This window comes from Schistocerca gregaria, chromosome X (assembly GCF_023897955.1).
Source record: "Schistocerca gregaria isolate iqSchGreg1 chromosome X, iqSchGreg1.2, whole genome shotgun sequence".
Classification (NCBI taxonomy): Eukaryota; Metazoa; Arthropoda; class Insecta; order Orthoptera; family Acrididae; genus Schistocerca; species Schistocerca gregaria.
The window spans coordinates 8846935-9423650 of NC_064931.1; positions in this window are offsets into that span (position 1 = coordinate 8846935).

Sequence of the window (576716 nt, forward strand, 5' to 3'; positions counted from 1 at the left end):
GCCATTTTTTGTTACTGCGGCCAGTCTGCCAGAAGCGATATGTCACTAGTTGTGTATCTTAAAAGAGTGATCGTTACTCCTCCCAGGGGTTATTCGAGATATCTTAATCGAAACCCTAGTAACTAGGCATTGGCTACCTTAAGAGAGTCATAGTTACTCGTCCCAATAGCTCAACCAGTCCAACATTTTTTCTTACTGCAGCCAGTCTGCCAGAAGCGAAATGTCACTAGTTGTGTATCATAAAAGAGTCATCGTTACTCCTCCGATTGGTTATTCGAGATATCTTAATCGAAACCCTAGTAACGAGGCACTGGCTACCTTAAGAGAGTCATAGTTACTCGTCCCAATTGCTCACCGATTCTGCCATTTTGTCTTACTGTGGCCAGTCTGCCAGGAGCGATATGTCACTAGTTGTGTATCATAAAAGAGTCATCGTTACTCTTCCCAGGGGTTATTCGAGATATCTTAATCGAAACCCTAGTAACGAGGCATTGGCTACCTTAAGAGAGTCATAGTTACTCGTCCCAATTGCTCACCCAGTCTGCCATTTTGTCTTACTGTGGCCAGTCTGCCAGAAGCGATATGTCACTAGTTGTGTATCATAAAAGAGTCATCGTTACTCCTCAAAGGGTTTATTCGAGATATCTTAATCGAAACCCTAGTAACGAGGCATTGGCTACCTAAAGAGAGTCATAGTTACTCGTCCCAATTGCTCACCGATTATGGCATTTTTTCTTACGGTGGCCAGTCTGCCAGAAGCGATATGTCACTAGCTGTGTATCATAAAAGAGTCATCGTTACTCCTCAAAGGGGTAATTCGAGATATCTTAATTGAAACCCTAGTAACGAGGCATTGGCTACCTTAAGAGAGTCATAGTTACTCGTCCCAATTGCTCACACAGTCTGCCATTTTTTCTTACTGCAGCCAGTCTGCCAGAAACGATATGTCACTAGTTGTGTATCGTAAAAGAGTCATCGTTACTCCTCCCAGGGGTTATTTGAGATATCTTAATCGAAACCCTAGTAACGAGGCATTGGCTACCTTAAGAGAGTCATAGTTACTCATCCCAATTGCTCACCCAGTCCAACATTTTTTCTTACTACGACCAGTCTGCCAGAAGCGATATGTCACTAGTTGTGTATCATAAAAGAGTCATCGTTACCCCCCCCCCCCCAGGGGTTATTCGAGATATCTTAATCGAAACCCTAGTAACGAGGCATTGGCTACCTTAAGAGAGTCATAGTTACTCGTCCCAATTGCTCACCCAGTCCAACATTTTTTCTTACTGCAGCTAGTCTGCAAGAAGCGATATGTCACTAGTTGTGTATTATAAAAGAGTGATCGTTATTCCTCCCAGTGGTTATTCGAGATATCTTAATCGAAACCCTAGTAACGAGGCATTGGCTACCTTAACCCTTTCGCGGCTACGGGCATACATGTATGCCCGGCAGTTAGAAGACCAGACGGCTACGGGCGTAGATGTATGCCCAGCCGGCGGGAAGTCCAGGCGGCTACGGGCATACATCTACGCCCGGCAGGCGGGAATACCAGACGGCTAATGGCATACATATACGCCCGGGCTCGGGAACAGGTAAACGTTCACAATAGAGCGGCTGCTGGCTGTTGTCCACTTTTCAGACAACACTTTCATTGTCTGGTCTTCTTTGTAAAGTGAGAAAGCACTTTAGTTTTCCCCTCCCCTGCACACTTTCTGCTTACGAGTCTAACAATCGGCCAGTCCGTTTTTCGCTTCTGGTGAGACGACAGCGTTCGCGTGTGTAGACTTTGCCATGTCGGGACACAGTTTATCGGACAAGGAAATCATGGATATCCTCATGAATAGCAGTGACGAAGATTGTAGTGATACTTCGGAGCTTTCTTCCGATGAAGAGTTGGATGCTCCTGGACTTATTGCTGAATCCTCGGTATCACGAACAGAAGATTCTTCCTCTGAAGACGGAAAAGAAGATAGAGTAAGTGAAACTTCGTCAGGAAAAAGAAAGTATGACTGGACGGAGAATCATCCTGTGACGAAACGACACCGTTTTGTGAACACATTTAGCGGGTTAAAGGTGGACTTCGAAGAGTCAGCAAGTCATTTAGATTTCTCTTTGTACTTCATGTCCATGGAATTTGTTTCTGCCATTTGTACACAGATCAATAATTATTATAAATTTATTACTGAAAAAATGACGACAGTGCCCAGTAGATTAGCACGCTGGAAGCATATAGAGCCATCAGAATTTTATTGTTTCCTAGCATGTTCTCTGCTTATGCGTAGAAGTAAAAAGTTAGAAGTGAATGAATATTGGTCGACAGATTCTTTGCTTCAGACACCAATATTTTCTAACATAATGGCCAGGGACCGGTACAAATTGATTCTGCGTTTATTGCACTTCTGTGACAATTCCACCGCGTCTCAAGATATTCTTGTAAAGATACGTCTCATTGTAGGTCACACAAGAAATAAATTCCGCGAGGCAGTAGTACCCTTTGAAAACCTAGTGATCGACGAAAGTTTGCTACTTTTCAAGGGAAGGCTCCGATTCAAGCAGTACATACCAAATAAACGTAGTCGTTTTGGCATTAAAATTTTCGTCCTTTGTGACGTAGAAACGAATTATATTCTGGATTATATTATCTACACTGGTGCTGCCACGGAAATAGAATCTGGAAATTCTGATTGGGGAAAATCAGGCGATGTTGTTGTGAGTTTGTTATTGCCATACCTCAACAAAGGTCATACCATTTATTTGGACAATTGGTACTCGAGCCCAGAATTATTTCTATGGCTCCACAAAAAATGTACAAACGCCGTCGGAACAGTACGAAAAAACAGGAAACATCTACCACCGTTACCAGACAAGCTGAAAAAAGGGGAAGTACAGTTCAAATCTTGTGGAACATTAATGGCACTAAAATGGATGGACAAGAAAGAAGTGTGGATGCTTTCGACCGTAAATGGACCAGAGTTTGTGGAGACACAGAAGAAAGAACATAGAACAGGCCAAAACAAATTGAAACCCACCTGTGTCGTCAGCTATAATAAGTCAATGGGTGCAGTGGATAAGACAGACATGCTATTATCTTCTGTACAGTGCATCCGAAAGACACTGAAGTGGTACAAGAAAGTATTCTTTCATTTGACTGACTTGTGTGTGCTGAACGCAAAAACTGTTTTTGAAATACAAAAGCAACAGAAGATACCACTAGCGAAATACCACTTGGAGCTAATCCGTCAATTGCTTGACAGATTTCATAGTCAAACGTGTAAAAGTGCGATCCCACGGACAACCAAAGAAGAAAGCCCTTTCCGACTGTAGAATAAAGAGGGACATTATCAAGGGTTCCTCGTAGCAACGGAGAAAAAGGAGATTCCCCAGAGACGCTGTGTAGTATGCACTGCTCATTCACAACGAAAAATGACACGCACAAGATGCAAAAAGTGCGATGTGGCTCTCTGCATGGTGCCATGTTTCGAAAATTACCACACGCTAAAGAAATATTAGCACGTTTTAGTAACTTTGTACGTTTCAAATAGATAAAAGTAAAAAATAAAAAAATAAAAAGCAGATGATGATGATGAGTCCCATACTCCGTTTACCGAGCGTAGGGGAGCGACGCGGGAGACCCGCGCCGCCATACTAGGCAAGGTCCTAGTGGAGGTGGTTTGCCATTGCCTTCCTCCGACCGTAATGGGGATGATTGATGATGATGATGAAGACGACACAAACACCCAGTCATCACGAGGCAGGTGAAAAATCCCTGACCCCGCCGGGAATCGAACCCGGGACCCCGTGCTCGGGAAGCGAGAACGCTACCGCGAGACCACGAGCTGCGGACAAAAAAAAAGCAGATAAAAGTAAAAAAAATGGTTTTTAACTCAGCCAGCGGCAGTCCAAAGCCTGCGTCGAAAATGAGGATGGGAAACCATTAAAGTAAACCGTACTGAACGTGACGGGCTGAAAAAGAAGACAGCGAGCTAGAAGAAGGTAGGCGTTTACTATCCAATTTCTTACTGTGGAGAATCGACTTTAGGTTTTAATTACAAACGAAGGCAAGGGCCTATCGCAAAATGAGTTATGCAGATATATTCCTTGTTTAACTTTTAGTCCGATTGCATGACAAAATTAGGTTTTAAATTTCTGTAATTATTATCTATTTAAGACCGTAGTAAGAATATTGTTCGAGATTTGGGCGTTTTCGCTACGCACAACTCTATTTAAAACTATATATCTTGAAATACATTCATATGATGATAGTGGAATTTTAATATGTTTTAGGCACATACATCGACGGTGTAAATCTCTAGTTAGAGGATTTTGGAATTACTATTAAAAAAGTTCCTATCATTTTTCTAAACCAACCATTTTTCAGCCCATAATAAACATATAACTGAAAGTGTTGGCTATTTTCGAAGCTCTCTTTCGTTGTTATCAGAAACTATAACCAAAGTGACCATACAGAGTATAGTGTTTTTTTAAGGCGCTGCTGAACAGTGGTTCTGTGCACGCGGCAACACGCGGGAAGCCTGCGGCGGCCGTAGCCTGCAGCGGCCACAGGGCTGCGACAGCCGCCGCCGGCCAGGAGCGCAGTGCGCTCGTCCCTGTCACCCGGCCAGGCAGGCAGGACGCTCAGCCTTCCAGCCGCGAAAGGGTTAAGAGAGTCATAGTTACTCGTCCCAATTGCTCACCCAGTAAAACGTTTTTTCTTACTGCAGCCAGTCTGCCCGAAGTGATATGTCACTAGTTGTGTATCATAAAAGAGTCATCGTTACTCCTCCCAGGGGTTATTCGAGATATCTTAATCGAAACCCTAGTAACGAGGCATTGGCTACCATAAGAGAGTCATAGTTACTCGTCCCAATTGCTCACCCAGTCCAACATTTTTTCTTACTGCAGCCAGTCTGCAGAAGCGATATGTCACTAGTTGTGTATTATAAAAGAGTCGTCGTTACTCCTCCGAGGGGTTATTCGAGATATCTAAATCGAAACCCTAGTTACGAGGCATTGGCTACCTTAAGAGAGTCATAGTTACTCGTCCCAATTGCTCACCCAGTCCAACATTTTGTCTTACTGCGGCCAGTCTGCCAGAAGCGATATGTCACTAGTTGTGTATCATAAAAGAGTGATTGTTACTCCTCCCAGAGGTTATTCGAGATATCTTAATCGAAACCCTAGTAACGAGGCATTGGCTACCTTAAGAGAGTCATAGTTACTCGTCCCAATTGCTCACTCAGTCTGCCATTTTTTCTTACTGCGGCCAGTCTGCCAGAATTGATATGTCACTAGTTAAATATCTTAAAAGAGTGATCTTTACTCCTCCCAGGGGTTATTCGAGATATCTTAATCGAAACCCTAGTAACGAGGCATTGGCTACCTTAATAGAGTCATAGTTACTCGTCTCAATAGCTCAACCAGTCCAACATTTTTTCTTACTGCAGCCAGTCTGCCAGAAGCGAAATGTCACTAGTTGTGTATCATAAAAGAGTCATCGTTACTCCTCCGATTGGTTATTCGAGATATCTTAATCGAAACCCTAGTAACGAGGCATTGGCTACCTTAAGAGAGTCATAGTTACTCGTCCCAATTGCTCACCGATTCTGGCATTTTTTCTTACTGTGGCCAGTCTGCCAGAAGCGATATGTCACTAGCTGTGTATCATAAAAGAGTCATCGTTACTCCTCAAAGGGGTAATTCGAGATATCTTAATTGAAACCCTAGTAACGAGGCATTGGCTACCTTAAGAGAGTCATAGTTACTCGTCCCAATTGCTCACACAGTCTGCCATTTTTTCTTACTGCAGCCAGTCTGCCAGAAGCGATATGTCACTAGTTGTGTATCATAAAAGAGTCATCGTTACTCCTCCCAGGGGTTATTCGACATATCTTAATCGAAACCCTAGTAACGAGGCATTGGCTACCTAAAGAGAGTCATAGTTACTCGTCCCAATTGCTCACCGATTCTGCCATTTTTTCTTACTGTGGCCAGTCTGCCAGAAGCGATATGTCACTAGCTGTGTATCATAAAAGAGTCATCGTTACTCCTCAAAGGGGTTATTCGAGATATCTTAATCGAAACCCTAGTAACGAGGCATTGGCTACCTTAAGAGAGTCATAGTTACTCGTCCCAATTGCTCACCCAGTCCAACATTTTTTCTTACTGCGACCAGTCTGCCAGAAGCGATATGCCAGTAGTTGTGTATCATAAAAGAGTGATTGTTACTCCTCCCAGGGTTTATTCGAGATATCTTAATCGAAACCCTAGTAACGAGGCATTGGATACCTTAAGAGAGTCATAGTTACTCGTAACAATTTCTCACCCAGTCTGCCATTTTTTCTTACTGTGGCCAGTCTGCCAGAAGCGATATGTCACTAGTTGTGTATCATAAAAGAGTCATCGTTACCCCCCCCCCCCCCAGGGGTTATTCGAGATATCTTAATCGAAACCCTAGTAACGAGGCATTGGCTACCTTAAGAGAGTCATAGTTACTCGTCCCAATTGCTCACCCAGTCCAACATTTTTTCTTACTGCAGCCAGTCTGCAAGAAGCGATATGTCACTAGTTGTGTATTATAAAAGAGTGATCGTTATTCCTCCCAGTGGTTATTCGAGATATCTTAATCGAAACCCTAGTAACGAGGCATTGGCTACCTTAAGAGAGTGATAGTTACTCGTCCCAATTGCTCACATAGTAAAACGTTTTTTCTTACTGCAGCCAGTCTGCCAGAAGCGATATGTCACTAGTTGTGTATCTTAAAAGAGTGATTGTTACTCCCCCCAGGGGTTATTCGAGATATCTTAATCGAAACCCAAGTAACAAGGAATTGGATACCTTAAAAGAGTCATAGTTACTCGTCCCAATTGCTCACCCAGTCTGCCATTTTTTCTTACTGTGGCCAGTCTGCCAGAAGCGATATGTCACTAGTTGTGTATCATAAAACAGTCATCGTTACTCCTCCCAGGGGTTATTCGAGATATCTTAATCGAAACCCTAGTAACGAGGCATTGGCTACCATAAGAGAGTCATAGTTACTCGTCCCAATTGCTCACCCAGTCCAACATTTTTTCTTACTGCAGCCAGTCTGCCAGAAGCGATATGTCACTAGTTGTGTATTATAAAAGAGTCGTCGTTACTCCTCCGAGGGGTTATTCGAGATATCTTAATCGAAACCCTAGTAACGAGGCATTGGCTACCTTAAGAGAGTCATAGTTACTCGTCCCAATTGCTCACCCAGTCCAACATTTTGTCTTAGTGCGGCCAGTCTGCCGGAAGCGACATGTCACTAGTTGTGTATCATAAAAGAGTGATTGTTACTCCTCCCAGAGGTTATTCGAGATATCTTAATCGAAACCCTAGTAACGAGGCATTGGATACCTTAAGAGAGTCATAGTTACTCGTCCCAATTGCTCACTCAGTCTGCCATTTTTTCTTACTGCGGCCAGTCTGCCAGAAGCGATATGTCACTAGTTAAATATCTTAAAAGAGTGATCTTTACTCCTCCCAGGGGTTATTCGAGATATCTTAATCGAAACCCTAGTAACGAGGCATTGGCTACCTTAATAGAGTCATAGTTACTCGTCCCAATAGCTCAACCAGTCCAACATTTTTTCTTACTGCAGCCAGTCTGCCAGAAGCGAAATGTCACTAGTTGTGTATCACAAAAGAGTCATCGTTACTCCTCCGATTGGTTATTCGAGATATCTTAATCGAAACCCTAGTAACGAGGCATTGGCTACCTTAAGAGAGTCCTAGTTACTCGTACCAATTGCTCACCGATTCTGCCATTTTGTCTTACTGTGGCCAGTCTGCCAGAAGCGATATGTCACTAGTTGTGTATCATAAAAGAGTCATCGTTACTCTTCCCAGGGGTTATTCGAGATATCTTAATCGAAACCCTAGTAACGAGGCATTGGCTACCTTAAGAGAGTCATAGTTACTCGTCCCAATTGCTCACTCAGTCTGCCATTTTTTGTTACTGCGGCCAGTCTGCCAGAAGCGATATGTCACTAGTTGTGTATCTTAAAAGAGTGATCGTTACTCCTCCCAGGGGTTATTCGAGATATCTTAATCGAAACCCTAGTAACTAGGCATTGGCTACCTTAAGAGAGTCATAGTTACTCGTCCCAATAGCTCAACCAGTCCAACATTTTTTCTTACTGCAGCCAGTCTGCCAGAAGCGAAATGTCACTAGTTGTGTATCATAAAAGAGTCATCGTTACTCCTCCGATTGGTTATTCGAGATATCTTAATCGAAACCCTAGTAACGAGGCACTGGCTACCTTAAGAGAGTCATAGTTACTCGTCCCAATTGCTCACCGATTCTGCCATTTTGTCTTACTGTGGCCAGTCTGCCAGGAGCGATATGTCACTAGTTGTGTATCATAAAAGAGTCATCGTTACTCTTCCCAGGGGTTATTCGAGATATCTTAATCGAAACCCTAGTAACGAGGCATTGGCTACCTTAAGAGAGTCATAGTTACTCGTCCCAATTGCTCACCCAGTCTGCCATTTTGTCTTACTGTGGCCAGTCTGCCAGAAGCGATATGTCACTAGTTGTGTATCATAAAAGAGTCATCGTTACTCCTCAAAGGGTTTATTCGAGATATCTTAATCGAAACCCTAGTAACGAGGCATTGGCTACCTAAAGAGAGTCATAGTTACTCGTCCCAATTGCTCACCGATTATGGCATTTTTTCTTATGGTGGCCAGTCTGCCAGAAGCGATATGTCACTAGCTGTGTATCATAAAAGAGTCATCGTTACTCCTCAAAGGGGTAATTCGAGATATCTTAATTGAAACCCTAGTAACGAGGCATTGGCTACCTTAAGAGAGTCATAGTTACTCGTCCCAATTGCTCACACAGTCTGCCATTTTTTCTTACTGCAGCCAGTCTGCCAGAAACGATATGTCACTAGTTGTGTATCGTAAAAGAGTCATCGTTACTCCTCCCAGGGGTTATTTGAGATATCTTAATCGAAACCCTAGTAACGAGGCATTGGCTACCTTAAGAGAGTCATAGTTACTCATCCCAATTGCTCACCCAGTCCAACATTTTTTCTTACTACGACCAGTCTGCCAGAAGCGATATGTCACTAGTTGTGTATCATAAAAGAGTCATCGTTACCTCCCCCCCCCCAGGGGTTATTCGAGATATCTTAATCGAAACCCTAGTAACGAGGCATTGGCTACCTTAAGAGAGTCATAGTTACTCGTCCCAATTGCTCACCCAGTCCAACATTTTTTCTTACTGCATCTAGTCTGCAAGAAGCGATATGTCACTAGTTGTGTATTATAAAAGAGTGATCGTTATTCCTCCCAGTGGTTATTCGAGATATCTTAATCGAAACCCTAGTAACGAGGCATTGGCTACCTTAACCCTTTCGCGGCTACGGGCATACATGTATGCCCGGCAGTTAGAAGACCAGACGGCTACGGGCGTAGATGTATGCCCAGCCGGCGGGAAGTCCAGGCGGCTACGGGCATACATCTACGCCCGGCAGGCGGGAATACCAGACGGCTAATGGCATACATATACGCCCGGGCTCGGGAACAGGTAAACGTTCACAATAGAGCGGCTGCTGGCTGTTGTCCACTTTTCAGACAACACTTTCATTGTCTGGTCTTCTTTGTAAAGTGAGAAAGCACTTTAGTTTTCCCCTCCCCTGCACACTTTCTGCTTACGAGTCTAACAATCGGCCAGTCCGTTTTTCGCTTCTGGTGAGACGACAGCGTTCGCGTGTGTAGACTTTGCCATGTCGGGACACAGTTTATCGGACAAGGAAATCATGGATATCCTCATGAATAGCAGTGACGAAGATTGTAGTGATACTTCGGAGCTTTCTTCCGATGAAGAGTTGGATGCTCCTGGACTTATTGCTGAATCCTCGGTATCACGAACAGAAGATTCTTCCTCTGAAGACGGAAAAGAAGATAGAGTAAGTGAAACTTCGTCAGGAAAAAGAAAGTATGACTGGACGGAGAATCATCCTGTGACGAAACGACACCGTTTTGTGAACACATTTAGCGGGTTAAAGGTGGACTTCGAAGAGTCAGCAAGTCATTTAGATTTCTCTTTGTACTTCATGTCCATGGAATTTGTTTCTGCCATTTGTACACAGATCAATAATTATTATAAATTTATTACTGAAAAAATGACGACAGTGCCCAGTAGATTAGCACGCTGGAAGCATATAGAGCCATCAGAATTTTATTGTTTCCTAGCATGTTCTCTGCTTATGCCTAGAAGTAAAAAGTTAGAAGTGAATGAATATTGGTCGACAGATTCTTTGCTTCAGACACCAATATTTTCTAACATAATGGCCAGGGACCGGTACAAATTGATTCTGCGTTTATTGCACTTCTGTGACAATTCCACCGCGTCTCAAGATATTCTTGTAAAGATACGTCTCATTGTAGGTCACACAAGAAATAAATTCCGCGAGGCAGTAGTACCCTTTGAAAACCTAGTGATCGACGAAAGTTTGCTACTTTTCAAGGGAAGGCTCCGATTCAAGCAGTACATACCAAATAAACGTAGTCGTTTTGGCATTAAAATTTTCGTCCTTTGTGACGTAGAAACGAATTATATTCTGGATTATATTATCTACACTGGTGCTGCCACGGAAATAGAATCTGGAAATTCTGATTGGGGAAAATCAGGCGATGTTGTTGTGAGTTTGTTATTGCCATACCTCAACAAAGGTCATACCATTTATTTGGACAATTGGTACTCGAGCCCAGAATTATTTCTATGGCTCCACAAAAAATGTACAAACGCCGTCGGAACAGTACGAAAAAACAGGAAACATCTACCACCGTTACCAGACAAGCTGAAAAAAGGGGAAGTACAGTTCAAATCTTGTGGAACATTAATGGCACTAAAATGGATGGACAAGAAAGAAGTGTGGATGCTTTCGACCGTAAATGGACCAGAGTTTGTGGAGACACAGAAGAAAGAACATAGAACAGGCCAAAACAAATAGAAACCCACCTGTGTCGTCAGCTATAATAAGTCAATGGGTGCAGTGGATAAGACAGACATGCTATTATCTTCTGTACAGTGCATCCGAAAGACACTGAAGTGGTACAAGAAAGTATTCTTTCATTTGACTGACTTGTGTGTGCTGAACGCAAAAACTGTTTTTGAAATACAAAAGCAACAGAAGATACCACTAGCGAAATACCACTTGGAGCTAATCCGTCAATTGCTTGACAGATTTCATAGTCAAACGTGTAAAAGTGCGATCCCACGGACAACCAAAGAAGAAAGCCCTTTCCGACTGTAGAATAAAGAGGGACATTATCAAGGGTTCCTCGTAGCAACGGAGAAAAAGGAGATTCCCCAGAGACGCTGTGTAGTATGCACTGCTCATTCACAACGAAAAATGACACGCACAAGATGCAAAAAGTGCGATGTGGCTCTCTGCATGGTGCCATGTTTCGAAAATTACCACACGCTAAAGAAATATTAGCACGTTTTAGTAACTTTGTACGTTTCAAATAGATAAAAGTAAAAAATAAAAAAATAAAAAGCAGATGATGATGATGAGTCCCATACTCCGTTTACCGAGCGTAGGGGAGCGACGCGGGAGACCCGCGCCGCCATACTAGGCAAGGTCCTAGTGGAGGTGGTTTGCCATTGCCTTCCTCCGACCGTAATGGGGATGATTGATGATGATGATGAAGACGACACAAACACCCAGTCATCACGAGGCAGGTGAAAAATCCCTGACCCCGCCGGGAATCGAACCCGGGACCCCGTGCTCGGGAAGCGAGAACGCTACCGCGAGACCACGAGCTGCGGACAAAAAAAAAGCAGATAAAAGTAAAAAAAATGGTTTTTAACTCAGCCAGCGGCAGTCCAAAGCCTGCGTCGAAAATGAGGATGGGAAACCATTAAAGTAAACCGTACTGAACGTGACGGGCTGAAAAAGAAGACAGCGAGCTAGAAGAAGGTAGGCGTTTACTATCCAATTTCTTACTGTGGAGAATCGACTTTAGGTTTTAATTACAAACGAAGGCAAGGGCCTATCGCAAAATGAGTTATGCAGATATATTCCTTGTTTAACTTTTAGTCCGATTGCATGACAAAATTAGGTTTTAAATTTCTGTAATTATTATCTATTTAAGACCGTAGTAAGAATATTGTTCGAGATTTGGGCGTTTTCGCTACGCACAACTCTATTTAAAACTATATATCTTGAAATACATTCATATGATGATAGTGGAATTTTAATATGTTTTAGGCACATACATCGACGGTGTAAATCTCTAGTTAGAGGATTTTGGAATTACTATTAAAAAAGTTCCTATCATTTTTCTAAACCAACCATTTTTCAGCCCATAATAAACATATAACTGAAAGTGTTGGCTATTTTCGAAGCTCTCTTTCGTTGTTATCAGAAACTATAACCAAAGTGACCATACAGAGTATAGTGTTTTTTTAAGGCGCTGCTGAACAGTGGTTCTGTGCACGCGGCAACACGCGGGAAGCCTGCGGCGGCCGTAGCCTGCAGCGGCCACAGGGCTGCGACAGCCGCCGCCGGCCAGGAGCGCAGTGCGCTCGTCCCTGTCACCCGGCCAGGCAGGCAGGACGCTCAGCCTTCCAGCCGCGAAAGGGTTAAGAGAGTCATAGTTACTCGTCCCAATTGCTCACCCAGTAAAACGTTTTTTCTTACTGCAGCCAGTCTGCCCGAAGTGATATGTCACTAGTTGTGTATCATAAAAGAGTCATCGTTACTCCTCCCAGGGGTTATTCGAGATATCTTAATCGAAACCCTAGTAACGAGGCATTGGCTACCATAAGAGAGTCATAGTTACTCGTCCCAATTGATCACCCAGTCCAACATTTTTTCTTACTGCAGCCAGTCTGCAGAAGCGATATGTCACTAGTTGTGTATTATAAAAGAGTCGTCGTTACTCCTCCGAGGGGTTATTCGAGATATCTAAATCGAAACCCTAGTAACGAGGCATTGGCTACCTTAAGAGAGTCATAGTTACTCGTCCCAATTGCTCACCCAGTCCAACATTTTGTCTTACTGCGGCCAGTCTGCCAGAAGCGATATGTCACTAGTTGTGTATCATAAAAGAGTGATTGTTACTCCTCCCAGAGGTTATTCGAGATATCTTAATCGAAACCCTAGTAACGAGGCATTGGCTACCTTAAGAGAGTCATAGTTACTCGTCCCAATTGCTCACTCAGTCTGCCATTTTTTCTTACTGCGGCCAGTCTGCCAGAATTGATATGTCACTAGTTAAATATCTTAAAAGAGTGATCTTTACTCCTCCCAGGGGTTATTCGAGATATCTTAATCGAAACCCTAGTAACGAGGCATTGGCTACCTTAATAGAGTCATAGTTACTCGTCCCAATAGCTCAACCAGTCCAACATTTTTTCTTACTGCAGCCAGTCTGCCAGAAGCGAAATGTCACTAGTTGTGTATCATAAAAGAGTCATCGTTACTCCTCCGATTGGTTATTCGAGATATCTTAATCGAAACCCTAGTAATGAGGCATTGGCTACCTTAAGAGAGTCATAGTTACTCGTCCCAATTGCTCACCGATTCTGGCATTTTTTCTTACTGTGGCCAGTCTGCCAGAAGCGATATGTCACTAGCTGTGTATCATAAAAGAGTCATCGTTACTCCTCAAAGGGGTAATTCGAGATATCTTAATTGAAACCCTAGTAACGAGGCATTGGCTACCTTAAGAGAGTCATAGTTACTCGTCCCAATTGCTCACACAGTCTGCCATTTTTTCTTACTGCAGCCAGTCTGCCAGAAGCGATATGTCACTAGTTGTGTATCATAAAAGAGTCATCGTTACTCCTCCCAGGGGTTATTCGACATATCTTAATCGAAACCCTAGTAACGAGGCATTGGCTACCTAAAGAGAGTCATAGTTACTCGTCCCAATTGCTCACCGATTCTGCCATTTTTTCTTACTGTGGCCAGTCTGCCAGAAGCGATATGTCACTAGCTGTGTATCATAAAAGAGTCATCGTTACTCCTCAAAGGGGTTATTCGAGATATCTTAATCGAAACCCTAGTAACGAGGCATTGGCTACCTTAAGAGAGTCATAGTTACTCGTCCCAATTGCTCACCCAGTCCAACATTTTTTCTTACTGCGACCAGTCTGCCAGAAGCGATATGCCAGTAGTTGTGTATCATAAAAGAGTGATTGTTACTCCTCCCAGGGTTTATTCGAGATATCTTAATCGAAACCCTAGTAACGAGGCATTGGATACCTTAAGAGAGTCATAGTTACTCGTAACAATTTCTCACCAAGTCTGCCATTTTTTCTTACTGTGGCCAGTCTGCCAGAAGCGATATGTCACTAGTTGTGTATCATAAAAGAGTCATCGTTACCCCCCCCCCCCAGGGGTTATTCGAGATATCTTAATCGAAACCCTAGTAACGAGGCATTGGCTACCTTAAGAGAGTCATAGTTACTCGTCCCAATTGCTCACCCAGTCCAACATTTTTTCTTACTGCAGCCAGTCTGCAAGAAGCGATATGTCACTAGTTGTGTATTATAAAAGAGTGATCGTTATTCCTCCCAGTGGTTATTCGAGATATCTTAATCGAAACCCTAGTAACGAGGCATTGGCTACCTTAAGAGAGTGATAGTTACTCGTCCCAATTGCTCACATAGTAAAACGTTTTTTCTTACTGCAGCCAGTCTGCCAGAAGCGATATGTCACTAGTTGTGCATCTTAAAAGAGTGATTGTTACTCCCCCCAGGGGTTATTCGAGATATCTTAATCGAAACCCAAGTAACAAGGAATTGGATACCTTAAAAGAGTCATAGTTACTCGTCCCAATTGCTCACCCAGTCTGCCATTTTTTCTTACTGTGGCCAGTCTGCCAGAAGCGATATGTCACTAGTTGTGTATCATAAAACAGTCATCGTTACTCCTCCCAGGGGTTATTCGAGATATCTTAATCGAAACCCTAGTAACGAGGCATTGGCTACCATAAGAGAGTCATAGTTACTCGTCCCAATTGCTCACCCAGTCCAACATTTTTTCTTACTGCAGCCAGTCTGCCAGAAGCGATATGTCACTAGTTGTGTATTATAAAAGAGTCGTCGTTACTCCTCCGAGGGGTTATTCGAGATATCTTAATCGAAACCCTAGTAACGAGGCATTGGCTACCTTAAGAGAGTCATAGTTACTCGTCCCAATTGCTCACCCAGTCCAACATTTTGTCTTACTGCGGCCAGTCTGCCGGAAGCGATATGTCACTAGTTGTGTATCATAAAAGAGTGATTGTTACTCCTCCCAGAGGTTATTCGAGATATCTTAATCGAAACCCTAGTAACGAGGCATTGGCTACCTTAAGAGAGTCATAGTTACTCGTCCCAATTGCTCACTCAGTCTGCCATTTTTTCTTACTGCGGCCAGTCTGCCAGAAGCGATATGTCACTAGTTGTGTATCTTAAAAGAGTGATCGTTACTCCTCCCAGGGGTTATTCGAGATATCTTAATCGAAACCCTAGTAACGAGGCATTGGCTACCTTAAGAGAGTCATAGTTACTCGTCCCAATAGCTCAACCAGTCCAACATTTTTTCTTACTGCAGCCAGTCTGCCAGAAGCGAAATGTCACTAGTTGTGTATCATAAAAGAGTCATCGTTACTCCTCCGATTGGTTATTCGAGATATCTTAATCGAAACCCTAGTAACGAGGCACTGGCTACCTTACGAGAGTCATAGTTACTCGTCCCAATTGCTCACCCAGTCCAACATTTTGTCTTACTGTGGCCAGTCTGCCAGAAGCGATATGTCACTAGTTGTGTATCATAAAAGAGTCATCGTTACTCTTCCCAGGGGTTATTCGAGATATCTTAATCGAAACCCTAGTAACGAGGCATTGGCTACCTTAAGAGAGTCATAGTTACTCGTCCCAATTGCTCACCCAGTCCAACATTTTCTCTTACTGCAGCCAGTCTGCCAGAAGAATTTGTCACTAGTTGTGTATCATAAAAGAGTCATCGTTTCTCCTCCCAGTTGTTATTCGAGATAACTTAATCGAACCCTAGTAACGAGGCATTGGCTCCCTTAAGAAAGTCATAGTTACTCGTCCCAATTGCTCACCCAGTCTGCCATTTTGTCTTACTGTGGCCAGTCTGCCAGAAGCGATATGTCACTAGTTGTGTATCATAAAAGAGTCATCGTTACTCCTCAAAGGGTTTATTGGAGATATCTTAATCGAAACCCTAGTAACGAGGCATTGGCTACCTAAAGAGAGTCATAGTTACTCGTCCCAATTGCTCACCGATTATGGCATTTTTTCTTACGGTGGCCAGTCTGCCAGAAGCGATATGTCACTAGCTGTGTATCATAAAAGAGTCATCGTTACTCCTCAAAGGGGTAATTCGAGATATCTTAATTGAAACCCTAGTAACGAGGCATTGGCTACCTTAAGAGAGTCATAGTTACTCGTCCCAATTGCTCACACAGTCTGCCATATTTTCTTACTGCAGCCAGTCTGCCAGAAACGATATGTCACTAGTTGTGTATCGTAAAAGAGTCATCGTTACTCCTCCCAGGGTTTATTTGAGATATCTTAATCGAAACCCTAGTAACGAGGCATTGGCTACCTTAAGAGAGTCATAGTTACTCATCCCAATTGCTCACCCAGTCCAACATTTTTTCTTACTGCGACCAGTCTGCCAGAAGCGATATGTCACTAGTTGTGTATCATAAAAGAGTCATCGTTACTCCTCCCAGAGGTTATTCGAGATATCTTAATCGAAACCCTAGTAACGAGGCATTGGCTACCTTAAGAGAGTCATAGTTACTCATCCCAATTGCTCACCCAGTCCAACATCTTTTCTTACTGCGACCAGTCTGCCAGAAGCGATATGTCACTAGTTGTGTATCATAAAAGAGTCATCGTTACTCCTCCCAGGGGTTATTCGAGATATCTTAATCGAAACCCTAGTAACGAGGCATTGGATACCTTAAGAGAGTCATAGTTACTCGTAACAATTTCTCACACAGTCTGCCACTTTTTCTTACTGTGGCCAGTCTGCCAGAAGCGATATGTCACTAGTTGTGTATCATAAAACAGTCATCGTTACTCCTCCCAGCGGTTATTCGAGATATCTTAATCGAAACCCTAGTAACGAGGCATTGGCTACCATAAGAGAGTCATAGTTACTCGTCCCAATTGCTCACCCAGTCCAACATTTTTTCTTACTGCAGCCAGTCTGCCAGAAGCGATATGTCACTAGTTGTGTATTATAAAAGAGTCGTCGTTACTCCTCCGAGGGGTTATTCGAGATATCTTAATCGAAACCCTAGTAACGAGGCATTGGCTACCTTAAGAGAGTCATAGTTACTCGTCCCAATTGCTCACCCAGTCCAACATTTTGTCTTACTGCGGCCAGTCTGCCGGAAGCGATATGTCACTAGTTGTGTATCATAAAAGAGTGATTGTTACTCCTCCCAGAGGTTATTCGAGATATCTTAATCGAAACCCTAGTAACGAGGCATTGGCTACCTTAAGAGAGTCATAGTTACTCGTCCCAATTGCTCACTCAGTCTGCCATTTTTTCTTACTGCGGCCAGTCTGCCAGAAGCGATATGTCACTAGTTGTGTATCTTAAAAGAGTGATCGTTACTCCTCCCAGGGGTTATTCGAGATATCTTAATCGAAACCCTAGTAACGAGGCATTGGCTACCTTAAGAGAGTCATAGTTACTCGTCCCAATTGCTCACCCAGTCCAACATTTTCTCTTACTGCAGCCAGTCTGCCAGAAGAATTTGTCACTAGTTGTGTATCATAAAAGAGTCATCGTTTCTCCTCCCAGTTGTTATTCGAGATAACTTAATCGAACCCTAGTAACGAGGCATTGGCTCCCTTAAGAAAGTCATAGTTACTCGTCCCAATTGCTCACCCAGTCTGCCATTTTGTCTTACTGTGGCCAGTCTGCCAGAAGCGATATGTCACTAGTTGTGTATCATAAAAGAGTCATCGTTACTCCTCAAAGGGTTTATTCGAGATATCTTAATCGAAACCCTAGTAACGAGGCATTGGCTACCTAAAGAGAGTCATAGTTACTCGTCCCAATTGCTCACCGATTATGGCATTTTTTCTTACGGTGGCCAGTCTGCCAGAAGCGATATGTCACTAGCTGTGTATCATAAAAGAGTCATCGTTACTCCTCAAAGGGGTAATTCGAGATATCTTAATTGAAACCCTAGTAACGAGGCATTGGATACCTTAAGAGAGTCATAGTTACTCGTCCCAATTGCTCACACAGTCTGCCATATTTTCTTACTGCAGCCAGTCTGCCAGGAACGATATGTCACTAGTTGAGTATCGTAAAAGAGTCATCGTTACTCCTCCCAGGGTTTATTTGAGATATCTTAATCGAAACCCTAGTAACGAGGCATTGGCTACCTTAAGAGAGTCATAGTTACTCATCCCAATTGCTCACCCAGTCCAACATTTTTTCTTACTGCGACCAGTCTGCCAGAAGCGATATGTCACTAGTTGTGTATCATAAAAGAGTCATCGTTACTCCTCCCAGGGGTTATTCGAGATATCTTAATCGAAACCCTAGTAACGAGGCATTGGCTACCTTAAGAGAGTCATAGTTACTCATCCCAATTGCTCACCCAGTCCAACATTTTTTCTTACTGCGACCAGTCTGCCAGAAGCGATATGTCACTAGTTGTGTATCATAAAAGAGTCATCGTTACTCCTCCCAGGGGTTATTCGAGATATCTTAATCGAAACCCTAGTAACGAGGCATTGGATACCTTATAGAGTCATAGTTACTCGTAACAATTTCTCACCCAGTCTGCCATTTTTTCTTACTGTGGCCAGTCTGCCAGAAGCGATATGTCACTAGTTGTGTATCATAAAACAGTCATCGTTACTCCTCCCAGCGGTTATTCGAGATATCTTAATCGAAACCCTAGTAACGAGGCATTGGCTACCATAAGAGAGTCATAGTTACTCGTCCCAATTGCTCACCCAGTCCAACATTTTTTCTTACTGCAGCCAGTCTGCCAGAAGCGATATGTCACTAGTTGTGTATTATAAAAGAGTCGTCGTTACTCCTCCGAGGGGTTATTCGAGATATCTTAATCGAAACCCTAGTAACGAGGCATTGGCTACCTTAAGAGAGTCATAGTTACTCGTCCCAATTGCTCACCCAGTCCAACATTTTGTCTTACTGCGGCCAGTCTGCCGGAAGCGATATGTCACTAGTTGTGTATCATAAAAGAGTGATTGTTACTCCTCCCAGAGGTTATTCGAGATATCTTAATCGAAACCCTAGTAAAGAAGCATTGGCTACCTTAAGAGAGTCATAGTTACTCGTCCCAATTGCTCACTCAGTCTGCCATTTTTTCTTACTGCGGCCAGTCTGCCAGAAGCGATATGTCACTAGTTGTGTATCTTAAAAGAGTGATCGTTACTCCTCCCAGGGGTTATTCGAGATATCTTAATCGAAACCCTAGTAACGAAGCATTGGCTACCTTAAGAGAGTCATAGTTACTCGTCCCAATAGCTCAACCAGTCCAACATTTTTTCTTACTGCAGCCAGGCGGCCAGAAGCGAAATGTCACTAGTTGTGTATCATAAAAGAGTCATCGTTACTCCTCCGATTGGTTATTCGAGATATCTTAATCGAAACCCTAGTAACGAGGCACTGGCTACCTTAAGAGACTCATAGTTACTCGTCCCAATTGCTCACCGATTCTGCCATTTTGTCTTACTGTGGCCAGTCTGCCAGAAGTGATATGTCACTAGTTGTGTATCATAAAAGAGTCATCGTTACTCTTCCCAGGGGTTATTCGAGATATCTTAATCGAAACCCTAGTAACGAGGCATTGGCTACCTTAATAGAGTCATAGTTACTCGTCCCAATAGCTCAACCAGTCCAACATTTTTTCTTACTGCAGCCAGTCTGCCAGAAGCGAAATGTCACTAGTTGTGTATCATAAAAGAGTCATCGTTACTCCTCCGATTGGTTATTCGAGATATCTTAATCGAAACCCTAGTAACGAGGCATTGGCTACCTTAAGAGAGTAATAGTTACTCGTCCCAATTGCTCACTCAGTCTGCCATTTTTTCTTACTGCGGCCAGTCTGCCAGAAGCGATATGTCACTAGTTAAATATCTTAAAAGAGTGATCTTTACTCCTCCCAGGGGTTATTCGAGATATCTTAATCGAAACCCTAGTAACGAGGCATTGGCTACCTTAATAGAGTCATAGTTACTCGTCCCAATAGCTCAACCAGTCCAACATTTTTTCTTACTGCAGCCAGTCTGCCAGAAGCGAAATGTCACTAGTTGTGTATCATAAAAGAGTCATCGTTACTCCTCCGATTGGTTATTCGAGATATCTTAATCGAAACCCTCGTAACGAGGCATTGGCTACCTTAAGAGAGTCATAGTTACTCGTACCAATTGCTCACCGATTCTGCCATTTTGTCTTACTGTGGCCAGTCTGCCAGAAGCGATATGTCACTAGTTGTGTATCATAAAAGAGTCATCGTTACTCTTCCCAGGGGTTATTCGAGATATCTTAATCGAAACCCTAGTAACGAGGCATTGGCTACCTTAACAGAGTCATAGTTACTCGTCCCAATTGCTCACCCAGTCCAACATTTTCTCTTACTGCAGCCAGTCTGCCAGAAGCAATTTGTCACTTGTTGTGTATCATAAAAGAGTCATCGTTTCTCCTCCCAGATGTTATTCGAGATAACTTAATCGAAACCCTAGTAACGAGCCATTGGCTACCTTAAGAGAGTCATAGTTACTCGTCCCAATTCCTCACCCAGTCTGCCATTTTGTCTTACTGTGGCCAGTCTGCCAGAAGCGATATGTCACTAGTTGTGTATCATAAAAGAGTCATCGTTACTCCTCAAAGCGTTTATTCGAGATATCTTAATCAAAACCCTAGTAACGAGGCATTGGCTACCTAAAGAGAGTCATAGTTACTCGTCCCAATTGCTCACCGATTCTGGCATTTTTTCTTACTGTGGCCAGTCTGCCAGAAGCGATATGTCACTAGCTGTGTATCATAAAAGAGTCGTCGTTACTCCTCAAAGGGGTTATTCGAGATATCTTAATCGAAACCCTAGTAACGAGGCATTGGCTACCTTAAGAGAGTCATAGTTACTCGTCCCAATTGCTCACCCAGTCCAACATTTTTTCTTACTGCGACCAGTCTGCCAGAAGCGATATGCCAGTAGTTGTGAATCATAAAAGAGTGATTGTTACTCCTCCCAGGGTTTATTCGTGATATCTTAATCGAAACCCTAGTAACGAGGCATTGGATACCTTAAGAGAGTCATAGTTACTCGTAACAATTTCTCACCCAGTCTGCCATTTTTTCTTACTGTGGCCAGTCTGCCAGAAGCGATATGTCACTAGTTGTGTATCATAAAAGAGTCATCGTTACCCCCCCCCCCCCCCCAGGGGTTATTCGAGATATCTTAATCGAAACCCTAGTAACGAGGCATTGGCTACCTTAAGAGAGTGATAGTTACTCGTCCCAATTGCTCACATAGTAAAACGTTTTTTCTTACTGCAGCCAGTCTGCCAGAAGCGATATGTCACTAGTTGTGTATCTTAAAAGAGTGATTGTTACTCCTCCCAGGGGTTATTCGAGATATCTTAATCGAAACCCAAGTAACAAGGAATTGGATACCTTAAAAGAGTCATAGTTACTCGTCCCAATTGCTCACCCAGTCTGCCATTTTTTCTTACTGTGGCCAGTCTGCCAGAAGCGATATGTCACTAGTTGTGTATCATAAAACAGTCATCGTTACTCCTCCCAGGGGTTATTCGAGATATCTTAATCGAAACCCTAGTAACGAGGCATTGGCTACCATAAGAGAGTCATAGTTACTCGTCCCAATTGCTCACCCAGTCCAACATTTTTTCTTACTGCAGCCAGTCTGCCAGAAGCGATATGTCACTAGTTGTGTATTATAAAAGAGTCGTCGTTACTCCTCCGAGGGGTTATTCGAGATATCTTAATCGAAACCCTAGTAACGAGGCATTGGCTACCTTAAGAGAGTCATAGTTACTCGTCCCAATTGCTCACCCAGTCCAACATTTTGTCTTACTGCGGCCAGTCTGCTGGAAGCGATATGTCACTAGTTGTGTATCATAAAAGAGTGATTGTTACTCCTCCCAGAGGTTATTCGAGATATCTTAATCGAAACCCTAGTAACGAGGCATTGGCTACCTTAAGAGAGTCATAGTTACTCGTCCCAATTGCTCACTCAGTCTGCCATTTTTTCTTACTGCGGCCAGTCTGCCAGAAGCGATATGTCACTAGTTGTGTATCTTAAAAGAGTGATCGTTACTCCTCCCAGGGGTTATTCGAGATATCTTAATCGAAACCCTAGTAACGAGGCATTGGCTACCTTAAGAGAGTCATAGTTACTCGTCCCAATAGCTCAACCAGTCCAACATTTTTTCTTACTGCAGCCAGTCTGCCAGAAGCGAAATGTCACTAGTTGTGTATCATAAAAGAGTCATCGTTACTCCTCCGATTGGTTATTCGAGATATCTTAATCGAAACCCTAGTAACGAGGCACTGGCTACCTTAAGAGAGTCATAGTTACTCGTCCCAATTGCTCACCGATTCTGCCATTTTGTCTTACTGTGGCCAGTCTGCCAGAAGCGATATCTCACTAGTTGTGTATCATAAAAGAGTCATCGTTACTCTTCCCAGGGGTTATTCGAGATATCTTAATCGAAACCCTAGTAACGAGGCATTGGCTACCTTAAGAGAGTCATAGTTACTCGTCCCAATTGCTCACCCAGTCCAACATTTTCTCTTACTGCAGCCAGTCTGCCAGAAGCAATTTGTCACTAGTTGTGTATCATAAAAGAGTCATCGTTTCTCCTCCCAGTTGTTATTCGAGATAACTTAATCGAACCCTAGTAACGAGGCATTGGCTCCCTTAAGAAAGTCATAGTTACTCGTCCCAATTGCTCACCCAGTCTGTCATTTTGTCTTACTGTGGCCAGTCTGCCAGAAGCGATATGTCACTAGTTGTGTATCATAAAAGAGTCATCGTTACTCCTCAAAGGGTTTATTCGAGATATCTTAATCGAAACCCTAGTAACGAGGCATTGGCTAACTAAAGAGAGTCATAGTTACTCGTCCCAATTGCTCACCGATTATGGCATTTTTTCTTACGGTGGCCAGTCTGCCAGAAGCGATATGTCACTAGCTGTGTATCATAAAAGAGTCATCGTTACTCCTCAAAGGGGTAATTCGAGATATCTTAATTGAAACCCTAGTAACGAGGCATTGGCTACCTTAAGAGAGTCATAGTTACTCGTCCCAATTGCTCACACGGTCTGCCATTTTTTCTTACTGCAGCCAGTCTGCCAGAAACGATATGTCACTAGTTGTGTATCGTAAAAGAGTCATCGTTACTCCTCCCAGGGGTTATTTGAGATATCTTAATCGAAACCCTAGTAACGAGGCATTGGCTACCTTAAGAGAGTCATAGTTACTCATCCCAATTGCTCACCCAGTCCAACATTTTTTCTTACGGCGACCAGTCTGCCAGAAGCGATATGTCACTAGTTGTGTATCATAAAAGAGTCATCGTTACTCCTCCCAGGGGTTATTCGAGATATCTTAATCGAAACCCTAGTAACGAGGCATTGGCTACCTTAAGAGAGTCATAGTTACTCATCCCAATTGCTCACCCAGTCCAACATTTTTTCTTACTGCGACCAGTCTGCCAGAAGCGATATGTCACTAGTTGTGTATCATAAAAGAGTCATCGTTACTCCTCCCAGGGGTTATTCGAGATATCTTAATCGAAACCCTAGTAACGAGGCATTGGATACCTTAAGAGAGTCATAGTTACTCGTAACAATTTCTCACCCAGTCTGCCATTTTCTCTTACTGTGGCCAGTCTGCCAGAAGCGAAATGTCACTAGTTGTGTATCATAAAAGAGTCATCGTTATTCCTCCGATTGGTTATTCGAGATATCTTAATCGAAACCCTAGTAACGAGGCATTGGCAACCTTAAGAGAGTCATAGTTACTCGTCCCAATTGCTCACCCAGTCCAACATTTTGTCTTACTGCGACCAGTCTGCCAGAAGCCATATGTCACTAGTTGTGTATCATTAAAGAGTCATCGTTACCCCCCCCCCCCCCAGGGGTTATTCGAGATATCTTAATCGAAACCCTAGTAACGAGGCATTGGCTACCTTAAGAGAGTCATAGTTACTCGTCCCAATTGCTCACCCAGTCCAACATTTTTTCTTACTGCAGCTAGTCTGCAAGAAGCGATATGTCCCTAGTTGTGTATTATAAAAGAGTGATCGTTATTCCTCCCAGTGGTTATTCGAGATATCTTAATCGAAACCCTAGTAACGAGGCATTGGCTACCTTAAGAGAGTCATAGTTACTCGCCCCAATTGCTCACCCAGTAAAACGTTCTTTCTTACTGCAGCCAGTCTGCCAGAAGCGATATGTCACTAGTTGTGTATCTTAAAAGAGTGATTGTTACTCCTCCCAGGGGTTATACGAGATATCTTAATCGAAACCCTAGTAACGAGGAATTGGATACCTTAAGAGAGTCATAGTTACTCGTCCCAATTGCTCACCCAGTCTGACATTTATTCTTACTGTGGCCAGTCTGCCCGAAGCGATATGTCACTAGTTGTGTATCATAAAAGAGTCATCGCTACTCCTCCCAGGGGTTATTCGAGATATCTTAATCGAAACCCTAGTAACGAGGCATTGGCTACCTTAAGAGAGTCATAGTTACTCGTCCCAATTGCTCACCCAGTCCAACATTTTGTCTTACTGCGGCCAGTCTGCCAGAAGCGATATGTCACTAGTTAAATATCTTAAAAGAGTGATCTTTACTCCTCCCAGGGGTTATTCGAGATATCTTAATCGAAACCCTAGTAACGAGGCATTGGCTACCTTAATAGAGTCATAGTTACTCGTCCCAATAGCTCAACCAGTCCAACATATTTTCTTACTGCAGCCAGGCGGCCAGAAGCGAAATGTCACTAGTTGTGTATCATAAAAGAGTCATCGTTACTCCTCCGATTGGTTATTCGAGATATCTTAATCGAAACCCTAGTAACGAGGCATTGGCTACCTTAAGAGAGTCATAGTTACTCGTACCAATTCCTCACCGAATCTGCCATTTTGTCTTACTGTGGCCTGTCTGCCAGAAGCGATATTTCACTAGTTGTGTATCATAAAAGAGTCATCGTTACTCTTCCCAGGGGTTATTCGAGATATCTTAATCGAAACCCTAGTAACGAGGCATTGGCTACCTTAAGAGAGTCATAGTTACTCGTCCCAATTGCTCACCCAGTCCAACATTTTCTCTTACTGCAGCCAGTCTGCCAGAAGCAATTTGTCACTAGTTGTGTATCATAAAAGAGTGATTGTTACTCCTCCCAGAGGTTATTCGAGATATCTTAATCGAAACCCTAGTAACGAGGCATTGGCTACCTTAAGAGAGTCATAGTTACTCGTCCCAATTGCTCACTCAGTCTGCCATTTTTTCTTACTGCGGCCAGTCTGCCAGAAGCGATATGTCACTAGTTAAATATCTTAAAAGAGTGATCTTTACTCCTCCCAGGGGTTATTCGAGATATCTTAATCGAAACCCTAGTAACGAGGCATTGGCTACCTTAATAGAGTCATAGTTACTCGTCCCAATAGCTCAACCAGTCCAACATTTTTTCTTACTGCAGCCAGTCTGCCAGAAGCGAAATGTCACTAGTTGTGTATCATAAAAGAGTCATCGTTACTCCTCCGATTGGTTATTCGAGATATCTTAATCGAAACCCTAGTAACGAGGCATTGGCTACCTTAAGAGAGTCATAGTTACTCGTACCAATTGCTCACCGATTCTGCCATTTTGTCTTACTGTGGCCAGTCTGCCAGAAGCGATATTTCACTAGTTGTGTATCATAAAAGAGTCATCGTTTCTCCTCCCAGTTGTTATTCGAGATAACTTAATCGAAACCCTAGTAACGAGCCATTGGCTACCTTAAGAGAGTCATAGTTACTCGTCCCAATTCCTCACCCAGTCTGCCATTTTGTCTTACTGTGGCCAGTCTGCCAGAAGCGATATGTCACTAGTTGTGTATCATAAAAGAGTCATCGTTACTCCTCAAAGGGTTTATTCGAGATATCTTAATCGAAACCCTAGTAACGAGGCATTGGCTACCTAAAGAGAGTCATAGTTACTCGTCCCAATTGCTCACCGATTCTGGCATTTTTTCCTACTGTGGCCAGTCTGCCAGAAGCGATATGTCACTAGCTGTGTATCATAAAAGAGTCATCGTTACTCCTCAAAGGGGTAATTCGAGATATCTTAATTGAAACCCTAGTAACGAGGCATTGGCTACCTTAAGAGAGTCATAGTTACTCGTCCCAATTGCTCACACAGTCTGCCATTTTTTCTTACTGCAGCCAGTCTGCCAGAAGCGATATGTCACTAGTTGTGTATCATAAAAGAGTCATCGTTACTCCTCCCAGGGGTTATTCGAGATATCTTAATCGAAACCCTAGTAACGAGGCATTATCTACCTAAAGAGAGTCATAGTTACTCGTCCCAATTGCTCACCGATTCTGCCATTTTTTCTTACTGTGGCCAGTCTGCCAGAAGCGATATGTCACTAGCTGTGTATCATAGAAGAGTCATCGTTACTCCTCAAAGGGGTTATTCGAGATATCTTAATCGAAACCCTAGTAACGAGGCATTGGCTACCTTAAGAGAGTCATAGTTACTCGTCCCAATTGCTCACCCAGTCCAACATTTTTTCTTACTGCGACCAGTCTGCCAGAAGCGATATGCCAGTAGTTGTGTATCATAAAAGAGTGATTCTTACTCCTCCCAGGGTTTATTCGAGATATCTTAATCGAAACCCTAGTAACGAGGCATTGGATACCTTAAGAGAGTCATAGTTACTCGTAACAATTTCTCACCCAGTCTGCCATTTTTTCTTACTGTGGCCAGTCTGCCAGAAGCGATATGTCACTAGTTGTGTATCATAAAAGAGTCATCGTTACCCCCCCCCCCCCCCAGGGGTTATTCGAGATATCTTAATCGAAACCCTAGTAACGAGGCATTGGCTACCTTAAGAGAGTCATAGTTACTCGTCCCAATTGCTCACTCAGTCTGCCATTTTTTCTTACTGCGGCCAGTCTGCCAGAAGCGATATGTCACTAGTTGTGTATCTTAAAAGAGTGATCGTTTCTCCTCCCAGGGGTTATTCGAGATATCTTAATCGAAACCCTAGTAACGAGGCATAGGCTACCTTAAGAGAGTCATAGTTACTCGTCCCAATAGCTCAACCAGTCCAACATTTTTTCTTACTGCAGCCAGTCTGCCAGAAGCGAAATGTCACTAGTTGTGTATCATAAAAGAGTCATCGTTACTCCTCCGATTGGTTATTCGAGATATCTTAATCGAAACCCTAGTAACGAGGCATTGGATACCTTAAGAGAGTCATAGTTACTCGTAACAATTTCTCACCCAGTCTGCCATTTTCTCTTACTGTGGCCAGTCTGCCAGAAGCGAAATGTCACTAGTTGTGTATCATAAAAGAGTCATCGTTATTCCTCCGATTGGTTATTCGAGATATCTTAATCGAAACCCTAGTAACGAGGCATTGGCAACCTTAAGAGAGTCATAGTTACTCGTCCCAATTGCTCACCCAGTCCAACATTTTGTCTTACTGCGACCAGTCTGCCAGAAGCGATATGTCACTAGTTGTGTATCATTAAAGAGTCATCGTTACCCCCCCCCCCCAGGGGTTATTCGAGATATCTTAATCGAAACCCTAGTAACGAGGCATTGGCTACCTTAAGAGAGTCATAGTTACTCGTCCCAATTGCTCACCCAGTCCAACATTTTTTCTTACTGCAGCTAGTCTGCAAGAAGCGATATGTCCCTAGTTGTGTATTATAAAAGAGTGATCGTTATTCCTCCCAGTGGTTATTCGAGATATCTTAATCGAAACCCTAGTAACGAGGCATTGGCTACCTTAAGAGAGTCATAGTTACTCGCCCCAATTGCTCACCCAGTAAAACGTTTTTTCTTACTGCAGCCAGTCTGCCAGAAGCGATATGTCACTAGTTGTGTATCTTAAAAGAGTGATTGTTACTCCTCCCAGGGGTTATACGAGATATCTTAATCGAAACCCTAGTAACGAGGAATTGGATACCTTAAGAGAGTCATAGTTACTCGTCCCAATTGCTCACCCAGTCTGACATTTATTCTTACTGTGGCCAGTCTGCCCGAAGCGATATGTCACTAGTTGTGTATCATAAAAGAGTCATCGCTACTCCTCCCAGGGGTTATTCGAGATATCTTAATCGAAACCCTAGTAACGAGGCATTGGCTACCTTAAGAGAGTCATAGTTACTCGTCCCAATTGCTCACCCAGTCCAACATTTTGTCTTACTGCGGCCAGTCTGCCAGAAGCGATATGTCACTAGTTAAATATCTTAAAAGAGTGATCTTTACTCCTCCCAGGGGTTATTCGAGATATCTTAATCGAAACCCTAGTAACGAGGCATTGGCTACCTTAATAGAGTCATAGTTACTCGTCCCAATAGCTCAACCAGTCCAACATATTTTCTTACTGCAGCCAGGCGGCCAGAAGCGAAATGTCACTAGTTGTGTATCATAAAAGAGTCATCGTTACTCCTCCGATTGGTTATTCGAGATATCTTAATCGAAACCCTAGTAACGAGGCATTGGCTACCTTAAGAGAGTCATAGTTACTCGTACCAATTCCTCACCGAATCTGCCATTTTGTCTTATTGTGGCCAGTCTGCCAGAAGCGATATTTCACTAGTTGTGTATCATAAAAGAGTCATCGTTACTCTTCCCAGGGGTTATTCGAGATATCTTAATCGAAACCCTAGTAACGAGGCATTGGCTACCTTAAGAGAGTCATAGTTACTCGTCCCAATTGCTCACCCAGTCCAACATTTTCTCTTACTGCAGCCAGTCTGCCAGAAGCAATTTGTCACTAGTTGTGTATCATAAAAGAGTGATTGTTACTCCTCCCAGAGGTTATTCGAGATATCTTAATCGAAACCCTAGTAACGAGGCATTGGCTACCTTAAGAGAGTCATAGTTACTCGTCCCAATTGCTCACTCAGTCTGCCATTTTTTCTTACTGCGGCCAGTCTGCCAGAAGCGATATGTCACTAGTTAAATATCTTAAAAGAGTGATCTTTACTCCTCCCAGGGGTTATTCGAGATATCTTAATCGAAACCCTAGTAACGAGGCATTGGCTACCTTAATAGAGTCATAGTTACTCGTCCCAATAGCTCAACCAGTCCAACATTTTTTCTTACTGCAGCCAGTCTGCCAGAAGCGAAATGTCACTAGTTGTGTATCATAAAAGAGTCATCGTTACTCCTCCGATTGGTTATTCGAGATATCTTAATCGAAACCCTAGTAACGAGGCATTGGCTACCTTAAGAGAGTCATAGTTACTCGTACCAATTGCTCACCGATTCTGCCATTTTGTCTTACTGTGGCCAGTCTGCCAGAAGCGATATTTCACTAGTTGTGTATCATAAAAGAGTCATCGTTTCTCCTCCCAGTTGTTATTCGAGATAACTTAATCGAAACCCTAGTAACGAGCCATTGGCTACCTTAAGAGAGTCATAGTTACTCGTCCCATTTCCTCACCCAGTCTGCCATTTTGTCTTACTGTGGCCAGTCTGCCAGAAGCGATATGTCACTAGTTGTGTATCATAAAAGAGTCATCGTTACTCTTCAAAGGGTTTATTCGAGATATCTTAATCGAAACCCTAGTAACGAGGCATTGGCTACCTAAAGAGAGTCATAGTTACTCGTCCCAATTGCTCACCGATTCTGGCATTTTTTCCTACTGTGGCCAGTCTGCCAGAAGCGATATGTCACTAGCTGTGTATCATAAAAGTGTCATCGTTACTCCTCAAAGGGGTAATTCGAGATATCTTAATTGAAACCCTAGTAACGAGGCATTGGCTACCTTAAGAGAGTCATAGTTACTCGTCCCAATTGCTCACACAGTCTGCCATTTTTTCTTACTGCAGCCAGTCTGCCAGAAGCGATATGTCACTAGTTGTGTATCATAAAAGAGTCATCGTTACTCCTCCCAGGGGTTATTCGAGATATCTTAATCGAAACCCTAGTAACGAGGCATTATCTACCTAAAGAGAGTCATAGTTACTCGTCCCAATTGCTCACCGATTCTGCCATTTTTTCTTACTGTGGCCAGTCTGCCAGAAGCGATATGTCATTAGCTGTGTATCATAGAAGAGTCATCGTTACTCCTCAAAGGGGTTATTCGAGATATCTTAATCGAAACCCTAGTAACGAGGCATTGGCTACCTTAAGAGAGTCATAGTTACTCGTCCCAATTGCTCACCCAGTCCAACATTTTTTCTTACTGCGACCAGTCTGCCAGAAGCGATATGCCAGTAGTTGTGTATCATAAAAGAGTGATTCTTACTCCTCCCAGGGTTTATTCGAGATATCTTAATCGAAACCCTAGTAACGAGGCATTGGATACCTTAAGAGAGTCATAGTTACTCGTAACAATTTCTCACCCAGTCTGCCATTTTTTCTTACTGTGGCCAGTCTGCCAGAAGCGATATGTCACTAGTTGTGTATCATAAAAGAGTCATCGTTACCCCCCCCCCCCCCCAGGGGTTATTCGAGATATCTTAATCGAAACCCTAGTAACGAGGCATTGGCTACCTTAAGAGAGTCATAGTTACTCGTCCCAATTGCTCACCCAGTCCAACATTTTTTCTTACTGCAGCCAGTGTGCAAGAAGCGATATGTCACTAGTTGTGTATTATAAAAGAGTGATCGTTATTCCTCCCAGTTGTTATTCGAGATATCTTAATCGAAACCCTAGTAACGAGCCATTGGCTACCTTAAGAGAGTGATAGTTACTCGTCCCAATTGCTCACCCAGTAAAACGTTTTTTCTTACTGCAGCCAGTCTGCCAGAAGCGATATGTCACTAGTTGTGTATCTTAAAAGAGTGATTGTTACTCCTCCCAGGGGTTATTCGAGATATCTTAATCGAAACCCAAGTAACGAGGCATTGGCTACCTTAAGAGAGTCATAGTTACTCGTCCCAATTGCTCACACAGTCTGCCATTTTTTCTTACTGCAGCCAGTCTGCCAGAAGCGATATGTCACTAGTTGTGTATCATAAAACAGTCATCGTTACTCCTCCCAGGGGTTATTCGAGATATCTTAATCGAAACTCTAGTAACGAGGCATTGGCTACCATAAGAGAGTCATAGTTACTCGTCCCAATTGCTCACCCAGTCCAACATTTTTTCTTACTGCAGCCAGTCTGCCAGAAGCGATATGTCACTAGTTGTGTATTATAAAAGAGTCGTCGTTACTCCTCCGAGGGGTTATTCGAGATATCTTAATCGAAACCCTAGTAACCAGGCATTGGCTACCTTAAGAGAGTCATACTTACTCGTCCCAATTGCTCACCCAGTCCAACATTTTGTCTTACTGCGGCCAGTCTGCCGGAAGCGATATGTCACTAGTTGTGTATCATAAAAGAGTGATTGTTACTCCTCCCAGAGGTTATTCGAGATATCTTAATCGAAACCCTAGTAACGAGGCATTGGCTACCTTAAGAGAGTCATAGTTACTCGTCCCAATTGCTCACTCAGTCTGCCATTTTTTCTTACTGCGGCCAGTCTGCTAGAAGCGATATGTCACTAGTTGTGTATCTTAAAAGAGTGATCGTTTCTCCTCCCAGGGGTTATTCGAGATATCTTAATCGAAACCCTAGTAACGAGGCATAGGCTACCTTAAGAGAGTCATAGTTACTCGTCCCAATAGCTCAACCAGTCCAACATTTTTTCTTACTGCAGCCAGTCTGCCAGAAGCGAAATGTCACTAGTTGTGTATCATAAAAGAGTCATCGTTACTCCTCCGATTGGTTATTCGAGATATCTTAATCGAAACCCTAGTAACGAGGCACTGGCTACCTTAAGAGAGTCATAGTTACTCGTCCCAATTGCTCACCGATTCTGCCATTTTGTCTTACTGTGGCCAGTCTGCCAAAAGCGATATGTCACTAGTTGTGTATCATAAAAGAGTCATCGTTACTCTTCCCAGGGGTTATTCGAGATATCTTAATCGAAACCCTAGTAACGAGGCATTGGCTACCTTAAGAGAGTCATAGTTACTCGTCCCAATTGCTCACCCAGTCCATCATTTTCTCTTACTGCAGCCAGTCTGCCAGAAGCAATTTGTCACTAGTTGTGTATCATAAAAGAGTCATCGTTTCTCCTCCCAGTTGTTATTCGAGATAACTTAATCGAACCCTAGTAACGAGGCATTGGCTCCCTTAAGAGAGTCATAGTTACTAGTCCCAATTGCTCACCCAGTCTGTCATTTTGTCTTACTGTGGCCAGTCTGCCAGAAGCGATATGTCACTAGTTGTGTATCATAAAAGAGTCATCGTTACTCCTCAAAGGGTTTATTCGAGATATCTTAATCGAAACCCTAGTAACGAGGCATTGGCTACCTAAAGAGAGTCATAGTTACTCGTCCCAATTGCTCACCGATTATGGCATTTTTTCTTACGGTGGCCAGTGTGCCAGAAGCGATACGTCACTAGCTGTGTATCATAAAAGAGTCATCGTTACTCCTCAAAGGGGTAATTCGAGATATCTTAATTGAAACCCTAGTAACGAGGCATTGGCTACCTTAAGAGAGTCGTAGTTACTCCTATCAATTGCTCACACAGTCTGCCATTTTTTCTTACTGCAGCCAGTCTGCCAGAAACGATATGTCACTAGTTGTGTATCGTAAAAGAGTCATCGTTACTCCTCCCAGGGGTTATTTGAGATATCTTAATCGAAACCATAGTAACGAGGCATTGGCTACCTTAAGAGAGTCATAGTTACTCATCCCAATTGCTCACCCAGTCCAACATTTTTTCTTACTGCGACCAGTCTGCCAGAAGCGATATGTCACTAGTTGCGTATCATAAAAGAGTCATCGTTACTCCTCCCAGGGGTTATTCGAGATATCTTAATCGAAACCCTAGTAACGAGGCATAGGCTACCTTAAGAGAGTCATAGTTACTCGTCCCAATTGCTCACCCAGTCCAACATTTTCTCTTACTGCAGCCAGTCTGCCAGAAGCAATTTGTCACTAGTTGTGTATCATAAAAGAGTCATCGTTTCTCCTCCCAGGGGTTATTCGAGATATCTTAATCGAAACCCTCGTAACGAGGCATTGGCTACCTTAAGAGAGTCATAGGTACTCGTCCCAATTGCTCACACAGTCTGCCATTTTGTCTTACTGTGGCCAGTCTGCCAGAAGCGATATGTCACTAGTTGTGTATCATAAAAGAGTCATCGTTACTCCTCCCAGGGGTTATTCTAGATATCTTAATCGAAACCCTAGTAACGAGGCATTGGCTACCTTAAGAGAGTCATAGTTACTCGTCCCAATTGCTCACTCAGTCTGCCATTTTTTCTTACTGCGGCCAGTCTGCCAGAAGCGATATGTCACTAGTTAAATATCTTAAAAGAGTGATCGCTACTCCTCCCAGGGGTTATTCGAGATATCTTAATCGAAACCCTAGTAACGAGGCATTGGCTACCTTAAGAGAGTCATAGTTACTCGTCCCAATAGCTCAACCAGTCCAACAATTTTTCTTACTGCAGGCAGTCTGCCAGAAGCGAAATGTCACTAGTTGTGTATAATAAAAGAGTCATCGTTACTCCTCCGATTGGTTATTCGAGATATCTTAATTGAAACCCTAGTAACGAGGCATTGGCTACCTTAAGAGAGTCATAGTTACTCGTCCCAATTGCTCACCCAGTCCAACATTTTCTCTTACTGCAGCCAGTCTGCCAGAAGCAATTTGTCACTAGTTGTGTATCATAAAAGAGTCATCGTTTCTCCTCCCAGTTGTTATTCGAGATAACTTAATCGAAACCCTAGTAACGAGGCATTGGCTACCTTAAGTGAGTCATAGTTACTTGTCCCAATTGCTCACCCAGTCTGCCATTTTGTCTTACTCTGGGCAGTCTGCCAGAAGCGATATGTCACTAGTTGTGTATCATAAAAGAGTCATCGTTACTCCTCAAAGGGTTTATTCGAGATATCTTAATCGAAACCCTAGTAAAGAGGCATTGGCTACCTAAAGAGAGTCATAGTTACTCGTCCCAATTGCTCACCGATTCTGGCATTTCTTCTTACTGTGGCCAGTCTGCCAGAAGCGATATGTCACTAGCTGTGTATCATAAAAGAGTCATCGTTACTCCTCAAAGGGGTAATTCGAGATATCTTAATTGAAACCCTAGTAACGAGGCATTGGCTACCTTAAGAGTGTCATAGTTACTCGTCCCAATTGCTCACACAGTCTGCCATTTTTTCTTACTGCAGCCAGTCTGCCAGAAGCGATATGTCACTAGTTGTGTATCATAAAAGAGTCATCGTTACTCCTCCCAGGGGTTATTCGAGATATCTTAATGAAACCCTAGTAACGAGGCATTGGCTACCTAAAGAGAGTCATAGTTACTCGTCCCAATTGCTCACCGATTCTGCCATTTTTTCTTACTGTGGCCAGTCTGCCAGAAGCGATATGTCACTAGCTGTCTATCATAAAAGAGTCATCGTTACTCCTCAAAGGGGTTATTCGAGATATCTTAATCGAAACCCTAGTAACGAGGCATTGGCTACCTTAAGAGAGTCATAGATACTCGTCCCAATTGCTCACCCAGTCCAACATTTTTTCTTACTGCGACCAGTCTGCCAGAAGCGATATGTCACTAGTTGTGTATCATAAAAGAGTCATCGTTACTCTTCCCAGGGGTTATCGAGATATCTTAATCGAAACCCTAGTAACGAGGTATTGGTAAACTTAAGAGAGTCATAGTTACTCGTCCCAATTGCTCACCCAGTCCAACATTTTCTCTTACTACAGCCAGTCAGCCAGAAGCAATTTGTCACTAGTTGTGTATCATAAAAGAGTCATCGTTTCTCCTCCCAGGGGTTATTCGAGATATCTTAATCGAAACCCTAGTAACGAGGCATTGGCTACCTTAAGAGAGTCATAGTTACTCGTCCCAATTGCTCACACAGTCTGCCATTTTTTCTTACTGCGACCAGTCTGCCAGAAGCGATATGTCACTAGTTGTGTATCATAAAAGAGTCATCGTTACTCCTCCCAGGGGTTATTCGAGATATCTTAATCGAAACCCTAGTGACGAGGCATTGGCTACCTTAAGAGAGTCATAGTTACTCGTCCCAATTGCTCACCCAGTCCAACATTTTCTCTTACTGCAGCCAGTCTGCCAGAAGCAATTTGTCACTAGTTGTGTATCATAAAAGAGTCATCGTTTCTCCTCCCAGGGGTTATTCGAGATATCTTAAACGAAACCCTAGTAGCGAGGCATTGGCTACCTTAAGAGAGTCATAGGTACTCGTCCCAATTGCTCACCCAGTCTGCCATTTTGTCTTACTGTGGCCAGTCTGCCAGAAGCGATATGTCACTAGTTGTGTATCATAAAAGAGTCATCGTTACTCCTCCCAGGGGTTATTTGAGATATCTTAATCGAAACCCTAGTAACGAGGCATTGGCTGCCTTAAGAGAGTCATAGTTACTCGTCCCAATAGCTCAACCAGTCCAACATTTTTTCTTACTGCAGCCAGTCTGCCAAAAGCGATATGTCACTAGTTGTGTATCATAAAAGAGTCATCGTTACTCCTCCGAGGGGTTATTCGAGATATCTTAATCGAAACCCTAGTAACGAGGCATTGGCTGCCTTAAGAGAGTCGTAGTTACTCGTATCAATTGCTCACCCAGTCCAACATTTTCTCTTACTGCAGCCAGTCTGCCAGAAGCAATTTGTCACTAGTTGTGTATCATAAAAGAGTCATCGTTTCTCCTCCCAGGGGTTATTCGAGATATCTTAATCGAAACCCTAGTAACGAGGCATTGGCTACCCTAAGAGAGTCATAGGTACTGGTCCCAATTGCTCACCCAGTCTGCCATTTTGTCTTACTGTGGCCAGTCTGCCAGAAGCGATATGTCACTAGTTGTGTATCATAAAAGAGTCATCGTTACTCCTCCCAGGGGTTATTCGAGATATCTTAATCGAAACCCTAGTAACGAGGCATTGGCTGCCTTAAGAGAGTCGTAGTTACTCGTATCAATTGCTCACCCAGTCCAACATTTCCTCTTACTGCAGCCAGTCTGCCAGAAGCAAATTGTCACTAGTTGTGTATCATAAAAGAGTCATCGTTTCTCCTTCCAGGGGTTATTCGAGATATCTTAATCGAAACCATAGTAACGAGGCATTGGATACCTTAAGAGAGTCATAGTTACTCGTCCCAATTTCTCACCCAGTCTGCCATTTTTTCTTACTGTGGCCAGTCTGCCAGAAGCGATATGTCACTAGTTGTGTATCATAAAAGAGTCATCGTTACCCCCCCCCCCCAGGGGTTATTCGAGATATCTTAATCGAAACCCTAGTAACGAGGCATTGGCTGCCTTAAGAGAGTCATAGTTACTCGTCCCAATAGCTCAACCAGTCCAACATTTTTTCTTACTGCAGCCAGTCTGCCAAAAGCGATATGTCACTAGTTGTGTATCATAAAAGAGTCATCGTTACTCCTCCGAGGGGTTATTCGAGATATCTTAATCGAAACCCTAGTAACGAGGCATTGGCTGCCTTAAGAGAGTCGTAGTTACTCGTATCAATTGCTCACCCAGTCCAACATTTTCTCTTACTGCAGCCAGTCTGCCAGAAGCAATTTGTCACTAGTTGTGTATCATAAAAGAGTCATCGTTTCTCCTCCCAGGGGTTATTCGAGATATCTTAATCGAAACCCTAGTAACGAGGCACTGGATACCTTAAGAGAGTCATAGTTACTCGTCCCAATTTCTCACCCAGTCTGTCATTTTTTCTTACTGTGGCCAGTCTGCCAGAAGCGATATGTCACTAGTTGTGTATCATAAAAGAGTCATCGTTACCCCCCCCCCCCCCCCCCATTGGTTATTCAAGATATCTTAATCGAAACCCTAGTAACGAGGCATTGGCTACCTTAAGAGAGTCATAGTTACTCGTCCCAATTGCTCACCCAGTCCAACATTTTTTCTAACTGCAGCCAGTCTGCAAGAAGCGATATGTCACTAGTTGTGTATTATAAAAGAGTGATCGTTATTCCTCCCAGGGGTTATTCGAGATATCTTAATCGACACCCTAGTAACGAGGCATTGGCTACCTTAAGAGAGTCATAGTTACTCGTCCCAATTGCTCACCCAGTAAAACGTTTTTTCTTACTGCAGCCAGTCTGCCAGAAGCGATATGTCACTAGTTGTGTATCATAAAAGAGTCATCGTTACTCCTCCGAGGGGTTATTCGAGATATCTTAATCGAAACCCTAGTAACGAGGCATTGGCTGCCTTAAGAGAGTCGTAGTTACTCGTATCAATTGCTCACCCAGTCCAACATTTTCTCTTACTGCAGCCAGTCTGCCAGAAGCAATTTGTCACTAGTTGTGTATCATAAAAGAGTCATCGTTTCTCCTCCCAGGGGTTATTCGAGATATCTTAATCGAAACCCTAGTAACGAGGCACTGGATACCTTAAGAGAGTCATAGTTACTCGTCCCAATTTCTCACCCAGTCTGTCATTTTTTCTTACTGTGGCCAGTCTGCCAGAAGCGATATGTCACTAGTTGTGTATCATAAAAGAGTCATCGTTACCCCCCCCCCCCCCAGGGGTTATTCGAGATATCTTAATCGAAACCCTAGTAACGAGGCATTGGCTGCCTTAAGAGAGTCATAGTTACTCGTCCCAATAGCTCAACCAGTCCAACATTTTTTCTTACTGCAGCCAGTCTGCCAAAAGCGATATGTCACTAGTTGTGTATCATAAAAGAGTCATCGTTACTCCTCCGAGGGGTTATTCGAGATATCTTAATCGAAACCCTAGTAACGAGGCATTGGCTGCCTTAAGAGAGTCGTAGTTACTCGTATCAATTGCTCACCCAGTCCAACATTTTCTCTTACTGCAGCCAGTCTGCCAGAAGCAATTTGTCACTAGTTGTGTATCATAAAAGAGTCATCGTTCTCCTTCCAGGGGTTATTCGAGATATCTTAATCGAAACCCTAGTAACGAGGCACTGGATACCTTAAGAGAGTCATAGTTACTCGTCCCAATTTCTCACCCAGTCTGTCATTTTTTCTTACTGTGGCCAGTCTGCCAGAAGCGATATGTCACTAGTTGTGTATCATAAAAGAGTCATCGTTACCCCCCCCCCCCCATTGGTTATTCAAGATATCTTAATCGAAACCCTAGTAACGAGGCATTGGCTACCTTAAGAGAGTCATAGTTACTCGTCCCAATTGCTCACCCAGTCCAACATTTTTTCTAACTGCAGCCAGTCTGCAAGAAGCGATATGTCACTAGTTGTGTATTATAAAAGAGTGATCGTTATTCCTCCCAGGGGTTATTCGAGATATCTTAATCGACACCCTAGTAACGAGGCATTGGCTACCTTAAGAGAGTCATAGTTACTCGTCCCAATTGCTCACCCAGTAAAACGTTTTTTCTTACTGCAGCCAGTCTGCCAGAAGCGATATGTCACTAGTTGTGTATCTTAAAAGAGTGATTGTTACTCCTCCCAGGGGTTATTCGAGATATCTTAATCGAAACCCTAGTAACGAGGCATTGGATGCCTTAAGAGAGTCATAGTTACTCGTCCCAATTGCTCACCCAGTCTGCCATTTTTTCTTACTGTGGCCAGTCTGCCAGAAGCGATATGTCACTAGTTGTGTATCATAAAAGAGTCATCGTTACTCCTCCCAGGGGTTATTGGAGATATCTTAATCGAAACCCTAGTAATGAGGCATTGGCTACCATAAGACAGTCATAGTTACTCGTCCCAATTGCTCACCCAGTCCAACATTTTTTCTTACTGCAGCCAGTCTGCCAGAAGCGATATGTCACTAGTTGTGTATTATAAAAGAGTCGTCGTTACTCCTCCGAGGGGTTATTCGAGATATCTTAATCGACACCCTAGTAACGAGGCATTGGCTACCTTAAGAGAGTCATAGTTACTCGTCCCAATTGCTCACTCAGTCTGCCATTTTTTCTTACTGCGGCCAGTCTGCCAGAAGCGATATGTCACTAGTTGTGTATCTTAAAAAAGTGATCGTTACTCCTCCCAGGGGTTATTCGAGATATCTTAATCGAAACCCTAGTAACGAGGCATTGGCCAGCTTAAGAGAGTCATAGTTACTCGTCCCAATAGCTCAACCAGTCCAACCTTTTTTCTTACTGCAGCCAGTCTGCCAGAAGCGAAATGTCACTAGTTGTGTATCATAAAAGAGTCATCGTTACTCCTCCGATTGGTTATTCGAGATATCTTAATCGAAACCCTAGTAACGAGGCATTGGCTACCTTAAGAGAGTCATAGTTACTCGTCCCAATTGCTCACCGATTCTGCCATTTTGTCTTACTGTGGCCAGTCTGCCAGAAGCGATATGTCACTAGTTGTGTATCATAAAAGAGTCATCGTTACTCTTCCCAGGGGTTATTCGAGATATCTTAATCGAAACCCTAGTAACGAGGCATTGGCTACCTTAAGAGAGTCATAGTTACTCGTCCCAATTGCTCACCCAGTCCAACATTTTCCCTTAATGCAGCCAGTCTGCCAGAAGCAATTTGTCACTAGTTGTGTATCATAAAAGAGTCATCGTTCCTTCTCCCAGTTGTTATTCGAGATAACTTAATCGAAACCCTAGTAACGAGGCATTGGCTACCTTAAGAGAGTCATAGTTACTCGTCCCAACTGCTCACCCAGTCTGCTATTTTGGCTTACTGTGGCCAGTCTGCCAGAAGCGATATGTCACTACTTGTGAATCATAAAAGAGTCATCGTTACTCCTCCCAGGGTTTATTCGAGATATCTTAATCGAAACCCTAGTAACGAGGCATTGGCTACAAAAAGAGAGTCATAGTTACTCGTCCCAATTGCTCACCGATTCTGGCATTTTTTCTTACTGTGGCCAGTCTGCAAGAAGCGATATGTCACAAGCTGTGTATCATAAAGGAGTAATCGTTACTCCTCAAAGGGGTAATTCGAGATATCTTAATTGAAACCCTAGTAACGAGGCATTGGCTACCTTAAGAGAGTCATAGTTACTCGTCCCAATTGCTCACACAGTCAGCCATTTTTTCTTATTGCGGCCAGTCTGCCAGAAGCGATATGCCAGTAGTTGTGTATCATAAAAGAGTGATTGTTACTCCTCCCAGGGGTTATTCGAGATATCTTAATCGAAACCCTAGTAACGAGGCATTGGATACCTTAAGAGAGTCATAGTTACTCGTAACAATTTCTCACCCAGTCTGCCATTTTTTCTTACTGTGGCCAGTCTGCCAGAAGCGATATGTCACTAGTTGTGTATCATAAAAGAGTCATCGTTACCCCCCCCCCCAGGGGTTATTCGAGATATCTTAATCGAAACCCTAGTAACGAGGCATTGGCTACCTTAAGAGAGTCATAGTTACTCGTCCCAATTGCTCACTCAGTCCAACATTTTTTCCTACTGCAGCCAGTCTGCAAGAAGCGATATGTCACTAGTTGTGTATTATAAAAGAGTGATCGTTATTCCTCCCAGTGGTTATTCGAGATATCTTAATCGAAACCCTAGTAACGAGGCATTGGCTACCTTAAGAGAGTCATAGTTACTCGTCCCAATTGCTCACCCAGTAAAACGTTTTTTCTTACTGCAGCCAGTCTGCCAGAAGCGATATGTCACTAGTTGTGTATCTTAAAAGAGTGATTGTTACTCCTCCCAGGGGTTATTCGAGATATCTTAATCGAAACCCTAGTAACGAGGAATTGGATACCTTAAGAGAGTCATAGTTACTCGTCCCAATTGCTCACCCAGTCCAACATTTTTTCTTACTGCAGCCAGTCTGCCAGAAGCGATATGTCACTAGTTGTGTATTATAAAAGAGTCGTCGTTACTCCTCCGAGGGGTTATTCGAGATATCTTAATCGAAACCCTAGTAACGAGGCATTTACTACCTTAAGAGAGTCATAGTTACTCGTCCCAATTGCTCACCCAGTCCAACATTTTGTCTTACTGCGGCCAGTCTGCCAGAAGCGATATGTCACTAGTTGTGTATCATAAAAGAGTGATTGTTACTCCTCCCTGAGGTTATTCGAGATATCTTAATCGAAACCCTAGTAACGAGGCATTGGCTACCTTAAGAGAGTCATAGTTACTCGTCCCAATTGCTCACCGATTCTGCCATTTTGTCTTACTGTGGCCAGTCTGCCAGAAGCGATATGTCACTAGTTGTGTATCTTAAAAGAGTGATCGTTACTCCTCCCAAGGGTTATTCGAGATATCTTAATCGAAACCCTAGTAACGAGGCATTGGCTACCTTAAGAGAGTCATAGTTACTCGTCAAAATAGCTCAACCAGTCCAACATTTTTTCTTACTGCAGCCAGTCTGCCAGAAGCGAAATGTCACTAGTTGTGTATCATAAAAGAGTCATCGTTACTCCTCCGATTGGTTATTCGAGATATCTTAATCGAAACCCTAGTAACAAGGCATTGGCTACCTTAAGAGAGTCACAGTTACTCGTCCCAATTGCTCACCGATTCTGCCATTTTGTCTTACTGTGGCCAGTCTGCCAAAAGCGATATGTCACTAGTTGTGTATCATAAAAGAGTCATCGTTACTCTTCCCAGGGGTTATTCGAGATATCTTAATCGAAACCCTAGTAACGAGGCATTGGATACCTTAAGAGAGTCATAGTTACTCGTCCCAATTGCTCACCCAGTCTGCCATTTTTTCTTACTGTGGCCAGTCTGCCAGAAGCGATATGTCACTAGTTGTGTATCATAAAAGAGTCATCGTTACTCCTCCCAGGGGTTATTCGAGATATCTTAATCGAAACCCTAGTAACGAGGCATTGGCTACCATAAGAGTGTCATAGTTACTCGTCCCAATTGCTCACCCAGTCCAACATTTTTTCTTACTGCAGCCAGTCTGCCAGAAGCGATATGTCACTAGTTGTGTATTATAAAAGAGTCGTCGTTACTCCTCCGAGGGATTATTCGAGATATCTTAATCGAAACCCTAGTAACGAGGCATTGGCTACCTTAAGAGAGTCATAGTTACTCGTCCCAATTGCTCACTCAGTCTGCCATTTTTTCTTACTGCGGCCAGTCTGCCAGAAGCGATATGTCACTAGTTGTGTATCTTAAAAGAGTGATCGTTACTCCTCCCAGGGGTTATTAGAGATATGTTAATCGAAACCCTAGTAACGAGGCATTGGCCAGCTTAAGAGAGTCATAGTTACTCGTCCCAATAGCTCAACCAGTCCAACCTTTTTTCTTACTGCAGCCAGTCTGCCAGAAGCGAAATGTCACTAGTTGTGTATCATAAAAGAGTCATCGTTACTCCTCCGATTGGTTATTCGAGATATCTTAATCGAAACCCTAGTAACGAGGCATTGGCTACCTTAAGAGAGTCATAGTTACTCGTCCCAATTGCTCACCGATTCTGCCATTTTGTCTTACTGTGGCCAGTCTGCCAAAAGCGATATGTCACTAGTTGTGTATCATAAAAGAGTCATCGTTACTCTTCCCAGGGGTTATTCGAGATATCTTAATCGAAACCCTAGTAACGAGGCATTGGCTACCTTAAGAGATTCATAGTTACTCGTCCCAATTGCTCACCCAGTCCAACATTTTCCCTTAATGCAGCCAGTCTGCCAGAAGCAATTTGTCACTAGTTGTGTATCATAAAAGAGTCATCGTTTCTTCTCCCAGTTGTTATTCGAGATAACTTAATCGAAACCCTAGTAACGAGGCATTGGCTACCTTAAGAGAGTCATAGTTACTCGTCCCAACTGCTCACCCAGTCTGCTATTTTGGCTTACTGTGGCCAGTCTGCCAGAAGCGATATGTCACTACTTGTGAATCATAAAAGAGTCATCGTTACTCCTCCCAGGGTTTATTCGAGATATCTTAATCGAAACCCTAGTAACGAGGCATTGGCTACCTAAAGAGAGTCATAGTTACTCGTCCCAATTGCTCACCGATTCTGGCATTTTTTCTTACTGTGGCCAGTCTGCCAGAAGCGATATGTCACAAGCTGTGTATCATAAAGGAGTCATCGTTACTCCTCAAAGGGGTTATTCGAGATATCTCAATCGAAACCCTAGTAACGAGGCATTGGATACCTTAAGAGAGTCATAGTTACTCGTAACAATTTCTCACCCAGTCTGCAATTTTTTCTTACTGTGGCCAGTCTGCCAGAAGCGATATGTCACTAGTTGTGTATCATAAAAGGGTCATCGTTACCCCCCCCCCCCCAGGGGTTATTCGAGATATCTTAATCGAAACCCTAGTAACGAGGCATTGGCTACCTTAAGAGAGTCATAGTTACTCGTCCCAATTGCTCACCCAGTCCAACATTTTTTCTTACTGCAGCCAGTCTGCAAGAAGCGATATGTCACTAGTTGTGTATTATAAAAGAGTGATCGTTATTCCTCCCAGTGGTTATTCGAGATATCTTAATCGAAACCCTAGTAACGAGGCATTGGCTACCTTAAGAGAGTCATAGTTACTCGTCCCAATAGCTCAACCAGTCCAACATTTTTTCTTACTGCAGCCAGTCTGCCAGAAGCGAAATGTCACTAGTTGTGTATCATAAAAGAGTCATCGTTACTCCTCCGATTGGTTATTCGAGATATCTTAATCGAAACCCTAGTAACGAGGCATTGGCTACCTCAAGAGAGTCATAGTTACTCGTCCCAATTGCTCACCGATTCTGCCATTTAGTCTTACTGTGGCCAGTCTGCCAGAAGCGATATGTCACTAGTTGTGTATCTTAAAAGAGTGATCGTTACTCCTCCCAGGGCTTATTCGAGATATCTTAATCAAAACCCTAGTAACGAGGCATTGGCTAACTTAAGAGAGTCATAGTTACTCGTCAAAATAGCTCAACCAGACCAACATTTTTTCTTACTGCAGCCAGTCTGCCAGAAGCGAAATGTCACTAGTTGTGTATCATAAAAGAGTCATCGTTACCCCTCCCCCCCCAGGGGTTATTCGAGATATCTTAATCGAAACCCTAGTAACAAGGCATTGGCTACCTTAAGAGAGTCGTAGTTACTCGTCCCAATTGCTCACCGATTCTGCCATTTTGTCTTACTGTGGCAGTCTGCCAAAAGCGATATGTCACTAATTGTGTATCATAAAAGAGTCATCGTTACTCTTCCCAGGGGTTATTCGAGATATCTTAATCGAAACCCTAGTAACGAGGCATTGGCTACCTTAAGAGAGTCATAGTTACTCGTCCCAATTGCTCACCCAGTCCAACATTTTCCCTTACTGCAGCCAGTCTGCCAGAAGCAATTTGTCACTAGTTGTGTATCATAAAAGAGTCATCGTTTCTCCTCCCAGTTGTTATTCGAGATAACTTAATCGAAACCCTAGTAACGAGGCACTGGCTACCTTAAGAGAGTCATAGTTACTCGTCCCAATTGCTCACCCAGTCTGCTATTTTGACTTACTGTGGCCAGTCTGCCAGAAGCGATATGTCACTAGTTGTGAATCATAAAAGAGTCATCGTTACTCCTCCCAGGGTTTATTCGAGATATCTTAATCGAAACCCTAGTAACGAGGCATTGGCTACCTTAAGAGAGTCATAGTTACTCGTCCCAATTGCTCCCCCAGTCCAACATTTTCCCTTACTGCAGCCAGTCTGCCAGAAGCAATTAGTCACTAGTTGTGTATCATAAAAGAGTCATCGCTTCTCCTCCCAGTTGTTATTCGAGATAACTTAATCGAAACCCTAGAACGAGGCATTGGCTACCTTAAGAGAGTCATAGTTACTCGTCCCAATTGCTCACACAGTCTGCCATTTTTTCTTACTGCAGCCAGTCTGCCAGAAACGATATGTCACTAGTTGTGTATCATAAAAGAGTCATCGTTTCTTCTCCCAGTTGTTATTCGAGATAACTTAATCGAAACCCTAGTAACGAGGCATTGGCTACCTTAAGAGAGTCATAGTTACTCGTCCCAACTGCTCACCCAGTCTGCTATTTTGGCTTACTGTGGCCAGTCTGCCAGAAGCGATATGTCACTACTTGTGAATCATAAAAGAGTCATCGTTACTCCTCCCAGGGTTTATTCGAGATATCTTAATCGAAACCCTAGTAACGAGGCATTGGCTACCTAAAGAGAGTCATAGTTACTCGTCCCAATTGCTCACCGATTCTGGCATTTTTTCTTACTGTGGCCAGTCTGCCAGAAGCGATATGTCACAAGCTGTGTATCATAAAGGAGTCATCGTTACTCCTCAAAGGGGTTATTCGAGATATCTTAATCGAAACCCTAGTAACGAGGCATTGGATACCTTAAGAGAGTCATAGTTACTCGTAACAATTTCTCACCCAGTCTGCCATTTTTTCTTACTGTGGCCAGTCTGCCAGAAGCGATATGTCACTAGTTGTGTATCATAAAAGGGTCATCGTTACCCCCCCCCCCCCAGGGGTTATTCGAGATATCTTAATCGAAACCCTAGTAACGAGGCATTGGCTACCTTAAGAGAGTCATAGTTACTCGTCCCAATTGCTCACCCAGTCCAACATTTTTTCTTACTGCAGCCAGTCTGCAAGAAGCGATATGTCACTAGTTGTGTATTATAAAAGAGTGATCGTTATTCCTCCCAGTGGTTATTCGAGATATCTTAATCGAAACCCTAGTAACGAGGCATTGGCTACCTTAAGAGTGTCATAGTTACTCGTCCCAATAGCTCAACCAGTCCAACATTTTTTCTTACTGCAGCCAGTCTGCCAGAAGCGAAATGTCACTAGTTGTGTATCATAAAAGAGTCATCGTTACTCCTCCGATTGGTTATTCGAGATATCTTAATCGAAACCCTAGTAACGAGGCATTGGCTACCTCAAGAGAGTCATAGTTACTCGTCCCAATTGCTCACCGATTCTGCCATTTAGTCTTACTGTGGCCAGTCTGCCAGAAGCGATATGTCACTAGTTGTGTATCTTAAAAGAGTGATCGTTACTCCTCCCAGGGCTTATTCGAGATATCTTAATCAAAACCCTAGTAACGAGGCATTGGCTAACTTAAGAGAGTCATAGTTACTCGTCAAAATAGCTCAACCAGACCAACATTTTTTCTTACTGCAGCCAGTCTGCCAGAAGCGAAATGTCACTAGTTGTGTATCATAAAAGAGTCATCGTTACCCCTCCCCCCCCAGGGGTTATTCGAGATATCTTAATCGAAACCCTAGTAACAAGGCATTGGCTACCTTAAGAGAGTCGTAGTTACTCGTCCCAATTGCTCACCGATTCTGCCATTTTGTCTTACTGTGGCAGTCTGCCAAAAGCGATATGTCACTAATTGTGTATCATAAAAGAGTCATCGTTACTCTTCCCAGGGGTTATTCGAGATATCTTAATCGAAACCCTAGTAACGAGGCATTGGCTACCTTAAGAGAGTCATAGTTACTCGTCCCAATTGCTCACCCAGTCCAACATTTTCCCTTACTGCAGCCAGTCTGCCAGAAGCAATTTGTCACTAGTTGTGTATCATAAAAGAGTCATCGTTTCTCCTCCCAGTTGTTATTCGAGATAACTTAATCGAAACCCTAGTAACGAGGCACTGGCTACCTTAAGAGAGTCATAGTTACTCGTCCCAATTGCTCACCCAGTCTGCTATTTTGACTTACTGTGGCCAGTCTGCCAGAAGCGATATGTCACTAGTTGTGAATCATAAAAGAGTCATCGTTACTCCTCCCAGGGTTTATTCGAGATATCTTAATCGAAACCCTAGTAACGAGGCATTGGCTACCTTAAGAGAGTCATAGTTACTCGTCCCAATTGCTCACCCAGTCCAACATTTTCCCTTACTGCAGCCAGTCTGCCAGAAGCAATTAGTCACTAGTTGTGTATCATAAAAGAGTCATCGCTTCTCCTCCCAGTTGTTATTCGAGATAACTTAATCGAAACCCTAGTAACGAGGCATTGGCTACCTTAAGAGAGTCATAGTTACTCGTCCCAATTGCTCACACAGTCTGCCATTTTTTCTTACTGCAGCCAGTCTGCCAGAAACGATATGTCACTAGTTGTGTATCGTAAAAGAGTCATCGTTACTCCTCCCAGGGGTTATTCGAGATATCTTAATCGAAACCCTAGTAACGAGGCATTGGCTACCTTAAGAGAGTCATAGTTACTCATCCCAATTGCTCACCCAGTCCAACATTTTTTCTTACTGCGACAAGTCTGCCAGAAGCGATATGTCACTAGTTGTGTATCATAAAAGAGTCATCGTTACTCCTCCCAGGGGTTATTCGAGATATCGTAATCGAAACCCTAGTAACGAGGCATTGGCTACCTTAAGAGAGTCATAGGTACTCGTCCCAATTGCTCACCCAGTCTGCCATTTTGTCTTACTGTGGCCAGTCTGCCAGAAGCGATATGTCACAAGTTGTGTATCACAAAAGAGTCATCGTTACTCCTCCGAGGGGTTATTCGAGATATCTTAATCGAAACCCTAGTAACGATTCATTGGCTGCCTTAAGAGAGTCGTAGTTACTCGTATCAATTGCTCACCCAGTCCAACATTTTCTCTTACTGCAGCCAGTCTGCCAGAAGCAATTTGTCACTAGTTGTGTATCATAAAAGAGTCATCGTTTCTCCTTCCAGGGGTTATTCGAGATATCTTAGTCGAAACCCTAGTAACGAGGCATTGGATACCTTAAGAGAGTCATAGTTACTCGTCCCAATTTCCACCCAGTCTGCCATTTTTTCTTACTGTGGCCAGTTTGCCAGAAGCGATATGTCACTAGTTGTGTATCATAAAAGAGTCATCGTTTCTCCTCCCAGGGGTTATTCGAAATATCTTAATCGAAACCCTAGTAACGAGGCATTGGCTACCTTAAGAGAGTCATAGGTACTCGTCCCAATTGCTCACCCAGTCTGCCATTTTGTCTTACTGTGGCCAGTCTGCCAGAAGCGATATGTCACTAGTTGTGTATCATAAAAGAGTCATCGTTACTCCTCATAGTGGTTATACGAGATATCGTAATCGAAACCCTAGTAACGAGGCATTGGCTACCTTAAGAGAGTCATAGGTACTCGTCCCAATTGCTCACCCAGTCTGCCATTTTGTCTTACTGTGGCCAGTCTGCCAGAAGCGATATGTCACTAGTTGTGTATCATAAAAGAGTCATCGTTACTCCACCCAGGGGTTATTCGAGATATCTTAATCGAAACCCTAGTAACGAGGCATTGGCTGCCTTAAGAGAGTCATAGTTACTCGTCCCAATAGCTCAACCAGTCCAACATTTTTTCTTACTGCAGCCAGTCTGCCAAAAGCGATATGTCACTAGTTGTGTATCATAAAAGAGTCATCGTTACTCCTCCGAGGGGTTATTCGAGATATCTTAATCGAAACCCTAGTAACGAGGCATTGGCTGCCTTAAGAGAGTCGTAGTTACTCGTATCAATTGCTCACCCAGTCCAACATTTTCTCTTACTGCAGCCTTTTTGCCAGAAGCAATTTGTCACTAGTTGTGTATCATAAAAGAGTCATCGTTTCTCCTTCCAGGGGTTATTCGAGATATCTTAATCGAAACCCTAGTAACGAGGCATTGGATACCTTAAGAGAGTCATAGTTACTCGTCCCAATTTCTCACCAAGTCTGGGATTTTTTCTTACTGCAGCCAGTCTGCCAGAAGCGAAATGTCACTAGTTGTGTATCATAAAAGAGTCATCGTTACTCCTCCGATTGGTTATTCGAGATATCTTAATCGAAACCCTAGTAACGAGGCATTGGCTACCTTAAGAGAGTCATAGTTACTCGTCCCAATTGCTCACCGATTCTGCCATTTTGTCTTACTGTGGCCAGTCTGCCAGAAGCGATATGTCACTAGTTGTGTATCTTAAAAGAGTGATCGTTACTCCTCCCAGGGGTTATTCGAGATATCTTAATCGAAACCCTAGTAACGAGGCATTGGCTTCCTTAAGAGAGTCATAGTTACTCGTCAAAATAGCTCAACCAGTCCAACATTTTTTCTTACTGCAGCCAGTCTGCCAGAAGCGAAATGTCACTAGTTGTGTATCATAAAAGAGTCATCGTTACTCTTCCCAGGGGTTATTCGAAATATCTTAATCGAAACCCTAGTAACGAGGCATTGGCTACCTTAAGAGAGTCATAGTTACTCGTCCCAATTGCTCACCCAGTCCAACATTTTCCCTTACTGCAGCCAGTCTGCCAGAAGCAATTTGTCACTAGTTGTGTATCATAAAAGAGTCATCGTTTCTCCTCCCAGTTGTTATTCGAGATAACTTAATCGAAACCCTAGTAACGAGGCATTGGCTACCTTAAGAGAGTCATAGTTACTCGTGCCAATTGCTCACCCAGTCCAACATTTTTTCTTACTGCAGCCAGTCTGCAAGAAGCGATATGTCACTAGTTGTGTATTATAAAAGAGTGATCGTTATTCCTCCCAGTGGTTATTCGAGATATCTTAATCGAAACCCTAGTAACGAGGCATTGGCTACCTTAAGAGAGTCATAGTTACTCGTCCCAATAGCTCAACCAGTCCAACATTTTTTCTTACTGCAGCCAGTCTGCCAGAAGCGAAATGTCACTAGTTGTGTATCATAAAAGAGTCATCGTTACTCCTCCGATTGGTTATTCGAGATATCTTAATCGAAACCCTAGTAACGAGGCATTGGCTACCTCAAGAGAGTCATAGTTACTCGTCCCAATTGCTCACCGATTCTGCCATTTTGTCTTACTGTGGCCAGTCTGCCAGAAGCGATATGTCACTAGTTGTGTATCATAAAAGAGTCATCGTTACTCCACCCAGGGGTTATTCGAGATATCTTAATCGAAACCCTAGTAACGAGGCATTGGCTGCCTTAAGAGAGTCATAGTTACTCGTCCCAATAGCTCAACCAGTCCAACATTTTTTCTTACTGCAGCCAGTCTGCCAAAAGCGATATGTCACTAGTTGTGTATCATAAAAGAGTCATCGTTACTCCTCCGAGGGGTTATTCGAGATATCTTAATCGAAACCCTAGTAACGAGGCATTGGCTGCCTTAAGAGAGTCGTAGTTACTCGTATCAATTGCTCACCCAGTCCAACATTTTCTCTTACTGCAGCCTTTTTGCCAGAAGCAATTTGTCACTAGTTGTGTATCATAAAAGAGTCATCGTTTCTCCTTCCAGGGGTTATTCGAGATATCTTAATCGAAACCCTAGTAACGAGGCATTGGATACCTTAAGAGAGTCATAGTTACTCGTCCCAATTTCTCACCAAGTCTGGGATTTTTTCTTACTGTGGCCAGTCTGCCAGAAGCGATATGTCACTAGTTGTGTATCTTAAAAGAGTCATCGTTACCCCTCCCCCCCCAAGGGTTATTCGAGATATCTTAATCGAAACCCTAGTAACGAGGCATTGGCTTCCTTAAGAGAGTCATAGTTACTCGTCCCAATTGCTCACTCAGTCTGCCATTTTTTCTTACTGTGGCCAGTCTGCCAGAAGCGATATGTCACTAGTTGTGTATCTTAAAAGAGTCATCGTTACTCCTCCCAGGGGTTATTCGAGATATCTTAATCGAAACCCTAGTAACGAGGCATTGGCTACCTTAAGAGAGTCATAGTTACTCGTCCCAATAGCTCAACCAGTCCAACATTTTTTCTTACTGCAGCCAGTCTGCCAGAAGCGAAATGTCACTAGTTGTGTATCATAAAAGAGTCATCGTTACTCCTCCGATTGGTTATTCGAGATATCTTAATCGAAACCCTAGTAACGAGGCATTGGCTACCTTAAGAGAGTCATAGTTACTCGTCCCAATTGCTCACCGATTCTGCCATTTTGTCTTACTGTGGCCAGTCTGCCAGAAGCGATATGTCACTAGTTGTGTATCTTAAAAGAGTGATCGTTACTCCTCCCAGGGGTTATTCGAGATATCTTAATCGAAACCCTAGTAACGAGGCATTGGCTTCCTTAAGAGAGTCATAGTTACTCGTCAAAATAGCTCAACCAGTCCAACATTTTTTCTTACTGCAGCCAGTCTGCCAGAAGCGAAATGTCACTAGTTGTGTATCATAAAAGAGTCATCGTTACTCTTCCCAGGGGTTATTCGAAATATCTTAATCGAAACCCTAGTAACGAGGCATTGGCTACCTTAAGAGAGTCATAGTTACTCGTCCCAATTGCTCACCCAGTCCAACATTTTCCCTTACTGCAGCCAGTCTGCCAGAAGCAATTTGTCACTAGTTGTGTATCATAAAAGAGTCATCGTTTCTCCTCCCAGTTGTTATTCGAGATAACTTAATCGAAACCCTAGTAACGAGGCATTGGCTACCTTAAGAGAGTCATAGTTACTCGTGCCAATTGCTCACCCAGTCCAACATTTTTTCTTACTGCAGCCAGTCTGCAAGAAGCGATATGTCACTAGTTGTGTATTATAAAAGAGTGATCGTTATTCCTCCCAGTGGTTATTCGAGATATCTTAATCGAAACCCTAGTAACGAGGCATTGGCTACCTTAAGAGAGTCATAGTTACTCGTCCCAATAGCTCAACCAGTCCAACATTTTTTCTTACTGCAGCCAGTCTGCCAGAAGCGAAATGTCACTAGTTGTGTATCATAAAAGAGTCATCGTTACTCCTCCGATTGGTTATTCGAGATATCTTAATCGAAACCCTAGTAACGAGGCATTGGCTACCTCAAGAGAGTCATAGTTACTCGTCCCAATTGCTCACCGATTCTGCCATTTTGTCTTACTGTGGCCAGTCTGCCAGAAGCGATATGTCACTAGTTGTGTATCTTAAAAGAGTGATCGTTACTCCTCCCAGGGCTTATTCGAGATATCTTAATCAAAACCCTAGTAACGAGGCATTGGCTAACTTAAGAGAGTCATAGTTACTCGTCAAAATAGCTCAACCAGACCAACATTTTTTCTTACTGCAGCCAGTCTGCCAGAAGCGAAATGTCACTAGTTGTGTATCATAAAAGAGTCATCGTTACTCCTCCGATTGGTTATTCGAGATATCTTAATCGAAACCCTAGTAACAAGGCATTGGCTACCTTAAGAGAGTCGTAGTTACTCGTCCCAATTGCTCACCGATTCTGCCATTTTGTCTTACTGTGGCAGTCTGCCAAAAGCGATATGTCACTAATTGTGTATCATAAAAGAGTCATCGTTACTCTTCCCAGGGGTTATTCGAGATATCTTAATCGAAACGCTAGTAACGAGGCATTGGCTACCTTAAGAGAGTCATAGTTACTCGTCCCAATTGCTCACCCAGTCCAACATTTTCCCTTACTGCAGCCAGTCTGCCAGAAGCAATTTGTCACTAGTTGTGTATCATAAAAGAGTCATCGTTTCTCCTCCCAGTTGTTATTCGAGATAACTTAATCGAAACCCTAGTAACGAGGCACTGGCTACCTTAAGAGACTCATAGTTACTCGTCCCAATTGCTCACCCAGTCTGCTATTTTGACTTACTGTGGCCAGTCTGCCAGAAGCGATATGTCACTAGTTGTGAATCATAAAAGAGTCATCGTTACTCCTCCCAGGGTTTATTCGAGATATCTTAATCGAAACCCTAGTAACGAGGCATTGGCTACCTTAAGAGAGTCATAGTTACTCGTCCCAATTGCTCACCCAGTCCAACATTTTCCCTTACTGCAGCCAGTCTGCCAGAAGCAATTAGTCACTAGTTGTGTATCATAAAAGAGTCATCGCTTCTCCTCCCAGTTGTTATTCGAGATAACTTAATCGAAACCCTAGTAACGAGGCATTGGCTACCTTAAGAGAGTCATAGTTACTCGTCCCAATTGCTCACACAGTCTGCCATTTTTTCTTACTGCAGCCAGTCTGCCAGAAACGATATGTCACTAGTTGTGTATCGTAAAAGAGTCATCGTTACTCCTCCCAGGGGTTATTCGAGATATCTTAATCGAAACCCTAGTAACGAGGCATTGGCTACCTTAAGAGAGTCATAGTTACTCATCCCAATTGCTCACCCAGTCCAACATTTTTTCTTACTGCGACAAGTCTGCCAGAAGCGATATGTCACTAGTTGTGTATCATAAAAGAGTCATCGTTACTCCTCCCAGGGGTTATTCGAGATATCGTAATCGAAACCCTAGTAACGAGGCATTGGCTACCTTAAGAGAGTCATAGGTACTCGTCCCAATTGCTCACCCAGTCTGCCATTTTGTCTTACTGTGGCCAGTCTGCCAGAAGCGATATGTCACTAGTTGTGTATCATAAAAGAGTCATCGTTACTCCTCCCAGGGGTTATTCGAGATATCTTAATCGAAACCCTAGTAACGAGGCATTGGCTGCCTCAAGAGAGTCATAGTTACTCGTCCCAATAGCACAACCAGTTCAACATTTTTTCTTACTGCAGCCAGTCTGCCAAAAGCAATATGTCACTAGTTGTGTATCACAAAAGAGTCATCGTTACTCCACCGAGGGGTTATTCGAGATATCTTAATCGAAACCCTAGTAACGATTCATTGGCTGCCTTAAGAGAGTCGTAGTTACTCGTATCAATTGCTCACACAGTCCAACATTTTCTCTTACTGCAGCCAGTCTGCCAGAAGCAATTTGTCACTAGTTGTGTATCATAAAAGAGTCATCGTTTCTCCTTCCAGGGGTTATTCGAGATATCTTAGTCGAAACCCTAGTAACGAGGCATTGGATACCTTAAGAGAGTCATAGTTACTCGTCCCAATTTCCACCCAGTCTGCCATTTTTTCTTACTGTGGCCAGTTTGCCAGAAGCGATATGTCACTAGTTGTGTATCATAAAAGAGTCATCGTTTCTCCTCCCAGGGGTTATTCGAAATATCTTAATCGAAACCCTAGTAACGAGGCATTGGCTACCTTAAGAGAGTCATAGGTACTCGTCCCAATTGCTCACCCAGTCTGCCATTTTGTCTTACTGTGGCCAGTCTGCCAGAAGCGATATGTCACTAGTTGTGTATCATAAAAGAGTCATCGTTACTCCTCCCAGTGGTTATACGAGATATCGTAATCGAAACCCTAGTAACGAGGCATTGGCTACCTTAAAAGAGTCATAGGTACTCGTCCCAATTGCTCACCCAGTCTTCCATTTTGTCTTACTGTGGCCAGTCTGCCAGAAGCGATATGTCACTAGTTGTGTATCATAAAAGAGTCATCGTTACTCCACCCAGGGGTTATTCGAGATATCTTAATCGAAACCCTAGTAACGAGGCATTGGCTGCCTTAAGAGAGTCATAGTTACTCGTCCCAATAGCTCAACCAGTCCAACATTTTTTCTTACTGCAGCCAGTCTGCCAAAAGCGATATGTCACTAGTTGTGTATCATAAAAGAGTCATCGTTACTCCTCCGAGGGGTTATTCGAGATATCTTAATCGAAACCCTAGTAACGAGGCATTGGCTGCCTTAAGAGAGTCGTAGTTACTCGTATCAATTGCTCACCCAGTCCAACATTTTCTCTTACTGCAGCCTTTTTGCCAGAAGCAATTTGTCACTAGTTGTGTATCATAAAAGAGTCATCGTTTCTCCTTCCAGGGGTTATTCGAGATATCTTAATCGAAACCCTAGTAACGAGGCATTGGATACCTTAAGAGAGTCATAGTTACTCGTCCCAATTTCTCACCAAGTCTGCCATTTTTTCTTACTGTGGCCAGTCTGCCAGAAGCGATATGTCACTAGTTGTGTATCTTAAAAGAGTCATCGTTACCCCTCCCCCCCCAGGGGTTATTCGAGATATCTTAATCGAAACCCTAGTAACGAGGCATTGGCTTCCTTAAGAGAGTCATAGTTACTCGTCCCAATTGCTCACTCAGTCTGCCATTTTTTCTTACTGTGGCCAGTCTGCCAGAAGCGATATGTCACTAGTTGTGTATCTTAAAAGAGTCATCGTTACTCCTCCCAGGGGTTATTCGAGATATCTTAATCGAAACCCTAGTAACGAGGCATTGGCTACCTTAAGAGAGTCATAGTTACTCGTCCCAATAGCTCAACCAGTCCAACATTTTTTCTTACTGCAGCCAGTCTGCCAGAAGCGAAATGTCACTAGTTGTGTATCATAAAAGAGTCATCGTTACTCCTCCGATTGGTTATTCGAGATATCTTAATCGAAACCCTAGTAACGAGGCATTGGCTACCTTAAGAGAGTCATAGTTACTCGTCCCAATTGCTCACCGATTCTGCCATTTTGTCTTACTGTGGCCAGTCTGCCAGAAGCGATATGTCACTAGTTGTGTATCTTAAAAGAGTGATCGTTACTCCTCCCAGGGGTTATTCGAGATATCTTAATCGAAACCCTAGTAACGAGGCATTGGCTTCCTTAAGAGAGTCATAGTTACTCGTCAAAATAGCTCAACCAGTCCAACATTTTTTCTTACTGCAGCCAGTCTGCCAGAAGCGAAATGTCACTAGTTGTGTATCATAAAAGAGTCATCGTTACTCTTCCCAGGGGTTATTCGAAATATCTTAATCGAAACCCTAGTAACGAGGCATTGGCTACCTTAAGAGAGTCATAGTTACTCGTCCCAATTGCTCACCCAGTCCATCATTTTCCCTTACTGCAGCCAGTCTGCCAGAAGCAATTTGTCACTAGTTGTGTATCATAAAAGAGTCATCGTTTCTCCTCCCAGTTGTTATTCGAGATAACTTAATCGAAACCCTAGTAACGAGGCATTGGCTACCTTAAGAGAGTCATAGTTACTCGTGCCAATTGCTCACCCAGTCCAACATTTTCCCTTACTGCAGCCAGTCTGCCAGAAGCAATTAGTCACTAGTTGTGTATCATAAAAGAGTCATCGTTTCTCCTCCCAGTTGTTATTCGAGATATCTTAATCGAAACCCTAGTAACGAGGCATTGGCTACCTTCAGAGAGTCATAGTTACTCGTCCCAATTTCTCACCAAGTCTGCCATTTTTTCTTACTGTGGCCAGTCTGCCAGAAGCGATATGTCACTAGTTGTGTATCTTAAAAGAGTCATCGTTACCCCTCCCCCCCAGGGGTTATTCGAGATATCTTAATCGAAACCCTAGTAACGAGGCATTGGCTTCCTTAAGAGAGTCATAGTTACTCGTCCCAATTGCTCACACAGTCTGCCATTTTTTCTTACTGCAGCCAGTCTGCCAGAAACGATATGTCACTAGTTGTGTATAGTAAAAGAGTCATCGTTACTCCTCCCAGGGGTTATTCGAGATATCTTAATCGAAACCCTAGTAACGAGGCATTGGCTACCTTAAGAGAGTCATAGTTACTCATCCCAATTGCTCACCCAGTCCAACATTTTTTCTTACTGCGACCAGTCTGCCAGAAGCGATATGTCACTAGTTGTGTATCATAAAAGAGTCATCGTTACTCCTCCCAGGGGTTATTCGAGATATCTTAATCGAAACCCTAGTAACGAGGCATTGGCTGCCTTAAGAGAGTCGTAGTTACTCGTATCAATTGCTCACCCAGTCCAACATTTTCTCTTACTGCAGCCAGTCTGCCAGAAGCAATTTGTCGCTAGTTGTGTATCATAAAAGAGTCATCGTTTCTCCTTCCAGGGGTTATTCGAGATATCTTAATCGAAACCCTAGTAATGAGGCATTGGATACCTTAAGAGAGTCATAGTTACTCGTCCCAATTTCTCACCCAGCCTGCCATTTTTTCTTACTGTGGCCAGTCTGCCAGAAGCGATATGTCACTAGTTGTGTATCATAAAAGAGTCATCGTTACCCCCCCCCCCCCAGGGGTTATTCGAGATATCTTAATCGAAACCCTAGTAACGAGGCATTTGCTACCTTAAGAGAGTCATAGTTACTCATCCCAATTGCTCACCCAGTCCAACATTTTTTCTTACTGCGACCAGTCTGCCAGAAGCGATATGTCACTAGTTGTGTATCATAAAAGAGTCATCGTTACCCCCCCCCCCCCCCCAGGGGTTATTCGAGATATCTTAATCGAAACCCTAGTAACGAGGCATTGGCTACCTTAAGAGAGTCATAGTTACTCGTCCCAATTGCTCACCCAGTCCAACATTTTTTCTTACTGCAGCCAGTCTGCTAGAGGCGATATGTCACTAGTTGTGTATTGTAAAAGAGTGATCGTTATTCCTCCCAGGGGTTATTCGAGATATCTTAATCGAAACCCTAGTAACGAGGCATTGGCTACCTTAAGAGAGTCATAGTTACTCGTCAAAATTGCTCACCCAGTAAAACGTTTTTTCTTACTGCAGCCAGTCTGCCAGATGCGATATGTCACTAGTTGTGTATCTTAAAAGAGTGATTGTTACTCCTCCCAGGGGTTATTCGAGATATCTTAATCGAAACCCTAGTAACGAGGCATTGGCTACCTTAAGAGAGTCATAGTTACTCGTCCCAATTGCTCACCCAGTCCAACATTTTCTCTTACTGCAGCCAGTCTGCCAGAAGCAATTTGTCACTAGTTGTGTATCATAAAAGAGTCATCGTTTCTCCTCCCAGGGGTTATTCGAGATATCTTAATCGAAACCCTAGTAACGAGGCATTGGCTACCTTAAGAGAGTCATAGGTACTCGTCCCAATTGCTCACCCAGTCTGCCATTTTGTCTTACTGTGGCCAGTCTGCCAGAAGCGATATGTCACTAGTTGTGTATCATAAAAGAGTCATCGTTACTCCTCCCAGGGGTTATTCGAGATATCTTAATCCAAACCCTAGTAACGAGGCATTGGCTGCCTTAAGAGAGTCATAGTTACTCGTCCCAATAGCTCAACCAGTCCAACATTTTTTCTTACTGCAGCCAGTCTGCCAAAAGCGATATGTCACTAGTTGTGTATCATAAAAGAGTCATCGTTACTCCTCCGAGGGGTTATTCGAGATATCTTAATCGAAACCCTAGTAACGAGGCATTGGCTGCCATAAGAGAGTCGTAGTTACTCGTATCAATTGCTCACCCAGTCCAACATTTTCTCTTACTGCAGCCAGTCTGCCAGAGGCAATTTGTCACTAGTTGTGTATCATAAAAGAGTCATCGTTTCTCCTTCCAGGGGTTATTCGAGATATCTTAATCGAAACCCTAGTAAGGACGCATTGGATACCTTAAGAGAGTCATAGTTACTCGTCCCAATTGCTCACCCAGTCGAACATTTTTTCTTACTGTGGCCAGTCTGCCAGAAGCGATATGTCACTAGTTGTGTATCATAAAAGAGTCATCGTTAGCCCCCCCACCCCCCAGGGGTTATTCGAGATATCTTACTCGAAACCCTAGTAACGAGGCATTGGCTACCTTAAGAGAGTCATAGTTACTCGTCCCAATTGCTCACTCAGTCTGCCATTTTTTCTTACTGTGGCCAGTCTGCCAGAAGCGATATGTCACTAGTTGTGTATCTTAAAAGAGTCATCGTTACTCCTCCCAGGGGTTATTCGAGATATCTTAATCGAAACCCTAGTAACGAGGCATTGGCTACCTTAAGAGAGTCATAGTTACTCGTCCCAATAGCTCAACCAGTCCAACATTTTTTCTTACTGCAGCTAGTCTGCCAGAAGCGAAATGTCACTAGTTGTGTATCATAAAAGAGTCATCGTTACTCCTCCGATTGGTTATTCGAGATATCTTAATCGAAACCCTAGTAACGAGGCATTGGCTACCTTAAGAGAGTCATAGTTACTCGTCCCAATTGCTCACCGATTCTGCCATTTTGTCTTACTGTGGCCAGTCTGCCAGAAGCGATATGTCACTAGTTGTGTATCTTAAAAGAGTGATCGTTACTGCTCCCAGGGGTTATTCGAGATATCTTAATCGAAACCCTAGTAACGAGGCATTGGCTACCTTAAGAGAGTCATAGTTACTCATCCCAATTGCTCACCCAGTCCAACATTTTTTCTTACTGCGACCAGTCTGCCAGAAGCGATATGTCACTAGTTGTGTATCATAAAAGAGTCATCGTTACTCCTCCCAGGGGTTATTCGAGATATCTTAATCGAAACCCTAGTAACGAGGCATTGGCTACCTTAAGAGAGTCATAGGTACTCGTCCCAATTGCTCACCCAGTCTGCCATTTTGTCTTACTGTGGCCAGTCTGCCAGAAGCGATATGTCACTAGTTGTGTATCATAAAAGAGTCATCGTTACTCCTCCCAGGGGTTATTCGAGATATCTTAATCGAAACCCTAGTAACGAGGCATTGGCTGCCTTAAGAGAGTCATAGTTACTCGTCCCAATAGCTCAACCAGTCCAACATTTTTTCTTACTGCAGCCAGTCTGCCAAAAGCGATATGTCACTAGTTGTGTATCATAAAAGAGTCATCGTTATTCCTCCGAGGGGTTATTCGAGATATCTTAATCGAAACCCTAGTAACGAGGCATTGGCTGCCTTAAGAGAGTCGTAGTTACTCCTATCAATTGCTCACCCAGTGCAACATTTTCTCTTACTGCAGCCAGTCTGCCAGAAGCAATTTGTCACTAGTTGTGTATCATAAAAGAGTCATCGTTTCTCCTTCCAGGGGTTATTCGAGATATCTTAATCGAAACCCTAGTAACGAGGCATTGGATACCTTAAGAGAGTCATAGTTACTCGTCCCAATTTCTCACCCAGTCTGCCATTTTTTCTTACTGTGGCCAGTCTGCCAGAAGCGATATGTCACTAGTTGTGTATCATAAAAGAGTCATCGTTACTCCTCCCAGGGGTTATTCGAGATATCTTAATCGAAACCCTAGTAACGAGGCATTGGCTACCTTAAGAGAGTCATAGTTACTCATCCCAATTGCTCACCCAGTCCAACATTTTTTCTTACTGCGACCAGTCTGCCAGAAGCGATATGTCACTAGTTGTGTATCATAAAAGAGTCATCGTTACCCCCCCCCCCCCAGGGGTTATTCGAGATATCTTAATCGAAACCCTAGTAACGAGGCATTGGCTACCTTAAGAGAGTCATAGTTACTCGTCCCAATTGCTCACCCAGTCCAACATTATTTCTTACTGCAGCCAGTCTGCTAGAGGCGATATGTCACTAGTTGTGTATTGTAAAAGAGTGATCGTTATTCCTCCCAGGGGTTATTCGAGATATCTTAATCGAAACCCTAGTAACGAGGCATTGGCTACCCTAAGAGAGTCATAGTTACTCGTCAAAATTGCTCACCCAGTAAAACGTTTTTTCTTACTGCAGCCAGTCTGCCAGATGCGATATGTCACTAGTTGTGTATCTTAAAAGAGTGATTGTTATTCCTCCCAGGGGTTATTCGAGATATCTTAATCGAAACCCTAGTAACGAGGCATTGGCTACCTTAAGAGAGTCATAGTTACTCGTCCCAATTGCTCACCCAGTCCAACATTTTCTCTTACTGCAGCCAGTCTGCCAGAAGCAATTTGTCACTAGTTGTGTATCATAAAAGAGTCATCGTTTCTCCTCCCAGGGGTTATTCGAGATATCTTAATCGAAACCCTAGTAACGAGGCATTGGCTACCTTAAGAGAGTCATAGGTACTCGTCCCAATTGCTCACCCAGTCTGCCATTTTGTCTTACTGTGGCCAGTCTGCCAGAAGCGATATGTCACTAGTTGTGTATCATAAAAGAGTCATCGTTACTCCTCCCAGGGGTTATTCGAGATATCTTAATCGAAACCCTAGTAACGAGGCATTGGCTGCCTTAAGAGAGTCATAGTTACTCGTCCCAATAGCTCAACCAGTCCAACATTTTTTCTTACTGCAGCCAGTCTGCCAAAAGCGATATGTCACTAGTTGTGTATCATAAAAGAGTCATCGTTACTCCTCCGAGGGGTTATTCGAGATATCTTAATCGAAACCCTAGTAACGAGGCATTGGCTGCCTTAAGAGAGTCGTAGTTACTCGTATCAATTGCTCACCCAGTCCAACATTTTCTCTTACTGCAGCCAGTCTGCCAGAAGCAATTTGTCACTAGTTGTGTATCATAAAAGAGTCATCGTTTCTCCTTCCAGGGGTTATTCGAGATATCTTAATCGAAACCCTAGTAACGACGCATTGGATACCTTAAGAGAGTCATAGTTACTCGTCCCAATTTCTCACCCAGTCTGCCATTTTTTCTTACTGTGGCCAGTCTGCCAGAAGCGATATGTCACTAGTTGTGTATCATAAAAGAGTCATCGTTACCCCCCCCCCCCAGGGGTTATTCGAGATATCTTACTCGAAACCCTAGTAACGAGGCATTGGCTACCTTAAGAGAGTCATAGTTACTCGTCCCAATTGCTCACTCAGTCTGCCATTTTTTCTTACTGTGGCCAGTCTGCCAGAAGCGATATGTCACTAGTTGTGTATCTTAAAAGAGTCATCGTTACTCCTCCCACGGGTTATTCGAGATATCTTAATCGAAACCCTAGTAACGAGGCATTGGCTACCTTAAGAGAGTCATAGTTACTCGTCCCAATAGCTCAACCAGTCCAACATTTTTTCTTACTGCAGCCAGTCTGCCAGAAGCGAAATGTCACTAGTTGTGTATCATAAAAGAGTCATCGTTACTCCTCCGATTGGTTATTCGAGATATCTTAATCGAAACCCTAGTAACGAGGCATTGGCTACCTTAAGAGGGTCATAGTTACTCGTCGCAATTGCTCACCGATTCTGCCATTTTGTCTTACTGTGGCCAGTCTGCCAGAAGCGATATGTCACTAGTTGTGTATCTTAAAAGAGTGATCGTTACTCCTCCCAGGGGTTATTCGAGATATCTTAATCGAAACCCTAGTAACGAGGCATTGGCTTCCTTAAGAGAGTCATAGTTACTCGTCAAAATAGCTCAACCAGTCCAACATTTTTTCTTACTGCAGCCAGTCTGCCAGAAGCGAAATGTCACTAGTTGTGTATCATAAAAGAGTCATCGTTACTCTTCCCAGGGGTTATTCGAGATATCTTAATCGAAACCCTAGTAACGAGGCATTGGCTACCTTAAGAGAGTCATAGTTACTCGTCCCAATTGCTCACCCAGTCCAACATTTTCCCTTACTGCAGCCAGTCTGCCAGAAGCAATTTGTCACTAGTTGTGTATCATAAAAGAGTCATCGTTTCTCCTCCCAGTTGTTATTCGAGATAACTTAATCGAAACCCTAGTAACGAGGCATTGGCTACCTTAAGAGAGTCATAGTTACTCGTGCCAATTGCTCACCCAGTCCAACATTTTCCCTTACTGCAGCCAGTCTGCCAGAAGCAATTAGTCACTAGTTGTGTATCATAAAAGAGTCATCGTTTCTCCTCCCAGTTGTTATTCGAGATATCTTAATCGAAACCCTAGTAACGAGGCATTGGCTACCTTAAGAGAGTCATAGTTACTCGTCCCAATTTCTCACCAAGTCTGCCATTTTTTCTTACTGTGGCCAGTCTGCCAGAAGCGATATGTCACTAGTTGTGTATCTTAAAAGAGTCATCGTTACCCCTCCCCCCCCAGGGGTTATTCGAGATATCTTAATCGAAACCCTAGTAACGAGGCATTGGCTTCCTTAAGAGAGTCATAGTTACTCGTCCCAATTGCTCACACAGTCTGCCATTTTTTCTTACTGCAGCTAGTCTGCCAGAAACGATATGTCACTAGTTGTGTATAGTAAAAGAGTCATCGTTCCTCTTCCCAGGGGTTATTCGAGATATCTTAATCGAAACCCTAGTAACGAGGCATTGGCTACCTTAAGAGAGTCATAGTTACTCATCCCAATTGCTCACCCAGTCCAACATTTTTTCTTACTGTGACCAGTCTGCCAGAAGCGATATGTCACTAGTTGTGTATCTTAAAAGAGTCATCGTTACTCCTCCCAGGGGTTATTCGAGATATCTTAATCGAAACCCTAGTAACGAGGCATTGGCTGCCTTAAGAGAGTCGTAGTTACTCGTATCAATTGCTCACCCAGTCCAACATTTTCTCTTACTGCAGCCAGTCTGCCAGAAGCAATTTGTCGCTAGTTGTGTATCATAAAAGAGTCATCGTTTCTCCTTCCAGGGGTTATTCGAGATATCTTAATCGAAACCCTAGTAATGAGGCATTGGATACCTTAAGAGAGTCATAGTTACTCGTCCCAATTTCTCACCCAGCCTGCCATTTTTTCTTACTGTGGCCAGTCTGCCAGAAGCGATATGTCACTAGTTGTGTATCATAAAAGAGTCATCGTTACCCCCCCCCCCCCCAGGGGTTATTCGAGATATCTTAATCGAAACCCTAGTAACGAGGCATTGGCTACCTTAAGAGAGTCGTAGTTACTCATCCCAATTGCTCACCCAGTCCAACATTTTTTCTTACTGCGACCAGTCTGCCAGAAGCGATATGTCACTAGTTGTGTATCATAAAAGAGTCATCGTTACCCCCCCCCCCAGGGGTTATTCGAGATATCTTAATCGAAACCCTAGTAACGAGGCATTGGCTACCTTACGAGAGTCATAGTTACTCGTCCCAATTGCTCACCCAGTCCAACATTTTTTCTTACTGCAGCCAGTCTGCTAGAGGCGATATGTCACTAGTTGTGTATTGTAAAAGAGTGATCGTTATTCCTCCCAGGGGTTATTCGAGATATCTTAATCGAAACCCTAGTAACGAGGCATTGGCTACCTTAAGAGAGTCATAGTTACTCGTCAAAATTGCTCACCCAGTAAAACGTTTTTTCTTACTGCAGCCAGTCTGCCAGATGCGATATGTCACTAGTTGTGTATCTTAAAAGAGTGATTGTTACTCCTCCCAGGGGTTATTCGAGATATCTTAATCGAAACCCTAGTAACGAGGCATTGGCTACCTTAAGAGAGTCATAGTTACTCGTCCCAATTGCTCACCCAGTCCAACATTTTCTCTTACTGCAGCCAGTCTGCCAGAAGCAATTTGTCACTAGTTGTGTATCATAAAAGAGTCATCGTTTCTCCTCCCAGGGGTTATTCGAGATATCTTAATCGAAACCCTAGTAACGAGGCATTGGCTACCTTAAGAGAGTCATAGTTACTCGTCCCAATTTCTCACCAAGTCTGCCATTTTTTCTTACTGTGGCCAGTCTGCCAGAAGCGATATGTCACTAGTTGTGTATCTTAAAAGAGTCATCGTTACCCCTCCCCCCCCAGGGGTTATTCGAGATATCTTAATCGAAACCCTAGTAACGAGGCATTGGCTTCCTTAAGAGAGTCATAGTTACTCGTCCCAATTGCTCACACAGTCTGCCATTTTTTCTTACTGCAGCCAGTCTGCCAGAAACGATATGTCACTAGTTGTGTATAGTAAAAGTCATCGTTACTCCTCCCAGGGGTTATTCGAGATATCTTAATCGAAACCCTAGTAACGAGGCATTGGCTACCTTAAGAGAGTCATAGTTACTCATCCCAATTGCTCACCCAGTCCAACATTTTTTCTTACTGTGACCAGTCTGCCAGAAGCGATATGTCACTAGTTGTGTATCATAAAAGAGTCATCGTTACTCCTCCCAGGGGTTATTCGAGATATCTTAATCGAAACCCTAGTAACGAGGCATTGGCTGCCTTAAGAGAGTCGTAGTTACTCGTATCAATTGCTCACCCAGTCCAACATTTTCTCTTACTGCAGCCAGTCTGCCAGAAGCAATTTGTCGCTAGTTGTGTATCATAAAAGAGTCATCGTTTCTCCTTCCAGGGGTTATTCGAGATATCTTAATCGAAACCCTAGTAATGAGGCATTGGATACCTTAAGAGAGTCATAGTTACTCGTCCCAATTTCTCACCCAGCCTGCCATTTTTTCTTACTGTGGCCAGTCTGCCAGAAGCGATATGTCACTAGTTGTGTATCATAAAAGAGTCATCGTTACCCCCCCCCCAGGGGTTATTCGAGATATCTTAATCGAAACCCTAGTAACGAGGCATTGGCTACCTTAAGAGAGTCGTAGTTACTCATCCCAATTCCTCACCCAGTCCAACATTTTTTCTTACTGCGACCAGTCTGCCAGAAGCGATATGTCACTAGTTGTGTATCATAAAAGAGTCATCGTTACCCCCCCCCCCCCAGGGGTTATTCGAGATATCTTAATCGAAACCCTAGTAACGAGGCATTGGCTACCTTAAGAGAGTCATAGTTACTCGTCCCAATTGCTCACCCAGTCCAACATTTTCTCTTACTGCAGCCAGTCTGCCAGAAGCAATTTGTCACTAGTTGTGTATCATAAAAGAGTCATCGTTTCTCCTCCCAGGGGTTATTCGAGATATCTTAATCGAAACCCTAGTAACGAGGCATTGGCTACCTTAAGAGAGTCATAGGTACTCGTCCTAATTGCTCACCCAGTCTGCTATTTTGTCTTACTGTGGCCAGTCTGCCAGAAGCGATATGTCACTAGTTGTGTATCATAAAAGAGTCATCGTTACTCCTCCCAGGGGTTATTCGAGATATCTTAATCGAAACCCTAGTAACGAGGCATTGGCTGCCTTAAGAGAGTCATAGTTACTCGTCCCAATAGCTCAACCAGTCCAACATTTTTTCTTACTGCAGCCAGTCTGCCAAAAGCGATATGTCACTAGTTGTGTATCATAAAAGAGTCATCGTTACTCCTCCGAGGGGTTATTCGAGATATCTTAATCGAAACCCTAGTAACGAGGCATTGGCTGCCTTAAGAGAGTCGTAGTTACTCGTATCAATTGCTCACCCAGTCCAACATTTTCTCTTACTGCAGCCAGTCTGCCAGAAGCAATTTGTCACTAGTTGTGTATCATAAAAGAGTCATCGTTTCTCCTTCCAGGGGTTATTCGAGATATCTTAATCGAAACCCTAGTAACGACGCATTGGATACCTTAAGAGAGTCATAGTTACTCGTCCCAATTTCTCACCCAGTCTGCCATTTTTTCTTACTGTGGCCAGTCTGCCAGAAGCGATATGTCACTAGTTGTGTATCATAAATGAGTCATCGTTACCCCCCCCCCCCCAAGGGGTTATTCGAGATATCTTACTCGAAACCCTAGTAACGAGGCATTGGCTACCTTAAGAGAGTCATAGTTACTCGTCCCAATTGCTCACTCAGTCTGCCATTTTTTCTTACTGTGGCCAGTCTGCCAGAAGCGATATGTCACTAGTTGTGTATCTTAAAAGAGTCATCGTTACTCCTCCCAGGGGTTATTCGAGATATCTTAATCGAAACCCTAGTAACGAGGCATTGGCTACCTTAAGAGAGTCATAGTTACTCGTCCCAATAGCTCAACCAGTCCAACATTTTTTCTTACTGCAGCTAGTCTGCCAGAAGCGAAATGTCACTAGTTGTGTATCATAAAAGAGTCATCGTTACTCCTCCGATTGGTTATTCGAGATATCTTAATCGAAACCCTAGTAACGAGGCATTGGCTACCTTAAGAGAGTCATAGTTACTCGTCCCAATTGCTCACCGATTCTGCCATTTTGTCTTACTGTGGCCAGTCTGCCAGAAGCGATATGTCACTAGTTGTGTATCTTAAAAGAGTGATCGTTACTGCTCCCAGGGGTTATTCGAGATATCTTAATCGAAACCCTAGTAACGAGGCATTGGCTACCTTAAGAGGGTCATAGTTACTCATCCCAATTGCTCACCCAGTCCAACATTTTTTCTTACTGCGACCAGTCTGCCAGAAGCGATATGTCACTAGTTGTGTATCATAAAAGAGTCATCGTTACTCCTCCCAGGGGTTATTCGAGATATCTTAATCGAAACCCTAGTAACGAGGCATTGGCTACCTTAAGAGAGTCATAGGTGCTCGTCCCAATTGCTCACCCAGTCTGCCATTTTGTCTTACTGTGGCCAGTCTGCCAGAAGCGATATGTCACAAGTTGTGTATCATAAAAGAGTCATCGTTACTCCTCCCAGGGGTTATTCGAGATATCTTAATCGAGACCCTAGTAACGAGGCATTGGCTGCCTTAAGAGAGTCATAGTTACTCGTCCCAATAGCTCAACCAGTCCAACATTTTTTCTTACTGCAGCCAGTCTGCCAAAAGCGATATGTCACTAGTTGTGTATCATAAAAGAGTCATCGTTACTCCTCCGAGGGGTTATTCGAGATATCTTAATCGAAACCCTAGTAACGAGGCATTGGCTGCCTTAAGAGAGTCGTAGTTACTCCTATCAATTGCTCACCCAGTCCAACATTTTCTCTTACTGCAGCCAGTCTGCCAGAAGCAATTTGTCACTAGTTGTGTATCATAAAAGAGTCATCGTTTCTCCTTCCAGGGGTTATTCGAGATATCTTAATCGAAACCCTAGTAACGAGGCATTGGATACCTTAAGAGAGTCATAGTTACTCGTCCCAATTTCTCACCCAGTCTGCCATTTTTTCTTACTGTGGCCAGTCTGCCAGAAGCGATATGTCACTAGTTGTGTATCATAAAAGAGTCATCGTTACCCCCCCCCCCCCCAGGGGTTATTCGAGATATCTTAATCGAAACCCTAGTAACGAGGCATTGGCTACCTTAAGAGAGTCATAGTTACTCATCCCAATTGCTCACCCAGTCCAACATTTTTTCTTACTGCGACCAGTCTGCCAGAAGCGATATGTCACTAGTTGTGTATCATAAAAGAGTCATCGTTACCCCCCCCCCCCCCCCCCCAGGGGTTATTCGAGATATCTTAATCGAAACCCTAGTAACGAGGCATTGGCTACCTTAAGAGAGTCATAGTTACTCGTCCCAATTGCTCACCCAGTCCAACATTTTCTCTTACTGCAGCCAGTCTGCCAGAAGCGATATGTCACTAGTTGTGTATCTTAAAAGAGTGATCGTTACTGCTCCCAGGGGTTATTCGAGATATCTTAATCGAAACCCTAGTAACGAGGCATTGGCTACCTTAAGAGAGTCATAGTTACTCATCCCAATTGCTCACCCAGTCCAACATTTTTTCTTACTGCGACCAGTCTGCCAGAAGCGATATGTCACTAGTTGTGTATCATAAAAGAGTCATCGTTACTCCTCCCAGGGGTTATTCGAGATATCTTAATCGAAACCCTAGTAACGAGGCATTGGCTACCTTAAGAGAGTCATAGGTGCTCGTCCCAATTGCTCACCCAGTCTGCCATTTTGTCTTACTGTGGCCAGTCTGCCAGAAGCGATATGTCACAAGTTGTGTATCATAAAAGAGTCATCGTTACTCCTCCCAGGGGTTATTCGAGATATCTTAATCGAGACCCTAGTAACGAGGCATTGGCTGCCTTAAGAGAGTCATAGTTACTCGTCCCAATAGCTCAACCAGTCCAACATTTTTTCTTACTGCAGCCAGTCTGCCAAAAGCGATATGTCACTAGTTGTGTATCATAAAAGAGTCATCGTTACTCCTCCGAGGGGTTATTCGAGATATCTTAATCGAAACCCTAGTAACGAGGCATTGGCTGCCTTAAGAGAGTCGTAGTTACTCCTATCAATTGCTCACCCAGTCCAACATTTTCTCTTACTGCAGCCAGTCTGCCAGAAGCAATTTGTCACTAGTTGTGTATCATAAAAGAGTCATCGTTTCTCCTTCCAGGGGTTATTCGAGATATCTTAATCGAAACCCTAGTAACGAGGCATTGGATACCTTAAGAGAGTCATAGTTACTCGTCCCAATTTCTCACCCAGTCTGCCATTTTTTCTTACTGTGGCCAGTCTGCCAGAAGCGATATGTCACTAGTTGTGTATCATAAAAGAGTCATCGTTACCCCCCCCCCCCCCAGGGGTTATTCGAGATATCTTAATCGAAACCCTAGTAACGAGGCATTGGCTACCTTAAGAGAGTCATAGTTACTCATCCCAATTGCTCACCCAGTCCAACATTTTTTCTTACTGCGACCAGTCTGCCAGAAGCGATATGTCACTAGTTGTGTATCATAAAAGAGTCATCGTTACCCCCCCCCCCCCCCAGGGGTTATTCGAGATATCTTAATCGAAACCCTAGTAACGAGGCATTGGCTACCTTAAGAGAGTCATAGTTACTCGTCCCAATTGCTCACCCAGTCCAACATTTTCTCTTACTGCAGCCAGTCTGCCAGAAGCAATTTGTCACTAGTTGTGTATCATAAAAGAGTCATCGTTTCTCCTCCCAGGGGTTATTCGAGATATCTTAATCGAAACCCTAGTAACGAGGCATTGGCTACCTTAAGAGAGTCATAGGTACTCGTCCCAATTGCTCACCCAGTCTGCTATTTTGTCTTACTGTGGCCAGTCTGCCAGAGGCGATATGTCACTAGTTGTGTATCATAAAAGAGTCATCGTTACTCCTCCCAGGGGTTATTCGAGATATCTTAATCGAAACCCTAGTAACGAGGCATTGGCTGCCTTAAGAGAGTCATAGTTACTCGTCCCAATAGCTCAACCAGTCCAACATTTTTTCTTACTGCAGCCAGTCTGCCAAAAGCGATATGTCACTAGTTGTGTATCATAAAAGAGTCATCGTTACTCCTCCGAGGGGTTATTCGAGATATCTTAATCGAAACCCTAGTAACGAGGCATTGGCTGCCTTAAGAGAGTCGTAGTTACTCGTATCAATTGCTCACCCAGTCCAACATTTTCTCTTACTGCAGCCAGTCTGCCAGAAGCAATTTGTCACTAGTTGTGTATCATAAAAGAGTCATCGTTTCTCCTTCCAGGGGTTATTCGAGATATCTTAATCAAAACCCTAGTAACGACGCATTGGATACCTTAAGAGAGTCATAGTTACTCGTCCCAATTTCTCACCCAGTCTGCCATTTTTTCTTACTGTGGCCAGTCTGCCAGAAGCGATATGTCACTAGTTGTGTATCATAAATGAGTCATCGTTACCCCCCCCCCCCCCCAAGGGGTTATTCGAGATATCTTACTCGAAACCCTAGTAACGAGGCATTGGCTACCTTAAGAGAGTCATAGTTACTCGTCCCAATTGCTCACTCAGTCTGCCATTTTTTCTTACTGTGGCCAGTCTGCCAGAAGCGATATGTCACTAGTTGTGTATCTTAAAAGAGTCATCGTTACTCCTCCCAGGGTTTATTCGAGATATCTTAATCGAAACCCTAGTAACGAGGCATTGGCTACCTTAAGAGAGTCATAGTTACTCGTCCCAATAGCTCAACCAGTCCAACATTTTTTCTTACTGCAGCTAGTCTGCCAGAAGCGAAATGTCACTAGTTGTGTATCATAAAAGAGTCATCGTTACTCCTCCGATTGGTTATTCGAGATATCTTAATCGAAACCCTAGTAACGAGGCATTGGCTACCTTAAGAGAGTCATAGTTACTCGTCCCAATTGCTCACCGATTCTGCCATTTTGTCTTACTGTGGCCAGTCTGCCAGAAGCGATATGTCACTAGTTGTGTATCTTAAAAGAGTGATCGTTACTGCTCCCAGGGGTTATTCGAGATATCTTAATCGAAACCCTAGTAACGAGGCATTGGCTACCTTAAGAGAGTCATAGTTACTCATCCCAATTGCTCACCCAGTCCAACATTTTTTCTTACTGCGACCAGTCTGCCAGAAGCGATATGTCACTAGTTGTGTATCATAAAAGAGTCATCGTTACTCCTCCCAGGGGTTATTCGAGATATCTTAATCGAAACCCTAGTAACGAGGCATTGGCTACCTTAAGAGAGTCATAGGTACTCGTCCCAATTGCTCACCCAGTCTGCCATTTTGTCTTACTGTGGCCAGTCTGCCAGAAGCGATATGTCACTAGTTGTGTATCATAAAAGAGTCATCGTTACTCCTCCCAGGGGTTATTCGAGATATCTTAATCGAAACCCTAGTAACGAGGCATTGGCTGCCTTAAGAGAGTCATAGTTACTCGTCCCAATAGCTCAACCAGTCCAACATTTTTTCTTACTGCGGCCAGTCTGCCAAAAGCGATATGTCACTAGTTGTGTATCATAAAAGAGTCATCGTTACTCCTCCGAGGGGTTATTCGAGATATCTTAATCGAAACCCTAGTAACGAGGCATTGGCTGCCTTAAGAGAGTCGTAGTTACTCCTATCAATTGCTCACCCAGTCCAACATTTTCTCTTACTGCAGCCAGTCTGCCAGAAGCAATTTGTCACTAGTTGTGTATCATAAAAGAGTCATCGTTTCTCCTTCCAGGGGTTATTCGAGATATCTTAATCGAAACCCTAGTAACGAGGCATTGGATACCTTAAGAGAGTCATAGTTACTCGTCCCAATTTCTCACCCAGTCTGCCATTTTTTCTTACTGTGGCCAGTCTGCCAGAAGCGATATGTCACTAGTTGTGTATCATAAAAGAGTCATCGTTACCCCCCCCCCCAGGGGTTATTCGAGATATCTTAATCGAAACCCTAGTAACGAGGCATTGGCTACCTTAAGAGAGTCATAGTTACTCATCCCAATTGCTCACCCAGTCCAACATTTTTTCTTACTGCGACCAGTCTGCCAGAAGCGATATGTCACTAGTTGTGTATCATAAAAGAGTCATCGTTACCCCCCCCCCCCCCAGCGGTTATTCGAGATATCTTAATCGAAACCCTAGTAACGAGGCATTGGCTACCTTAAGAGAGTCATAGTTACTCGTCCCAATTGCTCACCCAGTCCAACATTTTTTCTTACTGCAGCCAGTCTGCTAGAGGCGATATGTCACTAGTTGTGTATTGTAAAAGAGTGATCGTTATTCCTCCCAGGGGTTATTCGAGATATCTTAATCGAAACCCTAGTAACGAGGCATTGGCTACCTTAAGAGAGTCATAGTTACTCGTCAAAATTGCTCACCCAGTAAAACGTTTTTTCTTACTGCAGCCAGTCTGCCAGATGCGATATGTCACTAGTTGTGTATCTTAAAAGAGTGATTGTTACTCCTCCCAGGGGTTATTCGAGATATCTTAATCGAAACCCTAGTAACGAGGCATTGGCTACCTTAAGAGAGTCATAGTTACTCGTCCCAATTGCTCACCCAGTCCAACATTTTCTCTTACTGCAGCCAGTCTGCCAGAAGCAATTTGTCACTAGTTGTGTATCATAAAAGAGTCATCGTTTCTCCTCCCAGGGGTTATTCGAGATATCTTAATGGAAACCCTAGTAACGACGCATTGGATACCTTAAGAGAGTCATAGTTACTCGTCCCAATTTCTCACCCAGTCTGCCATTTTTTCTTACTGTGGCCAGTCTGCCAGAAGCGATATGTCACTAGTTGTGTATCATAAAAGAGTCATCGTTACCCCCCCCCCCCCCCCCCAGGGGTTATTCGAGATATCTTACTCGAAACCCTAGTAACGAGGCATTGGCTACCTTAAGAGAGTCATAGTTACTCGTCCCAATTGCTCACTCAGTCTGCCATTTTTTCTTACTGTGGCCAGTCTGCCAGAAGCGATATGTCACTAGTTGTGTATCTTAAAAGAGTCATCGTTACTCCTCCCAGGGTTTATTCGAGATATCTTAAACGAAACCCTAGTAACGAGGCATTGGCTACCTTAAGAGAGTCATAGTTACTCGTCCCAATAGCTCAACCAGTCCAACATTTATTCTTACTGCAGCTAGTCTGCCAGAAGCGAAATGTCACTAGTTGTGTATCATAAAAGAGTCATCGTTACTCCTCCGATTGGTTATTCGAGATATCTTAATCGAAACCCTAGTAACGAGGCATTGGCTACCTTAAGAGAGTCATAGTTACTCGTCCCAATTGCTCACCGATTCTGCCATTTTGTCTTACTGTGGCCAGTCTGCCAGAAGCGATATGTCACTAGTTGTGTATCTTAAAAGAGTGATCGTTACTGCTCCCAGGGGTTATTCGAGATATCTTAATCGAAACCCTAGTAACGAGGCATTGGCTACCTTAAGAGAGTCATAGTTACTCATCCCAATTGCTCACCCAGTCCAACATTTTTTCTTACTGCGACCAGTCTGCCAGAAGCGATATGTCACTAGTTGTGTATCTTAAAAGAGTCATCGTTACTCCTCCCAGGGGTTATTCGAGATATCTTAATCGAAACCCTAGTAACGAGGCATTGGCTACCTTAAGAGAGTCATAGGTACTCGTCCCAATTGCTCACCCAGTCTGCCATTTTGTCTTACTGTGGCCAGTCTGCCAGAAGCGATATGTCACTAGTTGTGTATCATAAAAGAGTCATCGTTACTCCTCCCAGGGGTTATTCGAGATATCTTAATCGAAACCCTAGTAACGAGGCATTGGCTGCCTTAAGAGGGTCATAGTTACTCGTCCCAATAGCTCAACCAGTCCAACATTTTTTCTTACTGCAGCCAGTCTGCCAAAAGCGATATGTCACTAGTTGTGTATCATAAAAGAGTCATCGTTACTACTCCGAGGGGTTATTCGAGATATCTTAATCGAAACCCTAGTAACGAGGCATTGGCTGCCTTAAGAGAGTCGTAGTTACTCCTATCAATTGCTCACCCAGTCCAACATTTTCTCTTACTGCAGCCAGTCTGCCAGAAGCAATTTGTCACTAGTTGTGTATCATAAAAGAGTCATCGTTTCTCCTTCCAGGGGTTATTCGAGATATCTTAATCGAAACCCTAGTAACGAGGCATTGGATACCTTAAGAGAGTCATAGTTACTCGTCCCAATTTCTCACCCAGTCTGCCATTTTTTCTTACTGTGGCCAGTCTGCCAGAAGCGCTATGTCACTAGTTGTGTATCATAAAAGAGTCATCGTTACCCCCCCCCCAGGGGTTATTCGAGATATCTTAATCGAAACCCTAGTAACGAGGCATTGGATACCTTAAGAGAGTCATAGTTACTCGTCCCAATTGCTCACCCAGTCCAACATTTTTTCTTACTGCAGCCAGTCTGCTAGAAGCGATATGTCACTAGTTGTGTATTGTAAAAGAGTGATCGTTATTCCTCCCAGGGGTTATTCGAGATATCTTAATCGAAACCCTAGTAACGAGGCATTGGCTACCTTAAGAGAGTCATAGTTACTCGTCCCAATTGCTCACCCAGTAAAACGTTTTTTCTTACTGCAGCCAGTCTGCCAGAAGCGATATGTCACTAGTTGTGTATCTTAAAAGAGTGATTGTTACTCCTCCCAGGGGTTATTCGAGATATCTTAATCGAAACCCTAGTAACGAGGCATTGGCTACCTTAAGAGAGTCATAGTTACTCGTCCCAATTGCTCACCCAGTCCAACATTTTCTCTTACTGCAGCCAGTCTGCCAGAAGCAATTTGTCACTAATTGTGTATCATAAAAGAGTCATCGTTTCTCCTCCCAGGGGTTATTCGAGATATCTTAATCGAAACCCTAGTAACGAGGCATTGGCTACCTTAAGAGAGTCATAGGTACTCGTCCCAATTGCTCACCCAGTTTGCCATTTTGTCTTTCTGTGGCCAGTCTGCCAGAAGCGATATGTCACTAGTTGTGTATCATAAAAGAGTCATCGTTACTCCTCCCAGGGGTTGTTCGAGATATCTTAATCGAAACCCTAGTAACGAGGCATTGGCTGCCTTAAGAGAGTCATAGTTACTCGTCCCAATCGCTCAACCAGTCCAACATTTTTTCTTACTGCAGCCAGTCTGCCAAAAGCGATATGTCACTAGTTGTGTATCATAAAAGAGTCATCGTTACTCCTCCGAGGGGTTATTCGAGATATCTTAATCGAAACCCTAGTAACGAGGCATTGGCTGCCTTAAGAGAGTCGTAGTTACTCGTATCAATTGCTCACCCAGTCCAACATTTTCTCTTACTGCAGCCAGTCTGCCAGAAGCAATTTGTCGCTAGTTGTGTATCATAAAAGAGTCATCGTTTCTCCTTCCAGGGGTTATTCGAGATATCTTAATCGAAACCCTAGTAATGAGGCATTGGATACCTTAAGAGAGTCATAGTTACTCGTCCCAATTTCTCACCCAGCCTGCCATTTTTTTTTACTGTGGCCAGTCTGCCAGAAGCGATATGTCACTAGTTGTGTATCATAAAAGAGTCATCGTTACCCCCCCCCCCCCCAGGGGTTATTCGAGATATCTTAATCGAAACCCTAGTAACGAGGCATTGGCTACCTTAAGAGAGTCATAGTTACTCATCCCAATTGCTCACCCAGTCCAACATTTTTTCTTACTGCGACCAGTCTGCCAGAAGCGATATGTCACTAGTTGTGTATCATAAAAGAGTCATCGTTACCCCCCCCCCCCCAGGGGTTATTCGAGATATCTTAATCGAAACCCTAGTAACGAGGCATTGGATACCTTAAGAGAGTCATAGTTACTCGTCCCAATTTCTCACCCAGTCTGCCATTTTTTCTTACTGTGGCCAGTCTGCCAGAAGCGATATGTCACTAGTTGTGTATCATAAAAGAGTCATCGTTACCCCCCCCCCCCCCAGGGGTTATTCGAGATATCTTAATCGAAACCCTAGTAACGAGGCATTGGCTACCTTAAGAGAGTCATAGTTACTCATCCCAATTGCTCACCCAGTCCAACATTTTTTCTTACTGCGACCAGTCTGCCAGAAGCGATATGTCACTAGTTGTGTATCATAAAAGAGTCATCGTTACCCCCCCCCCCCCCCCCCAGCGGTTATTCGAGATATCTTAATCGAAACCCTAGTAACGAGGCATTGGCTACCTTAAGAGAGTCATAGTTACTCGTCCCAATTGCTCACCCAGTCCAACATTTTTTCTTACTGCAGCCAGTCTGCTAGAGGCGATATGTCACTAGTTGTGTATTGTAAAAGAGTGATCGTTATTCCTCCCAGGGGTTATTCGAGATATCTTAATCGAAACCCTAGTAACGAGGCATTGGCTACCTTAAGAGAGTCATAGTTACTCGTCAAAATTGCTCACCCAGTAAAAAGTTTTTTCTTACTGCAGCCAGTCTGCCAGATGCGATATGTCACTAGTTGTGTATCTTAAAAGAGTGATTGTTACTCCTCCCAGGGGTTATTCGAGATATCTTAATCGAAACCCTAGTAACGAGGCATTGGCTACCTTAAGAGAGTCATAGTTACTCGTCCCAATTGCTCACCCAGTCCAACATTTTCTCTTACTGCAGCCAGTCTGCCAGAAGCAATTTGTCACTAGTTGTGTATCATAAAAGAGTCATCGTTTCTCCTCCCAGGGGTTATTCGAGATATCTTAATGGAAACCCTAGTAACGACGCATTGGATACCTTAAGAGAGTCATAGTTACTCGTCCCAATTTCTCACCCAGTCTGCCATTTTTTCTTACTGTGGCCAGTCTGCCAGAAGCGATATGTCACTAGTTGTGTATCATAAAAGAGTCATCGTTACCCCCCCCCCCCCCAGGGGTTATTCGAGATATCTTACTCGAAACCCTAGTAACGAGGCATTGGCTACCTTAAGAGAGTCATAGTTACTCGTCCCAATTGCTCACTCAGTCTGCCATTTTTTCTTACTGTGGCCAGTCTGCCAGAAGCGATATGTCACTAGTTGTGTATCTTAAAAGAGTCATCGTTACTCCTCCCAGGGGTTATTCGAGATATCTTAAACGAAACCCTAGTAACGAGGCATTGGCTACCTTAAGAGAGTCATAGTTACTCGTCCCAATAGCTCAACCAGTCCAACATTTTTTCTTACTGCAGCTAGTCTGCCAGAAGCGAAATGTCACTAGTTGTGTATCATAAAAGAGTCATCGTTACTCCTCCGATTGGTTATTCGAGATATCTTAATCGAAACCCTAGTAACGAGGCATTGGCTACCTTAAGAGAGTCATAGTTACTCGTCCCAATTGCTCACCGATTCTGCCATTTTGTCTTACTGTGGCCAGTCTGCCAGAAGCGATATGTCACTAGTTGTGTATCTTAAAAGAGTGATCGTTACTGCTCCCAGGGGTTATTCGAGATATCTTAATCGAAACCCTAGTAACGAGGCATTGGCTACCTTAAGAGAGTCATAGTTACTCATCCCAATTGCTCACCCAGTCCAACATTTTTTCTTACTGCGACCAGTCTGCCAGAAGCGATATGTCACTAGTTGTGTATCATAAAAGAGTCATCGTTACTCCTCCCAGGGGTTATTCGAGATATCTTAATCGAAACCCTAGTAACGAGGCATTGGCTACCTTAAGAGAGTCATAGGTACTCGTCCCAATTGCTCACCCAGTCTGCCATTTTGTCTTACTGTGGCCAGTCTGCCAGAAGCGATATGTCACTAGTTGTGTATCATAAAAGAGTCATCGTTACTCCTCCCAGGGGTTATTCGAGATATCTTAATCGAAACCCTAGTAACGAGGCATTGGCTGCCTTAAGAGGGTCATAGTTACTCGTCCCAATAGCTCAACCAGTCCAACATTTTTTCTTACTGCAGCCAGTCTGCCAAAATCGATATGTCACTAGTTGTGTATCATAAAAGAGTCATCGTTACTACTCCGAGGGGTTATTCGAGATATCTTAATCGAAACCCTAGTAACGAGGCATTGGCTGCCTTAAGAGAGTCGTAGTTACTCCTATCAATTGCTCACCCAGTCCAACATTTTCTCTTACTGCAGCCAGTCTGCCAGAAGCAATTTGTCACTAGTTGTGTATCATAAAAGAGTCATCGTTTCTCCTTCCAGGGGTTATTCGAGATATCTTAATCGAAACCCTAGTAACGAGGCATTGGATACCTTAAGAGAGTCATAGTTACTCGTCCCAATTTCTCACCCAGTCTGCCATTTTTTCTTACTGTGGCCAGTCTGCCAGAAGCGATATGTCACTAGTTGTGTATCATAAAAGAGTCATCGTTACCCCCCCCCCCCCAGGGGTTATTCGAGATATCTTAATCGAAACCCTAGTAACGAGGCATTGGATACCTTAAGAGAGTCATAGTTACTCGTCCCAATTGCTCACCCAGTCCAACATTTTTTCTTACTGCAGCCAGTCTGCTAGAAGCGATATGTCACTAGTTGTGTATTGTAAAAGAGTGATCGTTATTCCTCCCAGGGGTTATTCGAGATATCTTAATCGAAACCCTAGTAACGAGGCATTGGCTACCTTAAGAGAGTCATAGTTACTCGTCCCAATTGCTCACCCAGTAAAACGTTTTTTCTTACTGCAGCCAGTCTGCCAGAAGCGATATGTCACTAGTTGTGTATCTTAAAAGAGTGATTGTTACTCCTCCCAGGGGTTATTCGAGATATCTTAATCGAAACCCTAGTAACGAGGCATTGGCTACCTTAAGAGAGTCATAGTTACTCGTCCCAATTGCTCACCCAGTCCAACATTTTCTCTTACTGCAGCCAGTCTGCCAGAAGCAATTTGTCACTAATTGTGTATCATAAAAGAGTCATCGTTTCTCCTCCCAGGGGTTATTCGAGATATCTTAATCGAAACCCTAGTAACGAGGCATTGGCTACCTTAAGAGAGTCATAGGTACTCGTCCCAATTGCTCACCCAGTTTGCCATTTTGTCTTTCTGTGGCCAGTCTGCCAGAAGCGATATGTCACTAGTTGTGTATCATAAAAGAGTCATCGTTACTCCTCCCAGGGGTTGTTCGAGATATCTTAATCGAAACCCTAGTAACGAGGCATTGGCTGCCTTAAGAGAGTCATAGTTACTCGTCCCAATCGCTCAACCAGTCCAACATTTTTTCTTACTGCAGCCAGTCTGCCAAAAGCGATATGTCACTAGTTGTGTATCATAAAAGAGTCATCGTTACTCCTCCGAGGGGTTATTCGAGATATCTTAATCGAAACCCTAGTAACGAGGCATTGGCTGCCTTAAGAGAGTCGTAGTTACTCGTATCAATTGCTCACCCAGTCCAACATTTTCTCTTACTGCAGCCAGTCTGCCAGAAGCAATTTGTCGCTAGTTGTGTATCATAAAAGAGTCATCGTTTCTCCTTCCAGGGGTTATTCGAGATATCTTAATCGAAACCCTAGTAATGAGGCATTGGATACCTTAAGAGAGTCATAGTTACTCGTCCCAATTTCTCACCCAGCCTGCCATTTTTTTTTACTGTGGCCAGTCTGCCAGAAGCGATATGTCACTAGTTGTGTATCATAAAAGAGTCATCGTTACCCCCCCCCCCCCCCCCAGGGGTTATTCGAGATATCTTAATCGAAACCCTAGTAACGAGGCATTGGCTACCTTAAGAGAGTCATAGTTACTCATCCCAATTGCTCACCCAGTCCAACATTTTTTCTTACTGCGACCAGTCTGCCAGAAGCGATATGTCACTAGTTGTGTATCATAAAAGAGTCATCGTTACCCCCCCCCCCCCCCAGGGGTTATTCGAGATATCTTAATCGAAACCCTAGTAACGAGGCATTGGCTACCTTAAGAGAGTCATAGTTACTCGTCCCAATTGCTCACCCAGTCCAACATTTTTTCTTACTGCAGCCAGTCTGCTAGAGGCGATATGTCACTAGTTGTGTATTGTAAAAGAGTGATCGTTATTCCTCCCAGGGTTATTCGAGATATCTTAATCGAAACCCTAGTAACGAGGCATTGGCTACCTTAAGAGAGTCATAGTTACTCGTCCCAATTTCTCACCCAGCCTGCCATTTTTTCTTACTGTGGCCAGTCTGCCAGAAGCGATATGTCACTAGTTGTGTATCATAAAAGAGTCATCGTTACCCCCCCCCCCCCCCAGGGGTTATTCGAGATATCTTAATCGAAACCCTAGTAACGAGGCATTGGCTACCTTAAGAGAGTCATAGTTACTCGTCCCAATTGCTCACCCAGTCCAACATTTTCTCTTACTGCAGCCAGTCTGCCAGAAGCAATTTGTCACTAGTTGTGTATCATAAAAGAGTCATCGTTTCTCCTCCCAGGGGTTATTCGAGATATCTTAATCGAAACCCTAGTAACGAGGCATTGTCTACCTTAAGAGAGTCATAGGTACTCGTCCCAATTGCTCACCCAGTCTGCCATTTTGTCCTTCTGTGGCCAGTCTGCCAGAAGCGATATGTCACTAGTTGTGTATCATAAAAGAGTCATCGTTACTCCTCCCAGGGGTTGTTCGAGATATCTTAATCGAAACCCTAGTAACGAGGCATTGGCTACCTTAAGAGAGTCATAGTTACTCGTCCCAATTGCTCACCCAGTCCAACATTTTTTCTTACTGCAGCCAGTCTGCTAGAAGCGATATGTCACTAGTTGTGTATTGTAAAAGAGTGATCGTTATTCCTCCCAGGGGTTATTCGAGATATCTTAATCGAAACCCTAGTAACGAGGCATTGGCTACCTTAAGAGAGTCATAGTTACTCGTCCCAATTGCTCACCCAGTCCAACATTTTCTCTTACTGCAGCCAGTCTGCCAGAAGCAATTTGTCACTAATTGTGTATCATAAAAGAGTCATCGTTTCTCCTCCCAGGGGTTATTCGAGATATCTTAATCGAAACCCTAGTAACGAGGCATTGGCTACCTTAAGAGAGTCATAGGTACTCGTCCCAATTGCTCACCCAGTCTGCCATTTTGTCTTTCTGTGGCCAGTCTGCCAGAAGCGATATGTCACTAGTTGTGTATCATAAAAGAGTCATCGTTACTCCTCCCAGGGGTTGTTCGAGATATCTTAATCGAAACCCTAGTAACGAGGCATTGGCTGCCTTAAGAGAGTCATAGTTACTCGTCCCAATAGCTCAACCAGTCCAACATTTTTTCTTACTGCAGCCAGTCTGCCAAAAGCGATATGTCACTAGTTGTGTATCATAAAAGAGTCATCGTTACTCCTCCGAGGGGTTATTCGAGATATCTTAATCGAAACCCTAGTAACGAGGCATTGGCTACCTTAAGAGAGTCATAGTTACTCGTCCCAATTGCTCACCGATTCTGCCATTTTGTCTTACTGTGGCCAGTCTGCCAGAAGCGATATGTCACTAGTTGTGTATCTTAAAAGAGTGATCGTTACTGCTCCCAGGGGTTATTCGAGATATCTTAATCGAAACCCTAGTAACGAGGCATTGGCTACCTTAAGAGAGTCATAGTTACTCATCCCAATTGCTCACCCAGTCCAACATTTTTTCTTACTGCGACCAGTCTGCCAGAAGCGATATGTCACTAGTTGTGTATCATAAAAGAGTCATCGTTACTCCTCCCAGGGGTTATTCGAGATATCTTAATCGAAACCCTAGTAACGAGGCATTGGCTACCTTAAGAGAGTCATAGGTACTCGTCCCAATTGCTCACCCAGTCTGCCATTTTGTCTTACTGTGGCGAGTCTGCCAGAAGCGATATGTCACTAGTTGTGTATCATAAAAGAGCCATCGTTACTCCTCCCAGGGGTTATTCGAGATATATTAATCGAAACCCTAGTAACGAGGCATTGGCTGCCTTAAGAGAGTCATAGTTACTCGTCCCAATAGCTCAACCAGTCCAACATTTTTTCTTACTGCAGCCAGTCTGCCAAAAGCGATATGTCACTAGTTGTGTATCATAAAAGAGTCATCGTTACTCCTCCGAGGGGTTATTCGAGATATCTTAATCGAAACCCTAGTAACGAGGCATTGGCTGCCTTAAGAGAGTCGTAGTTACTCCTATCAATTGCTCACCCAGTCCAACATTTTCTCTTACTGCAGCCAGTCTGCCAGAAGCAATTTGTCACTAGTTGTGTATCATAAAAGAGTCATCGTTTCTCCTTCCAGGGGTTATTCGAGATATCTTAATCGAAACCCTAGTAACGAGGCATTGGCTACCTTAAGAGAGTCATAGTTACTCGTCCCAATTGCTCACCCAGTCCATCATTTTTTCTTACTGCAGCCAGTCTGCTAGAGGCGATATGTCACTAGTTGTGTATTGTAAAAGAGTGATCGTTATTCCTTTCAGGGGTTATTCGAGATATCTTAATCGAAACCCTAGTAACGAGGCATTGGCTACCTTAAGAGAGTCATAGTTACTCGTCAAAATTGCTCACCCAGTAAAACGTTTTTTCTTACTGCAGCCAGTCTGCCAGATGCGATATGTCACTAGTTGTGTATCTTAAAAGAGTGATTGTTACTCCTCCCAGGGGTTATTCGAGATATCTTAATCGAAACCCTAGTAACGAGGCATTGGCTACCTTAAGAGAGTCATAGTTACTCGTCCCAATTGCTCACCCAGTCCAACATTTTCTCTTACTGCAGCCAGTCTGCCAGAAGCAATTTGTCACTAGTTGTGTATCATAAAAGAGTCATCGTTTCTCCTCCCAGGGGTTATTCGAGATATCTTAATGGAAACCCTAGTAACGACGCATTGGATACCTTAAGAGAGTCATAGTTACTCGTCCCAATTTCTCACCCAGTCTGCCATTTTTTCTTACTGTGGCCAGTCTGCCAGAAGCGATATGTCACTAGTTGTGTATCATAAAAGAGTCATCGTTACCCCCCCCCCCCCCAGGGGTTATTCGAGATATCTTACTCGAAACCCTAGTAACGAGGCATTGGCTACCTTAAGAGAGTCATAGTTACTCGTCCCAATTGCTCACTCAGTCTGCCATTTTTTCTTACTGTGGCCAGTCTGCCAGAAGCGATATGTCACTAGTTGTGTATCTTAAAAGAGTCATCGTTACTCCTCCCAGGGGTTATTCGAGATATCTTAAACGAAACCCTAGTAACGAGGCATTGGCTACCTTAAGAGAGTCATAGTTACTCGTCCCAATAGCTCAACCAGTCCAACATTTTTTCTTACTGCAGCTAGTCTGCCAGAAGCGAAATGTCACTAGTTGTGTATCATAAAAGAGTCATCGTTACTCCTCCCAGGGGTTATTCGAGATATCTTAATCGAAACCCTAGTAACGAGGCATTGGCTACCTTAAGAGAGTCATAGGTACTCGTCCCAATTGCTCACCCAGTCTGCCATTTTGTCTTACTGTGGCCAGTCTGCCAGAAGCGATATGTCACTAGTTGTGTATCATAAAAGAGTCATCGTTACTCCTCCCAGGGGTTATTCGAGATATCTTAATCGAAACCCTAGTAACGAGGCATTGGCTGCCTTAAGAGGGTCATAGTTACTCGTCCCAATAGCTCAACCAGTCCAACATTTTTTCTTACTGCAGCCAGTCTGCCAAAAGCGATATGTCACTAGTTGTGTATCATAAAAGAGTCATCGTTACTCCTCCGAGGGGTTATTCGAGATATCTTAATCGAAACCCTAGTAACGAGGCATTGGGTGCCTTAAGAGAGTCGTAGTTACTCCTATCAATTGCTCACCCAGTCCAACATTTTCTCTTACTGCAGCCAGTCTGCCAGAAGCAATTTGTCACTAGTTGTGTATCATAAAAGAGTCATCGTTTCTCCTTCCAGGGGTTATTCGAGATATCTTAATCGAAACCCTAGTAACGAGGCATTGGATACCTTAAGAGAGTCATAGTTACTCGTCCCAATTTCTCACCCAGTCTGCCATTTTTTCTTACTGTGGCCAGTCTGCCAGAAGCGATATGTCACTAGTTGTGTATCATAAAAGAGTCATCGTTACCCCCCCCCCCCCCAGGGGTTATTCGAGATATCTTAATCGAAACCCTAGTAACGAGGCATTGGCTACCTTAAGAGAGTCATAGTTACTCGTCCCAATTGCTCACCCAGTCCAACATTTTTTCTTACTGCAGCCAGTCTGCTAGAAGCGATATGTCACTAGTTGTGTATTGTAAAAGAGTGATCGTTATTCCTCCCAGGGGTTATTCGAGATATCTTAATAGAAACCCTAGTAACGAGGCATTGGCTACCTTAAGAGAGTCATAGTTACTCGTCCCAATTGCTCACCCAGTAAAACGTTTTTTCTTACTGCAGCCAGTCTGCCAGAAGCGATATGTCACTAGTTGTGTATCTTAAAAGAGTGATTGTTACTCCTCCCAGGGGTTATTCGAGATATCTTAATCGAAACCCTAGTAACGAGGCATTGGCTACCTTAAGAGAGTCATAGTTACTCGTCCCAATTGCTCACCCAGTCCAACATTTTCTCTTACTGCAGCCAGTCTGCCAGAAGCAATTTGTCACTAATTGTGTATCATAAAAGAGTCATCGTTTCTCCTCCCAGGGGTTATTCGAGATATCTTAATCGAAACCCTAGTAACGAGGCATTGGCTACCTTAAGAGAGTCATAGGTACTCGTCCCAATTGCTCACCCAGTCTGCCATTTTGTCTTTCTGTGGCCAGTCTGCCAGAAGCGATATGTCACTAGTTGTGTATCATAAAAGAGTCATCGTTACTCCTCCCAGGGGTTGTTCGAGATATCTTAATCGAAACCCTAGTAACGAGGCATTGGCTGCCTTAAGAGAGTCATAGTTACTCGTCCCAATAGCTCAACCAGTCAAACATTTTTTCTTACTGCAGCCAGTCTGCCAAAAGCGATATGTCACTAGTTGTGTATCATAAAAGAGTCATCGTTACTCCTCCGAGGGGTTATTCGAGATATCTTAATCGAAACCCTAGTAACGAGGCATTGGCTGCCTTAAGAGAGTCGTAGTTACTCGTATCAATTGCTCACCCAGTCCAACATTTTCTCTTACTGCAGCCAGTCTGCCAGAAGCAATTTGTCGCTAGTTGTGTATCATAAAAGAGTCATCGTTTCTCCTTCCAGGGGTTATTCGAGATATCTTAATCGAAACCCTAGTAATGAGGCATTGGATACCTTAAGAGAGTCATAGTTACTCGTCCCAATTTCTCACCCAGCCTGCCATTTTTTTTACTGTGGCCAGTCTGCCAGAAGCGATATGTCACTAGTTGTGTATCATAAAAGAGTCATCGTTACCCCCCCCCCCCCCAGGGGTTATTCGAGATATCTTAATCGAAACCCTAGTAACGAGGCATTGGCTACCTTAAGAGAGTCATAGTTACTCGTCCCAATTGCTCACCCAGTCCAACATTTTTTCTTACTGCGACCAGTCTGCCAGAAGCGATATGTCACTAGTTGTGTATCATAAAAGAGTCATCGTTACCCCCCCCCCCCCCCAGGGGTTAATCGAGATATCTTAATCGAAACCCTAGTAACGAGGCATTGGCTACCTTAAGAGAGTCATAGTTACTCGTCCCAATTGCTCACCCAGTCCAACATTTTTTCTTCCTGCAGCCAGTCTGCTAGAGGCGATATGTCACTAGTTGTGTATTGTAAAAGAGTGATCGTTATTCCTCCCAGCGGTTATTCGAGATATCTTAATCGAAACCCTAGTAACGAGGCATTGGCTACCTTAAGAGAGTCATAGTTACTCGTCCCAATTTCTCACCCAGCCTGCCATTTTTTCTTACTGTGGCCAGTCTGCCAGAAGCGATATGTCACTAGTTGTGTATCATAAAAGAGTCATCGTTACCCCCCCCCCCAGGGGTTATTCGAGATATCTTAATCGAAACCCTAGTAACGAGGCATTGGCTACCTTAAGAGAGTCATAGTTACTCGTCCCAATTGCTCACCCAGTCCAACATTTTCTCTTACTGCAGCCAGTCTGCCAGAAGCAATTTGTCACTAGTTGTGTATCATAAAAGAGTCATCGTTTCTCCTCCCAGGGGTTATTCGAGATATCTTAATCGAAACCCTAGTAACGAGGCATTGGCTACCTTAAGAGAGTCATAGGTACTCGTCCCAATTGCTCACCCAGTCTGCCATTTTGTCTTACTGTGGCCAGTCTGCCAGAAGCGATATGTCACTAGTTGTGTATCATAAAAGAGTCATCGTTACTCCTCCCAGGGGTTATTCGAGATATCTTAATCGAAACCCTAGTAACGAGTCATTGGCTGCCTTAAGAGAGTCATAGTTACTCGTCTCAATAGCTCAACCAGTCCAACATTTTTTCTTACTGCAGCCAGTCTGCCAAAAGCGATATGTCACTAGTTGTGTATCATAAAAGAGTCATCGTTACTCCTCCGAGGGGTTATTCGAGATAACTTAATCGAAACCCTAGTAACGAGGCATTGGCTGCCTTAAGAGAGTCGTAGTTACTCGTATCAATTGCTCACCCAGTCCAACATTTTCTCTGACTGCAGCCAGTCTGCCAGAAGCAATTTGTCACTAGTTGTGTATCATAAAAGAGTCATCGTTTCTCCTTCCAGGGGTTATTCGAGATATCTTAATCGAAACCCTAGTAACGACGCATTGGATACCTTAAGAGAGTCATAGTTACTCGTCCCAATTTCTCACCCAGTCTGCCATTTTTTCTTACTGTGGCCAGTCTGCCAGAAGCGATATGTCACTAGTTGTGTATCATAAAAGAGTCATCGTTACCCCCCCCCCCCCCCCAGGGGTTATTCGAGATATCTTACTCGAAACCCTAGTAACGAGGCATTGGCTACCTTAAGAGAGTCATAGTTACTCGTCCCAATTGCTCACCCAGTAAAACGTTTTTTCTTACTGCAGCCTGTCTGCCAGAAGCGATATGTCACTAGTTGTGTATCTTAAAAGAGTGATTGTTACTCCTCCCAGGGGTTATTCGAGATATCTTAATCGAAACCCTAGTAACGAGGCATTGGCTACCTTAAGAGAGTCATAGTTACTCGTCCCAATTGCTCACCCAGTCCAACATTTTCTCTTACTGCAGCCAGTCTGCCAGAAGCAATTTGTCACTAGTTGTAAATCATAAAAGAGTCATCGTTTCTCCTCCCAGGGGTTATTCGAGATATCTTAATCGAAACCCTAGTAACGAGGCATTGGCTACCTTAAGAGAGTCATAGGTACTCGTCCCAATTGCTCACCCAGTCTGCCATTTTGTCTTTCTGTGGCCAGTCTGCCAGAAGCGATATGTCACTAGTTGTGTATCATAAAAGAGTCATCGTTACTCCTCCCAGGGGTTGTTCGAGATATCTTAATCGAAACCCTAGTAACGAGGCATTGGCTGCCTTAAGAGAGTCATAGTTACTCGTCCCAATAGCTCAACCAGTCCAACATTTTTTCTTACTGCAGCCAGTCTGCCAAAAGCGATATGTCACTAGTTGTGTATCATAAAAGAGTCATCGTTACTCCTCCGAGGGGTTATTCGAGATATCTTAATCGAAACCCTAGTAACGAGGCATTGGCTGCCTTAAGAGAGTCATAGTTACTCGTCCCAATTGCTCACCCAGTCCAACATTTTCTCTTACTGCAGCCAGTCTGCCAGAAGCAATTTGTCACTAATTGTGTATCATAAAAGAGTCATCGTTTCTCCTCCCAGGGGTTATTCGAGATATCTTAATCGAAACCCTAGTAACGAGGCATTGGCTACCTTAAGAGAGTCATAGGTACTCGTCCCAATTGCTCACCCAGTCTGCCATTTTGTCTTTCTGTGGCCAGTCTGCCAGAAGCGATATGTCACTAGTTGTGTATCATAAAAGAGTCATCGTTACTCCTCCCAGGGGTTGTTCGAGATATCTTAATCGAAACCCTAGTAACGAGGCATTGGCTACCTTAAGAGAGTCATAGTTACTCGTCCCAATTGCTCACCCAGTCCAACATTTTTTCTTACTGCAGCCAGTCTGCTAGAAGCGATATGTCACTAGTTGTGTATTGTAAAAGAGTGATCGTTATTCCTCCCAGGGGTTATTCGAGATATCTTAATCGAAACCCTAGTAACGAGGCATTGGCTACCTTAAGAGAGTCATAGTTACTCGTCCCAATTGCTCACCCAGTAAAACGTTTTTTCTTACTGCAGCCAGTCTGCCAGAAGCGATATGTCACTAGTTGTGTATCTTAAAAGAGTGATTGTTACTCCTCCCAGGGGTTATTCGAGATATCTTAATCGAAACCCTAGTAACGAGGCATTGGCTACCTTAAGAGAGTCATAGTTACTTGTCCCAATTGCTCACCCAGTCCAACATTTTCTCTTACTGCAGCCAGTCTGCCAGAAGCAATTTGTCACTAATTGTGTATCATAAAAGAGTCATCGTTTCTCCTCCCAGGGGTTATTCGAGATATCTTAATCGAAACCCTAGTAACGAGGCATTGGCTACCTTAAGAGAGTCATAGGTACTCGTCCCAATTGCTCACCCAGTCTGCCATTTTGTCTTTCTGTGGCCAGTCTGCCAGAAGCGATATGTCACTAGTTGTGTATCATAAAAGAGTCATCGTTACTCCTCCCAGGGGTTGTTCGAGATATCTTAATCGAAACCCTAGTAACGAGGCATTGGCTGCCTTAAGAGAGTCATAGTTACTCGTCCCAATAGCTCAACCAGTCCAACATTTTTTCTTACTGCAGCCAGTCTGCCAAAAGCGATATGTCACTAGTTGTGTATCATAAAAGAGTCATCGTTACTCCTCCGAGGGGTTATTCGAGATATCTTAATCGAAACCCTAGTAACGAGGCATTGGCTGCCTTAAGAGAGTCGTAGTTACTCGTATCAATTGCTCACCCAGTAAAAACATTTTCTCTTACTGCAGCCAGTCTGCCAGAAGCAATTTGTCGCTAGTTGTGTATCATAAAAGAGTCATCGTTTCTCCTTCCAGGGGTTATTCGAGATATCTTAATCGAAACCCTAGTAATGAGGCATTGGATACCTTAAGAGAGTCATAGTTACTCGTCCCAATTTCTCACCCAGCCTGCCATTTTTTCTTACTGTGGCCAGTCTGCCAGAAGCGATATGTCACTAGTTGTGTATCATAAAAGAGTCATCGTTACCCCCCCCCCCCCCCAGGGGTTATTCGAGATATCTTAATCGAAACCCTAGTAACGAGGCATTGGCTACCTTAAGAGAGTCATAGTTACTCATCCCAATTGCTCACCCAGTCCAACATTTTTTCTTACTGCGACCAGTCTGCCAGAAGCGATATGTCACTAGTTGTGTATCATAAAAGAGTCATCGTTACCCCCCCCCCCCCCAGGGGTTATTCGAGATATCTTAATCGAAACCCTAGTAACGAGGCATTGGCTACCTTAAGAGAGTCATAGTTACTCGTCCCAATTGCTCACCCAGTCCAACATTTTTTCTTACTGCAGCCAGTCTGCTAGAGGCGATATGTCACTAGTTGTGTATTGTAAAAGAGTGATCGTTATTCCTCACAGGGGTTATTCGAGATATCTTAATCGAAACCCTAGTAACGAGGCATTGGCTACCTTAAGAGAGTCATAGTTACTCGTCAAAATTGCTCACCCAGTAAAACGTTTTTTCTTACTGCAGCCAGTCTGCCAGATGCGATATGTCACTAGTTGTGTATCTTAAAAGAGTGATTGTTACTCCTCCCAGGGGTTATTCGAGATATCTTAATCGAAACCCTAGTAACGAGGCATTGGCTACCTTAAGAGAGTCATAGTTACTCGTCCCAATTGCTCACCCAGTCCAACATTTTCTCTGACTGCAGCCAGTCTGCCAGAAGCAATTTGTCACTAGTTGTGTATCATAAAAGAGTCATCGTTTCTCCTTCCAGGGGTTATTCGAGATATCTTAATCGAAACCCTAGTAACGACGCATTGGATACCTTAAGAGAGTCATAGTTACTCGTCCCAATTTCTCACCCAGTCTGCCATTTTTTCTTACTGTGGCCAGTCTGCCAGAAGCGATATGTCACTAGTTGTGTATCATAAAAGAGTCATCGTTACCCCCCCCCCCCCCCAGGGGTTATTCGAGATATCTTACTCGAAACCCTAGTAACGAGGCATTGGCTACCTTAAGAGAGTCATAGTTACTCGTCCCAATTGCTCACCCAGTAAAACGTTTTTTCTTACTGCAGCCTGTCTGCCAGAAGCGATATGTCACTAGTTGTGTATCTTAAAAGAGTGATTGTTACTCCTCCCAGGGGTTATTCGAGATATCTTAATCGAAACCCTAGTAACGAGGCATTGGCTACCTTAAGAGAGTCATAGTTACTCGTCCCAATTGCTCACCCAGTCCAACATTTTCTCTTACTGCAGCCAGTCTGCCAGAAGCAATTTGTCACTAGTTGTAAATCATAAAAGAGTCATCGTTTCTCCTCCCAGGGGTTATTCGAGATATCTTAATCGAAACCCTAGTAACGAGGCATTGGCTACCTTAAGAGAGTCATAGGTACTCGTCCCAATTGCTCACCCAGTCTGCCATTTTGTCTTTCTGTGGCCAGTCTGCCAGAAGCGATATGTCACTAGTTGTGTATCATAAAAGAGTCATCGTTACTCCTCCCAGGGGTTGTTCGAGATATCTTAATCGAAACCCTAGTAACGAGGCATTGGCTGCCTTAAGAGAGTCATAGTTACTCGTCCCAATAGCTCAACCAGTCCAACATTTTTTCTTACTGCAGCCAGTCTGCCAAAAGCGATATGTCACTAGTTGTGTATCATAAAAGAGTCATCGTTACTCCTCCGAGGGGTTATTCGAGATATCTTAATCGAAACCCTAGTAACGAGGCATTGGCTGCCTTAAGAGAGTCATAGTTACTCGTCCCAATTGCTCACCCAGTCCAACATTTTCTCTTACTGCAGCCAGTCTGCCAGAAGCAATTTGTCACTAATTGTGTATCATAAAAGAGTCATCGTTTCTCCTCCCAGGGGTTATTCGAGATATCTTAATCGAAACCCTAGTAACGAGGCATTGGCTACCTTAAGAGAGTCATAGGTACTCGTCCCAATTGCTCACCCAGTCTGCCATTTTGTCTTTCTGTGGCCAGTCTGCCAGAAGCGATATGTCACTAGTTGTGTATCATAAAAGAGTCATCGTTACTCCTCCCAGGGGTTGTTCGAGATATCTTAATCGAAACCCTAGTAACGAGGCATTGGCTACCTTAAGAGAGTCATAGTTACTCGTCCCAATTGCTCACCCAGTCCAACATTTTTTCTTACTGCAGCCAGTCTGCTAGAAGCGATATGTCACTAGTTGTGTATTGTAAAAGAGTGATCGTTATTCCTCCCAGGGGTTATTCGAGATATCTTAATCGAAACCCTAGTAACGAGGCATTGGCTACCTTAAGAGAGTCATAGTTACTCGTCCCAATTGCTCACCCAGTAAAACGTTTTTTCTTACTGCAGCCAGTCTGCCAGAAGCGATATGTCACTAGTTGTGTATCTTAAAAGAGTGATTGTTACTCCTCCCAGGGGTTATTCGAGATATCTTAATCGAAACCCTAGTAACGAGGCATTGGCTACCTTAAGAGAGTCATAGTTACTTGTCCCAATTGCTCACCCAGTCCAACATTTTCTCTTACTGCAGCCAGTCTGCCAGAAGCAATTTGTCACTAATTGTGTATCATAAAAGAGTCATCGTTTCTCCTCCCAGGGGTTATTCGAGATATCTTAATCGAAACCCTAGTAACGAGGCATTGGCTACCTTAAGAGAGTCATAGGTACTCGTCCCAATTGCTCACCCAGTCTGCCATTTTGTCTTTCTGTGGCCAGTCTGCCAGAAGCGATATGTCACTAGTTGTGTATCATAAAAGAGTCATCGTTACTCCTCCCAGGGGTTGTTCGAGATATCTTAATCGAAACCCTAGTAACGAGGCATTGGCTGCCTTAAGAGAGTCATAGTTACTCGTCCCAATAGCTCAACCAGTCCAACATTTTTTCTTACTGCAGCCAGTCTGCCAAAAGCGATATGTCACTAGTTGTGTATCATAAAAGAGTCATCGTTACTCCTCCGAGGGGTTATTCGAGATATCTTAATCGAAACCCTAGTAACGAGGCATTGGCTGCCTTAAGAGAGTCGTAGTTACTCGTATCAATTGCTCACCCAGTAAAAACATTTTCTCTTACTGCAGCCAGTCTGCCAGAAGCAATTTGTCGCTAGTTGTGTATCATAAAAGAGTCATCGTTTCTCCTTCCAGGGGTTATTCGAGATATCTTAATCGAAACCCTAGTAATGAGGCATTGGATACCTTAAGAGAGTCATAGTTACTCGTCCCAATTTCTCACCCAGCCTGCCATTTTTTCTTACTGTGGCCAGTCTGCCAGAAGCGATATGTCACTAGTTGTGTATCATAAAAGAGTCATCGTTACCCCCCCCCCCCCCCCCAGGGGTTATTCGAGATATCTTAATCGAAACCCTAGTAACGAGGCATTGGCTACCTTAAGAGAGTCATAGTTACTCATCCCAATTGCTCACCCAGTCCAACATTTTTTCTTACTGCGACCAGTCTGCCAGAAGCGATATGTCACTAGTTGTGTATCATAAAAGAGTCATCGTTACCCCCCCCCCCCAGGGGTTATTCGAGATATCTTAATCGAAACCCTAGTAACGAGGCATTGGCTACCTTAAGAGAGTCATAGTTACTCGTCCCAATTGCTCACCCAGTCCAACATTTTTTCTTACTGCAGCCAGTCTGCTAGAGGCGATATGTCACTAGTTGTGTATTGTAAAAGAGTGATCGTTATTCCTCACAGGGGTTATTCGAGATATCTTAATCGAAACCCTAGTAACGAGGCATTGGCTACCTTAAGAGAGTCATAGTTACTCGTCAAAATTGCTCACCCAGTAAAACGTTTTTTCTTACTGCAGCCAGTCTGCCAGATGCGATATGTCACTAGTTGTGTATCTTAAAAGAGTGATTGTTACTCCTCCCAGGGGTTATTCGAGATATCTTAATCGAAACCCTAGTAACGAGGCATTGGCTACCTTAAGAGAGTCATAGTTACTCGTCCCAATTGCTCACCCAGTCCAACATTTTCTCTTACTGCAGCCAGTCTGCCAGAAGCAATTTGTCACTAGTTGTGTATCATAAAAGAGTCATCGTTTCTCCTCCCAGGGGTTATTCGAGATATCTTAATCGAAACCCTAGTAACGAGGCATTGGCTACCTTAAGAGAGTCATAGGTACTCGTCCCAATTGCTCACCCAGTCTGCCATTTTGTCTTACTGTGGCCAGTCTGCCAGAAGCGATATGTCACTAGTTGTGTATCATAAAAGAGTCATCGTTACTCCTCCCAGGGGTTATTCGAGATATCTTAATCGAAACCCTAGTAACGAGGTATTGGCTGCCTTAAGAGAGTCATAGTTACTCGTCCCAATAGCTCAACCAGTCCAACATTTTTTCTTACTGCAGCCAGTCTGCCAAAAGCGATATGTCACTAGTTGTGTATCATAAAAGAGTCATCGTTACTCCTCCGAGGGGTTATTCGAGATATCTTAATCGAAACCCTAGTAACGAGGCATTGGCTGCCTTAAGAGAGTCGTAGTTACTCGTATCAATTGCTCACCCAGTCCAACATTTTCTCTTACTGCAGCCAGTCTGCCAGAAGCAATTTGTCACTAGTTGTGTATCATAAAAGAGTCATCGTTTCTCCTTCCAGGGGTTATTCGAGATATCTTAATCGAAACCCTAGTAACGACGCATTGGATACCTTAAGAGAGTCATAGTTACTCGTCCCAATTTCTCACCCAGTCTGCCATTTTTTCTTACTGTGGCCAGTCTGCCAGAAGCGATATGTCACTAGTTGTGTATCATAAAAGAGTCATCGTTACCCCCCCCCCCCCCCAGGGGTTATTCGAGATATCTTACTCGAAACCCTAGTAACGAGGCATTGGCTACCTTAAGAGAGTCATAGTTACTCGTTCCAATTGCTCACCCAGTAAAACGTTTTTTCTTACTGCAGCCAGTCTGCCAGAAGCGATATGTCACTAGTTGTGTATCTTAAAAGAGTGATTGTTACTCCTCCCAGGGGTTATTCGAGATATCTTAATCGAAACCCTAGTAACGAGGCATTGGCTACCGTAAGAGAGTCATAGTTACTCGTCCCAATTGCTCACCCAGTCCAACATTTTCTCTTACTGCAGCCAGTCTGCCAGAAGCAATTTGTCACTAGTTGTGTATCATAAAAGAGTCATCGTTTCTCCTCCCAGGGGTTATTCGAGATATCTTAATCGAAACCCTAGTAACGAGGCATTGGCTACCTTAAGAGAGTCATAGGTACTCGTCCCAATTGCTCACCCAGTCTGCCATTTTGTCTTTCTGTGGCCAGTCTGCCAGAAGCGATATGTCACTAGTTGTGTATCATAAAAGAGTCATCGTTACTCCTCCCAGGGGTTGTTCGAGATATCTTAATCGAAACCCTAGTAACGAGGCATTGGCTGCCTTAAGAGATTCATAGTTACTCGTCCCAATAGCTCAACCAGTAAAACAGTTTTTCTTACTGCAGCCAGTCTGCCAAAAGCGATATGTCACTAGTTGTGTATCATAAAAGAGTCATCGTTACTCCTCCGAGGGGTTATTCGAGATATCTTAATCGAAACCCTAGTAACGAGGCATTGGCTGCCTTAAGAGAGTCGTAGTTACTCGTATCAATTGCTCACCCAGTCCAACATTTTCTCTTACTGCAGCCAGTCTGCCAGAAGCAATTTGTCGCTAGTTGTGTATCATAAAAGAGTCATCGTTTCTCCTTCCAGGGGTTATTCGAGATATCTTAATCAAAACCCTAGTAATGAGGCATTGGATACCTTAAGAGAGTCATAGTTACTCGTCCCAATTTCTCACCCAGCCTGCCATTTTTTCTTACTGTGGCCAGTCTGCCAGAAGCGATATGTCACTAGTTGTGTATCATAAAAGAGTCATCGTTACCCCCCCCCCCAGGGGTTATTCGAGATATCTTAATCGAAACCCTAGTAACGAGGCATTGGCTACCTTAAGAGAGTCATAGTTACTCATCCCAATTGCTCACCCAGTCCAACATTTTTTCTTACTGCGACCAGTCTGCCAGAAGCGATATGTCACTAGTTGTGTATCATAAAAGAGTCATCGTTACCCCCCCCCCCCCCCAGGGGTTATTCGAGATATCTTAATCGAAACCCTAGTAACGAGGCATTGGCTACCTTAAGAGAGTCATAGTTACTCGTCCCAATTGCTCACCCAGTCCAACATTTTTTCTTACTGCAGCCAGTCTGCTAGAGGCGATATGTCACTAGTTGTGTATTGTAAAAGAGTGATCGTTATTCCTCCCAGGGGTTATTCGAGATATCTTAATCGAAACCCTAGTAACGAGGCATTGGCTACCTTAAGAGAGTCATAGGTACTCGTCCCAATTGCTCACCCAGTCCAACATTTTTTCTTACTGTGGCCAGTCTGCCAGAAGCGATATGTCACTAGTTGTGTATCATAAAAGAGTCATCGTTACTCCTCCCAGGGGTTATTCGAGATATCTTAATCGAAACCCTAGTAACGAGGCATTGGCTGCCTTAAGAGAGTCATAGTTACTCGTCCCAATAGCTCACCCAGTCCAACATTTTTTCTTACTGTGGCCAGTCTGCCAGAAGCGATATGTCACTAGTTGTGTATCATAAAAGAGTCATCGTTACTCCTCCCAGGGGTTATTCGAGATATCTTAATCGAAACCCTAGTAACGAGGCATTGGCTGCCTTAAGAGAGTCATAGTTACTCGTCCCAATAGCTCAACCAGTCCAACATTTTTTCTTACTGCAGCCAGTCTGTCAAAAGCGATATGTCACTAGTTGTGTATCATAAAAGAGTCATCGTTACTCCTCCGAGGGGTTATTCGAGATATCTTAATCGAAACCCTAGTAACGAGGCATTGGCTGCCTTAAGAGAGTCGTAGTTACTCGTATCAATTGCTCACCCAGTCCAACATTTTCTCTTACTGCAGCCAGTCTGCCAGAAGCAATTTGTCACTAGTTGTGTATCATAAAAGAGTCATCGTTTCTCCTCCCAGGGGTTATTCGAGATATCTTAATCGAAACCCTAGTAACGAGGCATTGGCTACCTTAAGAGAGTCATAGGTACTCGTCCCAATTGCTCACCCAGTCTGCCATTTTGTCTTACTGTGGCCAGTCTGCCAGAAGCGATATGTCACTAGTTGTGTATCATAAAAGAGTCATCGTTACTCCTCCCAGGGGTTATTCGAGATATCTTAATCGAAACCCTAGTAACGAGGCATTGGCTGCCTTAAGAGAGTCATAGTTACTCGTCCCAATAGCTCAACCAGTCCAACATTTTTTCTTACTGCAGCCAGTCTGTCAAAAGCGATATGTCACTAGTTGTGTATCATAAAAGAGTCATCGTTACTCCTCCGAGGGGTTATTCGAGATATCTTAATCGAAACCCTAGTAACGAGGCATTGGCTGCCTTAAGAGAGTCGTAGTTACTCGTATCAATTGCTCACCCAGTCCAACATTTTCTCTTACTGCAGCCAGTCTGCCAGAAGCAATTTGTCACTAGTTGTGTATCATAAAAGAGTCATCGTTTCTCCTTCCAGGGGTTATTCGAGATATCTTAATCGAAACCCTAGTAACGAGGCATTGGATACCTTAAGAGAGTCATAGTTACTCGTCCCAATTTCTCACCCAGTCCAACATTTTTTCTTACTGTGGCCAGTCTGCCACAAGCGATATGTCACTAGTTGTGTATCATAAAAGAGTCATCGTTACCCCCCCCCCAGGGGTTATTCGAGATATCTTACTTGAAACCCTAGTAACGAGGCATTGGCTACCTTAAGAGAGTCATAGTTACTCGTCCCAATTGCTCACTCAGTCTGCCATTTTTTCTAACTGTGGCCAGTCTGCCAGAAGCGATATGTCACTAGTTGTGTATCTTAAAAGAGTCATCGTTACTCCTCCCAGGGGTTATTCGAGATATCTTAAACGAAACCCTAGTAACGAGGCATTGGCTACCTTAAGAGAGTCATAGTTACTCGTCCCAATAGCTCAACCAGTCCAACATTTTTTCTTACTGCAGCTAGTCTGCCAGAAGCGAAATGTCACTAGTTGTGTATCATAAAAGAGTCATCGTTACTCCTCCGGTTGGTTATTCGAGATATCTTAATCGAAACCCTAGTAACGAGGCATTGGCTACCTTAAGAAAGTCATAGTTACTCGTCCCAATTGCTCACCGATTCTGCCATTTTGTCTTACTGTGGCCAGTCTGCCAGAAGCGATATGTCACTAGTTGTGTATCATAAAAGAGTCATCGTTACCCCCCCCCCCCCCCAGGGGTTATTCGAGATATCTTAATCGAAACCCTAGTAACGAGGCATTGGCTACCTTAAGAGAGTCATAGTTACTCATCCCAATTGCTCACCCAGTCCAACATTTTTTCTTACTGCGACCAGTCTGCCAGAAGCGATATGTCACTAGTTGTGTATCATAAAAGGGTCATCGTTACCCCCCCCCCCCAGGGGTTATTCGAGATATCTTAATCGAAATCCTAGTAACGAGGCATTGGCTACCTTAAGAGAGTCATAGTTACTCGTCCCAATTGCTCACCCAGTCCAACATTTTTTCTTACTGCAGCCAGTCTGCTAGAGGCGATATGTCACTAGTTGTGTATTGTAAAAGAGTGATCGTTATTCCTCCCAGGGGTTATTCGAGATATCTTAATCGAAACCCTAGTAACGAGGCATTGGCTACCTTAAGAGAGTCATAGTTACTCGTCCCAATTGCTCACCCAGTCCAACATTTTCTCTTACTGCAGCCAGTCTGCCAGAAGCAATTTGTCACTAGTTGTGTATCATAAAAGTGTCATCGTTTCTCCTCCCAGGGGTTATTCGAGATATCTTAATCGAAACCCTAGTAACGAGGCATTGGCTACCTTAAGAGAGTCATAGGTACTCGTCCCAATTGCTCACCCAGTCTGCCATTTTGTCTTACTGTGGCCAGTCTGCCAGAAGCGATATGTCACTAGTTGTGTATCATAAAAGAGTCATTGTTACTCCTCCCAGGGGTTATTCGAGATATCTTAATCGAAACCCTAGTAACGAGGCATTGGCTGCCTTAAGAGAGTCATAGTTACTCGTCCCAATAGCTCAACCAGTCCAACATTTTTTCTTACTGCAGCCAGTCTGCCAAAAGCGATATGTCACTAGTTGTGTATCATAAAAGAGTCATCGTTACTCCTCCGAGGGGTTATTCGAGATATCTTAATCGAAACCCTAGTAACGAGGCATTGGCTGCCTTAAGAGAGTCGTAGTTACTCGTATCAATTGCTCACCCAGTCCAACATTTTCTCTTACTGCAGCCAGTCTGCCAGAAGCAATTTGTCACTAGTTGTGTATCATAAAAGAGTCATCGTTTCTCCTTCCAGGGGTTATTCGAGATATCTTAATCGAAACCCTAGTAACGACGCATTGGATACCTTAAGAGAGTCATAGTTACTCGTCCCAATTTCTCACCCAGTCTGCCATTTTTTCTTACTGTGGCCAGTCTGCCAGAAGCGATATGTCACTAGTTGTGTATCATAAAAGAGTCATCGTTACCCCCCCCCCCCCCCAGGGGTTATTCGAGATATCTTACTCGAAACCCTAGTAACGAGGCATTGGCTACCTTAAGAGAGTCATAGTTACTCGTCCCAATTGCTCACTCAGTCTGCCATTTTTTCTTACTGCAGCCAGTCTGCCAGAAGCGATATGTCACTAGTTGTGTATCTTAAAAGAGTCATCGTTACTCCTCTCAGGGGTTATTCGAGATATCTTAATCGAAACCCTAGTAACGAGGCATTGGCTACCTTAAGAGAGTCATAGTTACTCGTCCCAATAGCTCAACCAGTCCAACATTTTTTCTTACTGCAGCTAGTCTGCCAGAAGCGAAATGTCACTAGTTGTGTATCATAAAAGTGTCATCGTTACTCCTCCGATTGGTTATTCGAGATATCTTAATCGAAACCCTAGTAACGAGGCATTGGCTACCTTAAGAGAGTCATAGTTACTCGTCCCAATTGCTCACCGATTCTGCCATTTTGTCTTACTGTGGCCAGTCTGCCAGAAGCGATATGTCACTAGTTGTGTATCTTAAAAGAGTGATCGTTACTGCTCCCAGGGGTTATTCGAGATATCTTAATCGAAACCCTAGTAACGAGGCATTGGCTACCTTAAGAGAGTCATAGTTACTCGTCAAAATAGCTCAACCAGTCCAACATTTTTTCTTACTGCAGCCAGTCTGCCAGAAGCGAAATGTCACTAGTTGTGTATCATAAAAGAGTCATCGTTACTCCTCTGATTGGTTATTCGAGATATCTTAATCGAAACCGTAGTAACGAGGCATTGGCTACCTTAAGAGAGTCATAGTTACTCGTCCCAATTGCTCACCGATTCTGCCATTTTGTCTTACTGTGGCCAGTCTGCCAAAAGCGATATGTCACTAGTTGTGTATCATAAAAGAGTCATCGTTACTCTTCCCAGGGGTTATTCGAGATATCTTAATCGAAACCCTAGTAACGAGGCATTGGCTACCTTAAGAGAGTCATAGTTACTCGTCCCAATTGCTCACCCAGTCCAACATTTTCCCTTACTGCAGCCAGTCTGCCAGAAGCAATTTGTCACTAGTTGTGTATCATAAAAGAATCATCGTTTCTCCTCCCAGTTGTTATTCGAGATAACTTAATCGAAACCCTAGTAACGAGGCATTGGCTACCTTAAGAGAGTCATAGTTACTCGTCCCAATTGCTCACCCAGTCCAACATTTTCCCTTACTGCAGCCAGTCTGCCAGAAGCAATTAGTCACTAGTTGTGTATCATAAAAGAGCCATCGTTTCTCCTCCCAGTTGTTATTCGAGATAACTTAATCGAAACCCTAGTAACGAGGCATTGGCTACCTTAAGAGAGTCATAGTTACTCGTCCCAATTGCTCACACAGTCTGCCATTTTTTCTTACTGCAGCCAGTCTGCCAGAAACGATATGTCACTAGTTGTGTATCGTAAAAGAGTCATCGTTACTCCTCCCAGGGGTTATTCCAGATATCTTAATCAAACCCTAGTAACGAGGCATTGGCTACCTTAAGAGAGTCATAGTTACTCATCCCAATTGCTCACCCAGTCCAACATTTTTTCTTACTGCGACCAGTCTGCCAGAAGCGATATGTCACTAGTTGTGTATCATAAAAGAGTCATCGTTACTCCTCCCAGGGTTTATTCGAGATATCTTAATCGAAACCCTAGTAACGAGGCATTGGCTACCTTAAGAGAGTCATAGGTACTCGTCCCAATTGCTCACCCAGTCTGCCATTTTGTCTTACTGTGGCCAGTCTGCCAGAAGCGATATGTCACTAGTTGTGTATCATAAAAGAGTCATCGTTACTCCTCCCAGGGGTTATTCGAGATATCTTAATCGAAACCCTAGTAACGAGGCATTGGCTGCCTTAAGAGAGTCATAGTTACTCGTCCCAATAGCTCAACCAGTCCAACATTTTTTCTTACTGCAGCCAGTCTGCCAAAAGCGATATGTCACTAGTTGTGTATCATAAAAGAGTCATCGTTACTCCTCCGAGCGGTTATTCGAGATATCTTAATCGAAACCCTAGTAACGAGGCATTGGCTGCCTTAAGAGAGTCGTAGTTACTCGTATCAATTGCTCACCAAGTCCAACATTTTCTCTTACTGCAGCCAGTCTGCCAGAAGCAATTTGTCACTAGTTGTGTATCATAAAAGAGTCATCGTTTCTCCTTGCAGGGGTTATTCGAGATATCTTAATCGAAACCCTAGTAACGAGGCATTGGATACCTTAAGAGAGTCATAGATACTCGTCCCAATTTCTCACCCAGTCTGCCATTTTTTCTTACTGTGGCCAGTCTGCCAGAAGCGATATGTCACTAGTTGTGTATCATAAAAGAGTCATCGTTACCCCCCCCCCCCAGGGGTTATTCGAGATATCTTACTCGAAACCCTAGTAACGAGGCATTGGCTACCTTAAGAGAGTCATAGTTACTCGTCCCAATTGCTCACTCAGTCTGCCATTTTTTCTTACTGTGGCCAGTCTGCCAGAAGCGATATGTCACTAGTTGTGTATCTTAAAAGAGTCATCGTTACTCCTCCCAGGGGTTATTCGAGATATCTTAATCGAAACCCTAGTAACGAGGCATTGGCTACCTTAAGAGGGTCATAGTTACTCGTCCCAATAGCTCAACCAGTCCAACATTTTTTCTTACTGCAGCTAGTCTGCCAGAAGCGAAATGTCACTAGTTGTGTATCATAAAAGAGTCGTCGTTACTCCTCCGATTGGTTATTCGAGATATCTTAATCGAAACCCTAGTAACGAGGCATTGGCTACCTTAAGAGAGTCATAGTTACTCGTCCCAATTGCTCAACGATTCTGCCATTTTGTCTTACTGTGGCCAGTCTGCCAGAAGCGATATGTCACTAGTTGTTTATCTTAAAAGAGTGATCGTTACTGCTCCCAGGGGTTATTCGAGATATCTTAATCGAAACCCTAGTAACGAGGCATTGGCTACCTTAAGAGAGTCATAGTTACTCGTCAAAATAGCTCAACCAGTCCAACATTTTTTCTTACTGCAGCCAGTCTGCCAGAAGCGAAATGTCACTAGTTGTGTATCATAAAAGAGTCATCGTTACTCCTCCGATTGGTTATTCGAGATATCTTAATCGAAACCGTAGTAACGAGGCATTGGCTACCTTAAGAGAGTCATAGTTACTCGTCCCAATTGCTCACCGATTCTGCCATTTTGTCTTACTGTGGCCAGTCTGCCAAAAGCGATATGTCACTAGTTGTGTATCATAAAAGAGTCATCGTAACTCTTCCCAGGGGTTATTCGAGATATCTTAATCGAAACCCTAGTAACGAGGCATTGGCTACCTTAAGAGAGTCATAGTTACTCGTCCCAATTGCTCACCCAGTCCAACATTTTCCCTTACTGCAGCCAGTCTGCCAGAAGCAATTTGTCACTAGTTGTGTATCATAAAAGAATCATCGTTTCTCCTCCCAGTTGTTATTCGAGATAACTTAATCGAAACCCTAGTAACGAGGCATTGGCTACCTTAAGAGAGTCATAGTTACTCGTCCCAATTGCTCACCCAGTCCAACATTTTCCCTTACTGCAGCCAGTCTGCCAGAAGCAATTAGTCACTAGTTGTGTATCATAAAAGAGCCATCGCTTCTCCTCCCAGTTGTTATTCGAGATAACTTAATCGAAACCCTAGTAACGAGGCATTGGCTACCTTAAGAGAGTCATAGTTACTCGTCCCAATTGCTCACACAGTCTGCCATTTTTTCTTACTGCAGCCAGTCTGCCAGAAACGATATGTCACTAGTTGTGTATCGTAAAAGAGTCATCGTTACTCCTCCCAGGGGTTATTCCAGATATCTTAATCAAACCCTAGTAACGAGGCATTGGCTACCTTAAGAGAGTCATAGTTACTCATCCCAATTGCTCACCCAGTCCAACATTTTTTCTTACTGCGACCAGTCTGCCAGAAGCGATATGTCACTAGTTGTGTATCATAAAAGAGTCATCGTTACTCCTCCCAGGGTTTATTCGAGATATCTTAATCGAAACCCTAGTAACGAGGCATTGGCTACCTTAAGAGAGTCATAGGTACTCGTCCCAATTGCTCACCCAGTCTGCCATTTTGTCTTACTGTGGCCAGTCTGCCAGAAGCGATATGTCACTAGTTGTGTATCATAAAAGAGTCATCGTTACTCCTCCCAGGGGTTATTCGAGATATCTTAATCGAAACCCTAGTAACGAGGCATTGGCTGCCTTAAGAGAGTCATAGTTACTCGTCAAAATAGCTCAACCAGTCCAACATTTTTTCTTACTGCAGCCAGTCTGCCAGAAGCGAAATGTCACTAGTTGTGTATCATAAAAGAGTCATCGTTACTCCTCTGATTGGTTATTCGAGATATCTTAATCGAAACCGTAGTAACGAGGCATTGGCTACCTTAAGAGAGTCATAGTTACTCGTCCCAATTGCTCACCGATTCTGCCATTTTGTCTTACTGTGGCCAGTCTGCCAAAAGCGATATGTCACTAGTTGTGTATCATAAAAGAGTCATCGTTACTCTTCCCAGGGGTTATTCGAGATATCTTAATCGAAACCCTAGTAACGAGGCATTGGCTACCTTAAGAGAGTCATAGTTACTCGTCCCAATTGCTCACCCAGTCCAACATTTTCCCTTACTGCAGCCAGTCTGCCAGAAGCAATTTGTCACTAGTTGTGTATCATAAAAGAATCATCGTTTCTCCTCCCAGTTGTTATTCGAGATAACTTAATCGAAACCCTAGTAACGAGGCATTGGCTACCTTAAGAGAGTCATAGTTACTCGTCCCAATTGCTCACCCAGTCCAACATTTTCCCTTACTGCAGCCAGTCTGCCAGAAGCAATTAGTCACTAGTTGTGTATCATAAAAGAGCCATCGTTTCTCCTCCCAGTTGTTATTCGAGATAACTTAATCGAAACCCTAGTAACGAGGCATTGGCTACCTTAAGAGAGTCATAGTTACTCGTCCCAATTGCTCACACAGTCTGCCATTTTTTCTTACTGCAGCCAGTCTGCCAGAAACGATATGTCACTAGTTGTGTATCGTAAAAGAGTCATCGTTACTCCTCCCAGGGGTTATTCCAGATATCTTAATCAAACCCTAGTAACGAGGCATTGGCTACCTTAAGAGAGTCATAGTTACTCATCCCAATTGCTCACCCAGTCCAACATTTTTTCTTACTGCGACCAGTCTGCCAGAAGCGATATGTCACTAGTTGTGTATCATAAAAGAGTCATCGTTACTCCTCCCAGGGTTTATTCGAGATATCTTAATCGAAACCCTAGTAACGAGGCATTGGCTACCTTAAGAGAGTCATAGGTACTCGTCCCAATTGCTCACCCAGTCTGCCATTTTGTCTTACTGTGGCCAGTCTGCCAGAAGCGATATGTCACTAGTTGTGTATCATAAAAGAGTCATCGTTACTCCTCCCAGGGGTTATTCGAGATATCTTAATCGAAACCCTAGTAACGAGGCATTGGCTGCCTTAAGAGAGTCATAGTTACTCGTCCCAATAGCTCAACCAGTCCAACATTTTTTCTTACTGCAGCCAGTCTGCCAAAAGCGATATGTCACTAGTTGTGTATCATAAAAGAGTCATCGTTACTCCTCCGAGCGGTTATTCGAGATATCTTAATCGAAACCCTAGTAACGAGGCATTGGCTGCCTTAAGAGAGTCGTAGTTACTCGTATCAATTGCTCACCAAGTCCAACATTTTCTCTTACTGCAGCCAGTCTGCCAGAAGCAATTTGTCACTAGTTGTGTATCATAAAAGAGTCATCGTTTCTCCTTGCAGGGGTTATTCGAGATATCTTAATCGAAACCCTAGTAACGAGGCATTGGATACCTTAAGAGAGTCATAGATACTCGTCCCAATTTCTCACCCAGTCTGCCATTTTTTCTTACTGTGGCCAGTCTGCCAGAAGCGATATGTCACTAGTTGTGTATCATAAAAGAGTCATCGTTACCCCCCCCCCCCCAGGGGTTATTCGAGATATCTTACTCGAAACCCTAGTAACGAGGCATTGGCTACCTTAAGAGAGTCATAGTTACTCGTCCCAATTGCTCACTCAGTCTGCCATTTTTTCTTACTGTGGCCAGTCTGCCAGAAGCGATATGTCACTAGTTGTGTATCTTAAAAGAGTCATCGTTACTCCTCCCAGGGGTTATTCGAGATATCTTAATCGAAACCCTAGTAACGAGGCATTGGCTACCTTAAGAGGGTCATAGTTACTCGTCCCAATAGCTCAACCAGTCCAACATTTTTTCTTACTGCAGCTAGTCTGCCAGAAGCGAAATGTCACTAGTTGTGTATCATAAAAGAGTCGTCGTTACTCCTCCGATTGGTTATTCGAGATATCTTAATCGAAACCCTAGTAACGAGGCATTGGCTACCTTAAGAGAGTCATAGTTACTCGTCCCAATTGCTCAACGATTCTGCCATTTTGTCTTACTGTGGCCAGTCTGCCAGAAGCGATATGTCACTAGTTGTTTATCTTAAAAGAGTGATCGTTACTGCTCCCAGGGGTTATTCGAGATATCTTAATCGAAACCCTAGTAACGAGGCATTGGCTACCTTAAGAGAGTCATAGTTACTCGTCAAAATAGCTCAACCAGTCCAACATTTTTTCTTACTGCAGCCAGTCTGCCAGAAGCGAAATGTCACTAGTTGTGTATCATAAAAGAGTCATCGTTACTCCTCCGATTGGTTATTCGAGATATCTTAATCGAAACCGTAGTAACGAGGCATTGGCTACCTTAAGAGAGTCATAGTTACTCGTCCCAATTGCTCACCGATTCTGCCATTTTGTCTTACTGTGGCCAGTCTGCCAAAAGCGATATGTCACTAGTTGTGTATCATAAAAGAGTCATCGTAACTCTTCCCAGGGGTTATTCGAGATATCTTAATCGAAACCCTAGTAACGAGGCATTGGCTACCTTAAGAGAGTCATAGTTACTCGTCCCAATTGCTCACCCAGTCCAACATTTTCCCTTACTGCAGCCAGTCTGCCAGAAGCAATTTGTCACTAGTTGTGTATCATAAAAGAATCATCGTTTCTCCTCCCAGTTGTTATTCGAGATAACTTAATCGAAACCCTAGTAACGAGGCATTGGCTACCTTAAGAGAGTCATAGTTACTCGTCCCAATTGCTCACCCAGTCCAACATTTTCCCTTACTGCAGCCAGTCTGCCAGAAGCAATTAGTCACTAGTTGTGTATCATAAAAGAGCCATCGCTTCTCCTCCCAGTTGTTATTCGAGATAACTTAATCGAAACCCTAGTAACGAGGCATTGGCTACCTTAAGAGAGTCATAGTTACTCGTCCCAATTGCTCACACAGTCTGCCATTTTTTCTTACTGCAGCCAGTCTGCCAGAAACGATATGTCACTAGTTGTGTATCGTAAAAGAGTCATCGTTACTCCTCCCAGGGGTTATTCCAGATATCTTAATCAAACCCTAGTAACGAGGCATTGGCTACCTTAAGAGAGTCATAGTTACTCATCCCAATTGCTCACCCAGTCCAACATTTTTTCTTACTGCGACCAGTCTGCCAGAAGCGATATGTCACTAGTTGTGTATCATAAAAGAGTCATCGTTACTCCTCCCAGGGTTTATTCGAGATATCTTAATCGAAACCCTAGTAACGAGGCATTGGCTACCTTAAGAGAGTCATAGGTACTCGTCCCAATTGCTCACCCAGTCTGCCATTTTGTCTTACTGTGGCCAGTCTGCCAGAAGCGATATGTCACTAGTTGTGTATCATAAAAGAGTCATCGTTACTCCTCCCAGGGGTTATTCGAGATATCTTAATCGAAACCCTAGTAACGAGGCATTGGCTGCCTTAAGAGAGTCATAGTTACTCGTCCCAATAGCTCAACCAGTCCAACATTTTTTCTTACTGCAGCCAGTCTGCCAAAAGCGATATGTCACTAGTTGTGTATCATAAAAGAGTCATCGTTACTCCTCCGAGCGGTTATTCGAGATATCTTAATCGAAACCCTAGTAACGAGGCATTGGCTGCCTTAAGAGAGTCGTAGTTACTCGTATCAATTGCTCACCCAGTCCAACATTTTCTCTTACTGCAGCCAGTCTGCCAGAAGCAATTTGTCACTAGTTGTGTATCATAAAAGAGTCATCGTTTCTCCTTGCAGGGGTTATTCGAGATATCTTAATCGAAACCCTAGTAACGAGGCATTGGATACCTTAAGAGAGTCATAGTTACTCGTCCCAATTTCTCACCCAGTCTGCCATTTTTTCTTACTGTGGCCAGTCTGCCAGAAGCGATATGTCACTAGTTGTGTATCATAAAAGAGTCATCGTTACCCCCCCCCCCCCCAGTTGTTATTCGAGATATCTTAATCGAAACCCTAGTAACGAGGCATTGGCTACCTTAAGAGAGTCATAGTTACTCGTCCCAATTGCTCACCCAGTCCAACGTTTTTTCTTACTGCAGCCAGTCTGCTAGAAGCGATATGTCACTAGTTGTGTATTGTAAAAGAGTGATCGTTATTACTCCCAGGGGTTATTCGAGATATCTTAATCGAAACCCTAGTAACGAGACATTGGATACCTTAAGAGAGTCATAGTTACTCGTCCCAATTGCTCACCCAGTAAAACGTTTTTTCTTACTGCAGCCAGTCTGCCAGAAGCGATATGTCACTAGTTGTGTATCTTAAAAGAGTGATTGTTACTCCTCCCAGGGGTTATTCGAGATATCTTAATCGAAACCCTAGTAACGAGGCATTGGCTACCTTGAGAGAGTCATAGTTACTCGTCCCAATTGCTCACCCAGTCCAACATTTTCTCTTACTGCAGCCAGTCTGCTAGAAGCAATTTGTCACTAGTTGTGTATCATAAAAGAGTCATCGTTTCTCCTCCCAGGGGTTATTCGAAATATCTTAATCGAAACCCAAGTAACGAGGCATTGGCTACCTTAAGAGAGTCATAGTTACTCGTCCCAAATGCTCACACAGTAAAACGTTTTTTCTTTTTGCAGCCAGTCTGCCAGAAGCGATATGTCACTATTTGTGTATCTTAAAAGAGTGATTGTTACTCCTCCCAGGGGTTATTCGAGATATCTTAATCGAAACCCTAGTAACGAGGCATTGGCTACCTTAAGAGAGTCATAGTTACTCGTCCCAATTGCTCACCCAGTCCAACATTTTCTCTTACTGCAGCCAGTCTGCCAGAAGCAATTTGTCACTAGTTGTGTACCATAAAAGAGTCATCGTTTCTCCTCCCAGGGGTTATTCGAGATATCTTAATCGAAACCCTAGTAACGAGGCATTGGCTACCTTAAGAGAGTCATAGTTACTCGTCCCAATTGCTCACCGATTCTGCCATTTTGTCTTACTGTGGCCAGTCTGCCAAAAGCGATATGTCACTAGTTGTGTATCATAAAAGAGTCATCGTTACTCTTCCCAGGGGTTATTCGAGATATCTTAATCGAAACCCTAGTAACGAGGCATTGGCTACCTTAAGAGAGTCATAGTTACTCGTCCCAATTGCTCACCCAGTCCAACATTTTCCCTTACTGCAGCCAGTCTGCCAGAAGCAATTTGTCACTAGTTGTGTATCATAAAAGAGTCATCGTTTCTCCTCCCAGTTGTTATTCGAGATAACTTAATCGAAACCCTAGTAACGAGGCATTGGCTACCTTAAGAGAGTCATAGTTACTCGTCCCAATTGCTCACCCAGTCTGCCATTTTTTCTTACTGTGTCCAGTCTGCCAGAAGCGATATGTCACTAGTTGTGTATCGTAAAAGAGTCATCGTTACTCCTCCCAGGGGTTATTCGAGATATCTTAATCGAAACCCTAGTAACGAGGCATTGGCTACCTTAAGAGAGTCATAGTTACTCGTCCCAATAGCTCAACCAGTCCAACATTTTTTCTTACTGCAGCTAGTCTGCCAGAAGCGAAATGTCACTAGTTGTGTATCATAAAAGAGTCATCGTTACTCCTCCGATTGGTTATTCGAGATATCTTAATCAAAACCCTAGTAACGAGGCATTGGCTACCTTAAGAGAGTCATAGTTACTCGTCCCAATTGCTCACCGATTCTGCCATTTTGTCTTACTGTGGCCAGTCTGCCAGAAGCGATATGTCACTAGTTGTGTATCTTAAAAGAGTGATCGTTACTCCTCCCAGGGGTTATTCGAGATATCTTAATCGAAACCCTAGTAACGAGGCATTGGCTACCTTAAGAGAGTCATAGTTACTCGTCAAAATAGCTCAACCAGGCCAACATTTTTTCTTACTGCAGTCAGTCTGCTAGAAGCGAAATGTCACTAGTTGTGTATCATAAAAGAGTCATCGTTACTCCTCCGATTGGTTATTCGAGATATCTTAATCGAAACCCTAGTAACGAGGCATTGGCTACCTTAAGAGAGTCATAGTTACTCGTCCCAATTGCTCACCGATTCTGCCATTTTGTCTTACTGTGGCCAGTCTGCCAAAAGCGATATGTCACTAGTTGTGTATCATAAAAGAGTCATCGTTACTCTTCCCAGGGGTTATTCGAGATATCTTAATCGAAACCCTAGTAACGAGGCATTGGCTACCTTAAGAGAGTCATAGTTACTCGTCCCAATTGCTCACCCAGTCTAACATTTTCCCTTACTGCAGCCAGTCTGCCAGAAGCAATTTGTCACTAGTTGTGTATCATAAAAGAATCATCGTTTCTCCTCCCAGTTGTTATTCGAGATAACTTAATCGAAACCCTAGTAACGAGGCATTGGCTACCTTAAGAGAGTCATAGTTACTCGTCCCAATTGCTCACCCAGTCCAACATTTTCCCTTACTGCAGCCAGTCTGCCAGAAGCAATTAGTCACTAGTTGTGTATCATAAAAGAGCCATCGTTTCTCCTCCCAGTTGTTATTCGAGATAACTTAATCGAAACCCTAGTAACGAGGCATTGGCTACCTTAAGAGAGTCATAGTTACTCGTCCCAATTGCTCACACAGTCTGCCATTTTTTCTTACTGCAGCCAGTCTGCCAGAAACGATATGTCACTAGTTGTGTATCGTAAAAGAGTCATCGTTACTCCTCCCAGGGGTTATTCGAGATATCTTAATCGAAACCCTAGTAACGAGGCATTGGCTACCTTAAGAGAGTCATAGGTACTCGTCCCAATTGCTCACCCAGTCTGCAATTTTGTCTTACTGTGGCCAGTCTGCCAGAAGCGATATGTCACTAGTTGTGTATCATAAAAGAGTCATCGTTACTCCTCCCAGGGGTTATTCGAGATATCTTAATCGAAACCCTAGTAACGAGGCATTGGCTGCCTTAAGAGAGTCATAGTTACTCGTCCCAATAGCTCAACCAGTCCAACATTTTTTCTTACTGCAGCCAGTCTGCCAAAAGCGATATGTCACTAGTTGTGTATCATAAAAGAGTCATCGTTACTCCTCCGAGGGGTTATTCGAGATATCTTAATCGAAACCCTAGTAACGAGGCATTGGCTGCCTTAAGAGAGTCGTAGTTACTCGTATCAATTGCTCACCCAGTCCAACATTTTCTCTTACTGCAGCCAGTCTGCCAGAAGCAATTTGTCACTAGTTGTGTATCATAAAAGAGTCATCGTTTCTCCTTGCAGGGGTTATTCGAGATATCTTAATCGAAACCCTAGTAACGATACATTGGATACCTTAAGAGAGTCATAGTTACTCGTCCCAATTTCTCACCCAGTCTGCCATTTTTCCTTACTGTGGCCAGTCTGCCAGAAGCGTTATGTCACTAGTTGTGTATCATAAAAGAGTCATCGTTACCCCCCCCCCCCCCAGTTGTTATTCGAGATATCTTAATCGAAACCCTAGTAACGAGGCATTGGCTACCTTAAGAGAGTCATAGTTACTCATCCCAATTGCTCACCCAGTAAAACGTTTTTTCTTACTGCAGCCAGTCTGCCAGAAGCGATATGTCACTAGTTGTGTATCTTAAAAGAGTGATTGTTACTCCTCCCAGGGGTTATTCGAGATATCTTAATCGAAACCCTAGTAACGAGGCATTGGCTACCTTGAGAGAGTCATAGTTACTCGTCCCAATTGCCCACCCAGTCCAACATTTTCTCTTACTGCAGCCAGTCTGCCAGAAGCAATTTGTCACTAGTTGTGTATCATAAAAGAGTCATCGTTTCTCCTCCCAGGGGTTATTCGAGATATCTTAATCGAAACCCTAGTAACGAGGCATTGGCTACCTTAAGAGAGTCATAGGTACTCGTCCCAATTGCTCACCCAGTCTGCCATTTTGTCTTACTGTGGCCAGTCTGCCAGAAGCGATATGTCACTAGTTGTGTATCATAAAAGAGTCATCGTTACTCCTCCCAGGGGTTATTCGAGATATCTTAATCGAAACCCTAGTAACGAGGCATTGGCTGCCTTAAGAGAGTCATAGTTACTCGTCCCAATAGCTCAACCAGTCCAACATTTTTTCTTACTGCAGCCAGTCTGCCAAAAGCGATATGTCACTAGTTGTGTATCATAAAAGAGTCATCGTTACTCCTCCGAGGGGTTATTCGAGATATCTTAATCGAAACCCTAGTAACGAGGCATTGGCTGCCTTAAGAGAGTCGTAGTTACTCGTATCAATTGCTCACCCAGTCCAACATTTTCTCTTACTGCAGCCAGTCTGCCAGAAGCAATTTGTCACTAGTTGTGTATCATAAAAGAGTCATCGTTTCTCCTTGCAGGGGTTATTCGAGATATCTTAATCGAAACCCTAGTAACGAGGCATTGGATACCTTAAGAGAGTCATAGTTACTCGTCCCAATTTCTCACCCAGTCTGCCATTTTTCCTTACTGTGGCCAGTCTGCCAGAAGCGATATGTCACTAGTTGTGTATCATAAAAGAGTCATCGTTAGCCCCCCCCCCCAGGGGTTATTCGAGATATCTTAATCGAAACCCTAGTAACGAGGCATTGGCTACCTTAAGAGAGTCATAGTTACTCGTCCCAATTGCTCACCAAGTCCAACATTTTTTCTTACTGCAGCCAGTCTGCTAGAAGCGATATGTCACTAGTTGTGTATTATAAAAGAGTGATCGTTATTCCTCCCAGGGGTTATTCGAGATATCTTAATCGAAACCCTAGTAACGATGCATTGGCTACCTTAAGAGAGTCATAGTTACTCGACCCAATTGCTCACCCAGTAAAACGTTTTTTCTTTTTGCAGCCAGTCTGCCAGAAGCGATATGTCACTATTTGTGTATCTTAAAAGAGTGATTGTTACTCCTCCCAGGGGTTATTCGAGATATCTTAATCGAAACCCTAGTAACGAGGCATTGGCTACCTTAAGAGAGTCATAGTTACTCGTCCCAATTGCTCACCCAGTCCAACATTTTCTCTTACTGCAGCCAGTCTGCCAGAAGCAATTTGTCACTAGTTGTGTATCATAAAAGAGTCATCGTTTCTCCTCCCAGGGGTTATTCGAGATAACTTAATCGAAACCCTAGTAACGAGGCATTGGCTACCTTAAGAGAGTCATAGTTACTCGTCCCAATTGCTCACCCAGTCCAACATTTTCCCTTACTGCAGCCAGTCTGCCAGAAGCAATTAGTCACTAGTTGTGTATCATAAAAGAGCCATCGGTTCTCCTCCCAGTTGTTATTCGAGATAACTTAATCGAAACCCTAGTAACGAGGCATTGGCTACCTTAAGAGAGTCATAGTTACTCGTCCCAATTGCTCACACAGTCTGCCATTTTTTCTTACTGCAGCCAGTCTGCCAGAAACGATATGTCACTAGTTGTGTATCGTAAAAGAGTCATCGTTACTCCTCCCAGGGGTTATTCGAGATATCTTAATCAAACCCTAGTAACGAGGCATTGGCTGCCTTAAGAGAGTCATAGTTACTCGTCCCAATAGCTCAACCAGTCCAACATTTTTTCTTACTGCAGCCAGTCTGCCAGAAGCAATTTGTCACTAGTTGTGTATCATAAAAGAGTCATCGTTTCTCCTTGCAGGGGTTATTCGAGATATCTTAATCGAAACCCTAGTAACGAGGCATTGGATACCTTAAGAGAGTCATAGTTACTCGTCCCAATTTCTCACCCAGTCTGCCATTTTTCCTTACAGTGGCCAGTCTGCCAGAAGCGATATGTCACTAGTTGTGTATCATAAAAGAGTCATCGTTACCCCCCCCCCCCCCCAGTTGTTATTCGAGATATCTTAATCGAAACCCTAGTAACGAGGCATTGGCTACCTTAAGAGAGTCATAGTTACTCGTCCCAATTGCTCACCCAGTCCAAAGTTTTTTCTTACTGCAGCCAGTCTGCTAGAAGCGATATGTCACTAGTTGTGTATTGTAAAAGAGTGATCGTTATTCCTCCCAGGGGTTATTCGAGATATCTTAATCGAAACCCTAGTAACGAGGCATTGGCTACCTTAAGAGAGTCATAGCTACTCGTCCCAATTGCTCACCCAGTAAAACGTTTTTTCTTACTGCAGCCAGTCTGCCAGAAGCGATATGTCACTAGTTGTGTATCTTAAAAGAGTGATTGTTACTCCTCCCAGGGGTTATTCGAGATATCTTAATCGAAACCCTAGTAACGAGGCATTGGCTACCTTGAGAGAGTCATAGTTACTCGTCCCAATTGCTCACCCAGTCCAACATTTTCTCTTACTGCAGCCAGTCTGCCAGAAGCAATTTGTCACTAGTTGTGTATCATAAAAGAGTCATCGTTTCTCCTCCCAGGGGTTATTCGAGATATCTTAATCGAAACCCTAGTAACGAGGCATTGGCTACCTTAAGAGAGTCATAGTTACTCGTCCCAATAGCTCAACCTGTCCAACATTTTTTCTTACTGCAGCAAGTCTGCCAGAAGCGATATGTCACTAGTTGTGTATCATAAAAGAGTCATCGTTACTCCTCTGAGGGGTTATTCGAGATATCTTAATCGAAACCCTAGTAACGAGGCATTGGCTGCCTTAAGAGAGTCGTAGTTACTCGTATCAATTGCTCAAACAGTCCAACATTTTCTCTTACTGCAGCCAGTCTGCCAGAAGCAATTTGTCACTAGTTGTGTATCATAAAAGAGTCATCGTTTCTCCTTCCAGGGGTTATTCGAGATATCTTAATCGAAACCCTAGTAACGAGGCATTGGATACCTTAAGAGAGTCATAGTTACTCGTCCCAATTTCTCACCCAGTCTGCCATTTTTTCTTACTGTGGCCAGTCTGCCAGAAGCGATATGTCACTAGTTGTGTATCATAAAAGAGTCATCGTTTGCCCCCCCCCCCCCCCCCCAGGGGTTATTCGAGATATCTTAATCGAAACCCTAGTAACGAGGCATTGGCTACCTTAAGAGAGTCATAGTTACTCGTCCCAATTGCTCACCAAGTCCAACATTTTTTCTTACTGCAGCCAGTCTGCTAGAAGCGATATGTCACTAGTTGTGTATTATAAAAGAGTGATCGTTATTCCTCCCAGGGGTTATTCGAGATATCTTAATCGAAACCCTAGTAACGATGCATTGGCTACCTTAAGAGAGTCATAGTTACTCGTCCCAATTGCTCACCCAGTAAAACGTTTTTTCTTTTTGCAGCCAGTCTGCCAGAAGCGATATGTCACTATTTGTGTATCTTAAAAGAGTCATCGTTACTCCTACGAGGGGTTATTCGAGATATCTTAATCGAAACCCTAGTAACGAGGCATTGGCTGCCTTAAGAGAGTCGTAGTTACTCGTATCAATTGCTCACCCAGTCCAACATTTTCTCTTACTGCAGCCAGTCTGACAGAAGCAATTTGTCACTAGTTGTGTATCATAAAAGAGTCATCGTTTCTCCTTCCAGGGGTTATTCGAGATATCTTAATCGAAACCCTAGTAACGAGGCATTGGATACCTTAAGAGAGTCATAGCTACTCGTCCCAATTTCTCACCCAGTCTGCCATTTTTTCTTACTGTGGCCAGTCTGCCAGAAGCGATATGTCACTAGTTGTGTATCATAAAACTGTCATCGTAACCCCCCCCCTAGGGGTTATTCGAGATATCTTAATCGAAACCCTAGTAACGAGGCATTGGCTACCTTAAGAGAGTCATAGTTACTCGTCCCAATTGCTCACCAAGTCCAACATTTTTTCTTACTGCAGCCAGTTTGCTAGAAGCGATATGTCACTAGTTGTGTATTATAAAAGAGTGATCGTTATTCCTCCCAGGGGTTATTCGAGATATCTTAATCGAAACCCTAGTAACGAGGCATTGGCTACCTTAAGAGAGTCATAGTTACTCGTCCCAATTGCTCACCCAGTCCAACATTTTCTCTTACTGCAGCCAGTCTGCCAGAAGCAATTTGTCACTAGTTGTGTATCATAAAAGAGTCATCGTTTCTCCTCCCAGGGGTTATTCGAGATATCTTAATCGAAACCCTAGTAACGAGGCATTGGCTACCTTAAGAGAGTCATAGTTACTCGTCCCAATTGCTCACCGATTCTGCCATTTTGTCTTACTGTGGCCAGTCTGCCAAAAGCGATATGTCACTAGTTGTGTATCATAAAAGAGTCATCGTTACTCTTCCCAGGGGTTATTCGAGATATCTTAATCGAAACCCTAGTAACGAGGCATTGGCTACCTTAAGAGAGTCATAGTTACTCGTCCCAATTGCTCACCCAGTCCAACATTTTCCCTTACTGCAGCCAGTCTGCCAGAAGCAATTTGTCACTAGTTGTGTATCATAAAAGAGTCATCGTTTCTCCTCCCAGTTGTTATTCGAGATAACTTAATCGAAACCCTAGTAACGAGGCATTGGCTACCTTAAGAGAGTCATAGTTAGTCGTCCCAATTGCTCACCCAGTCTGCCATTTTTTCTTACTGTGTCCAGTCTGCCAGAAGCGATATGTCACTAGTTGTGAATCATAAAAGAGTCATCGTTACTCCTCCCAGTTGTTATTCGAGATAACTTAATCGAAACCCTAGTAACGAGGCATTGGCTACCTTAAGAGAGTCATAGTTACTCGTCCCAATTGCTCACACAGTCTGCCATTTTTTCTTACTGCAGCCAGTCTGCCAGAAACGATATGTCACTAGTTGTGTATCGTAAAAGAGTCATCGTTACTCCTCCCAGGGGTTATTCGAGATATCTTAATCGAAACCCTAGTAACGAGGCATTGGCTGCCTTAAGAGAGTCATAGTTACTCGTCCCAATAGCTCAACCAGTCCAACATTTTTTCTTACTGCAGCCAGTCTGCCAAAAGCGATATGTCACTAGTTGTGTATCATAAAAGAGTCATCGTTACTCCTCCGAGGGGTTATTCGAGATATCTTAATCGAAACCCTAGTAACGAGGCATTGGCTGCCTTAAGAGAGTCATAGTTACTCGTCCCAATTGCTCACCCAGTCCAACATTTTTTCTTACTGCAGCCAGTCTGCTAGAAGCGATATGTCACTAGTTGTGTATTGTAAAAGAGTGATCGTTATTCCTCCCAGGGGTTATTCGAGATATCTTAATCGAAACCCTAGTAACGAGGCATTGGCTACCTTAAGAGAGTCATAGTTACTCGTCCCAATTGCTCACCCAGTAAAACGTTTTTTCTTACTGCAGCCCGTCTGCCAGAAGCGATATGTCACTAGTTGTGTATCTTAAAAGAGTGATTGTTACTCCTACCAGGGGTTATTCGAGATATCTTAATCGAAACCCTAGTACCGAGGCATTGGCTACCTTAAGAGAGTCATAGTTACTCGTCCCAATTGCTCACCCAGTAAAACGTTTTTTCTTACTGCAGCCAGTCTGCCAGAAGCGATATGTCACTAGTTGTGTATCTTAAAAGAGTGATTGTTACTCCTCCCAGGGGTTATTCGAGATATCTTAATCGAAACCCTAGTAACGAGGCATTGGCTACCTTAAGAGGGTCATAGTTACTCGTCCCAATTGCTCACCCAGTCCAACATTTTCTCTTACTGCAGCCAGTCTGCCAGAAGCAATTTGTCACTAGTTGTGTATCATAAAAGAGTCATCGTTTCTCCTCCCAGGGGTTATTCGAGATATCTTAATCGAAACCCTAGTAACGAGGCATTGGCTACCTTAAGAGAGTCATAGGTACTCGTCCCAATTGCTCACCCAGTCTGCCATTTTGTCTTACTGTGGCCAGTCTGCCAGAAGCGATATGTCACTAGTTGTGTATCATAAAAGAGTCATCGTTACTCCTCCCAGGGGTTATTCGAGATATCTTAATCGAAACCCTAGTAACGAGGCATTGGCTGCCTTAAGAGAGTCATAGTTACTCGTCCCAATAGCTCAACCAGTCCAACATTTTTTCTTACTGCAGCCAGTCTGCCAAAAGCGATATGTCACTAGTTGTGTATCATAAAAGAGTCATCGTTACTCCTCCGAGGGGTTATTCGAGATATCTTAATCGAAACCCTAGTAACGAGGCATTGGCTGCCTTAAGAGAGTCGTAGTTACTCGTATCAATTGCTCACCCAGTCCAACATTTTCTCTTACTGCAGCCAGTCTGCCAGAAGCAATTTGTCACTAGTTGTGTATCATAAAAGAGTCATCGTTTCTCCTTCCAGGGGTTATTCGAGATATCTTAATCGAAACCCTAGTAACGAGGCATTCGATACCTTAAGAGAGTCATAGTTACTCGTCCCAATTTCTCACCCAGTCTGCCATTTTTTCTTACTGTGGCCAGTCTGCCAGAAGCGATATGTCACTAGTTGTGTATCATAAAAGAGTCATCGTTAGCCCCCCCCCCCCCCAGGGGTTATTCGAGATATCTTAATCGAAACCCTAGTAACGAGGCATTGGCTACCTTAAGAGAGTCATAGTTACTCGTCCCAATTGCTCACCAAGTCCAACATTTTTTCTTACTGCATCCAGTCTGCTAGAAGCGATATGTCACTAGTTGTGTATTATAAAAGAGTGATCGTTATTCCTCCCAGGGGTTATTCGAGATATCTTAATCGAAACCCTAGTAACGAGGCATTGGCTACCTTAAGAGAGTCATAGTTACTCGTCCCAATTGCTCACCCAGTAAAACGTTTTTTCTTTTTGCAGCCTGTCTGCCAGAAGCGATATGTCACTATTTGTGTATCTTAAAAGAGTGATTGTTACTCCTCCCAGGGGTTATTCGAGATATCTTAATCGAAACCCTAGTAACGAGGCATTGGCTACCTTAAGAGAGTCATAGTTACTCGTCCCAATTGCTCACCCAGTCCAACATTTTCTCTTACTGCAGCCAGTCTGCCAGATGCAATTTGTCACTAGTTGTGTATCATAAAAGAGTCATCGTTTCTCCTCCCAGGGGTTATTCGAGATATCTTAATCGAAACCCTAGTAACGAGGCATTGGCTACCTTAAGAGAGTCATAGTTACTCGTCCCAATTGCTCACCATTTCTGCCATTTTGTCTTACTGTGGCCAGTCTGCCAAAAGCGATATGTCACTAGTTGTGTATCATAAAAGAGTCATCGTTACTCTTCCCAGGGGTTATTCGAGATATCTTAATCGAAACCCTAGTAACGAGGCATTGGCTACCTTAAGAGAGTCATAGTTACTCGTCCCAATTGCTCACCCAGTCCAACATTTTCCCTTACTGCAGCCAGTCTGCCAGAAGCAATTTGTCACTAGTTGTGTATCATAAAAGAGTCATCGTTTCTCCTCCCAGTTGTTATTCGAGATAACTTAATCGAAACCCTAGTAACGAGGCATTGGCTACCTTAAGAGAGTCATAGTTACTCGTCCCAATTGCTCACCCAGTCTGCCATTTTTTCTTACTGTGTCCAGTCTGCCAGAAGCGATATGTCACTAGTTGTGAATCATAAAAGAGTCATCGTTACTCCTCCCAGTTGTTATTCGAGATAACTTAATCGAAACCCTAGTAACGAGGCATTGGCTACCTTAAGAGAGTCATAGTTACTCGTCCCAATAGCTCACACAGTCTGCCATTTTTTCTTACTGCAGCCAGTCTGCCAGAAACGATATGTCACTAGTTGTGTATCGTAAAAGAGTCATCGTTACTCCTCCCAGGGGTTATTCGAGATATCTTAATCGAAACCCTAGTAACGAGGCATTGGCTGCCTTAAGAGAGTCATAGTTACTCGTCCCAATAGTTCAACCAGTCCAACATTTTTTCTTACTGCAGCCAGTCTGCCAAAAGCGATATGACACTAGTTGTGTATCATAAAAGAGTCATCGTTACTCCTCCGAGGGGTTATTCGAGATATCTTAATCGAAACCCTAGTAACGAGCCATTGGCTGCCTTAAGAGAGTCGTAGTTACTCGTATCAATTGCTCACCCAGTCCAACATTTTCTCATACTGCAGCCAGTCTGCCAGAAGCAATATGTCACTAGTTGTGTTTCATAAAAGAGTCATCGTTTCTCCTTCCAGGGGTTATTCGAGATATCTTAATCGAAACCCTAGTAACGAGGCATTGGATACCTTAAGAGAGTCATAGTTACTCGTCCCAATTTCTCACCCAGTCTGCCATTTTTTCTTACTGTGGCCAGTCTGCCAGAAGCGATATGTCACTAGTTGTGTATCATAAAAGAGTCATCGTTAGCCCCCCCCCCCCCCCCAGGGGTTATTCGAGATATCTTAATCAAAACCCTAGTAACGAGGCATTGGCTACCTTAAGAGAGTCATAGTTACTCGTCCCAATTGCTCACCCAGTCCAACATTTTTTCTTACTGCAGCCAGTCTGCTAGAAGCGATATGTCACTAGTTGTATATTGTAAAAGAGTGATCGTTATTCCTCCCAGGGGTTAATCGAGATATCTTAATCGAAACCCTAGTAACGAGGCATTGGCTACCTTAAGAGAGTCATAGTTACTCGTCCCAATTGCTCACCCAGTAAAACGTTTTTTCTTACTGCAGCCAGTCTGCCAGAAGCGATATGTCACTAGTGGTGTATCTTAAAAGAGTGATTGTTACTTCTCCCAGGGGTTATTCGAGATATCTTAATCGAAACCCTAGTAACGAGGCATTGGCTACCTTAAGAGTGTCATAGTTACTCGTCCCAATTGCTCACCCAGTCCAACATTTTCTCTTACTGCAGCCAGTCTGCCAGAAGCAATTTGTCACTAGTTGTGTATCATAAAAGAGTCATCGTTTCTCCTCCCAGGGGTTATTCGAGATATCTTAATCGAAACCCTAGTAACGAGGCATTGGCTACCTTAAGAGAGTCATAGGTACTCGTCCCAATTGCTCACCCAGTCTGCCATTTTGTCTTACTGTGGCCAGTCTGCCAGAAGCGATATGTCACTAGTTGTCTATCATAAAAGAGTCATTGTTACTCCTCCCAGGGGTTATTCGAGATATCTTAATCGAAACCCTAGTAACGAGGCATTGGCTGCCTTAAGAGAGTCATAGTTACTCGTCCCAATAGCTCAACCAGTCCAACATTTTTTCTTACTGCAGCCAGTCTGCCAAAAGCGATATGTCACTAGTTGTGTATCATAAAAGAGTCATCGTTACTCCTACGAGGGGTTATTCGAGATATCTTAATCGAAACCCTAGTAACGAGGCATTGGCTGCCTTAAGAGAGTCGTAGTTACTCGTATCAATTGCTCACCCAGTCCAACATTTTCTCTTACTGCAGCCAGTCTGACAGAAGCAATTTGTCACTAGTTGTGTATCATAAAAGAGTCATCGTTTCTCCTTCCAGGGGTTATTCGAGATATCTTAATCGAAACCCTAGTAACGAGGCATTGGATACCTTAAGAGAGTCATAGCTACTCGTCCCAATTTCTCACCCAGTCTGCCATTTTTTCTTACTGTGGCCAGTCTGCCAGAAGCGATATGTCACTAGTTGTGTATCATAAAACTGTCATCGTAACCCCCCCCCTAGGGGTTATTCGAGATATCTTAATCGAAACCCTAGTAACGAGGCATTGGCTACCTTAAGAGAGTCATAGTTACTCGTCCCAATTGCTCACCAAGTCCAACATTTTTTCTTACTGCAGCCAGTTTGCTAGAAGCGATATGTCACTAGTTGTGTATTATAAAAGAGTGATCGTTATTCCTCCCAGGGGTTATTCGAGATATCTTAATCGAAACCCTAGCAACGAGGCATTGGCTACCTTAAGAGAGTCGTAGTTACTCATCCCAATTGCTCACCCAGTCCAACATTTTCTCTTACTGCAGCCAGTCTGCCAGAACCAATTTGTCACTAGTTGTGTATCATAAAAGAGTCATCGTTTCTCCTTCCAGGGGTTATTCGAGATATCTTAATCGAAACCCTAGTAACGAGGCATTGGCTACCTTAAGAGAGTCATAGTTACTCGTCCCAATTGCTCACCCAGTCCAACATTTTTTCTTACTGCAGCCAGTCTGCTAGAAGCGATATGTCACTAGTTGTGTATTATAAAAGAGTGATCGTTATTCCTCCCAGGGGTTATTCGTGATATCTTAATCGAAACCCTAGTAACGAGGCATTGGCTACATTAAGAGAGTCATAGTTACTCGTCCCAATTGCTCACCCAGTAAAACGTTTTTTCTTACTGCAGCCAGTCTGCCAGAAGCGATATGTCACTAGTTGTGTATCTTAAAAGAGTGATTGTTACTCCTCCCAGGGGTTATTCGAGATATCTTAATCGAAACCCTAGTAACGAGGCATTGGCTACCTTAAGAGAGTCATAGTTACTCGTCCCAATTGCTCACCCAGTCCAACATTTTCTCTTACTGCAGCCAGTCTGCCAGAAGCAATTTGTCACTGGTTGTGTATCATAAAAGGGTCATCGTTTCTCCTCCCAGGGGTTATTCGAGATATCTTAATCGAAACCCTAGTAACGAGGCATTGGCTACCTTAAGAGGGTCATAGGTACTCGTCCCAATTGCTCACCCAGTCTGCCATTTTGTCTTACTGTGGCCAGTCTTCCAGAAGCGATATGTCACTAGTTGTGTATCATAAAAGAGTCATCGTTACTCCTCCCAGGGGTTATTCGAGATATCTTAATCGAAACCCTAGTAACGAGGCATTGGCTGCCTTAAGAGAGTCATAGTTACTCGTCCCAATAGCTCAACCAGTCCAACATTTTTTCTTACTGCAGCCAGTCTGCCAAAAGCGATATGTCACTAGTTGTGTATCATAAAAGTGTCATCGTTACTCCTCCGAGGTGTTATTCGAGATATCTTAATCGAAACCCAAGTAACGAGGCATTGGCTGCCTTAAGAGAGTCATAGTTACTCGTCCCAATTTCTCACCCAGTCTGCTATTTTTTCTTACTGTGGCCAGTCTGCCAGAAGCGATATGTCACTAGTTGTGTATCATAAAAGAGTCATCGTTACCCCCCCCCCCAGGGGTTATTCGAGATATCTTAATCGAAACCCTAGTAACGAGGCATTGGCTACCTTAAGAGTGTCATAGTTACTCGTCCCAATTGCTCACCAAGTCCAACATTTTTTATTACTGCAGCCAGTCTGCTAGAAGCGATATGTCACTAGTTGTGTATTATAAAAGAGTGATCGTTATTCCTCCCAGGGGTTATTCGAGATATCTTAATCGAAACCCTAGTAACGAGGCATTGGCTACCTTAAGAGAGTCATAGTTACTCGTCCCAATTGCTCACCCAGTAAAACGTTTTTTCTTACTGCAGCCAGTCTGCCAGAAGCGATATGTCACTATTTGTGTATCTTAAAAGAGTGATTGTTACTCCTCCCAGGGGTTATTCGAGATATCTTAATCGAAACCCTTGTAACGAGGCATTGGCTACCTAAAGAGAGTCATAGTTACTCGTCCCAATTGCTCACCCATTCCAACATTTTCTCTTACTGCAGCCAGTCTGCCAGAAGCAATTTGTCACTAGATGTGTATCATAAAAGAGTCATCGTTTCTCCTCCCAGGGGTTATTCGAGATATCTTAATCGAAACCCTAGTAACGAGGCATTGGCTACCTTAAGAGAGTCATAGTTACTCGTCCCAATTGCTCACCCAGTCCAACATTTTTTCTTACTGCAGCCAGTCTGCCAGAAGCAATTTGTCACTGGTTGTGTATCATAAAAGAGTCATCGTTTCTCCTCCCAGGGGTTATTCGAGATATCTTAATCGAAACCCTAGTAACGAGGCATTGGCTACCTTAAGAGGGTCATAGGTACTCGTCCCAATTGCTCACCCAGTCTGCCATTTTGTCTTACTGTGGCCAGTCTTCCAGAAGCGATATGTCACTAGTTGTGTATCATAAAAGAGTCATCGTTACTCCTCCCAGGGGTTATTCGAGATATCTTAATCGAAACCCTAGTAACGAGGCATTGGCTGCCTTAAGAGAGTCATAGTTACTCGTCCCAATAGTTCAACCAGTCCAACATTTTTTCTTACTGCAGCCAGTCTGCCAAAAGCGATATGACACTAGTTGTGTATCATAAAAGAGTCATCGTTACTCCTCCGAGGGGTTATTCGAGATATCTTAATCGAAACCCTAGTAACGAGCCATTGGCTGCCTTAAGAGAGTCGTAGTTACTCGTATCAATTGCTCACCCAGTCCAACATTTTCTCATACTGCAGCCAGTCTGCCAGAAGCAATATGTCACTAGTTGTGTTTCATAAAAGAGTCATCGTTTCTCCTTCCAGGGGTTATTCGAGATATCTTAATCGAAACCCTAGTAACGAGGCATTGGATACCTTAAGAGAGTCATAGTTACTCGTCCCAATTTCTCACCCAGTCTGCCATTTTTTCTTACTGTGGCCAGTCTGCCAGAAGCGATATGTCACTAGTTGTGTATCATAAAAGAGTCATCGTTAGCCCCCCCCCCCCCAGGGGTTATTCGAGATATCTTAATCAAAACCCTAGTAACGAGGCATTGGCTACCTTAAGAGAGTCATAGTTACTCGTCCCAATTGCTCACCCAGTCCAACATTTTTTCTTACTGCAGCCAGTCTGCTAGAAGCGATATGTCACTAGTTGTATATTGTAAAAGAGTGATCGTTATTCCTCCCAGGGGTTAATCGAGATATCTTAATCGAAACCCTAGTAACGAGGCATTGGCTACCTTAAGAGAGTCATAGTTACTCGTCCCAATTGCTCACCCAGTAAAACGTTTTTTCTTACTGCAGCCAGTCTGCCAGAAGCGATATGTCACTAGTGGTGTATCTTAAAAGAGTGATTGTTACTTCTCCCAGGGGTTATTCGAGATATCTTAATCGAAACCCTAGTAACGAGGCATTGGCTACCTTAAGAGTGTCATAGTTACTCGTCCCAATTGCTCACCCAGTCCAACATTTTCTCTTACTGCAGCCAGTCTGCCAGAAGCAATTTGTCACTAGTTGTGTATCATAAAAGAGTCATCGTTTCTCCTCCCAGGGGTTATTCGAGATATCTTAATCGAAACCCTAGTAACGAGGCATTGGCTACCTTAAGAGAGTCATAGGTACTCGTCCCAATTGCTCACCCAGTCTGCCATTTTGTCTTACTGTGGCCAGTCTGCCAGAAGCGATATGTCACTAGTTGTCTATCATAAAAGAGTCATTGTTACTCCTCCCAGGGGTTATTCGAGATATCTTAATCGAAACCCTAGTAACGAGGCATTGGCTGCCTTAAGAGAGTCATAGTTACTCGTCCCAATAGCTCAACCAGTCCAACATTTTTTCTTACTGCAGCCAGTCTGCCAAAAGCGATATGTCACTAGTTGTGTATCATAAAAGAGTCATCGTTACTCCTACGAGGGGTTATTCGAGATATCTTAATCGAAACCCTAGTAACGAGGCATTGGCTGCCTTAAGAGAGTCGTAGTTACTCGTATCAATTGCTCACCCAGTCCAACATTTTCTCTTACTGCAGCCAGTCTGACAGAAGCAATTTGTCACTAGTTGTGTATCATAAAAGAGTCATCGTTTCTCCTTCCAGGGGTTATTCGAGATATCTTAATCGAAACCCTAGTAACGAGGCATTGGATACCTTAAGAGAGTCATAGCTACTCGTCCCAATTTCTCACCCAGTCTGCCATTTTTTCTTACTGTGGCCAGTCTGCCAGAAGCGATATGTCACTAGTTGTGTATCATAAAACTGTCATCGTAACCCCCCCCCTAGGGGTTATTCGAGATATCTTAATCGAAACCCTAGTAACGAGGCATTGGCTACCTTAAGAGAGTCATAGTTACTCGTCCCAATTGCTCACCAAGTCCAACATTTTTTCTTACTGCAGCCAGTTTGCTAGAAGCGATATGTCACTAGTTGTGTATTATAAAAGAGTGATCGTTATTCCTCCCAGGGGTTATTCGAGATATCTTAATCGAAACCCTAGTAACGAGGCATTGGCTACCTTAAGAGAGTCGTAGTTACTCATCCCAATTGCTCACCCAGTCCAACATTTTCTCTTACTGCAGCCAGTCTGCCAGAAGCAATTTGTCACTAGTTGTGTATCATAAAAGAGTCATCGTTTCTCCTTCCAGGGGTTATTCGAGATATCTTAATCGAAACCCTAGTAACGAGGCATTGGCTACCTTAAGAGAGTCATAGTTACTCGTCCCAATTGCTCACCCAGTCCAACATTTTTTCTTACTGCAGCCAGTCTGCTAGAAGCGATATGTCACTAGTTGTGTATTATAAAAGAGTGATCGTTATTCCTCCCAGGGGTTATTCGTGATATCTTAATCGAAACCCTAGTAACGAGGCATTGGCTACATTAAGAGAGTCATAGTTACTCGTCCCAATTGCTCACCCAGTAAAACGTTTTTTCTTACTGCAGCCAGTCTGCCAGAAGCGATATGTCACTAGTTGTGTATCTTAAAAGAGTGATTGTTACTCCTCCCAGGGGTTATTCGAGATATCTTAATCGAAACCCTAGTAACGAGGCATTGGCTACCTTAAGAGAGTCATAGTTACTCGTCCCAATTGCTCACCCAGTCCAACATTTTCTCTTACTGCAGCCAGTCTGCCAGAAGCAATTTGTCACTGGTTGTGTATCATAAAAGGGTCATCGTTTCTCCTCCCAGGGGTTATTCGAGATATCTTAATCGAAACCCTAGTAACGAGGCATTGGCTACCTTAAGAGGGTCATAGGTACTCGTCCCAATTGCTCACCCAGTCTGCCATTTTGTCTTACTGTGGCCAGTCTTCCAGAAGCGATATGTCACTAGTTGTGTATCATAAAAGAGTCATCGTTACTCCTCCCAGGGGTTATTCGAGATATCTTAATCGAAACCCTAGTAACGAGGCATTGGCTGCCTTAAGAGAGTCATAGTTACTCGTCCCAATAGCTCAACCAGTCCAACATTTTTTCTTACTGCAGCCAGTCTGCCAAAAGCGATATGTCACTAGTTGTGTATCATAAAAGTGTCATCGTTACTCCTCCGAGGTGTTATTCGAGATATCTTAATCGAAACCCAAGTAACGAGGCATTGGCTGCCTTAAGAGAGTCATAGTTACTCGTCCCAATTTCTCACCCAGTCTGCTATTTTTTCTTACTGTGGCCAGTCTGCCAGAAGCGATATGTCACTAGTTGTGTATCATAAAAGAGTCATCGTTACCCCCCCCCCCCCAGGGGTTATTCGAGATATCTTAATCGAAACCCTAGTAACGAGGCATTGGCTACCTTAAGAGTGTCATAGTTACTCGTCCCAATTGCTCACCAAGTCCAACATTTTTTATTACTGCAGCCAGTCTGCTAGAAGCGATATGTCACTAGTTGTGTATTATAAAAGAGTGATCGTTATTCCTCCCAGGGGTTATTCGAGATATCTTAATCGAAACCCTAGTAACGAGGCATTGGCTACCTTAAGAGAGTCATAGTTACTCGTCCCAATTGCTCACCCAGTAAAACGTTTTTTCTTACTGCAGCCAGTCTGCCAGAAGCGATATGTCACTATTTGTGTATCTTAAAAGAGTGATTGTTACTCCTCCCAGGGGTTATTCGAGATATCTTAATCGAAACCCTTGTAACGAGGCATTGGCTACCTAAAGAGAGTCATAGTTACTCGTCCCAATTGCTCACCCATTCCAACATTTTCTCTTACTGCAGCCAGTCTGCCAGAAGCAATTTGTCACTAGATGTGTATCATAAAAGAGTCATCGTTTCTCCTCCCAGGGGTTATTCGAGATATCTTAATCGAAACCCTAGTAACGAGGCATTGGCTACCTTAAGAGAGTCATAGTTACTCGTCCCAATTGCTCACCCAGTCCAACATTTTTTCTTACTGCAGCCAGTCTGCCAGAAGCAATTTGTCACTGGTTGTGTATCATAAAAGAGTCATCGTTTCTCCTCCCAGGGGTTATTCGAGATATCTTAATCGAAACCCTAGTAACGAGGCATTGGCTACCTTAAGAGGGTCATAGGTACTCGTCCCAATTGCTCACCCAGTCTGCCATTTTGTCTTACTGTGGCCAGTCTTCCAGAAGCGATATGTCACTAGTTGTGTATCATAAAAGAGTCATCGTTACTCCTCCCAGGGGTTATTCGAGATATCTTAATCGAAACCCTAGTAACGAGGCATTGGCTGCCTTAAGAGAGTCATAGTTACTCGTCCCAATAGCTCAACCAGTCCAACATTTTTTCTTACTGCAGCCAGTCTGCCAAAAGCGATATGTCACTAGTTGTGTATCATAAAAGTGTCATCGTTACTCCTCCGAGGGGTTATTCGAGATATCTTAATCGAAACCCTAGTAACGAGGCATTGGCTGCCTTAAGAGAGTCGTAGTTACTCGTATCAATTGCTCACCCAGTCCAACATTTTCTCTTACTGCATCCAGTCTGCCAGAAGCAATTTGTCACTAGTTGTGTATCATAAAAGAGTCATCGCTTCTCCTTCCAGGGGTTATTCGAGATATCTTAATCGAAACCCTAGTAACGAGGCATTGGATACCTTAAGAGAGTCATAGTTACTCGTCCCAATTTCTCACCCAGTCTGCTATTTTTTCTTACTGTGGCCAGTCTGCCAGAAGCGATATGTCACTAGTTGTGTATCATAAAAGAGTCATCGTTACCCCCCCCCCCCAGGGGTTATTCGAGATATCTTAATCGAAACCCTAGTAACGAGGCATTGGCTACCTTAAGAGAGTCATAGTTACTCGTCCTAATTGCTCACCAAGTCCCACATTTTTTCTTACTGCAGCCAGTCTGCTAGAAGCGATATGTCACTAGTTGTGTATTATAAAAGAGTGATCGTTATTCCTCCCAGGGGTTATTCGAGATATCTTAATCGAAACCCTAGTAACGAGGCATTGGCTACCTTAAGAGAGTCATAGTTACTCGTCCCAATTGCTCACCCATTCCAACATATTCTCTTACTGCAGCCAGTCTGCCAGAAGCAATTTGTCACTAGTGGTGTATCATAAAAGAGTCATCGTTTCTCCTCCCAGGGGTTATTCGAGATATCTTAATCGAAACCCTAGTAACGAGGCATTGGCTACCTTAAGAGAGTCATAGGTACTCGTCCCAATTGCTCACCCACTCTGCCATTTTGTCTTACTGTGGCCAGTCTGCCAGAAGCGATATGTCACTAGTTGTGTATCATAAAAGAGTCATCGTTACTCCTCCAAGGGGTTATTCGAGATATCTTAATCGAAACCCTAGTAACGAGGCATTGGCTGCCTTAAGAGAGTCGTAGTTACTCGTATCAATTGCTCACCCAGTCCAACATTTTCTCTTACTGCAGCCAGTCTGCCAGAAGCAATTTGTCACTAGTTGTGTATCATAAAAGAGTCATCGTTTCTCCTTCCAGGGGTTATTCGAGATATCTTAATCGAAACCCTAGTAACGAGGCATTGGATACCTTAAGAGAGTCATAGTTACTCGTCCCAATTTCTCACCCAGTCTGCCATTTTTTCTTACTGTGGCCAGTCTGCCAGAAGCGATAAGTCACTAGTTGTGTATCATAAAAGAGTCATCGTTACCCTTCCCCCCCCCCAGGGGTTATTCGAGATATCTTAATCGAAACCCTAGTAACGAGGCATTGGCTACCTTAAGAGAGTCATAGTTACTCGTCCCAATTGCTCACCCAGTCCAACATTTTTTCTTACTGCAGCCAGTCTGCTAGAAGCGATATGTCACTAGTTGTGTATTATAAAAGAGTGATCGTTATTCCTCCCAGGGGTTATTCGAGATATCTTAATCGAAACCCTAGTAACGAGGCATTGGCTACCTTAAGAGAGTCATAGTTACTCGTCCCAATTGCTCACCCAGTAAAACGTTTTTTCTTACTGCAGCCACTCTGCCAGAAGCGATATGTCACTAGTTGTGTATCTTAAAAGAGTGATTGTTACTCCTCCCAGGGGTTATTCGAGATATCTTAATCGAAACCCTAGTAACGAGGCATTGGATACCTTAAGAGAGTCATAGTTACTCGTCCCAATTCCTCACCCAGTCTGCCATTTTTTCTTACTGTGGCCAGTCTGCCAGAAGCGATATGTCACTAGTTGTGTATCATAAAAGAGTCATCTTCACCCCCCCCCAGGGGTTATTCGAGATATCTTAATCGAAACCCTAGTAACGAGGCATTGGCTACTTTAAGAAAGTCATAGTTACTCGTCCCGATTGCTCACCAAGTCCAACATTTTTTCTTACTGCAGCCAGTCTGCTAGAAGCGATATGTCACTAGTTGTGTATTATAAAAGAGTGATCGTTATTCCTCCCAGGGGTTATTCGAGATATCTTAATCGAAACCCTAGTAACGAGGCATTGGCTACCTTAAGAGAGTCATAGTTACTCGTCCCAATTGCTCACCCAGTAAAACGTTTTTTCTTACTGCAGCCAGTCTGCCAGAAGCGATATGTCACTATTTGTGTATCTTAAAAGAGTGATTGTTACTCCTCCTAGGGGTTATTCGAGATATCTTAATCGAAACCCTAGTAACGAGGCATTGGCTACCTTAAGAGAGTCATAGTTACTCGTCCCAATTGCTCTCCCAGTCCAACATTTTCTCTTACTGCAGCCAGTCTGCCAGAAGCAATTTGTCACTAGTTGTGTATCATAAAAGAGTCATCGTTTCTCCTCCCAGGGGTTATTCGAGATATCTTAATCGAAACCCTAGTAACGAGGCATTGGCTACCTTAAGAGAGTCATAGGTACTCGTCCCAATTGCTCACCCAGTCTGCCATTTTGTCTTACTGTGGCCAGTCTGCCAGAAGCGATATGTCACTAGTTGTGTATCATAAAAGAGTCATCGTTACTCCTCCGAGGGGTTATTCGAGATATCTTAATCGAAACCCTAGTAACGAGTCATTGGCTGCCTTAAGAGAGTCGTAGTTACTCGTATCAATTGCTCACCCAGTCCAACATTTTCTCTTACTGCAGCCAGTCTGCCAGAAGCAATTTGTCACTAGTTGTGTATCATAAAAGAGTCATCGTTTCTCCTTCCAGGGGTTATTCGAGATACCTTAATCGAAACCCTAGTAACGAGGTATTGGATACCTTAAGAGAGTAATAGTTACTCGTCCCAATTTCTCACCCAGTCTGCCATTTTTTCTTACTGTGGCCAGTCTGCCAGAAGCGATATGTCACTAGTTGTGTATCATAAAAGAGTCATCGTTACCCCCCCCCCCCCCCCCAGGGGTTATTCGAGATATCTTAATCGAAACCCTAGTAACGAGGCATTGGCTACCTTAAGAGAGTCATAGTTACTCGTCCCAATTGCTCACCCAGTCCAACATTTTTTCTTACTGCAGCCAGTCTGCTAGAAGCGATATGTCACTAGTTGTGTATTATAAAAGAGTGATCGTTATTCCTCCCAGGGGTTATTCGACATATCTTAATCGAAACCCTAGTAACGAGGCATTGGCTACCTTAAGAGAGTCACAGTTACTCGTCCCAATTGCTCACCCAGTAAAACGTTTTTTCTTACTGCAGCCAGTCTGCCAGAAGCGATATGTCACTAGTTGTGTATGTTAAAAGAGTGATTGTTACTCCTCCCAGGGGTTATTCGAGATATCTTAATCGAAACCCTAGTAACGAGGCATTGGCTACCTTAAGAGAGTCATAGTTACTCGTCCCAATTGCTCACCCAGTCCAACATTTTCTCTTACTGCAGCCAGTCTGCCAGAAGCAATTTGTCACTAGTTGTGTATCATAAAAGAGTCATCGTTTCTCCTCGCAAGGGTTATTCGAGATATCTTAATCGAAACCCTAGTAACGAGGCATTGGCTACCTTAAGAGAGTCATAGGTACTCGTCCCAATTGCTCACCCAGTCCAACATTTTGTCTTATTGTGGCCAGTCTGCCAGAAGCGATATGTCACTAGTTGTGTATCATAAAAGAGTCATCGTTACTCCTCCCAGGGGTTATTCGAGATATCTTAATCGAAACCCTAGTAACGAGGCATTGGCTGCCTTAAGAGAGTCATAGTTACTCGTCCCAATAGCTCAACCAGTCCAACATTTTTTCTTACTGTGGCCAGTCTGCCAGAAGCGATATGTCACTAGTTGTGTATCATAAAAGAGTCATCGTTACCCCTCCCCCCCCAGGGGTTATTCGAGATATCTTAATCGAAACCCTAGTAACGAGGCATTGGCTACCTTAAGAGAGTCACAGTTACTCGTCCCAATTGCTCACCCAGTCCAACATTTTCTCTTACTGCAGCCAGTCTGCCAGAAGCAATTTGTCACTGGTTGTGTATCATAAAAGGGTCATCGTTTCTCCTCCCAGGGGTTATTCGAGATATCTTAATCGAAACCCTAGTAACGAGGCATTGGCTACCTTAAGAGGGTCATAGGTACTCGTCCCAATTGCTCACCCAGTCTGCCATTTTGTCTTACTGTGGCCAGTCTTCCAGAAGCGATATGTCACTAGTTGTGTATCATAAAAGAGTCATCGTTACTCCTCCCAGGGGTTATTCGAGATATCTTAATCGAAACCCTAGTAACGAGGCATTGGCTGCCTTAAGAGAGTCATAGTTACTCGTCCCAATAGCTCAACCAGTCCAACATTTTTTCTTACTGCAGCCAGTCTGCCAAAAGCGATATGTCACTAGTTGTGTATCATAAAAGTGTCATCGTTACTCCTCCGAGGGGTTATTCGAGATATCTTAATCGAAACCCTAGTAACGAGGCATTGGCTGCCTTAAGAGAGTCGTAGTTACTCGTATCAATTGCTCACCCAGTCCAACATTTTCTCTTACTGCAGCCAGTCTGCCAGAAGCAATTTGTCACTAGTTGTGTATCATAAAAGAGTCATCGTTTCTCCTTCCAGGGGTTATTCGAGATATCTTAATCGAAACCCTAGTAACGAGGCATTGGATACCTTAAGAGAGTCATAGTTACTCGTCCCAATTTCTCACCCAGTCTGCTATTTTTTCTTACTGTGGCCAGTCTGCCAGAAGCGATATGTCACTAGTTGTGTATCATAAAAGAGTCATCGTTACCCCCCCCCCCCAGGGGTTATTCGAGATATCTTAATCGAAACCCTAGTAACGAGGCATTGGCTACCTTAAGAGTGTCATAGTTACTCGTCCCAATTGCTCACCAAGTCCAACATTTTTTCTTACTGCAGCCAGTCTGCTAGAAGCGATATGTCACTAGTTGTGTATTATAAAAGAGTGATCGTTATTCCTCCCAGGGGTTATTCGAGATATCTTAATCGAAACCCTAGTAACGAGGCATTGGCTACCTTAAGAGAGTCATAGTTACTCGTCCCAATTGCTCACCCAGTAAAACGTTTTTTCTTACTGCAGCCAGTCTGCCAGAAGCGATATGTCACTATTTGTGTATCTTAAAAGAGTGATTGTTACTCCTCCCAGGGGTTATTCGAGATATCTTAATCGAAACCCTTGTAACGGGCATTGGCTACCTTAAGAGAGTCATAGTTACTCGTCCCAATTGCTCATCCATTCCAACATTTTCTCTTACTGCAGCCAGTCTGCCAGAAGCAATTTGTCACTAGTTGTGTATCATAAAAGAGTCATCGTTTCTCCTCCCAGGGGTTATTCGAGATATCTTAATCGAATCCCTAGTAACGAGGCATTGGCTACCTTAAGAGAGTCATAGTTACTCGTCCCAATAGCTCACCCAGTTCAACATTTTTTCTTACTGCAGCCAGTCTGCCAGAAGCAATTTGTCACTGGTTGTGTATCATAAAAGAGTCATCGTTTCTCCTCCCAGGGGTTATTCGAGATATCTTAATCGAAACCCTAGTAACGAGGCATTGGCTACCTTAAGAGGGTCATAGGTACTCGTCCCAATTGCTCACCCAGTCTGCCATTTTGTCTTACTGTGGCCAGTCTTCCAGAAGCGATATGTCACTAGTTGTGTATCATAAAAGAGTCATCGTTACTCCTCCCAGGGGTTATTCGAGATATCTTAATCGAAACCCTAGTAACGAGGCATTGGCTGCCTTAAGAGAGTCGTAGTTACTCGTATCAATTGCTCACCCAGTCCAACATTTTCTCTTACTGCATCCAGTCTGCCAGAAGCAATTTGTCACTAGTTGTGTATCATAAAAGAGTCATCGCTTCTCCTTCCAGGGGTTATTCGAGATATCTTAATCGAAACCCTAGTAACGAGGCATTGGATACCTTAAGAGAGTCATAGTTACTCGTCCCAATTTCTCACCCAGTCTGCTATTTTTTCTTACTGTGGCCAGTCTGCCAGAAGCGATATGTCACTAGTTGTGTATCATAAAAGAGTCATCGTTACCCCCCCCCCCCCCAGGGGTTATTCGAGATATCTTAATCGAAACCCTAGTAACGAGGCATTGGCTACCTTAAGAGAGTCATAGTTACTCGTCCTAATTGCTCACCAAGTCCAACATTTTTTCTTACTGCAGCCAGTCTGCTAGAAGCGATATGTCACTAGTTGTGTATTATAAAAGAGTGATCGTTATTCCTCCCAGGGGTTATTCGAGATATCTTAATCGAAACCCTAGTAACGAGGCATTGGCTACCTTAAGAGAGTCATAGTTACTCGTCCCAATTGCTCACCCATTCCAACATATTCTCTTACTGCAGCCAGTCTGCCAGAAGCAATTTGTCACTAGTGGTGTATCATAAAAGAGTCATCGTTTCTCCTCCCAGGGGTTATTCGAGATATCTTAATCGAAACCCTAGTAACGAGGCATTGGCTACCTTAAGAGAGTCATAGGTACTCGTCCCAATTGCTCACCCACTCTGACATTTTGTCTTACAGTGGCCAGTCTGCCAGAAGCGATATGTCACTAGTTGTGTATCATAAAAGAGTCATCGTTACTCCTCCAAGGGGTTATTCGAGATATCTTAATCGAAACCCTAGTAACGAGGCATTGGCTGCCTTAAGAGAGTCGTAGTTACTCGTATCAATTGCTCACCCAGTCCAACATTTTCTCTTACTGCAGCCAGTCTGCCAGAAGCAATTTGTCACTAGTTGTGTATCATAAAAGAGTCATCGTTTCTCCTTCCAGGGGTTATTCGAGATATCTTAATCGAAACCCTAGTAACGAGGCATTGGATACCTTAAGAGAGTCATAGTTACTCGTCCCAATTTCTCACCCAGTCTGCCATTTTTTCTTACTGTGGCCAGTCTGCCAGAAGCGATAAGTCACTAGTTGTGTATCATAAAAGAGTCATCGTTACCCTTCCCCCCCCCCAGGGGTTATTCGAGATATCTTAATCGAAACCCTAGTAACGAGGCATTGGCTGCCTTAAGAGAGTCATAGTTACTCGTCCCAATAGCTCAACCAGTCCAACATTTTTTCTTACTGCAGCCAGTCGGCCAAAAGCGATATGTCACTAGTTGTGTATCATAAAAGTGTCATCGTTACTCCTCCGAGGGGTTATTCGAGATATCTTAATCGAAACCCTAGTAACGAGGCATTGGCTGCCTTAAGAGAGTCGTAGTTACTCGTATCAATTGCTCACCCAGTCCAACATTTTCTCTTACTGCATCCAGTCTGCCAGAAGCAATTTGTCACTAGTTGTGTATCATAAAAGAGTCATCGTTTCTCCTCCCAGGGGTTATTCGAGATATCTTAATCGAAACCCTAGTAACGAGGCATTGGCTACCTTAAGAGAGTCATAGGTACTCGTCCCAATTGCTCACCCACTCTGCCATTTTGTCTTACAGTGGCCAGTCTGCCAGAAGCGATATGTCACTAGTTGTGTATCATAAAAGAGTCATCGTTACTCCTCCAAGGGGTTATTCGAGATATCTTAATCGAAACCCTAGTAACGAGGCATTGGCTGCCTTAAGAGAGTCGTAGTTACTCGTATCAATTGCTCACCCAGTCCAACATTTTCTCTTACTGCAGCCAGTCTGCCAGAAGCAATTTGTCACTAGTTGTGTATCATAAAAGAGTCATCGTTTCTCCTTCCAGGGGTTATTCGAGATATCTTAATCGAAACCCTAGTAACGAGGCATTGGATACCTTAAGAGAGTCATAGTTACTCGTCCCAATTTCTCACCCAGTCTGCCATTTTTTCTTACTGTGGCCAGTCTGCCAGAAGCGATAAGTCACTAGTTGTGTATCATAAAAGAGTCATCGTTACCCTTCCCCCCCCCCCCAGGGGTTATTCGAGATATCTTAATCGAAACCCTAGTAACGAGGCATTGGCTGCCTTAAGAGAGTCATAGTTACTCGTCCCAATAGCTCAACCAGTCCAACATTTTTTCTTACTGCAGCCAGTCGGCCAAAAGCGATATGTCACTAGTTGTGTATCATAAAAGTGTCATCGTTACTCCTCCGAGGGGTTATTCGAGATATCTTAATCGAAACCCTAGTAACGAGGCATTGGCTGCCTTAAGAGAGTCGTAGTTACTCGTCCTAATTGCTCACCAAGTCCAACATTTTTTCTTACTGCAGCCAGTCTGCTAGAAGCGATATGTCACTAGTTGTGTATTATAAAAGAGTGATCGTTATTCCTCCCAGGGGTTATTCGAGATATCTTAATCGAAACCCTAGTAACGAGGCATTGGCTACCTTAAGAGAGTCATAGTTACTCGTCCCAATTGCTTACCCATTCCAACATATTCTCTTACTGCAGCCAGTCTGCCAGAAGCAATTTGTCACTAGTGGTGTATCATAAAAGAGTCATCGTTTCTCCTCCCAGGGGTTATTCGAGATATCTTAATCGAAACCCTAGTAACGAGGCATTGGCTACCTTAAGAGAGTCATAGGTACTCGTCCCAATTGCTCACCCACTCTGCCATTTTGTCTTACTGTGGCCAGTCTGCCAGAAGCGATATGTCACTAGTTGTGTATCATAAAAGAGTCATCGTTACTCCTCCAAGGGGTTATTCGAGATATCTTAATCGAAACCCTAGTAACGAGGCATTGGCTGCCTTAAGAGAGTCGTAGTTACTCGTATCAATTGCTCACCCAGTCCAACATTTTCTCTTACTGCAGCCAGTCTGCCAGAAGCAATTTGTCACTAGTTGTGTATCATAAAAGAGTCATCGTTTCTCCTTCCAGGGGTTATTCGAGATATCTTAATCGAAACCCTAGTAACGAGGCATTGGATACCTTAAGAGAGTCATAGTTACTCGTCCCAATTTCTCACCCAGTCTGCCATTTTTTCTTACTGTGGCCAGTCTGCCAGAAGCGATAAGTCACTAGTTGTGTATCATAAAAGAGTCATCGTTACCCTTCCCCCCCCCCCCCAGGGGTTATTCGAGATATCTTAATCGAAACCCTAGTAACGAGGCATTGGCTACCTTTAGAGAGTCATAGTTACTCGTCCCAATTGCTCACCCAGTCCAACATTTTTTCTTACTGCAGCCAGTCTGCTAGAAGCGATATGTCACTAGTTGTGTATTATAAAAGAGTGATCGTTATTCCTCCCAGGGGTTATTCGAGATATCTTAATCGAAACCCTAGTAACGAGGCATTGGCTACCTTAAGAGAGTCATAGTTACTCGTCCCAATTGCTCACCCAGTAAAATGTTTTTTCTTACTGCAGCCACTCTGCCAGAAGCGATATGTCACTAGTTGTGTATCTTAAAAGAGTGATTGTTACTCCTCCCAGGGGTTATTCGAGATATCTTAATCGAAACCCTAGTAACGAGGCATTGGATACCTTAAGAGAGTCATAGTTACTCGTCCCAATTCCTCACCCAGTCTGCCATTTTTTCTTACTGTGGCCAGTCTGCCAGAAGCGATATGTCACTAGTTGTGTATCATAAAAGAGTCATCTTCACCCCCCCCCCCCAAGGGTTATTCGAGATATCTTAATCGAAACCCTAGTAACGAGGCATTGGCTACTTTAAGAGAGTCATAGTTACTCGTCCCGATTGCTCACCAAGTCCAACATTTTTTCTTACTGCAGCCAGTCTGCTAGAAGCGATATGTCACTAGTTGTGTATTATAAAAGAGTGATCGTTATTCCTCCCAGGGGTTATTCGAGATATCTTAATCGAAACCCTAGTAACGAGGCATTGGCTACCTTAAGAGAGTCATAGTTACTCGTCCCAATTGCTCACCCAGTAAAACGTTTTTTCTTACTGCAGCCAGTCTGCCAGAAGCGATATGTCACTATTTGTGTATCTTAAAAGAGTGATTGTTACTCCTCCTAGGGGTTATTCGAGATATCTTAATCGAAACCCTAGTAACGAGGCATTGGCTATGTTAAGAGAGTCATAGTTACTCGTCCCAATTGCTCACCCAGTCCAACATTTTCTCTTACTGCAGCCAGTCTGCCAGAAGCAATTTGTCACTAGTTGTGTATCATAAAAGAGTCATCGTTTCTCCTTCCAGGGGTTATTCGAGATATCTTAATCGAAACCCTAGTAACGAGGCATTGGATACCTTAAGAGTGTCATAGGTACTCGTCCCAATTGCTCACCCAGTCTGCCATTTTGTCTTACTGTGGCCAGTCTGCCAGAAGCGATATGTCACTAGTTGTGTATCATAAAAGAGTCATCGTTACTCCTCCGAGGGGTTATTCGAGATATCTTAATCGAAACCCTAGTAACGAGTCATTGGCTGCCTTAAGAGAGTCGTAGTTACTCGTATCAATTGCTCACCCAGTCCAACATTTTCTCTTACTGCAGCCAGTCTGCCAGAAGCAATTTGTCACTAGTTGTGTATCATAAAAGAGTCATCGTTTCTCCTTCCAGGGGTTATTCGAGATATCTTAATCGAAACCCTAGTAACGAGGTATTGGATAATTTAAGAGAGTCATAGTTACTCGTCCCAATTTCTCACCCAGTCTGCCACTTTTTCTTACTGTGGCCAGTCTGCCAGAAGCGATATGTCACTAGTTGTGTATCATAAAAGAGTCATCGTTACCCCCCCCCCCCCCAGGGGTTATTCGAGATATCTTAATCGAAACCCTAGTAAGGAGGCATTGGCTACCTTAAGAGAGTCATAGTTACTCGTCCCAATTGCTCACCCAGTCCAACATTTTTTCTTACTGCAGCCAGTCTGCTAGAAGCGATATGTCACTAGTTGTGTATTATAAAAGAGTGATCGTTATTCCTCCCAGGGGTTATTCGACATATCTTAATCGAAACCCTAGTAACGAGGCATTGGCTACCTTAAGAGAGTCATAGTTACTCGTCCCAATTGCTCACCCAGTAAAACGTTTTTTCTTACTGCAGCCAGTCTGCCAGAAGCGATATGTCACTAGTTGTGTATGTTAAAAGAGTGATTGTTACTCCTCCCAGGGGTTATTCGAGATATCTTAATCGAAACCCTAGTAACGAGGCATTGGCTACCTTAAGAGAGTCATAGTTACTCGTCCCAATTGCTCACCCAGTCCAACATTTTCTCTTACTGCAGCCAGTCTGCCAGAAGCAATTTGTCACTAGTTGTGTATCATAAAAGAGTCATCGTTTCTCCTCGCAGGGGTTATTCGAGATATCTTAATCGAAACCCTAGTAACGAGGCATTGGCTACCTTAAGAGAGTCATAGGTACTCGTCCCAATTGCTCACCCAGTCCAACATTTTGTCTTATTGTGGCCAGTCTGCCAGAAGCGATATGTCACTAGTTGTGTATCATAAAAGAGTCATCGTTACTCCTCCCAGGGGTTATTCGAGATATCTTAATCGAAACCCTAGTAACGAGGCATTGGCTGCCTTAAGAGAGTCATAGTTACTCGTCCCAATAGCTCAACCAGTCCAACATTTTTTCTTACTGTGGCCAGTCTGCCAGAAGCGATATGTCACTAGTTGTGTATCATAAAAGAGTCATCGTTACCCCTCCCCCACCAGGGGTTATTCGAGATATCTTAATCGAAACCCTAGTAACGAGGCATTGGCTACCTTAAGAGAGTCATAGTTACTCGTCCCAATTGCTCACCCAATCCAACATTTTTACTTACTGCAGCCAGTCTGCTAGAAGCGATATGTCACTAGTTGTGTATTATAAAAGAGTGATCGTTATTCCTCCCAGGGGTTATTCGAGATATCTTAATCGAAACCCTAGTAACGAGGCATTGGCTACCTTAAGAGAGTCATAGGTTCTCGTCCCAATTGCTCACCCAGTCTGCCATTTTGTCTTACTGTGGCCAGTCTGCCAGAAGCGATATGTCACTAGTTGTGTATCATAAAAGAGTCATCGTTACTCCTCCCAGGGGTTATTCGAGATATCTTAATCGAAACCCTAGTAACGAGGCATTGGCTGCCTTAAGAGAGTCATAGTTACTCGTCCCAATAGCTCAACCAGTCCAACATTTTTTCTTACTGTGGCCAGTCTGCCAGAAGCGATATGTCACTAGTTGTGATCTCATAAAAGAGTCATCGTTACCCCCCCCCCCCAGGGGTTATTCGAGATATCTTAATCGAAACCCTAGTAACGAGGCATTGGCTACCTTAAGAGAGTCATAGTTACTCGTCCCAATTGCTCACCCAGTCCAACATTTTTTCTTACTGCAGCCAGTCTGCTAGAACCGATATGTCACTAGTTGTGTATTATAAAAGAGTGATCGTTATTCCTCCCAGGGGTTATTCGACATATCTTAATCGAAACCCTAGTAACGAGGCATTGGCTACCTTAAGAGAGTCATAGTTACTCGTCCCAATTGCTCACCCAGTAAAACGTTTTTTCTTACTGCAGCCAGTCTGCCAGAAGCGATATGTCACTAGTTGTGTATCTTAAAAGAGTGATTGTTACTCCTCCCAGGGGTTATTCGAGATATCTTAATCGAAACCCTAGTAACGAGGCATTGGATACCTTAAGAGAGTCATAGTAACTCGTCCCAATTCCTCACCCAGTCTGCCATTTTTTCTTACTGTGGCCAGTCTGCCAGAAGCGATATGTCACTAGTAGTGTATCATAAAAGAGTCATCTTTACCCCCCCCCCCCCCAGGGGTTATTCGAGATATCTTAATCGAAACCCTAGTAACGAGGCATTGGCTGCCTTAAGAGAGTCATAGTTACTCGTCCCAATTGCTCACCAAGTCCAACATTTTTTCTTACTGCATCCAGTCTGCTAGAAGCGATATGTCACTAGTTGTGTATTATAAAAGAGTGATCGTTATTCCTCCCAGGGGTTATTCGAGATATCTTAATCGAAACCCTAGTAACGAGGCATTGGCTACCTTAAGAGAGTCATAGTTACTCGTCCCAATTGCTCACCCAGTAAAACGTTTTTTCTTACTGCAGCCAGTCTGCCAGAAGCGATATGTCACTATTTGTGTATCTTAAAAGAGTGATTGTTACTCCTCCCAGGGGTTATTCGAGATATCTTAATCGAAACCCTAGTAACGAGGCATTGGCTACATTAAGAGAGTCATAGTTACTCGTCCCAATTGCTCACCCATTCCAACATTTTCTCTTACTGCAGCCAGTCTGCCAGAAGCAATTTGTCACTAGTTGTGTATCATAAAAGAGTCATCGTTTCTCCTCCCAGGGGTTATTCGAGATATCTTAATCGAAACCCTAGTAACGAGGCATTGGCTACCTTAAGAGAGTCATAGGTACTCGTCCCAATTGCTCACCCAGTCTGCCATTTTGTCTTACTGTGGCCAGTCTGCCAGAAGCGATATGTCACTAGTTGTGTATCATAAAAGAGTCATCGTTACTCCTCCGAGGGGTTATTCGAGATATCTTAATCGAAACCCTAGTAACAAGGCATTGGCTGCCTTAAGAGAGTCGTAGTTACTCGTATCAATTGCTCACCCAGTCCAACATTTTCTCTTACTGCAGCCAGTCTGCCAGAAGCAATTTGTCACTAGTTGTGTATCATAAAAGAGTCATCGTTTCTCCTTCCAGGGGTTATTCGAGATATCTTAATCGAAACCCTAGTAACGAGGTATTGGATACCTTAAGAGAGTCATAGTTACTCGTCCCAATTTCTCACCCAGTCTGCCATTTTTTCTTACTGTGGCCAGTCTGCCAGAAGCGATATGTCACTAGTTGTGTATCATAAAAGAGTCATCGTTCCCCCCCCCCCCCCCCCAGGGGTTATTCGAGATATCTTAATCGAAACCCTAGTAACGAGGCATTGGCTACCTTAAGAGAGTCATAGTTACTCGTCCCAATTGCTCACCCAGTCCAACATTTTTTCTTACTGCAGCCAGTCTGCTAGAAGCGATATGTCACTAGTTGTGTATTATAAAAGAGTGATCGTTATTCCTCCCAGGGGTTATTCGACATATCTTAATCGAAACCCTAGTAACGAGGCATTGGCTACCTTAAGAGAGTCATAGTTACTCGTCCCAATTGCTCACCCAGTAAAACGTTTTTTCTTACTGCAGCCAGTCTGCCAGAAGCGATATGTCACTAGTTGTGTATGTTAAAAGAGTGATTGTTACTCCTCCCAGGGGTTATTCGAGATATCTTAATCGAAACCCTAGTAACGAGGCATTGGCTACCTTAAGAGAGTCATAGTTACTCGTCCCAATTGCTCACCCAGTCCAACATTTTCTCTTACTGCAGCCAGTCTGCCAGAAGCAATTTGTCACTAGTTGTGTATCATAAAAGAGTCATCGTTTCTCCTCGCAGGGGTTATTCGAGATATCTTAATCGAAACCCTAGTAACGAGGCATTGGCTACCTTAAGAGAGTCATAGGTACTCGTCCCAATTGCTCACCCAGTCCAACATTTTGTCTTATTGTGGCCAGTCTGCCAGAAGCGATATGTCACTAGTTGTGTATCATAAAAGAGTCATCGTTACTCCTCCCAGGGGTTATTCGAGATATCTTAATCGAAACCCTAGTAACGAGGCATTGGCTGCCTTAAGAGAGTCATAGTTACTCGTCCCAATAGCTCAACCAGTCCAACATTTTTTCTTACTGTGGCCAGTCTGCCAGAAGCGATATGTCACTAGTTGTGTATCATAAAAGAGACATCGTTACCCCTCCCCCCCCAGGGGTTATTCGAGATATCTTAATCGAAACCCTAGTAACGAGGCATTGGCTACCTTAAGAGAGTCATAGTTACTCGTCCCAATTGCTCACCCAATCCAACATTTTTTCTTACTGCAGCCAGTCTGCTAGAAGCGATATGTCACTAGTTGTGTATTATAAAAGAGTGATCGTTATTCCTCCCAGGGGTTATTCGAGATATCTTAATCGAAACCCTAGTAACGAGGCATTGGCTACTTTAAGAGAGTCATAGTTACTCGTCCCGATTGCTCACCAAGTCCAACATTTTTTCTTACTGCAGCCAGTCTGCTAGAAGCGATATGTCACTAGTTGTGTATTATAAAAGAGTGATCGTTATTCCTCCCAGGGGTTATTCGAGATATCTTAATCGAAACCCTAGTAACGAGGCATTGGCTACCTTAAGAGAGTCATAGTTACTCGTCCCAATTGCTCACCCAGTCCAACATTTTCTCTTACTGCAGCCAGTCTGCCAGAAGCAATTTGTCACTAGTTGTGTATCATAAAAGAGTCATCGTTTCTCCTCCCAGGGGTTATTCGAGATATCTTAATCGAAACCCTAGTAACGAGGCATTGGCTACCTTAAGAGTGTCATAGGTACTCGTCCCAATTGCTCACCCAGTCTGCCATTTTGTCTTACTGTGGCCAGTCTGCCAGAAGCGATATGTCACTAGTTGTGTATCATAAAAGAGTCATCGTTACTCCTCCGAGGGGTTATTCGAGATATCTTAATCGAAACCCTAGTAACGAGTCATTGGCTGCTTTAAGAGAGTCGTAGTTACTCGTATCAATTGCTCACCCAGTCCAACATTTTCTCTTACTGCAGCCAGTCTGCCAGAAGCAATTTGTCACTAGTTGTGTATCATAAAAGAGTCATCGTTTCTCCTTCCAGGGGTTATTCGAGATATCTTAATCGAAACCCTAGTAACGAGGTATTGGATACCTTAAGAGAGTCATAGTTACTCGTCCCAATTTCTCACCCAGTCTGCCACTTTTTCTTACTGTGGCCAGTCTGCCAGAAGCGATATGTCACTAGTTGTGTATCATAAAAGAGTCATCGTTACCCCCCCCCCCCCCAGGGGTTATTCGAGATATCTTAATCGAAACCCTAGTAAGGAGGCATTGGCTACCTTAAGAGAGTCATAGTTACTCGTCCCAATTGCTCACCCAGTCCAACATTTTTTCTTACTGCAGCCAGTCTGCTAGAAGCGATATGTCACTAGTTGTGTATTATAAAAGAGTGATCGTTATTCCTCCCAGGGGTTATTCGACATATCTTAATCGAAACCCTAGTAACGAGGCATTGGCTACCTTAAGAGAGTCATAGTTACTCGTCCCAATTGCTCACCCAGTAAAACGTTTTTTCTTACTGCAGCCAGTCTGCCAGAAGCGATATGTCACTAGTTGTGTATGTTAAAAGAGTGATTGTTACTCCTCCCAGGGGTTATTCGAGATATCTTAATCGAAACCCTAGTAACGAGGCATTGGCTACCTTAAGAGAGTCATAGTTACTCGTCCCAATTGCTCACCCAGTCCAACATTTTCTCTTACTGCAGCCAGTCTGCCAGAAGCAATTTGTCACTAGTTGTGTATCATAAAAGAGTCATCGTTTCTCCTCGCAGGGGTTATTCGAGATATCTTAATCGAAACCCTAGTAACGAGGCATTGGCTACCTTAAGAGAGTCATAGGTACTCGTCCCAATTGCTCACCCAGTCCAACATTTTGTCTTATTGTGGCCAGTCTGCCAGAAGCGATATGTCACTAGTTGTGTATCATAAAAGAGTCATCGTTACTCCTCCCAGGGGTTATTCGAGATATCTTAATCGAAACCCTAGTAACGAGGCATTGGCTGCCTTAAGAGAGTCATAGTTACTCGTCCCAATAGCTCAACCAGTCCAACATTTTTTCTTACTGTGGCCAGTCTGCCAGAAGCGATATGTCACTAGTTGTGTATCATAAAAGAGTCATCGTTACCCCTCCCCCCCCAGGGGTTATTCGAGATATCTTAATCGAAACCCTAGTAACGAGGCATTGGCTACCTTAAGAGAGTCATAGTTACTCGTCCCAATTGCTCACCCAATCCAACATTTTTACTTACTGCAGCCAGTCTGCTAGAAGCGATATGTCACTAGTTGTGTATTATAAAAGAGTGATCGTTATTCCTCCCAGGGGTTATTCGAGATATCTTAATCGAAACCCTAGTAACGAGGCATTGGCTACCTTAAGAGAGTCATAGGTACTCGTCCCAATTGCTCACCCAGTCTGCCATTTTGTCTTACTGTGGCCAGTCTGCCAGAAGCGATATGTCACTAGTTGTGTATCATAAAAGAGTCATCGTTACTCCTCCCAGGGGTTATTCGAGATATCTTAATCGAAACCCTAGTAACGAGGCATTGGCTGCCTTAAGAGAGTCATAGTTACTCGTCCCAATAGCTCAACCAGTCCAACATTTTTTCTTACTGTGGCCAGTCTGCCAGAAGCGATATGTCACTAGTTGTGATCTCATAAAAGAGTCATCGTTACCCCCCCCCCCCCAGGGGTTATTCGAGATATCTTAATCGAAACCCTAGTAACGAGGCATTGGCTACCTTAAGAGAGTCATAGTTACTCGTCCCAATTGCTCACCCAGTCCAACATTTTTTCTTACTGCAGCCAGTCTGCTAGAACCGATATGTCACTAGTTGTGTATTATAAAAGAGTGATCGTTATTCCTCCCAGGGGTTATTCGACATATCTTAATCGAAACCCTAGTAACGAGGCATTGGCTACCTTAAGAGAGTCATAGTTACTCGTCCCAATTGCTCACCCAGTAAAACGTTTTTTCTTACTGCAGCCAGTCTGCCAGAAGCGATATGTCACTAGTTGTGTATCTTAAAAGAGTGATTGTTACTCCTCCCAGGGGTTATTCGAGATATCTTAATCGAAACCCTAGTAACGAGGCATTGGATACCTTAAGAGAGTCATAGTTACTCGTCCCAATTCCTCACCCAGTCTGCCATTTTTTCTTACTGTGGCCAGTCTGCCAGAAGCGATATGTCACTAGTAGTGTATCATAAAAGAGTCATCTTTACCCCCCCCCCCAGGGGTTATTCGAGATATCTTAATCGAAACCCTAGTAACGAGGCATTGGCTGCCTTAAGAGAGTCATAGTTACTCGTCCCAATTGCTCACCAAGTCCAACATTTTTTCTTACTGCATCCAGTCTGCTAGAAGCGATATGTCACTAGTTGTGTATTATAAAAGAGTGATCGTTATTCCTCCCAGGGGTTATTCGAGATATCTTAATCGAAACCCTAGTAACGAGGCATTGGCTACCTTAAGAGAGTCATAGTTACTCGTCCCAATTGCTCACCCAGTAAAACGTTTTTTCTTACTGCAGCCAGTCTGCCAGAAGCGATATGTCACTATTTGTGTATCTTAAAAGAGTGATTGTTACTCCTCCCAGGGGTTATTCGAGATATCTTAATCGAAACCCTAGTAACGAGGCATTGGCTACATTAAGAGAGTCATAGTTACTCGTCCCAATTGCTCACCCATTCCAACATTTTCTCTTACTGCAGCCAGTCTGCCAGAAGCAATTTGTCACTAGTTGTGTATCATAAAAGAGTCATCGTTTCTCCTCCCAGGGGTTATTCGAGATATCTTAATCGAAACCCTAGTAACGAGGCATTGGCTACCTTAAGAGAGTCATAGGTACTCGTCCCAATTGCTCACCCAGTCTGCCATTTTGTCTTACTGTGGCCAGTCTGCCAGAAGCGATATGTCACTAGTTGTGTATCATAAAAGAGTCATCGTTACTCCTCCGAGGGGTTATTCGAGATATCTTAATCGAAACCCTAGTAACAAGGCATTGGCTGCCTTAAGAGAGTCGTAGTTACTCGTATCAATTGCTCACCCAGTCCAACATTTTCTCTTACTGCAGCCAGTCTGCCAGAAGCAATTTGTCACTAGTTGTGTATCATAAAAGAGTCATCGTTTCTCCTTCCAGGGGTTATTCGAGATATCTTAATCAAAACCCTAGTAACGAGGTATTGGATACCTTAAGAGAGTCATAGTTACTCGTCCCAATTTCTCACCCAGTCTGCCATTTTTTCTTACTGTAGCCAGTCTGCTAGAAGCGATATGTCACTAGTTGTGTATTATAAAAGAGTGATCGTTATTCCTCCCAGGGGTTATTCGACATATCTTAATCGAAACCCTAGTAACGAGGCATTGGCTACCTTAAGAGAGTCATAGTTACTCGTCCCAATTGCTCACCCAGTAAAACGTTTTTTCTTACTGCAGCCAGTCTGCCAGAAGCGATATGTCACTAGTTGTGTATGTTAAAAGAGTGATTGTTACTCCTCCCAGGGGTTATTCGAGATATCTTAATCGAAACCCTAGTAACGAGGCATTGGCTACCTTAAGAGAGTCATAGTTACTCGTCCCAATTGCTCACCCAGTCCAACATTTTCTCTTACTGCAGCCAGTCTGCCAGAAGCAATTTGTCACTAGTTGTGTATCATAAAAGAGTCATCGTTTCTCCTCGCAGGGGTTATTCGAGATATCTTAATCGAAACCCTAGTAACGAGGCATTGGCTACCTTAAGAGAGTCATAGGTACTCGTCCCAATTGCTCACCCAGTCCAACATTTTGTCTTATTGTGGCCAGTCTGCCAGAAGCGATATGTCACTAGTTGTGTATCATAAAAGAGTCATCGTTACTCCTCCCAGGGGTTATTCGAGATATCTTAATCGAAACCCTAGTAACGAGGCATTGGCTGCCTTAAGAGAGTCATAGTTACTCGTCCCAATAGCTCAACCAGTCCAACATTTTTTCTTACTGTGGCCAGTCTGCCAGAAGCGATATGTCACTAGTTGTGTATCATAAAAGAGTCATCGTTACCCCTCCCCCCCCAGGGGTTATTCGAGATATCTTAATCGAAACCCTAGTAACGAGGCATTGGCTACCTTAAGAGAGTCATAGTTACTCGTCCCAATTGCTCACCCAATCCAACATTTTTACTTACTGCAGCCAGTCTGCTAGAAGCGATATGTCACTAGTTGTGTATTATAAAAGAGTGATCGTTATTCCTCCCAGGGGTTATTCGAGATATCTTAATCGAAACCCTAGTAACGAGGCATTGGCTACCTTAAGAGAGTCATAGGTACTCGTCCCAATTGCTCACCCAGTCTGCCATTTTGTCTTACTGTGGCCAGTCTGCCAGAAGCGATATGTCACTAGTTGTGTATCATAAAAGAGTCATCGTTACTCCTCCCAGGGGTTATTCGAGATATCTTAATCGAAACCCTAGTAACGAGGCATTGGCTGCCTTAAGAGAGTCATAGTTACTCGTCCCAATAGCTCAACCAGTCCAACATTTTTTCTTACTGTGGCCAGTCTGCCAGAAGCGATATGTCACTAGTTGTGATCTCATAAAAGAGTCATCGTTACCCCCCCCCCCCCCCCCCAGGGGTTATTCGAGATATCTTAATCGAAACCCTAGTAACGAGGCATTGGCTACCTTAAGAGAGTCATAGTTACTCGTCCCAATTGCTCACCCAGTCCAACATTTTTTCTTACTGCAGCCAGTCTGCTAGAACCGATATGTCACTAGTTGTGTATTATAAAAGAGTGATCGTTATTCCTCCCAGGGGTTATTCGACATATCTTAATCGAAACCCTAGTAACGAGGCATTGGCTACCTTAAGAGAGTCATAGTTACTCGTCCCAATTGCTCACCCAGTAAAACGTTTTTTCTTACTGCAGCCAGTCTGCCAGAAGCGATATGTCACTAGTTGTGTATCTTAAAAGAGTGATTGTTACTCCTCCCAGGGGTTATTCGAGATATCTTAATCGAAACCCTAGTAACGAGGCATTGGATACCTTAAGAGAGTCATAGTTACTCGTCCCAATTCCTCACCCAGTCTGCCATTTTTTCTTACTGTGGCCAGTCTGCCAGAAGCGATATGTCACTAGTAGTGTATCATAAAAGAGTCATCTTTACCCCCCCCCCAGGGGTTATTCGAGATATCTTAATCGAAACCCTAGTAACGAGGCATTGGCTGCCTTAAGAGAGTCATAGTTACTCGTCCCAATTGCTCACCAAGTCCAACATTTTTTCTTACTGCATCCAGTCTGCTAGAAGCGATATGTCACTAGTTGTGTATTATAAAAGAGTGATCGTTATTCCTCCCAGGGGTTATTCGAGATATCTTAATCGAAACCCTAGTAACGAGGCATTGGCTACCTTAAGAGAGTCATAGTTACTCGTCCCAATTGCTCACCCAGTAAAACGTTTTTTCTTACTGCAGCCAGTCTGCCAGAAGCGATATGTCACTATTTGTGTATCTTAAAAGAGTGATTGTTACTCCTCCCAGGGGTTATTCGAGATATCTTAATCGAAACCCTAGTAACGAGGCATTGGCTACATTAAGAGAGTCATAGTTACTCGTCCCAATTGCTCACCCATTCCAACATTTTCTCTTACTGCAGCCAGTCTGCCAGAAGCAATTTGTCACTAGTTGTGTATCATAAAAGAGTCATCGTTTCTCCTCCCAGGGGTTATTCGAGATATCTTAATCGAAACCCTAGTAACGAGGCATTGGCTACCTTAAGAGAGTCATAGGTACTCGTCCCAATTGCTCACCCAGTCTGCCATTTTGTCTTACTGTGGCCAGTCTGCCAGAAGCGATATGTCACTAGTTGTGTATCATAAAAGAGTCATCGTTACTCCTCCGAGGGGTTATTCGAGATATCTTAATCGAAACCCTAGTAACAAGGCATTGGCTGCCTTAAGAGAGTCGTAGTTACTCGTATCAATTGCTCACCCAGTCCAACATTTTCTCTTACTGCAGCCAGTCTGCCAGAAGCAATTTGTCACTAGTTGTGTATCATAAAAGAGTCATCGTTTCTCCTTCCAGGGGTTATTCGAGATATCTTAATCAAAACCCTAGTAACGAGGTATTGGATACCTTAAGAGAGTCATAGTTACTCGTCCCAATTTCTCACCCAGTCTGCCATTTTTTCTTACTGTGGCCAGTCTGCCAGAAGCGATATGTCACTAGTTGTGTATCATAAAAGAGTCATCGTTACCCCCCCCCCCCCAGGGGTTATTCGAGATATCTTAATCGAAACCCTAGTAACGAGGCATTGGCTACCTTAAGAGAGTCATAGTTACTCGTCCCAATTGCTCACCCAGTCCAACATTTTTTCTTACTGCAGCCAGTCTGCTAGAAGCGATATGTCACTAGTTGTGTATTATAAAAGAGTGATCGTTATTCCTCCCAGGGGTTATTCGACATATCTTAATCGAAACCCTAGTAACGAGGCATTGGCTACCTTAAGAGAGTCATAGTTACTCGTCCCAATTGCTCACCCAGTAAAACGTTTTTTCTTACTGCAGCCAGTCTGCCAGAAGCGATATGTCACTAGTTGTGTATGTTAAAAGAGTGATTGTTACTCCTCCCAGGGGTTATTCGAGATATCTTAATCGAAACCCTAGTAACGAGGCATTGGCTACCTTAAGAGAGTCATAGTTACTCGTCCCAATTGCTCACCCAGTCCAACATTTTCTCTTACTGCAGCCAGTCTGCCAGAAGCAATTTGTCACTAGTTGTGTATCATAAAAGAGTCATCGTTTCTACTCCCAGGGGTTATTCGAGATATCTTAATCGAAACCCTAGTAACGAGGCATTGGCTACCTTAAGAGAGTCATAGGTACTCGTCCCAATTGCTCACCCAGTCCAACATTTTGTCTTATTGTGGCCAGTCTGCCAGAAGCGATATGTCACTAGTTGTGTATCATAAAAGAGTCATCGTTACTCCTCCCAGGGGTTATTCGAGATATCTTAATCGAAACCCTAGTAACGAGGCATTGGCTGCCTTAAGAGAGTCATAGTTACTCGTCCCAATAGCTCAACCAGTCCAACATTTTTTCTTACTGTGGCCAGTCTGCCAGAAGCGATATGTCACTAGTTGTGTATCATAAAAGAGACATCGTTACCCCTCCCCCCCCAGGGGTTATTCGAGATATCTTAATCGAAACCCTAGTAACGAGGCATTGGCTACCTTAAGAGAGTCATAGTTACTCGTCCCAATTGCTCACCCAATCCAACATTTTTTCTTACTGCAGCCAGTCTGCTAGAAGCGATATGTCACTAGTTGTGTATTATAAAAGAGTGATCGTTATTCCTCCCAGGGGTTATTCGAGATATCTTAATCGAAACCCTAGTAACGAGGCATTGGCTACCTTAAGAGAGTCATAGGTACTCGTCCCAATTGCTCACCCAGTCCAACATTTTGTCTTACTGTGGCCAGTCTGCCAGAAGCGATATGTCACTAGTTGTGTATCATAAAAGAGTCATCGTTACTCCTCCCAGGGATTATTCGAGATATCTTAATCGAAACCCTAGTAACGAGGCATTGGCTGCCTTAAGAGAGTCATAGTTACTCGTCCCAATAGCTCAACCAGTCCAACATTTTTTCTTACTGTGGCCAGTCTGCCAGAAGCGATATGTCACTAGTTGTGATCTCATAAAAGAGTCATCGTTACCCCCCCCCCCCAGGGGTTATTCGAGATATCTTAATCGAAACCCTAGTAACGAGGCATTGGCTACCTTAAGAGAGTCATAGTTACTCGTCCCAATTGCTCACCCAGTCCAACATTTTTTCTTACTGCAGCCAGTCTGCTAGAACCGATATGTCACTAGTTGTGTATTATAAAAGAGTGATCGTTATTCCTCCCAGGGGTTATTCGACTTATCTTAATCGAAACCCTAGTAACGAGGCATTGGCTACCTTAAGAGAGTCATAGTTACTCGTCCCAATTGCTCACCCAGTAAAACGTTTTTTCTTACTGCAGCCAGTCTGCCAGAAGCGATATGTCACTAGTTGTGTATCTTAAAAGAGTGATTGTTACTCCTCCCAGGGGTTATTCGAGATATCTTAATCGAAACCCTAGTAACGAGGCATTGGATACCTTAAGAGAGTCATAGTTACTCGTCCCAATTGCTCACCCAGTCCAACATTTTCTCTTACTGCAGCCAGTCTGCCAGAAGCAATTTGTCACTAGTTGTGTATCATAAAAGAGTCATCGTTTCTACTCCCAGGGGTTATTCGAGATATCTTAATCGAAACCCTAGTAACGAGGCATTGGCTACCTTAAGAGAGTCATAGGTACTCGTCCCAATTGCTCACCCAGTCCAACATTTTGTCTTATTGTGGCCAGTCTGCCAGAAGCGATATGTCACTAGTTGTGTATCATAAAAGAGTCATCGTTACTCCTCCCAGGGGTTATTCGAGATATCTTAATCGAAACCCTAGTAACGAGGCATTGGCTGCCTTAAGAGAGTCATAGTTACTCGTCCCAATAGCTCAACCAGTCCAACATTTTTTCTTACTGTGGCCAGTCTGCCAGAAGCGATATGTCACTAGTTGTGTATCATAAAAGAGACATCGTTACCCCTCCCCCCCCAGGGGTTATTCGAGATATCTTAATCGAAACCCTAGTAACGAGGCATTGGCTACCTTAAGAGAGTCATAGTTACTCGTCCCAATTGCTCACCCAATCCAACATTTTTTCTTACTGCAGCCAGTCTGCTAGAAGCGATATGTCACTAGTTGTGTATTATAAAAGAGTGATCGTTATTCCTCCCAGGGGTTATTCGAGATATCTTAATCGAAACCCTAGTAACGAGGCATTGGCTACCTTAAGAGAGTCATAGGTACTCGTCCCAATTGCTCACCCAGTCCAACATTTTGTCTTACTGTGGCCAGTCTGCCAGAAGCGATATGTCACTAGTTGTGTATCATAAAAGAGTCATCGTTACTCCTCCCAGGGATTATTCGAGATATCTTAATCGAAACCCTAGTAACGAGGCATTGGCTGCCTTAAGAGAGTCATAGTTACTCGTCCCAATAGCTCAACCAGTCCAACATTTTTTCTTACTGTGGCCAGTCTGCCAGAAGCGATATGTCACTAGTTGTGATCTCATAAAAGAGTCATCGTTACCCCCCCCCCCCCCCCAGGGGTTATTCGAGATATCTTAATCGAAACCCTAGTAACGAGGCATTGGCTACCTTAAGAGAGTCATAGTTACTCGTCCCAATTGCTCACCCAGTCCAACATTTTTTCTTACTGCAGCCAGTCTGCTAGAACCGATATGTCACTAGTTGTGTATTATAAAAGAGTGATCGTTATTCCTCCCAGGGGTTATTCGACTTATCTTAATCGAAACCCTAGTAACGAGGCATTGGCTACCTTAAGAGAGTCATAGTTACTCGTCCCAATTGCTCACCCAGTAAAACGTTTTTTCTTACTGCAGCCAGTCTGCCAGAAGCGATATGTCACTAGTTGTGTATCTTAAAAGAGTGATTGTTACTCCTCCCAGGGGTTATTCGAGATAACTTAATCGAAACCCTAGTAACGAGGCATTGGATACCTTAAGAGAGTCATAGTTACTCGTCCCAATTCCTCACCCAGTCTGCCATTTTTTCTTACTGTGGCCAGTCTGCCAGAAGCGATATGTCACTAGTAGTGTATCATAAAAGAGTCATCTTTACCCCCCCCCCCCAGGGGTTATTCGAGATATCTTAATCGAAACCCTAGTAACGAGGCATTGGCTACCTTAAGAGAGTCATAGTTACTCGTCCCAATTGCTCACCAAGTCCAACATTTTTTCTTACTGCAGCCAGTCTGCGAGAAGCGATATGTCACTAGTTGTGTATTATAAAAGAGTGATCGTTATTCCTCCCAGGGGTTATTCGAGATATCTTAATCGAAACCCTAGTAACGAGGCATTGGCTACCTTAAGAGAGTCATAGTTACTCGTCCCAATTGCTCACCCAGTAAAACGTTTTTTCTTACTGCAGCCAGTCTGCCAGAAGCGATATGTCACTAGTTGTGTATGTTAAAAGAGTGATTGTTACTCCTCCCAGGGGTTATTCGAGATATCTTAATCGAAACCCTAGTAACGAGGCATTGGCTACCTTAAGAGAGTCATAGTTACTCGTCCCAATTGCTCACCCAGTCCAACATTTTCTCTTACTGCAGCCACTCTGCCAGAAGCGATATGTCACTAGTTGTGTATCATAAAAGAGTCATCGTTACCCCCCCCCCCCCCCCAGGGGTTATTCGAGATATCTTAATCGAAACCCTAGTAACGAGGCATTGGCTACCTTAAGAGAGTCATAGTTACTCGTCCCAATTGCTCACCCAGTCCAACATTTTTTCTTACTGCAGCCAGTCTGCTAGAAGCGATATGTCACTAGTTGTGTATTATAAAAGAGTGATCGTTATTCCTCCCAGGGGTTATTCGACATATCTTAATCGAAACCCTAGTAACGAGGCATTGGCTACCTTAAGAGAGTCATAGTTACTCGTCCCAATTGCTCACCCAGTAAAAAGTTTTTTCTTACTGCAGCCAGTCTGCCAGAAGCGATATGTCACTAGTTGTGTATGTTAAAAGAGTGATTGTTACTCCTCATAGGGGTTATTCGAGATATCTTAATCGAAACCCTAGTAACGAGGCATTGGCTACCTTAAGAGAGTCATAGTTACTCGTCCCAATTGCTCACCCAGTCCAACATTTTCTCTTACTGCGGCCAGTCTGCCAGAAGCAATTTGTCACTAGTTGTGTATCATAAAAGAGTCATCGTTTCTCCTCCCAGGGGTTATTCGAGATATCTTAATCGAAACCCTAGTAACGAGGCATTGGCTACCTTAAGAGAGTCATAGGTACTCGTCCCAATTGCTCACCCAGTCCAACATTTTGTCTTATTGTGGCCAGTCTGCCAGAAGCGATATGTCACTAGTTGTGTATCATAAAAGAGTCATCGTTACTCCTCCCAGGGGTTATTCGAGATATCTTAATCGAAACCCTAGTAACGAGGCATTGGCTCCCTTAAGAGAGTCATAGTTACTCGTCCCAATAGCTCAACCAGTCCAACATTTTTTCTTACTGTGGCCAGTCTGCCAGAAGCGATATGTCACTAGTTGTGATCTCATAAAAGAGTCATCGTTACCCCCCCCCCCCCAGGGGTTATTCGAGATATCTTAATCGAAACCCTAGTAACGAGGCATTGGCTACCTTAAGAGAGTCATAGTTACTCGTCCCAATTGCTCACCCAGTCCAACATTTTTTCTTACTGCAGCCAGTCTGCTAGAACCGATATGTCACTAGTTGTGTATTATAAAAGAGTGATCGTTATTCCTCCCAGGGGTTATTCGACATATCTTAATCGAAACCCTAGTAACGAGGCATTGGCTACCTTAAGAGAGTCATAGTTACTCGTCCCAATTGCTCACCCAGTAAAACGTTTTTTCTTACTGCAGCCAGTCTGCCAGAAGCGATATGTCACTAGTTGTGTATCTTAAAAGAGTGATTGTTACTCCTCCCAGGGGTTATTCGAGATATCTTAATCGAAACCCTAGTAACGAGGCATTGGATACCTTAAGAGAGTCATAGTTACTCGTCCCAATTCCTCACCCAGTCTGCCATTTTTTCTTACTGTGGCCAGTCTGCCAGAAGCGATATGTCACTAGTAGTGTATCATAAAAGAGTCATCTTTACCCCCCCCCCCCAGGGGTTATTCGAGATATCTTAATCGAAACCCTAGTAACGAGGCATTGGCTATCTTAAGAGAGTCATAGTTACTCGTCCCAATTGCTCACCAAGTCCAACATTTTTTCTTACGGCATCCAGTCTGCTAGAAGCGATATGTCACTAGTTGTGTATTATAAAAGAGTGATCGTTATTCCTCCCAGGGGTTATTCGAGATATCTTAATCGAAACCCTAGTAACGAGGCATTGGCTATCTTAAGAGAGTCATAGTTACTCGTCCCAATTGCTCACCCAGTAAAACGTTTTTTCTTACTGCAGCCAGTCTGCCAGAAGCGATATGTCACTATTTGTGTATCTTAAAAGAGTGATTGTTACTCCTCCCAGGGGTTATTCGAGATATCTTAATCGAAACCCTAGTAACGAGGCATTGGCTACATTAAGAGAGTCATAGTTACTCGTCCCAATTGCTCACCCATTCCAACATTTTCTCTTACTGCAGCCAGTCTGCCAGAAGCAATTTGTCACTAGTTGTGTATCATAAAAGAGTCATCGTTTCTCCTCCCAGGGGTTATTCGAGATATCTTAATCGAAACCCTAGTAACGAGGCATTGGCTACCTTAAGAGAGTCATAGGTACTCGTCCCAATTGCTCACCCAGTCTGCCATTTTGTCTTACTGTGGCCAGTCTGCCAGAAGCGATATGTCACTAGTTGTGTATCATAAAAGAGTCATCGTTACTCCTCCGAGGGGTTATCGAGATATCTTAATCGAAACCCTAGTAACAAGGCATTGGCTGCCTTAAGAGAGTCGTAGTTACTCGTATCAATTGCTCACCCAGTCCAACATTTTCTCTTACTGCAGCCAGTCTGCCAGAAGCAATTTGTCACTAGTTGTATATCATAAAAGAGTCATCGTTTCTCCTTCCAGGGGTTATTCGAGATATCTTAATCGAAACCCTAGTAACGAGGCATTGGATACCTTAAGAGAGTCATAGTTACTCGTCCCAATTTCTCACCCAGTCTGCCATTTTTTCTTACTGTGGCCAGTCTGCCAGAAGCGATATGTCACTAGTTGTTTATTATAAAAGAGTGATCGTTATTCCTCCCAGGGGTTATTCGACATATCTTAATCGAAACCCTAGTAACGAGGCATTGGCTACATTAAGAGAGTCATAGTTACTCGTCCCAATTGCTCACCCAGTAAAACGTTTTTTCTTACTGCAGCCAGTCTGCCAGAAGCGATATGTCACTAGTTGTGTATCATAAAAGAGTCATCGTTACTCCTCCCAGGGGTTATTCGAGATATCTTAATCGAAACCCTAGTAACGAGGCATTGGCTGCCTTAAGAGAGTCATAGTTACTCGTCCCAATAGCTCAACCAGTCCATTATTTTTTCTTACTGTGGCCAGTCTGCCAGAAGCGATATGTCACTAGTTGTGTATCATAAAAGAGTCATCGTTACCCCCCCTCCCCCAGGGGTTATTCGAGATATCGTAATCGAAACCCTAGTAACGAGGCATTGGCTACCTTAAGAGAGTCATAGTTACTCGTCCCAATTGCTCACTCAGTCCAACATTTTTTCTTACTGCAGCCAGTCTGCTAGAAGCGATATGTCACTAGTTGTGTATTATAAAAGAGTGATCGTTATTCCTCCCAGGGGTTATTCGACATATCTTAATCGAAACCCTAGTAACGAGGCATTGGCTACCTTAAGAGAGTCATAGTTACTCGTCCCAATTGCTCACCCAGTAAAATGTTTTTTCTTACTGCAGCCAGTCTGCCAGAAGCGACATGTCACTAGTTGTGTATCTTAAAAGAGTGATTGTTACTCCTCCCAGGGGTTATTCGAGATATCTTAATCGAAACCCTTGTAACGAGGCATTGGCTACCTTAAGAGAGTCATAGTTACTCGTCCCAATTGCTCACCCAGTCCAACATTTTCTCTTACTGCAGCCAGTCTGCCAGAAGCAATTTGTCACTAGTTGTGTATCATAAAAGAGTCATCGTTTCTCCTCCCAGGGGTTATTCGAGATATCATAATCGAAACCCTAGTAACGAGGCATTGGCTACCTTAAGAGAGTCATAGGTACTCGTCCCAATTGCTCACCCAGTCTGCCATTTTGTCTTACTGTGGCCAGTCTGCCAGAAGCGATATGTCACTAGTTGTGTATCATAAAAGAGTCATCGTTACTCCTCCCAGGAATTATTCGAGATATCTTAATCGAAACCCTAGTAACGAGGCATTGGCTGCCTTAAGAGAGTCATAGTTACTCGTCCCAATAGCTCAACCAGTCCAACATTTTTCTTACTGCAGCCAGTCTGCCAAAAGCGATATGTCACTAGTTGTGTATCATAAAAGAGTCATCGTTACTCCTCCGAGGGGTTATTCGAGATATCTTAATCGAAACCCTAGTAACGAGGCATTGGCTGCCTTAAGAGAGTCGTAGTTACTCGTATCAATTGCTCACCCAGTCCAACATTTGCTCTTACTGCAGCCAGTCTGCCAGAAGCAATTTGTCACTAGTTGTGTATCATAAAAGAGTCATCGTTTCTCCTTCCAGGGGTTATTCGAGATATCTTAATCGAAACCCTAGTAACGAGGCATTGGATACCTTAAGAGAGTCATAGTTACTCGTCCCAATTTCTCAACCAGTCTGCCATTTTTTCTTACTGTGGCCAGTCTGCCAGAAGCGATATGTCACTAGTTGTGTATCATAAAAGAGTCATCGTTACTCCTCCCAGGGGTTATTCGAGATATCTTAATCGAAACCCTAGTAACGAGGCATTGGATACCTTAAGAGAGTCATAGTTACTCGTCCCAATTGCTCACCCAGTCCAACATTTTTTCTTACTGCAGCCAGTCTGCTAGAAGCGATATGTCACTAGTTGTGTATTATAAAAGAGTGAACGTTATTCCTCCCAGGGGTTATTCGAGATATCTTCATCGTAACCCTAGTAACGAGGCATTGGCTACCTTAAGAGAGTCATAGTTACTCGTCCCAATTGCTCACCCAGTAAAACGTTTTTTCTTACTGCAGCCAGTCTGCCAGAAGCGATATGTCACTAGTTGTGTATCTTGAAAGAGTGATTGTTACTCCTCCCAGGGGTTATTCGAGATATCTTAATCGAAACCCTAGTAACGAGGCATTGGATACCTTAAGAGAGTCATAGTTACTCGTCCCAATTGCTCACCCAGTCTGCCATTTTTTCTTACTGTGGCCAGTCTGCCAGAAGCGATATGTCACTAGTTGTGTATTATAAAAGAGTCGTCGTTACTCCTCCGAGGGGTTATTCGAGATATCTTAATCGAAACCCTAGTAACGAGGCATTGGCTACCTTAAGAGAGTCATAGTTACTCGTCCCAATTGCTCACCGATTCTGCCATTTTGTCTTACTGTGGCCAGTCTGCCAAAAGCGATATGTCACTAGTTGTGTATCATAAAAGAGTCATCGTTACTCCTCCCAGGGGTTATTCGAGATATCTTAATCGAAACCCTAGTAACGAGGCATTGGCTACCTTAAGAGAGTCATAGTTACTCGTCCCAATTGCTCACCCAGTCCAACATTTTTTCTTACTGCAGCCAGTCTGCTAGAAGCGATATGTCACTAGTTGTGTATTATAAAAGAGTGATCGTTATTCCTCCCAGGGGTTATTCGAGATATCTTAATCGAAACCCTAGTAACGAGGCATTGGCTACCTTAAGAGAGTCATAGTTACTCGTCCCAATTGCTCACCCAGTAAAACGTTTTTTCTTACTGCAGCCAGTCTGCCAGAAGCGATATTTCACTAGTTGTGTATCTTAAAAGAGTGATTGTTACTCCTCCCAGGGGTTATTCGAGATATCTTAATCGAAACCCTAGTAACGAGGCATTGGATACCTTAAGAGAGTCATAGTTACTCGTCCCAATTCCTCACCCAGTCTGCCATTTTTTCTTACTGTGGCCAGTCTGCCAGAAGCGATATGTCACTAGTTGTGTATCATAAAAGAGTCATCGTTACCCCCCCCCCCCCCCCCAGGGGTTATTCGAGATATCTTAATCGAAACCCTAGTAACGAGGCATTGGCTACCTTAAGAGAGTCATAGTTACTCGTCCCAATTGCTCACCCAGTAAAACGGTTTTTCTTACTGCAGCCAGTCTGCCAGAAGCGATATGTCACTATTTGTGTATCTTAAAAGAGTGATTGTTACTCCTCCCAGGGGTTATTCGAGATATCTTAATCGAAACCCTAGTAACGAGGCATTGGCTACCTTAAGAGAGTCATAGTTACTCGTCCCAATTGCTCACCCATTCCAACATTTTCTCTTACTGCAGCCAGTCTGCCAGAAGCAATTTGTCACTAGTTGTGAATCATAAAAGAGTCATCGTTTCTCCTCCCAGGGGTTATTCGAGATATCTTAATCGAAACCCTAGTAACGAGGCATTGGCTACCTTAAGAGAGTCATAGGTACTCGTCCCAATTGCTCACCCAGTCTGCCATTTTGTCTTACTGTGGCCAGTCTGCCAGAAGCGATATGTCACTAGTTGTGTATCATAAAAGAGTCATCGTTACTAGTCCGAGGGGTTATTCGAGATATCTTAATCGAAACCCTAGTAACGAGGCATTGGCTGCCTTAAGAGAGTCGTAGTTACTCGTATCAATTGCTCACCCAGTCCAACATTTTCTCTTACTGCAGCCAGTCTGCCAGAAGCAATTTGTCACTAGTTGTGTATCATAAAAGAGTCATCGTTTCTCCTTCCAGGGGTTATTCGAGATATCTTAATCGAAACCCTAGTAACGAGGCATTGGATACCTTAAGAGAGTCATAGTTACTCGTCCCAATTTCTCACCCAGTCTGCCAATTTTTCTTACTGTGGCCAGTCTGCCAGAAGCGATATGTCACTAGTTGTGTATCATAAAAGAGTCATCGTTACCCCCCCCCCGCCAGGGGTTATTCGAGATATCTTAATCGAAACCCTAGTAACGAGGCATTGGCTACCTTAAGAGAGTCATAGTTACTCGTCCCAATTGCTCACCCAGTCCAACATTTTTTCTTACTGCAGCCAGTCTGCTAGAAGCGATATGTCACTAGTTGTGTATTATAAAAGAGTGATCGTTATTCCTCCCAGGGGTTATTCGACATATCTTAATCGAAACCCTAGTAACGAGGCATTGGCTACCTTAAGAGAGTCATAGTTACTCGTCCCAATTGCTCACCCAGTCCAACATTTTCTCTTACTGCAGCCAGTCTGCCAGAAGCAATTTGTCACTAGTTGTGTATCATAAAAGAGTCATCGTTTCTCCTCCCAGGGGTTATTCGAGATATCTTAATCGAAACCCTAGTAACGAGGCATTGGATACCTTAAGAGAGTCATAGGTACTCGTCCCAATCGCTCACCCAGTCCAACATTTTGTCTTACTGTGGCCAGTCTGCCAGAAGCGATATGTCACTAGTTGTGTATCATAAAAGAGTCATCGTTACTCCTCCCAGGGGTTATTCGAGATATCTTAATCGAAACCCTAGTAACGAGGCATTGGCTGCCTTAAGAGAGTCATAGTTACTCGTCCCAATAGCTCAACCAGTCCAACATTTTTTCTTACTGCAGCCAGTCTGCCAAAAGCGATATGTCACTAGTTGTGTATCATAAAAGAGTCATCGTTACTCCTCCGAGGGGTTATTCGAGATATCTTAATCGAAACCCTAGTAACGAGGCATTGGCTGCCTTAAGAGAGTCGTAGTTACTCGTATCAATTGCTCACCCTGTCCAACATTTGCTCTTACTGCAGCCAGTCTGCCAGAAGCAATTTGTCACTAGTTGTGTATCATAAAAGAGTCATCGTTTCTCCTTCCAGGGGTTATTCGAGATACCTTAATCGAAACCCTAGTAACGAGGCATTGGATACCTTAAGAGAGTCATAGTTACTCGTCCCAATTTCTCACCCAGTCTGCCATTTTTTCTTACTGTGGCCAGTCTGCCAGAAGCGATATGTCACTAGTTGTGTATCATAAAAGAGTCATCGTTACTCCTCCCAGGGGTTATTCGAGATATCTTAATCGAAACCCTAGTAACGAGGCATTGGCTACCTTAAGAGAGTCATAGTTACTCGTCCCAATTGCTCACCCAGTAAAACGTTTTTTCTTACTGCAGCCAGTCTGCCAGAAGCGATATTTCACTAGTTGTGTATCTTAAAAGAGTGATTGTTACTCCTCCCAGGGGTTATTCGAGATATCTTAATCGAAACCCTAGTAACGAGGCATTGGATACCTTAAGAGAGTCATAGTTACTCGTCCCAATTCCTCACCCAGTCTGCCATTTTTTCTTACTGTGGCCAGTCTGCCAGAAGCGATATGTCACTAGTTGTGTATCATAAAAGAGTCATCGTTACCCCCCCCCCCCCAGGGGTTATTCGAGATATCTTAATCGAAACCCTAGTAACGAGGCATTGGCTACCTTAAGAGAGTCATAGTTACTCGTCCCAATTGCTCACCCAGTAAAACGGTTTTTCTTACTGCAGCCAGTCTGCCAGAAGCGATATGTCACTAGTTGTGTATCTTAAAAGAGTGATTGTTACTCCTCCCAGGGGTTATTCGAGATATCTTAATCGAAACCCTAGTAACGAGGCATTGGCTACCTTAAGAGAGTCATAGTTACTCGTCCCAATTGCTCACCCAGTCCAACATTTTCTCTTACTGCAGCCAGTCTGCCAGAAGCAATTTGTCACTAGTTGTGTATCATAAAAGAGTCATCGTTTCTCCTCCCAGGGGTTATTCGAGATATCTTAATCGAAACCCTAGTAACGAGGCATTGGCTACTTTAAGAGAGTCATAGGTACTCGTCCCAATTGCTCACAGAGTCTGCCATTTTGTCTTACTGTGGCCAGTCTGCCAGAAGCGATATGTCACTAGTTGTGTATCATAAAAGAGTCATCGTTACTCCTCCCAGGGGTTATTCGAGATATCTTAATCGAAACCCTAGTAACGAGGCATTGGCTGCCTTAAGAGAGTCATAGTTACTCGTCGCAATAGCTCAACCAGTCCAACATTTTTTCTTACTGCAGCCAGTCTGCCAAAAGCGATATGTCACTAGTTGTGTATCATAAAAGAGTCATCGTTACTCCTCCGAGGGGTTATTCGAGATATCTTAATCGAAACCCTAGTAACGAGGCATTGGCTGCCTTAAGAGAGTCGTAGTTACTCGTATCAATTGCTCACCCAGTCCAACATTTGCTCTTACTGCAGCCAGTCTGCCAGAAGCAATTTGTCACTAGTTGTGTATCATAAAAGAGTCATCGTTTCTCCTTCCAGGGGTTATTCGAGATACCTTAATCGAAACCCTAGTAACGAGGCATTGGATACCTTAAGAGAGTCATAGTTACTCGTCCCAATTTCTCACCCAGTCTGCCATTTTTTCTTACTGTGGCCAGTCTGCCAGAAGCGATATGTCCCTAGTTGTGTATCATAAAAGAGTCATCGTTACTCCTCCCAGGGGTTATTCGAGATATCTTAATCGAAACCCTAGTAACGAGGCATTGGATACCTTAAGAGAGTCATAGTTACTCGTCCCAATTGCTCACCCAGTAAAACGTTTTTTCTCACTGCAGCCAGTCTGCCAGAAGCGATATTTCACTAGTTGTGTATCTTAAAAGAGTGATTGTTACTCCTCCCAGGGGTTATTCGAGATATCTTAATCGAAACCCTAGTAACGAGGCATTGGATACCTTAAGAGAGTCATAGTTACTCGTCCCAATTCCTCACCCAGTCTGCCATTTTTTCTTACTGTGGCCAGTCTGCCAGAAGCGATATGTCACTAGTTGTGTATCATAAAAGAGTCATCGTTACCCCCCCCCCCCAGGGGTTATACGAGATATCTTAATCGAAACCCTAGTAACGAGGCATTGGCTACCTTAAGAGAGTCATAGTTACTCGTCCCAATTGCTCACACAGTAAAACGGTTTTTCTTACTGCAGCCAGTTTGCCAGAAGCGATATGTCACTATTTGTGTATCTTAAAAGAGTGATTGTTACTCCTCCCAGGGGTTATTCGAGATATCTTAATCGAAACCCTAGTAACGAGGCATTGGCTACCTTAAGAGAGTCATAGTTACTCGTCCCAATTGCTCACCCATTCCAACATTTTCTCTTACTGCAGCCAGTCTGCCAGAAGCAATTTGTCACTAGTTGTGTATCATAAAAGAGTCATCGTTCCTCCTCCCAGGGGTTATTCGAGATATCTTAATCGAAACCCTAGTAACGAGGCATTGGCTACCTTAAGAGAGTCATAGGTACTCGTCCCAATTGCTCACCCAGTCTGCCATTTTGTCTTACTGTGGCCAGTCTGCCAGAAGCGATATGTCACTAGTTGTGTATCATAAAAGAGTCATCGTTACTAGTCCGAGGGGTTATTCGAGATATCTTAATCGAAACCCTAGTAACGAGGCATTGGCTGCCTTAAGAGAGTCGTAGTTACTCGTATCAATTGCTCACCCAGTCCAACATTTTCTCTTACTGCAGCCAGTCTGCCAGAAGCAATTTGTCACTAGTTGTGTATCATAAAAGAGTCATCGTTTCTCCTTCCAGGGGTTATTCGAGATATCTTAATCGAAACCCTAGTAACGAGGCATTGGATACCTTAAGAGAGTCATAGTTACCCGTCCCAATTTCTCACCCAGTCTGCCATTTTTTCTTACTGTGGCCAGTCTGCCAGAAGCGATATGTCACTAGTTGTGTATCATAAAAGAGTCATCGTTACCCCCCCCCCCCCAGGGGTTATTCGAGATATCTTAATCGAAACCCTAGTAACGAGGCATTGGCTACCTTAAGAGAGTCATAGTTACTCGTCCCAATTGCTCACCCAGTCCAACATTTTTTCTTACTGCAGCCAGTCTGCCAGAAGCGATATGTCACTAGTTGTGTATCTTAAAAGAGTGGTTGTTACTCCTCCCAGGGGTTATTCGAGATATCTTAATCGAAACCCTAGTAACGAGGCATTGGCTACCTTAAGAGAGTCATAGTTACTCGTCCCAATTGCTCACCCAGTCCAACATTTTCTCTTACTGCAGCCAGTCTGCCAGAAGCAATTTGTCACTAGTTGTGTATCATAAAAGAGTCATCGTTTCTCCTCCCAGGGGTTATTCGAGATATCTTAATCGAAACCCTAGTAACGAGCCATTGGCTGCCTTAAGAGAGTCATAGCTACTCGTCCCAATAGCTCAACCAGTCCAACATTTTTTCTTACTGCAGCCAGTCTGCCAAAAGCGATATGTCACTAGTTGTGTATCATAAAAGAGTCATCGTTACTCCTCCGAGGGGTTATTCGAGATATCTTAATCGAAACCCTAGTAACGAGGCATTGGCTGCCTTAAGAGAGTCGTAGTTACTCGTATCAATTGCTCACCCAGTCCAACATTTGCTCTTACTGCTGCCAGTCTGCCAGAAGCAATTTGTCACTAGTTGTGTATCATAAAAGAGTCATCGTTTCTCCTTCCAGGGGTTATTCGAGATACCTTAATCGAAACCCTAGTAACGAGGCATTGGATACCTTAAGAGAGTCATAGTTACTCGTCCCAATTTCTCACCCAGTCTGCCATTTTTTCTTACTGTGGCCAGTCTGCCAGAAGCGATATGTCACTAGTTGTGTATCATAAAAGAGTCATCGTTACTCCTCCCAGGGGTTATTCGAGATATCTTAATCGAAACCCTAGTAACGAGGCATTGGCTACCTTAAGAGAGTCATAGTTACTCGTCCCAATTGCTCACCCAGTCCAACATTTTTTCTTACTGCAGCCAGTCTGCTAGAAGCGAAATGTCACTAGTTGTGTATTATAAAAGAGTGATCGTTATTCCTCCCAGGGGTTATTCGAGATATCTTAATCGATACCCTAGTAACGAGGCATTGGCTACCTTAAGAGAGTCATAGTTACTCGTCCCAATTGCTCACCCAGTAAAACGTTTTTTCTTACTGCAGCCAGTCTGCCAGAAGCGATATGTCACTAGTTGTGTATCTTAAAAGAGTGATTGTTACTCCTCCCAGGGGTTATTCGAGATATCTTAATCGAAACCCAAGTAACGAGGCATTGGATACCTTAAGAGAGTCATAGCTACTCGTCCCAATTGCTCACCCAGTCTGCCATTTTTTCTTACTGTGGCCAGTCTGCCAGAAGCGATATGCCAGTAGTTGTGTATCATAAAGAGTGATTGTTACTCCTCCCAGGGGTTATTCGAGATATCTTAATCGAAACCCTAATAACGAGGCATTGGATACCTTAAGAGAGTCATAGTTACTCGTAACAATTTCTCACCCAGTCTGCCATTTTTTCTTACTGTGGCCAGTCTGCCAGAAGCGATATGTCACTAGTTGTGTATCATAAAAGATTCATCGTTACCCCCCCCCCCCCCCCCAGGGGTTATTCGAGATATCTTAATCGAAACCCTAGTAACGATGCATTGGCTACCTTAAGAGAGTCATAGTTACTCGTCCCAATTCCTCACCCAGTCCAACATTTTCCCTTACTGCAGCCAGTCTGCCAGAAGCAATTTGTCACTAGTTGTGTATCATAAAAGAGTCATCGTTTCTCCTCCCAGTTGTTATTCGAGATATCTTAATCGAAACCCTAGTAACGAGGCATTGGCTACCTTAAGAGAGTCATAGTTACTCGTCCCAATTGCTCACCCAGTAAAACGTTTTTTCTTACTGCAGCCAGTCTGCCAGAAGCGATATGTCACTAGTTGTGTATCTTAAAAGAGTGATTGTTACTCCTCCCAGGGGTTATTCGAGATATCTTAATCGAAACCCTACTAACGAGGAATTGGATACCTTAAGAGAGTCATAGTTACTCGTCCCAATTGCTCACCCAGTCTGCCATTTTTTCTTACTGTGGCCAGTCTGCCAGAAGCGATATGTCACTAGTTGTGTATCATAAAAGAGTCATCGTTACTCCTCCCAGTGGTTATTCGAGATATCTTAATCGAAACCCTAGTAACGAGGCATTGGCTACCATAAGAGAGTCATAGTTACTCGTCCCAATTGCTCACCCAGTCCAACATTTCTTCTTACTGCAGCCAGTCTGCCAGAAGCTATATGTCACTTGTTGTGTATTATAAAAGAGTGATCGTTATTCCTCCCAGGGGTTATTCGAGATATCTTAATCGAAACCCTAGTAACGAGGCATTGGCTACCTTAAGAGAGTCATAGTTACTCGTCCCAATTGCTCACCCAGTAAAACGTTTTTTCTTACTGCAGCCAGTCTGCCAGAAGCGATATGTCACTATTTGTGTATCTTAAAAGAGTGATTGTTACTCCTCCCAGGGGTTATTCGAGATATCTTAATCGAAACCCTAGTAACGAGGCATTGGCTACCTTAAGAGAGTCATAGTTACTCGTCCCAATTGCTCACCCATTCCAACATTTTCTCTTACTGCAGCCAGTCTGCCAGAAGCAATTTGTCACTAGTTGTGTATCATAAAAGAGTCATCGTTTCTCCTCCCAGGGGTTATTCGAGATATCTTAATCGAAACCCTAGTAACGAGGCATTGGCTACCTTAAGAGAGTCATAGGTACTCGTCCCAATTGCTCACCCAGTCTGCCATTTTGTCTTACTGTGGCCAGTCTGCCAGAAGCGATATGTCACTAGTTGTGTATCATAAAAGAGTCATCGTTACTCCTCCGAGGGGTTATTCGAGATATCTTAATCGAAACCCTAGTAACGAGGCATTGGCTGCCTTAAGAGAGTCGTAGTTACTCGTATCAATTGCTCACCCAGTCCAACATTTTCTCTTACTGCAGCCAGTCTGCCAGAAGCAATTTGTCACTAGTTGTGTATCATAAAAGAGTCATCGTTTCTCCTTCCAGGGGTTATTCGAGATATCTTAATCGAAACCCTAGTAACGAGGTATTGGATACCTTAAGAGAGTCATAGTTACTCGTCCCAATTTCTCACCCAGTCTGCCATTTTTTCTTACTGTGGCCAGTCTGCCAGAAGCGATATGTCACTAGTTGTGTATCATAAAAGAGTCATCGTTACCCCCCCCCCCCCAGGGGTTATTCGAGATATCTTAATCGAAACCCTAGTAACGAGGCATTGGCTACCTTAAGAGAGTCATAGTTACTCGTCCCAATTGCTCACCCAGTCCAACATTTTTTCTTACTGCAGCCAGTCTGCTAGAAGCGATATGTCACTAGTTGTGCATTATAAAAGAGTGATCGTTATTCCTCCCAGGGGTTATTCGACATATCTTAATCGAAACCCTAGTAACGAGGCATTGGCTACCTTAAGAGAGTCATAGTTACTCGTCCCAATTGCTCACCCAGTAAAACGTTTTTTCTTACTGCAGCCAGTCTGCCAGAAGCGATATGTCACTAGTTGTGTATCTTAAAAGAGTGATTGTTACTCCTCCCAGGGGTTATTCGAGATATCTTAATCGAAACCCTAGTAACGAGGCATTGGCTACCTTAAGAGAGTCATAGTTACTCGTCCCAATTGCTCACCCAGTCCAACATTTTCTCTTACTGCAGCCAGTCTGCCAGAAGCAATTTGTCACTAGTTGTGTATCATAAAAGAGTCATCGTTTCTCCTCCCAGGGGTTATTCGAGATATCTTAATCGAAACCCTAGTAACGAGGCATTGGCTACCTTAAGAGAGTCATAGGTACTCGTCCCAATTGCTCACCCAGTCCAACATTTTGTCTTACTGTGGCCAGTCTGCCAGAAGCGATATGTCACTAGTTGTGTATCATAAAAGAGTCATCGTTACTCCTCCCAGGGGTTATTCGAGATATCTTAATCGAAACCCTAGTAACGAGGCATTGGCTGCCTTAAGAGAGTCATAGTTACTCGTCCCAATAGCTCAACCAGTCCAACATTTTTTCTTACTGTGGCCAATCTGCCAGAAGCGATATGTCACTAGTTGTGTATCATAAAAGAGTCATCGTTACCCCCCCCCCAGGGGTTATTCGAGATATCTTAATCGAAACCCTAGTAACGAGGCATTGGCTACCTTAAGAGAGTCATAGTTACTCGTCCCAATTGCTCACCCAGTCCAACATTTTTTCTTACTGCAGCCAGTCTGCTAGAGGCGATATGTCACTAGTTGTGTATTATAAAAGAGTGATCGTTATTCCTCCCAGGGGTTATTCGAGATATCTTAATCGAAACCCTAGTAACGAGGCATTGGCTACCTTAAGAGAGTCATAGGTACACGTCCCAATTGCTCACCCAGTCCAACATTTTGTCTTACTGTGGCCAGTCTGCCAGAAGCGATATGTCACTAGTTGTGTATCATAAAAGAGTCATCGTTACTCCTCCCAGAGGTTATTCGAGATATCTTAATCGAAACCCTAGTAACGAGGCATTGGCTGCCTTAAGAGATTCATAGTTACTCGTCCCAATAGCTCAACCAGTCCAACATTTTTTCTTACTGTGGCCAGTCTGCCAGAAGCGATATGTCACTAGTTGTGTATCATAAAAGAGTCATCGTTACCCCCCCCCCCAGGGGTTATTCGAGATATCTTAATCGAAACCCTAGTAACGAGGCATTTGCTACCTTAAGAGAGTCATAGTTACTCGTCCCAATTGCTCACCCAGTCCAACATTTTTTCTTACTGCAGCCAGTCTGCTAGAAGCGATATGTCACTAGTTGTGTATTATAAAAGAGTGATCGTTATTCCTCCCAGGGGTTATTCGACATATCTTAATCGAAACCCTAGTAACGAGGCATTGGCTACCTTAAGAGATTCATAGTTACTCGTCCCAATTGCTCACCCAGTAAAACGTTTTTTCTTACTGCAGCCAGTCTGCCAGAAGCGATATGTCACTAGTTGTGTATCTTAAAAGAGTGATTGTTACTCCTCCCAGGGGTTATTCGAGATATCTTAATCGAAACCCTAGTAACGAGGCATTGGATACCTTAAGAGAGTCATAGTTACTCGTCCCAATTCCTCACCCAGTCTGCCATTTTTTCTTACTGTGGCCAGTCTGCCAGAAGCGATATGTCACTAGTTGTGTATCATAAAAGAGTCATCTTTACCCCCCCCCCCCAGGGGTTATTCGAGATATCTTAATCGAAACCCTAGTAACGAGGCATTGGCTACCTTAAGAGAGTCATAGTTACTCGTCCCAATTGCTCACCAAGTCCAACATTTTTTCTTACTGCAGCCAGTCTGCTAGAAGCGATATGTCACTAGTTGTGTATTATAAAAGAGTGATCGTTATTCCTCCCAGGGCTTATTCGACATATCTTAATCGAAACCCTAGTAACGAGGCATTGGCTACCTTAAGAGAGTCATAGTTACTCGTCCCAATTGCTCACACAGTAAAACGTTTTTTCTTACTGCAGCCAGTCTGCCAGAAGCGATATGTCACTATTTGTGTATCTTAAAAGAGTGATTGTTACTCCTCCCAGGGGTTATTCGAGATATCTTAATCGAAACCCTAGTAACGAGGCATTGGCTACCTTAAGAGAGTCATAGTTACTCGTCCCAATTGCTCACCCATTCCAACATTTTCTCTTACTGCAGCCAGTCTGCCAGAAGCAATTTGTCACTAGTTGTGTATCATAAAAGAGTCATCGTTTCTCCTCCCAGGGGTTATTCGAGATATCTTAATCGAAACCCTAGTAACGAGGCATTGGCTACCTTAAGAGAGTCATAGGTACTCGTCCCAATTGCTCACCCAGTCTGCCATTTTGTCTTACTGTGGCCAGTCTGCCAGAAGCGATATGTCACTAGTTGTGTATCATAAAAGAGTCATCGTTACTCCTCCCAGGGGTTATTCGAGATATCTTAATCGAAACCCTAGTAACAAGGCATTGGCTGCCTTAAGAGAGTCGTAGTTACTCGTATCAATTGCTCACCCAGTCCCACATTTTCTCTTACTGCAGCCAGTCTGCCAGAAGCAATTTGTCACTAGTTGTGTATCATAAAAGAGTCATCGTTTCTCCTTCCAGGGGTTATTCGAGATATCTTAATCGAAACCCTAGTAACGAGGCATTGGATACCTTAAGAGAGTCATAGTTACTCGTCCCAATTTCTCACCCAGTCTGCCATTTTTTCTTACTGTGGCCAGTCTGCCAGAAGCGATATGTCACTAGTTGTGTATCATAAAAGAGTCATCGTTACCCCCCCCCCAGGGGTTATTCGAGATATCTTAATCGAAACCCTAGTAACGAGGCATTGGCTACCTTAAGAGAGTCATAGTTACTTGCCCCAATTGCTCACCCAGTCCAACATTTTTTCTTACTGCAGCCAGTCTGCTAGAAGCGATATGTCACTAGTTGTGTATTATAAAAGAGTGATCGTTATTCCTCCCAGGGGTTATTCGACATATCTTAATCGAAACCCTAGTAACGAGGCATTGGCTACATTAAGAGAGTCATAGTTACTCGTCCCAATTGCTCACCCAGTAAAACGTTTTTTCTTACTGCAGCCAGTCTGCCAGAAGCGATATGTCACTAGTTGTGTATCTTAAAAGAGTGATTGTTACCCCTCCCAGGGGTTATTCGAGATATCTTAATCGAAACCCTAGTAACGAGGCATTGGCTACCTTAAGTGAGTCATAGTTACTCGTCCCAATTGCTCACCCAGTCCAACATTTTCTCTTACTGCAGCCAGTCTGCCAGAAGCAATTTGTCACTAGTTGTGTATCATAAAAGAGTCATCGTTTCTCCTCCCAGGGGTTATTCGAGATATCTTAATCGCAACCCTAGTAACGTGGCATTGGCTACCTTAAGAGAGTCATAGGTACTCGTCCCAATTGCTCACCCAGTCCAACATTTTGTCTTACTGTGGCCAGTCTGCCAGAAGCGATATGTCACTAGTTGTGTATCATAAAAGAGTCATCGTTACTCCTCCCAGGGGTTATTCGAGATATCTTAATCGAAACCCTAGTATCGAGGCATTGGCTGCCTTAAGAGAGTCATAGTTACTCGTCCCAATAGCTCAACCAGTCCAACATTTTTTCTTACTGTGGCCAGTCTGCCAGAAGCGATATGTCACTAGTTGTGTATCATAAAAGAGTCATCGTTACCCCCCCCCCCCCAGGGGTTATTCGAGATATCTTAATCGAAACCCTAGTAACGAGGCATTGGCTACCTTAAGAGAGTCATAGTTACTCGTCCCAATTGCTCACACAGTAAAACGTTTTTTCTTACTGCAGCCAGTCTGCCAGAAGCGATATGTCACTATTTGTGTATCTTAAAAGAGTGATTGTTACTCCTCCCAGGGGTTATTCGAGATATCTTAATCGAAACCCTAGTAACGAGGCATTGGCTACCTTAAGAGAGTCATAGTTACTCGTCCCAATTGCTCACCCATTCCAACAATTTCTCTTACTGCAGCCAGTCTGCCAGAAGCAATTTGTCACTAGTTGTGTATCATAAAAGAGTCATCGTTTCTCCTCCCAGGGGTTATTCGAGATATCTTAATCGAAACCCTAGTAACGAGGCATTGGCTACCTTAAGAGAGTCATAGGTACTCGTCCCAATTGCTCACCCAGTCTGCCATTTTGTCTTACTGTGGCCAGTCTGCCAGAAGCGATATGTCACTAGTTGTGTATCATAAAAGAGTCATCGTTACTCCTCCGAGGGGTTATTCGAGATATCTTAATCGAAACCCTAGTAACAAGGCATTGGCTGCCTTAAGAGAGTCGTAGTTACTCGTCCCAATTGCTCACCCAGTCTGCCATTTTGTCTTACTGTGGCCAGTCTGCCAGAAGCGATATGTCACTAGTTGTGTATCATAAAAGAGTCATCGTTTCTCCTCCCAGGGGTTATTCGAGATATCTTAATCGAAACCCTAGTAACGAGGCATTGGCTACATTAAGAGAGTCATAGTTACTCGTCCCAATTGCTCACCCAGTAAAACGTTTTTTCTTACTGCAGCCAGTCTGCCAGAAGCGATATGTCACTAGTTGTGTATCTTAAAAGAGTGATTGTTACCCCTCCCAGGGGTTATTCGAGATATCTTAATCGAAACCCTAGTAACGAGGCATTGGCTACCTTAAGTGAGTCATAGTTACTCGTCCCAATTGCTCACCCAGTCCAACATTTTCTCTTACTGCAGCCAGTCTGCCAGAAGCAATTTGTCACTAGTTGTGTATCATAAAAGAGTCATCGTTTCTCCTCCCAGGGGTTATTCGAGATATCTTAATCGCAACCCTAGTAACGTGGCATTGGCTACCTTAAGAGAGTCATAGGTACTCGTCCCAATTGCTCACCCAGTCCAACATTTTGTCTTACTGTGGCCAGTCTGCCAGAAGCGATATGTCACTAGTTGTGTATCATAAAAGAGTCATCGTTACTCCTCCCAGGGGTTATTCGAGATATCTTAATCGAAACCCTAGTATCGAGGCATTGGCTGCCTTAAGAGAGTCATAGTTACTCGTCCCAATAGCTCAACCAGTCCAACATTTTTTCTTACTGTGGCCAGTCTGCCAGAAGCGATATGTCACTAGTTGTGTATCATAAAAGAGTCATCGTTACCCCCCCCCCCCCAGGGGTTATTCGAGATATCTTAATCGAAACCCTAGTAACGAGGCATTGGCTACCTTAAGAGAGTCATAGTTACTCGTCCCAATTGCTCACCCAGTCCAACATTTTTTCTTACTGCAGCCAGTCTGCTAGAAGCGATATGTCACTAGTTGTGTATTATAAAAGAGTGATCGTTATTCCTCCCAGGGGTTATTCGACATATCTTAATCGAAACCCTAGTAACGAGGCATTGGCTACCTTAAGAGAGTCATAGTTACTCGTCCCAATTGCTCACCCAGTAAAACGTTTTTTCTTACTGCAGCCAGTCTGCCAGAAGCGATATGTCACTAGATGTGTATCTTAAAAGAGTGATTGTTACTCCTCCGTTTGGTTATTCGAGATATCTTAATCGAAACCCTAGTAACGAGGCATTGGCTACCTTAAGAGAGTCATAGTTACTCGTCCCAATTGCGCACAGAGTCCAACATTTTCTCTTACTGCAGCTAGTCTGCTAGAAGCAATTTGTCACTAGTTGTGTATCATAAAAGAGTCATCGTTTCTCCTCCCAGGGGTTATTCGAGATATCTTAATCGAAACCCTAGTAACGAGGCATTGGCTGCCTTAAGAGAGTCATAGTTACTCGTCCCAATAGCTCAACCAGTCCAACATTTTTTCTTACTGCAGCCAGTCTGCCAAAAGCGATATGTCACTAGTTGTGTATCATAAAAGAGTCATCGTCACTCCTCCGAGGGGTTATTCGAGATATCTTAATCGAAACCCTAGTAACGAGGCATTGGCTGCCTTAAGAGAGTCGTAGTTACTCGTATCAATTGCTCACCCAGTCCAACATTTGCTCTTACTGCAGCCAGTCTGCCAGAAGCAATTTGTCACTAGTTGTGTATCATAAAAGAGTCATCGTTTCTCCTTCCAGGGGTTATTCGAGATATCTTAATCGAAACCCTAGTAACGAGGCATTGGATACCTTAAGAGAGTCATAGTTACTCGTCCCAGTTTCTCGCCCAGTCTGCCATTTTTTCTTACTGTGGCCAGTCTGCCAGAAGCGATATGTCACTAGTTGTGTATCATAAAAGAGTCATCGTTACTCCTCCCAGGGGTTATTCGAGATATCTTAATCGAAACCCTAGTAACGAGGCATTGGCTACCTTAAGAGAGTCATAGTTACTCGTCCCAATTGCTCACCCAGTCCAACATTTTTTCTTACTGCAGCCAGTCTGCTAGAAGCGATATGTCACTAGTTGTGTATTATAAAAGAGTGATCGTTATTCCTCCCAGGGGTTATTCGAGATATCTTAATCGAAACCCTAGTAACGAGGCATTGGCTACCTTAAAAGAGTCATAGTTACTCGTCCCAATTGCTCACCCAGTAAAACGTTTTTTCTTACTGCAGCCAGTCTGCCAGAAGCGATATGTCACTAGTTGTGTATCTTGAAAGAGTGATTGTTACTCCTCCCAGGGGTTATTCGAGATATCTTAATCGAACCCTAGTAACGAGGCATTGGATACCTTAAGAGAGTCATAGTTACTCGTCCCAATTGCTCACCCAGTCTGCCATTTTTTCTTACTGTGGCCAGTCTGCCAGAAGCGATATGTCACTAGTTGTGTATCATAAAAGAGTCATCGTTACTCCTCCCAGGGGTTATTCGAGATATCTTAATCGAAACCCTAGTAACGAGGGATTGGCTACCTTAAGAGAGTCATAGTTACTCGTCCCAATTGCTCACCCAGTCTGCCATTTTGTCTTACTGTGGCCAGTCTGCCAAAAGCGATATGTCACTAGTTGTGTATCATAGAAGAGTCATCGTTACTCCTCCCAGGGGTTATTCGAGATATGTTAATCGAAACCCTAGTAACGAGGCATTGGCTGGCTTAAGAGAGTCATAGTTACTCGTCCCAATAGCTCAACCAGTCCAACATTTTTTCTTACTGCAGCCAGTCTGCCAAAAGCGATATGTCACTAGTTGTGTATCATAAAAGAGTCATCGTCACTCCTCCGAGGGGTTATTCGAGATATCTTAATCGAAACCCTAGTAACGAGGCATTGGCTGCCTTAAGAGAGTCGTAGTTACTCGTATCAATTGCTCACCCAGTCCAACATTTGCTCTTACTGCAGCCAGTCTGCCAGAAGCAATTTGTCACTAGTTGTGTATCATAAAAGAGTCATCGTTTCTCCTTCCAGGGGTTATTCGAGATATCTTAATCGAAACCCTAGTAACGAGGCATTGGATACCTTAAGAGAGTCATAGTTACTCGTCCCAATTTCTCGCCCAGTCTGCCATTTTTTCTTACTGTGGCCAGTCTGCCAGAAGCGATATGTCACTAGTTGTGTATCATAAAAGAGTCATCGTTACTCCTCCCAGGGGTTATTCGAGATATCTTAATCGAAACCCTAGTAACGAGGCATTGGCTACCTTAAGAGAGTCATAGTTACTCGTCCCAATTGCTCACCCAGTCCAACATTTTTTCTTACTGCAGCCAGTCTGCTAGAAGCGATATGTCACTAGTTGTGTATTATAAAAGAGTGATCGTTATTCCTCCCAGGGGTTATTCGAGATATCTTAATCGAAACCCTAGTAACGAGGCATTGGCTACCTTAAGAGAGTCATAGTTACTCGTCCCAATTGCTCACCCAGTAAAACGTTTTTTCTTACTGCAGCCAGTCTGCCAGAAGCGATATGTCACTAGTTGTGTATCTTAAAAGAGTGATTGTTACTCCACCCAGGGGTTATTCGAGATATCTTAATCGAAGCCCTAGTAACGAGGCATTGGATACCTTAAGAGAGTCATAGTTACTCGTCCCAATTCCACACCCAGTCTGCCATTTTTTCTTACTGTGGCCAGTCAGCCAGAAGCGATATGTCACTAGTTGTGTATCATAAAAGAGTCATCGTTACCCCCCCCCCCCCAGGGGTTATTCGAGATATCTTAATCGAAACCCTAGTAACGAGGCATTGGCTACCTTAAGAGAGTCATAGTTACTCGTCCCAATTGCTCACCAAGTCCAACATTTTTTCTTACTGCAGCCAGTCTGCTAGAAGCGATATGTCACTAGTTGTGTATTATAAAAGAGTGATCGTTATTCCTCGAAGGGGTTATTCGAGATATCTTAATCGAAACCCTAGTAACGAGGCATTGGCTACCTTAAGAGAGTCATAGTTACTCGTCCCAATTGCTCACCCAGTAAAACGTTTTATCTTACTGCAGCCAGTCTGCCAGACGCGATATGTCACTATTTGTGTATCTTAAAAGAGTGATTGTTACTCCTCCCAGGGGTTATTCGAGATATCTTAATCGAAACCCTAGTAACGAGGCATTGGCTACCTTAAGAGAGTCATAGTTACTCGTCCCAATTGCTCACCCATTCCAACATTTTCTCTTACTGCAGCCAGTCTGCCAGAAGCAATTTGTCACTAGTTGTGTATCATAAAAGAGTCATCGTTTCTCCTCCCAGGGGTTATTCGAGATATCTTAATCGAAACCCTAGTAACGAGGCATTGGCTACCTTAAGAGAGTCATAGGTACTCGTCCCAATTGCTCACCCAGTCTGCCATTTTGTCTTACTGTGGCCAGTCTTCCAGAAGCGATATGTCACTAGTTGTGTATCATAAAAGAGTCATCGTTACTCCTCCGAGGGGTTATTCGAGATATCTTAATCGAAACCCTAGTAACGAGGCATTGGCTGCCTTAAGAGAGTCGTAGTTACTCGTATCAATTGCTCACCCAGTCCAACATTTTCTCTTACTGCAGCCAGTCTGCCAGAAGCAATTTGTCACTAGTTGTGTATCATAAAAGAGTCATCGTTTCTCCTTCCAGGGGTTATTCGAGATATCTTAATCGAAACCCTAGTAACGAGGCATTGGATACCTTAAGAGAGTCATAGTTACTCGTCCCAATTTCTCACCCAGTCTGCCATTTTTTCTTACTGTGGCCAGTCTGCCAGAAGCGATATGTCACTAGTTGTGTATCATAAAAGAGTCATCGTTACCCCCCCCCCCCCCCCAGGGGTTATTCGAGATATCTTAATCGAAACCCTAGTAACGAGGCATTGGCTACCTTAAGAGAGTCATAGTTACTCGTCCCAATTGCTCACCCAGTCCAACATTTTTTCTTACTGCAGCCAGTCTGCTAGAAGCGATATGTCACTAGTTGTGTATTATAAAAGAGTGATCGTTATTCCTCCCAGGGGTTATTCGACATATCTTAATCGAAACCCTAGTAACGAGGCATTGGCTACCTTAAGAGAGTCATAGTTACTCGTCCCAATTGCTCACCCAGTAAAACGTTTTTTCTTACTGCAGCCAGTCTGCCAGAAGCGATATGTCACTAGTTGTGTATCTTAAAAGAGTGATTGTTACTCCTCCCAGGGGTTATTCGAGATATCTTAATCGAAACCCTAGTAACGAGGCATTGGCTACCTGAAGAGAGTCATAGTTACTCGTCCCAATTGCTCACCCAGTCCAACATTTTCTCTTACTGCAGCCAGTCTGCCAGAAGCAATTTGTCACTAGTTGTGTATCATAAAAGAGTCATCGTTTCTCCTCCCAGGGGTTATTCGAGATATCTTAATCGAAACCCTAGTAACGAGGCATTGGCTACCTTAAGAGAGTCATAGGTACTCGTCCCAATTGCTCACCCAGTCCAACATTTTGTCTTACTGTGGCCAGTCTGCCAGAAGCGATATGTCACTAGTTGTGTATCATAAAAGAGTCATCGTTACTCCTCCCAGGGGTTATTCGAGATATCTTAATCGAAACCCTAGTAACGAGGCATTGGCTGCCTTAAGAGAGTCATAGTTTCTCGTCCCAATAGCACAACCAGTCCAACATTTTTTCTTACTGCAGCCAGTCTGCCAAAAGCGATATGTCACTAGTTGTGTATCATAAAAGAGTCATCGTTACTCCTCCGAGGGGTTATTCGAGATATCTTAATCGAAACCCTAGTAACGAGGCATTGGCTGCCTTAAGAGAGTCGTAGTTACTCGTATCAATTGCTCACCCAGTCCAACATTTGCTCTTACTGCAGCCAGTCTGCCAGAAGCAATTTGTCACTAGTTGTGTATCATAAAAGAGTCATCGTTTCTCCTTCCAGGGGTTATTCGAGATATCTTAATCGAAACCCTAGTAACGAGGCATTGGATACCTTAAGAGAGTCATAGTTACTCGTCCCAATTGCTCACCCAGTCTGCCATTTTTTCTTACTGTGGCCAGTCTGCCAGAAGCGATATGTCACTAGTTGTGTATCATAAAAGAGTCATCGTTACTCCTCCCAGGGGTTATTCGAGATATCTTAATCGAAACCCTAGTAACGAGGCATTGGCTACCTTAAGAGAGTCATAGTTACTCGTCCCAATTGCTCACCCAGTCCAACATTTTTTCTTACTGCAGCGAGTCTGCTAGAAGCGATATGTCACTAGTTGTGTATTATAAAAGAGTGATCGTTATTCCTCCCAGGGGTTATTCGAGATATCTTAATCGATACCCTAGTAACGAGGCATTGGCTACCTTAAGAGTGTCATAGTTACTCGTCCCAATTGCTCACCCAGTAAAACGTTTTTTCTTACTGCAGCCAGTCTGCCAGAAGCGATATGTCACTAGTTGTGTATCTTAAAAGAGTGATTGTTACTCCTCCCAGGGGTTATTCGAGATATCTTAATCGAAACCCTAGTAACGAGGCATTGGCTACCTTAAGAGAGTCATAGTTACTCGTCCCAATTGCTCACCCAGTCCAACATTTTTTCTTACTGCAGCCAGTCTGCTAGAAGCGATATGTCACTAGTTGTGTATTATAAAAGAGTGATCGTTATTCCTCCCAGGGGTTATTCGAGATATCTTAATCGAAACCCTAGTAACGAGGCATTGGCTACCTTAAGAGAGTCATAGTTACTCGTCCCAATTGCTCACCCAGTAAAACGTTTTTTCTTACTGCAGCCAGTCTGCCAGAAGCGATATGTCACTAGTTGTGTATCTTAAAAGAGTGATTGTTACTCCACCCAGGGGTTATTCGAGATATCTTAATCGAAGCCCTAGTAACGAGGCATTGGATACCTTAAGAGAGTCATAGTTACTCGTCCCAATTCCACACCCAGTCTGCCATTTTTTCTTACTGTGGCCAGTCTGCCAGAAGCGATATGTCACTAGTTGTGTATCATAAAAGAGTCATCGTTACCCCCCCCCCCCAGGGGTTATTCGAGATATCTTAATCGAAACCCTAGTAACGAGGCATTGGCTACCTTAAGAGAGTCATAGTTACTCGTCCCAATTGCTCACCAAGTCCAACATTTTTTCTTACTGCAGCCAGTCTGCTAGAAGCGATATGTCACTAGTTGTGTATTATAAAAGAGTGATCGTTATTCCTCCCAGGGGTTATTCGAGATATCTTAATCGAAACCCTAGTAACGAGGCATTGGCTACCTTAAGAGAGTCATAGTTACTCGTCCCAATTGCTCACCCAGTAAAACGTTTTTTCTTACTGCAGCCAGTCTGCCAGAAGCGATATGTCACTATTTGTGTATCTTAAAAGAGTGATTGTTACTCCTCCCAGGGGTTATTCGAGATATCTTAATCGAAACCCTAGTAACGAGGCATTGGCTACCTTAAGAGAGTCATAGTTACTCGTCCCAATTGCTCACCCATTCCAACATTTTCTCTTACTGCAGCCAGTCTGCCAGAAGCAATTTGTCACTAGTTATGTATCATAAAAGAGTCATCGTTTCTCCTCCCATGGGTTATTCGAGATATCTTAATCGAAACCCTAGTAACGAGGCATTGGCTACCTTAAGAGAGTCATAGGTACTCGTCCCAATTGCTCACCCAGTCTGCCATTTTGTCTTACTGTGGCCAGTCTGCCAGAAGCGATATGTCACTAGTTGTGTATCATAAAAGAGTCATCGTTACTCCTCCGAGGGGTTATTCGAGATATCTTAATCGAAACCCTAGTAACGAGGCATTGGCTGCCTTAAGAGAGTCGTAGTTACTCTTATCAATTGCTCACCCAGTCCAACATTTTCTCTTACTGCAGCCAGTCTGCCAGAAGCAATTTGTCACTAGTTGTGTATCATAAAAGAGTCATCGTTTCTCCTTCCAGGGGTTATTCGAGATATCTTAATCGAAACCCTAGTAACGAGGCATTGGATACCTTAAGAGAGTCATAGTTACTCGTCCCAATTTCTCACCCAGTCTGCCATTTTTTCTTACTGTGGCCAGTCTGCCAGAAGCGATATGTCACTAGTTGTGTATCATAAAAGAGTCATCGTTACCCCCCCCCCCCCCAGGGGTTATTCGAGATATCTTAATCGAAACCCTAGTAACGAGGCATTGGCTACCTTAAGAGAGTCATAGTTACTCGTCCCAATTGCTCACCCAGTCCAACATTTTTTCTTACTGCAGCCAGTCTGCTAGAAGCGATATGTCACTAGTTGTGTATTATAAAAGAGTGATCGTTATTCCTCCCAGGGGTTATTCGACATATCTTAATCGAAACCCTAGTAACGAGGCATTGGCTACCTTAAGAGAGTCATAGTTACTCGTCCCAATTGCTCACCCAGTAAAACGTTTTTTCTTACTGCAGCCAGTCTGCCAGAAGCGATATGTCACTAGTTGTGTATCTTAAAAGAGTGATTGTTACTCCTCCCAGGGGTTATTCGAGATATCTTAATCGAAACCCTAGTAACGAGGCATTGGCTACCTTAAGAGAGTCATAGTTACTCGTCCCAATTGCTCACCCAGTCCAACATTTTCTCTTACTGCAGCCAGTCTGCCAGAAGCAATTTGTCACTAGTTGTGTATCATAAAAGAGTCATCGTTTCTCCTCCCAGGGGTTATTCGAGATATCTTAATCGAAACCCTAGTAACGAGGCATTGGCTACCTTAAGAGAGTCAAAAGTACTCGTCCCAATTGCTCACCCAGTCCAACATTTTGTCTTACTGTGGCCAGTCTGCCAGAAGCGATATGTCACTAGTTGTGTATCATAAAAGAGTCATCGTTACTCCTCCCAGGGGTTATTCGAGATATCTTAATCGAAACCCTAGTAACGAGGCATTGGCTGCCTTAAGAGAGTCATAGTTACTCGTCCCAATAGCACAACCAGTCCAACATTTTTTCTTACTGCAGCCAGTCTGCCAAAAGCGATATGTCACTAGTTGTGTATCATAAAAGAGTCATTGTTACTCCTCCGAGGGGTTATTCGAGATATCTTAATCGAAACCCTAGTAACGAGGCATTGGCTGCCTTAAGAGAGTCGTAGTTACTCGTATCAATTGCTCACCCAGTCCAACATTTGCTCTTACTGCAGCCAGTCTGCCAGAAGCAATTTGTCACTAGTTGTGTATCATAAAAGAGTCATCGTTTCTCCTTCCAGGGGTTATTCGAGATATCTTAATCGAAACCCTAGTAACGAGGCATTGGATTCCTTAAGAGAGTCATAGTTACTCGTCCCAATTGCTCACCCAGTCTGCCATTTTTTCTTACTGTGGCCAGTCTGCCAGAAGCGATATGTCACTAGTTGTGTATCATAAAAGAGTCATCGTTACTCCTCCCAGGGGTTATTCGAGATATCTTAATCGAAACCCTAGTAACGAGGCATTGGCTACCTTAAGAGAGTCATAGTTACTCGTCACAATTGCTCACCCAGTCCAACATTTTTTCTTACTGCAGCCAGTCTGCTAGAAGCGATATGTCACTAGTTGTGTATTATAAAAGAGTGATCGTTATTCCTCCCAGGGGTTATTCGAGATATCTTAATCGATACCCTAGTAACGAGGCATTGGCTACCTTAAGAGGGTCATAGTTACTAGTCCCAATTGCTCACCCAGTAAAACGTTTTTTCTTACTGCAGCCAGTCTGCCAGAAGCGATATGTCACTAGTTGTGTATCTTAAAAGAGTGATTGTTACTCCTCCCAGGGGTTATTCGAGATATCTTAATCGAAACCCTAGTAACGAGGCATTGGCTACCTTAAGAGAGTCATAGTTACTCGTCCCAATTGCTCACCCATTCCAACATTTTCTCTTACTGCAGCCAGTCTGCCAGAAGCAATTTGTCACTAGTTGTGTATCATAAAAGAGTCATCGTTTCTCCTCCCAGGGGTTATTCGAGATATCTTAATCGAAACCCTAGTAACGAGGCATTGGCTACCTTAAGAGAGTCATAGGTACTCGTCCCAATTGCTCACCCAGTCTGCCATTTTGTCTTACTGTGGCCAGTCTGCCAGAAGCGATATGTCACTAGTTGTGTATCATAAAAGAGTCATCGTTACTCCTCCGAGGGGTTATTCGAGATATCTTAATCGAAACCCTAGTAACGAGGCATTGGCTGCCTTAAGAGAGTCGTAGTTACTCGTATCAATTGCTCACCCAGTCCAACATTTTCTCTTACTGCAGCCAGTCTGCCAGAAGCAATTTGTCACTAGTTGTGTATCATAAAAGAGTCATCGTTTCTCCTTCCAGGGGTTATTCGAGATATCTTAATCGAAACCCTAGTAACGAGGCATTGGATACCTTAAGAGAGTCATAGTTACTCGTCCCAATTTCTCACCCAGTCTGCCATTTTTTCTTACTGTGGCCAGTCTGCCAGAAGCGATATGTCACTAGTTGTGTATCATAAAAGAGTCATCGTTACCCCCCCCCCCCCAGGGGTTATTCGAGATATCTTAATCGAAACCCTAGTAACGAGGCATTGGCTACCTTAAGAGAGTCATAGTTACTCGTCCCAATTGCTCACCCAGTCCAACATTTTTTCTTACTGCAGCCAGTCTGCTAGAAGCGATATGTCACTAGTTGTGTATTATAAAAGAGTGATCGTTATTCCTCCCAGGGGTTATTCGAGATATCTTAATCGATACCCTAGTAACGAGGCATTGGCTACCTTAAGAGTGTCATAGTTACTCGTCCCAATTGCTCACCCAGTAAAACGTTTTTTCTTACTGCAGCCAGTCTGCCAGAAGCGATATGTCACTAGTTGTGTATCTTAAAAGAGTGATTGTTACTCCTCCCAGGGGTTATTCGAGATATCTTAATCGAAACCCTAGTAACGAGGCATTGGCTACCTTAAGAGAGTCATAGTTACTCGTCCCAATTGCTCACCCAGTCCAACATTTTTTCTTACTGCAGCCAGTCTGCTAGAAGCGATATGTCACTAGTTGTGTATTATAAAAGAGTGATCGTTATTCCTCCCAGGGGTTATTCGAGATATCTTAATCGAAACCCTAGTAACGAGGCATTGGCTACCTTAAGAGAGTCATAGTTACTCGTCCCAATTGCTCACCCAGTAAAACGTTTTTTCTTACTGCAGCCAGTCTGCCAGAAGCGATATGTCACTAGTTGTGTATCTTAAAAGAGTGATTGTTACTCCACCCAGGGGTTATTCGAGATATCTTAATCGAAGCCCTAGTAACGAGGCATTGGATACCTTAAGAGAGTCATAGTTACTCGTCCCAATTCCACACCCAGTCTGCCATTTTTTCTTACTGTGGCCAGTCTGCCAGAAGCGATATGTCACTAGTTGTGTATCATAAAAGAGTCATCGTTACCCCCCCCCCCCAGGGGTTATTCGAGATATCTTAATCGAAACCCTAGTAACGAGGCATTGGCTACCTTAAGAGAGTCATAGTTACTCGTCCCAATTGCTCACCAAGTCCAACATTTTTTCTTACTGCAGCCAGTCTGCTAGAAGCGATATGTCACTAGTTGTGTATTATAAAAGAGTGATCGTTATTCCTCCCAGGGGTTATTCGAGATATCTTAATCGAAACCCTAGTAACGAGGCATTGGCTACCTTAAGAGAGTCATAGTTACTCGTCCCAATTGCTCACCCAGTAAAACGTTTTTTCTTACTGCAGCCAGTCTGCCAGAAGCGATATGTCACTATTTGTGTATCTTAAAAGAGTGATTGTTACTCCTCCCAGGGGTTATTCGAGATATCTTAATCGAAACCCTAGTAACGAGGCATTGGCTACCTTAAGAGAGTCATAGTTACTCGTCCCAATTGCTCACCCATTCCAACATTTTCTCTTACTGCAGCCAGTCTGCCAGAAGCAATTTGTCACTAGTTGTGTATCATAAAAGAGTCATCGTTCCTCCTCCCATGGGTTATTCGAGATATCTTAATCGAAACCCTAGTAACGAGGCATTGGCTACCTTAAGAGAGTCATAGGTACTCGTCCCAATTGCTCACCCAGTCTGCCATTTTGTCTTACTGTGGCCAGTCTGCCAGAAGCGATATGTCACTAGTTGTGTATCATAAAAGAGTCATCGTTACTCCTCCGAGGGGTTATTCGAGATATCTTAATCGAAACCCTAGTAACGAGGCATTGGCTGCCTTAAGAGAGTCGTAGTTACTCTTATCAATTGCTCACCCAGTCCAACATTTTCTCTTACTGCAGCCAGTCTGCCAGAAGCAATTTGTCACTAGTTGTGTATCATAAAAGAGTCATCGTTTCTCCTTCCAGGGGTTATTCGAGATATCTTAATCGAAACCCTAGTAACGAGGCATTGGATACCTTAAGAGAGTCATAGTTACTCGTCCCAATTTCTCACCCAGTCTGCCATTTTTTCTTACTGTGGCCAGTCTGCCAGAAGCGATATGTCACTAGTTGTGTATCATAAAAGAGTCATCGTTACCCCCCCCCCCCCAGGGGTTATTCGAGATATCTTAATCGAAACCCTAGTAACGAGGCATTGGCTACCTTAAGAGAGTCATAGTTACTCGTCCCAATTGCTCACCCAGTCCAACATTTTTTCTTACTGCAGCCAGTCTGCTAGAAGCGATATGTCACTAGTTGTGTATTATAAAAGAGTGATCGTTATTCCTCCCAGGGGTTATTCGACATATCTTAATCGAAACCCTAGTAACGAGGCATTGGCTACCTTAAGAGAGTCATAGTTACTCGTCCCAATTGCTCACCCAGTAAAACGTTTTTTCTTACTGCAGCCAGTCTGCCAGAAGCGATATGTCACTAGTTGTGTATCTTAAAAGAGTGATTGTTACTCCTCCCAGGGGTTATTCGAGATATCTTAATCGAAACCCTAGTAACGAGGCATTGGCTACCTTAAGAGAGTCATAGTTACTCGTCCCAATTGCTCACCCAGTCCAACATTTTCTCTTACTGCAGCCAGTCTGCCAGAAGCAATTTGTCACTAGTTGTGTATCATAAAAGAGTCATCGTTTCTCCTCCCAGGGGTTATTCGAGATGTCTTAATCGAAACCCTAGTAACGAGGCATTGGCTACCTTAAGAGAGTCAAAAGTACTCGTCCCAATTGCTCACCCAGTCCAACATTTTGTCTTACTGTGGCCAGTCTGCCAGAAGCGATATGTCACTAGTTGTGTATCATAAAAGAGTCATCGTTACTCCTCCCAGGGGTTATTCGAGATATCTTAATCGAAACCCTAGTAACGTGGCATTGGCTGCCTTAAGAGAGTCATAGTTACTCGTCCCAATAGCACAACCAGTCCAACACTTTTTCTTACTGCAGCCAGTCTGCCAAAAGCGATATGTCACTAGTTGTGTATCATAAAAGAGTCATTGTTACTCCTCCGAGGGGTTATTCGAGATATCTTAATCGAAACCCTAGTAACGAGGCATTGGCTGCCTTAAGAGAGTCGTAGTTACTCGTATCAATTGCTCACCCAGTCCAACATTTGCTCTTACTGCAGCCAGTCTGCCAGAAGCAATTTGTCACTAGTTGTGTATCATAAAAGAGTCATCGTTTCTCCTTCCAGGGGTTATTCGAGATATCTTAATCGAAACCCTAGTAACGAGGCATTGGATTCCTTAAGAGAGTCATAGTTACTCGTCCCAATTGCTCACCCAGTCTGCCATTTTTTCTTACTGTGGCCAGTCTGCCAGAAGCGATATGTCACTAGTTGTGTATCATAAAAGAGTCATCGTTACTCCTCCCAGGGGTTATTCGAGATATCTTAATCGAAACCCTAGTAACGAGGCATTGGCTACCTTAAGAGAGTCATAGTTACTCGTCACAATTGCTCACCCAGTCCAACATTTTTTCTTACTGCAGCCAGTCTGCTAGAAGCGATATGTCACTAGTTGTGTATTATAAAAGAGTGATCGTTATTCCTCCCAGGGGTTATTCGAGATATCTTAATCGATACCCTAGTAACGAGGCATTGGCTACCTTAAGAGAGTCATAGTTACTAGTCCCAATTGCTCACCCAGTAAAACGTTTTTTCTTACTGCAGCCAGTCTGCCAGAAGCGATATGTCACTAGTTGTGTATCTTAAAAGAGTGATTGTTACTCCTCCCAGGGGTTATTCGAGATATCTTAATCGAAACCCTAGTAACGAGGCATTGGATACCTTAAGAGAGTCATAGTTACTCGTAACAATTTCTCACCCAGTCTGCCATTTTTTCTTACTGTGGCCAGTCTGCCAGAAGCGATATGTCACTAGCTGTGTATCATAAAAGAGTCATCGTTACCCCCCCCCCCCGGGGGTTATTCGAGATATCTTAATCGAAACCCTAGTAACGAGGCATTGGCTACCTTAAGAGAGTCATAGTAACTCGTCCCAATTCCTCACCCAGTCCAACATTTTCCCTTACTGCAGCCAGTCTGCCAGAAGCAATTTGTCACTAGTTGTGTATCATAAAAGAGTCATCGTTTCTCCTCCCAGTTGTTATTCGAGATATCTTAATCGAAACCCTAGTAACGAGGCATTGGCTACCTTAAGAGAGTCATAGTTACTCGTCCCAATTGCTCACCCAGTCTGCCATTTTTTCTTACTGTGGCCAGTCTGCCAGAAGCGATATGTCACTAGTTGTGTATCATAAAAGAGTCATCGTTACTCCTCCCAGGGGTTATTCGAGATATCTTAATCGAAACCCTAGTAACGAGGCACTGGCTACCATAAGAGAGTCATAGTTACTCGTCCCAATTGCTCACCCAGTCCAACATTTCTTCTTACTGCAGCCAGTCTGCCAGAAGCGATATGTCACTAGTTGTGTATTATAAAAGAGTCGTCGTTACTCCTCCGAGGGGTTATTCGAGATATCTTAATCGAAACCCTAGTAACGAGGCATTGGCTACCTTAAGAGAGTCGTAGTTAGTCGTCCCAATTGCTCACCCAGTCCAACATTTTGTCTTACTGCGGCCAGTCTGCCAGAAGCGATATGTCACTAGTTGTGTATCATAAAAGAGTGATTGTTACTCCTCCCAGAGGTTATTGGAGATATCTTAATCGAAACCCTAGTAACGAGGCATTGGCTACCTTAAGAGAGTCGTAGTTACTCGTCCCAATTGCTCACCCAGTCCAACATTTTGTCTTACTGCGGCCAGTCTGCCAGAAGCGATATGTCACTAGTTGTGTATCATAAAAGAGTGATTGTTACTCCTCCCAGAGGTTATTGGAGATATCTTAATCGAAACCCTAGTAACGAGGCATTGGCTACCTTAAGAGAGTCATAGTTACTCGTCCCAATAGCTCAACCATTCCTACATTTTTTCTTACTGCAGCCAGTCTGCCAGAAGCGAAATGTCACTAGTTGTGTATCAGAAAAGAGTCATCGTTACTTCTCCGATTGGTTATTCGAGATATCTTAATCGAAACCCTAGTAACGAGGCATTGGCAACCTTAAGAGAGTCATAGTTACTCGTCCCAATTGCTCACCGATTCTGCCATTTTGTCTTACAGTGGCCAGTCTGCCAGAAGCGATATGTCACTAGTTGTGTATCTTAAAAGAGTCATCGTTACTCCTCCCAGGGGTTATTCGAGATATCTTAATCGAAACCCTAGTAACGAGGCATTGGCTACCTTAAGAGAGTCATAGTTACTCGTCAAAATAGCTCAACCAGTCCAACATTTTTTCTTACTCCAGCCAGTCTGCCAGAAGCGAAATGTCACTAGTTGTGTATCATAAAAGAGTCATCGATACTCCTCCGATTGGTTATTCGAGATATCTTAATCGAAACCCTAGTAACGAGGCATTGGCTACCTTAAGAGAGTCATAGTTACTCGTCCCAATTGCTCACCGATTCTGCCATTTTGTCTTATTGTGGCCAGTCTGCCAAAAGCGATATGTCACTAGTTGTGTATCATAAAAGAGTCATCGTTACTCTTCCCAGGGGTTATTCGAGATATCTTAATCGAAACCCTAGTAACGAGGCATTGGCTACCTTAAGAGAGTCATAGTTACTCGTCCCAATTGCTCACCCAGTCCAACATTTTCCCTTACTGCAGCCAGTCTGCCAGAAGCAATTTGTCACTAGTTGTGTATCATAAAAGAGTCATCGTTTCTCCTCCCAGTTGTTATTCGAGATAACGTAATCGAAACCCTAGTAACGAGGCATTGGCTACCTTAAGAGAGTCATAGTTACTCGTCCCAATTGCTCACCCAGTCTGCTATTTTGTCTTACTGTGGCCAGTCTGCCAGAAGCGATATGTCACTAGTTGTGAATCATAAAAGAGTCATCGTTACTCCTCCCAGGGTTTATTCGAGATATCTTAATCGAAACCCTAGTAACGAGGCATTGGCTACCTTAAGAGAGTCATAGTTACTCGTCCCAATTGCTCACCCAGTCTGCTATTTTGTCTTACTGTGGCCAGTCTGCCAGAAGCGATATGTCACTAGTTGTGAATCATAAAAGAGTCATCGTTACTCCTCCCAGGGTTTATTCGAGATATCTTAATCGAAACCCTAGTAACGAGGCATTGGTTACCTAAAGAGAGTCATAGTTACTCGTCCCAATTGCTCACCGATTCTGGCATTTTTTCTTACTGTGGCCAGTCTGCCAGAAGCGATATGTCACAAGCTGTGTATCATAAAAGAGTCATCGTTACTCCTCCCAGGGTTTATTCGAGATATCTTAATCGAAACCCTAGTAACGAGGCATTGGTTACCTTAAGAGAGTCATAGTTACTCGTCCCAATTGCTCACCCAGTCCAACATTTTCCCTTACTGCAGCCAGTCTGCCAGAAGCAATTTGTCACTAGTTGTGTATCATAAAAGAGTCATCGTTACTCTTCCCAGGGGTTATTCGAGATATCTTAATCGAAACCCTAGTAACGAGGCATTGGCTACCTTAAGAGAGTCATAGTTACTCGTCCCAATTGCTCACCCAGTCCAACTTTTCCCTTACTGCAGCCAGTCTGCCAGAAGCAATTTGTCACTAGTTGTGTATCATTAAAGAGTCATCGTTTCTCCTCCCAGTTGTTATTCGAGATAACTTAATCGAAACCCTAGTAACGAGGCATTGGCTACCTTAAGAGACTCATAGTTACTCGTCCCAATTGCTCACCCAGTCTGCTATTTTGTCTTACTGTGGCCAGTCTGCCAGAAGCGATATGTCACTAGTTGTGAATCATAAAAGAGTCATCGTTACTCCTCCCAGGGTTTATTCGAGATATCTTAATCGAAACCCTAGTAACGAGGCATTGGTTACCTAAAGAGAGTCATAGTTACTCGTCCCAATTGCTCACCGATTCTGGCATTTTTTCTTACTGTGGCCAGTCTGCCAGAAGCGATATGTCACAAGCTGTGTATCATAAAAGAGTCATCGTTACTCCTCCCAGGGTTTATTCGAGATATCTTAATCGAAACCCTAGTAACGAGGCATTGGCTACCTTAAGAGAGTCATAGTTACTCGTCCCAATTGCTCACCCAGTCCAACATTTTCCCTTACTGCAGCCAGTCTGCCAGAAGCAATTTGTCACTAGTTGTGTATCATAAAAGAGTCATCGTTTCTCCTCCCAGTTGTTATTCGAGATAACTTAATCGAAACCCTAGTAACGAGGCTTTGGCTACTTTAAGAGAGTCATAGTTACTCGTCCCAATTGCTCACACAGTCTGCCATTTTTTCTTACTGCGGCCTGTCTGCCAGAAGCGATATGCCAGTAGTTGTGTATCATAAAAGAGTGATTGTTACTCCTCCCAGGGGTTATTCGAGATATCTTAATCGAAACCCTAGTAACGAGGCATTGGATACCTTAAGAGAGTCATAGTTACTCGTAACAATTTCTCACCCAGTCTGCCATTTTTTCTTACTGTGGCCAGTCTGCCAGACGCGATATGTCTCTAGTTGTGTATCATAAAAGAGTCATCGTTACCCCCCCCCCCCAGGGGTTATTCGAGATATCTTAATCGAAAACCTAGTAACGAGGCATTGGCTACCTTAAGAGAGTCATAGTTACTCGTCCCAATTGCTCACCCAGTCCAACATTTTTTCTTACTGCAGCCAGTCTGCAAGAAGCGATATGTCACTAGTTGTGTATTATAAAAGAGTGATCGTTATTCCTCCCAGTGGCTATTCGAGATATCTTAATCGAAACCCTAGTAACGAGGCATTGGCTACCTTAAGAGAGTCATAGTTACTCGTCCCAATTGCTCACCCAGTAAAACGTTTTTTCTTACTGCAGCCAGTCTGCCAGAAGCGATATGTCACTAGTTGTGTATCTTAAAAGAGTGATTGTTACTCCTCCCAGGGGTTATTCGAGATATCTTAATCGAAACCCTAGTAACGAGGAATTGGATACCTTAAGAGAGTCATAGTTACTCGTCCCAATTGCTCACCCAGTCTGCCATTTTTTTCTTACTGTGGCCAGTCTGCCAGAAGCGATGTGTCACTAGTTGTGTATCATAAAAGAGTCATCGTAACTCCTCCCAGGGGTTATTCGAGATATCTTAATCGAAACCCTAGTAACGAGGCATTGGCTACCATAAGAGAGTCATAGTTACTCGTCCCAATTGCTCACCCAGTCCAACATTTTTTCTTACTGCAGCCAGTCTGCCAGAAGCGACATGTCACTAGTTGTGTATTATAAAAGAGTCGTCGTTACTCCTCCGACTGGTTATTCGAGATATCTTAATCGAAACCCTAGTAACGAGGCATTGGCTACCTTAAGAGAGTCATAGTTACTCGTCCCAATTGCTCACACAGTCCAACATTTTGTCTTACTGCGGCCAGTCTGCCAGAAGCGATATGTCACTAGTTGTGTATCATAAAAGAGTGATTGTTACTCCTCCCAGAGGTTATTCAAGATATCTTAATCGAAACCCTAGTAACGAGGCATTGGCTACCTTAAAAGGGTCATAGTTACTCGTCCCAATTGCTCACTCAGTCTGCCATTTTTTCTTACTGCGGCCAGTCTGCCAGAAGAGATATGTCACTAGTTGTGTATCTTAAAAGAGTCATCGTTACTCCTCCCAGGGGTTATTCGAGATATCTTAATCGAAACCCTAGTAACGAGGCATTGGCTACCTTAAGAGAGTCATAGTTACTCGTCCCAATAGCTCAACCAGTCCAACATTTTTTCTTACTGCAGCCAGTCTGCCAGAAGCGAAATGTCACTAGTTGTGTATCATAAAAGAGTCATCGTTACTCCTCCGATTGGTTATTCGAGATATCTTAATCGAAACCCTAGTAACGAGGCATTGGCAACCTTAAGAGAGTCATAGTTACTCGTCCCAATTGCTCACCGATTCTGCCATTTTGTCTTACTGTGGCCAGTCTGCCAGAAGCGATATGTCACTAGTTGTGTATCTTAAAAGAGTGATCGTTACTCCTCCCAGGGGTTATTCGAGATATCTTAATCGAAACCCTAGTAACGAGGCATTGGCTACCTTAAGAGAGTCATAGTTACTCGTCAAAATAGCTCAACCAGTCCAACATTTTTTCTTACTGCAGCCAGTCTGCCAGAAGCGAAATGTCACTAGTTGTGTATCATAAAAGAGTCATCGATACTCCTCCGATTGGTTATTCGAGATATCTTAATCGAAACCCTAGTAACGAGGCATTGGCTACCTTAAGAGAGTCATAGTTACTCGTCCCAATTGCTCACCGATTCTGCCATTTTGTCATACTGTGGCCAGTCTGCCAAAAGCGATATGTCACTAGTTGTGTATCATAAAAGAGTCATCGTTACTCTTCCCAGGGGTTATTCGAGATATCTTAATCGAAACCCTGGTAACGAGGCATTGGCTACCTTAAGAGAGTCATAGTTACTCGTCCCAATTGCTCACCCAGTCCAACATTTTCCCTTACTGCAGCCAGTCTGCCAGAAGCAATTTGTCACTAGTTGTGTATCATAAAAGAGTCATCGTTTCTCCTCCCAGTTGTTATTCGAGATAACTTAATCGAAACCCTAGTAACGAGGCATTGGCTACCTTAAGAGAGTCATAGTTACTCGCCCCAATTGCTCACACAGTCTGCCATTTTTTCTTACTGGCGCCAGGCTGCCAGAAGCGATATGTCACTAGTTGTGTATCATAAAAGAGTCATCGTTACTCTTCCCAGGGGTTATTCGAGATAACTTAATCGAAACCCTAGTAACGAGGCTTTGGCTACCTTAAGAGAGTCATAGTTACTCGTCCCAATTGCTCACACAGTCTGCCATTTTTTCTTACTGCGGCCAGTCTGCCAGAAGCGATATGCCAGTAGTTGTGTATCATAAAAGAGTGATTGTTACTCCTCACAGGGGTTATTCGAGATATCTTAATCGAAACCCTAGTAACGAGGCATTGGATACCTTAAGAGAGTCATAGTTACTCGTAACAATTTCTCACCCAGTCTGCCATTTTTTCTTACTGTGGCCAGTCTGCCAGAAGCGATATGTCACTAGTTGTGTATCATAAAAGAGTCATCGTTACCCCCCCCCCAAGGGTTATTCGAGATATCTTAATCGAAAACCTAGTAACGAGGCATTGGCTACCTTAAGAGAGTCATAGTTACTCGTCCCAATTGCTCACCCAGTCCAACATTTTTTCTTACTGCAGCCAGTCTGCAAGAAGCGATATGTCACTAGTTGTGTATTATAAAAGAGTGATCGTTATTCCTCCCAGTGGTTATTCGAGATATCTTAATCGAAACCCTAGTAACGAGGCATTGGCTACCTTAAGAGAGTCATAGTTACTCGTCCCAATTGCTCGCCCAGTAAAACGTTTTTTCTTACTGCAGCCAGTCTGCCAGAAGCGATATGTCACTAGTTGTGTATCTTAAAAGAGTGATTGTTACTCCTCCCAGGGGTTATTCGAGATATCTTAATCGAAACCCTAGTAACGAGGAATTGGATACCTTAAGAGAGTCATAGTTACTCGTCCCAATTCCTCACCCAGTCTGCCACTTTTTCTTACTGTGGCCAGTCTGCCAGAAGCGATATGTCACTAGTTGTGTATCATAAAAGAGTCATCGTTACTCCTCCCAGGGGTTATTCGAGATATCTTAATCGAAACCCTAGTAACGAGGCATTGGCTACCATAAGAGAGTCATAGTTACTCGTCCCAATTGCTCACCCAGTCCAACATTTTTTCTTACTGCAGCCAGTCTGCCAGGAGCGATATGTCACTAGTTGTGTATTATAAAAGAGTCGTCGTTACTCCTCCGAGGGGTTATTCGAGATATCTTAATCGAAACCCTAGTAACGAGGCATTGGCTACCTTAAGAGAGTCATAGTTACTCGTCCCAATTGCTTACCCAGTCCAACATTTTGTCTTACTGCGGCCAGTCTGCCAGAAGCGATATGTCACTAGTTGTGTATCATAAAAGAGTGATTGTTACTCCTCCCAGAGGTTATTCGAGATATCTTAATCGAAACCCTAGTAACGAGGCATTGGCTACCTTAAGAGTGTCATAGTTACTCGTCCCAATTGCTCACTCAGTCTGCCATTTTTTCTTACTGCGGCCAGTCTGCCAGAAGCGATATGTCACTAGTTGTGTATCTTAAAAGAGTCATCGTTACTCCTCCCAGGGGTTATTCGAGATATCTTAATCGAAACCCTAGTAACGAGGCATTGGCTACCTTAAGAGAGTCATAGTTACTCGTCCCAATAGCTCAACCAGTCCAACATTTTTTCTTACTGCAGCCAGTCTGCCAGAAGCGAAATGTCACTAGTTGTGTATCATAAAAGAGTCATCGTTACTCCTCCGATTGGTTATTCGAGATATCTTAATCGAAACCCTAGTAACGAGGCATTGGCAACCTTAAGAGAGTCATAGTTACTCGTCCCAATTGCTCACCGATTCTGCCATTTTGTCTTACTGTGGCCAGTCTGCCAGAAGCGACATGTCACTAGTTGTGTATCTTAAAAGAGTGATCGTTACTCCTCCCAGGGGTTATTCGACATATCTTAATCGAAACCCTAGTAACGAGGCATTGGCTACCTTAAGAGAGTCATAGTTACTCGTCAAAATAGCTCAACCAGTCCAACATTTTTTCTTACTGCAGCCAGTCTGCCAGAAGCGAAATGTCACTAGTTGTGTATCATAAAAGAGTCATCGATACTCCTCCGATTGGTTATTCGAGATATCTTAATCGAAACCCTAGTAACGAGGCATTGGCTACCTTAAGAGAGTCATAGTTACTCGTCCCAATTGCTCACCGATTCTGCCATTTTGTCTTAACGTGGCCAGTCTGCCAAAAGCGATATGTCACTAGTTGTGTATCATAAAAGAGTTATCGTTACTCTTCCCAGGGGTTATTCGAGATATCTTAATCGAAACCCTAGTAACGAGGCATTGGCTACCTTAAGAGAGTCATAGTTACTCGTCCCAATTGCTCACCCAGTCCAACATTTTCCCTTACTGCAGCCAGTCTGCCAGAAGCAATTTGTCACTAGTTGTGTATCATAAAAGAGTCATCGTTTCTCCTCCCAGTTGTTATTCGAGATAACTTAATCGAAACCCTAGTTACGAGGCATTGGCTAGCTTAAGAGAGTCATAGTTACTCGTCCCAATTGCTCACCCAGTCTGCTATTTTGTCTTACTGTGGCCAGTCTGCCAGAAGCGATATGTCACTAGTTGTGAATCATAAAACAGTCATCGTTACTCCTCCCAGGGTTTACTCGAGATATCTTAATCGAAACCCTAGTAACGAGGCATTGGTTACCTAAAGAGAGTCATAGTTACTCGTCCCAATTGCTCACCGATTCTGGCATTTTTTCTTACTGTGGCCAGTCTGCCAGAAGCGATATGTCACAAGCTGTGTATCATTAAAGAGTCATCGTTACTCCTCAAAGGGGTAATTCGAGATATCTTAATTGAAACCCTAGTAACGAGGCATTGGCTACCTTAAGAGAGTCATAGTTACTCGTTCCAATTGCTCACACAGTCTGCCATTTTTTCTTACTGGGGCCAGGCTGCCAGAAGCGATATGCCAGTAGTTGTGTATCATAAAAGAGTGATTGTTACTCCTCCCAGGGGTTATTCGAGATATCTTAATCAAAACCCTAGTAACGAGGCATTGGCTACCTTAAGAGAGTCATTGTTACTCGTCCCAATTGCTCACCCAGTAAAACGTTTTTTCTTACTGCAGCCAGTCTGCCAGAAGCGATATGTCACTAGTTGTGTATCTTAAAAGAGTGATTGTTACTCCTCCCAGGGGTTATTCGAGATATCTTAATCGAAACCCTAGTAACGAGGAATTGGATACCTAAAGAGAGTCATAGTTACTCGTCCCAATTGCTCACCCAGTTTGCCATTTTTTCTTACTGTGGCCAGTCTGCCAGAAGCGATATGTCACTAGTTGTGTATCATAAAAGAGTCATCGTTACTCCTCCCAGGGGTTATTCGAGATATCTTAATCGAAACCCTAGTAACGAGGCATTGGCTACCATAAGAGAGTCATAGTTACTCGTCCCAATTGATCACCCATTCCAACATTTTTTCTTACTGCAGCCAGTCTGCCAGAAGCGATATGTCACTAGTTGTGTATTATAAAATAGTCGTCGTTACTCCTCCGAGGGGTTATTCGAGATATCTTAATCGAAACCCTAGTAACGAGGCATTGGCTACCTTAAGAGAGTCATAGTAACTCGTCCCAATTGCTCACCCAGTCCAACATTTTGTCTTACTGCGGCCAGTCTGCCAGAAGCGATATGTCACTAGTTGTGTATCATAAAAGAGTGGTTGTTACTCCTCCCAGAGGTTATTCGAGATATCTTAATCGAAACCCTAGTAACGAGGCATTGGCTACCTTAAGAGAGTCATAGTTACTCGTCCCAATTGCTCACTCAGGCTGCCATTTTTTCTTACTGCGGCCAGTCTGCCAGAAGCGATATGTCACTAGTTGTGTATCTTAAAAGAGTGATCGTTACTCCTCCCAGGGGTTATTCGAGATATCTTAATCGAAACCCTAGTAACGAGGCATTGGCTACCTTAAGAGAGGCATAGTTACTCGTCCCAATAGCTCAACCAGTCCAACATTTTTTCTTACTGCAGCCAGTCTGCCAGAAGCGAAATGTCACTAGTTGTGTATCATAAATGAGTCATCGTTACTCCTCCGATTGGTTATTCGAGATATCTTAATCGAAACCCTAGTAACGAGGCATTGGCTACCTTAAGAGAGTCATAGTTACTCATCCCAATTGCTCACCCAGTCCAAAATTTTTTCTTACTGCGACCAGTCTGCCAGAAGCGATATGTCACTAGTTGTGTATCATAAAAGAGTCATCGTTACTCCTCCCAGGGGTTATTCGTGATATCTTAATCGAAACCCTAGTAACGAGGCATTGGCTACTTTAAGAGAGTCATAGTTACTCGTCCCAATTGCTCACCCAGTCCAACATTTTCTCTTACTGCAGCCAGTCTGCCAGAAGCAATTTGTCACTAGTTGTGTATCATAAAAGAGTCATCGTTTCTCCTCCCAGGGGTTATTCGAGATATCTTTATCGAAACCCTAGTAACGAGGCATTGGCTACCTTAAGAGAGTCATAGGTACTCGTCCCAATTGCTCACCCAGTCTGCCATTTTGTCTTACTGTGGCCAGTCTGCCAGAAGCGATATGTCACTAGTTGTGTATCATAAAAGAGTCATCGTTACACCTCCCAGGGGTTATTCGAGATATCTTAATCGAAACCCTAGTAACGAGGCATTGGCTGCCTTAAGAGAGTCATAGTTACTCGTCCCAATAGCTCAACCAGTCCAACATTTTTTCTTACTGCAGCCAGTCTGCCAAAAGCGATATGTCACTAGTTGTGTATCATAAAAGAGTCATCGTTACTCCTCCGAGGGGTTATTCGAGATATCTTAATCGAAACCCTAGTAACGAGGCATTGGCTGCCTTAAGAGAGTCATAGTTACTCGTCCCAATTGCTCAACCAGTCCAACATTTTTTCTTACTGCAGCCAGTCTGCTAGAAGTGATATGTCACTAGTTGTGTATTATAAAAGAGTGATCGTTATTCCTCCCAGGGGTTATTCGAGATATCTTAATCGAAACCCTAGTAACGAGGCATTGGCTACCTTAAGAGAGTCATAGATACTCGTCCCAATTGCTCACCCAGTAAAACGTTTTTTCTTACTGCAGCCAGTCTGCCAGAAGCGATATGTCACTAGTTGTGTATCTTAAAAGAGTGATTGTTACTCCTCCCAGGGGTTATTCGAGATATCTTAATCGAAACCCTAGTAACGAGGCATTGGATACCTTAAGAGAGTCATAGTTACTCGTCCCAATTGCTCACCCAGTCTGCCATTTTTTCTTACTGTGGCCAGTCTGCCAGAAGCGATATGTCACTAGTTGTGTATCATAAAAGAGTCATCGTTACTCCTCCCATGGGTTATTCGAGATATCTTAATCGAAACCCTAGTAACGAGGCATTGGCTACCATAAGAGAGTCATAGTTACTTGTCCCAATTGCTCACCCAGTCCAACATTTTTTCTTACTGCAGCCAGTCTGCGTGAAGCGATATGTCACTAGTTGTGTATTATAAAAGAGTCGTCGTTACTCCTCCGAGGGGTTATTCGAGATATCTTAATCGAAACCCTAGTAACGAGGCATTGGCTACCTTAAGAGAGTCATAGTTACTCGTCCCAATTGCTCACCGATTCTGCCATTTTGTCTTACTGTGGCCAGTCTGCCAAAAGCGATATGTCACTAGTTGTGTATCATAAAAGAGTCATCGTTACTCTTCCCAGGGGTTATTCGAGATATCTTAATCGAAACCCTAGTAACGAGGCATTGGCTACCTTAAGAGAGTAATAGTTACTCGTCCCAATTGCTCACCCAGTCCAACATTTTCCCTTACTGCAGCCAGTCTGCCTGAAGCAATTTGTCACTAGTTGTGTATCATAAAAGAGTCATCGTTTCTCCTCCCAGTTGTTATTCGAGATAACTTAATCGAAACCCTAGTAACGAGGCATTGGCTACCTTAAGAGAGTCATAGTTACTCGTCCCAATTGCTCACCCAGTCTGCCATTTTGTGTTACTGTGGCTGTCTGCCAGAAGCGATATGTCACTAGTTGTGTATCATAAAAGAGTCATCGTTACTCCTCCCAGGGTTTATTCGAGATATCTTAATCGAAACCCTAGTAACGAGGCATTGGCTACCTAAAGAGAGTCATAGTTACTCGTCCCAATTGCTCACCGATTCTGGCATTTTTTCTTACTGTGGCCAGTCTGCCAGAAGCGATATGTCACAAGCTGTGTATCATAAAAGAGTCATCGTTACTCCTCAAAGGGGTAATTCGAGATATCTTAATTGAAACCCTAGTAACGAGGCATTGGCTACCTTAAGAGAGTCATAGTTCCTCGTCCCAATTGCTCACACAGTCTGCCATTTTTTCTTACTGCGGCCAGTATGCCAGAAGCGATATGTCACTAGTTGTGTATCGTAAAAGAGTCATCGTTACTCCTCCCAGGGGTTATTCGAGATATCTTAATCGAAACCCTAGTAACGAGGCATTGTCTACCTTAAGAGTGTCATTGTTACTCGTCCCAATTGCTCACCCAGTCCAACATTTTTTCTTACTGCGACCAGTCTGCCAGAAGCGATATGTCACTAGTTGTGTATCATAAAAGGGTCATCGTTACTCCTCCCAGGGGTTATTCGAGATATCTTAATCGAAACCCTAGCAACGAGGCATTGGCTACCTTAAGAGAGTCATAGTTACTCGTCCCAATTGCTCACCCAGTCCAACATTTTCTCTTACTGCAGCCAGTCTGCCAGAAGCAATTTGTCACTAGTTGTGTATCATAAAAGAGTCATCGTTTCTCCTCCCAGGGGTTATTCGAGATATCTCAATCGAAACCCTAGTAACGAGGCATTGGCTACCTTATGAGAGTCATAGGTACTCGTCCCAATGGCTCACACAGTCTGCCATTTTGTCTTATTGTGGCCAGTCTGCCAGAAGCGATATGTCACTAGTTGTGTATCATAAAAGAGTCATCGTTACTCCTCCCAGGGGTTATTCGAGATATCTTAATCGAAACCCTAGTAACGAGGCATTGGCTACCTAAAGAGAGTCATAGTTACTCGTCCCAATTGCTCACCGATTCTGCCATTTTTTCTTACTGTGGCCAGTCTGCCAGAAGCGATATGTCACTAGCTGTGTATCATAAAAGAGTCATCGTTACTCCTCAATGGGGTTATTCGAGATATCTTAATCGAAACCCTAGTAACGAAGCATTGGCTACCTTAAGAGAGTCATAGTTACTCGTCCCAATAGCTCACCCAGTCCAACATTTTTTCTTACTGCAGCCAGTCTGCCAGATGCGATATGTCACTAGTTGTGTATCATAAAAGAGTTGTCGTTACTCTTCCGAGGGGTTATTCGAGATATCTTAATCGAAACCCTAGTAACGAGGCATTGGCTACCTTAAGAGAGTCATAGTTACTCGTCCCAATTGCTCACCCAGTCCAACATTTTTTCTTACTGCGACCAGTCTGCCAGAAGCGATATGTCACTAGTTGTGTATCATAAAAGAGTGATCGTTACTCCTCCCAGGGGTTATTCGAGATATCTTAATCGAAACCCTAGTAACGAGGCATTGGCTGTCTTAAGAGAGTCATAGTTACTCGTCCCAATAGCTCAACCAGTCCAACATTTTTTCTTACTGCAGTCAGTCTGCCAAAAGCGATATGTCACTAGTTGTGTATCATAAAAGAGTCATCGTTACTTCTCCGAGGGGTTATTCGAGATATCTTAATGGAAACCCTAGTAACGAGGCATTGGCTGCCTTAAGAGAGTCATAGTTACTCGTATCAATTGCTCACCCAGTCCAACATTTTCTCTTACTGCAGCCAGTCTGCCAGAAGCAATTTGTCACTAGTTGTGTATCATAAAAGAGTCATCGTTTCTCCTCCCAGGGGTTATTCTAGATATCTTAATCGGAACCCTAGTAACGAGGCATTGGCTACCTTAAGAGAGTCATAGGTACTCGTCCCAATTGCTCACCCAGTCTGCCATTTTGTCTTACTGTGGCGAGTCTGCCAGAAGCGATATGTCACTAGTTGTGTATCATAAAAGAGTCATCGTTACTCCTCAAAGGGGTTATTCGAGATATCTTAATCGAAACCCTAGTAACGAGGCATTGGCTACCTAAAGAGAGTCATAGTTACTCGTCCCAATTGCTCACAGATTCTGCCATTTTTTCTTACTGTGGCCAGTCTTCCAGAAGCGATATGTCACTAGCTGTGTATCATAAAAGAGTCATCGTTACTCCTCAAAGGGGTTATTCGAGATATCTTAATCGAATCCATAGTAACGGGGCATTGGCTACCTTAAGAGAGTCATAGTTACTCGTCCCAATTGCTCACACAGTCTGCCATGTTTTCTTAGTGCGGCCAGTCTGCCAGAAGCGATATGTCACTAGTTGTGTATCATAAAAGAGTGATCGTTACTCCTCCCGGAGGTTATTCGAGATATCTTAATCGAAACCCTAGTAACGAGGCATTGGCTACATTAAGAGAGTCATAGTTACTCGTCCCAATAGCTCAACCAACCCAAAATTTTTTCTTACTGCAGCCAGTCTGCCAGAAGCGAAATGTCACTAGTTGTGTATCATAAAAGAGTCATCGTTACTCTTCCCAGGGGTTATTCGAGATATCTTAATCGAAACCCTAGTAACGAGGCATTGGCTACCTTAAGAGGGTCATAGTTACTCGTCCCAATTGCTCACCGATTCTGCCATTTTGTCTTACTGTGGCCAGTCTGCCAGAAGCGATATGTCACTAGTTGTGTATCATAAAAGAGTCATCGTTACTCTTCCCAGGGGTTATTCGAGATATCTTAATCGAAACCCTAGTGACGAGGCATTGGCTACTTTAAGAGAGTCATAGTTACTCGTCCCAATTGCTCACCCAGTCCAACATTTTCTCTTACTGCAGCCAGTCTGCCAGAAGCAATTTGTCACTAGTTGTGTATCGTAAAAGAGTCATCGTTTCTCCACCCAGGGGTTATTCGCGATATCTTAATCGAAACCCTAGTAACGAGGCATTGGCTACCTTAAGAGAGACATAGTTACTCGTCCCAATTGCACACCCAGTCCAACATTTTCTCTTACTGCAGCCAGTCTGCCAGAAGCAATTTGTCACTAGTTGTGTATCATAAAAGAGTCATCGTTTCTGCTCCCAGGGGTTATTCGAGATATCTTAATCGAAACCCTAGTAACGAGGCATTGGCTACCTTAAGAGAGTCATAGTTACTCGTCCCAATTGCTCACCCAGTCTGCCATTTTGTCTTACTGTGGCCAATCTGCCAGTAGCGATATGTCACTAGTTGTGTATCATAAAAGAGTCATCGTTACTCCTCCCAGGGGTTATTCGAGATATCTTAATCGAAACCCTAGTAACGAGGCATTGACTACCTTAAGAGAGTCATAGTTACTCGTCCCAATTGCTCACCGATTCTGCCATTTTGTCTTACTGTGGCCAGTCTGCCAGAAGCGATATGTCACTAGTTGTGTATCATAAAAGAGTCATCGTTACTCTTCCCAGGGGTTATTCGAGATATCTTAATCGAAACCCTAGTAACGAGGCATTGGCTACCTTAAGAGAGTCATAGTTACTCGTCCCAATTGCTCACCCAGTCCAACATTTTTTCTTACTGCCACCAGTCTGCCAGAAGCGATATGTCACTAGTTGTGTATCATAAAAGAGTGATCGTTACTCCTCCCAGGGGTTATTCGAGATATCTTAATCGAAACCCTAGTAACGAGGCATTGGCTACCTTAAGAGAGTCATAGTTACTCGTCCCAGTAGCTCAACCAGTCCAACATTTTTTCTTACTGCAGCCGGTCTGCCAGAAGCGAAATGTTACTAGTTGTGTATCATAAAAGAGTCATCGTTACTCCTCCGATTGGTTATTCGAGATATCATAATCGAAACCCTAAAAACGAGGCACTGGCTACCTTAAGAGAGTCATAGTTACTCGTCCCAATTGCTCACCGATTCTGCCATTTTGTCTTATTGTGGCCAGTCTGCCAGAAGCGATATGTCACCAGTTGTGTATCATAAAAGAGTCATCGTTACTCTTCCCAGGGGTTATTCGAGGTATCTTAATCGAAACCCTAGTAACGAGGTATTGGCTACCTTAAGAGAGTCATAGTTACTCGTCCCAAATACTCACCCAGTCCAACATTTTCTCTTACTACAGCCAGTCTGCCAGAAGCGATATGTCACTAGTTGTGTATCATAAAAGAGTCATCGTTTCTCCTCCCAGGGGTCATTCGAGATATCTTAATCGAAACCCTAGTAACGTGGCATTGGATACCTTAAGAGAGTCATAGTTACTCGTCCCAATAGCTCAACCTGTCCAACATTTTTTCTTACAGCAGCCAGTCTGCCAGAAGCGAAATGTCACTAGTTGTGTATCATAAAAGAGTCATCGTTACTCTTCCCAGGGGTTATTCGAGATATCTTAATCGAAACCCTAGTAACGACGCATTGGCTACCTTAAGAGAGTCATAGTTAGTCGTCCCAATTGCTCACCGATTCTGCCATTTTGTCTTACTGTGGCCAGTCTGCCAGAAGCGATATGTCACTAGTTGTGTATCATAAAAGAATCATCGTTATTCCTCCCAGGGGTTATTCGAGATATCTTAATCGAAACCCTAGTAACGAGGCATTGGCTACCTTAAGAGAGTCGTAGTTACTCGTCCCAATTGCTCACCCAGTCCAACATTTTCTCTTACTGCAGCCAGTCTGCCAGAAGCAATTTGTCACTAGTTGTGTATCGTAAAAGAGTCATCGTTTCTCCTCCCAGGGGTTATTCGAGATATCTTAATCGAAACCCTAGTAACGAGGCATTGGATACCTTAAGAGAGTCATAGTTACTCGTCCCAATTGCTCACCCAGTCTGCCATTTTTTCTTACTGTGACCAGTCTGCCAGAAGCGATATGTCACTAGTTGTGTATCATAAAAGAGTGATTGTTACTCCTCCCAGAGGTTATTCGAGATATCTTAATCAAACCCTAGTAACGAGGCATTGGCTACCTTAAGAGAGTCATAGTTACTCGTCCCAATTGCTCACTCAGTCTGCCATTTTTTCTTACTGCGGCCAGTCTGCCAGAAGCGATATGTCACTAGTTGTGTATCTTAAAAGAGTCATCGTTACTCCTCCCAGGGGTTATTCGAGATATCTTAATCGAAACCCTAGTAACGAGGCATTGGCTACCTTAAGAGAGTCATAGTTACTCGTCCCAATAGCTCAACCTGTCCAACATTTTTTCTTACTGCAGCCAGTCTGCCAGAAGCGAAATGTCACTAGTTGTGTATCATAAAAGAGTCATCGTTACTCTTCCCAGGGGTTATTCGAGATATCTTAATCGAAACCCTAGTAACGACGCATTGGCTACCTTAAGAGAGTCATAGTTACTCGTCCCAATTGCTCACCGATTCTGCCATTTTGTCTTACTGTGGCCAGTCTGCCAGAAGCGATATGTCACTAGTTGTGTATCATAAAAGAGTCATCGTTATTCTTCCCAGGGGTTATTCGAGATATCTTAATCGAAACCCTAGTAACGAGGCATTGGCTACCTTATGAGAGTCATAGTTACTCGTCCCAATTGCTCACCCAGTCCAACACTTTCTCTTACTGCAGCCAGTCTGCCAGAAGCAATTTGTCACTAGTTGTGTATCATAAAAGAGTCATCGTTTCTCCTCCCAGGGGTTATTCGAGCTATCTTAATCGAAACCCTAGTAACGAGGCATTGGCTACCTTAAGAGAGTCATAGGTACTCGTCCCAATTGCTCACCCAGTCTGCCATTTTGTCTTACTGTGGCCAGTCTGCCAGAAGCGATATGTCACTAGTTGTGTATCATAAAAGAGTCATCGTTACTCCTCCCAGGGGTTATTCGAGATATCTTAATCGAAACCCTAGTAACGAGGCATTGGCTACCTAAAGAGAGTCATAGTTACTCGTCCCAATTGCTCACCGATTCTGCCATTTTTTCTTACTGTGGCCAGTCTGCCAGAAGCGATATGTCACTAGCTGTGTATCATAAAAGAGTCATCGTTACTCCTCAAAGGGGGTATTCGAGATATCTTAATCGAAACCCTAGTAACGAAGCATTGGCTACCTTAAGAGAGTCATAGTTACTCGTCCCAATAGCTCACCCAGTCCAACATTTTTTCTTACTGCGACCAGTCTGCCAGATGCGATATGTCACTAGTTGTGTATCATAAAAGAGTCATCGTTACTCCTCCGAGCGGTTATTCGAGATATCTTAATCGAAACCCTAGTAACGAGGCATTGGCTACCTTAAGAGAGTCATAGTTACTCGTCCCAATTGCTCACCCAGTCCAACATTTTTTCTTACTGCGAACAGTCTGCCAGAAGCGATATGTCACTAGTTGTGTATCATAAAAGAGTGATCGTTACTCCTCCCAGGGGTTATTCGAAATATCTTAATCGAAACCCTAGTAACGAGGCATTGGCTGCCTTAAGAGAGTCATAGTTACTCGTCCCAATAGCTCAACCAGTCCAACATTTTTTCTTACTGCAGCCAGTCTGCCAAAAGCGATATGTCACTAGTTGTGTATCATAAAAGAGTCATCGTTACTCCTCCGAGGGGTTATTCGAGATATCTTAATCGAAACCATAGTAACGAGGCATTGGCTGCCTTAAGAGAGTCATGGTTACTCGTATCAATTGCTCACCCAGTCCAACATTTTCTCTTATTGCAGCCAGTCTGCCAGAAGCAATCTGTCACTAGTTGTGTATCATAAAAGAGTCATCGTTTCTCCTCCCAGGGGTTATTCGAGATATCTTAATCGAAACCCTAGTAACGAGGCATTGGCTACCTTAAGAGTGTCATAGGTACTCGTCCCAATTGCTCACCCAGTCTGCCATTTTGTCTTACTGTGGCCAGTCTGCCAGAAGCGATATGTCACTAGTTGTGTATCATAAAAGAGTCATCGTAACTCCTCAAAGGGGTTATTCGAGATATCTTAATCGAAACCCTAGTAACAAGGCATTGGCTACCTAAAGAGAGTCATAGTTACTCGTCCCAATTGCTCACAGATTCTGCCATTTTTTCTTACTGTGGCCAGTCTACCAGAAGCGATATGTCACTAGCTGTGTATCATGAAAGAGTCATCGTTACTCCTCAAAGGGGATATTCGAGATATCTTAATCGAAACTATAGTAACGGGGCATTGGCTACCTTAAGAGAGTCATAGTTACTCGTCCCAATTGCTCACACAGTCTGCCATTTTTTCTTAGTGCGGCCAGGCTGCCAGAAGCGATATGTCACTAGTTGTGTATCATAAAAGAGTCATCGTTACTCCTCCCAGGGGTTATTCGAGATATCTTAATCGAATCCCTAGTAACGAGACATTGGCTACCTTAAGAGAGTCATAGTTACTCGTCCCAATTGCTCACCCAGTCCAACATTTTTTCTTACTGCAGCCAGTCTGCCAGATGCGATATGTCACTAGTTGTGTATCATAAAAGAGTCGTCGTTACTCCTCCGAGGGGTTTTTCGGGATATCTTAATCGAAACCCTAGTAACGAGGCATTGGCTACCTTAAGAGAGTCATAGTTACTCTTCCCAATTGCTCACCCAGTCCTACATTTTTTCTTACTGCAGCCAGTCTGCCAGATGCGATATGTCACTAGTTGTGTATCATAAAAGAGTCGTTGTTACTCCTCCGAGGGGTTATTCGAGATATCTTAATCGAAACCCTAGTAACGAGGCATTGGCTACCTTAAGAGAGTCATAGTTACTCGTCCCAATTGCTCACCCAGTCCAACATTTTTTCTTACTGCAGCCAGTCTGCTAGATGCGATATGTCACTAGTTGTGTATCTTAAAAGAGTGATTGTTACTCATCCCAGGGGTTATTCGAGATATCTTAATCGAAACCCTAGTAACGAGGCATTGGATACCTTAAGAGAGTCATAGTTACTCGTCCCAATTGCTCATCCAGTCCAACATCTTCTCTTACTGCAGCCAGTCTGCCAGAAGCAATTTGTCACTAGTTGTGTATCATAAAAGAGTCATCGTTACTCGTCAAAGGGGTTATTCGAGATATCGTAATCGAAACCATAGTAACGAGAAATTGGCTACCTTAAGAGAGTCATAGTTACTCGTCCCAATTGCTCACCCAGTCGAACATTTTTTCTTACTGTGACCAGTCTGCCAGAAGCGATATGTCACTAGTTGTGTATCATAAAAGAGTGATCGTTACTCCTCCCAGGGGTTATTCGAGATATCTTAATCGAAACCCTAGTAACGAGGCATTGGCTACCTTAAGAGAGTCGTAGTTACTCGTCCCAATAGCTCAACCAGTCCAACATTTTTTCTTACTGCAGCCAATCTGTTAGAAGCGAAATGTCACTAGTTGTGTATCATAAAAGAGTCATCGTTACTCCTCCCAGGGGTTATTCGAGATATCTTAATCGAAACCCTAGTAACGAGGCATTGGCTACCTTAAGAGAGTCATAGTTACTCGTCCCAATTGCTCACCCAGTCTGCCATTTTGTCTTACTGTGGCCAGTCTGCCAGAAGCGATATGTCACTAGTTGTGTATCATAAAAGAGTCATCGTTACTCCTCCCAGGGGTTATTCGAGATATCTTAATCGAAACCCTAGTGACGAGGCATTGGCTACCTTAAGAGAGTCATAGTTACTCGTCCCAATTGCTCACCGATTCTGCCATTTTGTCTTACTGTGGCCAGTCTGCCAGAAGCGATATGTCACTAGTTGTGTATCATAAAAGAGTCATCGTTACTCTTCCCAGGGGTTATTCGAGATATCTTAATCGAAACCCTAGTAACGAGGCATTGGCTACCTTAAGAGAGTCATAGTTACTCGTCCCAATTGCTCACCCAGTCCAACATTTTTTCTTACTGCGACCAGTCTGCCAGAAGCGATATGTCACTAGTTGTGTATCATAAAAGAGTGATCGTTACTCCTCCCAGGGGTTATTCGAGATATCTTAATCGAAACCCTAGTAACGAGGCATTGGCTACCTTAAGAGAGTCGTAGTTACTCGTCCCTATAGCTCAACCAGTCCTACATTTTTTCTTACTGCAGCCAGTCTGCCAGATGCGATATGTCACTAGTTGTGTATCATAAAAGAGTCATCGTTACTCCTCCGATTGGTTATTCGAGATATCTTAATCAAAACCCTAGTAAAGAGGCATTGGCTACCTTAAGAGAGTCATAGTTACTCGTCCCAATTGCTCACCGATTCTGCCATTTTGTCTTATTGTGGCCAGTCTGCCAGAAGCGATATGTCACTAGTTGTGTATCATAAAAGAGTCATCGTTACTCTTCCCAGGGGTTATTCGAGGTATCTTAATCGAAACCCTAGTAACGAGGTATTGGCTACCTTAAGAGAGTCATAGTTATCCGTCCGAATTGCTCACCCAGTCCAACATTTTTTCTTACTGCAGCCAGTCTGCCAGAAGCGAAATGTCCCTAGTTGTGTATCATAAAAGAGTCATCGTTACTCTTCCCAGGGGTTATTCGAGATATCTTAATCGAAACCCTAGTAAGGACGCATTGGCTACCTTAAGAGAGTCATAGTTACTCGTCCCAATTGCTCACCGATTCTGCCATTTTGTCTTACTGTGGCCAGTCTGCCAGAAGCGATATGTCACTAGTTGTGTATCATAAAAGAGTCATCGTTATTCTTCCCAGGGGTTATTCGAGATATCTTAATCGAAACCCTAGTAACGAGGCATTGGCTACCTTAAGAGAGTCATAGTTAATCGTCCCAATTGCTCACCCAGTCTGCCATTTTTTCTTACTGCAGCCAGTCTGCCAGAAGCGATATGTCACTAGTTGTGTATTATAAAAGAGTCGTCGTTACCCCTCCGAGGGTTTATTCGAGATATCTTAATCGAAACTCTAGTAACGAGGCATTGGCTACCTTAAGAGAGTCATAGTTACTCGTCCCAATTGCTCACCCTGTCCAAGATTTTGTCTTACTGCGGCCAGTCTGCCAGAAGCGATATGTCACTAGTTGTGTATCATAAAAGAGTGATTGTTACTCCTCCCAGAGGTTATTCGAGATATCTTAATCGAAACCCTAGTAACGAGGCATTGGCTACCTTAAGAGAGTCATAGTTACTCGTCCCAATTGCTCACTCAGTCTGCCATTTTTTCTTACTGCGGCCAGTCTGCCAGAAGCAATATGTCACTAGTTGTATATCTTAAAAGAGTGATCGTTACTCCTCCCAGGGGTTATTCGAGATATCTTAATCGAAACCCTAGTAACGAGGCATTGGCTACCTTAAGAGAGTCATAGTTACCCGTCCCAATAGCTCAACCAGTCCAACATTTTTTCTTACTGCAGCCAGTCTGCCAGAAGCGAAATGTCACTAGTTGTGTATCATAAAAGAGTCATCGTTACTCTTCCCAGGGGTTATTCGAGATATCTTAATCGAAACCCTAGTAACGACGCATTGGCTACCTTAAGAGAGTCATAGTTACTCGTCCCAATTGCTCACCGATTCTGCCATTTTGTCTTACTGTTGCCAGTCTGCCAGAAGCGATATGTCACTAGTTGTTTATCATAAAAGAGTCATCGTTATTCTTCCCAGGGGTTATTCGAGATATCTTAATCGAAACCCTAGTAACGAGGCATTGGCTACCTTAAGAGAGTCATAGTTACTCGTCCCAATTGCTCACCCAGTCCAACATTTTCTCTTACTGCAGCCAGTCTGCCAGAAGCCATTTGTCACTAGTTGTGTATCATAAAAGAGTCATCGTTTCTCCTCCCAGGGGTTATTCGAGATATCTTAATCGAAACCCTAGTAACGAAGCATTGGCTACCTTAAGAGAGTCATAGTTACTCGTCCCAATTGCTTAGCCAGTCCAACACTTTCTCTTACTACAGCCAGTCTGCCAGAAGCAATTTGTCACTAGTTGTGTATCATAAAACAGTCATCGTTTCTCCTCCCAGGGGTTATTCGAGATATCTTAATCGAAACCCTAGTAACGAGGCAGTGGCTACCTTAAGAGAGTCATAGTTACACGTCCCAATTGCTCACCCAGTCTGCCATTTTTTCTTACTGTGGCCAGTCTGCCAGAAGCGATAGGTCACTAGTTGTGTATCATAAAAGAGTCATCGTTACCCCCCCCCCAGGGGTTATTCGAGATATCTTAATCGAAACCCTAGTAACGAGGCATTGGCTACCTTAAGAGAGTCATAGTTACTTGTCCCAATTGCTCACCCAGTCCAACATTTTTTCTTACTGCAGCCAGTCTGCAAGAAGCGATATGTCACTAGTTGTGTATTATAAAAGATTGATCGTTATTACTCCCAGGGGTTATTCGAGATATCTTAATCGAAACCCTAGTAACGAGGCATTGGCTACCTTAAGAGAGTCATAGTTACTCGTCCCAATTGCTCACCCAGTAAAACGTTTTTTCTCTACTGCAGCCAGTCTGCCAGAAGCGATATGTCACTAGTTGTGTATCTTAAAAGAGTGATTGTTACTCCTCCCAGGGGTTATTCGAGATATCTTAATCGAAACCCTAGTAACAAGGCATTTGCTACCTTAAGAGAGTCATAGTTACTCGTCAAAATTGCTCACCCAGTCTGCCATTTTTTCTTACTGTGGCCAGTCTGCCAGAAGCGATATGTCACTAGTTGTGTATCATAAAAGAGTCATCGTTACTCCTCCCAGGGGTTATTCGAGATATCTTAATCGAAACCCTAGTAACGAGGCATTGGCTACCATAAGAGAGTCATAGTTACTCGTCCCAATTCTTCACCCAGTCCAACACTTTTTCTTACTGCAGCCAGTCTGCCAGAAGCGATATGTCACTAGTTGTGTATTATAAAAGAGTCGTCGTTACTCCTCCGAATGGTTATTCGAGATATCTTAATCGAAACCCTAGTAACGAATCATTGGCTACCTTAAGAGCGTCATAGTTACTCGTCCCAATAGCTCAACCAGTCCAACATTTTTTCTTACTGCAGCCGGTCTGCCAGAAGCGAAATGTCACTAGTTGTGTATCTTAAAAGAGTCATCGTTACTCCTCCGTTTGGTTATTCGAGATATCTTAATCGAAACTCTAGTAACGAGGCATTGGCTACCTTAAGAGAGTCATAGTTACTCGTCCCAATTGCTCACCGATACTGCCATTTTGTCTTATTGTGGCCAGTCTGCCAGAAGCGATATGTCACTAGTTGTGTATCATAAAAGAGTCATCGTTACTCTTCCCAGGGGTTATTCGAGATATCTTAATCGAAACCCTAGTAACGAGGTATTGGCTACCTTAAGAGAGTCATAGTTACTCGTCCCAATTGCTCACCCAGTCCAACATTTTCTCTTACTACAGCCAGTCTGCCAGAAGCAATTCGTCACTAGTTGTGTATCATAAAAGAGTCATCGTTTCTCCTCCCAGGGGTTATTCGAGATATCTTAATCGAAACCCTAGTAACGAGGTATTGGCTACCTTAAGAGAGTCATAGTTACACGTCCCAATTGCTCACACAGTCTGCCATTTTTTCTTACTGCACCCAGTCTGCCAGAAGCGATATGTCACTTGTTGTGTATCATAAAAGAGTGATTGTTACTCCTCCCAGGGGTTATTCGAGATATCTTAATCGAAACCCTAGTAACGAGGCATTGGATACCTTAAGAGAGTCATAGTTACTCGTCCCAATAGCTCAACCAGTCCAACATTTTTTCTTACTGCAGCCAGTCTGCCAGAAGCGAAATGTCACTAGTTGTGTATCATAAAAGAGTCATCGTTACTCTTCCCAGGGGTTATTCGAGATATCTTAATCGAAACCCTAGTAACGACGCATTGGCTACCTTAAGAGAGTCATAGTTACTCGTCCCAATTGCTCACCGATTCTGCCATTTTGTCTTACTGTGGCCAGTCTGCCAGAAGCGATATGTCACTAGTTGTTTATCATAAAAGAGTCATCGTTATTCTTCCCAGGGGTTATTCGAGATATCTTAATCGAAACCCTAGTAACGAGGCATTGGCTACCTTAAGAGAGTCATAGTTACTCGTCCCAATTGCTTAGCCAGTCCAACACTTTCTCTTACTACAGCCAGTCTGCCAGAAGCAATTTGTCACTAGTTGTGTATCATAAAACAGTCATCGTTTCTCCTCCCAGGGGTTATTCGAGATATCTTAATCGAAACCCTAGTAACGAGGCAGTGGCTACCTTAAGAGAGTCATAGTTACACGTCCCAATTGCTCACCCAGTCTGCCATTTTTTCTTACTGTGGCCAGTCTGCCAGAAGCGATAGGTCACTAGTTGTGTATCATAAAAGAGTCATCGTTACCCCCCCCCCCCCCCCAGGGGTTATTCGAGATATCTTAATCGAAACCCTAGTAACGAGGCATTGGCTACCTTAAGAGAGTCATAGTTACTTGTCCCAATTGCTCACCCAGTCCAACATTTTTTCTTACTGCAGCCAGTCTGCAAGAAGCGATATGTCACTAGTTGTGTATTATAAAAGAATGATCGTTATTACTCCCAGGGGTTATTCGAGATATCTTAATCGAAACCCTAGTAACGAGGCATTGGCTACCTTAAGAGAGTCATAGTTACTCGTCCCAATTGCTCACCCAGTAAAACGTTTTTTCTTACTGCAGCCAGTCTGCCAGAAGCGATATGTCACTAGTTGTGTATCTTAAAAGAGTGATTGTTACTCCTCCCAGGGGTTATTCGAGATATCTTAATCGAAACCCTAGTAACAAGGCATTTGCTACCTTAAGAGAGTCATAGTTACTCGTCAAAATTGCTCACCCAGTCTGCCATTTTTTCTTACTGTGGCCAGTCTGCCAGAAGCGATATGTCACTAGTTGTGTATCATAAAAGAGTCATCGTTACTCCTCCCAGGGGTTATTCGAGATATCTTAATCGAAACCCTAGTAACGAGGCATTGGCTACCATAAGAGAGTCATAGTTACTCGTCCCAATTCTTCACCCAGTCCAACACTTTTTCTTACTGCAGCCAGTCTGCCAGAAGCGATATGTCACTAGTTGTGTATTATAAAAGAGTCGTCGTTACTCCTCCGAATGGTTATTCGAGATATCTTAATCGAAACCCTAGTAACGAATCATTGGCTACCTTACGAGCGTCATAGTTACTCGTCCCAATAGCTCAACCAGTCCAACATTTTTTCTTACTGCAGCCGGTCTGCCAGAAGCGAAATGTCACTAGTTGTGTATCTTAAAAGAGTCATCGTTACTCCTCCGTTTGGTTATTCGAGATATCTTAATCGAAACTCTAGTAACGAGGCATTGGCTACCTTAAGAGAGTCATAGTTACTCGTCCCAATTGCTCACCGATACTGCCATTTTGTCTTATTGTGGCCAGTCTGCCAGAAGCGATATGTCACTAGTTGTGTATCATAAAAGAGTCATCGTTACTCTTCCCAGGGGTTATTCGAGATATCTTAATCGAAACCCTAGTAACGAGGTATTGGCTACCTTAAGAGAGTCATAGTTACTCGTCCCAATTGCTCACCCAGTCCAACATTTTCTCTTACTACAGCCAGTCTGCCAGAAGCAATTCGTCACTAGTTGTGTATCATAAAAGAGTCATCGTTTCTCCTCCCAGGGGTTATTCGAGATATCTTAATCGAAACCCTAGTAACGAGGCATTGGCTACCATAAGAGAGTCATAGTTACTCGTCCCAATTGCTCACCCAGTCCAACATTTTTTCTTACTGCAGCCAGTCTGCCAGAAGCGATATGTCACTAGTTGTGTATTATAAAAGAGTCGTCGTTACTCCTCCGAGGGGTTATTCGAGATATCTTAATCGAAAACCTAGTAACGAGGCATTGGCTACCTTAACAGAGTCATAGTTACTCGTCCCAATAGCTCAACCAGTCCAACATTTTTTCTTACTGCAGCCGGTCTGCTAGAAGCGAAATGTCACTAGTTGTGTATCATAAAAGAGTCATCGTTACTCCTCCGATTGGTTATTCGAGATATCTTAATCGAAACTCTAGTAACGAGGCATTGGCTACCTTAAGAGAGTCATAGTTACTCGTCCCAATTGCTCACCGATACTGCCATTTTGTCTTATTGTGGCCAGTCTGCCAGAAGCGATATGTCACTAGTTGTGTATCATAAAAGAGTCATCGTTACTCTTCCCAGGGGTTATTCGAGATATCTTAATCGAAACCCTAGTAACGAGGTATTGGCTACCTTAAGAGAGTCATAGTTACTCGTCCCAATTGCTCACCCAGTCCAAAATTTTCTCTTACTACAGCCAGTCTGCCAGAAGCAATTTGTCACTAGTTGTGTATCATAAAAGAGTCATCGTTACCACCCCCCCCCCAGGGGTTATTCGAGATATCTTAAACGAAACCCTAGTAACGAGGCATTGGCTACCTTAAGAGGGTCATAGTTACACGTCCCAATTGCTCGCCCAGTCTGCCATTTTTTCTTACTGCAGCCAGTCTGCCAGAAGCGATATGTCACTTGTTGTGTATCATAAAAGAGTGATTGTTACTCCTCCCAGGGGTTATTCGAGATATCTTAATCGAAACCCTAGTAACGAGGCATTGGATACCTTAAGAGAGTCATAGTTACTTGTCCCAATTGCTCACCCAGTCTGCCATTTTTTCTTACTGTGGCGGAGTCTGCCAGAAGCGATATGTCACTAGTTGTGTATCATAAAAGAGTCATCGTTACCCCCCCCCCCCCCCCAGGGGTTATTCGAGATATCTTAATCGAAACCCTAGTAACGAGGCATTGGCTACCTTAAGAGAGTCATAGTTACTCGTCCCAATTGCTCACCCAGTCCAACATTTTTTCTTACTGCAGTCAGTCTGCAAGAAGCGATATGTCACTAGTTGTGTATTATAAAAGAGTGATCGTTATTCCTCCCAGGGGTTATTCGAGATATCTTAATCGAAACCCTAGTAACGAGGCATTGGCTACCTTAAGAGAGTCATAGTTACTCGTCCCAATTGCTCACCCAGTAAAACGTTTTTTCTTACTGCAGCCAGTCTGCCAGAAGCGATATGTCACTAGTTGTGTATCTTAAAAGAGTGATTGTTACTCCTCCCAGGGGTTATTCGAGATATCTTAATCGAAACCCTAGTAGCGAGGCATTGGATACCTTAAGAGAGTCATAGTTACTCGTCCCAATTGCTCACCCAGTCTGCCATTTTTTCTTACTGTGGCCAGTCTGCCAGAAGCGATATGTCACTAGTTGTGTATCATAAAAGAGTCATCGTTACTCCTCCCAGGGGTTATTCGAGATATCTTAATCGAAACCCTAGTAACGAGGCATTGGCTACCTTAAGAGAGTCATAGTTACTCGTCCCAATGCTCACTCAGTCTGCCATTTTTTCTTACTGCGGCCAGTCTGCCAGATGCGATATGTCACTAGTTGTGTATGTTAAAAGAGTGATCGTTACTCCTCCCAGGGGTTATTCGAGATATCTTAATCGAAACCCTAGTAACGAGGCATTTGCCAACTTAAGAGAGTCATAGTTACTCGTCCCAATAGCTCAACCAGTCCAACATTTTTTCTTACTGCAGCAAGTCTGCCAGAAGCGAAATGTCACTAGTTGTGTATCATAAAGGAGTCATCGTTACTCCTCCGATTGGTTATTCGAGATATCTTAATCGAAACCCTAGTAACGAGGCATTGGCTACCTTAAGAGAGTCATAGTTACTCGTCCCAATTGCTCACCGACTCTGCCATTTTGTCTTACTGTGGCCAGTCTGCCAGAAGCGATATGTCACTAGTTGTGTATCATAAAAGAGTCATCGTTACTCTTCCCAGGGGTTATTCGAGATATCTTAATCGAAACCCTAGTAACGAGGCATTGGCTACCTTAAGAGAGTCATAGTTACTCGTCCCAATAGCTCAACCAGTCCAACATATTTTCTTACTGCAGCCGGTCTGCCAGAAGGTATATGTCACTAGTTGTGTATCATAAAAGAGTCATCGTTATTCCTCCGATTGGTTATTCGAGATATCTTAATCGAAACCGTCGTAACGAGGCATTGGCTACCTTAAGAGAGTCATAGTTACTCGTCCCAATTGCTCACCGATACTGCCATTTTGTCTTATTGTGGCCAGTCTGCCAGAAGCGATATGTCACTAGTTGTGCATCATAAAAGAGTCATCGTTACTCTTCCCAGGGGTTATTCGAGATATCTTCATCGAAACCAAAGTAACGAGATATTGGCTACCTTAAGAGAGTCATAGTTACTCGTCCCAATTGCTCACCCAGTCAAACATTTTCTCTTACTACAGCCAGTCTGCCAGAAGCTATTTGTCACTTGTTGTGTATCATAAAAGAGTCATCGTTTCTCCTCCCAGGGGTTATTCGAGATATCTTAATCGAAACCCTAGTAACGAGGCATTGGCTACCTTAAGAGAGTCATAGTTACACGTCCCAATTGCTCACCCAGTCTGCCATTTTTTCTTACTGCAGCCAGTCTGCCAGAAGCGATATGTCACTTGTTGTGTATCATAAAAGAGTGATTGTTACTCCTCCCAGGGGTTATTCGAGATATCTTAATCGAAACCCTAGTAACGAGGCATTGGATACCTTAAGAGAGTCATAGTTACTCGTCCCAATTGCTCACCCAGTCTGCCACTTTCTCTTACTGTGGCCAGTCTGCCAGAAGCGATATGTCACTAGTTGTGTGTCATAAAAGAGTCATCGTTACCCCACCCCCCAGGGGTTATTAGAGATATCTTAATCGAAACCCTAGTAACGAGGCATTTGCTACCTTAAGAGAGTCATAGTTACTCGTCCCAATTGCTCACCCAGTCCAACATTTTTTCTTACTGCAGCCAGTCTGCAAGAAGCGATATGTCACTAGTTGTGTATTATAAAAGAGTGATCGTTATTCCTCCCAGGGGTTATTCGAGATATCTTAATCGAAACCCTAGTGACGAGGCATTGGCTACCTTAAGAGAGTCATAGTTACTCGTCCCAATCGCTCACCCACTAAAACGTTTTTTCTTACTGCAGCCAGTCTGCCAGAGGCGATATGTCACTAGTTGTGTATCTTAAAAGAGTGATTGTTACTCCTCCCAGGGGTTATTCGAGATATCTTAATCGAAACCCTAGTAACGAGGCATTGGATACTTTAGAGAGTCATAGTTACTCGTCCCAATTGCTCACCCAGTCTGCCATTTTTTCTTACTGTGGCCAGTCTGCCAGGAGCGATATGTCACTAGTTGTGTATCTTAAAAGAGTGATTGTTACTCCTCCCAGGGGTTATTCGAGATATCTTAATCGAAACCCTAGTAACGAGGCATTTGATACCTTAAGAGAGTCATAGTTACTCGTCCCAATTGCTCACCCAGTCTGCCATTTTTTCTTACTGTGGCCAGTCTGCCAGAAGCGATATGTCACTAGTTGTGTATCATAAAAGAGTCATCATCACTCCTCCCAGGGGTTATTCGAGATATCTTAATCGAAACCCTAGTAACGAGGCATTGGCTACCATAAGAGAGTCATAGTTACTCGTCCCAATTGCCCACCGATTCTGAAATTTTTCTTACTGTGGCCAGTCTGCCAGAAGCGATATGTCACTAGCTCTGTATCATAAAAGAGTCATCGTTACTCCTCAAAGGGGTTATTCGAGATATCTTAATCGAAACCCTAGTAACGAGGCATTGGCTACCTTAAGAGAGTCATAGTTACTCGTCCCAATTCCTCACACAGTCTGCCATGTTTTCTTACTGCGGCCAGTCTGCCAGAAGCGATATGTCACTAGTTGTGTATCATAAAAGAGTCGTCGTTACTCCTCCGAGGGGTTATTCGAGATATCTTAATCGAAAAACTAGTAACGAGGCATTGGCTACCCTAAGAGAGTCATAGTTACTCGTCCCAATTGCTCACTCAGTCTGCCATTTGTTCCTACTGCTGCCAGTCTGCCAGAAGCGATATGTCACTAGTTGTGTATCTTAAAAGAGTGATCGTTACTCCTCCCAGGGGTTATTCGAGATATCTTAATCGAAACCCTAGTAACGAGGCATTGGCTACCTTAAGAGAGTCATAGTTACTCGTCCCAATAGCTCAACCAGTCCAACATTATTTCTTACTGCAGCCAGTCTGCCAGAAGCGAAATGTCACTAGTTGTGTACCATAAAAGAGTCATCGTTACTCCTCCGATTGGTTATTCCAGATATCTTAATCGAAACCCTACTAACGAGGCATTGGTTACCTTAAGAGAGTCATAGTTACTCGTCCCAATTGCTCACCGATTCTGCCATTTTGTCTTACTGTGGCCAGTCTGCCAGAAGCGATATGTCACTAGTTGTGTATCATAAAAGAGTCATCGTTACTCTTCCCAGGGATTATTCGAGATATCTTAATCGAAACCCTAGTAACGAGGCATTGGCTACCTTAAGAGAGTCATAGTTACTCGTCCCAATTGCTCACCCAGTCCAACATTTTCTCTTACTGCAGCCAGTCTGCCAGAAGCAATTTGTCACTAGTTGTGTATCATAAAAGAGTCATCGTTTCTCCTCCCAGGGGTTATTCGAGATATCTTATTCGAAACCCTAGTAACGAGGCATTGGCAACCTTAAGAGAGTCATAGTTACTCGTCCACATTGCTCACCCAGTCTGCCATTTTGTCTTACTGTGGCCAGTCTGCCAGAAGCGATATGTCACTAGTTGTGTATCATAAAAGAGTCATCGTTACTCCTCCCAGGGGTTATTCGAGATATCTTAATCGAAACCCTAGTAACGAGGCATTGGCTACCATAAGAGAGTCATAGTTACTCGTCCCAATTGCTCACCCAGTCCAACATTTTTTCTTACTGCAGCCAGTCTGCCAGAAGCGATATGTCACTAGTTGTGTATTATAAAAGAGTCGTCGTTACTCCTCCGAGGGGTTATTCGAGATATCTTAATCGAAACCCTAGTAACGAGGCATAGGCTACCTTAAGAGAGTCACAGTTACTCGTCCCAATTGCTCACCCAGTCCAACATTTTGTCTTACTGCGCCCAGTCTGCCAGAAGCGATATGTCACTAGTTGTGTATCATAAAAGAGTGATTGTTACTCCTCCCAGAGATTATTCGAGATATCTTAATCAAACCCTAGTAACGAGGCATTGGCTACCTTAAGAGAGTCATAGTTACTCGTCCCAATTGCTCACCGATTCTGCCATTTTGTCTTACTGTGGCTAGTCTGCCAGAAGCGATATGTCACTAGTTGTGTATCATAAAAGATTCATCGTTACTCTTCCCAGGGGTTATTCGAGATATCTTAATCGAAACCCTAGTAACGAGGCATTGGCTACCTTAAGAGAGTCATACTTACTCGTCCCAATTGCTCACCCAGTCCAACATTTTCTCTTACTGCAACCAGTCTGCCAGAAGCAATTTGTCACTAGTTGTGTATCATAAAAGAGTCATCGTTTCTCCTCCCAGGGGTTATTCGAGATATCTTAATCGAAACCCTAGTAACGAGGCATTGGCTACCTTAAGAGAGTCATAGTTACTCGTCCACATTGCTCACCCAGTCTGCCATTTTGTCTTACTGTGGCCAGTCTGCCAGAAGCGATATGTCACTAGTTGTGTATCATAAAAGAGTGATCGTTACTCCTCCCAGGTGTTATTCGAGATATCTTAATCGAAACCCTAGTAACGAGGCATTGGCTACCTTAAGAGAGTCATAGTTACTCGTCCCAATAGCTCAACCAGTCCAACATTTTTTCTTACTGCAGCCGGTCTGCCAGAAGCGAAATGTCACTAGTTGTGTATCATAAAAGAGTCATCGTTACTCCTCCGATTGGTTATTCGAGATATCTTAATCGAAACCCTAGTAACGAGGCATTGGCTACCTTAAGAGAGTCATAGTTACTCGTCCACATTGCTCACCCAGTCTGCCATTTTGTCTTACTGTGGCCAGTCTGCCAGAAGCGATATGTAACTAGTTGTGTATCATTAAAGAGTGATCGTTACTCCTCCCAGGGGTTATTCGAGATATCTTAATCGAAACCCTAGTAACGAGGCATTGGCTACCTTAAGAGAGTCATAGTTACTCGTCCCAATAGCTCAACCAGTCCAACATTTTTTCTTACTGCAGCCGGTCTGCCAGAAGCGAAATGTCACTAGTTGTGTATCATAAAAGAGTCATCGTTACTCCTCCGATTGGTTATTCGAGATATCTTAATCGAAACCCTAGTAACGAGGCATTGGCTACCTTAAGAGAGCCATAGTTACTCGTCCCAATTGCTCACGCAGTAAAACGTTTTTCCTTACTGCAGCCAGTCTGCCAGAAGCGATATGTCACTAGTTGTGTATCATAAAAGAGTGATTGTTACTCCTCCCAGAGATTATTCGAGATATCTTAATCAAACCCTAGTAACGAGGCATTGGCTACCTTAAGAGAGTCATAGTTACTCGTCCCAATTGCTCACCGATTCTGCCATTTTGTCTTACTGTGGCTAGTCTGCCAGAAGCGATATGTCACTAGTTGTGTATCATAAAAGATTCATCGTTACTCTTCCCAGGGGTTATTCGAGATATCTTAATCGAAACCCTAGTAACGAGGCATTGGCTACCTTAAGAGAGTCATACTTACTCGTCCCAATTGCTCACCCAGTCCAACATTTTCTCTTACTGCAACCAGTCTGCCAGAAGCAATTTGTCACTAGTTGTGTATCATAAAAGAGTCATCGTTTCTCCTCCCAGGGGTTATTCGAGATATCTTAATCGAAACCCTAGTAACGAGGCATTGGCTACCTTAAGAGAGTCATAGTTACTCGTCCACATTGCTCACCCAGTCTGCCATTTTGTCTTACTGTGGCCAGTCTGCCAGAAGCGATATGTCACTAGTTGTGTATCATAAAAGAGTGATCGTTACTCCTCCCAGGGGTTATTCGAGATATCTTAATCGAAACCCTAGTAACGAGGCATTGGCTACCTTAAGAGAGTCATAGTTACTCGTCCCAATAGCTCAACCAGTCCAACATTTTTTCTTACTGCAGCCGGTCTGCCAGAAGCGAAATGTCACTAGTTGTGTATCATAAAAGAGTCATCGTTACTCCTCCGATTGGTTATTCGAGATATCTTAATCGAAACCCTAGTAACGAGGCATTGGCTACCTTAAGAGAGTCATAGTTACTCGTCCACATTGCTCACCCAGTCTGCCATTTTGTCTTACTGTGGCCAGTCTGCCAGAAGCGATATGTAACTAGTTGTGTATCATTAAAGAGTGGTCGTTACTCCTCCCAGGGGTTATTCGAGATATCTTAATCGAAACCCTAGTAACGAGGCATTGGCTACCTTAAGAGAGTCATAGTTACTCGTCCCAATAGCTCAACCAGTCCAACATTTTTTCTTACTGCAGCCGGTCTGCCAGAAGCGAAATGTCACTAGTTGTGTATCATAAAAGAGTCATCGTTACTCCTCCGATTGGTTATTCGAGATATCTTAATCGAAACCCTAGTAACGAGGCATTGGCTACCTTAAGAGAGCCATAGTTACTCGTCCCAATTGCTCACGCAGTAAAACGTTTTTCCTTACTGCAGCCAGTCTGCCAGAAGCGATATGTCACTAGTTGTGTATCTTAAAAGAGTGATTGTTACTCCTCCCAGGGGTTATTCGAGATATCTTAATCGAAACCCTAGTAACGAGGCATTGGATACCTTAAGAGAGTCATAGTTTCTCGTCCCAATTGCTCACCCAGTCTGCCATTTTTTCTTACTGTGGCCAGTCTGCCAGAAGCGATATATCACTAGTTGTGTATCATAAAATAGTCATCGTTACCCCCCCCCCCCAGGGGTTATTAGAGATATCTTAATCGAAACCCTAGTAACGAGGCATTGGCTACATTAAGAGAGTCATAGTTACTCGTCCCAATTGCTCACCCAGTCCAACATTTTTTCTTACTGCAGCCAGTCTGCAAGAAGCGATATGTCACTAGTTGTGTATTATAAAAGAGTGATCGTTATTCCTCCCAGGGGTTATTCGAGATATCTTAATCGAAACCCTAGTAACGAGGCATTGGCTACCTTAAGAGAGTCATAGTTAGTCGTCCCAATTGCTCACCCAGTAAAAGGTTTTTTCTTACTGCAGCCAGTCTGCCAGAAGCGATATGTTACTAGTTGTGTATCTTAAAAGAGTGATTGTTACTCCTCCCAGGGGTTATTCGAGATATCTTAATCGAAACCCTAGTAACGAGGCATTTGATACCATAAGAGAGTCATAGTTACTCGTCCCAATTGCTCACCCAGTCTGCCATTTTTTCTTACTGTGGCCAGTCTGCCAGAAGCGATATGTCACTAGTTGTGTATCATAAAAGAGTCATCATCACTCCTCCCAGGGGTTATTCGAGATATCTTAATCGAAACCCTAGTAACGAGGCATTGGCTAACATAAGAGAGTCATAGTTACTCGTCCCAATTGCTCACCCAGTCTGCCATTTTTTCTTACTGCAGCCAGTCTGCCAGAAGCGATATGTCACTAGTTGTGTATTATAAAAGAGTCGTCGTTACTCCTCCGAGGGGTTATTCGAGATATCTTAATCGAAACCCTAGTAAAGAGGCATTGGCTACCTTAAGAGAGTCATAGTTACTCGTCCCAATTGCTCACCCAGTCCAACATTTCGTCTTACTGCGGCCAGTCTGCCAGAAGCGATATGTCACTAGTTGTGTATCATAAAAGAGTGATTGTTACTCCTCCCAGAGGTTATTCGAGATATCTTAATCAAACCATAGTAACGAGGCATTGGCTACCTTAAGAGAGTCATAGTTACTCGTCCCAATAGCTCAACCAGTCCAACATTATTTCTTACTGCAGCCAGTCTGCCAGAAGCGAAATGTCACTAGTTGTGTACCATAAAAGAGTCATCGTTACTCCTCCGATTGGTTATTCCAGATATCTTAATCGAAACCCTACTAACGAGGCATTGGTTACCTTAAGAGAGTCATAGTTACTCGTCCCAATTGCTCACCGATTCTGCCATTTTTTCTTACTGTGGCCAGTCTGCCAGAAGCGATATGTCACTAGTTGTGTATCATAAAAGAGTCATCGTTACTCTTCCCAGGGATTATTCGAGATATCTTAATCGAAACCCTAGTAACGAGGCATTGGCTACCTTAAGAGAGTCATAGTTACTCGTCCCAATTGCTCACCCAGTCCAACATTTTCTCTTACTGCAGCCAGTCTGCCAGAAGCAATTTGTCACTAGTTGTGTATCATAAAAGAGTCATCGTTACTCCTCCCAGGGGTTATTCGAGATATCTTAATCGAAACCCTAGTAACGAGGCATTGGCTACCATAAGAGAGTCATAGTTACTCGTCCCAATTGCTCACCCAGTCCAACATTTTTTCTTACTGCAGCCAGTCTGCCAGAAGCGATATGTCACTAGTTGTGTATTATAAAAGAGTCGTCGTTACTCCTCCGAGGGGTTATTCGAGATATCTTAATCGAAACCCTAGTAACGAGGCATAGGCTACCTTAAGAGAGTCACAGTTACTCGTCCCAATTGCTCACCCAGTCCAACATTTTGTCTTACTGCGCCCAGTCTGCCAGAAGCGATATGTCACTAGTTGTGTATCATAAAAGAGTGATTGTTACTCCTCCCAGAGATTATTCGAGATATCTTAATCAAACCCTAGTAACGAGGCATTGGCTACCTTAAGAGAGTCATAGTTACTCGTCCCAATTGCTCACCGATTCTGCCATTTTGTCTTACTGTGGCTAGTCTGCCAGAAGCGATATGTCACTAGTTGTGTATCATAAAAGATTCATCGTTACTCTTCCCAGGGGTTATTCGAGATATCTTAATCGAAAACCTAGTAACGAGGCATTGGCTACCTTAAGAGAGTCATACTTACTCGTCCCAATTGCTCACCCAGTCCAACATTTTCTCTTACTGCAACCAGTCTGCCAGAAGCAATTTGTCACTAGTTGTGTATCATAAAAGAGTCATCGTTTCTCCTCCCAGGGGTTATTCGAGATATCTTAATCGAAACCCTAGTAACGAGGCATTGGCTACCTTAAGAGAGTCATAGTTACTCGTCCACATTGCTCACCCAGTCTGCCATTTTGTCTTACTGTGGCCAGTCTGCCAGAAGCGATATGTCACTAGTTGTGTATCATAAAAGAGTGATCGTTACTCCTCCCAGGGGTTATTCGAGATATCTTAATCGAAACCCTAGTAACGAGGCATTGGCTACCTTAAGAGAGTCATAGTTACTCGTCCCAATAGCTCAACCAGTCCAACATTTTTTCTTACTGCAGCCGGTCTGCCAGAAGCGAAATGTCACTAGTTGTGTATCATAAAAGAGTCATCGTTACTCCTCCGATTGGTTATTCGAGATATCTTAATCGAAACCCTAGTAACGAGGCATTGGCTACCTTAAGAGAGTCATAGTTACTCGTCCACATTGCTCACCCAGTCTGCCATTTTGTCTTACTGTGGCCAGTCTGCCAGAAGCGATATGTAACTAGTTGTGTATCATTAAAGAGTGATCGTTACTCCTCCCAGGGGTTATTCGAGATATCTTAATCGAAACCCTAGTAACGAGGCATTGGCTACCTTAAGAGAGTCATAGTTACTCGTCCCAATAGCTCAACCAGTCCAACATTTTTTCTTACTGCAGCCGGTCTGCCAGAAGCGAAATGTCACTAGTTGTGTATCATAAAAGAGTCATCGTTACTCCTCTGATTGGTTATTCGAGATATCTTAATCGAAACCCTAGTAACGAGGCATTGGCTACCTTAAGAGAGCCATAGTTACTCGTCCCAATTGCTCACGCAGTAAAACGTTTTTCCTTACTGCAGCCAGTCTGCCAGAAGCGATATGTCACTAGTTGTGTATCATAAAAGAGTCATCGTTACTCTTCCCAGGGATTATTCGAGATATCTTAATCGAAACCCTAGTAACGAGGCATTGGCTACCTTAAGAGAGTCATAGTTACTCGTCCCAATTGCTCACCCAGTCCAACATTTTCTCTTACTGCAGCCAGTCTGCCAGAAGCAATTTGTCACTATTTGTGTATCATAAAAGAGTCATCGTTTCTCCTCCCAGGGGTTATTCGAGATATCTTAATCGAAACCCTAGTAACGAGGCATTGGCAACCTTAAGAGAGTCATAGTTACTCGTCCACATTGCTCACCCAGTCTGCCATTTTGTCTTACTGTGGCCAGTCTGCCAGAAGCGATATGTCACTAGTTGTGTATCATAAAAGAGTCATCGTTACTCCTCCCAGGGGTTATTCGAGATATCTTAATCGAAACCCTAGTAACGAGGCATTGGCTACCATAAGAGAGTCATAGTTACTCGTCCCAATTGCTCACCCAGTCCAACATTTTTTCTTACTGCAGCCAGTCTGCCAGAAGCGATATGTCACTAGTTGTGTATTATAAAAGAGTCGTCGTTACTCCTCCGAGGGGTTATTCGAGATATCGTAATCGAAACCCTAGTAACGAGGCATAGGCTACCTTAAGAGAGTCACAGTTACTCGTCCCAATTGCTCACCCAGTCCAACATTTTGTCTTACTGCGCCCAGTCTGCCAGAAGCGATATGTCACTAGTTGTGTATCATAAAAGAGTGATTGTTACTCCTCCCAGAGATTATTCGAGATATCTTAATCAAACCCTAGTAACGAGGCATTGGCTACCTTAAGAGAGTCATAGTTACTCGTCCCAATTGCTCACCGATTCTGCCATTTTGTCTTACTGTGGCTAGTCTGCCAGAAGCGATATGTCACTAGTTGTGTATCATAAAAGATTCATCGTTACTCTTCCCAGGGGTTATTCGAGATATCTTAATCGAAACCCTAGTAACGAGGCATTGGCTACCTTAAGAGAGTCATACTTACTCGTCCCAATTGCTCACCCAGTCCAACATTTTCTCTTACTGCAACCAGTCTGCCAGAAGCAATTTGTCACTAGTTGTGTATCATAAAAGAGTCATCGTTTCTCCTCCCAGGGGTTATTCGAGATATCTTAATCGAAACCCTAGTAACGAGGCATTGGCTACCTTAAGAGAGTCATAGTTACTCGTCCACATTGCTCACCCAGTCTGCCATTTTGTCTTACTGTGGCCAGTCTGCCAGAAGCGATATGTCACTAGTTGTGTATCATAAAAGAGTGATCTTTACTCCTCCCAGGGGTTATTCGAGATATCTTAATCGAAACCCTAGTAACGAGGCATTGGCTACCTTAAGAGAGTCATAGTTACTCGTCCCAATAGCTCAACCAGTCCAACATTTTTTCTTACTGCAGCCGGTCTGCCAGAAGCGAAATGTCACTAGTTGTGTATCATAAAAGAGTCATCGTTACTCCTCCGATTGGTTATTCGAGATATCTTAATCGAAACCCTAGTAACGAGGCATTGGCTACCTTAAGAGATTCATAGTTACTCGTCCACATTGCTCACCCAGTCTGCCATTTTGTCTTACTGTGGCCAGTCTGCCAGAAGCGATATGTAACTAGTTGTGTATCATTAAAGAGTGATCGTTACTCCTCCCAGGGGTTATTCGAGATATCTTAATCGAAACCCTAGTAACGAGGCATTGGCTACCTTAAGAGAGTCATAGTTACTCGTCCCAATAGCTCAACCAGTCCAACATTTTTTCTTACTGCAGCCGGTCTGCCAGAAGCGAAATGTCACTAGTTGTGTATCATAAAAGAGTCATCGTTACTCCTCCGATTGGTTATTCGAGATATCTTAATCGAAACCCTAGTAACGAGGCATTGGCTACCTTAAGAGAGCCATAGTTACTCGTCCCAATTGCTCACGCAGTAAAACGTTTTTCCTTACTGCAGCCAGTCTGCCAGAAGCGATATGTCACTAGTTGTGTATCATAAAAGAGTGATTGTTACTCCTCCCAGAGGTTATTCGAGATATCTTAATCAAACCATAGTAACGAGGCATTGGCTACCTTAAGAGAGTCATAGTTTCTCGTCCCAATTGCTCACCCAGTCTGCCATTTTTTCTTACTGTGGCCAGTCTGCCAGAAGCGATATATCACTAGTTGTGTATCATAAAATAGTCATCGTTACCCCCCCCCCCCACAGGGGTTATTAGAGATATCTTAATCGAAACCCTAGTAACGAGGCATTGGCTACATTAAGAGAGTCATAGTTACTCGTCCCAATTGCTCACCCAGTCCAACATTTTTTCCTACTGCAGCCAGACTGCAAGAAGCGATATGTCACTAGTTGTGTATTATAAAAGAGTGATCGTTATTCCTCCCAGGGGTTATTCGAGATATCTTAATCGAAACCCTAGTAACGAGGCATTGGCTACCTTAAGAGAGTCATAGTTAGTTGTCCCAATTGCTCACCCAGTAAAAGGTTTTTTCTTACTGCAGCCAGTCTGCCAGAAGCGATATGTTACTAGTTGTGTATCTTAAAAGAGTGATTGTTACTCCTCCCAGGGGTTATTCGAGATATCTTAATCGAAACCCTAGTAACGAGGCATTTGATACCATAAGAGAGTCATAGTTACTCGTCCCAATTGCTCACCCAGTCTGCCATTTTTTCTTACTGTGGCCAGTCTGCCAGAAGCGATATGTCACTAGTTGTGTATCATAAAAGAGTCATCATCACTCCTCCCAGGGGTTATTCGAGATATCTTAATCGAAACCCTAGTAACGAGGCATTGGCTAACATAAGAGAGTCATAGTTCCTCGTCCCAATTGCTCACCCAGTCTGCCATTTTTTCTTACTGCAGCCAGTCTGCCAGAAGCGATATGTCACTAGTTGTGTATTATAAAAGAGTCGTCGTTACTCCTCCGAGGGGTTATTCGAGATATCTTAATCGAAACCCTAGTAAAGAGGCATTGGCTACCTTAAGAGAGTCATAGTTACTCGTCCCAATTGCTCACCCAGTCCAACATTTCGTCTTACTGCGGCCAGTCTGCCAGAAGCGATATGTCACTAGTTGTGTATCATAAAAGAGTGATTGTTACTCCTCCCAGAGGTTATTCGAGATATCTTAATCAAACCATAGTAACGAGGCATTGGCTACCTTAAGAGAGACATAGTTACTCGTCCCAATTGCTCACTCAGTCTGCCATTTTTTCTTACTGCTGCCAGTCTGCCAGAAGCGATATGTCACTAGTTGTGTATCTTAAAAGAGTGATCGTTACTCCTCCCAGGGGTTATTCGAGATATCTTAATCGAAACCCTAATAACGAGGCATTGGCTACCTTAAGAGAGTCATAGTTACTCGTCCACATTGCTCACCCAGTCTGCCATTTTGTCTTACTGTGGCCAGTCTGCCAGAAGCGATATGTCACAAGTTGTGTATCATAAAAGAGTGATCGTTACTCCTCCCAAGGGTTATTCGAGATATCTTAATCGAAACCCTAGTAACGAGGCATTGGCTACCTTAAGAGAGTCATAGTTACTCGTCCCAATAGCTCAACCAGTCCAACATTTTTTCTTACTGCAGCCGGTCTGCCAGAAGCGAAATGTCACTAGTTGTGTATCATAAAAGAGTCTTCGTTACTCCTCCGATTGGTTATTCGAGATATCTTAATCGAAACCCTAGTAACGAGGCATTGGCTACCTTAAGAGAGTCATAGTTACTCGTCCACATTGCTCACCCAGTCTGCCATTTTGTCTTACTGTGGCCAGTCTGCCAGAAGCGATATGTCACTAGTTGTGTATCATAAAAGAGTGATCGTTACTCCTCCCAGGGGTTATTCGAGATATCTTAATCGAAACCCTAGTAACGAGGCATTGGCTACCTTAAGAGAGTCATAGTTACTCGTCCCAATAGCTCAACCAGTCCAACATTTTTTCTTACTGCAGCCGGTCTGCCAGAAGCGAAATGTCACTAGTTGTGTATCATAAAAGAGTCATCGTTACTCCTCCGATTGGTTATTCGAGATATCTTAATCGAAACCCTAGTAACGAGGCATTGGCTACCTTAAGAGAGTCATAGTTACTCGTCCACATTGCTCACCCAGTCTGCCATTTTGTCTTACTGTGGCCAGTCTGCCAGAAGCGATATGTAACTAGTTGTGTATCATTAAAGAGTGATCGTTACTCCTCCCAGGGGTTATTCGAGATATCTTAATCGAAACCCTAGTAACGAGGCATTGGCTACCTTAAGAGAGTCATAGTTACTCGTCCCAATAGCTCAACCAGTCCAACATTTTTTCTTACTGCAGCCGGTCTGCCAGAAGCGAAATGTCACTAGTTGTGTATCATAAAAGAGTCATCGTTACTCCTCCGATTGGTTATTCGAGATATCTTAATCGAAACCCTAGTAACGAGGCATTGGCTACCTTAAGAGAGCCATAGTTACTCGTCCCAATTGCTCACGCAGTAAAACGTTTTTCCTTACTGCAGCCAGTCTGCCAGAAGCGATATGTCACTAGTTGTGTATCATAAAAGAGTCATCGTTACTCTTCCCAGGGATTATTCGAGATATATTAATCGAAACCCTAGTAACGAGGCATTGGCTACCTTAAGAGAGTCATAGTTACTCGTCCCAATTGCTCACCCAGTCCAACATTTTCTCTTACTGCAGCCAGTCTGCCAGAAGCAATTTGTCACTAGTTGTGTATCATAAAAGAGTCATCGTTTCTCCTCCCAGGGGTTATTCGAGATATCTTAATCGAAACCCTAGTAACGAGGCATTGGCAACCTTAAGAGAGTCATAGTTACTCGTCCACATTGCTCACCCAGTCTGCCATTTTGTCTTACTGTGGCCAGTCTGCCAGAAGCGATATGTCACTAGTTGTGTATCATAAAAGAGTCATCGTTACTCCTCCCAGGGGTTATTCGAGATATCTTAATCGAAACCCTAGTAACGAGGCATTGGCTACCATAAGAGAGTCATAGTTACTCGTCCCAATTGCTCACCCAGTCCAACATTTTTTCTTACTGCAGCCAGTCTGCCAGAAGCGATATGTCACTAGTTGTGTATTATAAAAGAGTCGTCGTTACTCCTCCGAGGGGTTATTCGAGATATCTTAATCGAAACCCTAGTAACGAGGCATAGGCTACCTTAAGAGAGTCACAGTTACTCGTCCCAATTGCTCACCCAGTCCAACATTTTGTCTTACTGCGCCCAGTCTGCCAGAAGCGATATGTCACTAGTTGTGTATCATAAAAGAGTGATTGTTACTCCTCCCAGAGATTATTCGAGATATCTTAATCAAACCCTAGTAACGAGGCATTGGCTACCTTAAGAGAGTCATAGTTACTCGTCCCAATTGCTCACCGATTCTGCCATTTTGTCTTACTGTGGCTAGTCTGCCAGAAGCGATATGTCACTAGTTGTGTATCATAAAAGATTCATCGTTACTCTTCCCAGGGGTTATTCGAGATATCTTAATCGAAACCCTAGTAACGAGGCATTGGCTACCTTAAGAGAGTCATACTTACTCGTCCCAATTGCTCACCCAGTCCAACATTTTCTCTTACTGCAACCAGTCTGCCAGAAGCAATTTGTCACTAGTTGTGTATCATAAAAGAGTCATCGTTTCTCCTCCCAGGGGTTATTCGAGATATCTTAATCGAAACCCTAGAAACGAGGCATTGGCTACCTTAAGAGAGTCATAGTTACTCGTCCACATTGCTCACCCAGTCTGCCATTTTGTCTTACTGTGGCCAGTCTGCCAGAAGCGATATGTCACTAGTTGTGTATCATAAAAGAGTGATCTTTACTCCTCCCAGGGGTTATTCGAGATATCTTAATCGAAACCCTAGTAACGAGGCATTGGCTACCTTAAGAGAGTCATAGTTACTCGTCCCAATAGCTCAACCAGTCCAACATTTTTTCTTACTGCAGCCGGTCTGCCAGAAGCGAAATGTCACTAGTTGTGTATCATAAAAGAGTCATCGTTACTCCTCCGATTGGTTATTCGAGATATCTTAATCGAAACCCTAGTAACGAGGCATTGGCTACCTTAAGAGAGTCATAGTTACTCGTCCACATTGCTCACCCAGTCTGCCATTTTGTCTTACTGTGGCCAGTCTGCCAGAAGCGATATGTAACTAGTTGTGTATCATTAAAGAGTGATCGTTACTCCTCCCAGGGGTTATTCGAGATATCTTAATCGAAACCCTAGTAACGAGGCATTGGCTACCTTAAGAGAGTCATAGTTACTCGTCCCAATAGCTCAACCAGTCCAACATTTTTTCTTACTGCAGCCGGTCTGCCAGAAGCGAAATGTCACTAGTTGTGTATCATAAAAGAGTCATCGTTACTCCTCCGATTGGTTATTCGAGATATCTTAATCGAAACCCTAGTAACGAGGCATTGGCTACCTTAAGAGAGCCATAGTTACTCGTCCCAATTGCTCACGCAGTAAAACGTTTTTCCTTACTGCAGCCAGTCTGCCAGAAGCGATATGTCACTAGTTGTGTATCTTAAAAGAGTGATTGTTACTCCTCCCAGGGGTTATTCGAGATATCTTAATCGAAACCCTAGTAACGAGGCATTGGATACCTTAAGAGAGTCATAGTTTCTCGTCCCAATTGCTCACCCAGTCTGCCATTTTTTCTTACTGTGGCCAGTCTGCCAGAAGCGATATATCACTAGTTGTGTATCATAAAATAGTCATCGTTACCCCCCCCCCCCCCCAGGGGTTATTAGAGATATCTTAATCGAAACCCTAGTAACGAGGCATTGGCTACATTAAGAGAGTCATAGTTACTCGTCCCAATTGCTCACCCAGTCCAACATTTTTTCCTACTGCAGCCAGTCTGCAAGAAGCGATATGTCACTAGTTGTGTATTATAAAAGAGTGATCGTTATTCCTCCCAGGGGTTATTCGAGATATCTTAATCGAAACCCTAGTAACGAGGCATTGGCTACCTTAAGAGAGTCATAGTTAGTCGTCCCAATTGCTCACCCAGTAAAAGGTTTTTTCTTACTGCAGCCAGTCTGCCAGAAGCGATATGTTACTAGTTGTGTATCTTAAAAGAGTGATTGTTACTCCTCCCAGGGGTTATTCGAGATATCTTAATCGAAACCCTAGTAACGAGGCATTTGATACCATAAGAGAGTCATAGTTACTCGTCCCAATTGCTCACCCAGTCTGCCATTTTTTCTTACTGTGGCCAGTCTGCCAGAAGCGATATGTCACTAGTTGTGTATCATAAAAGAGTCATCATCACTCCTCCCAGGGGTTATTCGAGATATCTTAATCGAAACCCTAGTAACGAGGCATTGGCTAACATAAGAGAGTCATAGTTACTCGTCCCAATTGCTCACCCAGTCCAACATTTCGTCTTACTGCGGCCAGTCTGCCAGAAGCGATATGTCACTAGTTGTGTATCATAAAAGAGTGATTGTTACTCCTCCCAGAGGTTATTCGAGATATCTTAATCAAACCATAGTAACGAGGCATTGGCTACCTTAAGAGAGACATAGTTACTCGTCCCAATTGCTCACTCAGTCTGCCATTTTTTCTTACTGCTGCCAGTCTGCCAGAAGCGATATGTCACTAGTTGTGTATCTTAAAAGAGTGATCGTTACTCCTCCCAGGGGTTATTCGAGATATCTTAATCGAAACCCTAATAACGAGGCATTGGCTACCTTAAGAGAGTCATAGTTACTCGTCCACATTGCTCACCCAGTCTGCCATTTTGTCTTACTGTGGCCAGTCTGCCAGAAGCGATATGTCACTAGTTGTGTATCATAAAAGAGTGATCGTTACTCCTCCCAAGGGTTATTCGAGATATCTTAATCGAAACCCTAGTAACGAGGCATTGGCTACCTTAAGAGAGTCATAGTTACTCGTCCCAATAGCTCAACCAGTCCAACATTTTTTCTTACTGCAGCCGGTCTGCCAGAAGCGAAATGTCACTAGTTGTGTATCATAAAAGAGTCTTCGTTACTCCTCCGATTGGTTATTCGAGATATCTTAATCGAAACCCTAGTAACGAGGCATTGGCTACCTTAAGAGAGTCATAGTTACTCGTCCACATTGCTCACCCAGTCTGCCATTTTGTCTTACTGTGGCCAGTCTGCCAGAAGCGATATGTCACTAGCTCTGTATCATAAAATAGTCATCGTTACTCTTCCCAGGGGTTATTCGAGATATCTTAATCGAAACCCTAGTAACGAGGCATTGGCTACCTTAAGAGAGTCATAGTTACTCGTCCCAATTCCTCACACAGTCTGCCATGTTTTCTTACTGCGGCCAGTCTGCCAGAAGCGATATGTCACTAGTTGTGTATCATAAAAGAGTCGTCGTTACTTCTCCGAGGGGTTATTCGAGATATCTTAATCGAAAAACTAGTAACGAGGCATTGGCTACCTTAAGAGAGTCATAGTTACTCGTCCCAATTGCTCACTCAGTCTGCCATTTTTTCTTACTGCTGCCAGTCTGCCAGAAGCGATATGTCACTAGTTGTGTATCTTAAAAGAGTGATCGTTACTCCTCCCAGGGGTTATTCGAGATATCTTAATCGAAACCCTAGTAACGAGGCATTGGCTACCTTAAGAGAGTCATAGTTACTCGTCCCAATAGCTCAACCAGTCCAAAATTTTTTCTTACTGCAGCCGGTCTGCCAGAAGCGAAATGTCACTAGTTGTGTATCATAAAAGAGTCATCGTTACTCCTCCGATTGGTTATTCGAGATATCTTAATCGAAACCCTAGTAACGAGGCATTGGCTACCTTAAGAGGGTCATAGTTACTCCTCCACATTGCTCACCCAGTCTGCCATTTTGTCTTACTGTGGCCAGTCTGCCAGAAGCGATATGTCACTAGTTGTGTATCATAAAAGAGTGATCGTTACTCCTCCCAGGGGTTATTCGAGATATCTTAATCGAAACCCTAGTAACGAGGCATTGGCTACCTTAAGAGAGTCATACTTACTCGTCCCAATAGCTCAACCAGTCCAACATTTTTTCTTACTGCAGCCGGTCTGCCAGAAGCGAAATGTCACTAGTTGTGTATCATAAAAGAGTCATCGTTACTCCTCCGATTCTTTATTCGAGATATCTTAATCGAAACCCTAGTAACGAGGCATTGGCTACCTTAAGAGAGTCATAGTTACTCGTCCCAATTGCTCACCCAGTAAAACGTTTTTTCTTACTGCAGCCAGTCTGCCAGAAGCGATATGTCACTAGTTGTGTATCTTAAAAGAGTGATTGTTACTCCTCCCAGGGGTTATTCGAGATATCTTAATCGAAACCCTAGTAACGAGGCATTGGATACCTTAAGAGAGTCATAGTTTCTCGTCCCAATTGCTCACCCAGTCTGCCATTTTTTCTTACTGTGGCCAGTCTGCCAGAAGCGATATGTCACTAGTTGTGTATCATAAAAGAGTCATCGTTACCCCCCCCCCCCCCAGGGGTTATTAGAGATATCTTAATCGAAACCCTAGTAACGAGGCTTTGGCTACATTAAGAGAGTCATAGTTACTCGTCCTAATTGCTCACCCAGTCCAACATTTTTTCTTATTGCAGCCAGTCTGCAAGAAGCGATATGTAACTAGTTGTGTATTATAAAAGAGTGATCGTTATTCCTCCCAGGGGTTATTCGAGATATCTTAATCGAAACCCTAGTAACGAGGCATTGGCTACCTTAAGAGAGTCATAGTTAGTCGTCCCAATTGCTCACCCAGTAAAAGGTTTTTTCTTACTGCAGCCAGTCTGCCAGAGGCGATATGTCACTAGTTGTGTATCATAAAAGGGTCATCATCACTCCTCCCAGGGGTTATTCGAGATATCTTAATCGAAACCCTAGTAACGAGGCATTGGCTAACATAAGAGAGTCATAGTTACTCGTCCCAATTGCTCACCCAGTCTGCCATTTTTTCTTACTGCAGCCAGTCTGCCAGAAGCGATATGTCACTAGTTGTGTATTATAAAAGAGTCGTCGTTACTCCTCCGAGGGGTTATTCGAGATATCTTAATCGAAACCCTAGTAAAGAGGCATTGGCTACCTTAAGAGAGTCATAGTTACTCGTCCCAATTGCTCACCCAGTCCAACATTTCGTCTTACTGCGGCCAGTCTGCCAGAAGCGATATGTCACTAGTTGTGTATCATAAAAGAGTGATTGTTACTCCTCCCAAGGGTTATTCGAGATATCTTAATCGAAACCCTAGTAACGAGGCATTGGCTACCTTAAGAGAGTCCTAGTTACTCGTCCCAATAGCTCAACCAGTCCAACATTTTTTCTTACTGCAGCCGGTCTGCCAGAAGCGAAATGTCACTAGCTCTGTATCATAAAATAGTCATCGTTACTCTTCCCAGGGGTTATTCGAGATATCTTAATCGAAACCCTAGTAACGAGGCATTGGCTACCTTAAGAGAGTCATAGTTACTCGTCCCAATTCCTCACACAGTCTGCCATGTTTTCTTACTGCGGCCAGTCTGCCAGAAGCGATATGTCACTAGTTGTGTATCATAAAAGAGTCGTCGTTACTCCTCCGAGGGGTTATTCGAGATATCTTAATCGAAAAACTAGTAACGAGGCATTGGCTACCTTAAGAGAGTCATAGTTACTCGTCCCAATTGCTCACTCAGTCTGCCATTTTTTCTTACTGCTGCCAGTCTGCCAGAAGCGATATGTCACTAGTTGTGTATCTTAAAAGAGTGATCGTTACTCCTCCCAGGGGTTATTCGAGATATCTTAATCGAAACCCTAGTAACGAGGCATTGGCTACCTTAAGAGAGTCATAGTTACTCGTCCCAATAGCTCAACCAGTCCAACATTTTTTCTTACTGCAGCCGGTCTGCCAGAAGCGAAATGTCACTAGTTGTGTATCATAAAAGAGTCATCGTTACTCCTCCGATTGGTTATTCGAGATATCTTAATCGAAACCCTAGTAACGAGGCATTGGCTACCTTAAGAGAGCCATAGTTACTCGTCCCAATTGCTCACGCAGTAAAACGTTTTTCCTTACTGCAGCCAGTCTGCCAGAAGCGATATGTCACTAGTTGTGTATCTTAAAAGAGTGATTGTTACTCCTCCCAGGGGTTATTCGAGATATCTTAATCGAAACCCTAGTAACGAGGCATTGGCTACCTTAAGAGAGTCATAGTTAGTCGTCCCAATTGCTCACCCAGTAAAAGGTTTTTTCTTACTGCAGCCGGTCTGCCAGAAGCGAAATGTCACTAGTTGTGTATCATAAAAGAGTCATCGTTACTCCTCCGATTGGTTATTCGAGATATCTTAATCGAAACCCTAGTAACGAGGCATTGGCTACCTTAAGAGAGTCATAGTTACTCGTCCACATTGCTCACCCAGTCTGCCATTCTGTCTTACTGTGGCCAGTCTGCCAGAAGCGATATGTCACTAGCTCTGTATCATAAAAGAGTCATCGTTACTCCTCAAAGGGGTTATTCGAGATATCTTAATCGAAACCCTAGTAACGAGGCATTGGCTACCTTAAGAGAGTCATAGTTACTCGTCCCAATTCCTCACACAGTCTGCCATGTTTTCTTACTGCGGCCAGTCTGCCAGAAGCGATATGTCACTAGTTGTGTATCATAAAAGAGTCGTCGTTACTCCTCCGAGGGGTTATTCGAGATATCTTAATCGAAAGACTAGTAACGAGGCATTGGCTACCTTAAGAGAGTCATAGTTACTCGTCCCAATTGCTCACTCAGTCTGCCATTTTTTCTTACTGCTGCCAGTCTGCCAGAAGCGATATGTCACTAGTTGTGTATCTTAAAAGAGTGATCGTTACTCCTCCCAGGGGTTATTCGAGATATCTTAATCGAAACCCTAGTAACGAGACATTGGCTACCTTAAGAGAGTCATAGTTACTCGTCCCAATAGCTCAACCAGTCCAGCATTATTTCTTACTGCAGCCAGTCTGCCAGAAGCGAAATGTCACTAGTTGTGTACCATAAAAGAGTCATCGTTACTCCTCCGATTGGTTATTCCAGATATCTTAATCGAAACCCTAGTAACGAGGCATTGGCTACCTTAAGAGAGTCATAGTTACTCGTCCCAATTGCTCACCGATTCTGCCATTTTGTCTTACTGTGGCCAGTCTGCCAGAAGCTATATGTCACTAGTTGTGTATCATAAAAGAGTCATCGTTACTCTTCCCAGGGGTTATTCGAGATATCTTAATCGAAACCCTAGTAACGAGGCATTGGCTACCTTAAGAGAGTCATAGTTACTCGTCCCAATTGCTCACCCAGTCCAACATTTTCTCTTACTGCAGCCAGTCAGCCAGAAGCAATTTGTCACTAGTTGTGTATCATAAAAGAGTCATCGTTTCTCCTCCCAGGGGTTATTCGAGATATCTTAATCGAAACCCTAGTAACGAGGCATTGGCTACTATTAAGAGAGTCATAGTTACTCGTCCACATTGCTCACCCAGTCTGCCATTTTGTCTTACTGTGGCCAGTCTGCCAGAAGCGATATGTCGTTAGTTGTGTATCATAAAAGAGTCATCGTTACTCCTCCCAGGGGTTATTCGAGATACCTTAATCGAAGCCTAGTAACGAGGCATTGGCTACCATAAGAGAGTCATAGTTACTCGTCCCAATTGCTCACCCAGTCCAACATTTTTTCTTACTGCAGCCAGTCTGCCAGAAGCGATATGTCACTAGTTGTGTATTATAAAAGAGTCGTCGTTACTCCTCCGAGGGGTTATTCGAGATATCTTAATCGAAACCCTAGTAACGAGGCATAGGCTACCTTAAGAGAGTCATAGTTACTCGTCCCAATTGCTCAACCAGTCCAACATTTTGTCTTACTGCGCCCAGTCTGCCAGAAGCGATATGTCACTAGTTGTGTATCATAAAAGAGTGATTGTTACTCCTCCCAGAGGTTATTCGAGATATCTTAATCAAACCCTAGTAACGAGGCATTGGCTACCTTAAGAGAGTCATAGTTACTCGTCCACATTGCTCACCCAGTCTGCCATTTTGTCTTACTGTGGCCAGTCTGCCAGAAGCGATATGTCACTAGTTGTGTATCATAAAAGAGTGATCGTTACTCCTCCCAGGGGTTATTCGAGATATCTTAATCGAAACCCTAGTACCGAGGCATTGGCTACCTTAAGAGAGTCATAGTTACTCGTCCCAATAGCTCAACCAGTCCAACATTTTTTCTTACTGCGGCCGGTCTGCCAGAAGCGAAATGTCACTAGTTGTGTATCATAAAAGAGTCATCGTTACTCCTCCGATTGGTTATTCGAGATATCTTAATCGAAACCCTAGTAACGAGGCATTGGCTACCTTAAGAGAGTCATAGTTACTCGTCCACATTTCTCACCCAGTCTGCCATTTTGTCTTACTGTGGCCAGTCTGCCAGAAGCGATATGTCACTAGTTGTGTATCATAAAAGAGTGATCGTTACTCCTCCCAGGGGTTATTCGAGATATCTTAATCGAAACCCTAGTAACGAGGCATTGGCTACCTTAAGAGAGTCATAGTTACTCGTCCCAATAGCTCAACCAGTCCAACATTATTTCTTACTGCAGCCAGTCTGCCAGAAGCGAAATGTCACTAGTTGTGTACCATAAAAGAGTCATCGTTACTCCTCCGATTGGTTATTCCAGATATCTTAATCGAAACCCTAGTAACGAGGCATTGGCTACCTTAAGAGAGTCATAGTTACTCGTCCCAATTGCTCACCGATTCTGCCATTTTGTCTTACTGTGGCCAGTCTGCCAGAAGCGATATGTCACTAGTTGTGTATCATAAAAGAGTCATCGTTACTCTTCCCAGGGGTTATTCGAGATATCTTAATCGAAACCCTAGTAACGAGGCATTGGCTACCTTAAGAGAGTCATAGTTACTCGTCCCAATTGCTCACCCAGTAAAACGTTTTTTCTTACTGCAGCCAGTCTGCCAGAAGCGATATGTCACTAGTTGTGTATCTTAAAAGAGTGATTGTTACTCCTCCCAGGGGTTATTCGAGATATCTTAATCGAAACCCTAGTAACGAGGCATTGGATACCTTAAGAGTGTCATAGTTTCTCGTCCCAATTGCTCACCCAGTCTGCCATTTTTTCTTACTGTGGCCAGTCTGCCAGAAGCGATATGTCAATAGTTGTGTATCATAAAAGAGTCATCCTTACCCCCCCCCCCCCCAGGGGTTATTAGAGATATCTTAATCGAAACCCTAGTAACGAGGCATTGGCTACATTAAGAGAGTCATAGTTACTCGTCCCAATTGCTCACCCAGTCCAACATTTTTTCTTACTGCAGCCAGTCTGCAAGAAGCGATATGTCACTAGTTGTGTATTATAAAAGAGTGATCGTTATTCCTCCCAGGGGTTATTCGAGATATCTTAATCGAAACCCTAGTAACGAGGCATTGGCTACCTTAAGAGAGTCATAGTTAGTCGTCCCAATTGCTCACCCAGTAAAACGTTTTTTCTTACTGCAGCCAGTCTGCCAGAAGCGATATGTCACTAGTTGTGTATCTTAAAAGAGTGATTGTTACTCCTCCCAGGGGTTATTCGAGATATCTTAATCGAAACCCTAGTAACGAGGCATTTGATACCTTAAGAGAGTCATAGTTACTCGTCCCAATTGCTCACCCAGTCTGCCATTTTTTCTTACTGTGGCCAGTCTGAAAGAAGCGATATGTCACTAGTTGTGTATCATAAAAGAGTCATCATCACTCCTCCCAGGGGTTATTCGAGATATCTTAATCGAAACCCTAGTAACGAGGCATTGGCTACCATAAGAGAGTCATAGTTACTCGTCCCAATTGCTCACCCAGTCTGCCATTTTTTCATACTGCAGCCAGTCTGCCAGAAGCGATATGTCACTAGTTGTGTATTATAAAAGAGTCGTCGTTACTCCTCCGAGGGGTTATTCGAGATATCTTAATCGAAACCCTAGTAACGAGGCATTGGCTACCTTAAGAGAGTCATAGTTACTCGTCCCAATTGCTCACCCAGTCCAACATTTTGCCTTACTGCAGCCAGTCTGTCAGAAGCGATATGTCACTAGTTGTGTATCATAAAAGAGTGATTGTTACTCCTCCCAGAGGTTATTCGAGATATCTTAATCAAACCATAGTAACGAGGCATTGGCTACCTTAAGAGAGTCATAGTTACTCGTCCCAATTGCTCACTCAGTCTGCCATTTTTTCTTACTGCTGCCAGTCTGCCAGAAGCGATATGTCACTAGTTGTGTATCTTAAAAGAGTGATCGTTACTCCTCCCAGGGGTTATTCGAGATATCTTAATCGAAACCCTAGTAACGAGGCATTGGCTACCTGAAGAGAGTCATAGTTACTCGTCCACATTGCTCACCCAGTCTGCCATTTTGTCTTACTGTGGCCAGTCTGCCAGAAGCGATATGTCACTAGTTGTGTATCATAAAAGAGTGATCGTTACTCCTCCCAGGGGTTATTCGAGATATCTTAATCGAAACCCTAGTAACGAGGCATTTGCTACCTTAAGAGAGTCATAGTTACTCGTCCCAATAGCTCAACCAGTCCAACATTTTTTCTTACTGCAGCCGGTCTGCCTGAAGCGAAATGTCACTAGTTGTGTATCATAAAAGAGTCATCGTTACTCCTCCGATTGGTTATTCGAGATATCTTAATCGAAACCCTAGTAACGAGGCATTGGCTACCTTAAGAGAGTCATAGTTACTCGTCCCAATTGCTCACCCAGTAAAACGTTTTTTCTTACTGCAGCCAGTCTGCCAGAAGCGATATGTCACTAGTTGTGTATCTTAAAAGAGTGATTGTTACTCCTCCCAGGGGTTATTCGAGATATCTTAATCGAAACCCTAGTAACGAGGCATTGGATACCTTAAGAGAGTCATAGTTTCTCGTCCCAATTGCTCACCCAGTCTGCCATTTTTTCTTACTGTGGCCAGTCAGCCAGAAGCGATATGTCACTAGTTGTGTATCATAAAAGAGTCATCGTTACCCCCCCCCCCCCCCAGGGGTTATTAGAGATATCTTAATCGAAACCCTAGTAACGAGGCATTGGCTACATTAAGAGAGTCATAGTTTCTCGTCCCAATTGCTCACCCAGTCCAACATTTTTTCTTACTGCAGCCAGTCTGCAAGAAGCGATATGTCACTAGTTGTGTATTATAAAAGAGTGATCGTTATTCCTCCCAGGGGTTATTCGAGATATCTTAATCGAAACCCTAGTAACGAGGCATTGGCTACCTTAAGAGAGTCATAGTTACTCGTCCCAATTGCTCACCCAGTAAAACGTTTTTTCTTACTGCAGCCAGTCTGCCAGAAGCGATATGTCACTAGTTGTGTATCTTAAAAGAGTGATTGTTACTCCTCCCAGGGGTTATTCGAGATATCTTAATCGAAACCCTAGTAACGAGGCATTGGATACCTTAAGAGAGTCATAGTTTCTCGTCCCAATTGCTCACCCAGTCTGCCATTTTTTCTTACTGTGGCCAGTCTGCCAGAAGCGATATGTCACTAGTTGTGTATCATAAAAGAGTCATCGTTACCCCCCCCCCCAGGGGTTATTAGAGATATCTTAATCGAAACCCTAGTAACGAGGCATTGGCTACATTAAGAGTGTCATAGTTACTCGTCCCAATTGCTCACCCAGTCCAACATTTTTCTTACTGCAGCCAGTCTGCAAGAAGCGATATGTCACTAGTTGTGTATTATAAAAGAGTGATCGTTATTCCTCCCAGGGGTTATTCGAGATATCTTAATCGAAACCCTAGTAACGAGGCATTGGCTACCTTAAGAGAGTCATAGTTAGTCGTCCCAATTGCTCACCCAGTAAAACGTTTTTTCTTACTGCAGCCAGTCTGCCAGAAGCGATATGTCACTAGTTGTGTATCTTAAAAGAGTGATTGTTACTCCTCCCAGAGGTTATTCGAGATATCTTAATCGAAACCCTAGTAACGAGGCATTTGATACCTTAAGAGAGTCATAGTTACTCGTCCCAATTGCTCACCCAGTCTGCCATTTTTTCTTACTGTGGCCAGTCTGCCAGAAGCGATATGTCACTAGTTGTGTATCATAAAAGAGTCATCATCACTCCTCCCAGGGGTTATTCGAGATATCTTAATCGAAACCCTAGTAACGAGGCATTGGCTACCATAAGAGAGTCATAGTTTCTCGTCCCAATTGCTCACCCAGTCCAACATTTTTTCTTACTGCAGCCAGTCTGCAAGAAGCGATATGTCACTAGTTGTGTATTATAAAAGAGTGATCGTTATTCCTCCCAGGGGTTATTCGAGATATCTTAATCGAAACCCTAGTAACGAGGCATTGGCTACCTTAAGAGAGTCATAGTTAGTCGTCCCAATTGCTCACCCAGTCCAACGTTTTTTCTTACTGCAGCCAGTCTGCCAGAAGCGATATGTCACTAGTTGCGTATCTTAAAAGAGTGATTGTTACTCCTCCCAGGGGTTATTCGAGATATCTTAATCGAAACCCTAGTAACGAGGCATTTGATACCTTAAGAGAGTCATAGTTACTCGTCCCAATTGCTCACCCAGTCTGCCATTTTTTCTTACTGTGGCCAGTCTGCCAGAAGCGATATGTCACTAGTTGTGTATCATAAAAGAGTCATCATCACTCCTCCCAGGGGTTATTCGAGATATCTTAATCGAAACCCTAGTAACGAGGCATTGGCTACCATAAGAGAGTCATAGTTACTCGTCCCAATTGCTCACCCAGTCTGCCATTTTTTCTTACTGCAGCCAGTCTGCCAGAAGCGATATGTCACTAGTTGTGTATTATAAAAGAGTCGTCGTTACTCCTCCGAGAGGTTATTCGAGATATCTTAATCGAAACCCTAGTAACGAGGCATTGGCTACCTTAAGAGAGTCATAGTTACTCGTCCCAATTGCTCACCCAGTCCAACATTTTGTCTTACAGCGGCCAGTCTGCCAGAAGCGATATGTCACTAGTTGTGTATCATAAAAGAGTGATTGTTACTCCTCCCAGAGGTTATTCGAGATATCTTAATCAAACCATAGTAACGAGGCATTGGCTACCTTAAGAGAGTCATAGTTACTCGTCCCAATTGCTCACTCAGTCTGCCATTTTTTCTTACTGCTGCCAGTCTGCCAGAAGCGATATGTCACTAGTTGTGTATCTTAAAAGAGTGATCGTTACTCCTCCCAGGGGTTATTCGAGATATCTTAATCGAAACCCTAGTAACGAGGCATTGGCTACCTTAAGAGAGTCATAGTTACTCGTCCCAATAGCTCAACCAGTCCAACATTATTTCTTACTGCAGCCAGTCTGCCAGAAGCGAAATGTCACTAGTTGTGTACCATAAAATAGTCATCATTACTCCTCCGATTGGTTATTCCAGATATCTTAATCGAAACCCTAGTAACGAGGCATTGGCTACCTTAAGAGAGTCATAGTTACTCGTCCCAATTGCTCACCGATTCTGCCATTTTGTCTTACTGTGGCCAGTCTGCCAGAAGCGATATGTCACTAGTTGTGTATCATAAAAGAGTCATCGTTACTCTTCCCAGGGGTTATTCGAGATATCTTAATCGAAACGCTAGTAACGAGGCATTGGCTACCTTAAGAGAGTCATAGTTACTCGTCCCAATTGCTCACCCAGTCCAACATTTTCTCTTACTGCAGCCAGTCTGCCAGAAGCAATTTGTCACTAGTTGTGTATCATAAAAGAGTCATCGTTTCTCCTCCCAGGGGTTATTCGAGATATCTTAATCGAAACCCTAGTAACGAGGCATTGGCTACCTTAAGAGAGTCATAGTTACTCGTCCACATTGCTCACCCAGTCTGCCATTTTGTCTTACTGTGGCCAGTCTGCCAGAAGCGATATGTCACTAGTTGTGTATCATAAAAGAGTCATCGTTACTCCTCCCAGGGGTTATTCGAGATATCTTAATCGAAACCCTAGTAACGAGGCATTGGCTACCATAAGAGCATACGGACTATCAGATCAATTGTGTGATTGGATTGAGGAGTTCCTAGATAACAGAACGCAGCACGTCATTCTCAATGGAGAGAAGTCTTCCGAAGTAAGAGTGATTTCAGGTGTGCCGCAGGGGAGTGTCATAGGACCGTTGCTATTCACAATATACGTAAATGACCTGGTGGATGACATCGGAAGTTCACTGAGGCTTTTTGCAGATGATGCTGTGGTGTATCGAGAGGTTGCAACAATGGAAAATTGTACTGAAATGCAGGAGGATCTGCAGCGAATTGACGCATGGTGCACGGAATGGCAATTGAATCTCAATGTAGCGAAGTGTAATGTGATGCGAATACATAGAAAGATAGGTCCCTTATCATTTAGCTACAAAATAGCAGGTCAGCAACTGGAAGCAGTTAATTCCATAAATTATCTGGGAGTACGCATTAGGAGTGATTTAAAATGGAATGATCATATAAAGTTGATCGTCGGTAAAGCAGATGCCAGACTGAGATTCATTGGAAGAATCCTAAGGAAATGCAATCCGACAACAAAGGAAGTAGGTTACAGTACGCTTGTTCGCCCAATGCTTGAATACAGCTCAGCAGTGTGGGATCCGCACCAGGTAGGGTTGATAGAAGAGATAGAGAAGATCCAACGGAGAGCAGCGCGCTTCGTTACAGGATCATTTAGTAATTGCGAAAGCGTTACGGAGATGATAGATAAACTCCAGTGGAAGACTCTGCAGGAGAGACGCTCAGTAGCTCGGTACGGGCTTTTGTTGAAGTTTCGAGAACATACCTTCACCGAAGAGTCAAGCAGTATGTTGCTCCCTCCTACGTATATCTCGCGAAGAGACCATGAGGATAAAATCAGAGAGATTAGAGCCCACACAGAAGCATACCGACAATCCTTCTTTCCACGTACAATACGAGACTGGAATAGAAGGGAGAACCGATAGAGGTACTCAGGGTACCCTCCGCCACACACCGTCAGGTGGCTTGCGGAGTACGGATGTAGATGTAGATGTAGATGTAGAGAGTCATAGTTACTCGTCCCAATTGCTCACCCAGTCCAACATTTTTTCTTACTGCAGCCAGTCTGCCAGAAGCGATATGTCACTAGTTGTGTATTATAAAAGAGTCGTCGTTACTCCTCCGAGGGGTTATTCGAGATATCTTAATCGAAACCCTAGTAACGAGGCATAGGCTACCTTAAGAGAGTCATAGTTACTCGTCCCAATTGCTCACCCAGTCCAACATTTTGTCTTACTGCGCCCAGTCTGCCAGAAGCGATATGTCACTAGTTGTGTATCATAAAAGAGTGATTGTTACTCCTCCCAGAGGTTATTCGAGATATCTTAATCAAACACTAGTAACGAGGCATTGGCTACCTTAAGAGAGTCATAGTTACTCGTCCCAATTGCTCACCGATTCTGCCATTTTGTCTTACTGTGGCCAGTCTGCCAGAAGCGATATGTCACTAGTTGTGTATCATAAAAGATTCATCGTTACTCTTCCCAGGGGTTATTCGAGATATCTTAATCGAAACCCTAGTAACGAGGCATTGGCTACCTTAAGAGAGTCATACTTACTCGTCCCAATTGCTCACCCAGTCCAACATTTTCTCTTACTGCAGCCAGTCTGCCAGAAGCAATTTGTCACTAGTTGTGTATCATAAAAGAGTCATCGTTTCTCCTCCCAGGGGTTATTCGAGATATCTTAATCGAAACCCTAGTAACGAGGCATTGGCTACCTTAAGAGAGTCATAGTTACTCGTCCACATTGCTCACCCAGTCTGCCATTTTGTCTTACTGTGGCCAGTCTGCCAGAAGCGATATGTCACTAGTTGTGTATCATAAAAGAGTGATCGTTACTCCTCCCAGGGGTTATTCGAGATATCTTAATCGAAACCCTAGTAACGAGGCATTGGCTACCTTAAGAGAGTCATAGTTACTCGTCCCAATAGCTCAACCAGTCCAACATTTTTTCTTACTGCAGCCGGTCTGCCAGAAGCGAAATGTCACTAGTTGTGTATCATAAAAGAGTCATCGTTACTCCTCCGATTGGTTATTCGAGATATCTTAATCGAAACCCTAGTAACGAGGCATTGGCTACCTTAAGAGAGTCATAGTTACTCGTCCCAATTGCTCACCGATACTGCCATTTTGTCTTATTGTGGCCAGACTGCCAGAAGCGATGTGTCACTAGTTGTGTATCATAAAAGAGTCATCGTTACTCTTCCCAGGGGTTACTCGAGATATCTTAATCGAAACCCTAGTAACGAGGCATTGGCTACCATAAGAGAGTCATAGTTACTCGTCCCAATTGCTCACCCAGTCTGCCATTTTTTCTTACTGCAGCCAGTCTGCCAGAAGCGATATGTCACTAGTTGTGTATTATAAAAGAGTCGTCGTTACTCCTCCGAGAGGTTATTCGAGATATCTTAATCGAAACCCTAGTAACGAGGCATTGGCTACCTTAAGAGAGTCATAGTTACTCGTCCCAATTGCTCACCCAGTCCAACATTTTGTCTTACAGCGGCCAGTCTGCCAGAAGCGATATGTCACTAGTTGTGTATCATAAAAGAGTGATTGTTACTCCTCCCAGAGGTTATTCGAGATATCTTAATCAAACCATAGTAACGAGGCATTGGCTACCTTAAGAGAGTCATAGTTACTCGTCCCAATTGCTCACTCAGTCTGCCATTTTTTCTTACTGCTGCCAGTCTGCCAGAAGCGATATGTCACTAGTTGTGTATCTTAAAAGAGTGATCGTTACTCCTCCCAGGGGTTATTCGAGATATCTTAATCGAAACCCTAGTAACGAGGCATTGGCTACCTTAAGAGAGTCATAGTTACTCGTCCCAATAGCTCAACCAGTCCAACATTATTTCTTACTGCAGCCAGTCTGCCAGAAGCGAAATGTCACTAGTTGTGTACCATAAAATAGTCATCATTACTCCTCCGATTGGTTATTCCAGATATCTTAATCGAAACCCTAGTAACGAGGCATTGGCTACCTTAAGAGAGTCATAGTTACTCGTCCCAATTGCTCACCGATTCTGCCATTTTGTCTTACTGTGGCCAGTCTGCCAGAAGCGATATGTCACTAGTTGTGTATCATAAAAGAGTCATCGTTACTCTTCCCAGGGGTTATTCGAGATATCTTAATCGAAACGCTAGTAACGAGGCATTGGCTACCTTAAGAGAGTCATAGTTACTCGTCCCAATTGCTCACCCAGTCCAACATTTTCTCTTACTGCAGCCAGTCTGCCAGAAGCAATTTGTCACTAGTTGTGTATCATAAAAGAGTCATCGTTTCTCCTCCCAGGGGTTATTCGAGATATCTTAATCGAAACCCTAGTAACGAGGCATTGGCTACCTTAAGAGAGTCATAGTTACTCGTCCACATTGCTCACCCAGTCTGCCATTTTGTCTTACTGTGGCCAGTCTGCCAGAAGCGATATGTCACTAGTTGTGTATCATAAAAGAGTCATCGTTACTCCTCCCAGGGGTTATTCGAGATATCTTAATCGAAACCCTAGTAACGAGGCATTGGCTACCATAAGAGCATACGGACTATCAGATCAATTGTGTGATTGGATTGAGGAGTTCCTAGATAACAGAACGCAGCACGTCATTCTCAATGGAGAGAAGTCTTCCGAAGTAAGAGTGATTTCAGGTGTGCCGCAGGGGAGTGTCATAGGACCGTTGCTATTCACAATATACGTAAATGACCTGGTGGATGACATCGGAAGTTCACTGAGGCTTTTTGCAGATGATGCTGTGGTGTATCGAGAGGTTGCAACAATGGAAAATTGTACTGAAATGCAGGAGGATCTGCAGCGAATTGACGCATGGTGCACGGAATGGCAATTGAATCTCAATGTAGCGAAGTGTAATGTGATGCGAATACATAGAAAGATAGGTCCCTTATCATTTAGCTACAAAATAGCAGGTCAGCAACTGGAAGCAGTTAATTCCATAAATTATCTGGGAGTACGCATTAGGAGTGATTTAAAATGGAATGATCATATAAAGTTGATCGTCGGTAAAGCAGATGCCAGACTGAGATTCATTGGAAGAATCCTAAGGAAATGCAATCCGACAACAAAGGAAGTAGGTTACAGTACGCTTGTTCGCCCAATGCTTGAATACAGCTCAGCAGTGTGGGATCCGCACCAGGTAGGGTTGATAGAAGAGATAGAGAAGATCCAACGGAGAGCAGCGCGCTTCGTTACAGGATCATTTAGTAATTGCGAAAGCGTTACGGAGATGATAGATAAACTCCAGTGGAAGACTCTGCAGGAGAGACGCTCAGTAGCTCGGTACGGGCTTTTGTTGAAGTTTCGAGAACATACCTTCACCGAAGAGTCAAGCAGTATGTTGCTCCCTCCTACGTATATCTCGCGAAGAGACCATGAGGATAAAATCAGAGAGATTAGAGCCCACACAGAAGCATACCGACAATCCTTCTTTCCACGTACAATACGAGACTGGAATAGAAGGGAGAACCGATAGAGGTACTCAGGGTACCCTCCGCCACACACCGTCAGGTGGCTTGCGGAGTACGGATGTAGATGTAGATGTAGATGTAGAGAGTCATAGTTACTCGTCCCAATTGCTCACCCAGTCCAACATTTTTTCTTACTGCAGCCAGTCTGCCAGAAGCGATATGTCACTAGTTGTGTATTATAAAAGAGTCGTCGTTACTCCTCCGAGGGGTTATTCGAGATATCTTAATCGAAACCCTAGTAACGAGGCATAGGCTACCTTAAGAGAGTCATAGTTACTCGTCCCAATTGCTCACCCAGTCCAACATTTTGTCTTACTGCGCCCAGTCTGCCAGAAGCGATATGTCACTAGTTGTGTATCATAAAAGAGTGATTGTTACTCCTCCCAGAGGTTATTCGAGATATCTTAATCAAACACTAGTAACGAGGCATTGGCTACCTTAAGAGAGTCATAGTTACTCGTCCCAATTGCTCACCGATTCTGCCATTTTGTCTTACTGTGGCCAGTCTGCCAGAAGCGATATGTCACTAGTTGTGTATCATAAAAGATTCATCGTTACTCTTCCCAGGGGTTATTCGAGATATCTTAATCGAAACCCTAGTAACGAGGCATTGGCTACCTTAAGAGAGTCATACTTACTCGTCCCAATTGCTCACCCAGTCCAACATTTTCTCTTACTGCAGCCAGTCTGCCAGAAGCAATTTGTCACTAGTTGTGTATCATAAAAGAGTCATCGTTTCTCCTCCCAGGGGTTATTCGAGATATCTTAATCGAAACCCTAGTAACGAGGCATTGGCTACCTTAAGAGAGTCATAGTTACTCGTCCACATTGCTCACCCAGTCTGCCATTTTGTCTTACTGTGGCCAGTCTGCCAGAAGCGATATGTCACTAGTTGTGTATCATAAAAGAGTGATCGTTACTCCTCCCAGGGGTTATTCGAGATATCTTAATCGAAACCCTAGTAACGAGGCATTGGCTACCTTAAGAGAGTCATAGTTACTCGTCCCAATAGCTCAACCAGTCCAACATTTTTTCTTACTGCAGCCGGTCTGCCAGAAGCGAAATGTCACTAGTTGTGTATCATAAAAGAGTCATCGTTACTCCTCCGATTGGTTATTCGAGATATCTTAATCGAAACCCTAGTAACGAGGCATTGGCTACCTTAAGAGAGTCATAGTTACTCGTCCCAATTGCTCACCGATACTGCCATTTTGTCTTATTGTGGCCAGACTGCCAGAAGCGATGTGTCACTAGTTGTGTATCATAAAAGAGTCATCGTTACTCTTCCCAGGGGTTACTCGAGATATCTTAATCGAATTATTAGTAACGAGGTATTATCTACCTTAAGAGAGTCATAGTTACTCGTCCCAATTGCTCACCCAGTCCAACATTTTCTCTTATTACAGCCAGTCTGCCAGAAGCAATTTGTCACTAGTTGTGTATCATAAAAGAGTCATCGTTTCTCCTCCCAGGGGTTATTCGAGATATCTTAATCGAAACCCTAGTAACGAGGCATTAGCTATCTTAAGAGAGTCATAGTTACACGTCCCAATTGCTCACCCAGTCTGCCATTTTTTCTTACTGCAGCCAGTCTGCCAGAAGCGATATGTCACTTGTTGTGTATCATAAAAGAGTGATTGTTACTCCTCCCAGGGGTTATTCGAGATATCTTAATCGAAACCCTAGTAACGAGGCATTGGCTACCTTAAGAGAGTCATAGTTACTCGTCCGAATTGCTCACCCAGTCTGCCATTTTTTCTTACTGTGGCCAGTCTGCCAGAAGCGATATGTCACTAGTTGTGTATCATAAAAGAGTCATCGTTACCCCCCCCCCCCCCAGGGGTTGTTAGAGATATTTTAATCGAAACCCTAGTAACCAGGCATTGGCTACCTTAAGAGAGTCATAGTTACTCGTCCCAATTGCTCACATATTCCAACATTTTTTCTTACTGCAGCCAGTCTGCAAGAAGCGATATGTCACTAGCTGTGTATTATAAAAGAGTGATCGTTAGTCCTCCCAGGGGTTATTCGAGATATCTTAATCGAAACCCTAGTAACGAGGCATTGGCTACCTTAAGAGAGTCATAGTTACTCGTCCCAATTGCTCACCCAGTAAAACGTTTTTTCTTACTGCAGCCAGTCTGCCAGAAGCGATATGTCACTAGTTGCGTATCTTAAAAGAGTGATTGTTACTCCTCCCAGGGGTTATTCCAGATATCTTAATCGAAACCCTAGTAACGAGGCATTGGATACCTTAAGAGTCATAGTTACTCGTCCCAATTGCTCACCCAGTCTGCCATTTTTTCTTACTGTGGCCAGTCTGCCAGAAGCGATATGTCACTAGTTGTGTATCATAATAGAGTCATCGTCACTCCTCCCAGGGGTTATTCGAGATATCTTAATCGAAAACCTAGTAACGAGGCATTGGCTACCATAAGAGAGTCATAGTTACTCGTCCCAATTGCTCACCCAGTCCAACATTTTTTCTTACTGCAGCCAGTCTGCCAGAAGCGATATGTAACTAGTTGTGTATTATAAAAGAGTCGTCGTTACTCCTCCGAGTGGTTATTCGAGATATCTTAATCGAAACCCTAGTAACGAGGCATTGGCTACCTTAAGAGAGTCATAGTTACTCGTCCCAATTGCTCACCCAGTCCAACATTTTGTCTTACTGTGGCCAGTCTGCCAGAAGCGATATGTCACTAGTTGTGTATCATAAAAGAGTCATCGTTACTCCTCCCAGGGGTTATTCGAGATATCTTAATCGAAACCCTAGTAACGAGGCATTGGCTACCATAAGAGAGTCATAGTTACTCGTCCCAATTGCTCACCCAGTCCAACATTTTTTCTTACTGCAGCCAGTCTGCCAGAAGCGATATGTCACTAGTTGTGTATTATAAAAGAGTCGTCGTTACTCCTCCGAGGGGTTATTCGAGATATCTTAATCGAAACCCTAGTAACGAGGCATAGGCTACCTTAAGAGAGTCATAGTTACTCGTCCCAATTGCTCACCCAGTCCAACATTTTGTCTTACTGCGCCCAGTCTGCCAGAAGCGATATGTCACTAGTTGTGTATCATAAAAGAGTGATTGTTACTCCTCCCAGAGGTTATTCGAGATATCTTAATCAAACACTAGTAACGAGGCATTGGCTACCTTAAGAGAGTCATAGTTACTCGTCCCAATTGCTCACCGATTCTGCCATTTTGTCTTACTGTGGCCAGTCTGCCAGAAGCGATATGTCACTAGTTGTGTATCATAAAAGATTCATCGTTACTCTTCCCAGGGGTTATTCGAGATATCTTAATCGAAACCCTAGTAACGAGGCATTGGCTACCTTAAGAGAGTCATACTTACTCGTCCCAATTGCTCACCCAGTCCAACATTTTCTCTTACTGCAGCCAGTCTGCCAGAAGCAATTTGTCACTAGTTGTGTATCATAAAAGAGTCATCGTTTCTCCTCCCAGGGGTTATTCGAGATATCTTAATCGAAACCCCAGTAACGAGGCATTGGCTACCTTAAGAGAGTCATAGTTACTCGTCCCAATTGCTCACCCAGTCCAACATTTTTTCTTACTGCAGCCAGTCTGCCAGAAGCGATATGTAACTAGTTGTGTATTATAAAAGAGTCGTCGTTACTCCTCCGAGGGGTTATTCGAGATATCTTAATCGAAACCCTAGTAACGAGGCATTGGCTACCTTAAGAGAGTCATAGTTACTCGTCCCAATTGCTCACCCAGTCCAACATTTCGTCTTACTGCGGCCAGTCTGCCAGAAGCGATATGTCACTAGTTGTGTATCATAAAAGAGTGATTGTTACTCCTCCCAGAGGTTATTCGAGATATCTTAATCAAACCCTAGTAACGAGGCATTGGCTACCTTAAGAGAGTCATAGTTACTCGTCCCAATTGCTCACTCAGTCTGCCATTTTTTCTTACTGCTGCCAGTCTGCCAGAAGCGATATGTCACTATTTGTGTGTCTTAAAAGAGTGATCGTTACTCCTCCCAGGGGTTATTCGAGATATCTTAATCGAAACCCTAGTAACGAGGCATTGGCTACCTTAAGAGAGTCATAGTTACTCGTCCCAATAGCTCAACCAGTCCAACATTATTTCTTACTGCAGCCAGTCTGCCAGAAGCGAAATGTCACTAGTTGTGTACCATAAAAGAGTCATCGTTACTCCTCCGATTGGTTATTCGAGATATCTTAATCGAAACCCTAGTAACGAGGCATTGGCTACCTTAAGAGAATCATAGTTACTCGTCCAAATTGCTCACCGATTCTGCCATTTTGTCTTACTGTGGCCAGTCTGCCAGAAGCGATATGTCACTAGTTGTGTATCATAAAAGAGTCATCGTTACTCTTCCCAGGGGTTATTCGAGATATCTTAATCGAAACCCTAGTAACGAGGCATTGGCTACCTTAAGAGAGTCATACTTACTCGTCCCAATTGCTCACCCCGTCCAATATTTTCTCTTACTGCAGCCAGTCTGGCAGAAGCAATTTGTCACTAGTTGTGTATCATAAAAGAGTCATCGTTTCTCCTCCCAGGGGTTATTCGAGATATCTTAATCGAAACCCCAGTAACGAGGCATTGGCTACCTTAAGAGAGTCATAGTTACTCGTCCACATTGCTCACCCAGTCTGCCATTTTGTCTTACTGTGGCCAGTCTGCCAGAAGCGATATGTCACTAGTTGTGTATCATAAAAGAGTGATCGTTACTCCTCCCAGGGGTTATTCGAGATATCTTAATCGAAACCCTAGTAACGAGGCATTAGCTACCTTAAGAGAGTCATAGTTACTCGTCCCAATAGCTCAACCAGTCCAACATTTTTTCTTACTGCAGCCGGTCTGCCAGAAGCGAAATGTCACTAGTTGTGTATCATAAAAGAGTCATCGTTACTCCTCCGATTCGTTATTCGAGATATCTTAATCGAAACCCTAGAAACGAGGCATTGGCTACCTTAAGAGAGTCATAGTTGCTCGTCCCAATTGCTCACCGATACTGCCACTTTGTCTTATTGTGGCCAGTCTGCCAGAAGCGATATGTCACTAGTTGTGTATCATAAAAGAGTCATCGTTACTCTTCCCAGGGGTTATTCGAGATATCTTAATCGAAACCCTAGTAACGAGGTATTGGCTACCTTAAGAGAGTCATAGTTACTCGTCCCAATTGTTCATCCAGTCCAACATTTTCTCTTACTACAGCCAGTCTGCCAGAAGCAATTTGTCACTAGTTGTGTATCATAAAAGAGTCATCGTTTCTCCTCCCAGGGGTTATTCGAGATATCTTAATCGAAACCCTAGTAACGAGGCATTGGCTACCTTAAGAGAGTAATAGTTACACGTCCCAATTGCTCACCCAGTCTGCCATTTTTTCTTACTGCATCCAGTCTGCCAGAAGCGATATGTCACTTGTTGTGTATCATAAAAGAGTGATTGTTACTCCTCCCAGGGGTTATTCCAGATATCTTAATCGAAACCCTAGTAACGAGGCATTGGATACCTTAAGAGAGTCATAGTTACTCGTCCCAATTGCTCACCCAGTCTGCCATTTTTTCTTACTGTGGCCAGTCTGCCAGAAGCGATATGTCACTAGTTGTGTATCATAAAAGAGTCATCGTTACCCCCCCCCCCCCAGGGGTTATTAGAGATATCTTAATCGAAACGCTATTAACGAGGCATTGGCTACCTTAAGAGAGTCATAGTTACTCGTCCAATTGCTCACCCAGTCCAACATTTTTTCTTACTGCAGCCAGTCTGCAAGAAGCGATATGTCACTAGTTGTGTATTATAAAAGAGTGATCGTTATTCCTCCCAGGGGTTATTCGAGATATCCTAATCGAAACCCTAGTAACGAGGCATTGGCTACCTTAAGAGAGTCATAGTTACTCGTCCCAATTGCTCACCCAGTAAAACGTTATTTCTTACTGCAGCCAGTCTGCCAGAAGCGATATGTCACTAGTTGTGTATCTTAAAAGAGTGATTGTTACTCCTCCCAGGGGTTATTCGAGATATCTTAATCGAAACCCTAGTAACGAGGCATTGGCTACCTTAAGAGAGTCATAGTTACTCGTCCCAATTGCTCACCCAGTCTGCCATTTTTTCTTACTGTGGCCAGTCTGCCAGAAGCGATATGTCACTAGTTGTGTATCTTAAAAGAGTGATCGTTACTCCTCCCAGGGATTATTCGAGATATCTTAATCGAAACCCTAGTAACGAGGCATTGGCTACCTTAAGAGAGTCATAGTTACTCGTCCCAATAGCTCAACCAGTCCAACATTATTTCTTACTGCAGCCAGTCTGCCAGAAGCGAAATGTCACTATTGTGTACCATAAAAGAGTCATCGTTACTCCTCCGATTGGTTATTCGAGATATCTTAATCGAAACCCTAGTAACGAGGCATTGGCTACCTTAAGAGTGTCATAGTTACTCGTCCCAATTGCTCACCGATTCTGCCATTTTGTCTTACTGTGGCCAGTCTGCCAGAAGCGATATGTCACTAGTTGTGTATCATAAATGAGTCATCGTTACTCTTCCCAGGGGTTATTCGAGATATCTTAATCGAAACCCTAGTAACGAGGCATTGGCTACCTTAAGAGAGTCATAGTTACTCGTCCCAATTGCTCACCCAGTCCAACATTTTGTCTTACTGCAGCCAGTCTGCCAGAAGCAATTTGTCACTAGTTGTGTATCATAAAAGAGTCATCGTTTCTCCTCCCAGGGGTTATTCGAGATATCTTAATCGAAACCCTAGTAACGAGGCATTGGCTACCTTAAGAGAGTCATAGTTACTCGTCCACATTGCTCACCCAGTCTGCCATTTTGTCTTACTGTGGCCAGTCTGCCAGAAGCGATATGTCACTAGTTGTGTATCATAAAAGAGTCATCATCACTCCTCCCAGGGGTTATTCGAGATATCTTAATCGAAACCCTAGTAACGAGGCATTGGCTACCATAAGAGAGTCATAGTTACTCGTCCCAATTGCTCACCCAGTCCAACATTTTTTCTTACTGCAGCCAGTCTGCCAGAAGCGATATGTCACTATTTGTGTATTATAAAAGAGTCGTCGTTACTCCTCCGAGGGTTATTCGAGATATCTTAATCGAAACCCTAGTAACGAGGCATAGGCTACCTTAAGAGAGTCATAGTTACTCGTCCCAATTGCTCACCCAGTCCAACATTTTGTCTTACTGCGGCCAGTCTGCCAGAAGCGATATGTCACTAGTTGTGTATCATAAAAGAGTGATTGTTACTCCTCCCAGAGGTTATTCGAGATATCTTAATCGAAACCCTAGTAACGAGGCATTGGCTACCTTAAGAGAGTCATAGTTACTCGTCCCAATTGCTCACTCAGTCTGCCATTTTTTCTTACTGCGGCCAGTCTGCCAGAAGCGATATGTCACTACTTGTGTATCTTAAAAGATTGATCGTTACTCCTCCCAGGGGTTATTCGAGATATCTTAATCGAAACCCTAGTAACGAGGCATTGGCTACCCTAATAGAGTCATAGTTACTCGTCCCAATAGCTCAACCAGTCCGACATTTTTTCTTACTGCAGCCAGTCTGCCAGAAGCGAAATGTCACTAGTTGTGTATCATAAAAGAGTCATCGTTACTCCTCCGATTGGTTATTCAAGATATCTTAATCGAAACCCTAGTAACGAGGCATTGGCTACCTTAAGAGAGTCATAGTTTCTCGTCCCAATTGCTCACCGATTCTCCCATTTTGTCTTACTGTGGCCAGTCTGCCAGAAGCGATATGTCACTAGTTGTGTATCATAAAAGAGTCAACGTTACTCTTCCCAGGGGTTATTCGAGATATCTTAATCGAAACCCTAGTAACGAGGCATTGGCTACCTAAAGAGAGTCATACTTACTCGTCCCAATTGCTCACATAGTCCAACATTTTCTCTTACTGCAGCCAGTCTGCCAGAAGCAATTTGTCACTAGTTGTGTATCATAAAAGAGTCATCGTTTCTCCTCCCAGGGGTTATTCCAGATATCTTAATCGAAACCCTAGTAACGAGGCATTGGCTACCTTAAGAGAGTCATAGTTACTCGTCCAATTGCTCACCCAGTCCAACATTTTTTCTTACTGCAGCCAGTCTGCAAGAAGCGATATGTCACTAGTTGTGTATTATAAAAGAGTGATCGTTATTCCTCCCAGGGGTTATTCGAGATATCCTAATCGAAACCCTAGTAACGAGGCATTGGCTACCTTAAGAGAGTCATAGTTACTCGTCCCAATTGCTCACCCAGTAAAACGTTATTTCTTACTGCAGCCAGTCTGCCAGAAGCGATATGTCACTAGTTGTGTATCTTAAAAGAGTGATTGTTACTCCTCCCAGGGGTTATTCGAGATATCTTAATCGAAACCCTAGTAACGAGGCATTGGCTACCTTAAGAGAGTCATAGTTACTCGTCCCAATTGCTCACCCAGTCTGCCATTTTTTCTTACTGTGGCCAGTCTGCCAGAAGCGATATGTCACTAGTTGTGTATCATAAAAGAGTCATCGTTACCCCCCCCCCCCAGGGGTTATTAGAGATATCTTAATCGAAACGCTATTAACGAGGCATTGGCTACCTTAAGAGAGTCATAGTTACTCGTCCAATTGCTCACCCAGTCCAACATTTTTTCTTACTGCAGCCAGTCTGCAAGAAGCGATATGTCACTAGTTGTGTATTATAAAAGAGTGATCGTTATTCCTCCCAGGGGTTATTCGAGATATCCTAATCGAAACCCTAGTAACGAGGCATTGGCTACCTTAAGAGAGTCATAGTTACTCGTCCCAATTGCTCACCCAGTAAAACGTTATTTCTTACTGCAGCCAGTCTGCCAGAAGCGATATGTCACTAGTTGTGTATCTTAAAAGAGTGATTGTTACTCCTCCCAGGGGTTATTCGAGATATCTTAATCGAAACCCTAGTAACGAGGCATTGGCTACCTTAAGAGAGTCATAGTTACTCGTCCCAATTGCTCACCCAGTCTGCCATTTTTTCTTACTGTGGCCAGTCTGCCAGAAGCGATATGTCACTAGTTGTGTATCTTAAAAGAGTGATCGTTACTCCTCCCAGGGATTATTCGAGATATCTTAATCGAAACCCTAGTAACGAGGCATTGGCTACCTTAAGAGAGTCATAGTTACTCGTCCCAATAGCTCAACCAGTCCAACATTATTTCTTACTGCAGCCAGTCTGCCAGAAGCGAAATGTCACTATTGTGTACCATAAAAGAGTCATCGTTACTCCTCCGATTGGTTATTCGAGATATCTTAATCGAAACCCTAGTAACGAGGCATTGGCTACCTTAAGAGTGTCATAGTTACTCGTCCCAATTGCTCACCGATTCTGCCATTTTGTCTTACTGTGGCCAGTCTGCCAGAAGCGATATGTCACTAGTTGTGTATCATAAATGAGTCATCGTTACTCTTCCCAGGGGTTATTCGAGATATCTTAATCGAAACCCTAGTAACGAGGCATTGGCTACCTTAAGAGAGTCATAGTTACTCGTCCCAATTGCTCACCCAGTCCAACATTTTGTCTTACTGCAGCCAGTCTGCCAGAAGCAATTTGTCACTAGTTGTGTATCATAAAAGAGTCATCGTTTCTCCTCCCAGGGGTTATTCGAGATATCTTAATCGAAACCCTAGTAACGAGGCATTGGCTACCTTAAGAGAGTCATAGTTACTCGTCCACATTGCTCACCCAGTCTGCCATTTTGTCTTACTGTGGCCAGTCTGCCAGAAGCGATATGTCACTAGTTGTGTATCATAAAAGAGTCATCATCACTCCTCCCAGGGGTTATTCGAGATATCTTAATCGAAACCCTAGTAACGAGGCATTGGCTACCATAAGAGAGTCATAGTTACTCGTCCCAATTGCTCACCCAGTCCAACATTTTTTCTTACTGCAGCCAGTCTGCCAGAAGCGATATGTCACTATTTGTGTATTATAAAAGAGTCGTCGTTACTCCTCCGAGGGTTATTCGAGATATCTTAATCGAAACCCTAGTAACGAGGCATAGGCTACCTTAAGAGAGTCATAGTTACTCGTCCCAATTGCTCACCCAGTCCAACATTTTGTCTTACTGCGGCCAGTCTGCCAGAAGCGATATGTCACTAGTTGTGTATCATAAAAGAGTGATTGTTACTCCTCCCAGAGGTTATTCGAGATATCTTAATCGAAACCCTAGTAACGAGGCATTGGCTACCTTAAGAGAGTCATAGTTACTCGTCCCAATTGCTCACTCAGTCTGCCATTTTTTCTTACTGCGGCCAGTCTGCCAGAAGCGATATGTCACTACTTGTGTATCTTAAAAGATTGATCGTTACTCCTCCCAGGGGTTATTCGAGATATCTTAATCGAAACCCTAGTAACGAGGCATTGGCTACCCTAATAGAGTCATAGTTACTCGTCCCAATAGCTCAACCAGTCCGACATTTTTTCTTACTGCAGCCAGTCTGCCAGAAGCGAAATGTCACTAGTTGTGTATCATAAAAGAGTCATCGTTACTCCTCCGATTGGTTATTCAAGATATCTTAATCGAAACCCTAGTAACGAGGCATTGGCTACCTTAAGAGAGTCATAGTTTCTCGTCCCAATTGCTCACCGATTCTCCCATTTTGTCTTACTGTGGCCAGTCTGCCAGAAGCGATATGTCACTAGTTGTGTATCATAAAAGAGTCAACGTTACTCTTCCCAGGGGTTATTCGAGATATCTTAATCGAAACCCTAGTAACGAGGCATTGGCTACCTAAAGAGAGTCATACTTACTCGTCCCAATTGCTCACATAGTCCAACATTTTCTCTTACTGCAGCCAGTCTGCCAGAAGCAATTTGTCACTAGTTGTGTATCATAAAAGAGTCATCGTTTCTCCTCCCAGGGGTTATTCCAGATATCTTAATCGAAACCCTAGTAACGAGGCATTGGCTACCTTAAGAGAGTCATAGTTACTCGTCCCAATTGCTCACCGATACTGCCATTTTGTCTTATTGTGGCCAGTCTGCCAGAAGCGATATGTCACTAGTTGTGTATCATAAGAGAGTCATCGTTACTCTTCCCAGGGGTTATTCGAGATATCTTAATCGAAACCCTAGTAACGAGGTATTGGCTACCTTAAGAGTGTCATAGTTACTCGTCCCAATTGCTCACCCAGTCCAACATTTTCTCTTACTACAGCCAGTCTGCCAGAAGCAATTTGTCACTAGTTGTGTATCATAAAAGAGTCATCGTTTCTCCTCCCAGGGGTTATTCGAGATATCTTAATCGAAACCCTAGTAACGAGGCATTGGCTACATTAAGAGAGTAATAGTTACACGTCCCAATTGCTCACCCAGTCTGCCATTTTTTCTTACTGCATCCAGTCTGCCAGAAGCGATATGTCACTAGTTGTGTATCATAAAAGAGTCATCGTTACCCCCCCCCCCCAGGGGTTATTAGAGATATCTTAATCGAAACCTTAGTAACGAGGCATTGGCTACCTTAAGAGAGTCATAGTTACTCGTCCCAATTGCTCACCCAGTCCAACATTTTTTCTTACTGCAGCCAGTCTGCAAGAAGCGATATGTCACTAGTTGTGTATTATAAAAGAGTGATCGTTATTCCTCCCAGGGGTTATTCGAGATATCTTAATCGAAACCCTAGTAACGAGGCATTGGCTACCTTAAGAGAGTCATAGTTACTCGTCCCAATTGCTCACCCAGTAAAAAGTTTTTTCTTACTGCAGCCAGTCTGCCAGGAGCGATATGTCACTAGTTGTGTATCTTAAAAGAGTGATTGTTACTCCTCCCAGGGGTTATTCAAGATATCTTAATCGAAACCCTAGTAACGAGGCATTGGATACCTTAAGAGAGTCATAGTTACTCGTCCCAATTGCTCACCCAGTCTGCCATTTTTTCTTACTGTGGCCAGTCTGCCAGAAGCGATATGTCACTAGTTGTGTATCATAAAAGAGTCATCGTCACTCCTCCCAGGGGTTATTCGAGATATCTTAATCGAAACCCTAGTAACGAGGCATTGGCTACCATAAGAGAGTCATAGTTACTCGTCCCAATTGCTCACCCAGTCCAACATTTTTTCTTACTGCAGCCAGTCTGCCAGAAGCGATATGTCACTAGTTGTGTATTATAAAAGAGTCGTCGTTACTCCTCCGAGGGGTTATTCGAGATATCTTAATCGAAACCCTAGTAACGATGTATTGGCTACCTTAAGAGAGTCATAGTTAGTCGTCCCAATTGCCCACCCAGTCCAACATTTTCTCTTACTACAGCCAGTCTGCCAGAAGCGATATGTCACTAGTTGTGTATCTTAAAAGAGTGATCGTTACTCCTCCAAGGGGTTATTCGAGATATCTTAATCGAAACACTAGTAACGAGGCATTGGATACCTTAAGAGAGTCATAGTTACTCGTCCCAATTGCTCACCCAGTCTGCCATTTTTTCTTACTGTGGCCAGTCTGCCAGAAGCGATATGTCACTAGTTGTGTATCATAAAAGAGTCATCGTCACTCCTCCCAGGGGTTATTCGAGATATCTTAATCGAAACCCTAGTAACGAGGCATTGGCTACCATAAGAGAGTCATAGTTACTCGTCCCAATTGCTCACCCAGTCCAACATTTTTTCTTACTGCAGCCAGTCTGCCAGTAGCGATATGTCACTAGTTGTGTATTATAAAAGTGTCGTCGTTACTCCTCCGAGGGGTTATTCGAGATATCTTAATCGAAACCCTAGTAACGAGGCATTGGCTACCTTAAGAGAGTCATAGTTACTCGTCCCAATAGCTCAACCAGTCCAACATTATTTCTTACTGCAGCCAGTCTGCCAGAAGCGAAATGTCACTAGTTGTGTACCATAAAAGAGTCATCGTTACTCCTCCGATTGGTTATTCGAGATATCTTAATCGAAACCCTAGTAACGAGGCATTGGCTACCTTAAGAGGGTCATAGTTACTCGTCCCAATTGCTCACCGATTCTGCCATTTTCTCTTACTGTGGCCAGTCTGCCAGAAGCGATATGTCACTAGTTGTGTATCATAAAAGAGTCATCGTTACTCTTACCAGGGGTTATTCGAGATATCTTAATCGAAACCCTAGTAACGAGGCATTGGCTACCTTAAGAGAGTCATAGTTACTCGTCCCAATTGCTCACCCAGTCCAACATTTTCTCTTACTGCAGCCAGTCTGCCAGAAGCAATTTGTCACTAGTTGTGTATCATAAAAAAGTCCTCGTTTCTCCTCCCAGGGGTTATTCGAGATATCTTAATCGAAACCCTAGTAACGAGGCATTGGCTACCTTAAGAGAGTCATAGTTACTCGTCCACATTGCTCACACAGTCTGCCATTTTGTCTTACTGTGGCCAGTCTGCCAGAAGCGATATGTCACTAGTTGTGTATCATAAAAGCGTCATCGTTACTCCTCCCAGGGGTTATTCGAGATATCTTAATCGAAACCCTAGTAACGAGGCATTGGCTACCTAAAGAGAGTCATAGTTACTCGTTCCAATTGCTCACCTATTCTGCCATTTTGTCTTATTGTGGCCAGTCTGCCAGAAGCGATATGTCACTAGTTGTGTATCATAAAAGAGTCATCGTTACTCTTCCCAGGGGTTATTCGAGATATCTTAATCGAAACCCTAGTAACGATGTATTGGCTACCTTAAGAGAGTCATAGTTACTCGTCCCAATTGCCCACCCAGTCCAACATTTTCTCTTACTACAGCCAGTCTGCCAGAAGCGATATGTCACTAGTTGTGTATCTTAAAAGAGTGATCGTTACTCCTCCAAGGGGTTATTCGAGATATCTTAATCGAAACACTAGTAACGAGGCATTGGATACCTTAAGAGAGTCATAGTTACTCGTCCCAATTGCTCACCCAGTCTGCCATTTTTTCTTACTGTGGCCAGTCTGCCAGAAGCGATATGTCACTAGTTGTGTATCATAAAAGAGTCATCGTTACCCCCCCCCCCCCCCCCCAGGGGTTATTAGAGATATCTTAATCGAAACCTTAGTAACGAGGCATTGGCTACCTTAAGAGAGTCATAGTTACTCGTCCCAATTGCTCACCCAGTCCAACATTTTTTCTTACTGCAGCCAGTCTGCAAGAAGCGATATGTCACTAGTTGTGTATTATAAAAGAGTGATCGTTATTCCTCCCAGGGGTTATTCGAGATATCTTAATCGAAACCCTAGTAACGAGGCATTGGCTACCTTAAGAGAGTCATAGTTACTCGTCCCAATTGCTCACCCAGTAAAAAGTTTTTTCTTACTGCAGCCAGTCTGCCAGGAGCGATATGTCACTAGTTGTGTATCTTAAAAGAGTGATTGTTACTCCTCCCAGGGGTTATTCAAGATATCTTAATCGAAACCCTAGTAACGAGGCATTGGATACCTTAAGAGAGTCATAGTTACTCGTCCCAATTGCTCACCCAGTCTGCCATTTTTTCTTACTGTGGCCAGTCTGCCAGAAGCGATATGTCACTAGTTGTGTATCATAAAAGAGTCATCGTCACTCCTCCCAGGGGTTATTCGAGATATCTTAATCGAAACCCTAGTAACGAGGCATTGGCTACCATAAGAGAGTCATAGTTACTCGTCCCAATTGCTCACCCAGTCCAACATTTTTTCTTACTGCAGCCAGTCTGCCAGAAGCGATATGTCACTAGTTGTGTATTATAAAAGAGTCGTCGTTACTCCTCCGAGGGGTTGTTCGAGATATCTTAATCGAAACCCTAGTAACGAGGCATTGGCTACCTTAAGAGAGTCATAGTTACTCGTCCCAATAGCTCAACCAGTCCAACATTATTTCTTACTGCAGCCAGTCTGCCAGAAGCGAAATGTCACTAGTTGTGTACCATAAAAAAGTCATCGTTACTCCTCCGATTGGTTATTCGAGATATCTTAATCGAAACCCTAGTAACGAGGCATTGGCTACCTTAAGAGAGTCATAGTTACTCGTCCCAATTGCTCACCGATTCTGCCATTTTGTCTTACTGTGGCCAGTCTGCCAGAAGCGATATGTCACTAGTTGTGTATCATAAATGAGTCATCGTTACTCTTACCAGGGGTTATTCGAGATATCTTAATCGAAACCCTAGTAACGAGGTTTGGCTACCTTAAGAGAGTCATAGTTACTCGTCCCAATTGCTCACCCAGTCCAACATTTTCTCTTACTGCAGCCAGTCTGCCAGAAGCAATTTGTCACTAGTTGTGTATCATAAAAAAGTCCTCGTTTCTCCTCCCAGGGGTTATTCGAGATATCTTAATCGAAACCCTAGTAACGAGGCATTGGCTACCTTAAGAGAGTCATAGTTACTCGTCCACATTGCTCACACAGTCTGCCATTTTGTCTTACTGTGGCCAGTCTGCCAGAAGCGATATGTCACTAGTTGTGTATCATAAAAGCGTCATCGTTACTCCTCCCAGGGGTTATTCGAGATATCTTAATCGAAACTCTAGTAACGAGGCATTGGCTACCTAAAGAGAGTCATAGTTACTTGTCCCAATTGCTCACCGATTCTGCCATTTTTTCTTACTGTTGCCAGTCTTCCAGAGGCGATATGTCACTAGCTGTGTATCATAAAAGAGTCATCGTTACTCCTCAAAGGGGTTATTCGAGATATCTTAATCGAAACCCTAGTAACGAGGCATTGGCTACCTTAAGAGAGTCATAGTTACTCGTCCCAGTTGCTCACCCAGTCCAACATTTTTTCTTACTGCGACCAGTCTGCCAGAAGCGATATGTCACTAGTTGTGTATCATGAAAGAGTGATCGTTACTCCTCCCAGGGGTTATTCGAGATATCTTAATCGAAACCCTAGTAACGATGTATTGGCTACCTTAAGAGAGTCATAGTTACTCGTCCCAATTGCCCACCCAGTCCAACATTTTCTCTTACTACAGCCAGTCTGCCAGAAGCGATATGTCACTAGTTGTGTATCTTAAAAGAGTGATCGTTACTCCTCCCAGGGGTTATTCGAGATATCTTAATCGAAACCCTAGTAACGAGGCATTGGCTACCTTAAGAGAGTCATAGTTACTCGTCCACATTGCTCACCCAGTCTGCCATTTTGTCTTACTGTGGCCAGTCTGCCAGAGGCGATATGTCACTAGTTGTGTATCATAAAAGCGTCATCGTTACTCCTCCCAGGGGTTATTCGAGATATCTTAATCGAAACCCTAGTAACGAAGCATTGGCTACCTAAAGAGAGTCATAGTTACTCGTTCCAATTGCTCACCTATTCTGCCATTTTGTCTTATTGTGGCCAGTCTGCTAGAAGCGATATGTCACTAGTTGTGTATCATAAAAGAGTCATCGTTACTCTTCCCAGGGGTTATTCGAGATATCTTAATCGAAATCCTAGTAACGATGTATTGGCTACCTTAAGAGAGTCATAGTTACTCGTCCCAATAGCTCAACCAGTCCAACATTTTCTCTTAGTACAGCCAGTCTGCCAGAAGCGATATGTCACTAGTTGTGTATCTTAAAAGAGTGATCGTTACTCCTCCCAGGGGTTATTCGAGATATCTTAATCGAAACACTAGTAACGAGGCATTGGCTACCTTAAGAGAGTCATAGTTACTCGTCCCAATAGCTCAACCAGTCCAACATTATTTCTTACTGCAGATAGTCTGCCAGAAGCGAAATGTCACTAGTTGTGTACCATAAAAGAGTCATCGTTACTCCTCCGATTGGTTATTCGAGATATCTTAATCGAAACCCTAGTAACGAGGCATTGGCTACCTTAAGAGAGTCATAGTTACTCGTCCCAATTGCTAACCAATTCAGCCATTTTGTCTTACTGTGGCCAATCTGCCAGAAGCGATATGTCACTAGTTGTGTATCATAAAAGAGTCATCGTATACTTTTCCCAGGGGTTATTCGAGATATCTTAATCGAAACCATAGTAACGAGGCATTGGCTTCCTTAAGAGAGTCATAGTTACTCGTCCCAATTGCTCACCCAGTCCAACATTTTCTCTTACTGCAGCCATTCTGCCAGAAGCGATATGTCACTAGCTGTGTTTCATAAAAGAGCCATCGTTACTCCTCAAAGGGGTTATTCGAGATATCTTAATCGAAACCCTAGTAACGAGGCATTGGCTACCTTAAGAGAGTCATAGTTACTCGTCCCAATTGCTCACCCAGTCCAACATTTTTTCTTACTGCGACCAGTCTGCCAGAAGCGATATGTCACTAGTTGTGTATCATAAAAGAGTGATCGTTACTCCTCCCAGGGGTTATTCGAGATATCTTAATCGAAACCCTAGTAACGAGGCATTGGCTACCTTAAGAGAGTCATAGTTACTCGTTCCAATTGCTCACCTATTCTGCCATTTTGTCTTATTGTGGCCAGTCTGCCAGAAGCGATATGTCACTAGTTGTGTATCATAAAAGAGTCATCGTTACTCTTCCCAGGGGTTATTCGAGATATCTTAATCGAAACAGTAGTAACGAGGTATTGGCTACCTTAAGAGAGTCATAGTTACTCGTCCCAATTGCTCACCCAGTCCAACATTTTCTCTTACTGCAGCCATTCTGCCAGAAGCGATATGTCACTAGCTGTGTTTCATAAAAGAGTCATCGTTACTCCTCAAAGGGGTTATTCGAGATATCTTAATCGAAACCCTAGTAATGAGGCATTGGCTACCTTAAGAGAGTCTTAGTTACACGTCCCAATTGCTCACCCAGTCTGCCATTTTTTCTTACTGCAGCCAGTCTGCCAGAAGCGATATGTCACTAGTTGTGTATCATAAAAGAGTCATCGTTACTACTCCCGGGGGTTATTCGAGATATCTTAATCGAAACCCTAGTAACGAGGCATTGGCTACCTAAAGAGAGTCATAGTTACTCGTCCCAATTGCTCACCGAATCTGCCATTTTTTCTTACTGTGGCCAGTCTGCCAGAAGCGATATGTCACTAGTTGTGTATCATAAAAGAGTCATCGTTACTCCTCCCAGGGGTTATTCGAGATATCTTAATCGAAACCCTAGTAACGAGGCTTTGGCTACCTTAAGAGAGTCATAGTTACTCGTTCCAATTGCTCACCTATTCTGCCATTTTGTCTTATTGTGGCCAGTCTGCCAGGAGCGATATGTCACTAGTTGTGTATCATAAAAGAGTCATCGTTACTCTTCCCAGGGGTTATTCGAGATATCTTAATCGAAACCCTAGTAACGAGGTATTGGCTACCTTAAGAGAGTCATAGTTACTCGTCCCAATTGCTCACCCAGTCCAACATTTTTTCTTACTGCGACCAGTCTGCCAGAAGCGATATGTCATTAGTTGTGTATCATAAAAGAGTGGTCGTTACTCCTCCCAGGGGTTATTCGAGATATCTTAATCGAAACCCTAGTAACGAGGTATTGGCTACCTAAAGAGAGTCATAGTTACTCGTCCCAATTGCTCACCGATTCTGCCATTTTTTCTTACTGTGGCCAGTCTGCCAGAAGCGATATGTCACTAGCTGTGTATCATAAAAGAGTCATCGTTACTCCTCAAAGGGGTTATTCGAGATATCTTAATCGAAACCCTAGTAACGCGGCATTGGCTACCTTAAGAGAGTCATAGTTACTCGTCCCAATTGCTCACCCAGTCCAACATTTTTTCTTACTGCGACCAGTCTGCCAGAAGCGATATGTCATTAGTTGTGTATCATAAAAGAGTGGTCGTTACTCCTCCCAGGGGTTATTCGAGATATCTTAATCGAAACCCTAGTAACGAGGCTTTGGCTACCTTATGAGAGTCATAGTTACTCGTTCCAATAGCTCACCTATTCTGATATTTTGTCTTATTGTGGCCAGTCTGCCAGAAGCGATATGTCACTAGTTGTGTATCATAAAAGAGTCATCGTTACTCTTCCCAGGGGTTATTCGAGATATCTTAATCGAAACCCTAGTAACGAGGTATTGGCTACCTTAAGAGAGTCATAGTTACTCGTCCCAATTGCTAAACCAGTCCAACATTTTCTCGTACTACAGCCAGTCTGCCAGAAGCAATTTGTCACTAGTTGTGTATCATAAAAGAGTCATCGTTTCTCCTCCCAGGGGTTATTCGAGATATCTTAATCGAAACCCTAGAAACGAGGCATTGGCTACCTTAAGAGAGTCATAGTTACACGTCCCAATTGCTCACCCAGTCTGCCATTTTTTGTTACTGCAGCCAGTCTGCCAGAAGCGATATGTCACTTGTTGTGTATCATAAAAGAGTGATTGTTACTCCTCCCAGGGGTTATTCGAGATATCTTAATCGAAACCCTAGTAACAAGGCATTGGATACCTTAAGAGATTCATAGTTACTCGTCCCAATTGCTCACCCAGTCTGCCATTTTTTTCTTAATGTGGCCAGTCTGCCAGAAGCGATATGTCACTAGTTGTGTATCATAAAAGAGTCATCGTTACCCCCCCCCAGGAGTTATTCGAGATATCTTAATCGAAGCCCTAGTAACGAGGCATTGGCTACCTTAAGAGAGTCATAGTTACTCGTCCCAATTGCTCACCCAGTCCAACATTTTCTCTTACTGCAGCCAGTCTGCAAGAAGCGATATGTCACTAGTTGTGTATCATAAAACAGTCATCGTTACACTTCCCAGGGGTTATTCGAGATATCTTAATCGAAACCCTAGTAACGATGTATTGGCTACCTTAAGAGAGTCATAGTTACTCGTCCCAATTGCTCACCCAGTCTGCCATTTTTTTCTTAATGTGGCCAGTCTGCCAGAAGCGATATGTCACTAGTTGTGTATCATAAAAGAGTCATCGTTACCCCCCCCCAGGAGTTATTCGAGATATCTTAATCGAAGCCCTAGTAACGAGGCATTGGCTACCTTAAGAGAGTCATAGTTACTCGTCCCAATTGCTCACCCAGTCCAACATTTTCTCTTACTGCAGCCAGTCTGCAAGAAGCGATATGTCACTAGTTGTGTATCTTAAAAGAGTGATCGTTACTCCTCGCAGGGGTTATTCGAGATATCTTAATCAAAACACTAGTAACGAGGCATTGGCTACCTTAAGAGAGTCATAGTTACTCGTCCCAATAGCTCAACCAGTCCAACATTATTTCTTACTGCAGATAGTCTGCCAGAAGCGAAATGTCACTAGTTGTGTACCATAAAAGAGTCATCGTTACTCCTCCGATTGGTTATTCGAGATATCTTAATCGAAACCCTAGTAACGAGGCATTGGCTACCTTAAGAGAGTCATAGTTACTCGTCCCAATTGCTAACCAATTCTGACATTTTGTCTTACTGTGGCCAATCTGCCAGAAGCGATATGTCACTAGTTGTGTATCATAAAAGAGTCATCGTTACTTTTCCCAGGGGTTATTCGAGATATCTTAATCGAAACCCTAGTAACGAGGCATGGGCTACCTTAAGAGAGTCATAGTTACTCGTCCCAATTGCTCACCCAGTCCAACATTTTCTCTTACTGCATCCAGTCTGCCAGAAGCGATATGTCACTAGCTGTGTTTCATAAAAGAGTCATCGTTACTCCTCAAAGGGGTTATTCGAGATATCTTAATCGAAACCCTAGTAACGAGGCATTGGCTACCTTAAGAGAGTCATAGTTACTCGTCCCAATTGCTCACCCAGTCCAACATTTTTTCTTACTGCGACCAGTCTGCCAGAAGCGATATGTCACTAGTCGTGTATCATAAAAGAGTGATCGTTACTCCTCCCAGGGGTCATTTGAGATATCTTAATCGAAACCCTAGTAACGAGGCATTGGCTACCTTAAGAGAGTCATAGTTACTCGTTCCAATTGCTCACCTATTCTGCCATTTTGTCTTATTGTGGCCAGTCTGCCAGAAGCGATATGTCACTAGATGTGTATCATAAAAGAGTCATCGTTACTCTTCCCAGGGGTTATTCGAGATATCTTAATCGAAACCCTAGTAACGAGGTATTGGCTACCTTAAGAGAGTCATAGTTACTCGTCCCAATTGCTCACCCAGTCCAACATTTTCTCTTACTACAGGCAGTCTGCCAGAAGCAATTTGTCACTAGTTGTGTATCATAAAAGAGTCGTCGTTTCTCCTCCCAGGGGTTATTCGAGATATCTTAATCGAAACCCTAGTAATGAGGCATTGGCTACCTTAAGAGAGTCATAGTTACACGTCCCATTTGCTCACCCAGTCTGCCATTTTTTCTTACTGCAGCCAGTCTGCCAGAAGCGATATGTCACTAGTTGTGTATCATAAAAGAGTCATCGTTACTACTCCCGGGGGTTATTCGAGATATCTTAATCGAAACCCTAGTAACGAGGCATTGGCTACCTAAAGAGAGTCATAGTTACTCGTTCCAATTGCTCACCTATTCTGATATTTTGTCTTATTGTGGCCAGTCTGCCAGAAGCGATATGTCACTAGTTGTGTATCATAAAAGAGTCATCGTTACTCTTCCCAGGGGTTATTCGAGATATCTTAATCGAAACCCTAGTAACGATGTATTGGCTACCTTAAGAGAGTCATAGTTACTCGTCCCAATTGCTCACCCAGTCCAACATTTTCTCGTACTACAGCCAGTCTGCCAGTAGCAATTTGTCACTAGTTGTGTATCATAAAAGAGTCATCGTTTCTCCTCCCAGAGGTTATTCGAGATATCTTAATCGAAACCCTAGAAACGAGGCATTGGCTACCTTAAGAGAGTCATAGTTACACGTCCCAATTGCTCACCCAGTCTGCCATTTTTTGTTACTGCAGCCAGTCTGCCAGAAGCGATATGTCACTTGTTGTGTATCATAAAAGAGTGATTGTTACTCCTCCCAGGGGTTATTCGAGATATCTTCATCGAAACCCTAGTAACAAGGCATTGGATACCTTAAGAGATTCATAGTTACTCGTCCCAATTGCTCACCCAGTCTGCCATTTTTTTCTTAATGTGGCCAGTCTGCCAGAAGCGATATGTCACTAGTTGTGTATCATAAAAGAGTCATCGTTACCCCCCCCCCCCCCCCAGGAGTTATTCGAGATATCTTAATCGAAGCACTAGTAACGAGGCATTGGCTACCTTAAGAGAGTCATAGTTACTCGTCCCAATTGCTCACCCAGTCCAACATTTTTTCTTACTGCAGCCAGTCTGCAGGAAGCGATATGTCACTAGTTGTGTATTACAAAAGAGTGATCGTTATTCTTCCCAGGGGTTATTCGAGGTATCTTAATCGAAACCCTAGTAACGAGGCATTGGCTACCTTAAGAGAGTCATAGTTACTCGCTCCAATTGCTCACCCAGTAAAACGTTTTTCTTACTGCAGCCAGTCTGCCAGAAGCGATATGTCACTAGTTGTGTATCTTAAAAGAGTGATTGTTACTCCTCCCAGGGGTTATTCGAGATATCTTAATCGAAACCCTAGTAACGAGGCATTGGCTACCATAAGAGAGTCATAGTTACTCGTCCCAATTGCTCACCCAGTCCAACATTTTTTCTTACTGCAGCCAGTCTGCCAGAAGCGATATGTCACTAGTTGTGTATTATAAAAGAGTCGTCGTTACTCCTCCGAGGGGTTATTCGAGATATCTTAATCGAAACCCTAGTAACGAGGCATTGGCTACCTTAAGAGAGTCATAGTTACTCGTCCCAATTGCTCACCTATTCAGCCATTTTGTCTTATTGTGGCCAGTCTGCCAGAAGCGATATGTCACTAGTTGTGTATCATAAAAGAGTCATCGTTACCCCCCCCCCCCAGGAGTTATTCGAGATATCTTAATCGAAGCACTAGTAACGAGGCATTGGCTACCTTAAGAGAGTCATAGTTACTCGTCCCAATTGCTCACCCAGTCCAACATTTTTTCTTACTGCAGCCAGTCTGCAAGAAGCGATATGTCACTAGTTGTGTATTACAAAAGAGTGATCGTTATTCCTCCCAGGGGTTATTCGAGATATCTTAATCGAAACCCTAGTAACGAGGCATTGGCTACCTTAAGAGAGTCATAGTTACTCGTTCCAATTGCTCACCCAGTAAAACGTTTTTCTTACTGCAGCCAGTCTGCCAGAAGCGATATGTCACTAGTTGTGTATCTTAAAAGAGTGATTGTTACTCCTCCCAGGGGTTATTCGAGATATCTTAATCGAAACCCTAGTAACGAGGCATTGGCTACCATAAGAGAGTCATAGTTACTCGTCCCAATTGCTCACCCAGTCCAACATTTTTTCTTACTGCAGCCAGTCTGCCAGAAGCGATATGTCACTAGTTGTGTATCATAAAACAGTCATCGTTACACTTCCCAGGGGTTATTCGAGATATCTTAATCGAAACCCTAGTAACGATGTATTGGCTACCTTAAGAGAGTCATAGTTACTCGTCCCAATTGCTCACCCAGTCCAACATTTTCTCTTAGTACAGCCAGTCTGCCAGAAGCGATATGTCACTAGTTGTGTATCTTAAAAGAGTGATCGTTACTCCTCCCTGGGGTTATTCGAGATATCTTAATCAAAACACTAGTAACGAGGCATTGGCTACCTTAAGAGAGTCATAGTTACTCGTCCCAATAGCTCAACCAGTCCAACATTATTTCTTACTGCAGATAGTCTGCCAGAAGCGAAATGTCACTAGTTGTGTACCATAAAAGAGTCATCGTTACTCCTCCGATTGGTTATTCGAGATATCTTAATCGAAACCCTAGTAACGAGGCATTGGCTACCTTAAGAGAGTCATAGTTACTCGTCCCAATTGCTAACCAATTCTGACATTTTGTCTTACTGTGGCCAATCTGCCAGAAGCGATATGTCACTAGTTGTGTATCATAAAAATGTCATCGTTACTTTTCCCAGGGGTTATTCGAGATGTCTTAATCGAAACCCTAGTAACGAGGCTTTGGCTACCTTAAGAGAGTCATAGTTACTCGTCCCAATTGCTCACCCAGTCCAACATTTTCTCTTACTGCAGCCAGTCTGCCAGAAGCGATATGTCACTAGCTGTGTTTCATAAAAGAGTCATCGTTACTCCTCAAAGGGGTTATTCGAGATATCTTAATCGAAACCCTAGTAATGAGGCATTGGCTACCTTAAGAGAGTCATAGTTACACGTCCCATTTGCTCACCCAGTCTGCCATTTTTTCTTACTGCAGCCAGTCTGCCAGAAGCGATATGTCACTAGTTGTGTATCATAAAAGAGTCATCGTTACTACTCCCGGGGGTTATTCGAGATATCTTAATCGAAACCCTAGTAACGAGGCATTGGCTACCTAAAGAGAGTCATAGTTACTCGTTCCAATTGCTCACCCAGTAAAACGTTTTTCTTACTGCAGCCAGTCTGCCAGAAGCGATATGTCACTAGTTGTGTATCTTAAAAGAGTGATTGTTACTCCTCCCAGGGGTTATTCGAGATATCTTAATCGAAACCCTAGTAACGAGGCATTGGCTACCATAAGAGAGTCATAGTTACTCGTCCCAATTGCTCACCCAGTCCAACATTTTTTCTTACTGCAGCTAGTCTGCCAGAAGCGATATGTCACTAGTTGTGTATTATAAAAGAGTCGTCGTTACTCCTCCGAGGGGTTATTCGAGATATCTTAATCGAAACCCTAGTAACGAGGCATTGGCTACCTTAAGAGAGTCATAGTTACTCGTCCCAATTGCTCACCTATTCAGCCATTTTGTCTTATTGTGGCCAGTCTGCCAGAAGCGATATGTCACTAGTTGTGTATCATAAAAGAGTCATCGTTACTCTTCCCAGGGGTTATTCGAGATATCTTAATCGAAACCCTAGTAACGATGTATTGGCTACCTTAAGAGAGTCATAGTTACTCGTCCCAATTGCTCACCCAGTCTGCCATTTTTTTCTTAATGTGGCCAGTCTGCCAGAAGCGATATGTCACTAGTTGTGTATCATAAAAGAGTCATCGTTACCCCCCCCCCCCCCCCCAGGAGTTATTCGAGATATCTTAATCGAAGCCCTAGTAACGAGGCATTGGCTACCTTAAGAGAGTCATAGTTACTCGTCCCAATTGCTCACCCAGTCCAACATTTTTTCTTACTGCAGCCAGTCTGCAAGAAGCGATATGTCACTAGTTGTGTATTACAAAAGAGTGATCGTTATTCCTCCCAGGGGTTATTCGAGATATCTTAATCAAAACACTAGTAACGAGGCATTGGCTACCATAAGAGAGTCATAGTTACTCGTCCCAATTGCTCACCCAGTCCAACATTTTTTCTTACTGCAGCCAGTCTGCCAGAAGCGATATGTCACTAGTTGTGTATCATAAAACAGTCATCGTTACACTTCCCAGGGGTTATTCGAGATATCTTAATCGAAACCCTAGTAACGATGTATTGGCTACCTTAAGAGAGTCATAGTTACTCGTCCCAATTGCTCACCCAGTCCAACATTTTCTCTTAGTACAGCCAGTCTGCTAGAAGCGATATGTCACTAGTTGTGTATCTTAAAAGAGTGATCGTTACTCCTCCCAGGGGTTATTCGAGATATCTTAATCAAAACACTAGTAACGAGGCATTGGCTACCTTAAGAGAGTCATAGTTACTCGTCCCAATAGCTCAACCAGTCCAACATTATTTCTTACTGCAGATAGTCTGCCAGAAGCGAAATGTCACTAGTTGTGTACCATAAAAGAGTCATCGTTACTCCTCCGATTGGTTATTCGAGATATCTTAATCGAAACCCTAGTAACGAGGCATTGGCTACCTTAAGAGAGTCATAGTTACTCGTCCCAATTGCTAACCAATTCTGACATTTTGTCTTACTGTGGCCAATCTGCCAGAAGCGATATGTCACTAGTTGTGTATCATAAAAGAGTCATCGTTACTTTTCCCAGGGGTTATTCGAGATATCTTAATCGAAACCCTAGTAACGATGTATTGGCTACCTTAAGAGAGTCATAGTTACTCGTCCCAATTGCTCACCCAGTCCAACATTTTCTCTTAGTACAGCCAGTCTGCCAGAAGCGATATGTCACTAGTTGTGTATCTTAAAAGAGTGATCGTTACTCCTCCCAGGGGTTATTCGAGATATCTTAATCAAAACACTAGTAACGAGGCATTGGCTACCTTAAGAGAGTCATAGTTACTCGTCCCAATAGCTCAACCAGTCCAACATTATTTCTTACTGCAGATAGTCTGCCAGAAGCGAAATGTCACTAGTTGTGTACCATAAAAGAGTCATCGTTACTCCTCCGATTGGTTATTCGAGATATCTTAATCGAAACCCTAGTAACGAGGCATTGGCTACCTTAAGAGAGTCATAGTTACTCGTCCCAATTGCTAACCAATTCTGACATTTTGTCTTACTGTGGCCAATCTGCCAGAAGCGATATGTCACTAGTTGTGTATCATAAAAGAGTCATCGTTACTTTTCCCAGGGGTTATTCGAGATATCTTAATCAAAACCCTAGTAACGAGGCATTGGCTACCTTAAGAGAGTCATAGTTACTCGTCCCAATTGCTCACCCAGTCCAACATTTTCTCTTACTGCAGCCAGTCTGCCAGAAGCGATATGTCACTAGCTGTGTTTCAAAAAAGAGTCATCGTTACTCCTCAAAGGGGTTATTCGAGATATCTTAATCGAAACCCTAGTAACGAGGCATTGGCTACCTTAAGAGAGTCATAGTTACTCGTCCCAATTGCTCACCCAGTCCAACATTTTTTCTTACTGCGACCAGTCTGCCAGAAGCGATATGTCACTAGTCGTGTATCATAAAAGAGTGATCGTTACTCCTCCCAGGGGTCATTCGAGATATCTTAATCGAAACCCTAGTAACGAGGCATTGGCTACCTTAAGAGAGTCATAGTTACTCGACCCAATTGCTCACCTATTCTGCCATTTTGTCTTATTGTGGCCAGTCTGCCAGAAGCGATATGTCACTAGTTGTGTATCATAAAAGAGTCATCGTTACTCTTCCCAGGGGTTATTCGAGATATCTTAATCGAAACCCTAGTAACGAGGTATTGGCTACCTTAAGAGAGTCATAGTTACTCGTCCCAATTGCTCACCCAGTCCAACATTTTCTCTTACTACAGGCAGTCTGCCAGAAGCAATTTGACACTAGTTGTGTATCATAAAAGAGTCATCGTTTCTCCTCCCAGGGGTTATTCGAGATATCTTAATGGAAACCCTAGTAATGAGGCATTGGCTACCTTAAGAGAGTCATAGTTACACGTCCCATTTGCTCACCCAGTCTGCCATTTTTTCTTACTGCAGCCAGTCTGCCAGAAGCGATATGTCACTAGTTGTGTATCATAAAAGAGTCATCGTTACTACTCCCGGGGGTTATTCGAGATATCTTAATCGAAACCCTAGTAACGAGGCATTGGCTACCTAAAGAGAGTCATAGTTACTCGTTCCAATTGCTCACCTATTCTGCCATTTTGTCTTATTGTGGCCAGTCTGCCAGAAGCGATATGTCACTAGTTGTGTATCATAAAAGAGTCATCGTTACTCTTCCCAGGGGTTATTCGAGATATCTTAATCGAAACCCTAGTAACGAGGTATTGGCTACCTTAAGAGAGTCATAGTTACTCGTCCCAATTGCTCACCCAGTCCAACATTTTCTCTTACTACAGCCAGTCTGCCAGAAGCAATTTGTCACTAGTTGTGTATCATAAAAGAGTCATCGTTTCTCCTCCAAGGGGTTATTCGAGATATCTTAATCGAAACCCTAGTAATGAGGCATTGGCTACCTTAAGAGAGTCATAGTTACACGTCCCAATTGCTCACCCAGTCTGCCATTTTTTCTTACTGCAGCCAGTCTGCCAGAAGCGATATGTCACTAGTAGTGTATCATAAAAGAGTCATCGTTACTCCTCCCAGGGGTTATTCGAGATATCGTAATCGAAACCCTAGTAACGAGGCATTGGCTACCTAAAGAGTGTCATAGTTACTCGTTCCAATTGCTCACCTATTCTGATATTTTGTCTTATTGTGGCCAGTCTGCCAGAAGCTATATGTCACTAGTTGTGTATCATAAAAGAGTCATCGTTACTCTTCCCAGGGGTTATTCGAGATATCTTAATCGAAACCCTAGTAACGAGGTATTGGCTACCTTAAGAGAGTCATAGTTACTCGTCCCAATTGCTCACCCAGTCCAACATTTTCTCGTACTACAGCCAGTCTGCCAGTAGCAATTTGTCACTAGTTGTGTATCATAAAAGAGTCATCGTTTCTCCTCCCAGAGGTTATTCGAGATATCTTAATCGAAACCCTAGAAACGAGGCATTGGCTACCTTAAGAGAGTCATAGTTACACGTCCCAATTGCTCACCCAGTCTGCCATTTTTTGTTACTGCAGGCAGTCTGCCAGAAGCGATATGTCACTTGTTGTGTATCATAAAAGAGTGATTGTTACTCCTCCCAGGGGTTATTCGAGATATCTTAATCGAAACCCTAGTAACAAGGCATTGGATACCTTAAGAGATTCATAGTTACTCGTCCCAATTGCTCACCCAGTCTGCCATTTTTTTCTTAATGTGGCCAGTCTGCCAGAAGCGATATGTCACTAGTTGTGTATCATAAAAGAGTCATCGTTACCCCCCCCCCCCCCCAGGAGTTATTCGAGATATCTTAATCGAAGCCCTAGTAACGAAGCATTGGCTACCTTAAGAGAGTCATAGTTACTCGTCCCAATTGCTCACCCAGTCCAACATTTTTTCTTACTGCAGCCAGTCTGCAGGAAGCGATATGTCACTAGTTGTGTATTACAAAAGAGTGATCGTTATTCCTCCCAGGGGTTATTCGAGATATCTTAATCGAAACCCTAGTAACGAGGCATTGGCTACCTTAAGAGAGTCATAGTTACTCGTTCCAATTGCTCACCCAGTAAAACGTTTTTCTTACTGCAGCCAGTCTGCCAGAAGCGATATGTCACTAGTTGTGTATCTTAAAAGAGTGATTGTTACTCCTCCCAGGGGTTATTCGAGATATCTTAATCGAAACCCTAGTAACGAGGCATTGGCTACCATAAGAGAGTCATAGTTACTCGTCCCAATTGCTCACCCAGTCCAACATTTTTTCTTACTGCAGCCAGTCTGCCAGAAGCGATATGTCACTAGTTGTGTATTATAAAAGAGTCGTCGTTACTCCTCCGAGGGGTTATTCGAGATATCTTAATCGAAACCCTAGTAACGAGGCATTGGCTACCTTAAGAGAGTCATAGTTACTCGTCCCAATTGCTCACCTATTCAGCCATTTTGTCTTATTGTGGCCAGTCTGCCAGAAGCGATATGTCACTAGTTGTGTATCATAAAAGAGTCATCGTTACCCCCCCCCCCCCCCCCCAGGAGTTATTCGAGATATCTTAATCGAAGCCCTAGTAACGAGGCATTGGCTACCTTAAGAGAGTCATAGTTACTCGTCCCAATTGCTCACCCAGTCCAACATTTTTTCTTACTGCAGCCAGTCTGCAAGAAGCGATATGTCACTAGTTGTGTATTACAAAAGAGTGATCGTTATTCCTCCCAGGGGTTATTCGAGATATCTTAATCGAAACCCTAGTAACGAGGCATTGGCTACCTTAAGAGAGTCATAGTTACTCGTTCCAATTGCTCACCCAGTAAAACGTTTTTCTTACTGCAGCCAGTCTGCCAGAAGCGATATGTCACTAGTTGTGTATCTTAAAAGAGTGATTGTTACTCCTCCCAGGGGTTATTCGAGATATCTTAATCGAAACCCTAGTAACGAGGCATTGGCTACCATAAGAGAGTCATAGTTACTCGTCCCAATTGCTCACCTAGTCCAACATTTTTTCTTACTGCAGCCAGTCTGCCAGAAGCGATATGTCACTAGTTGTGTATCATAAAACCGTCATCGTTACACTTCCCAGGGGTTATTCGAGATATCTTAATCGAAACCCTAGTAACGATGTATTGGCTACCTTAAGAGAGTCATAGTTACTCGTCCCAATTGCTCACCCAGTCCAACATTTTCTCTTAGTACAGCCAGTCTGCCAGAAGCGATATGTCACTAGTTGTGTATCTTAAAAGAGTGATCGTTACTCCTCCCTGGGGTTATTCGAGATATCTTAATCAAAACACTAGTAACGAGGCATTGGCTACCTTAAGAGAGTCATAGTTACTCGTCCCAATAGCTCAACCAGTCCAACATTATTTCTTACTGCAGATAGTCTGCCAGAAGCGAAATGTCACTAGTTGTGTACCATAAAAGAGTCATCGTTACTCCTCCGATTGGTTATTCGAGATATCTTAATCGAAACCCTAGTAACGAGGCATTGGCTACCTTAAGAGAGTCATAGTTACTCGTCCCAATTGCTAACCAATTCTGACATTTTGTCTTACTGTGGCCAATCTGCCAGAAGCGATATGTCACTAGTTGTGTATCATAAAAGAGTCATCGTTACTTTTCCCAGGGGTTATTCGAGATATCTTAATCGAAACCCTAGTAACGAGGCTTTGGCTACCTTAAGAGAGTCATAGTTACTCGTCCCAATTGCTCACCCAGTCCAACATTTTCTCTTACTGCAGCCAGTCTGCCAGAAGCGATATGTCACTAGCTGTGTTTCATAAAAGAGTCATCGTTACTCCTCAAAGGGGTTATTCGAGATATCTTAATCGAAACCCTAGTAACGAGGCATTGGCTACCTTAAGAGAGTCATAGTTACTCGTCCCAATTGCTCACCCAGTCCAACATTTTTTCTTACTGCGACCAGTCTGCCAGAAGCGATATGTCACTAGTCGTGTATCATAAAAGAGTGACGTTACTCCTCCCAGGGGTCATTCGAGATATCTTAATCGAAACCCTAGTAACGAGGCATTGGCTATCTTAAGAGAGTCATAGTTACTCGACCCAATTGCTCACCTATTCTGCCATTTTGTCTTATTGTGGCCAGTCTGCCAGAAGCGATATGTCACAAGTTGTGTATCATAAAAGAGTCATCGTTACTCTTCCCAGGGGTTATTCGAGATATCTTAATCGAAACCCTAGTAACGAGGTATTGGCTACCTTAAGAGAGTCATAGTTACTCGTCCCAATTGCTCACCCAGTCCAACATTTTCTCTTACTACAGGCAGTCTGCCAGAAGCAATTTGTCACTAGTTGTGTATCATAAAAGAGTCATCGTTTCTCCTCCCAGGGGTTATTCGAGATATCTTAATCGAAACCCTAGTAATGAGGCATTGGCTACCTTAAGAGAGTCATAGTTACACGTCCCATTTGCTCACCCAGTCTGCCATTTTTTCTTACTGCAGCCAGTCTGCCAGAAGCGATATGTCACTAGTTGTGTATCATAAAAGAGTCATCGTTACTACTCCCGGGGGTTATTCGAGATATCTTAATCGAAACCCTAGTAACGAGGCATTGGCTACCTAAAGAGAGTCATAGTTACTCGTTCCAATTGCTCACCCAGTAAAACGTTTTTCTTACTGCAGCCAGTCTGCCAGAAGCGATATGTCACTAGTTGTGTATCTTAAAAGAGTGATTGTTACTCCTCCCAGGGGTTATTCGAGATATCTTAATCGAAACCCTAGTAACGAGGTATTGGCTACCTTAAGAGAGTCATAGTTACTCGTCCCAATTGCTCACCCAGTCCAACATTTTCTCTTACTACAGCCAGTCTGCCAGAAGCAATTTGTCACTAGTTGTGTATCATAAAAGAGTCATCGTTTCTCCTCCAAGGGGTTATTCGAGATATCTTAATCGAAACCCTAGTAATGAGGCATTGGCTACCTTAAGAGAGTCATAGTTACACGTCCCAATTGCTCACCCAGTCTGCCATTTTTTCTTACTGCAGCCAGTCTGCCAGAAGCGATATGTCACTAGTAGTGTATCATAAAAGAGTTATCGTTACTCCTCCCAGGGGTTATTCGAGATATCGTAATCGAAACCCTAGTAACGAGGCATTGGCTACCTAAAGAGTGTCATAGTTACTCGTTCCAATTGCTCACCTATTCTGATATTTTGTCTTATTGTGGCCAGTCTGCCAGAAGCTATATGTCACTAGTTGTGTATCATAAAAGAGTCATCGTTACTCTTCCCAGGGGTTATTCGAGATATCTTAATCGAAACCCTAGTAACGAGGTATTGGCTACCTTAAGAGAGTCATAGTTACTCGTCCCAATTGCTCACCCAGTCCAACATTTTCTCGTACTACAGCCAGTCTGCCAGTAGCAATTTGTCACTAGTTGTGTATCATAAAAGAGTCATCGTTTCTCCTCCCAGAGGTTATTCGAGATATCTTAATCGAAACCCTAGAAACGAGGCATTGGCTACCTTAAGAGAGTCATAGTTACACGTCCCAATTGCTCACCCAGTCTGCCATTTTTTGTTACTGCAGGCAGTCTGCCAGAAGCGATATGTCACTTGTTGTGTATCATAAAAGAGTGATTGTTACTCCTCCCAGGGGTTATTCGAGATATCTTAATCGAAACCCTAGTAACAAGGCATTGGATACCTTAAGAGATTCATAGTTACTCGTCCCAATTGCTCACCCAGTCTGCCATTTTTTTCTTAATGTGGCCAGTCTGCCAGAAGCGATATGTCACTAGTTGTGTATCATAAAAGAGTCATCGTTACCCCCCCCCCCCCCAGGAGTTATTCGAGATATCTTAATCGAAGCCCTAGTAACGAGGCATTGGCTACCTTAAGAGAGTCATAGTTACTCGTCCCAATTGCTCACCCAGTCCAACATTGTTTCTTACTGCAGCCAGTCTGCAGGAAGCGATATGTCACTAGTTGTGTATTACAAAAGAGTGATCGTTATTCCTCCCAGGGGTTATTCGAGATATCTTAATCGAAACCCTAGTAACGAGGCATTGGCTACCTTAAGAGAGTCATAGTTACTCGTTCCAATTGCTCACCCAGTAAAACGTTTTTCTTACTGCAGCCAGTCTGCCAGAAGCGATATGTCACTAGTTGTGTATCTTAAAAGAGTGATTGTTACTCCTCCCAGGGGTTATTCGAGATATCTTAATCGAAACCCTAGTAACGAGGCATTGGCTACCATAAGAGAGTCATAGTTACTCGTCCCAATTGCTCACCCAGTCCAACATTTTTTCTTACTGCAGCCAGTCTGCCAGAAGCGATATGTCACTAGTTGTGTATTATAAAAGAGTCGTCGTTACTCCTCCGAGGGGTTATTCGAGATATCTTAATCGAAACCCTAGTAACGAGGCATTGGCTACCTTAAGAGAGTCATAGTTACTCGTCCCAATTGCTCACCTATTCAGCCATTTTGTCTTATTGTGGCCAGTCTGCCAGAAGCGATATGTCACTAGTTGTGTATCATAAAAGAGTCATCGTTACCCCCCCCCCCCCAGGAGTTATTCGAGATATCTTAATCGAAGCCCTAGTAACGAGGCATTGGCTACCTTAAGAGAGTCATAGTTACTCGTCCCAATTGCTCACCCAGTCCAACATTTTTTCTTACTGCAGCCAGTCTGCAAGAAGCGATATGTCACTAGTTGTGTATTACAAAAGAGTGATCGTTATTCCTCCCAGGGGTTATTCGAGATATCTTAATCGAAACCCTAGTAACGAGGCATTGGCTACCTTAAGAGAGTCATAGTTACTCGTTCCAATTGCTCACCCAGTAAAACGTTTTTCTTACTGCAGCCAGTCTGCCAGAAGCGATATGTCACTATTTGTGTATCTTAAAAGAGTGATTGTTACTCCTCCCAGGGGTTATTCGAGATATCTTAATCGAAACCCTAGTAACGAGGCATTGGCTACCATAAGAGAGTCATAGTTACTCGTCCCAATTGCTCACCCAGTCCAACATTTTTTCTTACTGCAGCCAGTCTGCCAGAAGCGATATGTCACTAGTTGTGTATCATAAAACCGTCATCGTTACACTTCCCAGGGGTTATTCGAGATATCTTAATCGAAACCCTAGTAACGATGTATTGGCTACCTTAAGAGAGTCATAGTTACTCGTCCCAATTGCTCACCCAGTCCAACATTTTCTCTTAGTACAGCCAGTCTGCCAGAAGCGATATGTCACTAGTTGTGTATCTTAAAAGAGTGATCGTTACTCCTCCCTGGGGTTATTCGAGATATCTTAATCAAAACACTAGTAACGAGGCATTGGCTACCTTAAGAGAGTCATAGTTACTCGTCCCAATAGCTCAACCAGTCCAACATTATTTCTTACTGCAGATAGTCTGCCAGAAGCGAAATGTCACTAGTTGTGTACCATAAAAGAGTCATCGTTACTCCTCCGATTGGTTATTCGAGATATCTTAATCGAAACCCTAGTAACGAGGCATTGGCTACCTTAAGAGAGTCATAGTTACTCGTCCCAATTGCTAACCAATTCTGACATTTTGTCTTACTGTGGCCAATCTGCCAGAAGCGATATGTCACTAGTTGTGTATCATAAAAGAGTCATCGTTACTTTTCCCAGGGGTTATTCGAGATATCTTAATCGAAACCCTAGTAACGAGGCTTTGGCTACCTTAAGAGAGTCATAGTTACTCGTCCCAATTGCTCACCCAGTCCAACATTTTCTCTTACTGCAGCCAGTCTGCCAGAAGCGATATGTCACTAGCTGTGTTTCATAAAAGAGTCATCGTTACTCCTCAAAGGGGTTATTCGAGATATCTTAATCGAAACCCTAGTAACGAGGCATTGGCTACCTTAAGAGAGTCATAGTTACTCGTCCCAATTGCTCACCCAGTCCAACATTTTTTCTTACTGCGACCAGTCTGCCAGAAGCGATATGTCACTAGTCGTGTATCATAAAAGAGTGATCGTTACTCCTCCCAGGGGTCATTCGAGATATCTTAATCGAAACCCTAGTAACGAGGCATTGGCTATCTTAAGAGAGTCATAGTTACTCGACCCAATTGCTCACCTATTCTGCCATTTTGTCTTATTGTGGCCAGTCTGCCAGAAGCGATATGTCACAAGTTGTGTATCATAAAAGAGTCATCGTTACTCTTCCCAGGGGTTATTCGAGATATCTTAATCGAAACCCTAGTAACGAGGTATTGGCTACCTTAAGAGAGTCATAGTTACTCGTCCCAATTGCTCACCCAGTCCAACATTTTCTCTTACTACAGGCAGTCTGCCAGAAGCAATTTGTCACTAGTTGTGTATCATAAAAGAGTCATCGTTTCTCCTCCCAGGGGTTATTCGAGATATCTTAATCGAAACCCTAGTAATGAGGCATTGGCTACCTTAAGAGAGTCATAGTTACACGTCCCATTTGCTCACCCAGTCTGCCATTTTTTCTTACTGCAGCCAGTCTGCCAGAAGCGATATGTCACTAGTTGTGTATCATAAAAGAGTCATCGTTACTACTCCCGGGGGTTATTCGAGATATCTTAATCGAAACCCTAGTAACGAGGCATTGGCTACCTAAAGAGAGTCATAGTTACTCGTTCCAATTGCTCACCCAGTAAAACGTTTTTCTTACTGCAGCCAGTCTGCCAGAAGCGATATGTCACTAGTTGTGTATCTTAAAAGAGTGATTGTTACTCCTCCCAGGGGTTATTCGAGATATCTTAATCGAAACCCTAGTAACGAGGCATTGGCTACCATAAGAGAGTCATAGTTACTCGTCCCAATTGCTCACCCAGTCCAACATTTTTTCTTACTGCAGCTAGTCTGCCAGAAGCGATATGTCACTAGTTGTGTATTATAAAAGAGTCGTCGTTACTCCTCCGAGGGGTTATTCGAGATATCTTAATCGAAACCCTAGTAACGAGGCATTGGCTACCTTAAGAGAGTCATAGTTACTCGTCCCAATTGCTCACCTATTCAGCCATTTTGTCTTATTGTGGCCAGTCTGCCGGAAGCGATATGTCACTAGTTGTGTATCATAAAAGAGTCATCGTTACTCTTCCCAGGGGTTATTCGAGATATATTAATCGAAACCCTAGTAACGATGTATTGGCTACCTTAAGAGAGTCATAGTTACTCGTCCCAATTGCTCACCCAGTCTGCCATTTTTTTCTTAATGTGGCCAGTCTGCCAGAAGCGATATGTCACTAGTTGTGTATCATAAAAGAGTCATCGTTACCCCCCCCCCCCCCAGGAGTTATTCGAGATATCTTAATCGAAGCCCTAGTAACGAGGCATTGGCTACCTTAAGAGAGTCATAGTTACTCGTCCCAATTGCTCACCCAGTCCAACATTTTTTCTTACTGCAGCCAGTCTGCAAGAAGCGATATGTCACTAGTTGTGTATTACAAAAGAGTGATCGTTATTCCTCCCAGGGGTTATTCGAGATATCTTAATCGAAACCCTAGTAACGAGGCATTGGCTACCTTAAGAGAGTCATAGTTACTCGTTCCAATTGCTCACCCAGTAAAACGTTTTTCTTACTGCAGCCAGTCTGCCAGAAGCGATATGTCACTAGTTGTGTATCTTAAAAGAGTGATTGTTACTCCTGCCAGGGGTTATTCGAGATATCTTAATCGAAACCCTAGTAACGAGGCATTGGCTACCATAAGAGAGTCATAGTTACTCGTCCCAATTGCTCACCCAGTCCAACATTTTTTCTTACTGCAGCCAGTCTGCCAGAAGCGATATGTCACTAGTTGTGTATCATAAAACAGTCATCGTTACACTTCCCAGGGGTTATTCGAGATATCTTAATCGAAACCCTAGTAACGATGTATTGGCTACCTTAAGAGAGTCATAGTTACTCGTCATAATTGCTCACGCAGTCCAACATTTTCTCTTAGTACAGCCAGTCTGCCAGAAGCGATATGTCACTAGTTGTGTATCTTAAAAGAGTGATCGTTACTCCTCCCAGGGGTTATTCGAGATATCTTAATCAAAACACTAGTAACGAGGCATTGGCTACCTTAAGAGAGTCATAGTTACTCGTCCCAATAGCTCAACCAGTCCAACATTATTTCTTACTGCAGATAGTCTGCCAGAAGCGAAATGTCACTAGTTGTGTACCATAAAAGAGTCATCGTTACTCCTCCGATTGGTTATTCGAGATATCTTAATCGAAACCCTAGTAACGAGGCATTGGCTACCTTAAGAGAGTCATAGTTACTCGTCCCAATTGCTAACCAATTCTGACATTTTGTCTTACTGTGGCCAATCTGCCAGAAGCGATATGTCACTAGTTGTGTATCATAAAAGAGTCATCGTTACTTTTCCCAGGGGTTATTCGAGATATCTTAATCGAAACCCTAGTAACGATGTATTGGCTACCTTAAGAGAGTCATAGTTACTCGTCCCAATTGCTCACCCAGTCCAACATTTTCTCTTAGTACAGCCAGTCTGCCAGAAGCGATATGTCACTAGTTGTGTATCTTAAAAGAGTGATCGTTACTCCTCCCAGGGGTTATTCGAGATATCTTAATCAAAACACTAGTAACGAGGCATTGGCTACCTTAAGAGAGTCATAGTTACTCGTCCCAATAGCTCAACCAGTCCAACATTATTTCTTACTGCAGATAGTCTGCCAGAAGCGAAATGTCACTAGTTGTGTACCATAAAAGAGTCATCGTTACTCCTCCGATTGGTTATTCGAGATATCTTAATCGAAACCCTAGTAACGAGGCATTGGCTACCTTAAGAGAGTCATAGTTACTCGTCCCAATTGCTAACCAATTCTGACATTTTGTCTTACTGTGGCCAATCTGCCAGAAGCGATATGTCACTAGTTGTGTATCATAAAAGAGTCATCGTTACTTTTCCCAGGGGTTATTCGAGATATCTTAATCGAAACCCTAGTAACGAGGCATTGGCTACCTTAAGAGAGTCATAGTTACTCGTCCCAATTGCTCACCCAGTCCAACATTTTCTCTTACTGTAGCCAGTCTGCCAGAAGCGATATGTCACTAGCTGTGTTTCATAAAAGAGTCATCGTTACTCCTCAAAGGGGTTATTCGAGATATCTTAATCGAAACCCTAGTAACGAGGCATTGGCTACCTTAAGAGAGTCATAGTTACTCGTCCCAATTGCTCACCCAGTCCAACATTTTTTCTTACTGCGACCAGTCTGCCAGAAGCGATATGTCACTAGTCGTGTATCATAAAAGAGTGATCGTTACTCCTCCCAGGGGTCTTTCGAGATATCTTAATCGAAACCCTAGTAACGAGGCATTGGCTACCTTAAGAGAGTCATAGTTACTCGACCCAATTGCTCACCTATTCTGCCATTTTGTCTTATTGTGGCCAGTCTGCCAGAAGCGATATGTCACTAGTTGTGTATCATAAAAGAGTCATCGTTACTCTTCCCAGGGGTTATTCGAGATATCTTAATCGAAACCCTAGTAACGAGGTATTGGCTACCTTAAGAGAGTCATAGTTACTCGTCCCAATTGCTCACCCAGTCCAACATTTTCTCTTACTACAGGCAGTCTGCCAGAAGCAATTTGTCACTAGTTGTGTATCATAAAAGAGTCATCGTTTCTCCTCCCAGGGGTTATTCGAGATATCTTAATGGAAACCCTAGTAATGAGGCATTGGCTACCTTAAGAGAGTCATAGTTACACGTCCCATTTGCTCACCCAGTCTGCCATTTTTTCTTACTGCAGCCAGTCTGCCAGAAGCGATATGTCACTAGTTGTGTATCATAAAAGAGTCATCGTTACTACTCCCGGGGGTTATTCGAGATATCTTAATCGAAACCCTAGTAACGAGGCATTGGCTACCTAAAGAGAGTCATAGTTACTCGTTCCAATTGCTCACCTATTCTGCCATTTTGTCTTATTGTAGCCAGTCTGCCAGAAGCGATATGTCACTAGTTGTGTATCATAAAAGAGTCATCGTTACTCTTCCCAGGGGTTATTCGAGATATCTTAATCGAAACCCTAGTAACGAGGTATTGGCTACCTTAAGAGAGTCATAGTTACTCGTCCCAATTGCTCACCCAGTCCAACATTTTCTCTTACTACAGCCAGTCTGCCAGAAGCAATTTGTCACTAGTTGTGTATCATAAAAGAGTCATCGTTTCTCCTCCAAGGGGTTATTCGAGATATCTTAATCGAAACCCTAGTAATGAGGCATTGGCTACCTTAAGAGAGTCATAGTTACACGTCCCAATTGCTCACCCAGTCTGCCATTTTTTCTTACTGCAGCCAGTCTGCCAGAAGCGATATGTCACTAGTTGTGTATCATAAAAGAGTCATCGTTACTCCTCCCAGGGGTTATTCGAGATATCGTAATCGAAACCCTAGTAACGAGGCATTGGCTACCTAAAGAGTGTCATAGTTACTCGTTCCAATTGCTCACCTATTCTGATATTTTGTCTTATTGTGGCCAGTCTGCCAGAAGCTATATGTCACTAGTTGTGTATCATAAAAGAGTCATCGTTACTCTTCCCAGGGGTTATTCGAGATATTCTAATCGAAACCCTAGTAACGAGGTATTGGCTACCTTAAGAGAGTCATAGTTACTCGTCCCAATTGCTCACCCAGTCCAACATTTTCTCGTACTACAGCCAGTCTGCCAGTAGCAATTTGTCACTAGTTGTGTATCATAAAAGAGTCATCGTTTCTCCTCCCAGAGGTTATTCGAGATATCTTAATCGAAACCCTAGAAACGAGGCATTGGCTACCTTAAGAGAGTCATAGTTACACGTCCCAATTGCTCACCCAGTCTGCCATTTTTTGTTACTGCAGGCAGTCTGCCAGAAGCGATATGTCACTTGTTGTGTATCATAAAAGAGTGATTGTTACTCCTCCCAGGGGTTATTCGAGATATCTTAATCGAAACCCTAGTAACAAGGCATTGGATACCTTAAGAGATTCATAGTTACTCGTCCCAATTGCTCACCCAGTCTGCCATTTTTTTCTTAATGTGGCCAGTCTGCCAGAAGCGATATGTCACTAGTTGTGTATCATAAAAGAGTCATCGTTACCCCCCCCCCCCCCCAGGAGTTATTCGAGATATCTTAATCGAAGCCCTAGTAACGAGGCATTGGCTACCTTAAGAGAGTCATAGTTACTCGTCCCAATTGCTCACCCAGTCCAACATTTTTTCTTACTGCAGCCAGTCTGCAGGAAGCGATATGTCACTAGTTGTGTATTACAAAAGAGTGATCGTTATTCCTCCCAGGGGTTATTCGAGATATCTTAATCGAAACCCTAGTAACGAGGCATTGGCTACCTTAAGAGAGTCATAGTTACTCGTTCCAATTGCTCACCCAGTAAAACGTTTTTCTTACTGCAGCCAGTCTGCCAGAAGCGATATGTCACTAGTTGTGTATCTTAAAAGAGTGATTGTTACTCCTCCCAGGGGTTATTCGAGATATCTTAATCGAAACCCTAGTAACGAGGCATTGGCTACCATAAGAGAGTCATAGTTACTCGTCCCAATTGCTCAACCCGTCCAACATTTTTTCTTACTGCAGCCAGTCTGCCAGAAGCGATATGTCACTAGTTGTGTATTATAAAAGAGTCGTCGTTACTCCTCCGAGGGGTTATTCGAGATATCTTAATGGAAACCCTAGTAACGAGGCATTGGCTACCTTAAGAGAGTCATAGTTACTCGTCCCAATTGCTCACCCAGTCCAACATTTTGTCTTACTGCGGCCAGTCTGCCAGAAGCGATATGTCACTAGTTGTGTATCATAAAAGAGTGATTGTTACTCCTCCCAGAGGTTATTCGAGATATCTTAATCAAACCCTAGTAACGAGGCATTTGCTACCTTAAGAGAGTCATAGTTACTCGTCCCAATTGCTCACTCAGTCTGCCATTTTTTCCTACTGCGGCCAGTCTGCCAGAAGCGATATGTCACTAGTTGTGTATCATAAAAGCGTCATCGTTACTCCTCCCAGGGGTTATTCGAGATATCTTAATCGAAACCCTAGTAACGAGGCATTGGCTACCTTAAGAGAGTCATAGTTACTCGACCCAATTGCTCACCTATTCTGCCATTTTGTCTTATTGTGGCCAGTCTGCCAGAAGCGATATGTCACTAGTTGTGTATCATAAAAGAGTCATCGTTACTCTTCCCAGGGGTTATTCGAGATATCTTAATCGAAACCCTAGTAACGAGGTATTGGCTACCTTAAGAGAGTCATAGTTACTCGTCCCAATTGCTCACCCAGTCCAACATTTTCTCTTACTACAGGCAGTCTGCCAGAAGCAATTTGTCACTAGTTGTGTATCATAAAAGAGTCATCGTTTCTCCTCCCAGGGGTTATTCGAGATATCTTAATCGAAACCCTAGTAATGAGGCATTGGCTACCTTAAGAGAGTCATAGTTACACGTCCCATTTGCTCACCCAGTCTGCCATTTTTTCTTACTGCAGCCAGTCTGCGAGAAGCGATATGTCACTAGTTGTGTATCATAAAAGAGTCATCGTTACTACTCCCGGGGGTTATTCGAGATATCTTAATCGAAACCCTAGTAACGAGGCATTGGCTACCTAAAGAGAGTCATAGTTACTCGTTCCAATTGCTCACCTATTCTGCCATTTTGTCTTATTGTGGCCAGTCTGCCAGAAGCGATATGTCACTAGTTGTGTATCATAAAAGAGTCATCGTTACTCTTCCCAGGGGTTATTCGAGATATCTTAATCGAAACCCTAGTAACGAGGTATTGGCTACCATAAGAGAGTCATAGTTACTCGTCCCAATTGCTCACCCAGTCCAACATTTTCTCTTACTACAGCCAGTCTGCCAGAAGCAATTTGTCACTAGTTGTGTATCATAAAAGAGTCATCGTTTCTCCTCCAAGGGGTTATTCGAGATATCTTAATCGAAACCCTAGTAATGAGGCATTGGCTACCTTAAGAGAGTCATAGTTACACGTCCCAATTGCTCACCCAGTCTGCCATTTTTTCTTACTGCAGCCAGTCTGCCAGAAGCGATATGTCACTAGTTGTGTATCATAAAAGAGTCATCGTTACTCCTCCCAGGGGTTATTCGAGATATCGTAATCGAAACCCTAGTAACGAGGCATTGGCTACCTAAAGAGTGTCATAGTTACTCGTTCCAATTGCTCACCTATTCTGATATTTTGTCTTATTGTGGCCAGTCTGCCAGAAGCGATATGTCACTAGTTGTGTATCATAAAAGAGTCATCGTTACTCTTCCCAGGGGTTATTCGAGATATCTTAATCGAAACCCTAGTAACGAGGTATTGGCTACCTTAAGAGAGTCATAGTTACTCGTCCCAATTGCTCACCCAGTCCAACATTTTCTCGTACTACAGCCAGTCTGCCAGTAGCAATTTGTCACTAGTTGTGTATCATAAAAGAGTCATCGTTTCTCCTCCCAGAGGTTATTCGAGATATCTTAATCGAAACCCTAGAAACGAGGCATTGGCTACCTTAAGAGAGTCATAGTTACACGTCCCAATTGCTCACCCAGTCTGCCATTTTTTGTTACTGCAGCCAGTCTGCCAGAAGCGATATGTCACTTGTTGTGTATCATAAAAGAGTGATTGTTACTCCTCCCAGGGGTTATTCGAGATATCTTAATCGAAACCCTAGTAACAAGGCATTGGATACCTTAAGAGATTCATAGTTACTCGTCCCAATTGCTCACCCAGTCTGCCATTTTTTTCTTAATGTGGCCAGTCTGCCAGAAGCGATATGTCACTAGTTGTGTATCATAAAAGAGTCATCGTTACCCCCCCCCCCCCCCCAGGAGTTATTCGAGATATCTTAATCGAAGCCCTAGTAACGAGGCATTGGCTACCTTAAGAGAGTCATAGTTACTCGTCCCAATTGCTAACCAATTCTGACATTTTGTCTTACTGTGGCCAGTCTGCCAGAAGCGATATGTCACAAGCTGTGTATCATAAAAGAGTCATCGTTACTCCTCAAAGGGGTTATTCGAGATTTCTTAATCGAAACCCTAGTAACGAGGCATTGGCTACCTTAAGAGAGTCATAGTTACTCGTCCCAATTACTCACCCAGTCCAACATTTTTTCTTACTGCGACCAGTCTGCCAGAAGCGATATGTCACTAGTTGTGTATCATAAAAGAGTGATCGTTACTCCTCCCAGGGGTTATTCGAGATATCTTAATCAAAACCCTAGTAACGAGGCATTGGCTACCTTAAGAGAGTCATAGTTACTCGTTCCAATTGCTCACCTATTCTGCCATTTTGTCTTATTGTGGCCAGTCTGCCAGAAGCGATATGTCACTAGCTGTGTATCATAAAAGAGTCATCGTTACTCTTCCCAGGGGTTATTCGAGATATCTTAATCGAAACCCTAGTAACGAGGTATTGGCTACCTTAAGAGAGTCATAGTTACTCGTCCCAATTGCTCACCCAGTCCAACATTTTCTCTTACTACAGCCAGTCTGCCAGACGCAATTTGTCACGAGTTGTGTATCATAAAAGAGTCATCGTTTCTCATCCCAGGGGTTATTCGAGATATCTTAATCGAAACCCTAGTAACGAGGCATTGGCTACCTTAAGAGAGTCATAGTTACACGTCCCAATTGCTCACCCAGTCTGCCATTTTTTTCTTTCTGTGGCCAGTCTGCCAGAAGCGATATGTCACTAGTTGTGTATCATAAAAGAGTCATCGTTACCCCCCCCCCCCAGGAGTTATTCGAGATATCTTAATCGAAACCCTAGTAACGAGGTATTGGCTACCTTAAGAGAGTCATAGTTACTCGTCCCAATTGCTCACCGATTCTGCCATATTGTCTTACTGTGGCCAGTCTGCCAGAAGCGATATGTCACTAGTTGTGTATCATAAAAGAGTCATCGTTACTCTTCCCAGGGGTTATTCGAGATATCTTAATCGAAACCCTAGTAACGAGGCATTGGCTACCTTAAGAGAGTCATAGTTACTCGTCCCAATTGCTCACCCAGTCCAACATTTTCTCTTACTGCAGCCAGTCTGCCAGAAGCAATTTGTCACTAGTTGTGTATCATAAAAGAGTCATCGTTTCTCCTCCCAGGGGTTATTCGAGATATCTTAATCGAAACCCTAGTAACGAGGCATTGGCTACCTTAAGAGAGTCATAGTTACTCGTCCACATTGCTCACCCAGTCTGCCATTTTGTCTTACTGTGGCCAGTCTGCCAGAGGCGATATGTCACTAGTTGTGTATCATAAAAGAGTCATCGTTACTCCTCCCAGGGGTTATTCGAGGTATCTTAATCGAAACCCTAGTAACGAGGCATTGGCTACCTAAAGAGAGTCATAGTTACTCGTCCCAATTGCTCACCGATTCTGCCATTTTTTCTTACTGTGGCCAGTCTGCCAGAAGCGATATGTCACTAGCTGTGTATCATAAAAGAGTCATCGTTACTCCTCAAAGGGGTTATTCGAGACATCTTAATCGAAACCCTAGTAACGAGGCATTGGCTACCTTAAGAGAGTCATAGTTACTCGTCCCAATTGCTCACCCAGTCCCACATTTTTTCTTACTGCGACCAGTCTGCAAGGAGCGATATGTCACTAGTTGTGTATCATAAAAGAGTGATCGTTACTCTTCCCAGGGGTTATTCGAGATATCTTAATCGAAACCCTAGTAACGAGGCTTTAGCTACCTTAAGAGAGTCATAGTTACTCGTTCCAATTGCTCACCTATTCTCCCATTTTGTCTTATTGTGGCCAGTCTGCCAGAAGCGATATGTCACTAGTTGTGTATCATAAAAGAGTCATCGTTACTCTTCCCAGGGGTTATTCGAGATATCTTAATCGAAACCCTAGTAACGAGGTATTGGCTACCTTAAGAGAGTCATAGTTACTCGTCCCAATTGCTCACCCAGTCCATCATTTTTTCTTACTGCAGCCCGTCTGCAAGAAGCGATATGTCACTAGTTGTGTATTACAAAAGAGTGATCGTTATTCCTCCCAGGGGTTATTCGAGAAATCTTAATCGAAACCCTAGTAACGAGGCATTGGCTACCTTAAGAGAGTCATAGTTACTCGTTCCAATTGCTCACCCAGTAAAACGTTTTTCTTACTGCAGCCAATCTGCCAGAAGCGATATGTCAATAGTTGTGTATCATAAAAGAGTGATTGTTACTCCTCCCAGAGGTTATTCGAGATATCTTAATCAAACCCTAGTAACGAGGCATTGGCTACCATAAGAGAGTAATAGTTACTCGTCCCAATTGCTCACTCAGTCTGCCATTTTTTCTTACTGCGGCCAGTCTGCCAGAAGCGATATGTCACTAGTTGTGTATCATAAAAGAGTGATCGTTACTCCTCCCAGGGGTTATTCGAGATATCTTAATCGAAACCATAGTAACGAGGCATTGGCTACCTTAAGAGAGTCATAGTTACTCGTCCCAATAGCTCAACCAGTCCAACATTTTTTCTTACTGCAGCCAGTCTGCCAGAAGCGAAATGTCACTAGTTGTGTATCATAAAAGAGATATCGTTACTCCTCCGATTGGTTATTCGAGATATCTTAATCGAAACCCTAAAAACGAGGCATTGGCTACCTTAAGAGAGTCATAGTTACTCGTCCCAATTGCTCACCGATTCAGCCATTTTGTCTTACTGTGGCCAGTCTGCCAGAAGCGATATGTCACTAGCTGTGTATCATAAAAGAGTCATCGTTACTCCTCAAAGGGGTAATTCGAGATATCTTAATTGAAACCCTAGTAACGAGGCATTGGCTACCTTAAGAGAGTCATAGTTACTCGTCCCAATTGCTCACCCAGTCCAACATTTTCTCTTACTGCAGCCAGTCTGCCAGAAGCAATTTGTCACTAGTTGTGTGTCATAAAAGAGTCATCGTTTCTCCTCCCAGGGGTTATTCGAGATATCTTAATCGAAACCCTAGTAACGAGGCATTGGCTACCTTAAGAGAGTCATAGTTACTCGTCCCAATTGCTCACCCAGTCCAACATTTTCTCGTACTACAGCCAGTCTGCCAGAAGCAATTTGTCACTAGTTGTGTATCATAAAAGAGTCATCGTTTCTCCTCCCAGGGGTTATTCGAGATATCTTAATCGAAACCCTAGAAACGAGGCATTGGCTACCTTAAGAGAGTCATAGTTACACGTCCCAATTGCTCACCCAGTCTGCCATTTTTTGTTACTGCAGCCAGTCTGCCAGAAGCGTTATGTCACTTGTTGTGTATCATAAAAGAGTGATTGTTACTCCTCCCAGGGGTTATTCGAGATATCTTAATCGAAACCCTAGTAACGAGGCATTGGATACCTTAAGAGAGTCATAGTTACTCGTCCCAATTGCTCACCCAGTCTGCCATTTTGTCGTACTGTGGCCAGTCTGCCAGAAGCGATATGTCACTAGTTGTGTATCATAAAAGAGTCATCGTTACCCCCCCCCCCAGGAGTTATTCTAGATATCTTAATCGAAACCCTAGTAACGAGGCATTGGCTACCTTAAGAGAGTCATAGTTACTCGTCCCAATTGCTCACCCAGTCCAACATTTTTTCTTACTGCAGCCAGTCTGCAAGAAGCGATATGTCACTAGTTGTGTATTACAAAAGAGTGATCGTTATTCCTCCCAGGGGTTATTCGAGATATCTTAATCGAAACCCTAGTAACGAGGCATTGGCTACCTTAAGAGAGTCATAGTTACTCGTTCCAATTGCTCACCCAGTAAAACGTTTTTCTTACTGCAGCCAGTCTGCCAGAAGCGATATGTCACTAGTTGTGTATCATAAAAGAGTGATTGTTACTCCTCCCAGAGGTTATTCGAGATATCTTAATCAAACCCTAGTAACGAGGCATTGGATACCTTAAGAGAGTCATAGTTACTCGTCCCAATTGCTCACTCAGTCTGCCATTTTTTCTTACTGCGGCCAGTCTGCCAGAAGCGATATGTCACTAGTTGTGTATCTTAAAAGAGTGATCGTTACTCCTCCCAGGGGTTATTCGAGATATCTTAATCGAAACCCTAGTAACGAGGCATTGGCTACCTTAAGAGAGTCATAGTTACTCGTCCCAATAGCTCAACCAGTCCAACATTTTTTCTTACCGCAGCCAGTCTGCCAGAAGCGAAATGTCACTAGTTGTGTATCATAAAAGAGTTATCGTTACTCCTCCGATTGGTTATTCGAGATATCTTAATCGAAACCCTAGTAACGAGGCATTGGCTACCTTAAGAGAGTCATAGTTACTCGTCCCAATTGCTCACCGATTCTGCCATTTTGTCTTACTGTGGCCAGTCTGCCAGAAGCGATATGTCACTAGTTGTGTATCATAAAAGAGTCATCGTTACTCTTCCCAGGGGTTATTCGAGATATCTTAATCGAAACACTAGTAACGAGGCATTGGCTACCTTAAGAGTGTCATAGTTACTCGTCCCAATTGGTCACCCAGTCCAACATTTTCTCTTACTGCAGCCAGTCTGCCAGAAGCAATTTGTCACTAGTTGTGTATCATAAAAGAGTCATCGTTTCTCCTCCCAGTTGTTATTCGAGATAACTTAATCGAAACCCTAGTAACGAGGCATTGGCTACCTTAAGAGAGTCATAGTTACTCGTCCCAATTGCTCACCCAGTCTGCCATTTTGTCTTACTGTGGCCAGTCTGCCAGAAGCGATATGTCACTAGTTGTGTACCATAAAAGAGTCATCGTTACTCCTCCCAGGGGTTATTCGAGATAACTTAATCGAAACCCTAGTAACGAGGCATTGGCTACCTAAAGAGAGTCATAGTTACTCGTCCCAATTGCTCACCGATTCTGCCATTTTGTCTTACTGTGGCCAGTCTGCCAGAAGCGATATGTCACTAGCTGTGTATCATAAAAGAGTCATCGTTACTCCTCAAAGGGGTAATTCGAGATATCTTAATTGAAACCCTAGTAACGAGGTATTGGCTACCTTAAGAGAGTCATAGTTACTCGTCCCAATTGCTCACACAGTCTGCCATTTTTTCTTACTGCGGCCAGTCTGCCAGAAGCGATATGTAGCTAGTTGTGTATCGTAAAAGAGTCATCGTTACTCCTCCCAGGGGTTATTCGAGATATCTTAATCGAAACCCTAGTAACGAGGCATTGGCTACCTTAATAGAGCCATAGTTACTCGTCCCAATTGCTCACCCAGTCCAACATTTTCTCTTACTGCGACCAGTCTGCCAGAAGCGATATGTCACTAGTTGTGTATCATAAAAGAGTCATCGTTACCCCTCCCAAGGGTTATTCGAGATATCTTAATCGAAACCCTAGTAACGAGGCATTAAATACCTTAAGAGAGTCATAGTTACTCGTCCCAATTGCTCACCCAGTCTGCCATTTTTTTCTTACTGTGGCCAGTCTTCCAGAAGCGATATGTCACTAGTTGTGTATCATAAAAGAGTGATTGTTACTCCTCCCAGAGGTTATTCGAGATATCTTAATCAAACCCTAGTAACGAGGCATTGGCTACCTTAAGAGAGTCATAGTTACTCGTCCCAATTGCTCACCGATTCTGCCATTTTTTCTTAATGTGGCCAGTCTGCCAGAAGCGATATGTAACTAGTTGTCTATCATAAAAGAGTCATCGTTACTCTTCCCAGGGGTTATTCGAGATATCTTAATCGAAACCCTAGTAACGAGGCATTGGCTACCTTAAGAGAGTCATAGTTACTCGTCCCAATTGCTCACACAGTCTGCCATTTTTTCTTACTGCGGCCAGTCTGCCAGAAGCGATATGTAGCTAGTTGTGTATCGTAAAAGAGTCATCGTTACTCCTCCCAGGGGTTATTCGAGATATCTTAATCGAAACCCTAGTAACAAGGCATTGGATACCTTAAGAGATTCATAGTTACTCGTCCCAATTGCTCACCCAGTCTGCCATTTTTTTCTTAATGTGGCCAGTCTGCCAGAAGCGATATGTCACTAGTTGTGTATCATAAAAGAGTCATCGTTACCCCCCCCCCCCAGGAGTTATTCGAGATATCTTAATCGAAGCCCTAGTAACGAGGCATTGGCTACCTTAAGAGAGTCATAGTTACTCGTCCCAATTGCTCACCCAGTCCAACATTTTGTCTTACTGCGGCCAGTCTGCCAGAAGCGATATGTCACTAGTTGTGTATCATAAAAGAGTGATTGTTACTCCTCCCAGAGGTTATTCGAGATATCTTAATCAAACCCTAGTAACGAGGCATTTGCTACCTTAAGAGAGTGATAGTTACTCGTCCCAATTGCTCACTCAGTCTGCCATTTTTTCCTACTGCGGCCAGTCTGCCAGAAGCGATATGTCACTAGTTGTGTATCATAAAAGCGTCATCGTTACTCCTCCCAGGGGTTATTCGAGATATCTTAATCGAAACCCTAGTAACGAGGCATTGGCTACCTAAAGACAGTCATAGTTACTCGTTCCAATTGCTCACCTATTCAGCCATTTTGTCTTATTGTGGCCAGTCTGCCAGAAGCGATATGTCACTAGTTGTGTATCATAAAAGAGTCATCGTTACTCTTCCCAGGGGTTATTCGAGATATCTTAATCGAAACCCTAGTAACGATGTATTGGCTACCTTAAGAGAGTCATAGTTACTCGTCCCAATTCCTCACCCAGTCCAACATTTTCTCTTACTACAGCCAGTCCGCCAGAAGCGATGTGTCACTAGTTGTGTATCTTAAAAGAGTGATCGTTATTCCTCCCAGGGGTTATTCGAGATATCTTAACCGAAACACTAGTAACGAGGCATTGGCTACCTTAAGAGAGTCATAGTTACTCGTGCCAATAGCTCAATCAGTCCAACATTATTTCTTACTGCAGCCAGTCTGCCAGAAGCGAAATGTCACTAGTTGTGTACCATAAAAGAGTCATCGTTACTCCTCCGATTGGTTATTCGAGATATCTTAATCGAAACCCTAGTAACGAGGCATTGGCTACCTTAAGAGAGTCATAGTTACTCGTCCCAATTGCTCACCGATTCTGCCATTTTTTCTTACTGTGGCCAGTCTGCCAGAAGCGATATGTCACAAGCTGTGTATCATAAAAGAGTCATCGTTACTCCTCAAAGGGGTTATTCGAGATTTCTTAATCGAAACCCTAGTAACGAGGCATTGGCTACCTTAAGAGAGTCATAGTTACTCGTCCCAATTACTCACCCAGTCCAACATTTTTTCTTACTGCGACCAGTCTGCCAGAAGCGATATGTCACTAGTTGTGTATCATAAAAGAGTGATCGTTACTCCTCCCAGGGGTTATTCGAGATATCTTAATCAAAACCCTAGTAACGAGGCATTGGCTACCTTAAGAGAGTCATAGTTACTCGTTCCAATTGCTCACCTATTCTGCCATTTTGTCTTATTGTGGCCAGTCTGCCAGAAGCGATATGTCACTAGCTGTGTATCATAAAAGAGTCATCGTTACTCTTCCCAGGGGTTATTCGAGATATCTTAATCGAAACCCTAGTAACGAGGTATTGGCTACCTTAAGAGAGTCATAGTTACTCGTCCCAATTGCTCACCCAGTCCAACATTTTCTCTTACTACAGCCAGTCTGCCAGACGCAATTTGTCACTAGTTGTGTATCATAAAAGAGTCATCGTTTCTCATCCCAGGGGTTATTCGAGATATCTTAATCGAAACCCTAGTAACGAGGCATTGGCTACCTTAAGAGAGTCATAGTTACACGTCCCAATTGCTCACCCAGTCTGCCATTTTTTTCTTTCTGTGGCCAGTCTGCCAGAAGCGATATGTCACTAGTTGTGTATCATAAAAGAGTCATCGTTACCCCCCCCCCCCCCCAGGAGTTATTCGAGATATCTTAATCGAAACCCTAGTAACGAGGCATTGGCTACCTTAAGATAGTCATAGTTACTCGTCCCAATTGCTCACCGATTCTGCCATATTGTCTTACTGTGGCCAGTCTGCCAGAAGCGATATGTCACTAGTTGTGTATCATAAAAGAGTCATCGTTACTCTTCCCAGGGGTTATTCGAGATATCTTAATCGAAACCCTAGTAACGAGGCATTGGCTACCTTAAGAGAGTCATAGTTACTCGTCCCAATTGCTCACCCAGTCCAACATTTTCTCTTACTGCAGCCAGTCTGCCAGAAGCAATTTGTCACTAGTTGTGTATCATAAAAGAGTCATCGTTTCTCCTCCCAGGGGTTATTCGAGATATCTTAATCGAAACCCTAGTAACGAGGCATTGGCTACCTTAAGAGAGTCATAGTTACTCGTCCACATTGCTCACCCAGTCTGCCATTTTGTCTTACTGTGGCCAGTCTGCCAGAGGCGATATGTCACTAGTTGTGTATCATAAAAGAGTCATCGTTACTCCTCCCAGGGGTTATTCGAGGTATCTTAATCGAAACCCTAGTAACGAGGCATTGGCTACCTAAAGAGAGTCATAGTTACTCGTCCCAATTGCTCACCGATTCTGCCATTTTTTCTTACTGTGGCCAGTCTGCCAGAAGCGATATGTCACTAGCTGTGTATCATAAAAGAGTCATCGTTACTCCTCAAAGGGGTTATTCGAGATATCTTAATCGAAACCCTAGTAACGAGGCATTGGCTACCTTAAGAGAGTCATAGTTACTCGTCCCAATTGCTCACCCAGTCCAACATTTTTTCTTACTGCGACCAGTCTGCAAGGAGCGATATGTCACTAGTTGTGTATCATAAAAGAGTGATCGTTACTCTTCCCAGGGGTTATTCGAGATATCTTAATCGAAACCCTAGTAACGAGGCTTTAGCTACCTTAAGAGAGTCATAGTTACTCGTTCCAATTGCTCACCTATTCTGCCATTTTGTCTTATTGTGGCCAGTCTGCCAGAAGCGATATGTCACTAGTTGTGTATCATAAAAGAGTCATCGTTACTCTTCCCAGGGGTTATTCGAGATATCTTAATCGAAACCCTAGTAACGAGGTATTGGCTACCTTAAGAGAGTCATAGTTACTCGTCCCAATTGCTCACCCAGTCCATCATTTTTTCTTACTGCAGCCCGTCTGCAAGAAGCGATATGTCACTAGTTGTGTATTACAAAAGAGTGATCGTTATTCCTCCCAGGGGTTATTCGAGAAATCTTAATCGAAACCCTAGTAACGAGGCATTGGCTACCTTAAGAGAGTCATAGTTACTCGTTCCAATTGCTCACCCAGTAAAACGTTTTTCTTACTGCAGCCAATCTGCCAGAAGCGATATGTCACTAGTTGTGTATCATAAAAGAGTGATTGTTACTCCTCACAGAGGTTATTCGAGATATCTTAATCAAACCCTAGTAACGAGGCATTGGCTACCATAAGAGAGTAATAGTTACTCGTCCCAATTGCTCACTCAGTCTGCCATTTTTTCTTACTGCGGCCAGTCTGCCAGAAGCGATATGTCACTAGTTGTGTATCATAAAAGAGTTATCGTTACTCCTCCGATTGGTTATTCGAGATATCTTAATCGAAACCCTAAAAACGAGGCATTGGCTACCTTAAGAGAGTCATAGTTACTCGTCCCAATTGCTCACCGATTCAGCCATTTTGTCTTACTGTGGCCAGTCTGCCAGAAGCGATATGTCACTAGCTGTGTATCATAAAAGAGTCATCGTTACTCCTCAAAGGGGTAATTCGAGATATCTTAATTGAAACCCTAGTAACGAGGCATTGGCTACCTTAAGAGAGTCATAGTTACTCGTCCCAATTGCTCTCACAGTCTGCCATTTTTTCTTACTGCGGCCAGTCTGCCAGAAGCGATATGTCACTAGTTGTGTATCGTAAAAGAGTCATCGTTACTCCTCCCAGGGGTTATTCGAGATATCTTAATCGAAACAGTAGTAACGGGGCATTGGCTACCTTAAGAGAGTCATAGTTACTCGTCCCAATTGCTCACCCAGTCCAACATTTTCTCTTACTGCAGCCAGTCTGCCAGAAGCAATTTGTCACTAGTTGTGTGTCATAAAAGAGTCATCGTTTCTCCTCCCAGGGGTTATTCGAGATATCTTAATCGAAACCCTAGTAACGAGGCATTGGCTACCTTAAGAGAGTCATAGTTACTCGTCCCAATTGCTCACCCAGTCCAACATTTTCTCGTACTACAGCCAGTCTGCCAGAAGCAATTTGTCACTAGTTGTGTATCATAAAAGAGTCATCGTTTCTCCTCCCAGGGGTTATTCGAGATATCTTAATCGAAACCCTAGAAACGAGGCATTGGCTACCTTAAGAGAGTCATAGTTACACGTCCCAATTGCTCACCCAGTCTGCCATTTTTTGTTACTGCAGCCAGTCTGCCAGAAGCGTTATGTCACTTGTTGTGTATCATAAAAGAGTGATTGTTACTCCTCCCAGGGGTTATTCGAGATATCTTAATCGAAACCCTAGTAACGAGGCATTGGCTACCTTAAGAGAGTCATAGTTACTCGTCCCAATTGCTCACCCAGTCCAACATTTTTTCTTACTGCAGCCAGTCTGCAAGAAGCGATATGTCACTAGTTGTGTATTACAAAAGAGTGATCGTTATTCCTCCCAGGGGTTATTCGAGATATCTTAATCGAAACCCTAGTAACGAGGCATTGGCTACCTTAAGAGAGTCATAGTTACTCGTTCCAATTGCTCACCCAGTAAAACGTTTTTCTTACTGCAGCCAGTCTGCCAGAAGCGATATGTCACTAGTTGTGTATCATAAAAGAGTGATTGTTACTCCTCCCAGAGGTTATTCGAGATATCTTAATCAAACCCTAGTAACGAGGCATTGGATACCTTAATAGAGTCATAGTTACTCGTCCCAATTGCTCACTCAGTCTGCCATTTTTTCTTACTGCGGCCAGTCTGCCAGAAGCGATATGTCACTAGTTGTGTATCTTAAAAGAGTGATCGTTACTCCTCCCAGGGGTTATTCGAGATATCTTAATCGAAACCCTAGTAACGAGGCATTGGCTACCTTAAGAGAGTCATAGTTACTCGTCCCAATAGCTCAACCAGTCCAACATTTTTTCTTACCGCAGCCAGTCTGCCAGAAGCGAAATGTCACTAGTTGTGTATCATAAAAGAGTTATCGTTACTCCTCCGATTGGTTATTCGAGATATCTTAATCGAAACCCTAGTAACGAGGCATTGGCTACCTTAAGAGAGTCATAGTTACTCGTCCCAATTGCTCACCGATTCTGCCATTTTGTCTTACTGTGGCCAGTCTGCCAGAAGCGATATGTCACTAGTTGTGTATCATAAAAGAGTCATCGTTACTCTTCCCAGGGGTTATTCGAGATATCTTAATCGAAACACTAGTAACGAGGCATTGGCTACCTTAAGAGAGTCATAGTTACTCGTCCCAATTGGTCACCCAGTCCAACATTTTCTCTTACTGCAGCCAGTCTGCCAGAAGCAATTTGTCACTAGTTGTGTATCATAAAAGAGTCATCGTTTCTCCTCCCAGTTGTTATTCGAGATAACTTAATCGAAACCCTAGTAACGAGGCATTGGCTACCTTAAGAGAGTCATAGTTACTCGTCCCAATTGCTCACCCAGTCTGCCATTTTGTCTTACTGTGGCCAGTCTGCCAGAAGCGATATGTCACTAGTTGTGTACCATAAAAGAGTCATCGTTACTCCTCCCAGGGGTTATTCGAGATAACTTAATCGAAACCCTAGTAACGAGGCATTGGCTACCTAAAGAGAGTCATAGTTACTCGTCCCAATTGCTCACCGATTCTGGCATTTTTTCTTACTGTGGCCAGTCTGCCAGAAGCGATATGTCACTAGCTGTGTATCATAAAAGAGTCATCGTTACTCCTCAAAGGGGTAATTCGAGATATCTTAATTGAAACCCTAGTAACGAGGCATTGGCTACCTTAAGAGAGTCATAGTTACTCGTCCCAATTGCTCACACAGTCTGCCATTTTTTCTTACTGCGGCCAGTCTGCCAGAAGCGATATGTAGCTAGTTGTGTATCGTAAAAGAGTCATCGTTACTCCTCCCAGGGGTTATTCGAGATATCTTAATCGAAACCCTAGTAACGAGGCATTGGCTACCTTAATAGAGTCATAGTTACTCGTCCCAACTGCTCACCCAGTCCAACATTTTCTCTTACTGCGACCAGTCTGCCAGAAGCGATATGTCACTAGTTGTGTATCATAAAAGAGTCATCGTTACCCCTCCCAGGGGTTATTCGAGATATCTTAATCGAAACCCTAGTAACGAGGCATTGGATACCTTAAGAGAGTCATAGTTACTCGTCCCAATTGCTCACCCAGTCTGCCATTTTTTCTTACTGTGGCCAGTCTTCCAGAAGCGATATGTCACTAGTTGTGTATCATAAAAGAGTCATTGTTACCCCCCCCCCCCAGGGGTTATTCGAGATATCTTAATCGAAACCCTAGTAACGAGGCATTGGCTACCTTAAGAGAGTCATAGTTACTCGTCCCAATTGCTCACCGAATCTGCCATTTTGTCTTACTGTGGCCAGTCTGCCAGAAGCGATATGTAACTAGTTGTCTATCATAAAAGAGTCATCGTTACTCTTCCCAGGGGTTATTCGAGATATCTTAATCGAAACCCTAGTAACGAGGCATTGGCTACATTAAGAGAGACATAGTTACTCGTCCCAATTGCTCACCCAGTCCAACATTTTCTCTTACTGCAGCCAGTCTGCCAGAAGCAATTTGTCACTAGTTGTGTATCATAAAAGAGTCATCGTTTCTCCTCCCAGGGGTTATTCGAGATAGTCTTAATCGAAACCCTAGTAACTAGGCATTGGCTACCTTAAGAGAGTCATAGTTACTCGTCCACATTGCTCACCCAGTCTGCCATTTTGTCTTACTGTGGCCAGTCTGCCAGAAGCGATATGTCACTAGTTGTGCATCATAAAAGAGTCATCGTTACTCCTCCCAGGGGTTATTCGAGATATCTTAATCGAAACCCTAGTAACGAGGCATTGGCTACCTAAAGAGAGTCATAGTTACTCGTCCCAATTGCTCACCGATTCTGCCATTTTTTCTTACTCTGGCCAGTCTGCCAGAAGCGATATGTCACTAGCTGTGTATCATAAAAGAGTCATGGTTACTCCTCAAAGGGGTTATTCGAGATATCTTAATCGAAACCCTAGTAACGAGCCATTGGCTACCTTAAGAGAGTCATAGTTACTCGTCCCAATTGCTCACCCAGTCCAACATTTTGTCTTACTGCGGCCAGTCTGCCAGAAGCGATATGTCACTAGTTGTGTATCTTAAAAGAGTGATCGTTACTCCTCCCAGGGGTTATTCGAGATATCTTAATCGAAACCCTAGTAACGAGGCATTGGCTACCTTAAGAGAGTCATAGTTACTCGTCCCAATAGCTCAACCAGTCCAACATTTTTTCTCACTGCAGCCAGTCTGCCAGAAGCGAAATGTCACTAGTTGTGTATCATAAAAGAGTTATCGTTACTCCTTCGATTGGTTATTCGAGATATCTTAATCGAAACCCTAGTAACTAGGCATTGGCTACCTTAAGAGAGTCATAGTTACTCGTCCCAATTGCTCACCGATTCTGCCATTTTGTCTTACTGTGGCCAGTCTGCCAGAAGCGATATGTCACTAGTTGTGTATCATAAAAGAGTCATCGTTACTCTTCCCAGGGGTTATTCGAGATATCTTAATCGAAACCCTAGTAACGAGGTATTGGCTACCTTAAGAGAGTCATAGTTACTCGTCCCAATTGCTCACCCAGTCCAACATTTTCTCGTACTACAGCCAGTCTGCCGGAAGCAATTTGTCACTTGTTGTGTATCATAAAAGAGTCATCGTTACTCTTCCCAGGGGTTATTCGAGATATCTTAATCGAAACCCTAGTAACGAGGTATTGGCTACCTTAAGAGAGTCATAGTTACTCGTCCCAATTGCTCACCCAGTCCAACATTTTCTTGTACTACAGCCAGTCTGCCGGAAGCAATTTGTCACTAGTTGTGTATCATAAAAGAGTCATCGTTTCTCCTCCCAGGTGTTATTCGAGATATCTTAATCGAAACCCTAGTAACGAGGCATAGGCTACCTTCAGAGAGTCATAGTTACACGTCCCAATTGCTCACCCAGTCTGCCATTTTTTGTTACTGCAGCCAGTCTGCCAGAAGCGATATGTCACTTGTTGTGTATCATAAAAGAGTTATTGTTACTCCTCCCAGGGGTTATTCGAGATATCTTAATCGAAACCCTAGTAACGAGGCATTGGCTACCATAAGAGAGTCATAGTTACTCGTCCCAATTGCTCACCCAGTCCAACATTATTTCTTACTGCAGCCAGTCTGCCAGAAGCGATATGTCACTAGTTGTGTATTATAAAAGAGTCGTCGTTACTCCTCCGAGGGGTTATTCGAGATATCTTAATCGAAACCCTAGTAACGAGGCATTGGCTACCTTAAGAGTGTCATAGTTACTCGTCCCAATTGCTCACCCAGTCCAACATTTTGTCTTACTGCGGCCAGTCTGCCAGAAGCGATATGTCACTAGTTGTGTATCTTAAAAGAGTGATCGTTACTCCTCCCAGGGGTTATTCGAGATATCTTAATCGAAACCCTAGTAACGAGGCATTGGCTACCTTAAGAGAGTCATAGTTACTCGTCCCAATAGCTCAACCAGTCCAACATTTTTTCTCACTGCAGCCAGTCTGCCAGAAGCGAAATGTCACTAGTTGTGTATCATAAAAGAGTTATCGTTACTCCTTCGATTGGTTATTCGAGATATCTTAATCGAAACCCTAGTAACTAGGCATTGGCTACCTTAAGAGAGTCATAGTTACTCGTGTCAATTGCTCACCGATTCTGCCATTTTGTCTTACTGTGGCCAGTCTGCCAGAAGCGATATGTCACTAGTTGTGTATCATAAAAGAGTCATCGTTACTCTTCCCAGGGGTTATTCGAGATATCTTAATCATAACCCTAGTAACGAGGCATTGGCTACCTTAAGAGAGTCATAGTTACTCGTCCCAATTGCTCACCCAGTCCAAAATCTTCTCTTACTGCAGCCAGTCTGCCAGAAGCAATTTGTCACTAGTTGTGTATCATAAAAGAGTCATCGTTTCTCCTCCCAGTTGTTATTCGAGATAACTTAATCGAAACCCTAGTAACGAGGCATTGGCTACCTTAAGAGTGTCATAGTTACTCGTCCCAATTGCTCACCCAGTCTGCCATTTTGTCTTACTGTGGCCAGTCTGCCAGAAGCGATATGTCACTAGTTGTGTACCATAAAAGAGTCATCGTTACTCCTCCCAGGGGTTATTCGAGATATCTTAATCGAAACCCTAGTAACGAGGCATTGGCTACCTAAAGAGAGTCATAGTTACTCGTCCCAATTGCTCACCGATTCTGGCATTTTTTCTTACTGTGGCCAGTCTGCCAGAAGCGATATGTCACTAGCTGTGTATCATAAAAGAGTCATCGTTACTCCTCAAAGGGGTAATTCGAGATATCTTAATTGAAACCCTAGTAACGAGGCATTGGCTACCTTAAGAGAGTCATAGTTTCTCGTCCCAATTGCTCACACAGTCTGCCATTTTTTCTTACTGCGGCCAGTCTGCCAGAAGCGATATGTCACTAGTTGTGTATCGTAAAAGAGTCATCGTTACTCCTCACAGGGGTTATTCGAGATATCGTAATCGAAACCCTAGTAACGAGGCATTGGCTACCTTAAGAGAGTCATAGTTACTCGTCCCAATTGCTCACCAAGTCCAACATTTTTTCTTACTGCGACCAGTCTGCCAGAAGCGATACGTCACTAGTTGTGTATCATAAAAGAGTCATCGTTACTCCTCCCAGGGGTTATTCGAGATATCTTAATCGAAACCCTAGTAACGAGGCATTGGCTACCTTAAGAGAGTCATAGTAACTCGTCCCAATTGCTCACCCAGTCCAACATTTTCTCTTACTGCAGCCAGTCTGCCAGAAGCAATTTGTCACTAGTTGTGTATCATAAAATAGTCATCGTTTCTCCTCCCAGGGGTTATTCGAGATATCTTAATCGAAACCCTAGTAACGAGGCATTGGCTACCTTAAGAGAGTCATAGTTACTCGTCCACATTGCTCACCCAGTCTGCCATTTTTTTCTTACTGTGGCCAGTCTGCCAGAAGCGATATGTCACTAGTTGTGTATCATAAAAGTGTCATCGTTACCCCCCACCCCAGGAGTTATTCGAGATATCTTAATCGAAACCCTAGTAACGAGGCATTGGCTATCTTAAGAGAGTCATAGTTACTCGTCCCAATTGCTCACCCAGTCCAACATTTTTTCTTACTGCAGCCAGTCTGCAAGAAGCGATATGTCACTAGTTGTGTATTATAAAAGAGTGATCGTTATTCCTCCAAGGGGTTATTCGAGATATCTTAATCGAAACCCTAGTAACGAGGCATTGGCTATCTTAAGAGAGTCATAGTTACTCGTCCCAATTGCTCACTCAGTCTGCCATTTTTTCTTACTGCGGCCAGTCTGCCAGAAGCGATATGTCACTAGTTGTGTATCTTAAAAGAGTGATCGTTACTCCTCCCAGGGGTTATTCGAGATATCTTAATCGAAACCCTAGTAACGAGGCATTGTCTACCTTAAGAGAGTCATAGTTACTCGTCCCAATAGCTCAACCAGTCCAACATTTTTTCTTACTGCAGCCAGTCTGCCAGAAGCGAAATGTCACTAGTTGTGTATCATAAAAGAGTCATCGTTACTCCTCCGATTGGTTATTCGAGATATCTTAATCGAAACCCTAGTAACGAGGCATTGGCTACCTTAAGAGAGTCATAGTTACTCGTCCCAATTGCTCACCGATTCTGCCATTTTGTCTTACTGTGACCAGTCTGCCAGAAGCGATATGTCACTAGTTGTGTATCATAAAAGAGTCGTCGTTACTCCTCCGAGGAGTTATTCGAGATATCTTAATCGAAACCCTAGTAACAAGGCATTGGCTACCTTAAGAGAGTCATAGTTACTCGTCCCAATTGCTCACCCAGTCCAACATTTTGTCTTACTGCGGCCTGTCTGCCAGAAGCGATATGTCACTAGTTGTGTATCATAAAAGAGTGATTGTTACTCCTCCCAGAGGTTATTCGAGATATCTTAATCAAACCCTAGTAACGAGGCATTGGCTACCTTAAGAGAGTCATAGTTACTCGTCCCAATTGCTCACTCAGTCTGCCATTTTTTCTTACTGCGGCCAGTCTGCCAGAAGCGATATGTCACTAGTTGTGTATCTTAAAAGAGTGATCGTTACTCCTCCCAGGGGTTATTCGAGATATCTTAATCGAAACCCTAGTAACGAGGCATTGGCTACCTTAAGAGTGTCATAGTTACTCGTCCCAATAGCTCAACCAGTCCCACATTTTTTCTTACTGCAGCCAGTCTGCCAGAAGCGATATGTCACTAGTTGTGTATCATAAAAGAGTCATCGTTACTCCTCCGATTGGTTATTCGAGATATCTTAATCGAAACCCTAGTAACGAGTCATTGGCTACCTTAAGAGAGTCATAGTTACTCGTCCCAATTGCTCATCGATTATGCCATTTTGTCTTACTGTGGCCAGTCTGCCAGAAGCGATATGTCACTAGTTGTGTATCATAAAATAGTCATCGTTACTCTTCACAGGGGTTATTCGAGATATCTTAATCGAATCCCTAGTAACGAGGCATTGGCTACCTTAAGAGAGTCATAGTTACTCGTCCCAATTGCTCACCCAGTCCAACATTTTCTCTTACTGCAGCCAGTCTGCCAGAAGCAATTTGTCACTAGTTGTGTATCATAAAAGAGTCATCGTTACTCCTCCCAGGGGTTATTCGAGATATCTTAATCGAAACCCTAGTAACGAGGCATTGGCTACCTTAATTGAGTCATAGGTACTCGTCCCAATTGCTCACCCAGTCTGCCATTTTGTCTTAATGTGGCCAGACTGCCAGAAGCGATATGTCACTAGTTGTGTATCATAAAGGAGTCATCGTTACTCCTCCGATTGGTTATTCGAGATATCTTAATCGAATCCCTAGTAACGAGGCATTGGCTACCTTAAGAGAGTCATAGTTACTCGTCCCAATTGCTCACCGATTCTGCCATTTTGTCTTACTGTGGCGAGTCTGCCAGAACTATATGTCACTAGTTGTGTATCATAAAAGAGTCATCGTTACTCTTCACAGGGGTTATTCGAGATATCTTAATCGAAACCCTAGTAACGAGGCATTGGCTACCTTAAGAGAGTCATAGGTACTCGTTCCAATTGCTCACCCAGTCTGCCATTTTGTCGTACTGTGGCCAGTCTGCCAGAAGCGATATGTCACTAGCTGTGTATCATAAAAGAGTCATCGTTACTCCCCAAAGGGGTTATTCGAGATATCTTAATCGAAACCCTAGTAACGAGGCATTGTCTACCTTAAGAGAGTCATAGTTACTCGTCCCAATTGCTCACCCAGTCCAACATTTTTTCTTACTGCGACCAGTCTGCCAGAAGCGATATGTCACTAGTTGTGTATCATAAAAGAGTGACCGTTACTCCTCCCAGGGGTTATTCGAGATATCTTAATCGAAACCCTAGTAACGAGGCATTGGCTACCTTAAGAGAGTCATAGTTACTCGTTCCAATTGCTCACCTATTCTGCCATTTTGTCTTATTGTGGCCAGCTTGCCAGAAGCGATATGTCTCTAGTTGTGTATCATAAAAAAGTCATCGTTACTCTTCCCAGGGGTTATTCGAGATATCTTAATCGAAACCCTAGTAACGAGGTATTGGCTACCTTAAGAGAGTCATAGTTACTCGTCCCAATTGCTCACCCAGTCTAATATTTTTTCTTACTACAGCCAGTCTGCCAGAAGCAATTTGTCACTAGTTGTGTATCATAAAAGAGTCATCGTTTCTCCTCCCAGGGGTTATTCGAGATATCTTAATCGATACCCTAGTAATGAGGCATTGGCTACCTTAAGAGAGTCATAGTTACACGTCCCAATTGCTCACCCAGTCTGCCATTTTATTCTTACTGCAGCCAGTCTGCCAGAAGCGATATGTCACTTGTTGTGTATCATAAAAGAGTGATTGTTACTCCTCCCAGGGGTTATTCGAGATATCTTAATCGAAACCCTAGTAACGAGGCATTGGATACCTTAAGAGAGTCATAGTTACTCGTCACAATTGCTCACCCAGTCTGCCATTTTTTTCTTTCTGTGGCCAGTCTGCCAGAAGCGATATGTCACTAGTTGTGTATCATAAAAGAGTCATCGTTACCCCCCCCCCCCCCCCAGGAGTTATTCGAGATATCTTAATCGAAACCCTAGTAACGAGGCATTGGCTACCTTAAGAGAGTCATATTTACTCGTCCCAATTGCTCACAGATTCTGCCATTTTGTCTTACTGTGGCCAGTGTGCCCGAAGCGATATGTCACAAGTTGTGTATCATAAAAGAGTCATCGTTACTCTTCCCAGGGGTTATTCGAGATATCTTAATCGAAACCCTAGTAACGAGGCATTGGCTACCTTAAGAGAGTCATAGTTACTCGTCCCAATTGCTCACCCAGTCCAACATTTTCTCTTACTGCAGCCAGTCTGCCAGAAGCAATTTGTCACTAGTTGTGTATCATAAAAGAGTCATCGTTTCTCCTCCCAGGGGTTATTCGAGATATCTTAATCGAAACCCTAGTAACGAGGCATTGGCTACCTTAAGAGAGTCATAGTTACTCGTCCACATTGCTCACCCAGTCTGCCATTTTGTCTTACTGTGGCCAGTCTGCCAGAAGCGATATGTCACTAGTTGTGTATCATAAAAGAGTCATCGTTACTCCTCCCAGGGGTTATTCGAGATATCTTAATCGAAACCCTAGTAACGAGGCATTGGCTACCTAAAGAGAGTCATAGTTACTCGTCCCAATTGCTCACCGATTCTGCCATTTTTTCTTACTGTGGCCAGTCTGCCAGAAGCGATATGTCACTAGCTGTGTATCATAAAAGAGTCATCGTTACCCCTCAAAGGGGTTATTCGAGATATCTTAATCGAAACCCTAGTAACGAGGCTTTGGCTACCTTAAGAGAGTCATAGTTACTCGTTCCAATTGCTCACCTATTCTGCCATTTTGTCTTATTGTGGCCAGTCTGCCAGAAGCGATATGTCACTAGTTGTGTATCATAAAAGAGTCATCGTTACTCTTCCCAGGGGTTATTCGAGATATCTTAATCGAAACCCTAGTAACGAGGTATTGCCTACCTTAAGAGAGTCATAGTTACTCGTCCCAATTGCTCACCCAGTCCAACATTTTCTCGTACTACAGCCAGTCTGCCAGAAGCAATTTGTCACTAGTTGTGTATCATAAAAGAGTCATCGTTTCTCCTCACAGGGGTTATTCGAGATATCTTAATCGAAACCCTAGAAACGAGGCATTGGCTACCTTAAGAGAGTCATAGTTACACGTCCCAATTTCTCACCCAGTCTGCCATTTTTTTCTTACTGTGGCCAGTCTGCCAGAAGAGATATGTCACTAGTTGTGTATCATAAAAGAGTCATCGTCACCCCCCCCCCCAGGAGTTATTCGAGATATCTTAATCGAAACCCTAGTAACGAGGCATTGGCTACCTTAAGAGAGTCACTGTTACTCGTCCCAATTGCTCACCGATTCTGCCATTTTGTCTTACTGTGGCCAGTCTGCCAGAAGCGATATGTCACTAGTTGTGTATCATAAAAGAGTCATCGTTACTCTTCCCAGGGGTTATTCGAGATATCTTAATCGAAACACTAGTAACGAGGCATTGGCTACCTTAAGAGAGTCATAGTTACTCGTCCCAATTGCTCACCCAGTCCAACATTTTCTCTTACTGCAGCCAGTCTGCCAGAAGCAATTTGTCACTAGTTGTGTATCATAAAAGAGTCATCGTTTCTCCTCCCAGTTGTTATTCGAGATAACTTAATCGAAACCCTAGTAACGAGGCATTGGCTACCTTAAGAGAGTCATAGTTACTCGTCCCAATTGCTCACCCAGTCTGCCATTTTGTCTTACTGTGGCCAGTCTGCCAGAAGCGATATGTCACTAGTTGTGTACCATAAAAGATTCATCGTTACTCCTCCCAGGTGTTATTCGAGATATCTTAATCGAAACCCTAGTAACGAGGCATTGGCTACCTAAAGAGAATCATAGTTACTCGTCCCAATTGCTCACCGATTCTGGCATTTTTTCTTACTGTGGCCAGTCTGCCAGAAGCGATATGTCACTAGCTGTGTATCATAAAAGAGTCAACGTTACTCCTCAAAGGGGTAATTCGAGATATCTTAATTGAAAACCTAGTAACGAGGCATTGGCTACCTTAAGAGAGTCATAGTTACTCGTCCCAATTGCTCACACAGTCTGCCATTTTTTCTTACTGCGGCCAGTCTGCCAGAAGCGATATGTCACTAGTTGTGTATCGTAAAAGAGTCATCGTTACTCCTCCCAGGGGTTATTCGAGATATCTTAATCGAAACCCTAGTAACGAGGCATTGGCTACCTTAAGAGAGTCATAGTTACTAGTCCCAATTGCTCACCCAGTCCAACATTTTTTCTTACTGCAGCCAGTCTGCCAGAAGCGATATGTCACTAGTTGTGTATTATTATAGAGTCGTCGTTACTCCTCCGAGGAGTTATTCGAGATATCTTAATCGAAACCCTAGTAACGAGGCATTGGCTACCTTAAGAGAGTCATAGTTACTCGTCCCAATTGCTCACCCAGACCAACAATTTGTCTTACTGCGGCCAGTCTGCCAGAAGCGATATGTCACTAGTTGTGTATCATAAAAGAGTGATTGTTACTCCTCCCAGAGGTTATTCGAGATATCTTAATCAAACCCCAGTAACGAGGCATTGGCTACCTTAAGAGAGTCATAGTTACTCGTCACAATTGCTCACTCAGTCTGCCATTTTTTCTTACTGCGGCCAGTCTGCCAGAAGCGATATGTCACTAGTTGTGTATCTTAAAAGAGTGATCGTTACTCCTCCCAGGGGTTATTCGAGATATCTTAATCGAAACCCTAGTAACGAGGCATTGGCTACCTTAAGAGAGTCATAGTTACTCGTCCCAATAGCTCAACCAGTCCAACATTTTTTCTTACCGCAGCCAGTCTGCCAGAAGCGAAATGTCACTAGTTGTGTATCATAAAAGAGTTATCGTTACTCCTCCGATTGGTTATTCGAGATATCTTAATCGAAACCCTAGTAACGAGGCATTGGCTACCTTAAGAGAGTCATTGTTACTCGTCCCAATTGCTCACCGATTCTGCCATTTTGTCTTACTGTGGCCAGTCTGCCAGAAGCGATATGTCACTAGTTGTGTATCATAAAAGAGTCATCGTTACCCCCCCCCCCCCAGGAGTTATTCGAGTTATCTTAACCGAAACCCTAGTAACGAGGCGTTGGCTACCTTAAGAGAGTCATAGTTACTCGTCCCAATTGCTCACCCAGTCCAACATTTTTTCTTACTGCAGCCAGTCTGCAAGAAGCGATATGTCACTAGTTGTGTATTATAAAAGAGTGATCGTTATTCCTCCCAGGGGTTATTCGAGATATCTTAATCGAAACCCTAGTAACGAGGCTTTGGCTACCTTAAGAGAGTCATAGTTACTCGTTCCAATTGCTCACCCAGTAAAACGTTTTTCTTACTGCAGCCAGTCTGCCAGAAGCGATATGTCACTAGTTGTGTATCTTAAAAGAGTGATTGTTACTCCTCCCAGGGGTTATTCGTGATATCTTAATCGAAACCCTAGTAACGAGGCATTGGCTACCATAAGAGAGTCATAGTTACTATTCCCAATTGCTCACCCAGTCCAACATTTTTTCTTACTGCAGCCAGTCTGCCAGAAGCGATATGTCACTAGTTGTGTATTATAAAAGAGTCGTCGTTACTCCTCCGAGCAGTTATTCGAGATATCTTAATCGAAACCCTAGTAACGAGGCATTGGCTACCTTAAGAGAGTCATAGTTACTCGTCCCAATTGCTCACCCAGTCCAACATTTTGTCTTACTGCGGCCAGTCTGCCAGAAGCGATATGTCACTAGTTGTGTATCATAAAAGAGTGATTGTTACTCCTCCCAGAGGTTATTCGAGATATCTTAATCAAACCCTAGTTACGAGGCATTGGCTACCTTAAGAGAGTCATAGTTACTCGTCCCAATTGCTCACTCAGTCTGCCATTTTGTCTTACTGTGGCCAGTCTGCCAGAAGCGATATGTCACTAGTTGTGTATCTTAAAAGAGTGATCGTTACTCCTCCCAGGGGTTATTCGAGATATCTTAATCGAAACCCTAGTAACGAGGCATTGGCTACCTTAAGAGAGTCATAGTTACTCGTCCCAAAAGCTCAACCAGTCCCACATTTTTTCTTACTGCAGCCAGTCTGATAGAAACGAAATGTCACTAGTTGTGTATCATAAAAGAGTCATCGTTACTCCTCCGATTGGTTATTCGAGATATCTTAATCGAAACCCTAGTAACGAGGCATTAGCTACCTTAAGAGAGTCATAGTTACTCTTACCAATTGCTCACCCAGTCCTACATTTTTTCTTACTGCGAAAAGTCTGCCAGAAGCGATATGTCACTAGTTGTGTATCATAAAAGAGTGATCGTTACTCCTCCCAGGGGTTATTCGAGATATCTTAATCGAAACCCTAGTAACGAGGCATTGGCTACCTGAAGAGGGTCATAGTTACTCGTAACAATAGCTCAACCAGTCCAACATTTTTTCTTACTGCAGCCAGTCTGCAAGAAGCGATATGTCACTAGTTGTGTATCATAAAAGAGTCATCGTTACTCCTCCGAGGGGTTATTCGAGATATCTTAATCGAAATCCTAGTAACGAGGCATTGGCTACCTTAAGAGAGTCATAGTTACTCGTCCCAATTGCTCACCCAGTCCGACATTTATTCTTACTGCGACCAGTCTGCCAGAATCGATATGTCACTAGTTGTGTATCATAAAAGAGTCATCGTTACACTTCCGAGGGGTTATTCGAGATATCTTAATCGAAACCCTAGTAACGAGGCATTGGCTACCTTAAGAGAGTCATAGTTACTCGTCCCAATTGCTCATCCCGTCCAACATTTTCTCTTACTGCAGCCAGTCTGCCAGAAGCAATTTGTCACTAGTTGTGTATCATAAAAGAGTCATCGTTTCTCCTCCCAGGGTTATTCGACATATCTTAATCGAAACCCTAGTAACGAGGCATTGGCTACCTTAAGAGAGTCATAGTTACTCGTCCCAATTGCTCACCCAGTCCAACATTTATTCTTACTGCGACCAGTCTGCCAGAAGCGATATGTCACTAGTTGTGTATCATAAAAGAGTCATCGTTACACTTCCGAGGGTTTATTCGAGATATCTTAATCGAAACCCTAGTAACGAGGCATTGGCTACCTAAAGAGTGTCATAGTTACTCGTCCCAATAGCTCAACGAGTCCAACATTTCTTCTTACTGCAGCCAGTCTGCCAGAAGCGATATGTCACTAGTTGTGTATCTTAAAAGAGTGATTGTTACTCCTCCCAGGGGTTATTCGTGATATCTTAATCGAAACCCTAGTAACGAGGCATTGGCAACCATAAGAGAGTCATAGTTACTATTCCCAATTGCTCACCCAGTCCAACATTTTTTCTTACTGCAGCCAGTCTGCCAGTAGCGATATGTCACTAGTTGTGTATTATAAAAGAGTCGTCGTTACTCCTCCGAGCAGTTATTCGAGATATCTTAATCGAAACCCTAGTAACGAGGCATTGGCTACCTTAAGAGAGTCATAGTTACTCGTCCCAATTGCTCACCCAGTCCAACATTTTGTCTTACTGCGGCCAGTCTGCCAGAAGCGATATGTCACTAGTTGTGTATCATAAAAGAGTGATTGTTACTCCTCCCAGAGGTTATTCGAGATATCTTAATCAAACCCTAGTTACGAGGCATTGGCTACCTTAAGAGAGTCATAGTTACTCGTCCCAATTGCTCACTCAGTCTGCCATTTTGTCTTACTGTGGCCAGTCTGCCAGAAGCGATATGTCACTAGTTGTGTATCTTAAAAGAGTGATCGTTACTCCTCCCAGGGGTTATTCGAGATATCTTAATCGAAACCCTAGTAACGAGGCATTGGCTACCTTAAGAGAGTCATAGTTACTCGTCCCAAAAGCTCAACCAGTCCCACATTTTTTCTTACTGCAGCCAGTCTGATAGAAACGAAATGTCACTAGTTGTGTATCATAAAAGAGTCATCGTTACTCCTTCGATTGGTTATTCGAGATATCTTAATCGAAACCCTAGTAACGAGGCATTAGCTACCTTAAGAGAGTCATAGTTACCCTTACCAATTGCTCACCCAGTCCTACATTTTTTCTTACTGCGAAAAGTCTGCCAGAAGCGATATGTCACTAGTTGTGTATCATAAAAGAGTGATCGTTACTCCTCCCAGGGGTTATTCGAGATATCTTAATCGAAACCCTAGTAACGAGGCATTGGCTACCTGAAGAGGGTCATAGTTACTCGTAACAATAGCTCAACCAGTCCAACATTTTTTCTTACTGCAGCCAGTCTGCAAGAAGCGATATGTCACTAGTTGTGTATCATAAAAGAGTCATCGTTACTCCTCCGAGGGGTTATTCGAGATATCTTAATCGAAATCCTAGTAACGAGGCATTGGCTACCTTAAGAGAGTCATAGTTACTCGTCCCAATTGCTCACCCAGTCCGACATTTATTCTTACTGCGACCAGTCTGCCAGAATCGATATGTCACTAGTTGTGTATCATAAAAGAGTCATCGTTACACTTCCGAGGGGTTATTCGAGATATCTTAATCGAAACCCTAGTAACGAGGCATTGGCTACCTTAAGAGAGTCATAGTTACTCGTCCCAATTGCTCATCCCGTCCAACATTTTCTCTTACTGCAGCCAGTCTGCCAGAAGCAATTTGTCACTAGTTGTGTATCATAAAAGAGTCATCGTTTCTCCTCCCAGGGTTATTCGACATATCTTAATCGAAACCCTAGTAACGAGGCATTGGCTACCTTAAGAGAGTCATAGTTACTCGTCCCAATTGCTCACCCAGTCCAACATTTATTCTTACTGCGACCAGTCTGCCAGAAGCGATATGTCACTAGTTGTGTATCATAAAAGAGTCATCGTTACACTTCCGAGGGTTTATTCGAGATATCTTAATCGAAACCCTAGTAACGAGGCATTGGCTACCTGAAGAGTGTCATAGTTACTCGTCCCAATAGCTCAACGAGTCCAACATTTCTTCTTACTGCAGCCAGTCTGCCAGAAGCGATATGTCACTAGTTGTGTATCATAAAAGAGTCATCGTTACTCCTCCCAGGGGTTATTCGAGATATCTTAATCGAAACCCTAGCAACGAGGCATTGGCTACCTTAAAAGAGTCATAGTTACTCGTCCCAATTGCTCACTCAGTCCAACATTTTTTCTTACTGCAGCCAGTCTGCCAGATGCGATATGTCACTAGTTGTGTATCATAAAAGAGTCGTCGTTACTCCTGCGAGGGGTTTTTCGAGATATCTTAATCGAAACCCTAGTAACGAAGCATTGGCTACCTTAAGAGAGTCATAGTTACTCTTCCCAATTGCTCACCCAGTCCTACATTTTTTCTTACTGCGAAAAGTCTGCCAGAAGCGATATGTCACTAGTTGTGTATCATAAAAGAGTGATCGTTACTCCCCCAGGGGTTATTCGAGATATCTTAATCGAAACCCTAGTAACGAGGCATTGGCTACCTGAAGAGTGTCATAGTTACTCGTCCCTATAGCTCAACCAGTCCAACATTTTTTCTTACTGCAGCCAGTCTGCCAGAAGCGATATGTCACTAGTTGTGTATCATAAAAGAGTCATCGTTACTCCTCCGAGGGGTTATTCGAGATATCTTAATCGTAACCCTAGTAACGAGGCATTGGCTACCTTAAGAGAGTCATAGTTACTCGTCCCAATTGCTCACCCAGTCCAACATTTATTCTTACTGGGACCAGTCTGCCAGAAGCGATATGTCACTAGTTGTGTATCATAAAAGAGTCATCGTTACTCTTCCCAGGGGTTATTCGAGATATCTTAATCGAAACACTAGTAACGAGGCATTGGCTACCTTAAGAGAGTCATAGTTACTCGTCCCAATTGCTCACCCAGTCCAACATTTTCTCTTACTGCAGCCAGTCTGCCAGAAGCAATTTGTCACTAGTTGTGTATCATAAAAGAGTCATCGTTTCTCCTCCCAGTTGTTATTCGAGATAACTTAATCGAAACCCTAGTAACGAGGCATTGGCTACCTTAAGAGAGTCATAGTTACTCGTCCCAATTGCTCACCCAGTCTGCCATTTTGTCTTACTGTGGCCAGTCTGCCAGAAGCGATATGTCACTAGTTGTGTACCATAAAAGATTCATCGTTACTCCTCCCAGGTGTTATTCGAGATATCTTAATCGAAACCCTAGTAACGAGGCATTGGCTACCTAAAGAGAATCATAGTTACTCGTCCCAATTGCTCACCGATTCTGGCATTTTTTCTTACTGTGGCCAGTCTGCCAGAAGCGATATGTCACTAGCTGTGTATCATAAAAGAGTCAACGTTACTCCTCAAAGGGGTAATTCGAGATATCTTAATTGAAAACCTAGTAACGAGGCATTGGCTACCTTAAGAGAGTCATAGTTACTCGTCCCAATTGCTCACACAGTCTGCCATTTTTTCTTACTGCGGCCAGTCTGCCAGAAGCGATATGTCACTAGTTGTGTATCGTAAAAGAGTCATCGTTACTCCTCCCAGGGGTTATTCGAGATATCTTAATCGAAACCCTAGTAACGAGGCATTGGCTACCTTAAGAGAGTCATAGTTACTAGTCCCAATTGCTCACCCAGTCCAACATTTTTTCTTACTGCAGCCAGTCTGCCAGAAGCGATATGTCACTAGTTGTGTATTATTATAGAGTCGTCGTTACTCCTCCGAGGAGTTATTCGAGATATCTTAATCGAAACCCTAGTAACGAGGCATTGGCTACCTTAAGAGAGTCATAGTTACTCGTCCCAATTGCTCACCCAGACCAACAATTTGTCTTACTGCGGCCAGTCTGCCAGAAGCGATATGTCACTAGTTGTGTATCATAAAAGAGTGATTGTTACTCCTCCCAGAGGTTATTCGAGATATCTTAATCAAACCCCAGTAACGAGGCATTGGCTACCTTAAGAGAGTCATAGTTACTCGTCACAATTGCTCACTCAGTCTGCCATTTTTTCTTACTGCGGCCAGTCTGCCAGAAGCGATATGTCACTAGTTGTGTATCTTAAAAGAGTGATCGTTACTCCTCCCAGGGGTTATTCGAGATATCTTAATCGAAACCCTAGTAACGAGGCATTGGCTACCTTAAGAGAGTCATAGTTACTCGTCCCAATAGCTCAACCAGTCCAACATTTTTTCTTACCGCAGCCAGTCTGCCAGAAGCGAAATGTCACTAGTTGTGTATCATAAAAGAGTTATCGTTACTCCTCCGATTGGTTATTCGAGATATCTTAATCGAAACCCTAGTAACGAGGCATTGGCTACCTTAAGAGAGTCATTGTTACTCGTCCCAATTGCTCACCGATTCTGCCATTTTGTCTTACTGTGGCCAGTCTGCCAGAAGCGATATGTCACTAGTTGTGTATCATAAAAGAGTCATCGTTACCCCCCCCCCCCCCAGGAGTTATTCGAGTTATCTTAACCGAAACCCTAGTAACGAGGCGTTGGCTACCTTAAGAGAGTCATAGTTACTCGTCCCAATTGCTCACCCAGTCCAACATTTTTTCTTACTGCAGCCAGTCTGCAAGAAGCGATATGTCACTAGTTGTGTATTATAAAAGAGTGATCGTTATTCCTCCCAGGGGTTATTCGAGATATCTTAATCGAAACCCTAGTAACGAGGCTTTGGCTACCTTAAGAGAGTCATAGTTACTCGTTCCAATTGCTCACCCAGTAAAACGTTTTTCTTACTGCAGCCAGTCTGCCAGAAGCGATATGTCACTAGTTGTGTATCTTAAAAGAGTGATTGTTACTCCTCCCAGGGGTTATTCGTGATATCTTAATCGAAACCCTAGTAACGAGGCATTGGCTACCATAAGAGAGTCATAGTTACTATTCCCAATTGCTCACCCAGTCCAACATTTTTTCTTACTGCAGCCAGTCTGCCAGAAGCGATATGTCACTAGTTGTGTATTATAAAAGAGTCGTCGTTACTCCTCCGAGCAGTTATTCGAGATATCTTAATCGAAACCCTAGTAACGAGGCATTGGCTACCTTAAGAGAGTCATAGTTACTCGTCCCAATTGCTCACCCAGTCCAACATTTTGTCTTACTGCGGCCAGTCTGCCAGAAGCGATATGTCACTAGTTGTGTATCATAAAAGAGTGATTGTTACTCCTCCCAGAGGTTATTCGAGATATCTTAATCAAACCCTAGTTACGAGGCATTGGCTACCTTAAGAGAGTCATAGTTACTCGTCCCAATTGCTCACTCAGTCTGCCATTTTGTCTTACTGTGGCCAGTCTGCCAGAAGCGATATGTCACTAGTTGTGTATCTTAAAAGAGTGATCGTTACTCCTCCCAGGGGTTATTCGAGATATCTTAATCGAAACCCTAGTAACGAGGCATTGGCTACCTTAAGAGAGTCATAGTTACTCGTCCCAAAAGCTCAACCAGTCCCACATTTTTTCTTACTGCAGCCAGTCTGATAGAAACGAAATGTCACTAGTTGTGTATCATAAAAGAGTCATCGTTACTCCTCCGATTGGTTATTCGAGATATCTTAATCGAAACCCTAGTAACGAGGCATTAGCTACCTTAAGAGAGTCATAGTTACTCTTACCAATTGCTCACCCAGTCCTACATTTTTTCTTACTGCGAAAAGTCTGCCAGAAGCGATATGTCACTAGTTGTGTATCATAAAAGAGTGATCGTTACTCCTCCCAGGGGTTATTCGAGATATCTTAATCGAAACCCTAGTAACGAGGCATTGGCTACCTGAAGAGGGTCATAGTTACTCGTAACAATAGCTCAACCAGTCCAACATTTTTTCTTACTGCAGCCAGTCTGCAAGAAGCGATATGTCACTAGTTGTGTATCATAAAAGAGTCATCGTTACTCCTCCGAGGGGTTATTCGAGATATCTTAATCGAAATCCTAGTAACGAGGCATTGGCTACCTTAAGAGAGTCATAGTTACTCGTCCCAATTGCTCACCCAGTCCGACATTTATTCTTACTGCGACCAGTCTGCCAGAATCGATATGTCACTAGTTGTGTATCATAAAAGAGTCATCGTTACACTTCCGAGGGGTTATTCGAGATATCTTAATCGAAACCCTAGTAACGAGGCATTGGCTACCTTAAGAGAGTCATAGTTACTCGTCCCAATTGCTCATCCCGTCCAACATTTTCTCTTACTGCAGCCAGTCTGCCAGAAGCAATTTGTCACTAGTTGTGTATCATAAAAGAGTCATCGTTTCTCCTCCCAGGGTTATTCGACATATCTTAATCGAAACCCTAGTAACGAGGCATTGGCTACCTTAAGAGAGTCATAGTTACTCGTCCCAATTGCTCACCCAGTCCAACATTTATTCTTACTGCGACCAGTCTGCCAGAAGCGATATGTCACTAGTTGTGTATCATAAAAGAGTCATCGTTACACTTCCGAGGGTTTATTCGAGATATCTTAATCGAAACCCTAGTAACGAGGCATTGGCTACCTAAAGAGTGTCATAGTTACTCGTCCCAATAGCTCAACGAGTCCAACATTTCTTCTTACTGCAGCCAGTCTGCCAGAAGCGATATGTCACTAGTTGTGTATCTTAAAAGAGTGATTGTTACTCCTCCCAGGGGTTATTCGTGATATCTTAATCGAAACCCTAGTAACGAGGCATTGGCAACCATAAGAGAGTCATAGTTACTATTCCCAATTGCTCACCCAGTCCAACATTTTTTCTTACTGCAGCCAGTCTGCCAGTAGCGATATGTCACTAGTTGTGTATTATAAAAGAGTCGTCGTTACTCCTCCGAGCAGTTATTCGAGATATCTTAATCGAAACCCTAGTAACGAGGCATTGGCTACCTTAAGAGAGTCATAGTTACTCGTCCCAATTGCTCACCCAGTCCAACATTTTGTCTTACTGCGGCCAGTCTGCCAGAAGCGATATGTCACTAGTTGTGTATCATAAAAGAGTGATTGTTACTCCTCCCAGAGGTTATTCGAGATATCTTAATCAAACCCTAGTTACGAGGCATTGGCTACCTTAAGAGAGTCATAGTTACTCGTCCCAATTGCTCACTCAGTCTGCCATTTTGTCTTACTGTGGCCAGTCTGCCAGAAGCGATATGTCACTAGTTGTGTATCTTAAAAGAGTGATCGTTACTCCTCCCAGGGGTTATTCGAGATATCTTAATCGAAACCCTAGTAACGAGGCATTGGCTACCTTAAGAGAGTCATAGTTACTCGTCCCAAAAGCTCAACCAGTCCCACATTTTTTCTTACTGCAGCCAGTCTGATAGAAACGAAATGTCACTAGTTGTGTATCATAAAAGAGTCATCGTTACTCCTTCGATTGGTTATTCGAGATATCTTAATCGAAACCCTAGTAACGAGGCATTAGCTACCTTAAGAGAGTCATAGTTACCCTTACCAATTGCTCACCCAGTCCTACATTTTTTCTTACTGCGAAAAGTCTGCCAGAAGCGATATGTCACTAGTTGTGTATCATAAAAGAGTGATCGTTACTCCTCCCAGGGGTTATTCGAGATATCTTAATCGAAACCCTAGTAACGAGGCATTGGCTACCTGAAGAGGGTCATAGTTACTCGTAACAATAGCTCAACCAGTCCAACATTTTTTCTTACTGCAGCCAGTCTGCAAGAAGCGATATGTCACTAGTTGTGTATCATAAAAGAGTCATCGTTACTCCTCCGAGGGGTTATTCGAGATATCTTAATCGAAATCCTAGTAACGAGGCATTGGCTACCTTAAGAGAGTCATAGTTACTCGTCCCAATTGCTCACCCAGTCCGACATTTATTCTTACTGCGACCAGTCTGCCAGAATCGATATGTCACTAGTTGTGTATCATAAAAGAGTCATCGTTACACTTCCGAGGGGTTATTCGAGATATCTTAATCGAAACCCTAGTAACGAGGCATTGGCTACCTTAAGAGAGTCATAGTTACTCGTCCCAATTGCTCATCCCGTCCAACATTTTCTCTTACTGCAGCCAGTCTGCCAGAAGCAATTTGTCACTAGTTGTGTATCATAAAAGAGTCATCGTTTCTCCTCCCAGGGTTATTCGACATATCTTAATCGAAACCCTAGTAACGAGGCATTGGCTACCTTAAGAGAGTCATAGTTACTCGTCCCAATTGCTCACCCAGTCCAACATTTATTCTTACTGCGACCAGTCTGCCAGAAGCGATATGTCACTAGTTGTGTATCATAAAAGAGTCATCGTTACACTTCCGAGGGTTTATTCGAGATATCTTAATCGAAACCCTAGTAACGAGGCATTGGCTACCTGAAGAGTGTCATAGTTACTCGTCCCAATAGCTCAACGAGTCCAACATTTCTTCTTACTGCAGCCAGTCTGCCAGAAGCGATATGTCACTAGTTGTGTATCATAAAAGAGTCATCGTTACTCCTCCCAGGGGTTATTCGAGATATCTTAATCGAAACCCTAGCAACGAGGCATTGGCTACCTTAAAAGAGTCATAGTTACTCGTCCCAATTGCTCACTCAGTCCAACATTTTTTCTTACTGCAGCCAGTCTGCCAGATGCGATATGTCACTAGTTGTGTATCATAAAAGAGTCGTCGTTACTCCTGCGAGGGGTTTTTCGAGATATCTTAATCGAAACCCTAGTAACGAAGCATTGGCTACCTTAAGAGAGTCATAGTTACTCTTCCCAATTGCTCACCCAGTCCTACATTTTTTCTTACTGCGAAAAGTCTGCCAGAAGCGATATGTCACTAGTTGTGTATCATAAAAGAGTGATCGTTACTCCCCCAGGGGTTATTCGAGATATCTTAATCGAAACCCTAGTAACGAGGCATTGGCTACCTGAAGAGTGTCATAGTTACTCGTCCCTATAGCTCAACCAGTCCAACATTTTTTCTTACTGCAGCCAGTCTGCCAGAAGCGATATGTCACTAGTTGTGTATCATAAAAGAGTCATCGTTACTCCTCCGAGGGGTTATTCGAGATATCTTAATCGTAACCCTAGTAACGAGGCATTGGCTACCTTAAGAGAGTCATAGTTACTCGTCCCAATTGCTCACCCAGTCCAACATTTATTCTTACTGGGACCAGTCTGCCAGAAGCGATATGTCACTAGTTGTGTATCATAAAAGAGTCATCGTTACTCTTCCCAGGGGTTATTCGAGATATCTTAATCGAAACCCTAGTAACGAGGCATTGGATACCTTAAGAGAGTCATAGTTACTCGTCCCAATTGCTCACCCAGTCTGCCATTTCTTTCTTACTGTGGCCAGTCTGCCAGAAGCGATATGTCACTAGTTGTGTATCATAAAACAGTCATCGTTACCCCCCCCCCCCCCAGGAGTTATTCGAGTTATCTTAATCGAAACCCTAGTAACGAGGCGTTGGCTACCTTAAGAGAGTCATAGTTACTCGTCCCAATTGCTCACCCAGTCCAACATTTTTTCTTACTGCAGCCAGTCTGCAAGAAGCGATATGTCACTAGTTGTGTATTATAAAAGAGTGATCGTTATTCCTCCCAGGGGTTATTCGAGATATCTTAATCGAAACCCTAGTAACGAGGCTTTAGCTACCTTAAGAGAGTCATAGTTACTCGTTCCAATTGCTCACCCAGTAAAACGTTTTTCTTACTGCAGCCAGTCTGCCAGAAGCGATATGTCACTAGTTGTGTATCTTAAAAGAGTGATTGTTACTCCTCCCAGGGGTTATTCGTGATATCTTAATCGAAACCCTAGTAACGAGGCATTGGCTACCATAAGAGAGTCATAGTTACTATTCCCAATTGCTCACCCAGTCCAACATTTTTTCTTACTGCAGACAGTCTGCCAGAAGCGATATGTCACTAGTTGTGTATTATAAAAGAGTCGTCGTTACTCCTCCGAGGAGTTATTCGAGATATCTTAATCGAAACCCTAGTAACGAGGCATTGGCTACCTTAAGAGAGTCATAGTTACTCGTCCCAATTGCTCACACAGTCCAACATTTTGTCTTACTGCGGCCAGTCTGCCAGAAGCGATATGTCACTAGTTGTGTATCATAAAAGAGTGATTGTTACTCCTCCCAGAGGTTATTCGAGATATCATAATCAAACCCTAGTTACGAGGCATTGGCTACCTTAAGAGAGTCATAGTTACTCGTCCCAATTGCTCACTCAGTCTGCCATTTTGTCTTACTGTGGCCAGTCTGCCAGAAGCGATATGTCACTCGTTGTGTATCTTAAAAGAGTGATCGTTACTCCTCCCAGGGGTTATTCGAGATATCTTAATCGAAAGCCTAGTAACGAGGCACTGGCTACCTTAAGAGAGTCATAGTTACTCGTCCCAATAGCTCAACCAGTCCCACATTTTTTCTTACTGCAGCCAGTCTGCCAGAAGCGAAATGTCACTAGATGTGTATCATAAAAGAGTCATCGTTACTCCTGCGATTGGTTATTCGAGATATCTTAATCGAAACCCTAGTAACGAGTCATTGGCTACCTTAAGAGAGTCATAGTTACTCGTCCCAATTGCTCACCGATTCTGCCATTTTGTCTTACTGTGGCCAGTCTGCCAGAAGCGATATGTCACTAGTTGTGTATCATAAAATAGTCATCGATAATCTTCACAGGGGTTATTCGAGATATCTTAATCGAAACCCTAGTAACGAGGCATTGGCTACCTTAAGAGAGTCATAGTTACTCGTCCCAATTGCTCACCCAGTCCAACATTTTCTCTTACTGCAGCCAGTCTGCCAGAAGCGATATGTCACTAGTTGTGTATCATAAAAGAGTCATCGTTACCCCCCCCCCCCAGGAGTTATTCGAGTTATCTTAACCGAAACCCTAGTAACGAGGCGTTGGCTACCTTAAGAGAGTCATAGTTACTCGTCCCAATTGCTCACCCAGTCCAACATTTTTTCTTACTGCAGCCAGTCTGCAAGAAGCGATATGTCACTAGTTGTGTATTATAAAAGAGTGATCGTTATTCCTCCCAGGGGTTATTCGAGATATCTTAATCGAAACCCTAGTAACGAGGCTTTGGCTACCTTAAGAGAGTCATAGTTACTCGTTCCAATTGCTCACCCAGTAAAACGTTTTTCTTACTGCAGCCAGTCTGCCAGAAGCGATATGTCACTAGTTGTGTATCTTAAAAGAGTGATTGTTACTCCTCCCAGGGGTTATTCGTGATATCTTAATCGAAACCCTAGTAACGAGGCATTGGCTACCATAAGAGAGTCATAGTTACTATTCCCAATTGCTCACCCAGTCCAACATTTTTTCTTACTGCAGCCAGTCTGCCAGAAGCGATATGTCACTAGTTGTGTATTATAAAAGAGTCGTCGTTACTCCTCCGAGCAGTTATTCGAGATATCTTAATCGAAACCCTAGTAACGAGGCATTGGCTACCTTAAGAGAGTCATAGTTACTCGTCCCAATTGCTCACCCAGTCCAACATTTTGTCTTACTGCGGCCAGTCTGCCAGAAGCGATATGTCACTAGTTGTGTATCATAAAAGAGTGATTGTTACTCCTCCCAGAGGTTATTCGAGATATCTTAATCAAACCCTAGTTACGAGGCATTGGCTACCTTAAGAGAGTCATAGTTACTCGTCCCAATTGCTCACTCAGTCTGCCATTTTGTCTTACTGTGGCCAGTCTGCCAGAAGCGATATGTCACTAGTTGTGTATCTTAAAAGAGTGATCGTTACTCCTCCCAGGGGTTATTCGAGATATCTTAATCGAAACCCTAGTAACGAGGCATTGGCTACCTTAAGAGAGTCATAGTTACTCGTCCCAAAAGCTCAACCAGTCCCACATTTTTTCTTACTGCAGCCAGTCTGATAGAAACGAAATGTCACTAGTTGTGTATCATAAAAGAGTCATCGTTACTCCTCCGATTGGTTATTCGAGATATCTTAATCGAAACCCTAGTAACGAGGCATTAGCTACCTTAAGAGAGTCATAGTTACTCTTACCAATTGCTCACCCAGTCCTACATTTTTTCTTACTGCGAAAAGTCTGCCAGAAGCGATATGTCACTAGTTGTGTATCATAAAAGAGTGATCGTTACTCCTCCCAGGGGTCATTCGAGATATCTTAATCGAAACCCTAGTAACGAGGCATTGGCTACCTGAAGAGGGTCATAGTTACTCGTAACAATAGCTCAACCAGTCCAACATTTTTTCTTACTGCAGCCAGTCTGCAAGAAGCGATATGTCACTAGTTGTGTATCATAAAAGAGTCATCGTTACTCCTCCGAGGGGTTATTCGAGATATCTTAATCGAAATCCTAGTAACGAGGCATTGGCTACCTTAAGAGAGTCATAGTTACTCGTCCCAATTGCTCACCCAGTCCGACATTTATTCTTACTGCGACCAGTCTGCCAGAATCGATATGTCACTAGTTGTGTATCATAAAAGAGTCATCGTTACACTTCCGAGGGGTTATTCGAGATATCTTAATCGAAACCCTAGTAACGAGGCATTGGCTACCTTAAGAGAGTCATAGTTACTCGTCCCAATTGCTCATCCCGTCCAACATTTTCTCTTACTGCAGCCAGTCTGCCAGAAGCAATTTGTCACTAGTTGTGTATCATAAAAGAGTCATCGTTTCTCCTCCCAGGGTTATTCGACATATCTTAATCGAAACCCTAGTAACGAGGCATTGGCTACCTTAAGAGAGTCATAGTTACTCGTCCCAATTGCTCACCCAGTCCAACATTTATTCTTACTGCGACCAGTCTGCCAGAAGCGATATGTCACTAGTTGTGTATCATAAAAGAGTCATCGTTACACTTCCGAGGGTTTATTCGAGATATCTTAATCGAAACCCTAGTAACGAGGCATTGGCTACCTGAAGAGTGTCATAGTTACTCGTCCCAATAGCTCAACGAGTCCAACATTTCTTCTTACTGCAGCCAGTCTGCCAGAAGCGATATGTCACTAGTTGTGTATCATAAAAGAGTCATCGTTACTCCTCCCAGGGGTTATTCGAGATATCTTAATCGAAACCCTAGCAACGAGGCATTGGCTACCTTAAAAGAGTCATAGTTACTCGTCCCAATTGCTCACTCAGTCCAACATTTTTTCTTACTGCAGCCAGTCTGCCAGATGCGATATGTCACTAGTTGTGTATCATAAAAGAGTCGTCGTTACTCCTGCGAGGGGTTTTTCGAGATATCTTAATCGAAACCCTAGTAACGAAGCATTGGCTACCTTAAGAGAGTCATAGTTACTCTTCCCAATTGCTCACATAGTCCTACATTTTTTCTTACTGCGAAAAGTCTGCCAGAAGCGATATGTCACTAGTTGTGTATCATAAAAGAGTGATCGTTACTCCTCCGAGGGGTTATTCGAGATATCTTAATCGAAACCCTAGTAACGAGGCATTGGCTACCTTAAGAGAGTCATAGTTACTCGTCCCAATTGCTCACCCAGTCCAACATTTATTCTTACTGGGACCAGTCTGCCAGAAGCGATATGTCACTAGTTGTGTATCATAAAAGAGTCATCGTTACTCTTCCCAGGGGTTATTCGAGATATCTTAATCGAAACCCTAGTAACGAGGCATTGGATACCTTAAGAGAGTCATAGTTACTCGTCCCAATTGCTCACCCAGTCTGCCATTTCTTTCTTACTGTGGCCAGTCTGCCAGAAGCGATATGTCACTAGTTGTGTATCATAAAACAGTCATCGTTACCCCCCCCCCCCCCCCCCAGGAGTTATTCGAGTTATCTTAATCGAAACCCTAGTAACGAGGCGTTGGCTACCTTAAGAGAGTCATAGTTACTCGTCCCAATTGCTCACCCAGTCCAACATTTTTTCTTACTGCAGCCAGTCTGCAAGAAGCGATATGTCACTAGTTGTGTATTATAAAAGAGTGATCGTTATTCCTCCCAGGGGTTATTCGAGATATCTTAATCGAAACCCTAGTAACGAGGCTTTAGCTACCTTAAGAGAGTCATAGTTACTCGTTCCAATTGCTCACCCAGTAAAACGTTTTTCTTACTGCAGCCAGTCTGCCAGAAGCGATATGTCACTAGTTGTGTATCTTAAAAGAGTGATTGTTACTCCTCCCAGGGGTTATTCGTGATATCTTAATCGAAACCCTAGTAACGAGGCATTGGCTACCATAAGAGAGTCATAGTTACTATTCCCAATTGCTCACCCAGTCCAACATTTTTTCTTACTGCAGACAGTCTGCCAGAAGCGATATGTCACTAGTTGTGTATTATAATAGAGTCGTCGTTACTCCTCCGAGGAGTTATTCGAGATATCTTAATCGAAACCCTAGTAACGAGGCATTGGCTACCTTAAGAGAGTCATAGTTACTCGTCCCAATTGCTCACACAGTCCAACATTTTGTCTTACTGCGGCCAGTCTGCCAGAAGCGATATGTCACTAGTTGTGTATCATAAAAGCGTGATTGTTACTCCTCCCAGAGGTTATTCGAGATATCATAATCAAACCCTAGTTACGAGGCATTGGCTACCTTAAGAGAGTCATAGTTACTCGTCCCAATTGCTCACTCAGTCTGCCATTTTGTCTTACTGTGGCCAGTCTGCCAGAAGCGATATGTCACTCGTTGTGTATCTTAAAAGAGTGATCGTTACTCCTCCCAGGGGTTATTCGAGATATCTTAATCGAAAGCCTAGTAACGAGGCACTGGCTACCTTAAGAGAGTCATAGTTACTCGTCCCAATAGCTCAACCAGTCCCACATTTTTTCTTACTGCAGCCAGTCTGCCAGAAGCGAAATGTCACTAGATGTGTATCATAAAAGAGTCATCGTTACTCCTGCGATTGGTTATTCGAGATATCTTAATCGAAACCCTAGTAACGAGTCATTGGCTACCTTAAGAGAGTCATAGTTACTCGTCCCAATTGCTCACCGATTCTGCCATTTTGTCTTACTGTGGCCAGTCTGCCAGAAGCGATATGTCACTAGTTGTGTATCATAAAATAGTCATCGATAATCTTCACAGGGGTTATTCGAGATATCTTAATCGAAACCCTAGTAACGAGGCATTGGCTACCTTAAGAGAGTCATAGTTACTCGTCCCAATTGCTCACCCAGTCCAACATTTTCTCTTACTGCACCCAGTCTGCCAGAAGCAATTTGTCACTAGTTGTGTATCATAAAAGAGTCATCGTTACTCCTCCCAGGGGTTATTCGAGATATCTTAATCAAAACCCTAGTAACGAGGCATTGGCTACCTTAAGAGAGTCATAGGTACTCGTCCCAATTGCTCACCCAGTCTGCCATTTTGTCTTACTGTGGCCAGTCTGCCAGAAGCGATATGTCACTAGTTGTGTATCATAAAGGAGTCATCGTTACTCCTCCGATTGGTTATTCGAGATATCTTAATCGAAACCCTAGTAACGAGGCATTGGCTACCTTAAGAGAGTCATAGTTACTCGTCCCAATTGCTCACCGATTCTGCCATTTTGTCTTACTGTGGCCAGTCTGCCAGAAGCGATATGTCACTAGTTGTGTATCATAAAAGAGTCATCGTTACTCTTCACAGGGGTTATTCGAGATATCTTAATCGAAACCCTAGTAACGAGGCATTGGCTACCTTAAGAGGGTCATAGGTACTCGTCCCAATTGCTCGCCCAGTCTGCCATTTTGTCTTACTGTGGCCAGTCTGCCAGAAGCGATATGTCACTAGTTGTGTATCATAAAAGAGTCATCGTTACTCCTCAAAGGGGTTATTCGAGATATCTTAATCGAAACCCTAGTAACGAGGCATTGGCTACCTAAAGAGAGTCATAGTTACTCGTCCCAATTGCTCACAGATTCTGCCATTTTTTCTTACTGTGGCCAGTCTGCCAGAAGCGATATGTCACTAGCTGTGTATCATAAAAGAGTCATCGTTACTCCTCAAAGGGGTTATTCGAGATATCTTAATCGAAACCATAGTAACGGGGCATTGGCTACCTTAAGAGAGTCATAGTTACTCGTCCCAATTGCTCACACAGTCTGCCATTTTTTCTTACTGCGGCCAGTCTGCCAGAAGCGATATGTCACTAGTTGTGTATCATAAAAGAGTCATCGTTACTCCTCCCAGGGGTTATTCGAGATATCTTAATCGAAACCCTAGCAACGAGGCATTGGCTACCTTAAGAGAGTCATAGTTACTCGTCCCAATTGCTCACTCAGTCCAACATTTTTTCTTACTGCAGCCAGTCTGCCAGATGCGATATGTCACTAGTTGTGTATCATAAAAGAGTGATCGTTACTCCTCCGAGGGGTTATTCGAGATATCTTAATCGAAACCCTAGTAACGAGGCATTGGCTACCTGAAGAGTGTCATAGTTACTCGTCCCAATAGCTCAACCAGTCCAAAATTTTTTCTTACTGCAGCCAGTCTGCCAGAAGCGATATGTCACTAGTTGTGTATCATAAAAGAGTCATCGTTACTCCTCCGAGGGGTTATTCGAGATATCTTAATCGAAACCCTAGTAACGAGGCATTGGCTACCTTAAGAGAGTCATAGTTACTCGTCCCAATTGCTCACCCAGTCCAACATTTATTCTCACTGCGACCAGTCTGCCGGAAGCGATATGTCACTAGTTGTGTATCATAAAAGAGTCATCGTTACACTTCCGTGGGGTTATTCGAGATATCTTAATCGAAACACTAGTAACGAGGCATTGGCTACCTTAAGAGAGTCATAGTTACTCGTCCCAATTGCTCATCCAGTCCAACATTTTCTCTTACTGCAGCCAGTCTGCCAGAAGCAAATTGTCACTAGTTGTGTATCATAAAAGAGTCATCGTTTCTCCTCCCAGGGGTTATTCGACATATCTTAATCGAAACCTTAGTAACGAGGCATTGCCCACCTTAAGAGAGTCATAGTTACTCGTCCCAATTGGTCACCCAGACTGCCATTTTGTCTTACTGTGGCCAGTCTGCCAGAAGTCATATGTCACTAGTTGTGTATCATAAAAGAGTCATCGTTACTCCTCCCAGGGGTTATTCGAGATATCTTAATCGAAACCCTAGTAACGAGGCATTGGCTACCTAAAGAGAGTCATAGTTACTCGTCCCAATTGCTCACCGATTCTGCCATTTTTTCTTACTGTGGAGAGTCTGCCAGAAGCGATATGTCACTAGCTGTGTATCATAAAAGAGTCATCGTTACTCCTCAAAGGGGTTATTCGAGATATCGTAATCGAAACCCTAGTAACGAGGCATTGGCTACCTTAAGAGAGTCATAGTTACTCGTCCCAATTGCTCACCCAGTCGAACATTTTTTCTTACTGTGACCAGTCTGCCATAAGCGATATGTCACTAGTTGTGTATCATAAAAGAGACATCGTTACTCCTCCGATTGGTTATTCGAGATATCTTAATCGAAACCCTAGTAATGAGGCATTGGCTACCTTAAGAGAGTCATAGTTACACGTCCCAATTGCCCACCCAGTCTGCCATTTTATTCTTACTGCAGCCAGTCTGCCAGAAGCGATATGTCACTTGTTGTGTATCATAAAAGAGTGATTGTTACTCCTCCCAGGGGTTATTCGAGATATCTTAATCGAAACCCTAGTAACGAGGCATTGGCTACCTTAAGAGAGTCATATTTACTCGTCCCAATTGCTCACAGATTCTGCCATTTTGTCTTACTGTGGCCAGTGTGCCCGAAGCGATATGTCACTAGTTGTGTATCATAAAAGAGTCATCGTTACTCTTCCCAGGGGTTATTCGAGATATCTTAATCGAAACCCTAGTAACGAGGCATTGGCTACCTTAAGAGAGTCATAGTTACTCGTCCCAATTGCTCACCCAGTCCAACATTTTCTCTTACTGCAGCCAGTCTGCCAGAAGCAATTTGTCACTAGTTGTGTATCATAAAAGAGTCATCGTTTCTCCTCCCAGGGGTTATTCGAGATATCTTAATCGAAACCCTAGTAACGAGGCATTGGCTACCTTAAGAGAGTCATAGTTACTCGTCCACATTGCTCACCCAGTCTGCCATTTTGTCTTACTGTGGCCAGTCTGCCAGAAGCGATATGTCACTAGTTGTGTATCATAAAAGAGTCATCGTTACTCCTCCCAGGGGTTATTCGAGATATCTTAATCGAAACCCTAGTAACGAGGCATTGGCTACCTAAAGAGAGTCATAGTTACTCGTCCCAATTGCTCACCGATTCTGCCATTTTTTCTTACTGTGGCCAGTCTGCCAGAAGCGATATGTCACTAGCTGTGTATCATAAAAGAGTCATCGTTACCCCTCAAAGGGGTTATTCGAGATATCTTAATCGAAACCCTAGTAACGAGGCTTTGGCTACCTTAAGAGAGTCATAGTTACTCGTTCCAATTGCTCACCTATTCTGCCATTTTGTCTTATTGTGGCCAGTCTGCCAGAAGCGATATGTCACTAGTTGTGTATCATAAAAGAGTCATCGTTACTCTTCCCAGGGGTTATTCGAGATATCTTAATCGAAACCCTAGTAACGAGGTATTGCCTACCTTAAGAGAGTCATAGTTACTCGTCCCAATTGCTCACCCAGTCCAACATTTTCTCGTACTACAGCCAGTCTGCCAGAAGCAATTTGTCACTAGTTGTGTATCATAAAAGAGTCATCGTTTCTCCTCACAGGGGTTATTCGAGATATCTTAATCGAAACCCTAGAAACGAGGCATTGGCTACCTTAAGAGAGTCATAGTTACACGTCCCAATTTCTCACCCAGTCTGCCATTTTTTTCTTACTGTGGCCAGTCTGCCAGAAGAGATATGTCACTAGTTGTGTATCATAAAAGAGTCATCGTCACCCCCCCCCCCCCAGGAGTTATTCGAGATATCTTAATCGAAACCCTAGTAACGAGGCATTGGCTACCTTAAGAGAGTCATAGTTTGTCGTCCCAATTGCTCACCCAGTCCAACATTTTTTCTTACTGCAGCCAGTCTGCAAGAAGCGATATGTCACTAGTTGTGTATTACAAAAGAGTGATCGTTATTCCTCCCAGCGGTTATTCGAGATATCTTAATCGAAACCCTAGTAACGAGGCATTGGCTACCTTAAGAGAGTCATAGTTACTCGTCCCAATTGCTCACCCAGTCCAACAATTTGTCTAACTGCGGCCAGTCTGCCAGAAGCGATATGTCACTAGTTGTGTATCATAAAAGAGTGATTGTTACTCCTCCCAGAGGTTATTCGAGATATCTTAATCAAACCCCAGTAACGAGGCATTGGCTACCTTAAGAGAGTCATAGTTACTCGTCACAATTGCTCCCTCAGTCTGCCATTTTTTCTTACTGCGGCCAGTCTGCCAGAAGAGATATGTCACTAGTTGTGTATCATAAAAGAGTCATCGTCACCCCCCCCCCCAGGAGTTATTCGTGATATCTTAATCGAAACCCTAGTAACGAGGCATTGGCTACCTTAAGAGAGTCATAGTTACTCGTCCCAATTGCTCACCCAGTCCAACATTTTTTCTTACTGCGCCCAGTCTGCCAGAAGCGATATGTCACTAGTTGTGTATCTTAAAAGAGTGATCGTTACTCCTCCCAGGGGTTATTCGAGATATCTTAATCGAAACCCTAGTAACGAGGCATTGGCTACCTTAAGAGAGTCATAGTTACTCGTCCCAATAGCTCAACCAGTCCAACATTTTTTCTTACCGCAGCCAGTCTGCCAGAAGCGAAATGTCACTAGTTGTGTATCATAAAAGAGTTATCGTTACTCCTCCGATTGGTTATTCGAGATATCTTAATCGAAACCCTAGTAACGAGGCATTGGCTACCTTAAGAGAGTCACTGTTACTCGTCCCAATTGCTCACCGATTCTGCCATTTTGTCTTACTGTGGCCAGTCTGCCAGAAGCGATATGTCACTAGTTGTGTATCATAAAAGAGTCATCGTTACTCTTCCCAGGGGTTATTCGAGATATCTTAATCGAAACCCTAGTAACGAGGCATTGGCTACCTAAAGAGAATCATAGTTACTCGTCCCAATTGCTCACCGATTCTGGCATTTTTTCTTACTGTGGCCAGTCTGCCAGAAGCGATATGTCACTAGCTGTGTATCATAAAAGAGTCAACGTTACTCCTCAAAGGGGTAATTCGAGATATCTTAATTGAAACCTAGTAATGAGGCATTGGCTACCTTAAGAGAGTCATAGTTACTCGTCCCAATTGCTCACACAGTCTGCCATTTTTTCTTACTGCGGCCAGTCTGCCAGAAGCGATATGTCACTAGTTGTGTATCGTAAAAGAGTCATCGTTACTCCTCCCAGGGGTTATTCGAGATATCTTAATCGAAACCCTAGTAACGAGGCATTGGCTACCTTAAGAGAGTCATAGTTACTAGTCCCAATTGCTCACCCAGTCCAACATTTTTTCTTACTGCAGCCAGTCTGCCAGAAGCGATATGTCACTAGTTGTGTATTATTATAGAGTCGTCGTTACTCCTCAGAGGAGTTATTCGAGATATCTTAATCGAAACCCTAGTAACGAGGCATTGGCTACCTTAGGAGAGTCATAGTTACTCGTCCCAATTGCTCACCCAGACCAACAATTTGTCTTACTGCGGCCAGTCTGCCAGAAGCGATATGTCACTAGTTGTGTATCATAAAAGAGTGATTGTTACTCCTCCCAGAGGTTATTCGAGATATCTTAATCAAACCCCAGTAACGAGGCATTGGCTACCTTAAGAGAGTCATAGTTACTTGTCACAATTGCTCACTCAGTCTGCCATTTTTTCTTACTGCGGCCAGTCTGCCAGAAGCGATATGTCACTAGTTGTGTATCTTAAAAGAGTGATCGTTACTCCTCCCAGGGGTTATTAGAGATATCTTAATCGAAACCCTAGTAACGAGGCATTGGCTACCTTAAGAGAGTCATAGTTACTCGTCCCAATAGCTCAACCAGTCCAACATTTTTTCTTACCGCAGCCAGTCTGCCAGAAGCGAAATGTCACTAGTTGTGTATCATAAAAGAGTTATCGTTACTCCTCCGATTGGTTATTCGAGATATCTTAATCGAAACCCTAGTAACGAGGCATTGGCTACCTTAAGAGAGTCATTGTTACTCGTCCCAATTGCTCACCGATTCTGCCATTTTGTCTTACTGTGGCCAGTCTGCCAGAAGCGATATGTCACTAGTTGTGTATCATAAAAGAGTCATCGTTACCCCCCCCCCCCCCCCAGGAGTTATTCGAGTTATCTTAATCGAAACCCTAGTAACGAGGCGTTGGCTACCTTAAGAGAGTCATAGTTACTCGTCCCAATTGCTCACCCAGTCCAACATTTTTTCTTACTGCAGCCAGTCTGCAAGAAGCGATATGTCACTAGTTGTGTATTATAAAAGAGTGATCGTTATTCCTCCCAGGGGTTATTCGAGATATCTTAATCGAAACCCTAGTAACGAGGCTTTGGCTACCTTAAGAGAGTCATAGTTACTCGTTCCAATTGCTCACCCAGTAAAACGTTTTTCTTACTGCAGCCAGTCTGCCAGAAGCGATATGTCACTAGTTGTGTATTATAAAAGAGTCGTCGTTACTCCTCCGAGCAGTTATTCGAGATATCTTAATCGAAACCCTAGTAACGAGGCATTGGCTACCTTAAGAGAGCCATAGTTACTCGTCCCAATTGCTCACCCAGTCCAACATTTTGTCTTACTGCGGCCAGTCTGCCAGAAGCGATATGTCACTAGTTGTGTATCATAAAAGAGTGATTGTTACTCCTCCCAGAGGTTATTCGAGATATCTTAATCAAACCCTAGTTACGAGGCATTGGCTACCTTAAGAGAGTCATAGTTACTCGTCCCAATTGCTCACTCAGTCTGCCATTTTGTCTTACTGTGGCCAGTCTGCCAGAAGCGATATGTCACTAGTTGTGTATCTTAAAAGAGTGATCGTTACTCCTCCCAGGGGTTATTCGAGATATCTTAATCGAAACCCTAGTAACGAGGCATTGGCTACCTTAAGAGAGTCATAGTTACTCGTCCCAAAAGCTCAACCAGTCCCACATTTTTTCTTACTGCAGCCAGTCTGATAGAAACGAAATGTCACTAGTTGTGTATCATAAAAGAGTCATCGTTACTCCTCCGATTGGTAATTCGAGATATCTTAATCGAAACCCTAGTAACGAGGCATTAGCTACCTTAAGAGAGTCATAGTTACTCTTACCAATTGCTCACCCAGTCCTACATTTTTTCTTACTGCGAAAAGTCTGCCAGAAGCGATATGTCACTAGTTGTGTATCATAAAAGAGTGATCGTTACTCCTCCCAGGGGTTATTCGAGATATCTTAATCGAAACCCTAGTAACGAGGCATTGGCTACCTGAAGAGTGTCATAGTTACTCGTAACAATAGCTCAACCAGTCCAACATTTTTTCTTACTGCAGCCAGTCTGCAAGAAGCGATATGTCACTAGTTGTGTATCATAAAAGAGTCATCGTTACTCCTCCGAGGGGTTATTCGAGATATCTTAATCGAAATCCTAGTAACGAGGCATTGGCTACCTTAAGAGAGTCATAGTTACTCGTCCCAATTGCTCACCCAGTCCGACATTTATTCTTACTGCGACCAGTCTGCCAGAATCGATATGTCACTAGTTGTGTATCATAAAAGAGTCATCGTTACACTTCCGAGGGGTTATTCGAGATATCTTAATCGAAACCCTAGTAACGAGGCATTGGCTACCTTAAGAGAGTCATAGTTACTCGTCCCAATTGCTCATCCCGTCCAACATTTTCTCTTACTGCAGCCAGTCTGCCAGAAGCAATTTGTCACTAGTTGTGTATCATAAAAGAGTCATCGTTTCTCCTCCCAGGGTTATTCGACATATCTTAATCGAAACCCTAGTAACGAGGCATTGGCTACCTTAAGAGAGTCATAGTTACTCGTCCCAATTGCTCACCCAGTCCAACATTTATTCTTACTGCGACCAGTCTGCCAGAAGCGATATGTCACTAGTTGTGTATCATAAAAGAGTCACCGTTACACTTCCGAGGGTTTATTCGAGATATCTTAATCGAAACCCTAGTAACGAGGCATTGGCTACCTGAAGAGTGTCATAGTTACTCGTCCCAATAGCTCAACGAGTCCAACATTTCTTCTTACTGCAGCCAGTCTGCCAGAAGCGATATGTCACTAGTTGTGTATCATAAAAGAGTCATCGTTACTCCTCCCAGGGGTTATTCGAGATATCTTAATCGAAACCCTAGCAACGAGGCATTGGCTACCTTAAAAGAGTCATAGTTACTCGTCCCAATTGCTCACTCAGTCCAACATTTTTTCTTACTGCAGCCAGTCTGCCAGATGCGATATGTCACTAGTTGTGTATCATAAAAGAGTCGTCGTTTCTCCTGCGAGGGGTTTTTAGAGATATCTTAATCGAAACCCTAGTAACGAAGCATTGGCTACCTTAAGAGAGTCATAGTTACTCTTCCCAATTGCTCACCCAGTCCTACATTTTTTCTTACTGCGAAAAGTCTGCCAGAAGCGATATGTCACTAGTTGTGTATCATAAAAGAGTGATCGTTACTCCCCCAGGGGTTATTCGAGATATCTTAATCGAAACCCTAGTAACGAGGCATTGGCTACCTGAAGAGTGTCATAGTTACTCGTCCCTATAGCTCAACCAGTCCAACATTTTTTCTTACTGCAGCCAGTCTGCCAGAAGCGATATGTCACTAGTTGTGTATCATAAAAGAGTCATCGTTACTCCTCCGAGGGGTTATTCGAGATATCTTAATCGAAACCCTAGTAACGAGGCATTGGCTACCTTAAGAGAGTCATAGTTACTCGTCCCAATTGCTCACCCAGTCCAACATTTATTCTTACTGGGACCAGTCTGCCAGAAGCGATATGTCACTAGTTGTGTATCATAAAAGAGTCATCGTTACTCTTCCCAGGGGTTATTCGAGATATCTTAATCGAAACCCTAGTAACGAGGCATTGGATACCTTAAGAGAGTCATAGTTACTCGTCCCAATTGCTCACCCAGTCTGCCATTTTTTTCTTACTGTGGCCAGTCTGCCAGAAGCGATATGTCACTAGTTGTGTATCATAAAACAGTCATCGTTACCCCCCCCCCCCCCCCCCCAGGAGTTATTCGAGTTATCTTAATCGAAACCCTAGTAACGAGGCGTTGGCTACCTTAAGAGAGTCATAGTTACTCGTCCCAATTGCTCACCCAGTCCAACATTTTTTCTTACTGCAGCCAGTCTGCCAGAAGCGATATGTCACTAGTTGTGTATTATAAAAGAGTCGTCGTTACTCCTCCGAGGAGTTATTCGAGATATCTTAATCGAAACCCTAGTAACGAGGCATTGGCTACCTTAAGAGAGTCATAGTTACTCGTCCCAATTGCTCACACAGTCCAACATTTTGTCTTACTGCGGCCAGTCTGCCAGAAGCGATATGTCACTAGTTGTGTATCATAAAAGAGTGATTGTTACTCCTCCCAGAGGTTATTCGAGATATCATAATCAAACCCTAGTTACGAGGCATTGGCTACCTTAAGAGAGTCATAGTTACTCGTCCCAATTGCTCACTCAGTCTGCCATTTTGTCTTACTGTGGCCAGTCTGCCAGAAGCGATATGTCACTCGTTGTGTAACTTAAAAGAGTGATCGTTACTCCTCCCAGGGGTTATTCGAGATATCTTAATCGAAACCCTAGTAACGAGGCATTGGCTACCTTAAGAGAGTCATAGTTACTCGTCCCAATAGCTCAACCAGTCCCACATTTTTTCTTACTGCAGCCAGTCTGCCAGAAGCGAAATGTCACTAGATGTGTATCATAAAAGAGTCATCGTTACCCCTCCGATTGGTTATTCGAGATATCTTAATCGAAACCCTAGTAACGAGTCATTGGCTACCTTAAGAGAGTCATAGTTACTCGTCCCAATTGCTCACCGATTCTGCCATTTTGTCTTACTGTGGCCAGTCTGCCAGAAGCGATATGTCACTAGTTGTGTATCATAAAATAGTCATCGATAATCTTCACAGGGGTTATTCGAGATATCTTAATCGAAACCCTAGTAACGAGGCATTGGCTACCTTAAGAGAGTCATAGTTACTCGTCCCAATTGCTCACCCAGTCCAACATTTTCTCTTACTGCAGCCAGTCTGCCAGAAGCAATTTGTCACTAGTTGTGTATCATAAAAGAGTCATCGTTACTCCTCCCAGGGGTTATTCGAGATATCTTAATCAAAACCCTAGTAACGAGGCATTGGCTACCTTAAGAGAGTCATAGGTACTCGTCCCAATTGCTCACCCAGTCTGCCATTTTGTCTTACTGTGGCCAGTCTGCCAGAAGCGATATGTCACTAGTTGTGTATCATAAAGGAGTCATCGTTACTCCTCCGATTGGTTATTCGAGATATCTTAATCGAAACCCTAGTAACGAGGCATTGGCTACCTTAAGAGAGTCATATTTACTCGTCCCAATTGCTCACCGATTCTGCCATTTTGTCTTACTGTGGCCAGTCTGCCAGAAGCGATATGTCACTAGTTGTGTATCATAAAAGAGTCATCGTTACTCTTCACAGGGGTTATTCGAGATATCTTAATCGAAACCCTAGTAACGAGGCATTGGCTACCTTAAGAGAGTCATAGGTACTCGTCCCAATTGCTCGCCCAGTCTGCCATTTTGTCTTACTGTGGCCAGTCTGCCAGAAGCGATATGTCACTAGTTGTGTATCATAAAAGAGTCATCGTTACTCCTCAAAGGGGTTATTCGAGATATCTTAATCGAAACCCTAGTAACGAGGCATTGGCTACCTAAAGAGAGTCATAGTTACTCGTCCCAATTGCTCACAGATTCTGCCATTTTTTCTTACTGTGGCCAGTCTGCCAGAAGCGATATGTCACTAGCTGTGTATCATAAAAGAGTCATCGTTACTCCTCAAAGGGGTTATTCGAGATATCTTAATCGAAACCATAGTAACGGGGCATTGGCTACCTTAAGAGAGTCATAGTTACTCGTCCCAATTGCTCACACAGTCTGCCATTTTTTCTTACTGCGGCCAGTCTGCCAGAAGCGATATGTCACTAGTTGTGTATCATAAAAGAGTCATCGTTACTCCTCCCAGGGGTTATTCGAGATATCTTAATCGAAACCCTAGCAACGAGGCATTGGCTGCCTTAAGAGAGTCATAGTTACTCGTCCCAATTGCTCACTCAGTCCAACATTTTTTCTTACTGCAGCCAGTCTGCCAGATGCGATATGTCACAAGTTGTGTATCATAAAAGAGTGATCGTTACTCCTCCGAGGGGTTATTCGAGATATCTTAATCGAAACCCTAGTAACGAGGCATTGGCTACCTGAAGAGTGTCATAGTTACTCGTCCCAATAGCTCAACCAGTCCAAAATTTTTTCTTACTGCAGCCAGTCTGCCAGAAGCGATATGTCACTAGTTGTGTATCATAAAAGAGACATCGTTACTCCTCCGAGGGGTTATTCGAGATATCTTAATCGAAACCCTAGTAACGAGGCATTGGCTACCTTAAGAGAGTCATAGTTACTCGTCCCAATTGCTCACGTAGTCCAACATTTATTCTCACTGCGACCAGTCTGCCGGAAGCGATATGTCACTAGTTGTGTATCATAAAAGAGTCATCGTTACACTTCCGAGGGGTTATTCGAGATATCTTAATCGAAACACTAGTAACGAGGCATTGGCTACCTTAAGAGAGTCATAGTTACTCGTCCCAATTGCTCATCCAGTCCAACATTTTCTCTTACTGCAGCCAGTCTGCCAGAAGCAAATTGTCACTAGTTGTGTATCATAAAAGAGTCATCGTTTCTCCTCCCAGGGGTTATTCGACATATCTTAATCGAAACCTTAGTAACGAGGCATTGCCCACCTTAAGAGAGTCATAGTTACTCGTCCCAATTGGTCACCCAGACTGCCATTTTGTCTTACTGTGGCCAGTCTGCCAGAAGTCATATGTCACTAGTTGTGTATCATAAAAGAGTCATCGTTACTCCTCCCAGGGGTTATTCGAGATATCTTAATCGAAACCCTAGTAACGAGGCATTGGCTACCTAAAGAGAGTCATAGTTACTCGTCCCAATTGCTCACCGATTCTGCCATTTTTTCTTACTGTGGAGAGTCTGCCAGAAGCGATATGTCACTAGCTGTGTATCATAAAAGAGTCATCGTTACTCCTCAAAGGGGTTATTCGAGATATCGTAATCGAAACCCTAGTAACGAGGCATTGGCTACCTTAAGAGAGTCATAGTTACTCGTCCCAATTGCTCACCCAGTCGAACATTTTTTCTTACTGTGACCAGTCTGCCATAAGCGATATGTCACTAGTTGTGTATCATAAAAGAGTCATCGTTACTCCTCCGATTGGTTATTCGAGATATCTTAATCGAAACCCTAGTAACGAGGCATTGGCTACCTTAAGAGAGTCATAGTTACTCGTCCCAATTGCTCACCGATTCTGCCATTTTGTCTTACTCTGGCTAGTCTGCCAGAAGCGAAATGTCACTAGTTGTGTATCATAAAAGAGTCATCGTTACTCTTCACAGGGGTTAATAGAGATATCTTAATCGAAACCCTAGTAACGAGGCATTGGCTAACTTAAGAGAGTCATAGTTACTCGTCCCAATTGCTCACAGATTCTGCCATTTTTTCTTACTGTGGCCAGTCTGCCAGAAGCGATATGTCACTAGTTATGTATCATAAAAGAGTCATCGTTACTCCTCCCAGGGGTTATTCGAGATATCTTAATCGAAACCCTAGTAACGAGGCATTGGCTACCTTAAGGGAGTCATAGTTACTCGTCCCAATTGCTCACTCAGTCCAACATTTTTTCTTACTGCAGCCAGTCTGCCAGATGCGATATGTCACTAGTTGTGTATCATAAAAGAGTCGTCGTTACTCCTCCGAGGGGTTTTTCGAGATATCTTAATCGAAACCCTAGTAACGAGGCATTGGCTACCTTCAGAGAGTCATAGTTACTCTTCCCAATTGCTCACCCAGTCCTACATCTTTTCTTACTGCGAAAAGTCTGCCAGAAGCGATATGTCACTAGTTGTGTATCATAAAAGAGTGATCGTTACTCCTCCCAGGGGTTATTCGAGATATCTTAATCGAAACCCTAGTAACGAGGCATTGGCTACCTGAAGAGTGTCATAGTTACTCGTCCCAATAGCTCAACCAGTCCAACATTTTTTCTTACTGCAGCCAGTCTGCCAGAAGCAATTTGTCACTAGTTGTGTATCATAAAAGAGTCATCGTTTCTCCTCCCAGGGGTTATTCGAGATATCTTAATCGAAACCCTAGTAACGAGGCATTGGCTACCTTAAGAGAGTCATAGTTACTCGTCCCAATTGCTCACCCAGTCTGCCATTTTGTCTTACTGTGGCCAGTCTGCCAGAAGCGATATGTCACTAGTTGTGTATCATAAAAGAGTCATCGTTACTCCTCCCAGGGGTTATTCGAGATATCTTAATCGAAACCCTAGTAAGAGGCATTGGCTACCTAAAGAGAGTCATATTTACTCGTCCCAATTGCTCACCGATTCCGCCATTTTTTCTTACTGTGGCAAGTCTGCCAGAAGCGATATGTCACTAGCTGTGTACCATAAAAGAGTCATCGTTACTCCTCAAAGGGGTTATTCGAGATATCGTAATCGAAACCCTAGTAACGAGGCATTGGCTACCTTAAGAGAGTCATAGTTACTCGTCCCAATTGCTCACACAGTCGAACATTTTTTCTTACTGTTACCAGTCTGCCAGAAGCGATATGTCACTAGTTGTGTATCATAAAAGAGTGATCGTTACTCCTCCGAGGGGTTATTCGAGATATCTTAATCGAAACCCTAGTAACGAGGCATTGGCTACCTTAAGAGAGTCATAGTTACTCGTCCCAATAGCTCAACCAGTCCAACATTTTTTCCCACTGCAGCCAGTCTGCCAGAAGCGAAATGTCACTAGTTGTGTATCATAAAAGAGTCATCGTTACTCCTCCGATTGGTTATTCGAGATATCTTAATCGAAACCCTAGTAACGAGGCATTGGCTACCTTAAGAGAGTCATAGTTACTCGTCCCAATTGCTCACCGATTCTGCCATTTTGTCTTACTGTGGCCAGTCTGCCAGAAGCGATATGTCACTAGTTGTGTATCATAAAAGAGTCATCGTTACTCTTCACAGGGGTTATTCGAGATATCTTAATCGAAACCCTAGTAACGAGGCATTTTCTACCTTAAGAGAGTCATAGTTACTCGTCCCAATTGCTCACCCAGTCCAACATTTTCTCTTACTGCAGCCAGTCTGCCAGAAGCGATATGTCACTAGTTGTGTATCATAAAAGAGTCATCGTTACTCCTCCCAGGGGTTATTCGAGATATCTTAATCGAAACCCTAGTAAGAGGCATTGGCTACCTAAAGAGAGTCATAGTTACTCGTCCCAATTGCTCACCGAGTCTGCCATTTTTTCTTACTGTGGCAAGTCTGCCAGAAGCGATATGTCACTAGCTGTGTATCATAAAAGAGTCATCGTTACTCCTCAAAGGGGTTATTCGAGATATCGTAATCGAAACCCTAGTAACGAGGCATTGGCTACCTTAAGAGAGTCATAGTTACTCGTCCCAATTGCTCACCCAGTCGAACATTTTTTCTTACTGTGACCAGTCTGCCAGAAGCGATATGTCACTAGTTGTGTATCATAAAAGAGTGATCGTTACTCCTCCGAGGGGTTATTCGAGATATCTTAATCGAAACCCTAGTAACGAGGCATTGGCTACATTAAGAGAGTCATAGTTACTCGTCCCAATTGCTCACCCAGTCTGCCATTTTGTCTTACTGTGGCCAGTCTGCCAGAAGCGATATGTCACTAGTTGTGTATCATAAAAGAGTCATCGTTACTCCTCCCATGGGTTATTCGAGATATCTTAATCGAAACCCTAGTAACGAGGCATTGGCTACCTAATGAGAGTCATAGTTACTCGTCCCAATTGCTCACCGATTCTGCCATTTTTTCTTACTGTGGCAAGTCTGCCAGAAGCGATATGTCATTAGCTGTGTATCATAAAAGAGTCATCGTTACTCCTCAAAGGGGTTATTCGAGATATCGTAATCGAAACCCTAGTAACGAGGCATTGGCTACCTTAAGAGAGTCATAGTTACTCGTCCCAATTGCTCACGTAGTCGAACATTTTTTCTTACTGTGACCAGTCTGCCAGAAGCGATATGTCACTAGTTGTATATCATAAAAGAGTGATCGTTACTCCTCTGAGGGGTTATTCGAGATATCTTAATCGAAACCCTAGTAACGAGGCATTGGCTAACTTAAGAGAGTCATAGTTACTCGTCCCAATAGCTTAACCAGTCCAACATTTTTTCTTACTTCAGCCAGTCTGCCAGAAGCGAAATGTCACTAGTTGTGTATCATTAAAAAAGTCATCGTTAGTCCTCCGATTGGTTATTCGAGATATCTTAATCGAAACCCTAGTAACGAGGCATTGGCTACCTTAAGAGAGTCATAGTACTCGTCCCAATTGCTCACCCATTCTGCCATTTTGTCTTACTGTGGCCAGTCTGCCAGAAGCGATATGTCACTAGTTGTGTATCATAAAAGAGTCATCGTTACTCTTCACAGGGGTTAATCGAGATATCTTAATCGAAACCCTAGTAACGAGGCATTTTCTACCTTAAGAGAGTCATAGTTACTCGTCCCAATTGCTCACCCAGTCCAACATTTTCTCTTACTGCAGCCAGTCTGCCAGAAGCAATTTGTCACTAGTTGTGTATCATAAAAGAGTCATCGTTTCTCCTCCCACGGGTTATTCGAGATATCTTAATCGAAACCCTAGTAACGAGGCATTGGCTACCTTAAGAGAGTCATAGTTACTCGTCCCAATTGCTCACCCAGTCTGCCATTTTGTCTTACTGTGGCCAGTCTGCCAGAAGCGATATGTCACTAGTTGTGTATCATACAAGAGTCATCGTTACTCCTCCCAGGGGTTATTCGAGATATCTTAATCGAAACCCTAGTAAGAGGCATTGGCTACCTAAAGAGAGTCATAGTTACTCGTCCCAATTGCTCACCGATTCTGCCATTTTTTCTTAATGTGGCAAGTCTGCAAGAAGCGATATGTCACTAGTTGTGTATCATAAAAGAGTGATCGTTACTCCTCCGAGGGATTATTCGAGGTATCTTAATCGAAACTCTAGTAACGAGGCATTGGCTACCTTAAGAGAGTCATAGTTACTCGTCCCAATAGCTCAACCAGTCCAACATTTTTTCTTACTGCAGCCAGTCTGCCAGAAGCGAAATGTAACTAGTTGTGTATCATAAAAGAGTCATCGTTACTCCTCCGATTGGTTATTCGAGATATCTTAATCGAAACCCTAGTAACGAGGCATTGGCTACCTTAAGAGAGTCATAGTTACTCGTCCCAATTGCTCACCGATTCTGCCATTTTGTCTTACTGTGGCCAGTCTGCCAGAAGCGATATGTCACTAGTTGTGTATCATAAAAGCGTCATCGTTACTCTTCACAGGGGTTATTCGAGATATCTTAATCGAAACCCTAGTAACGAGGCATTTTCTACCATAAGAGAGTCATAGTTACTCGTCCCAATTGCTCACCCAGTCCAACATTTTCTCTTACTGCAGCCAGTCTGCCAGAAGCAATTTGTCACTAGTTGTGTATCATAAAAGAGTCATCGTTTCTCCTCCCAGGGGTTATTCGAGATATCTTAATCGAAACCCTAGTAACGAGTCATTGGCTATCTTAAGAGAGTCATAGTTACTCGTCCCAATTGCTCACCCAGTCTGCCATTTTGTCTTACTGTGGCCAGTCTGCCAGAAGCGATATGTCACTAGTTGTGTATCATAAAAGAGTCATCGTTACTCCTCCCAGGGGTTATTCGAGATATATTAATCGAAACCCTAGTAAGAGGCATTGGCTACCTAAAGAGAGTCATAGTTACTCGTCCCAATTGCTCACCGAGTCTGCCATTTTTTCTTACTGTGGCAAGTCTGCCAGAAGCGATATGTCACTAGCTGTGTATCATAAAAGAGTCATCGTTACTCCTCAAAGGGGTTATTCGAGATATCGTAATCGAAACCCTAGTAACGAGGCATTGGCTACCTTAAGAGAGTCATAGTTACTCGTCCCAATTGCTCACCCAGTCGAACATTTTTTCTTACTGTGACCAGTCTGCCAGAAGCGATATGTCACTAGTTGTGTATCATAAAAGAGTGATCGTTACTCCTCCGAGGGGTTATTCGAGATATCTTAATCGAAACCCTAGTAACGAGGCATTAGCTACCTTAAGAGAGTCATAGTTACTCGTCCCAATTGCTCACCCAGTCTGCCATTTTGTCTTACTGTGGCCAGTCTGCCAGAAGCGATATGTCACTAGTTGTGTATCATAAAAGAGTCATCGTTACTCCTCCCATGGGTTATTTGAGATATCTTAATCGAAACCCTAGTAACGAGGCATTGGCTACCTAATGAGAGTCATAGTTACTCGTCCCAATTGCTCACCGATTCTGCCATTTTTTCTTACTGTGGCAAGTCTGCCAGAAGCGATATGTCACTAGCTGTGTATCATAAAAGAGTCATCGTTACTCCTCAAAGGGGTTATTCGAGATATCGTAATCGAAACCCTAGTAACGAGGCATTGGCTACCTTAAGAGAGTCATAGTTACTCGTCCCAATTGCTCACCCAGTCGAACATTTTTTCTTACTGTGACCAGTCTGCCAGAAGCGAAATGTCACTAGTTGTGTATCATAAAAGAGTCATCGTTTCTCCTCCCACGGGTTATTCGAGATATCTTAATCGAAACCCTAGTAACGAGGCATTGGCTACCTTAAGAGAGTCATAGTTACTCGTCCCAATTGCTCACCCAGTCTGCCATTTTGTCTTACTGTGGCCAGTCTGCCAGAAGCGATATGTCACTAGTTGTGTATCATAAAAGAGTCATCGTTACTCCTCCCAGGGGTTATTCGAGATATCTTAATCGAAACCCTAGTAAGAGGCATTGGCTACCTAAAGAGAGTCATAGTTACTCGTCCCAATTGCTCACCGATTCTGCCATTTTTTCTTAATGTGGCAAGTCTGCAAGAAGCGATATGTCACTAGTTGTGTATCATAAAAGAGTGATCGTTACTCCTCCGAGGGATTATTCGAGGTATCTTAATCGAAACTCTAGTAACGAGGCATTGGCTACCTTAAGAGAGTCATAGTTACTCGTCCCAATAGCTCAACCAGTCCAACATTTTTTCTTACTGCAGCCAGTCTGCCAGAAGCGAAATGTAACTAGTTGTGTATCATAAAAGAGTCATCGTTACTCCTCCGATTGGTTATTCGAGATATCTTAATCGAAACCCTAGAAACGAGGCATTGGCTACCTTAAGAGAGTCATAGTTACTCGTCCCAATTGCTCACCGATTCTGCCATTTTGTCTTACTGTGGGCAGTCTGCCAGAAGCGATATGTCACTAGTTGTGTATCATAAAAGAGTCATCGTTACTCTTCACAGGGGTTATTCGAGATATCTTAATCGAAACCCTAGTAACGAGGCATTTTCTACCATAAGAGAGTCATAGTTACTCGTCCCAATTGCTCACCCAGTCCAACATTTTCTCTTACTGCAGCCAGTCTGCCAGAAGCAATTTGTCACTAGTTGTGTATCATAAAAGAGTCATCGTTTCTCCTCCCAGGGGTTATTCGAGATATCTTAATCGAAACCCTAGTAACGAGTCATTGGCTACCTTAAGAGAGTCATAGTTACTCGTCCCAATTGCTCACCCAGTCTGCCATTTTGTCTTACTGTGGCCAGTCTGCCAGAAGCGATATGTCACTAGTTGTGTATCATAAAAGAGTCATCGTTACTCCTCCCAGGGGTTATTCGAGATATCTTAATCGAAACCCTAGTAAGAGGCATTGGCTACCTAAAGAGAGTCATAGTTACTCGTCCCAATTGCTCACCGAGTCTGCCATTTTTTCTTACTGTGGCAAGTCTGCCTGAAGCGATATGTCACTAGCTGTGTATCATAAAAGAGTCATCGTTACTCCTCAAAGGGGTTATTCGAGATATCGTAATCGAAACCCTAGTAACGAGGCATTGGCTACCTTAAGAGAGTCATAGTTACTCGTCCCAATTGCTCACCCATTCTGCCATTTTGTCTTACTGTGGCCAGTCTGCCAGAAGCGATATGTCACTAGTTGTGTATCATAAAAGAGTCATCGTTACTCCTCCCAGGGGTTATTCGAGATATCTTAATCGAAACCCTAGTAACGAGGCATTGGCTACCTAAAGAGAGTCATAGTTACTCGTCCCAATTGCTCACCGATTCTGCCATTTTTTCTTACTGTGGCAAGTCTGCAAGAAGCGATATGTCACTAGCTGTGTATCATAAAAGAGTCATCGTTACTCCTCAAAGGGGTTATTCGGGATATCGTAATCGAAACCCTAATAACGAGGCATTGGCTACCTTAAGAGAGTCATAGTTACTCGTCCCAATAGCTCAACCAGTCCAACATTTTTTCTTACTTCAGCCAGTCTGCCAGAAGCGAAATGTCACTAGTTGTGTATCATAAAAGAGTCTTCGTTACTCCTCCGATTGGTTATTCGAGATATCTTAATCGAAACCCTAGTAACGAGGCATTGGCTACCTTAAGAGAGTCATAGTTACTCGTCCCAATTGCTCACCCAGTCCAACATTTTCTCTTACTGCAGCCAGTCTGCCAGAAGCAATTTGTCACTAGTTGTGTATCATAAAAGAGTCATCGTTTCTCCTCCCAGGGGTTATTCGAGATATTTTAATCGAAACCCTAGTAACGAGGCATTGGCTACCATAAGAGAGACATAGTTACTCGTCCCAATTGCTCACCCAGTCCAACACTCTCTCTTACTGCAGCCAGTCTGCCAGAAGCAATTTGTCACTAGTTGTGTATCATAAAAGAGTCATCGTTTCTCCTCCTAGGGGTTATTCGAGATATCTTAATCGAAACCCTAGTAACGAGGCATTTGCTACCTTAAGAGAGTCATAGTTACTCGTCCCAATTGCTCACCCAGTCTGCCATTTTGTCTTACTGTGGCCAGTCTGCCAGAAGCGATATGTCACTAGTTGTGTATCATAAAAGAGTCATCGTTACTCCTCCCAGGGGTTATTCGAGATATCATAATCGAAACCCTAGTAACGAGTCATTGGCTACCTAAAGAGAGTCATAGTTACTCGTCCCAATTGCTCACAGATTCTGCCATTTTTTCTTACTGTGGCCAGTCTGCCAGAAGCGATATGTCACTAGCTGTGTATCATAAAAGAGTCATCGTTACTCCTCAAAGGGGTTATTCGAGATATCTTAATTGAAACCCTAGTAACGAGGCATTGGCTACCTTAAGAGAGTCATAGTTACTCGTCCCAATTCCTCACACAGTCTGCCATTTTTTCTTACTGCGGCCAGTCTGCAGAAGCGAGATGTCACTAGTTGTGTATCGTAAAAGAGTCATCGTTACCCCTCCCAGGGGTTATTCGAGATATCTTAATCGAAACCCTAGTAACGAGGCATTGGCTACCTTAAGAGAGTCATAGTTACTCGTCCCAATTGCTCACCCAGTCCAACATTTTCTCTTACTGCAGCCAGTCTGCCAGAAGCAATTTGTCACTAGTTGTGTATCATAAAAGAGTCATCGTTACTCCTCCCAGAGGTTATTCGAGATATCTTAATCGAAACCCTAGTAACGAGGAATTGGCTACCTTAAGAGAGTTATAGTTACTCGTCCCAATTGCTCTCCCAGTCCAACATTTTTTCTTACTGCGACCAGTCTGCCAGAAGAGACATGTCACTAGTTGTGTATCATAAAAGAGTCATCGTTACTCCTCCCAGGGGTTATTCGAGATATCTTAATCGAAACCCTAGTAACGAGGCATTGGCTACCTTAAGAGAGACATAGTTACTCGTCCCAATTGCTCACCCAGTCCAACATTCTCTCTTACTGCAGCCAGTCTGCCAGAAGCAATTTGTCACTAGTTCTGTATCATAAAAGAGTCATCGTTTCTCCTCCCAGGGGTTATTCGAGATATCTTAATCGAAACCCTAGTAACGAGGCATTTGCTACCTTAAGAGAGTCATAGTTACTCGTCCCAATTGCTCACAGATTCTGCCATTTTTTCTTACTGTGGCCAGTCTGCCAGAAGCGATATGTCACTAGCTGTGTATCATAAAAGAGTCATCGTTACTCCTCAAAGGGGTTATTCGAGATATCTTAATTGAAACCCTAGTAACGAGGCATTGGCTACCTTAAGAGAGTCATAGTTACTCGTCCCAATTGCTCACACAGTCTGCCATTTTTTCTTACTGCGGCCAGTCTGCAGAAGCGATATGTCACTAGTTGTGTATCATAAAAGAGTCATCGTTACTCCTCAAAGGGGTTATTCGAGATATCGTAATCGAAACCCTAGTAACGAGGCATTGGCTACCTTAAGAGAGTCATAGTTACTCGTCCCAATAGCTCAACCAGTCCAACACTTTTTCTTACTGCAGCCAGTCTGCCAGAAGCGAAATGTCACTAGTTGTGTATCATAAAAGAGTCATCGTTACTCCTCCGATTGGTTATTCGAGATATCTTAATCGAAACCCTAGTAACGAGGCATTTGCTACCTTAAGAGAGTCATAGTTACTCGTCCCAATTGCTCACCGATTCTGCCATTTTGTCTTACTGTGGCCGGTCTGCCAGAGGCGATATGTCACTAGTTGTGTATCATAAAAGAGTCATCGTTACTCTTCACAGGGGTTATTCGAGATATCTTAATCGAAACCCTAGTAACGAGGCATTGGCTACCTTAAGAGAGACATAGTTACTCGTCCCAATTGCTCACCTAGTCCAACATTCTCCCTTACTGCAGCCAGTCTGCCAGAAGCAATTTGTCACTAGTTGTGTATCATAAAAGAGTCATCGTTTCTCCTCCCAGGGGTTATTCGAGATATCTTAATCGAAACCCTAGTAACGAGGCATTTGCTACCTTAAGAGAGTCATAGTTACTCGTCCCAATTGCTCACACAGTCTGCCATTTTGTCTTACTGTGGCCAGTCTGCCAGAAGCGATATGTCACTAGTTGTGTATCATAAAAGAGTCATCGTTACTCCTCCCAGGGGTTATTCGAGATATCATAATCGAAACCCTAGTAACGAGGCATTGGCTACCTAAAGAGAGTCATAGTTACTCGTCCCAATTGCTCAAAGATTCTGCCATTTTTTCTTACTGTGGCCAGTCTGCCAGAAGCGATATGTCACTAGCTGTGTATCATAAAAGAGTCATCGTTACTCCTCAAAGGGGTTATTCGAGATATCTTAATTGAAACCCTAGTAACGAGGCATTGGCTACCTTAAGAGAGTCATAGTTACTCGTCCCAATTGCTCACACAGTCTGCCATTTTTTCTTACTGCGGCCAGTCTGCAGAAGCGATATGTCACTAGTTGTGTATCGTAAAAGAGTCATCATTACTCCTCCCAGGGGTTATTCGAGATATCTTAATCGAAACCCTAGTAACGAGGCATTGGCTACCTTAAGAGAGTCATAGTTACTCGTCCCAATTGCTCACCCAGTCCAACATTTTCTCTTACTGCAGCCAGACTGCCAGAAGCAATTTGTCACTAGTTGTGTATCATAAAAGAGTCATCGTTACTCCTCCCAGAGGTTATTCGAGATATCTTAATCGAAACCCTAGTAACGAGGAATTGGCTACCTTAAGAGAGTAATAGTTACTCGTCCCAATTGCTCACCCAGTCCAACATTTTTTCTTACTGCGACCAGTCTGCCAGAAGCGACATGTCACTAGTTGTGTATCATAAAAGAGTCATCGTTACTCCTCCCAGGGGTTATTCGAGATATCTTAATCGAAACCCTAGTAAGGAGGCATTGGCTACCTTAAGGGAGTCATAGTTACTCGTCCCAATAGCTTAACCAGTCCAACATTTTTTCTTACTGCAGCCAGTCTGCCAGAAGCGAAATGTCACTAGTTGTGTATCATAAAAGAGTCATCGTTTCTCCTCCCAGGGGTTATTCGAGATATCTTAATCGAAACCCTAGTAAGAGGCATTGGCTACCTAAAGAGAGTCATAGTTACTCGTCCCAATTGCTCACCCAGTCCAACATTTTCTCTTACTGCAGCCAGTCTGCCAGAAGCAATTTGTCACTAGTTGTGTATCATAAAAGAGTCATCGTTTCTCCTCCCACGGGTTATTCGAGATATCTTAATCGAAACCCGAGTAACGAGGCATTGGCTACCTTAAGAGAGTCATAGTTACTCGTCCCAATTGCTTACCCAGTCTGCCATTTTGTCTTACTGTGGCCAGTCTGCCAGAAGCGATATGTCACTAGTTGTGTATCATAAAAGAGTCATCGTTACTCCTCCCAGGGGTTATTCGAGATATCTTACTCGAAACCCTAGTAAGAGGCATTGGCTACCTAAAGAGAGTCATAGTTACTCGTCCCAATTGCTCACCGATTCTGCCATTTTTTCTTACTGTGGCAAGTCTGCAAGAAGCGATATGTCACTAGCTGTGTATCATAAAAGAGTCATCGTTACTCCTCAAAGGGGTTATTCGAGATATCGTAATCGAAACCATAGTAACGAGGCATTGGCTACCTTAAGAGAGTCATAGTTACTCGTCCCAATTGCTCACCCAGTCGAACATTTTTTCTTACTGTGACCAGTCTGCCAGAAGCGATATGTCACTAGTTGTGTATCATAAAAGAGTCATCGTTACTCTTCACAGGGGTTATTCGAGACATCTTAATCGAAACCCTAGTAACGAGGCATTTTCTACTTTAAGAGAGTCATAGTTACTCGTCCCAATTGCTCACCCAGTCCAACATTTTCTCTTACTGCAGCCAGTCTGCCAGAAGCAATTTGTCACTAGTTGTGTATCATAAAAGAGTCATCGTTTCTCCTCCCAGGGGTTATTCGAGATATCTTAATCGAAACCCTAGTAACGAGGCATTGGCTACCTTAAGAGAGACATAGTTACTCGTCCCAATTGCTCACCCAGTCCAACATTCTCTCTTACTGCAGCCAGTCTGCCAGAAGCAATTTGTCACTAGTTGTGTATCATAAAAGAGTCATCGTTTCTCCTCCCAGGGGTTATTCGAGATATCTTAATCGAAACCCTAGTAACGAGGCATTTGCTACCTTAAGAGAGTCATAGTTACTCGTCCCAATTGCTCACCCAGTCTGCCATTTTGTCTTACTGTGGCCAGTCTGCCAGAAGCGATATGTCACTAGTTGTGTATCATAAAAGAGTCATCGTTACACCTCCCAGGGGTTATTCGAGATATCATAATCGAAACCCTAGTAACGAGTCATTGGCTACCTAAAGAGAGTCATAGTTACTCGTCCCAATTGCTCACAGATTCTGCCATTTTTTCTTACTGTGGCCAGTCTGCCAGAAGCGATATGTCACTAGCTGTGTATCATAAAAGAGTCATCGTTACACCTCAAAGGGGTTATTCGAGATATCTTAATTGAAACCCTAGTAACGAGGCATTGGCTACCTTAAGAGAGTCATAGTTACTCGTCCCAATTGCTCACACAGTCTGCCATTTTTTCTTACTGCGGCCAGTCTGCAGAAGCGATATGTCACTAGTTGTGTATCGTAAAAGAGTCATCGTTACCCCTCCCAGGGGTTATTCGAGATATCTTAATCGAAACCCTAGTAACGAGGCATTGGCTACCTTAAGAGAGTCATAGTTACTCGTCCCAATTGCTCACCCAGTCCAACATTTTCTCTTACTGCAGCCAGTCTGCCAGAAGCAATTTGTCACTAGTTGTGTATCATAAAAGAGTCTTCGTTACTCCTCCCAGAGGTTATTCGAGATATCTTAAGCGAAACCCTAGTAACGAGGAATTGGCTACCTTAAGAGAGTAATAGTTACTCGTCCCAATTGCTCACCCCGTCCAACATTTTTTCTTACTGCGACCAGTCTGCCAGAAGAGACATGTCACTAGTTGTGTATCATAAAAGAGTCATCGTTACTCCTCCCAGGGGTTATTCGAGATATCTTAATCGAAACCCTAGTAACGAGGCATTGGCTACCTTAAGAGAGACATAGTTACTCGTCCCAATTGCTCACCCAGTCCAACATTCTCTCTTACTGCAGCCAGTCTGCCAGAAGCAATTTGTCACTAGTTGTGTATCATAAAAGAGTCATCGTTTCTCCTCCCAGGGGTTATTCGAGATATCTTAATCGAAACCCTAGTAACGAGGCATTTGCTACCTTAAGAGAGTCATAGTTACTCATCCCAATTGCTCACCCAGTCTGCCATTTTGTCTTACTGTGGCCAGTCTGCCAGAAGCGATATGTCACTAGTTGTGTATCATAAAAGAGTCAACGTTACTCCTCCCAGGGGTTATTCGAGATATCTTAATCGAAACCCTAGTAACGAGGCATTGGCTACCTAAAGAGAGTCATAGTTACTCGTCCCAATTGCTCACAGATTCTGCCATTTTTTCTTACTGTGGCCAGTCTGCCAGAAGCGATATGTCACTAGCTGTGTATCATAATAGAGTCATCGTTACTCCTCAAAGGGGTTATTCGAGATATCTTAATTGAAACCCTAGTAACGAATCATTGGCTACCTTGAGAGAGTCATAGTTACTCGTCCCAATTGCTCACACAGTCTGCAATTTTTTCTTACTGCGGCCAGTCTGCAGAAGCGATATGTCACTAGTTGTGTATCATAAAAGAGTCATCGTTACCCCTCAAAGGGGTTATTCGAGATATCGTAATCGAAACCCTAGTAACGAGGCATTGGCTACCTTAAGAGAGTCATAGTTACTCGTCCCAATAGCTCAACCAGTCCAACATTTTTTCTTACTGCAGCCAGTCTGCCAGAAGCGAAATGTCACTAGTTGTGTATCATAAAAGAGTCATCGTTACTCCTCCGATTGGTTATTCGAGATATCTTAATCGAAACCCTAGTAACGAGGCATTTGCTACCTTAAGAGAGTCATAGTTACTCGTCCCAATTGCTCACCGATTCCGCCATTTTGTCTTACTGTGGCCAGTCTGCCAGAAGCGATATGTCACTAGTTGTGTATCATAAAAGAGTCATCGTTACTCTTCACAGGGGTTATTCGAGATATCTTAATCGAAACCCTAGTAACGAGGCATTGGCTACCTTAAGGGAGACATAGTTACTCGTCCCAATTGCTCACACAGTCTGCCATTTTTTCTTAGTGCGGCCAGGCTGCCAGAAGCGATATGTCACTAGTTGTGTATCATAAAAGAGTCATCGTTACTCTTCACAGGGGTTATTCGAGACATCTTAATCGAAACCCTAGTAACGAGGCATTTTCTACTTTAAGAGAGTCATAGTTACTCGTCCCAATTGCTCACCCAGTCCAACATTTTCTCTTACTGCAGCCAGTCTGCCAGAAGCAATTTGTCACTAGTTGTGTATCATAAAAGAGTCATCGTTTCTCCTCCCAGGGGTTATTCGAGATATCTTAATCGAAACCCTAGTAACGAGGCATTGGCTACCTTAAGAGAGACATAGTTACTCGTCCCAATTGCTCACCCAGTCCAACATTCTCTCTTACTGCAGCCAGTCTGCCAGAAGCAATTTGTCACTAGTTGTGTATCATAAAAGAGTCATCGTTTCTCCTCCCAGGGGTTATTCGAGATATCTTAATCGAAACCCTAGTAACGAGGCATTTGCTACCTTAAGAGAGTCATAGTTACTCGTCCCAATTGCTCACCCAGTCTGCCATTTTGTCTTACTGTGGCCAGTCTGCCAGAAGCGATATGTCACTAGTTGTGTATCATAAAAGAGTCATCGTTACTCCTCCCAGGGGTTATTCGAGATATCTTAATCGAAACCCTAGTAACGAGGCATTGGCTACCTTAAGAGAGTCATAGTTACTCGTCCCAATTGCTCACACAGTCTGCCATTTTTTCTTACTGCGGCCAGTCTGCAGAAGCGATATGTCACTAGTTGTGTATCGTAAAAGAGTCATCGTTACCCCTCCCAGGGGTTATTCGAGATATCTTAATCGAAACCCTAGTAACGAGGCATTGGCTACCTTAAGAGAGTCATAGTTACTCGTCCCAATTGCTCACCCAGTCCAACATTTTCTCTTACTGCAGCCAGTCTGCCAGAAGCAATTTGTCACTAGTTGTGTATCATAAAAGAGTCTTCGTTACTCCTCCCAGAGGTTATTCGAGATATCTTAAGCGAAACCCTAGTAACGAGGAATTGGCTACCTTAAGAGAGTAATAGTTACTCGTCCCAATTGCTCACCCCGTCCAACATTTTTTCTTACTGCGACCAGTCTGCCAGAAGAGACATGTCACTAGTTGTGTATCATAAAAGAGTCATCGTTACTCCTCCCAGGGGTTATTCGAGATATCTTAATCGAAACCCTAGTAACGAGGCATTGGCTACCTTAAGAGAGACATAGTTACTCGTCCCAATTGCTCACCCAGTCCAACATTCTCTCTTACTGCAGCCAGTCTGCCAGAAGCAATTTGTCACTAGTTGTGTATCATAAAAGAGTCATCGTTTCTCCTCCCAGGGGTTATTCGAGATATCTTAATCGAAACCCTAGTAACGAGGCATTTGCTACCTTAAGAGAGTCATAGTTACTCATCCCAATTGCTCACCCAGTCTGCCATTTTGTCTTACTGTGGCCAGTCTGCCAGAAGCGATATGTCACTAGTTGTGTATCATAAAAGAGTCAACGTTACTCCTCCCAGGGGTTATTCGAGATATCTTAATCGAAACCCTAGTAACGAGGCATTGGCTACCTAAAGAGAGTCATAGTTACTCGTCCCAATTGCTCACAGATTCTGCCATTTTTTCTTACTGTGGCCAGTCTGCCAGAAGCGATATGTCACTAGCTGTGTATCATAATAGAGTCATCGTTACTCCTCAAAGGGGTTATTCGAGATATCTTAATTGAAACCCTAGTAACGAATCATTGGCTACCTTGAGAGAGTCATAGTTACTCGTCCCAATTGCTCACACAGTCTGCAATTTTTTCTTACTGCGGCCAGTCTGCAGAAGCGATATGTCACTAGTTGTGTATCATAAAAGAGTCATCGTTACCCCTCAAAGGGGTTATTCGAGATATCTTAATCGAAACCCTAGTAACGAGGCATTGGCTACCTTAAGAGAGTCATAGTTACTCGTCCCAATAGCTCAACCAGTCCAACATTTTTTCTTACTGCAGCCAGTCTGCCAGAAGCGAAATGTCACTAGTTGTGTATCATAAAAGAGTCATCGTTACTCCTCCGATTGGTTATTCGAGATATCTTAATCGAAACCCTAGTAACGAGGCATTTGCTACCTTAAGAGAGTCATAGTTACTCGTCCCAATTGCTCACCGATTCCGCCATTTTGTCTTACTGTGGCCAGTCTGCCAGAAGCGATATGTCACTAGTTGTGTATCATAAAAGAGTCATCGTTACTCTTCACAGGGGTTATTCGAGATATCTTAATCGAAACCCTAGTAACGAGGCATTGGCTACCTTAAGGGAGACATAGTTACTCGTCCCAATTGCTCACACAGTCTGCCATTTTTTCTTAGTGCGGCCAGGCTGCCAGAAGCGATATGTCACTAGTTGTGTATCATAAAAGAGTCATCGTTACTCTTCACAGGGGTTATTCGAGACATCTTAATCGAAACCCTAGTAACGAGGCATTTTCTACTTTAAGAGAGTCATAGTTACTCGTCCCAATTGCTCACCCAGTCCAACATTTTCTCTTACTGCAGCCAGTCTGCCAGAAGCAATTTGTCACTAGTTGTGTATCATAAAAGAGTCATCGTTTCTCCTCCCAGGGGTTATTCGAGATATCTTAATCGAAACCCTAGTAACGAGGCATTGGCTACCTTAAGAGAGACATAGTTACTCGTCCCAATTGCTCACCCAGTCCAACATTCTCTCTTACTGCAGCCAGTCTGCCAGAAGCAATTTGTCACTAGTTGTGTATCATAAAAGAGTCATCGTTTCTCCTCCCAGGGGTTATTCGAGATATCTTAATCGAAACCCTAGTAACGAGGCATTTGCTACCTTAAGAGAGTCATAGTTACTCGTCCCAATTGCTCACCCAGTCTGCCATTTTGTCTTACTGTGGCCAGTCTGCCAGAAGCGATATGTCACTAGTTGTGTATCATAAAAGAGTCATCGTTACTCCTCCCAGGGGTTATTCGAGATATCTTAATCGAAACCCTAGTAACGAGGCATTGGCTACCTTAAGAGAGTCATAGTTACTCGTCCCAATTGCTCACACAGTCTGCCATTTTTTCTTACTGCGGCCAGTCTGCAGAAGCGATATGTCACTAGTTGTGTATCGTAAAAGAGTCATCGTTACCCCTCCCAGGGGTTATTCGAGATATCTTAATCGAAACCCTAGTAACGAGGCATTGGCTACCTTAAGAGAGTCATAGTTACTCGTCCCAATTGCTCACCCAGTCCAACATTTTCTCTTACTGCAGCCAGTCTGCCAGAAGCAATTTGTCACTAGTTGTGTATCATAAAAGAGTCTTCGTTACTCCTCCCAGAGGTTATTCGAGATATCTTAAGCGAAACCCTAGTAACGAGGAATTGGCTACCTTAAGAGAGTAATAGTTACTCGTCCCAATTGCTCACCCCGTCCAACATTTTTTCTTACTGCGACCAGTCTGCCAGAAGAGACATGTCACTAGTTGTGTATCATAAAAGAGTCATCGTTACTCCTCCCAGGGGTTATTCGAGATATCTTAATCGAAACCCTAGTAACGAGGCATTGGCTACCTTAAGAGAGACATAGTTACTCGTCCCAATTGCTCACCCAGTCCAACATTCTCTCTTACTGCAGCCAGTCTGCCAGAAGCAATTTGTCACTAGTTGTGTATCATAAAAGAGTCATCGTTTCTCCTCCCAGGGGTTATTCGAGATATCTTAATCGAAACCCTAGTAACGAGGCATTTGCTACCTTAAGAGAGTCATAGTTACTCATCCCAATTGCTCACCCAGTCTGCCATTTTGTCTTACTGTGGCCAGTCTGCCAGAAGCGATATGTCACTAGTTGTGTATCATAAAAGAGTCAACGTTACTCCTCCCAGGGGTTATTCGAGATATCTTAATCGAAACCCTAGTAACGAGGCATTGGCTACCTAAAGAGAGTCATAGTTACTCGTCCCAATTGCTCACAGATTCTGCCATTTTTTCTTACTGTGGCCAGTCTGCCAGAAGCGATATGTCACTAGCTGTGTATCATAATAGAGTCATCGTTACTCCTCAAAGGGGTTATTCGAGATATCTTAATTGAAACCCTAGTAACGAATCATTGGCTACCTTGAGAGAGTCATAGTTACTCGTCCCAATTGCTCACACAGTCTGCAATTTTTTCTTACTGCGGCCAGTCTGCAGAAGCGATATGTCACTAGTTGTGTATCATAAAAGAGTCATCGTTACCCCTCAAAGGGGTTATTCGAGATATCGTAATCGAAACCCTAGTAACGAGGCATTGGCTACCTTAAGAGAGTCATAGTTACTCGTCCCAATAGCTCAACCAGTCCAACATTTTTTCTTACTGCAGCCAGTCTGCCAGAAGCGAAATGTCACTAGTTGTGTATCATAAAAGAGTCATCGTTACTCCTCCGATTGGTTATTCGAGATATCTTAATCGAAACCCTAGTAACGAGGCATTTGCTACCTTAAGAGAGTCATAGTTACTCGTCCCAATTGCTCACCGATTCCGCCATTTTGTCTTACTGTGGCCAGTCTGCCAGAAGCGATATGTCACTAGTTGTGTATCATAAAAGAGTCATCGTTACTCTTCACAGGGGTTATTCGAGATATCTTAATCGAAACCCTAGTAACGAGGCATTGGCTACCTTAAGAGAGACATAGTTACTCGTCCCAATTGCTCACCTAGTCCAACATTCTCTCTTACTGCAGCCAGTCTGCCAGAAGCAATTTGTCACTAGTTGTGTATCATAAAAGAGTCATCGTTTCTCCTCCCAGGGGTTATTCGAGATATCTTAATCGAAACCCTAGTAACGAGGCATTTGCTACCTTAAGAGAGTCATAGTTACTCGTCCCAATTGCTCACACAGTCTGCCATTTTGTCTTACTGTGGCCAGTCTGCCAGAAGCGATATGTCACTAGTTGTGTATCATAAAAGAGTCATCGTTACTCCTCCCAGGGGTTATTCGAGATATCATAATCGAAACCCTAGTAACGAGGCATTGGCTACCTAAAGAGAGTCATAGTTACTCGTCCCAATTGCTCAAAGATTCTGCCATTTTTTCTTACTGTGGCCAGTCTGCCAGAAGCGATATGTCACCAGCTGTGTATCATAAAAGAGTCATCGTTACTCCTCAAAGGGGTTATTCGAGATATCTTAATTGAAACCCTAGTAACGAGGCATTGGCTACCTTAAGAGAGTCATAGTTACTCGTCCCAATTGCTCACACAGTCTGCCATTTTTTCTTACTGCGGCCAGTCTGCAGAAGCGATATGTCACTAGTTGTGTATCGTAAAAGAGTCATCATTACTCCTCCCAGGGGTTATTCGAGATATCTTAATCGAAACCCTAGTAACGAGGCATTGGCTACCTTAAGAGAGTCATAGTTACTCGTCCCAATTGCTCACCCAGTCCAACATTTTCTCTTACTGCAGCCAGTCTGCCAGAAGCAATTTGTCACTAGTTGTGTATCATAAAAGAGTCATCGTTACTCCTCCCAGAGGTTATTCGAGATATCTTAATCGAAACCCTAGTAACGAGGAATTGGCTACCTTAAGAGAGTAATAGTTACTCGTCCCAATTGCTCACCCAGTCCAACATTTTTTCTTACTGCGACCAGTCTGCCAGAAGCGACATGTCACTAGTTGTGTATCATAAAAGAGTCATCGTTACTCCTCCCAGGGGTTATTCGAGATATCTTAATCGAAACCCTAGTAACGAGGCATTGGCTACCTTAAGAGAGTCATAGTTACTCGTCCCAATAGCTTAACCAGTCCAACATTTTTTCTTACTGCAGCCAGTCTGCCAGAAGCGAAATGTCACTAGTTGTGTATCATAAAAGAGTCATCGTTTCTCCTCCCAGGGGTTATTCGAGATATCTTAATCGAAACCCTAGTAACGAGGCATTGGCTACCTTAAGAGATACATAGTTACTCGTCCCAATTGCTCACCCAGTCCAACATTCTCTCTTACTGCAGCCAGTCTGCCAGAAGCAATTTGTCACTAGTTGTGTATCATAAAAGAGTCATCGTTTCTCCTCCCAGGGGTTATTCGAGATATCTTAATCGAAACCCTAGTAACGAGGCATTTGCTACCTTAAGAGAGTCATAGTTACTCGTCCCAATAGCTTAACCAGTCCAACATTTTTTCTTACTGCAGCCAGTCTGCCAGAAGCGAAATGCCACTAGTTGTGTATCATAAAAGAGTCATCGTTTCTCCTCCCAGGGGTTATTCGAGATATCTTAATCGAAACCCTAGTAACGAGGCATTGGCTACCTTAAGAGAGACATAGTTACTCGTCCCAATTGCTCACCCAGTCCAACATTCTCTCTTACTGCAGCCAGTCTGCCAGAAGCAATTTGTCACTAGTTGTGTATCATAAAAGAGTCATCGTTTCTCCTCCCAGGGGTTATTCGAGATATCTTAATCGAAACCCTAGTAACGAGGCATTTGCTACCTTAAGAGAGTCATAGTTACTCGTCCCAATTGCTCACCCAGTCTGATATTTTGTCTTACTGTGGCCAGTCTGCCAGAAGCGATATGTCACTAGTTGTGTATCATAAAAGAGTCAACGTTACTCCTCCCAGGGGTTATTCGAGATATCTTAATCGAAACCCTAGTAACGAGGCATTGGCTACCTAAAGAGAGTCATAGTTACTCGTCCCAATTGCTCACAGATTCTGCCATTTTTTCTTACTGTGGCCAGTCTGCCAGAAGCGATATGTCACTAGCTGTGTATCATAAAAGAGTCATCGTTACTCCTCAAAGGGGTTATTCGAGATATCTTAATTGAAACCCTAGTAACGAGGCATTGGCTACCTTAAGAGAGTCATAGTTACTCGTCCCAATTGCTCACCCAGTCGAACATTTTTTCTTACTGTGACCAGTCTGCCAGAAGCGATATGTCACTAGTTGTGTATCATAAAAGAGTGATCGTTACTCCTCCGAGGGGTTATTCGAGATATCTTAATCGAAACCGTAGTAACGAGGCATTGGCTACCTTAAGAGAGTCGTAGTTACTCGTCCCAATAGCTCAACCAGTCCAACATTTTTTCTTACTGCAGCCAGTCTGCCAGAAGCGAAATGTCACTAGTTGCGTATCATAAAAGAGTCATCGTTACTCCTCCGATTGGTTATTCGAGATATCTTAATCGAAACCCTAGTAACGAGGCATTTGCTACCTTAAGAGAGTCATAGTTACTCGTCCCAATTGCTCACCGATTCTGCCATTTTGTCTTACTGTGGCCAGTCTGCCAGAAGCGATATGTCACTAGTTGTGTATCATAAAAGAGTCATCGTTACTCTTCACAGGGGTTATTCGAGATATCTTAATCGAAACCCTAGTAACGAGGCATTGGCTACCTTAAGAGAGACATAGTTACTCGTCCCAATTGCTCACCCAGTCCAACATTCTCTCTTACTGCAGCCAGTCTGCCAGAAGCAATTTGTCACTAGTTGTGTATCATAAAAGAGTCATCGTTTCTCCTCCCAGGGGTTATTCGAGATATCTTAATCGAAACCCTAGTAACGAGGCATTTGCTACCTTAAGAGAGTCATAGTTACTCGTCCCAATTGCTCACCCAGTCTGCCATTTTGTCTTACTGTGGCCAGTCTGCCAGAAGCGATATGTCACTAGTTGTGTATCATAAAAGAGTCATCGTTACTCCTCCCAGGGGTTATTCGAGATATCATAATCGAAATCCTAGTAACGAGGCATTGGCTACCTAAAGAGAGTCATAGTTACTCGTCCCAATTGCTCAAAGATTCTGCCATTTTTTCTTACTGTGGCCAGTCTGCCAGAAGCGATATGTCACTAGCTGTGTATCATAAAAGAGTCATCGTTACTCCTCAAAGGGGTTATTCGAGATATCTTAATTGAAACCCTAGTAACGAGGCATTGGCTACCTTAAGAGAGTCATAGTTACTCGTCCCAATTGCTCACACAGTCTGCCATTTTTTCTTACTGCGGCCAGTCTGCAGAAGCGATATGTCACTAGTTGTGTATCGTAAAAGAGTCATCATTATTCCTCCCAGGGGTTATTCGAGATATCTTAATCGAAACCCTAGTAAAGAGGCATTGGCTACCTTAAGAGAGTCATAGTTACTCGTCCCAATTGCTCACCCAGTCCAACATTTTCTCTTACGGCAGCCAGTCTGCCAGAAGCAATTTGTCACTAGTTGTGTATCATAAAAGAGTCATCGATACTCCTCCCAGAGGTTATTCGAGATATCTTAATCGAAACCCTAGTAACGAGGAATTGGCTACCTTAAGAGAGTAATAGTTACTCGTCCCAATTGCTCACCCAGTCCAACATTTTTTCTTACTGCGACCAGTCTGCCAGAAGCGACATGTCACTAGTTGTGTATCATAAAAGAGTCATCGTTGCTCCTCCCAGGGGTTATTCGAGATATCTTAATCGAAACCCTAGTAACGAGGCATTGGCTACCTTAAGAGATACATAGTTACTCGTCCCAATTGCTCACCCAGTCCAACATCCTCTCTTACTGCAGCCAGTCTGCCAGAAGCAATTTGTCACTAGTTGTGTATCATAAAAGAGTCATCGTTTCTCCTCCCAGGTGTTATTAGAGATATCTTAATCGAAACCCTAGTAACGAGGCATTTGCTACCTTAAGAGAGTCATAGTTACTCGTCCCAATTGCTCACCCAGTCTGCCATTTTGTCTTACTGTGGCCAGTCTGCCAGAAGCGATATGTCACTAGTTGTGTATCATAAAAGAGTCATCGTTACTCCTCCCAGGGGTTATTCGAGATATCTTAATCGAAACCCTAGTAACGAGGCATTGGCTACCTAAAGAGAGTCATAGTTACTCGTCCCAATTGCTCACAGATTCTGCCACTTTTTCTTACTGTGGCCAGTCTGCCAGAAGCGATATGTCACTAGCTGTGTATCATAAAAGAGTCATCGTTACTCCTCAAAGGGGTTATTCGAGTTATCTTAATTGAAACCCTAGTAACGAGGCATTGGCTACCTTAAGAGAGTCATAGTTACTCGTCCCAATTGCTCACACAGTCTGCCATTTTTTCTTACTGCGGCCAGTCTGCAGAAGCGATATGTCACTAGTTGTGTATCGTAAAAGAGTCATCGTTACTCCTCCCAGGGGTTATTCGAGATATCTTAATCGAAACCCTAGTAACGAGGCATTGGCTACCTTAAGAGAGTCATAGTTACTCGTCCCAATTGCTCACCCAGTCCAACATTTTTTCTTACTGCAGCCAGTCTGCCAGAAGCAATTTGTCACTAGTTGTGTATCATAAAAGAGTCATCGTTACTCCTCCCAGAGGTTATTCGAGATATCTTAATCGAAACCCTAGTAACGAGGAATTGGCTACCTTAAGAGAGTAATAGTTACTCGTTTCAATTGCTCACCCAGTCCAAAATTTTTTTTACTGCGACCAGTCTGCCAGAAGCGACATGCCACTAGTTGTGTATCATAAAAGAGTGATCGTTACTCCTCCGAGGGGTTATTCGAGATATCTTAATCGAAACCCTAGTAACGAGGCATTGGCTACCTTAAGAGAGTCATAGTTACTCGTCCCAATAGCTTAACCAGTCCAACATTTTTTCTTACGGCAGCCAGTCTGCCAGAAGCGAAATGTCACTAGTTGTGTATCATAAAAGAGTCATCGTTTCTCCTCCCAGGGGTTATTCGAGATATCTTAATCGAAACCCTAGTAACGAGGCATTGGCTACCTTAAGAGAGTCATAGGTACTCGTCCCAATTGCTCACCCAGTCTGCCATTTTGTCTTACTGTGGCCAGTCTGCCAGAAGCGATATGTCACTAGTTGTGTATCATAAAAGAGTCATCGTTACTCCTCCCAGGGGTTATTTGAGATATCTTAATCGAAACCCTAGTAACGAGGCTTTGGCTACCTTAAGAGAGTCATAGTTACTCGTCCCAATAGCTCAACCAGTCCAACATTTTTTCTTACTGCAGCCAGTCTGCCAGAAGCGAAATGTCACTAGTTGTGTAACATAAAAGAGTCATCGTAACTCCTCCGATTGGTTATTCGAGATATCTTAATCGAAACCCTAGTAACGAGGCATTGGCTACCTTAAGAGAGACATAGTTTCTCGTCCCAATTGCTCATCCAGTCCAACATTTTTTCTTACTGCAGCCAGTCTGCCAGAAGCAATTTGTCACTAGTTGTGTATCATAAAAGAGTCATCGTTTCTCCTCCCATGGGTTATTCGAGATATCTTAATCGAAACCCTAGTAACGAGGCATTGGCTACCTTAAGAGAGACATAGTTACTCGTCCCAATTGCTCACCCAGTCCAACATTTTCTCTTACAGGAGCCAGTCCGCCAGAAGCAATTTGTCACTAGTTGTGTATCATAAAAGAGTCATCGTTACTCCTCCCAGGGGTTATTCGAGATATCTTAATCGAAACACTAGTAACGAGGCATTGGCTACCTTAAGAGGGTCATAGTTACTCGTCCCAATTGCTCACCCAGTCCAACATTTTTTCTTACTGCAACCAGTCTGCCAGAAGCGATATGTCACTAGTTGTGTATCATAAAAGAGTCATCGTTACTCCTCCGAGGGGTTATTCGAGATATCTTAATCGAAACCCTAGTAACGAGGCATTGGCTACCTTAAGAGAGTCATAGTTACTCGTCCCAATTGCTCACCCAGTCCAACATTTATTCTTACTGCGACCAGTCTGCCAGAAGCGATATGTCACTAGTTGTGTATCATAAAAGAGTCATCGTTACACTTCCGAGGGGTTATTCGAGATATCTTAATCGAAGCACTAGTAACGAGCCATTGGCTACCTTAAGAGAGTCATAGTTACTCGTCCCAATTGCTCATCCAGTCCAACATTTTCTCTTACTGCAGCCAGTCTGCCAGAAGCAATTTGTCACTAGTTGTGTATCATAAAAGAGTCATCGTTTCTCCTCCCATAGGTTATTCGAGATATCTTAATCGAAACCCTAGTAACGAGGCATTGGCTACCTTAAGAGAGTCATAGTTACTCGTCCCAATTGCTCACCCAGTCTGCCATTTTGTCTTACTGTGGCCAGTCTGCCAGAAGCTATATGTCACTAGTTGTGTATCATAAAAGAGTCATCGTTATCCTCCCAGGGGTTATTCGAGATATCTTAATCGAAACCCTAGTAACGAGGCATTGGCTACCTAAAGAGAGTCATAGTTACTCGTCCCAATTGCTCACACAGTCTGCCATTTTTTCTTACTGTGGCATGTCTGCCAGAAGCGATATGTCACTAGCTGTGTATCATAAAAGAGTCATCGTTACTCCTCAAAGGGGTTATTCGAGATATCGTAATCGAAACCCTAGTAACGACGCATTGGCTACCTTAAGAGAGTCATAGTTACTCGTCCCAATTGCTCACCAAGTCGAACATTTTTTCTTACTGTGACCAGTCTGCCAGAAGCCATATGTCACTAGTTGTGTATCATAAAAGAGTGATCGTTACTCCTCCCAGGGGTTATTCGAGATATCTTAATCGAAACCCTAGTAATGAGGCATTGGCTACCTTAAGAGAGTCATAGTTACTCAACCCAATAGCTTAACCAGTCCAACATTTTTTCTTACTGCAGCCAGTCTGCCAGAAGCGAAATGTCACTAGTTGTGTATCATAAAAGAGTCATCGTTACCCCTCCGATTGGTTATTCGAGATATCTTAATCGAAACCCTAGTAACGAGGCATTGGCTACCTTAAAAGAGTCATAGTCACTCGTCCCAATTGCTCACCGATTCGGCCATTTTGTCTTACTGTGGCCAGTCTGCCAGAAGCGATATGTCACTAGTTGTGTATCATAAAAGAGTCATTGTAAATCTTCCCAGGCGTTATTCGAGATATCTTAATCGAAACCCTAGTAACGAGGCATTGGCTACCTTAAGAGAGTCATAGTTACTCGTCCCAATTGCTCACCCAGTCCGACATTTTCTCTTACTGCAGCCAGTCTGCCAGAAGCAATTTGTCACTAGTTTTGTATCATAAAAGAGTCATCGTTTCTCCTCCCAGGGGTTATTCGAGATATCTTAATCGAAACTCTAGTAACGAGGCATTGGCTACCTTAAGAGAGTCATAGTTACTCGTCCCAATTGCTAACCCAGTCGAACATTTTTTCTTACTGTGACCAGTCTGCCAGATGCGATATGTCACTAGTTGTGTATCATAAAAGAGTGATCGTTACTCCTCCCAGGGGTTATTCGAGATATCTTAATCGAAACCCTAGTAACGAGGCATTGGCTACCTTAAGAGAGTCATAGTTACTCGTCCCAATAGCTCAACCAGTCCAACATTTTTTCTTACTGCTGCCAGTCTGCCAGAAGCAATTTGTCACTAGTTGTGTATCATAAAAGAGTCATCGTTACTCCTCCGATTGGTTATTCGAGATATCTTAATCGAAACCCTAGTAACGAGGCATTGGCTACCTTAAGAGAGTCATAGTTACTCGTCCCAATTGCTCACCGATTCTGCCATTTTGTCTTACTGTGGCCAGTCTGCCAGAAGCGATATGTCACTAGTTGTGTATCATAAAAGAGTCATCTTTACTCTTCCCAGGGGTTATTCGAGATATCTTAATCGAAACCCTATTAACGAGGCATTGGCTACCTTAAGAGAGTCATAGTTACTCGTCCCAATTGCTCACCCAGTCCAACATTTTCTCTTACTGCAGCCAGTCTGCCAGAAGCGAAATGTCACTAGTTGTGTATCATCAAAGAGTCATCATTACTCCTCCGATTGGTTATTCGAGATATCTTAATCGAAACCCTAGTAACGAGGCATTGGCTACCTTAAGAGAGTCATAGTTACTCGTTCCAATTGCTCACCGATTCTGTCATTTTGTCTTATTGTGGCCAGTCTGCCAGAAGCGATATGTCACTAGTTGTGTATCATAAAAGAGTGATCGTTACTCTTCCCAGGGGTTATTCGAGATATCTTAATCGAAACCCTAGTAACGAGGCATTGGCTTCCTTAAGAGAGTCATAGTTACTCGTCCCAATTGCTCACCCAGTCCAACATTTTCTCTTACTGCAGCCAGTCTGCCAGAGGCAATTTGTCACTAGTTGTGTATCATAAAAGAGTCATCGTTTCTCCTCCCAGGGGTTATTCGAGATATCTTAATCGAAACCCCAGTAACGGGGCATTGGCTACCTTAAGAGAGTCATAGTTACTCGACCCAATTGCTCACCAAGTCTGCCATTTTTTCTTACTGCAGCCAGTCTACCAGAAGCGATATGTCACTAGTTGTGTATCATAAAAGTGTGATTGTTACTCCTCCTAGGGGTTATTCGAGATATCTTAATCGAAACCCCAGTAACGAGGCATTGGATACCTTAAGAGAGTCATAGTTACTCGTCACAATTGCTCACCCAGTCTGCCATTTTCTCTTACTGTGGCCAGTCTGCCAGAAGCGATATGTCACTAGTTGTGTATCATAAAAGAGTCATCGTTACCCCCCCCCCCCCCCCCAGGGGTTATTCGAGATATCTTAATCGAAACCCTAGTAACGAGGCATTGGCTACCTTAAGAGTGTCATAGTTACTCGTCCCAATTGCTCACCCAGTCCAACATTTTTTCTTACTGCAGCCAGTCTGCAAGAAGCGATATGTCACTAGTAGTGTATTATAAAAGAGTGATCGTTATTCCTCCCAGGGGTTATTCGAGATATCTTAATCGAAACCCTAGTAACGAGGCATTGGCTACCTTAAGAGAGTCATAGTTACTCGTCCCAATTGCTCACACAGTCTGCCATTTTTTCTTACTGCGGCCAGTCTGCAGAAGCGATATGTCACTAGTTGTGTATCGTAAAAGAGTCATCGTTACTCCTCCCAGGGGTTATTCGAGATATCTTAATCGAAACCCTAGTAACGAGGCATTGGCTACCTTAAGAGAGTCATAGTTACTCGTCCCAATTGCTCACCCAGTCCAACATTTTCTCTTAATGCAGCCAGTCTGCCAGAAGCAATTTGTCACTAGTTGTGTATCATAAAAGAGTCATCGTTACTCCTCCCAGAGGTTATTCGAGATATCTTAATCGAAACTCTAGTAACGAGGAATTGGCTACCTTAAGAGAGTAATAGTTACTCGTCCCAATTGCTCACCCAGTCCAACATTTTTTCTTACTGCAGCCAGTCTGCCAGAAGCGAAATGTCACTAGTTGTGTATCATAAAAGAGTCATCGTTTCTCCTCCCAGGGGTTATTCGAGATATCTTAATCGAAACCCTAGTAAAGAGGCATTGGCTACCTTAAGAGAGTCATAGGTACTCGTCCCAATTGCTCACCCAGTCTGCCATTTTGTCTTACTGTGGCCAGTCTGCCAGAAGCGATATGTCACTAGTTGTGTATCATAAAAGAGTCATCGTTACTCCTCCCAGGGGTTATTTGAGATATCTTAATCGAAACCCTAGTAACGAGGCTTTGGCTACCTTAAGAGAGTCATAGTTACTCGTCCCAATAGCTCAACCAGTCCAACATTTTTTCTTACTGCAGCCAGTCTGCCAGAAGCGAAATGTCACTAGTTGTGTAACATAAAAGAGTCATCGTAACTCCTCCGATTGGTTATTCGAGATATCTTAATCGAAACCCTAGTAACGAGGCATTGGCTACCTTAAGAGAGACATAGTTTCTCGTCCCAATTGCTCATCCAGTCCAACATTTTTTCTTACTGCAGCCAGTCTGCCAGAAGCAATTTGTCACTAGTTGTGTATCATAAAAGAGTCATCGTTTCTCCTCCCATGGGTTATTCGAGATATCTTAATCGAAACCCTAGTAACGAGGCATTGGCTACCTTAAGAGAGACATAGTTACTCGTCCCAATTGCTCACCCAGTCCAACATTTTCTCTTACAGGAGCCAGTCCGCCAGAAGCAATTTGTCACTAGTTGTGTATCATAAAAGAGTCATCGTTACTCCTCCCAGGGGTTATTCGAGATATCTTAATCGAAACACTAGTAACGAGGCATTGGCTACCTTAAGAGGGTCATAGTTACTCGTCCCAATTGCTCACCCAGTCCAACATTTTTTCTTACTGCAACCAGTCTGCCAGAAGCGATATGTCACTAGTTGTGTATCATAAAAGAGTCATCGTTACTCCTCCGAGGGGTTATTCGAGATATCTTAATCGAAACCCTAGTAACGAGGCATTGGCTACCTTAAGAGAGTCATAGTTACTCGTCCCAATTGCTCACCCAGTCCAACATTTATTCTTACTGCGACCAGTCTGCCAGAAGCGATATGTCACTAGTTGTGTATCATAAAAGAGTCATCGTTACACTTCCGAGGGGTTATTCGAGATATCTTAATCGAAGCACTAGTAACGAGCCATTGGCTACCTTAAGAGAGTCATAGTTACTCGTCCCAATTGCTCATCCAGTCCAACATTTTCTCTTACTGCAGCCAGTCTGCCAGAAGCAATTTGTCACTAGTTGTGTATCATAAAAGAGTCATCGTTTCTCCTCCCATAGGTTATTCGAGATATCTTAATCGAAACCCTAGTAACGAGGCATTGGCTACCTTAAGAGAGTCATAGTTACTCGTCCCAATTGCTCACCCAGTCTGCCATTTTGTCTTACTGTGGCCAGTCTGCCAGAAGCGATATGTCACTAGTTGTGTATCATAAAAGAGTCATCGTTATCCTCCCAGGGGTTATTCGAGATATCTTAATCGAAACCCTAGTAACGAGGCATTGGCTACCTAAAGAGAGTCATAGTTACTCGTCCCAATTGCTCACACAGTCTGCCATTTTTTCTTACTGTGGCATGTCTGCCAGAAGCGATATGTCACTAGCTGTGTATCATAAAAGAGTCATCGTTACTCCTCAAAGGGGTTATTCGAGATATCGTAATCGAAACCCTAGTAACGACGCATTGGCTACCTTAAGAGAGTCATAGTTACTCGTCCCAATTGCTCACCCAGTCGAACATTTTTTCTTACTGTGACCAGTCTGCCAGAAGCCATATGTCACTAGTTGTGTATCATAAAAGAGTGATCGTTACTCCTCCCAGGGGTTATTCGAGATATCTTAATCGAAACCCTAGTAACGAGGCATTGGCTACCTTAAGAGAGTCATAGTTACTCGTCCCAATAGCTTAACCAGTCCAACATTTTTTCTTACTGCAGCCAGTCTGCCAGAAGCGAAATGTCACTAGTTGTGTATCATAAAAGAGTCATCGTTACCCCTCCGATTGGTTATTCGAGATATCTTAATCGAAACCCTAGTAACGAGGCATTGGCTACCTTAAAAGTGTCATAGTCACTCGTCCCAATTGCTCACCAATTCGGCCATTTTGTCTTACTGTGGCCAGTCTGCCAGAAGCGATATGTCACTAGTTGTGTATCATAAAAGAGTCATTGTAAATCTTCCCAGGCGTTATTCGAGATATCTTAATCGAAACCCTAGTAACGAGGCATTGGCTACCTTAAGAGAGTCATAGTTACTCGTCCCAATTGCTCACCCAGTCCGACATTTTCTCTTACTGCAGCCAGTCTGCCAGAAGCAATTTGTCACTAGTTTTGTATCATAAAAGAGTCATCGTTTCTCCTCCCAGGGGTTATTCGAGATATCTTAATCGAAACTCTAGTAACGAGGCATTGGCTACCTTAAGAGAGTCATAGTTACTCGTCCCAATTGCTAACCCAGTCGAACATTTTTTCTTACTGTGACCAGTCTGCCAGATGCGATATGTCACTAGTTGTGTATCATAAAAGAGTGATCGTTACTCCTCCCAGGGGTTATTCGAGATATCTTAATCGAAACCCTAGTAACGAGGCATTGGCTACCTTAAGAGAGTCATAGTTACTCGTCCCAATAGCTCAACCAGTCCAACATTTTTTCTTACTGCTGCCAGTCTGCCAGAAGCAATTTGTCACTAGTTGTGTATCATAAAAGAGTCATCGTTACACCTCCGATTGGTTATTCGAGATATCTTAATCGAAACCCTAGTAACGAGGCATTGGCTACCTTAAGAGAGTCATAGTTACTCGTCCCAATTGCTCACCGATTCTGCCATTTTGTCTTACTGTGGCCAGTCTGCCAGAAGCGATATGTCACTAGTTGTGTATCATAAAAGAGTCATCTTTACTCTTCCCAGGGGTTATTCGAGATATCTTAATCGAAACCCTATTAACGAGGCATTGGCTACCTTAAGAGAGTCATAGTTACTCGTCCCAATTGCTCACCCAGTCCAACATTTTCTCTTACTGCAGCCAGTCTGCCAGAAGCGAAATGTCACTAGTTGTGTATCATCAAAGAGTCATCATTACTCCTCCGATTGGTTATTCGAGATATCTTAATCGAAACCCTAGTAACGAGGCATTGGCTACCTTAAGAGAGTCATAGTTACTCGTTCCAATTGCTCACCGATTCTGTCATTTTGTCTTATTGTGGCCAGTCTGCCAGAAGCGATATGTCACTAGTTGTGTATCATAAAAGAGTCATCGTTACCCCCCCCCCCCAGGGGTTATTCGAGATATCTTAATCGAAACCCTAGTAACGAGGCATTGGCTACCTTAAGAGAGTCATAGTTACTCGTCCCAATGGCTCACCCAGTAAAACGTTTTTTCTTACTGCAGCCAGTCTGCCAGAAGCGATATGTCACTAGTTGTGTATCTTTAAAGAGTGATTGTTACCCCTCCCAGGGGTTATTCGAGATATCTTAATCGAAACCCCAGTAACGGGGCATTGGCTACCTTAAGAGAGTCATAGTTACTCGACCCAATTGCTCACCAAGTCTGCCATTTTATCTTACTGCAGCCAGTCTACCAGAAGCGATATGTCACTAGTTGTGTATCATAAAAGAGTGATTGTTACTCCTCCTAGGGGTTATTCGAGATATCTTAATCGAAACCCCAGTAACGAGGCATTGGATACCTTAAGAGAGTCATAGTTACTCGTCACAATTGCTCACCCAGTCTGCCATTTTCTCTTACTGTGGCCAGTCTGCCAGAAGCGATATGTCACTAGTTGTGTATCATAAAAGAGTCATCGTTACCCCCCCCCCAGGGGTTATTCGAGATATCTTAATCGAAACACTAGTAACGAGGCATTGGCTACCTTAAGAGAGACATAGTTACTCGTCCCAATTGCTCACCCAGTCCAACATTTTCTCTTACAGGAGCCAGTCCGCCAGAAGCAATTTGTCACTAGTTGTGTATCATAAAAGAGTCATCGTTACTCCTCCCAGGGGTTATTCGAGATATCTTAATCGAAACACTAGTAACGAGGCATTGGCTACCTTAAGAGGGTCATAGTTACTCGTCCCAATTGCTCACCCAGTCCAACATTTTTTCTTACTGCAACCAGTCTGCCAGAAGCGATATGTCACTAGTTGTGTATCATAAAAGAGTCATCGTTACTCCTCCGAGGGGTTATTCGAGATATCTTAATCGAAACCCTAGTAACGAGGCATTGGCTACCTTAAGAGTGTCATAGTTACTCGTCCCAATTGCTCACCCAGTCCAACATTTTTTCTTACTGCAGCCAGTCTGCAAGAAGCGATATGTCACTAGTAGTGTATTATAAAAGAGTGATCGTTATTCCTCCCAGGGGTTATTCGAGATATCTTAATCGAAACCCTAGTAACGAGGCATTGGCTACCTTAAGAGAGTCATAGTTACTCGTCCCAATTGCTCACACAGTCTGCCATTTTTTCTTACTGCGGCCAGTCTGCAGAAGCGATATGTCACTAGTTGTGTATCGTAAAAGAGTCATCGTTACTCCTCCCAGGGGTTATTCGAGATATCTTAATCGAAACCCTAGTAACGAGGCATTGGCTACCTTAAGAGAGTCATAGTTACTCGTCCCAATTGCTCACCCAGTCCAACATTTTCTCTTAATGCAGCCAGTCTGCCAGAAGCAATTTGTCACTAGTTGTGTATCATAAAAGAGTCATCGTTACTCCTCCCAGAGGTTATTCGAGATATCTTAATCGAAACTCTAGTAACGAGGAATTGGCTACCTTAAGAGAGTAATAGTTACTCGTCCCAATTGCTCACCCAGTCCAACATTTTTTCTTACTGCAGCCAGTCTGCCAGAAGCGAAATGTCAATAGTTGTGTATCATAAAAGAGTCATCGTTTCTCCTCCCAGGGGTTATTCGAGATATCTTAATCGAAACCCTAGTAAAGAGGCATTGGCTACCTTAAGAGAGTCATAGGTACTCGTCCCAATTGCTCACCCAGTCTGCCATTTTGTCTTACTGTGGCCAGTCTGCCAGAAGCGATATGTCACTAGTTGTGTATCATAAAAGAGTCATCGTTACTCCTCCCAGGGGTTATTTGAGATATCTTAATCGAAACCCTAGTAACGAGGCTTTGGCTACCTTAAGAGAGTCATAGTTACTCGTCCCAATAGCTCAACCAGTCCAACATTTTTTCTTACTGCAGCCAGTCTGCCAGAAGCGAAATGTCACTAGTTGTGTAACATAAAAGAGTCATCGTAACTCCTCCGATTGGTTATTCGAGATATCTTAATCGAAACCCTAGTAACGAGGCATTGGCTACCTTAAGAGAGACATAGTTTCTCGTCCCAATTGCTCATCCAGTCCAACATTTTTTCTTACTGCAGCCAGTCTGCCAGAAGCAATTTGTCACTAGTTGTGTATCATAAAAGAGTCATCGTTTCTCCTCCCATGGGTTATTCGAGATATCTTAATCGAAACCCTAGTAACGAGGCATTGGCTACCTTAAGAGAGACATAGTTACTCGTCCCAATTGCTCACCCAGTCCAACATTTTCTCTTACAGGAGCCAGTCCGCCAGAAGCAATTTGTCACTAGTTGTGTATCATAAAAGAGTCATCGTTACTCCTCCCAGGGGTTATTCGAGATATCTTAATCGAAACACTAGTAACGAGGCATTGGCTACCTTAAGAGGGTCATAGTTACTCGTCCCAATTGCTCACCCAGTCCAACATTTTTTCTTACTGCAACCAGTCTGCCAGAAGCGATATGTCACTAGTTGTGTATCATAAAAGAGTCATCGTTACTCCTCCGAGGGGTTATTCGAGATATCTTAATCGAAACCCTAGTAACGAGGCATTGGCTATCTTAAGAGAGTCATAGTTACTCGTCCCAATTGCTCACCCAGTCCAACATTTATTCTTACTGCGACCAGTCTGCCAGAAGCGATATGTCACTAGTTGTGTATCATAAAAGAGTCATCGTTACACTTCCGAGGGGTTATTCGAGATATCTTAATCGAAGCACTAGTAACGAGCCATTGGCTACCTTAAGAGAGTCATAGTTACTCGTCCCAATTGCTCATCCAGTCCAACATTTTCTCTTACTGCAGCCAGTCTGCCAGAAGCAATTTGTCACTAGTTGTGTATCATAAAAGAGTCATCGTTTCTCCTCCCATAGGTTATTCGAGATATCTTAATCGAAACCCTAGTAACGAGGCATTGGCTACCTTAAGAGAGTCATAGTTACTCGTCCCAATTGCTCACCCAGTCTGCCATTTTGTCTTACTGTGGCCAGTCTGCCAGAAGCGATATGTCACTAGTTGTGTATCATAAAAGAGTCATCGTTATCCTCCCAGGGGTTATTCGAGATATCTTAATCGAAACCCTAGTAACGAGGCATTGGCTACCTAAAGAGAGTCATAGTTACTCGTCCCAATTGCTCACACAGTCTGCCATTTTTTCTTACTGTGGCATGTCTGCCAGAAGCGATATGTCACTAGCTGTGTATCATAAAAGAGTCATCGTTACTCCTCAAAGGGGTTATTCGAGATATCGTAATCGAAACCCTAGTAACGACGCATTGGCTACCTTAAGAGAGTCATAGTTACTCGTCCCAATTGCTCACCCAGTCGAACATTTTTTCTTACTGTGACCAGTCTGCCAGAAGCCATATGTCACTAGTTGTGTATCATAAAAGAGTGATCGTTACTCCTCCCAGGGGTTATTCGAGATATCTTAATCGAAACCCTAGTAACGAGGCATTGGCTACCTTAAGAGAGTCATAGTTACTCGTCCCAATAGCTTAACCAGTCCAACATTTTTTCTTACTGCAGCCAGTCTGCCAGAAGCGAAATGTCACTAGTTGTGTATCATAAAAGAGTCATCGTTACCCCTCCGATTGGTTATTCGAGATATCTTAATCGAAACCCTAGTAACGAGGCATTGGCTACCTTAAAAGTGTCATAGTCACTCGTCCCAATTGCTCACCAATTCGGCCATTTTGTCTTACTGTGGCCAGTCTGCCAGAAGCGATATGTCACTAGTTGTGTATCATAAAAGAGTCATTGTAAATCTTCCCAGGCGTTATTCGAGATATCTTAATCGAAACCGTAGTAACGAGGCATTGGCTACCTTAAGAGAGTCATAGTTACTCGTCCCAATTGCTCACCCAGTCCGACATTTTCTCTTACTGCAGCCAGTCTGCCAGAAGCAATTTGTCACTAGTTTTGTATCATAAAAGAGTCATCGTTTCTCCTCCCAGGGGTTATTCGAGATATCTTAATCGAAACTCTAGTAACGAGGCATTGGCTACCTTAAGAGAGTCATAGTTACTCGTCCCAATTGCTAACCCAGTCGAACATTTTTTCTTACTGTGACCAGTCTGCCAGATGCGATATGTCACTAGTTGTGTATCATAAAAGAGTGATCGTTACTCCTCCCAGGGGTTATTCGAGATATCTTAATCGAAACCCTAGTAACGAGGCATTGGCTACCTTAAGAGAGTCATAGTTACTCGTCCCAATAGCTCAACCAGTCCAACATTTTTTCTTACTGCTGCCAGTCTGCCAGAAGCAATTTGTCACTAGTTGTGTATCATAAAAGAGTCATCGTTACACCTCCGATTGGTTATTCGAGATATCTTAATCGAAACCCTAGTAACGAGGCATTGGCTACCTTAAGAGAGTCATAGTTACTCGTCCCAATTGCTCACCGATTCTGCCATTTTGTCTTACTGTGGCAAGTCTGCCAGAAGCGATATGTCACTAGTTGTGTATCATAAAAGAGTCATCTTTACTCTTCCCAGGGGTTATTCGAGATATCTTAATCGAAACCCTATTAACGAGGCATTGGCTACCTTAAGAGAGTCATAGTTACTCGTCCCAATTGCTCACCCAGTCCAACATTTTCTCTTACTGCAGCCAGTCTGCCAGAAGCGAAATGTCACTAGTTGTGTATCATCAAAGAGTCATCATTACTCCTCCGATTGGTTATTCGAGATATCTTAATCGAAACCCTAGTAACGAGGCATTGGCTACCTTAAGAGAGTCATAGTTACTCGTTCCAATTGCTCACCGATTCTGTCATTTTGTCTTATTGTGGCCAGTCTGCCAGAAGCGATATGTCACTAGTTGTGTATCATAAAAGAGTCATCGTTACCCCCCCCCAGGGGTTATTCGAGATATCTTAATCGAAACCCTAGTAACGAGGCATTGGCTACTTTAAGAGAGTCATAGTTACTCGTCCCAATGGCTCACCCAGTAAAACGTTTTTTCTTACTGCAGCCAGTCTGCCAGAAGCGATATGTCACTAGTTGTGTATCTTTAAAGAGTGATTGTTACTCCTCCCAGGGGTTATTCGAGATATCTTAATCGAAACCCCAGTAACGGGGCATTGGCTACCTTAAGAGAGTCATAGTTACTCGACCCAATTGCTCACCAAGTCTGCCATTTTTTCTTACTGCAGCCAGTCTACCAGAAGCGATATGTCACTAGTTGTGTATCATAAAAGAGTGATTGTTACTCCTCCTAGGGGTTATTCGAGATATCTTAATCGAAACCCCAGTAACGAGGCATTGGATACCTTAAGAGAGTCATAGTTACTCGTCACAATTGCTCACCCAGTCTGCCATTTTCTCTTACTGTGGCCAGTCTGCCAGAAGCGATATGTCACTAGTTGTGTATCATAAAAGAGTCATCGTTACCCCCCCCCCCCCCAGGGGTTATTCGAGATATCTTAATCGAAACCCTAGTAACGAGGCATTGGCTACCTTAAGAGTGTCATAGTTACTCGTCCCAATTGCTCACCCAGTCCAACATTTTTTCTTACTGCAGCCAGTCTGCAAGAAGCGATATGTCACTAGTAGTGTATTATAAAAGAGTGATCGTTATTCCTCCCAGGGGTTATTCGAGATATCTTAATCGAAACATTAGTAACGAGGCATTGGCTACCTTAAGAGAGTCATAGTTACTCGTCCCAATTGCTCACACAGTCTGCCATTTTTTCTTACTGCGGCCAGTCTGCAGAAGCGATATGTCACTAGTTGTGTATCGTAAAAGAGTCATCGTTACTCCTCCCAGGGGTTATTCGAGATATCTTAATCGAAACCCTAGTAACGAGGCATTGGCTACCTTAAGAGAGTCATAGTTACTCGTCCCAATTGCTCACCCAGTCCAACATTTTCTCTTAATGCAGCCAGTCTGCCAGAAGCAATTTGTCACTAGTTGTGTATCATAAAAGAGTCATCGTTACTCCTCCCAGAGGTTATTCGAGATATCTTAATCGAAACTCTAGTAACGAGGAATTGGCTACCTTAAGAGAGTAATAGTTACTCGTCCCAATTGCTCACCCAGTCCAACATTTTTTCTTACTGCGACCAGTCTGCCAGAAGCGACATGTCTCTAGTTGTGTATCATAAAAGAGTCATCGTTACTCCTCCCAGGGGTTATTCGAGATATCTTAATCGAAACCCTAGTAACGAGGCATTGGCTACCTTAAGAGAGTCATAGTTACTCGTCCCAATAGCTTAACCAGTCCAACATTTTTTCTTACTGCAGCCAGTCTGCCAGAAGCGAAATGTCACTAGTTGTGTATCATAAAAGAGTCATCGTTTCTCCTCCCAGGGGTTATTCGAGATATCTTAATCGAAACCCTAGTAAAGAGGCATTAGCTACCTTAAGAGAGTCATAGGTACTCGTCCCAATTGATCACCCAGTCTGCCATTTTGTCTTACTGTGGCCAGTCTGCCAGAAGCGATATGTCACTAGTTGTGTATCATAAAAGAGTCATCGTTACTCCTCCCAGGGGTTATTCGAGATATCTTAATCGAAACCCTAGTAACGAGGCATTGGCTACCTTAAGAGAGTCATAGTTACTCGTCCCAATAGCTCAACCAGTCCAACATTTTTTCTTACTGCAGCCAGTCTGCCAGAAGCGAAATGTCACTAGTTGTGTATCATAAAAGAGTCATCGTTACTCCTCCGATTGGTTATTCGAGATATCTTAATCGAAACCCTAGTAACGAGGCATTGGCTACCTTACGAGAGTCATAGTTTCTCGTCCCAAATGCTCATCCAGTCCAACATTTTTTCTTACTGCAGCCAGTCTGCCAGAAGCAATTTGTCACTAGTTGTGTATCATAAAAGAGTCATCGTTTCTCCTCCCATGGGTTATTCGAGATATCTTAATCGAAACCCTAGTAACGAGGCATTGGCTACCTTAAGAGAGACATAGTTACTCGTCCCAATTGCTCACCCAGTCCAACATTTTCTCTTACAGGAGCCAGTCTGCCAGAAGCAATTTGTCACTAGTTGTGTATCATAAAAGAGTGATCGTTTCTCCTCCCAGGGGTTATTCGAGATATCTTAATCGAAACCCTAGTAACGAGGCATTGGCTACCTTAAGAGAGTCATAGTTACTTGTCCCAATTGCTCACCCAGTCTGCCATTTTGTCTTACTGTGGTCAGTCTGCCAGAAGCGATATGTCACTAGTTGTGTATCATAAAAGAGTCATCGTTACTCCTCCCAGGGGTTATTCGAGATATCTTAATCGAAACCCTAGTAACGAGGCATTGGCTACCTAAAGAGAGTCATAGTTACTCGTCCCAATTGCTCACTGATTCTGGCATTTTTTCTTACTGTGGCCAGTCTGCCAGAAGCGATATGTCACTAGTTGTGTATCATAAAAGAGTCATCGTTCCTCCTCAAAGGGGTTATTCGAGATATCTTAATTGAAACCCTAGTAACAAGGCATTGGCTACCTTAAGAGAGTCATAGTTACTCGTCCCAATTGCTCACACAGTCTGCCATTTTTTCTAACTGCGGCCAGTCTGCCAGAAGCGATATGTCACTAGTTGTGTATCGTAAAAGAGTCATCGTTACTCCACCCAGGGGTTATTCGAGATATCTTAATCGAAAGCCTAGTAACGAGGCATTGGCTACCTTAAGAGAGTCATAGTTACTCGTCCCAATTGCTCACCCAGTCCAACATTTTCTCTTACTGCAGCCAGTCTGCCAGAAGCAATTTGTCACTAGTTGTGTATCATAAAAGAGTCATCGTTACTCCTCCCAGAGGTTATTCGAGATATCTTAATCGAAACCCTAGTAATTAGGCATTGGCTACCTTAAGAGAGTCATAGTTACTCGTCCCAATTGCTCACCCAGTCCAACATTTTTTCTTACTGCGACCAGTCTGCCAGAAGCGATATGTCACTAGTTGTGTATCATAAAAGAGTCATTGTTACTCCTCCCAGGGGTTATTCGAGATATCTTAATCGAAACCCTAGTAACGAGGCATTGGCTACCTTAAGAGAGTCATAGTTACGCGTCCCAATTGCTCACCCAGTCCTAAATTTTCTCTTACTGCAGCCAGTCTGCCAGAAGCAATTTGTCACTAGTTGTGTATCATAAAAGAGTCATCGTTTCTCCTCCCAGGGTTTATTCGAGATATCTTAATCGAAACCCTAGTAACGAGGCATTGGCTACCTTTAGAGAGTCATAGGTACTCGTCCCAATTGCTCACCCAGTCTGCCATTTTTTCTTACTGTGGCCAGTCTGCCAGAAGCGATATGTCACTAGTTGTGTATCATAAAAGAGTCATCGTTACTCCTCCCATGGGTTATTCGAGATATCTTAATCGAAACCCTAGTAACGAGGCATTGGCTACCTAATGAGAGTCATAGTTACTCGTCCCAATTGCTCACTGATTCTGCCATTTTTTCTTACTGTGGCCAGTCTGCCAGAAGCGATATGTCACTAGCTGTGTATCATAAAAGAGTCATCGTTACTCCTCAAAGGGGTTATTCGAGATATCTTAATCGAAACCCTAGTAACGAGGCATTGGCTACCTTAAGAGAGTCATAGTTACTCGTCCCAATTGCTCACCCAGTCCAACATTTTTTCTTACTGCAGCCAGTCTGCCAGATGCGATATGTCACTAGTTGTGTATCATAAAAGAGTCGTCGTTACTCCTCCGAGGGGTTATTCGAGATATCTTAATCGAAACCCTAGTAACGAGGCATTGGCTACCTTAAGAGAGTCATAGTTACTCGTCCCAATTGCTCAACCAGTCCTACATTTTTTCTTACTGCGACCAGTCTGCCAGAAGCGATTTGTCACTAGTTGTGTATCATAAAAGAGTGATCGTTACTCCACCCAGGGGTTATTCGAGATATCTTAATCGAAACCCTAGTAACGAGGCACTGGCTGCCTTAAGAGAGTCATAGTTACTCGTCCAAATAGCTCAACCAGTCCAACATTTTTTCTTACTGCAGCCAGTCTGCCAAAAGCGATATGTCACTAGTTGTGTATCATAAAAGAGTCATCGTTACTCCTCCGAGGGGTTATTCGAGATATCTTAATCGAAACCCTAGTAACGAGGCATTGGCTGCCTTAAGAGAGTCATAGTTACTCGTATCAATTGCTCACCCAGTCCAACATGTTCTCTTACTGCAGCCAGTCTGCCAGAAGCAATTTGTCACTAGTTGTGTATCATAAAAGAGTCATCGTTTCTCCTCCCAGGGGTTATTCGAGATATCTTAATCGAAACCCTAGTAACGAGGCATTGGCTACCTTAAGAGTGTCATAGTTACTCGTCCCAATAGCTCAACCAGTCCAACATTTTTTCTTACTGCAGCCAGTCTGCCAGAAGCGATATGTCACTAGTTGTGTATCATAAAAGAGTCATCGTTACTCCTCCGAGGGGTTATTCGAGATATCTTAATCGAAACCCTAGTAACGAGGCATTGGCTACCTTAAGAGAGTCATAGTTACTCGTCCCAATTGCTCACACAGTCTGCCATTTTTTCTTACTGCGGCCAGTCTGCCAGAAGCGATATGTCACTAGCTGTGTATCATAAAAGAGTCATCGTTACTCCTCAAAGGGGTTATTCGAGATATCTTAATCGAAACCCTAGTAACGGGGCATTGGCTACCTTAAGAGAGTCATAGTTACTCGTCCCAATTGCTCACACAGTCTGCCATTTTTTCTTACTGCGGCCAGTCTGCCAGAAGCGATATGTCACTAGTTGTGTATCATAAAAGAGTCATCGTTACTCCTCCCAGGGGTTATTCGAGATATCTTAATCGAAACCCTAGTAACGAGGCATTGGCTACCTTAAGAGGGTCATAGTTACTCGTCCCAATTGCTCACCCAGTCCAACATTTTTTCTTACTGCAGCCAGTCTGCCAGATGCGATATGTCACTAGTTGTGTATCATAAAAGAGTCGTCGTTACTCCTCCGAGGGTTTTTTTGAGATATCTTAATCGAAACCCAAGTAACGAGGCATTGGCTACCTTAAGAGAGTCATAGTTACTCGTCCCAATTGCTCACCCAGTCCTACATTTTTTCTTACTGCGAAACGTCTGCCAGAAGCGATATGTCACTAGTTGTGTATCATAAAAGAGTGATCGTTACTCCTCCCAGGGGTTATTCGAGATATCTTAATCGAAACCCTAGTAACGAGGCATTGGCTATCTGAAGAGTGTCATAGTTACTCGTCCCAATAGCTCAACCAGTCCAACATTTTTTCTTACTGCAGCCAGTCTGCCAGAAGCGATATGTCACTAGTTGTGTATCATAAAACAGTCATCGTTACTCCTCCGAGTTGTTATTCGAGATATCTAAATCGAAACCCTAGTAACGAGGCATTGGCTACCTTAAGAGAGTCATAGTTACTCGTCCCAATTGCTCACCCAGTCCAACATTTATTCTTACTGCGACCAGTCTGCCAGAAGCGATATGTCACTAGTTGTGTATCATAAAAGAGTCATCGTTACACTTCCGAGGGGTTATTCGAGATATCTTAATCGAAACACTAGTAACGAGGCATTGGCTACCTTAAGAGAGTCATAGTTACTCGTCCCAATAGCTTAACCTGTCCAACATTTTTTCTTACTGCAGCCAGTCTGCCAGAAGCGAAATGTCACTAGTTGTGTATCATAAAAGAGTCATCGTTACTCCTCCGATTGGTTATTCGAGATATCTTAATCGAAACCCTAGTAACGAGGCATTGGCTACCTTAAGAGAGTCATAGTTACTCGTCCCAATTGCTCACCGATTCTGCCATTTTGTCTTACTGTGGCCAGTCTGCCAGAAGCGATATGTCACTAGTTGTGTATCATAAAAGAGTCATTGTTACTCATCCCAGGGGTTATTCGAGATATCTTAATCGAAACCCTAGTAACGAGGCATTGGCTACCTTAAGAGAGTCATAGTTACTCGTCCCAATTGATTACCCAGTCGAACATTTTTTCTTACTGTGACCAGTCTGCCAGAAGCGATATGTCACTAGTTGTGTATCATAAAAGAATGATCGTTACTCCTCCCAGGGGTTATTCGAGATATCTTAATGGAAACCCTAGTAACGAGGCATTGGCTACCTTAAGAGAGTCATAGTTACTCGTCCCAATAGCTCAACCAGTCCAACATTTTTTCTTACTGCAGCCAGTCTGCCAGAAGCGAAATGTCACTAGTTGTGTATCATAAAAGAGTCATCGTTACTCCTCCGATTGGTTATTCGAGATATCTTAATCGAAACCCTAGTAACGAGGCAGTGGATACCTTAACAGAGTCATAGTTACTCGTCCCAATTGCTCACCGATTCTGCCATTTTGTCTTATTGTGGCCAGTCTGCCAGAAGCGATATGTCACTAGTTGTGTATCATAAAAGAGTCATCGTTACTCTTCCGAGGGGTTATTCGAGATATCTTAATCGAAACCCTAGTAACGAGGCATTGGGAACCTTAAGAGAGTCATAGTTACTCGTCCCAATTGCTCACCCAGTCCAACATTTTCTCTTACTGCAGCCAGTCTGCCAGAAGCAATTTGTCACTAGTTGTGTATCATAAAAGAGTCATCGTTTCTCCTCCCAGGGGTTATTCGAGATATCTTAAACGAAACTCTAGTAACGAGGCATTGGCTACCTTAAGAGAGTCATAGTTACTCGTCCCAATTGCTCACCCAGTCTGCCATTTTTTCTTACTGCAGCCAGTCTGCCAGAAGCGATATGTCACTAGTTGTGTATCATAAAAGAGTGATTGTTACTCCTCCTAGGGGTTATTCGAGATATCTTAATCGAAACCCCAGTAACGAGGCATTGGATACCTTAAGAGAGTCATAGTTACTCGTCCCAATTGCTCACCCAGTCAGCCATTTTCTCTTACTGTGGCCAGTCTGCCAGAAGCGATATGTCACTAGTTGTGTATCATAAAAGAGTCATCGTTACCCCCCCCCCCCAGGGGTTATTCGAGATATCTTAATCGAAACCCTAGTAACGAGGCATTGGCTACCTTAAGAGAGTCATAGTTACTCGTCCCAATTGCTCACCCAGTCCAACATTTTTTCTTAGTGCAGCCAGTCTGCAAGAAGCGATATGTGACTGGTAGTGTATTATAAAAGAGTGATCTTTATTCCTCCCAGGGGTTATTCGAGATATCTTAATCGAAACCCTAGTAACGAGGCATTGGCTACCTTAAGAGAGTCATAGTTACTCGTCCCAATGGCTCACCCAGTAAAACGTTTTTTCTTACTGCAGCCAGTCTGCCAGAAGCGATATGTCACTAGTTGTGTATCTTTAAAGAGTGATTGTTACTCCTCCCAGGGGTTATTCGAGATATCTTAATCGAAACCCTAGTACTCAGGCATTGGATACCTTAAGAGAGTCATAGTTACTCGTCCCAATTGCTCACCCAGTCGAACATTTTTTCTTACTGTGGCCAGTCTGCCAGAAGCGATATGTCACTAGTTGTGTATCATAAAAGAGTCATCGTTACTCCTCAAAGGGGTTATTCGAGATATCGTAATCGAAACCCTAGTAACGAGGCATTGGCTACCTTAAGAGTTTCATAGTTACTCGTCCCAATTGCTCACACAGTCCAACATTTTTTCTTACTGCAGCCAGTCTGCCAGATGCGATATGTCACTAGTTGTGTATCATATAAGAGTCGTCGTTACTCCTCCGAGGGGTTATTCGAGATATCTTAATCGAAACCCTAGTAACGAGGCATTGGCTATCTTAAGAGAGTCATAGTTACTCGTCCCAATTGCTCACCCAGTCCAACATTTTTTCTTACTGCGACCAGTCTGCCAGAAGCGATATGTCACTAGTTGTGTATCATAAAAGAGTGATCGTTACTCCTCCCAGGGGTTATTCGAGATATCTTAATCGAAACCCTAGTAACGAGGCATTGGCTGCCTTAAGAGAGTCATAGTTACTCGTATCAATTGCTCACCCAGTCCAACATGTTCTCTTACTGCAGCCAGTCTGCCAGAAGCAATTTGTCACTAGTTTTGTATCATAAAAGAGTCATCGTTTCTCCTCCCAGGGGTTATTCGAGATATCTTAATCGAAACCCTAGTAACGAGGCATTGGCTACCTTAAGAGTGTCATAGTTACTCGTCCCAATAGCTCAACCAGTCCAACATTTTTTCTTACTGCAGCCAGTCTGCCAGAAGCGATATGTCACTAGTTGTGTATCATAAAAGAGTCATCGTTACTCCTCAAAGGGGTTATTCGAGATATCGTAATCGAAACCCTAGTAACGAGGCATTGGCTACCTTAAGAGAGTCATAGTTACTCGTCCCAATTGCTCACACAGTCCAACATTTTTTCTTACTGCAGCCAGTCTGCCAGAAGCGATATGTCACTAGTTGTGTATCATAAAAGAGTCATCGTTACTAGTCCCAGAGGTTATTCGAGATATCTTAATCGAAACCCTAGTAACGAGGCATTGGCTACCTTATGAGGGTCATAGTTACTCGTCCCAATTGCTCACCCAGTCCAACATTTTTTCTTACTGCAGCCAGTCTGCCAGATGTGATATGTCACTAGTTGTGTATCATAAAAGAGTCGTCGTTACTCCTCCGAGGGTTTTTTTGAGATATCTTAATCGAAACCCTAGTAACGAGGCATTGGCTACCTTAAGAGAGTCATAGTTACTCGTCCCAATTGCTCACCCAGTCCTACATTTTTTCTTACTGCGAAAAGTCTGCCAGAAGCGATATGTCACTAGTTGTGTATCATAAAAGAGTGATCGTTACTCCTCCCAGGGGTTATTCGAGATATCTTAATCGAAACCCTAGTAACGAGGCATTGGCTATCTGAAGAGTGTCATAGTTACTCGTCCCAATAGCTCAACCAGTCCAACATTTTTTCTTACTGCAGCCAGTCTGCCAGAAGCGATATGTCACTAGTTGTGTATCATAAAACAGTCATCGTTACTCCTCCGAGTTGTTATTCGAGATATCTAAATCGAAACCCTAGTAACGAGGCATTGGCTACCTTAAGAGAGTCATAGTTACTCGTCCCAATTGCTCACCCAGTCCAACATTTATTCTTACTGCGACCAGTCTGCCAGAAGCGATATGTCACTAGTTGTGTATCATAAAAGAGTCATCGTTACACTTCCGAGGGGTTATTCGAGATATCTTAATCGAAACACTAGTAACGAGGCATTGGCTACCTTAAGAGAGTCATAGTTACTCGTCCCAATAGCTTAACCTGTCCAACATTTTTTCTTACTGCAGCCAGTCTGCCAGAAGCGAAATGTCACTAGTTGTGTATCATAAAAGAGTCATCGTTACTCCTCCGATTGGTTATTCGAGATATCTTAATCGAAACCCTAGTAACGAGGCATTGGCTACCTTAAGAGAGTCATAGTTACTCGTCCCAATTGCTCACCGATTCTGCCATTTTGTCTTACTGTGGCCAGTCTGCCAGAAGCGATATGTCACTAGTTGTGTATCATAAAAGAGTCATTGTTACTCACCCCAGGGGTTATTCGAGATATCTTAATCGAAACCCTAGTAACGAGGCATTGGCTACCTTAAGAGAGTCATAGTTACTCGTCCCAATTGATTACCCAGTCGAACATTTTTTCTTACTGTGACCAGTCTGCCAGAAGCGATATGTCACTAGTTGTGTATCATAAAAGAGTGATCGTTACTCCTCCCAGGGGTTATTCGAGATATCTTAATCGAAACCCTAGTAACGAGGCATTGGCTACCTTAAGAGAGTCATAGTTACTCGTCCCAATAGCTCAACCAGTCCAACATTTTTTCTTACTGCAGCCAGTCTGCCAGAAGCGAAATGTCACTAGTTGTGTATCATAAAAGAGTCATCGTTACTCCTCCGAATGGTTATTCGAGATATCTTAATCGAAACCCTAGTAACGAGGCAGTGGCTACCTTAAGGGAGTCATAGTTACTCGTCCCAATTGCTCACCGATTCTGCCATTTTGTCTTATTGTGGCCAGTCTGCCAGAAGCGATATGTCACTAGTTGTGTATCATAAAAGAGTCATCGTTACTCTTCCGAGGGGTTATTCGAGATATCTTAATCGAAACCTAGTAACGAGGCATTGGGAACCTTAAGAGAGTCATAGTTACTCGTCCCAATTGCTCACCCAGTCCAACATTTTCTCTTACTGCAGCCAGTCTGCCAGAAGCGATATGTCACTAGTTGTGTATCATAAAAGAGTGATTGTTACTCCTCCTAGGGGTTATTCGGGATATCTTAATCGAAACCCCAGTAACGAGGCATTGGATACCTTAAGAGAGTCATAGTTACTCGTCCCAATTGCTCACCCAGTCAGCCGTTTTCTCTTACTGTGGCCAGTCTGCCAGAATTGCTCACCCAGTCCAACATTTTTTCTTAGTGCAGCCAGTCTGCAAGAAGCGATATGTGACTGGTAGTGTATTATAAAAGAGTGATCGTTATTCCTCCCAGGGGTTATTCGAGATATCTTAATCGAAACCCTAGTAACGAGGCATTGGCTACCTTAAGAGAGTCATAGTTACTCGTCCCAATTGCTCACCCAGTCGAACATTTTTTCTTACTGTGGCCAGTCTGCCAGAAGCGATATGTCACTAGTTGTGTATCATAAAAGAGTCATCGTTACTCCTCAAAGGGGTTATTCGAGATATCGTAATCGAAACCCTAGTAACGAGGCATTGGCTACCTTAAGAGAGTCATAGTTACTCGTCCCAATTGCTCACCCAGTCCAACATTTTTTCTTACTGCAGCCAGTCTGCCAGATGCGATATGTCACTAGTTGTGTATCATATAAGAGTCGTCGTTACTCCTCCGAGGGGTTATTCGAGATATCTTAATCGAAACCCTAGTAACGAGGCATTGGCTATCTTAAGAGAGTCATAGTTACTCGTCCCAATTGCTCACCCAGTCCAACATTTTTTCTTACTGCGACCAGCCTGCCAGAAGCGATATGTCACTAGTTGTGTATCATAAAAGAGTGATCCTTACTCCTCCCAGGGGTTATTCGAGATATCTTAATCGAAACCCTAGTAACGAGGCATTGGCTGCCTTAAGAGAGTCATAGTTACTCGTATCAATTGCTCACCCAGTCCAAAATTTTCTCTTACTGCAGCCAGTCTGCCAGAAGCAATTTGTCACTAGTTGTGTATCATAAAAGAGTCATCGTTTCTCCTCCCAGGGGTTATTCGAGATATCTTAATCGAAACCCTAGTAACGAGGCATTGGCTACCTTAAGAGTGTCATAGTTACTCGTCCCAATAGCTCAACCAGTCAAACATTTTTTCTTACTGCAGCCAGTCTGCCAGAAGCGATATGTCACTATGTGTGTATCATAAAAGAGTCATCGTTACTCCTCCGAGGGGTTATTCGAGATATCTTAATCGAAACCCTAGTAACGAGGCATTGGCTACCTTAAGAGAGTCATAGTTACTCGTCCCAATTGCTCACCCAGTCCAACATTTATTCTTACTGCGACCAGTCTGCCAGAAGCGATATGTCACTAGTTGTGTATCATAAAAGAGTCATCGTTACACTTCCGAGGGGTTATTCGAGATATCTTAATCGAAACCCTAGTAACGAGGCATTGGCTACCTAAAGAGAGTCATAGTTACTCGTCCCAATTACTCACCGATTCTGCCATTTTTTCTTACTGTGGCCATTCTGCCAGAAGCGATATGCCACTAGCTGTGTATCATAAAAGAGTCATCGTTACTCCTCAAAGGGGTTATTCGAGATATCTTAATCGAAACCCTAGTAACGGGGCATTGGCTACCTTAAGAGAGTCATAGTTACTCGTCCCAATTGCTCACACAGTCTGCCATTTTTTTTACTGCGGCCAGTCTGCCAGAAGCGATATGTCACTAGTTGTGTATCATAAAAGAGTCATCGTTACTCCTCCCAGGGGTTATTCGAGATATCTTAATCGAAACCCTAGTAACGAGGCATTGGCTACCTTAAGAGAGTCATAGTTACTCGTCCCAATTGCTCACCCAGTCCAACATTTTTTCTTACTGCAGCCAGTCTGCAAGATGCGATATGTCACTAGTAGTGTATTATAAAAGAGTGATCGTTATTCCTCCTAGGGGTTATTCGAGATATCTTAATCGAAACCCTAGGAACGAGGCATTGGCTACCTTAAGAGAGTCATAGTTACTCGTCCCAATTGCTCACACAGTCTGCCATTTTTTCTTACTGCGGCCAGTCTGCAGAAGCGATATGTCACTAGTTGTGTATCATAAAAGAGTCATCGTTACTCCTCCCAGGGGTTATTCGAGATATCTTAATCGAAACCCTAGTAACGAGGAATTGGCTACCTTAAGAGAGTAGTAGTTACTCGTCCCAATTGCTCACCCAGTCCAACAATTTTTCTTACTTGCGACCAGTCTGCCAGAAGCGACATGTCACTAGTTTTGTATCATAAAAAAGGCATCGTTACTCCTCCCAGGGGTTATTCGAGATATCTTAATCGAAACCCTAGTAACGAGGCATTGGCTACCTTAAGAGAGTCATAGTTACTCGTCCCAATTGATTACCCAGTCGAACATTTTTTCTTACTGTGACCAGTCTGCCAGAAGCGATATGTCACTAGTTGTGTATCATAAAAGAGTGATCGTTACTCCTCCCAGGGGTTATTCGAGATATCTTAATCGAAACCCTAGTAACGAGGCATTGGCTACCTTAAGAGAGTCATAGTTACTCGTCCCAATAGCTCAACCAGTCCAACATTTTTTCTTACTGCAGCCAGTCTGCCAGAAGCGAAATGTCACTAGTTGTGTATCATAAAAGAGTCATCGTTACTCCTCCGAATGGTTATTCGAGATATCTTAATCGAAACCCTAGTAACGAGGCAGTGGCTACCTTAAGGGAGTCATAGTTACTCGTCCCAATTGCTCACCGATTCTGCCATTTTGTCTTATTGTGGCCAGTCTGCCAGAAGCGATATGTCACTAGTTGTGTATCATAAAAGAGTCATCGTTACTCTTCCGAGGGGTTATTCGAGATATCTTAATCGAAACCTAGTAACGAGGCATTGGGAACCTTAAGAGAGTCATAGTTACTCGTCCCAATTGCTCACCCAGTCCAACATTTTCTCTTACTGCAGCCAGTCTGCCAGAAGCGATATGTCACTAGTTGTGTATCATAAAAGAGTGATTGTTACTCCTCCTAGGGGTTATTCGGGATATCTTAATCGAAACCCCAGTAACGAGGCATTGGATACCTTAAGAGAGTCATAGTTACTCGTCCCAATTGCTCACCCAGTCAGCCGTTTTCTCTTACTGTGGCCAGTCTGCCAGAATTGCTCACCCAGTCCAACATTTTTTCTTAGTGCAGCCAGTCTGCAAGAAGCGATATGTGACTGGTAGTGTATTATAAAAGAGTGATCGTTATTCCTCCCAGGGGTTATTCGAGATATCTTAATCGAAACCCTAGTAACGAGGCATTGGCTACCTTAAGAGAGTCATAGTTACTCGTCCCAATTGCTCACCCAGTCGAACATTTTTTCTTACTGTGGCCAGTCTGCCAGAAGCGATATGTCACTAGTTGTGTATCATAAAAGAGTCATCGTTACTCCTCAAAGGGGTTATTCGAGATATCGTAATCGAAACCCTAGTAACGAGGCATTGGCTACCTTAAGAGAGTCATAGTTACTCGTCCCAATTGCTCACCCAGTCCAACATTTTTTCTTACTGCAGCCAGTCTGCCAGATGCGATATGTCACTAGTTGTGTATCATATAAGAGTCGTCGTTACTCCTCCGAGGGGTTATTCGAGATATCTTAATCGAAACCCTAGTAACGAGGCATTGGCTATCTTAAGAGAGTCATAGTTACTCGTCCCAATTGCTCACCCAGTCCAACATTTTTTCTTACTGCGACCAGCCTGCCAGAAGCGATATGTCACTAGTTGTGTATCATAAAAGAGTGATCCTTACTCCTCCCAGGGGTTATTCGAGATATCTTAATCGAAACCCTAGTAACGAGGCATTGGCTGCCTTAAGAGAGTCATAGTTACTCGTATCAATTGCTCACCCAGTCCAAAATTTTCTCTTACTGCAGCCAGTCTGCCAGAAGCAATTTGTCACTAGTTGTGTATCATAAAAGAGTCATCGTTTCTCCTCCCAGGGGTTATTCGAGATATCTTAATCGAAACCCTAGTAACGAGGCATTGGCTACCTTAAGAGTGTCATAGTTACTCGTCCCAATAGCTCAACCAGTCAAACATTTTTTCTTACTGCAGCCAGTCTGCCAGAAGCGATATGTCACTATGTGTGTATCATAAAAGAGTCATCGTTACTCCTCCGAGGGGTTATTCGAGATATCTTAATCGAAACCCTAGTAACGAGGCATTGGCTACCTTAAGAGAGTCATAGTTACTCGTCCCAATTGCTCACCCAGTCCAACATTTATTCTTACTGCGACCAGTCTGCCAGAAGCGATATGTCACTAGTTGTGTATCATAAAAGAGTCATCGTTACACTTCCGAGGGGTTATTCGAGATATCTTAATCGAAACCCTAGTAACGAGGCATTGGCTACCTAAAGAGAGTCATAGTTACTCGTCCCAATTACTCACCGATTCTGCCATTTTTTCTTACTGTGGCCATTCTGCCAGAAGCGATATGCCACTAGCTGTGTATCATAAAAGAGTCATCGTTACTCCTCAAAGGGGTTATTCGAGATATCTTAATCGAAACCCTAGTAACGGGGCATTGGCTACCTTAAGAGAGTCATAGTTACTCGTCCCAATTGCTCACACAGTCTGCCATTTTTTTTACTGCGGCCAGTCTGCCAGAAGCGATATGTCACTAGTTGTGTATCATAAAAGAGTCATCGTTACTCCTCCCAGGGGTTATTCGAGATATCTTAATCGAAACCCTAGTAACGAGGCATTGGCTACCTTAAGAGAGTCATAGTTACTCGTCCCAATTGCTCACCCAGTCCAACATTTTTTCTTACTGCAGCCAGTCTGCAAGATGCGATATGTCACTAGTAGTGTATTATAAAAGAGTGATCGTTATTCCTCCTAGGGGTTATTCGAGATATCTTAATCGAAACCCTAGGAACGAGGCATTGGCTACCTTAAGAGAGTCATAGTTACTCGTCCCAATTGCTCACACAGTCTGCCATTTTTTCTTACTGCGGCCAGTCTGCAGAAGCGATATGTCACTAGTTGTGTATCATAAAAGAGTCATCGTTACTCCTCCCAGGGGTTATTCGAGATATCTTAATCGAAACCCTAGTAACGAGGAATTGGCTACCTTAAGAGAGTAGTAGTTACTCGTCCCAATTGCTCACCCAGTCCAACATTTTTTCTTACTTGCGACCAGTCTGCCAGAAGCGACATGTCACTAGTTTTGTATCATAAAAAAGGCATCGTTACTCCTCCCAGGGGTTATTCGAGATATCTTAATCGAAACCCTAGTAACAAGGCATTGGCTACCTTAAGAGAGTCATAGTTACTCGTCCCAATAGCTTAACCAGTCAAACATTTTTTCTTACTGCAGCCAGTCTGCCAGAAGCGAAATGTCACTAGTTGTGTATCATAAAAGAGTCATCGTTTCTCCTCCCAGGGGTTATTCGAGATATCTTAATCGAAACCCTAGTAACGAGGCATTGGCTACCTTAAGAGAGTCATAGGTACTCGTCCCAATTGCTCACCCAGTCTGCCATTTTGTCTTACTGTGGCCAGTCCGCCAGAGGCGATATGTCACTAGTTGTGTATCATAAAAGAGTCATCGTTACTCCTCCCAGGGGTTATTCGAGATATCTTAATCGAAACCCTAGTAACGAGGCATTGGCTACTTTAAGAGAGTCATAGTTACTCGTCCCAATAGCTCAATCAGTCCAACATTTTTTCTTACTGCAGCCAGTCTGCCAGAAGCGAAATGTCACTAGTTGTGTATCATAAAAGAGTCATCGTTACTCCTCCGATTGGTTATTCGAGATATCTTAATCGAAACCCTAGTAACGAGGCATTGGCTACCTTAAGAGAGTCATAGTTTCTCGTCCCAAATGCTCATCCAGTCCAACATTTTTTCTTACTGCAGCCAGTCTGCCAGAAGCAATTTGTCACTAGTTGTGTATCATAAAAGAGTCATCGTTTCTTCTCCCATGGGTTATTCGAGATATCTTAATCGAAACCCTAGTAACGAGGCATTGGCTACCTTAAGAGAGACATAGTTACTCGTCCCAATTGCTCACGCAGTCCAACATTTTCTCTTACAGGAGCCAGTCTGCCAGAAGCAATTTGTCACTAGTTGTGTATCATAAAAGAGTCATCGTTTCTCCTCCCAGGGGTTATTCGAGATATCTTAATCGAAACCCTAGTAACGAGGCATTGGCTACCTTAAGAGAGTCATAGTTACTCGTCCCAATTGCTCACCCAGTCTGCCATTTTGTCTTACTGTGGTCAATCTGCCAGAAGCGATATGTCACTAGTTGTGTATCATAAAAGAGTCATCGTTACACCTCCCAGGGGTTATTCGAGATATCTTAATCGAAACCCTAGTAACGAGGCATTGGCTACCTAAAGAGAGTCATAGTTACTCGTCCCAATTGCTCACTGATTCTGGCATTTTTTCTTACTGTGGCCAGTCTGACAGAAGCGATATGTCACTAGCTGTGTATCATAAAAGAGTCATCGTTCCTCCTCAAAGGGGTTATTCGAGATATCTTAATTGAAACCCTAGTACCAAGGCATTGGCTACCTGAAGAGAGTCATAGCTACTCGTCCCAATTGCTCACACAGTCTGCCATTTTTTCTAACTGCGGCCAGTCTGCCAGAAGTGATATGTCACTAGTTGTGTTTCGTAAAAGAGTCATCGTTACTCCACCCAGGGGTTATTCGAGATATCTTAATCGAAAGCCTAGTAACGAGGCATTGGCTACCTTAAGAGAGTCATAGTTACTCGTCCCAATTGCTCACCCAGTCCAACATTTTCTCTTACTGCAGCCAGTCTGCCAGAAGCAATTTGTCACTAGTTGTGTATCATAAAAGAGTCATCGTTACTCCTCCCTGAGGTTATTCGAGATATCTTAATCGAAACCCTAGTAATGAGGCATTGGCTACCTTAAGAGAGTCATAGTTACTCGTCCCAATTGCTCACCCAGTCCAACATTTTTTCTTACTGCGACCAGTCTGCCAGAAGCGATATGTCACTAATTGTGTATCATAAAAGAGTGGTTGTTACTCCTCCTAGGGGTTATTCGAGATATCTTAATCGAAACCCCAGTAACGAGGCATTGGATACCTTAAGAGAGTCATAGTTACTCGTCCCAATTGCTCACCCAGTCTGCCATTTTCTCTTACTGTGGCCAGTCTGCCAGAAGCGATATGTCACTAGTTGTGTATCATAAAAGAGTCATCGTTACGCCCCCCCCCCCCCAGGGGTTATTCGAGATATCTTAATCGAAACCCTAGTAACGAGGCATTGGCTACCTTAAGAGAGTCATAGTTACTCGTCCCAATTGCTCACCCAGTCCAACATTTTTTCTTACTGCAGCCAGTCTGCAAGAAGCGATATGTGACTGGTAGTGTATTATAAAAGAGTGATCGTTATTCCTCCCAGGGGTTATTCGAGATATCTTAATCGAAACCCTAGTAACGAGGCATTGGCTACCTTAAGAGAGTCATAGTTACTCGTCCCAATGGCTCACCCAGTAAAACGTTTTTTCTTACTGCAGCCAGTCTGCCAGAAGCGATATGTCACTAGTTGTGTATCTTTAAAGAGTGATTGTTACTCCTCCCAGGGGTTATTCGAGATATCTTAATCGAAACCCTAGTAACCAGGCATTGGATACCTTAAGAGAGTCATAGTTACTCGTCCCAATTGCTCACCCAGTCGAACATTTTTTCTTACTGTGGCCAGTCTGCCAGAAGCGATATGTCACTAGTTGTGTATCATAAAATAGTCATCGTTACTCCTCAAAGGGGTTATTCGAGATATCGTAATCGAAACCCTAGTAACGAGGCATTGGCTACCTTAAGAGAGTCATAGTTACTCGTCCCAATTGCTCACAAAGTCCAACATTTTTTCTTACTGCAGCCAGTCTGCCAGATGCGATATGTCACTAGTTGTGTATCATATAAGAGTCGTCGTTACTCCTCCGAGGGGTTATTCGAGATATCTTAATCGAAACCCTAGTAACGAGGCATTGGCTATCTTAAGAGAGTCATAGTTACTCGTCCCAATTGCTCACCCAGTCCAACATTTTTTCTTACTGCGACCAGTCTGCCAGAAGCGATATGTCACTAGTTGTGTATCATAAAAGAGTGATCGTTACTCCTCCCAGGGGTTATTCGAGATATCTTAATCGAAACCCTAGTAACGAGGCATTGGCTGCCTTAAGAGAGTCATAGTTACTCGTATCAATTGCTCACCCAGTCCAACATTTTCTCTTACTGCAGCCAGTCTGCCAGAAGCAATTTGTCACTAGTTGTGTATCATAAAAGAGTCATCGTTTCTCCTCCCAGGGGTTATTCGAGATATCTTAATCGAAACCCTAGTAACGAGGCATTGGCTACCTTAAGAGTGTCATAGTTACTCGTCCCAATAGCTCAACCAGTCAAACATTTTTTCTTACTGCAGCCAGTCTGCCAGAAGCAATTTGTCACTAGTTGTGTATCATAAAAGAGTCATCGTTTCTCCGCCCAGGGGTTATTCGAGATATCTTAATCGAAACCCTAGTAACGAGGCATTGGCTACCTTAAGAGTGTCATAGTTACTCGTCCCAATAGCTCAACCAGTCCAACATTTTTTCTTACTGCAGCCAGTCTGCCAGAAGCGATATGTCACTAGTTGTGTATCATAAAAGAGTCATCGTTACTCCTCCGAGGGGTTATTCGAGATATCTTAATCGAAACCCTAGTAACGAGGCATTGGCTACCTTAAGAGAGTCATAGTTACTCGTCCCAATTGCTCACACAGTCTGCCATTTTTTCTTACTGCGGCCAGTCTGCCAGAAGCGATATGTCACTAGCTGTGTATCATAAAAGAGTCATCGTTACTCCTCAAAGGGGTTATTCGAGATATCTTAATCGAAACCCTAGTAACGGGGCATTGGCTACCTTAAGAGAGTCATAGTTACTCGTCCCAATTGCTCACACAGTCTGCCATTTTTTCTTACTGCGGCCAGTCTGCCAGAAGCGATATGTCACTAGTTGTGTATCATAAAAGAGTCATCGTTACTCCTCCCAGGGGTTATTCGAGATATCTTAATCGAAACCCTAGTAACGAGGCATTGGCTACCTTAAGAGGGTCATAGTTACTCGTCCCAATTGCTCACCCAGTCCAACATTTTTTCTTACTGCAGCCAGTCTGCCAGATGCGATATGTCACTAGTTGTGTATCATAAAAGAGTCGTCGTTACTCCTCCGAGGGTTTTTTTGAGATATCTTAATCGAAACCCTAGTAACGAGGCATTGGCTACCTTAAGAGAGTCATAGTTACTCGTCCCAATTGCTCACCCAGTCCTACATTTTTTCTTACTGCGAAAAGTCTGCCAGAAGCGATATGTCACAAGTTGTGTATCATAAAAGAGTGATCATTACTCCTCCCAGGGGTTATTCGAGATATCTTAATCGAAACCCTAGTAACGAGGCATTGGCTATCTGAAGAGTGTCATAGTTACTCGTCCCAATAGCTCAACCAGTCCAACATTTTTTCTTACTGCAGCCAGTCTGCCAGAAGCGATATGTCACTAGTTGTGTATCATAAAACAGTCATCGTTACTCCTCCGAGTTGTTATTCGAGATATCTAAATCGAAACCCTAGTAACGAGGCATTGGCTACCTTAAGAGAGTCATAGTTACTCGTCCCAATTGCTCACCCAGTCCAACATTTATTCTTACTGCGACCAGTCTGCCAGAAGCGATATGTCACTAGTTGTGTATCATAAAAGAGTCATCGTTACACTTCCGAGGGGTTATTCGAGATATCTTAATCGAAACCCTAGTAACGAGGCATTGGCTACCTTAAGAGAGTCATAGTTACTCGTCCCAATTGATTACCCAGTCGAACATTTTTTCTTACTGTGACCAGTCTGCCAGAAGCGATATGTCACTAGTTGTGTATCATAAAAGAGTGATCGTTACTCCTCCCAGGGGTTATTCGAGATATCTTAATCGAAACCCTAGTAACGAGGCATTGGCTACCTTAAGACAGTCATAGTTACTCGTCCCAATAGCTCAACCAGTCCAACATTTTTTCTTACTGCAGCCAGTCTGCCAGAAGCGAAATGTCACTAGTTGTGTATCATAAAAGAGTCATCGTTACTCCTCCGATTGGTTATTCGAGATATCTTAATCGAAACCCTAGTAACGAGGCAGTGGCTACCTTAAGGGAGTCATAGTTACTCGTCCCAATTGCTCACCGATTCTGCCATTTTGTCTTATTGTGGCCAGTCTGCCAGAAGCGATATGTCACTAGATGTGTATCATAAAAGAGTCATCGTTACTCTTCCGAGGGGTTATTCGAGATATCTTAATCGAAACCCTAGTAACGAGGCATTGGGAACCTTAAGAGAGACATAGTTACTCGTCCCAATTGCTCACCCAGTCCAACATTTTCTCTTACTGCAGCCAGTCTGCCAGAAGCAATTTGTCACTAGTTGTGTATCATAAAAGAGTCAACGTTTCTCCTCCCAGGGGTTATTCGAGATATCTTAAACGAAACTCTAGTAACGAGGCATTGGCTACCTTAAGAGAGTCATAGTTACTCGTCCCAATTGCTCACCCAGTCTGCCATTTTTTCTTACTGCAGCCAGTCTGCCAGAAGCGATATGTCACTAGTTGTGTATCATAAAAGAGTGATTGTTACTCCTCCTAGGGGTTATTCGAGATATCTTAATCGAAACCCCAGTAACGAGGCATTGGATACCTTAAGAGAGTCATAGTTACTCGTCCCAATTGCTCACCCAGTCAGCCATTTTCTCTTACTGTGGCCAGTCTGCCAGAAGCGATATGTCACTAGTTGTGTATCATAAAAGAGTCATCGTTACCCCCCCCCCCCAGGGGTTATTCGAGATATCTTAATCGAAACCCTAGTAACGAGGCATTGGCTACCTTAAGAGAGTCATAGTTACTCGTCCCAATTGCTCACCCAGTCCAACATTTTTTCTTAGTGCAGCCAGTCTGCAAGAAGCGATATGTGACTGGTAGTGTATTATAAAAGAGTGATCGTTATTCCTCCCAGGGGTTATTCGAGATATCTTAATCGAAACCCTAGTAACGAGGCATTGGCTACCTTAAGAGAGTCATAGTTACTCGTCCCAATTGCTCACCCAGTCCAACATTTTTTCTTACTGCAGCCAGTCTGCCAGATGCGATATGTCACTAGTTGTGTATCATATAAGAGTCGTCGTTACTCCTCCGAGGGGTTATTCGAGATATCTTAATCGAAACCCTAGTAACGAGGCATTGGCTATCTTAAGAGAGTCATAGTTACTCGTCCCAATTGCTCACCCAGTCCAACATTTTTTCTTACTGCGACCAGTCTGCCAGAAGCGATATGTCACTAGTTGTGTATCATAAAAGAGTGATCGTTACTCCTCCCAGGGGTTATTCGAGATATCTTAATCGAAACCCTAGTAACGAGGCATTGGCTGCCTTAAGAGAGTCATAGTTACTCGTATCAATTGCTCACCCAGTCCAACATTTTCTCTTACTGCAGCCAGTCTGCCAGAAGCAATTTGTCACTAGTTGTGTATCATAAAAGAGTCATCGTTTCTCCTCCCAGGGGTTATTCGAGATATCTTAATCGAAACCCTAGTAACGAGGCATTGGCTACCTTAAGAGTGTCATAGTTACTCGTCCCAATAGCTCAACCAGTCAAACATTTTTTCTTACTGCAGCCAGTCTGCCAGAAGCGATATGTCACTATGTGTGTATCATAAAAGAGACATCGTTACTCCTCCGAGGGGTTATTCGAGATATCTTAATCGAAACCCTAGTAACGAGGCATTGGCTACCTTAAGAGAGTCATAGTTACTCGTCCCAATTGCTCACCCAGTCCAACATTTATTCTTACTGCGACCAGTCTGCCAGAAGCGATATGTCACTAGTTGTGTATCATAAAAGAGTCATCGTTACACTTCCGAGGGGTTATTCGAGATATCTTAATCGAAACCCTAGTAACGAGGCATTGGCTACCTAAAGAGAGTCATAGTTACTCGTCCCAATTACTCACCGATTCTGCCATTTTGTCTTACTGTGGCCAGTCTGCCAGAAGCGATATGCCACTAGCTGTGTATCATAAAAGAGTCATCGTTACTCCTCAAAGGGGTTATTCGAGATATCTTAATCGAAACCCTAGTAACGGGGCATTGGCTACCTTAAGAGAGTCATAGTTACTCGTCCCAATTGCTCACACAGTCTGCCATTTTTTTTACTGCGGCCAGTCTGCCAGAAGCGATATGTCACTAGTTGTGTATCATAAAAGAGTCATCGTTACTCCTCCCAGGGGTTATTCGAGATATCTTAATCGAAACCCTAGTAACGAGGCATTGGCTACCTTAAGAGAGTCATAGTTACTCGTCCCAATTGCTCACCCAGTCCAACATTTTTTCTTACTGCAGCCAGTCTGCAAGAAGCGATATGTCACTAGTAGTGTATTATAAAAGAGTGATCGTTATTCCTCCCAGGGGTTATTCGAGATATCTTAATCGAAACCCTAGGAACGAGGCATTGGCTACCTTAAGAGAGTCATAGTTACTCGTCCCAATTGCTCACACAGTCTGCCATTTTTTCTTACTGCGGCCAGTCTGCAGAAGCGATATGTCACTAGTTGTGTATCGTAAAAGAGTCATCGTTACTCCTCCCAGGGGTTATTCGAGATATCTTAATCGAAACCCTAGTAACGAGGCATTGGCTACCTTAAGAGAGTCATAGTTACTCGTCCCAATTGCTCACCCAGTCCAACATTTTCTCTTACTGCAGCCAGTCTGCCAGAAGTAATTTGTCACTAGTTGTGTATCATAAAACAGTCATCGTTACTCCTCCCAGAGGTTATTCGAGATATCTTAATCGAAACCCTAGTAACGAGGAATTGGCTACCTTAAGAGAGTAGTAGTTACTCGTCCCAATTGCTCACCCAGTCCAACATTTTTTCTTACTGCGACCAGTCTGCCAGAAGCGACATGTCACTAGTTTTGTATCATAAAAAAGTCATCGTTACTCCTCCCAGGGGTTATTCGAGATATCTTAATCGAAACCCTAGTAACAAGGCATTGGCTACCTTAAGAGAGTCATAGTTACTCGTCCCAATAGCTTAACCAGTCAAACATTTTTTCTTACTGCAGCCAGTCTGCCAGAAGCGAAATGTCACTAGTTGTGTATCATAAAAGAGTCATCGTTTCTCCTCCCAGGGGTTATTCGAGATATCTTAATCGAAACCCTAGTAACGAGGCATTGGCTACCTTAAGAGAGTCATAGGTACTCGTCCCAATTGCTCACCCAGTCTGCCATTTTGTCTTACTGTGGCCAGTCTGCCAGAGGCGATATGTCACTAGTTGTGTATCATAAAAGAGTCATCGTTACTCCTCCCAGGGTTTATTCGAGATATCTTAATCGAAACCCTAGTAACGAGGCATTGGCTACTTTAAGAGAGTCATAGTTACTCGTCCCAATAGCTCAACCAGTCCAACATTTTTTCTTACTGCAGCCAGTCTGCCAGAAGCGAAATGTCACTAGTTGTGTATCATAAAAGAGTCATCGTTACTCCTCCGATTGGTTATTCGAGATATCTTAATCGAAACCCTAGTAACGAGGCATTGGCTACCTTAAGAGAGTCATAGTTTCTCGTCCCAAATGCTCATCCAGTCCAACATTTTTTCTTACTGCAGCCAGTCTGCCAGAAGCAATTTGTCACTAGTTGTGTATCATAAAAGAGTCATCGTTTCTCCTCCCATGGGTTATTCGAGATATCTTAATCGAAACCCTAGTAACGAGGCATTGGCTACCTTAAGAGAGACATAGTTACTCGTCCCAATTGCTCACGCAGTCCAACATTTTCTCTTACAGGAGCCAGTCTGCCAGAAGCAATTTGTCACTAGTTGTGTATCATAAAAGAGTCATCGTTTCTCCTCCCAGGGGTTAATCGAGATATCTTAATCGAAACCCTAGTAACGAGGCATTGGCTACCTTAAGAGAGACATAGTTACTCGTCCCAATTGCTCACCCAGTCTGCCATTTTGTCTTACTGTGGTCAATCTGCCAGAAGCGATATGTCACTAGTTGTGTATCATAAAAGAGTCATCGTTACACCTCCCAGGGGTTATTCGAGATATCTTAATCGAAACCCTAGTAACGAGGCATTGGCTACCTAAAGAGAGTCATAGTTACTCGTCCCAATTGCTCACTGATTCTGGCATTTTTTCTTACTGTGGCCAGTCTGACAGAAGCGATATGTCACTAGCTGTGTATCATAAAAGAGTCATCGTTCCTCCTCAAAGGGGTTATTCGAGATATCTTAATTGAAACCCTAGTACCAAGGCATTGGCTACCTGAAAAGAGTCATAGCTACTCGTCCCAATTGCTCACACAGTCTGCCATTTTTTCTAACTGCGGCCAGTCTGCCAGAAGTGATATGTCACTAGTTGTGTATCGTAAAAGAGTCATCGTTACTCCACCCAGGGGTTATTCGAGATATCTTAATCGAAAGCCTAGTAACGAGGCATTGGCTACCTTAAGAGAGTCATAGTTACTCGTCCCAATTGCTCACCCAGTCCAACATTTTCTCTTACTGCAGCCAGCCTGCCAGAAGCAATTTGTCACTAGTTGTGTATCATAAAAGAGTCATCGTTTCTCCTCCCAGGGGTTATTCGAGATATCTTAATCGAAACCCTAGTAACGAGGCATTGGCTACCTTAAGAGAGTCATAGTTACTCGTCCCAATTGCTCACCCAGTCTGCCATTTTGTCTTACTGTGGTCAATCTGCCAGAAGCGATATGTCACTAGTTGTGTATCATAAAAGAGTCATCGTTACACCTCCCAGGGGTTATTCGAGATATCTTAATCGAAACCCTAGTAACGAGGCATTGGCTACCTAAAGAGAGTCATAGTTACTCGTCCCAATTGCTCACTGATTCTGGCATTTTTTCTTACTGTGGCCAGTCTGACAGAAGCGATATGTCACTAGCTGTGTATCATAAAAGAGTCACCGTTCCTCCTCAAAGGGGTTATTCGAGATATCTTAATTGAAACCCTAGTACCAAGGCATTGGCTACCTGAAGAGAGTCATAGCTACTCGTCCCAATTGCTCACACAGTCTGCCATTTTTTCTAACTGCGGCCAGTCTGCCAGAAGTGATATGTCACTAGTTGTGTATCGTAAAAGAGTCATCGTTACTCCACCCAGGGGTTATTCGAGATATCTTAATCGAAAGCCTAGTAACGAGGCATTGGCTACCTTAAGAGAGTCATAGTTACTCGTCCCAATTGCTCACCCAGTCCAACATTTTCTCTTACTGCAGCCAGTCTGCCAGAAGCAATTTGTCACTAGTTGTGTATGATAAAAGAGTCATCGTTACTCCTCCCTGAGGTTATTCGAGATATCTTAATCGAAACCCTAGTAATGAGGCATTGGCTACCTTAAGAGAGTCATAGTTACTCGTCCCAATTGCTCACCCAGTCCAACATTTTTTCTTACTGCGACCAGTCTGCCAGAAGCGATATGTCACTAGTTGTGTATCATAAAAGAGTGATTGTTACTCCTCCTAGAGGTTATTCGAGGTATCTTAATCGAAACCCCAGTAAGGAGGCATTGGATAACTTAAGAGAGACATAGTTACTCGTCCCAATTGCTCACGCAGTCCAACATTTTCTCTTACAGGAGCCAGTCTGCCAGAAGCAATTTGTCACTAGTTGTGTATCATAAAAGAGTCATCGTTTCTCCTCCCAGGGGTTATTCGAGATATCTTAATCGAAACCCTAGTAACGAGGCATTGGCTACCTTAAGAGAGTTATAGTTACTCGTCCCAATTGCTCACCCAGTCTGCCATTTTGTCTTACTGTGGTCAATCTGCCAGAAGCGATATGTCACTAGTTGTGTATCATAAAAGAGTCATCGTTACACCTCCCAGGGGTTATTCGAGATATCTTAATCGAAACCCTAGTAACGAGGCATTGGCTACCTAAAGAGAGTCATAGTTACTCGTCCCAATTGCTCACTGATTCTGGCATTTTTTCTTACTGTGGCCAGTCTGACAGAAGCGATATGTCACTAGCTGTGTATCATAAAAGAGTCATCGTTCCTCCTCAAAGGGGTTATTCGAGATATCTTAATTGAAACCCTAGTACCAAGGCATTGGCTACCTGAAGAGAGTCATAGCTACTCGTCCCAATTGCTCACACAGTCTGCCATTTTTTCTAACTGCGGCCAGTCTGCCAGAAGTGATATGTCACTAGTTGTGTATCGTAAAAGAGTCATCGTTACTCCACCCAGGGGTTATTCGAGATATCTTAATCGAAAGCCTAGTAACGAGGCATTGGCTACCTTAAGAGAGTCATAGTTACTCGTCCCAATTGCTCACCCAGTCCAACATTTTCTCTTACTGCAGCCAGTCTGCCAGAAGCAATTTGTCACTAGTTGTGTATCATAAAAGAGTCATCGTTACTCCTCCCTGAGGTTATTCGAGATATCTTAATCGAAACCCTAGTAATGAGGCATTGGCTACCTTAAGAGAGTCATAGTTACTCGTCCCAATTGCTCACCCAGTCCAACATTTTTTCTTACTGCGACCAGTCTGCCAGAAGCGATATGTCACTAGTTGTGTATCATAAAAGAGTGATTGTTACTCCTCCTAGGGGTTATTCGAGATATCTTAATCGAAACCCCAGTAACGAGGCATTGGATACCTTAAGAGAGTCATAGTTACTCGTCCCAATTGCTCACCCAGTCTGCCATTTTCTCTTACTGTGGCCAGTCTGCCAGAAGCGATATGTCACTAGTTGTGTATCATAAAAGAGTCATCGTTACGCCCCCCCCCCCCCCCAGGGGTTATTCGAGATATCTTAATCGAAACCCTAGTAACGAGGCATTGGCTACCTTAAGAGAGTCATAGTTACTCGTCCCAATTGCTCACCCAGTCCAACATTTTTTCTTACTGCAGCCAGTCTGCAAGAAGCGATATGTGACTGGTAATGTATTATAAAAGAGTGATCGTTATTCCTCCCAGGGGTTATTCGAGATATCTTAATCGAAACCCTAGTAACGAGGCATTGGCTACCTTAAGAGAGTCATAGTTACTCGTCCAAATGGCTCACACAGTAAAACGTTTTTTCTTACTGCAGCCAGTCTGCCAGAAGCGATATGTCACTAGTTGTGTATCTTTAAAGAGTGATTGTTACTCCTCCCAGGGGTTATTCGAGATATCTTAATCGAAACCCTAGTAACCAGGCATTGGATACCTTAAGAGAGTCATAGTTACTCGTCCCAATTGCTCACCCAGTCGAACATTTTTTCTTACTGTGGCCAGTCTGCCAGAAGCGATATGTCACTAGTTGTGTATCATAAAAGAGTCATCGTTACTCCTCAAAGGGGTTATTCGACATATCGTAATCGAAACCCTAGTAACGAGGCATTGGCTACCTTAAGAGAGTCATAGTTACTCGTCCCAATTGCTCACCCAGTCCAACATTTTTTCTTACTGCAGCCAGTCTGCCAGATGCGATATGTCACTAGTTGTGTATCATATAAGAGTCGTCGTTACTCCTCCGAGGGGTTATTCGAGATATCTTAATCGAAACCCTAGTAACGAGGCATTGGCTATCTTAAGAGAGTCATAGTTACTCGTCCCAATTGCTCACCCAGTCCAACATTTTTTCTTACTGCGACCAGTCTGCCAGAAGCGATATGTCACTAGTTGTGTATCATAAAAGAGTGATCGTTACTCCTCCCAGGGGTTATTCGAGATATCTTAATCGAAACCCTAGCAACGAGGCATTGGCTGCCTTAAGAGAGTCATAGTTACTCGTATCAATTGCTCACCCAGTCCAACATTTTCTCTTACTGCAGCCAGTCTGCTAGAAGCAATTTGTCACTAGTTGTGTATCATAAAAGAGTCATCGTTTCTCCTCCCAGGGGTTATTCGAGATATCTTAATCAAAACCCTAGTAACGAGGCATTGGCTACCTTAAGAGTGTCATAGTTACTCGTCCCAATAGCTCAACCAGTCAAACATTTTTTCTTACTGCAGCCAGTCTGCCAGAAGCGATATGTCACTAGTTGTGTATCATAAAAGAGTCATCGTTACTCCTCCGAGGGGTTATTCGAGATATCTTAATCGAAACCCTAGTAACGAGGCATTGGCTACCTTAAGAGAGTCATAGTTACTCGTCCCAATTGCTCACCCAGTCCAACATTTATTCTTACTGCGACCAGTCTGCCAGAAGCGATATGTCACTAGTTGTGTATCATAAAAGAGTCATCGTTACACTTCCGAGGGGTTATTCGAGATATCTTAATCGAAACCCTAGTAACGAGGCATTGGCTACCTAAAGAGAGTCATAGTTACTCGTCCCAATTACTCACCGATTCTGCCATTTTTTCTTACTGTGGCCAGTCTGCCAGAAGCGATATGTCACTAGCTGTGTATCATAAAAGAGTCATCGTTACTCCTCAAAGGGGTTATTCGAGATATCTTAATCGAAACCCTAGTAACGGGGCATTGGCTACCTTAAGAGAGTCATAGTTACTCGTCCCAATTGCTCACACAGTCTGCCATTTTTTTTACTGCGGCCAGTCTGCCAGAAGCGATATGTCACTAGTTGTGTATCATAAAAGAGTCATCGTTACTCCTCCCAGGGGTTATTCGAGATATCTTAATCGAAACCCTAGTAACGAGGCATTGGCTACCTTAAGAGGGTCATAGTTACTCGTCCCAATTGCTCACCCAGTCCAACATTTTTTCTTACTGCAGCCAGTCTGCCAAATGCGATATGTCACTAGTTGTGTATCATAAAAGAGTCGTCGTTACTCCTCCGAGGGGTTTTTAGAGATATCTTAATCGAAACCCTAGTAACGAGGCATTGGCTACCTTAAGAGAGTCATAGTTACTCGTCCCAATTGCTCACCCAGTCCTACATTTTTTCTTACTGCGAAAAGTCTGCCAGAAGCGATATGTCACTAGTTGTGTATCATAAAAGAGTCATCGTTTCCCCCCCCCCCCCCCCAGGGGTTGTTCGAGATATCTTAATCGAAACCCTAGTAACGAGGCATTGGCTACCTTAAGAGAGTCATAGTTACTCGTCCCAATTGCTCACCCAGTCCAACATTTTTTCTTACTGCAGCCAGTCTGCAAGAAGCGATATGTGACTGGTAGTGTATTATAAAAGAGTGATCGTTATTCCTCCCATGGGTTATTCGAGATATCTTAATCGAAACCCTAGTAACGAGGCATTGGCTACCTTAAGAGAGTCATAGTTACTCGTCCCAATGGCTCACACAGTAAAACGTTTTTTCTTACTGCAGCCAGTCTGCCAGAAGCGATATGTCACTAGTTGTGTATCTTTAAAGAGTGATTGTTACTCCTCCCAGGGGTTATTCGAGATATCTTAATCGAAACCCTAGTAACCAGGCATTGGATACCTTAAGAGAGTCATAGTTACTCGTCCCAATTGCTCACCCAGTCGAACATTTTTTCTTACTGTGGCCAGTCTGCCAGAAGCGATATGTCACTAGTTGTGTATCATAAAAGAGTCATCGTTACTCCTCAAAGGGGTTATTCGAGATATCGTAATCGAAACCCTAGTAACGAGGCATTGGCTACCTTAAGAGAGTCATAGTTACTCGTCCCAATTGCTCACCCAGTCCAACATTTTTTCTTACTGCAGCCAGTCTGCCAGATGCGATATGTCACTAGTTGTGTATCATATAAGAGTCATCGTTACTCCTCCGAGGGGTTATTCGAGATATCTTAATCGAAACCCTAGTAACGAGGCATTGGCTATCTTAAGAGAGTCATAGTTACTCGTCCCAATTGCTCACCCAGTCCTACATTTTTTCTTACTGCGAAAAGTCTGCCAGAAGCGATATGTCACAAGTTGTGTATCATAAAAGAGTGATCATTACTCCTCCCAGGGGTTATTCGAGATATCTTAATCGAAACCCTAGTAACGAGGCATTGGCTATCTGAAGAGTGTCATAGTTACTCGTCCCAATAGCTCAACCAGTCCAACATTTTTTCTTACTGCAGCCAGTCTGCCAGAAGCGATATGTCACTAGTTGTGTATCATAAAAGAGTGATCGTTACTCCTCCCAGGGGTTATTCGAGATATCTTAATCGAAACCCTAGCAACGAGGCATTGGCTGCCTTAAGAGAGTCATAGTTACTCGTATCAATTGCTCACCCAGTCCAACATTTTCTCTTACTGCAGCCAGTCTGCTAGAAGCAATTTGTCACTAGTTGTGTATCATAAAAGAGTCATCGTTTCTCCTCCCAGGGGTTATTCGAGATATCTTAATCAAAACCCTAGTAACGAGGCATTGGCTACCTTAAGAGTGTCATAGTTACTCGTCCCAATAGCTCAACCAGTCAAACATTTTTTCTTACTGCAGCCAGTCTGCCAGAAGCGATATGTCACTAGTTGTGTATCATAAAAGAGTCATCGTTACTCCTCCGAGGGGTTATTCGAGATATCTTAATCGAAACCCTAGTAACGAGGCATTGGCTACCTTAAGAGAGTCATAGTTACTCGTCCCAATTGCTCACCCAGTCCAACATTTATTCTTACTGCGACCAGTCTGCCAGAAGCGATATGTCACTAGTTGTGTATCATAAAAGAGTCATCGTTACACTTCCGAGGGGTTATTCGAGATATCTTAATCGAAACCCTAGTAACGAGGCATTGGCTACCTAAAGAGAGTCATAGTTACTCGTCCCAATTACTCACCGATTCTGCCATTTTTTCTTACTGTGGCCAGTCTGCCAGAAGCGATATGTCACTAGCTGTGTATCATAAAAGAGTCATCGTTACTCCTCAAAGGGGTTATTCGAGATATCTTAATCGAAACCCTAGTAACGGGGCATTGGCTACCTTAAGAGAGTCATAGTTACTCGTCCCAATTGCTCACACAGTCTGCCATTTTTTTTACTGCGGCCAGTCTGCCAGAAGCGATATGTCACTAGTTGTGTATCATAAAAGAGTCATCGTTACTCCTCCCAGGGGTTATTCGAGATATCTTAATCGAAACCCTAGTAACGAGGCATTGGCTACCTTAAGAGGGTCATAGTTACTCGTCCCAATTGCTCACCCAGTCCAACATTTTTTCTTACTGCAGCCAGTCTGCCAAATGCGATATGTCACTAGTTGTGTATCATAAAAGAGTCGTCGTTACTCCTCCGAGGGGTTTTTAGAGATATCTTAATCGAAACCCTAGTAACGAGGCATTGGCTACCTTAAGAGAGTCATAGTTACTCGTCCCAATTGCTCACCCAGTCCTACATTTTTTCTTACTGCGAAAAGTCTGCCAGAAGCGATATGTCACTAGTTGTGTATCATAAAAGAGTCATCGTTTCCCCCCCCCCCCCCCCAGGGGTTGTTCGAGATATCTTAATCGAAACCCTAGTAACGAGGCATTGGCTACCTTAAGAGAGTCATAGTTACTCGTCCCAATTGCTCACCCAGTCCAACATTTTTTCTTACTGCAGCCAGTCTGCAAGAAGCGATATGTGACTGGTAGTGTATTATAAAAGAGTGATCGTTATTCCTCCCATGGGTTATTCGAGATATCTTAATCGAAACCCTAGTAACGAGGCATTGGCTACCTTAAGAGAGTCATAGTTACTCGTCCCAATGGCTCACACAGTAAAACGTTTTTTCTTACTGCAGCCAGTCTGCCAGAAGCGATATGTCACTAGTTGTGTATCTTTAAAGAGTGATTGTTACTCCTCCCAGGGGTTATTCGAGATATCTTAATCGAAACCCTAGTAACCAGGCATTGGATACCTTAAGAGAGTCATAGTTACTCGTCCCAATTGCTCACCCAGTCGAACATTTTTTCTTACTGTGGCCAGTCTGCCAGAAGCGATATGTCACTAGTTGTGTATCATAAAAGAGTCATCGTTACTCCTCAAAGGGGTTATTCGAGATATCGTAATCGAAACCCTAGTAACGAGGCATTGGCTACCTTAAGAGAGTCATAGTTTCTCGTCCCAATTGCTCACCCAGTCCAACATTTTTTCTTACTGCAGCCAGTCTGCCAGATGCGATATGTCACTAGTTGTGTATCATATAAGAGTCATCGTTACTCCTCCGAGGGGTTATTCGAGATATCTTAATCGAAACCCTAGTAACGAGGCATTGGCTATCTTAAGAGAGTCATAGTTACTCGTCCCAATTGCTCACCCAGTCCTACATTTTTTCTTACTGCGAAAAGTCTGCCAGAAGCGATATGTCACAAGTTGTGTATCATAAAAGAGTGATCATTACTCCTCCCAGGGGTTATTCGAGATATCTTAATCGAAACCCTAGTAACGAGGCATTGGCTATCTGAAGAGTGTCATAGTTACTCGTCCCAATAGCTCAACCAGTCCAACATTTTTTCTTACTGCAGCCAGTCTGCCAGAAGCGATATGTCACTAGTTGTGTATCATAAAACAGTCATCGTTACTCCTCCGAGTTGTTATTCGAGATATCTAAATCGAAACCCTAGTAACGAGGCATTGGCTACCTTAAGAGAGTCATAGTTACTCGTCCCAATTGCTCACACAGTCTGCCATTTTTTCTTACTGCGGCCAGTCTGCAGAAGCGATATGTCACTAGTTGTGTATCGTAAAAGAGTCATCGTTACTCCTCCCAGGGGTTATTCGAGATATCTTAATCGAAACCCTAGTAACGAGGCATTGGCTACCTTAAGAGAGTCATAGTTACTCGTCCCAATTGCTCACCCAGTCCAACATTTTCTCTTACTGCAGCCAGTCTGCCAGAAGTAATTTGTCACTAGTTGTGTATCATAAAAGAGTCATCGTTACTCCACCCAGAGGTTATTCGAGATATCTTAATCGAAACCCTAGTAACGAGGAATTGGCTACCTTAAGAGAGTAATAGTAACTCGTCCCAATTGCTCACCCAGTCCAACATTTTTTCATACTGCGACCACTCTGCCAGAAGCGACATGTCACTAGTTTTGTATCATAAAAAAGTCATCGTTACTCCTCCCAGGGGTTATTCGAGATATCTTAATCGAAACCCTAGTAACAAGGCATTGGCTACCTTAAGAGAGTCATAGTTACTCGTCCCAATAGCTTAACCAGTCAAACATTTTTTCTTACTGCAGCCAGTCTGCCAGAAGCGAAATGTCACTAGTTGTGTATCATAAAAGAGTCATCGTTACTCCTCCGATTGGTTATTCGAGATATCTTAATCGAAACCCTAGTAACGAGGCATTGGCTACCTTAAGAGAGTCATAGTTTCTCGTTCCAATTGCTCATCCAGTCCAACATTTTTTCTCACTGCAGCCAGTCTGCCAGAAGCAATTTGTCAGTAGTTGTGTATCATAAAAGAGTCATTGTTTCTCCTCCCATGGGTTATTCGAGATATCTTAATCGAAACCCTAGTAACGAGGCATTGGCTACCTTAAGAGAGACATAGTTACTCATCCCAATTCCTCACGCAGTCCAACATTTTCTCTTACAGGAGCCAGTCTGCCAGAAGCAATTTGTCACTAGTTGTGTATCATAAAAGAGTCATCGTTTCTCCTCCCAGGGGTTATTCGAGATATCTTAATCGAAACCCTAGTAACGAGGCATTGGCTACCTTAAGAGAGTCATAGTTACTCGTCCCAATTGCTCACCCAGTCTGCCATTTTGTCTTACTGTGGTCAGTCTGCCAGAAGCGATATGTCACTAGTTCTGTATCATAAAAGAGTCATCGTTACACCTCCCAGGGGTTATTCGAGATATCTTAATCGAAACCCTAGTAACGAGGCATTGGCTACCTAAAGAGAGTCATAGTTACTCGTCCCAATTGCTCACTGATTCTGGCATTTTTTCTTACTGTGGCCAGTCTGACAGAAGCGATATGTCACTAGCTGTGTATCATAAAAGAGTCATCGTTCCTCCTCAAAGGGGTTATTCGAGATATCTTAATTGAAACCCTAGTACCAAGGCATTGGCTACCTGAAGAGAGTCATAGCTACTCGTCCCAATTGCTCACACAGTCTGCCACTTTTTCTAACTGCGGCCAGTCTGCCAGAAGTGATATGTCACTAGTTGTGTATCGTAAAAGAGTCATCGTTACTCCACCCAGGGGTTATTCGAGATATCTTAATCGAAAGCCTAGTAACGAGGCATTGGCTACCTTAAGAGAGTCATAGTTACTCGTCCCAATTGCTCACCCAGTCCAACATTTTCTCTTACTGCAGCCAGTCTGCTAGAAGCAATTTGTCACTAGTTGTGTATCATAAAAGAGTCATCGTTACTCCTCCCTGAGGTTATTCGAGATATCTTAATCGAAACCCTAGTAATGAGGCATTGGCTACCTTAAGAGAGTCATAGTTACTCGTCCCAATTGCTCACCCAGTCCAACATTTTTTCTTACTGCGACCAGTCTGCCAGAAGCGATATGTCACTAGTTGTGTATCATAAAAGAGTCATTGTTACTCCTCCCAGGGGTTATTCGAGATATCTTAATCGAAACCCTAGTAACGAGGCATTGGCTACCTTAAGAGAGTCATAGTTACTCGTCCCAATTGCTCACCCAGTCCTACATTTTCTCTTACTGCAGCCAGTCTGCCAGAAGCAATTTGTCACTAGTTGTGTATCATAAAAGAGTCATCGTTTCTCCTCCCAGGGGTTATTCGAGATATCTTAATCGAAACCCTAGTAACGAGGCACTGGCTACCTAATGAGAGTCATAGTTACTCGTCCCAATTGCTCACTGATTCTGCCATTTTTTCTTACTGTGGCCAGTCTGCCAGAAGCGATATGTCACTAGCTGTGTATCATAAAAGAGTCATCGTTACTCCTCAATGGGGTTATTCAAGATATCTTAATCGAAACCCTAGTAACGAGGCATTGGCTACCTTAAGAGAGTCATAGTTACTCGTCCCAATTGCTCACCCAGTCCAACATTTTTTCTTACTGCAGCCAGTCTGCCAGATGCGATATGTCACTAGTTGTGTATCATAAAAGAGTCGTCGTTACTCCTCCGAGGGGTTATTCGAGATATCTTAATCGAAAACCTAGTAACGAGGCATTGGCTACCTTAAGAGAGTTATAGTTACTCGTCCCAATTGCTCACCCAGTCCAACATTTTTTCTTACTGCGACCAGTCTGCCAGAAGCGATATGTCACTAGTTGTGTATCATAAAAGAGTGATCGTTACTCCTCCCAGGGGTTATTCGAGATATCTTAATCGAAACCCTAGTAACGAGGCATTGGCTGCCTTAAGAGAGTCATAGTTACTCGTCCAAATAGCTCAACCGGTCCAACATTTTTTCTTACTGCAGCCAGTCTGCCAAAAGCGATATGTCACTAGTTGTGTATCATAAAAGAGTCATCGTTACTCCTCCGAGGGGTTATTCGAGATATCTTAATCGAAACCCTAGTAACGGGGCATTGGCTACCTTAAGAGAGTCATAGTTACTCGTCCCAATTGCTCACACAGTCTGCCATTTTTTCTTACTGCGGCCAGTCTGCCAGAAGCGATATGTCACTAGTTGTGTATCATAAAAGAGTCATCGTTACTCCTCCCAGGGGTTATTCGAGATATCTTAATCGAAACCCTAGTAACGAGGCATTGGCTACCATAAGAGGGTCATAGTTACTCGTCCCAATTGCTCACACAGTCCAACATTTTTTCATACTGCAGCCAGTCTGCCAGATGCGATATGTCACTAGTTGTGTATCATAAAAGAGTCGTCGTTACTCCTCCGAGGGGTTTTTTGAGATATCTTAATCGAAACCCTAGTAACGAGGCATTGGCTACCTTAAGAGAGTCATAGTTACTCGTCCCAATTGCTCACCCAGTCCTACATTTTTTCTTACTGCGAAAAGTCTGCCAGAAGCAACATGTCACTAGTTGTGTATCATAAAAGAGTGATCGTTACTCCTCCCAGGGGTTATTCGAGATATCTTAATCGAAACCCTAGTAACGAGGCATTGGCTATCTGAAGAGTGTCATAGTTACTCGTCCCAATAGCTCAACCAGTCCAACATTTTCTCTTACTGCAGCCAGTCTGCCAGAAGCAATTTGTCACTAGTTGTGTATCATAAAAGAGTCATCGTTTCTCCTCCCATAGGTTATTCGAGATATCTTAATCGAAACCCTAGTAACGAGGCATTGGCTACTTTAAGAGAGTCATAGTTACTCGTCCCAATTGCTCACCCAGTCGAACATTTTTTCTTACTGTGACCAGTCTGCCAGAAGCGATATGTCACTAGTTGTGTATCATAAAAGAGTGACCGTTACTCCTCCCAGGGGTTATCGAGATATCTTAATCGAAACCCTAGTAACGAGGCATTGGCTACCTTAAGAGAGTCATAGTTACTCGTCCCAATTGCTTAACCAGTCCAACATTTTTTCTTACTGCAGCCAGTCTGCCAGAAGCGAGATGTCACTAGTTGTGTATCATAAAAGAGTCATCGTTACTCCTCCGATTGGTTATTCGAGATATCTTAATCAAAACCCTAGTAACGAGGCATTGGCTACCTTAAGAGAGTCATAGTTACTCGTCCCAATTGCTCACCGATTCTGCCATTTTGTCTTACTGTGGCCAGTCTGCCAGAAGCGATATCTCACTAGTTGTGTATCATAAAAGAGTCATTGTTACTCTTCCCAGGGGTTATTCGAGATATCTTAATCGAAACCCTAGTAACGAGGCATTGGATACCTTAAGAGAGTCATAGTTACTCGTCCCAATTGCTTACCCAGTCGAACATTTTTTCTTACTGTGACCAGTCTGCCAGAAGCGATATGTCACTAGTTGCGTATCATAAAAGAGTGATCGTTACTCCTCCCAGGGGTTATTCGAGATATCTTAATCGAAACCCTAGTAACGAGGCATTGGCTACCTTAAGAGAGTCATAGTTACTCGTCCCAATTGCTCACCGATTCTGCCATTTTGTCTTACTGTGGCCAGTCTGCCAGAAGCGATATCTCACTAGTTGTGTATCATAAAAGAGTCATTGTTACTCTTCCCAGGGGTTATTCGAGATATCTTAATCGAAACCCTAGTAACGAGGCATTGGCTACTTTAAGAGAGTCATAGTTACTCGTCCCAATTGCTCACCCAGTCGAACATTTTTTCTTACTGTGACCAGTCTGCCAGAAGCGATATGTCACTAGTTGTGTATCATAAAAGAGTGACCGTTACTCCTCCCAGGGGTTATCGAGATATCTTAATCGAAACCCTAGTAACGAGGCATTGGCTACCTTAAGAGAGTCATAGTTACTCGTCCCAATTGCTTAACCAGTCCAACATTTTTTCTTACTGCAGCCAGTCTGCCAGAAGCGAAATGTCACTAGTTGTGTATCATAAAAGAGTCATCGTTACTCCTCCGATTGGTTATTCGAGATATCTTAATCAAAACCCTAGTAACGAGGCATTGGCTACCTTAAGAGAGTCATAGTTACTCGTCCCAATTGCTCACCGATTCTGCCATTTTGTCTTACTGTGGCCAGTCTGCCAGAAGCGATATCTCACTAGTTGTGTATCATAAAAGAGTCATTGTTACTCCTCCCAGGGGTTATTCGAGATATCTTAATCGAAACCCTAGTAACGAGGCATTGGCTACCTTAAGAGAGTCATAGTTACTCGTCCCAATAGCTCAACCAGTCCAACATTTTTTCTTACTGCAGCCAGTCTGCCAGAAGCGAAATGTCACTAGTTGTGTATCATAAAAGAGTCATCGTTACTCCTCCGATTGGTTATTCGAGATATCTTAATCGAAACCCTAGTAACGAGGCAGTGGCTACCTTAAGAGAGTCATAGTTACTCGTCCCAATTGCTCACCGATTCTGCCATTTTGTCTTATTGTGGCCAGTCTGCCAGAAGCGATATGTCACTAGTTGTGTATCATAAAAGAGTCATCGTTACTCTTCCGAGGGGTTATTCGAGATATCTTAATCGAAACCCTAGTAACGAGGCATTGGGAACCTTAAGAGAGTCATAGTTACTCGTCCCAATAGCTCACCCAGTCCAACATTTTCTCTTACTGCAGCCAGTCTGCCAGAAGCAATTTGTCACTAGTTGTGTATCATAAAAGAGTCATCGTTTCTCCTCCCAGGGGTTATTCGAGATATCTTAATCGAAACCCTAGTAACGAGGCATTGGCTACCTTAAGAGAGTCATAGTTACTCGTCCCAGTTGCTCACCCAGTCTGCCATTTTTTCTTACAGCAGCCAGTCTGCCAGAAGCGATATGTCACTAGTTGTGTATCATAAAAGAGTGATTGTTACTCCTCCTAGGGGTTATTCGAGATATCTTAATCGAAACCCCAGTAACGAGGCATTGGATACCTTAAGAGAGTCATAGTTACTCGTCCCAATTGCTCACCCAGTCTGCCATTTTCTCTTACTGTGGCCAGTCTGCCAGAAGCGATATGTCACTAGTTGTGTATCATAAAAGAGTCATCGTTACCCCCCCCCAGGGGTTATTCGAGATATCTTAATCGAAACCCTAGTAACGAGGCATTGGCTACCTTAGGAGAGTCATAGTTACTCGACGCAATTGCTCACCCAGTCCAACATTTTTTCTTACTGCAGCCAGTCTGCAAGAAGCGATTTGTCACTGGTAGTGTATTATAAAAGAGTGATCGTTATTCCTCCCAGGGGTTATTCGAGATATCTTAATCGAAACCCTAGTAACGAGGCATTGGCTACCTTAAGAGAGTCATAGTTACTCGTCCCAATGGCTCACCCAGTAAAACATTTTTCTTACTGCAGCCAGTCTGCCTGAAGCGATATGTCACTAGTTGTGTATCTTTAAAGAGTGATTGTTACTCCTCCCAGGGGTTATTCGAGATATCTTAATCGAAACCCTAGTAACCAGGCATTGGATACCTTAAGAGAGTCATAGTTACTCGTCCCAATTGCTCACCCAGTCTGCCATTTTTTCTTACTGTGGCCAGTCTGCCAGAAGCGATATGTCACTAGTTGTGTATCATAAAAGAGTCATCGTTACTCCTCAAAGGGGTTATTCGAGATATCGTAATCGAAACCCTAGTAACGAGGCATTAGCTACCTTAAGAGAGTCATAGTTACTCGTCCCAATTGCTCACCCAGTCCAACATTTTTTCTTACTGCAGGCAGTCTGCCAGATGCGATATGTCACTAGTTGTGTATCATAAAAGAGTCGTCGTTACTCCTCCGAGGGGTTATTCGAGATATCTTAATCGAAACCCTAGTAACGAGGCATTGGCTACCTTAAGAGAGTCATAGTTACTCGTCGCAATTGCTCACCCAGTCCAACATTTTTTCTTACTGCGACCAGTCTGCCAGAAGCGATATGTCACTAGTTGTGTATCATAAAAGAGTGATCGTTACTCCTCCCAGGGGTTATTCGAGATATCTTTATCGAAACCCTAGTAACGAGGCATTGGCTGCCTTAAGAGAGTCATAGTTACTCGTATCAATTGCTCACCCAGTCCAACATTTTCTCTTACTGCAGCCAGTCTGCCAGAAGCAATTTGTCACTAGTTGTGTATCATAAAAGAGTCATCGTTTCTCCTCCCAGGGGTTATTCGAGATATCTTAATCGAAAACCTAGTAACGAGGCATTGGCTACCTAAAGAGAGTCATAGTTACTCGTCCCAATTACTCACCGATTCTGCCATTTTTTCTTACTGTGGCCAGTCTGCCAGAAGCGATATGTCACTAGCTGTGTATCATAAAAGAGTCATCGTTACTCCTCAAAGGGGTTATTCGAGATATCTTAATCGAAACCCTAGTAACGGGGCATTGGCTACCTTAAGAGAGTCATAGTTACTCGTCCCAATTGCTCACACAGTCTGCCATTTTTTCTTACTGCGGCCAGTCTGCCAGAAGCGATATGTCACTAGTTGTGTATCATAAAAGAGTCATCGTTACTCCTCCCAGGGGTTATTCGAGATATCTTAATCGAAACCCTAGTAACGAGGCATTGGCTACCTTAACAGGGTCATAGTTACTCGTCCCAATTGCTCACCCAGTCCAACATTTTTTCTTACTGCAGCCAGTCTGCCAGATGCGATATGTCACTAGTTGTGTATCATAAAAGAGTCGTCGTTACTCCTCCGAGTTGTTATTCGAGATATCTTAATCGAAACCCTAGTAACGAGGCATTGGCTACCTTAAGAGAGTCATAGTTACTCGTCCCAATTGCTCACCCAGTCCAACATTTATTCTTACTGCGACCAGTCTGCCAGAAGCGATATGTCACTAGTTGTGTATCATAAAAGAGTCATCGTTACACTTCCGAGGGGTTATTCGAGGTATCTTAATCGAAACACTAGTAACGAGGCATTGGTTACCTTAAGAGAGTCATAGTTACTCGTCCCAATTGCTCACCCAGACCAACATTTTTTCATACTGCGGCCAGTCTGCCAGAAGCGATATGTCACTAGTTGTGTATCATAAAAGAGTGATCGTTTCTCCTCCCATAGGTTATTCGAGATATCTTAATCGAAAGCCTAGTAACGAGGCATTGGCTACCTTAAGAGAGTCATAGTTACTCGTCCCAATTGCTCACCCAGTCGAACATTTTTTCTTACTGTGACCAGTCTGCCAGAAGCGATATGTCACTAGTTGTGTATCATAAAAGAGTGATCGTTACTCCTCCCAGGGGTTATCGAGATATCTTAATCGAAACCCTAGTAACGAGGCATTGGCTACCTTAAGAGAGTCATAGTTACTCGTCCCAATAGCTTAACCAGTCCAACATTTTTTCTTACTGCAGCCAGTCTGCCAGAAGCGTAATGTCACTAGTTGTGTATCATAAAAGAGTCATCGTTACTCCTCCGATTGGTTATTCGAGATATCTTAATCGAAACCCTAGTAACGAGGCATTGGCTACCTTAAGAGAGTCATAGTTACTCGTCCCAATTGCTCACCGATTCTGCCATTTTGTCTTACTGTGGCCAGTCTGCCAGAAGCGATATGTCACTAGTTGTGTATCATAAAAGAGTCACTGTTACTCTTCCCAGGGGTTATTCGAGATATCTTAATCGAAACCCTAGTAACGAGGCATTGGCTACCTTAAGAGAGTCATAGTTACTCGTCCCAATTGCTCACCCAGTCCAACATTTTTTCTTACTGCAGCCAGTCTGCCAGATGCGATATGTCACTAGTTGTGTATCATAAAAGAGTCGTCGTTACTCCTCCGAGGGGTTATTCGAGATATCTTAATCGAAACCCTAGTAACGAGGCATTGGCTACCTTAAGAGATTCATAGTTACTCGTCCCAATTGCTCACCCAGTCCAACATTTTTTCTTACTGCGACCAGTCTGCCAGAAGCGATATGTCACTAGTTGTGTATCATAGAAGAGTGATCGTTACTCCTCCCCGGGGTTATTCGAGATATCTTAATCGAAACCCTAGTAACGAGGCATTGGCTGCCTTAAGAGAGTCATAGTTACTCGTATCAATTGCTCACCCAGTCCAACATTTTCTCTTACTGCAGCCAGTCTGCCAGAAGCAATTTGTCACTAGTTGTGTATCATAAAAGAGTCATCGTTTCTCCTCCCAGGGGTTATTCGAGATATCTTAATCGAAAGCCTAGTAACGAGGCATTGGCTACCTAAAGAGAGTCATAGTTACTCCTCCCAATTACTCACCGATTCTGCCATTTTTTCTTACTGTGGCCAGTCTGCCAGAAGCGATATGTCACTAGCTGTGTATCATAAAAGAGTCATCGTTACTCCTCAAAAGGGTTATTCGAGATATCTTAATCGAAACCCTAGTAACGGGGCATTGGCTACCTTAAGAGAGTCATAGTTACTCGTCTCAATTGCTCACACAGTCTGCCATTTTTTCTTACTGCGCCCAGTCTGCCAGAAGCGATATGTCACTAGTTGTGTATCATAAAAGAGTACATCGTTACTCCTCCCAGGGGTTATTCGAGATATCTTAATCGAAACCCTAGTAACGAGGCATTGGGTACCTCCAGAGGGTCATAGTTACTCGTCCCAATTGCTCACCCAGTCCAACATTTTTTCTTACTGCAGCCAGTCTGCCAGATGCGATATGTCACTAGTTGTGTATCATAAAAGAGTCGTCGTTACTCCTCCGAGGGGTTTTTCGAGATATCTTAATCGAAACCCTAGTAACGAGGCATTGGCTACCTTAAGATAGTCATAGTTACTCGTCCCAATTGCTCACCCAGTCCTACTTTTTTTCTTACTGCGAAAAGTCTGCCAGAAGCAATATGTCACTAGTTGTGTATCATAAAAGAGTGATCGTTACTCCTCCGAGGGGTTATTCGAGATATCTTAATCGAAACCCTAGTAATGAGGCATTGGCTATCTGAAGAGTGTCATAGTTACTCGTCCCAATAGATCAACTAGTCCAACATTTTTTCTTACTGCAGCCAGTCTGCCAGAAGCGATATGTCACTAGTTGTGTATCATAAAAGAGTCATCGTTACTCCTCCGAGTTGTTATTCAAGATATCTTAATCGAAACCCTAGTAACGAGGCATTGGCTACCTTAAGAGAGTCATAGTTACTCGTCCCAATTGCTCACCCAGTCCAACATTTATTCTTACTGCGACCAGTCTGCCAGAAGCGATATGTCACTAGTTGTGTATCATAAAAGAGTCATCGTTACACTTCCGAGGGGTTATTCGAGATATCTTAATCGAAACACTAGTAACGAGGCATTGGCAACCTTAAGAGAGTCATAGTTACTCGTCCCAATTGCTCACCCAGTCGAACATTTTTTCTTACTGTGGCCAGTCTGCCAGAAGCGATATGTCACTAGTTGTGTATCATAAAAGAGTGATCGTTACTCCTCCCAGGGGTTATCGAGATATCTTAATCGAAACCCTAGTAACGAGGCATTGGCTACCTTAAGAGAGTCATAGTTACTCGTCCCAATAGCTTAACCAGTCCAACATTTTTTCTTACTGCAGCCAGTCTGCCAGAAGCGAAATGTCACTAGTTGTGTATCATAAAAGAGTCATCGTTACTACTCCGATTGGTTATTCGAGATATCTTAATCGAAACCCTAGTAACGAGGCATTGGCTACCTTAAGAGAGTAATAGTTACTCGTCCCAATTGCTCACCGATTCTGCCATTTTGTCTTACTGTGGCCAGTCTGCCAGAAGCGATATGTCACTAGTTGTGTATCATAAAAGAGTCATTGTTACTCTTCCCAGGGGTTATTCGAGATATCTTAATCGAAACCCTAGTAACGAGGCATTGGCTACCTTAAGAGAGTCATAGTTACTCGTCCCAATTGCTTACCCAGTCGAACATTTTTTCTTACTGTGACCAGTCTGCCAGAAGCGATATGTCACTAGTTGTGTATCATAAAAGAGTGATCGTTACTCCTCCCAGGGGTTATTCGAGATATCTTAATCAAAACCCTAGTAACGAGGCATTGGCTACCTTAAGAGAGTCATAGTTACTCGTCCCAATAGCTCAACCAGTCCAACATTTTTTCTTACTGCAGCCAGTCTGCCAGAAGCGAAATGTCACTAGTTGTCTATCATAAAAGAGTCATCGTTACTCCTCCGATTGGTTATTCGAGATATCTTAATCGAAACCCTAGTAACGAGGCAGTGGCTACCTTAAGAGAGTCATAGTTACTCGTCCCAATTGCTCACCGATTCTGCCATTTTGTCTTATTGTGGCCAGTCTGCCAGAAGCGATATGTCACTAGTTGTGTATCATAAAAGAGTCATCGTTACTCTTCCGATTGGTTATTCGAGATATCTTAATCGAAACCCTAGTAACGAGGCATTGGCTACCTTAAGAGAGTCATAGTTACTCGTCCCAATTGCTCACCCAGTCCAACATTTTCTCTTACTGCAGCCAGTCTGCCAGAAGCAATTTGTCACTAGTTGTGTATCATAAGAGAGTCATCGTTTCTCCTCCCAGGGGTTATTCGAGATATCTTAATCGAAACCCTAGTAACGAGGCATTGGCTACCTTAAGAGAGTCATAGTTACTCGTCCCAATTGCTCACCCAGTCTGCCATTTTTTCTTACTGCAGCCAGTCAGCCAGAAGCGATATGTCACTAGTTGTGTATCATAAAAGAGTGATTGTTACTCCTCCTAGGGGTTATTCGAGATATCTTAATCGAAACCCCAGTAACGAGGCATTGGATACCTTACGAGAGTCATAGTTACTCGTCCCAATTGCTCACCCAGTCTGCCATTTTGTCTTATTGTGGCCAGTCTGCCAGAAGCGATATGTCACTAGTTGTGTATCATAAAAGAGTCATCGTTACCCCCCCCCCCCAGGGGTTATTCGAGATATCTTAATCGAAACCCTAGTAACGAGGCATTGGCTACCTTAAGAGAGTCATAGTTACTCGTCCCAATGGCTCACCCAGTAAAACGTTTTTTCTTACTGCAGCCAGTCTGCCAGAAGCGATATGTCACTAGTTGTGTATCTTTAAAGAGTGATTGTTACTCCTCCCAGGGGTTATTCGAGATATCTTAATCGAAACCCTAGTAACCAGGCATTGGATACCTTAAGAGAGTCATAGTTACTCGTCCCAATTGCTCACCCAGTCTGCCATTTTTTCTTACTGTGGCCAGTCTGCCAGAAGCGATATGTCACTAGTTGTGTATCATAAAAGAGTCATCGTTACTCCTCAAAGGGGTTATTCGAGATATCGTAATCGAAACCCTAGTAACGAGGCATTGGCTACCTTAAGAGAGTCATAGTTACTCGTCCCAATTGCTCACCCAGTCGAACATTGTTTCTTACTGTGACCAGTCTGCCAGAAGCGATATGTCACTAGTTGTGTATCATAAAAGAGTGATCGTTACTCCTCCAAGGGGTTATCGAGATATCTTAATCGAAACCCTAGTAACGAGGCATTAGCTACCTTAAGAGAGTCATAGTTACTCGTCCCAATAGCTTAACCAGTCCAACATTTTTTCTTACTGCAGCCAGTCTGCCAGAAGCGAAATGTCACTAGTTGTGTATCATAAAAGAGTCATCGTTACTCCTCCGATTGGTTATTCGAGATATCTTAATCGAAACCCTAGTAACGAGGCATTGGCTACCTTAAGAGAGTCATAGTTACTCGTCCCAATTGCTCACCGATTCTGCCATTTTGTCTTACTGTGGCCAGTCTGCCAGAAGCGATATGTCACTAGTTGTGTATCATAAAAGAGTCATTGTTACTCTTCCCAAGGGTTATTCGAGATATCTTAATCGAAACCCTAGTAACGAGGCATTGGCTACCTTAAGAGAGTCATAGTTACTCGTCCCAATTGCTCACCCAGTCCGACATTTTCTCTTACTGCAGCCAGTCTGCCAGAAGCAATTTGTCACTAGTTTTGTATCATAAAAGAGTCATCGTTTCTCCTCCCAGGGGTTATTCGAGATATCTTAACCGAAACTCTAGTAACGAGGCATTGGCTACCTTAAGAGAGTCATAGTTACTCGTCCCAATTGCTCACCCAGTCGAACATTTTTTCTTACTGTGACCAGTCTGCCAGAAGCGATATGTCACTAGTTGTGTATCATAAAAGAGTGATCGTTACTCCTCCCAGGGGTTATTCGAGATATCTTAATCGAAACCCTAGTAACGAGGCATTGGCTACCTTAAGAGAGTCATAGTTACTCGTCCCAATAGCTCAACCAGTCCAACATTTTTTCTTACTGCAGCCAGTCTGCCAGAAGCGAAATGTCACTAGTTGTGTATCATAAAAGAGTCATCGTTACTCCTCCGATTGGTTATTCGAGATATCTTAATCGAAACCCTAGTAACGAGGCATTGGCTACCTTAAGAGAGTCGTAGTTACTCGTCCCAATTGCTCACCCAGTCCAACATTTTTTCTTACTGCGACCAGTCTGCCAGAAGCGATATGTCACTAGTTGTGTATCTTTAAAGAGTGATTGTTACTCCTCCCAGGGGTTATTCGAGATATCTTAATCGAAACCCTAGTAACCAGGCATTGGATACCTTAAGAGAGTCATAGTTACTCGTCCCAATTGCTCACCCAGTCTGCCATTTTTTCTTACTGTGGCCAGTCTGCCAGAAGCGATATGTCACTAGTTGTGTATCATAAAAGAGTCATCGTTACTCCTCAAAGGGGTTATTCGAGATATCGTAATCGAAACCCTAGTAACGAGGCATTGGCTACCTTAAGAGAGTCATAGTTACTCGTCCCAATTGCTCACCCAGTCGAACATTGTTTCTTACTGTGACCAGTCTGCCAGAAGCGATATGTCACTAGTTGTGTATCATAAAAGAGTGATCGTTACTCCTCCAAGGGGTTATCGAGATATCTTAATCGAAACCCTAGTAACGAGGCATTAGCTACCTTAAGAGAGTCATAGTTACTCGTCCCAATAGCTTAACCAGTCCAACATTTTTTCTTACTGCAGCCAGTCTGCCAGAAGCGAAATGTCACTAGTTGTGTATCATAAAAGAGTCATCGTTACTCCTCCGATTGGTTATTCGAGATATCTTAATCGAAACCCTAGTAACGAGGCATTGGCTACCTTAAGAGAGTCATAGTTACTCGTCCCAATTGCTCACCGATTCTGCCATTTTGTCTTACTGTGGCCAGTCTGCCAGAAGCGATATGTCACTAGTTGTGTATCATAAAAGAGTCATTGTTACTCTTCCCAAGGGTTATTCGAGATATCTTAATCGAAACCCTAGTAACGAGGCATTGGCTACCTTAAGAGAGTCATAGTTACTCGTCCCAATTGCTCACCCAGTCCGACATTTTCTCTTACTGCAGCCAGTCTGCCAGAAGCAATTTGTCACTAGTTTTGTATCATAAAAGAGTCATCGTTTCTCCTCCCAGGGGTTATTCGAGATATCTTAACCGAAACTCTAGTAACGAGGCATTGGCTACCTTAAGAGAGTCATAGTTACTCGTCCCAATTGCTCACCCAGTCGAACATTTTTTCTTACTGTGACCAGTCTGCCAGAAGCGATATGTCACTAGTTGTGTATCATAAAAGAGTGATCGTTACTCCTCCCAGGGGTTATTCGAGATATCTTAATCGAAACCCTAGTAACGAGGCATTGGCTACCTTAAGAGAGTCATAGTTACTCGTCCCAATAGCTCAACCAGTCCAACATTTTTTCTTACTGCAGCCAGTCTGCCAGAAGCGAAATGTCACTAGTTGTGTATCATAAAAGAGTCATCGTTACTCCTCCGATTGGTTATTCGAGATATCTTAATCGAAACCCTAGTAACGAGGCATTGGCTACCTTAAGAGAGTCGTAGTTACTCGTCCCAATTGCTCACCCAGTCCAACATTTTTTCTTACTGCGACCAGTCTGCCAGAAGCGATATGTCACTAGTTGTGTATCATAAAAGAGTGATCGTTACTCCTCCCAGGGGTTATTCGAGATATCTTAATCGAAACCCTAGTAACGAGGCATTGGCTACCTTAAGAGAGTCATAGTTACTCGTCCCAATAGCTCAACCAGTCCAACATTTTTTCTTACTGCAGCCAGTCTGCCAGAAGCGAAATGTCACTAGTTGTGTATCATAAAAGAGTCATCGTTACTCCTCCGATTGGTTATTCGAGATATCTTAATCGAAACCCTAGTAACGAGGCATTGGCTACCTTAAGAGAGTCATAGTTACTCGTCCCAATTGCTCACCGATTCTGCCATTTTGTCTTACTGTGGCCAGTCTGCCAGAAGCGATATGTCACTAGTTGTGTATCATAAAAGAGTCATTGTTACTCTTCCCAAGGGTTATTCGAGATATCTTAATCGAAACCCTAGTAACGAGGCATTGGCTACCTTAAGAGAGTCATAGTTACTCGTCCCAATTGCTCACCCAGGCTGCCATTTTTTCTTACTGCAGCCAGGCTGCCAGAAGCGATATGTCACTAGTTGTGTATCATAAAAGAGTGATCGTTACTCCTCCCAGGGGTTATTCGAGATATCTTAATCGAAACCCTAGTAACGAGGCATTGGCTACCTTAAGAGAGTCATAGTTACTCGTCCCAATAGCTCAACCAGTCCAACATTTTTTCTTACTGCAGCCAGTCTGCCAGAAGCGAAATGTCACTAGTTGTGTATCATAAAAGAGTCATCGTTACTCCTCCGATTGGTTATTCGAGATTTCTTAATCGAAACCCTAGTAACGAGGCAGTGGCTACCTTAAGAGAGTCATAGTTACTCGTCCCAATTGCTCACCGATTCTGCCATTTTGTCTTATTGTGGCCAGTCTGCCAGAAGCGATATGTCACTAGTTGTGTATCATAAAAGAGTCATCGTTACTCTTCCGATTGGTTATTCGAGATTTCTTAATCGAAACCCTAGTAACGAGTCATTGGCTACCTTAAGAGAGTCATAGTTACTCGTCCCAATTGCTCACCCAGTCCAACATTTTCTCTTACTGCAGCCAGTCTGCCAGAAGCAATTTGTCACTAGTTGTGTATCATAAAAGAGTCATCGTTTCTCCTCCCAGGGGTTATTCGAGATATCTTAATCGAAACCCTAGTAACGAGGCATTGGCTACCTTAAGAGAGTCATAGTTACTCGTCCCAATTGCTCACCCAGTCTGCCATTTTTTCTTACTGCAGCCAGTCAGCCAGAAGCGATATGTCACTAGTTGTGTATCATAAAAGAGTGATTGTTACTCCTCCTAGGGGTTATTCGAGATATCTTAATCGAAACCCCAGTAACGAGGCATTGGATACCTTAAGAGAGTCATAGTTACTCGTCCCAATTGCTCACCCAGTCTGCCATTTTCTCTTACTGTGGCCAGTCTGCCAGAAGCGATATGTCACTAGTTGTGTATCATAAAAGAGTCATCGTTACCCCCCCCCCCCCCCCCCCCAGGGGTTATTCGAGATATCTTAATCGAAACCCTAGTAACGAGGCATTGGCTACCTTAAGAGAGTCATAGTTACTCGTCCCAATGGCTCACCCAGTAAAACGTTTTTTCTTACTGCAGCCAGTCTGCCAGAAGCGATATGTCACTAGTTGTGTATCTTTAAAGAGTGATTGTTACTCCTCCCAGGGGTTATTCGAGATATCTTAATCGAAACCCTAGTAACCAGGCATTGGATACCTTAAGAGAGTCATAGTTACTCGTCCCAATTGCTCACCCAGTCTGCCATTTTTCCTTACTGTGGCCAGTCTGCCAGAAGCGATATGTCACTAGTTGTGTATCATAAAAGAGTCATCGTTACTCCTCAAAGGGGTTATTCGAGATATCGTAATCGAAACCCTAGTAACGAGGCATTGGCTACCTTAAGAGAGTCATAGTTACTCGTCCCAATTGCTCACCCAGTCGAACATTGTTTCTTACTGTGACCAGTCTGCCAGAAGCGATATGTCACTAGTTGTGTATCATAAAAGAGTCATCGTTACTCCTCCAAGGGGTTATCGAGATATCTTAATCGAAACCCTAGTAACGAGGCATTAGCTACCTTAAGAGAGTCATAGTTACTCGTCCCAATAGTTTAACCAGTCCAACATTTTTTCTTACTGCAGCCAGTCTGCCAGAAGCGAAATGTCAGTAGTTGTGTATCATAAAAGAGTCATCGTTACTCCTCCGATTGGTTATTCGAGATATCTTAATCGAAACCCTAGTAACGAGGCATTGGCTACCTTAAGAGAGTCATAGTTACTCGTCCCAATTGCTCACCGATTCTGCCATTTTGTCTTACTGTGGCCAGTCTGCCAGAAGCGATATGTCACTAGTTGTGTATCATAAAAGAGTCATTGTTACTCTTCCCAAGGGTTATTCGAGATATCTTAATCGAAACCCTAGTAACGAGGCATTGGCTACCTTAAGAGAGTCATAGTTACTCGTCCCAATAGTTTAACCAGTCCGACATTTTCTCTTACTGCAGCCAGTCTGCCAGAAGCAATTTGTCACTAGTTTTGTATCATAAAAGAGTCATCGTTTCTCCTCCCAGGGGTTATTCGAGATATCTTAACCGAAACTCTAGTAACGAGGCATTGGCTACCTTAAGAGAGTCATAGTTACTCGTCCCAATTGCTCACCCAGTCGAACATTTTTTCTTACTGTGACCAGTCTGCCAGAAGCGATATGTCACTAGTTGTGTATCATAAAAGTGTGATCGTTACTCCTCCCAGGGGTTATTCGAGATATCTTAATCGAAACTCTAGTAACGAGGCATAGGCTACCTTAAGAGAGTCATAGTTACTCGTCCCAATAGCTCAACCAGTCCAACATTTTTTCTTACTGCAGCCAGTCTGTCAGAGGCGAAATGTCACTAGTTGTGTATCATAAAAGAGTCATCGTTACTCTTCCGATTGGTTATTCGAGATATCTTAATCGAAACCCTAGTAACGAGGCATTGGCTACCTTAAGAGAGTCATAGTTACTCGTCCCAATTGCTCACCCAGTCCAACATTTTTTCTTACTGCGACCAGTCTGCCAGAAGCGATATGTCACTAGTTGTGTATCATAAAAGAGTGATCGTTACTCCTCCCAGGGGTTATTCGAGATATCTTAATCGAAACCCTAGTAACGAGGCATTAGCTACCTTAAGAGAGTCATAGTTACTCGTCCCAATAGCTTAACCAGTCCAACATTTTTTCTTACTGCAGCCAGTCTGCCAGAAGCGAAATGTCACTAGTTGTGTATCATAAAAGAGTCATCGTTACTCCTCCGATTGGTTATTCGAGATATCTTAATCGAAACCCTAGTAACGAGGCATTGGCTACCTTAAGAGAGTCATAGTTACTCGTCCCAATTGCTCACCGATTCTGCCATTTTGTCTTACTGTGGCCAGTCTGCCAGAAGCGATATGTCACTAGTTGTGTATCATAAAAGAGTCATTGTTACTCTTCCCAAGGGTTATTCGAGATATCTTAATCGAAACCCTAGTAACGAGGCATTGGCTACCTTAAGAGAGTCATAGTTACTCGTCCCAACTGCTCACCCAGTCCGACATTTTCTCTTACTGCAGCCAGTCTTCCAGAAGCAATTTGTCACTAGTTTTGTATCATAAAAGAGTCATCGTTTCTCCTCCCAGGGGTTATTCGAGATATCTTAACCGAAACTCTAGTAACGAGGCATTGGCTACCTTAAGAGAGTCATAGTTACTCGTCCCAATTGCTCACCCAGTCGAACATTTTTTCTTACTGTGACCAGTCTGCCAGAAGCGATATGTCACTAGTTGTGTATCATAAAAGAGTGATCGTTACTCCTCCCAGGGGTTATTCGAGATATCTTAATCGAAACCCTAGTAACGAGGCATTGGCTACCTTAAGAGAGTCATAGTTACTCGTCCCAATAGCTCAACCAGTCCAACATTTTTTCTTACTGCAGCCAGTCTGCCAGAAGCGAAATGTCACTAGTTGTGTATCATAAAAGAGTCATCGTTACTCCTCCGATTGGTTATTCGAGATATCTTAATCGAAACCCTAGTAACGAGGCATTGGCTACCTTAAGAGAGTCATAGTTACTCGTCCCAATTGCTCACCCAGTCCAACATTTTTTCTTACTGCGACCAGTCTGCCAGAAGCGATATGTCACTAGTTGTGTATCATAAAAGAGTGATCGTTACTCCTCCCAGGGGTTATTCGAGATATCTTAATCGAAACCCTAGTAACGAGGCATTGGCTACCTTAAGAGAGTCATAGTTACTCGTCCCAATAGCTCAACCAGTCCAACATTTTTTCTTACTGCAGCCAGTCTGCCAGAAGCGAAATGTCACTAGTTGTGTATCATAAAAGAGTCATCGTTACTCCTCCGATTGGTTATTCCAGATATCATAATCGAAACCCTAGTAACGAGGCATTGGCTACCTTAAGAGAGTCATAGTTACTCGTCCCAATTAATCACCGATTCTGCCATTTTGTCTTACTGTGGCCAGTCTGCCAGAAGCGATATGTCACTAGTTGTGTATCATAAAAGAGTCATCGTTACTCTTCCCAGGGGTTATTCGAGATATCTTAATCGAAACCCTAGTAACGAGGCATTGGCTACCTTAAGAGAGTCATAGTTACTCGTCCCAATTGCTCACCCAGTCCAACATTTTTTCTTACTGCGACCAGTCTGCCAGAAGCGATATGTCACTAGTTGTGTATCATAAAAGAGTGATCGTTACTCCTCCCAGGGGTTATTCGAGATATCTTAATCGAAACCCTAGTAACGAGGCATTGGCTACCTTAAGAGAGTCATAGTTACTCGTCCCAATTGCTCACCCAGTCCAACATTTTCTCTTACTGCAGCCAGTCTGCCAGAAGCAATTTGTCACTAGTTTTGTATCATAAAAGAGTCATCGTTTCTCCTCCCAGGGGTTATTCGAGATATCTTAATCGAAACCCTAGTAACGAGTCATTGGCTGCCTTAAGAGAGTCATAGTTACTCGTCCCAATTGCTCACCCAGTCTGCCATTTTTTCTTACTGCAGCCAGGCTGCCAGAAGCGATATGTCACTAGTTGTGTATCATAAAAGAATGATTGTTACTCCTCCTAGGTGTTATTCGAGATATCTTAATCGAAACCCTAGTAACGAGGCATTGGATACCTTAAGAGAGTCATAGTTACTCGTCCCAATTGCTCACCCAGTCCAACATTTTTTCTTACTGCAGCCAGTCTCCAAGAAGCGATATGTCACTAGTAGTGTATTATAAAAGAGTGATCGTTATTCCTCCCAGGGGTTATTCGAGATATCTTAATCGAAACCCTAGTAACGAGGCATTGGATACCTTAAGAGAGTCATAGTTACTCGTCGCAATGGCTCACCCAGTAAAACGTTTTTTCTTACTGCAGCCAGTCTGCCAGAAGCGATATGTCACTAGTTGTGTATCTTTAAAGAGTGATTGTTACTCTTCCCAGGGGTTATTCGGGATATCTTAATCGAAACCCTAGTAACCAGGCATTGGATACCTTAAGAGAGTCGTAGTTACTCGTCCCAATTGCTCACCCAGTCTGCCATTTGTTCTTACTGTGGCCAGTCTGCCAGAAGCGATATGTCACTAGTTGTGTATCATAAAAGAGTCATCGTTACTCCTCCCAGGGGTTATTCGAGATATCTTAATCGAAACCCTAGTAACGAGGCATTGGCTACCATAAGAGAGTCATAGTTACTCGTCCCAATTGCTCACACAGTCCAAAATTTTTTCTTACTGCAGCCAGTCTGCCAGAATCGATATGTCACTAGTTGTGTATCATAAAAGAGTCATCGTTACTCTTCCCAGGGGTTATTCGAGATATCTTAATCGAAACCCTAGTAACGAGGCATTAGCTACCTTAGGAGAGTCATAGTTACTCGTCCCAATAGCTCAACCAGTCCAACATTTTTTCTTACTGCAGCCAGTCTGCCAGAAGCGAAATGTCACTAGTTGTGTATCATAAAAGAGTCATCGTTACTCCTCCGATTGGTTATTCGAGATATCTTAACCGAAACTCTAGTAACGAGGCATTGGCTACCTTAAGAGTGTCATAGGTACTCGTCCCAATTGCTCACCCAGTCTGCCATTTTCTCTTACTGTGGCCAGTCTGCCAGAAGCGATATGTCACTAGTTGTGTATCATAAAAGAGTCATCGTTACTCCTCAAAGGGGTTATTCGAGATATCTTAATCGAAACTCTAGTAACGAGGCATTGGCTACCTTAAGAGAGTCATAGTTACTCGTCCCAATAGCTCAACCAGTCCAACATTTTTTCTTACTGCAGCCAGTCTGCCAGAAGCGAAATGTCACTAGTTGTGTATCATAAAAGAGTCATCGTTACTCCTCCGATTGGTTATTCGAGATATCTTAATCGAAACCCTAGTAACGAGGCATTGGCTACCTTAAGAGAGTCATAGTTACTCGTCCCAATTGCTCACCCAGTCCAACATTTTTTCTTACTGCGACCAGTCTGCCAGAAGCGATATGTCACTAGTTGTGTATCATAAAAGAGTGATCGTTACTCCTCCCAGGGGTTATTCGAGATATCTTAATCGAAACCCTAGTAACGAGGCATTAGCTACCTTAAGAGAGTCATAGTTACTCGTCCCAATAGCTTAACCAGTCCAACATTTTTTCTTACTGCAGCCAGTCTGCCAGAAGCGAAATGTCACTAGTTGTGTATCATAAAAGAGTCATCGTTACTCCTCCGATTGGTTATTCGAGATATCTTAATCGAAACCCTAGTAACGAGGCATTGGCTACCTTAAGAGAGTCATAGTTACTCGTCCCAATTGCTCACCGATTCTGCCATTTTGTCTTACTGTGGCCAGTCTGCCAGAAGCGATATGTCACTAGTTGTGTATCATAAAAGAGTCATTGTTACTCTTCCCAAGGGTTATTCGAGATATCTTAATCGAAACCCTAGTAACGAGGCATTGGCTACCTTAAGAGAGTCATAGTTACTCGTCCCAACTGCTCACCCAGTCCGACATTTTCTCTTACTGCAGCCAGTCTTCCAGAAGCAATTTGTCACTAGTTTTGTATCATAAAAGAGTCATCGTTTCTCCTCCCAGGGGTTATTCGAGATATCTTAACCGAAACTCTAGTAACGAGGCATTGGCTACCTTAAGAGAGTCATAGTTACTCGTCCCAATTGCTCACCCAGTCGAACATTTTTTCTTACTGTGACCAGTCTGCCAGAAGCGATATGTCACTAGTTGTGTATCATAAAAGAGTGATCGTTACTCCTCCCAGGGGTTATTCGAGATATCTTAATCGAAACCCTAGTAACGAGGCATTGGCTACCTTAAGAGAGTCATAGTTACTCGTCCCAATAGCTCAACCAGTCCAACATTTTTTCTTACTGCAGCCAGTCTGCCAGAAGCGAAATGTCACTAGTTGTGTATCATAAAAGAGTCATCGTTACTCCTCCGATTGGTTATTCGAGATATCTTAATCGAAACCCTAGTAACGAGGCATTGGCTACCTTAAGAGAGTCATAGTTACTCGTCCCAATTGCTCACCCAGTCCAACATTTTTTCTTACTGCGACCAGTCTGCCAGAAGCGATATGTCACTAGTTGTGTATCATAAAAGAGTGATCGTTACTCCTCCCAGGGGTTATTCGAGATATCTTAATCGAAACCCTAGTAACGAGGCATTGGCTACCTTAAGAGAGTCATAGTTACTCGTCCCAATAGCTCAACCAGTCCAACATTTTTTCTTACTGCAGCCAGTCTGCCAGAAGCGAAATGTCACTAGTTGTGTATCATAAAAGAGTCATCGTTACTCCTCCGATTGGTTATTCCAGATATCATAATCGAAACCCTAGTAACGAGGCATTGGCTACCTTAAGAGAGTCATAGTTACTCGTCCCAATTAATCACCGATTCTGCCATTTTGTCTTACTGTGGCCAGTCTGCCAGAAGCGATATGTCACTAGTTGTGTATCATAAAAGAGTCATCGTTACTCTTCCCAGGGGTTATTCGAGATATCTTAATCGAAACCCTAGTAACGAGGCATTGGCTACCTTAAGAGAGTCATAGTTACTCGTCCCAATTGCTCACCCAGTCCAACATTTTTTCTTACTGCGACCAGTCTGCCAGAAGCGATATGTCACTAGTTGTGTATCATAAAAGAGTGATCGTTACTCCTCCCAGGGGTTATTCGAGATATCTTAATCGAAACCCTAGTAACGAGGCATTGGCTACCTTAAGAGAGTCATAGTTACTCGTCCCAATTGCTCACCCAGTCCAACATTTTCTCTTACTGCAGCCAGTCTGCCAGAAGCAATTTGTCACTAGTTTTGTATCATAAAAGAGTCATCGTTTCTCCTCCCAGGGGTTATTCGAGATATCTTAATCGAAACCCTAGTAACGAGTCATTGGCTGCCTTAAGAGAGTCATAGTTACTCGTCCCAATTGCTCACCCAGTCTGCCATTTTTTCTTACTGCAGCCAGGCTGCCAGAAGCGATATGTCACTAGTTGTGTATCATAAAAGAATGATTGTTACTCCTCCTAGGTGTTATTCGAGATATCTTAATCGAAACCCTAGTAACGAGGCATTGGATACCTTAAGAGAGTCATAGTTACTCGTCCCAATTGCTCACCCAGTCCAACATTTTTTCTTACTGCAGCCAGTCTGCAAGAAGCGATATGTCACTAGTAGTGTATTATAAAAGAGTGATCGTTATTCCTCCCAGGGGTTATTCGAGATATCTTAATCGAAACCCTAGTAACGAGGCATTGGATACCTTAAGAGAGTCATAGTTACTCGTCGCAATGGCTCACCCAGTAAAACGTTTTTTCTTACTGCAGCCAGTCTGCCAGAAGCGATATGTCACTAGTTGTGTATCTTTAAAGAGTGATTGTTACTCTTCCCAGGGGTTATTCGGGATATCTTAATCGAAACCCTAGTAACCAGGCATTGGATACCTTAAGAGAGTCGTAGTTACTCGTCCCAATTGCTCACCCAGTCTGCCATTTGTTCTTACTGTGGCCAGTCTGCCAGAAGCGATATGTCACTAGTTGTGTATCATAAAAGAGTCATCGTTACTCCTCCCAGGGGTTATTCGAGATATCTTAATCGAAACCCTAGTAACGAGGCATTGGCTACCATAAGAGAGTCATAGTTACTCGTCCCAATTGCTCACACAGTCCAAAATTTTTTCTTACTGCAGCCAGTCTGCCAGAATCGATATGTCACTAGTTGTGTATCATAAAAGAGTCATCGTTACTCTTCCCAGGGGTTATTCGAGATATCTTAATCGAAACCCTAGTAACGAGGCATTAGCTACCTTAGGAGAGTCATAGTTACTCGTCCCAATAGCTCAACCAGTCCAACATTTTTTCTTACTGCAGCCAGTCTGCCAGAAGCGAAATGTCACTAGTTGTGTATCATAAAAGAGTCATCGTTACTCCTCCGATTGGTTATTCGAGATATCTTAACCGAAACTCTAGTAACGAGGCATTGGCTACCTTAAGAGTGTCATAGGTACTCGTCCCAATTGCTCACCCAGTCTGCCATTTTCTCTTACTGTGGCCAGTCTGCCAGAAGCGATATGTCACTAGTTGTGTATCATAAAAGAGTCATCGTTACTCCTCAAAGGGGTTATTCGAGATATCTTAATCGAAACTCTAGTAACGAGGCATTGGCTACCTTAAGAGAGTCATAGTTACTCGTCCCAATAGCTCAACCAGTCCAACATTTTTTCTTACTGCAGCCAGTCTGCCAGAAGCGAAATGTCACTAGTTGTGTATCATAAAAGAGTCATCGTTACTCCTCCGATTGGTTATTCGAGATATCTTAATCGAAACCCTAGTAACGAGGCATTGGCTACCTTAAGAGAGTCATAGTTACTCGTCCCAATTGCTCACCCAGTCCAACATTTTTTCTTACTGCGACCAGTCTGCCAGAAGCGATATGTCACTAGTTGTGTATCATAAAAGAGTGATCGTTACTCCTCCCAGGGGTTATTCGAGATATCTTAATCGAAACCCTAGTAACGAGGCATTGGCTACCTTAAGAGAGTCATAGTTACTCGTCCCAATAGCTCAACCAGTCCAACATTTTTTCTTACTGCAGCCAGTCTGCCAGAAGCGAAATGTCACTAGTTGTGTATCATAAAAGAGTCATCGTTACTCCTCCGATTGGTTATTCCAGATATCATAATCGAAACCCTAGTAACGAGGCATTGGCTACCTTAAGAGAGTCATAGTTACTCGTCCCAATTGCTCACCGATTCTGCCATTTTGTCTTACTGTGGCCAGTCTGCCAGAAGCGATATGTCACTAGTTGTGTATCATAAAAGAGTCATCGTTACTCTTCCCAGGGGTTATTCGAGATATCTTAATCGAAACCCTAGTAACGAGGCATTGGCTACCTTAAGAGAGTCATAGTTACTCGTCCCAATTGCTCACCCAGTCCAACATTTTTTCTTACTGCGACCAGTCTGCCAGAAGCGATATGTCACTAGTTGTGTATCATAAAAGAGTGATCGTTACTCCTCCCAGGGGTTATTCGAGATATCTTAATCGAAACCCTAGTAACGAGGCATTGGCTACCTTAAGAGAGTCATAGTTACTCGTCCCAATTGCTCACCCAGTCCAACATTTTCTCTTACTGCAGCCAGTCTGCCAGAAGCAATTTGTCACTAGTTTTGTATCATAAAAGAGTCATCGTTTCTCCTCCCAGGGGTTATTCGAGATATCTTAATCGAAACCCTAGTAACGAGTCATTGGCTGCCTTAAGAGAGTCATAGTTACTCGTCCCAATTGCTCACCCAGTCTGCCATTTTTTCTTACTGCAGCCAGGCTGCCAGAAGCGATATGTCACTAGTTGTGTATCATAAAAGAATGATTGTTACTCCTCCTAGGTGTTATTCGAGATATCTTAATCGAAACCCTAGTAACGAGGCATTGGATACCTTAAGAGAGTCATAGTTACTCGTCCCAATTGCTCACCCAGTCCAACATTTTTTCTTACTGCAGCCAGTCTGCAAGAAGCGATATGTCACTAGTAGTGTATTATAAAAGAGTGATCGTTATTCCTCCCAGGGGTTATTCGAGATATCTTAATCGAAACCCTAGTAACGAGGCATTGGATACCTTAAGAGAGTCATAGTTACTCGTCGCAATGGCTCACCCAGTAAAACGTTTTTTCTTACTGCAGCCAGTCTGCCAGAAGCGATATGTCACTAGTTGTGTATCTTTAAAGAGTGATTGTTACTCTTCCCAGGGGTTATTCGGGATATCTTAATCGAAACCCTAGTAACCAGGCATTGGATACCTTAAGAGAGTCGTAGTTACTCGTCCCAATTGCTCACCCAGTCTGCCATTTGTTCTTACTGTGGCCAGTCTGCCAGAAGCGATATGTCACTAGTTGTGTATCATAAAAGAGTCATCGTTACTCCTCCCAGGGGTTATTCGAGATATCTTAATCGAAACCCTAGTAACGAGGCATTGGCTACCATAAGAGAGTCATAGTTACTCGTCCCAATTGCTCACACAGTCCAAAATTTTTTCTTACTGCAGCCAGTCTGCCAGAATCGATATGTCACTAGTTGTGTATCATAAAAGAGTCATCGTTACTCTTCCCAGGGGTTATTCGAGATATCTTAATCGAAACCCTAGTAACGAGGCATTAGCTACCTTAGGAGAGTCATAGTTACTCGTCCCAATAGCTCAACCAGTCCAACATTTTTTCTTACTGCAGCCAGTCTGCCAGAAGCGAAATGTCACTAGTTGTGTATCATAAAAGAGTCATCGTTACTCCTCCGATTGGTTATTCGAGATATCTTAACCGAAACTCTAGTAACGAGGCATTGGCTACCTTAAGAGTGTCATAGGTACTCGTCCCAATTGCTCACCCAGTCTGCCATTTTCTCTTACTGTGGCCAGTCTGCCAGAAGCGATATGTCACTAGTTGTGTATCATAAAAGAGTCATCGTTACTCCTCAAAGGGGTTATTCGAGATATCTTAATCGAAACTCTAGTAACGAGGCATTGGCTACCTTAAGAGAGTCATAGTTACTCGTCCCAATAGCTCAACCAGTCCAACATTTTTTCTTACTGCAGCCAGTCTGCCAGAAGCGAAATGTCACTAGTTGTGTATCATAAAAGAGTCATCGTTACTCCTCCGATTGGTTATTCGAGATATCTTAATCGAAACCCTAGTAACGAGGCATTGGCTACCTTAAGAGAGTCATAGTTACTCGTCCCAATTGCTCACCCAGTCCAACATTTTTTCTTACTGCGACCAGTCTGCCAGAAGCGATATGTCACTAGTTGTGTATCATAAAAGAGTGATCGTTACTCCTCCCAGGGGTTATTCGAGATATCTTAATCGAAACCCTAGTAACGAGGCATTGGCTACCTTAAGAGAGTCATAGTTACTCGTCCCAATAGCTCAACCAGTCCAACATTTTTTCTTACTGCAGCCAGTCTGCCAGAAGCGAAATGTCACTAGTTGTGTATCATAAAAGAGTCATCGTTACTCCTCCGATTGGTTATTCCAGATATCATAATCGAAACCCTAGTAACGAGGCATTGGCTACCTTAAGAGAGTCATAGTTACTCGTCCCAATTGCTCACCGATTCTGCCATTTTGTCTTACTGTGGCCAGTCTGCCAGAAGCGATATGTCACTAGTTGTGTATCATAAAAGAGTCATCGTTACTCTTCCCAGGGGTTATTCGAGATATCTTAATCGAAACCCTAGTAACGAGGCATTGGCTACCTTAAGAGAGTCATAGTTACTCGTCCCAATTGCTCACCCAGTCCAACATTTTTTCTTACTGCGACCAGTCTGCCAGAAGCGATATGTCACTAGTTGTGTATCATAAAAGAGTGATCGTTACTCCTCCCAGGGGTTATTCGAGATATCTTAATCGAAACCCTAGTAACGAGGCATTGGCTACCTTAAGAGAGTCATAGTTACTCGTCCCAATTGCTCACCCAGTCCAACATTTTCTCTTACTGCAGCCAGTCTGCCAGAAGCAATTTGTCACTAGTTTTGTATCATAAAAGAGTCATCGTTTCTCCTCCCAGGGGTTATTCGAGATATCTTAATCGAAACCCTAGTAACGAGTCATTGGCTGCCTTAAGAGAGTCATAGTTACTCGTCCCAATTGCTCACCCAGTCTGCCATTTTTTCTTACTGCAGCCAGGCTGCCAGAAGCGATATGTCACTAGTTGTGTATCATAAAAGAATGATTGTTACTCCTCCTAGGTGTTATTCGAGATATCTTAATCGAAACCCTAGTAACGAGGCATTGGATACCTTAAGAGAGTCATAGTTACTCGTCCCAATTGCTCACCCAGTCCAACATTTTTTCTTACTGCAGCCAGTCTGCAAGAAGCGATATGTCACTAGTAGTGTATTATAAAAGAGTGATCGTTATTCCTCCCAGGGGTTATTCGAGATATCTTAATCGAAACCCTAGTAACGAGGCATTGGATACCTTAAGAGAGTCATAGTTACTCGTCGCAATGGCTCACCCAGTAAAACGTTTTTTCTTACTGCAGCCAGTCTGCCAGAAGCGATATGTCACTAGTTGTGTATCTTTAAAGAGTGATTGTTACTCTTCCCAGGGGTTATTCGGGATATCTTAATCGAAACCCTAGTAACCAGGCATTGGATACCTTAAGAGAGTCGTAGTTACTCGTCCCAATTGCTCACCCAGTCTGCCATTTGTTCTTACTGTGGCCAGTCTGCCAGAAGCGATATGTCACTAGTTGTGTATCATAAAAGAGTCATCGTTACTCCTCCCAGGGGTTATTCGAGATATCTTAATCGAAACCCTAGTAACGAGGCATTGGCTACCATAAGAGAGTCATAGTTACTCGTCCCAATTGCTCACACAGTCCAAAATTTTTTCTTACTGCAGCCAGTCTGCCAGAATCGATATGTCACTAGTTGTGTATCATAAAAGAGTCATCGTTACTCTTCCCAGGGGTTATTCGAGATATCTTAATCGAAACCCTAGTAACGAGGCATTAGCTACCTTAGGAGAGTCATAGTTACTCGTCCCAATAGCTCAACCAGTCCAACATTTTTTCTTACTGCAGCCAGTCTGCCAGAAGCGAAATGTCACTAGTTGTGTATCATAAAAGAGTCATCGTTACTACTCCGATTGGTTATTCGAGATATCTTAACCGAAACTCTAGTAACGAGGCATTGGCTACCTTAAGAGTGTCATAGGTACTCGTCCCAATTGCTCACCCAGTCTGCCATTTTCTCTTACTGTGGCCAGTCTGCCAGAAGCGATATGTCACTAGTTGTGTATCATAAAAGAGTCATCGTTACTCCTCAAAGGGGTTATTCGAGATATCTTAATCGAAACTCTAGTAACGAGGCATTGGCTACCTTAAGAGAGTCATAGTTACTCGTCCCAATAGCTCAACCAGTCCAACATTTTTTCTTACTGCAGCCAGTCTGCCAGAAGCGAAATGTCACTAGTTGTGTATCATAAAAGAGTCATCGTTACTCCTCCGATTGGTTATTCGAGATATCTTAATCGAAACCCTAGTAACGAGGCATTGGCTACCTTAAGAGAGTCATAGTTACTCGTCCCAATTGCTCAACCAGTCCAACATTTTTTCTTACTGCGACCAGTCTGCCAGAAGCGATATGTTACTAGTTGTGTATCATAAAAGAGTGATCGTTACTCCTCCCAGGGGTTATTCGAGATATCTTAATCGAAACCCTAGTAACGAGGCATTGGCTACCTTAAGAGAGTCATAGTTACTCGTCCCAATAGCTCAACCAGTCCAACATTTTTTCTTACTGCAGCCAGTCTGCCAGAAGCGAAATGTCACTAGTTGTGTATCATAAAAGAGTCATCGTTACTCCTCCGATTGGTTATTCCAGATATCATAATCGAAACCCTAGTAACGAGGCATTGGCTACCTTAAGAGAGTCATAGTTACTCGTCCCAATTGCTCACCGATTCTGCCATTTTGTCTTACTGTGGCCAGTCTGCCAGAAGCGATATGTCACTAGTTGTGTATCATAAAAGAGTCATCGTTACTCTTCCCAGGGGTTATTCGAGATATCTTAATCGAAACCCTAGTAACGAGGCATTGGCTACCTTAAGAGAGTCATAGTTACTCGTCCCAATTGCTCACCCAGTCCAACATTTTTTCTTACTGCGACCAGTCTGCCAGAAGCGATATGTCACTAGTTGTGTATCATAAAAGAGTGATCGTTACTCCTCCCAGGGGTTATTCGAGATATCTTAATCGAAACCCTAGTAACGAGGCATTGGCTACCTTAAGAGAGTCATAGTTACTCGTCCCAATTGCTCACCCAGTCCAACATTTTCTCTTACTGCAGCCAGTCTGCCAGAAGCAATTTGTCACTAGTTTTGTATCATAAAAGAGTCATCGTTTCTCCTCCCAGGGGTTATTCGAGATATCTTAATCGAAACCCTAGTAACGAGTCATTGGCTACCTTAAGAGAGTCATAGTTACTCGTCCCAATTGCTCACCCAGTCTGCCATTTTTTCTTACTGCAGCCAGGCTGCCAGAAGCGATATGTCACTAGTTGTGTATCATAAAAGAATGATTGTTACTCCTCCTAGGTGTTATTCGAGATATCTTAATCGAAACCCTAGTAACGAGGCATTGGATACCTTAAGAGAGTCATAGTTACTCGTCCCAATTGCTCACCCAGTCTGCCATTTTCTCTTACTGTGGCCAGTCTGCCAGAAGCGATATGTCACTAGTTGTGTATCATAAAAGAGTCATCGTTACCCCCCCTCAGGGGTTATTCGAGATATCTTAATCGAAACCCTAGTAACGAGGCATTGGCTACCTTAAGAGAGTCATAGTTACTCGTCCCAATTGCTCACCCAGTCCAACATTTTTTCTTACTGCAGCCAGTCTGCAAGAAGCGATATGTCACTAGTAGTGTATTATAAAAGAGTGATCGTTATTCCTCCCAGGGGTTATTCGAGATATCTTAATCGAAACCCTAGTAACGAGGCATTGGATACCTTAAGAGAGTCATAGTTACTCGTCGCAATGGCTCACCCAGTAAAACGTTTTTTCTTACTGCAGCCAGTCTGCCAGAAGCGATATGTCACTAGTTGTGTATCTTTAAAGAGTGATTGTTACTCTTCCCAGGGGTTATTCGGGATATCTTAATCGAAACCCTAGTAACCTGGCATTGGATACCTTAAGAGAGTCGTAGTTACTCGTCCCAATTGCTCACCCAGTCTGCCATTTGTTCTTACTGTGGCCAGTCTGCCAGAAGCGATATGTCACTAGTTGTGTATCATAAAAGAGTCATCGTTACTCCTCCCAGGGGTTATTCGAGATATCTTAATCGAAACCCTAGTAACGAGGCATTGGCTACCATAAGAGAGTCATAGTTACTCGTCCCAATTGCTCACACAGTCCAACATTTTTTCTTACTGCAGCCAGTCTGCCAGAATCGATATGTCACTAGTTGTGTATCATAAAAGAGTCATCGTTACTCTTCCCAGGGGTTATTCGAGATATCTTAATCGAAACCCTAGTAACGATGCATTGGATACCTTAAGAGACTCATAGTTACTTGTCCCAATAGCTCAACCAGTAAAACATTTTTTCTTACTGCAGCCAGTCTGCCAGAAGCGAAATGTCACTAGTTGTGTATCATAAAAGAGTCATCGTTATTCCTCCGATTGGTTATTCGAGATATCTTAATCGAAACCCTAGTAACGAGACATTGGCTACCTTAAGAGAGTCATAGTTACTCATCCCAATTGCTCACCGATTCTGCCATTTTGTCTTACTGTGGCCAGTGTGCCAGAAGGGATATGTCACTAGTTGTGTATCATAAAAGAGTCATCGTTACTCTTCCCAGGAGTTATTCGAGATTTCTTAATCGAAACCCTAGTAACGAGGCATTGGCTACCTTAAGAGAGTCATAGTTACTCGTCCCAATTGCTCACCCAGTCCAAAATTTTCTCTTACTGCAGCCAGTCTGCCAGAAGCAATTTGTCACTAGTTGTGTATCATAAAAGGGTCATCATTTCTCCTGCCAGGGGTTATTCGATATATCTTAATCGAAACCCTAGTAACGAGGCATTGGCTACCTTAAGAGAGTCATAGTTACTCGTCCCAATTGCTCACCCAGTCCAACATTTTCTCTTACTGCAGCCAGTCTGCGTGAAGCAATTTGTCACTAGTTGTGTATCATAAAGGAGTCATCGTTTCTCCTCCCAGGGGTTATTCGAGATATCTTAATCGAAACCCTAGTAACGAGGCATTGGTTACCTTAAGGGAGTCATAGTTACTCGTCCCAATTGCTCACCCAGTCTGCCATTTTGTCTTACTGTGGCCAGTCTGCCAGAAGCGATATGTCACTAGTTGTGTATCATAAAAGAGTCATCGTTACTCCTCCCAGGGGTTATTCGAGATATCTTAATCGAAACCCTAGTAACGAGGCATTGGCTACCTAAAGAGAGTCATAGTTACTCGTCAGAATTGCTCACCGATTCTGCCATTTTTTCTTACTGTGGCCAGTCTGCCAGAAGCGATATGTCACTAGCTCTGTATCATAAAAGAGTCATCGTTACTCCTCAAAGGGGTTATTCGAGATATCTTAATCGAAACTCTAGTAACGAGGCATTGGCTACCTTAAGAGAGTCATAGTTACTCGTCCCAATTGTTCACCCAGTCCAACATTTTTTCTTACTGCAGCCAGTCTGCCAAAAGCGATATGTCACTAGTTGTGTATCATAAAAGAGTCATCGTTACTCCTCCGAGGGGTTATTCGAGATATCTTAATCGAAACCCTAGTAACGTGGCATTGGCTGCCTTAAGAGAGTCATAGTTACTCGTATCAATTGCTCACCCAGTCCAACATTTTCTCTTACTGCAGCCAGTCTGCCAGAAGCAATTTGTCACTAGTTGTGTATCATAAAAGAGTCATCGTTTCTCCTCCCAGGGGTTATTCGAGATATCTTAATCAAAACCCTAGTAACGAGGCATTGGCTACCTTAAGAGTGTCATAGGTACTCGTCCCAATTGCTTACCCAGTCTGCCATTTTCTCTTACTGTGGCCAGTCTGCCAGAAGCGATATGGCACTAGTTGTGTATCATAAAAGAGTCATCGTTACTCCTCAAAGGGGTTATTCGAGATATCTTAATCGAAACCCTAGTAACGCTGTATTGGCTACCTTAAGAGAGTCATAGTTACTCGTCCCAATTGCTCACACAGTCTGCCATTTTTTCTTACTGCGGCCAGTCTGCCAGAAGCGATATGTCACTAGTTGTGTATCATAAAAGAGTCATCGTTACTCCTCCCAGGGGTTATTCGAGATATCTTAATCGAAACCCTAGTAACGAGGCATTGGCTACCTTAAGAGGGTCATAGTTACTCGTCGCAATTGCTCACCCAGTCCAACATTTTTTGTTACTGCAGCCAGTCTGCCAGATGAGATATGTCACTAGTTGTGTATTATAAAAGAGTCGTCGTTACTCCTCCGAGGGGTTTTTCGAGACATCTTAATCGAAACCCTAGTAACGAGGCATTGGCTACCTTAAAAGAGTCATAGTTACTCGTCCCAATTGCTCACCCAGTCTGCCATTTTTTCTTACTGCAGCCAGTCTGCCAGAAGCGATATGTCACTAGTTGTATATCATAAAAGAGTGATTGTTACTCCTCCTAGGTGTTATTCGAGATATCTTAATCGAAACCCTAGTAACGAGTCATTGGATACCTTAAGAGAGTCATAGTTACTCGTCCCAATTGCTCACCCAGTCTGCCATTTTCTCTTACTGTGGCCAGTCTGCCAGAAGCGATATGTCACTAGTTGTGTATCATAAAAGAGTCATCGTTAGCCCCCCCCCCCAGGGGTTATTCGAGATATCTTAATCGGAACCATAGTAACGAAGCATTGGCTACCTTAAGAGAGTCATAGTTACTCGTCCCAATTGCTCACCCAGTCCAACATTTTTTCTTACTGCAGCCAGTCTGCAAGAAGCGATATGTCACTAGTAGTGTATTATAAAAGAGTGATCGTTATTCCTCCCAGGGGTTATTCGAGATATCTTAATCGAAACCCTAGTAACGAGGCATTGGATACCTTAAGAGAGTCATAGTTACTCGTCCCAATGGCTCACCCAGTAAAACGTTTTTTCTTACTGCAGCCAGTCTGCCAGAAGCGATATGTCACTAGTTGTGTATCTTTAAAGAGTGATTGTTACTCCTCCCAGGGGTTATTCGAGATATCTTAATCGAAACCCTAGTAACCAGGCATTAGATACCTTAAGAGAGTCATAGTTACTCGTCCCAATTGCTCACCCAGTCTGCCATTTGTTCTTACTGTGGCCAGTCTGCCAGAAGCGATATGTCACTAGTTGTGTATCATAAAAGAGTCATCGTTACTCCTCCCAGGGGTTATTCGAGATATCTTAATCGAAACCCTAGTAACGAGGCATTGGCTACCATAAGAGAGTCATAGTTACTCGTCCCAATTGCTCACCCAGTCTGCCATTTTGTCTTACTGTGGCCAGTCTGCCAGAAGCGATATGTCACTAGTTGTGTATCATAAAAGAGTCATCGTTACTCCTCCCAGGGGTTATTCGAGATATCTTAATCGAAACCCTAGTAACGAGGCATTGGCTACCTAAAGAGAGTCATAGTTACTCGTCAGAATTGGTCACCGATTCTGCCATTTTTTCTTACTGTGGCCAGTCTGCCAGAAGCGATATGTCACTAGCTGTGTATCATAAAAGAGTCATCGTTACTCCTCAAAAGGGTTATTCGAGATATCTTAATCGAAACTCTAGTAACGAGGCATTGGCTACCTTAAGAGAGTCATAGTTACTCGTCCCAATTGCTCACCCAGTCCAACATTTTTTCTTACTGCAGCCAGTCTGCCAAAAGCGATATGTCACTAGTTGTGTATCATAAAAGAGTCATCGTTACTCCTCCGAGGGGTTATTCGAGATATCTTAATCGAAACCCTAGTAACGTGGCATTGGCTGCCTTAAGAGAGTCATAGTTACTCGTATCAATTGCTCACCCAGTCCAACATTTTCTCTTACTGCAGCCAGTCTGCCAGAAGCAATTTGTCACTAGTTGTGTATCATAAAAGAGTCATCGTTTCTCCTCCCAGGGGTTATTCGAGATATCTTAATCGAAACCCTAGTAACGAGGCATTGGCTACCTTAAGAGTGTCATAGGTACTCGTCCCAATTGCTCACCCAGTCTGCCATTTTCTCTTACTGTGGCCAGTCTGCCAGAAGCGATATGTCACTAGTTGTGTATCATAAAAGAGTCATCGTTACTCCTCAAAGGGGTTATTCGAGATATCTTAATCGAAACCCTAGTAACGCTGTATTGGCTACCTTAAGAGAGTCATAGTTACTCGTCCCAATTGCTCACACAGTCTGCCATTTTTTCTTACTGCGGCCAGTCTGCCAGAAGCGATATGTCACTAGTTGTGTATCATAAAAGAGTCATCGTTACTCCTCCCAGGGGTTATTCGAGATATCTTAATCGAAACCCTAGTAACGAGGCATTGGCTACCTTAAGAGGGTCATAGTTACTCGTCCCAATTGCTCACCCAGTCTAACACTTTTTCTTACTGCAGTCAGTCTGCAAGAAGCGATATGTCACTAGTAGTGTATTATAAAAGAGTGATCGTTATTCCTCCCAGGGGTTATTCGAGATATCTTAATCGAAACCCTAGTAACGAGGCATTGGATACCTTAAGAGAGTCATAGTTACTCGTCCCAATGGCTCACCCAGTAAAACGTTTTTTCTTACTGCAGCCAGTCTGCCAGAAGCGATATGTCACTAGTTGTGTATCTTTAAAGAGTGATTGTTACTCCTCCCAGGGGTTATTCGAGATATCTTAATCGAAACCCTAGTAACCAGGCATTAGATACCTTAAGAGAGTCATAGTTACTCGTCCCAATTGCTCACCCAGTCTGCCATTTGTTCTTACTGTGGCCAGTCTGCCAGAAGCGATATGTCACTAGTTGTGTATCATAAAAGAGTCATCGTTACTCCTCCCAGGGGTTATTCGAGATATCTTAATCGAAACCCTAGTAACGAGGCATTGGCTACCATAAGAGAGTCATAGTTACTCGTCCCAATTGCTCACACAGTCCAACATTTTTTCTTACTGCAGCCAGTCTGCCAGAAGCGATATGTCACTAGTTGTGTATCATAAAAGAGTCATCGTTACTCTTCCCAGGGGTTATTCGAGATATCTTAATCGAAACCCTAGTAACGAGGCATTGGCTACCTTAAGAGAGTCATAGTTACTCGTCCCAATTGCTCACCCAGTCTGCCATTTTTTCTTACTGCAGCCAGTCTGCCAGAAGCGATATGTCACTAGTTGTGTATCATAAAAGAGTGATTGTTACACCTCCTAGGGGTTATTCGAGATATCTTAATCGAAACCCTAGTAACGAGGCATTGGCTACCATAAGAGAGTCATAGTTACTCGTCCCAATTGCTCACCCAGTCCAACATTTTTTCTTACTGCAGCCAGTCTGTCAGAAGCGATTTGTCACTAGTTGCGTATGATAAAAGAGTCGTCGTTACTCCTCCGAGTGGTTATTCGAGATATCTTAATCGAAACCCTAGTAACGAGGCATTGGCTACCTTAAGAGAGTCATAGTTACTCGTCCCAATTGCTCACCCAGTCCAACATTTTGTCTTACTGCGGCCAGTCTGCCAGAAGCGATATGTCACTAGTTGTGAATCATAAAAGAGTGATTGTTACTCCTCCCAGAGGTTATTCGAGATATCTTAATCGAAACCCTAGTAACGATGCATTGGCTACCTTAAGAGGGTCATAGGTGAAGCAAAGCAAGCGCTGTATCATGTATAAGATACAGAGGCGAGCGAGTGCACGGGACTTACCCTAGTTCACTGCTAGTAGCGTCACGTCATCGTAACGCGCCTGCATATAGTATTGCACCACATTTAACATAAAAGTAAAAATTAAGATTTGTGTGTAAAACTTTGTTAAAGTATAGTTCTATGTAATAATGTTTCAGGTAACAAATCTTAATGTTATAAAATTAGTAGTTTACGTATAATTCACGTTTTGAAAGAAAAATAGGAGGCGCTAAATAATGACGCTAGGAAGCCAAAATTTGGTGAGAAGGTGCAGTAAGAAGTCATTAATGAGTGGTGCTGGTTTCCAAAACCATAAAACTAAAATTGACTCCAGAATCCGCGTTTTTCGGAAAAATCAGAGGCGCGAAATAATAGAGCTACAATATTGAAAATTGGTAGGATGCTTCAGTTCACCCTAATAATAATAATGGAAATACCACAATCAGTTACCTCTTCTAGTTTTTTTAGTAATTTAGTAAAAAACTACTTTTGTGAGTAAAATGTACATAAGCATTATAGATTAAGTACTTTAAATTTTAATGATAAAACAAATTCTTTAAGACCAATGATCAGATAGGACAATTAACAAAGCTACACCAAGTTTTAGTCTTGTAGCATAATTAACAGCTGATACAAGTCTTGATAAAGCTATGGTTCAGAGGTAACAATCTACCGTTAGTTCCATTGTAAAAATTCTAGAGAGTAAAGTTTTAATTTTAGCGGGCTGAGATTTTCTACGTGCTTCTGTACTGCTCAGATGTATGTATACAAAAATTGAGAAGTTTGTAAAGCTATTATTAAATGTGATATTTAAGATTATGTGCCTGAGATAGCGGTCATTTGGAGGCCGCAGGCATCTGCATATGAACGGAAAGAACAGATGCTCTCTTGGCGGTACGCGCCGGAGCTATATAAAAAGAGCGGCAGAGGCAGTAGTAAGCTCACTCCGCATTAGACCAACGCCTAGTCCACGCGAGCTTAACGTCCGATCGCGCCTCGCCTCGGGTGACGTCATAGCGGGCTGTGACATGCGCGTACTTAGCAATGTAAACGGACATTGAAAATCGCGAGGACTGTACACCGTCCTGGATCGTGTAGACTTCAGTAACAAACTGTTATTGTGCCGTCCGTGTGAAGTATAATTCCGCGTGGCAAGTGGTGACTAACTCCACTTTTAAGGCGAGCATTAATCTTTTTTTTTAACATTATTGCGAACTATTAATAGAGCACCGTTAGTTAGAGTAATGAACTATTCGGGAGGAACTTGCTGTAGAAGTCGCCTCTGAACTATTAAACGATTGGCTGAATTAACAATATTTAATGTCTTTAGCATTTTCAGAAGTTTCGAGTAATTTGTGTGAGCCTTTAAGATAATAAAATCTTGTTTGGAACTTTAAATTTTATTGAAGCAGCCCTAATCCCGTGAAGAACTATGGATATTTTTCGTTTAGCTGGGCTGTACAGGAATGTGGCCGTGCAGACTGGGAACTAAGGTCAGTAAGTTTCCCTTCGCTTTCTGACTGGCCACCAAATTAGTTGCCAGGCTCGCGTGATTTAAGGTGGCAATGTTCAACTTTCATTCAACATTAAACAACGACTTCTTCGCCGCCCCACATATGTTGCATCGGCAATAGTCTGTTACGTGAAATGAACATTCAAACAACTCATTCGACGACTTCTTCGCCGCCCCACATCGTCCCAATTGCTCACTCAGTCTGCCATTTTTTCTTACTGCGGCCAGTCTGCCAGAAGCGATATGTCACTAGCTGTGTATCATAAAAGAGTCATCGTTACTCCTCAAAGGGGTTATTCGAGATATCTTAATCGAAACTCTAGTAACGAGGCATTGGCTACCTTAATAGAGTCATAGTTACTCGTCCCAATTGCTCACCCAGTCCAACATTTTCTCTTACTGCAGCCAGTCTGCCAGAAGCAATATGTCACTAGTTGTGTATCATAAAAGAGTCATCGTTACTCCTCCCAGGGGTTTTTCGAGATATCTTAATCGAAACCCTAGTAACGAGGCATTGGCTACCTTAAGAGAGTCATAGTTACACGTCCCAATTGCTCACCCAGTCTGCCATTTTTTCTTACTGCAGCCAGTCTGCCAGAAGCGATATGTCACTAGTTGTGTATCATAAAAGAGTGATTGTTACTCCTCCTAGGTGTTATTCGAGATATCTTAATCGAAACCCTAGTAACGAGGCATTGGATACCTTAAGAGAGTCATAGTTACTCGTCCATATTGCTCACCCAGTCTGCCATTTTCTCTTACTGTGGCCAGTCTGCCAGAAGCGATATGTCACTAGTTGTGTATCATAAAAGAGTCATCGTTACCCCCCTCCCAGGGGTTATTCGAGATATCTTAATCGGAACCATAGTAACGAGGCATTGGCTACCTTAAGAGAGTCATAGTTACTCGTCCCAATTGCTCACCCAGTCCAACATTTTTTCTTACTGCAGCCAGTCTGCAAGAAGCGATATGTCACTAGTAGTGTATTATAAAAGAGTGATCGTTATTCCTCCCAGGGGTTATTCGAGATATCTTAATCGAAACCCTAGTAACGAGGCATTGGATACCTTAAGAGAGTCATAGTTACTCGTCCCAATGGCTCACCCAGTAAAACGTTTTTTCTTACTGCAGCCAGTCTGCCAGAAGCGATATGTCACTAGTTGTGTATCTTTAAAGAGTGATTGTTACTCCTCCCAGGGGTTATTCGAGATATCTTAATCGAAACCCTAGTAACCAGGCATTAGATACCTTAAGAGAGTCATAGTTACTCGTCCCAATTGCTCACCCAGTCTGCCATTTGTTCTTACTGTGGCCAGTCTGCCAGAAGCGATATGTCACTAGTTGTGTATCATAAAAGAGTCATCGTTACTCCTCCCAGGGGTTATTCGAGATATCTTAATCGAAACCCTAGTAACGAGGCATTGGCTACCATAAGAGAGTCATAGTCACTCGTCCCAATTGCTCACACAGTCCAACACTTTTTCTTACTGCAGCCAGTCTGCCAGAAGCGATATGTCACTAGTTGTGTATCATAAAAGAGTCATCGTTACTCTTCCCAGGGGTTATTCGAGATACCTTAATCGAAACCCTAGTAACGAGGCATTGGCTACCTTAAGAGAGTCATAGTTACCCGTCCCAATTGCTCACCCAGTCTGCCATTTTCTCTTACTGTGGCCAGTCTGCCGGAAGTGATATGTCACTAGTTGAGTATCATAAAAGATTCATCGTTACCCCCCCCCCCCCATCCCCCCCCAGGCGTTATTCGAGATATCTTAATCGGAACCCTAGTAACGAGGCATTGGCTACCTTAAGAGATTCATAGTTACTCGTCCCAATTGCTCACCCAGTCCAACGATTTGTCTTACTGCGGCCAGTCTGCCAGAAGCGATATGTCACTATTTGTGAATCATAAAAGAGTGATTGTTACTCCTCCCAGAGGTTATTCGAGATATCTTAATCGAAACCCTAGTAACGATGCATTGGCTACCTTAAGAGAGTCATAGTTACTCGTCCCAATTGCTCACTCAGTCTGCAATTTTTTCTTACTGCGGCCAGTCTGCCAGAAGCGATATGTCACTAGTTGTGTATCATAAAAGAGTGATCGTTACTCCTCCCACGGGTTATTCGTGATATCTTAATCGAAACCCTGGTAACGAGGCATTGCCTACCTTAAGAGAGTCATAGTTACTCGTCCCAATAGCTCAACCAGTAAAACATTTTTTCTTACTGCAGCCAGTCTGCCAGAAGCGAAATGTCACTAGTTGTGTATCATAAAAGAGTCATCGTTATTCCTCCGATTGGTTATTCGAGATATCTTAATCGAAACCCTAGTAACGAGGCATTGGCTGCCTTAAGAGAGTCATAGTTACTCGTCCCAATTGCTCACCGATTCTGCCACTTTGTCTTACTGTGGCCAGTGTGCCAGAAGGGATATGTCACTAGTTGTGTATCATAAAAGAGTCATCGTTACTCTTCCCAGGAGTTATTCGAGATTTCTTAATCGAAACCCTAGTAACGAGGCATTGGCTACCTTAAGAGAGTCATAGTTACTCGTCCCAATTGCTCACCCAGTCCAAAATTTTCTCTTACTGCTGCCAGTCTGCCAGAAGCAATTTGTCACTAGTTGTGTATCATAAAAGAGTCATCATTTCTCCTGCCAGGGGTTATTCGATATATCTTAATCGAAACCCTAGTAACGAGGCATTGGCTACCTTAAGAGAGTCATAGTTACTCGTCCCAATTGCTCACCCAGTCCAAAATTTTCTCTTACTGCAGCCACTCTGCGTGAAGCAATTTGTCACTACTTGTGTATCATAAAAGAGTCATCGTTTCTCCTCCCAGGGGTTATTCGAGATATCTTAATCGAAACCCTAGTAACGAGGCATTGGTTACCTTAAGGGAGTCATAGTTACTCGTCCCAATTGCTCACCCAGTCTGCCATTTTGTCTTACTGTGGCCAGTCTGCCAGAAGCGATATGTCACTAGTTGTGTATCATAAAAGAGTCATCGTTACTCCTCCCAGGGGTTATTCGAGATATCTTAATCGAAACCCTAGTAACGAGGCATTGGCTACCTAAAGAGAGTCATAGTTACTCGTCAGAATTGCTCACCGATTCTGCCATTTTTTCTTACTGTGGCCAGTCTGCCAGAAGCGATATGTCACTAGCTGTGTATCATAAAAGAGTCATCGTTACTCCTCCCAGGGGTTATTCGAGATATCTTAATCGAAACTCTAGTAACGAGGCATTGGCTACCTTAAGAGAGTCATAGTTACTCGTCCCAATTGCTCACGCAGTCCAACATTTTTTCTTACTGCAGCCAGTCTGCCAAAAGCGATATGTCACTAGTTATGTATCATAAAAGAGTCATCGTTACTCCTCCGAGGGGTTATTCGAGATATCTTAATCGAAACCCTAGTAACGTGGCATTGGCTGCCTTAAGAGTGTCATAGTTACTCGTATCAATTGCTCACCCAGTCCAACATTTTCTCTTACTGCAGCCAGTCTGCCAGAAGCAATTTGTCACTAGTTGTGTATCATAAAAGAGTCATCGTTTCTCCTCCCAGGGGTTATTCGAGATATCTTAATCGAAACCCTAGTAACGAGGCATTGGCTACCTTAAGAGTGTCATAGGTACTCGTCCCAATTGCTCACCCAGTCTGCCATTTCCTCTTACTGTGGCCAGTCTGCGAGAAGCGATATGTCACTAGTTGTGTATCATAAAAGAGACATCGTTACTCCTCAAAGGGGTTATTCGAGATATCTTAATCGAAACCCTAGTAACGCTGCATTGGCTACCTTAAGAGAGTCATAGTTACTCGTCCCAATTGCTCACGCAGTCTGCCATTTTTTCTTACTGCGGCCAGTCTGCCAGAAGCGATATGTCAAGAGTTGTGTATCATAAAAGAGTCATCGTTACTCCTCCCAGGGGTTATTCGAGATATCTTAATCGAAACCCTAGTAACGAGGCATTGGCTACCTTAAGAGGGTCATAGTTACTCGTCGCAATTGCTCACCCAGTCCAACATTTTTTGTTACTGCAGCCAGTCTGCCAGAAGCAATTTGTCACTAGTTGTGTATCATAAAAGAGTCATCGTTTCTCCTCCCAGGGGTTATTCGAGATATCTTAATCGAAACCCTAGTAACGAGGCATTGGCTACCTTAAGAGTGTCATAGGTACTCGTCACAATTGCTCTCTGATTCTGCCATTTTGTCTTACTGTGGCCAGTGTGCCAGAAGGGATATGTCACTAGTTGTGTATCATAAAAGAGTCATCGTTACTCTTCCCAGGAGTTATTCGAGATTTCTTAATCGAAACCCTAGTAACGAGGCATTGGCTATCTTAAGAGAGTCATAGTTACTCGTCCCAATTGCTCACCCAGTCCAAAATTTTCTCTTACTGCTGCCAGTCTGCCAGAAGCAATTTGTCACTAGTTGTGTATCATAAAAGAGTCATCATTTCTCCTGCCAGGGGTTATTCGATATATCTTAATCGAAACCCTAGTAACGAGGCATTGGCTACCTTAAGAGAGTCATAGTTACTCGTCCCAATTGCTCACCCAGTCCAACATTTTCTCTTACTGCAGCCACTCTGCGTGAAGCAATTTGTCACTAGTTGTGTATCATAAAAGAGTCATCGTTTCTCCTCCCAGGGGTTATTCGAGATATCTTAATCGAAACCCTAGTAACGAGGCATTGGTTACCTTAAGGGAGTCATAGTTACTCGTCCCAATTGCTCACGCAGTCTGCCATTTTTTCTTACTGCGGCCAGTCTGCCAGAAGCGATATGTCAAGAGTTGTGTATCATAAAAGAGTCATCGTTACTCCTCCCAGGGGTTATTCGAGATATCTTAATCGAAACCCTAGTAACGAGGCATTGGCTACCTTAAGAGGGTCATAGTTACTCGTCGCAATTGCTCACCCAGTCCAACATTTTTTGTTACTGCAGCCAGTCTGCCAGAAGCAATTTGTCACTAGTTGTGTATCATAAAAGAGTCATCGTTTCTCCTCCCAGGGGTTATTCGAGATATCTTAATCGAAACCCTAGTAACGAGGCATTGGTTATCTTAAGGGAGTCATAGTTACTCGTCCCAATTGCTCACCCAGTCTGCCATTTTGTCTTACTGTGGCCAGTCTGCCAGAAGCGATATGTCACTAGTTGTGTATCATAAAAGAGTCATCGTTACTCCTCCCAGGGGTTATTCGAGATATCTTAATCGAAACCCTAGTAACGAGGCATTGGCTACCTAAAGAGAGTCATAGTTACTCGTCAGAATTGCTCACCGATTCTGCCATTTTTTCTTACTGTGGCCAGTCTGCCAGAAGCGATATGTCACTAGCTGTGTATCATAAAAGAGTCATCGTTACTCCTCCCAGGGGTTATTCGAGATATCTTAATCGAAACTCTAGTAACGAGGCATTGGCTACCTTAAGAGAGTCATAGTTACTCGTCCCAATTGCTCACGCAGTCCAACATTTTTTCTTACTGCAGCCAGTCTGCCAAAAGCGATATGTCACTAGTTATGTATCATAAAAGAGTCATCGTTACTCCTCCGAGGGGTTATTCGAGATATCTTAATCGAAACCCTAGTAACGTGGCATTGGCTGCCTTAAGAGTGTCATAGTTACTCGTATCAATTGCTCACCCAGTCCAACATTTTCTCTTACTGCAGCCAGTCTGCCAGAAGCAATTTGTCACTAGTTGTGTATCATAAAAGAGTCATCGTTTCTCCTCCCAGGGGTTATTCGAGATATCTTAATCGAAACCCTAGTAACGAGGCATTGGCTACCTTAAGAGTGTCATAGGTACTCGTCCCAATTGCTCACCCAGTCTGCCATTTCCTCTTACTGTGGCCAGTCTGCGAGAAGCGATATGTCACTAGTTGTGTATCATAAAAGAGACATCGTTACTCCTCAAAGGGGTTATTCGAGATATCGTAATCGAAACCCTAGTAACGCTGCATTGGCTACCTTAAGAGAGTCATAGTTACTCGTCCCAATTGCTCACGCAGTCTGCCATTTTTTCTTACTGCGGACAGTCTGCCAGAAGCGATATGTCAAGAGTTGTGTATCATAAAAGAGTCATCGTTACTCCTCCCAGGGGTTATTCGAGATATCTTAATCGAAACCCTAGTAACGAGGCATTGGCTACCTTAAGAGGGTCATAGTTACTCGTCGCAATTGCTCACCCAGTCCAACATTTTTTGTTACTGCAGCCAGTCTGCCAGAAGCAATTTGTCACTAGTTGTGTATCATAAAAGAGTCATCGTTTCTCCTCCCAGGGGTTATTCGAGATATCTTAATCGAAACCCTAGTAACGAGGCATTGGCTACCTTAAGAGTGTCATAGGTACTCGTCACAATTGCTCTCTGATTCTGCCATTTTGTCTTACTGTGGCCAGTGTGCCAGAAGGGATATGTCACTAGTTGTGTATCATAAAAGAGTCATCGTTACTCTTCCCAGGAGTTATTCGAGATTTCTTAATCGAAACCCTAGTAACGAGGCATTGGCTACCTTAAGAGAGTCATAGTTACTCGTCCCAATTGCTCACCCAGTCCAACATTTTCTCTTACTGCAGCCACTCTGCGTGAAGCAATTTGTCACTAGTTGTGTATCATAAAAGAGTCATCGTTACTCCTCCCAGGGGTTATTCGAGATATCTTAATCGAAACCCTAGTAACGAGGCATTGGCTACCTAAAGAGAGTCATAGTTACTCGTCAGAATTGCTCACCGATTCTGCCATTTTTTCTTACTGTGGCCAGTCTGCCAGAAGCGATATGTCACTAGCTGTGTATCATAAAAGAGTCATCGTTACTCCTCAAAGGGGTTATTCGAGATATCTTAATCGAAACTCTAGTAACGAGGCATTGGCTACCTTAAGAGAGTCATAGTTACTCGTCCCAATTGCTCACGCAGTCCAACATTTTTTCTTACTGCAGCCAGTCTGCCAAAAGCGATATGTCACTAGTTGTGTATCATAAAAGAGTCATCGTTACTCCTCCGAGGGGTTATTCGAGATATCTTAATCGAAACCCTAGTAACGTGGCATTGGCTGCCTTAAGAGTGTCATAGTTACTCGTATCAATTGCTCACCCAGTCCAACATTTTCTCTAACTGCAGCCAGTCTGCCAGAAGCAATTTGTCACTAGTTGTGTATCATAAAAGAGTCATCGTTTCTCCTCCAAGGGGTTATTCGAGATATCTTAATCGAAACCCTAGTAACGAGGCATTGGCTACCTTAAGAGAGTCATAGTTACTCGTCCCAATTGCTCACCCAGTCCTACATTTTTTCTCACTCCGAAAAGTCTGCCAGAAGCGATATGTCACTAGTTGTGTATCATAAAAGAGTGATCGTTACTCCTCCCAGGTGTTATTCGAGATATCTTAATCGAAACCCTAGTAACGAGGCATTGGCTACCTGAGGAGTGTCATAGTTACTCGTCCCAATAGCTCAACCAGTCCAACATTTTTTCTTACTGCAGCCAGTCTGCCAGAAGCGATGTATCACTAGTTGTGTATCATAAAAGAGTGATTGTTACTCCTCCTAGGGGTTATTCGAGATATCTTAATCGAAACCCCAGTAACGAGGCATTGGATACCTTAAGAGAGTCATAGTTACTCGTCCCAATTGCTCACCCAGTCTGCCATTTTCTCTTACTGTGGCCAGTCTGCCAGAAGCGATATGTCACTAGTTGTGTATCATAAAAGAGTCATCGTTACCCCCCCCCCCCCCCCAGGGGTTATTCGAGATATCTTAATCGAAACCCTAGTAACGAGGCATTGGCTACCTTAAGAGAGTCATAGTTACTCGTCCCAGTGGCTCACCCAGTAAAACGTTTTTTCTTACTGCAGCCAGTCTGCCAGAAGCGATATGTCACTAGTTGTGTATCTTTAAAGAGTGATTGTTACTCCTCCCAGGGGTTATTCGAGATATCTTAATCGAAACCCTAGTAACGACGCATTGGATACCTTAAGAGAGTCATAGTTACTCGTCCCAATTGCTCACATAGTCTGCCATTTTTTCTTACTGTGGCCAGTCTGCCAGAGGCGATATGTCACTAGTTGTGTATCATAAAAGAGTCATCGTTACTCCTCCCAGGGGTTAATCGAGATATCTTAATCGAAACCATAGTAACGAGGCAATGGCTACCATAAGAGAGTCATAGTTACTCGTCCCAATTGCTCACCCAGTCCAACATTTTTTCTTACTGCAGCCAGTCTGCAAGAAGCGATATGTCACTAGTAGTGTATTATAAAAGAGTGATCGTTATTCCTCCCAGGGGTTATTCGAGATATCTTAAACGAAACCCTAGTAACGAGGCATTGGCTACCTTAAGAGAGTCATAGTTACTCGTCCCAATGGCTCACCGAGTAAAACGTTTTTTCTTACTGCAGCCAGTCTGCCAGAAGCGATATGTCACTAGTTGTGTATCTTTAAAGAGTGATTGTTACTCCTCCCAGGGGTTATTCGAGATATCTTAATCGAAACCCTAGTAACGAGGCATTGGATACCTTAAGAGAGTCATAGTTACTCGTCCCAATTGCTCACCCAGTCTGCCATTTTTTCTTACTGTGGCCAGTCTGCCAGAAGCGATATGTCACTAGTTGTGTATCATAAAAGATTCATCGTTACTCCTCACAGGGGTTATTCGAGATATCTTAATCGAAACCCTAGTAACGAGGCATTGGCTACCACAAGAGAGTCATAGTTACTCGTCCCAATGGCTCACCCAGTCCAACATTTTCTCTTACTGCAGCCAGTCTGCCAGAAGCAATTTGTCACTAGTTGTGTATCATAAAAGAGTCATCGTTTCTCCTCCCAGGGGTTATTCGAGATATCTTAATCGAAACCCTAGTAACGGGGCATTGGCTACCTTAAGAGAGTCATAGTTACTCGTCCCAATTGCTCACCCAGTCTGCCATTTTTTCTTACTGCAGCCAGTCTGCCAGAAGCGAAATGTCACTAGTTGTGTATCATAAAAGAGTGATTGTTACTCCTCCTAGGGGTTATTCGAGATATCTTAATCGAAACCCCAGTAACGAGGCATTGGATACCTTGAGAGAGTCATAGTTACTCGTCCCAATTGCTCACCCAGTCTGCTATTTTCTCTTACTGTGGCCAGTCTGCCAGAAGCGATATGTCACTAGTTGTGTATCATAAAAGATTCATCGTTACCCCCCGCCCCCAGGGGTTATTCGAGATATCTTAATCGAAACCCTAGTAACGAGGCTTTGGCTACCTTAAGAGAGTCATAGTTACTCGTCCCAGTGGCTCACCCAGTAAAACGTTTTTTCTTACTGCAGCCAGTCTGCCAGAAGCGATATGTCACTAGTTGTGTATCATAAAAGAGTCATCGTTACTCCTCCCAGGGGTTATTCGAGATATCTTAATCGAAACTCTAGTAACGAGGCATTGGCTACCTTAAGAGAGTCATAGTTACTCGTCCCAATTGCTCACGCAGTCCAACATTTTTTCTTACTGCAGCCAGTCTGCCAAAAGCGATATGTCACTAGTTGTGTATCATAAAAGAGTCATCGTTACTCCTCCGAGGGGTTATTCGAGATATCTTAATCGAAACCCTAGTAACGTGGCATTGGCTGCCTTAAGAGTGTCATAGTTACTCGTATCAATTGCTCACCCAGTCCAACATTTTCTCTTACTGCAGCCAGTCTGCCAGAAGCAATTTTTCACTAGTTGTGTATCATAAAAGAGTCATCGTTTCTCCTCCCAGGGGTTATTCGAGATATCTTAATCGAAACCCTAGTAACGAGGCATTGGCTACCTTAAGAGAGTCATAGTTTCTCGTCCCAATTGCTCACCCAGTCCTACATTTTTTCTCACTCCGAAAAGTCTGCCAGAAGCGATATGTCACTAGTTGTGTATCATAAAAGAGTGATCGTTACTCCTCCCAGGTGTTATTCGAGATATCTTAATCGAAACCCTAGTAACGAGGCATTGGCTACCTGAGGAGTGTCATAGTTACTCGTCCCAATAGCTCAACCAGTCCAACATTTTTTCTTACTGCAGCCAGTCTGCCAGAAGCGATATGTCACTAGTTGTGTATCTTTAAAGAGTGATTGTTACTCCTCCCAGGGGTTATTCGAGATATCTTAATCGAAACCCTAGTAACGACGCATTGGATACCTTAAGAGAGTCATAGTTACTCGTCCCAATTGCTCACATAGTCTGCCATTTTTTCTTACTGTGGCCAGTCTACCAGAGGCGATATGTCACTAGTTGTGTATCATAAAAGAGTCATCGTTACTCCTCCCAGGGGTTAATCGAGATATCTTAATCGAAACCATAGTAACGAGGCAATGGCTACCATAAGAGAGTCATAGTTACTCGTCCCAATTGCTCACCCAGTCCAACATTTTTTCTTACTGCAGCCAGTCTGCAAGAAGCGATATGTCACTAGTAGTGTATTATAAAAGAGTGATCGTTATTCCTCCCAGGGGTTATTCGAGATATCTTAATCGAAACCCTAGTAACGAGGCATTGGCTACCTTAAGAGAGTCATAGTTACTCGTCCCAATGGCTCACCGAGTAAAACGTTTTTTCTTACTGCAGCCAGTCTGCCAGAAGCGATATGTCACTAGTTGTGTATCTTTAAAGAGTGATTGTTACTCCTCCCAGGGGTTATTCGAGATATCTTAATCGAAACCCTAGTAACGAGGCATTGGATACCTTAAGAGAGTCATAGTTACTCGTCCCAATTGCTCACCCAGTCTGCCATTTTTTCTTACTGTGGCCAGTCTGCCAGAAGCGATATGTCACTAGTTGTGTATCATAAAAGATTCATCGTTACTCCTCACAGGGGTTATTCGAGATATCTTAATCGAAACCCTAGTAACGAGGCATTGGCTACCACAAGAGAGTCATAGTTACTCGTCCCAATGGCTCACCCAGTCCAACATTTTCTCTTACTGCAGCCAGTCTGCCAGAAGCAATTTGTCACTAGTTGTGTATCATAAAAGAGTCATCGTTTCTCCTCCCAGGGGTTATTCGAGATATCTTAATCGAAACCCTAGTAACGGGGCATTGGCTACCTTAAGAGAGTCATAGTTAGTCGTCCCAATTGCTCACCCAGTCTGCCATTTTTTCTTACTGCAGCCAGTCTGCCAGAAGCGAAATGTCACTAGTTGTGTATCATAAATGAGTGATTGTTACTCCTCCTAGGGGTTATTCGAGATATCTTAATCGAAACCCCAGTAACGAGGCATTGGATACCTTGAGAGAGTCATAGTTACTCGTCCCAATTGCTCACCCAGTCTGCTATTTTCTCTTACTGTGGCCAGTCTGCCAGAAGCGATATGTCACTAGTTGTGTATCATAAAAGATTCATCGTTACCCCCCGCCCCCAGGGGTTATTCGAGATATCTTAATCGAAACCCTAGTAACGAGGCATTGGCTACCTTAAGAGAGTCATAGTTACTCGTCCCAGTGGCTCACCCAGTAAAACGTTTTTTCTTACTGCAGCCAGTCTGCCAGAAGCGATATGTCACTAGTTGTGTATCTTTAAAGAGTGATTGTTACTCCTCCCAGGGGTTATTCGAGATATCTTAATCGAAACCCTAGTAACGACGCATTGGATACCTTAAGAGAGTCATAGTTACTCGTCCCAATTGCTCACATAGTCTGCCATTTTTTCTTACTGTGGCCAGTCTGCCAGAGGCGATATGTCACTAGTTGTGTATCATAAAAGAGTCATCGTTACTCCTCCCAGGGGTTAATCGAGATATCTTAATCGAAACCATAGTAACGAGGCAATGGCTACCATAAGAGAGTCATAGTTACTCGTCCCAATTGCTCACCCAGTCCAACATTTTTTCTTACTGCAGCCAGTCTGCAAGAAGCGATATGTCACTAGTAGTGTATTATAAAAGAGTGATCGTTATTCCTCCCAGGGGTTATTCGAGATATCTTAATCGAAACCCTAGTAACGAGGCATTGGCTACCTTAAGAGAGTCATAGTTACTCGTCCCAATGGCTCACCGAGTAAAACGTTTTTTCTTACTGCAGCCAGTCTGCCAGAAGCGATATGTCACTAGTTGTGTATCTTTAAAGAGTGATTGTTACTCCTCCCAGGGGTTATTCGAGATATCTTAATCGAAACCCTAGTAACGAGGCATTGGATACCTTAAGAGAGTCATAGTTACTCGTCCCAATTGCTCACCCAGTCTGCCATTTTTTCTTACTGTGGCCAGTCTGCCAGAAGCGATATGTCACTAGTTGTGTATCATAAAAGATTCATCGTTACTCCTCACAGGGGTTATTCGAGATATCTTAATCGAAACCCTAGTAACGAGGCATTGGCTACCACAAGAGAGTCATAGTTACTCGTCCCAATGGCTCACCCAGTCCAACATTTTCTCTTACTGCAGCCAGTCTGCCAGAAGCAATTTGTCACTAGTTGTGTATCATAAAAGAGTCATCGTTTCTCCTCCCAGGGGTTATTCGAGATATCTTAATCGAAACCCTAGTAACGGGGCATTGGCTACCTTAAGAGAGTCATAGTTACTCGTCCCAATTGCTCACCCAGTCTGCCTTTTTTTCTTACTGCAGCCAGTCTGCCAGAAGCGAAATGTCACTAGTTGTGTATCATAAAAGAGTGATTGTTACTCCTCCTAGGGGTTATTCGAGATATCTTAATCGAAACCCCAGTAACGAGGCATTGGATACCTTGAGAGAGTCATAGTTACTCGTCCCAATTGCTCACCCAGTCTGCTATTTTCTCTTACTGTGGCCAGTCTGCCAGAAGCGATATGTCACTAGTTGTGTATCATAAAAGATTCATCGTTACCCCCCGCCCCCAGGGGTTATTCGAGATATCTTAATCGAAACCCTAGTAACGAGGCATTGGCTACCTTAAGAGAGTCATAGTTACTCGTCCCAGTGGCTCACCCAGTAAAACGTTTTTTCTTACTGCAGCCAGTCTGCCAGAAGCGATATGTCACTAGTTGTGTATCATAAAAGAGTCATCGTTACTCCTCCCAGGGGTTATTCGAGATATCTTAATCGAAACTCTAGTAACGAGGCATTGGCTACCTTAAGAGAGTCATAGTTACTCGTCCCAATTGCTCATGCAGTCCAACATTTTTTCTTACTGCAGCCAGTCTGCCAAAAGCGATATGTCACTAGTTGTGTATCATAAAAGAGTCATCGTTACTCCTCCGAGGGGTTATTCGAGATATCTTAATCGAAACCCTAGTAACGTGGCATTGGCTGCCTTAAGAGTGTCATAGTTACTCGTATCAATTGCTCACCCAGTCCAACATTTTCTCTTACTGCAGCCAGTCTGCCAGAAGCAATTTGTCACTAGTTGTGTATCATAAAAGAGTCATCGTTTCTCCTCCCAGGGGTTATTCGAGATATCTTAATCGAAACCCTAGTAACGAGGCATTGGCTACCTTAAGAGAGTCATAGTTTCTCGTCCCAATTGCTCACCCAGTCCTACATTTTTTCTCACTCCGAAAAGTCTGCCAGAAGCGATATGTCACTAGTTGTGTATCATAAAAGAGTGATCGTTACTCCTCCCAGGTGTTATTCGAGATATCTTAATCGAAACCCTAGTAACGAGGCATTGGCTACCTGAGGAGTGTCATAGTTACTCGTCCCAATAGCTCAACCAGTCCAACATTTTTTCTTACTGCAGCCAGTCTGCCAGAAGCGATATATCACTAGTTGTGTATCATAAAAGAGTGATTGTTACTCCTCCTAGGGGTTATTCGAGATATCTTAATCGAAATCCCAGTAACGAGGCATTGGATACCTTAAGAGAGTCATAGTTACTCGTCCCAATTGCTCACCCAGTCTGCCATTTTCTCTTACTGTGGCCAGTCTGCCAGAAGCGATATGTCACTAGTTGTGTATCATAAAAGAGTCATCGTTACCCCCCCCCCCCCAGGGGTTATTCGAGATATCTTAATCGAAACCCTAGTAACGAGGCATTGGCTACCTTAAGAGAGTCATAGTTACTCGTCCCAGTGGCTCACCCAGTAAAACGTTTTTTCTTACTGCAGCCAGTCTGCCAGAAGCGATATGTCACTAGTTGTGTATCTTTAAAGAGTGATTGTTACTCCTCCCAGGGGTTATTCGAGATATCTTAATCGAAACCCTAGTAACGACGCATTGGATACCTTAAGAGAGTCATAGTTACTCGTCCCAATTGCTCACATAGTCTGCCATTTTTTCTTACTGTGGCCAGTCTGCCAGAGGCGATATGTCACTAGTTGTGTATCATAAAAGAGTCATCGTTACTCCTCCCAGGGGTTAATCGAGATATCTTAATCGAAACCATAGTAACGAGGCAATGGCTACCATAAGAGAGTCATAGTTACTCGTCCCAATTGCTCACCCAGTCCAACATTTTTTCTTACTGCAGCCAGTCTGCAAGAAGCGATATGTCACTAGAAGTGTATTATAAAAGAGTGATCGTTATTCCTCCCAGGGGTTATTCGAGATATCTTAATCGAAACCCTAGTAACGAGGCATTGGCTACCTTAAGAGAGTCATAGTTACTCGTCCCAATGGCTCACCGAGTAAAACGTTTTTTCTTACTGCAGCCAGTCTGCCAGAAGCGATATGTCACTAGTTGTGTATCTTTAAAGAGTGATTGTTACTCCTCCCAGGGGTTATTCGAGATATCTTAATCGAAACCCTAGTAACGAGGCATTGGATACCTTAAGAGAGTCATAGTTACTCGTCCCAATTGCTCACCCAGTCTGCCATTTTTTCTTACTGTGGCCAGTCTGCCAGAAGCGATATGTCACTAGTTGTGTATCATAAAAGATTCATCGTTACTCCTCACAGGGGTTATTCGAGATATCTTAATCGAAACCCTAGTAACGAGGCATTGGCTACCACAAGAGAGTCATAGTTACTCGTCCCAATGGCTCACCCAGTCCAACATTTTCTCTTACTGCAGCCAGTCTGCCAGAAGCAATTTGTCACTAGTTGTGTATCATAAAAGAGTCATCGTTTCTCCTCCCAGGGGTTATTCGAGATATCTTAATCGAAACCCTAGTAACGGGGCATTGGCTACCTTAAGAGAGTCATAGTTACTCGTCCCAATTGCTCACCCAGTCTGCAATTTTTTCTTACTGCAGCCAGTCTGCCAGAAGCGAAATGTCACTAGTTGTGTATCATAAAAGAGTGATTGTTACTCCTCCTAGGGGTTATTCGAGATATCTTAATCGAAACCCCAGTAACGAGGCATTGGATACCTTGAGAGAGTCATAGTTACTCGTCCCAATTGCTCACCCAGTCTGCTATTTTCTCTTACTGTGGCCAGTCTGCCAGAAGCGATATGTCACTAGTTGTGTATCATAAAAGATTCATCGTTACCCCCCGCCCCCAGGGGTTATTCGAGATATCTTAATCGAAACCCTAGTAACGAGGCATTGGCTACCTTAAGAGAGTCATAGTTACTCGTCCCAGTGGCTCACCCAGTAAAACGTTTTTTCTTACTGCAGCCAGTCTGCCAGAAGCGATATGTCACTAGTTGTGTATCATAAAAGAGTCATCGTTACTCCTCCCAGGGGTTATTCGAGATATCTTAATCGAAACTCTAGTAACGAGGCATTGGCTACCTTAAGAGAGTCATAGTTACTCGTCCCAATTGCTCACGCAGTCCAACATTTTTTCTTACTGCAGCCAGTCTGCCAAAAGCGATATGTCACTGGTTGTGTATCATAAAAGAGTCATCGTTACTCCTCCGAGGGGTTATTCGAGATATCTTAATCGAAACCCTAGTAACGTGGCATTGGCTGCCTTAAGAGTGTCATAGTTACTCGTATCAATTGCTCACAGAGTCCAACATTTTCTCTTACTGCAGCCAGTCTGCCAGAAGCAATTTGTCACTAGTTGTGTATCATAAAAGAGTCATCGTTTCTCCTCCCAGGGGTTATTCGAGATATCTTAATCGAAACCCTAGTAACGAGGCATTGGCTACCTTAAGAGAGTCATAGTTTCTCGTCCCAATTGCTCACCCAGTCCTACATTTTTTCTCACTCCGAAAAGTCTGCCAGAAGCGATATGTCACTAGTTGTGTATCATAAAAGAGTGATCGTTACTCCTCCCAGGTGTTATTCGAGATATCTTAATCGAAACCCTAGTAACGAGGCATTGGCTACCTGAGGAGTGTCATAGTTACTCGTCCCAATAGCTCAACCAGTCCAACATTTTTTCTTACTGCAGCCAGTCTGCCAGAAGCGATATATCACTAGTTGTGTATCATAAAAGAGTGATTGTTACTCCTCCTAGGGGTTATTCGAGATATCTTAATCGAAACCCCAGTAACGAGGCATTGGATACCTTAAGAGAGTCATAGTTACTCGTCCCAATTGCTCACCCAGTCTGCCATTTTCTCTTACTGTGGCCAGTCTGCCAGAAGCGATATGTCACTAGTTGTGTATCATAAAAGAGTCATCGTTACCCCCCCCCCCCCCAGGGGTTATTCGAGATATCTTAATCGAAACCCTAGTAACGAGGCATTGGCTACCTTAAGAGAGTCATAGTTACTCGTCCCAGTGGCTCACCCAGTAAAACGTTTTTTCTTACTGCAGCCAGTCTGCCAGAAGCGATATGTCACTAGTTGTGTATCTTTAAAGAGTGATTGTTACTCCTCCCAGGGGTTATTCGAGATATCTTAATCGAAACCCTAGTAACGACGCATTGGATACCTTAAGAGAGTCATAGTTACTCGTCCCAATTGCTCACATAGTCTGCCATTTTTTCTTACTGTGGCCAGTCTGCCAGAGGCGATATGTCACTAGTTGTGTATCATAAAAGAGTCATCGTTACTCCTCCCAGGGGTTAATCGAGATATCTTAATCGAAACCATAGTAACGAGGCAATGGCTACCATAAGAGAGTCATAGTTACTCGTCCCAATTGCTCACCCAGTCCAACATTTTTTCTTACTGCAGCCAGTCTGCAAGAAGCGATATGTCACTAGTAGTGTATTATAAAAGAGTGATCGTTATTCCTCCCAGGGGTTATTCGAGATATCTTAATCGAAACCCTAGTAACGAGGCATTGGCTACCTTAAGAGAGTCATAGTTACTCGTCCCAATGGCTCACCGAGTAAAACGTTTTTTCTTACTGCAGCCAGTCTGCCAGAAGCGATATGTCACTAGTTGTGTATCTTTAAAGAGTGATTGTTACTCCTCCCAGGGGTTATTCGAGATATCTTAATCGAAACCCTAGTAACGAGGCATTGGATACCTTAAGAGAGTCATAGTTACTCGTCCCAATTGCTCACCCAGTCTGCCATTTTTTCTTACTGTGGCCAGTCTGCCAGAAGCGATATGTCACTAGTTGTGTATCATAAAAGATTCATCGTTACTCCTCACAGGGGTTATTCGAGATATCTTAATCGAAACCCTAGTAACGAGGCATTGGCTACCACAAGAGAGTCATAGTTACTCGTCCCAATGGCTCACCCAGTCCAACATTTTCTCTTACTGCAGCCAGTCTGCCAGAAGCAATTTGTCACTAGTTGTGTATCATAAAAGAGTCATCGTTTCTCCTCCCAGGGGTTATTCGAGATATCTTAATCGAAACCCTAGTAACGGGGCATTGGCTACCTTAAGAGAGTCATAGTTACTCGTCCCAATTGCTCACCCAGTCTGCCATTTTTTCTTACTGCAGCCAGTCTGCCAGAAGCGAAATGTCATTAGTTGTGTATCATAAAAGAGTGATTGTTACTCCTCCTAGGGGTTATTCGAGATATCTTAATCGAAACCCCAGTAACGAGGCATTGGATACCTTGAGAGAGTCATAGTTACTCGTCCCAATTGCTCACCCAGTCTGCTATTTTCTCTTACTGTGGCCAGTCTGCCAGAAGCGATATGTCACTAGTTGTGTATCATAAAAGATTCATCGTTACCCCCCGCCCCCAGGGGTTATTCGAGATATCTTAATCGAAACCCTAGTAACGAGGCATTGACTACCTTAAGAGAGTCATAGTTACTCGTCCCAGTGGCTCACCCAGTAAAACGTTTTTTCTTACTGCAGCCAGTCTGCCAGAAGCGATATGTCACTAGTTGTGTATCATAAAAGAGTCATCGTTACTCCTCCCAGGGGTTATTCGAGATATCTTAATCGAAACCCTAGTAACGAGGCATTGGCTACCTAAAGAGAGTCATAGTTACTCGTCAGAATTGCTCACCGATTCTGCCATTTTTTCTTACTGTGGCCAGTCTGCCAGAAGCGATATGTCACTAGCTGTGTATCATAAAAGAGTCATCGTTACTCCTCAAAGGGGTTATTCGAGATATCTTAATCGAAACTCTAGTAACGAGGCATTGGCTACCTTAAGAGTGTCATAGTTACTCGTCCCAATTGCTCACGCAGTCCAACATTTTTTCTTACTGCAGCCAGTCTGCCAAAAGCGATATGTCACTAGTTGTGTATCATAAAAGAGTCATCGTTACTCCTCCGAGGGGTTATTCGAGATATCTTAATCGAAACCCTAGTAACGTGGCATTGGCTGCCTTAAGAGTGTCATAGTTACTCGTATCAATTGCTCACCCAGTCCAACATTTTCTCTTACTGCAGCCAGTCTGCCAGAAGCAATTTGTCACTAGTTGTGTATCATAAAAGAGTCATCGTTTCTCCTCCCAGGGGTTATTCGAGATATCTTAATCGAAACCCTAGTAACGAGGCATTGGCTACCTTAAGAGTGTCATAGGTACTCGTCCCAATTGCTCACCCAGTCTGCCATTTCCTCTTACTGTGGCCAGTCTGCGAGAAGCGATATGTCACTAGTTGTGTATCATAAAAGAGACATCGTTACTCCTCAAAGGGGTTATTCGAGATATCTTAATCGAAACCCTAGTAACGCTGCATTGGCTACCTTAAGAGAGTCATAGTTACTCGTCCCAATTGCTCACACAGTCTGCCATTTTTTCTTACTGCGGCCAGTCTGCCAGGAGCGATATGTCACTAGTTGTGTATCATAAAAGAGTAATCGTTACTCCTCAAAGGGGTTATTCGAGATATCTTAATCGAAACCCTAGTAACGAGGCATTGGCTACCTTAAGAGGGTCATAGTTACTCGTCGCAATTGCTCACCCAGTCCAACAATTTTTGTTACTGCAGCCAGTCTGCCAGAAGCAATTTGTCACTAGTTGTGTATCATAAAAGAGTCATCGTTTCTCCTCCCAGGGGTTATTCGAGATATCTTAATCGAAACCCTAGTAACGAGGCATTGGCTACCTTAAGAGTGTCATAGGTACTCGTCCCAATTGCTCTCTGATTCTGCCATTTTGTCTTATTGTGGCCAGTGTGCCAGAAGGGATATGTCACGAGTTGTGTATCATAAAAGAGTCATCGTTACTCTTCCCAGGAGTTATTCGAGATTTCTTAATCGAAACCCTAGTAACGAGGCATTGGCTACCTTAAGAGAGTCATAGTTACTCGTCCCAATTGCTCACCCAGTCCAAAATTTTCTCTTACTGCTGCCAGTCTGAAAGAAGCAATTTGTCACTAGTTGTGTATCATAAAAGAGTCATCATTTCTCCTGCCAGGGGTTATTCGATATATCTTAATCGAAACCCTAGTAACGAGGCATTGGCTACCTTAAGAGAGTCATAGTTACTCGTCCCAATTGCTCACCCAGTCCAAAATTTTCTCTTACTGCAGCCACTCTGCGTGAAGCAATTTGTCACTAGTTGTGTATCATAAAAGAGTCATCGTTTCTCCTCCCAGGGGTTATTCGAGATATCTTAATCGAAACCCTAGTAACGAGGCATTGGTTACCTTAAGGGAGTCATAGTTACTCGTCCCAATTGCTCACCCAGTCTGCCATTTTGTCTTACTGTGGCCAGTCTGCCAGAAGCGATATGTCACTAGTTGTGTATCATAAAAGAGTCATCGTTACTCCTCCCAGGGGTTATTCGAGATATCTTAATCGAAACCCTAGTAACGAGGCATTGGCTACCTAAAGAGAGTCATAGTTACTCGTCAGAATTGCTCACCGATTCTGCCATTTTTTCTTACTGTGGCCAGTCTGCCAGAAGCGATATGTCACTAGCTGTGTATCATAAAAGAGTCATCGTTACTCCTCAAAGGGGTTATTCGAGATATCTTAATCGAAACTCTAGTAACGAGGCATTGGCTACCTTAAGAGAGTCATAGTTACTCGTCCCAATTGCTCACCCAGTCCTACATTTTTTCTCACTCCGAAAAGTCTGCCAGAAGCGATATGTCACTAGTTGTGTATCATAAAAGAGTGATCGTTACTCCTCCCAGGGGTTATTCGAGATATCTTAATCGAAACCCTAGTAACGAGGCATTGGCTACCTGAGGAGTGTCATAGTTACTCGTCCCAATAGCTCAACCAGTCCAACATTTTTTCTTACTGCAGCCAGTCTGCCAGAAGCGATATATCACTAGTTGTGTATCATAAAAGAGTGATTGTTACTCCTACTAGGGGTTATTCGAGATATCTTAATCGAAACCCCAGTAACGAGGCATTGGATACCTTAAGAGAGTCATAGTTACTCGTCCCAATTGCTCACCCAGTCTGCCATTTTCTCTTACTGTGGCCAGTCTGCCAGAAGCGATATGTCACTAGTTGTGTATCATAAAAGAGTCATCGTTACCCCCCCCCCAGGGGTTATTCGAGATATCTTAATCGAAACCCTAGTAACGAGGCATTGGCTACCTTAAGAGAGTCATAGTTACTCGTCCCAGTGGCTCACCCAGTAAAACGTTTTTTCTTACTGCAGCCAGTCTGCCAGAAGCGATATGTCACTAGTTGTGTATCTTTAAAGAGTGATTGTTACTCCTCCCAGGGGTTATTCGAGATATCTTAATCGAAACCCTAGTAACGACGCATTGGATACCTTAAGAGAGTCATAGTTACTCGTCCCAATTGCTCACATAGTCTGCCATTTTTTCTTACTGTGGCCAGTCTGCCAGAGGCGATATGTCACTAGTTGTGTATCATAAAAGAGTCATCGTTACTCCTCCCAGGGGTTAATCGAGATATCTTAATCGAAACCATAGTAACGAGGCAATGGCTACCATAAGAGAGTCATAGTTACTCGTCCCAATTGCTCACCCAGTCCAACATTTTTTCTTACTGCAGCCAGTCTGCAAGAAGCGATATGTCACTAGTAGTGTATTATAAAAGAGTGATCGTTATTCCTCCCAGGGGTTATTCGAGATATCTTAATCGAAACCCTAGTAACGAGGCATTGGCTACCTTAAGAGAGTCATAGTTACTCGTCCCAATGGCTCACCGAGTAAAACGTTTTTTCTTACTGCAGCCAGTCTGCCAGAAGCGATATGTCACTAGTTGTGTATCTTTAAAGAGTGATTGTTACTCCTCCCAGGGGTTATTCGAGATATCTTAATCGAAACCCGAGTAACGACGCATTGGATACCTTAAGAGAGTCATAGTTACTCGTCCCAATTGCTCACCCAGTCTGCCATTTTTTCTTACTGCAGCCAGTCTGCCAGAAGCGAAATGTCACTAGTTGTGTATCATAAAAGAGTGATTGTTACTCCTCCTAGGGGTTATTCGAGATATCTTAATCGAAACCCCAGTAACGAGGCATTGGATACCTTGAGAGAGTCATAGTTACTCGTCCCAATTGCTCACCCAGTCTGCTATTTTCTCTTACTGTGGCCAGTCTGCCAGAAGCGATATGTCACTAGTTGTGTATCATAAACGATTCATCGTTACCCCCCGCCCCCAGGGGTTATTCGAGATATCTTAATCGAAACCGTAGTAACGAGGCATTGGCTACCTTAAGAGAGTCATAGTTACTCGTCCCAGTGGCTCACCCAGTAAAACGTTTTTTCTTACTGCAGCCAGTCTGCCAGAAGCGATATGTCACTAGTTGTGTATCTTTAAAGAGTGATTGTTACTCCTCCCAGGGGTTATTCGAGATATCTTAATCGAAACCCGAGTAACGACGCATTGGATACCTTGAGAGAGTCATAGTTACTCGTCCCAATTGCTCACCCAGTCTGCCATTTTTCTGACTGCGGCCAGTCTGCCAGAAGCGATATGTCACTAGTTGTGTATCATAAAAGAGTGATCGTTACTCCTCCCAGGGGTTTTTCGAGATATCTTAATCGAAACCCTAGTAACGAGGCATTGGCTACCTTAAGAGAGTCATAGTTACTCGTCCCAATAGCTCAAACAGTCCAACCTTTGTTCTTACTGCAGCCAGTCTGCCAGAAGCAAAATGTCACTAGTTGTGTGTCATAAAAGAGTCATCGTTACTCCTCCGATTGGTTATTCGAGATATCTTAATCGAAACCCTAGTAACGAGGCATTGGCTACCTTAAGAGAGTCATAGTTACTCGTCCCAATTGCTCACCGATTCTGCCATTTTGTCTTACTGTGGCCAGTGTGCCAGAAGGGATATGTCACTAGTTGTGTATCATAAAAGAGTCATCGTTACTCTTCCCAGGGGTTATTCGAGATATCTTAATCGAAACCCTAGTAACGAGGCATTGGCTACCTTAAGAGAGTCATAGTTACTCGTCCCAATTGCTCACCCAGTCCAACATTTTCTCTTACTGCAGCCAGTCTGCCAGAAGCAATTTGTCACTAGTTGTGTATCATAAAAGAGTCATCATTTCTCCTCCCAGGGGTTATTCGATATATCTTAATCGAAACCCTAGTAACGAGGCATTGGCTACCTTAAGAGAGTCATAGTTACTCGTCCCAATTGCTCACCCAGTCCAACATTTTCTCTTACTGCAGCCAGTCTGCCAGAAGCAATTTGTCACTAGTTGTGTATCATAAAATAGTCATCGTTTCTCCTCCCAGGGGTTATTCGAGATATCTTAATCGAAACCCTAGTAACGAGGCATTGGCTACCTTAAGAGAGTCATAGTTACTCGTCCCAATTGCTCACCCAGTCTGCCATTTTGTCTTACTGTGGCCAGTCTGCCAGAAGCGATATGTCACTAGTTGTGTATCATAAAAGAGTCATCGTTACTCCTCCCAGGGGTTATTCGAGATATCTTAATCAAAACCCTAGTAACGAGGCATTGGCTACCTAAAGAGAGTCATAGTTACTCGTCAGAATTGGTCACCGATTCTGCCATTTTTTCTTACTGTGGCCAGTCTGCCAGAAGCGATATGTGACTAGCTGTGTATCATAAAAGAGTCATCGTTACTCCTCAAAGGGGTTATTCGAGATATCTTAATCGAAACCCTAGTAACGAGGCATTGGCTACCTTAAGAGAGTCATAGTTACTCGTCCCAATTGCTCACCCAGTCCAACATTTTTTCTTACTGCAGCCAGTCTGCCAAAAGCGATATGTCACTAGTTGTGTATCATACAAGAGTCATCGTTACTCCTCCGAGGGGTTATTCGAGATATCTTAATCGAAACCCTAGTAACGAGGCATTGGTTGCCTTAAGAGGGTCATAGTTACTCGTATCAATTGCTCACCCAGTCCAACATTTTCTCTTACTGCAGCCAGTCTGCCGGAAGCGACATGTCACTAGTTGTGTATCATAAAAGATTCATCGTTACCCCCCCCCCCCCCCAGGGGTTATTCGAGATATCTTAATCGAAACCCTAGTAACGAGGCATTGGCTACCTTAAGAGAGTCATAGTTACTCGTCCCAGTGGCTCACCCAGTCCAACATTTTCTCTTACTGCAGCCAGTCTGCCAGAAGCAATTTCTCACTAGTTGTGTATCATAAAAGAGTCATCATTTCTCCTCCCAGGGGTTTTTCGATATATCTTAATCGAAACCCTAGTAACGAGGCATTGGCTACCTTAAGAGAGTCATAGTTACTCGTCCCAATTGCTCACCCAGTCTGCCATTTTGTCTTACTGTGGCCAGTCTGCCAGAAGCGATATGTCACTAGTTGTGTATCATAAAAGAGTCATCGTTACTCCTCCCAGGGGTTATTCGAGATATCTTAATCAAAACCCTAGTAACGAGGCATTGGCTACCTAAAGAGAGTCATAGTTACTCGTCAGAATTGGTCACCGATTCTGCCATTTTTTCTTACTGTGTCCAGTCTGCCAGAAGCGATATGTCACTAGCTGTGTATCATAAAAGAGTCATCGTTACTCCTCAAAGGGGTTATTCGAGATATCTTAATCGAAACCCTAGTAACGAGGCATTGGCTACCTTAAGAGAGTCATAGTTACTCGTCCCAATTGCTCACCCAGTCCAACATTTTTTCTTACTGCAGCCAGTCTGCCAAAAGCGATATGTCACTAGTTGTGTATCATAAAAGAGTCATCGTTACTCCTCCGAGGGGTTATTCGAGATATCTTAATCGAAACCCTAGTAACGAGGCATTGGTTGCCTTAAGAGGGTCATAGTTACTCGTATCAATTGCTCACCCAGTCCAACATTTTCTCTTACTGCAGCCAGTCTGCCAGAAGCGATATGTCACTAGTTGTGTATCTTTAAAGAGTGATTGTTACTCCTCCCAGGGGTTATTCGAGATATCTTAATCGAAACCCTAGTAACGAGGCATTGGATACCTTAAGAGAGTCATAGTTACTCGTCCCAATTGCTCACATAGTCTGCCATTTTTTCTTACTGTGGCCAGTCTGCCAGAGGCGATATGTCACTAGTTGTGTATCATAAAAGAGTCATCGTTACTCCTCCCAGGGGTTATTCGAGATATCTTAATCGAAACCATAGTAACGAGGCACTGGCTACCATAAGAGAGTCATAGTTACTCGTCCCAATTGCTCACCCAGTCCAACATTTTTTCTTACTGCAGCCAGTCTGCCAGAACCGATATGTCACTAGTTGTGAATCATAAAAGAGTGATTGTTACTCCTCCCAGAGGTTATTCGAGATATCTTAATCGAAACCCTAGTAACGAGGCATTGGCTACCTTAAGAGAGTCATAGTTACTCGTCCCAATTGCTCACTCAGTCTGCCATTTTTTCTTACTGCGGCCAGTCTGCCAGAAGCGATATGTCACTAGTTGTGTATCATAAAAGAGTGATCGTTACTCCTCCCAGGGGTCATTCGAGATATCTTAATCGAAACCCTAGTAACGAGGCATTGGCTACCTTAAGAGAGTCATAGTTACTCGTCCCAATAGCTCAACCAGTCCAACCTTTTTTCTTACTGCAGCCAGTCTGCCAGAAGCGAAATGTCACTAGTTGTGTGTCATAAAAGAGTCATCGTTACTCCTCCGATTGGTTATTCGAGATATCTTAATCGAAACCCTAGTAACGAGGCATTGGCTACCTTAAGAGAGTCATAGTTACTCGTCCCAATTGCTCACCGATTCTGCCATTTTGTCTTACTGTGGCCAGTGTGCCAGAAGGGATATGTCACTAGTTGTGTATCATAAAAGAGTCATCGTTACTCTTCCCAGGGGTTATTCGAGATATCTTAATCGAAACCCTAGTAACGAGGCATTGGCTACCTTAAGAGAGTCATAGTTACTCGTCCCAATTGCTCACCCAGTCCAACATTTTCTCTTACTGCAGCCAGTCTGCCAGAAGCAATTTGTCACTAGTTGTGTATCATAAAAGATTCATCATTTCTCCTCCCAGGGGTTTTTCGATATATCTTAATCGAAACCCTAGTAACGAGGCATTGGCTACCTTAAGAGAGTCATAGTTACTCGTCCCAATTGCTCACCCAGTCCAACATTTTCTCTTACTGCAGCCAGTCTGCCAGAAGCAATTTGTCACTAGTAGTGTATCATAAAAGAGTCATCGTTTCTCCTCCCAGGGGTAATTCGAGATATCTTAATCGAAACCCTAGTAACGAGGCATTGGCTACCTTAAGAGAGTCATAGTTACTCGTCCCAATTGCTCACCCAGTCTGCCATTTTGTCTTACTGTGGCCAGTCTGCCAGAAGCGATATGTCACTAGTTGTGTATCATAAAAGAGTCATCGTTACTCCTCCCAGGGGTTATTCGAGATATCTTAATCAAAACCCTAGTAACGAGGCATTGGCTACCTAAAGAGAGTCATAGTTACTCGTCAGAATTGCTCACCGATTCTGCCATTTTTTCTTACTGTGGCCAGTCTGCCAGAAGCGATATGTCACTAGCTGTGTATCATAAAAGAGTCATCGTTACTCCTCAAAGGGGTTATTCGAGATATCTTAATCGAAACCCTAGTAACGAGGCATTGGCTACCTTAAGAGAGTCACAGTTACTCGTCCCAATTGCTCACCCAGTCCAACATTTTTTCTTACTGCAGCCAGTCTGCCAAAAGCGATATGTCACTAGTTGTGTATCATAAAAGAGTCATCGTTACTCCTCCGAGGGGTTATTCGAGATATCTTAATCGAACCCCTAGTAACGAGGCATTGGCTGCCTTAAGAGAGTCATAGTTACTCGTATCAATTGCTCACCCAGTCCAACATTTTCTCTTACTGCAGCCAGTCTTCCAGAAGCAATTTGTCACTAGTTGTGTATCATAAAAGAGTCATCGTTTCTCCTCCCAGGGGTTATTCGAGATATCTTAATCGAAACCCTAGTAACGAGGCATTGGCTACCTTAAGAGAGTCATAGGTACTCGTCCCAATTGCTCACCCAGTCTGCCATTTTCTCTTACTGTGGCCAGTCTGCCAGAAGCGATATGTCACTAGTTGTGTATCATAAAAGAGTCATCGTTACTCCTCAAAGGGGTTATTCGAGATATCTTAATCGAAACCCTAGTAACGAGGCATTGGCTACCTAAAGAGGGTCATAGTTACTCGTCCCAATTACTCACCGATTCTGCCATTTTATCTTACTGTGGCCAGTCTGCCAGAAGCGATATGTCACTAGCTGTTTATCATAAAAGAGTCATCGTTACTCTTCCCAGGGGTTATTCGAGATATCTTAATCGAAACCCTAGTAACGAGGCATTGGCTACCTTAAGAGAGTCATAGTTACTCGTCCCAATGGCTCACCCAGTAAAACGTTTTTTCTTACTGCAGCCAGTCTGCCAGAAGCGATATGTCACTAGTTGTGTATCTTTAAAGAGTGATTGTTACTCCTCCCAGGGGTTATTCGAGATATCTTAATCGAAACCCTAGTAACGAGGCATTGGATACCTTAAGAGAGTCATAGTTACTCGTCCCAATTGCTCACCCAGTCTGCTATTTTCTCTTACTGTGGCCAGTCTGCCAGAAGCGAAATGTCACTAGTTGTGTGTCATAAAAGTGTCATCGTTACTCCTCCGATTGGTTATTCGAGATATCTTAATCGAAACCCTAGTAACGAGGCATTGGCTACCTGAAGAGTGTCATAGTTACTCGTCCCAATAGCTCAACCAGTCCAACATTTTTTCTTACTGCAGCCAGTCTGCCAGAAGCAATATGTCACTAGTTGTGTATCATAAAAGAGTCATCGTTACTCCTCCGAGGGGTTATTCGAGATATCTTAATCGAAACCCTAGTAACGAGGCATTGGCTACCTTAAGAGAGTCATAGTTACTCATCCCAATTGCTCACCCAGTCGAACATTTTTTCTTACTGTGACCAGTCAGCCAGAAGCGATATGTCACTAGTTGTGTATCATAAAAGAGTGATCGTTACTCCTCCCAGGGGTTATTCGAGATATCTTAATCGGAACCCTAGTAACTAGGCATTGGCTACCTAAAGAGGGTCATAGTTACTCGTCCCAATTACTCACCGATTCTGCCATTTTTTCTTACTGTGGCCAGTCTGCCAGAAGCGATATGTCACTAGCTGTGTATCATAAAAGAGTCATCGTTACTCCTCAAAGGGGTTATTCGAGATATCTTAATCGAAACCCTAGTAACGAGGCATTGGCTACCTTAAGAGAGTCATAGTTACTCGTCCCAATTGCTCACCCAGTCTGCCATTTTTTCTTACTGCAGCCAGTCTGCCAGAAGCGATATGTCACTAGTTGTGTATCATAAAAGAGTGATTGTTACTCCTCCTAGGGGTTATTCGAGATATCTTAATCGAAACCCAGTAACGAGGCATTGGATACCTTGAGAGAGTCATAGTTACTCGTCCCAATTGCTCACCCAGTCTGCTATTTTCTCTTACTGTGGCCAGTCTGCCAGAAGCGAAATGTCACTAGTTGTGTGTCATAAAAGAGTCATCGTTACTCCTCCGATTGGTTATTCGAGATATCTTAATCGAAACCCTAGTAACGAGGCATTGGCTACCTGAAGAGTGTCATAGTTACTCGTCCCAATAGCTCAACCAGTCCAACATTTTTTCTTACTGCAGCCAGTCTGCCAGAAGCAATATGTCACTAGTTGTGTATCATAAAAGAGTCATCGTTACTCCTCCGAGGGGTTATTCGAGATATCTTAATCGAAACCCTAGTAACGAGGCATTGGCTACCTTAAGAGAATCATAGTTACTCATCCCAATTGCTCACCCAGTCGAATATTTTTTCTTACTGTGACCAGTCTGCCAGAAGCGATGTGTCACTAGTTGTGTATCATAAAAGAGTGATCGTTACTCCTCCCAGGGGTTATTCGAGATATCTTAATCGAAACCCTAGTAACAAGGCATTGGCTACCTTAAGAGAGTCATAGTTACTCGTCCCAATTGCTCACCCAGTCCTACATTTTCTCTTACTGCAGCCAGTCTGCCAGAAGCAATTTGTCACTAGTTGTGTATCATAAAGGAGTCATCGTTTCTCCTCCCAGGGGTTATTCGAGATATCTTAATCGAAACCCTAGTAACGAGGCATTGGCTACCTTAAGAGAGTCATAGTTACTCGTCCCAATTGCTCACCCAGTCTGCCATTTTTTCTTACTGTGGCCAGTCTGCCAAAAGCGATATGTCACTAGTTGTGTATCATAAAAGAGTCATCGTTACTCCTCCGAGGGGTTATTCGAGATATCTTAATCGAAACCCTAGTAACGAGGCTTTGGCTCCCTTAAGAGAGTCATAGTTACTCGTATCAATTGCTCACCCAGTCCAACATTTTCTCTTACTGCAGCCAGTCTGCCAGAAGCGATATGTCCTAGTTGTGTATCATAAAAGATTCATCGTTACCCCCCCCCCCCCCAGGGGTTATTCGAGATATCTTAATCGAAACCCTAGTAACGAGGCATTGGCTACCTTAAGAGACTCATAGCTTCTCGTCCCAGTGGCTCACCCAGTAAAACGTTTTTTCTTACTGCAGCCAGTCTGCCAGAAGCGAAATGTCACTAGTTGTGTGTCATAAAAGAGTCATCGTTACTCCTCCGATTGGTTATTCGAGATATCTTAATCGAAACCCTAGTAACGAGGCATTGGCTACCTTAAGAGAGTCATAGTTACTCGTCCCAATTGCTCAATGATTCTGCCATTTTGTCTTACTGTGGCCAGTGTGCCAGAAGGGATATGTCACTAGTTGTGTATCATAAAAGAGTCATCGTTACTCTTCCCAGGGGTTATTCGAGATATCTTAATCGAAACCCTATTAACGAGGCATTGGCTACCTTAAGAGAGTCATAGTTACTCGTCCCAATTGCTCACCCAGTCCAACATTTTCTCTTACTGCAGCCAGTCTGCCAGAAGCAATTTGTCACTAGTTGTGTATCATAAAAGAGTCATCATTTCTCCTCCCAGGGGTTATTCGATATATCTTAATCGAAACCCTAGTAACGAGGCATTGGCTACCTTAAGAGAGTCATAGTTACTCGTCCCAATTGCTCACCCAGTCCAAAATTTTCTCTTACTGCAGCCAGTCTGCCAGAAGCAATTTGTCACTAGTTGTGTATCATAAAAGAGTCATCGTTTCTCCTCCCAGGGGTTATTCGAGATATCTTAATCGAAACCCTTAACGAGGCATTGGCTACCTTAAGAGAGTCATAGTTACTCGTCCCAATTGCTCACCCAGTCTGCCACTTTGTCTTACTGTGGCCAGTCTGCCAGAAGCGATATGTCACTAGTTGTGTATCATAAAAGAGTCATCGTTACTTCTCCCAGGGGTTATTCGAGATATCTTAATCAAAACCCTAGTAACGAGGCATTGGCTACCTAAAGAGAGTCATAGTTACTCGTCAGAATTGCTCACCGATTCTGCCATTTTTTCTTACTGTGGCCAGTCTGCCAGAAGCGATAAGTCACTAGCTGTGTATCATAAAAGAGTCATCGTTACTCCTCAAAGGGGTTATTCGAGATATCTTAATCGAAACCCTAGTAACGAGGCATTGGCTACCTTAAGAGAGTCATAGTTACTCGTCCCAATTGCTCACCCAGTCTGCCATTTTTTCTTACTGTGGCCAGTCTGCCAAAAGCGATATGTCACTAGTTGTGTATCATAAAAGAGTCATCGTTACTCCTCCGAGGGGTTATTCGAGATATCTTAATCGAAACCCTAGTAACGAGGCTTTAGCTCCCTTAAGAGAGTCATAGTTACTCGTCCCAATGGCTCACCCAGTCCAACATTTTCTCTTACTGCAGCCAGTCTGCCAGAAGCAATTTGTCACTAGTTGTGTATCATAAAAGAGTCATCGTTTCTCCTCCCAGGGGTTATTCGAGATATCTTAATCGAAACCCTAGTAACGAGGCATTGGCTACCTTAAGAGAGTCATAGTTTCTCGTCCCAGTGGCTCACCCAGTAAAACGTTTTTTCTTACTGCAGCCAGTCTGCCAGAAGCGATATGTCACTAGTTGTGTATCTTTAAAGAGTGATTGTTACTCCTCCCAGGGGTTATTCGAGATATCTTAATCGAAACCCTAGTAACGAGGCATTGGATACCTTAAGAGAGTCATAGTTACTCGTCCCAATTGCTCACCCAGTCTGCCATTTTTTCTTACTGTGGCCAGTCTGCCAAAAGCGATATGTCACTAGTTGTGTATCATAAAAGAGTCATCGTTACTCCTCCGAGGGCTTATTCGAGATATCTTAATCGAAACCCTAGTAACGAGGCTTTGGCTCCCTTAAGAGAGTCATAGTTACTCGTATCAATTGCTCACCCAGTCCAACATTTTCTCTTACTGCAGCCAGTCTGCCAGAAGCGATATGTCCTAGTTGTGTATCATAAAAGATTCATCGTTACCCCCCCCCAGGGGTTATTCGAGATATCTTAATCGAAACCCTAGTAACGAGGCATTGGCTACCTTAAGAGACTCATAGTTTCTCGTCCCAGTGGCTCACCCAGTAAAACGTTTTTTCTTACTGCAGCCAGTCTGCCAGAAGCGAAATGTCACTAGTTGTGTGTCATAAAAGAGTCATCGTTACTCCTCCGATTGGTTATTCGAGATATCTTAATCAAAACCCTAGTAACGAGGCATTGGCTACCTTAAGAGAGTCATAGTTACTCGTCCCAATTGCTCAATGATTCTGCCATTTTGTCTTACTGTGGCCAGTGTGCCAGAAGGGATATGTCACTAGTTGTGTATCATAAAAGAGTCATCGTTACTCTTCCCAGGGGTTATTCGAGATATCTTAATCGAAACCCTATTAACGAGGCATTGGCTACCTTAAGAGAGTCATAGTTACTCGTCCCAATTGCTCACCCAGTCCAACATTTTCTCTTACTGCAGCCAGTCTGCCAGAAGCAATTTGTCACTAGTTGTGTATCATAAAAGAGTCATCATTTCTCCTCCCAGGGGTTATTCGATATATCTTAATCGAAACCCTAGTAACGAGGCATTGGCTACCTTAAGAGAGTCATAGTTACTCGTCCCAATTGCTCACCCAGTCCAAAATTTTCTCTTACTGCAGCCAGTCTGCCAGAAGCAATTTGTCACTAGTTGTGTATCATAAAAGAGTCATCGTTTCTCCTCCCAGGGGTTATTCGAGATATCTTAATCGAAACCCTTAACGAGGCATTGGCTACCTTAAGAGAGTCATAGTTACTCGTCCCAATTGCTCACCCAGTCTGCCACTTTGTCTTACTGTGGCCAGTCTGCCAGAAGCGATATGTCACTAGCTGTGTATCATAAAAGAGTCATCGTTACTCCTCAAAGGGGTTATTCGAGATATCTTAATCGAAACCCTAGTAACGTGGCATTGGCTACCTTAAGAGAGTCATAGTTACTCGTCCCAATTGCTCACCCAGTCTGCCATTTTTTCTTACTGTGGCCAGTCTGCCAGAAGCGATAAGTCACTAGCTGTGTATCATAAAAGAGTCATCGTTACTCCTCAAAGGGGTTATTCGAGATATCTTAATCGAAACCCTAGTAACGAGGCATTGGCTACCTTAAGAGAGTCATAGTTACTCGTCCCAATTGCTCACCCAGTCTGCCATTTTTTCTTACTGTGGCCAGTCTGCCAAAAGCGATATGTCACTAGTTGTGTATCATAAAAGAGTCATCGTTACTCCTCCGAGGGGTTATTCGAGATATCTTAATCGAAACCCTAGTAACGAGGCTTTAGCTCCCTTAAGAGAGTCATAGTTACTCGTCCCAATGGCTCACCCAGTCCAACATTTTCTCTTACTGCAGCCAGTCTGCCAGAAGCAATTTGTCACTAGTTGTGTATCATAAAAGAGTCATCGTTTCTCCTCCCAGGGGTTATTCGAGATATCTTAATCGAAACCCTAGTAACGAGGCATTGGCTACCTTAAGAGAGTCATAGTTTCTCGTCCCAGTGGCTCACCCAGTAAAACGTTTTTTCTTACTGCAGCCAGTCTGCCAGAAGCGATATGTCACTAGTTGTGTATCTTTAAAGAGTGATTGTTACTCCTCCCAGGGGTTATTCGAGATATCTTAATCGAAACCCTAGTAACGAGGCATTGGATACCTTAAGAGAGTCATAGTTACTCGTCCCAATTGCTCACCCAGTCTGCCATTTTTTCTTACTGTGGCCAGTCTACCAGAGGCGATATGTCACTAGTTGTGTATCATAAAAGAGGCATCGTTACTCCTCCCAGGGGTTATTCGCGATATCTTAATCGAAACCATAGTAACGAGGCATTGGCTACCATAAGAGAGTCATAGTTACTCGTCCCAATTGCTCACCCAGTCCAACATTTTTTCTTACTGCAGCCAGTCTGCCAGAAGCGATATGTCACTAGTTGTGAATCATAAAAGAGTGATTGTTACTCCTCCCAGAGGTTATTCGAGATATCTTAATCGAAACCGTAGTAACGAGGCATTGGCTACCTTAAGAGAGTCATAGTTACTCGTCCCAATTGCTCACTCAGTCTGCCATTTTTTCTTACTGCGGCCAGTCTGCCAGAAGCGATATGTCACTAGTTGTGTAGCATAAAAGAGTGATCGTTACTCCTCCCAGGGGTTATTCGAGATATCTTAATCGAAACCCTAGTAACGAGGCATTGGCTACCTTAAGAGAGTCATAGTTACTCGTCATAATAGCTCAACCAGTCCAACCTTTTTTCTTACTGCAGCCAGTCTGCCAGAAGTGAAATGTCACTAGTTGTGTGTCATAAAAGAGTCATCGTTACTCCTCCGATTGGTTATTCGAGGTATCTTAATCGAAACCCTAGTAACGAGGCATTGGCTACCTTAAGAGAGTCATAGTTACTCGTCCCAATTGCTCAATGATTCTGCCATTTTGTCTTACTGTGGCCAGTGTGCCAGAAGGGATATGTCACTAGTTGTGTATCATAAAAGAGTCATCGTTACTCTTCCCAGGGGTTATTCGAGATATCTTAATCGAAACCCTATTAACGAGGCATTGGCTACCTTAAGAGAGTCATAGTTACTCGTCCCAATTGCTCACCCAGTCCAACATTTTCTCTTACTGCAGCCAGTCTGCCAGAAGCAATTTGTCACTAGTTGTGTATCATAAAAGAGTCATCATTTCTCCTCCCAGGGGTTATTCGATATATCTTAATCGAAACCCTAGTAACGAGGCATTGGCTACCTTAAGAGAGTCATAGTTACTCGTCCCAATTGCTCACCCAGTCCAACATTTTCTCTTACTGCAGCCAGTCTGCCAGAAGCAATTTGTCACTAGTTGTGTATCATAAAAGAGTCATCGTTTCTCCTCCCAGGGGTTATTCGAGATATCTTAATCGAAACCCTAGTAACGAGGCATTGGCTACCTTAAGAGAGTCATAGTTACTCGTCCCAATTGCTCACCCAGTCTGCCACTTTGTCTTACTGTGGCCAGTCTGCCAGAAGCGATATGTCACTAGTTGTGTATCATAAAAGAGTCATCGTTACTCCTCCCAGGGGTTATTCGAGATATCTTAATCAAAACCGTAGTAACGAGGCATTGGCTACCTAAAGAGAGTCATAGTTACTCGTCAGAATTGCTCACCGATTCTGCCATTTTTTCTTACTGTGGCCAGTCTGGCAGAAGCGATATGTCACTAGCTGTGTATCATAAAAGAGTCATCGTTACTCCTCAAAGGGGTTATTCGAGATATCTTAATCGAAACCCTAGTAACGAGGCATTGGCTACCTTAAGAGAGTCATAGTTACTCGTCCCAATTGCTCACCCAGTCCAACATTTTTTCTTACTGCAGCCAGTCTGCCAAAAGCGATATGTCACTAGTTGTGTATCATAAAAGAGTCATCGTTACTCCTCCGAGAGGTTATTCGAGATATCTTAATCGAAACCCTAGTAACGAGGCATTGGCTGCCTTAAGATAGTCATAGTTACTCGTATCAATTGCTCACCCAGTCCAACATTTTCACTTACTGCAGCCAGTCTTCCAGAAGCAATTTGTCACTAGTTGTGTATCATAAAAGAGTCATCGTTTCTCCTCCCAGGGGTTATTCGAGATATCTTAATCGAAACCCTAGTAACGATGCATTGGCTACCTTAAGAGAGTCATAGGTACTCGTCCCAATTGCTCACCCAGTCTGCCATTTTCTCTTACTGTGGCCAGTCTGCCAGAAGCGACATGTCACTAGTTGTGTATCATAAAAGAGTCATCGTTACTCCTCAAAGGGGTTATTCGAGATATCTTAATCGAAACCCTAGTAACGAGGCATTGGCTACCTGAATAGAGTCATAGTTACTCGTCCCAATTACTCACCGATTCTGCCATTTTTTCTTACTGTGGCCAGTCTGCCAGAAGCGATATGTCACTAGCTGTGTATCATAAAAGAGTCATCGTTACTCTTCCTAGGCGTTATTCGAGATATCTTAATCGAAACCCTAGTAACGAGGCATTGGCTACCTTAAGAGAGTCATAGTTACTCGTCCCAATTGCTCACCCAGTCCAACATTTTCTCTTACTGCAGCCAGTCTGCCAGAAGCAATTTGTCACTAGTTGTGTATCATAAAAGAGTCATCATTTCTCCTCCCAGGGGTTATTCGATATATCTTAATCGAAACCCTAGTAACGAGGCATTGGCTACCTTAAGAGAGTCATAGTTACTCGTCCCAATTGCTCACCCAGTCCAACATTTTCTCTTACTGCAGCCAGTCTGCCAGAAGCAATTTGTCACTAGTTGTGAATCATAAAAGAGTCATCGTTTCTCCTCCCAGGGGTTATTCGAGATATCTTAATCGAAACCCTAGTAACGAGGCATTGGCTACCTTAAGAGAGTCATAGTTACTCGTCCCAATTGCTCACCCAGTCGAAGATTTTTTCTTACTGTGACCAGTCTGAGAGAAGCGATATGTCACTAGTTGTGTATCATAAAAGAGTGATCGTTACTCCTCCCAGGGGTTATTCGAGATATCTTAATCGAAACCCTAGTAATTAGGCATTGGCTACCTTAAGAGAGTCATAGTTACTCGTCTCAATAGCTGAACCAGTCCAACATTTTTTCTTACTGCAGCCAGTCTGCCAGAAACGAAATGTCACTAGTTGTGTATCATAAAAGAGTCATCGTTACTCCTCCGATTGGTTATTCGAAATATCTTACTGCGACCAGTCTGCCAGAAGCGATATGTCACTAGTTGTGTATCATAAAAGAGTCATCGTTAAACTTCCGAGTAGTTATTCGAGATATCTTTATCGAAACACTAGTAACGAGTCATTGGCTACCTTAAGAGAGACATAGTTACTCGTCCCAATTGCTCACCCAGTCCAACATTTTCCCTTACTGCAGCCAGTCTGCCAGAAGCAATTTGTCACTAGTTGTGTATCATAAAAGAGTCATCGTTTCTCCTCCCAGGGGTTATTCGAGATATCGTAATCGAAACCCTAGTAACGAGGCATTGGCTACCTTAAGAGAGTCATAGTTACTCGTCCAAATTGCTCTACCAGTCTGCCATTTTGTCTTACTGTGGCCAGTCTGCCAGAAGCGATATGTCACTAGTTGTGTATCATAAAATAGTCATCGTTACTCCTCCCAGGTGTTATTCGAGATATCTTAATCGAAACCCTAGTAACGAGGCATTGGCTACCTAAAGAGAGTCATAGTTACTCGTCCCAATTGCTCACCGATTCTGCCATTTTTTCTTACTGTGGCCAGTCTGCCAGAAGCGATATGTCACTAGCTGTGTATCATAGAAGAGTCATCGTTACTCCTCCCAGGGGTTATTCGAGATATCTTAATCGAAACCCTAGTAACAAGGCATTGGCTACCTTAAGAGAGTCATAGTTACTCGTCCCAATTGCTCACCCAGTCCAACATTTTTTCTTACTGCGACCAGTCTGCCAGAAGCGATATGTCACTAGTTGTGTATCATAAAAGAGTGATCGTTACTCCTCCCAGGGGTTATTCGAGATATCTTAATCGAAACCCTAGTAACGAGGCATTGGCTACCTTAAGAGAGTCATAGTTACTCGTCCCAATAGCTCAACCAGTCCAACATTTTTTCTTACTGCAGCCAGTCTGCCAGAAGCGAAATGTCACTAGTTGTGTATCATAAAAGAGTCATCGTTACTCCTCCGATTGGTTATTCGAGATATCTTAATCGAAACCCTAGTAACGAGGCATTGGCTACCTTAAGAGAGTCATAGTTACTCGTCCCAATTGCTCACCGATTCTGCCATTTTGTCTTATTGTGGCCAGTCTGCCAGAAGCGATATGTCACTAGTTGTGTATCATAAAAGAGTAATCGTTACTCTTCCCAGGGGTTATTCGAGATATCTTAATCGAAACCCTAGTAACAAGGCATTGGCTACCTTAAGAGAGTCATAGTTACTCGTCCCAATTGCTCAACCAGTCCTACATTTTCTCTTACTGCAGCCAGTCTGCCAGAAGCAATTTGTCACTAGTTGTGTATCATAAAAGAGTCATCGTTTCTCCTCCCAGGGGTTATTCGAGATATCTTAATCGAAACCCTAGTAACGAGGCATTGGCTACCTTAAGAGAGTCATAGTTACTCGTCCCAATTGCTCACCCAGTCTGCCATTTTTTCTTACTGCAGCCAGTCTGCCAGAAGCGATATGTAACTAGTTGTGTATCATAAAAGTGTCATCGTTACTCCTCCCAGGGGTTATTCGCGATATCTTAATCGAAACCCTAGTAACGAGGCATTGGCTACCTTAAGAGAGTCATAGTTACTCGTCTCAATAGCTCAACCAGTCCAACATTTTTTCTTACTGCAGCCAGTCTGCCAGAAACGAAATGTCACTAGTTGTGTATCATAAAAGAGTCATCGTTACTCCTCCGATTGGTTATTCGAAATATCTTACTGCGACCAGTCTGCCAGAAGCGATATGTCACTAGTTGTGTATCATAAAAGAGTCATCGTTAAACTTCCGAGTAGTTATTCGAGATATCTTTATCGAAACACTAGTAACGAGTCATTGGCTACCTTAAGAGAGACATAGTTACTCGTCCCAATTGCTCACCCAGTCCAACATTTTCCCTTACTGCAGCCAGTCTGCCAGAAGCGATATGTCACTAGCTGTGTATCATAAAAGAGTCATCGTTACTCTTCCTAGGCGTTATTCGAGATATCTTAATCGAAACCCTAGTAACGAGGCATTGGCTACCTTAAGAGAGTCATAGTTACTCGTCCCAATTGCTCACCCAGTCCAACATTTTCTCTTACTGCAGCCAGTCTGCCAGAAGCAATTTGTCACTAGTTGTGAATCATAAAAGAGTCATCGTTTCTCCTCCCAGGGGTTATTCGAGATATCTTAATCGAAACCCTAGTAACGAGGCATTGGCTACCTTAAGAGAGTCATAGTTACTCGTCCCAATTGCTCACCCAGTCGAAGATTTTTTCTTACTGTGACCAGTCTGAGAGAAGCGATATGTCACTAGTTGTGTATCATAAAAGAGTGATCGTTACTCCTCCCAGGGGTTATTCGAGATATCTTAATCGAAACCCTAGTAATTAGGCATTGGCTACCTTAAGAGAGTCATAGTTACTCGTCTCAATAGCTGAACCAGTCCAACATTTTTTCTTACTGCAGCCAGTCTGCCAGAAACGAAATGTCACTAGTTGTGTATCATAAAAGAGTCATCGTTACTCCTCCGATTGGTTATTCGAAATATCTTACTGCGACCAGTCTGCCAGAAGCGATATGTCACTAGTTGTGTATCATAAAAGAGTCATCGTTAAACTTCCGAGTAGTTATTCGAGATATCGTAATCGAAACCCTAGTAACGAGGCATTGGCTACCTTAAGAGAGTCATAGTTACTCGTCCCAATTGCTCAACCAGTCCTACATTTTCTCTTACTGCAGCCAGTCTGCCAGAAGCAATTTGTCACTAGTTGTGTATCATAAAAGAGTCATCGTTTCTCCTCCCAGGGGTTATTCGAGATATCGTAATCGAAACCCTAGTAACGAGGCATTGGCTACCTTAAGAGAGTCATAGTTACTCGTCCCAATTGCTCACCCAGTCTGCCATTTTTTCTTACTGCAGCCAGTCTGCCAGAAGCGATATGTAACTAGTTGTGTATCATAAAAGTGTCATCGTTACTCCTCCCAGGGGTTATTCGCGATATCTTAATCGAAACCCTAGTAACGAGGCATTGGCTACCTTAAGAGAGTCATAGTTACTCGTCTCAATAGCTCAACCAGTCCAACATTTTTTCTTACTGCAGCCAGTCTGCCAGAAACGAAATGTCACTAGTTGTGTATCATAAAAGAGTCATCGTTACTCCTCCGATTGGTTATTCGAAATATCTTACTGCGACCAGTCTGCCAGAAGCGATATGTCACTAGTTGTGTATCATAAAAGAGTCATCGTTAAACTTCCGAGTAGTTATTCGAGATATCTTTATCGAAACACTAGTAACGAGTCATTGGCTACCTTAAGAGAGACATAGTTACTCGTCCCAATTGCTCACCCAGTCCAACATTTTCCCTTACTGCAGCCAGTCTGCCAGAAGCAATTTGTCACTAGTTGTGTATCATAAAAGAGTCATCGTTTCTCCTCCCAGGGGTTATTCGAGATATCCTAATCGAAACCCTAGTAACGAGGCATTGGCTACCTTAAGAGAGTCATAGTTACTCGTCCCAATTGCTCACCCAGTCCAACATTTTTTCTTACTGTGGCCAGTCTGCCAGAAGCGATATGTCACTAGTTGTGTATCATAAAAGGGTCATCGTTACTCCTCCCAGGGGTTATTCGAGATATCTTAATCGAAACCCTAGTAACGATGCATTGGCTACCTTAAGAGAGTCATAGGTACTCGTCCCAATTGCTCACCCAGTCTGCCATTTTCTCTTACTGTGGCCAGTCTGCCAGAAGCGACATGTCACTAGTTGTGTATCATAAAAGAGTCATCGTTACTCCTCAAAGGGGTTATTCGAGATATCTTAATCGAAACCCTAGTAACGAGGCATTGGCTACCTGAAGAGAGTCATAGTTACTCGTCCCAATTCCTCACCGATTCTGCCATTTTTTCTTACTGTGGCCAGTCTGCCAGAAGCGATATGTCACTAGCTGTGTATCATAAAAGAGTCATCGTTACTCTTCCTAGGCGTTATTCGAGATATCTTAATCGAAACCCTAGTAACGAGGCATTGGCTACCTTAAGAGAGTCATAGTTACTCGTCCCAATTGCTCACCCAGTCCAACATTTTCTCTTACTGCAGCCAGTCTGCCAGAAGCAATTTGTCACTAGTTGTGTATCATAAAAGAGTCATCATTTCTCCTCCCAGGGGTTATTCGATATATCTTAATCGAAACCCTAGTAACGAGGCATTGGCTACCTTAAGAGAGTCATAGTTACTCGTCCCAATTGCTCACCCAGTCCAACATTTTCTCTTACTGCAGCCAGTCTGCCAGAAGCAATTTGTCACTAGTTGTGAATCATAAAAGAGTCATCGTTTCTCCTCCCAGGGGTTATTCGAGATATCTTAATCGAAACCCTAGTAACGAGGCATTGGCTACCTTAAGAGAGTCATAGTTACTCGTCCCAATTGCTCACCCAGTCGAAGATTTTTTCTTACTGTGACCAGTCTGCCAGAAGCGATATGTCACTAGTTGTGTATCATAAAAGAGTGATCGTTACTCCTCCCAGGGGTTATTCGAGATATCTTAATCGAAACCCTAGTAACGAGGCATTGGCTACCTTAAGAGAGTCATAGTTTCTCGTCCCAGTGGCTCACCCAGTAAAACGTTTTTTCTTACTGCAGCCAGTCTGCCAGAAGCGATATGTCACTAGTTGTGTATCTTTAAAGAGTGATTGTTACTCCTCCCAGGGGTTATTCGAGATATCTTAATCGAAACCCTAGTAACGAGGCATTGGATACCTTAAGAGAGTCATAGTTACTCGTCCCAATTGCTCACCCAGTCTGCCATTTTTTCTTACTGTGGCCAGTCTACCAGAGGCGATATGTCACTAGTTGTGTATCATAAAAGAGTCATCGTTACTCCTCCCAGGGGTTATTCGCGATATCTTAATCGAAACCATAGTAACGAGGCATTGGCTACCATAAGAGAGTCATAGTTACTCGTCCCAATTGCTCACCCAGTCCAACATTTTTTCTTACTGCAGCCAGTCTGCCAGAAGCGATATGTCACTAGTTGTGAATCATAAAAGAGTGATTGTTACTCCTCCCAGAGGTTATTCGAGATATCTTAATCGAAACCGTAGTAACGAGGCATTGGCTACCTTAAGAGAGTCATAGTTACTCGTCCCAATTGCTCACTCAGTCTGCCATTTTTTCTTACTGCGGCCAGTCTGCCAGAAGCGATATGTCACTAGTTGTGTAGCATAAAAGAGTGATCGTTACTCCTCCCAGGGGTTATTCGAGATATCTTAATCGAAACCCTAGTAACGAGGCATTGGCTACCTTAAGAGAGTCATAGTTACTCGTCATAATAGTTCAACCAGTCCAACCTTTTTTCTTACTGCAGCCAGTCTGCCAGAAGCGAAATGTCACTAGTTGTGTGTCATAAAAGAGTCATCGTTACTCCTCCGATTGGTTATTCGAGGTATCTTAATCGAAACCCTAGTAACGAGGCATTGGCTACCTTAAGAGAGTCATAGTTACTCGTCCCAATTGCTCAATGATTCTGCCATTTTGTCTTACTGTGGCCAGTGTGCCAGAAGGGATATGTCACTAGTTGTGTATCATAAAAGAGTCATCGTTACTCTTCCCAGGGGTTATTCGAGATATCTTAATCGAAACCCTATTAACGAGGCATTGGCTACCTTAAGAGAGTCATAGTTACTCGTCCCAATTGCTCACCCAGTCCAACATTTTCTCTTACTGCAGCCAGTCTGCCAGAAGCAATTTGTCACTAGTTGTGTATCATAAAAGAGTCATCATTTCTCCTCCCAGGGGTTATTCGATATATCTTAATCGAAACCCTAGTAACGAGGAATTGGCTACCTTAAGAGAGTCATAGTTACTCGTCCCAATTGCTCACCCAGTCCAACATTTTCTCTTACTGCAGCCAGTCTGCCAGAAGCAATTTGTCACTAGTTGTGTATCATAAAAGAGTCATCGTTTCTCCTCCCAGGGGTTATTCGAGATATCTTAATCGAAACCCTAGTAACGAGGCATTGGCTACCTTAAGAGAGTCATAGTTACTCGTCCCAATTGCTCACCCAGTCTGCCACTTTGTCTTACTGTGGCCAGTCTGCCAGAAGCGATATGTCACTAGTTGTGTATCATAAAAGAGTCATCGTTACTCCTCCCAGGGGTTATTCGAGATATCTTAATCAAAACCGTAGTAACGAGGCATTGGCTACCTAAAGAGAGTCATAGTTACTCGTCAGAATTGCTCACCGATTCTGCCATTTTTTCTTACTGTGGCCAGTCTGGTAGAAGCGATATGTCACTAGCTGTGTATCATAAAAGAGTCATCGTTACTCCTCAAAGGGGTTATTCGAGATATCTTAATCGAAACCCTAGTAACGAGGCATTGGCTACCTGAATAGAGTCATAGTTACTCGTCCCAATTACTCACCGATTCTGCCATTTTTTCTTACTGTGGCCAGTCTGCCAGAAGCGATATGTCACTAGCTGTGTATCATAAAAGAGTCATCGTTACTCTTCCTAGGCGTTATTCGAGATATCTTAATCGAAACCCTAGTAACGAGGCATTGGCTACCTTAAGAGAGTCATAGTTACTCGTCCCAATTGCTCACCCAGTCCAACATTTTCTCTTACTGCAGCCAGTCTGCCAGAAGCAATTTGTCACTAGTTGTGTATCATAAAAGAGTCATCATTTCTCCTCCCAGGGGTTATTCGATATATCTTAATCGAAACCCTAGTAACGAGGCATTGGCTACCTTAAGAGAGTCATAGTTACTCGTCCCAATTGCTCACCCAGTCCAACATTTTCTCTTACTGCAGCCAGTCTGCCAGAAGCAATTTGTCACTAGTTGTGAATCATAAAAGAGTCATCGTTTCTCCTCCCAGGGGTTATTCGAGATATCTTAATCGAAACCCTAGTAACGAGGCATTGGCTACCTTAAGAGAGTCATAGTTACTCGTCCCAATTGCTCACCCAGTCGAAGATTTTTTCTTACTGTGACCAGTCTGAGAGAAGCGATATGTCACTAGTTGTGTATCATAAAAGAGTGATCGTTACTCCTCCCAGGGGTTATTCGAGATATCTTAATCGAAACCCTAGTAATTAGGCATTGGCTACCTTAAGAGAGTCATAGTTACTCGTCTCAATAGCTGAACCAGTCCAACATTTTTTCTTACTGCAGCCAGTCTGCCAGAAACGAAATGTCACTAGTTGTGTATCATAAAAGAGTCATCGTTACTCCTCCGATTGGTTATTCGAAATATCTTACTGCGACCAGTCTGCCAGAAGCGATATGTCACTAGTTGTGTATCATAAAAGAGTCATCGTTAAACTTCCGAGTAGTTATTCGAGATATCTTTATCGAAACACTAGTAACGAGTCATTGGCTACCTTAAGAGAGACATAGTTACTCGTCCCAATTGCTCACCCAGTCCAACATTTTCCCTTACTGCAGCCAGTCTGCCAGAAGCAATTTGTCACTAGTTGTGTATCATAAAAGAGTCATCGTTTCTCCTCCCAGGGGTTATTCGAGATATCGTAATCGAAACCCTAGTAACGAGGCATTGGCTACCTTAAGAGAGTCATAGTTACTCGTCCCAATTGCTCACCCAGTCTGCCATTTTGTCTTACTGTGGCCAGTCTGCCAGAAGCGATATGTCACTAGTTGTGTATCATAAAATAGTCATCGTTACTCCTCCCAGGTGTTATTCGAGATATCTTAATCGAAACCCTAGTAACGAGGCATTGGCTACCTAAAGAGAGTCATAGTTACTCGTCCCAATTGCTCACCGATTCTGCCATTTTTTCTTACTGTGGCCAGTCTGCCAGAAGCGATATGTCACTAGCTGTGTATCATAAAAGAGTCATCGTTACTCCTCCCAGGGGTTATTCGAGATATCTTAATCGAAACCCTAGTAACAAGGCATTGGCTACCTTAAGAGAGTCATAGTTACTCGTCCCAATTGCTCACCCAGTCCAACATTTTTTCTTACTGCGACCAGTCTGCCAGAAGCGATATGTCACTAGTTGTGTATCATAAAAGAGTGATCGTTACTCCTCCCAGGGGTTATTCGAGATATCTTAATCGAAACCCTAGTAACGAGGCATTGGCTACCTTAAGAGAGTCATAGTTACTCGTCCCAATAGCTCAACCAGTCCAACATTTTTTCTTACTGCAGCCAGTCTGCCAGAAGCGAAATGTCACTAGTTGTGTATCATAAAAGAGTCATCGTTACTCCTCCGATTGGTTATTCGAGATATCTTAATCGAAACCCTAGTAACGAGGCATTGGCTACCTTAAGAGAGTCATAGTTACTCGTCCCAATTGCTCACCGATTCTGCCATTTTGTCTTATTGTGGCCAGTCTGCCAGAAGCGATATGTCACTAGTTGTGTATCATAAAAGAGTAATCGTTACTCTTCCCAGGGGTTATTCGAGATATCTTAATCGAAACCCTAGTAACAAGGCATTGGCTACCTTAAGAGAGTCATAGTTACTCGTCCCAATTGCTCAACCAGTCCTACATTTTCTCTTACTGCAGCCAGTCTGCCAGAAGCAATTTGTCACTAGTTGTGTATCATAAAAGAGTCATCGTTTCTCCTCCCAGGGGTTATTCGAGATATCTTAATCGAAACCCTAGTAACGAGGCATTGGCTACCTTAAGAGAGTCATAGTTACTCGTCCCAATTGCTCACCCAGTCTGCCATTTTTTCTTACTGCAGCCAGTCTGCCAGAAGCGATATGTCACTAGTTGTGTATCATAAAAGTGTCATCGTTACTCCTCCCAGGGGTTATTCGCGATATCTTAATCGAAACCCTAGTAACGAGGCATTGGCTACCTTAAGAGAGTCATAGTTACTCGTCTCAATAGCTCAACCAGTCCAACATTTTTTCTTACTGCAGCCAGTCTGCCAGAAACGAAATGTCACTAGTTGTGTATCATAAAAGAGTCATCGTTACTCCTCCGATTGGTTATTCGAAATATCTTACTGCGACCAGTCTGCCAGAAGCGATATGTCACTAGTTGTGTATCATAAAAGAGTCATCGTTAAACTTCCGAGTAGTTATTCGAGATATCTTTATCGAAACACTAGTAACGAGTCATTGGCTACCTTAAGAGAGACATAGTTACTCGTCCCAATTGCTCACCCAGTCCAACATTTTCCCTTACTGCAGCCAGTCTGCCAGAAGCAATTTGTCACTAGTTGTGTATCATAAAAGAGTCATCGTTTCTCCTCCCAGGGGTTATTCGAGATATCCTAATCGAAACCCTAGTAACGAGGCATTGGCTACCTTAAGAGAGTCATAGTTACTCGTCCCAATTGCTCACCCAGTCCAACATTTTTTCTTACTGTGGCCAGTCTGCCAGAAGCGATATGTCACTAGTTGTGTATCATAAAAGGGTCATCGTTACTCCTCCCAGGGGTTATTCGAGATATCTTAATCGAAACCCTAGTAACGATGCATTGGCTACCTTAAGAGAGTCATAGGTACTCGTCCCAATTGCTCACCCAGTCTGCCATTTTCTCTTACTGTGGCCAGTCTGCCAGAAGCGACATGTCACTAGTTGTGTATCATAAAAGAGTCATCGTTACTCCTCAAAGGGGTTATTCGAGATATCTTAATCGAAACCCTAGTAACGAGGCATTGGCTACCTGAAGAGAGTCATAGTTACTCGTCCCAATTCCTCACCGATTCTGCCATTTTTTCTTACTGTGGCCAGTCTGCCAGAAGCGATATGTCACTAGCTGTGTATCATAAAAGAGTCATCGTTACTCTTCCTAGGCGTTATTCGAGATATCTTAATCGAAACCCTAGTAACGAGGCATTGGCTACCTTAAGAGAGTCATAGTTACTCGTCCCAATTGCTCACCCAGTCCAACATTTTCTCTTACTGCAGCCAGTCTGCCAGAAGCAATTTGTCACTAGTTGTGTATCATAAAAGAGTCATCATTTCTCCTCCCAGGGGTTATTCGATATATCTTAATCGAAACCCTAGTAACGAGGCATTGGCTACCTTAAGAGAGTCATAGTTACTCGTCCCAATTGCTCACCCAGTCCAACATTTTCTCTTACTGCAGCCAGTCTGCCAGAAGCAATTTGTCACTAGTTGTGAATCATAAAAGAGTCATCGTTTCTCCTCCCAGGGGTTATTCGAGATATCTTAATCGAAACCCTAGTAACGAGGCATTGGCTACCTTAAGAGAGTCATAGTTACTCGTCCCAATTGCTCACCCAGTCGAAGATTTTTTCTTACTGTGACCAGTCTGCCAGAAGCGATATGTCACTAGTTGTGTATCATAAAAGAGTGATCGTTACTCCTCCCAGGGGTTATTCGAGATATCTTAATCGAAACCCTAGTAACTAGGCATTGGCTACCTTAAGAGAGTCATAGTTACTCGTCTCAATAGCTCAACCAGTCCAACATTTTTTCTTACTGCAGCCAGTCTGCCAGAAACGAAATGTCACTAGTTGTGTATCGTAAAAGAGTCATCGTTACTCCTCCGATTGGTTATTCGAAATATCTTACTGCGACCAGTCTGCCAGAAGCGATATGTCACTAGTTGTGTATCATAAAAGAGTCATCGTTAAACTTCCGAGTAGTTATTCGAGATATCTTTATCGAAACACTAGTAACGAGTCATTGGCTACCTTAAGAGAGACATAGTTACTCGTCCCAATTGCTCACCCAGTCCAACATTTTCCCTTACTGCAGCCAGTCTGCCAGAAGCAATTTGTCACTAGTTGTGTATCATAAAAGAGTCATCGTTTCTCCTCCCAGGGGTTATTCGAGATATCGTAATCGAAACCCTAGTAACGAGGCATTGGCTACCTTAAGAGAGTCATAGTTACTCGTCCCAATTGCTCACCCAGTCTGCCATTTTGTCTTACTGTGGCCAGTCTGCCAGAAGCGATATGTCACTAGTTGTGTATCATAAAATAGTCATCGTTACTCCTCCCAGGTGTTATTCGAGATATCTTAATCGAAACCCTAGTAACGAGGCATTGGCTACCTAAAGAGAGTCATAGTTACTCGTCCCAATTGCTCACCGATTCTGCCATTTTTTCTTACTGTGGCCAGTCTGCCAGAAGCGATATGTCACTAGCTGTGTATCATAAAAGAGTCATCGTTACTCCTCCCAGGGGTTATTCGAGATATCTTAATCGAAACCCTAGTAACAAGGCATTGGCTACCTTAAGAGAGTCATAGTTACTCGTCCCAATTGCTCACCCAGTCCAACATTTTTTCTTACTGCGACCAGTCTGCCAGAAGCGATATGTCACTAGTTGTGTATCATAAAAGAGTGATCGTTACTCCTCCCAGGGGTTATTCGAGATATCTTAATCGAAACCCTAGTAACGAGGCATTGGCTACCTTAAGAGAGTCATAGTTACTCGTCCCAATAGCTCAACCAGTCCAACATTTTTTCTTACTGCAGCCAGTCTGCCAGAAGCGAAATGTCACTAGTTGTGTATCATAAAAGAGTCATCGTTACTCCTCCGATTGGTTATTCGAGATATCTTAATCGAAACCCTAGTAACGAGGCATTGGCTACCTTAAGAGAGTCATAGTTACTCGTCCCAATTGCTCACCGATTCTGCCATTTTGTCTTATTGTGGCCAGTCTGCCAGAAGCGATATGTCACTAGTTGTGTATCATAAAAGAGTAATCGTTACTCTTCCCAGGGGTTATTCGAGATATCTTAATCGAAACCCTAGTAACAAGGCATTGGCTACCTTAAGAGAGTCATAGTTACTCGTCCCAATTGCTCAACCAGTCCTACATTTTCTCTTACTGCAGCCAGTCTGCCAGAAGCAATTTGTCACTAGTTGTGTATCATAAAAGAGTCATCGTTTCTCCTCCCAGGGGTTATTCGAGATATCTTAATCGAAACCCTAGTAACGAGGCATTGGCTACCTTAAGAGAGTCATAGTTACTCGTCCCAATTGCTCACCCAGTCTGCCATTTTTTCTTACTGCAGCCAGTCTGCCAGAAGCGATATGTCACTAGTTGTGTATCATAAAAGAGTGATTGTTACTCCTCCTAGGGGTTATTTGAGATATCTTATCGAAACCCTAGTAACGAGGCATTGGATACCTTAAGAGAGTCATAGTTACTCGTCCCAATTGCTCACCCAGTCTGCCATTTTCTCTTACTGTGGCCAGTCTGCCAGAAGCGATATGTCACTAGTTGTGTATCATAAAAGAGTCATCGTTACCCCCCCCCCCAGGGGTTATTCGAGATATCTTAATCGAAACCCTAGTAACGAGGCATTGGCTACCTTAAGAGAGTCATAGTTACTCGTCCCAATTGCTCACCCAGTCGAACATTTTTTCTTACTGTGACCAGTCTGCCAGAAGCGATATGTCACTAGTTGTGTATCATAAAAGAGTGATCGTTACTCCTCCCAGGGGTTATTCGAGATATCTTAATCGAAACCCTAGTAACGAGGCATTGGCTACCTTAAGAGAGTCATAGTTACTCGTCTCAATAGCTCAACCAGTCCAACATTTTTTCTTACTGCAGCCAGTCTGCCAGAAACGAAATGTCACTAGTTGTGTATCATAAAAGAGTCATCGTTACTCCTCCGATTGGTTATTCGAAATATCTTACTGCGACCAGTCTGCCAGAAGCGTATGTCACTAGTTGTGTATCATAAAAGAGTCATCGTTAAACTTCCGAGTAGTTATTCGAGATATCTTTATCGAAACACTAGTAACGAGTCATTGGCTACCTTAAGAGAGACATAGTTACTCGTCCCAATTGCTCACCCAGTCCAACATTTTCCCTTACTGCAGCCAGTCTGCCAGAAGCAATTTGTCACTAGTTGTGTATCATAAAAGAGTCATCGTTTCTCCTCCCAGGGGTTATTGGAGATATCCTAATCGAAACCCTAGTAACGAGGCATTGGCTACCTTAAGAGAGTCATAGTTACTCGTCCCAATTGCTCACCCAGTCCAACATTTTTTCTTACTGTGGCCAGTCTGCCAGAAGCGATATGTCACTAGTTGTGTATCATAAAAGAGTCATCGTTACTCCTCCCAGGGGTTATTCGAGATATCTTAATCGAAACCCTAGTAACGAGGCATTGGCTACCTAAAGAGAGTCATAGTTACTCGTCCCAATTGCTCACCGATTCTGCCATTTTTTCTTACTGTGGCCAGTCTGCCAGAAGCGATATGTCACTAGCTGTGTATCATAAAAGAGTCATCGTTACTCCTCCCAGGGGTTATTCGAGATATCTTAATCGAAACCCTAGTAACGAGGCATTGGCTACCTTAAGAGAGTCATAGTTACTCGTCCCAATTGCTCACCCAGTCCAACATTTTTTCTTACTGCGACCAGTCTGCCAGAAGCGATATGTCACTAGTTGTGTATCATAAAAGAGTGATCGTTACTCCTCCCAGGGGTTATTCGAGATATCTTAATCGAAACCCTAGTAACGAGGCATTGGCTACCTTAAGAGAGTCATAGTTACTCGTCCCAATAGCTCAACCAGTCCAACATTTTTTCTTACTGCAGCCAGTCTGCCAGAAGCGAAATGTCACTAGTTGTGTATCATAAAAGAGTCATCGTTACTCCTCCGATTGGTTATTCGAGATATCTTAATCGAAACCCTAGTAACGAGGCATTGGCTACCTTAAGAGAGTCATAGTTACTCGTCCCAATTGATCACCGATTCTGCCATTTTGTCTTATTGTGGCCAGTCTGCCAGAAGCGATATGTCACTAGTTGTGTATCATAAAAGAGTAATCGTTACTCTTCCCAGGGGTTATTCGAGATATCTTAATCGAAACCCTAGTAACAAGGCATTGGCTACCTTAAGAGAGTCATAGTTACTCGTCCCAATTGCTCAACCAGTCCTACATTTTCTCTTACTGCAGCCAGTCTGCCAGAAGCAATTTGTCACTAGTTGTGTATCATAAAAGAGTCATCGTTTCTCCTCCCAGGGGTTATTCGAGATATCTTAATCGAAACCCTAGTAACGAGGCATTGGCTACCTTAAGAGAGTCATAGTTACTCGTCCCAATTGCTCACACAGTCTGCCATTTTTTCTTACTGCAGCCAGTCTGCCAGAAGCGATATGTCACTAGTTGTGTATCATAAAAGAGTGATTGTTACTCCTCCTAGGGGTTATTGGAGATATCTTATCGAAACCCTAGTAACGAGGCATTGGATACCTTAAGAGAGTCATAGTTACTCGTCCCAATTGCTCACCCAGTCTGCCATTTTCTCTTACTGTGGCCAGTCTGCCAGAAGCGATATGTCACTAGTTGTGTATCATAAAAGAGTCATCGGTACCCCCCCCCCCCCCCCCCAATGGGTTATTCGAGATATCTTAATCGAAACCCTAGTAACGAGGCATTGGCTACCTTAAGAGAGTCATAGTTACTCGTCCCAATTGCTCACACAGTCCAACATATTTTCTTACTGCAGCCAGTCTGCAAGAAGCGATATGTCACCAGTAGAGTATTATAAAAGAGTGATCGTTATTCCTCCCAGGGGTTATTCGAGATATCTTAATCGAAACCCTAGTGACGAGGCATTGGCTACCTTAAGAGCGTCATAGTTACTCGTCCCAATGGCTCACCCAGTAAAACGTTTTTTCTTACTGCAGCCAGTCTGCCAGAAGCGATATGTCACTAGTTGTGTATCTTTAAAGGGTGATTGTTACTCCTCCCAGGGGTTATTCGAGATATCTTAATCGAAACCCTAGTAACCAGGCATTGGATACCTTAAGAGAGTCATAGTTACTCGTCCCAATTGCTCACCCAGTCTGCCATTTTTTCTTACTGTGGCCAGTCTGCCAGAAGCGATATGTCACTAGTTGTGTATCATAGAAGAGTCATCGTTACTCCTCCCAGGGGTTATTCGAGATATCTTAATCGAAACCCTAGTAACGAGGCATTGGCTACCATAAGAGAGTCATAGTTACTCGTACCATTGCTCACACAGTCCAACATTTTTTCTTACTACAGCCAGTCTGCCAGAAGCGATATGTCACTAGTTGTGTATCATAAAAGAGTCATCGTTATTCTTCCCAGGGGTTATTCGAGATATCTTAATCGAAACCCTAGTAACGAGGCATTGGCCACCTTAAGAGAGTCATAGTTACTCGTCCCAATTGCTCACCCAGTCCAACATTTTCTCTTACTGCAGCCAGTCTGCCAGAAGCAATTTGTCACTAGTTGTGTATCATAAAAGAGTCATCGTTTCTCCTCCCTGCGGTTATTCGAGATATCTTAATCGAAACCCTAGTAACGAGGCATTGGCTACCTTAAGAGAGTCATAGTTACTCGTCCCAATTGCTCACCCAGTCTGCCATTTTTTCTTACTGCAGCCAGTCTGCCAGAAGCGATATGTCACTAGCTGTGTATCATAAAAGAGTGATTGTTACTCCTCCTAGGGGTTATTCGAGATATCTTAATCGAAACCCCAGTAACGAGGCATTGGATACCTTAAGAGAGTCATAGTTACTCGTCCCAATTGCTCACCCAGTCTGCCATTTTCTCTTACTGTGGCCAGTCTGCCAGAAGCGATATGTCACTAGTTGTGTATCATAAAAGATTCATCGTTACCCCCCCCCCCCCAGGCGTTATTCGAGATATCTTAATCGAAACCCTAGTAACGAGGCATTGGCTACCTTAAGAGAGTCATAGTTACTCGTCCCAATTGCTCACCCAGTCCAAAGTTTTTTCTTACTGCAGCCAGTCTGCAAGAAGCGATATGTCACTAGTAGTGTACTATAAAAGAGTGATCGTTATTCCTCCCAGGGGTTATTCGAGATATCTTAATCGAAACCCTAGTAACGAGGCATTGGCTACCTTAAGAGAGTCATAGTTACTCGTCCCAGTGGCTCACCCAGTAAAACGTTTTTTCTTATTGCAGCCAGTCTGCCAGAAGCGATATGTGACTAGTTGTGTATCTTTAAAGAGTGATTGTTACTCCTCCCAGGGGTTATTCGAGATATCTTAATCGAAACCCTAGTAACGAGGCATTGGATACCTTAAGAGAGTCATAGTTACTCGTCCCAATTGCTCACCCAGTCTGCCATTTTTTCTTACTGTGGCCAGTCTGCCAGAGGCGATATGTCACTAGTTGTGTATCATAAAAGAGTCACCGTTACTCCTCCCAGGGGTTATTCGAGATATCTTAATGGAAACCATAGTAACGAGGCATTGGCAACCATAAGAGAGTCATAGTTACTAGTCCCAATTGCTCACCCAGTCCAACATTTTTTCTTACTGCAGCCAGTCTGCCAGAAGCGATATGTCACTAGTTGTGTATTATAAATAGTCGTCGTTACTCCTCCGAGGGGTTATTCGAGATATCTTAATCGAAACCCTAGTAACGAGGCATTGGCTACCTTAAGAGAGTCATAGTTACTCGTCTCAATTGCTCAGCCAGTCCAACATTTTGTCTTACTGCGGCCAGTCTGCCAGAAGCGCTATGTCACTAGTTGTGAATCATAAAAGAGTGATTGTTACTCCTCCCAGAGGTTATTCGAGATATCTTAATCGAAACCCTAGTAACGATGCATTGGCTACCTTAAGAGAGTCATAGTTACTCGTCCCAATTGCTCACTCAGTCTGCCATTTTTTCTTACTGCGGCCAGTCTGCCAGAAGCGATGTGTCCCTAGTTGTGTATCATAAAAGAGTGATTGTTACTCCTCCCAGGGGTTATTCGAGATATCTTAATCGAAACCCTAGTAACGAGGCATTGGCTACCTTAAGAGAGTCATAGTTACTCGTCCCAATAGCTCAACCAGTAAAACATTTTTTCTTACTGCAGCCAGTCTGCCAGAAGCGATATGTCACTAGTTGTGTATCATAAAAGAGTCATCGTTACTCCTCCCAGGGGTTATTCGAGATATCTTAATCGAAACCCTAGTAACGAGGCATTGGCTACCTAAAGAGAGTCATAGTTACTCCTCAGAATTGCTCACCGATTCTGCCATTTTTTCTTACTGTGGCCAGTCTGCCAGAAGCGATATGTCACTAGCTGTGTATCATAAAAGAGTCATCGTTACTCCTCAAAGGGGTTATTCGAGATATCTTAATCGAAACTCTAGTAACGAGGCATTGGCTACCTTAAGAGAGTCATAGTTACTCGTCCCAATTGCTCACCCAGTCTGCCATTTTTTCTTACTGTGGCCAGTCTGCCAGAGGCGATATGTCACTAGTTGTGTATCATAAAAGTGTCATCGTTACTCCTCCCAGGGGTTATTCGCGATATCTTAATCGAAACCATAGTAACGAGGCATTGGCTACCATAAGAGAGTCATAGTTACTCGTCCCAATTGCTCACCCAGTCCAACATTTTTTCTTACTGCAGCCAGTCTGCCAGAAGCGATATGTCACTAGTTGTGAATCATAAAAGAGTCATCGTTTCTCCTCCCAGGGGTTATTCGAGATATCTTAATCGAAACCCTAGTAACGAGGCATTGGCTACCTTAAGAGAGTCATAGTTACTCGTCCCAATTGCTCACTCAGTCTGCCATTTTTTCTTACTGCGGCCAGTCTGCCAGAAGCGATATGTCACTAGTTGTGTATCATAAAAGAGTGATCGTTACTCCTCCCAGGGGTTATTCGAGATATCTTAATCGAAACCCTAGTAACGAGGCATTGGCTACCTTAAGAGAGTCATAGTTACTCGTCATAATAGCTCAACCAGTCCAACCTTTTTTCTTACTGCAGCCAGTCTGCCAGAAGCGAAATGTCACTAGTTGTGTGTCATAAAAGAGTCATCGTTACTCCTCCGATTGGTTATTCGAGATAACTTAATCGAAACCCTAGTAACGAGGCATTGGCTACCTTAAGAGAGTCATAGTTACTCGTCCCAATTGCTCAATGATTCTGCCATTTTGTCTTACTGTGGCCAGTGTGCCAGAAGGGATATGTCACTAGTTGTGTATCATAAAAGAGTCGTCGTTACTCTTCCCAGGGGTTATTCGAGATATCTTAATCGAAACCCTATTAACGAGGCATTGGCTACCTTAAGAGAGTCATAGTTACTCGTCCCAATTGCTCACCCAGTCCAACATTTTCTCTTACTGCAGCCAGTCTGCCAGAAGCAATTTGTCACTAGTTGTGTATCATAAAAGAGTCATCATTTCTCCTCCCAGGGGTTATTCGATATATCTTAATCGAAACCCTAGTAACGAGGCATTGGCTAACTTAAGAGAGTCATAGTTACTCGTCCCAATTGCTCACCCAGTCCAACATTTTCTCTTACTGCAGCCAGTCTGCCAGAAGCAATTTGTCACTAGTTGTGTATCATAAAAGAGTCATCGTTTCTCCTCCCAGGGGTTATTCGAGATATCTTAATCGAAACCCTAGTAACGAGGCATTGGCTACCTTAAGAGAGTCATAGTTACTCGTCCCAATTGCTCACCCAGTCTGCCACTTTGTCTTACTGTGGCCAGTCTGCCAGAAGCGATATGTCACTAGTTGTGTATCATAAAAGAGTCATCGTTACTCCTCCCAGGGGTTATTCGAGATATCTTAATCAAAACCCTAGTAACGAGGCATTGGCTACCTAAAGAGAGTCATAGTTACTCGTCAGAATTGCTCACCGATTCTGCCATTATTTCTTACTGTGGCCAGTCTGCCAGAAGCGATATGTCACTAGCTGTGTATCATAAAAGAGTCATCGTTACTCCTCAAAGGGGTTATTCGAGATATCTTAATCGAAACCCTAGTAACGAGGCATTGGCTACCTTAAGAGAGTCATAGTTACTCGTCCCAATTGCTCACCCAGTCCAACATTTTTTCTTACTGCAGCCAGTCTGCCAAAAGCGATATGTCACTAGTTGTGTATCATAAAAGAGTCATCGTTACTCCTCCGAGAGGTTATTCGAGATATCTTAATCGAAACCCTAGTAACGAGGCATTGGCTGCCTTAAGAGAGTCATAGTTACTCGTATCAATTGCTCACCCAGTCCAACATTTTCTCTTACTGCAGCCAGTCTGCCAGAAGCAATTTGTCACTAGTTGTGAATCATAAAAGAGTCATCGTTTCTCCTCCCAGGGGTTATCGAGATATCTTAATCGAAACCCTAGTAACGAGGCATTGGCTACTTTAAGAGAGTCATAGTTACTCGTCCCAATTGCTCACCCAGTCCAACATTTTCTCTTACTGCAGCCAGTCTGCCAGAAGCAATTTGTCACTAGTTGTGAATCATAAAAGAGTCATCGTTTCTCCTCCCAGGGGTTATCGAGATATCTTAATCGAAACCCTAGTAACGACGCATTGGCTACCTTAAGAGAGTCATAGTTACTCGTCCCAATTGCTCACCCAGTCGAACATTTTTTCTTACTGTGACCAGTCTGCCAGAAGCGATATGTCACTAGTTGTGTATCATAAAAGAGTGATCGTTACTCCTCCCAGGGGTTATTCGAGATATCTTAATCGAAACCCTAGTAACTAGGCATTGGCTACCTTAAGAGAGTCATAGTTACTCGTCTCAATAGCTCAAACAGTCCAACATTTTTTCTTACTGCAGCCAGTCTGCCAGAAACGAAATGTCACTAGTTGTGTATCATAAAAGAGTCATCGTTACTCCTCCGATTGGTTATTCGAAATATCTTACTGCGACCAGTCTGCCAGAAGCGATATGTCACTAGTTGTGTATCATAAAAGAGTCATCGTTAAACTTCCGAGTAGTTATTCGAGATATCTTTATCGAAACACTAGTAACGAGTCATTGGCTACCTTAAGAGAGACATAGTTACTCGTCCCAATTGCTCACCCAGTCCAACATTTTCCCTTACTGCAGCCAGTCTGCCAGAAGCAATTTGTCACTAGTTGTGTATCATAAAAGAGTCATCGTTTCTCCTCCCAGGGGTTATTCGAGATATCTTAATCGAAACCCTAGTAACGAGGCATTGGCTACCTTAAGAGAGTCATAGTTACTCGTCCCAATTGCTCACCCAGTCCAACATTTTTTCTTACTGTGGCCAGTCTGCCAGAAGCGATATGTCACTAGTTGTGTATCATAAAAGAGTCATCGTTACTCCTCCCAGGGGTTATTCGAGATATCTTAATCGAAACCCTAGTAACGAGGCATTGGCTACCTAAAGAGAGTCATAGTTACTCGTCCCAATTGCTCACCGATTCTGCCATTTTTTCTTACTGTGGCCAGTCTGCCAGAAGCGATATGTCACTAGCTGTGTATCATAAAAGAGTCATCGTTACTCCTCCCAGGGGTTATTCGAGATATCTTAATCGAAACCCTAGTAACGAGGCATTGGCTACCTTAAGAGAGTCATAGTTACTCGTCCCAATTGCTCACCCAGTCCAACATTTTTTCTTACTGCGACCAGTCTGCCAGAAGCGATATGTCACTAGTTGTGTATCATAAAAGAGTGATCGTTACTCCTCCCAGGGGTTATTCGAGATATCTTAATCGAAACCCTAGTAACGAGGCATTGGCTACCTTAAGAGAGTCATAGTTACTCGTCCCAATTGATCACCGATTCTGCCATTTTGTCTTATTGTGGCCAGTCTGCCAGAAGCGATATGTCACTAGTTGTGTATCATAAAAGAGTGATTGTTACTCCTCCTAGGGGTTATTCGAGATATCTTATCGAAACCCTAGTAACGAGGCATTGGATACCTTAAGAGAGTCATAGTTACTCGTCCCAATTGCTCACCCAGTCTGCCATTTTCTCTTACTGTGGCCAGTCTGCCAGAAGCGATATGTCACTAGTTGTGTATCATAAAAGAGTCATCGGTACCCCCCCCCCCCATGGGTTATTCGAGATATCTTAATCGAAACCCTAGTAACGAGGCATTGGCTACCTTAAGAGAGTCATAGTTACTCGTCCCAATTGCTCACAAAGTCCAACATATTTTCTTACTGCAGCCAGTCTGCAAGAAGCGATATGTCACCAGTAGAGTATTATAAAAGAGTGATCGTTATTCCTCCCAGGGGTTATTCGAGATATCTTAATCGAAACCCTAGTAACGAGGCATTGGCTACCATAAGAGAGTCATAGTTACTCGTACCATTGCTCACACAGTCCAACATTTTTTCTTACTGCAGCCAGTCTGCCAGAAGCGATATGTCACTAGTTGTGTATCATAAAAGAGTCATCGTTATTCTTCCCAGGGGTTATTCGAGATATCTTAATCGAAACCCTAGTAACGAGGCATTGGCTACCTTAAGAGAGTCATAGTTACTCGTCCCAATTGCTCACCCAGTCTGCCATTTTTTCTTACTGCAGCCAGTCTGCCAGAAGCGATATGTCACTAGCTGTGTATCATAAAAGAGTGATTGTTACTCCTCCTAGGGGTTATTCGAGATATCTTAATCGAAACCCCAGTAACGAGGCATTGGATACCTTAAGAGAGTCATAGTTACTCGTCCCAATTGCCCACCCAGTCTGCCATTTTCTCTTACGGTGGCCAGTCTGCCAGAAGCGATATGTCACTAGTTGTGTATCATAAAATATTAATCGTTACCCCCCCCCCCCCCAGGCGTTATTCGAGATATCTTAATCGAAACCCTAGTAACGAGGCATTGGCTACCTTAAGAGAGTCATAGTTACTCGTCCCAATTGCTCACCCAGTCCAAAGTTTTTTCTTACTGCAGCCAGTCTGCAAGAAGCGATATGTCACTAGTAGTGTACTATAAAAGAGTGATCGTTACTCCTCCCAGGGGTTATTCGAGATATCTTAATGGAAACCATAGTAACGAGGCATTGGCTACCATAAGAGAGTCATAGTTACTAGTCCCAATTGCTCACCCAGTCCAACATTTTTTCTTACTGCAGCCAGTCTGCCAGAAGCGATATGTCACTAGTTGTGTATTATAAATAGTCGTCGTTACTCCTCCGAGGGGTTATTCGAGATATCTTAATCGAAACCCCAGTAACGAGGCATTGGCTACCTTAAGAGAGTCATAGTTACTCGTCTCAATTGCTCACCCAGTCCAACATTTTGTCTTACTGCGGCCAGTCTGCCAGAAGCGATATGTCACTAGTTGTGAATCATAAAAGAGTGATTGTTACTCCTCCCAGAGGTTATTCGAGATATCTTAATCGAAACCCTAGTAACGATGCATTGGCTACCTTAAGAGAGTCATAGTTACTCGTCCCAATTGCTCACTCAGTCTGCCATTTTTTCTTACTGCGGCCAGTCTGCCAGAAGCGATATGTCCCTAGTTGTGTATCATAAAAGAGTGATTGTTACTCCTCCCAGGGGTTATTCGAGATATCTTAATCGAAACCCTAGTAACGAGGCATTGGCTACCTTAAGAGAGTCATAGTTACTCGTCCCAATAGCTCAACCAGTAAAACATTTTTTCTTACAGCAGCCAGTCTGCCAGAAGCGATATGTCACTAGTTGTGTATCATAAAAGAGTCATCGTTACTCCTCCCAGGGGTTATTCGAGATATCTTAATCGAAACCCTAGTAACGAGGCATTGGCTACCTAAAGAGAGTCATAGTTACTCGTCAGAATTGCTCACCGATTCTGCCATTTTTTCTTACTGTGGCCAGTCTGCCAGAAGCGATATGTCACTAGCTGTGTATCATAAAAGAGTCATCGTTACTCCTCAAAGGGGTTATTCGAGATATCTTAATCGAAACTCTAGTAACGAGGCATTGGCTACCTTAAGAGAGTCATAATTACTCGTCCCAATTGCTCACCCAGTCAAACATTTTTTCTTACTGCAGCCAGTCTGCCAAAAGCGATATGTCACTAGTTGTGTATCATAAAAGAGTCATCGTTACTCCTCCGAGGGGTTATTCGAGATATCTTAATCGAAACCCTAGTAACGAGACATTAGCTGCCTTAAGATAGTCATAGTTACTCGTATCAATTGCTCACCCAGTCCAACATTTTCTCTTACTGCAGCCAGTCTGCCAGAAGCAATTTGTCACTAGTTGTGTATGATAAAAGAGTCATCGTTACTCCTCAAAGGGGTTATTCGAGATATCTTAATCGAAACCCTAGTAACGAGGCATTGGCTACCTTAAGAGTGTCATAGGTACTCGTCCCAATTGCTCACCCAGTCTGCCATTTTCTCTTACTGTGGCCAGTCTGCCAGAAGCGATATGTCACTAGTTGTGTATCATAAAAGAGTCATCGTTACTCCTCAAAGGGGTTATTCGAGATATCTTAATCGAAACCCTAGTAACGAGGCATTGGCTACCTAAAGAGAGTCATAGTTACTCGTCCCAATTACTCACCGATTCTGCCATTTCTTCTTACTGTGGCCAGTCTGCCAGAAGCGATATGTCACTAGTTGTGTATCATAAAAGAGTCATCGGTACCCCCCCCCCCCCCCCACATGGGTTATTCGAGATATCTTAATCGAAACCCTAGTAACGAGGCATTGGCTACCTTAAGAGAGTCATAGTTACTCGTCCCAATTGCTCACACAGTCCAACATATTTTCTTACTGCAGCCAGTCTGCAAGAAGCGATATGTCACCAGTAGAGTATTATAAAAGAGTGATCGTTATTCCTCCCAGGGGTTATTCGAGATATCTTAATCGAAACCCTAGTGACGAGGCATTGGCTACCTTAAGAGCGTCATAGTTACTCGTCCCAATGGCTCACCCAGTAAAACGTTTTTTCTTACTGCAGCCAGTCTGCCAGAAGCGATATGTCACTAGTTGTGTATCTTTAAAGGGTGATTGTTACTCCTCCCAGGGGTTATTCGAGATATCTTAATCGAAACCCTAGTAACCAGGCATTGGATACCTTAAGAGAGTCATAGTTACTCGTCCCAATTGCTCACCCAATCTGCCATTTTTTCTTACTGTGGCCAGTCTGCCAGAAGCGATATGTCACTAGTTGTGTATCATAGAAGAGTCATCGTTACTCCTCCCAGGGGTTATTCGAGATATCTTAATCGAAACCCTAGTAACGAGGCATTGGCTACCATAAGAGAGTCATAGTTACTCGTACCATTGCTCACACAGTCCAACATTTTTTCTTACTGCAGCCAGTCTGCCAGAAGCGATATGTCACTAGTTGTGTATCATAAAAGAGTCATCGTTATTCTTCCCAGGGGTTATTCGAGATATCTTAATCGAAACCCTAGTAACGAGGCATTGGCCACCTTAAGAGAGTCATAGTTACTCGTCCCAATTGCTCACCCAGTCCAACATTTTCTCTTACTGCAGCCAGTCTGCCAGAAGCAATTTGTCACTAGTTGTGTATCATAAAAGAGTCATCGTTTCTCCTCCCTGCGGTTATTCGAGATATCTTAATCGAAACCCTAGTAACGAGGCATTGGCTACCTTAAGAGAGTCATAGTTACTCGTCCCAATTGCTCACCCAGTCTGCCATTTTTTCTTACTGCAGCCAGTCTGCCAGAAGCGATATGTCACTAGCTGTGTATCATAAAAGAGTGATTGTTACTCCTCCTAGGGGTTATTCGAGATATCTTAATCGAAACCCCAGTAACGAGGCATTGGATACCTTAAGAGAGTCATAGTTACTCGTCCCAATTGCTCACCCAGTCTGCCATTTTCTCTTACGGTGGCCAGTCTGCCAGAAGCGATATGTCACTAGTTGTGTATCATAAAATATTCATCGTTACCCCCACCCCCCAGGCGTTATTCGAGATATCTTAATCGAAACCCTAGTAACGAGGCATTGGCTACCTTAAGAGAGTCATAGTTACTCGTCCCAATTGCTCACCCAGTCCAAAGTTTTTTCTTACTGCAGCCAGTCTGCAAGAAGCGATATGTCACTAGTAGTGTACTATAAAAGAGTGATCGTTATTCCTCCCAGGGTTTATTCGAGATATCTTAATCGAAACCCTAGTAACGAGGCATTGGCTACCTTAAGAGAGTCATAGTTACTCGTCCCAGTGGCTCACCATGTAAAACGTTTTTTCTTATTGCAGCCAGTCTGCCAGAAGCGATATGTGACTAGTTGTGTATCTTTAAAGAGTGATTGTTACTCCTCCCAGGGGTTATTCGAGATATCTTAATCGAAACCCTAGTAACGAGGCATTGGATACCTTAAGAGAGTCATAGTTACTCGTCCCAATTGCTCACCCAGTCTGCCATTTTTTCTTACTGTGGCCAGTCTGCCAGAGGCGATATGTCACTAGTTGTGTATCATAAAAGAGTCACCGTTACTCCTCCCAGGGGTTATTCGAGATATCTTAATGGAAACCATAGTAACGAGGCATTGGCTACCATAAGAGAGTCATAGTTACTAGTCCCAATTGCTCACCCAGTCCAACATTTTTTCTTACTGCAGCCAGTCTGCCAGAAGCGATATGTCACTAGTTGTGTATTATAAATAGTCGTCGTTACTCCTCTGAGGGGTTATTCGAGATATCTTAATCGAAACCCCAGTAACGAGGCATTGGCTACGTTAAGAGAGTCATTGTTACTCGTCTCAATTGCTCACCCAGTCCAACATTTTGTCTTACTGCGGCCAGTCTGCCAGAAGCGATATGTCACTAGTTGTGAATCATAAAAGAGTGATTGTTACTCCTCCCAGAGGTTATTCGAGATATCTTAATCGAAACCCTAGTAACGATGCATTGGCTACTTTAAGAGAGTCATAGTTACTCGTCCCAATTGCTCACTCAGTCTGCCATTTTTTCTTACTGCGGCCAGTCTGCCAGAAGCGATATGTCCCTAGTTGTGTATCATAAAAGAGTGATTGTTACTCCTCCCAGGGGTTATTCGAGATATCTTAATCGAAACCCTAGTAACGAGGCATTGGCTACCTTAAGAGAGTCATAGTTACTCGTCCCAATAGCTCAACCAGTAAAACATTTTTTCTTACTGCAGCCAGTCTGCCAGAAGCGATATGTCACTAGTTGTGTATCATAAAAGAGTCATCGTTACTCCTCCCAGGGGTTATTCGAGATATCTTAATCGAAACCCTAGTAACGAGGCATTGGCTACCTAAAGAGAGTCATAGTTACTCGTCAGAATTGCTCACCGATTCTGCCATTTTTTCTTACTGTGGCCAGTCTGCCAGAAGCGATATGTCACTAGCTGTGTATCATAAAAGAGTCATCGTTACTCCTCAAAGGGGTTATTCGAGATATCTTAATCGAAACTCTAGTAACGAGGCATTGGCTACCTTAAGAGAGTCATAGTTACTCGTCCCAATTGCTCACCCAGTCAAACATTTTTTCTTACTGCAGCCAGTCTGCCAAAAGCGATATGTCACTAGTTGTGTATCATAAAAGAGTCATCGTTACTCCTCCGAGGGGTTATTCGAGATATCTTAATCGAAACCCTAGTAACGAGACATTACCTGCCTTAAGATAGTCATAGTTACTCGTATCAATTGCTCACCCAGTCCAACATTTTCTCTTACTGCAGCCAGTCTGCCAGAAGCAATTTGTCACTAGTTGTGTATGATAAAAGAGTCATCGTTACTCCTCAAAGGGGTTATTCGAGATATCTTAATCGAAACCCTAGTAACGAGGCATTGGCTACCTTAAGAGTGTCATAGGTACTCGTCCCAATTGCTCACCCAGTCTGCCATTTTCTCTTACTGTGGCCAGTCTGCCAGAAGCGATATGTCACTAGTTGTGTATCATAAAAGAGTCATCGTTACTCCTCAAAGGGGTTATTCGAGATATCTTAATCGAAACCCTAGTAACGAGGCATTGGCTACCTAAAGAGAGTCATAGTTACTCGTCCCAATTACTCACCGATTCTGCCATTTTTTCTTACTGTGGCCAGTCTGCCAGAAGCGATATGTCACTAGCTGTGTATCATAAAAGAGTCATCGTTACTCCTCAAAGGGGTTATTCGAGATATCTTAATCGAAACCCTAGTAACGGGGCATTGGCTACCTTAAGAGAGTCATAGTTACTCGTCCCAATTGCTCACACAGTCTGCCATTTTTTCTTACTGCGGCCAGTCTGCCAGAAGAGATATGTCACTAGTTGTGTATCATAAAAGAGTCATCGTTACTCCTCCCAGGGGTTATTCGAGATATCTTAATCGAAACACTGGTAACGAGGCATTGGCTACCTTAAGAGAGTCATAGTTACTCGTCCCAATTGCTCACCCAGTCCTACATTTTTTCTTACTGCGAAAAGTCTGTCAGAAGCGATATGTCACTAGTTGTGTATCATAAAAGAGTGATCGTTACTCCTCCCAGGAGTTATTCGAGATATCTTAATCGAAACCCCAGTAACGAGGCATTGGATACCTTAAGAGAGTCATAGTTACTCGACCCAATTGCTCACTCAGTCTGCCATTTTTTCTTACTGTGGCCAGTCTGCCAGAAGCGATATGTCACTAGTTGTGTATCATAAAAGAGTCATCGTTACCCCCCCCCCAGGGGTTATTCGAGATACCTTAATCGAAACCCTAGTAACGAGGCATTGGCTACCTTAAGAGAGTCATAGTTACTCGTCCCAATGGCTCACCCAGTAAAACGTTTTTTCTTACTGCAGCCAGTCTGCCAGAAGCGATATGTCACTAGTTGTGTATCTTTAAAGAGTGATTGTTACTCCTCCCAGGGGTTATTCGAGATATCTTAATCGAAACTCTAGTAACGAGGCATTGGATACCTTAAGAGGGTCATAGTTACTCGTCCCAATTGCTCACCCAGTCTGCAATTTTTTCTTACTATGGCCAGTCTGCCAGAAGCGATATGTCACTAGTTGTGTATCATAAAAGAGTCATCGTTACTCCTCCCAGGGGTTATTCGAGATATCTTAATCGAAACCCTAGTAACGAGGCATTGGCTACCATAAGAGAGTCATAGTTACTCGTCCCAATTGCTCACCCAGTCCAACATTTTTTCTTACTGCAGCCAGTCTGCCAGAAGCGATATGTCACTAGTTGTGTATCATAAAAGAGTCATCGTTACCCTTCCCAGGGGTTATTCGAGATATCTTAATCGAAACCCTAGTAACGAGGCATTGGCTACCTTAAGAGAGTCATAGTTACTCGTCCCAATGGCTCACCCAGTCCAACATTTTCTCTTACTGCAGCCAGTCTGCCAGAAGCAATTTGTCACTAGTTGTGTATCATAAAAGAGTCATCGTTTCTCCTCAAAGGGGTTATTCGAGATATCTGAATCGAAACCCTAGTAACGAGGCATTGGCTACCTTAAGAGAGTCATAGTTACTCGTCCCAATTGCTCACCCAGTCTGCCATTTTTTCTTACTGCAGCCAGTCTGCCAGAAGCGATATGTCACTAGTTGTGTATCATAAAAGAGTGATTGTTACTCCTCCTAGGGGTTATTCGAGATATCTTAATCGAAACCCCAGTAACGAGGCATTGGATACCTTGAGAGAGTCATAGTTACTCGTCCCAATGCTCACCCAGTCTGCTATTTTCTCTTACTGTGGCCAGTCTGCCAGAAGCGATATGTCACTAGTTGTGTATCATAAAAGATTCATCGTTACCCCCCCCCCCCCCCAGGGGTTATTCGAGATATCTTAATCGAAACCCTAGTAACGAGGCATTGGCTACCTTAAGAGAGTCATAGTTACTCGTCCCAGTGGCTCACCCAGTAAAACGTTTTTTCTTACTGCAGCCAGTCTGCCAGAAGCGATATGTCACTAGTTGTGTATCTTTAAAGAGTGATTGTTACTCCTCCCAGGGGTTATTCGAGATATCTTAATCGAAACCCTAGTAACGAAGCATTGGATACCTTAAGAGAGTCATAGTTACTCGTCCCGATTGCTCACATAGTCTGCCATTTTTTCTTACTGTCGCCAGTCTGCCAGAGGCGATATGTCACTAGTTGTGTATCATAAAAGAGTCATCGTTACTCCTCCCAGGGGTTATTCGAGATATCTTAATCGAAACCATAGTAACGAGGCATTGGCTACCATAAGAGAGTCATAGTTACTCGTCCCAATTGCTCACTCAGTCCAACATTTTTTCTTACTGCAGCCCGTCTGCCAGAAGCGATATGTCACTAGTTGTGTATTATAAAAGAGTCGTCGTTACTCCTCCGAGGGGTTATTCGAGATATCTTAATCGAAACCCTAGTAACGAGGCATTGGCTACCTTAAGAGAGTCATAGTTACTCGTCCCAATTGCTCACCCAGTCCAACATTTTGTCTTACTGCGGCCAGTCTGCCAGAAGCGATATGTCACTAGTTGTGTATCATAAAAGAGTGATCGTTACTCCTCCCAGGGGTTATTCGAGATATCTTAATCGAAACCCTAGTAACGAGGCATTGGCTACCTTATAGAGAGTCATAGTTACTCGTCCCAATAGCTCAACCAGTCCAACCTTTTTTCTTACTGCAGCCAGTCTGCCAGAAGCAAAATGTCACTAGTTGTGTGTCATAAAAGAGTCATCGTTACTCCTCCGATTGGTTATTCGAGATATCTTAATCGAAACCATAGTAACGAGGCATTGGCTACCTTAAGAGAGTCATAGTTACTCGTCCCAATTGCTCACCGATTCTGCCATTTTGTCTTACTGTGGCCAGTGTGCCAGAAGGGATATGTCACTAGTTGTGTATCATAAAAGAGTCATCGTTACTCTTCCCAGGGGTTATTCGAGATATCTTAATCGAAACCCTAGTAACGAGGCATTGGCTACCTTAAGAGAGTCATAGTTACTCGTCCCAATTGCTCACCCAGTCCAACATTTTTTCTTACTGCAGCCAGTCTGCCAGAAGCAATTTGTCACTAGTTGTGTATCATAAAAGTGTCATCATTTCTCCTCCCAGGGGTTATTCGATATATCTTAATCGAAACCCTAGTATCGAGGCGTTGGCTACCTTAAGAGAGTCATAGTTACTCGTCCCAATTGCTCACCCAGTCCAACATTTTCTCTTACTGCAGCCAGTCTGCCAGAAGCAATTTGTCACTAGTTGTGTATCATAAAAGAGTCATCGTTTCGCCTCCCAGGGGTTATTCGAGATATCTTAATCGAAACCCTAGTAACGAGGCATTGGCTACCTTAAGAGAGTCATAGTTACTCGTCCCAATTGCTCACCCAGTCTGCCATTATGTCTTACTGTGGCCAGTCTGCCAGAAGCGATATGTCACTAGTTGTGTATCATAAATGAGTCATCGTTACTCCTCCCAGGGGTTATTCGAGATATCTTAATCAAAACCCTAGTAACGAGGCGTTGGCTACCTAAAGAGAGTCATAGTTACTCGTCAGAATTGCTCACCGATTCTGCCATTTTTTCTTACTGTGGCCAGTCTGCCAGAAGCGATATGTCACTAGCTGTGTATCATAAAAGAGTCATCGTTACTCCTCAAAGGGGTTATTCGAGATATCTTAATCGAAACCCTAGTAACGAGGCATTGGCTACCTTAAGAGAGTCATAGTTACTCGTCCCAATTGCTCACCCAGTCCAACATTTTTTCTTACTGCAGCCAGTCTGCCAAAAACGATATGTCACTAGTTGTGTATCATAAAAGAGTCATCGTTACTCCTCGGAGGGGTTATTCGAGATATAGTAATCGAAACCCTAGTAACGAGGCATTGGCTGCCTTAAGAGAGTCATAGTTACTCGTATCAATTGCTCACCCAGTCCAACATTTTCTCTTACTGCAGCCAGTCTTCCAGAAGCAATTTGTCACTAGTTGTGTATCATAAAAGAGTCATCGTTTCACCTCCCAGGGGTTATTCGAGATATCTTAATCGAAACCCTAGTAACGAGGCATTGGCTACCTTAAGAGAGTCATAGGTACTCGTCCCAATTGCTCACCCCGTCTGCCATTTTCTCTTACTATGGCCAGTCTGCCAGAAGCGATATGTCACTAGTTGTGTATCATGAAAGGGTCATCGTTACTCCTCGAAGGGGTTATTCGAGATATCTTAATCGAAACCCTAGTAACGAGGCATTGGCTACCTAAAGAGAGTCATAGTTACTCGTCCCAATTACTCACCGATTCTGCCATTTTTTCTTACTGTGGCCAGTCTGCCAGAAGCGATATGTCACTAGCTGTGTATCATAAAAGAGTCATCGTTACTCCTCAAAGGGGTTATTCGAGATATCTTAATCGAAACCCTAGTAACGAGGCATTGGCTACCTTAAGAGAGTCATTGTTACTCGTCCCAATTGCTCACCCAGTCCAACATTTTCTCTTACTGCAGCCAGTCTGCCAGAAGCAATTTGTCACTAGTTGTGTATCATAAAAGAGTCATCATTTCTCCTCCCAGGGGTTATTCGATATATCTTAATCGAAACCCTAGTAACGAGGCATTGGCTACCTTAAGAGAGTCATAGTTACTCGTCCCAATTGCTCACCCAGTCCAACATTTTCTCTTACTGCAGCCAGTCTGCCAGAAGCAATTTGTCACTAGTTGTGTATCATAAGAGAGTCATCGTTTCTCCTCCCAGGGGTTATTCGAGGTATCTTAATCTAAACCCTAGTAACGAGGCATTGGCTACCTTAAGAGAGTCATAGTTACTCGTCCCAATTGCTCACCCAGTCTGCCATTTTGTCTTACTGTGGCCAGTCTGCCAGAAGCGATGTGTCACTAGTTGTGTATCATAAAAGAGTCATCGTTACTCCTCCCAGGGGTTATTCGAGATATCTTAATCGAAACCCTAGTAACGAGGCATTGGCTACCTAAAGAGAGTCATAGTTACTCGTCAGAATTGCTCACCGATTCTGCCATTTTTTCTTACTGTGGCCAGTCTGCCAGAAGCGATATGTCACTAGCTGTGTATCATAAAAGAGTCATCGTTACTCCTCAACGGGGTTATTCGAGATATCTTAATCGAAACTCTAGTAACGAGGCATTGGCTACCTTAAGAGAGTCATAGTTACTCGTCCCAATTGCTCACCCAGTCCAACATTTTTTCTTACTGCAGCCAGTCTGCCAAAAGCGATATGTCACTAGTTGTGTATCATAAAAGAGTCATCGTTACTTCTCCGAGGGGTTATTCGAGATATCTTAATCGAAACCCTAGTAACGAGGCATTGGCTGCCTTAAGAGAGTCATAGTTACTCGTATCAATTGCTCACCCAGTCTGCCATTTTCTCTTACTGTGGCCAGTCTGCCAGAAGCGATATGTCACTAGTTGTGTATCATAAAAGGGTCATCGTTACTCCTCAAAGGGGTTATTCGAGATATCTTAATCGAAACCCTAGTAACGAGGCATTGGCTAATTAAAGAGAGTCATAGTTACTCGTCCCAATTACTCACCGATTCTGCCATTTTTTCTTACTGTGGCCAGTCTGCCAGAAGCGATATGTCACTAGCTGTGTATCATAAAAGAGTCATCGTTACTCTTCCCAGGGGTTATTCGAGATATCCTAATCGAAACCCTAGTAACGAGGCACTGGCTACCTTAAGAGAGTCATAGTTACTCGTCGCAATTGCTCACCCAGTCCAACATTTTCTCTTACTGCAGCCAGTCTGCCAGAAGCAATTTGTCACTAGTTGTGTATCATAAAAGAGTCATCATTTCTCCTCCCAGGGATTATTCGATATATCTTAATCGAAACCCTAGTAACGAGGCATTGGCTACCTTAAGAGAGTCATAGTTACTCGTCCCAATTGCTCACCCAGTCCAACATTTTCTCTTACTGCAGCCAGCCTGCCAGAAGCAATTTGTCACTAGTTGTGTATCATAAAAGAGTCATCGTTACTCCTCCCAGGGGTTATTCGAGATATCTTAATCGAAACCCTAGTAACGAGGCATTGGCTACCTTAAGAGAGTCATAGTTACTCGTCCCAATTGCTCACCCAGTCTGCCATTTTGTCTTACTGTGGCCAGTCTGCCAGAAGCGATATGTCACTAGTTGTGTATCATAAAAGAGTGATCGTTACTCCTCCCAGGGGTTATTCGAGATATCTTAATTGTAACCCTAGTAACGAGGCATTGGCTACCTTATAGAGAGTCATAGTTACTCGTCCCAATAGCTCAACCAGTCCAACCTTTTTCCTTACTGCATCCAGTCTACCAGAAGCGAAATGTCACTAGTTGTGTGTCATAAAAGAGTCATCGTTACTCCTCCGATTGGTTATTCGATATATCTTAATCGAAACCCTAGTAACGAGGCATTGGCTACCTTAAGAGAGTCATAGTTACTCGTCCCAATTGCTCACCGATTCTGCCATTTTGTCATACTGTGGCCAGTGTGCCAGAAGTGATATGTCACTAGTTGTGTATCATAAAAGAGTCATCGTTACTCTTCCCAGGGGTTGTTCGAGATATCTTAATCGAAACCCTAGTAACGAGGCATTGGCTACCTTAAGAGAGTCATAGTTACTCGTCCCAATTGCTCACCCAGTCCAACATTTTTTCTTACTGCAGCCAGTCTGCCAGAAGCAATTTGTCACTAGTTGTGTATCATAAAAGAGTCATCGTTACTCCTCGGAGGGGTTATTCGAGATATCGTAATCGAAACCCTAGTAACGAGGCATTGGCTGACTTAAGAGAGTCATAGTTACTCGTATCAATTGCTCACCCAGTCCAACATTTTCTCTTACTGCAGCCAGTCTTCCAGAAGCAATTTGTCACTAGTTGTGTATCATAAAAGAGTCATCGTTTCTCCTCCCAGGGGTTATTCGAGATATCTTAATCGAAACCCTAGTAACGAGGCATTGGCTACCTTAAGAGAGTCATAGGTACTCGTCCCAATTGCTCACCCAGTCTGCCATTTTCTCTTACTATGGCCAGTCTGCCAGAAGCGATATGTCACTAGTTGTGTATCATGAAAGGGTCATCGTTACTCCTCAAAGGGGTTATTCGAGATATCTTAATCGAAACCCTAGTAACGAGGCATTGGCTACCTAAAGAGAGTCATAGTTACTCGTCCCAATTACTCACCGATTCTGCCATTTTTTCTTACTGTGGCCAGTCTGCCAGAAGCGATATGTCACTAGCTGTGTATCATAAAAGAGTCATCGTTACACTTCCCAGGGGTTATTCGAGATATCTTAATCGAAACCCTAGTAACGAGGCATTGGCTACCTTAAGAGAGTCATAGTTACTCGTCCCAATTGCTCACCCAGTCCAACATTTTCTCTTACTGCAGCCAGTCTGCCAGAAGCAATTTGTCACTAGTTGTGTATCATAAAAGAGTCATCATTTCTCCTCCCAGGGGTTATTCGATATATCTTAATCGAAACCCTAGTAACGAGGCATTGGCTACCTTAAGAGAGTCATAGTTACTCGTCCCAATTGCTCACCCAGTCCAACATTTTCTCTTACTGCAGCCAGTCTGCCAGAAGCAATTTGTCACTAGTTGTGTATCATAAAAGAGTCATCGTTTCTCCTCCCAGGGGTTATTCGAGGTATCTTAATCGAAACCCTAGTAACGAGGCATTGGCTACCTTAAGAGAGTCATAGTTACTCGTCCCAATTGCTCACCCAGTCTGCCATTTTGTCTTACTGTGGCCAGTCTGCCAGAAGCGATATGTCACTAGTTGTGTATCATAAAAGAGTCATCGTTACTCCTCCCAGGGGTTATTCGAGATATCTTAATCGAAACCCTAGTAACGAGGCATTGGCTACCTAAAGAGAGTCATAGTTACTCGTCAGAATTGCTCACCGATTCTGCCATTTTTTCTTACTGGGGCCAGTCTGCCAGAAGCGATATGTCACTAGCTGTGTATCATAAAAGAGTCATCGTTACTCCTCAACGGGGTTATTCGAGATATCTTAATCGAAACTCTAGTAACGAGGCATTGGCTACCTTAAGAGAGTCATAGTTACTCGTCCCAATTGCTCACCCAGTCCAACATTTTTTCTTACTGCAGCCAGTCTGCCAAAAGCGATATGTCACTAGTTGTGTATCATAAAAGAGTCATCGTTACTCCCCCGAGGGGTTATTCGAGACATCTTAATCGAAACCCTAGTAACGAGGCATTGGCTATCTTAAGAGAGTCATAGTTACTCGTATCAATTGCTCACCCAGTCTGCCATTTTCTCTTACTGTGGCCAGTCTGCCAGAAGCGATATGTCACTAGCTGTGTATCATAAAAGAGTCATCGTTACTCTTCCCAGGGGTTATTCGAGATATCTTAATCGAAACCCTAGTAACGAGGCATTGGCTACCTTAAGAGAGTCATAGTTACTCGTCGCAATTGCTCACCCAGTCCAACATTTTCTCTTACTGCAGCCAGTCTCCCAGAAGCAATTTGTCACTAGTTGTGTATCATAAAAGAGTCATCATTTCTCCTCCCAGGGGTTATTCGATATATCTTAATCGAAACCCTAGTAACGAGGCATTGGCTACCTTAAGAGAGTCATAGTTACTCGTCCCAATTGCTCACCCAGTCCAACATTTTCTCTTACTGCAGCCAGTCTGCCAGAAGCAATTTGTCACTAGTTGTGTATCATAAAAGAGTCATCGTTACTCCTCCCAGGGGTTATTCGAGATATCTTAATCGAAACCCTAATAACGAGGCATTGGCTACCTTATAGAGAGTCATAGTTACTCGTCCCAATAGCTCAACCAGTCCAACCTTTTTCCTTACTGCATCCAGTCTACCAGAAGCGAAATGTCACTAGTTGTGTGTCATAAAAGAGTCATCGTTACTCCTCCGATTGGTTATTCGAGATATCTTAATCGAAACCCTAGTAACGAGGCTTTGGCTACCTTAAGAGAGTCATAGTTACTCGTCCCAATTGCTCACCGATTCTGCCATTTTGTCATACTGTGGCCAGTGTGCCAGAAGGGATATGTCACTAGTTGTGTATCATAAAAGAGTCATCGTTACTCTTCCCAGGGGTTATTCGAGATATCTTAATCGAAACCCTAGTAACGAGGCATTGGCTACCTTAAGAGAGTCATAGTTACTCGTCCCAATTGCTCACCCAGTCCAACATTTTTTCTTACTGCAGCCAGTCTGCCAGAAGCAATTTGTCACTAGTTGTGTATCATAAAAGAGTCATCGTTACTCCTCGGAGGGGTTATTCGAGATATCGTAATCGAAACCCTAGTAACGAGGCATTGGCTACCTAAAGAGAGTCATAGTTACTCGTCCCAATTACTCACCGATTCTGCCATTTTCTCTTACTATGGCCAGTCTGCCAGAAGCGATATGTCACTAGTTGTGTATCATGAAAGGGTCATCGTTACTCCTCAAAGGGGTTATTCGAGATATCTTAATCGAAACCCTAGTAACGAGGCATTGGCTACCTAAAGAGAGTCATAGTTACTCGTCCCAATTGCTCACCCAGTCCAACATTTTCTCTTACTGCAGCCAGTCTTCCAGAAGCAATTTGTCACTAGTTGTGTATCATAAAAGAGTCATCGTTTCTCGTCCCAGGGGTTATTCGAGATATCTTAATCGAAACCCTAGTAACGAGGCATTGGCTACCTTAAGAGAGTCATAGGTACTCGTCCCAATTGCTCACCCAGTCTGCCATTTTCTCTTACTATGGCCAGTCTGCCAGAAGCGATATGTCACTAGTTGTGTATCATGAAAGGGTCATCGTTACTCCTCAAAGGGGTTATTCGAGATATCTTAATCGAAACCCTAGTAACGAGGCATTGGCTACCTAAAGAGAGTCATAGTTACTCGTCCCAATTACTCACCGATTCTGCCATTTTTTCTTACTGTGGCCAGTCTGCCAGAAGCGATATGTCACTAGCTGTGTATCATAAAAGAGTCATCGTTACTCTTCCCAGGGGTTATTCGAGATATCTTAATCGAAACCCTAGTAACGAGGCATTGGCTACCTTAAGAGAGTCATAGTTACTCGTCCCAATTGCTCACCCAGTCCAACATTTTCTCTTACTGCAGCCAGTCTGCCAGAAGCAATTTGTCACTAGTTGTGTATCATAAAAGAGTCATCATTTCTCCTCCCAGGGGTTATTCGATATATCTTAATCGAAACCCTAGTAACGAGGCATTGGCTACCTTAAGAGAGTCATAGTTACTCGTCCCAATTGCTCACCCAGTCCAACATTTTCTCTTACTGCAGCCAGTCTGCCAGAAGCAATTTGTCACTAGTTGTGTATCATAAAAGAGTCATCGTTACTCCCCCGAGGGGTTATTCGAGATATCTTAATCGAAACCCTAGTAACGAGGCATTGGCTGCCTTAAGAGAGTCATAGTTACTCGTATCAATTGCTCACCCAGTCTGCCATTTTCTCTTACTGTGGCCAGTCTGCCAGAAGCGATATGTCACTAGCTGTGTATCATAAAAGAGTCATCGTTACTCTTCCCAGGGGTTATTCGAGATATCTTAATCGAAACCCTAGTAACGAGGCATTGGCTACCTTAAGAGAGTCATAGTTACTCGTCCCAATGGCTCACCCAGTAAAACGTTTTTTCTTACTGCATCCAGTCTGCCAGAAGCGATATGTCACTAGTTGTGTATCTTTAAAGAGTGATTGTTACTCTTCCCAGGGGTTATTCGAGATATCTTAATCGAAACCCTAGTAACGAGGCATTGGCTACCTTAAGAGAGTCATAGTTACTCGTCCCAATTGCTCACCCAGTCCAACATATTCTCTTACTGCAGCCAGTCTGCCAGAAGCAATTTGTCACTAGTTGTGTATCATAAAAGAGTCATCATTTCTCCTCCCAGGGGTTATTCGATATATCTTAATCGAAACCCTAGTAACGAGGCATTGGCTACCTTAAGAGAGTCATAGTTACTCGTCCCAATTGCTCACCCAGTCCAACATTTTCTCTTACTGCAGCCAGTCTGCCAGAAGCAATTTGTCACTAGTTGTGTATCATAAAAGAGTCATCGTTACTCCTCCCAGGGGTTATTCGAGATATCTTAATCGAAACCCTAGTAACGAGGCATTGGCTACCTTAAGAGAGTCATAGTTACTCGTCCCAATTGCTCACCCAGTCTGCCATTTTGTCTTACTGTGGCCAGTCTGCCAGAAGCGATATGTCACTAGTTGTGTATCATAAAAGAGTCATCGTTACTCCTCCCAGGGGTTATTCGAGATATCTTAATCGAAACCCTAGTAACGAGGCATTGGCTACCTAAAGAGAGTCATAGTTACTCGTCAGAATTGCTCACCGATTCTGCCATTTTTTCTTACTGTGGCCAGTCTGCCAGAAGCGATATGTCACTAGCTGTGTATCATAAAAGAGTCATCGTTTCTCCTCAAAGGGGTTATTCGAGATATCTTAATCGAAACTCTAGTAACGAGGCATTGGCTACCTTAACAGAGTCATAGATACTCGTCCCAATTGCTCACCCAGTCCAACATTTTCTCTTACTGTAGCCAGTCTGCCAGAAGCGATATGTCACTAGTTGTGTATCATAAAAGGGTCATCGTTACTCCTCAAAGGGGTTATTCGAGATATCTTAATCGAAACCCTAGTAACGAGGCATTGGCTACTTTAAGAGAGTCATAGTTACTCGTCCCAATTACTCACCGATTCTGCCATTTTTTCTTACTGTGGCCAGTCTGCCAGAAGCGATATGTCACTAGCTGTGTATCATAAAAGAGTCATCGTTACTCTTCCCAGGGGTTATTCGAGATATCTTAATCGAAACCCTAGTAACGAGGCATTGGCTACCTTAAGAGAGTCATAGTTACTCGTCCCAATTGCTCACCCAGTCCAACATTTTCTCTTACTGCAGCCAGTCTGCCAGAAGCAATTTGTCACTAGTTGTGTATCATAAAAGAGTCATCATTTCTCCTCCCAGGGGTTATTCGATATATCTTAATCGAAACCCTGGTAACGAGGCATTGGCTACCTTAAGAGAGTCATAGTTACTCGTCCCAAATGCTCACCCAGTCCAACATTTTCTCTTACTGCAGCCAGTCGGCGTGAAGCAATTATTCACTAGTTGTGTATCATAAAAGAGTCATCGTTTCTCCTCCCAGGTGTTATTCGAGATATCTTAATCGAAACCCTAGTAACGAGGCATTGGCTACCTTAAGAGAGTCATAGTTACTCGTCCCAATTGCTCACCCAGTCTGCCATTTTGTCTTACTGTGGCCAGTCTGCCAGAAGCGATATGTCACTAGCTGTGTATCATAAAAGAGTCATCGTTACTCCTCAAAGGGGTTATTCGAGATATCTTAATCGAAACTCTAGTAACGAGGCATTGGCTACCTTAAGAGAGTCATAGTTACTCGTCCCAATTGCTCACCCAGTCCAACATTTTTTCTTACTGCAGCCAGTCTGCCAAAAGCGATATGTCACTAGTTGTGTATCATAAAAGAGTCATCGTTACTCCTCCGAGGGGTTATTCGAGATATCTTAATCGAAACCCTAGTAACGAGGCATTGGCTGCCTTAAGAGAGTCATAGTTACTCGTATCAATTGCTCACCCAGTCCAACACTTTCTCTTACTGCAGCCAGTCTGCCAGAAGCAATTTGTCACTAGTTGTGTATCATAAAAGAGTCATCGTTTCTCCTCCCAGGGGTTATTCGAGATAACTTAATCGAAACCCTAGTAACGAGGCATTGGCTACCTTAAGAGAGTCATAGGTACTCGTCCCAATTGCTCACCCAGTCTGCCATTTTCTCTTACTGTGGCCAGTCTGCCAGAAGCGATATGTCACTAGTTGTGTATCATAAAAGAGTCATCGTTACTCCTCAAAGGGTTTATTCGAGATATCTTAATCGAAACCCTAGTAACGAGGCATTGGCTACCTAAACAGAGTCATAGTTACTCGTCCCAATTACTCACCGATTCTGCAATTTTTTCTTATTGTGGCCAGTCTGCCAGAAGCGAAATGTCACTAGCTGTGTATCATAAAAGAGTCATCGTTACTCCTCAAAGGGGTTATTCGGGATATCTTAATCGAAACCCTAGTAACGGGGCATTGGCTACCTTAAGAGAGTCATAGTTACTCGTCCCAATTTCTCACACAGTCTGCTATTTTTTCTTACTGCGGCCAGTCTGCCAGAAGCGATATGTCACTAGTTGTGTATCATAAAAGAGTCATCGTTACTCCTCCCAGGGGTTATTCGAGATATCTTAATCGAAACCCTAGTAACGAGGCATTGTCTACCTTAAGAGGGTCATAGTTACTCGTCGCAATTGCTCACACAGTCCAACATTTTGTCTTACTGCAGCCAGTCTGCCAGATGCGATATGTCACTAGTTGTGTATCATAAAAGAGTCGTCGTTACTCCTCCGAGGGGTTTTTCGAGATATCTTAATCGAAACCCTAGTAACGAGGCATTGGCTACCTTAAGAGGGTCATAGTTACTCGTCCCAATTGCTCACCCAGTCCTACATTTTTTCTTGCTGCGAAAAGTCTGCCAGAAGCGATATGTCACTAGTTGTGTATCATAAAAGAGTGATCGTTACTCCTCCCAGGGGATATTCGAGATATCTTAATCGAAACCCTAGTAACGAGGCATTGGCTACCTGAAGAGTGTCATAGTTACTCGTCCCAATAGCTCAAACAGTCCAACATTTTTTCTTACTGCAGCCAGTCTGCCGGAAGCGATATGTCACTAGTTGTGTATTATAAAAGAGTCATCGTTACTCCTCCGAGGGGTTATTCGAGATATCTTAATCGAAACTCTAGTAACGAGGCATTGGCTACCTTAAGAGAGTCATAGTTACTCGTCCCAATTGCTCACCCAGTCGAACATTTTTTCTTACTGTGACCAGTCTGCCAGAAGCGATATGTCACTAGTTGTGTATCATAAAAGAGTGATCGTTACTCCTCCCAGGGATTATTCGAGATATCTTAATCGAAACCCTAGTAACTAGGCATTGGCTACCTTAAGAGAGTCATAGTTACTCGTCTCAATAGCTCAACCAGTCCAACATTTTTTCTTACTGCAGCCAGTCTGCCAGAAACGAAATGTCACTAGTTGTGTATCATAAAAGAGTCATCGTTACTCCTCCGATTGTTTATTCGAGATATCTTACTGCGACCAGTCTGCCAGAAGCGATATGTCACTAGTTGTGTATCATAAAAGAGTCATCGTTAAACTTCCGAGGGGTTATTCGAGATATCTTAATCGAAACACTAGTAACGAGGCATTGGCTACCTTAAGAGAGTCATAGTTACTCGTCCCAATTGCTCATCCAGTCCAATATTTTCTCTTACTGCAGCCAGTCTGCCAGAAGCAATTTGTCACTAGTTGTGTATCATAAAAGAGTCATCGTTTCTCCTCCCAGGGGTTATTCGAGATATCTTAATCGAAACCCTAGTAACGAGGCATTGGCTACCTTAAGAGAGTCATAGTTACTCGTCCCAATTGCTCACCCAGTCTGCCATTTTGTCTTACTGTGGCCAGTCTGCCAGAAGCGATATGTCACTAGTTGTGTATCATAAAAGAGTCATCGTAACTCCTCCCAGGGGTTATTCGAGATATCTTAATCGAAACCCTAGTGACGAGGCATTGGCTACCTAAAGAGAGTCATAGTTACTCGGCCAAATTGCTCACACAGTCTGCCATTTTTTCTTACTGTGGCAAGTCTGCCAGAAGCGATATGTCACTAGCTGTGTATCATAAAAGAGTCATCGTTACTCCTCAAAGGGGTTATTCGAGATATCGTAATCGAAACCCTAGTAACGAGGCATTGGCTACCTTAAGAGAGTCATAGTTACTCGTCCCAATTGCTCACCCAGTCGAACATTTTTTCTTACTGTGACTAGTCTGCCAGAAGCGATATGTCACTAGTTGTGTATCATAAAAGAGTGATCGTTACTCCTCCCAGGGGTTATTCGAGATATCTTAATCGAAACCCTAGTAACGAGGCATTGGCTACCTTAAGAGAGTCATAGTTACTCGTCTCAATAGCTCAACCAATCCAACATTTTTTCTTACTGCAGCCAGTCTGCCAGAAACGAAATGTCACTAGTTGTGTATCATAAAAGAGTCATCGTTACTCCTCCGATTGGTTATTCGAGATATCTTAATCGAAACCCTAGTAACGAGGCATTGGCTACCTTAAGAGAGTCATAGTTACTCGTCCCAATTGCTCACCGATTCTGCCATTATTTCTTACTGTGTATAGTCTGATAGAAGCGATATGTCACTAGTTGTGTATCATAAAAGAGTCATCGTTACTCTTCGCACGGGTTATTCGAGATATCTAAATCGAAACCCTAGTAACGAGGCATTGGCTACCTTAAGAGAGTCATAGTTACTCGTCCCAATTGCTCACCCAGTCCGACATTTTCTCTTACTGCAGCCAGTCTGCCAGAAGCAATTTGTCGCTAGTTGTGTATCATAAAAGAGTCATCGTTTCTCCTCCCAGGGGTTATTCGAGATATCTTAATCGAAACCCTAGTAACGAGGCATTGGCTACCTTAAGAGAGACATAGTTACTCGTCCCAATTGCTCACCCAGTCCAACATTTTCCCTTACTGCAGCCAGTCTGCCAGAAGCAATTTGTCACTAGTTGTGTATCATAAAAGAGTCATCGTTTCTCCTCCCAGGGGTTATTCGAGATATCTTAATCGAAACCCTAGTAACGAGGCATTGGCTACCTTAAGAGAGTCATAGTTACTCGTCCCAATTGCTCACCCAGTCTGCCATTTTGTCTTACTGTGGCCAGTCTGCCAGAAGCGATATGTCACTAGTTGTGTATCATAAAAGAGTCATCGTTACTCCTCCCAGTGGTTATTCGAGATATCTTAATCGAAACCCTAGTAACGAGGCATTGGCTACCTAAAGAGAGTCATAGTTACTCGTCCCAATTGCTCACCGATTCTGCCATTTTTTCTTACTGTGGCCAGTCTGCCAGAAGCGATATGTCACTAGCTGTGTATCATAAAAGAGTCATCGTTACTCCTCAAAGGGGTTATTCGAGATATCTTAATCGAAACCCTAGTAACGAGGCATTGGCTACCTTAAGAGAGTCATAGTTACTCGTCCCAATTGCTCACCCAGTCCAACATTTTTTCTTACTGCGACCAGTCTGCCAGAAGCGACATGTCACTAGTTGTGTATCATAAAAGAGTGATCGTTACTCCTCCCAGGGGTTATTCGAGATATCTTAATCGAAACCCTAGTAACGAGGCATTGGCTACCTTAAGAGAGTCAAAGTTACTCGTCGCAATTGGTCACCGATTCTGCCATTTTGTCTTATTGTGGCCAGTCTGCCAGAAGCGATATGTCACTAGTTGTGTATCATAAAAGAGTCATCGTTACTCTTCCCTGGGGTTATTCGAGATATCTTAATCGAAACCCTAGTAACAAGGCATTGGCTACCTTAAGAGAGTCATAGTTACTCGTCCCAATTGCTCACCCAGTCCTACATTTTCTCTTACTGCAGCCAGTCTGCCAGAAGCAATTTGTCACTAGATGTGTATCATAAAGGAGTCATCGTTTCTCCTCCCAGGGGTTATTCGAGATATCTTAATCGAAACCCTAGTAACGAGGCATTGGCTACCTTAAGAGAGTCATAGTTACTCGTCCCAATTGCTCACCCAGTCTGCCATTTTTTCTTACTGCAGCCAGTCTGCCAGAAGCGATATGTCACTAGTTGTGTATCATAAAAGAGTGATTGTTACTCCTCCCAGGGGTTATTCGAGATATCTTAATCGAAACCCCAGAAACGAGGCATTGGATACCTTAAGAGAGTCATAGTTACTCGTCCCAATTGCTCACCCAGTCTGCCATTTTCTCTTACTGTGGCCAGTCTGCCAGAAGCGATATGACACTAGTTGTGTATCATAAAAGAGTCATCGTTACCCCCCCTCCCCCCCAGGGGTTATTCGAGATATCTTAATCGAAACCCTAGTAACGAGGCATTGGCTACCTTAAGAGAGTCATAGTTGCTCGTCCCAATTGCTCACCCAGTCCAACATTTTTTCTGACTGCAGCCAGTCTGCAAGAAGCGATATGTCACTAGTAGTGTATTATAAAAGAGTGATCGTTATTCCTCCCAGGGGTTATTCGAGATATCTTAATCGAAACCGTAGTAACGAGGCATTGGCTACCTTAAGAGAGTCATAGTTACTCGTCCCAATGGCTCACCCAGTAAAACGTTTTTTCTTATTGCAGCCAGTCTGCCAGAAGCGATATGTCACTAATTGTGTATCTTTAATGAGTGATTGTTACTACTCCCTGGGGTTATTCGAGATATCTTAATCGAAACCCTAGTAACGAGGCATTGGCTACCTTAAGAGAGTCATAGTTACTCGTCCCAATTGCTCACCCAGTCCAACATTTTCTCTTACTGCAGCCAGTCTGCCAGAAGCAATTTGTCACTAGTTGTGTATCATAAAAGAGTCATCATTTCTCCTCCCAGGGGTTATTCGATATATCTTAATCGAAACCCTGGTAACGAGGCATTGGCTACCTTAAGAGAGTCATAGTTACTCGTCCCAATTGCTCACCCAGTCCAACATTTTCTCTTACTGCAGCCAGTTGGCGTGAAGCAATTATTCACTAGTTGTGTATCATAAAAGAGTCATCGTTTCTCCTCCCAGGGGTTATTCGAGATATCTTAATCGAAACCCTAGTAACGAGGCATTGGCTACCTTAAGAGAGTCATAGTTACTCGTCCCAATTGCTCACCCAGTCTGCCATTTTGTCTTACTGTGGCCAGTCTGCCAGAAGCGATATGTCACTAGTTGTGTATCATAAAAGAGTCATCGTTACTCCTCCCATGGGTTATTCGAGATATCTTAATCGAAACCCTAGTAACGAGGCATTGGCTACCTAAAGAGAGTCATAGTTACTCGTCAGAATTGCTCACCGATTCTGCCATTTTTTCTTACTGTGGCCAGTCTGCCAGAAGCGATATGTCACTAGCTGTGTATCATAAAAGAGTCATCGTTACTCCTCAAAGGGGTTATTCGAGATATCTTAATCGAAACTCTAGTAACGAGGCATTGGCTACCTTAAGAGAGTCATAGTTACTCGTCCCAATTGCTCACCCAGTCCAACATTTTTTCTTACTGCAGCCAGTCTGCCAAAAGCGATATGTCACTAGTTGTGTATCATAAAAGAGTCATCGTTACTCCTCCGAGGGGTTATTCGAGATATCTTAATCGAAACCCTAGTAACGAGGCATTGGCTGCCTTAAGAGAGTCATAGTTACTCGTATCAATTGCTCACCCAGTCCAACACTTTCTCTTACTGCAGCCAGTCTGCCAGAAGCAATTTTTCACTAGTTGTGTATCATAAAAGAGTCATCGTTTCTCCTCCCAGGGGTTATTCGAGATAACTTAATCGAAACCCTAGTAACGAGGCATTGGCTACCTTAAGAGAGTCATAGGTACTCGTCCCAATTGCTCACCCAGTCTGCCATTTTCTCTTACTGTGGCCAGTCTGCCAGAAGCGATATGTCACTAGTTGTGTATCATAAAAGAGTCATCGTTACTCCTCAAAGGGTTTATTCGAGATATCTTAATCGAAACCCTAGTAACGAGGCATTGGCTACCTAAACAGAGTCATAGTTACTCGTCCCAATTACTCACCGATTCTGCAATTTTTTCTTATTGTGGCCAGTCTGCCAGAAGCGAAATGTCACTAGCTGTGTATCATAAAAGAGTCATCGTTACTCCTCAAAGGGGTTATTCGGGATATCTTAATCGAAACCCTAGTAACGGGGCATTGGCTAACTTAAGAGAGTCATAGTTACTCGTCCCAATTTCTCACACAGTCTGCTATTTTTTCTTACTGCGGCCAGTCTGCCAGAAGCGATATGTCACTAGTTGTGTATCATAAAAGAGTGATCGTTACTCCTCCCAGGGGTTATTCGAGATATCTTAATCGAAACCCTAGTAACGAGGCATTGGCTACCTTAAGAGGGTCATAGTTACTCTTCGCAATTGCTCACTCAGTCCAACATTTTGTCTTACTGCAGCCAGTCTGCCAGATGCGATATGTCACTAGATGTGTATCATAAAAGAGTCGTCGTTACTCCTCCGAGGGGTTTTTCGAGATATCTTAATCGAAACCCTAGTAACGAGGCATTGGCTACCTTAAGAGGGTCATAGTTACTCGTCCCAATTGCTCACCCAGTCCTACATTTTTTCTTGCTGCGAAAAGTCTGCCAGAAGCGATATGTCACTAGTTGTGTATCATAAAAGAGTGATCGTTACTCCTCCCAGGGGATATTCGAGATATCTTAATCGAAACCCTAGTAACGAGGCATTGGCTACCTGAAGAGTGTCATAGTTACTCGTCCCAATAGCTCAACCAGTCCAACATTTTTTCTTACTGCAGCCAGTCTGCCGGAAGCGATATGTCACTAGTTGTGTATTATAAAAGAGTCATCGTTACTCCTCCGAGGGGTTATTCGAGATATCTTAATCGAAACTCTAGTAACGAGGCATTGGCTACCTTAAGAGAGTCATAGTTACTCGTCCCAATTGCTCACCCAGTCGAACATTTTTTCTTACTGTGACCAGTCTGCCAGAAGCGATATGTCACTAGTTGTGTATCATAAAAGAGTGATCGTTACTCCTCCCAGGGGTTATTCGAGATATCTTAATCGAAACCCTAGTAACTAGGCATTGGCTACCTTAAGAGAGTCATAGTTACTCGTCTCAATAGCTCAACCAGTCCAACATTTTTTCTTACTGCAGCCAGTCTGCCAGAAACGAAATGTCACTAGTTGTGTATCATAAAAGAGTCATCGTTACTCCTCCGATTGTTTATTCGAGATATCTTACTGCGACCAGTCTGCCAGAAGCGATATGTCACTAGTTGTGTATCATAAAAGAGTCATCGTTAAACTTCCGAGGGGTTATTCGAGATATCTTAATCGAAACACTAGTAACGAGGCATTGGCTACCTTAAGAGAGTCATAGTTACTCGTCCCAATTGCTCATCCAGTCCAATATTTTCTCTTACTGCAGCCAGTCTGCCAGAAGCAATTTGTCACTAGTTGTGTATCATAAAAGAGTCATCGTTTCTCCTCCCAGGGGTTATTCGAGATATCTTAATCGAAACCCTAGTAACTAGGCATTGGCTACCTGAAGAGTGTCATAGTTACTCGTCCCAATTGCTCACCCAGTCGAACATTTTTTTCTTACTGTTACTAGTCTGCCAGAAGCGATATGTCACTAGTTGTGTATCATAAAAGAGTGATCGTTACTCCTCCCAGGGGTTATTCGAGATATCTTAATCGAAACCCTAGTAACGAGGCATTGGCTACCTTAAGAGAGTCATAGTTACTCGTCTCAATAGCTCAACCAGTCCAACATTTTTTCTTACTGCAGCCAGTCTGCCAGAAACGAAATGTCACTAGTTGTGTATCATAAAAGAGTCATCGTTACTCCTCCGATTGGTTATTCGAGATATCTTAATCGAAACCCTAGTAACGAGGCATTGGCTACCTTAAGAGAGTCATAGTTACTCGTCCCAATTGCTCACCGATTCTGCCATTATTTCTTACTGTGTATAGTCTGATAGAAGCGATATGTCACTAGTTGTGTATCATAAAAGAGTCATCGTTACTCTTCGCACGGGTTATTCGAGATATCTAAATCGAAACCCTAGTAACGAGGCATTGGCTACCTTAAGAGAGTCATAGTTACTCGTCCCAATTGCTCACCCAGTCCGACATTTTCTCTTACTGCAGCCAGTCTGCCAGAAGCAATTTGTCGCTAGTTGTGTATCATAAAAGAGTCATCGTTTCTCCTCCCAGGGGTTATTCGAGATATCTTAATTGAAACCCTAGTAACGAGGCATTGGCTACCTTAAGAGAGACATAGTTACTCGTCCCAATTGCTCACCCAGTCCAACATTTTCCCTTACTGCAGCCAGTCTGCCAGAAGCAATTTGTCACTAGTTGTGTATCATAAAAGAGTCATCGTTTCTCCTCCCAGGGGTTATTCGAGATATCTTAATCGAAACCCTAGTAACGAGGCATTGGCTACCTTAAGAGAGTCATAGTTACTCGTCCCAATTGCTCACCCAGTCTGCCATTTTGTCTTACTGTGGCCAGTCTGCCAGAAGCGATATGTCACTAGTTGTGTATCATAAAAGAGTCATCGTTACTCCTCCCAGTGGTTATTCGAGATATCTTAATCGAAACCCTAGTAACGAGGCATTGGCTACCTAAAGAGAGTCATAGTTACTCGTCCCAATTGCTCACCGATTCTGCCATTTTTTCTTACTGTGGCCAGTCTGCCAGAAGCGATATGTCACTAGCTGTGTATCATAAAAGAGTCATCGTTACTCCTCAAAGGGGTTATTCGAGATATCTTAATCGAAACCCTAGTAACGAGGCATTGGCTACCTTAAGAGAGTCATAGTTACTCGTCCCAATTGCTCACCCAGTCCAACATTTTTTCTTACTGCGACCAGTCTGCCAGAAGCGATATGTCACTAGTTGTGTATCATAAAAGAGTGATCGTTACTCCTCCCAGGGGTTATTCGAGATATCTTAATCGAAACCCTAGTAACGAGGCATTGGCTACCTTAAGAGAGTCAAAGTTACTCGTCGCAATTGGTCATCGATTCTGCCATTTTGTCTTATTGTGGCCAGTCTGCCAGAAGCGATATGTCACTAGTTGTGTATCATAAAAGAGTCATCGTTACTCTTCCCTGGGGTTATTCGAGATATCTTAATCGAAACCCTAGTAACAAGGCATTGGCTACCTTAAGAGAGTCATAGTTACTCGTCCCAATTGCTCACCCAGTCCTACATTTTCTCTTACTGCAGCCAGTCTGCCAGAAGCAATTTGTCACTAGTTGTGTATCATAAAGGAGTCATCGTTTCTCCTCCCAGGGGTTATTCGAGATATCTTAATCGAAACCCTAGTAACGAGGCATTGGCTACCTTAAGAGAGTCATAGTTACTCGTCCCAATTGCTCACCCAGTCTGCCATTTTTTCTTACTGCAGCCAGTCTGCCAGAAGCGATATGTCACTAGTTGTGTATCATAAAAGAGTGATTGTTACTCCTCCCAGGGGTTATTCGAGATATCTTAATCGAAACCCCAGAAACGAGGCATTGGATACCTTAAGAGAGTCATAGTTACTCGTCCCAATTGCTCACCCAGTCTGCCATTTTCTCTTACTGTGGCCAGTCTGCCAGAAGCGATATGTCACTAGTTGTGTATCATAAAAGAGTCATCGTAACCCCCCCTCCCCCCCAGGGGTTATTCGAGATATCTTAATCGAAACCCTAGTAACGAGGCATTGGCTACCTTAAGAGAGTCATAGTTGCTCGTCCCAATTGCTCACCCAGTCCAACATTTTTTCTGACTGCAGCCAGTCTGCAAGAAGCGATTTGTCACTAGTAGTGTATTATAAAAGAGTGATCGTTATTCCTCCCAGGGGTTATTCGAGATATCTTAATCGAAACCCTAGTAACGAGGCATTGGCTACCTTAAGAGAGTCATAGTTACTCGTCCCAATGGCTCACCCAGTAAAACGTTTTTTCTTACTGCAGCCAGTCTGCCAGAAGCGATATGTCACTAGTTGTGTATCTTTAATGAGTGATTGTTACTACTCCCTGGGGTTATTCGAGATATCTTAATCGAAACCCTAGTAACGAGGCATTGGCTACCTTAAGAGAGTCATAGTTACTCGTGCCAATTGCTCACCCAGTCCAACATTTTGACTTACTGCGGCCAGTCTGCCAGAAGCGATATGTCACTAGTTGTGTATCATAAAAGAGTCATCGTTACTCTTCCCATTGGTTATTCGAGATATCTAAATCGAAACCCTAGTAACGAGGCATTGGCTACCTTAAGAAAGTCATAGTTACTCGTCCCAATTGCTCACCCAGTCCGACATTTTCTCTTACTGCAGCCAGTCTGCCAGAAGCAATTTGTCACTAGTTGTGTATCATAAAAGAGTCATCGTTTCTCCTCCCAGGGGTTATTCGAGATATCTTAATCGAAACCCTAGTAACGAGGCATTGGCTGCCTTAAGAGAGTCATAGTTACTCGTCCCAATTGCTCACCCAGTCTGCCATTTTGTCTTACTGTGGCCAGTCTGCCAGAAGCGATATGTCACTAGTTGTGTATCATAAAAGAGTCATCGTTACTCCTCCCAGGGGTTATTCGAGATATCTTAATCGAAACCCTAGTAACGAGGCATTGGCTACCTAAAGAGAGTCATAGTTACTCATCCCAATTGCTCACCGATTCTGCCATTTTTTCTTACTGTGGCCAGTCTGCCAGAAGCGATATGTCACTAGCTGTGTATCATAAAAGAGTCATCGTTACTCCTCAAAGGGGTTATTCGAGATATCTTAATCGAAACCCTAGTAACGAGGCATTGGCTACCTTAAGAGAGTCATAGTTACTCGTCCCAATTGCTCACCCAGTCCAACATATTTTCTTACTGCGACCAGTCTGCCAGAAGCGATATGTCACTAGTTGTGTATCATAAAAGAGTGATCGTTACTCCTCCCAGGGGTTATTCGAGATATCTTAATCGAAACCCTAGTAACGAGGCATTGGCTACCTTAAGAGAGTCATAGTTACTCGTCCCAATAGCTCAACCAGTCCAACATTTTTTCTTACTGCAGCCAGTCTGCCAGAAGCGAAATGTCACTAGTTGTGTATCATAAAAGAGTCATCGTTACTCCTCCGATTGGTTATTCGAGATATCTTAATCGAAACCCTAGTAACGAGGCATTGGCTACCTTAAGAGAGTCATAGTTAATCGTCCCAATTGCTCACCGATTCTGCCATTTTGTCTTATTGTGGCCAGTCTGCCAGAAGCGATAAGTCACTAGTTGTGTATCATAAAAGAGTCACCGTTACTCTTCCCAGGGGTTATTCGAGATATCTTATTCGAAACCCTAGTAACAAGGCATTGGCTACCTTAAGAGAGTCGTAGTTACTCGTCCCAATTGCTCACCCAGTCCTACATTTTCTCTTACTGCAGCCAGTCTGCCAGAAGCAATTTGTCACTAGTTGTGTATCATAAAAGAGTCATCGTTTCTCCTCCCAGGGGTTATTCGAGATATCTTAATCGAAACCCTAGTAACGAGGCATTGGCTACCTTAAGAGAGTCATAGTTACTCGTCCCAATTGCTCACCCAGTCTGCCATTTTTTCTTACTGCAGCCAGTCTGCCAGAAGCGATATGTCACTAGTTGTGTATCATAAAAGAGTGATTGTTACTCCTCCCAGGGGTTATTCGAGATATCTTAATCGAAACCCCAGTAACGAGGCATTGGATACCTTAAGAGAGTCATAGTTACTCGTCCCAATTGCTCACCAAGTCTGCCATTTTCTCTTACTGTGGCCAGTCTGCCAGAAGCTATATGTCACTAGTTGTGTATCATAAAAGAGTCATCGTTACCCCCCCCCCCCCAGGGGTTATTCGAGATATCTTAATCGAAACCCTAGTTACGAGGCATTGGCTACCTTAAGAGAGTCATAGTTACTCGTCCCAATTGCTCACCCAGTCCAACATTTTTTCTGACTGCAGCCAGTCTGCAAGAAGCGTTATGTCACTAGTAGTGTATTGTAAAAGAGTGATCGTTATTCCTCCCAGGGGTTATTCGAGATATCTTAATCGAAACCCTAGTAACGAGGCATTGGCTACCTTAAGAGAGTCATAGTTACTCGTCCCAATTGCTCACCCAGTCTGCCATTTTGTCTTACTGTGGCCAGTCTGCCAGAAGCGATATGTCACTAGTTGTGTATCATAAAAGAGTCATCGTTACTCCTCCGATTGGTTATTCGAGATATCTTAATCGAAATCCTAGTAACGAGGCATTGGCTACCTTAAGAGAGTCATAGTTACTCGTCCCAATTGCTCACCGATTCTGCCATTATTTCTTACTGTGGCCAGTCTGCCAGAAGCGATATGTCACTAGTTGTGTATCATAAAAGAGTCATCGTTACTCTTCCCATTGGTTATTCGAGATATCTAAATCGAAACCCTAGTAACGAGGCATTGGCTACCTTAAGAAAGTCATAGTTACTCGTCCCAATTGCTCACCCAGTCCGACATTTTCTCTTACTGCAGCCAGTCTGCCAGAAGCAATTTGTCACAAGTTGTGTATCATAAAAGAGTCATCGTTTCTCCTCCCAGGGGTTATTCGAGATATCTTAATCGAAACCCTAGTAACGAGGCATTGGCTGCCTTAAGAGAGTCATAGTTACTCGTCCCAATTGCTCACCCAGTCTGCCATTTTGTCTTACTGTGGCCAGTCTGCCAGAAGCGATATGTCACTAGTTGTGTATCATAAAAGAGTCATCGTTACTCCTCCCAGGGGTTATTCGAGATATCTTAATCGAAACCCTAGTAACGAGGCATTGGCTACCTAAAGAGAGTCATAGTTACTCGTCCCAATTGCTCACCGATTCTGCCATTTTTTCTTACTGTGGCCAGTCTGCCAGAAGCGATATGTCACTAGCTGTGTATCATAAAAGAGTCATCGTTACTCCTCAAAGGGGTTATTCGAGATATCTTAATCGAAACCCTAGTAACGAGGCATTGGCTACCTTAAGAGAGTCATAGTTACTCGTCCCAATTGCTCACCCAGTCCAACATTTTTTCTTACTGCGACCAGTCTGCCAGAAGCGATATGTCACTAGTTGTGTATCATAAAAGAGTGATCGTTACTCCTCCCAGGGGTTATTCGAGATATCTTAATCGAAACCCTAGTAACGAGGCATTGGCTACCTTAAGAGAGTCATAGTTACTCGTCCCAATAGCTCAACCAGTCCAACATTTTTTCTTACTGCAGCCAGTCTGCCAGAAGCGAAATGTCACTAGTTGTGTATCATAAAAGAGTCATCGTTACTCCTCCGATTGGTTATTCGAGATATCTTAATCGAAACCCTAGTAACGAGGCATTGGCTACCTTAAGAGAGTCATAGTTAATCGTCCCAATTGCTCACCGATTCTGCCATTTTGTCTTATTGTGGCCAGTCTGCCAGAAGCGATATGTCACTAGTTGTGTATCATAAAAGAGTCACCGTTACTCTTCCCAGGGGTTATTCGAGATATCTTATTCGAAACCCTAGTAACAAGGCATTGGCTACCCTAAGAGAGTCGTAGTTACTCGTCCCAATTGCTCACCCAGTCCTACATTTTCTCTTACTGCAGCCAGTCTGCCAGAAGCAATTTGTCACTAGTTGTGTATCATAAAAGAGTCATCGTTTCTCCTCCCAGGGGTTATTCGAGATATCTTAATCGAAACCCTAGTAACGAGGCATTGGCTACCTTAAGAGAGTCATAGTTACTCGTCCCAATTGCTCACCCAGTCTGCCATTTTTTCTTACTGTGGCCAGTCTGCCAGAAGCTATATGTCACTAGTTGTGTATCATAAAAGAGTCATCGTTACCCCCCCCCCCCCCCCCAGGGGTTATTCGAGATATCTTAATCGAAACCCTAGTTACGAGGCATTGGCTACCTTAAGAGAGTCATAGTTACTCGTCCCAATTGCTCACCCAGTCCAACATTTTTTCTGACTGCAGCCAGTCTGCAAGAAGCGATATGTCACTAGTAGTGTATTATAAAAGAGTGATCGTTATTCCTCCCAGGGGTTATTCGAGATATCTTAATCGAAACCCTAGTAACGAGGCATTGGCTACCTTAAGAGAGTCATAGTTACTCGTCCCAATGGCTCACCCAGTAAAACGTTTTTTCTTACTGCAGCCAGTCTGCCAGAAGCGATATGTCACTAGTTGTGTATCTTTAATGAGTGATTGTTACTCCTCCCTGGTGTTATTCGAGATATCTTAATCGAAACCCTAGTAACGAGGCATTGGCTACCTTAAGAGAGTCATAGTTACACGTCCCAATTGCTCACCCAGTCCAACATTTTGTCTTACTGCGGCCAGTCTGCCAGAAGCGATATGTCACTAGTTGTGTATCATAAAAGAGTGATTGTTACTCCTCCCAGAGGTTATTCGAGATATCTTAATCGAAACCCTAGTAACGAGGCATTGGCTACCTTAAGAGAGTCATAGTTAATCGTCCCAATTGCTCACCCAGTCTGCCATTTTGTCTTACTGTGGCCAGTCTGCCAGAAGCGATTTGTCACTAGTTGTGTATCATAAAAGAGTCATCGTTACTCCTCCGATTGGTTATTCGAGATATCTTAATCGAAACCCTAGTATCGAGGCATTGGCTACCTTAAGAGAGTCATAGTTACTCGTCCCAATTGCTCACCGATTCTGCCATTATTTCTTACTGTGGCCAGTCTGCCAGAAGCGATATGTCACTAGTTGTGTATCATAAAAGAGTCATCGTTACTCTTCCCAGGGGTTATTCGAGATATCTTAATCGAAACCCTAGTAACGAGGCATTGGCTACCTTAAGAGAGACATAGTTACTCGTCCCAATTGCTCACCCAGTCCAACATTTTCCCTTACTGCAGCCAGTCTGCCAGAAGCAATTTGTCACTAGTTGTGTATCATAAAAGAGTCATCGTTTCTCCTCCCAGGGGTTATTCGAGATATCTTAATCGAAACCCTAGTAACGAGGCATTGGCTACCTTAAGAGAGTCATAGTTACTCGTCCCAATTGCTCACCCAGTCTGCCATTTTGTCTTACTGTGGCCAGTCTGCCAGAAGCGATATGTCACTAGTTGTGTATCATAAAAGAGTCATCGTTACTCCTCCCAGGGGTTATTCGAGATATCTTAATCGAAACCCTAGTAACGAGGCATTGGATACCTAAAGAGAGTCATAGTTACTCGTCCCAATTGCTCACCGTTTCTGCCATTTTTTCTTACTGTGGCCAGTCTGCCAGAAGCGATATGTCACTAGCTGTGTATCATAAAAGAGTCATCGTTACTCCTCAAAGGGGTTATTCGAGATATCTTAATCGAAACCCTAGTAACGAGGCATTGGCTACCTTAAGAGAGTCATAGTTACTCGTCCCAATTGCTCACCCAGTCCAACATTTTTTCTTACTGCGACCAGTCTGCCAGAAGCGATATGTCACTAGTTGTGTATCATAAAAGAGTGACCGTTACTCCTCCCAGGGGTTATTCGAGATATCTTAATCGAAACCCTAGTGACGAGGCATTGGCTACCTTAAGAGAGTCGTAGTTACTCGTCCCAATAGCTCAACCAGTCCAACATTTTTTCTTACTGCAGCCAGTCTGACAGAAGCGAAATGTCACTAGTTGTGTATCATAAAAGAGTCATCCTTACTCCTCCGATTGGTTATTCGAGATATCTTAATCGAAACCCTAGTAACGAGGCATTGGCTACCTTAAGAGAGTCATAGTTAATCGTCCCAATTGCTCACCGATTCTGCCATTTTGTCTTATTGTGGCCAGTCTGCCAGAAGCGATACGTCACTAGTTGTGTATCATAAAAGAGTCATCGTTACTCATCCCAGGGGTTATTCGAGATATCTTAATCGAAACCCTAGTAACAAGGCATTGGCTACCTTAAGAGAGTCATAGTTACTCGTCCCAATTGCTCACACAGTCCTACATTTTCTCTTACTGCAGCCAGTCTGCCAGAAGCAATTTGTCACTAGTTGTGTATCATAAAAGAGTCACCGTTTCTCCTCCCAGGGGTTATTCGAGATATCTTAATCGAAACCCTAGTAACGAGGCATTGGCTACCTTAAGAGAGTCATAGTTACTCGTCCCAATTGCTCACCCAGTCTGCCATTTTTTCTTACTGCAGCCAGTCTGCCAGAAGCGATATGTCACTAGTTGTGTATCATAAAAGAGTGATTGTTACTCCTCCCAGGGGTTATTCGAGATATCTTAATCGAAACCCCAGTAACGAGGCATTGGATACCTTAAGAGAGTCATAGTTACTCGTCCCAATTGCTCACCCAGTCTGCCATTTTCTCTTACTGTGGCCAGTCTGCCAGAAGCGATATGTCACTAGTTGTGTATCATAAAAGAGTCATCGTTACCCCCCCCCCCCCAGGGGTTATTCGAGATATCTTAATCCAAACCCTAGTAACGAGGCATTGGCTACCTTAAGAGAGTCATAGTTACTCGTCCCAATTGCTCACCCAGTCCAACATTTTTTCTGACTGCAGCCAGTCTGCAGGAAGCGATATGTCACTAGTAGTGTATTATAAAAGAGTGATCGTTATTCCTCCCAGGGGTTATTCGAGATATCTTAATCGAAACCCTAGTAACGAGGCATTGGCTACCTTAAGAGAGTCATAGTTACTCGTCCCAATGGCTCACCCAGTAAAACGTTTTTTCTTACTGCAGCCAGTCTGCCAGAAGCGATATGTCACTAGTTGTGTATCTTTAATGAGTGATTGTTACTCCTCCCTGGGGTTATTCGAGATATCTTAATCGAAACCCTAGTAACGAGGCTTTGGATACCTTAAGAGAGTCATAGTTACTCGTCCCAATTGCTAACCCATTCTGCCATTTGTTCTTACTGTGGCCAGTCTGCCAGAAGCGATATGTCACTAGTTGTGTATCATAAAAGAGTCATCGTTACTCTTCCCAGGGGTTATTCGAGATATCTAAATCGAAACCCTAGTAACGAGGCATTGGCTACCTTAAGAAAGTCATAGTTACTCGTCCCAATTGCTCACCCAGTCCGACATTTTCTCTTACTGCAGCCAGTCTGCCAGAAGCAATTTGTCGCTAGTTGTGTATCATAAAAGAGTCATCGTTTCTCCTCCCAGGGGTTATTCGAGATATCTTAATCGAAACCCTAGTAACGAGGCATTGGCTACCTTAAGAGAGACATAGTTACTCGTCCCAATTGCTCACCCAGTCCAACATTTTCCCTTACTTCAGCCAGTCTGCCAGAAGCAATTTGTCACTAGTTGTGTATCATAAAAGAGTCATCGTTTCTCCTCCCAGGGGTTATTCGAGATATCTTAATCGAAACCCTAGTAACGAGGCATTGGCTACCTTAAGAGAGTCATAGTTACTCGTCCCAATTGCTCACCCAGTCTGCCATTTTGTCTTACTGTGGCCAGTCTGCCAGAAGCGATATGTCACTAGTTGTGTATCATAAAAGAGTCATCGTTACTCCTCCCTGGGGTTATTCGAGATATCTTAATCGAAACCCTAGTAACGAGGCATTGGATACCTAAAGAGAGTCATAGTTACTCGTCCCAATTGCTCACCGATTCTGCCATTTTTTCTTACTGTGGCCAGTCTGCCAGAAGCGATATGTCACTAGCTGTGTATCATAAAAGAGTCATCGTTACTCCTCAAAGGGGTTATTCGAGATATCTTAATCGAAACCCTAGTAACGAGGCATTGGCTACCTTAAGAGAGTCATAGTTACTCGTCCCAATTGCTCACCCAGTCCATCATTTTTTCTTACTGCGACCAGTCTGCCAGAAGCGATATGTCACTAGTTGTGTATCATAAAAGAGTGACCGTTACTCCTCCCAGGGGTTATTCGAGATATCTTAATCGAAACCCTAGTAACGAGGCATTGGCTACCTTAAGAGAGTCGTAGTTAATCGTCCCAATAGCTCAACCAGTCCAACATTTTTTCTTACTGCAGCCAGTCTGCCAGAAGCGAAATGTCACTAGTTGTGTATCATAAAAGAGTCATCCTTACTCCTCCGATTGGTTATTCGAGATATCTTAATCGAAACCCTAGTATCGAGGCATTGGCTACCTTAAGAGAGTCATAGTTAATCGTCCCAATTGCTCACCGATTCTGCCATTTTGTCTTATTGTGGCCAGTCTGCCAGAAGCGATATGTCACTAGTTGTGTATCATAAAAGAGTCATCGTTACTCTTCCCAGGGGTTATTCGAGATATCTTAATCGAAACCCTAGTAACAAGGCATTGGCTACCTTAAGAGAGTCATAGTTACTCGTCCCAATTGCTCACACAGTCCTACATTTTCTCTTACTGCAGCCAGTCTGCCAGAAGCAATTTGTCACTAGTTGTGTATCATAAAAGAGTCATCGTTACTCTTCCCAGGGGTTATTCGAGATATCTTAATCGAAACCCTAGTAACAAGGCATTGGCTACCTTAAGAGAGTCATAGTTACTCGTCCCAATTGCTCACCCAGTCCAACATTTTTTCTTACTGCGACCAGTCTGCCAGAAGCGATATGTCACTAGTTGTGTATCATAAAAGAGTCATCCTTACTCCTCCGATTGGTTATTCGAGATATCTTAATCGAAACCCTAGTAACGAGGCATTGGCTACCTTAAGAGAGTCATAGTTAATCGTCCCAATTGCTCACCGATTCTGCCATTTTGTCTTATTGTGGCCAGTCTGCCAGAAGCGATATGTCACTAGTTGTGTATCATAAAAGAGTCATCGTTACTCTTCCCAGGGGTTATTCGAGATATCTTAATCGAAACCCTAGTAACAAGGCATTGGCTACCTTAAGAGAGTCATAGTTACTCGTCCCAATTGCTCACCCAGTCCAACATTTTTTCTTACTGCGACCAGTCTGCCAGAAGCGATATGTCACTAGTTGTGTATCATAAAAGAGTGACCGTTACTCCTCCCAGGGGTTATTCGAGATATCTTAATCGAAACCCTAGTAACGAGGCATTGGCTACCTTAAGAGAGTCGTAGTTACTCGTCCCAATAGCTCAACCAGTCCAACATTTTTTCTTACTGCAGCCAGTCTGCCAGAAGCGAAATGTCACTAGTTGTGTATCATAAAAGAGTCATCCTTACTCCTCCGATTGGTTATTCGAGATATCTTAATCGAAACCCTAGTAACGAGGCATTGGCTACCTTAAGAGAGTCATAGTTAATCGTCCCAATTGCTCACCGATTCTGCCATTTTGTCTTATTGTGGCCAGTCTGCCAGAAGCGATATGTCACTAGTTGTGTATCATAAAAGAGTCATCGTTTCTCCTCCCAGGGGTTATTCGAGATATCTTAATCGAAACCCTAGTAACGAGGCATTGGCTACCTTAAGAGAGTCATAGTTACTCGTCCCAATTGCTCACCCAGTCTGCCATTTTTTCTTACTGCAGCCAGTCTGCCAGAAGCGATATGTCACTAGTTGTGTATCATAAAAGAGTGATTGTTACTCCTCCCAGGGGTTATTCGAGATATCTTAATCGAAACCCCAGTAACGAGGCATTGGATACCTTAAGAGAGTCATAGTTACTCGTCCCAATTGCTCACCCAGTCTGCCATTTTCTCTTACTGTGGCCAGTCTGCCAGAAGCGATATGTCACTAGTTGAGTATCATAAAAGAGTCATCGTTACCCCCCCCCCCCCCAGGGGTTATTCGAGATATCTTAATCCAAACCCTAGTAACGAGGCATTGGCTACCTTAAGAGAGTCATAGTTACTCGTCCCAATTGCTCACCCAGTCCAACATTTTTTCTGACTGCAGCCAGTCTGCAAGAAGCGATATGTCACTAGTAGTGTATTATAAAAGAGTGATCGTTATTCCTCCCAGGGGTTATTCGAGATATCTTAATCGAAACCCTAGTAACGAGGCATTGGCTACCTTAAGAGAGTCATAGTTACTCGTCCCAATGGCTCACCCAGTAAAACGTTTTTTCTTACTGCAGCCAGTCTGCCAGAAGCGATATGTCACTAGTTGTGTATCTTTAATGAGTGATTGTTACTCCTCCCTGGGGTTATTCGAGATATCTTAATCGAAACCCTAGTAACGAGGCTTTGGATACCTTAAGAGAGTCATAGTTACTCGTCCCAATTGCTAACCCATTCTGCCATTTGTTCTTACTGTGGCCAGTCTGCCAGAAGCGATATGTCACTAGTTGTGTATCATAAAAGAGTCATCGTTACTCCTCCCAGGAGTTATTCGAGATATCTTAATCGAAACCCTAGTAACGAGGCATTGGCTGCCATAAGAGAGTCATAGTTACTCGTCCCAATTGCTCACCCAGTCCAACATTTTTTCTTACTGCAGCCAGTCTGTCAGAAGCGATAAGTCACTAGTTGTGTATTATAAAAGAGTCGTCGTTACTCCTCCGAGGGGTTTTTCGAGATATCTTAATCAAAACCCTAGTAACGAGGCATTGGATACCTTAAGAGAGTCATAGTTACTCGTCCCAATTGCTCACCCAGTCTGCCATTTGTTCTTACTGTGGCCAGTCTGCCAGAAGCGATATGTCACTAGTTGTGTATCATAAAAGAGTCATCGTTACTCCTCCGATTGGTTATTCGAGATATCTTAATCGAAACCCTAGTAACAAGGCATTGGCTACCTTAAGAGAGTCATAGTTACTCGTCCCAATTGCTCACCCAGTCCTACATTTTCTCTTACTGCAGCCAGTCTGCCAGAAGCAATTTGTCACTAGTTGTGTATCATAAAAGAGTCATCGTTACCCCCCCCCCCCCAGGGGTTATTCGAGATATCTTAATCGAAACCCTAGTAACGAGGCATTGGCTACCTTAAGAGAGTCATAGTTACTCGTCCCAATTGCTCACCCAGTCCAACATTTTTTCTGACTGCAGCCAGTCTGCAAGAAGCGATATGTCACTAGTAGTGTATTATAAAAGAGTGATCGTTATTCCTCCCAGGGGTTATTCGAGATATCTTAATCGAAACCCTAGTAACGAGGCATTGGCTACCTTAAGAGAGTCATAGTTACTCGTCCCAATGGCTCACCCAGTAAAACGTTTTTTCTTACTGCAGCCAGTCTGCCAGAAGCGATATGTCACTAGTTGTGTATCTTTAATGAGTGATTGTTACTCCTCCCTGGGGTTATTCGAGATATCTTAATCGAAACCCTAGTAACGAGGCTTTGGATACCTTAAGAGAGTCATAGTTACTCGTCCCAATTGCTAACCCATTCTGCCATTTGTTCTTACTGTGGCCAGTCTGCCAGAAGCGATATGTCACTAGTTGTGTATCATAAAAGAGTCATCGTTACTCCTCCCAGGAGTTATTCGAGATATCTTAATCGAAACCCTAGTAACGAGGCATTGGCTGCCATAAGAGAGTCATAGTTACTCGTCCCAATTGCTCACCCAGTCCAACATTTTTTCTTACTGCAGCCAGTCTGTCAGAAGCGATATGTCACTAGTTGTGTATTATAAAAGAGTCGTCGTTACTCCTCCGAGGGGTTTTTCGAGATATCTTAATCAAAACCCTAGTAACGAGGCATTGGATACCTAAAGAGAGTCATAGTTACTCGTCCCAATTGCTCACCCAGTCTGCCATTTGTTCTTACTGTGGCCAGTCTGCCAGAAGCGATATGTCACTAGTTGTGTATCATAAAAGAGTCATCGTTACTCCTCCGATTGGTTATTCGAGATATCTTAATCGAAACCCTAGTAACGAGGCATTGGCTACCTTAAGAGAGTCATAGTTACTCGTCCCAATTGCTCACCCAGTCTGCCATTTTTTCTTACTGCAGCCAGTCTGCCAGAAGCGATATGTCACTAGTTGTGTGTCATAAAAGAGTGATTGTTACTCCTCCCAGGGGTTATTCGAGATATCTTAATCGAAACCCCAGTAACGAGGCATTGGATACCTTAAGAGAGTCATAGTTACTCGTCCCAATTGCTCACCCAGTCTGCCATTTTCTCTTACTGTGGCCAGTCTGCCAGAAGCGATATGTCACTAGTTGTGTATCATAAAAGAGTCATCGTTACCCCCCCCCCCCCAGGGGTTATTCGAGATATCTTAATCGAAACCCTAGTAACGAGGCATTGGCTACCTTAAGAGAGTCATAGTTACTCGTCCCAATTGCTCACCCAGTCCAACATTTTTTCTGACTGCAGCCAGTCTGCAAGAAGCGATATGTCACTAGTAGTGTATTATAAAAGAGTGATCGTTACTCCACCCAGGGGTTATTCGAGATATCTTAATCGAAACCCTAGTAACGAGGCATTGGCTACCTTAAGAGAGTCATAGTTACTCGTCCCAATGGCTCACCCAGTAAAACGTTTTTTCTTACTGCAGCCAGTCTGCCAGAAGCGATATGTCACTAGTTGTGTATCTTTAATGAGTGATTGTTACTCCTCCCTGTGGTTATTCGAGATATCTTAATCGAAACCCTAGTAACGAGGCATTGGATACCTTAAGAGAGTCATAGTTACTCGTCCCAATTGCTCACCCAGTCTGCCATTTGTTCTTACTGTGGCCAGTCTGCCAGAAGCGATATGTCACTAGTTGTGTATCATAAAAGAGTCATCGTTACTCCTCCCAGGGGTTATTCGAGATATCTTAATCGAAACCCTAGTAACGAGGCATTGGCTACCTTAAGAGAGTCATAGTTACTCGTCCCAATTGCAAACCCAGTCCAACATTTTTTCTTACTGCAGCCAGTCTGCCAGAAGCGATATGTCACTAGTTGTGTATTATAAAAGAGTCGTCGTTACTCCTCCGAGGGGTTATTCGAGATATCTTAATCGAAACCCTAGTAACGAGGCATTGGCTACCTTAAGAGAGTCATAGTTACTCGTCCCAATTGCTCACCCAGTCCAACATTTTGTCTTACTGCGGCCAGTCTGCCAGAAGCGATATGTCACTAGTTGTGTATCATAAAAGAGTGATTGTTACTCCTCCCAGGGGTTATTCGAGATATCTTAATCGAAACCCTAGTAACGAGGCATTGGATACCTTAAGAGAGTCATAGTTACTCGTCCCAATTGCTCACCCAGTCTGCCATTTGTTCTTACTGTGGCCAGTCTGCCAGAAGCGATATGTCACTAGTTGTGTATCATAAAAGAGTCATCGTTACTCCTCCCAGGGGTTATTCGAGATATCTTAATCGAAACCCTAGTAACGAGGCATTGGCTACCATAAGAGAGTCATAGTTACTCGTCCCAATTGCTCACCCAGTCCAACATTTTTTATTACTGCAGCCAGTCTGCCAGAAGCGATATGTCACTAGTTGTGTATTATAAAAGAGTCGTCGTTACTCCTCCGAGGGGTTATTCGAGATATCTTAATCGAAACGCTAGTAACGAGGCATTGGCTACCTTAAGAGAGTCATAGTAACTCGTCCCAATTGCTCACCCAGTCCAACATTTTGTCTTACTGCGGCCAGTCTGCCAGAAGCGATATGTCACTAGTTGTGTATCATAAAAGAGTGATTGTTACTCCTCCCAGGGGTTATTCGAGATATCTTAATCGAAACCCTAGTAACGAGGCATTGGCTACCTTAAGAGAGTCATAGTTACTCGACCCAATTGCTCACTCAGTCTGCCATTTTCTTACTGCGGCCAGTCTGCCAGAAGCGATATGTCACTAGTTGTATATCATAAAAGAGTGATCGTTTCTCCTCCCAGGGGTTATTCGAGATATCTTAATCGAAACCCTAGTAACGAGGCATTGGCTACCTTAAGAGAGTCATAGTTACTCGTCTCAATAGCTCAACCAGTCCAACATTTTTTCTTACTGCAGCCAGTCTGCCAGAAACGAAATGTCACTATTTGTGTATCATAAAAGAGTCATCGTTACTCCTCCGATTGGTTATTCGAGATATCTTAATCGAAACCCTAGTAACGAGGCGTTGGCTACCTTAAGAGAGTCATAGTTACTCGTCCCAATTGCTCACCGATTCTGCCATTATTTCTTACTGTGGCCAGTCTGCCAGAAGCGATATGTCACTAGTTGTGTATCATAAAAGAGTCATCGTTACTCTTCCCAGGGGTTATTCGAGATATCTTAATCGGAACCCTAGTAACAAGGCATTGGCTACCTTAAGAGAGTCATAGTTACTCGTCCCAATTACTCACCCAGTCTGCCATTTTGTCTTACTGTGGCCAGTCTGCCAGAAGCGATATGTCACTAGTTGTGTATCATAAAAGAGTCATCGTTACTCCTCCCAGGGGTTATTCGAGATATCTTAATCGAAACCCTAGTAACGAGGCATTGGCTACATTAAGAGAGTCATAGTTACTCGTTCCAATAGCTCAACCAGTCCAACATTTTGTCTTACTGCAGCCAGTCTGCCAGAAGCGAAATGTCACTAGTTGTGTATCATAAAAGAGTCATCGTTACTCCTCCGATTGGTTATTCGAGATATCTTAATCGAAACCCTAGTAACGAGGCATTGGCTACCTTAAGAGAGTCATAGTTACTCATCCCAATTGCTCACCGATTCTGCCATTTTGTCTTATTGTGGCCAGTCTGCCAGAAGCGATATGTCACTAGTTGTGTATCATAAAAGAGTCATCGTTACTCTTCCCAGGGGTTATTCGAGATATCTTAATCGAAACCCTAGTAACGAGGCATTGGCTACCTTAAGAGAGTCATAGTTACTCGTCCCAATTGCTCACCCAGTCTTACATTTTCTCTTACTGCAGCCAGTCTGCCAGAAGCAATTTGTCACTAGTTGTGTATCATAAAAGAGTCATCGTTTCTCCTCCCAGGGGTTATTCGAGATATCTTAATCGAAACCCTAGTAACGAGGCATTGGCTACCTTAAGAGAGTCATAGTTACTCGTCCCAATGGCTCACCCAGTAAAACATTTTTTCTTACTGCAGCCAGTCTGCCAGATGCGATATGTCACTAGTTGTGTATCTTTAAAGAGTGATTGTTACTCCTCCCAGGGGTTATTCGAGATATCTTAATCGAAACCCTAGTAACGAGGCATTGGATACCTTAAGAGAGTCATAGTTACTCGTCCCAATTGCTCACCCAGTCTGCCATTTGTTCTTACTGTGGCCAGTCTGCCAGAAGCGATATGTCACTAGTTGTGTCATAAAAGAGTCGTCGTTACCCCTCCCAGGGGTTATTCGAGATATCTTAATCGACACACTAGTAACGAGGCATTGGCTACCATAAGAGAGTCATAGTTACTCGTCCCAATTGCTCACCCAGTCCAACACTTTTTCTTACTGCAGCCAGTCTGCCAGAAGCGATATGTCACTAGTTGTGTATTATAAAAGAGTCGTCGTTACTCCTCCGAGGGGTTATTCGAGATATCTTAATCGAAACCCTAGTAACGAGGCATTGGCTACCTTAAGAGAGTCATAGTAACTCGTCCCAATTGCTCACCCAGTCCAACATTTTGTCTTACTGCGGCCAGTCTGCCAGAAGCGATATGTCACTAGTTGTGTATCATAAAAGAGTGATCGTTACTCCTCCCAGGGGTTATTCGAGATATCTTAAACGAAACCCTAGTAACGAGGCATTGGCTACCTTAAGAGAGTCATAGTTACTCGTCTCAATAGCTCAACCAGTCCAACATTTTTACTTACTGCAGCCAGTCTGCCAGCAACGAAATGTCACTAGTTGTGTATCATAAAAGAGTCATCGTTACTCCACCGATTGGTTATTCGAAATATCTTAATCAAAACCCTAGTAACGAGGCATTGGCTACCTTAAGAGAGTCATAGTTACTCGTCCCAATTGCTCACCGATTCTGCCATTATTTCTTACTGTGGCCAGTCTGCCAGAAGCGATATGTCACTAGTTGTGTATCATAAAAGAGTCATCGTTACTCTTCCCAGGGGTTATTCGAGATATCTAAATCGAAACCCTAGTAACGAGGCATTGGCTACCTTAAGAGAGTCATAGTTACTCGTCCCAATTGCTCACCCAGTCCGACATTTTCTCTTACTGCAGCCAGTCTGCCAGAAGCAATTTGTCGCTAGTTGTGTATCATAAAAGAGTCATCGTTTCTCCTCCCAGGGGTTATTCGAGATATCTTAATCGAAACTCTAGTAACGAGGCATTGGCTACCTTAAGAGAGACATAGTTACTCGTCCCAATTGCTCACCCAGTCCAACATTTTCTCTTACTGCAGCCAGTCTGCCAGAAGCAATTTGTCACTAGTTGTGTATCATAAAAGAGTCATCGTTACTCCTCCCAGGGCTTATTCGAGATATCTTAATCGAAACCCTAGTAACGAGGCATTGGCTACCTAAAGAGAGTCATAGTTACTCGTCCCAATTGCTCACCGATTCTGCCATTTTTTCTTACTGTGGCCAGTCTGCCAGAAGCGATATGTCACTAGCTGTGTATCATAAAACAGTCATCGTTATTCCTCAAAGGGGTTATTCGAGATATCTTAATCGAAACCCTAGTAACGAGGCATTGGCTACCTTAAGAGAGTCATAGTTACTCGTCCCAATTGCTCACCCAGTCCAACATTTTTTCTTACTGCGACCAGTCTGCCAGAAGCGATATGTCACTAGTTGTGTATCATAAAAGAGTGATCGTTACTCCTCCCAGGGGTTATTCGAGATATCTTAATCGAAACCCTAGTAACGAGGCATTGGCTACCTTAAGAGAGTCATAGTTACTCGTCCCAATTGCTCACCCAGTCCAACATTTTTTCTTACTGCGACCAGTCTGCCAGAAGCGATATGTCACTAGTTGTGTATCATAAAAGAGTGATTGTTACTCCTCCCAGGGGTTATTCGAGATATCTTAATCGAAACCCTAGTAACGAGGCATTGGATACCTTAAGAGAGTCATAGTTACTCGTCCCAATTGCTCACCCAGTCTGCCATTTGTTCTTACTGTGGCCAGTCTGCCAGAAGCGATATGTCACTAGTTGTGTATCATAAAAGAGTCATCGTTACTCCTCCCAGGGGTTATTCGAGATATCTTAATCGAAACCCTAGTAACGAGGCATTGGCTACCATAAGAGAGTCATAGTTACTCGTCCCAATTGCTCACCCAGTCCAACATTTTTTCTTACTGCAGCCAGTCTGCCAGAAGCGATATGTCACTAGTTGTGTATTATAAAAGAGTCGTCGTTACTCCTCCGAGGGGTTATTCGAGATATCTTAATCGAAACCCTAGTAACGAGGCATTGGCTACCTTAAGAGAGTCATAGTAACTCGTCCCAATTGCTCACCCAGTCCAACATTTTGTCTTACTGCGGCCAGTCTGCCAGAAGCGATATGTCACTAGTTGTATATCATAAAAGAGTGATCGTTTCTCCTCCCAGGGATTATTCGAGATATCTTAATCGAAACCCTAGTAACGAGGCATTGGCTACCTTAAGAGAGTCATAGTTACTCGTCTCAATAGCTCAACCAGTCCAACATTTTTTCTTACTGCAGCCAGTCTGCCAGAAACGAAATGTCACTATTTGTGTATCATAAAAGAGTCATCGTTTCTCCTCCCAGGGGTTATTCGAGATATCTTAATCGAAACCCTAGTAACGAGGCATTGGCTACCTTAAGAGAGTCATAGTTACTCGTCCCAATTGCTCACCGATTCTGCCATTATTTCTTACTGTGGCCAGTCTGCCAGAAGCGATATGTCACTAGTTGTGTATCATAAAAGAGTCATCGTTACTCTTCCCAGGGGTTATTCGAGATATCTAAATCGAAACCCTAGTAACGAGGCATAGGCTACCTTAAGAGAGTCATAGTTACTCGTCCCAATTGCTCACCCAGTCCGACATTTTCTCTTACTGCAGCCAGTCTGCCAGAAGCAATTTGTCGCTAGTTGTGCATCATAAAAGAGTCATCGTTTCTCCTCCCAGGGGTTATTCGAGACATCTTAATCGAAACCCTAGTAACGAGGCATTGGCTACCTTAAGAGAGACATAGTTACTCATCCCAATTGCTCACCCAGTCCAACATTTTCTCTTACTGCAGCCAGCCTGCCAGAAGCAATTTGTCACTAGTCGTGTATCATAAAAGAGTCATCGTTTCTCCTCCCAGGGGTTATTCGAGATATCTTAATCGGAACCCTAGTAACAAGGCATTGGCTACCTTAAGAGAGTCATAGTTACTCGTCTCAATTACTCACCCAGTCTGCCATTTTGTCTTACTGTGGCCAGTCTGCCAGAAGCGATATGTCACTAGTTGTGTATCATAAAAGGGTCATCGTTACTCCTCCCAGGGGTTATTCGAGATATCTTAATCGAAACCCTAGTAACGAGGCATTGGCTACCTAAAGAGAGTCATAGTTACTCGTCCCAATTGCTCACCGATTCTGCCATTTATTCTTACTGTGGCCAGTCTGCCAGAAGCGATATGTCACTAGCTGTGTATCATAAAAGAGTCATCGTTACTCCTCAAAAGGGTTATTCGAGATATCTTAATCGAAACCCTAGTAACGAGGCATTGGCTACCTTAAGAGAGTCATAGTTACTCATCCCAATTGCTCACCGATTCTGCCATTTTGTCTTATTGTGGCCAGTCTGCCAGAAGCGATATGTCACTAGTTGTGTATCATAAAAGAGTCATCGTTACTCTTCCCAGGGGTTATTCGAGATATCTTAATCGAAACCCTAGTAACGAGGCATTGGCTACCTTAAGAGAGTCATAGTTACTCGTCCCAATTGCTCACCCAGTCTTACATTTTCTCTTACTGCAGCCAGTCTGCCAGAAGCAATTTGTCACTAGTTGTGTATCATAAAAGAGTCATCGTTTCTCCTCCCAGGGGTTATTCGAGATATCTTAATCGAAACCCTAGTAACGAGGCATTGGCTACCTTAAGAGAGTCATAGTTACTCGTCCCAATGGCTCACCCAGTAAAACATTTTTTCTTACTGCAGCCAGTCTGCCAGATGCGATATGTCACTAGTTGTGTATCTTTAAAGAGTGATTGTTACTCCTCCCAGGGGTTATTCGAGATATCTTAATCGAAACCCTAGTAACGAGGCATTGGATACCTTAAGAGAGTCATAGTTACTCGTCCCAATTGCTCACCCAGTCTGCCATTTGTTCTTACTGTGGCCAGTCTGCCAGAAGCGATATGTCACTAGTTGTGTCATAAAAGAGTCGTCGTTACTCCTCCCAGGGGTTATTAGAGATATCTTAATCGACACACTAGTAACGAGGCATTGGCTACCATAAGAGAGTCATAGTTACTCGTCCCAATTGCTCACCCAGTCCAACACTTTTTCTTACTGCAGCCAGTCTGCCAGAAGCGATATGTCACTAGTTGTGTATTATAAAAGAGTCGTCGTTACTCCTCCGAGGGGTTATTCGAGATATCTTAATCGAAACCCTAGTAACGAGGCATTGGCTACCTTAAGAGAGTCATAGTAACTCGTCCCAATTGCTCACCCAGTCCAACATTTTGTCTTACTGCGGCCAGTCTGCCAGAAGCGATATGTCACTAGTTGTGTATCATAAAAGAGTGATTGTTACTCCTCCCAGGGGTTATTCGAGATATCTTAAACGAAACCCTAGTAACGAGGCATTGGCTAGCTTAAGAGAGTCATAGTTACTCGTCTCAATAGCTCAACCAGTCCAACATTTTTTCTTACTGCAGCCAGTCTGCCAGCAACGAAATGTCACTAGTTGTGTATCATAAAAGAGTCATCGTTACTCCACCGATTGGTTATTCGAAATATCTTAATCAAAACCCTAGTAACGAGGCATTGGCTACCTTAAGAGAGTCATAGTTACTCGTCCCAATTGCTCACCGATTCTGCCATTATTTCTTACTGTGGCCAGTCTGCCAGAAGCGATATGTCATTAGTTGTGTATCATAAAAGAGTCATCGTTTCTCCTCCCAGGGGTTATTCGAGATATCTTAATCGAAACTCTAGTAACGAGGCATTGGCTACCTTAAGAGAGACATAGTTACTCGTCCCAATTGCTCACCCAGTCCAACATTTTCTCTTACTGCAGCCAGTCTGCCAGAAGCAATTTGTCACTAGTTGTGTATCATAAAAGAGTCATCGTTACTCCTCCCAGGGCTTATTCGAGATATCTTAATCGAAACCCTAGTAACGAGGCATTGGCTACCTAAAGAGAGTCATAGTTACTCGTCCCAATTGCTCACCGATTCTGCCATTTTTTCTTACTGTGGCCAGTCTGCCAGAAACGATATGTCACTAGCTGTGTATCATAAAACAGTCATCGTTATTCCTCAAAGGGGTTATTCGAGATATCTTAATCGAAACCCTAGTAACGAGGCATTGGCTACCTTAAGAGAGTCATAGTTACTCGTCCCAATTGCTCACCCAGTCCAACATTTTTTCTTACTGCGACCAGTCTGCCAGAAGCGATATGTCACTAGTTGTGTATCATAAAAGAGTGATCGTTACTCCTCCCAGGGGTTATTCGAGATATCTTAATCGAAACCCTAGTAACGACGCATTGGCTACCTTAAGAGAGTCATAGTTACTCGTCCCAATTGCTCACCCAGTCCAACATTTTTTCTTACTGCGACCAGTCTGCCAGAAGCGATATGTCACTAGTTGTGTATCATAAAAGAGTGATTGTTACTCCTCCCAGGGGTTATTCGAGATATCTTAATCGAAAACCTAGTAACGAGGCATTGGCTACCTTAAGAGAGTCATAGTAACTCGTCCCAATTGCTCACCCAGTCCAACATTTTGTCTTACTGCGGCCAGTCTGCCAGAAGCGATATGTCACTAGTTGTGTATCATAAAAGAGTGATTGTTACTCCTCCCAGAGGTTATTCGAGATATCTTAATCGAAACCCTAGTAACGAGGCATTGGCTACCTTAAGAGAGTCATAGTTACTCGACCCAATTGCTCACTCAGTCTGCCATTTTTTCTTACTGCGGCCAGTCTGCCAGAAGCTATATGTCACTAGTTGTATATCATAAAAGAGTGATTGTTTCTCCTCCCAGGGGTTATTCGAGATATCTTAATCGAAACCCTAGTAACGAGGCATTGGCTACCTTAAGAGAGTCATAGTTACTCGTCTCAATAGCTCAACCAGTCCAACATTTTTTCTTACTGCAGCCAGTCTGCCAGAAACGAAATGTCACTATTTGTGTATCATAAAAGAGTCATCGTTTCTCCTCCCAGGGGTTATTCGAGATATCTTAATCGAAACCCTAGTAACGAGGCATTGGCTACCTTAAGAGAGTCATAGTTACTCGTCCCAATTGCTCACCGATTCTGCCATTATTTCTTACTGTGGCCAGTCTGCCAGAAGCGATATGTCACTAGTTGTGTATCATAAAAGAGTCATCGTTACTCTTCCCAGGGGTTATTCGAGATATCTAAATCGAAACCCTAGTAACGAGGCATAGGCTACCTTAAGAGAGTCATAGTTACTCGTCCCAATTGCTCACCCAGTCCGACATTTTCTCTTACTGCAGCCAGTCTGCCAGAAGCAATTTGTCGCTAGTTGTGCATCATAAAAGAGTCATCGTTTCTCCTCCCAGGGGTTATTCGAGACATCTTAATCGAAACCCTAGTAACGAGGCATTGGCTACCTTAAGAGAGACATAGTTACTCATCCCAATTGCTCACCCAGTCCAACATTTTCTCTTACTGCAGCCAGTCTGCCAGAAGCAATTTGTCACTAGTTGTGTATCATAAAAGAGTCATCGTTTCTCCTCCCAGGGGTTATTCGAGATATCTTAATCGGAACCCTAGTAACAAGGCATTGGCTACCTTAAGAGAGTCATAGTTACTCGTCTCAATTACTCACCCAGTCTGCCATTTTATCTTACTGTGGCCAGTCTGCCAGAAGCGATATGTCACTAGTTGTGTATCATAAAAGAGCCATCGTTACTCCTCCCAGGGGTTATTCGAGATATCTTAATCGAAACCCTAGTAACGAGGCATTGGCTACCTAAAGAGAGTCATAGTTACTCGTCCCAATTGCTCACCGATTCTGCCATTTATTCTTACTGTGGCCAGTCTGCCAGAAGCGATATGTCACTAGCTGTGTATCATAAAAGAGTCATCGTTACTCCTCAAAGGGGTTATTCGAGATATCTTAATCGAAACCCTAGTAACGAGGCATTGGCTACCTTAAGAGAGTCATATTTACTCGTCCCAATTGCTCACCCAGTCCAACATTTTTTCTTACTGCGACCAGTCTGCCAGAAGCGATATGTCGCTAGTTGTGTATCATAAAAGAGTGATCGTTACTCCTCCCAGGGGTTATTCGAGATATCTTAATCGAAACCCTAGTAACGAGGCATTGGCTACCTTAAGAGAGTCATAGTTACTCGTTCCAATAGCTCAACCAGTCCAACATTTTGTCTTACTGCAGCCAGTCTGCCAGAAGCGAAATGTCACTAGTTGTGTATCATAAAAGAGTCATCGTTACTCCTCCGATTGGTTATTCGAGATATCTTAATCGAAACCCTAGTAACGAGGCATTGGCTATCTTAAGAGAGTCATAGTTACTCATCCCAATTGCTCACCGATTCTGCCATTTTGTCTTATTGTGGCCAGTCTGCCAGAAGCGATATGTCACTAGTTGTGTATCAAAAAAGAGTCATCGTTACTCTTCCCAGGTTTTATTCGAGATATCTTAATCGAAACCCTAGTAACGAGGCATTGGCTACCTTAAGAGAGTCATAGTTACTCGTCCCAATTGCTCACCCAGTCTTACATTTTCTCTTACTGCAGCCAGTCTGCCAGAAGCAATTTGTCACTAGTTGTGTATCATAAAAGAGTCATCGTTTCTCCTCCCAGGGGTTATTCGAGATATCTTAATCGAAACCCTAGTAACGAGGCATTGGCTACCTTAAGAGAGTCATAGTTACTCGTCCCAATTGCTCACCCAGTCTGCCATTTTTTCTCACTGCAGCCAGTCTGCAAGAAGCGATATGTCACTAGTTGTGTATCATAAAAGAGTTATCGTTACCCAACCCCCCCCCCCCCCACCGGTTATTCGTGGTATCTTAATCGAAACCTTAGTAACGAGGCATTGGCTACCTTAAGAGAGTCATAGTTACTCGTCCCAATTGCTCACACAGTCCAACATTTTTTCTGACTGCAGCCAGTCTGCAAGAAGCGATATGTCACTAGTAGTGTATTATAAAAGAGTGTTCGTTATTCCTCCCAGGGGTTATTCGAGATATCTTAATCGAAACCCTAGTAACGAGGCATTGGCTACCTTAAGAGAGTCATAGTTACTCGTCCCAATGGCTCACCCAGTAAAACATTTTTTCTTACTGCAGCCAGTCTGCCAGATGCGATATGTCACTAGTTGTGTATCTTTAAAGAGTGATTGTTACTCCTCCCAGGGGTTATTCGAGATATCTTAATCGAAACCCTAGTAACGAGGCATTGGATACCTTAAGAGAGTCATAGTTACTCGTCCCAATTGCTCACCCAGTCTGCCATTTGTTCTTACTGTGGCCAGTCTGCCAGAAGCGATATGTCACTAGTTGTGTATCATAAAAGAGTCATCGTTACTCCTCCCAGGGGTTATTCGAGATATCTTAATCGACACCCTAGTAACGAGGCATTGGCTACCATAAGAGAGTCATAGTTACTCGTCCCAATTGCTCACCCAGTCCAACACTTTTTCTTACTGCAGCCAGTCTGCCAGAAGCGATATGTCACTAGTTGTGTATTATAAAAGAGTCGTCGTTACTCCTCCGAGGGGTTATTCGAGATATCTTAATCGAAACCCTAGTAACGAGGCATTGGCTACCTTAAGAGAGTCATAGTAACTCGCCCCAATTGCTCACCCAGTCCAACATTTTGTCTTACTGCGGCCAGTCTGCCAGAAGCGATATGTCACTAGTTGTGTATCATAAAAGAGTGATCGTTACTCCTCCCAGGGGTTATTCGAGATATCTTAAACGAAACCCTAGTAACGAGGCATTGGCTACCTTAAGAGAGTCATAGTTACTCGTCTCAATAGCTCAACCAGTCCAACATTTTTTCTTACTGCAGCCAGTCTGCCAGCAACGAAATGTCACTAGTTGTGTATCATAAAAGAGTCATCGTTACTCCACCGATTGGTTATTCGAGATATCTTAATCAAAACCCTAGTAACGAGGCATTGGCTACCTTAAGAGAGTCATAGTTACTCGTCCCAATTGCTCACCGATTCTGCCATTATTTCTTACTGTGGCCAGTCTGCCAGAAGCGATATGTCACTAGTTGTGTATCATAAAAGAGTCATCGTTACTCTTCCCAGGGGTTATTCGAGATATCTAAATCGAAACCCTAGTAACGAGGCATAGGCTACCTTAAGAGAGTCATAGTTACTCGTCCCAATTGCTCACCCAGTCCGACATTTTCTCTTACTGCAGCCAGTCTGCCAGAAGCAATTTGTCGCTAGTTGTGTATCATAAAAGAGTCATCGTTTCTCCTCCCAGGGGTTATTCGAGATATCTTAATCGAAACTCTAGTAACGAGGCATTGGCTACCTTAAGAGAGACATAGTTACTCGTCCCAATTGCTCACCCAGTCTGCCATTTTTTCTCACTGCAGCCAGTCTGCAAGAAGTGATATGTCACTAGTTGTGTATCATAAAAGAGTCATCGTTACTCCTCCCAGGGCTTATTCGAGATATCTTAATCGAAACCCTAGTAACGAGGCATTGGCTACCTAAAGAGAGTCATAGTTACTCGTCCCAATTGCTCACCGATTCTGCCATTTTTTCTTACTGTGGCCAGTCTGCCAGAAGCGATATGTCACTAGCTGTGTATCATAAAAGAGTCATCGTTATTCCTCAAAGGGGTTATTCGAGATATCTTAATCGAAACCCTAGTAACGAGGCATTGGCTACCTTAAGAGAGTCATAGTTACTCGTCCCAATTGCTCACCCAGTCCAACATTTTTTCTTACTGCGACCAGTCTGCCAGAAGCGATATGTCACTAGTTGTGTATCATAAAAGAGTGATCGTTACTCCTCCCAGGGGTTATTCGAGATATCTTAATCGAAACCCTAGTAACGAGGCATTGGCTACCTTAAGAGAGTCATAGTTACTCATCCCAATTGCTTACCGATTCTGCAATTTTGTCTTATTGTGGCCAGTCTGCCAGAAGCGATATGTCACTAGTTGTGTATCATAAAAGAGTCATCGTTACTCTTCCCAGGGGTTATTCGAGATATCTTAATCGAAACCCTAGTAACGAGGCATTGGCTACCTTAAGAGAGTCATAGTTACTCGTCCCTATTGCTCACACAGTCCTACATTTTCTCTTACTGCAGCCAGTCTGCCAGAAGCAATTTGTCACTAGTTGTGTATCATAAAAGAGTCATAGTTTCTCCTCCCAGGGGTTATTCGAGATATCTTAATCGAAACCCTAGTAACGAGGCATTGGCTATCTTAAGAGAGTCATAGTTACTCGTCCCAATTGCTCACCCAGTCTGCCATTTTTTCTCACTGCAGCCAGTCTGCAAGAAGCGATATGTCACTAGTTGTGTATCATAAAAGAATCATCGTTACCCCCCCCCCCCCAGCGGTTATTCGAGATATCTTAATCGAAACCCTAGTAACGAGGCATTGGCTACCTTAAGAGAGTCATAGTTACTTGTCCCAATTGCTCACCCAGTTCAACATTTTTTATGACTGCAGCCAGTCTGCAAGAAGCGATATGTCACTAGTAGTGTATTATAAAAGAGTGATCGTTATTCCCCCCAGGGGTTATTCGAGATATCTTAATCGAAACCCTAGTAACGAGGCATTGGCTACCTTAAGAGAGTCATAGTTACTCGTCCCAATGGCTCACCCAGTAAAACATTTTTTCTTACTGCATCCAGTCTGCCAGAAGCGATATGTCACTAGTTGTGTATCATAAAAGAGTGATCGTTACTCCTCCCAGGGGTTATTCGAGATATCTTAATCGAAACCCTAGTAACGAGGCATTGGCTACCTTAAGAGAGTCATAGTTACTCGTCCCAATAGCTCAACCAGTCCAACATTTTGTCTTACTGCAGCCAGTCTGCCAGAAGCGAAATGTCACTAGTTGTGTATCATAAAAGAGTCATCGTTACTCCTCCGATTGGTTATTCGAAATATCTTAATCGAAACCCTAGTAACGAGGCATTGGCTACCTTAAGAGAGTCATAGTTACTCATCCCAATTGCTCACCGATTCTGCCATTTTGTCTTATTGTGGCCAGTCTGCCAGAAGCGATATGTCACTAGTTGTGTATCATAAAAGAGTCATCGTTACTCTTCCCAGGGGTTATTCGAGATATCTTAATCGAAACCGTAGTAACGAGGCATTGGCTACCTTAAGAGAGTCGTAGTTACTCGTCCCAATTGCTCACCCAGTCCAACATTTTTTCTGACTGCAGCCAGTCTGCAAGAAGCGATATGTCACTAGTTGTGTATCATAAAAGAGTCATCGTTTCTCCTCCCAGGGGTTATTCGAGATATCTTAATCGAAACCCTAGTAACGAGGCATTGGCTACCTTAAGAGAGTCATAGTTACTCGTCCCAATTGCTCACCGATTCTGCCATTTTTTCTCACTGCAGCCAGTCTGCAAGAAGCGATATGTCACTAGTTGTGTATCATAAAAGAGTCATCGTTACCCCCCCCCCCCCACCGGTTATTCGTGATAAATTAATCGAAACCCTAGTAACGAGGCATTGGCTACCTTAAGAGAGTCATAGTTACTCGTCCCAATTGCTCACCCAGTCCAACATTTTTTCTGACTGCAGCCAGTCTGCAAGAAGCGATATGTCACTAGTAGTGTATTATAAAAGAGTGATCGTTATTCCTCCCAGGGGTTATTCGAGATATCTTAATCGAAACCCTAGTAACGAGGCATTGGCTACCTTAAGAGAGTCATAGTTACTCGTCCCAATTGCTCACCCAGTCTTACATTTTCTCTTACTGCAGCCAGTCTGCCAGAAGCAATTTGTCACTAGTTGTGTATCATAAAAGAGTCATCGTTTCTCCTCCCAGGGGTTATTCGAGATATCTTAATCGAAACCCTAGTAACGAGGCATTGGCTACCTTAAGAGAGTCATAGTTACTCGTCCCAATTGCTCACCCAGTCTGCCATTTTTTCTCACTGCAGCCAGTCTGCAAGAAGCGATATGTCACTAGTTGTGTATCATAAAAGAGTTATCGTTACCCACCCCCCCCCCCCACCGGTTATTCGTGGTATCTTAATCGAAACCCTAGTAACGAGGCATTGGCTACCTTAAGAGAGTCATAGTTACTCGTCCCAATTGCTCACACAGTCCAACATTTTTTCTGACTGCAGCCAGTCTGCAAGAAGCGATATGTCACTAGTAGTGTATTATAAAAGAGTGTTCGTTATTCCTCCCAGGGGTTATTCGAGATATCTTAATCGAAACCCTAGTAACGAGGCATTGGCAACCTTAAGAGAGTCATAGTTACTCGTCCCAATGGCTCACCCAGTAAAACATTTTTTCTTACTGCAGCCAGTCTGCCAGATGCGATATGTCACTAGTTGTGTATCTTTAAAGAGTGATTGTTACTCCTCCCAGGGGTTATTCGAGATATCTTAATCGAAACCCTAGTAACGAGGCATTGGATACCTTAAGAGAGTCATAGTTACTCGTCCCAATTGCTCACCCAGTCTGCCATTTGTTCTTACTGTGGCCAGTCTGCCAGAAGCGATATGTCACTAGTTGTGTATCATAAAAGAGTCATCGTTACTCCTCCCAGGGGTTATTCGAGATATCTTAATCGACACCCTAGTAACGAGGCATTGGCTACCATAAGAGAGTCATAGTTACTCGTCCCAATTGCTCACCCAGTCCAACACTTTTTCTTACTGCAGCCAGTCTGCCAGAAGCGATATGTCACTAGTTGTGTATTATAAAAGAGTCGTCGTTACTCCTCCGAGGGGTTATTCGAGATATCTTAATCGAAACCCTAGTAACGAGGCATTGGCTACCTTAAGAGAGTCATAGTAACTCGCCCCAATTGCTCACCCAGTCCAACATTTTGTCTTACTGCGGCCAGTCTGCCAGAAGCGATATGTCACTAGTTGTGTATCATAAAAGAGTGATCGTTACTCCTCCCAGGGGTTATTCGAGATATCTTAAACGAAACCCTAGTAACGAGGCATTGGCTACCTTAAGAGAGTCATAGTTACTCGTCTCAATAGCTCAACCAGTCCAACATTTTTTCTTACTGCAGCCAGTCTGCCAGCAACGAAATGTCACTAGTTGTGTATCATAAAAGAGTCATCGTTACTCCACCGATTGGTTATTCGAGATATCTTAATCAAAACCCTAGTAACGAGGCATTGGCTACCTTAAGAGAGTCATAGTTACTCGTCCCAATTGCTCACCGATTCTGCCATTATTTCTTACTGTGGCCAGTCTGCCAGAAGCGATATGTCACTAGTTGTGTATCATAAAAGAGTCATCGTTACTCTTCCCAGGGGTTATTCGAGATATCTAAATCGAAACCCTAGTAACGAGGCATAGGCTACCTTAAGAGAGTCATAGTTACTCGTCCCAATTGCTCACCCAGTCCGACATTTTCTCTTACTGCAGCCAGTCTGCCAGAAGCAATTTGTCGCTAGTTGTGTATCATAAAAGAGTCATCGTTTCTCCTCCCAGGGGTTATTCGAGATATCTTAATCGAAACTCTAGTAACGAGGCATTGGCTACCTTAAGAGAGACATAGTTACTCGTCCCAATTGCTCACCCAGTCTGCCATTTTTTCTCACTGCAGCCAGTCTGCAAGAAGCGATATGTCACTAGTTGTGTATCATAAAAGAGTCATCGTTACTCCTCCCAGGGCTTATTCGAGATATCTTAATCGAAACCCTAGTAACGAGGCATTGGCTACCTAAAGAGAGTCATAGTTACTCGTCCCAATTGCTCACCGATTCTGCCATTTTTTCTTACTGTGGCCAGTCTGCCAGAAGCGATATGTCACTAGCTGTGTATCATAAAAGAGTCATCGTTATTCCTCAAAGGGGTTATTCGAGATATCTTAATCGAAACCCTAGTAACGAGGCATTGGCTACCTTAAGAGAGTCATAGTTACTCGTCCCAATTGCTCACCCAGTCCAACATTTTTTCTTACTGCGACCAGTCTGCCAGAAGCGATATGTCACTAGTTGTGTATCATAAAAGAGTGATCGTTACTCCTCCCAGGGGTTATTCGAGATATCTTAATCGAAACCCTAGTAACGAGGCATTGGCTACCTTAAGAGAGTCATAGTTACTCATCCCAATTGCTTACCGATTCTGCAATTTTGTCTTATTGTGGCCAGTCTGCCAGAAGCGATATGTCACTAGTTGTGTATCATAAAAGAGTCATCGTTACTCTTCCCAGGGGTTATTCGAGATATCTTAATCGAAACCCTAGTAACGAGGCATTGGCTACCTTAAGAGAGTCATAGTTACTCGTCCCTATTGCTCACACAGTCCTACATTTTCTCTTACTGCAGCCAGTCTGCCAGAAGCAATTTGTCACTAGTTGTGTATCATAAAAGAGTCATAGTTTCTCCTCCCAGGGGTTATTCGAGATATCTTAATCGAAACCCTAGTAACGAGGCATTGGCTATCTTAAGAGAGTCATAGTTACTCGTCCCAATTGCTCACCCAGTCTGCCATTTTTTCTCACTGCAGCCAGTCTGCAAGAAGCGATATGTCACTAGTTGTGTATCATAAAAGAATCATCGTTACCCCCCCCCCCCCCCCCCAGCGGTTATTCGAGATATCTTAATCGAAACCCTAGTAACGAGGCATTGGCTACCTTAAGAGAGTCATAGTTACTTGTCCCAATTGCTCACCCAGTTCAACATTTTTTATGACTGCAGCCAGTCTGCAAGAAGCGATATGTCACTAGTAGTGTATTATAAAAGAGTGATCGTTATTCCCCCCAGGGGTTATCCGAGATATCTTAATCGAAACCCTAGTAACGAGGCATTGGCTACCTTAAGAGAGTCATAGTTACTCGTCCCAATGGCTCACCCAGTAAAACATTTTTTCTTACTGCATCCAGTCTGCCAGAAGCGATATGTCACTAGTTGTGTATCATAAAAGAGTGATCGTTACTCCTCCCAGGGGTTATTCGAGATATCTTAATCGAAACCCTAGTAACGAGGCATTGGCTACCTTAAGAGAGTCATAGTTACTCGTCCCAATAGCTCAACCAGTCCAACATTTTGTCTTACTGCAGCCAGTCTGCCAGAAGCGAAATGTCACTAGTTGTGTATCATAAAAGAGTCATCGTTACTCCTCCGATTGGTTATTCGAAATATCTTAATCGAAACCCTAGTAACGAGGCATTGGCTACCTTAAGAGAGTCATAGTTACTCATCCCAATTGCTCACCGATTCTGCCATTTTGTCTTATTGTGGCCAGTCTGCCAGAAGCGATATGTCACTAGTTGTGTATCATAAAAGAGTGATCGTTACTCCTCCCAGGGGTTATTCGAGATATCTTAAACGAAACCCTAGTAACGAGGCATTGGCTACCTTAAGAGAGTCATAGTTACTCGTCTCAATAGCTCAACCAGTCCAACATTTTTTCTTACTGCAGCCAGTCTGCCAGCAACGAAATGTCACTAGTTGTGTATCATAAAAGAGTCATCGTTACTCCACCGATTGGTTATTCGAGATATCTTAATCAAAACCCTAGTAACGAGGCATTGGCTACCTTAAGAGAGTCATAGTTACTCGTCCCAATTGCTCACCGATTCTGCCATTATTTCTTACTGTGGCCAGTCTGCCAGAAGCGATATGTCACTAGTTGTGTATCATAAAAGAGTCATCGTTACTCTTCCCAGGGGTTATTCGAGATATCTAAATCGAAACCCTAGTAACGAGGCATAGGCTACCTTAAGAGAGTCATAGTTACTCGTCCCAATTGCTCACCCAGTCCGACATTTTCTCTTACTGCAGCCAGTCTGCCAGAAGCAATTTGTCGCTAGTTGTGTATCATAAAAGAGTCATCGTTTCTCCTCCCAGGGGTTATTCGAGATATCTTAATCGAAACTCTAGTAACGAGGCATTGGCTACCTTAAGAGAGACATAGTTACTCGTCCCAATTGCTCACCCAGTCTGCCATTTTTTCTCACTGCAGCCAGTCTGCAAGAAGCGATATGTCACTAGTTGTGTATCATAAAAGAGTCATCGTTACTCCTCCCAGGGCTTATTCGAGATATCTTAATCGAAACCCTAGTAACGAGGCATTGGCTACCTAAAGAGAGTCATAGTTACTCGTCCCAATTGCTCACCGATTCTGCCATTTTTTCTTACTGTGGCCAGTCTGCCAGAAGCGATATGTCACTAGCTGTGTATCATAAAAGAGTCATCGTTATTCCTCAAAGGGGTTATTCGAGATATCTTAATCGAAACCCTAGTAACGAGGCATTGGCTACCTTAAGAGAGTCATAGTTACTCGTCCCAATTGCTCACCCAGTCCAACATTTTTTCTTACTGCGACCAGTCTGCCAGAAGCGATATGTCACTAGTTGTGTATCATAAAAGAGTGATCGTTACTCCTCCCAGGGGTTATTCGAGATATCTTAATCGAAACCCTAGTAACGAGGCATTGGCTACCTTAAGAGAGTCATAGTTACTCATCCCAATTGCTTACCGATTCTGCAATTTTGTCTTATTGTGGCCAGTCTGCCAGAAGCGATATGTCACTAGTTGTGTATCATAAAAGAGTCATCGTTACTCTTCCCAGGGGTTATTCGAGATATCTTAATCGAAACCCTAGTAACGAGGCATTGGCTACCTTAAGAGAGTCATAGTTACTCGTCCCTATTGCTCACACAGTCCTACATTTTCTCTTACTGCAGCCAGTCTGCCAGAAGCAATTTGTCACTAGTTGTGTATCATAAAAGAGTCATAGTTTCTCCTCCCAGGGGTTATTCGAGATATCTTAATCGAAACCCTAGTAACGAGGCATTGGCTATCTTAAGAGAGTCATAGTTACTCGTCCCAATTGCTCACCCAGTCTGCCATTTTTTCTCACTGCAGCCAGTCTGCAAGAAGCGATATGTCACTAGTTGTGTATCATAAAAGAATCATCGTTACCCCCCCCCCCCCCAGCGGTTATTCGAGATATCTTAATCGAAACCCTAGTAACGAGGCATTGGCTACCTTAAGAGAGTCATAGTTACTTGTCCCAATTGCTCACCCAGTTCAACATTTTTTATGACTGCAGCCAGTCTGCAAGAAGCGATATGTCACTAGTAGTGTATTATAAAAGAGTGATCGTTATTCCCCCCAGGGGTTATTCGAGATATCTTAATCGAAACCCTAGTAACGAGGCATTGGCTACCTTAAGAGAGTCATAGTTACTCGTCCCAATGGCTCACCCAGTAAAACATTTTTTCTTACTGCATCCAGTCTGCCAGAAGCGATATGTCACTAGTTGTGTATCATAAAAGAGTGATCGTTACTCCTCCCAGGGGTTATTCGAGATATCTTAATCGAAACCCTAGTAACGAGGCATTGGCTACCTTAAGAGAGTCATAGTTACTCGTCCCAATAGCTCAACCAGTCCAACATTTTGTCTTACTGCAGCCAGTCTGCCAGAAGCGAAATGTCACTAGTTGTGTATCATAAAAGAGTCATCGTTACTCCTCCGATTGGTTATTCGAAATATCTTAATCGAAACCCTAGTAACGAGGCATTGGCTACCTTAAGAGAGTCATAGTTACTCATCCCAATTGCTCACCGATTCTGCCATTTTGTCTTATTGTGGCCAGTCTGCCAGAAGCGATATGTCACTAGTTGTGTATCATAAAAGAGTCATCGTTACTCTTCCCAGGGGTTATTCGAGATATCTTAATCGAAACCGTAGTAACGAGGCATTGGCTACCTTAAGAGAGTCGTAGTTACTCGTCCCAATTGCTCACCCAGTCCAACATTTTTTCTGACTGCAGCCAGTCTGCAAGAAGCGATATGTCACTAGTTGTGTATCATAAAAGAGTCATCGTTTCTCCTCCCAGGGGTTATTCGAGATATCTTAATCGAAACCCTAGTAACGAGGCATTGGCTACCTTAAGAGAGTCATAGTTACTCGTCCCAATTGCTCACCGATTCTGCCATTTTTTCTCACTGCAGCCAGTCTGCAAGAAGCGATATGTCACTAGTTGTGTATCATAAAAGAGTCATCGTTACCCCCCCCCCCCCCACCGGTTATTCGTGATAAATTAATCGAAACCCTAGTAACGAGGCATTGGCTACCTTAAGAGAGTCATAGTTACTCGTCCCAATTGCTCACCCAGTCCAACATTTTTTCTGACTGCAGCCAGTCTGCAAGAAGCGATATGTCACTAGTAGTGTATTATAAAAGAGTGATCGTTATTCCTCCCAGGGGTTATTCGAGATATCTTAATCGAAACCCTAGTAACGAGGCATTGGCTACCTTAAGAGAGTCATAGTTACTCGTCCCAATTGCTCACCCAGTCCAACATTTTTTCTGACTGCAGCCAGTCTGCAAGAAGCGATATGTCACTAGTTGTGTATCATAAAAGAGTCATCGTTACTCCTCCGATTGGTTATTCGAGATATCTTAATCGAAACCCTAGTAACGAGGCATTGGCTACCTTAAGAGAGTCATAGTTACTCATCCCAATTGCTCACCGATTCTGCCATTTTGTCTTATTGTGGCCAGTCTGCCAGAAGCGATATGTCACTAGTTGTGTATCATAAAAGAGTCATCGTTACTCTTCCCAGGGGTTATTCGAGATATCTTAATCGAAACCCTAGTAACGAGGCATTGGCTACCTTAAGAGAGTCATAGTTACTCGTCCCTATTGCTCACACAGTCCTACATTTTCTCTTACTGCAGCCAGTCTGCCAGAAGCAATTTGTCGCTAGCTGTGTATCATAAAAGAGTCATCGTTTCTCCTCCCAGGGGTTATTCGAGATATCTTAATCGAAACTCTAGTAACGAGGCATTGGCTACCTTAAGAGAGACATAGTTACTCGTCCCAATTGCTCACCGATTCTGCCATTTTTTCTTACTGTGGCCAGTCTGCCAGAAGCGATATGTCACTAGCTGTGTATCATAAAAGAGTCATCGTTATTCCTCAAAGGGGTTATTCGAGATATCTTAATCGAAACCCTAGTAACGAGGCATTGGCTACCTTAAGAGAGTCATAGTTACTCGTCCCAATTGCTCACCCAGTCCAACATTTTTTCTTACTGCGACCTGTCTGCCAGAAGCGATATGTCACTAGTTGTGTATCATAAAAGAGTGATCGTTACTCCTCCCAGGGGTTATTCGAGATATCTTAATCGAAACCCTAGTAACGAGGCATTGGCTACATTAAGAGAGTCATAGTTACTCATCCCAATTGCTTACCGATTCTGCAATTTTGTCTTATTGTGGCCAGTCTGCCAGAAGCGATATGTCACTAGTTGTGTATCATAAAAGAGTCATCGTTACTCTTCCCAGGGGTTATTCGAGATATCTTAATCGAAACCCTAGTAACGAGGCATTGGCTACCTTAAGAGAGTCATAGTTACTCGTCCCAATTGCTCACCCAGTCTGCCATTTTTTCTCACTGCAGCCAGTCTGCAAGAAGCGATATGTCACTAGTTGTGTATCATAAAAGAATCATCGTTACCCCCCCCCCCCCCCCCCAACGGTTATTCGAGATATCTTAATCGAAACCCTAGTAACGAGGCATTGGCTACCTTAAGAGAGTCATAGTTACTCGTAACAATTGCTCACCCAGTTCAACATTTTTTATGACTGCAGCCAGTCTGCAAGAAGCGATATGTCACTAGTAGTGTATTATAAAAGAGTGATCGTTATTCCCCCCAGGGGTTATTCGAGATATCTTAATCGAAACCCTAGTAACGAGGCATTGGCTACCTTAAGAGAGTCATAGTTACTCGTCCCAATGGCTCACCCAGTAAAACATTTTTTCTTACTGCAGCCAGTCTGCCAGAAGCGATATGTCACTAGTTCTGTATCTTTAAAGAGTGATTGTTACTCCTCCCAAAGGTTATTCGAGATATCTTAATCGAAACCCTAGTAACGAGGCATTGGATACCTTAAGAGAGTCATAGTTACTCGTCGCAATTGCTCACCCAGCTGCCATTTGTTCTTACTGCAGCCAGTCTGCCAGAAGCGATATGTCACTAGTTGTGTATTATAAAAGAGTCGTCGTTACTCCTCCGAGGGGTTATTCGAGATATCTTAATCGAAACCCTAGTAACGAGGCATTGGCTACCTTAAGAGAGTCGTAGTAACTCGTCCCAATTGCTCACCCAGTCCAACATTTTGTCTTACTGCGGCCAGTCTGCCAGAAGCGATATGTCACTAGTTGTGTATCATAAAAGAGTCATCGTTACTCCACCGATTGGTTATTCGAGATATGTTAATCGAAACCCTAGTAACGAGGCATTGGCTACCTTAAGAGAGTCATAGTTACTCGTCCCAATTGCTCACCGATTCTGCCATTATTTCTTACTGTGGCCAGTCTGCCAGAAGCGATATGTCACTAGTTGTGTATCATAAAAGAGTCATCGTTACTCTTCCCAGGGGTTATTCGAGATATCTAAATCGAAACCCTAGTAACGAGGCATAGGCTACCTTAAGAGAGTCATAGTTACTCGTCCCAATTGCTCACCCAGTCCGACATTTTCTCTTACTGCAGCCAGTCTGCCAGAAGCAATTTGCCGCTAGTTGTGTATCATAAAAGAGTCATCGTTTCTCCTCCCAGGGGTTATTCGAGATATCTTAATCGAAACTCTAGTAACGAGGCATTGGCTACCTTAAGAGAGTCGTAGTTACTCGTCCCAATTGCTCACCCAGTCCAACATTTTTTCTGACTGCAGCCAGTCTGCAAGAAGCGATATGTCACTAGTTGTGTATCATAAAAGCGTCATCGTTACTCCTCCGATTGGTTATTCGAGATATCTTAATCGAAACCCTAGTAACGAGGCATTGGCTACCTTAAGAGAGTCATAGTTACTCGTAACAATTGCTCACCCAGTTCAACATTTTTTATGACTGCAGCCAGTCTGCAAGAAGCGATATGTCACTAGTAGTGTATTATAAAAGAGTGATCGTTATTCCCCCCAGGGGTTATTCGAGATATCTTAATCGAAACCCTAGTAACGAGGCATTGGCTACCTTAAGAGAGTCATAGTTACTCGTCCCAATGGCTCACCCAGTAAAACATTTTTTCTTACTGCAGCCAGTCTGCCAGAAGCGATATGTCACTAGTTCTGTATCTTTAAAGAGTGATTGTTACTCCTCCCAAAGGTTATTCGAGATATCTTAATCGAAACCCTAGTAACGAGGCATTGGATACCTTAAGAGAGTCATAGTTACTCGTCGCAATTGCTCACCCAGCTGCCATTTGTTCTTACTGCAGCCAGTCTGCCAGAAGCGATATGTCACTAGTTGTGTATTATAAAAGAGTCGTCGTTACTCCTCCGAGGGGTTATTCGAGATATCTTAATCGAAACCCTAGTAACGAGGCATTGGCTACCTTAAGAGAGTCGTAGTAACTCGTCCCAATTGCTCACCCAGTCCAACATTTTGTCTTACTGCGGCCAGTCTGCCAGAAGCGATATGTCACTAGTTGTGTATCATAAAAGAGTCATCGTTACTCCACCGATTGGTTATTCGAGATATGTTAATCGAAACCCTAGTAACGAGGCATTGGCTACCTTAAGAGAGTCATAGTTACTCGTCCCAATTGCTCACCGATTCTGCCATTATTTCTTACTGTGGCCAGTCTGCCAGAAGCGATATGTCACTAGTTGTGTATCATAAAAGAGTCATCGTTACTCTTCCCAGGGGTTATTCGAGATATCTAAATCGAAACCCTAGTAACGAGGCATAGGCTACCTTAAGAGAGTCATAGTTACTCGTCCCAATTGCTCACCCAGTCCGACATTTTCTCTTACTGCAGCCAGTCTGCCAGAAGCAATTTGCCGCTAGTTGTGTATCATAAAAGAGTCATCGTTTCTCCTCCCAGGGGTTATTCGAGATATCTTAATCGAAACTCTAGTAACGAGGCATTGGCTACCTTAAGAGAGTCGTAGTTACTCGTCCCAATTGCTCACCCAGTCCAACATTTTTTCTGACTGCAGCCAGTCTGCAAGAAGCGATATGTCACTAGTTGTGTATCATAAAAGCGTCATCGTTACTCCTCCGATTGGTTATTCGAGATATCTTAATCGAAACCCTAGTAACGAGGCATTGGCTACCTTAAGAGAGTCATAGTTACTCATCCCAATTGCTCACCGATTCTGCCATTTTGTCTTATTGTGGCCAGTCTGCCAGAAGCGATATGTCACTAGTTGTGTATCATAAAAGAGTCATCGTTACTCTTCCCAGGGGTTATTCGAGATATCTTAATCGAAACCCTAGTAACGAGGCATTGGCTACCTTAAGAGAGTCATAGTTACTCGTCCCTATTGCTCACACAGTCCTACATTTTCTCTTACTGCAGCCAGTCTGCCAGAAGCAATTTGTCGCTAGTTGTGTATCATAAAAGAGTCATCGTTTCTCCTCCCAGGGGTTATTCGAGATATCTTAATCGAAACTCTAGTAACGAGGCATTGGCTACCTTAAGAGAGACATAGTTACTCGTCCCAATTGCTCACCCAGTCCAACATTTTCTCTTACTGCAGCCAGTCTGCCAGAAGCAATTTGTCACTAGTTGTATATCATAAAAGAGTCATCGTTACTCCTCCCAGGGCTTATTCGAGATATCTTAATCGAAACCCTAGTAACGAGGCATTGGATACCTTAAGAGAGTCATAGTTACTCGTCGCAATTGCTCACCCAGCTGCCATTTGTTCTTACTGCAGCCAGTCTGCCAGAAGCGATATGTCACTAGTTGTGTATTATAAAAGAGTCGTCGTTACTCCTCCGAGGGGTTATTCGAGATATCTTAATCGAAACCCTAGTAACGAGGCATTGGCTACCTTAAGAGAGTCGTAGTAACTCGTCCCAATTGCTCACCCAGTCCAACATTTTGTCTTACTGCGGCCAGTCTGCCAGAAGCGATATGTCACTAGTTGTGTATCATAAAAGAGTCATCGTTACTCCACCGATTGGTTATTCGAGATATGTTAATCGAAACCCTAGTAACGAGGCATTGGCTACCTTAAGAGAGTCATAGTTACTCGTCCCAATTGCTCACCGATTCTGCCATTATTTCTTACTGTGGCCAGTCTGCCAGAAGCGATATGTCACTAGTTGTGTATCATAAAAGAGTCATCGTTACTCTTCCCAGGGGTTATTCGAGATATCTAAATCGAAACCCTAGTAACGAGGCATAGGCTACCTTAAGAGAGTCATAGTTACTCGTCCCAATTGCTCACCCAGTCCGACATTTTCTCTTACTGCAGCCAGTCTGCCAGAAGCAATTTGCCGCTAGTTGTGTATCATAAAAGAGTCATCGTTTCTCCTCCCAGGGGTTATTCGAGATATCTTAATCGAAACTCTAGTAACGAGGCATTGGCTACCTTAAGAGAGTCGTAGTTACTCGTCCCAATTGCTCACCCAGTCCAACATTTTTTCTGACTGCAGCCAGTCTGCAAGAAGCGATATGTCACTAGTTGTGTATCATAAAAGCGTCATCGTTACTCCTCCGATTGGTTATTCGAGATATCTTAATCGAAACCCTAGTAACGAGGCATTGGCTACCTTAAGAGAGTCATAGTTACTCATCCCAATTGCTCACCGATTCTGCCATTTTGTCTTATTGTGGCCAGTCTGCCAGAAGCGATATGTCACTAGTTGTGTATCATAAAAGAGTCATCGTTACTCTTCCCAGGGGTTATTCGAGATATCTTAATCGAAACCCTAGTAACGAGGCATTGGCTACCTTAAGAGAGTCATAGTTACTCGTCCCTATTGCTCACACAGTCCTACATTTTCTCTTACTGCAGCCAGTCTGCCAGAAGCAATTTGTCGCTAGTTGTGTATCATAAAAGAGTCATCGTTTCTCCTCCCAGGGGTTATTCGAGATATCTTAATCGAAACTCTAGTAACGAGGCATTGGCTACCTTAAGAGAGACATAGTTACTCGTCCCAATTGCTCACCCAGTCCAACATTTTCTCTTACTGCAGCCAGTCTGCCAGAAGCAATTTGTCACTAGTTGTATATCATAAAAGAGTCATCGTTACTCCTCCCAGGGCTTATTCGAGATATCTTAATCGAAACCCTAGTAACGAGGCATTGGCTACCTAAAGAGAGTCATAGTTACTCGTCCCAATTGCTCACCGATTCTGCCATTTTTTCTTACTGTGGCCAGTCTGCCAGAAGCGATATGTCACTAGCTGTGTATCATAAAAGAGTCATCGTTATTCCTCAAAGGGGTTATTCGAGATATCTTAATCGAAACCCTAGTAACGAGGCATTGGCTACCTTAAGAGAGTCATAGTTACTTGTCCCAATTGCTCACCCAGTCCAACATTTTTTCTTACTGCGACCTGTCTGCCAGAAGCGATATGTCACTAGTTGTGTATCATAAAAGAGTGATCGTTACTCCTCCCAGGGGTTATTCGAGATATCTTAATCGAAACCCTAGTAACGAGGCATTGGCTACATTAAGAGAGTCATAGTTACTCATCCCAATTGCTTACCGATTCTGCAATTTTGTCTTATTGTGGCCAGTCTGCCAGAAGCGATATGTCACTAGTTGTGTATCATAAAAGAGTCATCGTTACTCTTCCCAGGGGTTATTGGAGATATCTTAATCGAAACCCTAGTAACGAGGCATTGGCTACCTTAAGAGAGTCATAGTTACTCGTCCCAATTGCTCACCCAGTCTGCCATTTTTTCTCACTGCAGCCAGTCTGCAAGAAGCGATATGTCACTAGTTGTGTATCATAAAAGAATCATCGTTACCCCCCCCCCCCCCCAACGGTTATTCGAGATATCTTAATCGAAACCCTAGTAACGAGGCATTGGCTACCTTAAGAGAGTCATAGTTACTTGTCCCAATTGCTCACCCAGTTCAACATTTTTTATGACTGCAGCCAGTCTGCAAGAAGCGATATGTCACTAGTAGTGTATTATAAAAGAGTGATCGTTATTCCCCCCAGGGGTTATTCGAGATATCTTAATCGAAACCCTAGTAACGAGGCATTGGCTACCTTAAGAGAGTCATAGTTACTCGTCCCAATGGCTCACCCAGTAAAACATTTTTTCTTACTGCAGCCAGTCTGCCAGAAGCGATATGTCACTAGTTGTGTATCTTTAAAGAGTGATTGTTACTCCTCCCAAAGGTTATTCGAGATATCTTAATCGAAACCCTAGTAACGAGGCATTGGATACCTTAAGAGAGTCATAGTTACTCGTCGCAATTGCTCACCCAGTCTGCCATTTGTTCTTACTGCAGCCAGTCTGCCAGAAGCGATATGTCACTAGTTGTGTATTATAAAAGAGTCGTCGTTACTCCTCCGAGGGGTTATTCAAGATATCTTAATCGAAACCCTAGTAACGAGGCATTGGGTACCTTAAGAGAGTCGTAGTAACTCGTCCCAATTGCTCACCCAGTCCAACATTTTGTCTTACTGCGGCCAGTCTGCCAGAAGCGATATGTCACTAGTTGTGTATCATAAAAGAGTCATCGTTACTCCACCGATTGGTTATTCGAGATATGTTAATCAAAACCCTAGTAACGAGGCATTGGCTACCTTAAGAGAGTCATAGTTACTCGTCCCAATTGCTCACCGATTCTGCCATTATTTCTTACTGTGGCCAGTCTGCCAGGAGCGATATGTCACTAGTTGTGTATCATAAAAGAGTCATCGTTACTCTTCCCAGGGGTTATTCGAGATATCTAAATCGAAACCCTAGTAACGAGGCATAGGCTACCTTAAGAGAGTCATAGTTACTCGTCCCAATTGCTCACCCAGTCCGACATTTTCTCTTACTGCAGCCAGTCTGCCAGAAGCAATTTGCCGCTAGTTGTGTATCATAAAAGAGTCATCGTTTCTCCTCCCAGGGGTTATTCGAGATATCTTAATCGAAACTCTAGTAACGAGGCATTGGCTACCTTAAGAGAGTCGTAGTTACTCGTCCCAATTGCTCACCCAGTCCAACATTTTTTCTGACTGCAGCCAGTCTGCAAGAAGCGATATGTCACTAGTTGTGTATCATAAAAGCGTCATCGTTACTCCTCCGATTGGTTATTCGAGATATCTTAATCGAAACCCTAGTAACGAGGCATTGTCTACCTTAAGAGAGTCATAGTTACTCATCCCAATTGCTCACCGATTCTGCCATTTTGTCTTATTGTGGCCAGTCTGCCAGAAGCGATATGTCACTAGTTGTGTATCATAAAAGAGTCATCGTTACTCTTCCCAGGGGTTATTCGAGATATCTTAATCGAAACCCTAGTAACGAGGCATTGGCTACCTTAAGAGAGTCATAGTTACTCGTCCCTATTGCTCACACAGTCCTACATTTTCTCTTACTGCAGCCAGTCTGCCAGAAGCAATTTGTCGCTAGTTGTGTATCATAAAAGAGTCATCGTTTCTCCTCCCAGGGGTTATTCGAGATATCTTAATCGAAACTCTAGTAACGAGGCATTGGCTACCTTAAGACAGACATAGTTACTCGTCCCAATTGCTCATCCAGTCCAACATTTTCTCTTACTGCAGCCAGTCTGCCAGAAGCAATTTGTCACTAGTTGTATATCATAAAAGAGTCATCGTTTCTCCTCCCAGGGGTTATTCGAGATATCTTAATCGAAACTCTAGTAACGAGGCATTGGCTACCTTAAGAGAGTCATAGTTACTTGTCCCAATTGCTCACCCAGTCCAACATTTTTTCTTACTGCGACCTGTCTGCCAGAAGCGATATGTCACTAGTTGTGTATCATAAAAGAGTGATCGTTACTCCTCCCAGGGGTTATTCGAGATATCTTAATCGAAACCCTAGTAACGTGGCATTGGCTGCCTTAAGAGTGTCATAGTTACTCGTATCAATTGCTCACCCAGTCCAACATTTTCTCTTACTGCAGCCAGTCTGCCAGAAGCAATTTTTCACTAGTTGTGTATCATAAAAGAGTCATCGTTTCTCCTCCCAGGGGTTATTCGAGATATCTTAATCGAAACCCTAGTAACGAGGCATTGGCTACCTTAAGAGAGTCATAGTTACTCGTCCCAATTGCTCACCCAGTCTGCCATTTTTTCTCACTGCAGCCAGTCTGCAAGAAGCGATATGTCACTAGTTGTGTATCATAAAAGAATCATCGTTACCCCCCCCCCCCCAACGGTTATTCGAGATATCTTAATCGAAACCCTAGTAACGAGGCATTGGCTACCTTAAGAGAGTCATAGTTACTTGTCCCAATTGCTCACCCAGTTCAACATTTTTTATGACTGCAGCCAGTCTGCAAGAAGCGATATGTCACTAGTAGTGTATTATAAAAGAGTGATCGTTATTCCCCCCAGGGGTTATTCGAGATATCTTAATCGAAACCCTAGTAACGAGGCATTGGCTACCTTAAGAGAGTCATAGTTACTCGTCCCAATTGCTCACGGATTCTGCATTATTTCTTACTGTTGCCAGTCTGCCAGAAGCGATATGTCACTAGTTGTGTATCATAAAAGAGTCATCGTTACTCTTCCCAGGGGTTATTCGAGATATCTAAATCGAAACCCTAGTAACGAGGCATAGGCTACCTTAAGAGAGTCATAGTTACTCGTCCCAATTGCTCACCCAGTCCGACATTTTCTCTTACTGCAGCCAGTCTGCCAGAAGCAATTTGCCGCTAGTTGTGTATCATAAAAGAGTCATCGTTTCTCCTCCCAGGGGTTATTCGAGATATCTTAATCGAAACTCTAGTAACGAGGCATTGGCTACCTTAAGAGAGACATAGTTACTCGTCCCAATTGCTCACCCAGTCCAACATTTTCTCTTACTGCAGCCAGTCTGCCAGAAGCAATTTGTCATTAGTTGTGTATCATAAAAGAGTCATCGTTACTCCTCCCAGGGCTTATTCGAGATATCTTAATCGAAACCCTAGTAACGAGGCATTGGCTACCTAAAGAGAGTCATAGTTACTCGTCCCAATTGCTCACCGATTCTGCCATTTTTTCTTACTGTGGCCAGTCTGCCAGAAGCGATATGTCACTAGCTGTGTATCATAAAAGAGTCATCGTTATTCCTCAAAGGGGTTATTCGAGATATCTTAATCGAAACCCTAGTAACGAGGCATTGGCTACCTTAAGAGAGTCATAGTTACTCGTCCCAATTGCTCACCCAGTCCAACATTTTTTCTTACTGCGACCAGTCTGCCAGAAGCGATATGTCACTAGTTGTGTATCATAAAAGAGTGATCGTTACTCCTCCCAGGGGTTATTCGAGATATCTTAATCGAAACCCTAGTAACGAGGCATTGGCTACATTAAGAGAGTCATAGTTACTCATCCCAATTGCTTACCGATTCTGCAATTTTGTCTTATTGTGGCCAGTCTGCCAGAAGCGATATGTCACTAGTTGTGTATCATAAAAGAGTCATCGTTACTCTTCCCAGGGGTTATTCGAGATATCTTAATCGAAACCCTAGTAACGAGGCATTGGCTACCTTAAGAGAGTCATAGTTACTCGTCCCAATTGCTCACCGATTCTGCTATTATTTCTTACTGTGGCCAGTCTGCCAGAAGCGATATGTCACTAGTTGTGTATCATAAAAGAGTCATCGTTACTCTTCCCAGGGGTTATTCGAGATATCTAAATCGAAACCCTAGTAACGAGGCATAGGCTACCTTAAGAGAGTCATAGTTACTCGTCCCAATTGCTCACCCAGTCCGACATTTTCTCTTACTGCAGCCAGTCTGCCAGAAGCAATTTGCCGCTAGTTGTGTATCATAAAAGAGTCATCGTTTCTCCTCCCAGGGGTTATTCGAGATATCTTAATCGAAACTCTAGTAACGAGGCATTGGCTACCTTAAGAGAGACATAGTTACTCGTCCCAATTGCTCACCCAGTCCAACATTTTCTCTTACTGCAGCCAGTCTGCCAGAAGCAATTTGTCATTAGTTGTGTATCATAAAAGAGTCATCGTTACTCCTCCCAGGGCTTATTCGAGATATCTTAATCGAAACCCTAGTAACGAGGCAATGGGTACCTAAAGAGAGTCATAGTTACTCGTCCCAATTGCTCACTGATTCTGCCATTTTTTCTTTCTGTGGCCAGTCTGCCAGAAGCGATATGTCACTAGCTGTGTATCATAAAAGAGTCATCGTTATTCCTCAAAGGGGTTATTCGAGATATCTTAATCGAAACCCTAGTAACGAGGCATTGGCTACCTTAAGAGAGTCATAGTTACTCGTCCCAATTGCTCACCCAGTCCAACATTTTTTCTTACTGCGACCAGTCTGCCAGAAGCGATATGTCACTAGTTGTGTATCATAAAAGAGTGATCGTTACTCCTCCCAGGGGTTATTCGAGATATCTTAATCGAAACCCTAGTAACGAGGCATTGGCTACCTTAAGAGAGTCATAGTTACTCATCCCAATTGCTTACCGATTCTGCAATTTTGTCTTATTGTGGCCAGTCTGCCAGAAGCGATATGTCACTAGTTGTGTATCATAAAAGAGTCATCGTTACTCTTCCCAGGGGTTATTCGAGATATCTTAATCGAAACCCTAGTAACGAGGCATTGGCTACCTTAAGAGAGTCATAGTTACTCGTCCCAATGGCTCACCCAGTAAAACATTTTTTCTTACTGCAGCCAGTCTGCCAGAAGCGATATGTCACTAGTTGTGTATCTTTAAAGAGTGATTGTTACTCCTCCCAAAGGTTATTCGAGATATCTTAATCGAAACCCTAGTAACGAGGCATTGGCTACCTTAAGAGAGTCATAGTTACTCGTCCCAATTGCTCACCCAGTCTGCCATTTGTTCTTACTGCAGCCAGTCAGCCAGAAGCGATATGTCACTAGTTGTGTATTATAAAAGAGTCGTCGTTACTCCTCCGAGGGGTTATTCGAGATATCTTAATCGAAACCCTAGTAACGAGGCATTGGCTACCTTAAGAGAGTCGTAGTTACTCGTCCCAATTGCTCACCCAGTCCAACATTTTTTCTGACTGCAGCCAGTCTGCAAGAAGCGATATGTCACTAGTTGTGTATCATAAAAGAGTCATCGTTACTCCTCCGATTGGTTATTCGAGATATCTTAATCGAAACCCTAGTAACGAGGCATTGGCTACCTTAAGAGAGTCATAGTTACTCATCCCAATTGCTCACCGATTCTGCCATTTTGTCTTATTGTGGCCAGTCTGCCAGAAGCGATATGTCACTAGTTGTGTATCATAAAAGAGTCATCGTTACTCTTCCCAGGGGTTATTCGAGATATCTTAATCGAAACCCTAGTAACGAGGCATTGGCTACCTTAAGAGAGTCATAGTTACTCGTCCCTATTGCTCACACAGTCCTACATTTTCTCTTACTGCAGCCAGTCTGCCAGAAGCAATTTGTCGCTAGTTGTGTATCATAAAAGAGTCATCGTTTCTCCTCCCAGGGGTTATTCGAGATATCTTA